General features: G+C 39.4%; 1 protein-coding gene and 3 long non-coding RNA genes across 9 annotated transcripts; 2 read left to right on the top strand and 2 right to left on the bottom strand.

Moving 5' to 3' along the window:
- Positions 1–90234: 90234 nt before the first annotated feature.
- Glis3 (GLIS family zinc finger 3) lies at positions 90235–537075 on the top strand. 6 transcript variants are annotated; one of them, XM_048351176.1, is made up of 13 exons: positions 90235–90775; positions 100820–100850; positions 105644–105680; positions 106266–106748; positions 235702–235909; positions 243340–244453; positions 427450–427611; positions 432478–432588; positions 467612–467756; positions 489444–489615; positions 508227–508402; positions 533960–534142; positions 535129–537075. In XM_048351176.1, exons 4-13 carry the CDS (start codon positions 106364–106366, stop codon positions 535263–535265), a joined length of 2793 nt encoding a protein of 930 aa, XP_048207133.1. In that variant the 5' UTR covers positions 90235–90775; positions 100820–100850; positions 105644–105680; positions 106266–106363; the 3' UTR covers positions 535266–537075. The 6 variants fall into 6 exon arrangements, with proteins under 6 accessions (XP_048207133.1, XP_048206294.1, XP_048205708.1 ...); XM_048350337.1 differs by lacking the exon at positions 100820–100850; XM_048349751.1 differs by lacking the exons at positions 100820–100850; positions 105644–105680.
- On the bottom strand, positions 249437–261147 carry LOC125357198. The gene is made up of 3 exons (XR_007212151.1): positions 259177–261147; positions 256053–259145; positions 249437–249473 (listed from the first exon to the last, which is right to left on the bottom strand). It is a non-coding gene; the product is annotated as an uncharacterized LOC125357198 (long non-coding RNA).
- On the top strand, positions 313510–334038 carry LOC125357721. The gene is made up of 3 exons (XR_007212263.1): positions 313510–316459; positions 332356–332359; positions 334028–334038. It is a non-coding gene; the product is annotated as an uncharacterized LOC125357721 (long non-coding RNA).
- LOC125358301 lies at positions 336167–353011 on the bottom strand. Its single transcript, XR_007212324.1, has 3 exons — positions 353000–353011; positions 348586–348596; positions 336167–337646 (listed from the first exon to the last, which is right to left on the bottom strand). It is a non-coding gene; the product is annotated as an uncharacterized LOC125358301 (long non-coding RNA).
- Positions 537076–576716: the final 39641 nt, after the last annotated feature.

The raw sequence follows: 576716 nt of genomic DNA, 5'->3' as shown, positions 1-576716 counted from the left end.
TTCCAGAGATTATTTCTACAAGAAGCAGCTTCTAGCCTTAGAGTCCCAGAGGAATAAAGAGGAAGAAGAATTGTTTGCAAAGTATGAGATCAGGCCTAGGAGCTGCACTCAGCTCCTAGTGGTAGGTCCTAGTGGTAGGACACAGAGATGGTACCTTGTCCATGTCGCTGCTCACAAAGAAAGGATGTGATACAGAAGTTTGGATCACTGAAGACACACCTCCATCAACAAAGACTAGCAGAAACCAAATTGTATAGCATACATAAGAGCTCTAGCCCTTGCCAACAAATCCTGTCTCTAAAATTTTTCTCTACTTCCCAATTGTGCTGTTTTAGGGACCCAGCCTTTAAAATATATGGGCCTTTGGAGATCATTGCTGATCCAGAAAACAATAACCGATCATTTACTTTTTTCTGCTTTCAAAGTGCTTTCTCATCTCTTCTCTTACAATTTCAGAGAACATTAAAATATTTTTGTATTGCATAAAAAATTTTCCCACCAACAAACTTTCCATGAATATTGTATATCATTGTAAAGAGATTCACATCATTGCTATTTCCTTACTTAGTTCGTGGTCTCCATTTTGATCAGTAAATATCCCCCCTCTAACTTTCCTGATTCTTTGTACCTTTTTCAGGTCTTAATTCTATCATCACAGAGACTGTTTATCCTGGAATAATTTCTGTCTGTCTTCCCGCATTTTTCCTCCTAATTTTATATGGACTTGTTGGCTCTTGGGTTTGTCCATTTTCCTCTGTTGTCTTCACCAACTGGTTCATATGACTGACTCAACCTTAGAGATATTTTCAGAGATTAGACATGGCTATGAATCCTCTTTTCACCTCACTATTGAAAAGCTCTTGTCTCCCCTTTCCAGAACTTCATAATGGGTTAAGTCCATACTCTGCAACCATTTTTTTTCTATTTCAATTTAGTTTAAAAAATCTATAACTATATGTTTACATTTGATTGTTAGAAATAAGTTAATGTCTCTTATAGTATCTTCAATAGACCATCTGCTCTGAATCTGCCAGGGACTTTCCTAAACATGCAGGCTTGTTTGTTTTATTTCAACTCCATTCTCACTCATGTGAGCAGGGAGGGAGCCCACATCTGCATATTTGCAAGGCTCTTCAGGTAATCCTGACCACGGAAAAGGATGGCATACACTGGTAAAAGCCTTTGTCTTCCTCTATGACATTTTTATTATTACCTCCTCATGCTTTCAAAAATACTTTTGTCTTTAATAGAATACTCCTTTGTCCTTACATTTCCCAGATGGGCAGTCATGATTAGAAGATTTCACCCTTATTCCTGAAATAATTTTGTTTTAAACCAATTATTATCTTTTTTGCATGCATGATAGACATTTTTATTACATTTAAAAGACAGAAATTTTCAAACAACAGCAAAAAGTCATTAGAAAGAAACAGCATTAAACAATTGTCTAATTAGCATGCATCAAGAAGAAAAAATTTATTCCATTAGAACTTCTTACAGGAAAGTCAATAATAAGCCAGTTATAATCCTTCTTGTCCTAGTAGCCTGAAGCCAAGATGCCTTCCAGGTTTGAAATGATGTTCTAACATCCTTCTGTGGCATAGAGCAGATAGAGAGAAATAAGGCTCAGAAAGACAGGGGGACTGATGGAAGGCCATGTAACCAAAACGATGAGATTGGAACTTGGGTATCACAGGGCCCTGTCACTGAGTCTGCCTCCAATTCAGAGTCCCCTAGGCTGTCATACACACCCACAGCCACACCTACCCCCACCCCATATCTTAGCCTCTTTTTGCATCCATCTCACAATAGTGTTTTCACATATTATCCTTCTTACAGGAACAAAGAGATACTCGGAGACACTTCTGTATCAGCATGGCCTCTGTGATGAATGTGGCTTCTCTGAGTGGTGCTGATTGCAAGCAGGGAGGGATGTGCACACCGAAGTGAAGCCAACAGTCATGATCATTTCAAGGTTCACTGAAACAGCAAAGAAAAATACGGCAGCTGCCATCATCCCATGGAAATGGAGCAACTCCAGGTCTAGCACTCACTCTGAAGTCGCATCAACTCAAAATAGCCTATCAGTGTTTATAGGTTTACCGTTTCACATCTAGATAATTTACTCCCAAAAAAAGTTGCTGATATGGTCCATCCGCCAAAATGACTAACCATCACCAAGTCATTTAGATTTGGCTTTACAATACATTTTTATGGTTAGGATTTGAATTGGAGATCAGTATATTGAGAATTCTAATATTTTACTTTTTTTTTTTTTTTGCCAGTCGTGGGGCTTGAACTCAGGGCCTGAGCACTGTCCCTGGCTTCTTTTTGCTCAAGGTTAGTACTCTACCTCTTGAGCCACTGCTGGCCTTTTCTGTTTTTGTAGTGTTGAGGAATCAAACCCAGGACTTGTGCATGCTAGGCAAGCACTCTACCACTGAGCCACATTCCCAGCCCCGAGAATTTGAATACTTTAACTGATACTAATACAGTAATGAGAACCAGGAAATATAACTTGGTTTTCATCTGCCTCCTGATTCAACGCTCCCTCATGTTCATAGAACATTCTACCACTAGTGTGTGATCCCCCATTGTACAACCCAAACTGACTCCTCTGTCTGTCTGTCTATTAAATATATACATAATCATGGGACCAAATCAATAGGATTGATGTGTGTGGTTGCCACGTAAATAAAAGATGCTCAGTGAAATGTTGCAGATAAATGTTGAATGACTAAATATTTTTTTAAATTCCTTGTCTTTCTGAAACTTAATATCAGCTGGCATGGTATAATTTATTTTTTTCTTAAACCAACAACTCAGACTGAGGATTCAGTAAGATAGCATGTGCATAGTGTCTAACAAGTCGCAAATCAGTGTTCACTAGAATTATTTTCATATTCGAGTTTCTGCTCCCTAAACATACTAATGATCATGGTTTGACTATTTCCAACGTCTTCTGCAACAGAAAATCTGATCCTCTCAATGACTGTGTGGTGCCCTTTATCAGATGAAGAAATTAAGCCTTAGTAGACATGCTTTAGTGGCTTCAGAGTAATTCATAGCATGCTTTGCTGTGTTTGCCTTCTACGTGTCATTTCTTTGTTCTTCTTCCAGGGACAAATTTTCCTCCTCTAGGATCATAGCTGATGTTTTAGAAGCATAAAAAAAAAACATCTTTTAAAAATCCACAGTCATCGGGTACCAGTGGCTAATGCCTACAATCCTAGCTACTCAGGAGGCTGAGATCTGAGCATTATGTTTCAAAGCCAACCTGGGCAGGAAAGTCCATGAGACTCTTATCTCCAATTAACCACCAGAAAACCAGAAGTGGAGCTGTGGTACAAAGTAGTAGAGACCTAGTCTTGAGCAAAAGAGCTCAGAGACAACGACAGGCCCCAAGTTCAAGCCTCACAACAGCCCCCGACTCCCAAGAAAAAGTATTAAAAAATCCAACTATTCTGAACAATGATAATCAAGTTTCATGTTTTGTATGGTGTTTTAATAGCTTTCAATTCATGTCATTTCCCACAAATCACAGCTCAGACACTCTTTTCCACACAAACAATCTCAGAGCAAGACAGTAAGTGACATGTGGTCAGTGAGACTTGTAGCTGGTTATTATTAACCAGGTATTCCAACCCCAGCTTGTTCTGATCTTTTCACTACTCTGAAGTTTCTTATGAGTGCCTTGCTGTCACTAGAAGTGGTACAATAGCTTTTTCCTGTCAAGTATTAGTGTTTTAGAGGGTTCTAAAACTTTTCCACTCATGTCATGAGTGGAACATTTCCACTCATGTTATGAGAGGAAAACAAGAAATTCTCGAAGCCTTTGCTTAATGTTCACACAAAGTTATTTGTCAATAGTCAACATGTGCATGTGGCTGTTGAAACAAACACACCCTTGCTGAGAATCTTTTGTCAGAGCCCTATGAATTTCTGATAGTATTTTGTGTCAGCCACAAGATGGTACCATTGTACAACCTAGAAAAAGCAGAGACCACAACAGAAAGAAATTAATCTTAGGTTAAATGTGATGTGAACACAGTCAAAAGCTTGCTTGATATTCTACAATCGATAAGCTTTGCTTTCCTTCTTCATTAAAAGAAGAATGATTTTTTTTCTATCTCGTAGTTTGATCTCTTTTCCTCTACATATATGCTCACCCTCCCCCCAAAATCAAGATTCTGTTTGTTCTACAGAAACATTCAAATCTCCTTCATTCCTACTGAAGGAGAAAATTGTCCCTCTAGGCTTGATTAAAATTCCCCTTTCCTTCAAACTAGTGAGCTTTCCTTCCCTTTTAGAAAGAGCTAACTATCCAGGAATGACTATCTCAAAAGGATTTAAAATTCATTTTTGCAATCTTAGTGAATGACTATGAGCAGTGTATTGTGTCAGGAAAATTTAGGATTTAAACTTAAAATGGAGCAAAGAGAACATTACTCATAATAGTGAAGAGTTTAGAAATGGCACAAATGCCCAGCAACTGGGATGGAATGAAACAATCCTATAGAAGCCTTCTGCTACAGCTAATAGCTAGCAAGATGCAGAAGAATATTTTACCAAATGGGAAAATGCTTAAGATGAACTATTAAGTGAAAAAAAGAGAGAGAAAGATTGTGAAACAGTGCCTTGGCTTGTGTGCATGTGTGTGGGCAAGTGTGTGGATGGGAGGCATATACAATAAATGAGTAACTGTAGCTCTGTCTGTCTGCTTGCAGTCCATTTTTATTTTTTTTTGAGTAATACCTACACTTTCTGCTCTGTGAATGTGATCATTCATGTAAGAGATGAGAGGACTCTGCTGCCAACTTAACTCATTTCTCTCCTTGTGTGTGTGTGGGGGATGGGGGGGATGGGGATTGGGGTGGGGATGAAGTTCCTTGGATAGCAGATTTATCAGAATCATACTGGAGGAGAGCAGTGTTAGTTCTCCAAAAATGGAGGGAGGCAGCTGCCATGTGTGGGCTCTACTTGAACAGAACTTCAGTTGGGCTTGAGGCTGACTCCCTCTTGTAGAGATTGGTCAATAATTGATTGACCATTATTGGTTCTTTTACAATATGCTATGAGGTAGAAATGTCAGGACAGCAAGAAATCCAGGTCACCATTTCCCACCAGGCAGGCCTTGCCATCTGATTACTTTGGTAATTTTCTGGGGGGAGGGAGGGAGGGTTGTTCTAACTCACTTTGTTGTAACTTTTCTTGGAGCAGAAACTCCTGGCATGGATGGCACTAAATCACAAGGCAGTTTCAAAAGACAGGTGTGTCTCTTGTATTTCAGCAACAAAGTTAAATAGCAGAAGCATGGCAGAGCAAAAGTACTCACCTCATGGTCAGGAAGCAAAAGAGAGGAAGAAGAAGACCATAGAATGCCACAATCTTTCCAAGGGCACATCCCCAATGACCTTCCACTAGGCCTCCATCACTTCTCAGTAGGGACGGAGCCTTTGAGAAGGGCTTTTGATAGAGGTGGGGTATCAGTCCCTTAAAAACAAATTTGGTAAATTTTTATATAACATTTATGGAATTCATGTTGATTCTCAGTGTAATCAAATGATCCAGGAATGATTGTGACTTTAACAGTTGGTCATTGCAGAGCAGTTCTTTCTGAATACTAGCTGTGAATCATGTGAGGAGGCTTTCAACCCACCTACCCTCACAGATTTCCATCTAACCATCCTTCAGTGGGTCCTGAGAATCTTCAACTGTACTTGGTGATTCAGAAGTCTAGTCAGGATGGGGAAACTGCTGGACCACATTTAGTGCAGTGTGGATTAGTGATGTCTGAGCATGACATTTTTGCATCTTCCCCTGGTCCCATCACAGAGCCACAAAGGTCCAGTTTCATGTAAGCATCCTTGAAAGATGCATATGTTACAGAATCCTCTCTGATTTGTATGCTTGAAACTGAGGACACACAGGAACCACTTTCCTGGAGCGCTGACATCTAGTTGTGAAATCTGGCATTTGATCATCTGACTGGTATTTATCTTTCTGGTACATTTTGCCTTCTGCAAACATTGATGAAATGCTTGGCATGAGGAGTCACTGTGTGAGCATGAAACTCTGAGGTAGATAGAAATGTCAGCCACCGTCCTATCTCTGAGAATTCACTGTCCTTTAAGACTGAATAGGCTTTCTATTTCTCCTATTGAAATAAGGATAGTGGGGGCTGGGAATATGGCCTAGTGGCAAGAGCACTTGCCTCCTACACATGAAGCTCTCGGTTTGATTCCCCAGCACCACATATATGGAAAACGGCCAGAAGAGGCGCTGTGGCTCAGGTGGGAGAGTGCTAGCCTTGAGCAGGAAGAAGCCAGGGATGGTGCTCAGGCCCTGAGTCCAAGGCCCAGGACTGGCCAAAAAAAAAAAAAAAAAAAAAGAAAAAAGAAAAAAGAAATAAGGATACTGGGTCTAGCTGGTGCCATCTTGGCATCATGGTGAATGACAGGGAACTGGGTCTAATTGGAGCCATCTTATCTTCTTGGTGGATGAAGGTGATGGGCATGCCTAAATTCCTAGAGTCAGAAGCAGGGAGTTGGACAATAGGCTACTAGACCTGCTAATCCTGTGCCACGAACTCATGAGACTCTAAACTTCTTGTGACCCTGCCCCTTGACCACTAATCTATATAGGCCCCGAACATCTCAGCTACCATTTTGTGCCATGCCTCCTCTCTCCTGACTCTTCTCAGGTCACCATTAGAGTTGATCTGGTTTGTTGAGATAGTTTTTCTCCTCTGTCTCTACTACCCTTATGGCTCAGTTTCCTAACGGTATTAAGTGTACTCAAGGCTGCAAATTTTTGGGGACATATGTCCACCTGCAGTGACTGGCTTTCTAATAAAGACTGTTGAGTCTACCTTTCAAAATGTGGTTTGCCTGTACTCAAGATCTAATTCCCTTATAACACTCTCTCTCCAGCATTTCCCCTGTTATAATGGGTGATGGAAAGCACATGGGTAAAGTAAGGATAATAGCATAAGACCATTCAGAGACTAGAGGAAGTATCACAACTCTTCAATTCTTCACTCTATTTTTAGAGGTATCTAGAAAAACCATCTATTTCAGCAGCTCTAAATCCCTTGAAGCAAATACTGCTTGCAACAAGACTTTCTCTTTTGGTGACCAGACAGACAGTCTCTGAAATTAGTTGAATGTAGAAAGTCCTAAATTGGATGCATTTAAAAAATGTAGCAATTCGAATTTAGGTGCAAATGCCATGTAAATTTTTTATTGGAGGGTTACCGTGTCTGGGTAGCCTTGTCTGGCCACCTTGTATAGCAGTCTGCTATACAGGAGTCAGTCCTGTTCTCTGCAGGGTATGGCACATTTGCTGTAAGCATTTTCCTAACAGTTGTTATTTTGGTTTTGGTTTGTTTCAATTTGATTTTGATACAGGTTCTTACTATGTAGCTTCCCAGGCTAGCCTTGAATATGGCAATCTTTCTACCTCTGTATCCCAAGTGTTGAGAGATTACAGACATGAGCCATCATACTGTCTTTAGATCCTGTCTTAATTCTACCCACCCCAAACCTCTCATAGCAGGCATTCAGGAAATCCTCCCCCCTTTCTCTCTCTCCTCAATCATTATCTTTGTTCTTAGGGCTTAGATATTGTCAGGTAAAGTAGAAAGTGAAAAAAATACAGGGATCTTTGTTGCCAAAAGAGAAAAAAAATTGCCACCAAAGATATAAAAAACATAAAGTGTTTTCTCTTTCTTTTTCTCAACTTACAGAATTTGAAATTTGTTATTTAATACCATTCTGACTAATAAAATTTAAACTAGCATGAATGTTGCCATTTATATTTATATTATCCAAAGCTTGTTTTAATTTTTAACTTTTTTTGATGGTACTCAGGGCCTCACATTCACTTGGCCTGTGTTTTACCCCTTGAGCCATACCTCCAGTCTGGTTTTTGGCTAGTTATTTTGGAAATGGAGTCTCATGTATTTTCCTGCCCTGGCTAGCTTTGAACTGCTATCCTTCAGTTCTCAACTTTCTGAATAACTAGAGTTATAGAACTGAACCACTGGCACCAGACTTAATTTGTTTTTTGCCAGTCCTGGGGCTTGAACTCAGTGCCTGAGCATTATTGTCCCTGGCTTCTTTTTGCTCTCTACCACTTGAGCCACAGCACCACTTCTGGCTTTTTCTGTTTATGTGGTGCTGAGGAATCTAACCTGGGGCTTCATGTATGCTAGAAAAGCACTCTATCCGTACCTCACATTCCCAGCCCCCAGATTAAAATTTTAAATTTAAAAGTAAATTGACAAGGTAACATGGGATTTTACTGTTTTGAAGCAGAAGCCCATTGAAGGATAGTTAAATTTGGCTAATTAACAAATACATGACTTGACATAGTTGTCATTTTTGTGGCAAGAGCTCCTAGAGCCACTGTCTTCCCATTGTTTAAGAATATAATTAACCAAGGTCATGGAGGGGGCAGTATAAGGACTAGGATGGGGAGGAGTACTGGTCCAGAGTCTTTGTTGTGGTTTTCATAAGAAGGAATTTGAGTTAGGGTTATCAGCCAAGTTTAGCTGCAATCATGTAGTTTTATTAATTGTGAGGGGCTCTGGGCTATGGAAATAGTGTCTACTTGTCCAGTGCCTGGCTGTGGGGCAATTAAGAGGGAGGAGTATGGTCTCCAAAAAGAGATTGGCTCTGGACTGGCTGGTTTGTGTAGCAAAGACATACTGATAGACAAATCATTGGCTGGCTCTAGGAATTAGCTACCTAATCATTGCCAGGCCAGCCCCTCCCTGGCTGACAAGGACCCAAGATGTCAATGCATCACATGATACAGGAAATGAAACAGAGTAACTAATAGAACTACATAACAAAAGTTCAAAAATAAAATTACTTAACATTTCAAGATGGCAACAACAGAGCATTAAACCTAGCACACTTACTTCTCACCTGCCCAGGTGGTATGACTGTGAAGTTGGTACCATCTCTTCTCTCAGGAATTATCATCACTATCATCATCATGTCATCATTATTTTTTCAGTCATGGAGCTTGAACTCAGAGCCTGGGTGCTTTTCCTGAGCTCTTTATCTTATAGCTAGCTTTCTTCCACATCCTTTTTTTTTTTTTTTTTTTTGGTGGTTAATTGGAGATAAGAGTCTCATGGATTTTCCTGCCCCAGTTGGCTTTGAACCATGATCCTCAGATCTCAGCTTCCTAATAGCTAGGATTACAGGCATGAGGTGTGAGCACCTGGCTTTTGATTATTATTTTTGAGACGAGATTTTACTATGTACCCCCAAGAGGCACCTCAGACATGTAGTTCTCCTTCCTCTTTCTAGATTCTTTCTAGATTAGTTCTTTTTTTAAATTTTGATGCCAGCCTTGTGGCTTGAACTCAGGGCCTGAACATTGCTGTACCTGAGCTCTTGTGCTCAAGGTTAGCACTCTATCACTTGAGCCACAGCTCCACATTTAGCTTTTTGGTGATTAATTGGCAATAATAGTCTCATAAACTTTCTGACTTTGAACTCTAATTCTCATATCTCAGCCTCCTAACCAGCTAGGATTATAGGTGTGAGCTACCAGCACCCAATTCTGAACTTTAAGAGTTAAAATGTTATACTTTTCTTATTACCAAGATTGAATTTTATAGGTAAGTAACCTGTGGCTAGGCAACAATCTATCAAGGACTGTCTTCACAAATGTAGCTATCTATTCTTCTCAAAATGTAGACTTGGGATGGCTGTCTCATTTGCAGATAAGAAATCCAGGAAAGGTGAGCATTTTTATTTAGGGTCACAGAAAACAGAAACTACATACCAGTTTTACAGAGAATAATTATGTGAGAAAGAAATCTTCCCTTCCTTGGATTTAAAAAAAATGTTTGAGAAGAATATTGTTTGACAGATCTAGAACAATGGAATATCTCAAGTGTTAAAGGCTGAAGATACTACATAGAGGGTTTAAACAATGTGTAAAAGTTCGAGGATAAAGCAGATATACACACATTCAAGAAAGCATGTAAGCACCATTTGGCAAATTATTGGAATTGTGAGTCTAGTTCTTTATGTTTAGAAATAAAGGAGTGGAACTGGGCATCTGTGCCTTACACCTGTAATCCTTGAGAGACTGAGAATGGGAAGATCACAGTTCAAGACTAGCCTAGGCAAAAACATCCACAAAGTCTCAATCCATCACTGGGTGTAGTAGCATGTCTGCTGTCCTGGTCATGTGGCAGGTTGAGATTGAGAGAACTATGTCCAGGACAACCTAAGCAGAAAGAGTCCTCTAGACTCTGTCTCAACAGAGGGAAGCTGAACATACTGGCATGTACCTCTTATCCTAGTAACAACTAAAGTAGATGGAACACAGTACAGGTGTAAATCAAGACAGGAAATAAGGCCCTATCTCAATGTAACCAGCAAAACCAAGGACATAGGCTCAGCAGAATCATACTTGCCTAACAAGTAAGAGATCCTGAGTTTAAACCCCAGAACAACCAATGAAGAAGAGGAAGAGGAGAAGAAAAGAAATATTTCTCAGTATAAAAGTAAGCATTACTGGGTGCTGGTGGCTCATGCCTATAATTCTAGCTATTTAGGAGGTTGAGACCTAGAAAATCTTGTCTTGAAGCCAGCACAGGAAGAAAAGTCGGTGAGACTCCATCTCCAATTAACCAACAAAATGCCAGATGGGAAGTGTGGTGCCAGACCTGAGCACAAAAGCCAATCAAGAGCATGTGGCCCCAAATTCAATCCCCAGCATCAGCACCTGACATTATTTTGGGCATTAATTATTCTGTTTAAAATTCTTGACTAATATCCTAATATCAACAAGAGTTTGATTGTTATAAGTGAAAGCTTTGTAGAAGTCTTTTAGCACTAAACACAATTACTACCTTACTTTGAATATAAGCCAGCAAGTTTGTGGAGACCATCTCTGCTTTTAATTAAAACAACAAAATTTGAAAGCTAGAAGGCCTCCTTCAGAGTCTGTTCTAGTATACGCTTCCATCATTTTTCCTTTTCAAGATGAGACATGAATTGGATTTAATAGTCATACATCCGTTTGGGACCAGGCTCAGTACTTGGCTTAAGAATAGGGATCTCTTGGGGCTGGGGATGTGGCCTAGAGTTGCCTCGTATACTTGAAGCCCTGGGTTTGATTCCTCAGCACCACATATACAGAAAATGGCCAGAAGTGGCGCTGTGACTCAAGTGGCAGAGTGCTAGCCTTGAGCAAAAAGAAGCCAGGGACAGTGCTCAGGCCCTGAGTCCAAGGCCCAGGACTGGCAAAAAAAAAAAAAAAAAAAAAAAGAATAGGGATCTCATGTGCTCCTGGTATACGCTGTGTGCTTTAGCCGCACAGAGTGTGGTTGCTGTGCCAGGCGCTGTGCCGGCGCCGGCACTGGCGTGGCAGCCGGACACTGCCCGGAGCTCAAATCTGTGTTTTCAGACCAGCAAAGTCGATTTTTCCTTCCTGGCCAGAATCCCTGTACTGTTAGAACTTACTTTGGCTGTCTTTCTAGGAGTAAAAGTTTCTATGGGGTGAGAAAACTGCGATGTCAGAGGGAGCTCAGCTAGGGCTCTGCTTCTCCTCCACCATCTTCCCGGAAGTCCTCTCATGTGCTCCTTACCCAAGGTCCTTTCTGTTCTTTTTTTTTTTTTTTTTTTCAAATTTTTATTATCAAACTGATGTACAGAGAGGTTACAGTTTCATACGTTAAGCATTGGATACATTTCTTGTACCGTTTGTTACCTCGTCCCTCATTCCCCCCTCCCTCCTCCCCCTCTCCCTTTCCCCCCATGAGGTGTTCAGTTCACTTACACCAAACAGTTTTGCAAGTATTGCTTTTGTAGTTGTTTGTCTTATTTTACCCCGTGTCTCTCAAATTTGGTATTCCCTTTCAATTTCCTACTTCCAATACCAGTATACACGGTTTCCAATATACTCAGATAAGATTACAGAGATAGTGTAGGTACAACCACAGGAAGGTGATACAAGAACATCATCAATAATAGAAGCTACAGATACACATGGGACGTTGAAAGTAGTTACAACTGTTTCCATAACATGGAGTTCATTTCACTTAGCATCATCTTATGTGATCATAAGGGTATAGCTATTGGGCCTTGTGATGCTCTGCTATGACTTGCCTAAACCTGTACTAATTATTCCCAATAAGGGAGACCATAGAGTCCATGTTTCTTTGGGTCTGGCTCACTTCACTTAGTATAATTTTTTCCAAGTCCTTCCATTTCCTTACAAATGGGACAATGTCATTCTTTCTGATAGAGGCATAAAATTCCATTGTGTATATGTACCACATTTTCCTGATCCATTCCTCTACTGAGGGGCATCTGGGCTGGTTCCAGATTCTTGCTATGACAAATTGTGCTGCAATGAACATTGTTGTGCTGGTGGCTTTCCTGTGATTTTGTTTGTGGTCTTTTGGATAGATACCCAAAAGTGGGGCTGCTGGGTCATAGGGGAGTTCTATATTTAGCCTTCTGAGGAATCTCCATACTGCTTGCCAGAGTGGCTGAACCAGTTTACGTTCCCACCAACAATGAAGTAGGGTTCCCTTTTGGCCACATCCCCTCCAACAATTGTTATTGTTAGTTTTCTTGATATATGACATTCTTACTGGGGTGAGATGGAATCTCAATATTGTTTTGATTTGCATTTCTTTTATGGCCAGTGATGTAGAGCACTTTTTCATATGTCTCTTGGCCATTCTCATTTCCTCATCAGAGAAGTCTCTTTGTAAGTCTTTAGCCCACTTGATGAGGGGGCTATTGGTTCTTTGCGGTTTTGTTTTGGAAGAAGGCAATTTTTTTAGTTCTGCATATATTTTAGAGATGAGGCCTTTGTCTGTTGAATGTCCGGTAAAGATCTTCTCCCAGTCTGTGGGCTTTCTGTTTATCTTGCGAGCTATGTCCTTTGCCGTGCAGAAGCTCTGCAGTTTGATGCAGTCCCATTTGTCCAACCTTTCTTTGATTTGTAGCCTTTCTGGGTCTTTGTTAAGGAAGTTCCGTCCTGGGCCAACGAGCCCAAGTGTTTCTCCTACTCCTTCCTTTAGTGTTTTCAGGGTGTCTGTTTTGATTTTGAGGTCTTTGATCCATTTGGAATTGATTTTGGTGCAGGGTGATACATAAGGATCTAGTTTTAGTTTGTTGCATGTGTTGAACCAGCTTTGCCAGCACCATTTGTTAAAGAGGCTATCTTTCTTCCAAGCTATTGTTTTAGCACCTTTATCAAAGATTAAGTAGGCGTAGTTCTGTGGGTTCATGTCTGGGTCTTCAATTCTGTTCCATTGGTCTTCAGGCCTGTTCCGGTGCCAATGCCAAGCTGTTTTTATTACTATAGCTTTATAATACAGCTTGAAGTTGGGTATTGTAATTCCTCCAGCACTGTTCCTGCTATTCTATTGCTTTCTGGCTCAGGGCTTCACTGGATGACAAAGTTGGATATTTTTCCTTTTTTAAAAAAAGATGGTAAGCTCACAAAAAGTGCCTTGTAAAAGATCAGAATGAAACATCACCTAAAGCCTGATGTAAATGATTTTTAGAATGATTCATCCTCTGAGAATAGCCTCACCATGTCTCTGATGCCTTCATTGATGTGAATAAGCAGGAACTGACAGTGGTTAAAGAGGAGGCCTCCTGTTCTGCAAGTCCATGCGTTTTTGGATGTGAATTCTAAATTTTTCTGAACTTCATTTTCCTCACTATAATGATAGTATTTTCTTTTGTTTTGTTGGATGAAGCTGACATGAAATAACAGATACACATGCACCTGCTTTAATACTTGGCCTATATTTGGTCCAGAATAAATATTACTTCTTTTGTCCTTGCATTGCCTGATCCTTTAATTTCATTCTCTTGATATGTTTATTAACATTCATACTTGTGTTGGATGTGAAAGACAAAGAGATCAACAACTGCCATAGTATCTACGCTCTTTGAGAACAGTTTTAGTGGGAAGACAGACTTTAAATAAGCAATGACAACTGAGTGTTATGAACCATTAGATAGGAGTTTTTAGGGTGCCAAGTATGAGGCCGACTAGTTCAGGGGATGAAGGAAGGCAGTGGTGTTTAACACATAGCCATGTCACAAGTTCATTACTGCACTATTCATAATGGTCAAGTTACAGAATCAATCCATTTGCACTACACCCAAGGAATGGAGCAAGAAAATGGAATATATATATACATATATATATACATATATATATATATATATATATATATACATGGAATTTCATTCACTCATCAGAAAAATAACATTTTATCATTTGCAGGGAAAAAGATGGCCCTGGGGAAAAAGTGTGCTGAATAAAATTAAGTGAGTTCAAAGGGCACATGTTTTTGCTCATGTGTGAAAGTTTGATCTAAAATACAAGCATATATGAAAACGCCTACAAAGCCACATACATATATACATATATATATATATATATATATTTCAAACTGATAAAAGTATGTTATATGCAGAGGTAGATTCCCAAGATATAACTCCTTTGAATGTTTAGCAGTTTAATCAAATGAAAGCCAGGAAGCTAAGACGTATCTTGTCTGGGGTGGGGGGAGAGAAATTAAGGGAAAGAGTGACAGATGATTAGAAAGAGGAATGAGGGATGAACACAATACTCCACAGCAAATATGAGAAAGGAACTAGGTGACCTTGGACCCGTGGGGTTGAGATAGATGGGGAAGAATGATGCTGATTAAGATGCATTGTGGGGCTGGGGATATAGCCTAGTGGCAAGAGTGCCTGCCTCGGATACACGAGGCCCTAGGTTCGATTCCCCAGCACCACATATACAGAAAACGGCCAGAAGCGGCGCTGTGGCTCAAGTGGCAGAGTGCTAGCCTTGAGCGGGAAGAAGCCAGGGACAGTGCTCAGGCCCTGAGTCCAAGGCCCAGGACTGGCAAAAAAAAAAAAAAAAAAAAAAAGATGCATTGTACACATCAGCTGACTTGTTGAATAGAAACTCCGTTGTATAATAATGAAGATAACAAAACATAAGAAGGATGAAAAACAATAACTCATCCAGGTGAGATGGAGTAAAGATGGGGATGGGACATTACAATGCTTCCAAATGCCTTGAGCCAGACGGCAAATACTGAAGGGAAGGAGTTTCAAAGTTCTTTCTAAACTGAGAAGGGAATGGCAATTGATGCAGCTGGAGAAATAGACTGGAGTAATTCATTAGAGGCTCCCAAGCCCTAGTAATTATTTTGGGAGTTCAATTTTAAGGGCAATGGAGATGTTTGGAGAGCTTGTGTTTTGGTGATAGGATTTTTTAGAAGACTATAAATATTAGCTCATGGAAGGTTGTGGATAAAAGTCCTTACTCAAGAAGACTGACAGGATTGTTTTAGGAAGTGTCACCCTTTTGTTCTTGGAGTTTAGGGATGTTCTCACAGAAGGTGGGCAGAAAATTGGCTTCTGTGCTCCACCGCTAGAGGGAGCCAGTGGTCTTCATTGGTCATATAATTTTCTGTTGGCATCTTGTCTGATGACAACACGGTGGCCCTGGCAGTTGGCTCAACAGTTTGATCATTTTCCAAGGACCAGGCCGTTATGGCAGTTGGTGGTTGGTAAATTCAGTCTCTGCTCTCTCTGCCCAACCATATGCCCAGACCTGATTGGCAGTTGTAGGCCCGAGTCTTCAGCCAGCTAGGAACAAAGACTTAGTCTGAAAGGCCTTTCCCTGTCACCATTGCAATCAGTCGAGCATTGATGCTCAAAATAGTGTTACAGGGAAACGTTTGTGTTCCTCCAAATGTGAAGGAAGGTTCATGGCTTTTAAAATTCATGAATTGCGTGGAATGGAACGTTCCTTCTCTCAGTACAAGGGAGGAACAGAGAGGCTGTGTCTTCATGACACCCAAGCAATGTGTCAGGCAGGAAAAATCTAGTCAAATCAATTATTTGGCTTGGTCTAGAGTTCTTTCCCTTCCATCTCAACAATAGGTTGTCGTTTCTCTCAATTTTTTATTCATCTTATTGGATTACTGACTGTACTCAGCCTTAGGCAACTAGCTCAAGAGAGTCAGCTTAACTCTTTCTTTTTAAAGGTATTTAAAAACAAACATTTGGACTGAGTATTACAATCAATGCAAGACCCAATGAAAAGACTCAGATAACTTGTTTTGCTACTTTTGTTTGTTTAAATACAGCCATGGGAATAGGATAAATGCTTGGCTAACTGTAGAGTTGGTCTTTGCCCAAGCTCCCTGTACTCCATTAGCTCTCTCTCACCTCTTGGCCTCCTTTTTGAGAGCAGACCTGAGTTTCCCACCCAAGCATTTCCAATGATTTCTACTTTCCTGTGAGCTCTACTTTTACATTACTTGAGTGAAACTTTAGAGTTGAAGTTTGAAACAGAAAAACTTGGTTACATTGATTTTAATAGACTAGTATGTGTGAATATAAAACACCCACAATACTCTAGCTTCTTGACCCTTTGGGGGTGGGAATCGGGGTGTTGCATTTGAAAAGAAAAATTTGAGCAACTAAATGAGTAGTTGGTGGTGACATTTTGGTTATTAAAAAAGAAGGAAGTATAAAATGATTTCCCTCTTGTACATTTGAAAATAACACCATGGCAGTCAGGGATGGGGTTGGTTGGAGCAGGGATTCTCAGCACCGCAAGTGGATAGTCATCTATTTTGGGTTGTTTTTGAGATCTCAAGTTTTATCCATGTATGTGAACAAATCAGGGTAATAAAATGCAATACCAGGTTTTGGAGATGTTTCAATGAATCTCATTTGTACATGATCTTTCTCGATGCTTTAACCATCTTTATTTCAACTGTCTTTTCTTCTCTTTGTGTGTGTCTCTGTGTCTCTCTGTGTTTATGTCTCTGTCTCTGTCTCTTGCTCTCTCTGTCTTTCACACACACACACACACACACACACACACACACACACACACACACACACTCAACAGCATGTCTGTGGATTCCAGGGCTGATGTCTGTTGATGGTGGTTGGGAAATTCCATTGTCAGGAAGGATGCTCTAACCAGGGCAATTAGCTCATATAAAAACATTGAGAGAGAGAGAGACAGACACAGAGAGACAGAGACAGAGAGACAGAGAAAACAGATTTTTTTCAAAAGTTGAAAAATATTCCATTTCCTTTCACTCCAAAATAGAAAAATCACTTTAAATTTTCCTTATTTTAAAAGCAATACATGCTGACAACATAAAGATATACAGTATAAACAGAGTGTAATAGAAGAAACAGAAATGATGAGCATGATCCCATATTTAGAAAATAAGATCACTGTTAAGATATTGACATTTGTGAGCATAGTACTTGAGGTAATTTTTCTCTGCATAACTACATCTTTCAAATATGAATCATATTGAATTATGGTTATTAATTTGTAATTTGATCCTATTCACTTAGTTACATAGTGTCAGTCATTGAGATTATTTTTTAATTGATAATATAAAGTTTCTATGACTGAAAATACAATAATTTATCTAAACCACTTAACCAGTCTCTTATTTCCTTTCATACTTAAAAATGGCCCTATGCCATACTTTGAAATTTGTCTTTACCCAGGTGCATCATACTATATTTATGGAGAAGGGATTTGCTTGTGATAATTAAAAATATAGTGATTCTATCCAGATTTTCAGAATTTGGTCAAAAGGCTTCAAAGAATCAGGGAGTGATTAGTCATTCTGTTTGGTAAGAGTTCTTTTCTTCTGTAGACTCAGGGGTCTTATGATCATAAGAATGATCACATGTTTCCATGCTTCAGAAAAGAACCTTAATATTCCGTTAGGCTTTCAGTCTAGTTTCAACCTACAAAGGCAGACTTGTTTTTATAACACTTGGTATTTTTGCACCTGTGGTATGGTTTTACTAGTTAATTTGTAAGGATTCTATGCAGCCTTCTGTTGAACTAAGGTTAACCAAGGGAAGTTGAAGACAAGGATGGAGAACTCTAGAACCGTCTTTCAGACTATTAGAGTCCTACTGCTCCTTCATAATGGAGAGTAATACTTTGGGAATCGAGCATAAATAATTTCCACATGCTGCAACCTGGTTTATTAACCTCTAGAGCCAACATTACTAAGCTGGTACCAAGTGGTCCATCAGTCAGTGATGGTTGCATGTTGGTACACATGCATTTTCTGAGCAGAAGAATTAAATGAAATTTGCACAGGTGGAACAAAGATACAGTGGGAAATCTAGTGTCCCTAGAAATGTTGCTTTGTCCCTGCTAATGCATACATTTGTTGAGGTGTGCTAGAGATAGGTCTCCCTACCTTAATCCTAGTTCTGGATTACATAGGGCCAAGGAACCTGACTGAAGTTCACTTCATTAATGACTACTCACATACTGGGAAACATCTATTGGACAGGGGTCTTACTCTTGTGATGCATAGAATTTTTACTCCAAGATTTGTGTTTAATGTAGAAATAAATGTATTTGAGGAAGATCCATTGTTTCTCAAAGTAAATTAATGCTCTACCATTTTTCATGGTGTTAAAACAGAGTAACATTTTTTAAATTAATGTACTTATTTATTGTTAAAATGATGCATAGAGGGGTTACAGTGTCATAGGTAAGGCAATGCAGAGTAACATTTTTTTTTTTTTTTTTTTTTTGGCTAGTCCTGGGCCTTGGACTCAGGGCCTGAGCACTGTCCCTGGCTTCCTTTTTGCTCAAGGCTAGCACTCTGCCACTTGAGCCACAGCGCCACTTCTGGCCGTTTTCTGTATATGTGGTGCTGGGGAATCGAACCCAGGGCCTCATGTATACGAGGCAAGCTCTCTTGCCACTAGGCCATATCCCCAGCCCCATACATTTTTTGATTGTTAATGATTATTGCTCATCGATCACTTTTGTTTTTCATGGTTTCCTAGATAGTTCAGGCTGTTTCTTGGAATTAATGGAGCAGACCTGAGATTTACAGAATAAATAATGGACAGGTATCAATTTATCTCATTTTTCTTCTCCTTCTCTCTTTTACTTCTGCCTTCATATTCTTTTCTGAAAGCTCATTACAGTCCTACTTCTATGCTCATGGACCAACCATTCATCAATACAACCAGACGCAGATCTAAAGTATTTGGGGGGATGGGAAATGCATATATATTGACTATTTACAGGCCTTTTCCTAGTCATTATTCCTTGAACATTATAGCGAAACAACTATTTACATAGCATTTACATTATGTTAGGTGTTATAATTCAGACTTGCAAGAAAGATATGCACAGGTAATCTATAAGTGCTATGCCATTTAATTTAAGGACTTGACACTCATGGATCTTCAGTATTCATGAGAATCCTGGAAATAATCTCCTGAAAGATACCAAGGGACTATTATATTTTTCCCTTGGCTACTTTCTTTACCTCTCTTCTTCCTCTAACTTCTGACATTCTATTTCTTCTTCCTTGAAATTAAGCATATTTTATGTTTCCCAACATCATTTCCAGCTGGGTTTTCTGGCTGGCTCCCTAGGTCTTAAAGAGTTTATTGTTGTTTGTTTCATGTAGTGATGTACAAAGAGCAGAGTCTCCGGTTCCTTGGAGCCTTCGTGGTCCTCCTCATCTTTGAAGGAGCATTTCTCTGAGGCCTCTAGATGATTTTCATCACAAGAATAATATCCAGGACTTGCTTCCGTGAAGTGAGGCCCTTTTCCCTTTGGATTCCTTGGAACCCAACACATGACCATGAGCAACTTTGAGGGAAATCTATCATAAAATGTCTCTTTTTGGAGTGGTTTGAAAAAAAATAAGCTGGTGGCTGTAAGATTTTAATGAAACTGGCCCCATGCCGAGATGGAAAAAAAAAAAAAGTGTGGTCATCAACTCCAAAGGGAGCTTCAGCTGAGAGGGCTCATTTTCAGATGAAAATTGTCTTCCTGTTTTCTTACTACATCAATGATACAGCAATTTCTTTGATAATTTCCAGTTGTGCACAAGCCAGTCAGCAGAAAAATGAGCGTTTCCTTTCTTCCCTAGCTGAGCAAATGTTCTTTCAAAAAAATGAAAAAAAAATTAGGTCATACCAGTTGCTTTTCCAGTTAGTGTGGCTATTGGGGTAAGGAGAGGATTGACAACCTTTGGTATTCAATATTGTTTAAGATCATGTATTCCTTCTCACCAGCCATTTAGCTCTTGCTTGCTTCTGCTTTATTAAGCTAGAAAGAGGATATCAGTTGATCGCTGGAATTTTTTTCTCATTAAACTGCTAGCACATTTTATTTCTTTTGGACAGGGAAATGAGAGATAACATTCCAAACTTGTGCGCGCGTGCACACACACACACACACACACACACACACACACACATATCCAAGCTAAACCAAACAAGAATCTTCAAAGATTACAAGCTCTTTTCCCCTTTACCATTGGAGAAGGAACTTTGAATTAGGCTGTAGATTTATTTTTTTTTTACTGACTTGTAACCAAATTTAAGGGTGTCAGATGAAATAAAATCATCATGTGGCAACAAGGTTAGGAAATGTGGTTAGGAGTCTTCACTCACGCTTGATGACAAGTCTTCCCATTTGGTTTGCAAGGTCAGAGCAAGGTCAGGTCAGAACTGCTTCTACAGTGGTTAGGGGAGGAGTTGAGGGGATGTGGCAGTTTAGGGCTTTTGCTTGGGCTGTATCTCAGGATTGATCTTAGCCACAGCCTTGTAGATCTAAATCTCCTGGCGTGTAAACATGCCAGGACCTAGGTTCCTTGTGGACCCTGCAAGAGGAAGGGGTTAACCTTCAAATCAGTCTATTTTTCTAGAACTCTTGTGTGAAGTTAGGTTTCACAGGAAATGGAATTACTCTGATAAGGGAGCAAACGACAGCTTTGATAAGAAGCTGAGTTACAAGAAAGCCAGCAGTGATCCTGTAAGAGACTCTGAAACTGGATGACCCTTCAGGAAGTTCTGAAGGCCAGGCCTTGCTACATGCCACTGTCCGTGCTCATTGGTTAATGACTGCGTGTAGACATTGCTCATTGGTCGGATGACTGCCGGTGGTCAGGCATGGCACCGCCCCTTTCACCGAAGACACTTCCTGAAAAGAGATAGCTGGGCGCTGTGATCAGCATCACCCTCATCTCTAGGGAGTACATCTTTCCTGCAGCAGGGACTAAAGCTGTTCCATTGCATCCAGTCAAAACGACCTTTGCGTTTCCTGTGTACTCAATTGATATCACAAAGCGAGGCTTCAGTCAGAAAGAAAAGATTAAGAGTAGGGAAAGACTAAGAGAAAGCAAGGGAAGGGGAGATGTTTAGAAAGAAATGTACCCACGACCTGACTTATATAACTGTAAGCCCTCTTGTACATCATCTTTACAATAAAAATGCATAAGTAAAAGGTTAGGGAAAAGGTATCAGGACAGCATGAGGTAAAGGCAGTTAGACCTCACCTGTCCGAGGGTCCTGTATTTATTTCTTCTTGTCTTAGCCCTTGTTCCCTCTTACATAGTAGCCAGCCAGCTCCTCTACCTCTGTAGTCCCCTTTCTGAATATCTACTCCTGACTTACCACATCCTTGTACAGAGCCCTTCAAAGTATCCATGCTTCAGTATAGCTGTGTATGTCAGGAAAAGGCAACAAAACCCAATGGTAAGATTGTAGGCTTTGAAATCAGATAGCTATTGGTTAGATTCCAACTCTGTTATTTAATACCTTTGTGGCCATGTCTAAAGGACTTAACATCTCTCAGCTTCAAATTTTTGTTTACAAAATAGGGTCAGTTGTATCAACCTTGTGATAAAAAGTAAATTATATACTAAATGTAACAAGCTGGATGCCTGCTAGTAGTTATTATTTAAAGGACAGCAGCTTAATACTACTGCAGTAGTCCTATTTGTTCTAGCCATTAGCTTCATCCATCTGAGCTGGTGGGCTTGCAGGACAATATAGGAAAGAGCACTTTTTTTTTTACTAGCAGCTAAACATAATCACATGATCTTTTATGGGGGCTCCTCTTCATATGTGGAAGGCATGTGGAGGCCTAGAGTGTTCAACAATCAAGTGGGTGACCCTCCCATTGTATTTAAGGCTGGTGCTGCCTCAGGAACAAACAGCAAGTTTTACACAGAGTAAGCCCCATCCTGGAACAAAGACAGCAAGGGGACTCCATCAAGAAATAGATAATGCCATAGGTGAGTTTTGACTTTCATAACTTAAGCATTTTTTAAATACAAATTTTGTTATTTCACTAAGAGGCTTAAAGTACACTGTATAAAAAGCAAATTTAGCTGGGCACTGGTGGTTCACACCCATAATCTTAGCTACTCATCAGGCTGAGACATGTGGTTTGCAGTTCAAAAACAGCCCAGGCACAAAAATCCCTGGTGAGTCTTATTTCCAATTAACTACTCAAAATAGTAGAGCACTGCCTTGACCAAAAGAGCTTGGTGACAGTGCCCAGGCCCTGATTTCAAGCCCCACAACCAGAAAAAAAATTATATGCATCTGTAAGTAAATACAGTATTTTGTTTGTTTGTTTTTAGTACCAGTCCTGGGGCTTGAATTTGGGGCCTGGGCTCTGTCCCTGAGCTTTTGTGCTCAAGACTAGCAGTCAACCACTTGAGCCACAGCTTCATTTCTGACTTTTTTTGTGTGTAGTTAATCTGAAATAAGAGTCTCAAGGACTTGCCTGCTGCCTAGGATGGCTTTGAACTGTAATCCTTAGATCTCAGCCTTCTGAATAGCTAAGTTTGCAAGTGTGAGATACCAGCATCCAGCTTTAAAAATACAGTTTTAAATATATGCACACATATAAATTAATACATAATTACATTTTCAGTGTTATATATTTACCTCAGCATGAAGCAAAAGAAGAATTCATGTATGGGTGCTTGATATCACTTAATATCAAGATTAATTACTTTTTAAGGTAAATATTGACTAATGTGGAGGTCAGGTCAATGTGTGCTTTGCAGTTCAATAATTCTTGATGTTAACTTCAGCAGAAATCAATGGCTGCGTATTGTATTCCCAAGAGTCAAGGAAGGCAATTCTATCATTTTAAAATATATTTTAGTTGTAAAACTTAAACTAAAATCCAAGTCTTAGATCTCATGGGTACTGTGTCTTCTCAAATTCTTGCTACAAAATGTTAAATAAAACATTTGTTGGTCTTTGCCCCTGTCATCAGTCAGGAGCTATTATTTCTCCATAGGTGGGAGGCAATCATTATAAAAGGTGACAAAAGTTGGCTGGTAGCCCCTCAGAGGAATTATCCAGAAAGATTTTTAGCTTCATTATGTTATTATATAAATAACAATCAGGAGTCTGTTTGACTTGTTTTGGGTTTTTTTGTTTTGTTTTGTTTTGTTTTTGTCATGGGGGAAGATAAGCAACTCCTTTTGACTTCCTATGGCGATCAGTTCCCAGAGCAGTTTGGATGAGTCCTTAGGTCACAGCAGAGAAGGAAAGGAAAAGGTTGCATACACCTTCCATCACCTCCAGCCATCACAGCAACAGATGGAGCAAGGGATTCAGAAGTGGGAGGGACCTGTGTACATCTCTACATGTGCACAACTGTAGTCATTCCTGGACATCATCATGTAGACATAACATAACTCCATTCATCATCTTCCAATGGTAGAAAATCTTCATCGTTTGCAAGCTGTCAAATAATTGAACAGTTGAACATCTTTATCATACTGTGGAGGCACAGTGACAAAGAGTCAATGAGATAGTGCAACACGGCACTCCCAACCTTTATACTTAGACTTTGCTCCCTGTCCAGTACATTCACAGTATAAGTTCCTGAGTCAAAGGCTATCATCCATGTAAATGTGTCCTGAAAAAGTTGAATGATGTGAATTAGCCTGCGTTAATAAATGATTATCCAAGGGGTCCTCTATAGAAGCAAAAATAGGAGAAATATATATATATATATATATATATATTTCATATAACACACACATACACAATACACACACACACACACACACACACACACACACACACGGAGACCAAAGAGAGACTACTATATGTAGATCCAGTCTGAGTCCAGGAGCTTAAAACCAGAAAAGCTAATGGTATAAAGTTTAGTTTGAGTCTGTGTCCTAGTCAAAGATAACAGAAGATCAGTGTCCCATTCTAAGAAGGCAGAGAAGGGGAGGATTCTCTTTATTTAGCTTTCTATTCTGTGAAGGCTCCCAATGGGCGGGATAAGGATCACTCACACCGTGATTGGCAATCTGCTTTACTCACTTTCCTGATTCCGATGTTTATTTTACCCAGAAACTCTCTCTCAGCTGCAGCCACAATAATGTTTAATCAACCATCTGGGCAACTTGTGGCTCAGTCAAGTTGACACAAAACTTCTCAGAGTTATTCCTGCAAGATTTTAAATTTGAACAACTAAAAAAATGCAACTTGGAACCTAAGTAGGATTTTTATTTCTGTCCTGTCCTATTTGCATAAGCAAACTCACTAATATTTGATGGCATATGTGGGTTAGATTTTATTTTTAGGTCCTTTGTCCTTAGATATCATAAGCTTTAGTGCCAGTAAATATGTCCCACCTTTTGAAATATTCATTAGTATATTACTATAGTGCCAATCCCAGCTGCTGCTATAATTCTGTCCTTTGAAAGTCTGATTTAACCTTCCTTTTACATGTGTAATCTCACAAATATTGGTGGGCATTTTATAACCAAAGAGCTTTGGGATCAAATCTTTTGAGATTTCTTTACTGATGTTTCTCAGCCTTTAATTCATCAGCAAATTCCAAAGTCATCCTGGATGACTTTTATTGCTCTAATAGTCATCCAAATGCATTTGTAAATGAAACAAGTGGCCTTTGATCACATGTTCTTTGCCAAGTCTCTGCTAGACCCTGTCTAACCTGCTGTGTTCCCTTTGTACTTTCAAAGCAGTAGCTGCACTGGAGACAGCCTGACCTTACCGTGAGAAACAGCATTTTATCATGAAACTTGGCAGAGCCCTCAATTTCCTCCCATCTCATATCTGTCAGTCTTTCCCATTGTCCAGGAAACATTTTCTCTGCTCACCATGTGAAAGTCGTTATCTCTGGTGGCAGATACAACTTCTCTGGGGCCAGAGCATCCTCATGGCACAGCTCAATCATGTTGCATGGCTGAGTCCCTGTGGAAAACCAATTGTGTTCTTTGAAGTGTGGCTGGAAAGCTAGTGATGGAATACAAAGTCCCTGGGTTCCCAGCACATACCACGAAGCTACTGTCCACTCCCCTTAAATTGTATCACAATAGCTCTGAACCTATTGCTGAACTCAGTGGGCATAAAATAGAGACTGAAATGAAAGAAAGAGGTCCTGTTAACCAACTCGTATTGCTGAGCTGATAGGAACTTTAGGCTTTGTGTAATCATAGCCATTCATTCTAAAGATAAGAAAGCAAACACTCAAACAGGTCCCAGGATGGATGAAGCCAGAGCATCTGGCTCATTAGTGTCCTAGCTGAGGCTTGAAAGCTGGTATTGTATTAATTAATTTTGCTGAATTATAATTTCTATACCATAAAACTGTACAGAATTTATGTGTTTTACTGGATGCCTTTTAATACATGCATGGGTTTCATGCACACAAATGTACTAACTGAAGTATGGTATATGCTGGGAAGAATTCCATTGGTGTAACTCCTATGAACAACGAATTCACAGTTTAACAAAATGAATGGCAGGAAGAGGGTACTTGACATGTTGGAGGGAGGGGGAGGAAGGAAAAAGGGAGAAGAGTAGATAAATGAGAAAAGGAAGGAGAGGAAAATGAAGTCATAATGCTCAATGTATATCTGTGAGAATGGAACTAGGAAAATGGAGGGGATGGATGGGTTTGGGAGAGATGGGAGAAAATGATAAAATGGATGATAACCATCATGATGTATTGTACTCATAAACTGGCATGTTGACTTGCAACCCCATTGTACAATGGGTATTATCCATCCTTATAGAACACTTGCAGGCGTGTACTCATGAGACCAATCTTAGGCTCCTGTGTAAGGTCAAGTCCCTTACACAGATTTGCACAGTTGGTAAGTGTGTTAAGATCTAGAGCTACTCGCTTTAATGAGCCTATCTTCTTTGTGGATTTGTTTACAAGCATGATGAAAATAATAATAAAATGAACTGTATAATAAAAAAATGAAGACACAAAAAGGCATGTAAAAATATAAATTTCTGTGTGCATTATGAAGCTCTCCAGTAGTTCCACAATTTTGGTAGTTGCATTTAAATCAAGTGACTTGCCCTAAATTTATGAACATATACCTCTCCAAAGGTCAAATTTATAATAATCTTCCAGAGCCCAAAGGGTATATAATGTGATATTTAAAAGGCTTTTCATGGAAATCAGACAATGTTTGGAGAAAGCACGAATCAAGTATCAGTTCAACACTAAAGTACATATCCTGAGCTTTTGTGGCTTTACTTCAACAGCTGTCCCCTGGGAACCCACAGACACCAAGAGTTTGCTACACAAAAACCAAGACACTATGCAATCCTTCCACCCAAGGGAAACTCTTGAAGATGACAGAACTAAGGGAAGAAAAGAGGTGACTCCTTGTTTGTTTGTTTGTTTTTCTTTTGTTGGTCTTGGGCTAGCTTAAGCCCAATGCCTGAATGCTGTCCCTGAGTTTTTCGGCTTAAGGCTAAAACTCCACCACTTTAAGCCACAGCTCTACTTCTGTTTTGGAGGTGGTTAACTGGAGATAAGAGTCTCACAGGCTTTCCTGCCCAGGCCAGCTTTGAACCATCATCATCTGATCTCAGCCTCCTGAGTAGCCAGGATTACAGATGTGAGCCACCAGTGCCCCACAGTAGATGGACTCTTTGAAGGAAGGATTTGAAGTTGGATTTGAATCACCCCAGTGCTTCCAATGGGGTTGTTCACTAGTATTCAGACCACAGAGAGTAGTATCACCCCATTGCACATGATGATCTGACTACATGACTACAGCTGTGCTTACCTTTGGGTGGGACCCTCTGTGACAGGGTAGATGAATGGTGGAGGGAAAGCAATTAGTCTAGGCTTGATGGCCTATGAAAGTAAGACTCTGGATTGGAATGTAGAACTCATGGTTAATTATTGCAATAGAAAAGACTGCCCCACTCACTCAAGAAGGTGATGCCACCCAGGGATCTCATGTCTGCCTGCCAATGGCATGTTGAATCCTTCTCCCAGCAGCATGAAGACAGATGCGCTGATCTGAGAAGGTGAACTAAATCTTATTCACAAAGATAATGTTCAAGAAGCCTGGAGCGGAGGTCAGGGCATCTAATTAATGTCATATGCCTTTTGCTTGCCATTATCTAACTTGCAAGCTTAGATTAATGTCTCATTTTTAATGATAATAATCATTTTTAATAATAAGTCATTTTAAAAGTCTTCTTGTAGATTAAGAGTTTTGTTGAATTGATGCAGAGGAAAACTGTGAGAAACAAAGCCGTTCAACAGCTCAGGCCCTGAATTAAGCACAGCACATGTAATTCGGAACATGCTTCTCTGTGCAGGGGATCTGCGGGTCTCAAGAGAAACAACTGATAATATTTTTCCACTGTGTGCTTTAGGGGAGGGGGCTGGATTGCCTCCAGAGCATTTTAGATTCTAGCTTATTCCAGATTAAAGTCTCTTTTTAAGTATGGTTGTGACTTGGGTCCTGCAGAGAGGCATTAGTTGATGAACTATCAGAGTATAGCCTTTAGATCTCTTTTTTTAATATATTTTTTATTATTAATTGAACATAAATTTTTTTACAAGGTGTTGTGCAAAGAGGGTGCAGTTACATAGTAGGGCAGTGTGTACATTTCTTGTGATATCTTACAACCTGTTTTTCCATCCCTTGTCTAGGTCAGGTAGACCCATATGCAATATACAATGTATCAAGCACATATACAGTGTTCACAGACTTGGTCTCTACTGTCTCTCCGTCTCCCTTTGTTAACAGTCATATATCAGGGAGATCATGCCCCTTTGTTTTCTGTGTTCTAGGCTTGTCTCACTCAACATTATTTGTTCGAGTTCTGACCATTTCCCTGCGAATAACAATATTTCACCATTCCTAATCGCTGTGTAGTATTCCATTGTGTATAAGTACCATATTTTTTAGATCCATTCGTCTGTGGAGGGGCATCTGGGTTGTTTCCATATTTTGGCTATTGTGAATTGTGCCGCGATAAACATGGAAGTACAAATGTCTTTTTGATATCTTGGGTTTTGCTGTTTAGGATAGATGCCTAGGAGTGGTATGGCTGGGTCATAGGGTAGGTCTATATTGAGCTTTTTGAGAAACCTCCATACTGTTCTCCAAAGTGGTTGGACTAATTTGCACTCCCACCAACAATGGAGAAGGGTTCCTCTTACCCCACAGCCCCTCCAGCATTTGTTGTTTCCTGAGTTCAGAGTATAGGCCATTCTAACTGGGGTGAGGTGGTATCTCAGGGTTGTTTTTATTTGCATTTCCTTTACTAGCAGGGATGTTGAGCATTTCCTCATGTGTTTCTTTGCCATTTTTATATCTTCTCTTGTGAAGTCTCTCTTTAGCTCTTTTGCCCATTTCCTAAAAGGTTTATTGGGCTTGGAGGGGCTTAGTTTTTTGAGTTCTCTGTAGATGACAGATATCAGGCCTTTATCTGTTGCTGTGCTGGTAAATATCCTTTCCCATATCATTGGCTGTCTTTCTATTTTGGTGGCTATGACCTTAGCTGTGCAGAAACTTTTTAATTTGTAGTAGTCCCATTTGTTGAGTCTTTCCCCTATTTGTTGTGCCTCTGGGACTCTATTCAGGAAGTTCCTTCCTGTGCCTATAAGTTCTAGTGTCTTTCCTACTCTGTCCTTCAGTAGTTTCAAGGATTCAGGTCTGATATTGAGGTCCTTGATCCATTTTGAGTTGATCTTGGTGCATGGTGATAGGCTTGGGTCTACTTTGAGTTTTCTGCATATGGCTGCCCAGTTCTCCCAGCACCAGTAGTTGAAGAGGCTATGTTTATTCCATTGTATGTCTTTAGCTCCTTTGTCGAATATCAGTTGGCTGTAAGAGTGCGGTTTTATTTCTGGGTCTTCAATTCTAATCCACTGGTCTTCCGATCTGTTTTTATACCAATACCATGCTGTTTTTGTTATGATGGCCTTGTAGTAGAGCTTGAAGTCTGGTATGGTGATACCTCCTGCACTATTTTTTTTGCCTAGAATTGCTTTGGCTATTCTAGGTTTTTTGCTGTTCCATATGAATTTATGGATTGGTTTCTCTATTTCAGTGAAGAATGTGGCTGGGATTTTGATAGGTATTGCATTGAATTTGTATAACAATTTGGGCAATATGGCCATTTTCACTATATTGATTCTGCCTACCCATGAGCATGGGAGGTCTTTCCATCTCCTTGTGTCTTCTTTGATTTCCCTTATTAGATTTTTGTAGTTTTCATTGAATAGGTCCCTCACGTCCTTGGTTAAGTTGATCCCTAGGTACTTTATTCTTTTTTTCGCTACTGTAAATGGAATTGTTTCCATAATTTCCTTTTCTGTTTGTCTATTGCTGGTGTACAGAAAAGCTGCTGACTTTTGTGGATTGATTTTGTATCCTGCTACTTTGCCAAATTGGTTTATTAGGTGTAGGAGTTTGGGTACTGAGTTTTTTGGGTCCTTCAGATATAAGATCATGTCATCTGCGAATAGGGATAACTTGATTTCTTCCTTGCCGATGTGGATCCCATTGATGTCCTCCTCTTGCCTTATTGCTATGGCTAGGGATTTCAGCACTATGTTGAACAGAAGTGGGGAGAGTGGGCATCCTTGTCTTGTTCCTGAGTTTAGGGGGAATGATTTAAGTTTCTCTCCATTTAATATGATATTAGCAGTTGGTCTGTTGTATATGGCTTTTATTGTTTTGAGGAATGTTCCATCTATTCCTGTTCTCTCCAAAGCTTTTAATAGGTATGGATGTTGTATTTTGTCAAAGGCTTTTTGGGCATCGACTGAGATAACAATGTAATTCTTAATTTTAGATCTGTTTATGTGGTGAATTATGTTGATTGATTTACGGATGTTGAACCATCCTTATGACTGAGGGATGAAGCCTACTTGGTCATGATGTATGATTTTCTTTTTTTCTTTTTTTTTTTTTTTGGCCAGTCCTGGGGCTTGGACTCAGGGCCTGAGCACTGTCCCTGGCTTCTTCTTGCTCAAGGCTAGCACTCTGCCTCTTGAGCGACAGCGCCACTTCTGGCCATTTTCTGTATATGTGGTGCTGGGGAATCGAACCCAGGGCCTCATGTATATGAGGTAAGCACTCTTGCCGCTAGGCCATATCCCCAGCCCATGATTTTCTTGATCAGTTTCTGGATCCTGTTAGCTAATATTTTATTGAGGAGCTTTGCGTCTGTGTTCATTAGTGATATTGGTCTGTAGTTCTCTTTTTTTGTTGGGTCTTTGCCTGGTTTGGGAATGAGTATGATATTAGCTTCGTAGAATGAGTTTGGGATTTCTCCCTCTGTTTCTATTTCGCGGAAGAGTTTGAGGAGTATTGGTATTAGCTCCTCACTAAAGGTTTTGTAGAATTCGTTGGTGAATCCATCTGGGCCTGGGCTTTTCTTAGTAGGGAGGTTCTTGATTACCTCCTGTATCTCACTGTAAGTTATTGGTTTATTTAGTTGATTTATTTCTTCTTGGTTCAGTTTGGGCAGTTTGTACTTCTCTAAGAATTGATCCATTTCTGTAAAATTATTGTTTTTTGCTGAGTAGAGGTTTTGGAAATAGCTCCTTATGATTGTTTGAATATCGTGTGTACTTGTTGTAATTTTTCCAGTGGAGTCCCTGATTTTACGTATATGAGTCTCTTCTCTTCTTTTTTTTGTGAGTCTTGCAAAGGGTCTGTCAATTTTGTTTATTTTCTCAAAGAACCAGCTTTTAGTCTTATTTATTTGTTGAATAGTCTTTCTATTTTCAATCAGATTTATCTCTTCTTTAATCTTTGTGATCTCTCCCCTCCTAGTTGTTTTAGATTCTGTCATTTCTTGTTTCTCCAGTTGTTTTAGTTTCATCGTGAGGGTATTCACCTGCGCTGCTTCCATTCTTTTAATGTGGGTGCTGAGTGCAATGATCTTGCCCCTCAGTACTGCCTTAGCTGTGTCCCATAGGTTTCTTTGTGATGTGTTTTCTTTGTCATTGTGGCTTATGAATTCGTTGATTTCATCTTTAATTTGGTCTGTGGCCCAAGTGTTGGATAGCAGCATGGGGTTTAGCTTCCAAGAGTGTGTATAGTGTCTGTGGTTTCCTTTGTTGTTGAGGGTTACCTTTAATCCACTGTGATCAGATGTAATACATGTGATGACGTCAATACTTTTGTATTTGCTGAGGTTCTTTGTGTGGGCTATGACGTGGTCTATTTTGGAATATGATCCATGGGCTGCTGAAAAGAAGGTGTATTGGGTCTCTGTAGGGTGAAAGGTTCTATATAGGTCTGTTAGATCCATTTGGGAAATGGTGTTATTTAGGTCCTCAGCTCCCTTACTAATCCTCTGAGTGTTGGATCTGTCTCTTGGAGAGAGAGGAGTATTAAAGTCACCCACTATGATTGTGTTTGCGTCTATCTTGCTCTGTAATTCTGTGAGAATTTGCTTGACATATGTCGGGCCTCTTTTGTTCGGTGAGTATACATTTATCACCATGATGTCTTGATTCTGGATTTTTCCTTGTATTAATATGTAGTGTCCTTCTTTGTCTTTTTGAGTGGACTTTAAAGAGAAGTCCAGCTTGTCTGAGATCAGAATGGCTACACCTGCCGTTTTGGTGGGTGCATTTGCTTGGTAGATCTTGCTCCATCCTTTCATTCAAAGCCTATTTTTGTCCCTTGCTATAAGGTGGGTCTCTTGTAGACAGCAGATGTCAACTTTTTGTTTGCAAATCCATTCTGCCAGTCTGCTCCTCTTAATCGGGGAGTTTAAGCCATTTATATTTAAAGAGATCAAGGATAAGGGTGTTTTTTCTCCTTCCATTTTCTTGTTGGGCTGTTTTTTCCTCTTTTTTTTTTTCTTCTTGTCTTTAGTGAGCTGGTCTTTCTGCTGGACTTTGGTTATTGAAGTTTCTTTCTGATTCTGTCTGTGTGTCTTTTACGATCTCTGTTGGGTGGGGTTCCCCTCTTAATATTCGCTGTAGGGCTGGTTTTTTATTCACATACTCCTTTAGCTCCTCTTTGGTGTGGAAAGATCTGGTTCTCCCTTCGAATGTGAACTCCAGTTTCACTGGATATTTGATCCGAGGTTGTAAATTGTTATTCTGGAGTACTTGGATGGTGTTCTTCCACTCACTTCGAGCTTGGTAAGTTTGTGTGGATAAGTCGGATGTTATTCGAATCCTCTTCCCATTGAAAAAAGTTTCCTTCTTCGCTTTGGCTGAATTCAGAATTTGCTCTTTAATCTTGAGGTCTGTAGTCTTGAATATTATGTGCCTTGGGGTGGTTTTCCTGGGGTCTGGCCTGCCAGGTGTCCTATAGGCTTCGGTTACCTGGATGGGGTCCCCTGTGAGATTGGGGAAGTTTTCTGCAATAACTTTATTGAGAACATGATTAAGCCCTCTGTTCTGATATTCGGCTCCTTCTTCTATTCCAATTATGCACAGATTATATCTCTTGTCTTTGTCCATTAGTTCCTGGATTAATCTTCCCTGAAGCTTCACCTTTTCTTGGAGTGTGGTCATTTTCTGGTTGTTGTCAGCTGCTTCATCGTCCAGGCGAGAGATTCTGGATTCTATATGGTCCACTCTTTGTGTTATGGTTTCAATTGCGGAGTTTATGGATGTCAGAGAGCTATTCATGGTTGTCATATCAGCTCTGATCGTGGAAATTTCTTCCTTTAAAGAGTTGTATTTTAAATCTATTTTTTCATGCATTTCAATTCTCAGGATGTGGAGATTTTCTTTAAAGGCGGCTTGCATTGTATCCATTTTTGCTTCCATTTCTTTAAACGAGGCTTGCATTGTATCCATTTTTGCTTCCATTTCTTTCTTGGCTTCCTGGGTGTCCTTCCAGATTTCTGCTCTAAACTCCTGGAATTGTTTTCTGATTTCATTTCTGACGCTTTCAATCATTCCTGTTAACATGGCCTCATTTGCTTTTTTAGTCTCCATCTCCTCTTCAGTCGTGCTGCTTTTTGGAGCTGGCGAGTTGGCTTGTCCTTTGATGAACTGAGTTATGTTTCTTTGTGATTTGCGCATCTGGAAATCTGGGTGGCTTCTCAGGTTTGGTTTGTAGCTCTTTCCTCCCTCCTGTGTAGGCGTATCTACGGCAGCAGGTGCTGCCGCTGTGGCCCCGCCCACCAGTGCAGGGTACGCCTACCAGAGCGGGCGCCCTTCTGTGCGCTGTTGTCCACTACAACATGCACTTTAGCGGGATATGCCTCCCAGAGTGAGTCCTGGGTTGTTGGGTTGTGCTTGCGCCCTCCCACGAGTCCGTTGGGGGGGGGCGGTATGTGTGGGGCCCAGTGGGATCGACTGTCCGGGTGTGGCTTGGCACCCTCAGACCTCGCCTCCGCTGAGAGGGGGGGGACGTGATCAGGCTCAGGTGATCCTGCTGGGCTGGTATTGCCCACCAGTGCCTGTGATTTTAGTTGTAAGAGTCCGCAAGGTCCAGGCGCCTCGGGTGGGGCTTGCACTGCTGGCCGTCCCCCGGCCCCTGTTGGGAAGGAGACGGGGCCGGTTCTGCCAGTTCAGGAACCTGTGGGGGCTTGGGGCTGTTCCGCCCTTCCCCTGCTAAACTGGCTTCCCAGCGCCGGATGGGAGCTTCCCGCCTGATTTGGGGGTTCTTTGTTCCCTCGGGAGTGGGGAGGGGGAGGGAGGGAGATATAGCTTCTTTGTAGGGCTTGGGTCTCCCGCTGGGGGAGGGGATAATGGGGCACTCACTTTTGCTGCTTTGTGTGTGTGTCCCGCGCAGCCGTTGGCCCTTCAGGGGTTGGCGAAGTGTCGTGGTGGCTTCCCCCGTTCCCTCTTTCTGCCGCGCTGGGTTCCCTTGTCCGAACCCGGTGTGGACCTGAACTTCTCGTCGCTGCCGGTGTGTGTCTTGGTCCGCACCCTGCCTTGTGTCCGTGGGGTCTTCCGCTATATGAATTCTGCGCTCCTGGCAGCCTGTCTGCCGATCGCCGGGTTCCCCTTTCCCAGCCTGGCCCTGTTTGGGCCAGGGTCGGCTGGTGGGGGGAGGTGCCCCGGAGAATCTCCGGCTCCATGTAGGTTTTCAGTTCTTCTTTTTTGCTCCTTTTTGTTTTCCTGCGTTTCTCCACTGCTTCTGGATGCTGGTTTTGCTGGGTTCTTGATGGGGTGTTGGGTGTTGGAGTTCCCAGCTCGCTATTCAGTTGGTGCGAGTTGGGGTGCCTCCCTATTCTTTCGGCGCCATCTTTCTCTCGCCTTTAGATCTCTTGACAACCCATCCATACACACACTGCCCTTGACCAATGCCCAGAAGCAGTTCTAGTAATGCCTTTGCCATTTCAGATCTGGACTATGTCCAGAGACAAACCAGCCTTGGACTTTAGAAATCATGAGACTCAATAGACTTGATTAGTTTTATTCCTGGTAAATTCCCACATCACTGTTTACTATTTTAAAGAAAGCTACCTGAGGTCAGAGGACCAAGACCTCACAAAAGCAGATCATGTAACAATTTCCTCTGTAACCAGACAATAAAGACTTTCAGAGTGTGTTGGGGTACCAAAATCTGGACCTGACCTGGGAGTTTACCAGGGCTGGTAGAGCACAGAAGTCCTAGTCATCTTCGTCTAAACCCCTTTGGCCTTTAATAACATAGGAATGCCAGGACAGGAGATTTCTTGAAGTCTGAGAAAGCAGAGATGTTGGGTTAAGTTGTTCTATTCACTAAGGAAATCACAAGACAAAACTAAAGCCGAATCTTGGAAAGTAGCTGCCATACTTAAAGCAAAAAGCACTTTGCAAAGAGTTTGCTGACTTCCTCATCAAATGAGAACCAAAGAACCACCAAAAGCTGGAACTGAGGGGTGAGGAGGCCATACCTTCAGCTCTCCTAACTGCTAAATGTCTGAAAAGGATTTTCTGTATGCACCATGGGCTTTTTTAAAATTCTAAAATCCATCAAGTCTTTCTCCATCATTTACCAAACTAAGTATATTCATTTTTAGATTAAGAATACTCACTTAGAACAAGTTCGTTATTGGGATCTCCTCACCCAAATATGGCTTCCTGAAGCCAGTGACACCAAGGCACAGGATCAGCTAATCTGCCCAACGCCACACTTCTGTCTACCAAAATCCATGCTCACAAAAGCCTGCCGCCAAACACAGGAAGAAAACTCTGCACAGAGGCAGCCTAACCAGAGAGTAATTCAGTGACCATTTATTTACAACAGACTTGGCTGTTTGGTTACCATTTTGTTCTGTCAGTCTTGGGGATGGAGGAAGGTCTACACACCTTCCACAAAGTCCCAGTGTAATTTTAGTAGCCACAGGCCAACTTCAAGTTTCCCTCTTTTTGTCCTTGAGCCGTAGCTCCCCATGATCTTGGAGGAAAGAATATTACTGGGCCTGGCCTAAGATTTACAGATACTAGCAAAGCTTACTGTAATTGCTGGAGGATTTTATTTATAAAAGAGAAGGTGAGCAAACTTCTGTAACAACAATTACCTTTTCAATCTGATTTTACATTTAACTTCGTGCATACCCAAAACAGAGGCTCATGATCACCTGAGCCTCGTGGAAAGGAAGAGATGTGAGGAAATAATTTGACTTCCTTTACTATCATTAACTCTTCAGTTTAAGGCAAACTCTTTAGACACCCCCCCCCATCACAATTTAAAATATAGGTATTGCTAGTTTAATTTTCTCCAGATTCAGAATTCTGCATGCCTTAAAAACAAACAAACTGTGTATTCATTTTCTCTGAAAATTATTTCTATATGCTCTAGTTTTCTGGCTTAAAGATAAGTTTTTACTTTTTTAGAAGAGTTCAGAAGCTAAATAAAAAATTTCTATAGGTTATCAATTAGTAATAAAGATTTCTGGGGGGCTGGGAATATAGCCTAGTGGCAAGAGTGCCTGCCTCGGATACACGAGGCCCTAGGTTCGATTCCCCAGCACCACATATACAGAAAACGGCCAGAAGCGGCGCTGTGGCTCAAGTGGCGGAGTGCTAGCCTTGAGCGGGAAGAAGCCAGGGACAGTGCTCAGGCCCGGAGTCCAAGGCCCAGGACTGGCCTAAAAAAAAAAAAAAAAGATTTTTGGCTAGCATTTTGCAGGGGTTCAAGAGTCCCAATTTTTTTTTCACTTTTAAAAAAAATTTTTTTTCTCTTATTTATTGTCAAAGTGATGTACAGAGAGGTTACACTTTCATACATTAGGCATTGGATACATTTCTTGTACTGTTTGTTACCTCCTCCCTTATTCCCCCTCCCCCCTCCCCCTTTCTCTCTCCCTCCATGAGTTGTTCAGTTGGTTTACACCCAACAGTTTTGCAAGTATTGCTTTTGTAGTCATTTGTCTTTTTATCCTGTGTCTCTCGATTTTGGTATTCCCTTTCACTTTCCTAGTTCTAATACCAGTATATACAGTTTCCAATGTACTCAGATAAGATACAGTGATAGTGCAGGTACAACCACAGGAAGGGGATACAAGAGGATCATCAACAATAGAAGCTACGGTTTCACATGGCATGTTGAAAGTAATTACAACAGTGATATATCACTTGTTTCCATAACATGGAGTTCATTTCACTTAGCATCATCTTATGCATTCATAGGGGCATAGCTATTAGGCTCTTGTGATCCTCTGCTGTGACTAGCCTAAACCTGTGCTTATTATTTCCTATGAGGGAGACCATAGAGTCCATGTTTCTTTGGGTCTGGAAGAGCCCAATTTTTTTTTACAGCAAACTGTTCTGTCATTATTTTATGTCTAACATTAAAAAAACCCAAATTACATATTTTACATCAGTTATCATAGAAATTACTTTTTCTATTCAACATTGACATTTCCATGGATGTGTCTATGAGTGGATGACTATTTAGATGTTTGCATTACTTTGGCTATCTGGTATATTTGGAGTTTATCATTTTAGTTTTAACTATCATTCCATTGCTGTCAATTTTCTTTTATATTCTCTTCTAGTTTGAGAGTTACACATTCAATTTATAGTCCTTTAGTAGATCATTTAAAAGTTTTGTTATATAATGTTCACCTTATTTTAATACAGATGCTAGAGTATATATGCTTCCTCTACATAAGCAAGGAATTTAACACATTATCTTCCCTAAATAATATTTTTCAACCTCCCATGGTACTGTTGTCTAATGTTTTCATTCTGCTTTGTGTTTAAATATAGAAAATTGATTATTATTGCTGGTTAGCAGATGTTTGTCAGTCTCCCCCATGCACACACACCTTTTCTGATCACTTTTTTTTTTTTTTTTTCTCAAATTTTTATTTTCAAACTGACGTACAGAGAGGTTACAGTATCATACGTTGGGCGTTGGATACATTTCTTGTACTGTTTGTTGCATTGTCCCTCATGCCCCCCTCCCTCCCCCCCTTCCCTCCCCCCCGCCCAGTTGTTCAGTTCACTTACACCAAACAGTTTTGCAAGTATTGCTTTTGTAGTTATTTCTCTTTTTTTACCCCGTGTCTCTCGAATTTGGTATTCCCTTTGAATTTCCTACTTCCAATACCAGTAAACACGGTTTCCAATATACTCAGATAAGATTACAGAGATAGTGTAGGTACAAACATAGGAAGGTGATACAAAACATCATCAATAATAGAAACTACACATACACATAGGACGTTGAAAGTAGTTATAACTGTGATATATCACTTGTTTCCATATCATGGAGTTCATTTCACTTAGCATCATCTTATGTGTTCCTAAGGGTATAGCTATTGGGCCTTGTGATGCTCTGCTATGGCTTGCCTAAACCTGTACTAATTATTCCCAATAAGGGAGGCCATAGAGTCCATGTTTCTTTGGGTCTGGCTCACTTCACTTAGTATAACTTTTTCCAAGTCCTTCCATTTCCTTACAAATGGAACAATGTCGTTCTTTCTGATAGAGGCATAAAATTCCATTGTGTAAATGTACCACATTTTCCTGATCCATTCATCTATGGAGGGGCATCTGGGTTGGTTCCAGCTTCTCGCTATGACAAATTGTGCTGCGATGAACATTGTTGTGCTGGTGGCATTACTGTGATTTTGTTTGTGGTCTTTTGGATAGATACCCAACAGTGGGGCTGCTGGGTCATAGGGGAGTTCTATATTGAGCCTTCTGAGGAATCTCCATACTGCTTGCCAGAGTGGCTGAACCAGTTTACATTCCCACCAACAATGAAGTAGGGTTCCCTTTTGGCCACATCCCCTCCAACAATTGTTATTATTAGTTTTCTTGATATATGACATTCTTGCTGGGGTGAGATGGAATCTCAATGTTGTTTTGATTTGCATTTCCTTTATGGCCAGTGATGTAGAGCATTTTTTCATATGTCTATTGGCCATTCTCATTTCCTCATCAGAGAAGTTTCTTTGTAAGTCTTTAGCCCACTTGATGAGGGGGCTGTTGGTTCTTTGCAGTTTTGTTTTGGAAGAAGGTAATTTTTTTAGTTCTGCATATATTTTAGAGATGAGGCCTTTGTCTGTTGAATGTCCGGTAAAGATTTTCTCCCAGTCTGTGGGCTTTCTGTTTATCTTGAGAGCTATGTCCTTTGCCGTGCAGAAGCTCTGGAGTTTGATGCAATCCCATTTGTCCAACCTTTCTTTGATTTGTAGCCTTTCAGGGTCTTTGTTAAGGAAGTTCTGTCCTGTGCCAAGGAGCCCAAGTGTTTCTCCTACTCCTTCCTTTAGTGTCTTCAGGGTGCCTGTTTTGATTTCAAGGTCTTTAATCCATTTGGAATTGATTTTGGTGCAGGGTGATATATAAGGATCTAGTTTTAGTTTGTTGCATGTGTTGAGCCAGTTTTGCCAGCACCACTTGTTAAAGAGGCTATCTTTCTTCCATACTATTGTTTTAGCTCCTTTATCAAAGATTAAGTAGGCATAGTTCTGTGGGTTTAATTCTGGGTCTTCAATTCTGTTCCATTGGTCTTCAGGCCTGTTCCGGTGCCAATACCAAGCTGTTTTTATTACTATAGCTTTATAATACAGCTTGAAGTTGGGTATTGTAATTCCTCCAGCACTGTTCTTTCTGCTTAGGAGTGTTTTTGCTATTCTAGGTCTTTTATTGTTCCATATGAATTTCTGGATTGCTTCCTCTATTTCATTAAAGAATGGTGTTGGGATATTAATGGGTATTGCATTGAATTTGTAGATAGCCTTTGGCAATATTGCCATTTTGATTATATTAATCCTCCCAATCCAGGAGCATGGGAGGTTTTTCCATTTTCTTAGTTCTGACTTAATTTCATTTTTCAAGCTTTTAAAGTTCTCTTCAAAGAGGTCTTTCACTTCTTTGGTTAAGGTTATTCCTAGGTATTTTATGTTTTTGGGGGCTATTGCAAAAGGAGTTGCTTTCCTGATTTCAGCCTCGGTCTTCGGGTTGTTAGCATAGAGAAAGGCCGTTGATTTTTGAAGGTTTATTTTATATCCTGCAACTTTGCCAAAGTTTTGTATCAGCTCTAGTAGCTTGGGGGTAGAGTCTATGGGATTCTTTAGGTATAGGATCATGTCATCTGCGAAGAGAGAAAGTTTAACTTCATCTTTTCCTATTTGGATCCCCTTTATATTCTCTTCTTGCCTAATTGCTCTGGCTAGGAATTCTAGTACTATGTTGAAGAGCAGGGGAGAGAGTGGACATCCCTGCCTTGTTCCTGATTTTAAAGGGAATGGCTTTAGTTTTTCACCATTTAGAGTTATGCTTGCTGTTGGTTTGTCATAAACTGCCTTGATTATATTCAGGAATGTTCCCTGGAATCCCAGTTTTTCCAGGGCTTTTAGCATAAATGGGTGCTGGATTTTATCGAACGCTTTTTCCGCATCCAGCGATAAAACCATGTGGTTCTTTACCTTGCTCCGGTTGATGTGGTGGATTACATTAATTGACTTGCGTATATTAAACCAGCTTTGCATCCCTGGGATGAATCCAGTTTGATCGTGGTGTATGATTTTTTTGATGACTTGTTGAAGTCGATTGGCCAGAATTTTGTTGAGAATTTTTGCATCTATGTTCATCAGGGAGATTGGTCTGTAGTCCTCTTTCCGTGATGAGTCCCTGCCTGGTTTTGGGATGAGGGTTATACTGGCTTCATAAAATGAGTCTGGCAGTGAACGTTCTCTTTCAATTTCATTGAAGAGTTTGAGAAATATTGGAGTGAGTTCTGTTTTGAAGGCCTTGTAGAATTCTGCTGTGAATCCATCTGGACCTGGGCTTTTCTTGGATGGGAGATCATTTATTGCTGTTTCTATTTCCATACTGGATATGGGTCTGTTTAGAAGGTTTAAGTCTTCATAGTTGAGTTTGGGGGTATCAATTTTTTCTAGGAAATCATCCATTTCTTCCAAGTTCTCGAATTTGTTGGCATAAAGGTTTGCAAAATAGCCCCTTATTATTTTCTGAATTTCCGTTATTTCTGTGGTGATGCTACCTGTTTCATCTCTTATCTTGTTTATTTGAGTGTGCTGCCTTCGTTCTTTGGTCAGGTTTGCCAGGGGTCTGTCTATCTTGTTGATTTTTTCAAAGAACCAACTCTTTGTTTTGTTGATTCTTTCGATGGTTTTTTTCGTCTCTAATTGATTTAATTCTGATTTGATTTTAATTATTTGCTTCCGTCTATTGACTTGGGGTTTGGCTTGCTGTTCTCTCTCCAGAAAATTAAGGTGCTTCCTTAAATTACTGAGTTGCTGTTTCTCCAGTTTGTTGATGTATGTACTCAGAGATATAAATTTTCCTCTAAGTACTGCCTTTGCTGTGTCCCAAAGGAGCTGGTACTTTGTGCCCTCAACTTGGTTGAAGTCCATAAACATTTGAATTTCTGTTTTAATTTCTTCAATGATCCACTGATGGTTCAGCAGTGTGTTCTTTAGTCTCCATGAATTGTGGGATTTTCTGTGGTGGCTGAATGAGTTGAGCTCTAATTTTATTCCATTGTGGTCTGAAAGAATGCAGGGAATGATTTTGATACTTCTGAATTTGTACAGATTTTCTTTGTGCCCTAAGATGTGATCTATTTTGGAGAATGTTCCGTGTGCTGCCGAAAAGAATGTGTATTCTGTCCTTGCTGGGTGGAATATTCTGTAGATGTCGATTAAGTCTAGTTGGTCTATGCAATTGTTTAGTTCTGTGGTTTCTTTGTTCAGTTTTTGGCGTGTTGATCTGTCCAGAGGTGATAGTGGAGTGTTAAAGTCCCCCACTATCATTGTGTTTGGGTCTATGAATGTTTTTAGAGCCAGTAGTGTTTGTTTGATGAAGTTGGGTGCTCCTGCATTTGGCGTGTAGATATTTAGGATGGTTATTTCTTCCTGTTGGAGAGATCCTTTTACTAGTATGTAGTAACCTTCTTTGTCTCTTCTTACCTTTTTTAATTTGAAGTCAATTTTGTCTGATACTAGGATTGCAACTCCAGCCTGCTTATGGGGGCCATTTGCTTGATAGATTTGTTTCCAGCCTTTCACTTTTAGAAGATGTTTACTTTTGCTGGATAGATGTGTCTCTTGGAGGCAGCAGAAAGATGGATCTTGATTTTTGATCCAACTTATGAGCCTATGTCGTTTGATTGGAGAATTAAGTCCATTAATGTTGACAGTTAGGATTGAGAGGTGATCGTTTGTTCCTTTCATTATCACTGTCTTGTTTGAAGCTGTGTCTTCCCATTTCTTGATCTAGTGTTTACTAATTAGGGTTCATTTCTCTGTCTGTGTTGGGATCCTGATTATTTTCCCTGTATAGTACATCTTTAAGGATTTTGTGTAAAGCTGGTTTGGTGGAGATATATTGTTTCAGTTTTTCCTTATTGTGGAAGACTTTTATTTGACCTTCGGCTATGAAGGAGAGTTTGGCGGGGTACAGAATTCTTGGTTGGTAGTTATTTTTATTTAGAGTTTGGTATACTTCATTCCAGGCTCTCCTTGCTTTCATGGTCTCTGCTGAGAAGTCTGGGGTAATTCTGATTGCTTTTCCTTTATATGTGATTGTTTTCTTTGCCCTAACAGCTTTGAGTATTTTTTCCTTGCACTCTGCAGAAGCTGTTTTGATCACAATGTGTCGATGGGAAGTCCTATTCTGGTCTGGTCGATTTGGGGTTCTAAATGCTTCTTGTATCTGTATAGGCCTTTCCTTCTGGATATTTGGGAAGTTCTCAGCTAATATTCTGTTAAATAGGTTGCCTATCCCATTAACCTCTTTCTCCAAGTTTTCCTCAATACCTATTATCCTTAAATTGGGCTTCCTGATTGTGTCTTGAATCTCCTGTAGCGATCTGTTTTGTTGCTTGGACTGGATTTGTATTGATTTTTGATCTTTCTCCATAGAATCTAAGGAATCTTCAGCTCCTGAGATTCGATCCTCTGCTTCAGTTAGTCGGGACTGTAGGCTAACTACTTGATTTCGAATCTCTTTTCCTTCTGACTGGTCTTTCCTGATGTTTTCCATGTCATTTCTTAGGTCCTGTATGGACTTCTTTACTTCATTAACTTCATTACTTTGGTTTTGAGTGTTGTCTCTCAAATCTTTAAGTTGGGTAGCTATCTTTTCATTTGACTCTTGAAGCTCACTTATCTTTCTATTTGTGGATGCCATGAAATTCTCCATTAATTTTTGCTTTGCCTCCTCACGCTCTAACATAATTGACTGAAGAGATTCAAACTTTTCATTTATCATGTTTATCAGTAAACTTTGTAGAGCATTTTGGGGGTTTTCTTCTATGTTTTTGATTGACTGCTCTGCTTCCTGCTTGTTTTGGGTGGGGGATAAGACTTCATTATTTGCCATCTTTCTTGTGTTTCTTCTGCCCATTTGAATTGGGAATGCCAACCTACCAGCACCTGTGAGCACTGTTTAAGACCCAAAGCAGCCCTTACCAAGCACTGTTGTGTAAATCTTACAATTTCACAATTATAAACAGATAACTTGTATACCTGTCTATAAAGTTAGATTTGGTGTTCTAAAGAATACAATTTCAATATAACATCTGATCCTGGGCCCTGTATTCAGTAGTTACTTATTTACTGTTACAACCTTATACGCAATTCATGTTTTTATATTAAGTTCTTTTAGGACTGGCTTTCTCTATGAACCCCTTTGATTCACTCGTATTAAGCTGTGATATCCTCTATCCAATAACCAGAAGTCAATGGAACCTGGAGGTCCAGGCAGTAAGTCCGGAGGGTAAGTTGGAGGTAGTAAAGAGAATAGAGTAAACTGTATTGGGGGGGTGGTGGTGGTGATTTTGGTTTAGTTTCAGTGATGTGGAAATGTGGAGAAGAGTAGAATCAGTAGAAAGAACATTCATAAAATGACAGACACTGGAGAGTTAGCAGAAAAGGGTGTAGGTGTTATTTATAGGAAAGTAATTTTTATAGGAAGAGGACGCAATGAGAGAAATGAAGTAAAAATACTGGAAGACAGATACACAAAACAGAGAAAAATTATTTAACAAGGAAGTATAAGTAAATAAAAAGGAAAATAACCGAAAAGGAACAAACCTAGCAAATAAACAAACACACAAAAAAACTTGATACAACAAACCAGTAAAAATGGAAAACAAACAAACCAAAAAAAAAAAAAAAAAGAAAAAACAGCCAATGATGTTTCAGGTGTGAAAAAATTAAAAAGAAAATTTAAAAGAAAAGTTAAAAAAAAATGTTTGAAAAGAAAAAGAAACCAGTCTCTCGTTTCCCTGCAATGGACTGCAGTCTATTTTCCTGATTGGCTGATTTGACTTGATTTCAGTTGGCAAGGGGTGGTTCTGTTCTGACTTTCTCCCCTGTTGGTGCAATCGTGGGTCTCTGAGGTTCGCACAGCTTGCAGGCAGGCCTTGGGCGTCCTCTGTCGATGGGGACGTGGGCAGTCACAGGAACTGTGGCTCCTCTGTCTGCTGTGGGGCCGCTGCCTTTGATGCCTGGTCTTGACTAGACTGTGAACTCAGCAGAGCATGGCGCCTCTAGCCTGTTTTGCTCCACTAAGAGTTGCTTGCCTGAGGGAGGCGGCCTCCTTGGCATAGGTAGCTATGGAATGCAGCTCCGTTTTGGGCTGGGAATTAGTTTCCTCTGTGACGGGACCGTTTAGCTGTCCCCGGAACTGTTTGTTCCTCCTTCTGTTGTTTCCGTGCCCCTGGTAGCTGCTCGCAGCTTTTGCTTTAAGTTTAGAAGTTCCGGCGGGCAGGGCGGGGCTTCTCTGGCTAGGCCCCGGACTCGCCTCCCACCAGGGCAGGGGGCGTTCTTCTGGGCGGAGCTGGTTCTCACTGATTCCGCCCCTCCTGCCCTTTTCAAAGATGGCTTTTTTGACCTCGCTTTCCCCAGGCCCGCTTCAGTTTCAGTCTGGTCTGACCCTATGCCAGTGGCAAAGATGGCGCTTTGCTCTGGCGGTGGGGACAGGGATGCCTTCCAGAAGCTGGACTGTGGGCACAAGCGAAAATAATTTTTTTTTTTTTTTTTTGCGGGGTACTCACGCGGTCTCTGCGATGTCAGGTCCTCCGTGCTCGGCTGCCGTCTGGAGTATTTCTCGCTTTAGCTGCGCGGAGTGCTGGGGGCTGTGCCCGGCACTGTGCCGGAGCCGGCGCTGGCGCCGCGGCGGGACGCCACCTGGAGCTCAAAACTGTGTTTTCAGACCAGCAAAGTCGATTTTTCCTTCCTGTAGAGAATCCCTGTACTGTTAGAAGTTACTTTGGCTGTCTTTCTCGGAGAAACAGTTTCTATGAGGTGAGAAAACTACGATATCAGAGGGAGCTCTGCAGGGCACAGCCGCTCCTCCGCCGTCTTCCAGAAATAATGTTCTGATCACTTTTTACATCTAACTTTTAAAAAAGTTTTTTATTAGCATATATTCATTGTACAAAATAGTGAGTTTCATAATGATAGTTTCATATAGTGTATATAATATACTTTGATCATATTTGTTATTTCTATTGTACATCTATTGATGTTCCATGTGTGCACTGATCAAATCCAGCTTCCCTCTATCCATCATTCACTGGTCTAAGTCCTAATAATCTCTATTCTTTTAGGTCTGCTTTTGTTAGCTTCCTACATGAGAAAGAACACAGTATGTAGCATTCAGTGTCTAGCCTGGTTTGTTTAACATAACATTTTGTCCATTTTGCTGCAAGTGACAGTATTTTATTTTTCCTTATAAATGAATAACTTTCCATTCATTGTATATACACATCAGATTTTCTTTAGCCGTTGATCTGCTAAGGGACTTCTAGTCTGATTCTATATCTTAGTTATTGTGAATGGTTCCTGAATTCCATTTTTCATTCTGGCATCTTGTTCTTTCCTGCTCAATTCTCTCTGCTAGAGTCCTTTTGGTAAAAGTCAATTAATTCTCTTGGACTTTGGATGTATAAAAATGTCTATTATTTTCACTGCTGAGTGATCTGGAGATGGAATTCCATTGTGCCAGTTTCCCTCCTGAAAACTTTAATGACAGAATCTTCTTCTGTCATCTGTGTCATCCAAAGAGACGTTTACCATTAGACTTCATTTGACTTCTTTTTTTATTTGCTTTTAATAGTTTTCTCTGACCTGGTGCTGGCTTCTCACCACTAATTATAGCTTTTGGGGAGGCTGAGTTCAGGAGGCTTGTGATTTCAGGCTGGCTCCAGAAAGTCAAAGTTCACAAGATTCCTTCGCAACCAAGATGTGGGCTAAGTGGCACATGCCTGTCATCCTAGATATATGGGAGGCTGAGATTAGGAGGATTTTGAGATTTCTGAATACTTTGTGGAAAGAAGCTGGGTGTGGTCAAGTGTGTCTGTTACCCTAGATGTAGTGGAAAAAGCAAAATAGAAAGATTGTGATCCAGGGATACAAATGGGTAGAAAGTGAGACTCCATTTCAAAAATAGTGCCCCCTCCACCAAAAAAAAAAAAAAAGAAAGAAAGCTGGAGGTATGGCTTAGTGGTTGATCACATGCCTAGCTAAGTAGTGGGCTGTGAATTCCAAGTTACTACTATCACTAAAATAAAAGGAAATAAAGGGAGCTTTTCTTTGCACATCTTGTCTTTTCACTACAATGTGTCTTCATTTGGAACTGTTTGTATTTATACTGCTCTTGACTCAGTGTGCTGTATAATTAATTCTTAATCTCAAGATTTCTTTGGTTTTGATAACTTCTCTTTATTTCCAGTCTATCCTGAAATTTCTACTATAAATACTTTCCTTTTCTATTTATTTTGCAGTCATGTACATTTTTTTTTATTTTTTATTTTTTGCCAATCCTGGGCCTTGGACTCAGGGCCTGAGCACTGTCCCTGGCTTCTTTTTTTTTTTTTTGCTCAAGGCTAGCACTCTGCCACTTGAGCCACAGCGCCACTTCTGGCCATTTTCTATGTATGTGGTGCTGGGGAATCGAACCCAGGGCTTCATGTATACGAGGCAAGCACTCTTGCCACTAGGCCATATTCCCAGCCTGATATTCTTAATTTCTTTATTTCTCTGAGTTATTTGCTGTTATCATTTTACTTCTTTAATTATCTTTCAGTTTGTTTTTTTCAATGAGGATGTTTTCATTTTTGGATTTCTACAGAGCTCTTTCTCAAATTTAAATGATAAACATATGCATTACCTCACAGAGTTAACATTTTTGTGAGGAGCACATTTAAAATATACTTCATTCCAGGCACCAGTGGCTCATGCCTATAATCCTGTCCACTTAGGAAGTTGAGATCTAAGGATCATGGGAAGCAGCCAGCCTGGGAAGTTAAGTCTGTGAGACTCTTACTTCCAATTAACCTGAAAAAGCTGGAAGTGGTACTGTCTCTCAAGTGGTAGAATGCTAGCCTTGAGCACAAAAGCTCAGGGACAGTGTCCAGGACCTAAATTTAAGCCACCCCCCCCAACAGAGAAATATGCTTAGTATTTTTCAAATATACTTATTAACCATATTCAGTGACTTGTATGATACGTTTCTTGAGCTTACTCGGATCATCTAAGTGAGGTGCCTTTATTTAACATTATAGACTATCCTGACTCTGATACAGATGCTTGGGCTGATGATAAATTTTTCTGTTACAAGTTACATTACCATGGAACATTGTGCTTCAATTCAAACACACCACTGAACAGCTGTCTAAGAAGTTTTAGGATATGTTTCTAGAAGTTGAATTATAAATTAAGATAGGTATAAATACATTTTATTGTTGTTTGCTTACTGGTATTTTGGAGCAATATCTTGTCATACTTGGGCATACACTCTTAGTGGAGACGTTCCTGGACAGTGAACACAGAGGGGGATATTGGAACCTGTGCCTAACCTTCACTATTGGTCAATTTATTGATGAGCCACCATCAAAATGATTTTTTTTAAAAATACCAAATCACAGATAGCTTTGTTACAAGCCTGCTAGGTTGGTTCACTCCTGTAATCTAGTTACTTAGAAGACTGAGATCTGAGGGTCATGGTTCAAAGCTAGCCTGGGCAGGCAAGTCCATGAGGCTTTTTAATTATTGCCAAAAAGGCAGAAGTAGATCTGTGGCTCAAGTGGTAGAGTGCTAACCATGAGCAAAAAAAAAAAAAAAAGAAGAAGCTCAAAGACAATGCCCAGGCCCTGAGTTCAAACCCCAGTACCCTCCCCCCCATCAAAAAGATTATGATTCAAATTAAATTGCAAAGTTATAGATCCAAATAAATAAACAAAAACTACTAGCGGGGCTTGTTTCCCTGTTTTAGTATCCTGTGGATTATTGGAGAAATGTTCTTGTTAGTGAACTACAGAATCAGCACATCTCAAACAGAAGCCCCCCCGCCACACACAAAAAAAATCTATGTAAAGCTTGCTGGAAAATCTGGATTCCTGAGCTTCCCCACTTGGCATTCTTTTCTAAAGTAGGGTCCAGAAATATGAATCTTTTTGTTTTTCTAGTCCTAGGGCTTGAACTCTGGGTTTAGGTGCTGTTCCTGAGCTTTTGTGCTGAAGGCCATTGCTCTCCTACTTGAGCCACAGGTCCACTTACAGCTTTTTGTGGCTAATTGGAAATAAGAGTCTCATGAGCTTTTCTGCTGGAGCTGGTTTCAAACCTCGATCCTCAGACCTCATCCCCCTGAGTAGATGGGATTGCAGGCAGGAGCCTGTCTGGGAATATGCATCTTAATAGGCACAGCCCTTTGGGAAGCACTGATCCAAACACCTTGGAAATCTTGCCGGCTATATCCTGGAATCCCATTTATCAGGAAATCTGTTGACTCACTGTTTATTAGTGCTTCCAGAACCTTCAGAGAAGCTGGCCAAGGATTAAACCTGGAAGTGAGGCAGAGACTGGCAATTCTACTCTTTTCTGTTCATTGATTGACATCTTGTGGCTCAGAGATGTAAAGTAATGGCCATACTTATGAATAATTGATATGATATTTTAGGAACTATTTAATGTATTTTTTATTTCCCTTAACTCATGATGCCATACGGCTACCCATCCTTTTAATCAATGAATTTCAATACTTCAAGGGGCAGGGCAGTCACTGGCTAGAACACTTGGCTTTGACTCTCTAAGCTTTTTATGTGTTGTATCCCCAGGGAGAAACTTCTGTTGAAAGCTAGATAGCGTTGGAAGAGAAAAGAGATTTCTAAATTCCCAAAGCTCCTTTTATATATCATTTATTTCTAATCTTATTGGATTCTTATTAGAAAACACAAGTCTATAAAATCGCTACTTTTCCTATTTTCTTGAGGTTTTCTTTTTTGCCATGCTATTTTTATTTTGTTATTTCTTTATTGTTAAAGTGATGTACAGAGGGGTTACAGTTTCATATGTAAGGTAGTGAGTACATTTCTTTACAGCTTAGGATGTACTCAACTTCGATGGATGTCAAGTTCTTTAGCTACTAAAACAAGGGAGCAGATCATAAAATTCAGTTTCTCTATGTCTATATTTTTCATCTCCTAGATCTCTCTGATTTGGAAAAAGAAAGCATATTAGAATCATATACTGTATTTTATTCATTCTTTTTGAATCTGGAACATTCTTTTTGAATTTCCACTTCATTTTTATCAAAGCAACATGCTTTCACAGTCAAATTGTTCTCCGATGCTTAAAACAAGGAGAAAAATCACATAATGCTGCATCCTACTTCTTCCTTTCTCCAAATTCTCACTCCCCAGATGCAATGACTCTCATCTCTTTTTGCTTTATCTCCTGGCACTTAGCTCTGCTTTTCAAAATTATGTATAGCTTTCATTTAAAACTTTTAAATAGTATGTATTGACTTCCTACCTTGGAAAATGACTTTGAGGAGAAATGGAGATAAAAACCTATATTCAATCTGCCACATTCATAGTCTTGAAAGTGAGGAGGAAATAAGGAACAAGGGAAAGTGGTAAAACGATGTGGACCCTGTTTCTGCCTCTCCAGGCCCAAATTCTCCCACTGAAGGGTTAGGAGTGATAGACATATTAAAATGCATTAAAAAATATACCAAGCACCTGTCATCTTAGTGGAAATGTCCTCATGGACTTGCATTCTATTGGCTCAGCCAGACAATAAATAACTATGGAAAACAAATGTAAATTGGTAAGAAAATACTATGGAAGAAAGAAAAAATAGTCAGGCGATGGGATTGAGGGATGGGCTGTGATTTTTACGAGGTCATTATAGATGTCCTGATGGGGAAGGCAATATGTGAAGTAGGTAAGGGGACCAGCTAGGTAAAGCAGAATGGAGGAAAGGCAAAGGAAGGAAATGAGGAAGGCTGGGTGGGACACAGGGCAGGAACACAATGTGGTAAGGGAATGTACAGGGAAAAACTAAGAAGAGATCATTTGGATTAGAGGTAAGATTTGCATCCACAGCCTACCTCAAAGGGAACCTGTGCTAACCTTGGGTGTGAGCACAGTGTTTAAGAATATTACATGGGCTCAGATTCCTAGGATGCTCACCCAATTTAGGGATCCAAAGCAAGGTTAGTCCAGATCTCCACAGTGATCAACACAAAGGCCACACATAGTCTATCCTCCTCTTCCTGCTGTTCTGCCTGCCACTAATATAGAAGCTTACCCACAGATCTAAGAGCTATTTTGGCAAGAAAAATGAGGACAGGAGATGCATCCAAAAGAATAGAGAATTTATCTGAAACGTGCTGGAGAAGATAACATTTCATACTGGAATTAACTGAATTATCTTTGTATTGGCAAGCTGAAGTCTGGCCTGTTCCTCTCACTTCTACTCAGCTCAAAAGTCAGATGACATCAGCTTGGGAAGCAAGATCAACATTTTTTTTCTCACTTCAATTGTAACTTATAAATTTCAACCCAAGAACAGACTTTTGGGGTTATTCAGAAATTCATTACATCCAAATTACTGTTTCCTTGTGGTAATTAGAAGCGGGACATATGAGAAAATCTTACAAGGACAAGGGAAATGGTCTGAGGTAGTAGTTTTAAAAGACTTTCTCAGAAGTCTATGGTCAAAACAGGAGCTATGATTTAGACCAATGGTTTTTCAATATGGCTAGGCATTACAATATCCTATGAGGATTGTTAAAAATACATACCCCAGCCAGGCGCTGGTGGCTCCTGCCTCTAATCCTAGCATTTCAGGAGGCTGATTTGAGGATTGCAATTTGAAGCCAGCTAAGGCAGGAAAGTCTATGAGACTCTTACCTCCAAAAAAAACAGCAAACATCTGTAAGTGGAGCTGTGGCTCAGTGGTAGACCACTAGCCTTGAGCACAGAAGCTCAGGGACAGCACCCAAGCCCTGAGGACCAGCACACACACACACACACACACACACACACACACACACACACACACACACACTGCACACCCCAGTTTCAATTCTCAAGATTCACATTCCCTAGTCCTGTGTTTGACAGCAGGTTGCTTTGAATTTTAGCAAGTTTCACAGATAATACTGATGTCAACCAATGGGTCTCAACACTAGATTCATATTAGAATCTTGAAGTAATCAGGATCTGTGGTGGGAAGAGATATGTGCCTTCTCATCTCTATGGAGCACAAAGAAATCTAATATGCTCTTAAAGGTTATGTGCTTTAGCTAGTGTCACCATCATCTCAGAGGGTGGTCAAAATCCCAGCTCCCAGACCCCATTAACACATTTCTGAATCAGACCCATTCCCTCCTTTCATTTGTCGTGGGGGCTTGAACTCAGGTTCTGGGTGCTGTCCCTGAGCTCTTTTGCTCAAGGTTAATTCTCTGTAGCCTGAAACTTTGGCAAAGTAGCAGAGTGTAAACTTAACCCACAAAAATCAGAAGCTTTTTGGTATGTTAACAATGAGAAGGGCGAGACTGAAATCAGGAAAGCAACTCCTTTTGTAATAGCGTAAAAAATCTAGGAATTAACTGAAGATGTGAAGGACTTCTGTGATGAAAACTTTAAAAACCTAAAAAAAAGGAAATCAAAGCAGATTTAAGAAAGTAGAAAAAACCTCCCATGCTCTTGGATTGGAAGGATTAACATTGTGAAAATGGCAATGCTGTCCAAAGCTATCTACAAATTCAATGCAATATCCATCAAAATCCTAATAACCTTCTTCAATGATATAGAAGAAGCACTCCAAAAATTCATATAGAATAATAGAAGACACTGAATATCAAAAACAATCCATAGCAGGAAGAACAGTGCTAGACGAATATCAATAGTAAGCTTCAAACTCTATTACAAAACTGTAATAATAAAAATAGCTTGGTACTGGCACAAGAAATCCCTGAGGACCAATGGAATATAATAGAAAACCCCTAAAATGAACCCACAGACCTATAACCACCTAATGTTTGAAAACAGTGCCAAAAACACAGGATGGAAGAAAGACAGTCTTTTCAACAAATGGTGCTGGCAGAATTGGCAATACATGTGCAGAAAAATTAGATCCTTATATACCATCCTGCACCAGAATAAATTCCAAATAGATCAAAGACCTCAATATAAGACCAGATACCCTGAAAATATTACAGGAAGGGATAGGAGAAACACTAAGGCTTCTTGACACAGGTCAAAATTTCCTAAGTAAAGATCCAGAACCAAAACAAATCAGAGAAAGGCTGGAAAGATGGAATTACATCAAACTAAAGAGTTTCTACATGGCAAAGGATAGCTAGGAAGATAAATAGAAAGACCACAGAATAGGCGCTCTTTACTGGTTATGCATCGAACAAGGGCCTCATATCTAAAATACATTCAGAGCTCAAAAAATTAAACCTACCCAAAACAAATCCTTAAAGAAACAAAAACTCAATTAACAAATGGGCTAAAGATCTAAGGAGAAGCTTCTCTGAAGAAGAAATAAGTATGGCCAATAGACATATGAAGAGATGTTCAACATGTCTAGCCATAAAAGAAATGCAAATCAAAGCAACATTGAGACTCCACGTCATCCCAGTTAGAATGCCCATTATCAAGAAAACTAACAATAACAGGTGCTGGTGGGGATGTGGCCAAAAGGCAACACTACTATACTGGTGGTAGGAAAGTAAACTTGTTCAACCACTCTGGAAAGCAGTATGGAGGTTTCAAAAGACTAAACACAGAGCCTCCCCCTATGATAGCTATCCCACTCCTGGGCATTTATCCAATTGACCGCAAACCAGCCTATACTAAAGCCACCAATACAGCCAGGTTCATTGCAGCATTTTTTTTTTTTTTACTACAGCTAAGATTTGGAATCAACCCAGTTGACCCTCATTGAACAAATGGATCAGGAAAATGTGGTATATATACACAATAGAATTTGATGCTTCCATCAGAAAGAATGGCATTGCCCCATTCATAAGGAAATAGAAAGAGTTGGAAAAAAAATATACTAAGTGAAGTAAGTTAAACCCTAAGAAACATAGGCGGCATGGTTTCACTAATCTGTAATAATTAGAAGGTGCCCATAAACTACAAGTAAACTAAATGGATAGTAAAAGACAAATGATTGAACCTGGACGTGCTTAATTAAACAGTAGTCTAACCATTCAAAGAGTGAGAACAAAGGAGGATATTATTAGAAGAGGATCACAAGGGCTCAGTAGTTATGTACATATGATCATATAAAATGATGCTTATCAAAATGAACTTCAAGAAATAGAAGCAAGAGGTTTTTCATTGTACTGTTTGCAGTCTTCTTCTTCTTCTTCTTCTTCTTCTTCTTCTTCTTCTTCTTCTTCTTCTTCTTCTTCTTCTTTTTCCTTTTCTTTGATTTATCTTCTTCTGCCACTGTTTTTGATTCCTGTACCCTTTGTCTTATATATAAGATTTGGGGAGGCGAAGGGAAAGCACAGAAACAGTGGGACAAAGGATGAACAGATTCAACAATGAAACCCACTAGACACTATGCTGGATATGAACTATACAACTTGGGGGCAGGGAGGAAAGTTGGGAGCATAAAAACTGGGAGAGAATGAGGGAAGGGGTGACATTGTTCAAAAGGAAATGTACTTATTACCTGACTTATGTAACTATAACCTCTCTGTACCTCACCTTTACAATATTTTTTTCATTTCTTTATTGTCAAAGTGATGTACAAAGGGGTTACAGTTTCTTATGTAAGGAAGTACATTTCTTATCCAACTTGCTACCTCCTCCCTTATTTTCCCCCACTTCCTCCTCCTAGCTTCCCCCCCCCCATGAGTTATACAGTTGGTTTACACTACGTAGTTTTGTAAGTATTGATGTTGCATTTGTTTGTCTTTTTATCCATTGTCTCTCGATTTTGGTATTCCCTTACAATAATTTTTTTAAAGGCTAGTGCTGTACTACTTTGAGCCACAGCACCACTTCCACTTTTCTGGTGATGAATTAGAGATAAGATTTTCCTGCCCAGACTTTCCTGCCCAGGCTGGCTTGAACTGTGATCCTTACATCTCAGCCTCCTGAGTAGCTAAGATTACAGGAATGAGCCACCAGTGCCCAGATGAATCAGACCACTTTTGATAGAGGCCTAAGAATTTGCAACCTAACAAAGTCCATGGGTACTTATATGCAGTTAATTTTGAGAACCACAGCTGTAGACCAGTAATTCTCAAAATTCACTTTACTCTGAAATTACCTGAGATAATTCAAAAGTACAGATAGCCTGGTCCCTAGGTATGGTGGATAAATTACATGGTGGGTAGCCTATTTATCAAGGGTTTTGTTTATTTGTTTGTTTTTGTTTTTTGGTGAGGGTAGGACTATGGTTTGAACTCAGAGCCTCTTGATTGCTAGGCAGATGTTCTACCACTTTAGCTACTCATAGTCATTTTTGCTTTAGTTCTTTTTCACATTGTCTGTTTGCCTTCCTCCCTTCCTTCCTTCCATCCATCCTTCCTTCCTTCCTTCCTTCCTTCCTTCCTTCCTTCCTTCTTTTCCTTCCTTCCTTCTTTTTTTCTTGCATTGAGGTCATCTGGAATTTGAGTCCTCCCTATATCTGGCTCTTGAGTACAGGAGTGAGTTACAATGCCCAGTTCCAAGATCTTTTTTTTTTTTTTTAACTTTGCAATATCCAACAAACTGACGAACCCACGTCTCTTGTACCAGTAGCAGCTACATTCTCTTCCGGGAATTTGTAAAAAAGTAACTTCTCAGGCTCCACCACAGACATACTGGATCAAATTCTCTGGAGTTGGAGCTTAGCAATCTGTGTTCTTACACATCCTGCAGGGAATTTTGATTCAGACAGAGTGTTGAGAACCAGGGGATTAGACCTTAGTACTAATCAATTAGCAAGGAGTAATGGACACTATTAGCTGGCTGACACCTTGAGTCAAGGGACTCAGCCCAGTCAATTTCAACGGAGTGGGGAAAGGCTGGCAGGACTTAGTTCTGCATGAGAATGGCTTGTGTGTGCATAAAAAAAGCTGCTTATGCAGAGGCTAGCCTTGGGGTACATGGGGTATCTGTGGCAGATGAAAAGAACGAAGAACCATAAGGTTTGCCTTGCAACACATGGTCTCTTCCTTCTTTTAAAAAAGTGTGCTGTACAAAAAAAAGATCGCAAACCTCTCTTTAATCTGGGCAACCCCAGGGCTTTCTATGGCGATTCCCAGGCTATTTGGGGACGAGTTATACACTAGCTACCACTTGCTAGAGCAGGTCAATTGACCTGTCAGAATCCTATACTAACAGATTCTGGTTCTCTGGATGTGGGTGGGCCCCAGGGTGCAGCATTTCAAGCCACACTTGGTTGTAAGTGGTATGCAAACCAAACTCTGAAAAGCATTGCTTTGTGAATTTGGGGTCAAGTTTTATGGGATTAGCTCAGAAGCCATGGAGATTTCATCCTTGTTTCAGCTTCCTAGGGTCAGGGCTGCTCCATCACTGTGTGTGTGATGAGGTGAGGTCATGCGAGTACAAAATCACTAGCTAAGGTTTTCCTCCTGTTTGATTCCACAGTGTGGCTTTTGTAGCCGGTGACAAGCATCTTTGGGCCCTGGTTTCCTCAGCCACTGCTCTCGGCTTTGAAATGCAACCTTGACACCCTTGCCCTAGATTAGGACACTCTGTTAGAGTAATTAAATTTGCTTTACCTGATCTTCACTATTTAATGACCTAGGCAAATCACACACAGGTGGCTGGAACCAGGCCCTTTCTTGAAGTTCAAAAACGCTGCACATATATGGCCTCTAGGGGGCGCTAGGCCTCTGGAAAACAAGGCTGTTTATGTAACAGATTGGCAGTTTTTAAGCGGCTATATAAATGTCAGTCTTTTAAAAATAAAGACAAAAATTCTCCGTTAACTCCAACAGAAGCAAATTAAAACAGTAGAGTGGAACCTCTCTCTCTCTCTCTCTCTCTCTCTCTCTCTCTCTCTCTCTCTCTCTCTCTCTCTCTCTCTTTCTCTCTCTCTCTCTCTCTTTGTGTGAACACAATTCATCCTGTCTTGGGTACTTCAAATTGGTACCTTTAAACGCAATTGTAAGTGGCACCCTCCCACTGACTTTTGCTGAGGCAGTGACAAAACAACAGATCAATCCGCTCACTTCAAGTGAAGAAGGAAAAATCCAGGCAGTCTGGACAGGCCTAAGTGTGACTCACACACCTGGAAGCTGAATTCTTTCTTAAGCCACTAAGGAGTTTATAAGCCAGACTGAGGTATGGAGTGGATCCCCAAAACATATTTGGGAAGTTTGGTATTGAGACTCTCCACTGTTTTAAACTTGATTAGCTCTTTCTTGAGGGCCCTTGAGGTGCCAATTTTCAACAGTGTTAAAGGGATGTCTCTAACACACAGAGCCTACTTGTTCCAAGGGATTTGTGTCCCTGTGGCTCATGCATGATCTCAGCCTTAAGTTCAGAATGGAGTCACTCTGGGAGCTTTTCGAAAAATCCCAAGGCTCAGCCACAACCCCAAACCAATTAAGGGAGGATCTCTGAAGGTGGGGAGGCCTGGGAAAGCTTTGTTTTTTAAACTCATAAAGTGATAAAAATGTGAGTTTTCTAGGGATTCCTTTACTATCTACTTACAGCTCATCCCCAGCTTCTCCCCAAGCATAGACAATGCTCTCTCAGGCTCAATACAGTGACCAACTCACATTGCTTTCCTCAGCTCATCTTTCTCCTGGGGAATCTGCCCCAGACACCATGCAGCCCAATTCCTAATGGGCCCGGCTCTGGTATTGTATATAGTATAGTAATTTCCAAATACTAGAGCAGAAACTAATTCTTTTTGGGGGGGTCAGTTGTAATGTGGCTGGAACTCAGGGCCTAGATGCTATTCCTGAGCTTGTCCACTCAAGGCTAGTGTTCTACCACTTTGAGTCACAGTGCCACTTCTAGTTTTCTGGTGGTTAACTGGAGATAGGAGTCCCACAGACTTTCCTGCTGGGTTGGCTTTGAACTAAGATCTTTAGATATTAGCCTCCTGAGTACCTAGGATTACAGCCTTGAGCCACCAGTACCCAGCTCAAAGGCAAATTTTTATGCTGAATAAGAATAACCCAGGGGTTGGGAATATATATGGCCTAGTGGCAAGAGTGCTTGCCTCCTACACATGAAGCTCTCGGTTCGATTCCCCAGCACCACATATATGGAAAATGACCAGAAGGGGCGCTGTGGCTCAGGTGGCAGAGTGCTAGCCTTGAGCGGGAAGAAGCCAGGGATGGTGCTCAGGCCCTGAGTCCAAGGCCCAGGACTGGCCAAAAAAAAAAAGAATAACCCAGAGAGAAAGACCTGGAAACCTGTGCTTTAAGAAGCAAAACTGAGGGAAACTGCTAATGTCCAGAAGCTGCAATCCTGGGTGGTAACAATCTCTAGCAAAGGTGAGTTCTTTATCTTCAGGCTCTCTAGGAGAAGAGAATGAGACTAAAAGTCAAGTGTCCTACTATGAAAAGAAGTTGTGTTTTAGATAGGTACAATTCTATGTTTCAAATACTAAAAACAAGCATAATCAATGACTTTTCTTGCTCACTTTACCAGGCAGACATTAGGGAACCAGCCAAGCATCCAGGAGAGTCACTGGGCTCCAGTGCCTACTTGAACACACACACACACACACACACACACACACACACACAAACACACTAGATGGTATGATTTGGGACAGGATTTTTCATCTTTCTGATCCTTAGTTTTAAAATATTTTAAATGAGCTAATAATACTTATTTCCTAGAGTTTTGTGACTATTAAATAAACCTACATGGGAGGGTCAGTAGCAGGAAAGGCTCAACAGGAGGATGAAATAAGATGAATACTATCAAAATAGATTGTTAGTAACTATGGAAATACAACAATGAAACATGCTGAAATTGGGAAGGAAGGAAAAAAGAACGAGGGAGTGAGATTGAATGGAACATATTGTAGACATGTGTGGAAGTGTAGCAAGGAACACTGCCCCTGCCCCGTTCCCTGTTCCCATTATAACTAGGGTAAGTTAATTTCTAGGTCAATGAATAAATATATGAAACAGCATAGATAAAGGATGGGGTGTATAGAACTTGATATTAGGTGAATATTTATCAAAATTTTATTAAGCAGTAAGTATCTTCTGGCTTTACAATACGGTAATGAGAACCAGAGCCAGGAGCTGGTGGCTCATGCCTGTAATCTTGGCTAATAAGGAGGCTGACAACTGAAGATAGCAGTTTGAAGCCATCCTGAGCAGGAAAGTCTGTGAGACTCTTATCTCAAATTAACTACCAGAATACCGGAAGTGGTGCTGTGACTCAAAGTGATAGTGCACTGGCCTTGAGCAAAAGAGCTAAGGGATGATGCCTAGGCTTTGAGTTCAAGTCCCATGACTGACAAAAAAAAAAAGAGAACCAGGAGTTGTTTTTTTTTTATAGATGTATTTTTCTTCCTGTAATGTAATGATATATAATCCTAAAGAAAATTGAAATGTTTATGAATAGTATGACCATACTGTCCATACCAATTTGTACTTTTATTTTCAAATTAATCATTGTTATGTCATTAACATTTTTGACTATCACACTAATAGCTTCATGATGTCTAATCATATGTCCGCATTTAATTAATCACTTTCTGATTGTTATACATTTTATTTTGTTTCTATTTTTGTTATAATAATTAACATCTTGATCATTAACATCTTTGTAGACAAATGTTCTCTTGAGTTTATGATTTGTTTGATAGGATTGGGCCCCACAGTGGGAAATTTGGGATTGTATGTTGTTCCCTATTAAATGATACTAGTTGTATATTGCCAAATGACTTCCTGAAAAAAATGATAGCAATTTATGCACTAGTGGTCAATTACACAACCAACCTTGAATATTTTGTTTTATGATCTCATCAATTAAAAAGTATTCTCTCATTATTTTTTATTTCTGTAAATATTATTTTATATGATCAGAGGCAAAGAGGCATTGTGCTTTTAAGTTCCTCTCCTAAGAGTATCCTTCTTTGTTTATCTCATTTTAATGCATTTAAAAGCGTTTATGAATAATGTTTAATTTTTTGTCATGCTTGTTAGTCATTTACATTTTATTCTCTGGGAATTGTCAGTTAATTTTATCCCCTAGTTTTCTCTTGGAATTTAGTGTTTTCCTAATTCATTTGTGCAAATATTCATATGAAAGTGACAGGCAACTCAGTAGACCTCTCTTCTTACACCCTTTTTTAACCAATCTACAGTGCATTGGTTTACATTCATCTTTACTAGCATAAAAGCTTGCCACTAAAGCTACGTGCTGGTGGCTCATGCCTGTTGTCCTAGCTATTCAGGAGGCTGAGATCTAAGGATCATGGTTCAAAGCCAACCCAGACAGGAAAGTCTACGAGACTCTTATCTCTAATTAACCACCAGAAAACTGAAAGTGGAACTGTGGCTCAAAGTGGTAGAGTGCTAGGCTTGAGCTAAAGAGGACAGGGACAGGGCCCAGGCACAGAGGTCAAGCCCCACAACCTGTGTGTGGAGACAGGAGGGAGGGACTGGGAGAGAGAGTGAGGAAACAGAAGACATTGGACTAAAGGAACTGTTATTAATATCTGACTCATGTAATTGTAATCCCTCTGTATATCACCTCGATCACACAATAAAATAATTTAATAATAAGAAATATAGTCACATATGGGCATCTACTTCCCCCATTGGACTACGAATTCCCTAGTGGCAGACAGGGTATCTGTTTTTTGCCTCAGTGTCTAGCAGAAAGTTTAATATACAGTGTATACTTGCTACCTAATTGTAAAATGAATGGATCAAATAACAATCAAACAAATGTAACTGCAGAAAAAGAAAAAATTCCATGGACCCACTGTGGCAATGGAGAGAATTTGTTTTGAGCCCACCTGGAGTACGCTCTGTAAACTCCCAAATTGAACCAAGGAGAAGATTCTGCAGGGGCTTAGAGCCATCAAGACAGGATTTGCTACTGTGAGGTTGCTGCCACACTGCACTAGGCAGCAAACAGATGGGGAAATGGAGGAGGACCACCTAGGTGAGACTTGCTCAGGTGCTCATGGATTTGGTCTCTCAACCCGGGCTTTCTATGTCATCTCCTCCTCCTCCTCCTCCTCCTCCTCCTCCTCCTCCTCCTCCTCCTCCTCCTCCTCCTCCTCCTCCTCCTCCTCCTCTTCTTCCTTTCCTTCTTCTCCTTCTTCCTCCTCCTTCTTTCTCCTCCTCCTTCTCCCTCTTCCTCCTTCTTCCCCTCCACTATTCCCATGTCCTCCTCCTCTCCCCTCCTCCTTCCCTTCCCATGTCTTCTTCCTTCTTTCTTTTGTTCCTCCTCCTCCTCCTTCCATCTTTCCTTCTTCCCTTCTTCTTGCAAATTTTTCCAATTCAATAGAAGTTCAACCTAGGTGGTCATATGTATCTTGAATTTCTGAGAACTACATATATACACAAAGGCTGGGAAGAGGGAAGGGTCACCTTTTTCTCTTAAATTTGGCTCACTTGGTGAACGACCCCAAGGACACCTCAAGAGGACATGCAGCCTTAGGGAGACCCAGGGTTTCTGAAGCTTCTTGGAAGAAGAGTTGGATCCTGCAAGGTGGACCACATGGAGCCTGCTGCTATGGGTTCAAGCTAAACCCTTGCACAATGTTAAAAATGCCCTGCAGAACCCCAAACTGCCACGGGTTCGGGGAGGGGGGCAAAGGAGATGCCAGACAAGTGTTTGGTTAGCACCGTCCTTAGAGCTGGCAAGTAGGATGGACAATGGAGCCACCAGATCCAGCCTCTCAATGTTCCACCCTTAAAGGCCTTGTCTGCCTACCAGGGAATCCCAAGCAGAAGTGGCATTGGTAGGATTTACACAAGAGGCCTTTCATTGAGCAGAACAGCCAGTCATTTGTATTTGCTAAACTCTGTGAACAAGTGAGGATTTGCTACACTTAAACTGTTTAGATTAGCTGTATGCAATCCATCATTCCATCAACCCATCCATGGATTTCACTGCTTAATAGTCTTAGGTGTAGACTTTGATCATCATTGGAGGCCCTGTTTATGCTCTGACTCATTGCAAGTGAGGGATCAGATACACAGATACACAGAGAGAAGGGGTCTCTTCTGCGTGTTCTTCCCATATTTGGTTGTGGATGGAAAGGAGGATGCCTGAGGGCTTCAGTAGCCATGCTTTTGAAGGTCACAAGTAGGAAAGGGCTTTGTCATCCTCTTCCCCTGAAAGTGGCCTTCTGTGATGTCTTTGTGTATAGGAATGAGCACAATTTCTCCTGAAGGCAGTGGTGTAGACTGAGAGAGGGAGGGAGGGAGCCAAAGAAGAGGCTGGCAGAATGCTGCCCCATCAGCAGCCAAACAGACCCCTTGCTCACTGGGAGGGAGGAGGCCAACTGTTTCATGCTCACATTGGAAACCTGTTGCCAGGAGGATGACAATGACTTCTCTATAACAACATTGGAGCAAGGTCCTAATGCACACAGGGCCAGAAAAGTCTGTCCTAGAGTGGGCCTGCTGCTTAATGAGCCTGCATCTGCACTGTAGTCATTTCTGGAAGGCTGGAAGGGGCAGAGGGCATTCAGCAGCCACCCAGCCTCTCCAGCCACCAACTCCTAGACAATGCCACCCTCACTGTTCCTCCACATCACCCAAAGTGACCGGTTTCTATTGTTGCTTGTTGGGAGAAGTTCTGTCTCCCTGCCTCCCCTTAATTTATAGAAGGATGGCATGGATGAATCTGTCTAGACTGTTCCTCGAGAACCACATTTACAGATTGCCCAGGTTTTATCCAGATGAGTTTTTCATCATCCCTCCTATTCCTCCTGGCTCAGGCACCCCTCCCCGCTCCGTGAAAGAATCAATTCTGCTTTCTCATCATTGACTGAACTTAACAAGAGAACACTGGCGGTAACTGACTATCTTAGATTGGTAAATATATTGTCTAAAGTATGGTGCACACAGGAGAGGTTTGCTGTGATGTCACTCCTTCACACCGCAAACCTATCACTTAACAAAATGAGCACCAGGAAGCCGAAACATGTGGTGTTGGGATGGAGGGGAGGTCAGACAACTAGAGAGAGGAAGGGTGGAGGAACAGAGTTGCAGTATTCAGTGTCTGCATGTGAAATGACACCAGGTCAGTTGAAGGAATGGGTGGGATTGGGAGAGAGGGAGGAGAATGGCGGAAGGGGTGCCATTGACCAAGATGCAGTATACTCATGTATTGATGGATTGAATTAAAATCTCTTTGTACAACTACTTAAAGATAAGTAATAATAATAATAATATCAAGCCCTCTGCATTATCAGACGAGTGTACTGCGAAGGACTCACTTTTGTTTCTTAGTATTTATGCCTCCAACAAGAGCTCTTGCTCTTCCCTCTCCCTGCCTGGCATCAGAGTGAGACTGGTTGCAGTCTTGCAGTTAGGAGTTGAGGAACCTAAGACAATTCCAAAGCAAAATGAATTGTCCTGGAGCTGCCTTAAATGCCACCTGTATGTAAGGCATTTTTAAAATTTGTATGTGTCAGTAATATGGCTTAAACTCAAAGCCTAGGTGCTAGCTCTTAACTTTTTTAGTCAAGACTGGCACTCTATTACTTGAGCCACAGCTCCACTTCCAGGATTTTGCTGGTTCTTTGGAGATAAGAGTCTCAAGGACTTTATTGCCTGAGATGAGTTTGAACCCTGATCCTTAGATGTTAGCTTCTGAGTAGCTAGCGTTACAGGCATGAGCACTGGTACCTACCTATAAGGAATTTTTTAAAGCCAAGATATAATTTATCTTGGCAGAAATTATCCCAGCTTATCTTCTATCAAGGAACCAAACAGATGACACATGAAGGTTAGCTCATCTACGGCCTCAGAATTATGTCTACAGGAGCCTTTCTCAAACTTCTAAGGGAAATTAGTAGCACTGCTTAAAGAAAGGTTCTGTGAGCTGGCTATGTCTAGAATACATTGAGTTAAATCAAGTTGAGCTGGCTTCTCTTCAGTACTATTGTTCTCCGGATCAACTTTTGGGAAACCAGCCCAGCGTAATATGGAAAGGTCATTGAACAAGATCTTGTTCTGTCATTTTAGCTCAGAAGACACTAGAAAGCTTTCCTTTTTAAAAAAATATATTATTCAGTATGGGGGTATGTATGGGTTAAGTAACAGAATGCCTGCTTAGCAAGCATGTTACCCTGAGTTCAAACCCCAGTACTGCCAAAAAGTAATTATATTGTTTGCTGAATTTCAAGCAGAGTAAAGACAAAATTTTAAAGCCTTATTTTTAAAGCTGTAAAATGAGAAGGATAATACTTGTCTCATAAGGTTGTTCCGAAAAAAGATAAAGTAGTTATCACAGAGCTGATACTCAATGTTGTAAGAATTAACAAGGAGCTGGAAACACTGGCATTGAACAAAGAGTCCCTCAGTATTCACAGCAATAAAAAAATTATAAATGGAACAATATATTATCCATTCCCAGGATACCCATGCTGCCATGTATAAGGTTCAGAATACAGGAGGCCATCACCAAATTGATGTTTCAACATATTTACTGAAAGGATGTGCAAACAGATGAATGCCCAAGTCTACATTTGTACAAGATACAATGTAGCTCCAGTGATTAATTACAGGTTCAAAGGTTACAGAAGTTTCCTCCTCCTTCCCTTTCCCCTCTACCCTCCTCTTCCTTCTTTGCTCCTTTTTTCCTCCTCCTCTCCCTTCTCCTTCTCATCCTCCTCCCCATTCTCTTCTTCCCTTCCCCTTTCTCTTCTTCCTCCTCCTCCTGCTCCTTCTCCACCTCTTCTCTTCCTTTTTCTCTCCCTCCTCCTCTTCTTCTTCTTCATCCTCCTCCTCCTCTCCATTCTTTCCCTCCTTTCTTCTTCTGTGTGCTGATATTGGAGTTTGAACTCAGGGCTTGTGCTGTTTGTCAGATTTTTCATTGTTGTTTACATCACCTAGTTCATAGTAAGTTGATAGAACAGGCTTAGGAAACTAGCATAGGAGGCTCAGAACAAAATGGTGGTAGTTTCTACTGGACTATGTTAGGGTATCTTCCATGTAGCCATGATTAGAAGCTCTTAACTTTACAATAATGAAAGGAATGGTTACATTCATAATGTTAAACATTGTTGCTTGAATAGGCAACAGGTGCTACCCTGGCTCTTTCATCACTTTCATGGGGCTGATCTATCAAGGGAGGATGGTTTGGGGAAGAGCCATGGTTCTTCTGTTCACAGGGTAAAAAGGCAGGAGGACTCATGAATTCCATCTAGGGCTGTATTTTGCTGTGATTGTGAGGTATGATCCCCTCAACCTGCTGTTAGTAGGTAAATAGTTTTGACTTTACTCAACTACAGCTGCTAATGGGGTTATAGGCAAACTTTTCTGCGGGGGATATGGCAAAATCTGGGCTATTTTGGAGTCCCTAGGGAGGACCTGGAAACATCTTCATCCTCTCACATCTGCCCTCTGAAGTTGCAAAGGGTGAGTCAGTCTCAGATCTTTGGGCAGACTAATGGGACATGATTTACTGGCAGTGCAGCCGTGGAGTCTCAGAACCCAAGGCTTTCCCATCATGGGTCACATGATCAGAAGACCATATGTGCTGGGCAGTGTGAGCATTGACACCAGTGATGAAGTGGGGACGACTGTGTGGCATGAGTCACGTGCACATGGAGCCTTTCCAAAGGGACTGTCCTTATTTTCCTTTCAGTGGAATTTAGGGATTTTAAAAAAGTTATGATGATTTCATTTTTAGAATTTTTGAAATTGTTATTATAAATGTAATGTACAGAGGGGTTACAGTTACATAGGTCAGGTAATGAGAACATTTCTTTTTGGATGAGGTCACCCCTTCCCTTGCTCTCTCCCAGTTTTTCCTTCCCATCCCTACCCACAAGTTGGATCATTCATTTCCAATATTGTGTCCAGTGAATATCATTGCTGCATTTGTTTACCCTTTGTTCTTCCATTTCTGTGACCCCTCATTTATCCTCCCAAAGACAGATAAACAAGACAAAAAGAAAAGAATGTAGAAATGATAACAAAGGAAAAAGCCTCTTGTTTCCTATTCTAGGAGTTAATTTAGATAAATATTATTTTATATGCCAGTGGTACATAGGCATTGTGCCTTTGTGTTCTTCCCCTAAGAATATCCTCCTTTGCTCTTACTGTGTGTGGGTGTCTAGAGTCCTGTATAATTTATCATGTCTTGGTGTATGTAGCTTCTCCATAGGAGAGAAAACATAGCTATTATTATCTTTCAATAGTTGTACAAAGGGGTTTCTATTCAACATGTCAGTTTATAAGTACAAGCCATCTTAATTAATGTCACCCTTTCCATCATTCTTCCTCCATCTCTTCTAACCCCACCCAGCCCCTCAATTTTCATAGTTCCATTTTCATAAATGTTCATTGGATATTATGACTTCATGCATCCATCTTTTCTCCATTTGTCTGCCCTACCTCCCTTTGACTTCATTACCTTCCCTCACCCCCACCCCAACACATGTTCCATGAGCCTAGATTCGCTGCGCTGCTTGAGAATTCTGTATTCGACAAGAGGCCAGTAATCTTTCTGACCAATGGGCCAATACCTCAATCCATGGAAGTATGGACAGGCATGGACAGCACTGGTGGTGAATGCTCCTGGTCTGGGATAGATAAATTCCCCATCAACATGCACTGAGCTCTCCCATGCTGTATACTACATTAGATGTTGTGAATACAGATAATGGAAACTGCCCATAAGCTGAGTATCTTTCCTTATTTCATAAGTGCCATGCCACGAACAGACTAACTTTTAGAATTGAAAAGAAAACTAAAAATAAAACCTGATATATATCTTTAAAAAAATCATGAAAAGAGTTGTTCTGAGTCTCAAGTGCTGATAGCCTGATTCCCACACTCAAGGAAGGTACCTTGGAGGTCAGCAAAAAGGGGGATGCTTTATAGGGAGGGGAAGGATTTCAGGAAGATTCAGGAGCAACTAAAAGGTGTGGTAGGATTGTGTTTCAAGGGAAGTTGGATCACCAATTTTCTAGTATGCTCGAAATTCTTGTCACAAATACTTTAAAGATGACCTGCATGTTGTTCCTTAAGCCTTGGTTCTTTTCATGTTCTCACACAGGCTGTGTCTAGTACATTTTCTGTGTTGTAGTCATTGCGTGAAGCAGGGAGGGAAGGCTCTGCCTTTAAAGTTGTTTCAAAGGTCCTGTGATGGCTTAAAAATTAAAACATAGGGGCTGGGGATATGGCCTAGTGGCAAGAGTGCCTGCCTCGGATACACGAGGCCCTAGGTTCGATTCCCCAGCACCACATATACAGAAAACCGCCAGAAGCGGTGCTGTGGCTCAAGCGGCAGAGTGCTAGCCTTGAGCGAGAAGAAGCCAGGGACAGTGCTCAGGCCCTGAGTCCAAGGCCCAGGACTGGCAAAAAAAAAAAACAAAAAACTAAAACATAAGAAAGAAAATATATGGTGGTATTTGCAGATTGGAAAACCCAGATTTAGGCATTTAGAGAGAAAGGTAGTGGGGAAGAGGCACCAAAGCAGAGAGTTATGTAGATATGCCAGTAGGGTTCCTAAGCTAGCTTATGATTTATATAGCTGTGTGACCTGGGAAATTCTTTCATTTCTTATCGACTCTGTGACCTCATAAGGATAAAATTGTACCTGAAAAACAGTACCTGAAGCTGTTATTGAAGTTAGAACTCAGGTAGTTGAAGTCTAACTGCTAATCACCTTGCAAGAATGCATGCATCGCAGTGTTGGATCATGCAGTCTTCAATGCAAGGTAAGAGAAGATGATGACCAATGTTAATTTTTTTGTTTTTAAAGTAACTTGAAACAAATCTACCAGAGCCAAAGCAAATCAAGTGATTTACCAAAAACCTGGTTCAAAACAAATCAAGTGACTTACAGAAATTGGGGCTTACTGAGTCATTGGCAGGCTTCCTGCTTCCTTGCATTTTTCTTGATGATTTACCCAAATCCTGTAATATGTGTTCAGCTTGCCCTCAGACTCTTTAGGAGAATGTATTTCAGAACAACAAATCTGTTGCCAAATTGATGTGTAAAATGAGGAAAGAAGTTGGAACTGTAAAGAGGAATAGCAATCATTATAATAATTACCACAGTACAATCAACACTGCCCGTTAGCATTAACAAGGAAGTTTGCATCTCAAATGGTTTTAAATTAAATCCTAAGTGGTAACTAGAGCAGGTGTTTTTGCAAATCCTATTTTATTGATTAAAAAACCCCAAATAAAACCCCCTGAGGCTGAAAGAAGTTCAGTAACCTCTAAGAGGACACAGGAAATAAGTGGCAAAGCTAATGACTCCACATCCTCTGCCTTTGGAAAAGTCAGCAGGCTGGGATGCCAGCACTACAGCAATGAAATCGAAAAGTAAATATACCCACTCTTATGTAGCTAAATGGTGGCTTCTTCAGAATGGTCAATGTGTGGGGCCGATAAGCTGTTTTGAAAATGTGATCATCGTGCAAGTATTTTAGGATGTCTTGGGTTTTTTTTTTTCTTTCAATTTCCCTCCTCTCATTCTGTCTCTATGTCTCTGTGTCTGCCTCTCTTTCTCACATCAACACCCTCCCCTCCCCCACATACCCCTTTACTTTTGCACTCCCTGTCCATCATCCCAATTATTCTCCAGCCTTGGTTCCAAATACATTTTCAAAACTCAAATCCATCCTTTTTTTTGATGAGACTTGAGATCAATAAGATACTCAGTTAAAAATCACAGGCTCTAGTCATGCATCCAATACATTTTGAACCAGAGTGAGCCATGTTGAACTATAGTAGACCATGTGAATCATTTCCTCGGGGGATTGTTTTCAAGTGCATCCCTTATTTGGGTGTGAAAATTGCAGTATGTTTTCTTCAACCACGAGAATCATATTTATTTTATGGTTGTGGTTTGCAAAGTCACTAAACAACTTCCTTTCTTTCCCACTGACTGAGTTCAGCACTAGTTGAGAAATAAGACTTGGAAAAGCAACAGATGCTGCTGCAAAATATGAGTTTATCACTGGCACAAACAGGATACCACCAGGTAAGGCTCAAGTTAGGGAGCCAAACTCACCAGTCACAGTCAGCACCAGTGATTATTTTCACCATTCATTCATTCATTCATTCATTCATTCATTCCAGTACTCAGTTCTATTGAATCCGTATGCTGAGAAGATTAATAGTAACTACACATAGACATGATGCCGGCCCTTAAGAAACTTAGAGTCAGTGGAGGGTGACAAAGCCTAAGGAATTGCATAAGTAGCTCTAAAGGAATCATCACATATGGTGCTTTGAGTAGTTCAAAAAAGTCTCATGGATTTTCCTGCCCAAGCTGGCTTCGAACCTGGGTCCTCAGATCTTGGCCTCCAAAGTAGCTAGGATTACAAGTATGAGCCATCAGCACCCAACAAAGTTCTGTTATTTTGACAGTGCTGACATTGCTAGGTGATTGGCCAGTGGGAGTCCTTTTCCATCCCAGCCGGTTATATTTGATGTGATTCTACATGTTTTTGAGTGTTTGTTTTCTTCCAGATGCTTGGGACTTCCTTTTGGGCTTTCTTTCTCTGCCCTAGTTCTGGAATCTGCCAGTTATGAGAGGCATTGTTTTCTTTCAGGGAGAGCTCCTTTAGAAACAAAACTCGGAGCTATGGTGTGATCATAGCCACTGAGATATCATTGACAATTTGGGGATTACAGTGAGCAGAACTAGAACATGCTGGGCACTGTTAGTGCATGCCTGCACTCCTAGAGAAGGCTGAGAGCTGAGGATCGTGATTTGAGGCCAGCCCAGCAGACAAATCTGAGACATTCTTTTTCTTTTCTTTTTTTTTTTTTTTCTGGTCCTGGCTCTTGGCACTATCCCTGAGCTTCTTTGTGCTCAAGGCTAGCACTCTATCACTTGAGCCACAGTGCCATGTTGGGTGTTATTTGAGTAGCTTATTGGAGTCAGCCCAGGCTGACTCTAAATTGTGATCCTCAGATCTCAGCCTCCTGAGTAGCTAGGATTACAGGTGTGAGTTACTGGTGCCTATCTGAGAGACTCTTATTTACAAATAACTGCCAACAACAACAAAAATCATAAGTGGGAGTATGGGCTCAAGTGGTAGAGCACTAGCCTGGAGTGACAATAACAAGGGATAGTACCCTGGCCCTGAGATTAAGACCCAGTACACACACACACACACACACACACACACACACACACACACACACACAGAAAGAGAGAGAGAGAGAGGAGAGAGAAATTGGAGCATATGTAGTTTCAAAAATTTATGTTTCATATTGGTACCTCTTCTTTGCTTCCAGCTTTCCATGCTGTAGCTATATTCTCTAACACTGACTCCCAAAGGCCCCAATCTAAAGGTGTCAATCCATGCCCCAACCTCTCTTTTTGATGCTGGTGTGTGTGTGTGTGTGTGTGTGTGTGTGTGTGTGTGTGTGTGTGTGAAAACTCAGTGTCTTTCACATGCTAGGCAAGTGTTCTACCATGCTTGAGCCACACCCCCAGGCCCATGTACTCATTTAAAGCACAAATTTGAAAGCAGAAATGGTTTCTTCTTTTTCTTCCTCTTCCCTCTCCTTCCCTCCTACTCCCTCCCGTTGCTGAGATCATCTATTTATTTTGATAAATTTATTTTGACGTATCTTTGTTTCTACCATTTTTAGAGTTAATTATCTCACATTACAAAGATGTTCAGCTTGTTCTAAGCATACCTCTGAAGCAATTTGCCCATGGAGAAGCTGTATATTAATATTATTTATCATCAGTCATGCAGGGAACAATTCCCTTGCTAGGAGCAACGCTGACATGGAGGTTATTCATAATAACTTCCATCCGCTTGGCAACCTACAGTTTACAAAGTATTTTTTTACATGTCCTATTTCATTCAGCCTTGATCATCTGAATTCTTGGATTCCACACAGAATGGATAATAAACTTCTTGAGCCTTTCACATAGTAGGGATTCAGTGCTTGCTGAGTTTTGTTTTTCCTTGCGATGTTTCTGGGGCTTGAATTCAGGGCCTGGGCGCTGTCCCTAAGCAGTTTTGCTCAAGACTAGTGCTCTACCATTTGAGCCATAGCTCCACTTCTAGCTTTTTTTTTTGTAGTCAATTGAAGATAAGAGTCTCTCTGATTTTTCCTTCCCCAGCCTGTCTTTGAACTAGGATCCTTTGATCTCAGCCTCCTGAGTAGCTAGGATTACAGACAGGAGCCACTGAATTCACTGGCTCTCTGCTGAGTTTCAAAAACACATTTGGATCTGAGTACCCATGGCTCATGGCTATAATCCTAGTTACTTAAGAGGCTGAGATCTGAGGATTGTGGTTGAAAGTTAGCTGAGGCAAGAAAGTCTCCAAGACTCTTATCTTCAATTAACTACCAAAAAAACCCCAAAGTGGATCTTTGGCTAAAGTAGTGGAGTGATAGCCTTGAGCACAAAAGCTCAGGACAGTGTTTAGAATTCAAGTCCTAGAACTGGAACACACATTCACGCACACATACACCTCATACAAAAGACATACTTAGAATCTATGATGGACAGAAACAGGTATTATGCAGAAGCACAAATAAGCCTGAGTAATAATCATTTGAATTCTTAAATATTTATTTTGAAAGTATTTGCCATTGCTATTTCAGAGGTATTGTGAGTCTTCTTAGACTGATACTTACAAAGACATCTGTTTCCTAATGACACACAAATGCCTTGAATGCAATCTCACAAATTATGGGAGCTTACAAGAGGATGTGCCAAGGTTATATAAACGATCATATTTGCAAAAGTGGCCAGATTAAGTCAGTGGTCATTCCTTAAAAGTTATAAGAATTGGGGCTGAGAATATGGCCTAGTGGCAAGAGTGCTTGCCTTGTATTCATGAAGCCCTGGGTTCGAATCCTCAGCACCACATAGAAAAGGCCAGAAGTGGCCCTGTGGCTCAAGGACTAGCCTTGAGCAAAAAGAAGCCAGGGACAGTGCTCAGGCCCTGAGTTCAAGCCCCACGACTGGCAAAAAAAAAAAAAAGAAAGTTATAAGAATTGTAACTCTTCTTCTAAAGCTAGAAAAGTATGGGAGAATCCTGTTGTGGGGACACAATGAGAGTGTCATTAAGAGAGGTGGTGGCATTGTGGTTTATGCTTTAGAAAAGGGAATGGATTTAATATTTAAAAGAAAAATTTTCCACTGTCGTCATCATTCCAGATGAGAATGTGTTTTCTTTTAAAAAATACAAAGGGTAATACCTACTCTGCTTCCCTTCCAAAATTGTAAGGCAACAGAGTTCTGTGAATAACTTCATGTTTCAGGACAATAGTGGCCCTGGCAATAACACAACTTCTAGATGAGAAGGTGTTCAACAAGCTCCCACCTGGAAGAACAAATCCAGGTACTTTCCAGCAGGGGTCATGCTAATCTGGGGTAAGACTGCCACCTACTGGTGAGCCAACATCATGCCATTTTCCTGCAAGAAGTTTCCCATTTGGCTCAGCTAAGATCAGATGTCCCAGAGGTACTGACCCCAGAGACGCAGGGACATTGTGTGCAGTAGCCATCATGTTCGAGAGGGAGGTTAATGAGGACAAGGTCTCACAAAGTGGAGTGTGATGAGTGTGTCTTTTATAAGAATCTCTCTTGAGAAAAGCTTTCTCCCTCAAGGAAATAGATTGACAGGCTCAGAGCAGATTGCTTGAATAATGTTATGTCAAATTCTGGTCCTATCACACAACAGTTTGAAGACAGTTGTGTTGTTAAAGAGTAAAAGACGAAGTTCAGGAATTAATTCTGTTTTAGAAGGGCTTGATCCAGTTTAAATATTTTAAAAGGTAGAAGGCCATTTCATTTTGATCTCTTGATCAAATTAGTTAAGTAGAGATGTGTTATGGGGTGGGGGGCAGCGGGCGGTGTCCTGGAGCTTGAACTCAGCAGAGCCTGAGCACTGTCCTTGAGCTTTATTTCTCATGGTTAGCACTCTACCTCTTGAGCCACAGCTCTACTTCTGGCTTTTGGGATCATTAATTGTAGATAAGAATCTTATAGGCTTTTTTTGCCCAGGCTGACTTCAAACCTCATTTCTCAGATCTCAGCCTTCTGAGTAGTTAGGATGAGTCACTGGCACCTAGCAAGTAGAGTTTAGTATGTATAGAAAAGTGTTACTGCTCGTCTGGAGATTTAGAATCCTGACAGAGGTGACAGAGCACTGCCGACTAACAGTAAAGGCACCAGAATCTTCTGGCAAATTGTTCAGGTCCAAGCTCCTTGTGTGAGTGACAGAGTCATAGTCATTTGTATTCTCAACTAACATGTGGTCATTTTGAAAAGTGCAGTAGATATTGACATGATGAATGGATGGGCTTTGCTTCCTCTGCCGGGATAATGCATCCAGGACCCACAATTTTATTGTAAATTTTCTCCTTTTTCTGAGATAAGTTTGAATGTTTCTTGATTGGTGCTAGGCCTTGACTGTTTGCCCCTGAGTCCACACTCCAGCTTGATTTCCAAGTTAGAGCTTTTTATTTCTGATTGAGCAGACAGAGCTGTGGTATTGGCCAGTCTTTAGTCACCATCTTGGATCCCTTCTCTCCCACGACACATGATTTTAAGTATGAGAAAGGCTATTTCTTAATTCACTGAGATCCAAAATTACACTCTTTCTATTCTTTGGTGAGAAGTGTACTTTGAAAAAAAAAAAAAGAAAGAAGAGACATTTTTGTGGAGTCAGCACATAAGGGACTAGAAGAACTAGGAAGACCATGAGGGTGAAAATAAAGGAAATTTTCCTTCTGCTGCCTCTTGACAAACTGGCATTTGGGGAACTTCCCATTTGTACCCTCAACAGCATTCAATACCTGGGGATTTCCAGCCCTCTGAATCCTGATAAATAAATCACATTAAATATAGCCCTGCACTGAGACTCGCTCCTAGTTTTACCTCAGCTAGAGTGAGAGGGGAAGGAAGTATTGTGAGCTCAAAGGAATAGTACTAACAATGGCTCTGGCTGTTGGGCACAGGGATGAATCCTTTCTTATAGATTCACTGATTCTCTCCACAGCCCAGGAACTGGCCCAATATTCCAGAGCTGATGAGTGAATACTGACATTTGAACTTGGTTCTGCCCAGCTTCAGAGTCAGGATGCTTGTAATGCGCTGAACTTCTAATGGTTGGTAGCTTTTCAGAAAGTGCCAGGGTGAAATGACCATGGGACAAGAGAAGACAAAGTAGATCCTTTTACTTCAACATGAGAGGATATTCTGCGCTGTCGTTGACTGAGGAGCTCTTACTTTTCTTTTTTTCCTCTTTTCTTTTCTCCTTTTATAAAAGATCATATAGCTTCATCAAGACACTAAACTACCTTACATGGAAAAGCCATGTTCTCTGGTGAATTGAATATCTAGGTCTGTATGTACAGGTCCCACACATACACCTTTTTGTATGAATAAATCCTAAGAACATTTAGGAAATAGACAGCAATTATGGAAAGATATTCAGTGCCAGGACATGAGCCTGGTATACAGAGCAATAAACTGGGAGTCAAGAGTCCTTGATTTGAATTCCTGTTCTGTTATTAACAACTATAGAACTAGCTAATACTTGATTAATTGCAAGTGCCAAGTACATTCCAATAATGTTACTTATTCCTCATTATTAACCTATGTGATGAGCACTAAAATGATCCCTACTCTGTTGAGAAGATGGAGGCTCACAAATGTTAATTGTCCCAGGTCACATTAGCTATTAACTACTAGAAAGTTGGCTTAAACTAACACAGTCTGGCTCACAATATTAATTATTATGTAAAGGCTGTCTCTCAACTGATTTACTAATTGTGTAAGCTAACCTTTCTGAGTCTTAGTTTTTTCCTGTTTAAAATATAAATATATAATATACTATATATATATAACAATTATTAAGGCCAACGCCTGTACGTGCTTTTACATATCAGATAGAGATGGAAAAGACCATGTCCACACATGTGCACTTTGGCCTAAAACACACAACCAGTACAAAATGAAAAAGAGAGAGGAAGTCTACATTCAGTCAAGACCTCAGGAAGGGCTGCAAGGGGAGCTGCCATTAGAACTAGATGTTCAGGTAGGAGACTGCTTCAGAAATGATTTCTGAGGCAGAGCTAAAGCTCAAGGTGTCTTTCAGGATACTCACAACTATATTGTGTGACTCAAAAAAGGGAATTAGGCAGGGACTGCTACCAGAAGAAAAGGTTATTGTTTGAGGTTGAAGAATCACATCCAGGACCTCTACCCTGACAATAACATAGAATCTAAATTCATTTGGGGGAGAAATTAGAGGCAAGAAGACCAGGGCAAAAGTCAGAGAAATGGCTAGAAGAATCAAGGGCATCAAGTTGAGAGTCGGTGACTTGATGCTCAAGACATAAGGAAAGCAGGAGGATTAAGATGAAGTGGAGAAGAGATGGCACAGGGCACAAGATGGCTAAGTGAGAAGAGAGCATTGGAAGACAGGCACCGCTGATGTGTTTTTCAAACTAATATTCCTATGGCGTTTCCAACAGCTGAAGCTTAGAGTGATAGCCATTAGATAAACCATATATGGATAGCTACCTACTGAGCACTGAGTGCCTCTATGCTCCTCATTGACAAGAAACTTAACCTTTCTGTACTTCAGTGTGTGAGCACATGTATGTGTGCATGAGTGTGTGTAAAATGGGACCATATGTTACCCTTTTCATAAGGTTTTGGCAGGGTCAAATGAGTAAATATATGTAAAGTGCCTGGCCTGGCCTGCATGGGAATGCATAGGAATTGTTAGCTTTTCCTGCTGATATGCAAGCATTCATTCAGAGAAATGAAGCATCTGGCTGAGGACACACAGCCATTAGAGTCAGGCTTCAACCCCAGGTCTTCTGACTGCAGAGCCTCCTTTTATTCCACCGTCCATGCTGAAGTGAGGACAGGACTCTGGAACCCAATGACAGAAAAGCCAAGAGGATGTGGGAGAAGCATGTTCAGGTAGTGAGAGGCAAGTGAGGAATAGAAGGAACAAGAAGAAATTAGGAGAGTGGGCCAGGTAAATAACTTAAAAAATAAAGAAGCTACTCTAAAATTTAAAATGTAAACTAAACTATAGAACTAGCTAATTGCAATTAATCACTTGCAATTAATCAAGTATTAGCTAGTTCTATAGTTTAGTTTACATTTAGCTAGTTCTGTAAACTAAATTTCTGTTGTCTAACCATCTACCTCCTTGCTTATTAGGCAATCACTGCTACCAGTCTTTAAAAACACAGCCTTAGGACATCATAGTATCATGGAAGGAGAAGGAGGTCAGCAGAGATCATTAATTGACAGGACAATGTGGGAGAATCAGGGTCATTGGGTTTGGTGTTGGGAAGGAGAGATGGGGGAAATCAAGGGGAGGAACAGTATGATGTACATTTGGTATACATACTAGAAAAGAATCTGTGAGGGAGGTAAGGGGCAGTAGCTGGCCAAAATATAAGATCTGGGGTAGGCAAATGCAGAATTAAGAAACATGTTATGTGATGTGCCCTTGTGATCTAGTGATATTTTTTTTATGGGTCACTTCTCAGAAAAAGATTTAATACCCAGAGTAAAGTACATGGGATGACCAAAGGCAAACATTTCTAGCCATACATCCCTTTTAACTGAACTCCTGTAGGGAAACTTTTGTCCTTAGGACTGGGTACTTCTGTGGAACGATCATCCTTAGCAATTTCCCACTGTTTCCACATTAATCTTCTTTGCAAAGAAACCCAAATGTAGACTCCAAATGCAAAGGAGAGGGGGCACAGAAATGGAGGGCAAAGGGTTAACAAATGCAGCCAGTGGTACTCACTGGACACAATGTGGAAAACAAACAACCATACAACTTGTGGGTAGGGACAGGAGGGAAAAACTTGGAGAGAGTGATTGAAGGGGTGATATTGTCCTAAAAGAAAGGTACTCATTACTTGACTTAAGTAACTGTCACTTCTCTGTATATCACCTTTATAATAACAATAAAATTTAATTTAAAAAAGAATGCAAAAGAGGGCTGGGGATATAGCCTAGTGGCAAGAGTGCCTGCCTCGGATACACGAGGCCCTAGGTTCGATTCCCCAGCACCACGTATACAGAAAAAACGGCCAGAAGCAGCGCTATGGCTCACGTGGCAGAGTGCTAGCCTTGAGCGGGAAGAAGCCAGGGACAGTGCTCAGGCCCTGAGTCCAAGGCCCAGGACTGGCCAAAAAAAAAAAAAAAAAAAAGAATGCAAAAGAGGTCCAGATTTATTCTAGATCTAAACTGTGATTCTAGACAAAAACTTACCATTGTGTGACTTGGATGCCCTAATATGTAGAGGAGTTGTATAAAATGTCAACATCACCACTTGCATTTATTTATTTCAGAATGATGTTGGCAGAGCTAAAAAAAAATGCTTTGGAGGCTTTATGTAATGATCAAATCCTCTGTGTTTCAAAAAATTCTACCAAGACCCAAAGGCGGGTAATCCTGGGTGACTGGCTCATTACAAAAGGTACTTGGTATGTTCCACATGCTTGCAAGATGGCTGGTATGTTTCCTTATGGGCTTGTTCTGTATGTGCTCATCTACACACACACACACACACACACACACACACACACACACACACACACACACACAATTTGACCATGCAGCCAGGGAGAGCCAAAGCAAATGAGATTCAGCACTGAGACTAAGGGGCATAGTTGGGGTTTAAGTTTGCAAATGAAATTCAGGACATTTCAATGGCTCTTCCTGGGCCAGGTGGAGAGCAGGAGGAAGGGCGGCCAGAGGCACACTGGGGTGCACACAAAAAGCAGAAGGCCTTCTGAGAATGCTTTCCCACCCATTTACTAAGAAACTGGACAAATCTACATCAGTCCATGAATACAGCACAGGAGAGGGTTTCCATCAAATAAGCCATTATTCAATTGTGATTCATAGTCTCTGCTCCTCCCTATTTAAATATATCAATAAGCACAGGACTTTTCTACTCTCTTGTCCATAACTAGATGTGAAATTATTCTACCAACTTTTATCTATTGTTGGAAGTACTATTTTGGATTGGCCCTCTGTAATGTGAAATGAAGAGAAAAAGTGTATAAGCAGAATCCCGATATGGAAATCCAGACTTTAAAACATTCTCTGATGGTTTGGCATCCTTGGGATAAATTGGTCATAGTTTTCAACAACTCAGATCAAAGCCAAATGCTGTTTGCATTCAGACAGTGATTCAGGAACCATGTCTTATTTGGTTTCTTTGAAAATAAAGCACAGACATTTTTTCATACCTTTGAGAGAGATCTGTTGGCTGCCAAATTTGTGCATTGTAAATTTTATTGTGCCCTAATACAAAGTTCTACATCTTGTCTCAAATGTCTCTTTGGGAGCAATCCCAGAATCCCTGAGTTGAGTTGCTTGTTGTCATGATGGCCTCCTGATGTAATGTGAAAGAAAGAAAGAGAGAAAAAAAATCCAACTGGTAAAGAGAAAAAAAAAACAACAAAGTAAATAAAACACATATGGAACTTCTACTTTCAGAGTTGAAATGTATATGAGCATATATGCAAATCAGTCATTCAAATAGATATCTAGGCTAGGCCAGACTCAGGCACAATTACAAAGTCTCAAAGTTTGCTTTTCATGCTTTGTCTTCTCCTGATCTGGATATTTTCTTACAACCTTCACCCCTCCTTTTCAGCCTGCTTTCCCAGTCTTCTGAAACCTCAGCAAGAATCATCTTCTTCTAGTATCTAATCTAGGACCCCTCTCTACATCATGCATTATGTACTCCTAACCCCTCCACTCTTGAAACCCATATGTTTTGCAGCCCCTTTCTATGGGCCTTGCTAGTAAGTGAGAATTATTCAAATAATTAGTCTTAAAAACTTTAATCCCACATAGTTAGTTCTTGACTTTAATGAAGATATTATGTTTTGGAATTCTTTCTTGATTTTGCTTTGTTCTCTTAACCATCTTTACTGAGTGCCTGCTGTGCAGTAATGATGGTGTCATGAGAATTGTGGGAGAGTGCCGTGATAAATGGGGAGGGGTACAAAAAAAATTCAACAGCTGGTTGTTGGTGGCTTCCACCTATAATCCTGGCTACACAGGGGGTTGAGATCTCACAATCATAGTTCAAAGCCAGCCCAGGCAGGAAGTTTCTGAGACTCATATCTTCAATTAAGCACCAAAGAAGTGGAGCTGTGACTCCTGTTGCACTCTTGCTTGTTTGAGCAAAAAAGCTAAGGGACACGCCCAGGCTCTGAATTCAAGCTCAAGTACCAGTGCTTTCTCTCTCTCTCCTCTCTCTCTCTGTCTGTCTCTCTGTCTCTCTCTCTGTCTCTCTCTCTGTCTCTCTGTCTCTGTCTCTCTGTCTCTGTCTCTCTCTCTCACACACACACACAGGTTAAGCAGCATGGCAAGATAGAGTGACAGTTTGGACATCATGCATGTTGACTTTATTTTATCGAACAAATGCTTTTATTTTGCTTTTTGTGTGGGAGACACAGTTCTAAGCATTTGGCAAACATTCCCTCATTTTGTTTTCAATAACTACTTTTAGTCAAATGCCATTAGTGTATTCACTCCTCCTTTTGCAGATGGAAAGTCAGGCATAGCAAGGCTAAGCAGCTTCTCCAGAGTGACCCAGTAATTAAGTGTGGAGCCGGACTGGATCCCATTTTGCCTTCAGCTTCTGAGTTTTCAAGTCATCTCAGCTAGGCCTTTCTGTGGGTGACAAAGACCTGGGTTCTTGATGTCAGGAGCCATTGCAGGTGACCTAGAGGCTTTATGGGGGCATGGGTCAAGTGGCAGAGTGCCTGCCTAGCAAATGTGAGGACCTGAATTCAAAACTCAGTGAAACCAAACGGGAGGGCGTGGGATAGAGTTTTATAACAATGGCTTGCTGTCCTGATTACCTGGAAAGCTTTCAAACAATCTGAACCACCTGATTCCATTGCTGCCAGTTAAATCAGAAGGTCTCTGGGAGGCCTACCTCTTCTCTTCTCTAAAAAGCTTCTCCCAGTGCATATCCAGTCAGCCCTGAGACCTCTACATAGGACTAGATCCTCAAAGGTGGCTTCCAGTGCAAGAAGAGGGGTTAAGAGGAAGTGTTCAGGTGAAAGAAGGGGTGAGCAGAAGACATGTCTTTCTTCCATCTCCTCTTTCCTGCTTCTCCCCTCCACCAGCCTTCTGCATCACCACAGCTTTATTCTTCTTTCTCCTGGCCTCTGCCCTTGTGTTCTAGTTCCTTTTCTTCTTTCCTCTGCTCCTTTGCTTCCTCCTCTCTTTTCCTCTTCCTTCCCTCATCATCCTGCTGTTATCATTTCCTCTTTCTTCTGGTCTGCCTCTCCCTTCCTCTCTCTCTTCTTCCTTTTCTGTTCCCTTCCTCCCTCCCTTCTTTCACTCATCCTTCTTCCTGCTCTCTCTTTTCTTTCCTCTCTTCTCTCCTCTTTGTTCCTTCATTTCTTTCTCCCTTTCTCTTCCTCCATCCCTTCCTGTCTCCTTACTTCTTTCTTCCCTTCCTTAACTTCTTCCTCCCTCCTCTTTTTGTTGCCTCCCTCTCTTCCCTCCTCTCTTCTTGTTTTCTTTCCTTCCTGGTCTCTTCACTATCACTCTTAGCATTGCCCTTCCTCCCAGCAGAAAGCAAGCAATGACAAAGTTAAGTAATAATAAGAGGAAAGACATTTGGGAGGTCAGTAGTTGAGATGAGGTTATAAGCATGGGACTACAGGCCTACAGCAATGACTTTATAAGAAGAGAGAGACTTAATCTAGCAAATTTTAAACTCTCTCTCTCTCTCTGTCTCGCTCTCTAATGTCAGTCATGATGCCATTCACAGTGCTCCTGAAGGAATTAGAACGAAGACTCACAATTCCTAAATAGTATAGTTAGATTGTGTTCTGTTGGGTATCCAAGAATCTATGGTGTCAGGCACTGGGGGTGAGAGGAACCGGAAAAGCTCAGAAGGTGTATTCGCATTCAATAGCTGCTATAACAAAACACTAAACATACTGCCTTCTGTGACTTAAACTTGTATTTCTACCAGGACAGTATCTGGTATGGCTCTTTTGGCTATAATGACAGTGTTGGCAGAATTGTGTTGTTTTGGGGAGTCCAAACTGTATTTCACTGATTTTTCTATCTTCTCCATGTTACTCACAACCCTTAGTTTATGTTTTTTTTCCTGCATCTTCAAAGTCAGGTACCATCTCTCTGGCTCTGCTCTAGCCCTCAAATCTCTCTCTCTCTCTCTCTCTCTCTCTCTCTCTCTCTCTCTCTCTCTCTCTCTCTCTCTCTCTCTGTTGGTTTCTTTTTGCTCAAGGCTAGTACTCTACCTCTTGAGCCACAGCACCACTCCACTTCTGGCCTTTTCTGTTTATGTGATGCTAGGCAAGCACTCTACTGCTAAGCCACACCCTCAGCCCCTCAAATCTCTTTTTCTGATTCTCTTTTCCTACATCCTTTGTTCACTTTTAAGAACTGGAATAATTATACCAGGCTCATGTTGATAATTCAGGATAGTATACTTATATCACTTAATTCTATCTGCAACAATTTGGAACCTAACATATTTTCATGTCCCAAGGATTAAGATTTAGTGGTGTGGGGGGAATACTAATCTCGTTCTCACATAAGACTCACAAAACAGAAAGAAATGGGCAGCAAAGCTCATTCCATGCAGATGCAGAACCTTGGGGCTTGGGAGAATGAGGCAGGTGCCTTTGTCCATTTCCTCCTGCTACACTGAATACCACAGATGGGCAATTTTTACATTTACCACAGACTGGTTTGTTCAACTCACAGTTCTGGGGACAAAAGTTGGAAGAACCTTATTTCCTGGAGGCCTTTATGCTGGCTCTCCTTCTTATAAAATCATTTCTACAGACCTGGAGTCCCATGCTCATAACCCCGTCTCATCTAATTATCTCCCGTCAGCTTCTCTTTTCATTACAACAACAATGGCCATGAAATCTCAGCATGAGTTTTGGAGAAGACCAAACAATCTAAACCCTAATAGGAGAAACTTCAAGTTCCTTGTCACCTGGTAATGTCCTATAACAGGTCATTGCATATCAATTTACACATTATATTTCATTCACAAAGTTATATCTACCATATCTGTTCATCAGAGTGTCTTTCACTAAAGTAGGGTTCTGTGGAGTTACTACCAGTCTTACAGCTCAACAGCCAAGAGGAGGCTGAGTTCTAGGTTCCTCTCTGTCTCTTATTAGCCTCCACTTGTAAGAATAAAATGAAATAATAAATTGCAAGTACTATGATCCCTTTTGGCACATAAGTGCCTAATAGGTGTTAGTTGCCATCCCTGCTGTAACTAGACTGTGGCTTACACTGACTGCTCGTAACCTGATGCATTCATATTCTCCTTCATGTCCACTTCTTGCTGGAAGTAAAAAGAAAATAGTGGCAGGAAGAACATTTCTGACCTATGCAACCCACTGAGATAACATCATTATTATCAAGTTCAAATGGTTTAACTGCTGGGCCCTAAATTCAATCTAGAATCTAAGTACTCTCTGCTCCTACTGCTGATGCCAACAGCCCCAAACGATCTCTATAGCTAGTTCTAAATGCCATTTTGTTATGAAACAGAGGGCAGAAAAATGTGGGGGAGGGGTGGATGTTCAAGGATGACCTCAAGCTTTTGAAGTTGAAAAAACAACAACAACACACAAGCCAAGAGGAAACTAGGTGGGACTACTCCAAGGTATCTGGAAAGTCTCCTTCATGCCATTCCTTTTCTATTTCTCATTGCCAATCTAGGGAAACAATGTGGAGGTTCTGACTTTTCTCAGTATGAGAAAACACCAATTTCAATAAGAATTTTAGAATGCATCTATTTCCCATTAGCTGTTGGGTTCTGGGTTGCTACTTGTTAACCAGTAACTGGGTAACATGCAGAAATGGCCTGGCTTTTCAAACTAGTTTTCTGACAACCAAATGAATATACTACTCACATATGACCTACAGAGGTTGACCAGCTGTCTGAAAGGGGGTCATTGTGTCTTTACAGGGGAAGTGGAATGTCTCTTGATTAATATAATACCATCTAAATGATAGGAGGGTCCCAAAGAAAATATGAATTGTAACTTCACTGAAAAAAAAGAAAATAAACAGGCTACCATGATGTCACAAAAAATATTTAATCATTTGTTAGGTGGTAAGACGCTTAAAGTTTGTCTTGCTTATCTTTAAAGCCTCCACAGTGCCTCAAATACCTTTGGCAATTCTATTAATCTGTCAGTTGTTTGCTTAAAAATAAAATTTATTGTTTTCTTATATAAATGAGAAAGTTAAGAGGTTGGGTGGAGAACAGATGTGGTTCTATCAGGGCCCTGGCTCCTGTTTTCAGTAACTTTTTTTTAATGTTGTCATCCACTGGGCGTTCTCTGTGGGCTAACAGCTTTTACCCTTGTCTTCCCATAGTGCACAAAAGGGAAAGGCCACCTTTTCCTACTCTACCAAGGAGCCTTCCTCTTCACTTCTCATTAGCCCAAACTGCATTGTCTGCACTGGAGACAATCCTTGTGGTTAGGGGAATGCCCTGCAATGATTGGTTTAGGCCAAGATTTATGAGCTGTTCACTTTGATGAGGGAAGTGAAATTTCGGGTAGAAATCTCAAGGCCATCCCTAGAGCTGGAATTTAAATCAGGTCTATTTCCCTGGAAACCTGTGGGTCTCTGCCCATAAGAAATAGAGGAAGTCCCTAGTTAGTACCTGTGCTGACTAGTGTGGCACAATTTCTCTTCTGTCTTTGCAATACCTCAGGTAGTAGAACTGGGGTCCCCAGTGGGTCAGAAACGAGCTTCTACCAGTGAGCGGTGGAGCTGGAATTCTAGGGTTTGTAATTTCAGTGTCCACCTTCCTTCCATTCTATCACCTTGCCTAAGAGAATGAAGAAGTAAATGTTTGGCTTTACCTTTCCCACTTGTGAAGGGTGGGAGGGCAATAGTTAAGATGGGGGAATGTTTCTACTTGAAGCAAGGCTACTCCCACATAACTCCATGACATTGGGAAGATACCTCACTTCTCTCTCTGTTTTTCATTTGGGAAATGGAAGTTGCCCTGTATGTCTATGTATGCATGTATTTATGTATGTACATATGTATGTATGTATGTATGTATGTATGTATGTATGTATGTATGTATGTATGTATGTAGTGCTGGTACTGGGGCTTGAACATAGGATCTCACTTGGCTTTTTTGTTCAAGGCTAGCTAGCACTCTACCATTTGAGTCTCCAGCCTCACTTCTAGTCTCCCCTCTACCCCCGGCTAATTGGAGATAAATTTCTCATGGCCTTTGCTGCCTAGGCTGGTTCTGAACCACAATCTTTAGATCTCAGCCTACTGAATAGCTAAGATTACAGGCATATGCCATAGCACCTAGCTGGAAGTTGCTTTAGATCCTACCTTAATGGGTTATTGTGAAAATTAAGTGAGATTACATAGATAATGAGCTTGGAGCATTGGTCCAGCCTCAAGGGGATCAGTACTCTTACCCAGGGCTGAATGCCTTAAAGGCAATCGGTTGGTTGAACAATAGACAAGCAAATTATAGCCTTCCCTGTGGTATATGGTTAAAAGAAAACAGGAATGTACATAGATATGGAAAATTCTTGAGACCTTTAGCATCCTGGGAATTTTGAATTTATACAATTTTGAATTTTGTATAAATTCAAAATTCCCACGTTTATTCATACCTTCTTGTGGGCGAGTCAATGGAGAAGCTGATAGGTCACCAAGTTACTTTTTTTCTCCCAGAGTCAAATTCTACCCTAAATAAATGGGCTAGCTTTAATTATCATGATGCTGTCTCAGAGTTATTCTGCCCTCTTTACTCTCTTTCACTCCTTCTCTCTCATTCACCTTCCTCCATACCCCCATCCTCTATCTTTCTCCTCTCTATCATGTAATATGAATTTCTTCTTTTCTGGTTAGAAGTCAAGGTGTGATTTGAATGATCTAGTAGCAGGTGTCAGACTGAAGCAGGGAGAAGATTCTCTCCTCTGAACGCTAAGCATGGAGATAGAATTTTTCATCTAGGAAAAAAAAAAAAAAAGAAGAGCCGAGACTGCAAAAGAGAGGGGTGTCTGTTTAGACTCTTTTCATATTGAAATGATTATATGAATATACAAAGGAGAGCTCTTAGTGCTATTCTCTCTTTCTGGAAGTAGGAAATTATTCTTTCACTTTGACATTAATGAATCCATTCACTCCATTAGCATTGATTACTTAACTAGTGCCCAGTACTAGTGCTTAGCTATAAACAACATAGGAAGATAAGCAAGTTACAGCCAATCAAAGACATTTATAGAAGGTAATTAGGGGTAAGACAGCAGCTTTTTATTAAAAAATTATTAGTAAATACTGGTTGTATACTGTGTCTATGTGTCATTGTGATACTTCCATATATGCATATAATGTCACCTGATCAAATTCACCCCCTTTTAACTCTCCCTCATCCCTTCTTCCTCTTCTGTAACATAGCATCTTGACCAAATAAGTATCTTTTCAACATGCTAAGTAACTGATGAATAGATATGTTGAATGGGAAATGTCTAACTGGCTGCCTATATGATATTGTATATGTTAATAATTCATTTTCACTTTGGTGAATCTTATGAATATCCCACTGGCTTCTGTAGAATTTTAGATGCATCTCACATTTATATGAAATGGATAGAAAAATATTGCCAATCAGAAGAGATTGAAATGGTATAAAGTAAAATATTTTGTATTTTTTGTTGGTTGCATTTGGAATGCCACATAATAGGACCATGATTTAAGGTTTTGATCTTAGGAAGGAAAGAAGGTACTATGCTATGAATGTAATAGGTATATAAGCCAGATTGTGTGTGTGTGTGTGTGTGTGTGTGTGTGTGTGTGTGTGCATGTGTGTGTGTGTGTGTGTGTGCGTGTCAGCACTGAAGCTTGAGTTAAGGGACAAATGCTCCACTTAGCTTGTTTTGCTCAAGGCTTCTGCTCTACCAGTTGAGCCATTCTTCCACTTCCAGCTTTTTGGTGGCTAACTGGAGATAAGAGCACCTCAGAAATGTCTGCCTGGACTGACTTCAAACTAAAATCCTCAGATCTCAGCCTCCTGTGTAGATAGGCTTTATAGGTGTGAGCTATTGGTACCCACTTAAAAAAGGAAGTTTTAAAATTTGCATCACTGATGGGTAAGAAAAAGCATCTAGGCCAACCATGCTTATGGCTGATTATAGAAAGATCAGCTTAAGTTATATCAGGTTATAAAAGGGATAATCTAAGACATAATTTGCTACATTTGTATTACTTGTTCGGAAAGGTAAAATGGAAAATGTCCGACGTACACATTTAATTCTTTTTAATTTGGCACACATTGACTTTTTCCATTGCATTTCTGCCTAACTGGATTGCTGCCAGCTGGTGTGAGTGTGAGTGTGTGTGCATTAACAGCTAGGCATAGGATGACTCATGCTGCTAGCTCAACATATTTGCAATTGGGGGGATCAGATTTGTTTTGCTCTGGGTATTCTACAGGAGTGGGACCTGATCACAGCTCTTTGCATTTGTGAATGGTCTGCTGTGAGATCATACAGACTGCCTCAAATAGTAGTTCTCTTTAAGTTGTATGATTTCTCTTCCTTTATGAAAAAAGTTCTTACTATGTAGCCTAGGCAGGCCTTGAACTCACTGTGTGGTCCAGGCTGGCCTCAAAACTTTCAATCTTTATGCATCAGCCTCCCAAGTTCACGATCATACACAGCTTTCTCCAGAAGATCTGTTGTTAAGATGGTCATTCTGGGAGTGTTCTAAGGCTGCAGCTATGTGAGAGTAGACATTCTATTTTGGCTCTCACTTTGCATGCACATCTACACAGGATCTATGTCTTTTGTGCTCTCTTTCAGGCTGACTCTTTCACTTTGCTTATTCTACCCTATTCTGAAATCCCACTCAAACACTCAGATTACTCCATACCACATTGTAAGAGATCATTCCTACCTCTTCTGTATTCTGTAAAATATGGACTACTACTTGTGTTCATTCAGCATTGGTTACAACATGCCAGGCACTTCATAATCTGCAATATGCTTTACACATATTCAAAGAGAATAAACTAGTTATTTTATTTTACTAACTTATTTAATTTGCTTTTGTTTTCAGTATTTGGTTGAATTCAGGACCTGGGCACCATCACCGAGCTTTTTCCCCACGCAAGGCTGTCTTCTCACTCTGCCAATTGAACCACAGCTCCACTTCCAGCTTTTTGGTGATTAATTGGAGATAAGGAATCTGTTGGACTTTCCTGCGAAGGCTGACTTTGAACCGTGATCCTTGGATTGTAGCCTTTTGAATATCTAGGATTACAGCTGTGAGCCACCAGTGCCTGACTTCCTACTTATTTTATAGGGTGGCGAGGTTGAAAGAAGTTGGGGCTTGTTGAGTGCTGAGTCTGGTTCTGTCTGTAGCTCTCCTTTGAATTTAATGTCCTTGCTTCTCAATCAAGAGTTACTAGTGGCCATTTTATTCTTTGGAGAAAAGATGAGGAAATATATACAAGAGTGCCTATTCCTTGAGGATTTGCTATAACTCAAACCCTGGGCAAAAGGCTTTATGTAACATCTTCCCACGTACAATTCCCTTGACTAGTAATTCCTTTAGTCCCAGTCACTGGACAGATTAGGTATTCCTCTGAATAGTTCTCACATGAATAAGAACTGGACTTGAGCTGGCAGCAGGGCCCTGTCTGCTGAGTCAGCTGCCTTGAGTCAGTAGTTGAGGCTCACACATAACACTGTTCTCCAGAGAAGGAAGACACTGGTTGAGCTGAAGTTCCCACCTATCTGGCTGAAAAGCTGCCAGGGCATCATTCTGAACATGATGGCAAGCAGAGTGATTTCTGAACTGTGTTAACTTCCTTTCCCACCGACTCTCATTAACACTCTCCTAAACCCCCACAATTCAGCCCCTAAGAGGTACAGATCTCATTCTGAGTCATTCTAGAAGTTGATTGGTACCACTACGTGTGTGTGTGTGTGTGTGTGTGTGTGTGTGTGTGTTCTGGGGCTTGAATTCAGGGCCTGGGCATTGTCCTGAGCTTTTGTGCTAAAGGCTAGTGCACTACCATTTGAGCCATGGCTCTACTTCCTTCCTTTTGGTGGTTAATTGGAGATAACAGTCTTGTGAGCTTTCCTGCCACAGCTGGCTTCAAACTACAATCCTTGGATCTTGGCCTCCTGAGTAGCTAGGATTATAGGAGTGAGCCACGGGTACCTAGTTTGGAGCCACTACATGTATGTATGCATGCATGTATGTAACTATAATCTATGGACACATGTATTACAATTAAAGCACTGTACCTATTTAGTGATAAATATATTAAGAAATAGCATAGGCTCGTGAAAATTTCATTTAACTAACATGTTTCATATAAATGAAGAGAAGTTTGGGGATCTCCAGATTAATGACTCATACTTTCCCCAGTATTTAACTTCCAAAAGTAATTGGTGAGTGTAGTAAGTACTGTGTTGTGTTGTTTTTCTCTCATAGTTATGCTATTTACATCAAGTGGGAAGTTTTGGAAACTTCTGAAAGGCCCCAAGACATCAACCCATGCATCTAAATCATTGTATTTGAAGTGATATTTAAGGCTATTTTTTTCTACTACCCTTCCCAGCCTCTACCTCATTTTATTCCTGCTGAACAACACCAGAGTCTGATGAACAGAACTCCTATGATGCTTTAAGGGTCAGTGTTTCCATCCTGGTCCTCTCCTGAAGGCTGGACTTAGTGAGAAGTTTGAATATGAATGACAGGCATGTTGCAATTAGTAGCCACGACAGAACAGTCAATTTCTACCATTTGATTCCTTTGTTTTTGTGATGCTGCTTCATGCTTCATTTTAATGAGTGTTTTCCTTTCTTATATGTGGTTGAATCCATCTATTGCTCTCCTGCGCTTTGGGTACTTGTGTTTAAAAGTTGATAGAAAACAGAGGAAAAACTGGAATACTGACAGAATGACACATCATAAGCTCTTATTAATTTATTTCCTCCCCCTTTTCTCTTGCTGACAGATATGCCTGGTGATTAATACTTTGCTGAGTTTGTATATCCTGAGGAAATGAAAAGAAGATCACAGTAAGACATTTTTAAAAGTATAGTGAGAACTACTTATTTTTATTTATTTTTTAGTCTAGGGCCTCATGATTCCTAGCCCCTGAGCCATGCCTCTAGTCCCCTTTTGCCTCAGTTATTTTCTAGGTAGAGTTTTGCTCTATGTCCAGGTACTTCTGGGCTGCAGTCCTCGTAACTTGTGCTTTCTTATTTCACTGGGATTGCAGGCCACCACTTTCACACTCCACAGTTGGGTTGAGATGGAATCTCTCTCTCTCTTTCAGTTGTGGGGTTTGAACTCAGGGCCTTGGCACTGTACCTGAGCCTCTTTGTGCTCCAGGCTAGTTCTCTACCACTTGAGCCACAGTGCCACTTCCAGTTTTTGACTGGTTAATTGGAGCTAAGAGTCTCACAGGGACTTTTCTGCCTTGGTTGGCTTCAAATCACAATCCTCCAGCCCCAAGGAGCTAGAATTACAGGTGTGAGCCACTAGCACCTGGCAAGATGGAATCTCTTCAACTCTTTTGCTCTGGGCTGGCCTTGAATAGTGACCTCCCAGTCTCTACCTCCCAAATAACCAGGGTTACAGGCTTGAGCCACATGGCTGAAAAAACTTCTTTTGATGATGTTATTATCTTGGCTAAAGACCCAAGCCTAGTAATGTTCCTACTGAAATACAAGATACATGAAAATTGTCCTTTTGGTTTGGCTTTCTGGGATGCATCTTTCTTAACCCTTCAGAGACTTAATCTCTTTTATTATGTTTTATGGCTTCTCTTTCTTTCTTCTTTTTTAAAAGATTCTTGTTATTTAGCAAGACAGACCTGGGACTCATTATATAGCCCAGGCTGGTCTTGAACTCTTCATCTATCTGGTGCCACCACCACCCTGTGAGGGCTTCCATCTGTATTGTACTGTTTAGTTTTTGGATGTGACTCTATACTTGAGTGAGAACAAAATAGGTGCTATAACTGATGGAATTCTAAGTGTCTCTGGCACCTCATTTATTTCACTCACAAGGAGGAATGATACTCTGACTACACAGAGGCCTGACTGAAGGATATTGTGTTCATTACATATATGGACTCCCAAGCAGGAGGTGGTTACCTTTTTGTGGTAATATATGGAGGATCCAGTAAGAGCAGGCAGGGCATGAACATGCATACCTGTCATCCCAACTACTTGGAAGGTGAGGATAGCGTATGAAGCTAGAACTGCTATGACAAAGTTATTGAGACTCTCCTTCAAGGCCCTGGGTTCAATTCCTAGTTTCTTCTTTTTTTAATCCACCCTTCTGGTGGAAAGTTTTTAAAGGATCTGATCAAATCCATCAGGTTTGGGCTATAGCATAGTTTGAGTGTGAAACTGAAGGAACTGCATTTGAAAAAAGAAAGTTTCATTGTGTAGGTACAATGTGAAGATGTCTGAATTCCTGTTCTTAGCAGCCTATGCTCAGGTTTATGCCATTGCCACACTTCCATTACCTGCCTCTGCTCCCAGTCCATAGCTTGAAAAGATGTCACAGGCATCCTTCCTGATTCACTCCTCCCAGATAACATGCACACCCAATTTTTGGATTGAATCCCATTTGGGCCACGTTTTCACTTTGCAGTTTCTTCTCTTCTCCCTTTTACCACTGGTTTTGTTTTTGAATCTCTTGTTCTTTATGCTTTGACCTCAAATCCTGTGTAAACACTGGCACTTCCATGTTAAAAAAAAAAAAAAAAAGCTTAACAACCAAGTCCTGAAAGTTAGAAAGTCTCTTACTCTCATTTCAGGATTCTGAAGTTCCAGCTCCTTGGTTTACCGGGCCACAGGAGCAAGTGAGTTGAGTGAAATGACGCCCTGAGAAGGGAGACCCAGGCTCCGCCTAGGAATGGTCAGCTTGTTGACCGGGAGCCCGCCCCCAGGCCTCCCCGCCCCCGCTCACTCTCAGGAAGCAGCTGGCTACAGGCCGGGCCCTGGCGGCCGCACATGCATCCACACTCGTCGTCCGGCAGCCTCCCTTCTCCCTCCCTGACTCTCCCCCCTTCCCCTCTGCTTGCAACCGCGTCCACACAGAGCCGCCCGGGCAGCCCAGAGCGCAGCGCGCACGGGCAAGCCACCCGGGGCTGCCCTTCTAGCACCTCGGGTACGCGGCGCAGGCCACCGTCCCGGGCTCGGCTCGCACGGGCGCCACCCCCCCCCCCCCCAAATCGGACTGGGGACTGGGAAGTGGGGGAATCTACCCACAGCAATTAGCTTGCACCCCGATCTTGCTTTTAGACGCATCCCCTTGGCCCGGGGGCGAGGATGAAGCAGACAGGAGAGGCACAAAGTCTCAACTTAACTTTGTAACAACAACAACAACAACAGCAACGTTATTTGTGCGTGTATCTGCGGGCGGCCAGAAGCATGAGCTGATGCTGAGGGTCCGGGCTACCCCCCGCCCCCTCTTTTGCCTCCTCCTTCTCCTCCCCCTGCCGCCGCCACTGCCCTCACTGCCGCCGCGCGCGCGCACACGCACACACACGCACACACACACACACACACACGGCACTTGGGCCGGGTTTCCGCGCGCCGTCCCCGGGCTTGGATGGGAGTTTGATTTCGGAAGGAGGCAGAGCCCGTGAAAGGCGCTGAACGCCTGGAAGCCCCAAGTCCCCAGCGACTCGCCACCGCCGTCCGTCCGCTGTCACTTCTTGCGCTGGCTGACCCCGGCCAAGGAACCCGCACACCGAAGCTTTGTTGTGGAAATCCTAGTTACCTGGTAAGTCGATACCATAGGAACTTTGTTCGCAGGTGAGAAATAAGGCGCTGGTGTGTGTGTGTGTGCAACGGGGGGTTCTAGTTCAGGAAGTAAACTAAGGATTAGAAATACTTTTCCACGCTAGGTGGGTGGCATTCACGCGGGGTGAAGGACACCCGCGTACCCCTCTCACCCCCCCCCCCCACATCGGAGGGTCCTTCAGAGACCCCACGCTTATTTCACTGAGACAGTAGCATTTCAATCAGCAACCAAGCCGGATCGTGGTGTTTGGGCCAGGAGGAGGGAGGTGGAAGGAGACAGCCGGGAAAAGCAGCAAGGTGTTGAAGTTTCGCTTGTCCTAGGAAGGGTTTTTGTGTTGCTTCGAACTACAGTGTTGGGAACCTACACAATCGGGACAAGTTAGAGGACGCTCCAGCAAGGGCAGGGCGCACATCACCCCGGCTTCACACGGAAGGGAAACTTCGGCGAAGTGGTAATGGATGGGGTGTCCTGAGGTCTTTCGCGTACACTCGGGGGGAGGGGGGCTCTAAGTTGCCGTGTCAACTTGCACGTGTTTGTGGAGCTCCGTCAGGAATGTGTTCTGTGCGTGTGTCTCACTTAAGCCAGTGATTCCACTATTCTAGGGATGGAGGTGGGGTGTTCGAGTTGGGGGTTGGTGGTGGATATAGATAAAAAGTTGGGGATCAGGGTGGTGATGGGAGGGGTTCGCCGAGGCTAGAACTAGAACTAACCACGCTTGAGAGTTCGCAGACACTCCGTCCAGACACCCTGGTGTCCCCGCCAGCTTCGTCACCTCGCCTTTACTTTTTTTTTAAATGGGTCCCCGACAAAAATGTCAGGAGTGTTTGGAAAATGTCTCAAGTCTTTTTCAGCAGCCTTGTCCGGCTCGTTCCTGTCCTTACAAATGACCCTGTGTGTATTTTGAAGTCGCTCTTTGGAAAGCCTGAGTGAGCTGCCGGCTGTCCTAGACACACACCTTGCCCCGAGCGACAGTTCCTAGTTACTCACTGGAGCTGACAAGTCACTGGGGGTGGGGGTGGAGGGGGGGGGCGACGACGACGAGGAAGTTACCCTAAAGTGTCTGGAAACCTTAGTACCCGGCGGATTTGTCATCTTACGGATGAATCAGTTAGGTACCTGGACGGAGAAACTTTGAGGGCAAGGTTACTAGTTCCCTAGATCCCGTCCTTAGTCTCGTGGACAGTCCGGGGTGAGGGGTGGTGGCATTTGTCCGGTAGGGATTCGAGGTGGCTTGCGGGAATCTGCTCTCCCGAGGGAGGTGGGCCGGCCGGGCTGCGGCTTCTCCCGGGAGCCGGAGCCGGGCCGGGCCCCGCTGGGCCGGGTTGCGCGAGCTCGTGCGCGCGCGGTCCCGGCCGCCCCGCTGGGTTTCCTAGCGGGAGGTCGGCGGCGCGCACTCAGCCCCCCACTTACTCAGGACTGGGGTTGCACAACAGGAAGCCGGCACGGGTTTGTTTTGTTTTGCTGCGCTCGCTCGCTCACTCGCCGTCTCGGGTGAGGGGCGGAGGCGGGGGGGGGGGGCGGGGTGACGGGTCAGGGGTCTCGGCTGTGTACCCTGAGCTGTGTTGCGTCCCCCTCCGGACCTGCCCCTCGCCCTGCTCTGCTCCTTGGAGACCAGGGGCCAGAGCCTACGACCCCCGAGGGCCATCCTAAGGGGGTAAGGAGCCCAGCCAGCGGAGCTTCCCTCCTCATGTCTTTTTTTTTCTCTTCCCTGTCATCAAAGAATCCCTTGCCCCTTGGGCTCTCTCCAAGGCCCTCGCCATCTGCATACCTCATCCTCCTAGTAGGGCTTCCTGGGAACCACTTGGGCCCACAGCATGGCCCAGGGTAGGAGGTTACTTCCGGAGTTGCGGGGAGCAGCCCCTTGGGGGGCAGGGGGGTGGGCTACACTTCTACAATGATGCCCCCTCCCGTTTTACAGGACAGAGACCTTTGCTCCCTTTCAGCAGTCCCTCCGAATTTGCTTTTAGAGCATAAAGCATCTCCTGAAAGTTGGGGTCCCAGAACTCAGGTTGAGGAGGAGTGGGAAGTTCTGCGGCTCCCCCCATCAGACCAGTTGTGGGACCTGGAAATTCAAGTTTAGACTTGAAGCTAGAGTGGAGTTTGACCAAAGGCACACACCTTTAGAGGTGGTGGTATCCAAGCCTGTAGCACCCAGGACATTCAATTTCAGTTCCTAGTACTCAGAGCATTTCTTGGCCAGAAGAGGAATACAAGGCCAATGCAGTCTCTCCTGCCCCTTCTGAAAAACCCTTCAATGAGTCATGATTTCTTCTTTGGGAGACAGCCAGGTGTCTGCTCACTCTAGATCTTCTCCACTGAACCTCACTATTAAAACAACTCGGGGATGGGAGGGGGGTGGTGTGGCTTACGAAGTTGACGTGTTGGTTTAAATTTTCCTATCCTTTCCTTTCTCCCTCTTCCAAGTTTGCTGGCAAAACAGGTGCAATCTGTAAAAGTTTTGGGAAAAATAGTAGAGATTGTTCCTGAACCTTTGAAGTGATCCAGAGACTGACTGTGCTATTATATGCTACCATTGCAGTGGAGAACCGACTGAGGTTTAAGAGTTATCCTTTACTATAGTTTTCATGTATAAATTGATAGCTTAACTACTTTTTTTTCCCCCCTGGGAGGACTCAGTATTCCTTGAATATTATGAGTAGTTAATTGTGCCTGCCATTCTTTTCCCTTTGGTTCACCTGAGTCCAGTTTGGGGAGAGTATTTTTTTTCTTGAGGTCCCTGTTTCTGTTTCCATCACAATTCCTTGATGAGTCAGGTTAGCAGAGGTTGAATACTTGGGTTTGATAGGTTTTCTTGGGAAGAAATCATTATTCCAAATGGGATTTTGTTTTTAGAAAACGAACTCCAGGGTCTGCCATGGTTAATGAAATTTTTAGGTGGCCAAGGTAGGTTTGGGAAGGTTAAATAACATGAAATTCATGTTTGGTATCACTTCCTGCTTAGTTTATGTGGTAGAAGTAGTGGTTCTGTAGTTTGACAAGAGAGCTCAGCTTTCATCTCCCACCCCCTTGTTTTTTCTTTTCCTGATAGGAAATTAAATTGAGGACATTGTTTCTACTTTTGTTTCTCCCTTATTGTAGTTATTGATCTTTGGAGTGGAGATGCTGATCATCAGTTCTTCTAGCTAATATAAGGAGGAGTACTTTGGAAAGAAGAGAATTCAGGAAGTGGTGTCCTGTGTCCTTTCTCATCCTGGGAGAAGTCATTTCCTGTGGTTTCTGTAATTATTTTCTGTAGAGGATGTTATAAATAAGGTAGCAATACAGGGTTTCACCTCAAAAAATGTTTTGTAGATTCATAGACTTATCAGGGCTGTCAAAGGCACATAGCAAATCTTTGCAAAAACCCTTAGTGCCTTCTCATTCAAGGAACATGAGACATAATACTTTTAGATAAAGTTACTATGTAGTTGGATTTAAGAATCTTGAAAAGTTTCAATATTTCTTAGTCCAAATTTCAGGCAGAGTTGAAACAATAGCCAGTTTACCATTTTTTTTAACTGAGATAAGAAAAATCAAAATACTCCTACAGAAAAACATACCTATTAAGCTTGATGAGTTTTTACAAATTGTACCTGGGTCTAGAAACAATGTTACTTGCAAACCAGAGATCTTTCACCTACTATTCCAGTTTTTGCTTCCCTAAGCTAACCACTGTTCTTCTTGCTGATAGATATGTTAGTTTTGCCTTCTTAAAAAATACAAAGATAATCAAATAGATTATTGAATGTGAGTTTTTGTTGTTTTTGCCCCCATATCATTACTGTTTTTTGTACTTTTATGCCTGTACTGGATCTCCAACTCAGGGTTTGGGCTCTGTCTTTAGGTTTTCCACTCAATACTGGTGCTCTACTACTTGAGCCAAGGCTCCATTTTTGGATTTTGGGTGGTTAATTAGAGGTAAGACTCTCACAGACTTTCCTGGTTGGGTTGGCTTTTAATCTCAATACCTATAGTTCAGCCTGCTGAGTAGTTAAGGATAATAGGTATGAACTACTAAAGGCCTGCTGAAAACTACCTTTGGATAGGTTTAGGGGAGCAGGGAAGGGTTGGGTGCTTTTTCCACCAGGACAAGACTTTAGTAGTAACTGTGTGAGGGCCAGTCCCCCACAGTGAAAGAAGCTGGCTCTCAGGACTGAACCAACTATATTCCTTTTGCAGTAGATACCTAGGATTTTTTTTTATTGTTGTTCACCTCCAGGCCAAGATTGGACAAGAATAATGTGCTTTACCTGGGAGAGTGGAGTAGAATTTCCGAGTTCCTAGTTCCTACTTGGGAAAGGAATGGATGGGGAGAGATAGACTGGAAAGTTTTTTGAGGCTGTGATTCAACTAGTCCCGTAGGTCGCAGGGCACAGGATTGCATGGTCATGAGTGCAGGGATACTCAGGTAATAAATTATAAAAGTGGGATGTAGCTGGGCATGGGGACCTCATGCCTGTAATCCTAGCTACTCAGAAAATTGAGATCTGTGGATTTCAGTTTGAAGCCAGCCTGGGCAGCAAAGTCCAGACTTTAAGCACCATAAGGCCAGAGGTGAAGGTGTGCCTCTCAAGGAACAGCACCCAAGCCCTGAGTTGAAACCCAGTACCAGCACACACAGTTAATACTGTGTTGAAATCTATGTATGATAAACTTATGGTAAAGTGTAAATATAAAAGAGTTAGTGTAATTATAAGGGCAAGGGGGAGAGAAAGAGTTCAAAGATAAATTACACAAAACCTAAAACTTAATGAAATTAGGATTTTGAGAGAGAAAATATAGGTAAATGACCACAGTGCAGTGTATGATAGTCTAAATGTTGAAAGAGAATCATGAAGAATGAAACATTTCATACTTCTTAGGTCTGTTTATGCTAATCATGTGCCCATGCATTTTCTCATTGGCTCTTTCATCATGTTATGAACTGTATGTGATAGTATAATTATCCCCAATTTACAAGTCAGAGACGTGGAGACCAAGAATAGATTGGAAATGGCATAAAGCGGGTATTTAGGGAAGACCTGCAGGGTGAGTAGGATCCGATGTGTGTGTGTGTGTGTGTGTGTGTGTGTGTGACTGTGTGTGACTGTGACACAATTTGCAGAGTCCAGTCATGTTCCACTTTGGGAACAAGATCGAGATTTGTCTGTGAATCATGAAGGCTCTGAGGAGTTGAGGGCAGTCTTGAGATGAAGAATGTTGTTCTTGTCTGACCTGGTCAAGATCATGAAAAGCTGCACACCCCTTCAGGGCCAGAAAGTCTTGGTGAACTGTAGATGGACAGATAGGGTCACAGCATAAGATCTAACCCTGATAAAGCCATCAAACTTGCTGAACATCTGTGGTTTCTGTAGTTCAGAGCCACAACTATAAAGAACCATTTCTTTGCCACCTAAGCACTGTACACAGAAAGCCAACCAGATGCCAGGGCTCAGGATAATTTTTTTAAAATTATTCTTGTGTGTGAAAAACTAGATGAATGTTTTCCCAACCTTTTTCAGCATGACCAATAGGTTCCACTTCAGTCTGCAACTTGGCTGAGTCATTCATGAAGGTTAACGTTTTTTTTTTTAATAAATATGTTGTCATGTTGGTTAAGAGCCTAGTCATTGTTGTGGACATTCATATTTCTCCACTGATGTCACTGAACATAATTTAACTTGTATAAAACTTCTGTCTACTAACAGCTAAAAATAGTTGCGTTGGTCACTTTTAAGCAATAACTACTACACTGAAGGAAAGAAATCACTCAATTCACTTGAGTGTTAGGGATGTTTTAATGTGCTTGCATATTTATTCTGAGTGATACATTTTCTTTCTAGAACCTTCTATAGGTCGATATTTATTACCCCTTTGGGTGGATTGTGATTTTTTTATGCTTGTAAACAGCTAATCACATGGACTAAGTAATAGGTTGCTGTATATGACCAAATGATTTTTTTCATTATACCGTAATTTACTACCTATATAGCTATTTTTGTGAGGATATATATTGAATTCAGGGCCTGGTGCTGTCACTCAGCTGTCTTAATTAAGGCCACTAGTGCCACAGCTCCACTTTTGGCTCTTTTATTTTTTTTTTGGCTGCTTAATTGGAGAGAAGATTCTTAGAAACTTTCCTGCCTGGGCTGCCTGTGAACCATTATCTTCAGATCTCAGCCTCCTGAGTAGTTAGGATCACAGGCATGAGCCTGGCCTGTATGATTTTTTTTTAAAAAGGAAAATCTCCTTTATATTTTTGAAGAAGCCCTTGTGTCTCCTCATGCCATATGGTGCTCGCTCTCTCTCTCTCTCCTCTCTCACTCTCTCTTTTTCTCCCTCTCCCTCTCTGCAATTCAGGTAATTAATTCAGTGGTGACATCATAGGGAATGTGTTCATTTTTCCATTTCAAATACTTCATCTCAGGGTCTCACGGCTAACTTATATTAAGAACACATTTTTTTGGGGGGGTGGAGCTCCTCAGTTCTCAAAGTCTGAATTGTGTTCATTTCAACTTCTGTTTCTTCTGCATTGTAAGAGCACAGTTTAGTTTCCCTAGAGGGTCACCCTCCCTTTGCAGTGAGGAAGACCTAAAATTTGTTCATCATTTTTACGTTGATTCTCCATGTGGATTACTTATTACTCATTAGGCCCAATTTCTCAATCTGTGACTGTTGAATCAAAAGCACAGTATAACAGGGGTAGGAATCTGTCTTTGAATTCATTAGCCTTTATTTTTCATACAACTAAAAATGTCAGACTTCTCTTAGATATTTTTCTTCATTTTAGCTATAGTCTGGCACTTATTTTACTTTGGTTGTTCAACTCTGTCTATATCCATAGATGTTCATTGTAGGCATGTGGGTAAATAGTCTAAATGCTTTTGTAATGGTGTCATTTAATCTGTTTTTGCGATGACCCACCATAGGATGTACTTTTTATTCTATTCAGAACACACCATCTCCATAAAAACACACAGATATGTATACACACAAATAGCTGAGTAAAACTACTTGATCATTTATATGATGTCAAGTATATGACCATTTTCTGTACTCTGGTAGTTCCTATTTTTATAATTTATTACATTTAGTTAAAAACATTTTCCCTCTTGAGCCATTGGTTTCATTGGTTACAAATTGTTTGCAACCCAATTGATAACCATTGCTTTAGAAAGACAACTTCATTAAACGTAGGTCCAGGAATTTAGTCTTATTCAGACCTGAAGTTGGCTAAAGTATACCAAGTTGACTCTGATTTTGCATGATTTCTTTTTGTTGACCAAGAAACTCTCTATCTCTTATGTCTTGCCATTTTTGGTAGGGTCACGGATTTTTAGACTTTTCTGTAGTCACTGATGAGTTAATGCCTGAGGTAAAGTAAATGCAATACTTTGTAAGTAGTTATTGCTAAAACGTGACATTCAGTAAAGTAGGAGGCTATGTGGGTTATATAGATGTCCTAAAAGTATGGGAAATAGGTTCTAAGGAAGGTTATTAAACTGATGATATCACCTTCCAGCTATATTTTCCTGTAGTTTCTGAATTTCTTTAAACAGTCTATAATCACTGTCATTGTGTGTAAAGTTCCTAATGTTGCTGTGTAAGTTAAGATTGGCTAACTGGAATGCATTTCTGAGTTAGACTTGGTCATTACTTATTTTCTCTATCCCCTTTATCTTCTTCCTTCCCCTCTTTCTTTTGTCCTCTCCATTTTTACTAACCAGATTGTGAATATCATAACTATAATTTTAAATTTTGGTTCTGCCAGTTATTTGACACCATATACTTGGGGAAGAATTATTTTCATCTTAGAGAAACTTTTATGAAATGCAAAAATAAAATTGTTAAAATGGACTCACTGGACATTATGTTGAAAATGAGCTATACAACTTGTGAGTGGGATTGGAGGGAAAATCTGGGAGAGAATGGGGGAAGGGGTGACATTGTCCAAGAAGAAGTGTCTTCATTATTTGGCTTATGTAACTGTACATCACTTTTGTAATAACAATAAAACAATTATAAATGTTGAAGTTCATCTATCTCTAATTAGATTTAGCCACAGATAAATGAAAGTCAGGGTTACATGCGGTGGAAACTATAATGTTCACTGTATTATCTTTTCTTAGAAGTCTTTTGAAGACTGATCTGTAATCTCCGGGGCGAACACTAATTTGTCTTATTTTTTAATTAGTGTAACAACTCTCTGATTTTATTTTACTGTTGATTATATTGCTTGAGTAACATCTGTATATGTTAGTGTTCAGAATAAATATTTCAATATTTACAATTACCAATGTGAGACCTTGAGAATACTGAGGTGAAAATCTCTACACATTCTAGTTATTGGGTGGAATCTTTATTTTGAGATCCATTTTTAAAATACAATTTGATTGATGTACAGAGTTGTAGTTACTGTTTCATAAGTCAGGTAATGAGTGTACTTCCTTTTTTTTTTGCTCATCATAGGGCTTGAACTCAGGGTCTAGGCACACTGCCCCGAGCTCTTTTTCTCAAGGCTAGTGCTCTGCCACTTTGAGCCATAGCTCCATTTCCAGTTTTTGAATGGTTAATTGGAGATAGGAGTCTCTGTCCAGGCTGGCTTTGAACTTTCATCTTCAGATCTCAGCCTCCTGAGTAGCTAGGATGACAGACATGAGCTACTAGTGCCTGGCCAAGAGTACATTTCTTTTTGGACAAAGTCTCCCTTTCCTTTGCTTTCCCTCACCCTTCCCCTCATCCTTGCTCACAAATCAGGATAGTTCATTTTCTACAGTATCTTTTGAGCACCATGACTGCATTTGTTCACTCTTCTTCCTTCCATTTCTGTGCCCCACCTTGCCCCCTCTCCAATGACAGAAAAAGAACAAACAAAACAAAAAGCGAAAACATATATCCTCACCACCAACAAAACCCATGTTTCCATTTCCCATAGAATTTGTTTCATAAGTAGCAATTTAGATATTTAGAGGTGTTGTGCTTTTGAGTATGAGTAAAACCTTTTTAAATTTCTGCCCTACATCTTAATAATGATGAGTTAACTGTTTTGTAATATCTTCTCTTACCAATTCTCAGAATTGGTCAGTTTCACTAGATAAAGTTATGAACTCAGAGAAACGATTAACTGTACCTTGTTGTGGGTTAACTTACTATGATATGAGTGTCCAGTTTCAATTTAGACAAATGATGTTGTGTATATTCAATATTCAATACATTTCCTCCATAATATTCTCCAGTGTCCCAGGCACATGTTTGCACTTTCCTCTTGTTAAAATTGCAGACAAGAATAATTTTGATTTATTGGTGACATCTAATATAGCTGTGTTTATATTGTTGCCAATAAAATGCCTTACATGATTGGTTTTTGTTTATACAATCTTTTCTGAGGAGGCAATCACCTGTGTTAGGACAAGGTACATCCTGCTTATTAAAATGAACTCTTGGGATCTAAGAACATTCAGCTCTATCTGTCCTTGATTGAATTGCAAAATGTGCTTCACACTGCAGCTGTGCATGCCAATAACTTACAGTATCTATCAATAGGCTTTTCATTTCTATCTTCTGCCTACAAAAGTTTTAACAGGAGAAGCTCCTACTATGAATGATCGAGGCAGAGAGGTTGAAAAGGCAGTGCTAATGAAATTATGCAATCATTAACTTGAAGGGGCAAAATGAAAAGAATCAATAAGAACTCTATTTTAGATGGCTTAGGCATACGTATGTGAAACAGAAGTAGTTTGCTCCCTGACTGGTAGATTGGGTCTCTCATTATCAAGATTTTTCTGGGCAGGATGCGAAATGCTCCTGACAGAAGGAATGGAAAATGTAACAAAGGCTAAATGTAGCCTAAGGAAATGAAATGATGTATGAAAATTAATAATTAACTGGCTCATCAGATGAATTATGACTCTAGATGAGTCTATTAATGATATTTACTAAGAAAGGGCCTTCGGCTGTAAATAGACATTATGGAAATTGTGTTTTTGGAATTGTCTTGAATGGATGAGTTAACATTGCTTTCATTTGTTTAATCTCTTAATCCAGGAGGAGCAGTGCCTGGAGCCTTGGGTAAAAGGTAGAGCCATGATTTTAGGTTTTGATGAAAGTCAAGCTTTTCCAGAAAACTAGTGGAATTATTAAATGTGTTTGTGCCTTAGTTTCCTTTCAGGTTAAGTCATTTCCTCTCTGACTTGATTTACAGGCGTGTGTTTTAAGAGTTTGAAAGCAGTCAGAAGGAAAAATTTATTAATTCTGGTGTTGATTCATTAGAATGAACAATTTCATTGTGAACCATCAAAAATCTAAATATGCCCATGTGTTAGATCCACAATACCTTGAGTTCTTAAATTTGGGTGCTCTTCTCCCACTTTCTCCTCTCTCCTTTCCTCCCCTTCTTCCCCTCCCCTCTTCCCTTCTCTTCTTCCCTTTTTTTTTTCTTTTTTGTTACTGGTTGCCATGGGTAAAATAGTTGGGTGAAAGACAAGAGAAAAGGCTGGAGAATTTAATCAAGCTTTTCAATATAAACAGGCTCTTTCAATAGAATTCTACCAGCAATACTGGTTGGTTGTGAATTTACTTTTATGCTAAAGTGCAAATTTAATCCTAAATTTATTTTTCCTGACTAATGCTGTCTTTGCACATGCTGACAGGAGAGTCCTCTTATTTGCTCTTGTTTTGATGGAACCTAGTGGAAGGTGCAATTATTTTTGTTTCCAGTTCTGCCCAACTCTCGTATACTGAAGTACCATATTTACAGAATCTGCTATTCGTTTTCAATTATATGAGCATTTTTAATAGTTGTCCTGATTTAAATTATCTGGAATAACAAAATGTTAAGAGACCAAAGTGATTTAATAGGTTCAACCATCTCACCCTTTTATGGGTGAAAAACTGAGTCCAGAAAAATTGGGAATAATTTGCCATAAGTAGAACTTGGATATCTTTTGTTGTTGTTGTTGTTGTTGGTTGTGGGGCTAAAACTTGGCCTGGGCATGCTGTTCCTGAACCTCTTTGTGCATAAGGCTAGCATTATACCACTTGAGCCAAAGTGGTTAGAGATAAGAATCTCATGGAGACTTTTCTGCCCAGGCTGGCTTAGAACCTTTATCCTTAGATCTCAGCCTCCCGAGTAGCTAGGATTACAGGCATGAGCCACCTTTGTCAGGCAGATATCTTGACCTAGGGCTTGACTAAATTGTGTCAAAATACAAGTAAGCAATATTAATTTTTTTACCTCTAGTATCTAACACTTGAAAAATTGGCACAATTAATGTGAAAACTGGATTTTAGGCATTTTTTTTCACAGAGTTTTCTTTTGTTTTTGTTTCAAGTTTGTTTTTCTCTGCTCACAAACCATTGACCTATTGGTCTGCCTTTCTGTCTTTTCCTCCCTTCCTTCCTGTCTCCCTGTCTCTCTCTATTTCAGTCTCTGTCCCTCTCTATTTCACTGTCTTTGTCTCTGTCTCTCTCTCCTTCCATTCTTGTCTTGGGGCTTGAATTCAGGGCCTGGGTACTGTCCATGTTCCTTCTAGCTTTGAATCTCGATCCTCAGCTCTCAGCCTTTTGAGTAGCTAGTATTACAGGGGGCTTGAACTCAGGGCCTGGGCACTGTCCCTGAGCTTCTTTTGCTCAAGGCTAGCGCTCTACCCTTTGAAGTACAACACAACTTCTGGCTTCTGTTTATGTGGTACTGAGGAATTGAACCCAGGGCTTCATGCATGCTAGGTAAGCATTCTACCACTAAGCCACATTCCCAGCCCATAGTTTTTCATTATAGCATTAATCACTTTGCTGCTTTCTTAGTAATAAAAGTTCAGTGCATTTTTTCTTTTTGCCAGTCCTGGTGCTTGGGACTTAGGGCCTGAGCAATGTCCCTGGCTTTTTTGTTGTTGTTGTTGTTGTTCAAGGTTAGCACTCTACCGCTTGAGCCACAGCTCCACTTTTGGCTTATCTGTTTATGTGGTGCTGAGGAATCGAACCCAGGGCTTCATGCATGCAAGGCAAGCACTCTACCACTAACATATCCCCAGCCCAGTTCAGTGCATTTTGTTGTTTTTACTTTCAATCTAAAGCTCTTTAAAACAGAACTAAAATTTGTTAAAAAGCAAAACAAAACACAGTGCAAGATCACTAAGTGTGTCTGATAATTTAGTCCTTAGTTATCTTTCCTTCTTGCAGATTGACCTCCTTAATGATCTAGCCTAATACTAAATACTCACTTAATCCAGAGTTCTGATGAGAATTCCTTTTTGTTTATGATGTTGATGCCCAAAATAACTCTCTTATTTTGAAAAACTCAGAAATGGGTACAGTCTGTCAATCTGCAGACACTGTCACTTTTGAGCCATAGTCCTAGTGACTCATTTCCAGTCAAGTTAGACTTATTCATTTTCAAAAAATTGCCAATAGGGACATATTTCTTTGCTTTCTCTCTTTTTTGGTGGGTACTGAATAAGTGCTTTCTTCTGCATGGTTCAGAGAACTCAGAAGACACCATTTTATCAGTGAGTGGAAAAATAGATGGCCAATTTTCTGTGGCAAAGCAGAGACATTAAGTGATTTTATTGAATGAATGAATCAGCAGACTGGCTGGTAACACACTTGAGTTCTTCTACATACACAACAGAAAAGGCATTAGATTGTTTGCAGTGGTGGTGTTATATGTGTGGGATCAGGCTTACAATAGGTTTAGTACCAAAGTCTATATTTAAAAGATTATTGTAATGGTGATGTACAGAGGGGGTATGGTTACGTAAGTCAAGTATGGAGTACATTTCTTTTTGAACAGTGTCATCCCTTCCCTCATTTCCTCCAAAATTTTCCCTCCCAGCCCTCCACCCCAGGTTTTATAGTTCTAGTGAATATCACTGCTGCATTTGTTCACTATTTGTTCCTCTATTGCTGTGCTTCCCCTTCCTCAAATCAGATAAACTTACATACAAGACAAAAGGCCCGGAAATCCAAAACAGCAACGAAAGGGGAAAAACAAAAAAAATCCCACAAAAAGTAAAATAAAATTGTTTGTTTCCATTTCTTGGAGTTCACTTTAATAAACATCATTTTATATGATTGTATGCACATAGCTATTGAGCCCTTTTGGTCCTCTCCTAAGAATATCCTTCTTTGGTCTCACTGTGTGAATGTTTATACTTCTGTTTAATTTATAATGTACAAGTGTACTCTTTTGTCTTTTACTATCCATTGGTGTTACTTGTATATTTATAGGTATATTCTAATTGTTACAAATGGGGGAAACTATGTAGCCGAGATTTCTTTGGATCTGACTGCATTGTATTAAGTGAAGTAAGGTCTATATATCATATTGCTCTATAAGAAAAGTTCAGCCATGCATGTTTGGATGACTTGGAATTTCTTGTCCATTCATGGGGAGGGGACTGTAATGGTGAGAAGGCTAGTCCAGAGATAGTTGATATAAATAATGACTGAGGGTCTTTTAGGACTAGAAAATGTGACATTGTTATATACCACAGATTGATAGAATCCTTAGCAAAACAGAGAGTTGGAAAAAATGAAGACAACATTTTGAATTTTCTGTTATTAAATTACCTTTTTGTGTGTGTGCCAGTCCTAGGGCTTGAACTCAGATCCTGAGTGCTATTCCTAAGCTTTTTTGCTCAAGTTTAGCACCCTACCATCTGAGCCACAGCTCAACTTCTGGCTTTTTTGGTGCTTAATTGGAGATGAGAATCTAATGGACTTTTCCTGCCTAGGCTGGCTTTGAACCACTATTCTCAGATCTCAACCTCCCAGGTAGCTAGGTTTATTGGTGTGAATCACATACAAAACTTATCGGAAGGCACAGTGAATGCATGACTTGCAGTATTAGTCGTTTGGATTTCCTAAAATGATAAGAAAATTCTCCATAAAATTTTTTCCTTGTCTTCATAGTTTTTCCTCTGATGATTTATGAGTCATTTATTTTGGAATTCAATATTTGTCTAAGACCTTAAAAGTGGATCATATGGAAAAAGTAGGACTAAGCCCATTGGGAATATTTGAATGCTACTACTCTGTGCTGCATCCTTATTGCCTGTGTTTAGTCAGCTTTGGCTTCTTTCCATGACTATCAGGTCTCTATCCAAGAGAGACTGTGGATGTATTTATTATACGTTTGGAGTAGTGGTCTTGCTATAGCATGCTACTTCATTGTACGACTTTAGGTAAGAGAGGAAGGAGCCTCCTTTCATCATTTAGTATCCTGGAGTTGTGACTTAAGTGCTTGTGGATAGGCGATGGTGTCCTGTGGTCCAGCCAGTACTTCTCTTGGAGGTTTCTTCTGTAGGAAACTTCATGAGAGTATGGTTAATGAGCAATGTGATGTCTTATCCTGTGAAAACATGGAATAGCTCACTTTTTAAAGATCTATTCTGTGTGTCAGACATTAACCTTCTTCTTTTTCTGTGACCTTAACAAAAGCTAGAATATTGGCCATGTTGACTCTGTTTACATATTTGTAACTCAGTGTCAGTATGGAATTGACACTCTAAGGTTACTGAGGACATTTAACTATAAAGATAGATTACTTCCATGCACTGCTGGCTCAAGCTTGTCATCATAGCTACTTAGGAGGCTGAGATTTGAGGATTTCAGGTTAAAGCCAGCTCAGGCAAGAAAGTCTCTGAGACTCTTACCTCCAATTAACTACCAGAAAACTGGAACAGAGCTGTGGCTTCAAGTGGTAGAGTGCTAGCCTTGAGCAAAAAGAGCTTAGGAATAGTGCTTAGGCCATGAATTCAAGCCCCATGACTGACAAAAAAAATAATAATAAATATATTATTTAATTCTTTGTAATCTTTCTAAACCTTGAGTTGTGTTTTCTTTTCTTTTCTTTTCTTTTCGTAAATCTAGGGTTGTGAAAAGATTTCCATTAGAGTGAAAATCAGAGGTGAGTTAATACCCCCTTCTCCCCCCCATTATCTTTTTGTTTTAATAATTACTTATTTATTGTCAAAGTGGTGTACAGAGGGATTACAGTTTCATCCTCCATTATCGTTATCTTGTTTAGAAGCCAAACTTGTTTTGTGCATGTTTACTGGGACTTTGAAAGATTAGTCTCACAGCTCATGAAAGTTGGGGGTTTGGAGTTTTGGGGTTTCTCAAGACCCACTGTAGAAAGAATGAACTAGTGTTGACAGATATTTTAGGAAGTGAAATAGTTTTGTTTTGTAAGCTGGCACTGGTAGATTGGTAGCAGTAGCCAAGAGCACTATATTGAGAAGGGCTCAGTGTCAAGCAAAACAATGCAGCGATCCATTATCCATGTCTACTGTGAATGCAGTAGGGAGAGTACTTGCCAGTAAGCTGAGTATTTGATGACCTTGTTCTATATAAAAGGCCATTTAGCTAACTACAACTGCTTCTTTTCTTCCTGGTATGAAAGAAAACTCATTATATGAGTTGAAAACTCACTCACTATACCTCCTTTTCATTTTTTACTTTTAAAATGCCTGCATTTATTTTTTTTAAACAGGCTTAGAACCCACACCATGGATAACTTATTGGACTTTGCCTGAAAGGAGTCATTAGTGCCACTGCATATTTGATCATCCTGGCTGCAGGTTTTTCAGAATGAATGGAAGGTCATGCAGCATGAGTCTCCACCGGACCCCAGGAACTCAGGGGCCTGGGATGGTCAGTGGCCAGCATATTCCTCCCATCCGAGCCCATTCAGGGACTCCTGGTCCTTTATCCTATGGCAGCACACCAAGTCCCGCGCTTGGAAGCCTTGCTAGCAACTTCCATCTCAAGATGTCCTCGGGAGGAGGGATGGCTCTTCAGAACAACATGGCTGAGAGCCCCATCCATCTACCTGCCCTGAGCCCCAGGCGACAAGTGCTCACCAATGGGAAACCACGATTCCAGGTCACTCAGGCTGGAGGCATGTCAGGGTCATACACTCTAAAGCCAAAGCAGCAAGAGTTTGGAAGTCCTTTTCCTCCAAATCCTGGGAAAGGTAGGATTATATTTCTGGGATCCTGTAAAAGTGGGAACCGTTTTCGTTTTTTTTTTAACCTTTGTCAGCAGATGCTATAGAAAAAAAATTAAATAGCAGGGTCAAGGTTCATGGTCTTGGACATGAGAGTGGGTCTTGCCAAATGTCATATTTGTCCAAAAAGGTGTGTGGCAGTTTGGTGGTCAGTGAAAGAGTGTGGCAGGTAAGACAGAAAGATCAGACCTGGGGAGGCAGAGATGATAATAGTTGCAGAAGAACACAAGCAGATTTTGAAAGGTCGCTCCTCTCCTGTGGACACTAAGCTCTTCCTGACTCACTGGGGAGTTGATTTTACAGGTCATCAACGCAGGAGATGAATAGAACTGCCATTTATACTCATATTAGAAGTACTAGAAGAATGATGGCGTTTGGAAAGGAAAGGATAAGAAAAGGAAGATATTAACCAACAAAATGAAGAATCGGTCATGTAAATGGGATTATTATTTTAGGAGTGAAACCTAGCATTTTTATAATGTAGTTAGTAAGAACAGAGAAATGAGCTGAAAGAGAAAAGGACATAACTTTTTTTTTTTCCAGTACAGGGGATTGAACCTGAGCCTTGCACAGTAGAGGCCAGAGCTCTACTATGGAGCTACCTCCCCAGCAAGGAAAATGAAAAGATGCATTTTGTAGTTAGGGGAACTAGAAACCTGGTTAATACGACTTGTAGAGAAAATGTGATTTTAACCCAGTAATGTTTGATTGGCCATATATTTTAACTTAAAGAATAATTATTGTAGAATAACAAACTATTTGAATGATACTGTATTGAAGCTGATGTTCACTTGCTGAAATTATATTGCACTTTGTGTCTGTGTTGAGACTAGAAAGAGAAAGAAAGAGCCTAAGTCTCTTGTAAAGTAGAACTTCGTTATGTAAAAGAACACACTCATATAGTCCTTAAGGTAGCTTGTTTTTGGTGGTACTGGGGTTTCAACCTGGGACTATATACTTAAGGCACACCTCTAAGATTTATTGCTCTGTTCTTGTTGTTTGTGCTGGTCCTGGGGCTTGAACTCAAGACCTGAGCATTGCCTCTAGGCTTTTTATTTTTGCTCAAGGTTAGTGCTCTATTACTTGAGCCACATCTCCACTTCTGGCTTTTTTTTTTTTTTTGTCGCTTAATCTCCCGGACTTTCCTGCATAGGCTGGCTTGGAACCTCCAGATCTCAGTCTCCTGAGTGGCTAGGATTACAGGCCTGAGCCACTGGTGCCTGGCTGCTCTAGTTATTTTTGAGATAGCATCCCACTTTTTACACCCCCCGCCCAGGCCTGTTTGTATCACATTTTTCTATTTGTGATTCCCACAGTAGCTAGGATAGTAGGCAGATGCCATGAGTACCAGATTTTTAAGGTATCTAATCAGCCTTCTATGTTTATATGAAAAGTGCTTATATTATTAAGCAGAATTACTAGCAGCCATCCAAATATCCAGCCATCCAATTAATTAGGATGAATAATGCTTTGTATCAGGCAAGTAGAGTTATTCACTGTCATTCTGTGTATGGAGCTGGTATAAATGGAGAGTTGTTTCTTTTTTGTTTAAACACTTAGCCTATATGAAGTTAAAATTTTTCTTTTCCTTTTCTTCTTTTTTATTCATTTACATTTGCCTTAGGTTTGGCGTTAGGTTGTTTTATTTCTTAGAGTTATTGGTGTTTAATATAGGAAAAGATTTCCCTGAGAGCTATAGCCCCAAATCATTCTGTTGTTGTTGCTGTGTTCATGTTCATCTCAAAGTTGGGGGTTCAAATTTTGAGGAGGCTATACCCAGTAAAATCTTTTAGCTCATGCCTTCCAAGTGAACTATAGATTTGCTTGTGTTTGCAAATCTGACTGATTTGCAGTTATAATATTAATAACTTGAATTTGTTGTTTCATCACCTAGCATGTGTCATGCAGAGTGTTGAATGTTCTCCAATACATTATCTCAGTCGTCACTGTAGCCCCTGGGTTCTTCTCTGTGGTTGATTAACTGTTAAGGGAACTAAGATCTAGAAGGAATAAGAAACTTCCAGATAGTAGCCAAGTACAGTTTGGAAATATTACTTTGATGGTAATTAGAAGTGGCTATAATTATAATCACGCTTAAAAATATGGTTCAGATACTTAAGTGAACTCTTAGGGCCAGTACACTTTGGAATGTTTAAGAAAAGTGGGACTGCTTCCTGATTCTCCCATGGTTGTTTGGCTCCTAGCTCAGCTTGCTCACTCACACTGCTTGACTCTGGACTTGCATGGTTGGGACTTGCCTAGCACAGATAAGGAGCTGAAGACACTGTGTTTATTCCTCTCAGTCGAATGTATACCTTGGTGTTACCATCAGGAGTGGGTGATACCAGAAGTGGCTACAGGTGTTTTTCACAGAGCTCAGCCAGGAATGGTAACTCAAGCCTGTGATCTGATCTTAGCCACATGAGAGGAAGACGTTGAGGAATGGCAGTTTGAGGCCAGTGAGAGCATAAAAGAAGCTTGCAAGATTTCATTCCAACCATTGGCTGGGTACAGTGGCACATGGGTGTTGTCTCCAGCAACATGGGGGGAAGTACAAGTAGGAAAATCACATCTCAGCTGGCCTGGGCATAAAAGTCTACCTCAAAAACAAATAATATAAAAAAGGGGCTGGAAGCATAACACAAGTGGTAGTATGCCTGTTTAGCAAGTGCAAGGCTCTGAGATTAATTGCCAGTACTAAAAAAACAAACAAATATGTTTGTTTGAAACCAGGCTAAGTGGTAAAGGGGTTTTGATTTGTAATCTTAGCTACTGGGGGTACAGAAAACAAGAGGAACTTAGTTCAAAGTCAAAAAGTTAGAGAGACTCCATTTCAACCAATAGGTTGGGTGTGATGGTAGATGCCTGTATACCATCTTTCTGACAGAACTAGAAGTATGGTTTTAACTAACTGGGTAAAAGTACAAGATTCTATGGTAGATGCCTGTATACCATCTTTCTGACAGAACTAGAAGTATGGTTTTAACTAACTGGGTAAAAGCACAAGATTCTATTAAAAAATAAGGCAAAAAAGGGCTCTGCGCATGGCTCAAGTGGTAGAGTAGGTAGTAGCAAGTGAATTACTGTGTGTTCAAACCCCAGAAAACTCACCTACTCAAAGTGTTGTTGGTTGACAATTTTTAAATTAAGCCAATAACTGATGATGTGGGACTGTTTGAACTTCATCTAATTATTTACTCAACAAATACTTGCTGAACATAATATAACAGAGCCACTGTTCTGGTGATACGTTAGCCAATGAAACCCAGTCCTTGCCCTTGGGGTGTTGGAGAATTCAGATAAATATATGTGCAGTTAGCACATAAAGCATCACAATTGCTCCTGTGATAGGGAGAAACTGAGGGTAACATGACAACCTTTTGACAGGTTTTTTTCTCCACATTGCTTGCCAGGTTGAATCTCATAGGAGATTAGAACATCTCAGGAGTGATGCTCAGCCTTGCTGTTGTGCAGACTGCATATCCTGTGTTGTACCTAGCACCTGTGATTATGAGAGGCTGTTTCAAACTTGCTCTGAATACGGTGGAAAGCACATTCACAACCTGGAGGGGAGAGATTGGGGGCATTTAATAAACTTGCTTCAGGCCTGGCTCCATGTGGGTTTGGTGTTCAGACACAGCTTGAAGAGATAAAGCTGGAGAGAAAAAAAGTAGTAGGTAGATAAAGAAACACGAATGATCGGCCCAGGAACTCAACCCTGTCATGAGGGCATGGGTTGAATGTGTAACCCCTCTCTCTCTCTCTTGCTCGCTTGCTTTCTCTCTCTCTCTCTCTCTCTCTCTCTCTCTCTCTCTCTCTCTCTCTCTGTGTTTGCCTATTTATATACATATATGTATATGGGCATGCATCCATACATGTGTATAAATAAGGAGATTTAGTATAAAGAATTGGCTTAAGGGATTATGGAGTCTGACAACTAACAAAAATCCCCCAAGTGAGTTAGCAAGTTGTAGACCCATGAAAAGGGATGGTTTTAATTCCAGTTTGAATGTGACAGCTTGAGAACCAGGAGAGCTAATGGTGTAGTCTCTGTCCAAAGGCTGGCAGGCTTGAGACCCAGATCCTGTGCTTCATTCAGTTTGAGTTCAAAGCCAGTGAAAAGGACAGTGTCTTATTCAAAGGCAATCAGGCAGGAAAGAATTCTCCCTTACTTGGTGGAAGAGTCAGCCTTCTGTTCAATTCAAGTCGTCAGCTAAGTTAATGAGGCTTATTCATATTAGGACAATTTGCCTTACTCAGTGTAATGATTTAAATGTTAAACTCATCCCAGAATACCTGAAAGAAGCACTTAGAATAATGTTTGATCACCTTGACGTGTATGCCAAATCAAGATCACATATAAGTTTAACCATTATAAACCAGGTGCTGGTGGCTCACTGCTGTAATCCTAGGTATTCAAGAGGCTGAGATTTGAGGATTGTAGTTTAAAGCCAGCCCAGGCAGGAAGTTCATGAGAATCCCTTATCTCTAGTTAACTACCAAAAAAGAAAAAAAAACTAGAAATGGAGCTATGGCTCAAGTGCTAGAGTGCAAGTTTTGAGCAAAAGAAAAAAGAAGTCTGGAGATAGTGATAGTACACAGGCCCTGACTTTAAGACACAGGACCATTACCAAACAAATAAATAAAAAATAAAATAAATTTACCGTTATAGTGGAAGACAAGGTGTAATTTACATATTGGTTAAATAAGTGCATATTTGGAGCCTTAAGAGGGATTGTTCTAACTCAGTGGGATGTAATAGAGCTTTGTACGGAGTTTAGATTCCTAGGCATTGTTACACAGAGAAACATCTGACTGGAAGGCTGGATAATTTCTAGGGGGGGGGGGTGCCTCCTAAGAAGCATATAGTTGACTGATAACTCTATTACTCAAGGATTGAGTCAGTTGTTTCCTCTTGGTTGCCTCATCCCAGAGAAGAGTGAAGGAGTAAGGAAGAAAGGCAAAAGAGAGAGAGAAAACAGGACACTTCTTCCCAATTGTGTCCCCTCTAAAGAGAAGCTTCATCCAGCTAGCTCTGCTTAATTAGCCAGTCCTGACATAAATTCTTTCTTAAGTAGTGTTCCTTCTTTTGTCCTGAATGTCTTAAAAAGTCTGCAGCCTCAGGAAGCCCTGCCTGCTTCTTTGTCTTAAAATGTGTGTGATGCCACTCTGAATCACCTGGCTAAGTGGTGGCTCCACTTTGCTGCATGGCGAAGGATACTTTCCCTTTCAGAATTAATGATTACTCCTAGGCATTATCCTGCCCAACAACTTTTCATAGCTTTCACTGATGATCCTTGTCTCAATTGATTTGCACCTTGTTGATAGTAAGATAAAGACTTCTGGGGAGTTTTATCATCTCTTTGCCTTTATTAGCTGGTGTTTCACTGGAAAGAAGAGTTTCTCCTGTTTGTTTGGCTTTTTTTGTTGTTGTTAATCACTGGTTGTAGATGCGTGGATTCATCACCTCTGATGCTCAGATTATGACAAGTACAGCCATGGATAGCCTCTGATTGTATTTGCCTGGCCTTTTTATTTAAACAAACAAACAAACATGTTCCCATTAAGTACTTCCTTGCATAACAATATGTTAGAGACTTATGGACTTTTTAATCACCCCAGCTTCAGACCTGGAACTGTCATCCCACAGAGCCCTTTCCCAGGTCCCCAGATGTTTAGAAACAAATGTGAAAGGGTATCCTGGTTTATTCTGGGGTATCAGTGCTTTTCAGTCCTTTCTATGGAGAGAGTTAGGAAATACATTAGCAAAAAGGACATTTTGCCACTAAAATACACTATTTTAAAGCCAGTTTCTGGTAGCTCATATCTGTAATCCTAGCGGCTACTCAGGAAGCTGAGATTTAAGGATTGAGGTTCAAAGCCAGATTGGATAGAAAAGTGCGGGAGACATTTATTTCCAATTATCCAGCAAACCCACCCTCCCCCCCCCCCCAAAAAAAAAAAACAACAAACCAAACAAACTAGAAGTGGAGGTGTGGCTTCAGTGGTTGATCACCAGGCTTGAATGCAAAAGACAAGGAGAGTACAAATTTAATCCCCAGTACTGGCATCAAATCTTTCCCCCCCCCCCCAACAAAGACAATATTCTGTCTTACACATTTTGTTTTACATATTTCTTAGTAACATCAGTGTGATTACACTTTGGTTAAGATAGTGGAAATTAATATTTAAAAAATTGCTTGCCTCATGTGTTTAATGAGATAAGTGTTGCTGTTTATCTGAGCCACTAAGATAAGACCTTCTCCAAATGGCAACTTACTAGCCTTGCTGGAACTTGTGAGCAGAGGATCCTATTTGTTTTGTACCAATAACAGCATCTCCCCATTTCCTGCTCCAACAGTCTGTCATTGTAATTAGACTGGTGGAAACACATTTTTCAAAGCATCTGGGGAAGTCAGTCTTTTGATCCTGCTTTAAGCACATTTGACGTAACTATTTAAATATTTAAGACAATTCTACATTCCCCATACCCAGTAGACTATATAATTGGGAAGATTTTCATTAGAAAGGTTTTTATTTTACCTCAGGGCCTCTGACATTTCTTGTTGGGCTCTGCTGTCCTTGGAGACAAAAGGTTTAGTTATTCATTAGCGTTTATGGGTTATTCATTATTGTTGGCCAGAAAAAAAAAAAAACAACATGGAATAATATCAACAAAGAACACTGAACTAATTGGGATTAAAAAACTCTTGTGTCACTTAAGGCTAGTGTCTCTTGTAATGATCTTATATAAGAAAGATAATATATTGTACAAACCTGAGGAAGTCTAAAATTAACATACTATAAATACTCTGTGTTTTATACATTTATTTTTTAGTGTTTGAGGTTGACTGACTCAGTAAGTAGTAATGTAGCCCTTAGGTTAGTGTTTGATTGCTTTCTTGGGTCATGTGGCTTTATTGTTTCTCTGCTTCATCATCAATATTGCTACTAATGGAAAATGTTACTTTTTTGTGTCATTCCTTTCCTTTATTTATCCCTAGAAAAACAACAGACTGTGAAAAAAGACTGCTTACATCAGTATTCACCATACTGAAAAGTAGCAATATTGCAACCCTCTTGTGCTGGAAGAGCTATAGTTAATATCTAATTAGCCCAAGAAAGTTGCAGAAAGAAAATACTTGGCCTCCCTTTTATTTTCACTTCTGCTTTTTAATCATTTATATTTCCTTGCACTTCCAAGGTGGCTTCCTGCAGAATTAGAGCAAATAAAGTTAATATTCCATAAAAGGTTCCAAAAATAACCAAACCAGTCTGAGAAAAGGCATCATTCCAGTTGATGTGGCCAGAGTTTTCATTTTGGTCTAGCCAACAAGGCAGGTGAAATACAGTGTTTACATTTGTTTATTCCCTGGGCTATGTAGGGTCTACTTTGTGATTTATTGATGCTGGTGTGAATTAAATTGATGATGGATTACCAAGTATCACTGAAGGACAGGCACAATTTGTTCCAGTTGTGAAAGTGGTTGGTCATTCTGGTCTTACTGAACTTTTAAAAGAATGGAGTGTATTTTGTTAACACCGCCCCCTCTCTCCGCCCCACAAATGGTACAGGAACTTGAAACTGAAATGTAACATCCGTTAGTCACCTACAGCATTTAAAAAAGGTTGTCAAGCTGGAGCAGCCTTAGACTTGTGCAGTTCTTTGGGGATACATTGATTTTCCTGCATGGTTTGGTTGGCAGTACTATCCCTTTTAGCAAGATACTTCATAATTGAGGGAATGAAGAAATGGAGGCTCACTTTGCTAGAGACCTAGTTCTTTGGAGAGGGAAATCCATAACCATGATATCTTAATACAAATGTTCTGGGAAACCTTGATTCCATTCCATTCATGTTGAAGGCTGTTGCTACTCCTGAAGGAGTGTGCCTTCAAAAAAACTTTTAAACACTCTGTTGTCCTTCCCATCCATGAACTGACGCATGGACCCTTGGTCCTGTTTTGAGCAGCGTTACTTGATAATTCTCAACCATCAGTGCTTCTGAGCAGGCTATATGAGCAGGTTATCTACCTGAGGAAAACCCAGGCTGCCTAGTCTTAGGTAGACACCTGAGTGCCTGCTGTGTATGCAGGAGCACCTTGCCTCTCCTTTGTCTGGATCAGGTCTCTAAACCCAGGCTGGCAGATATCATAAATGTGAATAGATTCTGTTTCTTCTGACTCACCTCATTATAAAGACACAATGAATGGTGACTTCTATTTAATAGCTACTTTCATGGCTGCCTGATTTGAATAATGAAAGAAATGGAAGGAACATAATCAACTCTGACACAATAAGCAAGTTAAAAGATATGAATCCTGTGGCATAGGCTCATGCTGCTCCAGGACAGCCAGTGGACCAGTGGGTCTTGCAATCCTCTAAATAAAGGTTAGAAATTCAGTCTTGGATCTACCTGAGACCCACTGAGTCACCATGTGCATGGCTAATAGGATCCCAGTTGACTTGTGCTCAGGGCCTATGCCTTGGCAGTGTGAAGAGCAGCTGCAGTAGGGTTCTGAGCCCAGAAGGGTGCACACTGCTTGGGGTTTGGTTTTCTTTAGTCCCTGTCTTCAGTTTTAGAATCTGTGATTGTATCTTTGAATCTGAGATTTGTAAGATGGGAGACTAGATCAGGTGGAGGTGTAGTCCCATCTCCTCACAGCATAGCTACTGACTGTCCACACCACAGTGCCTACTGTTGCCCTTGTTCCTGGCAGGGAGCTAGGAAACCTTCAATGGCATGGGTGCCCCTTGTGACTCAGTGTGGGTAAAGCTATTGGCTACCTTTGAGAGTCTGTATTTTCCCTGTGAAAGAAACCTAATATTAAATAGCAAATAGCACCCCCAAATGTTGAGAGAGACCCAAGAGGAAAAAACAAATCTCTTTGTAAAACATTTTGCCTTTTAAGTAAGGGACTCATCATTTTATTTTTCTTTGCTCGCCACAAGTTAAATTATGGATGGGGTACATTGAGCTGTCTTTTGAGAAGCATTGCTTGTAGAGAAAAGAGTGGGAGACTGGACTCAGAAGCCCACAGGTTCAGTGTAGGGTTTGCTAGATGTGGCTTTGGCAAGCTACTTGGCCTCCTCGCTTCTTTCCCTCATCTATTAAATGGGGATAATGTCTTATTCTCAGTCTCAGTGGGTGGGCTGGAACCAGTAGACCTCACTTCCTGCTCTGGAACAGTAGCTTGCCCAGGTCACCTTGGCTTTCTTTTTACTTGTGTTTCAAAGTCAAAATGATAATTAATCATGGGCATTATGGCCTGAGGTGGGGAGAGAGATGGAAAGCTGGGTTCATAATAAGACACAAAGACCTGAAGCCATGAGAGTGGACCAGACATACCCGTCAGGGAATATTGCAATTGGGGACTTTGGAGAAGGAGGAGGGTGAGTATTGGATAATATCCAAGTCCCTTTGATTGGCTTTTTATATTAGTAGTACTTAGGTGGAAATCCCTGGTGTATGTAAGAAGGGAGAAACAGAAAGCGGCATTTTCAGTACATGAAATTAGATGGTAGATGCCAAAATATATAACTGTAAACCACCAGGATCATGTAAGGTATGGCCAGCCCTTGATTTCAAGCAAAGTGGAGGGTAGCCTGGTTGTCTAGCCTCAGCATCTGCTGCTGTTTCACCATACAGTTCATTCATGTGGTCCTCTGAGGGCAAGGCTACAGCTTACTCATAATCTTAAGTCTGGTCATTGTGGCATGCTACTCAATTTGTAGATCGAAGGCCCTAAAAACTATTTTCAGTGCAGTTCAAATACTAGAAAGTAAAATTGAAAGCACCACCAATAAACACTGAGATAACAAAATATTTTAAGAGTTCATTTCTTATCAGAAGGCTTTTTACTCTGTTTTGGGTAGGGTAAAGCCCCTAATTTACCATTAAAACTAGAACACATCAAATAGTGAATGAGATCCTATGCATAATTATGCTAAGAAAATTATCCCAGACAAAGTAGAATGTAGGATTATCCTCCATTTACGGGGAAGTTGATTGCATTTCAAGTCAGAATTTTACCCAACTGCCTTAATGGAAAGTTCAAGCTTAGTTGATCATAATCAGCTTCATAGTAGTTAATAATAAAGTTAAGTCTTGAGACCAGTGAGTGATTGTTAGTATATTATTAGGCAGAGCACATACGTTTCTAGCTAGTCATTCATTATTTCACACTTTCTATGTTGTAGAACTGTAGCAAGTTTTACATATCTTAATTGAATCCTTCATTAACTTAGGAGTATTTCACTGAAAACAGGAGGAGCTTAGAAAGATTAAGGGCACCTCTCCAAGAGTACCTAGAGGCACTGGGCATTTTAAACCATGTCTTGCAGACTCCAGAGATCTAAATATCTTTAGAAGAAAGATACTTTTTTTTTTTTGGCACATGGATTTTTGCATCCAAAGGTCAGGTTCTTGGCAACTGAGAAAAAATTCCTGAAAGATTCATTATGCTCAGCAGAATTTCTACTGCACGTGGTGGTATAGTGTCTGTTACCTATTTGTTTTGAAAAGAACAATGAAGCAGAAGCAGTGAAACCATTGTCAAGCAAATTGTTGCAGGTGTGTTGATTTGTGTCAAAACTATCCCTTGTTATTTGCTTAAAATGGTGTTTTTGGTTCTGTAGGTAGGCAGTAAGAAAAAAACAACAAAGAGAAACGGTGTATGTTTGAGCCATTATTTTGGATTGAGTAGAATTGCTCAGGGTGCAATTTACAAGGCCTCTCATATGAATCCCACATGTGTCATTAGATTAATGAAATCCAATCACCTAGGGAGATGAAGGGACTGGGAAGTTTTCTAAGACTAGTACCTAGTACAAGGCAAAGCTGGGGACAGAATCCAGGCTCAGGGTGACCATGCAAGCCTTGTTTGTTATCTGCCTACTACGTTTACGTTCTGTCAGGATGACCCAGGGCATTAAACTGAGCAAGAACCCAGGGCTTCTTATATATAGCATCTAACGCACTCCCTCAAGTAACTGTTCAAGATTCTTTCAGTTGCTGCCCTGAGACCCAGTAAACTTTGTACTTGCTTACATGAAGGGGGATTTTAGGATTTTAATCCTAAATTATACACACACAAACACATACACACACACACTGTTGTCTTTAAGTAATTGTATAAAGGAGTTACCATTCAACAAACCAGTTTGTGAATATAATGCATCTTGATCAGTATCAGCTTTTTCATCATTCTCTCCCATTCCTGACAACATATCCCTCCCCTCAGTTTTCTTTATATTGGAGGATTTAAATTGAATTTTATGACAGCATTTAGAACTCAGGACTTCCAGCTTGCTTGGCTTTAGTGCATGGCTAATGATTTTACACTTGTGTCACACCTGCATCCCAGTGTTTTGCTGGTTTCATGGACTTTGTTGCCCAGATATGTCTTTTACTCCTTCGTGTCATTTAAATATGTGTATCAAAGCCCTATTTATACACACACAAACACACCATGAGTACCAGATCACCCAAAATTCAAAGTGCCATTTTTCATTTTGGTGCCATCTTTAGAATAACCGAACAGTCATGTTCAGTAACAAAAGTTTATGGATATTGTGAAACAATCTGAAATGGCAAAAGTCAGATTAAAATTGAAGAAATCAGGAATAATAAACATAGTGTAATGAAATAAAGTTTTCTTACCAGTTCCCAAGAAAGCACACTTTTACTGTTGGAAGTATTATTTACTATTTGAAATATATCTTTTGGTTCTTTCACTATTGGAAAGCAGGGACTGTTGGGTTAAATATTACATGCCTAGATCCCTTGACCCAGTAAGCATTTGTAAATGCTGGTTAAATGAATGAATGGAGTCTGAAATTTCATAAACTTGGCATGTGTAGGCTCATTGGTATCAACTCTGCTGCTACCTCAGTCCTGCAGTGGCATTAACTTCCATGTTCTTAGATAATTCCTCAGAGAAGAGAGCTCTTAGCAACATTAAGAATGTGGGACCGGCCAGTTCCTTGGAGTCAGAAGGTGGGCAATGAGTGGGGAAACAAAGGGAAGAGAAGAAGGAAGACATTGTCAATAAAGAATGTGAGAACACATAGAATAGCTTATATCCACAGTCATCATCTGTCATAGTCCTATTTTTGTAATCTCTTTATTATTCTCAAACACAGTGAATAGACAGTATTATCTATTTACTTCTCCTAATTAAAAATCAATATAATTTCCTAGCTGAAAGACAAGGAAACTCTAAATGCATTCCAAGTGGTAATAAAATATGGGTTTAAATATGAAAATGTGCCCATACAACAACAGACAGAGCGAGATAAGCTTTGAGCTCAGTGCAGAATTAGCTGGAGTTCTGTTAATTTGGTCAGGTTGTCCTGCTGACTCAGATACCTGGTTTCTTTGCTTTTGGTGATATCATTGATGAAATGATGGACACATGATTTCTCTTAAAGAGTGGTCTATCCTCCTTTGTTTTGCACTGTAATTTTATTGTAGATAGTTTTAAGACAAATAAGAAGCATGAAAAAATAGACTTTGATTCTAAACTCACAGCAAGCTTGATGAGCCAGGCCTTGTCACAGAGATGTGTGGAGACAATAGAACATGCATGCAATGTATGGAGGATGTTGGGTTCATACTGACTGGGCTGGGAGGAGGACATCTCATATTTCAGGTTAAAGAATTAAAACTAGACAATGAAAAAGAGCTCTTTCTGAGTGACAGACATAAAGACATTTTACTTCAGCATATACCAGGTGGAGGTTTTGAGTTTCTTTTTCTGTCAGTTTTTTTTTTTTTTTTTGGCCAGTCCTGGGCCTTGGACTCAGGGCCTGAGCACTGTCCCTGGCTTCTTCCCGCTCAAGGCTAGCACTCTGCCCCTTGAGCCACAGCGCCGCTTCTGGCCGTTTTCTGTATATGTGGTGCTGGGGAATCGAACCTAGGGCCTCGTGTATCCGAGGCAGGCACTCTTGCCACTAGGCTATATCCCCAGCCCTTCTGTCAGTTTTAATAATAATGGAATTTAGTGTGAGAAAACCTGGGTGTCTAATGGTTCTACTAGGAAAGGAGAAGCAACTGTGATTATTTCAACTTAGAAAATTGAATATGAACAGTTGGTTAACTAGTTACTGAGAAGAGCAAGAGAACTCTGAGGTCATTGTATAGGCAGTAAACTGCCATCACTCTTGGGCTGGAAGACTTAGAAGAATAAGATGGACATTACCAGAATCTATACAGTCCTGGAGCCGAGACTTTGCTGGTTCTCTGGTGTCTTGGAGAGCTGGAATGAACTACCTTTCCAGTGATTATTTTCTAGGATCAGATCAACAAGTAGTAGCTCCTCAAGCCTGTGAAGCATCTCTTCAGATTCTGAAGTTCTCTACAGTAAATACTACATCAATAACGATGTTCAAAACTGAAGTGAGGATGATAGCTGTGACCACTGGACCTTTCCCATCTTTTATTCTGGTTCATAAATGGTGTAGAATGTAAGGACAGCAAATCCTACTACTAAGCTACTTTCCAAATGTTTTATATGAAAGGAAACTTGTACATTTGAAGTGTTTAGACAAATATAGAGGAATAAAGCAAAGTGAGACTGTAACATCCTTTTCAGAGTCACTTTATAGTTTGAATCATATTTGAAAGGACAGTGATAGCTAAAACTTAACAAAATATTATAGAAATTATTGCAAGTGCCCGGTACCTTCTTTTTATATGTTAGCACACTTAAGCTACCTCAAAATCAATAAAATAGGTACCATTGTTCTCATTACTATTTTTTCTGTTTTACAGATGAGAAAATTAAGATATAATTGAATAATATTTTCCAAGCTCACACTGCTAGTTAGTGGCAGAGCCAGGATGCAAAGTAGCCAGTTGACTCTAGAATACATACATTTAGCCACTAAACCATATTATATTTTGTTTTCTTTCTGCTTATTTAAAAAAAAATCTGTTTGCCTTGTTGTCAATGGATAGAGTTCATGTCTTCATTAGTGATGTAACAAAACTGCAAATACCAGCTTAATGAGTGAAAGGAAGAGGCACAAAGTCTAGATCATTTACTAATTTTGTTATGTAGAGAGAGCAATTCTAGAAATCTAGGCTCAGTAAAATAAGGAAGATGAATGACTTCAGTTGAATGATTTCAGAGATTGTCTAACTGTCAGAGTTTTATGAGTGGAGAAGAATCTGTTTACCTTTCATGATCTGGGAAACAGAGATGGAGCCTGCCTTGCAGGACTGGTTATAGGTGAGTTTCCTAATATACTAGACATAGATTAGGCATAGAGAGTACTAGCCATAACTAAGTATTATCAAAGTCATTAAGATGAAAGACTTTGCTTTATTTGGATATTTGCACACTATAAGCCTGGGTGTTGTTTTATTTTCTTTCATTTCCTCCTGCCCTCTGAATTTCCACTTTTCTGCAACCAGAAATTAATCTTGCCATGAACTGGCAAAGCAGTACTTAGAAGCCATTTCATTTCTGCGGCGAGGATAGTTTTTCCTGCTAGGTTGCCTTATTCCTAAGGCATGGACTACGTCCCACCTTGCAGGGGACCATGTTACAAAACTCATCTTTGATTTGGAGATGAAAAGCATGGAGTTTAGAGAGCCAAAGAGTCTAGAAAAGTCTAGCAAAAATGCTTCCAGATTAGGTAGTAAAAATAGGTTGCATCATTTAAAGAACTTTATTGTAAGGTTAAGGAGGGGGTGTGGGTATGTTTATGGATCGGTATATGTATGGACGCAACTTTTGTATTTTATTTATTTTTTGTCATGGGGCTTGAACTCGGGCCTGGTGCTCTCTCTAAGCCCTTTTGCTCAACGCTACCACTCTTATCACTTGAGTCACAGCAACACTTCGGTTTTCTGGTGGTCAATTGGATGTAAGAATCTGATGGATTTTCCTGCCCAGTCTGGCTTAAAACAGCCATCATCAGATCTCAGCCTCCTGTGTAGCTAGGATTACACGCTTAGGCCACTGGAACCCGGCTAGCTTTTATTTTTATCTCAGAGGTATGACATTCCCATAAAAGGAACACTTCTCAGCTCACCCCTCCTTTTTTGGTATCTCCTCACCCCTACATTTTCTAGTGCTTTTTTTTTTTAAATGAAATAATGAAGTCCTCAAACTCTTTGTATTTATAAATAGGTTGTGTTGCAGCATGTAGCACTTTATTGACAGTTTTTATAAAATTTATAGCTTTATTTAGAACTAATGTTTTTTTTTTCAAATTTTTATTATCAAACTGATGTACAGAGAGGTTACAGTTTCATACGTTAGGCATTGGTTACATTTCTTGTACTGTTTGTTACCTTGTCCCTCATGCCCCCCTCCCTTCCCCCCTTTCCCTCCCCCCCCAGGTGTTCAGTTCACTTACACCAAACAGTTTTGCAAGTATTGCTTTTGTAGTTATTTCTCTTTTTTTTACCCTGTGTCTCTCAAATTTGGTATTCCCTTTGAATTTCCTACTTCCAATATCAGTAAACACGGTTTCCAATATACTCAGATAAGATTACAGAGATAGTGTAGGTACAACCATAGGAAGGTGATACAAGAACATCCTCAATAATAGAAACTACACATACACATAGGACGTTGAAAGTAGTTACAACTGTGATATAACAATTGTTTCCATAAGATGGAGTTCATTTCACTTAGCATCATCTTATGTGTTCATAAGGGTATAGCTATTGGGCCTTGTGATGCTCTGCTATGGCTTGCCTAAACCTGTACTAATTATTCCTAATAAGGGAGGCCATAGAGTCCATGTTTCTTTGGGTCTGGCTCACTTCGCTTAATATAACTTTTTCCAAGTCCTTCCATTTCCTTACAAATGGAACAATGTCATTCTTTCTGATAGAGGCATAAAATTCCATTGTGTATATGTACCACATTTTCCTGATCCATTCGTCTATGGAGGGGCATCTGGGTTGGTTCCAGATTCTAGCTATGACAAATTGTGCTGCGATGAACATTGTTGTGCTGGTGGCATTACTGTGATTTTGTTTGTGGGCTTTTGGATAGATACCCAAAAGTGGGGCTGCTGGGTCATAGGGGAGTTCTATATTGAGTCTTCTGAGGAATCTCCATACTGCTTGCCAGAGTGGCTGAACCAGTTTACATTCCCACCAACAATGAAGTAGGGTTCCCTTTTGGGCACATCCCCTCCAACAATTGTTATTATTAGTTTTCTTGATATATGACATTCTTGCTGGGGTGAGATGGAATCTCAATGTTGTTTTGATTTGCATTTCCTTTATGGCCAGTGATGTAGAGCATTTTTTCATATGTCTCTTGGCCATTCTCATTTCCTCATCAGAGAAGTTTCTTTGTAGGTCTTTAGCCCACTTGATGAGGGGCTATTGGTTCTTTGCGGTTTTGTTTTGGAGGAAGGTAATTTTTTTAGTTCTGCATATATTTTAAGAGATGAGGCCTTTGTCTGTTGAATGTCCGGTAAAGATCTTCTCCCAGTCTGTGGGCTTTCTGTTTATCTTGAGAGCTATGTCTTTTGCCGTGCAGAAGCTCTGCAGTTTGATGCAGTCCCATTTGTCCAACCTTTCTTTGATTTGTAGCCTTTCAGGGTCTTTGTTAAGGAAGTTCTGTCCTGTGCCAAGGAGCCCAAGTGTTTCTCCTACTCCTTCCTTTAGTGTTTTCAGGGTGCCTGTTTTGATTTCAAGGTCTTTAATCCATTTGGAATTGATTTTGGTGCAGGGTGATATATAAGGATCTAGTTTTAGTTTGTTGCATGTGTTGAGCCAGTTTTGCCAGCACCACTTGTTAAAGAGGCTATCTTTCTTCCATACTATTTTTTTAGCTCCTTTATCAAAGATTAAGTAGGCGTAGTTCTGTGGGTTCAATTCTAGGTCTTCAATTCTGTTCCATTGGTCTTCAGGCCTGAAGGAAAGCATTTAGAACCCCAAATCGACCAGACCAGAATAGGACTTCCCACCGACACATTGTGAACAAAACAGCTTCAGCAGAGTGCAAGGAAAAAATACTCAAAGCTGTTAGGGCAAAGAAAACAATCACATATAAAGGAAAAGCAATCAGAATTACCCCAGACTTCTCAGCAGAGACCATGAAAGCAAGGAGAGCCTGGAATGAAGTATACCAAACTCTAAATAAAAATAACTACCAACCAAGAATTCTGTACCCAGCCAAACTCTCCTTCATAGCCGAAGGTCAAATAAAAGTCTTCCACAATAAGGAAAATCTGAAACAATATATCTCCACCAAACCAGCTTTACACAAAATCCTTAAAGATGTACTATACAGGGAAAATAATCAAGATCCCAACACAGACAGAGAAACGAACCCTAATTAGTAAACACTAGATCAAGAAATGGGAAGACACAGCTTTAAACAAGATAGTGATAATGAAAGGAACAAACGATCACCTCTCAATTCTAATGGGTTTTAAATTAGGCTTTGAGAGTTTCCAGGGTCACAGTTTGATATTCTTTTTTGGTAAATTTTGGAAAACAAAAAATTTTGGCTCATGTTTGGTGGGAAAATTGAATGCAGATACTTATCTTGTTTTCCACATAATTTCTCCCAATCTTTGATTGGCACTGGAATTAAAAATTATTATTGTATTTTGCAGTCGTCTTTTATCATGGTGGATGATATCCATATAATATATAAACAAGAGTTGAAAGTGGGTAAAGTGTGTGTGTGTGTGTGTGTGTGTGTGAGTGGGTGTGTTAGCTAGCATGGGCAATAAGACTACTAGTACCTTGATGGTTATAGGAATGTTTTATTTCTAATTTATGTTACAGTAAAAAAAAGAAACAAAAGTCACTATGGCATCTGACTTTGCAGTTCATGGTCTTGGGTCTTGAATTGGTTTAGAATTGAGCTAGAGAATCTGACAAGATGAACTCAGCTCTGTATCAAACTGCGGGAGGGTTTCATCTGAGGTACTGTATGTACCCTGTACCCCACAAATCAGTTACTGAAAGTTTGAGGCAGGGAGATGATTTGTTTTTTTTTTCTGCATAAGCCAGATGGCTGTTTTTTTTTTTTTTTTTTCTGGTGACAGATGAAGTTAGGAATGAGTGAAGGTATTGTATTGAAAGTATGCTGTTTTGGTTGACTCCAGGTTGTGAACTTGTCACCTCTAGTAGTTCTTATTTAAATTTATAATCTTAAGAGTAGGAGAATTAAAAAATGTGAGTGATAAGGATGATGATGGGGCATGTTGCATGTCTTGTTTGATACTTCACCACCCTAATAAGGCACTAGGGCACACAGTCTCTATGTGTATGTTTTGGCATTGGTCTGTGACTAGTGGTCTCCATTCAGTACTATTTGCATAAAAGATCTTGTAATCTATGCAAAAACGAAATTTCAAACTATGCAAGTGACATGATTTTTTGTGTGCATTAAGAAGTAGAATGAACATCAAGTGGAAGAAAAAGAAGTAGAATGAAGCATTAGAGGTCGTTCTCTCTCACTCTTCCCATTTTCCAGAAAGCAGCATATAGAGATGATATGTGTCATTATATGGTCATTATATTGTGTAGAACAAGTGTGATAATCCTTGAGACTCAGTCCAATTCTTCCTCTCATGAGCTGTGAGACCATGAACAAGTTAATTTACCTTGCTTAAGACATACATCCTATTTATACCTACCTAATGCACATTTAAAAGAATGCATATAATACATCTATGTATATATAAAGATATTTATATAAATTAAATATATTATATAATATAAATTATTTATATAATATATTTAACTTATATAAATATGTATTTATATAGAATATAATATGACATATTTATATACACATATTATTTATAATAATTTATTACTTATATATAATTAATCATATATAATTTACATATAATTATATTTATTATTCATATGTGATCAATTATACATAACTGATGATTATATATTGTTTATAATTGTGTAAATATATACTATATTATATATTATGTACAAATGTATTTATATATTTAATGATGATGTACAAATGATAAATAAATATAAATATATAAACATAATATATTGATTTATTATATATAGCATATTCATATATCAATTATATAATATATATCATTAAATATGTAAGTATATAATGCTATACACATATATAGCGTAAGTCTTGGTATTTAAGAAGTGATTAATATATTGAGTAGCACGTTGTGAGATTTGGGGCAGTGAACAGTAGACTGTAAGTCAGATAAACAGGTCTCTGAGCTCAATGTGTTTTTCTTGTCATCTTTTCCTCGAATGTAAATTCTTGAAAGCAGAAGTTTGTTATTCCCATGAATATATGAAAACATACCATGTGCTGGTGTGAATAAGGTAAGGTAACTGTAGTCACCTTTTGCAAATAGCAACCATAAAGTAAAATACCTGAGATTTCATGCCACGAGCAAATGACTGAAATGTGAGAAACAATGCAGAATAATAAAGTTCAAAGGAATGGAGAAAAATCTATCGCAAGGGGGCCTGAGGAGGGCTTCTCTGAGTGAGTTAAGAGTGAGATATCTGAAGACCTAATGAAGAAAGAACAGCAGGTGCTTATGTCCTGAGACATAGCTAATAGCTATAGGTAATATCCCTGACTCAGGTACAGCTGGATCATGTAGGTTCTTGCAGGTGGAGGTAGGGACTTCAGAGATTTCAGGTGTAGTGGAAACCTTTTGAAGCAAAGGATTTATTTAACATAACAGTTTAGAAGAGGATATTTGGTTTCTGGGTGGAGAATTAGACTGGCTGGTGGGGTAACAGGAAACCTAGTTATGTTATTGGAGCAGCCCTCTTTAGGTACATGGTGAGTTGGACTGGGTTGGTAGTGGTGGAAGTTTTAGATCTGGGCTAGCAAATCCAACAGGACTGGATGAAGATTTGTTCGGCAATTAGAAACAGAAAAATCAAGGAAAACTTAGATTTTTTAGCAAATGGAAGTACCATTACTTGAGATGGAGAAAGCAGGGGTTGCCTGGGGATGGTGGTAGGAGATCAGGTTTCTATTTTGTATATATTTTGTGTATATTTTGAGATACCTATTAAGACTAATAGATGTCACATGAGTTTTGTGTCTATACTGTTGGTTATACAGGACTGGAGCTCTGGAGTGAAGTGAGTGCCAGGGATAGGAATGTGGGGGTTAACACCATATAAGTGACACTGAGATCACATGGCTGTACCAAAGGACAGAGTGGGGATGGAGAAATTGACCAAGAACTGAAACTGGAGACTCAACATTGGAGACTGGGAAGGAATATCAGGGTTGAGGATGTCTTAGAAACTGAGTGGACAAAGTGATTCAAGGAGAAAGGAGAGATCAGCTAGGTCACATGATGCTGTGAGGTTAGGTTAGATGAAACCAGGAAATTCCCAATCCAGTTGGGCAAGAGGAAGGTCACTGCTCCCTGGAGAAGAGAAAGGCTACATTGTGTCTGGCTTATTTGCTTTGTTCCTGATGATGCAGTGTTTGGAACATGATAGAAACTTAAAAAAAAAATGTGTGTAGAATGAATGGGTGACAAGCTCAACTTTCCTTCCTTCTTTTTAGTCTCCATTCTTTCTTTGCTTGTCCTAGACTTTAGTTTTTTTGTCAGTCATGGTGCTTGAACTCTGGGCCTGGGTGCTGTCTCTGAGTTCTTCAGCACAAGGCGAGTGCTCTACCACTTCTTTTTTTCTTGTGGTTAATTGGAGATAAGAGTCTCAAGGACTTTCCTGCCTTGTCCTTTCCTAGCCTTGACCTGTGATCCTCAGATCTAAGCCTACTGAGTAGCTAGGATTACAGATGTGATCCACCAATGTATGGCTAGACTTTAGTTTTTAACAGAGACAAAAATCACATTATTATGAATCCAGCGTACACACGACATCTTGACTCTCTGTGGTAGCAATCTGTGGTAGATAGAGTAGTTACCTCCTGTGTCAGTTAATGAAACAGATACAAACCATAAGTGTTTTAAACATCCATTATACCATAGAGTGGGTTTTTAAGAAGTAGTCTAATCAACTATGTTGGAAAGAAACTTTTGGGGGAGGGAAGTTGGGACAGGAGTGAACACTGTTCAAAAGGAAATGTGCTCATTACCTGACTCATAACTATAACCTCTCTGTACATCACTTTTACAATAAAATTTAAAAAGAAAAGTGGTCAAATCCATTAACACTGCACCCCAGTTCTTTCTATCCTGGGATTTGGAGAGTATCTCTGTCAGCTATTCTGTAGCTTAAAAAAAAAATCACTAATAAAGACTGCTGTAACTTGATTATAGTGTTTGTTGAAAGGGTAGGTTTGAGGTCACTTCAGTGGTCAGTCCCAGAGCTTTTTCAGGCTAAATCACATAGCTTTTTTTTCAATTCTGTTATCAGATGCAAATCAGCAAATATATATAATTAGTTGGTATCTGCCTTTTTATTCCCAGTCTGTTATCTAAGTAAGTCTGGGATATCACAGTGAGTTCACTGGAAAGTTGTAGGATGTTTTCTTTCTTTTTTTTTTTTTTTTGAAGACAACCCAGAAATAAACAGCATCTGTCAGCTGGCTTAAGGTAGTTCATAGCTTCAGTACTAGATCACTACATTCTCACTACATTCCTTCTGATGATGTCATATCTTTGCAAAGCTGAGCTTTTATGTCCTTCCCCACAAAAAAATCAGTGTGGAGCAGGAAATAGGATAGCAGAGTCCAATCAGACTACAAAGTTTGAAAAATTGTGGTGTCCAGTGTCATACAAATCTCATTAAAATGTGGTTATTTAAAAGTGAAATAAAAATGCTACTTTTCTAATAATTTAAATCTTACTTAATTCCAAGAGGTTACTAACTTATTAGGATATACATAATACCTAAATTGTTTGTCTTTACTTGTTTATCACTAGGAATTGGTAGGTGTTTCTCTTGGCCTAAAGGTACCTCCTGAAACATCAGAGTATTTTAAACTAGGAAAATTTGCAATATCTCTCACCTAGCATTTTGGAATTTAGCAAGAAGAAAAAGGAGGGAAGGGATTCCTCCTTTTGGTCTTTGTAGTTAAATGTTTGCTGTTTTGCATCTTTCTTAAATCCACACCATTCAGTACTCTTGCAAGTGTTTCTGTGTTTGATTGACTGAAAAAGTAGCAGATCTGTGAGAAATGTGGTAGCTCTCAGATGAATATTCCTCTGTGACAGCTTTTTTGCATAAACTCAAAAAATGGCTAGTGTTAAAATCCATCCAGAAGTCAGACTTTTCTGCTCTCTGCTTCCCCACTTGCCCTTGACTCCTGACCCTATATAGCTCCTAGGATGGCACTGTTTCGTGTCTTATAGTTCAGATATATGCATAAGATCAATCCTCAAAGTGCGATTTATCCTGGGTATCTCTCTTCCCTCTTCATTTCTCTTTGATTTTTCTGTCCTCCATGAAAATGTGGTGTGAGTACTAGACATTGATCACAGCTGGGAACCTTCAGAGCATCGTGATATTAACCCAGATCTGTGGTTTGTGAGGCAAGGTCATATACTTTCAGACTCTTTGGAGTGGAGATGGAGTGGGAATTGTACTTAGCAAAACAGCAGGCATGTGACCATTGACAAAAGCTGAAAGGCAGAGAAGTGAGTCAGTAACACAATGTGGATTCATCCATGTGCTTCTGGGGTCTTTTGAGAAGTGAGAGTACTCAAGTAGTTTCCTTTCCTTTTACTTCTGGGGCTTTCTTTGCTTAGGAGCCCTCCTGAGTTTTCTCCCTGTGAGCAGTTGCCACTTTAATCTTCATACTAGCCTTCTTTGTTTTAGTCTTCAGAATTACTCTGAGCAGTAAGAATTTTTTTGTTTTGTTTTTTTAACCCCACCCTAAAACTATTCTTCCCTACCTCTGTCTTTTCTTTCTCATCTCCATCTTTCCATTCTACCATCCTCTCTCTTCTCTTCATATTTATCTGTTCTTTCCCCCTTTTCTCTCTTTCTTCCCTCTTCCTCTATTTCTACACCTCTCATTGCTGCCACTATAGTGTCACATCTTACCTTCAGGTATCCTGAAAGAAAAGAGGCCATGGTGGATCACGTTACTGATTCTAGACCTCAATAGACTACCAAAACTTTTCAGCATTATGTATGAAATTCATAGACAGGAGTCACATGATCTGTATGAATGAATTTTACCTTTGGATGAGTCAGTGAGCATTTAGTCCCTCAGTTTTAAGAATGCCATGAAATTTAAAAAGACTAGTTTATCGGGGCTGGGGATATGGCCTAGTGGCAAGAGTGCTTACCTCGTATACATGAGGCCCTGGGTTCGATTCCCCAGCACCACATATACAGAAAATGGCCAGAAGTGGCGCTGTGGCTCAAGTGGCAGAGTGCTAGCCTTGAGCAAGAAGAAGCTAGGGACAGTGCTCAGGCCCTGAGACCAAGCCCCAGGACTGGCCAAAAAAAAACAAACAAAAAAAAACAACAACAACAAAAAAAGACTAGTTTATCTATGTAGCCTGGGTTTCACCATCTCAAATTTGAATACTGTCATCTGCATAGAAGAACAATGTGGATATGACTACCCAGTGTCCATAGCAGTGCTGATCCCGTGGCATTGTAATAACGCTAACAGAGAAATGAGCCCTATATCTCCATTTAGGCTGGACTCATTTTCATTGCTTAATGGCCACTTAGACTAGTGGCTGTTGAACAGCGCATCTCTGAGTAGTAAGACAGAGAGAAAGAGATAATTCATACAGATAATGAATCAAAAATATTTCTTGAGTTTTATTCTTCTAAAATGAGGAGCAGATTGATCAGGTAACTTGATGGTGAGGAGTGGGCTGGGGAAGATCCTGAAGTTCAATGTCAGTCTTAGAATGACCTGTGTCAGATAGTTGATTGAGTGAACAGTAAAGGTCTGGGCCAGACCTGTAGGAGCCAGTGGTCTCAGCCAGCCCTTCCATGCAAACACACAGTTCTCTTCCCTTTTTCCCTTTCTTATTTCCACATCCTATGATTAAACATACCCCTTTAGAACTTTACAACAAAGACTAGTCTTGCTGATGAAAAGAACTCAGCAGTTAAGAGTTTACATATAGGTCTTTTTAATCCCGAAAACACATTTGTCTCAATTTTTATACCTTAGTTTATGTGGCAAAGGAAATCTACATTATATTATTGTTGTTGTTGTTATTGAGCCTCTTTGTGCTCAAGGCTAGCACTCTACCACATCAGCTACAAAGCTACTTCCATCAATTTCTAAGTTATTGGAGGTAAAAGTCTCATGGTCTTTCCTGCCCAGGCTGTCTTTGAACTGTGGTCCTCAGATGTCAGTGTCCTGCATAGCAAGGATTACAAGGCATGAGCCACCGACGCTGGACTTTATTTTATTCTTGAAATTACAAAATGATGTCTTATTCCAGACAGGCTCCAAATCAGTAAATGGAGTTGCCTTGTGTCCTTGTCAAAATGAAAGATAGTACTGCCCACCTTATCCCCATCCCTATATGAGAATAGAGGCAAGTTTGAACAGACCTCATTTCCTTTGCTGTGGTCAAACATTATCTTTTGTTCTTTGGGGTTACTCTTGCATAACCATCATAGGAATAAACTGAAAATACCCCAAATTAACTTTGGTCTTGAGTCTGCCTTCAGAATGAAGGGATAGACCGATTAAGTGTAGGGAGTTGATGAGTTCTCAACAATTAGGTACAGAAAAATGAAATGTAGTCACTTGTACCCTCCTCCCCATTTCCCATCCCTCCCTGACTTTTCTATATGTTTTCTTTACTATGAAATTAGAGTTGGGATTAAATGAAGAACCTTGTACTGTTTTTAAGGACGATGATCTGTGTTCAGTTCTCCATATTTAAGAGTGGGTAGAGTGGCAAGTTACATAATTAATTATTGAGGATTTGAAGGGTTATTAGTTCTGCAATTCACCAGCTGCTTCTAAAAATGAGCAGGGAGAAACCCATAGATCTCATGAAACTGTAGGCCCCTGGTAGTTTCAAATCTGGGTCTTGTAGAATACTTTGTGTATTGTTCGACTGAGTTCTTTTTAAAATAAAATGGAATCCAAGTAGTGTGCTCCTCATGAATATTAGGGAAGACGTTCTAGAGGGAGCAGGAACAGAGGACAGATGCATTCTGGTGATGTTTGCTAGAGGAATATGGTTTTCTGCATGTCACCTAGTGCTTTCTTTTGTGATGGTAAGTCATAAGAACTGTGTTTAGAAAAAGAAATGGAAAAGTACAGAGGTTGAAGTATTACCATGTGTTACAAATGTGGAATGTTGCTTGGAATTAAAAAGAGCATGAAAGGGAAGCAAGAAAATGAGAGTAATATCATCCCTGGGTAGCCTGGTATTTTGTTAAACAAGTAGCCTCAACTTATTGAATGCATATTTACTGTGGTGTTATCCAATCACCATTGGATTCTCTTAGTTCAGTTTTTCAGCTCATAGTCTTTGAGTTTTTCCTCTGTAGACACTCACATTCTATGAAGAATGGTAACTGTTACTTCTTTTGACATCTAAATTCTTTGTTTCATATTGTTTTGAGTTGTATATACCTCCCAAATAATGCTAAACTATAATGGAGTAGTAATCATGCTTTCCCCTGATTTTACTGTGGGGGAAATAATTATGTTTGCCCTGGGTTTTACTAGGGATGTTTTTGATGCAGGAACTATTAATATTCCTAGGAGCCTATGGATGTGCTTGAGGGAGAGTCTAAAGCCCCCAAACATGCATGCATATGTGATTCAGTGGCATACTGTATGAGAATATTTGTATTTAAATATCCACCTATATTCTTACATGTATTATCTTATATAATCATACATAGGTATTATATATATTTAATATAATTTTATATTTTAATTATATATTATATATTATATACTTAATATATTTTGTTATGTATTATGTGATCTATATTATGATTTTAAGTATTTTAATTATATATTTTAATATAATCTATATTATGATTGAATTATATATCGTGCATATTTTAATGCAATCATTATATATTTAATATAATCTATATTCTGATTAAATTTATAATTTTAGTCTTTAATTTTTCATTGAACTCACTTTTTCTTTGTTTTAAAATAATGATACCTAGATTGTTAAGGAGAGTCCCTAAAACAGGTAGTCTTGGAAGGATGGTAGTTTCAGCAGAGATGACAGCATTACTGAGGGAGTCCAGGCAGTTGTGCCATTTAAACTTGATGAAGGCTTGAGATATTTACTAATGGCAGAGACAGGCTGCTGTTAGGGGTTTTGGCACACACTTAACACATGAGCACAAAGGCAGGGAGGGCTGGCAGAGGATATCTATGGCTTTTGAAACATAAGAGTGTTTAGAGCCTTCTGTTTGGTAGACAAGTCCAACCTACTGATGAGAGAATCTATCTGCTTCCTACAAATGTATATGCTATGCTTAAACCAAACTATGCCTGAGTTCATTTATTTAAGGTAAAGCTGGTTTAACTCCCTTAGGTGTTGATAGACTATCTTGTTGAGCACTGTTGATTAGACTAATGAAGCAAAAATTTAGTTTAAGCCAAGACTAGAGGAGCCTGTTTAGGAACTACCAATTAGCTTCTAGAGTACGTTTATGCAGTGTTTTTCTAGGAAATGAAAGGAAGAAAAGGATAAGACCATCTCTGACCTTTTACCTTGGCAAAATTTGTCTCAGGTAGATGCCTTCACTTAGAAACAACAAAGATCCTGAAGTCCAGACTCTTGTTTTGTCACTGTATCCTTGTGGTGGTGGACTGCTACTTCATTGTCAATGAATGGCTTATAGCTTCAGTTTTAGTCAAAGCCACTGGGAATCATGAAAGAGCCCGAAGTAGCACGTAGAGAAAATGTATGCAATCAACGATCCCATTTGGAGTTGGGAAAATATTTTACTAAGATCTGTCAAAGCACACTTTTTCTGGATTCTTGGGAATCTGAAACTCAAGGCAGGGACTCCTTTTATGTAGAATGGGCTTTGTGCGAAAGATTTTCTGATGCTGATCTTCTGGAAAGCATTGTTGACCGTATAAAAGAAGTATTTCAGAGGCTTGATTGCTCTTTAGCCTCAAAAATGAAGTAGTCCTACTTACAATGTTGTGTTTCCTTTTCCAGAAGATAGGAAACACAGCCAAGAGTTACTTTTCCTTGATTATCCTTTATGGAGTTTACTAAGTCAAACTGGAATAGGAAAAACAAATGCCAGAGCAAAGCACAGAAGATATGAAAAGTGAACTAAACCAGTGAACTTTAACTCCTTTGATAGTTGCAATTGTACATTCAGGCCTGCCCTGCATCAATCCATACTGGGCTATGTCTTACATAGGACAAGGATGAACTCCATCCAGGAGACATTTAACCAGCAGGGTAGGCTTAATTATACACAAGTAAGGCTGAACTAGGGTTTTAGTGGGAGCTTGGAAGACCTGGAGGAATAGATGATGTGTAGGTGTAGGCTTTTGAACTTTTCAGGTCAGAGATGGATTTCTGGGAAGTCTACTACAGGCCAGAGCAGCAGTGGGGAAAAGCGTGAGGGTGTTTAACAACTCAAAAAGAGCAAGTTGGACTTGTAGTCTCTTCTGACTTATGGACAGATAGTAAGATAAGAGAACCAGATTGTGAAGTGAGGGTAGAGTCATACTATGGAAGTCTCCAATGCCATTTTACTCTGTTGGCCAAAGTAGCTATTGAGAGGCATCAAGCAAAGAAATGGCATGATTTTTATACTGCTTTAAAAACCATTTGGTACCCAGTGACCATGCATTTGGGGAAAGAAAAATAATGCATATGAGTTGCAGTTAGAAATGGCATCAGTTTTCAAAATATCCCTTTCACAATGCCATTGGCATCTTAGTGTTGCTGGTTTGTTTCTGTCTTCCATTTATCCATCTGTTCACTCATTTAGCATCCACCATTACATTCTTACATGGATATAGCACCTTGTATTTCGCAAAATGCATTTATAAAATTATTTGCCTTGTTTCCTATAAATATACTGCGAAGTGAGTAGGGATGATAAAAAAATATTGCTTCCAGTGTATATACTCAGCAGTTGAATATTGCTTAAAGTCAAAATCTGGTGAGTAGTCACCTCACTCAAGCAGATTATGTCTTCCATGTATTATAAAACACTTGGTCTGGTATGGAATGGTAAGGGTTGTGGGCCACAGTGATCTCTGCTCTGAGCAAGGTAAAAAAAAAAAAAAAAAGGCCACATGCCTACAAAGCAATAGGATCTCTAAGCCAATATGGTCTGCACTAGTTGTTGCTCAGATCATTAAAAAAATTGACTCAGTTGGTAAGATATAAAGCTGAGAGTTTTACCTTTAAACATGTTAAAGCACCTTCAGATACTTAAATGCGTATTAGTTACCAACCTTTTGATAAAGGAGCAAGGTCTTTTTTTTGATTGTAGGGCTTAAGGTCCACTATAATCATCATTCTGACATAACTCTTATATACTTTTAAAGTATTGATTTCTGTAGTGTGCAATGGGAACTTAAAAATATTTGTGATGCAGTCTTGACTATGAAATCATTTTATATTTAAAAGTTCCCTGCAAAGGTCTTTTACAGATACCCACTTTACATCTAATTTAGCAATGTGAAAAGCAGTTCACCTAAAAAAAAAAACCCTCCTTTCAGTGTAGTTTTTTTTAGAAAAACAAACCTGCCTTCTTTTTTCTCTACACTTTATGTAATATTTAATTAGATTATGTACATACTGACAGTATACAACTGTTAGCCTGTCTGTTATGAATGGGCTTGGGAACAAACACCATGACTCTTGCTTGGTAAATATCCACTTTCAGTGGTGGGAGCTGAAGTACACTGGCTTATTGGAAAGCAGTATCCAGTTGTGAGCATTTCCTGTGCCATATGCAACTGTCAGAGTCTTCCACGAAGGGCATGGTGGATGGCAGCTTTTTTGGTGTGTCAGTGGAGAAAGATCTAGCTGCACCTGAATGGATGGCCTTAGTGGCATATGCCACTAAACAAGTCCAGAGTTAGGGGCTCAGGTGGTCCAGGAGGGTGTGAAGAAGGCTTGAAATGTCAGCTGGACAGTTGAGTGAAATTTAGTGAGGGACATCGTGTGTGTGTGTGTGTGTGTGTGTGTGTGTGTGTGTGTGTCCTCAGGGATAGACTTGGAGTTCAAGCCTCATAACTGACAAAATGAAAAAACAAGGACTGGCTTTCAATTATTCATAGCTTCTCCAAAGTGGTAGAAATATAATGTAAGCCCTCAATACGAACTGTATATATACTTAAACATTTTTTAGTAGCCTATATAAAAAAGTGAAAACAAGAGAGAGTAATTTTAATGATACATTTTATGTAGCATAGCATATTGAAACCTATTGCTTCTGTATGTAATATAAAAAGGCCTGGAATGAAGTCTTTTGTGTTTAGATGTTCTGAACTTAGTGTGTATCTTATATAGCATGTCTTCCTTCAGAATAGCCTTATGCAAGTATGCAGTGGCTTCTCATGGCTTAATAACCACCCTGGAGGGTAAATTGCAGGTGTCAAATGCCCTTTGGTGAGGACAGGAAGAATGCCATCTGTGTGTTTTGCCAGCCTCCATCAGCCACAGCGATGCCGTGTAATGTGTTGGTTATGCCCAACAGCCAGCTGGCGTCATGTTTGGTGGCGTCTGGGCTTTGGTGTGCCGTGGTGTGTTTGATTTCACCTCAGAAGGAGCAGATGGATTCCTGTATGGCTCTGAATAAAATGAATTGTTCCTCAGAAAGAAGCCTTGTTGAGCAACAAGTATAGGATTTCTTGGATGAGAGCCAAACCTGAGCAGGTTTCTATAGATTGCCTGGCATACATTTTTTCCCCACTTCCTGGAGATCCCCTACAATTAGAAAGAAAGAAAACACACAGACACACACATGCACACATGCACGCACACAGACATACACAGATACTAGCCAAGTGATCCCATGGGCAGCCTTGTAAAACAGTATGGGCATGCTCCTGAAGGTGACAAGGTGAGAAACCATTTCACAGGGCAGAGGATGGGTCAGAAAGTGTACCCAGTAGCAAACTGGCCTTCCCTTGCTGCTCAAGCTCTGAGGCACCCTATCAGCTTCTTTCCTAACCAAGGACCCACAGTCATAGCACAGAAAGTGTACAGTCTTCCTCCAAGACTTAGGAAGAGAGCTCATATGCCTGTAATCTTAGCTACTCAGGAGGCTGAGATCTGAGGATCCTGGTTCAAAGCCAGCCTAAGCATGAAAGTCCGTGAGACTCTTATCTCCTAATTAACTACCACCCCCCCCCCCACCACCGCTGGAAATGGTACTGTGGTTCAAAGTGGTAGAGCTGTGACCCAGGTGATAGAAATCTAGCCTTGAGCCCCTCCTTCCCCACCAAAAAAAAAAAAAAGCTCAGCAAGAGTGTCCAGTCCCTGAGTTAAAACCCCAGGAAGATAATAAAGTGTCTATGCAAAATTCTCTTCAGTTGAAAACAAAAAGCATAAATCTTGGAGGAAAAAAAGAAACTTGACTTGACAATGCAATGACTAGATATATACCATCTTTTCCTCAGGCTTACAGGAAATCATTTTTCTCATTAGGAAGACCCTATAGTAGTAGTACGTTCTCACGTACCTTGTCACACTCCATTCTTTCTTGAGCTTACTGTAACTTCTGGTTTTAATATCCTTCTTTTTCTTTTTTCTTTCTTTCTTTTTTTTTTTGCCAGTCCTGGGGCTTGGACTCAGGGCCTGAGCACTGTCCCTGACTTCCTTTTGCTCAAGACTAGCACCCTGCCACTTGCGCCACAGCGCCACTTCTGGCCACTTTCTACGTATGTGGTGCTGAGGAATTGAACTCAGGGCTTCATGTATAGGAGACAGGCACTCATGCCACTAGGCTGTATTCCCAGCCCTTTAACTTCTGGTTTTAGACTGTGCAAACAGGCAAGAAAACATCTAGGTCTTAATTACAAAGGAACATTGTCTGGAGAAGGGGAGAAAAGTCATTGAAAATTAATATTTTGGACAAAAGAAAACAAGTACCACTCCGATGAATTTCAGAGAAAAATTAGCTTAAAATACATGACTGACACACAGACATGCCTGTATAAAATATGTACTTGGTTGTTTTTTTTCTGAGTAGTCAGAGTTCTCTTTTCTTCCTGTCATTAAGGAATTAATTGTATGGAAATTTGATGGGCAGTTTACTGTTACTTAACTTCTTGCTCCCTTTAGTATTCTTCCAACTTGTTCTGAAATCCTTTTTCTAATTTGTTTGCCTTCTAATTTTTGGACTTAGTCTTAAGATACTGATTACATGATGAAGATGAATTTACCTTTTATTAGTAGCATATTATAAAATTATTTTGTAATTATTGCTGTTTTTTGTCCCCCCCTCCATTTAAGGGAAACACTTGAAAAAGAAGGCTGATGTTATCATTGTGAGAAAGATAAAGTACATATCCACTACTTAGCATGTTATAATTTTATCTATTGCTTAAATGTACTTGAATGCATACAAAATTAAATAGTTTCAGAAATAATTCATCCTGAGAAAAGCTTAGGAAAAAAAGTGAGTTCATAATGTTTAAAATAATGCAGGTGAGTGAGATGAGGGCTGACTCCCAATATTCAGTGAATATCTAATGATTCAGAGATAAGAAATGCATGTGCCATTTGTGATCACTTCAAAAACATAGCATCCAGAACAGGTTGGGACTTAGTGACTGTCATCTTTCTCTTCAGCATTTTGATATTATCTCAAAATATTTGTGAATCATTATTTGGCTTATTCAAATGGCAACATATTTCCTATCCTAAGTATGATTTACTAAGGGATCGGGAGGGGAGTAGGTAATGGAAAAAAAAAAAAAAGGACAGAAACCTTTAGGTCACTTTTGTTTTAGAAGTGCTTCTCTGAAAACGGGAAGGGAAAGGCTGTAAGGATGATTGTTCAGCTTCTTCCCACACTCCTCAGTTCTCTGCTTTCCAAGTCTTCTGTTACATCAAATTTAAGAAAGAGGAGAACACTAGCATAGGGATTCTCAACCTTGAAAGCAGGATTTCAATGACTGACTTGTTTATTTATTTATCTAGTAATTTATTTATTATGGAGTTTCAGTCATACCTTTTCCCTCACAAGTGATGAAGTACTAGCATTTTGTACTCAAATCTCTGCCTGGCATAGAGCCTGAAGCCTGACACTAGGCTGGCTCATGGAAATACATACAGAGTACAGAAGCATGACCATTTCATCTTCCCAGCCACCTCGCACAAGATGCTGAGTGAGACATGATCTTGCCATTGCTGGAGAAAACAACCTCATTTGAGCTGGCTTCCTAGTGTTGAAGAATTTACAGCAGCTGCTCTGACAGTCACAGCAGTTAGAACAGTGAGAATCCATTTCTCTGCTGGTCATTTCAAGTCTGCCCCCCATGAAAGCCTGACTCACAGAAGTGCTTAAGGATTTAATTAAAGGGAGCCTACTCGGGGAGAAAGATGCCAACTGCGCATGCAATGCAGGAGATAGGTGTGTGACTCACAAGGAATGACAGACAGGGAGAATGCTTGTTCAGAAAATTGATCCTTGCTATTAAGAACTGAGAAAGCTGGGCGCTGGCGGCTCCTCCCTGTAAGCCTAGCTACTCAGGAGGCTGAGATCTAAGGATCTCAGTTTGAACAGCCAGCCTAGGCAGGAAAGTCTATAAGACTCTAATCCCCAATTTAAAGCAAAAAAAAAACAAAAAACAGAAGAAGATGTATGGTTTAATTGATTTAATGCTCACCTTGAGTCAGAAACCCAAGTGAGAGTCGAAGGCCCTGAATTTAAGTGCCAGAACTGGCATAAACAAGCCACCAACCAAAAAAGCCCTGAGGGAACATTGGTGGAAATGTTCCTCTGGTTTCTTCAGTTGTTTCATAGGGAACTTCTGAATTCAGGTAGCTTCAGTAGTTAAGCAGTTCAGTTGGGCACTTTGTTATTACTATTATTATTTTAAATTGCCCTCTGGTAGGTCTAAACATATTTCAGGAAGGAAATTAGAATGCTGGGATGGTGGTGATGATTCATATCTTGTCTCCTGTCATAGCCTCTAGCATTCTCAAACCCAAGAAGTTATATTCACATTCAGGATCCTCTGCCTATCAAAATGTAACCATTCACCCTCCCCCTGTGTCATCTACTCTGGGCAGAGGTTAGGGATAAGGGAGGATTAACACTGCCTTTAGATATCTATCACTTCTTTCTCCTTTTGTCTTCCTTCTGAAAGTCAGATGGTTTCATTCTCTTAGGGAGTACTTTGAGGGACTAAACTCTGTGGACAGCACTCACGAGGTCCTGATCTGCTCTGAAGGGACTGCCCTAAAAGCTCACTCCTGACATTGTGCCCACTGGTGGAGAAACAAGACAGGGTGGCAACAGGAAATTCCTGGGGAATTTTCTTTTTCTAGAACATTCTTAGGTAAAAATCCCGAGGAAGGAATTCCAGACAATCCTTGGTCAAAGGTAGAATGAAAGGAACAAGCAAGAAACAGCCTGTCCAATGTGAAGCTGCTGGTGTGGTGAATTAACCAAGGAAGGGGAAAGTTAGTTAAAACCACACCAAAGTTACTTAAAAACATACTACTTCAGCACTGGGTAAAGTGCTGAAGTAGCAGAGGGATGGAAAAGAGAAAATGTGTTTCTAACGTTTCAAATAAACAGGAAGGGAGAAATAAACCTGTCTATGGTTGCACTCTGAATTTAAGTTAATCTCAAGTGAAATAGTGGAGAAAAATATGGCAAAACAAAAGGCATATCTGACTAATAAGAGAATTAACTAGGCTATGACAATCAACTTTGATAAGCCATGGATAGAATTGTGGCTAAAACAAAAGATGATAGGATTTGATAATGAAGGTGCTACAGGAAAACACCTGGGCTTGCGTGTTAGAAAGTAATTAATCCTGTGATAAAAAAGTACTATTTATATTAGAATGAGCCTGAAGTAAACATTTCTTCTTTCACTTCCAACTAGTACTTTTGTGTTTTTTTTGCATATTTAGTTAAAATACTTGTAGTTGTATGATGTAGTGGATTCTATATTCAGATTTTTTTCTCATTTACTGAAAAGTTGCCAAGAATGATTAGTAAATTTTCCTTTTGTCAATTTTTATGACAATAATATTCTCCCTATAGACTGCCTTAACTTTGCTTTGTATGTTGGACAATCATGTTAGTTGAAAGGGATTTTTTTTTTGCCATTCCAACTAGCTTGCTATGAATATCTTCCTATAAAGAGCCTTTCCCCCCTCTCTTGTGATTATCTCTTCAAAATTATTTTTGAAATAGAGCGAGTAAAGGAAATGAACCTGTGGGTGTCTCTCTGTCCTTGTTGATAGATTACTTTCAATACCATTGCTTATGGTTTCTACTTGGCAGAGGATGGCTATGGGCCCTTAGGCCTATTGCCACGATACATAGTGAAGGGTTCCCTTGATGTAATTCAATTGGAAATTATTCCCAATTAAGGTGACCTTGCATCATCTCCAGGAGAAATCCAGATTTCAAATATTTTTAATGAATTACTCTGAAAACAAAACAAAACAAAAAACAACTTTTGCCAATCAGAAGGTTGCTTTCACTGTAAGGATTTGTTTTTAGGTTTACAGTGTCTGAAGTGATAGATTTAGGGCTTAAAAACTTAGGGAACACATGGAATTTTAATCAATTGAGTCTGATTTTAGATTAGATTGTACCTAAAGATGGCTTCCACACATTCAGTGGAGCCTCAACACCTCTAGGAAATAAGTGAAATATTGAGAGAACTTGTTATTGATTGTCACCTTGAAGTCAAATTTTTTTTTCTTGGTCATGTAGTAGAAGTTAGAGTGCTCTGTGTGACAGTTGCAGATTTTTTTTTTCCACCCATGTTTTCTTCAAACGAGGTTTGCTTCTACAGTTCCCCGTGACAGCCAATATTTGCCAATACTGTAACAAAAAACTGTTTAAACATAAAAACAAATATCCAATCTGTCATATCCTAACCAGGATGGAAAAGAGAAAAAAAAAACCACAACTTTTTTCTTCCTCCCCCAAAGTAAGTGGGAATTCTTAATGTTAGAAGCTGTTTGTTTGGAGCAAGTTCATAGCTTTAATAAGTGAAGGAGGCATACTGATAAAAACCACAAACATGTTTAGTGAATGAGATCATCCAACTCTTTCTCACCTTCAAAACAAAAGGCTTCTCCTCTCCTCTAGGGTTTTTTTTTTCTTTCTTTTTTTATTTCTTGCCCCCCCCCCCCTTTTTTTTCTTTTGGACAACCACGTCAAGTTTTCCTGGCTGTGGCTAAGGCACGGGTGCTCCAGCTATTAAGCTATGTGAGAACACTGAACTTGGTCAGCAAGGATCATTTGTCTCTCGTTGTCAACAAAGACTTGTTTTACTAGGAACAATGACTACGCAGGTTTGTGCAGAGGGTTGTGTGCAAAAGCGTTAATCAGTAAGCAGCTTGAGCCATACTCAAAATCTCTTTGACATAGTTATTTTGCTCTGTAGGGTTGATTGCTGTTTTTATCCATTGACAGCATCTGGAAAAGAAAGGAAGGAAGAGAGAGAGAAAAGGGGGAGAGAGAGAGAGAGAGAGAGAGAGAGAGAGAGAGAGAGAGAGAGAGAGAGAGAGAGAGAGAGAGAGAGAGAGAGAGAGAGAGAATTCATCAGCATTGCCCGAATGTGCTTTGCGGAGAGAATGAGAGCTCCACTCGGTTCTCTTCTTTCTTTCTTTTGGGTCTCTTTAATCAGTTTTCACCAGCACCATAGCCCCGTTATTATTGATGTTAAGCACACAGAAGTGATTAAATGATAAAGATCTTGGTTTCTAAGATGAAAGATTTTTTTTCTTCTAGCATTGGGAATACTTCAGTGCCCTTGATTGGAGTGCATTTCCTCACCCTCTCCTACACACACACACACACACACACACACACACACACACACACACACACAACCTTGATTCCAAGAACATAAATGACGCCTTTATCTTTGGGAAGGGTGGTTGTCTAGAGCCAGACAGAGTCACTGAGGGATGTAGTGGTGGTTGAGGATGAACTTCTCTGTTGTTTAGTACTTACCAAAAGTGAGTATTAAAAGACACATTCTGAGCTGAATTCCAGCATGCTTAAATGAGATCAAATTGCTAGCCACTGAAGCTGATAAACATTGCATTTTGAGGCCTGAGCAGGGATATATATACAAACCTCTCTTTCTAAGGTTTCAGAGATGCTTTCCAACATTACCTACTCAGTGACCTGTTTTTGTTTTTATTTTTTTGTGTGTGCCAGTCCTGGGGCTTGAACCCAAGAGACTAGGTACTCTCCCTGAGATTATTTTACTCAAGGCTAGTGCTCTATCATTTGAGCCACAGCACTACTTCCAGTTTTTCCTGAGTAGTTTATTTCAGGTAAGTCTCATGGATTTTCCTGCCTAGTCTGGCTTCCACCCTTGATCTCTCAGATCTCAGTTTCCTGAGTCCCTTGAATTCAAGACCTCGTATTTACTAGGCAGATATACTACCACATGAGACACATCCCTAACCTTTTTCTGCTTTATTTTTCAAATATGGTCTTCTTTTGTGCCTTGGGTTTGGTCTTTGAATATTAATCCTCCTACCTTTACCTCCCACCTAGTTGAGATTAGAGGAGTGAGCCACCAGGCCTGGCTTAAGAGATATCTTTGCCAACTTTTCCCTAGGCTAGCTTGGAGCCATAGCCTCCTACCTCCTACCTCAAGATCTAATATAACAGGGATTATAAGTATGAGCCACCATGCCCTGCCCGACCTTTCCCTAAAACCCCAAATTATCTTGTGTTTAGCTTCTCACCTTTAATTATAAGTGAAATATGTGTAGATCTGTGAGAACTAATAAGAATTTTTCCTCCCATCTACTACAGGCCTTTTGGGGAAGAAGTTTGACTTGTGCCTAGAATGAGGTTTTCTATGGTTACAGTGATTGGCTGTGAGTGTTAAGGATAGCTCTTATTAACATGATCTCTTTTGTGATTGAGTTGTCACTATCTCTTTGTTTCTTTGTGACGATATTTGTCATAAGAAAAGTAGTAGTTCTTAGAAGCTTCCAGGAACTGTCTTGTCAGCCATGGATGGTGAGGGAATTCTTTTATTTATTTATTTATTTATTTATTTATTTTTGCCTGTCCTGGGGCTTGAACTCAGGGCCTGAGCACTGTCCCTGGCTTCTTTTTGCTCAAGGCTAGCAGTCAAGCACTTGAGCCACAGCGCCACTTCTGGCTTTTTCTAGATATGTGGTGCTGAGGAATCGAACCCAGGGCTTCATGTATACGAGGCAAGCACTTTGCCACTAGGCCATATTCCCAGCCCAAGAATTCTTTTCTTTTGAAATGGCATTGTCTACATATCCATGTCATTTGGTACCAAAACCATTCCAGTGGCGCTCAGCCTTCTTTTTAATACCTGTGTAGGCATAGCTTTAGGCAGCAGTTTGGCCTTTGGAGTTGGTATTCTAGCATAGAAAAGAATTTAGCCCCATGCAAAAATATTCTCCAGCCATTGTGTGCATACAGAGTATTCTATGATGAGACTTTTCTTTAGGATAGCCCAAGTTCTCTGGGTAATTTTAACTGGTCACTTATTTACATCTTAGGATTGAATGTTTAAACATGACTTAGTAAGTGGAAATGTTAGGAGGAAAACAAAGGCATCAGAATCACATGAGTGATTTCCTAATTTTAGATGCATCTTTGACACCTCCCACTTCATCTTTATGAAGAAAGTTTTCCCAGGTTTGTCACCTACTGATACTAATAACAACATGCATTGCTTATCTTTACATAATATGTAGATACTTTCTTATATACTAAAAAAAAAAAATCCAGGCTGGGCACTAGTGGTGGCTCATGTCTGTAATCCTATCTGCTACTCAGGAGGCCACCGTAGGCAGGAAGATAAGAGTCCATGAGACTTATTTATTTGTCAGTCATGGGGCTAGAACTCTGGGCCTGGGCTCTGTCCCTGAACTCTTCAGCTCAAGGCTAGTGCTCCACCACTTGAGCCACAGTACGTACCACTTCTGGTTTTCTGGTGGTTAATTGGAGATAAGAGTCACATGGACTTCCCTGCCTGGGCCTCCTGAATAGCTAGGATTACTGGCATGAACCACTGGTACCCGGCTCTTGAGACTTGTCTCCAATAAACTACTAAAAAAAAGCGGAAAGTGGAGCTGTGGCTCAAAATGGTAGAGCACTAGCCTTGAAAAATGAAAGAGTAGCAAGTACAGCACTGAAGCCTGGAGTTCAAGCCCCTAGGACTGACAACAACAACAATAAAACACGAAGAAAAGAACAAAAGAAAACAAGTATCACAGATTAAGAAACTAGACATCGTTTTCTATACTTTAAGTGAAATGCTGAGGTTCAGAGCTGTTTTCATATTGCTCAGTCACAGAGTAAGTAGATGATAGAATAGGAATCTAGGGAAATGTGCTGAATGTGGGCTCCCTTGTTTCACTTTATACATTGTTTGTTATAAAACAGTGATTTAAATAAATTAATATGAATCTTATAAAATAGTCAAAATTTTTGTTTTGTTTTTTTGCCAGTTCTGAGGCCTGAGCACTGTCCCTGGCTTCTTTTTGCTCAAAGCTAGCAAGCACTCTACCACTTGAGCCATAGTGCTACTTCCGGCTTTTTCTGTATATGTGGTGCTGAGGAATCGAACCCAGGGCTTCATGTATACAAGGCAAGCATTTTACCACTAGGCCATATTCCCAGCCCCCAAATCGTCAAAATTTTGAATAGTTTTTTTTTTTTTTTCTCAGCTAGGCATTGGTGGATTATGCCTGTAATACTAGCTACTCAGGAAGCTAAATCTGAGTATCATGGTTTGAAGCCAGCATCACTGGACAAATCCAAGTGACTCCTATATTCAATTCAGCAGCCAAAAGTTGTAAGTAGAGGTGTGGTTCAAGTTGTAGAGCATTACCTTGAGCAAAAAGGTCAAATGAGGTCACGAGGTACCCTAATTCAAGCCCCAACACAGACACACACACACACACACACACACACACACACACACACACACCTACACATCTACTTCATCTACTTTCTGCTTTAGGCTGGATAATTGGAAATAAAAGTCTTAAGGACTGTCTTGCCTGGACTGGCTTTGAACCTCAATCATGTGCCTATCACAGCCTCTTGATTAGCTGAGATTACAGGTATCAGCCACTAGTGCCCAACTCATTTCAGGTTTTGTTTCTCTTTTATATCTACCTGTTATTCTCCTTTTAAAACTTTGATTTTCATAAATTCCTGCTTATTTAAAATGGATACTTCTTTATCCATATTATTAATCATCTTAATAAAATTTGTCTGACTATGTAGTCAGTTTCATTTGGGATGAATTCATAACTTGATGGTTGATTTGACTTTCTTAGAATTAGATTCTTATATTATGTTTTGGAATTTTAGTTTGCCGGCTCATTTTGAATAGGCGGTATTTTCTTTAGTGTTGTTTTGTTCTCTGATTTTTTTTCCTTGACTAATGCATTTGTGGTTTTTACAGTTGCTTTCACCTGGTTCCCTAGGCCGAGTTCATAATTACGTTTTTCACTGGTATTTAATTTCTTTGGGTTGGTTTAGGGATTGTCACAGATTTGTGGAGCAAACAGGCAACCCTACTCAGTCCTTTTCCTGCCTTCTTTCCTCCCCATGTAGGGCTATAGCTGCTCATATGCCTGGAACTCCAGAAAGCAGGCCCTCTATTATTTTATACGGATATTTTTGCTTTTTATAGTTGTAGGAATTTTGATATTTACAGAAGAAGGAGGGATTTCTACCACAGTCTTGGGCTTGAAATAGAAAGACTGTACTGCCTCCCTGTATAGCGTATGACAGTGGGATTCTTGTATCTTCCAGAAGTTCGGCTTTTCTCCTGTGTTGGCCTGGGAATCTACTGGCTTGGGAGCCTTGCCTTTCTTTGACTTCAGCATCACTTTCTTTATTTCTCTTTATGTTATGTGCAGTGAAGATTTATCTTACCCTGGGGACTGATGCAACTTACTATAGTTTTCTTTCTCTCTCTGTTTTTTTTGTTTTGTTTTTGGAAGGAGGATGTCGGTTGTGAGGCTTGAACTCAGGGCCTAGGTGCTGTCCCTAAGCTTTTGTGCTGAAGGCTAGCACTCTATCACTTTGAGCCATGGTGCCACTTGTGGTTTTCTCATGGTTAATTGGAGATAAGAGTCTCATGGACTTTTGAACCTCTATCCTCAGATTTCAGTCTTCTGAATAGCTAGGATTACAGGTGTGAGCCACCAGTGCCCAGGTATAGTTTTCTCTTTCTAAAATTAAAAAAAATTCACCCAGGTACTGTTGGCTATATCTATAATCTGAGATACTCAGAAGGCTGAGATATGAAGATTGTGGTTTGAAGCCAGGCCAGGGCAGGAAAGTCCATATTGTTCTTATCTCCACTTGACCACCAAAAGTACATAAATGGAGCTATGGTATGGCTCAAGAGGTAGAGCTTCAGCTTTGAGCCAAAAACAAAAACAAAAACCTAAGGGACAGCTAACTCTAGGTCCTCAATTCAAGCCCCAGTTTTCATTGTAAAATATATGTTTGGCTCAGAAAGGACTATTTCAGAACTTGAACTTAAGACCCACTTATCTTGACCAGGGAATGCCCGGGTGCTGTTGCATTGCTGTCAGCCCGTTCTTTCTTCCTTCTCTTGCAGAATTGCTTTAGATATTAAGGGATTTACTCTCTTCCTGGGGTTACCTTGATTGAGCAATATTCAGAATCAATTTCAAAACTCCACCTTCAGTGTAAATGTCAGTGTTATTTTAAGTTAGGGAGAATGATATTAAGAAATAAGTTTACAGGAATGATTTTCATGAACCAATATTCAGAAGATCTGACATTTAATATGATGTGTGCTCAGATATAAACTTCTGCTTAGCTTTCATGTATGCTGTGATGAAATAGTTGAAAAGAGCCTTCATGAGTTGTCAGGATCTTTTCTTCTTTATTTTTTAAAATAAGAAATAATATTGTAATAAAAACTTCTCACTAAAGCTTTTAGAAAAGTAAATGTTAATAAAACTGGAAATAGTTCATCTTTTTCCTATCTTAATAAATCAAGAGAACCCCAGAATACCCATGCTTCAGGGTACTTTAAATGTACCTTGAGACTGCTTCAGGATTAAGGGTGGCATTCTGCTGGTAAAACTTCTCCAATGGATACAACAATTAATTACCCACCATCACTGCTGTGTTCCCAGTAGGATTTATTCTTTTGTTCTGATGTTGCTGCCTCTGATAGATGTAATCATGCATAATTGTTTGATATAAACTATCACATTCAGAATGATGAATCATTTAAAATTTATTCTTCAGAGCATTTTTCAGCCAGGCTTGGTAGGACATGCCCATAATCCCAGCATTTAGGAGGGAGTCTAAAGCCAGGAGGATTCTGAGTTTGAGACCAACTAGATTACATAGAGAAACCCTATCTGAAAACAATTTTCTCTTCAAGATATGGCTATATGGTAAAATTTTTACACAAACTAAAATTTACCAAATTAAGTGAAAGCAAATTTCTATGATTCTGGCCTATTTTTAGAGGCTTATAGATTGGGGCATATCTCTCTCCGTCTCTCCCTCGCTTCTTCCTTTCTCCTTCCCTTCCTCTTTCTTCCCTCCCTCCCTCCTTCCCTCCCTCCCTCCCTCCCTCCTTCCTTTCCTCCATCCCTCCCTCCCTTCCTACTTTCTCCCCTCCTTCCTTCCTTTTTCTTTTCTTTCTTTCTTTTTGATGAGGTAAGGTCTCACTCTGTAGACTAGATGGACATTTAACTCATGATCCTCCTTCCTCAGCCTCCTGATCGCTGGAGTCACACAGGCATACTTTCTGAGATCTTCTATTCATTTACATGTATATTAAGTCTTTTTCAAAATATAATAATTTATTTTGGATGCCCCTATCAACCTGTGCAAAGTTGCCTCCATATATTTTTTTACCTTAGAACAGTTACCATGCAACATAGGAATTGTGAATGTATATGCACTTGTGTTTTATTTTATACTGGAGTGAGCTCTTCTTTATTTCTCTGGTGGCTAGATTTTGAAGGCCAACAGAGCAGTTTAGTTTCACTGTGTAAAAAGTTAGTTGATAGGCCGACCCGTCAATTCTGTGTTTTCAACAATAGGTGGCACCAGCAATTTCTGTATTGGGGCTGCATAGAGATGGAAAGCATCATCATTTTGATCATTTTTCATTTCATAGTGTTGCATTCACAGAATATTAAGAGCAAAGACGTGTTTACTTGCAAGCCCGGAGGCTTGCACATGTGTGCACATATACATAGTGGATTAAGAAGTACTTTGTAGAGGGCACCTAGAATGCCATGCTACTTCTTTTCTCTTGCCGCAGCCCATATTTATAGCAGTCAGCTAGCGAGACAAGACACTTAGCTACCACATTAGATCTCACTAATTATGAGCATGATTACATATTACAAAATACTTATTTGCATATGTATCTTTAGAGATTTATTTTGGAAATTTCATCCTGGTGCCACAAACATGTGAATTTGTCATTGCACTGAGTTAAATAGTCTCAGAGTAGAACCTGTCAGATTCACATTGACAGTTCTCCCTCTCATTTCAGCTCCAACCTTTTCCCCACGATCCCTGTCAGTTATCTCTAGACATCTATCAGCATTAAAAAAAAAACCACATCTTTTTGAAACCAAATTTATTGCTGATCTCCAGAGAGACATTCTCTTCATTGCTTTCTATTTGCTAACCTCAGAATTCCCTCCAATGAGTTTTATTTTTTTCTTTTAAAAATAAAACAATTCTGTACTCTGGCAGTCCAAAACTTTGATCACTTCCTAAGTAGGTGATTAGCCTGGCCACTCCCCTTTTACTCCCCTTTTGTTCTTGTTAAGTATGGAGAGAATCATTCCCGTGGCTTGAGGATGGAGAATTGATACTATAGACCTCAGTAAGGTTTTCAAACTTAACCCTGTATGGATCCCAAATAGATCTGATACAAATGCCTTCTAACATCACATCTCTTTACGTCCATCTTTCTGGTTGATGGACAGACATTGGAACCTTATAGTGTCATCTTTTAGTTGAACCAGCCCTTTTTTGTACTTTTCTTTGCCAGAGATGCTTATATCCCTTTTACTTTCACCCCTAACATCATTTTATGATGACTCCCTCCATATTTCTCTAATCACAGAACCTTTTGATCTTATAGAAGTCCCAAGTAGGTTTTCTGTGTATCTTGATGTGACGATGTACATTTCAGGCTTCTCCAGATCTTCTTTTGTGCTCCCCATGTTTGATTCTTAGAGTTGTTGGCTTCATCAGACATTCCAGTCACTCTTGCCGTCCATAGTAAGAAACTCAGATGAACATATTAGAATGCATTTGAAATTGTGAGTATTGCTTGTGCCCAAAGATTCTGATTGGTTTGTTCCATATTTTGCCATTGTGTTAGGACAAGGTGTCATAGTCAAAGAGGCTGCTGCCTCCTCCATAAATTTGCTTTAACACCATTGCTATTTCTTTTTAACTTTTTATTCAAGACAGCCACAGTACAGTCCCAACTTATTTTTCTTTTTCTATATGTCTGTACTTGGGCTTGAATTCAGATCCTTTCAGTCTCACTCAGCTTAGTTGCTTATAACTGGTTGTTCTACCACTTGAGCCACACTTCCAGTCTAGCTTTGTGTTTTGCTGGTTTATTGGAGAGAAGAATCTGTTCTGGAGGGCTTCAAACTATTACCCTCAGATCTCAGATCCTGAGTTGCTAGGCTTATAGGCACGAGTTATTGACACCCAGTTGTAACATACTTAAACAGAAACAAAAAAAAAAACCACATGTGTAATATAACATGATGAAGAAGTATCTATCTTTGAGAATCTGGCAGATTTGGCCCTTACTTCCCAGGACCAGGGAGATCACAGCCTCGGAAAGGAAGGTCCAAGAGATGGACAGAAGAGAAAATAGGGATGGTTGGTGAGGTTTCAAATTGTGACAGAAATAGAGGGAAGACTGATGCCTTCTACGTTGCTCCTCTCAGCCAAGCAGAGCACAGAACTGCTGTGTGAGCTTTTAAATTTTAATTAATTATTTTATTTTTGTGCCAGAACTGAATCTTGAACTCAAGGGACTGGACTCTGTCCCTTAGCTTATCTTTTGGCTCAAGATTGGCACTCTACCCTTTGAGGTACAGCTTTACTTTTAGACTTTATTTGGTGGTTAAACTGGATATAAGGTCTCATGGATTTCCCTGCATGGGAATTCTTTTTTTTTTTTTTTTTTTTTTTTGCCAGTCCTGGGCCTTGGACTCAGGGCCTGAGCACTGTCCCTGGCTTCTTCCCGCTCAAGGCTAGCACTCTGCCACTTGAGCCACAGCGCCGCTTCTGGCCGTTTTCTGTATATGTGGTGCTGGGGAATCGAACCTAGGTCCTCGTGTATCCGAGGCAGGCACTCTTGCCACTAGGCTATATCCCCAGCCTGCATGGGAATTCTTGATCCTTGGATCTCTGCCTCCTGAGTAGTAAGAACTATAGGTGTGAGTCACTAGCAGCTAGCCTGTGTCACTGATGGCAGATGTGTTCCTTTACTAGTCTTCCTATTTGCTTGCTAGGACTTTTGCTTTTATTTTCAGGCTGATTTCAAAATAATAATAGTAATTATCACTTAAGGCAGTCACAATTGGAACTAGAAAATTTTACTCATTGTGCTTATGGTTGTTATCAAGACTTCTATAAGATAAATTCTGTAACTCCAACCTCATTTTTTTTTTGCCTGTCCTGTGGCTTGGACTCAGGGCCTGAGTACTGTCCCTGGCTTCTTTTTGCTCAAGGCTAGCACTCTGCCACTTGAGCCACAGCGCCACTTCTGGCCATTTTCTGTATATGTGGTGCTGGGGAATTGAAACCAGGGCCTCATGTATATGAGGCAAGCACTCTTACCACTAGGCCATATTCCCAGCCCCCAACCTCATTTTTAATGGAGGAAATTAGGATTGAGGAGAGATAGGTGACTTGTTTAAGGTCATAGAGATAAGAAGTAGCCAGACTAAGGAGACATGGCTCTTCTCTTCATACTTTGCTATCTCCTAACTTTGAAGCAATGCTATAAAGTTGTACTTCAGAAAGAAACACAGAGTCATACACTTCTCTTATCTTGACCCTTGTCTAGTTCTTTGGTACCATTTACTCCCTTTTAGGCATAGATGAGATTTTCTGTGAGGCAGAATTCCAGCCCAAGCAAAGCACCCTTTAACCTTCCTTAGGGGAAGAACTAATATTTCTGTGTTAAGGTTTCATAAGTCGCCTTGGCTCTAAATTTCTTCATTTATTCAGTGCATATTCATTGTAATGTCTCTGTGCTCGGCATGGTACATGAAGTTTTGTAAAAGACATTCATGGACCTGACTTGATGGATTTTATAGATTGCTTGGAAAGAATACAAGTTAAATGTAAATTAGAAAAAAAATCAACCAGATTAAATTAACCAGCTTAGTTTTCTCATTCTTAATATCAAGTTACTACAAATTAGAATTAGCTTGAGTATCCATTGTACAGTTTTCTTTAGAAAAGGCATTTATACATGTGAATTTTCTCATGGGTAAGAATTAGTAATTGAAAGCAGTAAATTATTGAAAGTGACTAAAGGAAAAGATGCAAATTCCCAAGTAATGATTTAAATGTGTTAGAATAATATCTATTGTGCACACGTAATGTATTTTCAAGCACTGGCCAATGTTGAAATGATAGTTTCAGGTAGGTGGCATTAGTAAGTATTCTTGTAGTCATAGAATGTGGAGTTCAGAAATTTGTGGGTTGCTTTGACCCCCCCTTCCCCATTTTCTCTGAAAAAGTTAAAATTGCCTATGTAGTCTTCCCATTACCTCCCAAATTCATGACTCGTAGGATGAACAGACTCTGGTTTATTCAAGGTCCCAAGAGTTCAAGTTGTCAACGTTTTCACCCTCTCATACATTAGCAATGTCAATGACTTAGAAATTAATATGATTTGAACTTTATGCTTTTTCCCCTTAGATGTGGTTGAAGTGCTATGAGCTCATCATGAAGAAGCAGTTAGTTAGATCTTCTCTTTAGCCTGCCTTGTGTAAATTACATCTCCTACTACTAAATGGTCTTACTAGTTCTAGTGACTCAAAAGTCAGTTTTGTGCTGTGTGACTATTTTAGCAGACCACATTAAAGCATTTATGTTCCTTGTTATATTGCTGGAATGAGTTTTCTCAATGCCATCACTGAATTCCAATGGAGGGAATAAATTACTCATACATTTTCTAATGGTTAAAACATTTTCCAAAGTCTTGGCTGTCTAGTTCTCATCATGTAGAAGTTCCATTACCAAAAAGTAATTGATATAATTTTGACCTAGCAGGCTGGTACTACTTTGAAAATCAACTGAATAAAACATCTGACTTCTAGGCCAAAATTTCAAAGAGGAAACTATATGAGATACAAACTTTTATAATCATGGGGAAAATACTAGACTTTGAGGAAACAAACAAAACCAACGCTGACCTTTTCTGATGAACTTCGTGTGTAAGGGAAAGGTACATAACCTATCTGAACCTTATTTCCCTCCTCTGTACGGATGAAGATGGGCATAATCACACCTCCTGCGAGTATCTCTTAGATGGTTGAGAAAATTAAATGAGATTGCAAATAGGACAGCTCACTAAGACATGTTACAGAGATCAATGTGCTTGTTGGGGCTTAAAATATTGTAATAACGATACTGATACTCAAAGGGACAACTTTGATCTGCATCTTGGCACAGAATTATGTACATGGGAACATTAAATGGGTGCTTGCATGCTTTTATGTGTTGGTATAGTGACAGTGTTGAAAAATGCTAGTCATGAAAGGATTTTGCTGTTTGACATTAATGTCAGTAAATGAAAGTAGTTTGAAATACCAGTGTTTTGTTTCAAAAGGGTTATAAAACAAGTTATAAAATAAAATAGAGAAAGATGAGGAACAGGCAAATGAGGAAACAGGAGAAGGGGGGGAATGGGATGAGAGGAAGGGTGAAGTTAGGAAACAAAATGTGGCTCCTAAGGCCCTGTTCCATTTGCTAGAGGTGAGTCAGGGATTTGGCTTAAAATTTTCCTGTAGCCAATGCAATGAGGGGGGCATTGTCAGCCATGTGACTCATAGTCCCCATAAAGTTAATAGTGAGATCAGTCTTCTTCTAATAATGAGACACAGACAATGATTTTCCCAGGGGTCCTCAAGAGGAGGGGAGAGTAAAGGGTAACATCCCACAAAACATTTCATGGTCCAATTCTTACACTCCTTGAGGCTGCAATTGCCAGATTAAAACAAAACAAATTAGTGGAAAATTCACTGTTTGTTTGCAAGTTGCAGTCTACTTCTATTTACATGTTCTACCCTTGATTGAATGTATGCTAGGATTAAAAGTTGTATCGCATCATTTTTGTCCCTTTGGTTTCACAGATTGGGGCAATAAGCCCTACAGGAGTTAGTCGAATGGTTCAAGAGTTTCCAGGTTGGTACAAGGATCCTAGAGTTCATTCTGAGCTCATACTGTGTGATTGTGAGAACTTGCCTGGTCTTAATATAAATCCCATTTGGCATTTTCAACATGTTTCTAATTGTGAGTTTAGCAGTTTACTGTGCTGTTTTTTTTCTGACTGTTTGCTGTAGAAGTGTAGAAAGCTATTGAAGTTGATGGCATTTTCCCATATTGTTTGTTTGTTTTGTTTTCACTGTAGAAACTAAAGTAGGCCTGAAAACTTGAATGTGAAATTGATAGAGAACAGGTCTTTATAATGCAAACTTTCCAACATGTCTACCTAGGCTTCCTCTTTCACTTCAATATCGTCAACATTCATAAACTGAAAAGGTAGAAAAGCCATTGATACTTTAAGCATATTAGAAACAACTTCAAGCCTTAATTTTGAATCATAGAATTTTATTGACTAAAAGTTTACACAAATTTTGGGTCAGCTCCTACAGCAAACTTTATTTGCTCATATTCCTAGAGAGTGACTTCTGATGTGAAAGGTGGGTTGTTCAGTAGACTCATGGTATTTTGGAGGCTGATTAAACCAAAATCCCCTCACCCAAGAACTTAACAGAGGTTAAACAGGTGGTCCAGGTGGCAGAGAAAATACTTTGGGCCTCCAAAAGAATCGGCTGTTGGGACTTAGGAGAGATGAGAGGAACTTGGCTCTTTATGGCTTTTGGGGTAGTTTATGTCATTGAGAGAGGCAAGCACTCTTGTGGACTTTTGACCTAGGTAGTAATCATAGAACACACGATAGAAATGATGCTAGTGAGAGTCATTTGTCCATTTCTCTTACTCACCTGGTGTAGGACTGAGTCTCTCATTCCAACAAGTAGAGAGGTGAGGATATGCCAGCTTGGAGAGGCAGATGAAGCAGTGCAGAAGTGAATAGCCATCATCCACATGCCCTTTTGTTTCCTAGTTAATAAAATGAAAATTTTGGACCAGATTATATAAAAAGCTATAAAACAATTTCCTCTTGTGAACTACAGGTGTGGGAACTATACTAAAAACAATGTGATCCTTTTCCTTTCTGGAGAGATCCCAGCACACCTTAGAAGTCTAGTGATTCCCCACCTCCCCCAATTTCTTAAGAAACAGCCACAGTTAAAAGTAAGTCTGGGGTTTGTGAGACAAACAGAGCAGACCTGTTCACATCCATTATTCCTCTTGTGTTCAGTATAGTCTCGTGAAGTAGCACAACCACAATGGCTTGAGAAGTAGAACATTGAATCCTTTTAATCTCACTTTAATAAAATATTATAAAAATGAACTTGATGTCTTTTATTTCAAACTTATGCACTTGCTAAATCAATTTGTTGTGATTTAAAGTATATACTACATTCTGTGTGTGTATGTGTGCATGTGCATGTGCATGTATGTGTGCTGGTTCCGGGGCTTGAACTCAGAGCCTGGGCACTCCCAAAGCTAGTGCTCTACCTCTTCAGCCACAGCTCTATTAATGGCTTTTGGCAGTTAACTGGAGATACAAGTCTCAAAATTTTCCTGCCTGGGCTGAATTCAAACCATGATCCTCAGATCTCAACATCCTGGTAGCTAGGATTACAGGTATGAGCCACTGGCACCCAGTCTGTACTTTTTAAAGCTGAAATTGCTAGCACTTAGTTAAAGTATAACACATTCCCCTGGACTTGGTGTACTGTCCAAACCTGATCTAAATGATATTTTTATTCTTTACTTTAAGTAATGCTGGTTTGTGACCTTTGCATTCCAAAACAGCAGTGCATATGTCTGACACTCAGTGTCATGGTGACACTAAACATTTGGTGAGATTCAGTACTAAGGCTTAAATGAAATCTCAATTCTGTTTAGGTTGTAGGTGTTGAGTTTTAAGTGATTTACCAAAGGGCACAGCCAAGTAAACACAAGAGAGAACAGGTGGGCCCATTCTAAGTACCTTAAATCTGCCCAGTTTACAGCTCTTAGGATGAGTCAATGCAACCTTTCTGGAAGGACTAAGTCCTGAGGAATTTGATGCAGAGAGAAAAGTTGTCTTTTAGATAAATGGATAGTAGGAAGATGTGAGGCTTGGCAAATAAAATAGCATTTGTTCAGTGGTTACAACAGGAGAGATAAAGGAAGATATTCTTTGTTTCAGTGTCTGGAGAAGTTATAATCCATAGTGGCTTCTATCTGGAAAACACTTAAATCTTACAAAAAAGAGGTTACATCATGATCCTACTGCCATTGGGTGAAGAGGAAAGGAGAGGAGAGATGGGGGGAGGGAGGAAGGAGAAAGAAGAGCCTAGAATTGTCACTGAAACATGAATGATCTAAACAGAAATCTGGAGGTTCCTTTGGGGGCCTGTATCAAAGCTCCAACTCTGTCTTCCCAAGAACCAAAGCAGCCCTTTCCTTTATCTCTTTCTAATTCTGTCCATAGGCTGTTGAGAATTCACAGAGCCTTGAATGTAGTATGATGTCTGGATTCTTCTTCAGTGAGTGGCATCAAGTGTTTTGGGTGTGCTATACAGATGTGTCCCCAAAGAATTGTTTTTCATAGGAGATGGAGAGAGGCTGGTTCTGGGTTTTTGTCTCAAACTTAAACCAGCCTTAGTCTTGCTTCAATTACTTCCTCCCTCCGTTGTCTGTGGAGAAATAGGTCCGGGTGATGTCTCAGGGGTAGTGTTCTCAGCTCTGGGACTTCTTCCTGTGTCAGATTGAAGATGCTACCTTGCCAGACTGATTTCTGATTCTTGTGCTCAAAATCTCCTTTCTTTTGGTGGAGGTGCACACAGGGTTTCATTATCCCCCTTCGTCAGTGTTGTCACTTGTATTCTATGTTATCTCTGTGCTTTTTTTCTTAATGGTATAAATCACATGTTAAATAAAGGCAAGTATTAGATTTTCCACCCATGGGCTGGTGGTTTCCCTTTCAGAGATTCTGATATCAAACAAAGGTTATAAAAATCAGTTTAGATACCTGAATTAATCTAGCTAAATTTCAACGCTTTTTACCTTACTAGTTGATCTTTATATTCCTATTCATATAAAGCAAACAGGAGGAAAATCACTCCCAGCTAATTCCTGGGCCCGATGCTGTACATGTTCTTGAGGGTTCCAAGAAAATGTCAAATGAAAATAATTTATTTCTTTTCCTTTTAATTTGTTACCCATATAGCTTTTTGCTACTCCTTTGGTTTTATAATGGTTTCAATTTTATAGAAAAGTTGTAAAAAAAATAATACAGGGAAATCCCATATGCCCTTAACCTTAGACTCGCTATACTTGAACATTTTGCCTACTTTTTACCTCATCATTTTCCCTTTTTCTCTTGAGAAATGTCCGATGTTTTGACCTACATATATGTGTCTTTTCCCCCTGAATCTTTTCTCCCTGAATCATTTGGGAGTAAGTTGTAGACAGATTGTCCTAATACTTTGAAATACTTCTGTGTAGATTTCTTTAAAAAGGAAGGAAAAAAATCCTTTTCCATTTTCCCCTTTCTTTTTGCTGTACGATCCAGTGGAGAATCATGTGTTATTGTCACACATTTCTCTGTCACCTGTCTCTTATTGTCTGTCTCTCTTTGTCTCTCTCTGTCTCCTACAGGGTTTTGAACTCAGAGCCTGTTGTATGTGCTGCTAAACTATACCAGCCAAGGTTCCTCATTACTCCCCTGCTCAGAAGTGCTATTTTTATTCTTGTCAAGGATAGGGATCAAACCAGGGGCTTTGTACATACTAAAGAAGCAATCTGCCACTGAGCCATCTCTGTGGGTTTTTAAGAAAAGCCACTTATGTATGTAGGCATATAGAAAGATGCTTACAATAGGGATAGATTTCAGTTAAAGTCAGATTAGTAATTGGCATTATTCTTTCTATCCTGTGTAACAGAGGTGCAAGAGAAGTGAATAATTTCTAAACATTGGGATGGTAGTTGAAGGTGTTGAGTTTGGTCACACTTACTGAGGGATGGCCTCAGTGGTTTAGTAGTGCTTTTCAGTCCTTTTTTTGTATCCTGATATGTGCAGAAAAATGGTGATATTTGTGCTGAACTCAAGGTCTGGATATGACTTATAGCGGCTGTATTAAATGACCCTAAGACTTATGGGTGCTCAAGTTGCTCTTGTTACTCAGCTCTGGGCTAGAACATGGCATTCCTGAGCCAGTAAAACTGTTGTAAAACCTAAAACTGGTTTCACAGAGTAGTCTGAGGGAGTGATGTTGGCCATATGTCTGTGCCAGCATTGTGTCTGTAGTCACAAGAAGGAACCATGTAAGAGGATGGTGATATTTCATGACAACAACAGGTCAGGTGTAGCAGCTCAAAGCACATGGCAATGTTAGCAGAGGATTCATGACTCACCTCCATTAAGGGAAAATTGGAGTCCATCCATCCATCCATCCATCCATCTTCCAAATTCATTCATTTATTCATCCAGCAATTACCTCAGAATTCCTACCTAGTTGTTAGAAGTGATAGGAATATAGTAATCACCAAATATGACTCTCACAAAGCATTACACTCCACAGGAAGAGGAAGATAATAAAGAGAAAAGATCTTTTCAGATAGTTATAGTGCTCTGCTGAAGATAGAGCTAGCATAGCAGTTGGTAGAAGATGGAGTGGGCTATTAAGCTGTGATTTACATTTTTAAAAGATTAAGTTGGCTAGTGTGTGAGGCATGAATTTGGAAAGAGTGTGTGATTATAAAATGTTAGGAGAGAGACAATGATGATAAAGACATTGCTATTCAATATGTTCACCACTGAAGATGTGTTTGTGTGCTTCACACTGGGTGCTAATGGCTTGTGTGTTACTCTAGAGGTTGAGATCTGAGAATCTCCCTGCTTAAGGCCAGCCTTGGTGGGAAAGTCTGGGAAATTATCTCCAACTAACTACTAAAAGGCCAGAAGTGAAGCTGTGGCTCAAGTGGTAGAGCACTAGCCTTAAGAACCAATGCTGAGGGACAGCAGCCAGGCCTTGGGTTCAAGAGCCAGGACTGTTGAAAACTAAAATGAAATTTAAAAAATGCTTCAGAATTAACATTAAAAATATTAGTTCCCCCCCCCCTCTTTGTTTGCACTAGTGACATGTCAGACATTCTATAGGAACCTTTACTCTTTGGTTGGTCATGGGTGCTATCACTGAGCTCTTTTGGCACAAGGCTAGAGCTTTATCACTTTGAGCCACAGCATCGCTTCTGGTTTTCTTGTAGTTAATTGGAGATAAGAGTCTCTTGGACTTTCTTGCCTGGACTGACTTCAGATCTTAACCTCCTGGGTAACTAGGATTATAGGTGTGAACCACCAGCCTATCTTTTTTAGGAACTTCTGTGGCTGCTCTACTTTATCAGACAGTTCCTATGTAGAAATTCACATTGTTGTACATTGTAGAAAGTTCTACTGGAGAGATCTTCTTTAGACTGTGTTGGTTGTATTGGAGGTGAGGAGGAGACAGATTAGAGGTAGATTTGGGAAATATCAAAGACTGCTGATTGATAGGATGTGGTGGTAGAAGGGAGGACACAAATGAAGGATGACATTTGGCTTTTTGATTTGAGCTACAGAGGAACAGCATTTGACATTGAGATCAAAAGTTCTTTGTTAAACATCCAAGGCCATCTTTTTTAGAGCAGGGTCCAAGCCAATCTTAAGGGAGGCAGGAGGAAAATGAAAAGTCCATTTTGAAGACCTTTCAAGTCTCATAGCAGATGCTAAAGCAATACCATATGTGTGTAAGTCTCCTTTTGCTTTAAATTCAAAGAGTCCATCATTGTCTGTTGGTTGTCTTAGTCAATATAATTTTATGCTGCAGCAGCATTGAATTCCACAGAAATCCCCTTTGTTTATTTTAATTTTATTTAAACTGTGATTTGGGATATTGACTGAAAGTGACCAGAAAACGAGCAGTTAGCTTTGCTTGAGAGCTACTTATTGAGGGATCACAGGTGTATTAAACTCCTTTACCTGGTAGTTTAACACTTTTTTTTTCAGTCCTGGGGCTTGGCCTAAGGGCCTAAGCACTGTCCCTGAGCTTCTTTGTGCTCAAGGCTAGCGTTCTACCACTTGAGCCACAGCACCACTTCCGGCTTTTTCTGGGTAGTTAATCTTAGATAAGAGTCTCGTGGATAAGAGTCTTGTGGACTTTTCTACCCTTGGTGGCTTCAAACTGATCCTCAGAGCTCAGCCTTCTGAGTAGCTAGGATTAGAAGAGCCATCTGAACACTCTTAAAATCTGTAGATGAGGTTTCTTGTCTTCTGTAGAGAGATGAGTATGTAGCATGAGAGTGCTGCCAATAGCCTACCTTTAAACTACATGATACCTATTGTCTCTTTCTGGAATGGTGATCCTTTCAAGCATTTTGTCTGTCCTGTAGAAAATACTTGAAGTTCATGCACTTAGAAATCTCTGCCAATATAACTTCTGTTTGGAAGGAGTTATTTGTCTACTCATAGTTGGGGTGAGAAATTGTGTATTGATAGCAGTCATGGAGGAAGGCTGCATTGAGGTATTTTTCTCTTTTCTTCTATGCTTTTGTGGCCAATGGTCTCTATGTAGGTGTGAGGTTGGGGCCAAGTGAATTCCACATGTATGTTCTGTGTTCTCCTTTGTATAGTTCTTCTGAAGCATGAAAGCCTTAGATAAGATTTAGGGCCCACCATAGTTGTGTGCTCATAAGCCAGTTACTTCATGATTTTCAACCCCATTTACATGTTCCTGTGGGAATGGGAGAGATGATATAAACAGGAGCTGATGAAAGCAAAAGTGGAGTTAACTTTGGAACTGTGATTTTCTATCCGTTCCCATCCCTCTTCATTTTTGTAGGCTCCTGGTAGCAGTGATCCTCTTAATGAGGCTGCCTTCCCTTTCAAATGTTCACTCACTAATGTATAAAAGTCTTCATTCCCTCATGCTGTTGAGTAAATCACAGAGATTCCAATTTGCTGCTGTTCAGGAGAGAGGGGGAGTGGATGGATTTTTTTTTTAATATAATGCATGTGACCTTCTTCATCTGCTTTGTGTTTTTTTTTTCTGTTGTGCCAACCTCCCCTACCCCCAATTCCTACTTGTCAGGGCATGGGTGTTTACAGATATATAGTACAATAAGAATAAATTTATTAGGACAGAATGAGGAATATTGAAACTTGACTCCTGGGCCACATTGGACATTGACTAGCATAAGAATATGCCAAGGGATAGGACTAAAACAAAACAACCAGGTGTGCATATCAGTGAGTTTATTGATGGCTTCTGGGCCTTGACTCTCTCCAGCCTGTCTCAGAACTATGGTTGTGGGTCTTGAAGCCCAATGAATTGGCCAATTCAACACACATTTTCTTCGTGTATGGTATTAATTTAGGAAGAAAAACTGCCCTGGCATTTGTCTATTTAAATAGAATGAAAAGTCAAAGCCTTTTTATTACAAAAAACTTCCTTGAGCATATGTAATGAATTTATGTGGATATGATTTTCTGAAACCTTTAGGAAGGCCTCAGTAAGATGTTGCACCAAGCAATAGGAAGTCCAACATCAAAATAAGAGTTAGATTTAAATGAAAAACTTCATTAGAAACTTTGGAGTTTTAACATTCTTTATGTCAATCACTGTGGTGCTAAACTGTTTTTTGAAAAGGATTCTGAAAACAACTGAGTTTGTCTTTCTTTTAGACAGGCATCTATGCCCACCAAGTATTGTCATACTATTGAAGAAAGCAGACATTGAGAGCTTGAACAGGACTTTGTAGTAACACAATGTTATGAGGAAACTTTGAAGTGGTTAAATTATACAGACATGTTTTCAGAGACTACAACTCTCAGTAGGTATTGGAAATGGAGGCTGATGATGGGAACATTCATTGCATAGAAATTGAATCATAGAAAGACGATTCCATGGCATAGACCCAGGCAATGGCATTATAATGAAGCTCTAGGGGCTTTGATGCTTGGAAAATGAAAGCAGAACACTGGAAAATCCAGGAATTGTTTCTTAATAGAATTGTAGAAATGCCAAACAGATTTTTCTCTTCACCATCAATGATGGGCCCTGTGTCACCTCCACAAAACTTGAAATCATCATTAACAAAAGAACTGAACTCCCTCTCATGGAAAGTGAATATATATGTATGCATATATATGTATTTGTACGCACATACTTATTACAGATAAACGAATGCTCAGTGGCTGTGCATAGGGAAGTTGATTGTTAGCTAGTTTTTAATGTAGACTTACATCTTCTCTGAGTAGAAGACAGAAGATAATCTCTGGGAAGTTTTGTCCTGTCTTCATGAGGCTTCATTTTTAGTCTCTTTGCTCTTTTCTGTTCTTAGTGAACTTACATGCAAATCAATTAGTACTCAAAGGTAGAGGCATTGTGGTTTATTCAAACAACCTCAGTGGGCCCTGTCCCTCTGGCTCTCATCGAAATCTCACAACTGGGAAAGGTGGAAAATATTTACAAAGTTCAGGAGGGCTTGACCATGAATCTTGTCTTGAATAAATGTTTAGTATAAGTTATATGTCACACTCTGGTTTTGCAAAGCTGCTTCTTTTTCCCCAGCTTGCAAAATTCACCTTATATTCAACCACATTTCCCAGCTACAGGATTTATAATCTCAATAGCTTTAGAAGCTACAGTAAGTAAGTATTATTTCATTTTATTTGGGTGTTAAATTATGATATAACCTAGGTCTTGAAGACAGAATATAGCATCTTTAGAGATTTTATGTCCAGGATTAAAAAAAAAAACCATTAAAGGAAGCTAAATGAAAGAAAATGGTCCACATGGTTCTTCCCATGTCTACTTTGAATTTGACTGGAGGCCTCCTTAGCCCATTCTGGTGTGGGAGCTCCTAGAAGGCAGACTGTGTGTGGGGTTCTACCCTGAGTTTTCCAACAGCCCTGACACTTAGGGAAAGAGATGCTCGGTACATAGTGGTATGGCTGTAATTGTGCAAAATAAAACACAGGCTGCAGGTGGAGATTTTGATTGGCTGCTGGTTCTGACACATGTTGTGACACTAAGTAATTCAGATGATGATTTTTTTTCCCTCATAAAGTTTGCAGAAATTCTCTGCCTACTGGGGCTAACCATTTGACACATTAATAGCTTTGAAACCGAATCTGGGTCATTTTTGCCACTGTGTCCTTTCCATAAAAATGCATACTTGAAAGCTTTTATGACAAGATGATCAGAGAGCTGAATTTACTTGTGAGCAATTATCCCACTTTCTGTTAAGGTTTGTTCCATTAACTTTCATCGTGAGTTTTGTTTGATATGTGCTCAAACACAGGCTATGCTGCACCAGCAGTTCTGGCAAATGCTACCAGTGAGAGGAAGGGTCATTAAAACCACACACTCCTTCTGTCACCATCTCCTTGCTTTGCTTTATTTTATTTTTTGCAGACAAAGAATCTAGAACTTGAGCCATACCCTCAGCTCCTTTTGCTTTGGTTTATTATTCAAGTAAAATATTGACTTTGCCTAGGGCTGACCTTGGACCATGATCTTCCAACCCCTGCCTCCCAAGTACTGTGATTATAGGTCTGTATTACCATGCCCAGCTTGGTTTCTGACATAAGATCTCACTAATAGTTTTTATTTTGCGTCAGACTGTGATCCCTCCATCTCTGCCTCCAAAGTAGTTAGTATTACAGGTGTGTACTACCATACCTGGCTTATGTTTTTTTTAAAAGTAGCATCTCTCTCCAAAAGTGTTTATTCTGTTCTTGTTAGTTTTGTAGTAGTTTGCTTGCTAGAGTACTAGATATATGTTTATAGAAAAAAAGAAAAGGAAGAAAGAAAAAGGCTGAACGAATAGGCTCCTTCAGAGCCTACATGTAGTAAAATGAAAAAAACACTAAAACATTAGTAAGTGCTTGCCTATAGCTAGTAGCTCCCATATTTCACACTGCACATAAAGACTGTCTTCATCACTGGAGAGCATTGTATTGTATAAATACTTAAGTGAGAAAACCAATGAACATATGGACACTTTCATTGCACAGCGATAGAATAAATGCTGGTACAGACTAAATATGTTTCAAAGACCATGCAGAAGGGATGAGTTGTCAGGACTAGGGTTGTGCCTGGGTGATGAGGATTGGCCTTTTAATCTGAGCCATACAGAATGGACTAGGGATTGATTGGACAGGCTGAGGCAGACAGAGGGCCACAGCTTGTAAGTCAGAGGAAATCACTTGGGGGTGGAGGAGAGAAAGAGAAAGAGGAGAAAGAGAGAAAGAGTGATAGAATAAATACCTTCAATCTATTCAGTTTTACAATTTTATTTTGAGGTCCCAGTGAGGGCAGATGGGTGGCATGTAGGAGCAAGTGGCTTTTTACATAGAAGATAGTTTAGTTTTTAGTTTCAGTTTTTGTTTTTTTAAATTATGGAAGCTTCTGCCTCTTCTCAGGCCCACACTATCTAACAGCTTCCCAATAGGCCTTCTCCAGAAAACCTGAATCCAATATGCTGTTCACTTGCCCACATTCATTGTTCCCCCAACTACCTAGGATCATGCTCACACCTTCCAAGGCTCCTGTGTTGTGACTCCTCTGTGCTTTCTGCAAATTCTGCTGTCTGCTTCTCACTCTCCATCTACATGGAACAGCATTGGTTCCCCGGATGTTCTGTCTCTCTCACTTCTACATGTTTGGATTCGATCTTTCCTCACTGTGGTAAGCTATTCCTTTCTCTTGCTTAGGCTTGCTTCCCACTTGCCTTTTACACCTCACTGAATATTCTTTTCTTCAGAAGCCCCTGATAACAAAATCATGGTGAGATTTCCCCATCTGTGTTCCATTTTATAACATTACTAATATTCATATCTGTAGCCCTCAGCCCTGGGACTGCAGATAATCCACATTTTTCATGTCCTGTTTTGCAATCAAATACACAGCACCAGTGCCTGGCACACAGAAAGAGCTCAGGAAATGTTTTCCTGATGAAGGAATGAATGGATCTGAGGAGCAGTCCCTATTTCTAGGATATGACAATCACAAGTATAGTGTGGTTCTGAAGGAAAGCTGCAGACATCACAGTTGCCTATAAGAGGAAATCTCTGTGACCACTCCCCTAAGGGTGAGGAGAGACAGAAGTCAGGCATGAAAGAAAGTCCTTTGTTACATACCGAATTCGTTGTATACTAAAATTGAAGTTGAATTTGCATATATCATTCGCTTGCCTGAAGCATACCATGTAATGACTTTTGGTAAATCTACCAAATTGTGCAAGTATTACCACAATCCAGTTTTAGAATGTTCATTGCTTCAGAAAGATACCTCATGGGCCTTTACAGTCAATCCTCTTTCTCACTTCCAGCTTCAGGCAACCACTAATCTACTTTCTGTCTCTGTGAAATTGCCGTTTCTGGGCATTTCACAAAATGGAATCATACACAATATGATCTTTGGTGTCTGGCTTCTTTCACTTAGCAAAATGTTCTCAGTGTTTATCCATGTTCCAGCATATATTATATTATATTAGCATCTCTGTACTTTTTTATTGGCAAATATTATTCCATTATATTGATATACCACACTTAATCCATTTATCATTTTTAACAGCTAGCCTTGAGCAAAAGAGCTCAGGAACAGTGCCCAGGCCCTCAGTTTAAGGCCCATGACTGACAAAAAAAAAAAAAATAGAAAAAGAAAAAAACCTCCAGAATAGGATCTTGCTGTGTACTCTTTTTTTTTTTGCCAGTCCTGGGGCTTGGACTCAGGGCCTGAGCACCGTCCCTGACATCTTCCTGCTCAAGGCTAGCACTCTGCCACCTGAGCCACAGCGCCCCTTCTGGCCGTTTTCCATATATGTGGTGCTGGGGAATCGAACCGAGAGCTTCATGTGTAGGAGGCAAGCACTCTTGCCACTAGGCCATATTCCCAGCCCTGCTGTGTACTCTTAAGACTAGCTTCAAATTCAGTCCTCCTGCTTCTGTCTCCTAAGTTCTGGATTACAGGCATGTGCGACTACACCCAGTTAACAACTAGTGTTAACCAAGGCTGCACACTCTTGCATTCCATTATTTGGTAGTGAGTGCTGGTGGTTACAAAGACAGTGTTTTATTGTAAAACAAGTGTGTGCAGGATGTGATATGGTGTCAAAGCTCAATGGTTCTTTCTGTACAGAATGTGAATGAATTTAGCTCTGCCTCGGGGATAATGTTTCTTAGGTCATGACTCTGTATAGCCATCCCAGTGAAGATCCCATTTTATAGCCACGTAGAACTTCAATTTACATAAAGTGATTAGAATCCATGGTAATATACATAAAGAACAGGGTGCTGGCTCATAAATTTAGCACAATCTGGAACAGCCCAGGGAACAAGTTTTCACTGAGCAGTAGCTATGTGGACAAAATGGAACTAAGCTGTGGAGTGTGGGTGACATGAATGTTCCGAGGATTTAGGCTTACTTGGGAGACAATTTCATTCACAGGGACTCATAGCCAGACTTCGTGACTGTGGTTTCCTTGAGTGAAGAAGATTATGGTACAAATGATAGATTCATAAATTCAGTAACAACTTTGAGCAAAGTTCTGTGGGAGCTTGAGTTATCAGAGAGGGCTTCCAGGATGAGGGAGGGCAAAGGTTTGTGGACTTTACTTGTAGGAGGAAAAAAATGGAGCCATTTTAGGTAGGGAAACAGCAGAATAGAAGGTCTAGAGATGAAATGACTTAGGGTGTTGGTGAGACCAAGAATGGACTGGCTTTGGAAAGTAAACTTGTGCCAGGATAGGGAGGTAGGTGGGGGCCCACTAACTACTTTCCTAGGGCTAGCAGGGTAAGCATAATATTTCTTTCTGTGCGATGAACTTCTGCCATTTACCAGAGAGATTTGCTTTAAAGTTTTATGTGGAACCGAGGAATCAAACCCAGAGCCTCATGCATGCTAGGCAAGCACTCTACCACTAAGTCACAATGCCAGCTCCAACTTTTGCTTAAACTGAAGCTAGAAATTTTCTGAATCAAAGAATTTCCCACAGAAGAAAAAATGTTCTAGCACAGCTTACTTAAGTTTGCTTAAAAATGGAAAAAAAATAAAGCCTCACTCCCTGCTTAGCAGTCATAAGCTTAACTGGATGTGAATTTAAGCAGGCAAAATTTGAAATTCTATTCTAATTCAAAACATGTTGTACAGCCCTGTTTTGGGGTTGCCAATTCAAATACTTTCCCAGATAATACAGGGGATGTGAAGATAAACGAAGGCCAAAATAGGAAAGGCAATTGGATGCCGAACTTCACTGATAACGAGAGGCAGGGTAATCTGATGGTTACTTTCTGGTTGGGTTGTTCAAAGATGGAATGATTAACCACAGCATAAATCCTCTATATATTGCAAAGCTATCATAATAGGTACTTTCTGGTGTTTTCTCAAGAAGGCCCATTGGTTTTTGTTACTGGAATTAGGTTCATTTACTAAGGCTTAATTTAACTAAGGTGTGTATTGTTCTGCAGAAGGCTTCTTTTTCTAAATACTTATGAGGTGCCTGCTATGTGCCAGGCATTGACTTGGAATGGAGATACTAAGTGGAACCAAGCATCATCCACATATTCCATGAATGATTCACCCTACTTTGACACCAAGCAACAGATTGTTAAGGACAGAAAATAGACTGAGTGAGGTGGCCGGACAATAAGTCTTCTTTCTACCTGGTCACTCTTATTTGCCACCTTGGTCTACAGTAAGTGTGTGTGTGTGTGTGTGTTTGTGTGTGTGTGTATTACTAGTACCAGTCTTGAACTCAGCTCTCCTGGTTGGATTGTTTGTTCATGGCTGGTGTTCTACCTCTTGAATGGGCCATAGCTCCAATCCACCGATTTTACTAGTTAATTGCAGATGGAATTTTGTAGACTTCCATCCAGGCTGGCTTTGAACCATAATTTCCAGATGGTAACTTCCTAACTAGCTGGGGATTACAGGCATAAGTGAATGGCACCCAGCTGGTTTTACAGTGGTTTATAACTGGGGATGATTTTTGTCAATGCCCAGAAGACATTTGTTAGTCACAACTTCAGTGATGCTTCTTGATTTTGGTGGAAATGCTCCTCAACACCCTAAAATGCACACAGCAGCCTGCTTACAACAAAAATGGGGCAGGCATAATGTCAAAGAGGTGAGAGGTTATGAAGCCCTGGCAAAGAGGAACAGAAAATAAAAGAAATTATATTAAGGTTCTAGCAATGAGCTGCTTTTGTGTGTGTGGCAAATATTAACATTACAGGGGAAAAAAGGGGAATAAAATGAATGTGATTTATAAGAACCTAAGAGGATGGTGGGTACAATAACAATAACAGATCCATGGAGTTGCCAACTGGGAAAACAAAGCCCACCTTGAGGGTTTCCCCAAGCAGAGAAAATTGGTTGCCACATGGGCAGGAAGGTTCTCTGTATGTTCACTATGCTATGAATTTCAGGGCTTTTAGAATCCTTGACACACAACTTTTGCCAGTAACATGCTTCCCCAACATTATGACAAATACTGTGATTTCATGTGCCAAATGCTCCCAGAAAGAAGGTAGCACAAGCCTCTGTTAGGTATCTGTATGAAGAAGCATGGAGCTAGGTGCCAGTGGCTCACACCTGTAACCCTAGCTACTCAGGAGGCTGAGATTTGAGGATCATTGTTGGAAGCCAACCTAGGCAGGAAAGTCCATAAGGCTCTTATGTCCAATCAACCACCAAAAAGCTGGAGGTAGAGTGGCAGAGAGCTAGCCTTGGGGATGAGGCCCAGGCCCTGAGTTTAAGATCTAGGACCAGTGCGGGTGCTTGTGCATGCGTGCACATACACACAAGCATGGATATAGAAACCAGGATAGGTATGGTCTACATAAACTCAGTGACAGCCATGGAAGCAATTTTATCTCTTTGAGCCCTGCATCTTAATCTATAAGGACATCTAATATCTATTTGAGGACATAGGGTTAAACCAGAGGGTCTTCAACATACAGTGTGGATATCCATATTAGTGCAGAAAGAGAAACATCTTAAGATGCCTGTTATTTTTGTTTCTCATCAATTTTTTTTTTGCCAGTCCTGGGCCTTGGACTCAGGGCCTGAGCACTGTCCCTGGCTTCTTCCCGCTCAAGGCTAGCACTCTGCCACTTGAGCCACAGCGCCGCTTCTGGCCGTTTTCTGTATATGTGGTGCTGGGGAATCGAACCTAGGGCCTCGTGTATCCGAGGCAGGCACTCTTGCCACTAGGCCATATCCCCAGCCCTCTCATCAAATATTTTAACATGAGACTTATGAGCATGTTTTAAGCTGTGCATGGCCTAGATAGTAGGCTGGGTATGAATTTGATTTGTGGGGAATGTTCTTCATAGCATTTTACTGAGGCGATAGACTGCGAGAGAGGTTCTAGACCCATCTGAGATCCATCTGAGAGCCTTAGTTATTAGAAGGAAGATACAGGAGCTGGGCTCTTTGTAGCCATGGATCCACCTCTGCTGAAAGGCACATGGGGTGATAGGACATTGCCAAGTGCGGCCTAGAGGTGGGCACCCACTGAGTTCTATCTCCTGGCATTTGGAGAGTGGCATCAGAACTTTGGGCAAAAATTGACATACAGCCTTGTCACACGGAATCAGAAGTTTTCAAAACTGGCAAGCCCACCAGGGCTTTTCAAATTACTCTCTACATGAGTGTGGAAAATACTATTCCCTGACAGAAAATTTGATTCACACTTTACAAAGAGCCATGGGGACATGGCTGAATTGCATAATCGTCCTGCACAAAAGGGCTCTGAGAAGAAAAGGCATCACTCAATCCCGCTCACTCCAGCATGCGCAGAATAACACACTTGTTTCCAAACACTCAGGCTACACCGTGTTGAGCAACATAGTATGACTTTATATTCTTAAGCCTCCTCTTTGCAAGCTGTTCAGGGGCATGGTCCTTGTTCAGTCTCTTTCCATTGACGTCAGCCTGGAGCTGCATAGAGATGTCTATTGAAGACCAGAACTTACCCGTGACCATTGCCTTCTGAAGACTTAAAACCAGAAACTCACTCTGTTCCCCCAGGCCAAACTCCTGAACTACCAGCCCTCCTTTGGCTATTTAACTTAGGGAAATGTATACTTAGAGTCATATAAAGCAGTTGATTTTACAATTCAGCAAGTTTCTTAGATTACTTATGTGTGTCAAGAATCTGCTTTGACAAAGAACTCTTTTTCCCCCCCAGGGGACTCAATCAGAGTGAAAACTGCAGGCCTGGGTAGGCCTGTCCTGGGCAGGCAAGGAGGTTAGTGTGATGGTAGGAGAGCAGAAGGAACTGTTTGTTGGTATGCAGGCGACTGTTGAGTCACACACACTGATTATGCTGTCCTAAGCACTTCAGCATGGCCCCCAGATTTGCTGGAGAGGAGTAATAGTATCCCCCTGGTACTTAAGGTGGAAGTACTGTATCCCCTTGATAGTTAAGGTGGAAGCACTGTATCTCCTGGTAGTTAAGTTAGAAATGCAGCATCCCTCTGGTAGTTAAGGTGGAAGTGTATAGTAGTCCCCTGGTAGTTAAGATGCAGTACTTTAGGCTGATAAAGCAAAATTAGAATCAAAATTGCTGTGATCTAAAAGTGATCTTAAGTATTCAATTTCTTTCTTTATCTCAATGCCTCTGCAGACCATATGGTAGGATAGTTAAGAGTACCCAGCCTGCCTTCTCTGACATTCCCCTATGCTCCTCTTTAGCCCTGTCACCTTGAAAGACATGTTGATCTCCCCTGTAGGTTCCTCATCTTCAGAGCAGAGGCAAGGCGAAAGTGCTTGGGTTGTAGCAGTGCTGTGTGGCTGCAATATAATAATCTCTAGAAAGATTGGAAGCTGGCATGATTAATTTTCAACACAAAGAGCCCCGAATCTTTCTAGATTGGTAACTTGTCTCCAAATTACTCCAAAATGAAAATAAAAAGTGTACATTTTAATTCTGTAAATGTTTCTTTTGTGGAACACAAATTACCCATGATTATTTGCTTTGGGTAGAATGGAAAATTTTAAAAGGAGGCTGATACTGTCCTCACGTTGGGAAAGAATTGTGTGCACTTTTCAGTTTGCCTAGTGCCGGCAGAAGCCCCCTTTCCTCACAGTGGGGTGGGGGACAAGGGGCCTGGGAGCAGCCTCAGCATCAGGCTGCTCTTGATGTAGAGGAGTCAAGATATAGAACTGGATTACAGAGAAAGGGATTATTTTTTTTTGCCTATCATTATCAATTGGGAAGTGTGACCTGGAGGTAAAAATGAAATGTGCTGTTCCTGGTATCCTCTGTTCTACAGATTTTGTCATTTTAAAAAGGGCAAGTTGTTTTGATCAGCTCTCAACCCCTCTGGCTCCACTACAGCTGCTTACCTAGGGTGGATGTGAATGTCCAAATCAGGGTGTTAAGCAGTTTTTATTTGCCAGTAATACAGACTTAACCTCCCCCACCCCCGCCCCCACCAGTGCGGTATGCCAAGTATCTACATTAAAATGTGAGAACTATGTTAATCTCTCAATTGTACCCAGATTTGACAGGTCAAATTTCAGTAGACAGTTAAACAGTTCAGCTGTGGCGTAAATTGACCCACAGTTCATATCTATCAAAGATCTTCATTCAGGCAGTTATCACAATTCTGCATTTTTTCACAGATAGATCATTTCATCCATGGTTGGTTCAGACTCCTCATTACACCTGAGAATTGAAAATGTGAGGCCCACGGTTCTTTCAGCCCAGAGCCGTGCTGTGGGAGGAACTATCCAGATTTTCTCATATCATGATCTCAGAGGTCAGGGAACACAGTGGTTTCCTTAAATGTCCACTGCACATAGATTGTCTGGGATTTTCTTTCCTTTCCTTTTCTTTTCTTTTTTCTTTTCTTCTCTTCCTTCCTTCCCTCCCTCCTTCCCTCCCTCCCTCCCTCCCTCCCTCCCTCCCTTCCTTCCTCCCTCCCTCCCTCCCTCCCTCCCCCCCTCCCTCCTTCCCTTCCCTTCCCTTTTCATTTTCCCTTCCCCTTCCTTCTTTTTTGGCCAGTAGTGGGGCTTAAACTCTGGGCCTGGGCACTGTCCCTGAGCTCTTCAGCTCAAGGCTAGCACTCTACCAGTTGAGCCATAGCTCCACTTCTGGTATTCTGGTAGTAGTTAATTAGAGATAAGAGTTTCAGGGAGTTTCCTGCCTGGGTGGCTTTGAACATTGCTGCTCAGATCTGAGCCTCCTGAGTAGCTAGGATTACAGGTATGAACCACTAGCGCCCGGCCTTGACTGTGATTTTGTAAGAAGTTCATAAAACTTCCATTTTCTATGGGCAGGCATTCTGAATTTCACATGATTGTGTTTCTGTTAGAAATAGTGATTTTATTTGTAAAAGAGTTATATATGTACATATATTATGATATACATCATATGTATAAGTGTTATATACACATTTATTATATATCTTTCAAGGTTTGGACAAGCCAGCTAGTATTCACATACTGAAATTTGGTAAATAAGATCCTATGTAACAATTCTTTAGTACATTTTTGGAAGGCCTCAGTATAGCCTCCTGAGCTTTTCTTCTTCCCAGAATTAAGTACTTTGATCTGTTTCTAATGTCTTCAGTAAAAACACAGAAGATATAACTCATCTGTAAATCCCTTTGATTGTCCTCAGATCCCCTTAACACGCAGTTCTGTTACAGATTTCCTTAGTTCCAGTGGCAGGAAGATGTGTAGACTTTGCTTCCATAACTTGGACGTTATCCACTTCAACTTTCTCCCTTCTAGATCCTTCTGTTGGGTTTCAAATCAGATTCATGTGTCTTGTATCTTCAAACAAATAAGCAAGCAATGGCAACAACAAAATGGAACCAACAAAAAAAGCAATCCTCTGTTGCCCATACCTGATCCTTCTTTGGGAGCCACCTGAATTTACCCCTTTCAATCATATTTCTTTCTTTCTTTTTTTTTTTTTTTTTTTTTTTTTTGGCCAGTCCTAGGGCTTGGACTCAGGGCCTGAACACTGTCCCTGGCTCCCTTTTGCTCAAGGCTAGCACTCTGCCACTTGAGCCACAGCGCCACTTCTGGCCATTTTCTACAGATGTGGTGCTGGGGAATTGAACCCAGGGCCTCATGTATACGAGGCAAGTGCTCTTGCCACTAGGCCATATCCCCAGCCCCTCAGTCATATTTCTTCTTTTTTTTTTTTTTTTTTTTGCCAGTCCTGGGCCTTGGACTCAGGGCCTGAGCACTGTCCCTGGCTTCTTCCAGCTCAAGGCTAGCACTCTGCCACTTGAGCCACAGTGCCGCTTCTGGCCGTTTTCTGTATATGTGGTGCTGGGGAATCGAACCTAGGGCCTCGTGTATCCAGGCAGGCACTCTTGCCACTAGGCTATATCCCCAGCCCAGTCAGTCATATTTCTTAAAGGGGAAATCATCATATGTGATGGGTCCTCCAATCCACTGAAATGGCTTTCTTCAAAGCCTTATGTCAGTTAGGATTCTTTATTTTGACTAAATAATAATGGAGAGTTCTTGGCTCATGAAAATCTTCAAGTACGTTTGAGGCTTGATCCATTCATTACCTGAAAGGATTTGCTGAAGATCTAGATTCTCTCCCCATGCATGCATCGGCTTCATCCTTGGGTTCTTCTGAATGACCCTTTCACCTTTTGCTTTCCCCTACCCAAGCTCTAGACTTTCTCCTATTACAACATTGAGTCGATAAGCAGTTACAGATACCACATCCTGACATGAAATCTTCCAGGAAAGGGAGAAAAAATTGTTTCTCAGATTCCCCTGCAAATAACCTCCTTCTCTTCTATTGACTATACTTGGATTCCTGCCTATCCCAGAACCAATTCTCTCTCTCTCTCTCTCTCTCTCTCTCTCTCTCTCTCTCTCTCTCTCTCTCTCTCTCTCTTTCTCTCTATCTCTCCTTCTGGAGTATGTAGATTGCCTCCAACCAGTTGAGAGCTCTTGAGAGCTATGGGTAAGATTAGTTGAATCCGGATTAGAGGACTGAATGGGCAAAGAGGCAAATTGGGGTGCTGTTAAGAAGAAGGAGATATCATGAGCAGAAAACAGTAGTGGTTGCTGTCTTTGAAATGGTCATAATCTTTTCTCCTTCTTGAAACTCAATACCTCTGGTATCAACTTCCTTCTGCCTGAGTATTGACAGCCATCCTGGTTTCTGCATCTTTTTCATGCTGTTCCTGATTTCCTCATGGGCTCCTTTAACTCTGACAGTCAGCATTGATTTCACAGGGCTGTGCAATCTTTTCTGAACAACTAACTCTAGCTTTCATTGGTCTGTAACATTTCAGCTACTGCTTACAGATGAATGCAGAAGAGGTTTTCTTTCATTTTTTCTCCTTCTTTCCCCTCCCTCCCCTCCCTCCCTCCCTCCCTCCCCTCCCTCCCTCCCTCCCTCTCTCCCTCTCTCCCTCCCTCCCTTGTTCCTTCCTTCCCAGTACTGGGGCTTGAACTCAGGGCCTGAGCACTGTCCCTGGCTTCTTTTTGCCTAAAACTAGCACTCTGCCACTTGAGCCACAGTGCCACTTCTGGCTTTTTTCTATATATGTGGTTCTGAGGAATCAAAGCCAAGGCGTCATGTATATGAGGCAATCACTCTCTACCACTAGGCCATATTCCCAGCCCCGCAGAAGCTTTTTAATGGAAGTCATAATGAGTACTTGAAAAGATGTCAAATGGGTCCATGTGCAAATGTCAATCACCCGAACTGGGAGAGGACAATGGAAGGTTTACACTGTCCAAAAAGAAATGTATTCATTATTTGACTTATGAAACTGTAACTCCTCTGTACATCACCCTTATAATAACGATAAAGAAACATATTGTAGAAAGCATTGAGATGTGTGTGAAAACGTTCTTCCAAATCCCTAGTTATAAGTCTCCTTTTAGATTGTTATCTTTGATCAGATTTTCAAAATTGTTTCCTCTCACTTAGTGCTTTTCTGTTCGAATGGATCAGGAGTTCTTTAGTTTAAGTGACTTTCTGACATTGTAGTCATGTCTTTCTCCCATGAAACTTGTATTTCTTTGTAGTGTCAGTACTTTGTCTCCTTTCACCTCTCTGGTTTTTGTTGTTGTTTCTAGATAGCAAGGCTAAAGTCTAAGAACCACCACTGTCCACACAGTTAGGAACAGTGGAGTAATGATGGTGCTGCGGTTGCTGGAGCACCTGGCTGCTAAATTCATTGATGGCCACCACATGATTGGTCCAAATGTCTATGGGTTGCAGAGTCATAACAGTATACATTTAGAAGCTGGAAAATGATTTATGGACTTTGCCATACCCTGTGCAGAGATGAAAGGAATGAAGACTGTCTAAAGTTTGCATTTCCAGCCTCTGTCTATCCAGTCCCCCTTATACCATCTCCTAGAAAAAAATCCTCAGGGACACCTCCCCCCTCCCAGTGTCTATCTCTTCTGTATCCTTGCATTCTGTAGCTCAGGGGGGATACCACCATTTTCCATAGGTCTTCAAAACAGAAATGGGAGGTTATCCCTGACATGACCTTAGATGACATCCACACACCTTGTTAGTAGGTAACCTGCGTCATAAAACTGTTTTGACTCCCTCACTTCTGTTAATGCTATCCTAATTTACTCCATGTCGCTTTTCAACTGATAGATCCAGTTGTGGATACCACCTGCAGATCTGCCTTCTTTTATCCATGCCAAGGATCATAATCTTTTCTGTAATTGGCCAGCTAGTAAATATTCTAGGCTCTCTCATGTCTACTTCCTTTTGCCTTGGCTGTTTGTAGCCGTAGATACTATGTGAACACAGATGAATGTGGCCTGTGTTCCAGGAAAATTTGATTTCTGCGACCACTGCACATCATGTGCCTATACCAAAATAATCACAGTTTTTCAGAAATACAATTACAATTATATAATACTAAAAGCTTAAAAAACTTCATGTATGGCACCAACATTTGGAGTTCATGTGTCACAAAAATATGATTGTTCTTTTTATTTTTAAGGACCATTTAAAAACTGCAGAGATCATTCTCAGCTCACAAACCAATAGGCGATTGTTTGTTGAGGTGAGTCTGCGAGAGTACCAGAATAATGCTTAAATCCATCCAAACTTTGCTAAACAACAGTTTTGTATAAAATAATAAGGTACATCTTCCTTAAAAGTGGCATATCGATTTCTTGCCTGTCACAGCTCCAGTATTTTATCTTGAAAATTCAGATTTTACTTTCTGTTTCCAGAATGATGTTCCCCCCCCCCTTTTTTTTTGTTTGTTTGGTGGAGTGATGGTGGAGTTTGAACTCGGGGCTTTGAACTTGTTTGGTGTTTTGTCAGCTATAGTTTTCTACCACTTGAGTCATGTTTCCAGCTCTGCCTTTTGCCGATTATTGTGGAGATAGTGTCTCTTAGACTTTTCTGACATTGGACTGAAATCTTCCACATATCCTGAGTTGCTAGGATTATAGATTAAAGCCATTGGTTTCCAGTAGAGCCCTCACCTCCTTTTCTCTCCCCTCCCTCCTTTCTAGTTCTTCTGTTTTCTTTCTTTTCTTTTCTTTTCTTTTCTTTTTTTTTTTTTTTAGCAGTACTAGGGTTTGAACTTAAGGTCCTGTGCTTTCTGACTTTACCACTTGAGTAACACCTTCAACCCAGAATGATGAACTCTCTGAAGTCTTTGCCCACATAGAGCTACTTCTTTCTGAGGTCTTGTTCTCTCTTCCTGGAATGTCTTCCTTCTTCATCCTTTTCTCCCTTTCCCTTTCTCTTTCCCCTGCCCCACAGATTTCTTTTAATGTGTTACAGTTGTTGGTTCATTTGCACCACTAAGAGATTTCCTGCTGGCACTTACTCTACTCTCTTCTTATCATCTCACTTTGAGCCAGTATCCTGCTAAAGTAGGCACTCTATAAATATTAGCTGAATGCATGTGTGCATGCATGCCTGCATGAATGGACAAATGAATAAGTGGAATGTTGTAGTTAAGTGAGCCAATTTTGTTGTTTTGCTAACAACCCTGACCAAAGTGTTGGTGACTTCACAGGTTGAAACCAGTACAGGGAGTTCTTAACCTAAGAATGAATTGGGTTCCAGAAATGTATTTGTAAATTGGTTGTTTAGAACTTTGACCACATTTTCCAATATAGTGATATAAATTATGCTTAATTTTTCGGCCTAGTCCACTGAAAGGTATTTGATACATGGCATTGTGGAAATTAGAAAATAATTAGTAAAGTGTCAACGTTTTAAATCTTCTTAAAATATTTTACATTTCAAGAAACTTTTTTTCTTTTTTTTGGCCAGTCCTGGGCCTTGGACTCAGGGCCTAAGCACTGTCCCTGGCTTCCTTTTTGCTCAAGGCTAGCACTCTGCCACTTGAGCCACAGCGCCACTTCTGGCCGTTTTCTGTATATTTGGTGCTGGGGAATCGAACCCAGGGCCTCATGTATACGAGGCAAGCTCTCTTGCCACTAGGCCATATCCCCAGCCCCTCAAGAAACTTTTAAAAAGGCATTTCTTGGCTTTCTATATTATAAATTAAATGAAAGTAAATGCTGTTAAAGGAATAGTGTGAATAAAGAAAGCAGATAGTTGTTGAAAAATTGTATGGGAAACTAGGTTTTTAAAGGTAATTTTTATTATATTTCAAAGCTTTGCATTTTCTTTCCCATGTGAAAGGTTATAAGGACTTCTTTTCACTTCATTGAGGGTGAGCTGAGAAAAGGGTGTAGCCTTTTTGTGAGATTCAAATGTAAAGGGTAAAGGTGCGAATGTATTTTAGAGGCAAAAACTAAGTCTTAACTGGGTACTTCCAACTTTCTCCATCAGAATTCCATTTTATCTTTGTTTCTCTTCTTTCTCTGGAACTACTGCCTTTTTTTTTTCTCCTGTTCTCCAATCCACCAGTATATTTCTTGTGGTGTTTACCATCTTGTGCCTAGGCTCCAAGAAAGGCAGGCGCCAGGGAGACCAATAAGATTACTCATCCTCAATTCACCTTTGCATTAACAGACTTGTTTGTGAAATCTTTCCTCTACTCAGCACATACTCATTAAAATATTCAAAATGCAAGGCAGAAAACTAGGCTCTGTATCAGTTAGGGGATAGGGTTTGAAGGGCAAGCAGGAGTCCGTTGGAATGCTAAGAAGTCTGAAGAGGAAGAACAAGGCTGAGGATTCAGAAGCCATGGAGATCCAGGTATTTTTTGGTAATGGGATATGCTTATGACACAAAGACTTTACAATAGAGAAACGTGTGTGTGAGTGTGTGTGTGTGTGAGAGAGAGAGAGAGAGTGAATGTGTGTGTGTGTGTGTGTATCCTGGAGTCTGAACTCAGGGTGGCTTGGGTGTTGTCCCCTGGCCTTCTTTTGCTCAATGGTAGTGCTCTACCATTTGAGCCATAGCTCTACTTTCCGCTTTTGGTGCTTACTTGGAGATAAGAGTCTCAAAGGCTTTTCCTCACTGGGCTGGCTGGCTTTGAACTGTGATCCTCAGATCTCAGCTTCCCCAGTAGTTAGGATTACAGTTGTGATTCACTGGTGCCTTGTGTATAGAAACATTTTAGGTGGACAGTGAAGTTTTCTCTTAATCTCTCTCTTTTTTTCAGTTTAAATATCTACCTCAATACTGAAATTCATGCATAAATGGTCATATATTGTTAATGATGATTTTTGCAGAGCCAAGATTACTTTTGTATGTCCACAAGAAAGAGGAAGAGCGTGCTATGCCTTGACATTGCTCTTCCATCTCTGTTCTCTCTGCTATCTTTCCTGAAGGCATGTCAGTGGTTTTCCTTGTCTTCTGGCCTTCACAATTGGGTGTGGCCAGTGGGCCCTCTCTAGAGCATCAGATAGAAGAGAGAGGAAGTTAGGATTTTGTCATATGCTTTTTCCGAAAGCTACCTTGTATTGACATTGACTGTGTTCCTAGATGGAAGGGTACTTGCCTATCTTTGTGACTAATCCTTTCCTCAGCCTGTTTACTTTTCTGTTGAGTTTCCTAAGTAAAGCTGCCTTAAAGAATCATAATTGGAGTGTGTTGTTTGAATTCTTTTGGGATTCTAATACATGTACCATCAATTATAAAGTGCATCCAGATTTCCAAATGTAAAGCACTTAGAATTGATGATATTTCTGCAATCTTTCCTTCTATATAGAAGTGTAGATTAGCATATCAATATAGGGTCTTGCTAATAGCAGCTTTCACTCATAAAGGACCCCAAATAGAAGCAACCTAGATGTCTACTGATTAAAGAATGAATAAACAAAATGTTGTTCATCTGTAAAATAAAATACTCAGCAATAAAAAAAAAATTTCTGAAATATGCTACATTGTAGGCAAATTTCAAAACTATTATAAGTAAAAGAAGAACAAAAGAATGCATGTTGTGATTTGCATTCTCCAATGGTGTGAAATATTCAGCAAGTCACATCAATAGAGACAAGTAGTAGTAAGTGTTCAGTGTTGGGATAAGAATTGGGATGAACTGTTTTTAGGTATGATGGATCCTTTAATAATGGTAGCACAATTTTAAACCTAGATTACAGTGATCATAGGCTTAAAAAAGCAATTGCATAGTATATAAATTATACTTTAATACAATTTTTTAAAAAGAATACTTGAACTCAAGGCCTCATATTTGCTAGGCAGTTGCAGTAACCACTTGAGTCATACTTCCAGCCCCTTTTACAGTAATTATTTTCCCAGGGCTAGCCTTGAACCATGATCCTCCTTATCTGTAGCTTTTTCTATAGCTTGGATTATAGGGGTGAGCCACCGTGTTCCAATAAAATGGTTTGTGAAAGTCCATATTAGATATATTTTATGTCAATAAAAGTGGCTTTTAATTTTAACTAATGGTGAATGCTTTTAAGTTTTCTGTTTTTTTTTCCTGTCTTTCAATACCATGATTGCATGGTAGAATTTACTTGCATAAAAAGTAGTTTAGACCTTATTAAACATTGTACAGAGGAGGGTTAGTGTCCATAGAGAAAAGTATGCTGTCCCTAGTGTCTGCAGGCTTCTCTACGCCCCTCTTCCATGCACTGACAACTAGGTAAACTAGATTTTTCCTCTCCCTTCTTCTACCTCTTCCTTTCTGTGTCACTCCATCTCCCTCTATCTTTCCTTCATTTCCTCTCACACTCTTCTTCCCAGTCCCTTTTTCCTTTCCTTTCCCTCTTCAGTCTCTCCTCTGTCTCTTTCTGCATGTACATCTGTTTCTGATTCTGTCTCTGTCTCCCTCCCAGATGAAAACTGAAAATGTAGGTTTTCAGGATTGTTGCTGTTCCTGTATAATATACTGGATCATGGAAATGATAGTAGATCTAGTTGATGAAAATGGAGCTAGTTAAGTTGATGAAGTAGGCATAGAATCTTTGTTCAGAAACCAGAGAAGAGCTTTGAAATATCTCAGTATAGGACATGGGGGTCCTTTTTGAATTCCTGGTTTTATAGTTATTGCTAACTTTTTAGGACTGTGAACTTCATGGACAAAGTTCCCCCATTGGTTGCTGAATTTCTCTTTAATTTTTTAATGTAGAAGAGGAAGATGAAAATTGAGCTTTTTTTTTTTTTTTTTTTTGGCCAGTCCTGGGCCTTGAACTCAGAGCCTGAGCACTGTCCCTAGCTTCCTTTTGCTCAAGGCTAGCACTCTGCCACTTGAGCCACAGCGCCACTTCTAGCCATTTTCTATATATGTGGTGCTGGGGAATCGAACCCAGGGCTTCAAGTATACAAGGCAAGCGCTCTTTCCACTAGGCCACATTCCCAGCCCCAAAAGTATTCTTCTTCTTCTTTTTTTTTGGTAGTCCTGGGGCTTGGACTCAGGGCCTGAACACTGTCCCTGGCTTCTTTTTGCTCAAGGCTAGCACTCTGCCACTTGAGCCACAGCTCCACTTTTGGCCATTTTCTGTATATGTGGTGCTGGGGAATTGAACCCAGGGCCTCATGTATATGAGGCAAGCACTCTTGCCACTAGGCCATATCCTCAGCCCCAAAATTGAGCTCTTATAGATTGAACCTCTTCTACTGTGAACATTCTCCAAGATGGTGGTGCTACTCTCAACTCAATTTTCTGTCTTCTTGATAGGTTGCCTGGGTTTTAATCTCTTATCTCTGCTCTGTCTTATTACGAGGATAAAATACCCCAGAAGTGTGGCATAGGTTCTGCTTTTCAGCTTTCTATATTCATTGAACTATAATTGTTTACCTTCAGTGGTCAAGATCAAGGGGAAATGATATGTCTCTAGAAGTCAGGCAGGTAATTTAAATATGTTAAAAGTTTGGACTATAATGCCAGAGAAAAATGAAGTCTATGATGGACATAGGAACACCTGCCCCATGTGAGGAAGTTCCTATACAAAAACAGGAAAATGATTTAGCTACAGATTTCAGGAGGATGGCATTCATTTTGGCAACTGCTCAGGTCTGCCTGTTTCCTACCAACCCCAACCCCATTTTGTATATCTCTTCTGTGCCTCACACTGTTCTCTGTTCTAGGATCCCTATAACTATCCCTCCCTGACTCTTCCTAGCTCAGACTTGATAGAGGAAATGATTGGTACCCATCCGGTATCCATCTTTAACACACAAGAAGGTCCAAGAAGAGAAAGCGAACATATAGAGAAAATGTGTGTTGCATTTTCAGCCTACCTTTTCCCATAAAAATATAATTACTCTGGTAATTTATTTGTTGCTAGAAATTAATAATTTTTAACAATTGTATTTCTTCTGTGTGTGGGTAATTATGTCCCAGATTAAAATCTAGAGAAACTTAATGCAGAGTTTTTAAATAATGTATCCATCAAACTGAATTTTTATTTTTGTTTGTGTGCTAGTCTTAGAGTTTGAACTGATATCTTGGGCAATGTCTTGAAGTTTTTTTGCTCAAGTTTAGCACCTTACCACAGCTCCACTTTTGGCCTTTTGGTGGTTAATTGGAGATAAGACTCATGGACTTTCCTTCCTAGTCTAGCTTTGAACTATGATCCTCAGATCTCAGCCTCCTGAGTAGCTAAGATTATAGGTGTGAGCCCCTGAATTGTTATTAACAATACCGGAGGACATGCCAAATGAATAGGAACATATACGTCCCTCTATAAGGGAATTTTTAGTGCTTAATATCTTAAAAAAAAACTGGGGACTACTTGCCCACATTTTGTAATTTGACATGTTATTTTAAATAGTGTTTCAGTGATTTAAAAAAAAAAACCACATGCACATCTTCAGGGTAAACTTTGAAGCAAGGAAGAGTAACTTTTTGGCTTTCTTGTTATTAATAGCATTGGTGTTCTCAAATTGCCAGTAAATTTCTCTTGTCTGGATTGCACATTTAGATTCTGTCTTTCATTCTGAATATTGCAAACTATCCAAATATAAGCCATCTATAATGAAGCAGCAAGAAACAATGTCCAAGGTGTGAATTATTACACCATCCCTAACACACTGAAGTGTGACTTTTGGTGATTGCAGAGGGGCTGTATGCCAAGCTGTGTAACAAAAATCCTGGTAGTTTCAGCCCTACATAATTCACATTTTCTTTAAACAGCTATTTTTAAGTTAGTAGAAACTGTAAAATCAAAACCCAAATAGAAAAAAAAACCCACTTCTTTAGGTTCTTAAATTTGCTTAAATAATGGTGTCTGTTAGTTACTCTCAAAGATATTTGTTTCTGTTCTTAGATGAAATATTAATGGATAATTGGTGAAGGATAATAATAGAAAAACATCTTTAGTGAAAATTGCAATCTAATCTATAAATCTATGCTCCTGAAAGGGATTTGGTTTGCCTTCTGAATTTATATAGATAATTTTGATTCTTGTTCTTGTTTTTATTTGATACCGAGGCTGATCCTGGAGCTTGAACTCAGAGCCTGGCTGCTGTCCTAAGCTTCTTTTGCTCAAAGTTAGCACTCTTCCATTTGAGCCACAGCTCCCCCTCTGGCTTGTTTTTCTTTTTGGGTGTACTTTAGTGGAGAGGCGCGTCTGACAGACTTTCCAGCCTGGGTTGGCTTTGAACTTCCTAAGAAGCTAGGATTCTGGTGTGAGCCACTGTCACCCAGATTGTATTTCCATTTTTAAACATAAACCAATTCCTTGGACATTGGTTGTATTTGCACTCACAATTTAGGAATATCTAACATGTATGTTTGTCAGGCCCTAGGTAAAATCATGAAATAAACCAATTGCAGTCATACTTCAGAGCTGTTTATTTGTATTCCACCATCTAGGTAATGATACTTCTAGCTACACATTATTCTATGTATTTTCTCTGCTTACCCAGATCTCCCTTCTGTTTTACTCCTTTAAGATTCAGATCGCAACTTAACCTAATGTTAATAGATGCTAATGGTTCATGTTAGCTTCTACCCAATCTCCCCAACTCCCTTACTAGGAATGAGCGAGGCTCTCAGATACTGGCAGTATACACCCTGGAGGCAGAGATCCTTCTTTAAAAAAGTATTTTTGTTACCTTTAAGTAGTTGTACAAAGGATTTGCCATTCAATAAAACAGTTTATGAATATAGCATTTCTTGATCAATGTTACCCTTTTCAACATTCTTACCTATCGTATCCAATCCATCCCTTCCCTCAGTTTTTAGGATATGTATTTAATTATCCTTGCCACTTAAAAAAGCAGTTGATGTGTACAATGAATCTTGATCTATGTCATCCCTTCTACATTTTCACCCTCCTGTCGACGCACCTTTTTCCTTATTATCTTAATTTTGTGGTATATACAATGCATTCTTGCCTACCTCCTTCCCCTTTCCCCCTTCATCCTAGATCTACACTTCTACCCTTACCACTCCCCCCCCCTTTCCAAGTGCCCATTTCCTGGTGTTTGATTTTGTTGGGCTTTGACTTAGTCTTCCTAAAGAATTGTAATATTTGAGCTCTCCATAGAACCCCTTATTCTTCAGCTAATTCATTTGTAACTGCTTGCATACCACCCAGTGGGTTTACTTACAGATTTATAGGTACATTCTTAATGAAGTTTATATCTTTTTCAGCACTGCAATGTTCTTATGTTAGGGTTTAGTTCTCCAGTTCCTCTTGTATTATACAACCAATCAGAGTCACTTACGTTCCCTCAGAAACAGGAACATTTCTTTAAGAATGTGAAGCAGCCCCACAAAAAGCTGTAGTGAAACGTGGTGGCATTTAAGAAAGGAATAATGGCTGGTCTCACTCTGTAAATCACTGTTATTTTCTGAAAGTAGTGATAATCATGTGCTTGGACCCCTCACCTCCAGCTGGAAGAATCAAGGAAGAAATATCTCACATTGATTCCACGCGTCCAGGACACACGCTAGGATAGGAGCCAGTGGCTGATACATCTGCTGGAAACATTCAGCATTTGGAATATTCCTGTCTTTGTCACACAGCTTATCCAGCACAGCTTTCTTTGCTTTGTTTCTAAGGTTTCCTTTTGTACCTAGGGAATTACTGGTTTCCTAGAAGCTGCAAGGGATCTGGGGAAATGAGCGTGCTCAGTGGAGTTTGGTTTTGTTCTTCAGAATCCTAGGGTTCCTCTGAGATGTCTCAGAAACTATGGGGTTCATGGAGGATGTGGGGCATGGGGAGGCCGACTGGGGGTTCTCTGCTTCCACAGTGCTACTTTTCACTATAAACTTTGAGCTCTGGTGTGAAATCCCTCTGACCTTGGCAATCAAAATTTGAAAGCTTGTAATCCAGGCAAAGTGATGAGGCGATGACTCCAAAGAGTTCCATTTTTAGGAATGATTTTGGTTGCTTTTCTCATCACAGTGTCTAAGATGCTAATACCCCAGTGAGCAAATATCAGGCATTGAGACAGGTTGCTTCATTGATAATGGTGATGTAAACTTTGGGAGTTTACTCACACTGTCTAGGTTAAGTGTGTTGACCTCACTCTTGCATATAACCAAATAACCCCACTTTCAAAAATTGATCTAAGAAAAGATATTTAAAGCCAGTCATGATAATGTGTGCCAGAAATCCAGCTACTTTATGAGGTAGAGATGTCTGGAGGATTACAGTTCAGGGGCAGTCCAGGTAAAAAACAGCATGATATCAAGCTAAGTGTGGTGACATCTGCCTATAAATCCAGATATATGGAAGATCTGGCTGGGAGGATTGTGATTTGAGAGCTATATGCATGTTTGAAGCGGTAGAGTGCCTGCTAAGCAAGTGGGAGGATCCCAGATGAAAAGCGTTCATGGTAAAAAAAAAAAAAATGTGCATAGAGATGTTATTGGAAGTGATTTTTTTCTTAAATGGTAAAAACAATTCAAGGAGTGACACTGACAAAGATGCATTATACGCATATCTTCTTGACATATGGAACTGTAACCTCTTTGTACAACTATTAAACAAAACTAAAAAATTGCCAACTTAAATTCACAACTGTAAAGGGAAAATTAAACCTAATTTCTCAATGATAAATTATTGAAATTATACATAAACTATATCTAGTTTCTAAGGTCTAGAAATAATTTAAACATATGGTTAAACAAAAAGAATTTCCTACAAAATTACATGTCAAAGATAAACATACATAGGTACGGAACACAGAGAGAAATCACTTAAAATACTATGACTATCTTGAGCTGAAGATTTACCAGTCATTTTTTTGTCTTTAAAACTATTTTCCTAATTTTTCAAAATGGGTATGTGTTGGTTTTTAAGATAAGGAGAAATGAAATTTTCTTGATGATTTCTCTGACACTCCCACTCAGATGTCACTTCCGGATTACTTTCTGATATAATCCAGGAATGAGGAAAAAGCCAGAACTTGCTTTTCATGCATGGTTTTGGTTCTGTGAGCAGAAGATATTTCCTTGTATCATTTGGCACACGTAGTTCCTAGTGTAGTCTCCTGGGGCTCAGTGAGAATTGAACCAGATACATTGTCTAGCTTACAAAAAAGAGATTACAGGGTGGGAATATGGCCTAGTGGTAGAGTGCTTGCCTCTCATACATGAAGCTCTGGGTTCGATTCTTCAGCACCACATATATAGAAAACCAGAAGTGGTGCTGTGGCTCAAGTGGTAGAGTGCTAGTTTTGAGCAAAAAGAAGCTAGGGACAGTGCTCAGGCCCCAAGTTCAAGCCCTGGGAATGGCACAAAACAAAAAAGATATCACTGCCTTGAGGTTCAGCTTTGCAGTGTTATCTGCTGTCTATGGTCTTGGTCTAAATGAGTAGCCCTCTCTGAGCCTCAAGTGTTTCATTTGTCATATGAAGATGAAGGTACTTCCGTTAGGAGTTAGTTAAGGCAAGAGGTGAGGGGTAGCATGCATCATCCAGAGCTCAAAGTAATGTATAAAAAAGCCTTGCCTTCCTATCTCTTGTTATTTCACTTCTATTAGGCTTCTTCTCTATCTTGGGAAAATTAGGTACTTGGATTTTGAAACTTTATTTTTTTTTTTTGCATTATGGTGGTGGTGACCTGAGTAGTTTTCTCTACTGTCAGAGGGGGTAATCAGAGGGAGTAATCTTGCATGCATAGATGGTTCTAAAATCTCTGAAAGAACACCAAATGGCAATTTCTGATTTCCAGGGATCACATGATTAAGGAATTTGTATGCATTTGTGTGTGTTTCAGAGCATAGATAAAAATTACAGACATTTGTCTTTAATGGTGTGAGGTCTAGCTTTGTGTTATTGTATTTGTGCCAAGGAGATAATGACTTAATTGAATAAGTTCCAGAATCAGAGAACAATTCTTTCCAGCCTCCTTATTCTGCCCACATCCACCTAGTGTCCAGTGTCCAGTGCCATCCATCTCTTCCCTTTTCACTTTCCAAAAAAGTTCTTTCACATCCATCATTTAGACAAAAATGTCATTATTAATAGTTTGTATGTGGAGGGAAGGTGGGTGTTGTATGTGTGTGTCAAACTCAGAGCCTCACACATTCTAAGCAAGAGCTTTACACTGCATTCTTCCCCTGCTACACTGCATTCTTCCCCAGCCAGCCCTACAAATGGAATTTTGATGTTAACTTTTTCTGTTCAGCCATATTTTCTTAGTATAACCAAATATCTTACATCATTAGCTTTCAAAGAGAAAAGTTTTATTTTGCGCTCAAGGTTTTGGTAGTTCTAGTTCATGATCAATTCCTGAGGATGGTGAGACAGTACATCAATAGCACACAGCACACAGTGGAAGAAAACTGCTCACTTCACAGTCCTGTAGCAAAGTAAGAAAGGAAGAGATCAGGATCCCACAGTCACCTTCATAGACATGCTGAACACCTCCCAGTAGGCATCACCTGTGACAGATTCTATCAGCTCCTAGTGGTGCTTAAGGGAGAACTGAGCCCAAGACACATGGACCTTTGTGGCCCCATGATACCTCTCTCTCTCTCTGATGCATTTGCTTTTAATAAGGCAGTTTGGAGCTAAGAGAATGGGGCTCAAATAGGCTGATTCTCAGGCCCAGTTAGCAAGGGAGAGTTATGGGTATAAAGAGAACATACAGAAAGGCTTTGAAACAGCTTCAAAGGACACAGTTCGCTTAAACTGTTGGCTCTTTCAAAGAAGGAAGAGTTGCATAGCTCAGAAGAATATATGTAAAGAGAAGGACTGAGGCCCTGCCTTTGTGCCCTTGACCCATTTTTGAGTCTTAATATCCTTGTTTACACATGCTGTGATGACAGCCAGCTCTAGATTCTTACAAGCCTCATGGCCCACCGTTGGAAGAAACAAAAACTAACCAGGTCAGATGCCAATGTGTAAATGAAATGCAAATGAACCATTAAATAATTAAAAACGGAATCAGTGTGTACTGCCTCCTGGAAACCAGCTGGGGAATGTGGATGTGAAATTGGCACAAGTCTCCAAAATGAAGCAACCCCAGCTCAGGATTTGAAAGTTAGTATTTCCAAAGGAACAATTAATTTAAAAGGGAGGTTAATTCACAGTTTATAGAATTAGCATCTGCTTGTTTAGCATATGTGATGATTAAAAAGCCAAATAGTGGTAGATTTATAAAAATGTCAGTTAGATAACTGATGAAACATATATGTACAAATACATGGTAATCATTTTTCCATAATTTAATTCTCCTCTCTCTCAAAATCCTTACAAAATGTAATTTTAGAGCAGAATGTGGTAGTCGTTGCCCTATGTCTTTTATGACTTAAATATTCTAAGTTGAAATAATTTGTGTTCCATTTGCATGCCATATTTGTTATTAGAATTTTTGGAACTTCTTTTAAAAAATCAGTGAATCTCTTTGTGTATTTATCTTGGCATGTCTAAGTAATATGTTTGAGCTGAAGTTCACAGGTGATGCTGTTTGTCTAAGTAGTTATAATACTCCAAGCTTGTTAAATTTGCTGATAAGATTTCAGTGCAGCTTATTACAACACAAGGAAATTCATTTTCTACTTTATCTTTTACATAGTTATGTTTACCTTTATGCTGTAGTGGTAAGCTATTATTATAATCACTTTTTTTCTCTTAAAAAGAAGTTCTTAGCCATATGCTGGTGGCTCACATGTGTAATCCTAGCTACTCAGGAGGCTGAGATCTGAGGGTTGCTGTTCAAAGCCAGCCAGGGCTAGAAAGTCCATGAGACTGTTATCTCTAATTGGTCACAGAAAAAGCTGGGAGTGGAGCTATGACTCAAGTGGTGGAGTGCTAGTCTTGAGCAGAAAAGAGCTCAGGGGCAGTGCCCCAAGCCCAGAGTTCAAGCCCCAGGAATGGCAAAGAAAAATTCCTTACATATGAAACTGTAACCCCTCTGTACTTCACTTTGACAATAAAGGAAAAAAATAAGAAAAAAAGAGAAGTTCTTCTGCAAAAGGTTTTTGTCTACTTGTGCAGTTTCTTATAGACATCTAAATATAATGAAGTGTAAGGGTTAAAACTGAGGTGGAAATGTGCAAATCTACATACTTAATTTTTTTGATTTGTAGGAATGCTCAGCTTAGTTTTCTCCTATAGAAGTGTGTGTGTGTGTGTGTGTGTGTGTGTGTGTGTGTGTGTTAATTGACTAGGACTCAGGTCTTCATTTGTTAAAAACCCAGAGTTATAAATAGTTTGAAGAAAGAATCTTTTAATATTTTCCAATAATGTGTATTTTTGGGTATAGAATTTTTCAGTCATTTTTATTCCTTGAGATAGATTTTACTCCTCAGGGATCATTTCTTGTGTGAAAACACATAGTTTCTAAATATAGGAGTACATTTGCCTGTAATTAGAATATCGAGAACATCTGAAATTTATTTGTTGAAATTTACATGTGCACTGCCTCTTTCCACGAAGAGCTTGAAGCTCTTTACAAAAAAAATAAAGAAGACATATATGACATGATAAATAAATAGAAAGAGTTGGGGGGCAAATTAGAGGGTGAGAATAAGGTAATAAAAATAGGGAGAAATGAATTGCCTACTGAAGTTGGAGCATAATTACTGAGATTGAGGGCATTATCACTAAATATAGTATTAGCCTTTACTGTCAAGTAGTCATTTAAATCTATACTTCTTTTTCCAATTTGAATTTCCGTCTTAGCTAATTCCTTCAGTAATATTGGTGTGACACTCATTGAGTCTGCCAGAAAGGAAAATAAGGTAAAAATAAGCGATGAGTTTCTTGGGATAACTGATGTTCAGGGCTACAAAAGGACTAATCCACAGTTGGAATATAGTCCACAGCTCTGTTTAGTTAAGCCCAAAGAAGGTTAAAACATTCAACACTAACATTTAGAAATGGGAGGATTTTTAACAGAGAACATCAATCTTTTCTTCTGGAAAATGAGAAGAGCAGCTAACCATCCATGTGCTTTCTTCTTTGATCATGTGTTCAGGTGGACCTTGTACTGTTTGCCATTGCCTGGCCTCTAGACTGTCTTAGTCAGGGGTATTTGTGTTGCTCCTGATAGGGGATGAGTAACAAATAGCTTGAGCTTGTTTTCTAGTGATTTTCATATTTTTCTGTCTTATTAGCAACTTTTTTCACTCTTTGCTGTAAAGAATAAACAGATAGCCCTTTGTACCATAATTCACTTCAGATAACACCTCCTCATTTAAATAGTTATCCATTCATTTACTTACTGTTAACACCCAAACTTTATATTATATTTACTGTCAAATCCTGGTCCAGGTAATTCAATTCAAGATAGTTATTTTTGAAAGTGGTAAATATTCTTAGGTAGTATAAAAGAGAACTTATTTATTTATTGCCAGTTCTGGGCCTTGAACTCTGAGCCTTGGCTCTGTCTCTGAGTTCCTTTTTACTCGAGATTAGCTCTGTACCACTTGAGCCACAGCACCATTTCTTGCTATTTTTTTCCCTGTGATTAATTGGAGATATGACTCCCATGGACTTTCCTGCCTGGGCTTACATTAAACCACCTTCTTCAGATCTCAGCCTCCTGAATAGGTAGGATTGCCCAGCAAAAAGAAGACTTTTAAGTGTGGTTTGGGGCAGTCTCAGATGTTTAGAATAAACTCCTGAGTCCAGTTTTACATACTGTACAAAATACAGAGATGAATTTCAAGTGTCAGTGACTGACTTTGTGGGTGCAATGGGCAATGCTATGCCTGTGTCATGGTCCAGGCTACCCCAAGGAAAGCATTTGCTATGGGACTGTATAGCTTGAGTAGCAGAGCAGAAGTATGTCCCTGGAAAAGAAAGCTCACAGATAGTAAGAAAGGTAGATGGAAGTACAAGGCTTACTGAATAAATAAGAAAATATATCCAGATTTAGTCTAAGCCTGAATGTTAATTCCTTTTGGGAGCACATATTTCTTTTTTCTTAGATCTGAGCATCTGGAGACAGGGCTAAACTTCACACTTCACATACCCTTAAATACAAGATACCCGGAGAGGAAGAAGTAAGTCCATGGAATTTGGAGATGGGAAAAGGAGCTGATATCCAGGTTCGCAATCATAGTGACCAGATTTTGGACCCATGACTAGGAACAGCAGTCCAACAAAAAGAGGCTACAGTTGTGAATCATCAGAGCGTTCCAGAAGGAGGAATTGCTTTTAAGTTCTATTTTAGGACACATTTTTTTTTTTTTTTTTGGCCAGTCCTGGGCCTTGGACTCAGGGCCTGAGCACTGTCCCTGGCTTCTTCCCGCTCAAGGCTAGCACTCTGCCACTTGAGCCACAGCGCCGCTTCTGGCCGTTTTCTGTATATGTGGTGCTGGGGAATCGAACCTAGGGCCTCGTGTATCCGAGGCAGGCACTCTTGCCACTAGGCTATATCCCCAGCCCCTAGGACACATTTTGATAAAGAAGAGGTAGTTGAAATAAACAATATAGAGGAAACCACCTAGATGTGTCTCTATAATTTGAATCCAGGCAACTCAAAATAAAATACACTTGTAAAAAGCAAAAATCCCTTTCTTAGGAGTTAGCTATTGTCAGTGACTTACTTATTCAGCCAGTTTGACATTTTAGCTTTATTTCTGTGTGGCATAGTAGTATCAATTGGTACTCATTATAAACTCATAGTGTCAAACCACCCTGCAGACTGTTTCAAGCTTAAGGCGTATTAAATGGAAGGAAGTTCAACCATCTTGGTGAGAGTTGGTTTATATAATGGCTTGTGTCATAAATGTTTATCTCATGTGATAACTTACCAATACATTATCAATCTGCCACTCCTCATGCTCCATAGCTGCAGATAAGTTCTTTAAAGCAATTCACAAGCAAGAATCTTTCCTAATTTCGGATTTTAAAGTCTGCATCTGATTTTCAAAATTAAGTAAATGAGGTTTATTCCATCTGTGTTTCTTAACACTAAACATGGAATCTCAAAGGCAGAATTTAACATTTCTTCTAAGTTGGAGAACAGAATGTGACAGGTTAAATTTTAATGTAATCTCTCTCTAAGCAGTTATCTGTAGAATCTTTCTTCCATTTAGGCTTGGTACAATACAATTCACTTTTTAAAAGCTTAACTTAAGCAATTCCCTGGACTGTATTAGGGAAGAAAAAGAACCCTTTTATCTCAGTACCCTTATGGTGAATATTATAGTTACATATATACATATATGCATATATATGTTGTCATGTCCATCCCTGAAGAATTAAATGGTAATAAATAGCCCTTCAGTGATGGAAAGCAGTAGTATTTCAGGAATGAGTATCTGGTGTGCTAAATATAACTTGCAGGTGATATTAATAAAATTGTTTTCACCATCTACATGAGTGGTAATAAATATCTCCCTTAGACGCTTGATCACTCTCATATGACATTCTTTGTATGATCGGTTTGTGGTAAAGTATCCTGAGCACAAGGCTAGGCTTAATTCTTTCATTTTCATTTTTGTACTTGAACTGGGGCTTGAACTCAGGGCCTTTCACTTTTGCTAGTTTTTTCTTTTCCCACACCTCCACTTCTGCCTTTTTCTACTGGTTAATCGGAAGTAAGAATGTCATGGACTTTTCTGCCAGGGCTAGGCTTTAAACCTGGACCCTCAGATCTTAGCTGAGTAGCTAGGATTATAGGCATGAGTCACTAGCACCTACCTATAGGTATCATTTCTCTTTTTAATATTTTTTAAAACTGTCCCAAAGGTGATTTACAGAGGGGTTATAGTTGCATAAGTCAGGTAAAGAGTACATTTTTTTAACAGTGTCACCCCTTCCCTCACACCCTGTTTTCCCCTCTGTTCCTACCCACAAGTTGTATAGTTCACTGTCCACATAGAGTCTAGTTGCATAGTGTCAGTTGCACTTGTTCACTCTTGTTAAAATTTCTTAATTAAACAATAATTATTTGACCAATTCCTTTTTTTAAAACTTCATGTGCTTCCTAACTGAATCTGGGTATGATCCTCAATACTGAGAATTTATAAGAATTTCATGAATGACTCCCACTTAGTATTTATGAGGTGAATATTGTGAATACTCCTGTGTATGTGGAATTAAGTTGTTACCAATAAAAAGCACAACCTGAATGGAAAAGAAAGGTGAGATAGGCCATGGATAGCTTTCTGAAGAATGCAAAATGAAGGAGGGAGTTCAACTGTACTTTCAGCCCTGGTTAGAGCTTACTTAAGAGCAAAGTAAGATCAGCAGCATGAAACCAAGGCAATCTACAGGCCACATGTAGTGCTTAAACTCTGGGGTGTTGTTGGATATGTATATGGAGCTAAGATTCAAGGGTGACCCCAGATGACTCTCTGAAAGACTTTAATGCACTCTACATGGCATATTGAGTTGTAGCTTTCCCAAAGGCAAAGAGGATATTCTTACACAGTTCTTGGTTGTAGGCTAGTATGTGATTTTTGGAAAACTGATCATGACATTGGAGAATTATTGGCTAGGCCAGCTTTGCTTATCCTGGCCAAACTAATTTACTTGGTTTTCCTGGCAGCTGACTCCCTTAGGTCTACTTCTAAAATGGTTCTGTCCAAAAGAATAGCTCTTCCACCAATTCCCCTCTACCACTATTGTTAATTCATACTGCCCTTCCTTTAGTAGCCCCTTAGGAACTCTTCTTGTCTGGAACAATTTTCTCAATCAGTTTTGCTTATTTCAAATACTTATTTTGGTTTGACTAGTCCAACTTTCTTGAAGGCAGGAATCATGTGTACTACTGTTGTTTCTTTCCTTCATATGTTTTGGAACATTACTATATAAATGAATCACTGCTTATTACAGAATAAGAGGTAGCTTGAGCTAGGTAAGGTTTTCAGAAGCCCTTTCCTACCCCATCTTGTTTTGCACATGAGGATTCTCTGTTCAAGAAAGTTTAATGACATTAAGTGCATATTTATTGATAGTTATGATAGTTATTCTTTATTTGATTTGATGTGATTTCAGACTTAGTAGAAAAGTTTCATGAACAATACATAGAATTCTCTTAGACTTCTTGCCCAAATCTCCCAAAGAGGAAGTTTTTTATTTTTATTTTTTACCATATTTGCTTCATTATTCTTCCTATTTATTTTTAAACTGTTCAGAGGTAGTTGCAGATACAATGTTCTTTTACCATAGTATATGGTTCCTAAAGTCAAGAATATTCTCTTTTTCCCCCTTTATTGTCAAAGTGAATTACAGAGGGGTTACAGTTTCATATGTAACACAGTGAGTACATTTCTTGTTCAACTTGTTCTCTTTTTATAATCCCAGCACAGTTATTAGAATCAGGAGCTTAACATCAACATACACTTTCTAACCTACAAACCTTAGTGATTTCACCAGTTTTCTACATGCATAGTCTTCCTAGTCATGTGTTATAGAGTGGCCACTATGAAACTGTCCATGTTTTTTCTGCCTTGCTAATAAGCTAAAATGGTACCTTCAGACCCCATGTCTGACAACAGCATGGTGTAATTTGAAAGCCCAGATAAATCCAGAGCTTTCAAAACTGTTGAGTAATCATCGGTATTTGGGGCTAAAAATGATCTCTCTCTCTCTCTCTCTATGTCTCTCTCTGTCTCTCTCTCTGTCTCTCTCTGTCTCTGTGTGTGTGTCCTGTCTGTCTGTCTGCCCTGTCCTATGTGTATGTATGTATATATGTACATATGTATGTATGTATGTATGATGTATCTATCTATCTATCTATCTATCTATCTATCTATCTATCTATCATCCATCCATCTACCTACCTACCTACCTACCTACCTACCTACCTACCTACCTACCTACTACCTGTCATTGTTTTGGTGTTTTTTATTTGTTTGTTGTGCCAGTGCTGGAACTTAAACTCAGAATATTGTCCCTTAGCTTTCTCACTAAAGGCTAGTGTTCTACCACTTGAACCACACCTCCACTTCTGGCTTTTTTCTGGTTAATTAGAGATAAAGTTCTGACAGACTTTCCTGCTCGGACTGGCTTTGAACTGAGATCCTTAGATGTCAGTATCTGAATAGCTAGGATTACAGGCAAGAGCCATTGGTTCCCAGCTGTTGTGATTTTTTTTTATAGAGATCAGTGAGTACAAAATAGAAATTCTGATGTTATCTTTATGCTTTTCTTGTGTCTTCCAAGCAGTAGACTTCATTCATAATAGTAAACTTCTGATAGCTACCATCTGACAATATTGAACAAAAGCAGAAAACTTGTCTAACAATTAGAGTGAGAGATCTTGAAATAAAGACACTAGACAATTACTTTCTCAACTTTCTTATGGAAGACAGTAGTGAATGATCCTTGAACCCACAGGAGGGAGATATCAAAATACTGTGTGGAACTTTTAGTATCTCATTACTTAACAAAATTAAATAACATATATTCTAACATTCTTATTATGATATACATAACTGAATTTTCTGATAGTCTAACAGATAATTAGACTCAATAGGTTAATATATCAGTGACTAGGCCTAACCTCTAGGTATCAAGGCTTATGCCTATTTCCAGACAGTGTCTTGTTTAATTTAGAGTAGGCATCCTGCCGTGGCCTCTAGCATTAAAGAGAATATAACACTGCAGAATGTTCAGCTGGAAAAAGAATTTGGCATTATTCAAAGGTTTGGAGGACAATTACAACACTCATAAAGCCAGAAAATGATACATAAATCTTTTTTTAAAGTAAAAATGTTGGCTTATTTCTTAAAATGTTTCTATTACTTAATAATATGAGTATCAGAGCCTTTGTTCGGCGCATAATGTTCAGGATAATTTGGTAGACATGAACTAAAGATCCTTTAAAGAACTTGCTTTTATCACAATTCAATTTTATTCCTCTATTCAGGCATAGTGACATTCATTTAGTGACTTTGTTGTGGGAACATTTCTTTGCATATAATATACAGAACTATTCAAGTGTAGTCTGTTTTGGATCATTACTCATTTCTTTGGGCTTTCTTGGATGGAACAAATGGAGTCCAGTTAACAGCCTCAAGTCAAAAATATCTGAAAGACATAACTTGTCTTATACATACAATTAGGAAAAAAGTCCTTTATTTTTGCATATACTTTAGACAGTCATTTACAACAGAAAGCTAGTCTGAAGCTTTGACAAGTGTGTGTTTGTGGGGGGGATTAGGTGGGCAGATGAAAGAGAGAGAGAGAACAACAATTGATGGGACTTGATTGTTGAGTTTTCTGAGGAGAGCTTGGTGTCAAGGAGGTAGAGAACAATTAATTGATTTTAGTCAGGCAGTTCTGTTATCTCTATTTGGCAGGATTGGCCTGTCCCCCTGTACACAGAACCAATGTTCTCCTCCCATGGGTCTCTGCTCCTGGCTTCTAGCCCTTTCCTATGTCCTCATTTGCCTTTGTGGAGATTTTGATGAGGACTTGGCTTGTGGAGAGGAGCAACCAGACCCAAACTGGCATCTTGAAAAACAAATACTTTCAAAAAAGAAACATAGTCACATGGATGTATTAGTCCCAGGTGTGTGATACAAATCACCTCGTCTGTGTGTTAGAAAAGAAGCACTTTTGTTGAGGTTGAAGATAAATGTTTAAAAAAAATGGCAGTTCATGTAGGAAGAGGAACATGAATGAGATGAGATACGGCATCTGATTATCCTAAACACACACTTTCTCCTGAGGCTGTCACTTTTATCTGTGAAAGATAAACAATCACATAACCTCATTCTAGAGGATAGTCAGAAGCAAAATAAGTTGAAATTGAATCAGAAAGGAAAAAAATCTTACCTTATCACACTACTTATTTATTTACTCCCATTTCTCATCCTGCCATTAGATGAATGACTCCCAGAGGGGGAGAACAAATGACCCAGAGCAAATAGTTCCTGGAAAAGCTGGAATAGAAGCTCATGTTTGCTGACTTAGTCCAACACATATTCCATGGAATTATGCATCTAATTGGTACAAAATTCCAGATTAGGACAATTCCTAATCAGAAATTTGTATGGGGAAATAATAATGGGAACAATTGACTAGTATCACTACATTCTTGGGAAATGAATGGATTGCTTCATTTTCTCAGAAGACAGTGAAAATGAACAGGAAAAGGGGAACATAAAGAGACTGCTGTGTGTCAGGTATTCTGCTACAAGATTTCACAGATATTCTCACAGAATTATCCCACTTTAGGAATCTAGCAGGTTCTGTCACTCCATAGTCTGTGCCTTTAACCATGCTGTGTATTCTTCTTCAACTGTTCTCCATCCCCCATGCACACTTTCTGTTCCTCTGTTGGAAATTCCTCTCTACTTGCCCATCCTGAAATAGCTGACAGTGACTTCCAGCCCTACCCCTCGTCTCTAAGCTTTGTGTACATGTGATTGTTTTGAAGGTTCTCTATTCACTGACATCACCAGAACCTTGTTTTAAGCTCACGTTCAGGGTCTCTTTTCCATCTACCTATATGTAGCTCCATGGATGCTTGCCTAGACAGCGCACCCTCACTCATTAAGATCATGTGGCCCTTTAGAGGACTTAGTGGCTTTGTGTTGCGATGGAACTCTAGGTATAGCTCTATGGTCAGAATGTGGCCAGCATGTTTTCCCCCTATGAAACAAATGTGGTTTTCAAAAGGACAGGATGATACTTTTTCCTCCTTGAGTGAGTATTCAAAGAGCTGTTTCCATCCAAAGGGACTCAGCAGAGATGATGGTGGAAATTGTCTATTTGTCACATTGAGGGCCCTCCAGTCTCTATTCTGTATCCTCAAAAGTAGAGATAGGAGAGGGCCTCTCACAGTGTGGATTAAGCTGGTCCAGTAAGTTCAAATAACCCAATGCACCACACTACAGAGGTGCCTTGAAAAAGAAAGCTGAGAACAAAATTTGGAATTAGTCTCTCTTTACTCCCCTTAGTTTCCAGCTGCTCTGCTATCTTTGGTTTAAACAGTACTATTTTTGTCAAGATTAAGCATCTTTTTTGTTCCTTTGCAGTCTGAGCTTTGCTTTGCTTGGAAGTATTCATCTGGTTTTTTACTCCTTTCCTCCTTGATCTATAATTTTTTTTTCTCTCAGATAAGCTTCTCATTTTTATACTGTTTCTTTTGCTTCCCAATATTGTTTGTTCCCTACTTGTAGAATGTCCTCTGCCCTCTAATTTTAGATCTCACATAATAATGCCTATCCTTTGGAGTGATAAACGCCATAGTTAAGATGTCACTTCTCATAAATCAGTTTTGGTGAAGATGAAGGAAGCTGTGGGTTGGGGAGAGGGGAGCAGGAACTTGCAAAGTCTGCCCCTTTCAAAGTGGACTTAATCCTTCCTCTTATCCCCTGTGTCTCTGTGTACTCTTTGGAGGGTGCATGGACCCTCTTTAACATGAAGGAATGAGCTTTTGCATTGTTTGCCTTTGTCCCAGCAACAAAAGCTCTGGAAAATTCCAATTAATTAGCAAGCCTTGGGCTAATGAAAGAATAAAACTGAAAGAGAAATGCTCTAAAGCTTTCAGAGAGGCATAAGCATGAGAGGACAATGCTGATTTCAAATATTTGGGGCTGTTTGTATAATTTTCCCAGGGTTTGCCTTCCTGAGATATAGAGAGATAAGGACGAGAGAGACAAGAACAAGGATTTGTCCCAGAGTCAGGATGCAATAACACTGTTGGCGTCTAAGGACACTAAATGACCCACCATCATTTGAAGAAGGCAGTTAAATGTGAACTCACTCACTCTGGGAAATTAAAATCAGAATGTAGAGCTTTGCCCACTTTGTGTTTAAAGAAAGACATGGAAATTGGATGGATATAAAGTAGATTATGCAATAAGGTTAAAGTTAATTATTATGGAAGACCAGGAAATCACCATTGTAGTTTTGAATAAGGATTTACAACAAGTGTGTTTGCTAGAAATGTATGGTGATGAGAGAAATTGAAGCCAGTCATTTGGAACCTTTATATTGTGCATTATTAATGGGAGTCACTACCACCAGCTTTTAGACTGAGGATTTGGTTTTCTAAGTAATCCTTTGAGATATCCAGTACAACTACGTGACGGATGCTTTCATAGTCTCTACTTCATAGTTCAGAATATTTGAGGCTAATCCTCTCAATGACCGTATAAGAATTACAGGTCTGTATATGAATCCAAAGAGTCTGGTTCAGTGTCCTTACTTCCAGACAATGTCATCAACATACTATTTGGGTGGAAATACCACAAGAGAGGCTACATGTTGTTGGGTTGAAGGAAACCAAGGGACTGAGGATGCAGGGTTGGGGGTGAGGGTGGAGGTGGGGGTTCCTAGCTTGATCTCTATTCATTTTGAACAAATGAGTGTTTCTGGCCTATAGTATGCCCATTTATCAAATGAAATTACTACATTAGATAATATCTTAGACATCTTCCAGTTGGATTATTCCAAAGATTGAGAAAATCTTGGGTTTCAGCTACAGGGTAAATGAAATGATCATCATCAGAGTTTGAACTCAGGGGCCTGTGGTTATGACATTCTGGTTTAACTGACACTACCAACTTGAATCAGGCTTCCAACATGTTTTTTTTTTAAGTTTTATTTTTTGTTTTGTTTTGTTTTGTTTTGTTGGTTGTTGTACGTGAACTCAGGGCCTAGGTGCTATCCCTGTGCTTTTTCACTCAAGGCTAGGGATCTACCACTTTGAGCCACAGCACCACTTCCTGCGTTTTTGTTGTTTTTGGAGATGGTGTATGATGTTTGTTTACTTTTCTACCTGGGCTGGCTTTGAGCCTTGATCCTCCATATTTTAAGTTTTCATTCTCCATATCTTAAATTTTCTGAGTAGCTAGGATTTAAGACCTGACCAGCAATGTGATTTTTTCTTTTTTTGTCATCAGTCGTGGGGCTTGAACTCAGTGCCTATGCGCTGAGACTCTTTGTGTTCAAGGCTAGTGTTTTACCACTTGACCCACAGCACCACTTCTCACTTCTTTGAGTAGTTTATTGGAGATAAGAGTCTCTCGGACTTTGCTGTCCAGGCTGGGTTTTTGAACTATGATCCTCAGATCTCAGCCTGAGTAGCTTTGGATCCTATTATCCTGCATGCCTCAGGACGGATTGTTTTATGTCATTAAACTTAGTATCATCCTTTCTCAGATAGAGGTGATGAAGCTCTGTGTGCAGGGTCCCTAGCATGGTCCCCAGCCTTTGTTGATAGTTTTACTTCTCTCCGACCCTAGTGGGTGGTGTGGGTATTTTGTGACAGACACCTCTGTAGGGTCTGACTTTCCTCCCAATATCAGGGTTTTGTCAACCTAAAGGGACACTGTATTGAAAAGGTAACTGGGTAGATATGTTTGCAAGGTGGGATCTTTTGGCAACTTACTGTTCTTGCGTGAGTACTCATTCTGTCTGCAGATGTTCTCCATGCTCCTTGGGGAGGTGTCAGTTGAAAGGTTCTTGGCTTAGTGCTTTTTACTTGTTTGAAGAGCATTTCCCTCCACAAATTCATGTCCACCTGGAATAATCTCCCAGTGTGACCTTATTTGGAAATAAGGAATTTGCTGGTGGAATCTAGCTAAATGATGATATTACACTGCATTAACATGTGACATAATCCCATAACTAGTGCCTTTGTGAATATGGGGAAATTTAGACATAGTCACAGAAAGGAGTAAGCCACGTGAATAGAGAACACAGGCCCAGTGGTAGCAAAGGAAATGATGGAAGAGTGCCTGTGTCAGTCAAGGAAAGTGGAGGAGTGTCCACGGGTTCCAGAAGTGAGGGAGAGACATGAAGGATCCTTTCCTAGAGGCTTCAGAAAGGACTTGGTCCAACCACCACTTTGATTTGGGACTTCTATTCTTTAGAGCTCTTGAGAGGACACATTCTTTGTTAATTACAGCTATCCAGGTTGTGGTATTTTTGTTAATCAGTCTAATCAATACTAATACACAAAATAAGGCACCTATTTCCAAGCCATAGTAGTTGGACTTAGTAGAGAAGGAGCAAGCTGAGTAAACACTAAAAGGGAAAAGAAAACACCACACATTCACTAAAAACTTTGTCCACTTGGTTCCTTTTCCCAGCATCTGTAAACCATTTTTAAAAAATTCTTCCTACAGTTCAGCATCTGAACAGGTGTCATAGAAATTCTATAACAGAGAAGCTGATGAAAATTGGAAGTCTTTTTTTTAAGCTAACAGTTTCTAAAAATTGACTTTTATAAAATCAATATGCTTTAGATCTGCAGTGTTTACCAATGGAGATTAATATTTGTCTACACAATGAATACAAAGATAGGTGCCACTACTTGGTTTTACAGTTGATTTAAATATTCTTCTGAAGTCTTCTATATGTCACTGTTAAAAAAGGCTACTTTTATCTGAAATCTTGACTCAAGTTCAGAATAGGTTGGAAAGTACAGAGTTCCTAACAATTATATTACTATTTGTAATAGAGGGATGAATACTAAAGCTGTAATAGGAAGTCTTAGTTACCTAAAATGCAAGAACTTTGCAGAAAAGAATATGACAATAAGATTTTTAAAAACCCAACAGACTTGGGCTATATGGACTTGGTTTGTTCCAGAAAAGCTCAAGAGTGAAGACAGCTCGTGAATTCTGTCATCAGGCAATGAGACCCATATCGCGTGTCACTTTGCTTTGTTTTTAACATGTGGCTCAAGCTATGCCAGACCTGCTGCTGTGTGGGAGATGTACTTTCTGACAAAATAAGGCATTTTCCTGGCATCAGGCCTCTTTGGAATTTTTACTGGTGTGCATAAACCCAGTGAGCTTGTATTTCCCACACATATTCAGTATAGTCACACTTGGCTTTTTAGATTTATAGTGGCCTTTAAGCCTGTCATTGACATTGTGGTGAGTTCTTCATCATCACTTAAGGTTATATGGAAGAAATGAAACAAGGCATTCATTCATCCATTATTTAAAAATGGTCTCCTAATCTACCATGTCTGTTAGAAGAGGGGGAAATGGAGGAGGCAAAAGAGATAAACCAATTTTGGAAGGACTGAAAACATTCTGTGGAGTGGAAATCAAAAGCATTTCTAGTAGGCTGTCTCCTTTTCTTCTTTCTCCTCATCCATCACGATAATAAAGTTCACTAGGAAAGTTAATTTATATTACTCTGTGTTCAAAGAGATGATGATGGTAATGATAACAATGATGACATTAATATTAATATTCATTCTTGTTTGTCCATTATCATTCTAGCTGAAATACTGTGCAAATAAACACATCCAGAGACAAGAGTTTGAGCAACTCAGAGCTATTTTTTGTAGCTTATTGCCATGTCCTCTAAATGCTTGTTTGTTAGCTCCTGTTGGTCATACCAGGGTTCAGTGAAGCCTCATGAATTTATCTCCACTCTGGCATAAAATTCACAATATCTGATGTAAAAATAACTTCAAGAGGCTTCTCCAGTATTTAAGATACCCTGTGTATTACTTCTGAACTAAAAGAGTATAATATTGTATCGAAAGTTGCTGAGGAAAAGCAGGAATTTATAAAATGATGGAAAATCTCCAGTGTCATGTATGGCTCTGGGAGGTGACTCATTTAGGTTATTTATTCAACTCCTATTTGTAGCACATGTGTCAGATATGGGACTAGGTGCTAGAGAGATACAAACTCAAGACACAGGCCCCAGTCTCTATAAGCTTGTTATTTAACATCCAGAGTCAGGCAGGTCATCTTCAAATTTATCCTGGTATCATGTGTGCGCTCTCTCTCTCTTGCTCTCTCTTGCTTGCGTGCTCTCTCGCTTTCTTTCTCTTTCTCTCTCACTCTCTTTCTCACTCTCTCTCTCCCCTCCCCCCCCCCATTACCTTTCAGCTAGCTTGCTTCCTTTTCCTCCAAAACCGAAGGCCACTTTAGCCTTCAGGTCTTGGAACTTGTGGTTCTTCCTGAAACTCTGTCCCCTCCCCACCATATTGTTTCATAGCTGCTTTCATTTCCCCATCTGCAGCTTAGCTTGAGCCATCTCTTCCACAGGCCTTTCTTGTCACAAAGTCTAGAGGAGCCTTCTAAAACCATGATGGGACAGAGACCTCCTGTCCGTCCTTCCTTCCTTCCTTCCTTCCTTCCTTCCTTCCTTCCTTCCTTCCTTCCTTCCTTCCTTCCTTCCTTCCTTCCTTCCTCCTCTCTCTCTCTCTCTCTCTCTCTCTCTCTTTCTCTTTCTTTATTTCTTTCTTCTCATGGCATGTATCTTTGAACTGGTCATATTCGTTTGACTCACTTGTTATAACCTGTGCCCTCTCAGCATGTGGGAGAGGGAAAGCTTACATGTCTCATTTACTATTGTATCTTCAGCAAAACCATTTTCATTGAATGAATGGATGGAAGAATGAATGGAGAAGTTCATGACTATGATACCATAAACTTCTTTTGTACCAAACGTTCTAATAAAGTGCTGGCTGGCTGAGGACATTTTCATAGAAAAGACACATGAGCTGGGCCTGGAAGATAGGGGAGAGGAGTGTGGCAAAAGTGCTATTTCTGCATCATAGGTCATTGAAAATCTACTTTGACCCAGATCATCCTCTCCCCTACCCACTTGTTCCTGGCATTCAGTGAACATCTCAGAAAATGCACTGGTATGGTTGGTGGTCAGAGCCCAGTGGCTTTGACTCCCCACCCCCTGCTTCTTCAAATGCATGCATTAAGGAAGTGAAGAACACATGCTTACTGAAAACTTCTTTTTCACGCCATGGAAAGTTGTGAAAAGCTTGTCTTTCCAACAAAGAGAAACTTGAAATTGATGTAATGGAGAAAAGGAGCTTATGAAACATAAGCAGGCATTCTTGACAAAATAAAAATAGAAGCTGAAAAAGATGCACCATTTTTTTTTTTTTTGGAAAAAGAAAAAAAAAGGCTTTAAAATTTTTTTTCCTCCCTTTACTGTAAGAAATTATGTGTGGATAAGGCAAGTGTGTTAAACATGGAATAAAATCTACATATTACTTCAGGGTTGCTGCAACATGACAATTCAGAGTTTTGTCGGTCCTGACAATCATACTTGCAATGCGCGTGTGTGTGTGTATCGCCATTAACAAGATTATCACTTGAAGAGACAATTATATTTTAACTCAAAAAGGTTTTTCTTTTGAGGATAAAATTTATTGATACTTAATGAAGCATGAGGTATCCAAATGAACCATGCAAGCAATAGCTAAACTAATTAATTGCACATAAAGGCTCCCATAATGCATATGGGCGGCAGTAAGCTGTGTGAGTTATTGATTGTGTCTGGTTATGCTGACATTTTGGATAACATGCTCTTCATATATACTTTGTGGGAGCAATGGTAAATTCTTCTGTAATGCATGTGATAGAAAAGGAAATAATCATTTAGATTTCCTACAAATGCAGCTGGATTATTTAAGTTAAGCACAGTGGGGTTTATAGGTTATAATTTAGCAGAGTTAAGCCTAGTAATAACAACGTGTTATTTCCACACACTTAATTTAAGCCTCTGTGTATACTGTTTCATTGAATGATAAATCATCCTTTGGTTCTGAAAATATGCATTTCTACCCTCCCTGCCCCCAAAGAAAAACCAAGGGAAATTAATAACACAAAATGAACACCTCCTTGTGTAAACAAGATTCATGTGGGTTTTCAGCTACATACATAAATGTGCCCAGGTGAGATTTTTTTTTAAAGCAGGAGAATCCAGTCCTATTTTGGTGTTAAACATACCAATTTGGGAGGAAGAAGATTTGTAACAGTAATGGGATTGTTAAAACGAACCTCAATCAGTGGCCCATATCAGCCAGCTTTTAACTGGTCAGCCAGTGTGTTAATTATGAGTGTATACTCTTTGTCCCGGAATCACAGAGACAAGTCCACAAGTGGCTTATGCTCCTTCATGTGCCTTCCAGAAAATGATACTAATTAATCAATAGAGGAGTCTGGCAAATTATTAAGACCTAGAGTAATGCTATATGCTAATGGTAAAGGGGAATGATAGACATTGGAACATAGTTCTTCAAAGTTGAATGGGCATCCGAAGGCCCCAGAAGGCCTGTAAAAATGCCAACATGTGGTCCAATCTCCAATGTCTGATTCAGAAAGTCTAAGGTGGAGCCTGTGAATTTGCATTTTTAAACAATTATCCTTTGCGAACCACCGAAGAATAGTGTGCAAGCCAGGGTGGAGAGGCATTTTTCAGGAAATCATGACCGCAGTTTAGGATGTGGTTTGTCTCAGATTGAAGATTTCCACTTTATATACTCTCTTCCTTACAGGGTGTTTCTGTTCTTTCTCTAAGACACATAGGGCCCCTTCTTCATCAGCTAAGGACATGAAATTTATTCATATAAAGAAAAATATCTCTTTGCAATGTAAATGGTTGCCTTTCACATGTGGGCATGTGAATATTGGGGTGAAGCCAAAAGAAAGATGCTCAGAAGGCAATGTTATAGATGTTTGCAATGGGTGGATGGGTTCTAGCACATAAAAATTCAGATCTGAATTCACTACTCCAGCAAATATGCTAAGAAGTATCCTTGTGTTCCAGTTGGCTCCCAAATGATTTTACTTGCAGGTTCTCTATCTGTACTGAACACAGTGTGTATTTAATAGCTGCAGGAATGGATAGGTGGTTGGGTATCAGGGACAAAAGGAAGTCAAAGCTTGTGTGACTCAGCACTCTGTCTCCTCTTGTCCATTAAAGAAAATATAAATATACTACTACATGACAAGAAAGAAATCTCATGGTTATCTTAGAGTATCATACCCCACTTATTCTTCCTCATCTGGTTTGGAAGCATCCTATATCATATCCTAATTAGTAAGGGGGTGGCAAACATATCTTTCTTTTCTAAATTTGTTGTCAAAGTAATGTACAGAGGGGTTACAATTTCATATGTAAGACAGTGAGTACATTTCATATCAAACATCTTAATTATTTATATCATAATTAGTAAGGGAGGATAAAAATGGGAATAGGGGAATTTGTCTTGAGAAGGGCTGAGAATGGTTTAATAAATACTGAGAGAGGAAGAAAGGATGAGCCTTCTTTGTACAGGAATGTTGGGAAGAGTTTGTTTTCTCATGTGGTAGTTGGGTAGAAGAATGAGGGAAGGAAGGAATAAAGGGAAGGGAAAGGAAAGTAGAAGAAAGGATATGGGAAGGGAGAGAAGAGCGGGGAGGGAAGGAGAGGAGAGGGAAGTGAAGGAGTCTGGGTTGCTGAAAAGTGCCAGACTTGTCAACACTTTGACTGGATTTGATTTTTGATATACTAGTCCATCTGAAATGACATGGAAGGGCTCTGGGATTTGTTTGGGTTATACATGATGAAACATATTAATAGAACCTAATACATTCCTAGTGTGAATAATATAGGGACTAATGATTTTCAAAGTAGGGTCATGGGACCCTTAGTACTGACATCATTTGGGAACTTGTTCAATAAGCAAATTCTCAGTTGTCACTGCATACCCTCCAAGTCAGAATGTGAGTGAGGCCTAACAGTCTGTTTCACAAGCTCTCTGGCATGCTAAATGATGACACACTAAACTTTGAGACCATAAATGAGTCAGTTGCTGTACTCATGAGAAAGTCAGTTGCTGTACTCCATGAGAAAGAACCAACCATAGAGGCTGTAGCTAATAAGCAACCTTTGAAATTCAGGAGGGATTTTTGTTTATAAAAGATGGCTGGTGGCTAGTATCATGTGTGTATTTTTTCCTAAATATTTTATTGTTTGAAAGACCTATGAAGAAGGCCAATCACCTGGCTAAAGTGATACTCATCTGTAATCCTTGCACTTAGGAGGCAGAGATATGAAGATTGAGAATTTGAAGCCAATGGGGACTACACAACAAGATCCTATCTCAGAAACAAACAAAAACAAAGCAAAAAAAGGCTTCTGAAGATATTTTGAGTTCAGCAAAGAAATTTTGAACTACAGAAAGGAAAAGTTTATAAAGTATTCACATTAAACAATCCTACATGATCTATGCCATGCCAGGCCATCAACTTGGGGAAGGAAGTTGGTCACTGACCCAGTGGGTGTGTACTGGGTCACACCTGCCTAGTGTTTTTTGTTGTTATTGCCTTACCTATCACTACTATCTTTTCCCTGTCACTACTGGTTTTCTTTAAATATGGTTTTCCCCTAAGTATGAAAATAGATGTCAGCTGAATTCTAGAAGCTTAAACCTACAATCCTAGCTACCCAAGACACTGAGATCTGAGGACTGTGGTTTGAAGTCAGCCTGGGCAGCAAAGACTGTGAGATTCTTATCTCCAATTAACCACTAAAAAACCAGATATGGATATGTGGCTCAAGTGGTAGAGCACCAGCCTTGAGTAAAAAAGCTCAGGGGATAGCATCCAGGCCCTGAGTTCAAGCTCCAGGACCCACAAACAAACACACAAAAGTACTATCTACATTGTTAAGTGCTGAACAAAAAATCACCTGCCAGTACATCCCGGATGTTGTGCCATCAACTATTAATACATTTAAGAGATAAACCTATCTATATATCCTGTGATTATACTCACAGTAAATTTTGATTTGTCTTTCTCCCCATTGTGCTATAAACCTTTTCCTGTGTAATTCAGAATTCATTGAAAATATGATGGTGTGTATGCACATGCCTGTATGTGAGTGTGTTTGTTGGTACTGGGGTTTGAAATTAGGACCTCATGCTCTCATTTGACTTTTCACTCAAATTTGGTGCTTTACCACTTGAACCATGTCTCCAGTGGGGCTTTTGTTGCTAGGTAATTGGAAGTGTATTTTCATGGATTTTGCTACCTGGACTGGCTTTGAACTGTAGTCCTCAGGTTTCAGCCTTTTGAATACCTAGGATTACTGGCATGAGCTAAGGGTGCCTGATTAACCTTACATTTTTGAAGTTAAATTTGTGCTTAGTGCTCCTAAAATAAAGTAAGAATTCAAATGCATTTTTCTCCAGCTAGCTGTTTTGTGTTTTATTTTCAGTGTTTTAATTTACCAATTTTGGTACTTATTGTGGTAGAGTGTAGCTGATGATACCCATAGTTCCCTTCCATACTGTGACTTTGCCTCTCCTTTGTCCCAGGACATGGAATTGATCCCCTTGAGTCTGGGTGAGCATTGAGACTGCTTTGACCTGCGATGTGTAGTGGAATACTGCACTTGTTATATGGCTGGTCCTTAACTGGTGTAAAAGTCCTCACACCCACCCCTCTGTCTGTTGGAAGCCAGCTGCCATGCTGTGAGCATTGCCAGTCACATGCTGAGGTCATGTGCCTGCCTGTTTTCCTGTGTATAACATTTGCTGAGCCCCTAACCAATACATTCTTTCCTTGGCAGCCTGGGCATGAAGCATCTTGGATGTCTATCCAGCCCGCCCTTCAGTTGACCTCAGCTGACATGTGACCACAATGAATAAGAGACCCAAAGTACCATGCCCCTTCCCCCCCCCCCCCCCCGCTGAGTCCAGTCAACCCCCAGCACCACAAAAGATAATAAATTATTGTTGTAGGGACTTTCAAGCTGTGGAGTGGTCAGGTAGCAGTAGATATCAGAACATTAAGGTGAATAAAGTTGAGCGTTGATTTTCTTTTTCCTTTCAAATTATGATAAACGGTTATCCCATCAGGATTTATGAGTCTCCTTTCCCTTGCTCAAGTGTAATGTCACCATATGCTAATGACTCTACATCTGTGATCATGACCTTTGGCCATTTAGTTTTTCTGTGTTCAATTTAATTAAGTCTCCTTCTGCACTCCATGATTTTATACTCCATAGTTTTATAATATCTGTGTATTTTCTTCTTTGTAGTCTTTTGGCTAGTGGCACTAAGTTATTCTTCCAGATGAACTTTAGAACCATTTGTCAAGGTAATGAGTAAGGAAAAGTCCACTCAGAGTTTGTGTCAAATCAGTGGTTCTCTGTTGTAGTGGCGTTGGCTCCTGTGGACATTTGGCAATGTCTAGATAGATTTTCGTTTTTGTTGTCTCCACTGAAGGTGCTGCTGGCATCTCATGGGTAGAGGGCACAGATGCTGCTCAACCTCCCATGACTTACAGAGCACCTCATGCAACAGGATATTGTGAGATAGAATGTCAGCTATGCAAAGGCTAAGAAACTGCACTAAACTACCAATACTTGCTATAGTTTTTCTCTTGCAGGACTGTATATATAAATGCACATATTTATGTGTATTCATGGAAAAATGTAGCTTTTTCCATAGGACATGCTGTTCCTAGGGATTATTACTTGAAGACATTTTCCTGTTATCTTTTGACACTCCTAATAAATAGGATGTAAGAAATCTCTTGCAGGTGTCATGGTTTTTAGTGTGTCTTGTCACCATATTGAATTTTCTTTTTTTACATTAATTTTTAGCAGATTTTGTAGGTAGATATTATTTCTGAAATTCAAGTTGGTAAAAAATAGTAAATGGTGTTTATGCAGAAAATGTTGAAGTTGGAAGGAGATAATTTAATCTTTCCCTTCATTTTAGTAATGATAAATATGAGGCCTGTAGTAATTTACCTACCTTAGTTTAGGGGTAGACCTTATACTGGAAAGAAGCACCAAACCCAACCCAAACAAACCAAAACCACCTTTGGATGAGAACAGAAAAAATTCTACTCACGGGCCCCCAAAATGTAAAAGTTGGTACTACTTAAAATCTTTGGTCTTTGCAGTTGGCAATGACCACAAGCATTTTCTTTTCGGTTCCCCTCAGCCTACCTGCTCAGTAAGATACTGACTTCACCCTATTCAAAATTCATCTGATGGTCGACCTGAATTCTGCTTTCTGTAGGCTCACACACCCTTCATATCCTTCAGTTCCCTGACACTGGAGCAACTGGAGCTTTCACCATCTACTTACATGGCACTGACAGATACTTGAACAGCAGTGGAAGCATGAATTGTACTTGGCTGATGGGCTTGAGAGGATTTGACTTTTGGGGTTCTTTGTACAAGACCCACAGTGCAGGGTAGCCCATAAATACTTGAATAGAACTAAATTTTGTAGGATTTTTTTTTTTTTTGCAGGGGGTAAGGCTTGAACTCAGTGCTTGAGTGCTGTCCTTGAGCTTTTGTGCTCAAGGGTTTGATCATTTTGAGCCATAACTCCACTTTCAGTTTTTAGATGGTTAATTGGAGATGAGTCTCATGACCTTTCTTGCCTAGGCTGGGTGAGAACTGTGATCCTCATATATCAGCTTCCTGAGTAGCTAGGATTATAGGTATAAACCCCCAGTGCACGACTTTTTTAGTATGTGTTGATGCTTTCTAGGTTGTATTTTAAGGAGTTTGGTCCAAGGAGGGCTGAGGGTCTTAGTTCTAATGACCCCTTTTCTTTCACCTTCCATAGCTACACTTTTCTTGTCCTAAGCCATGGATAGCCCTGGCTGTGGAGGGTATGAGCAGGTTTAACTAGAGACAGATATTTCTTATGCTTCATTAGTAGGCGAGGTCCCTGTGCCAGGAGACTCCTTCTAAACTCATTGACATAATGAAGAGCATTTTTATTATTTCGGGTTCCTGAAGGCAGAATTTTTCCTTTTCAACAAAGACAAAGAAAGTAAGGCCACAATGCAAAAGGAATTCCCCTAGTCCTTCCTGGCTAATGGGGCCATTGTATTGCAGTTCTTATTAGGCCAGGAAATAATAATAGCCTGTAGCCTCACTCTCTGCTTGTAAATATTGGAAATAGTTTTTGAAAATTATGCTGTCAAGTTTGATTTGCTTAAATTAGACCCTTTCTCTTTTCTTAGCAAGAGGCTTGCTGTCCCTGATCAGCCTGAAACGTGGGTTCTGTGGCACATTTACATTTGGCAGAAAAATAAACAGGTGATAGTTCTACTGAAACCTGTGGCTAATCAGGTTTTACTCCACTAAGGTTTAGAGACCTCTGAGCAAACTGCAGGTAAACCTATTATGTCAAATGAAGTCAAACAATCTAATTTCTCTTTTCTAAAAGTACATACATTTTTATGTGATCTGTGGGCGTGTATGGCTTTTTTGTATGTCTTCCATATTAGAGGATAGAAGAGAGAAATCTCTGGGGGAAGGGGGTATGTGTTGTTTACAGATCCCATTTGTGGATTGAAATGGAATTGATGTTTAGACATAATTGTCAGGCAGGGGGTCCTTGTGGCCTTTCTTGTACTAGTTTCTTCCTTTGTGCTCACCCTTTCCTCCTCCAGCTATCCAGCTGTGCACAGCTTTCCAGCTGCTGATCGGGTAGCTGGACTCCCCTCCAGCCCACCTTCTGTCTATTTTGGCAGCTACAGAGAGCCATTTTAACTGCCTTTGAGGCATGGGCACCTCATTTGTACCCAGCAGCCCCTAGAGGAAGTAGGAAGCAGTGGAAAGTGGGGGTGAGTTGGATGCCCTACTAATATTTTTGTTCAAGGATTGACTGCTTTTAACTAGGTATGTGGTTGGCGGAAAGCCACTTTACCTCTCTGAACTTGAGTTTTACTGCCTTTAAACGAAGGAGGCTGGAAACATGATTTCTCATATCCCTTGCTGCCAAAGAAATGTGTGGATTGAAGGTACAGTAGGTTGCAGGGTGGGTGCATGTCTCTCACCAGGGAGACCCTTGAAGCTGTAGTTTTTCTGATTATGAGAGAAATGGAAGTTTTCAGATGTGATCTGCAGGTGGAAAGGGGAAATGGACATTTGTTGTGTCAGGCGAAGTGCTGCTAGGTATAGCTCATTATATAGTCTCACTAAACTGGTGGAAGCGATTTGGCCAGATATACTCACCTACACAGCCAATAGGTCCAAGGACCTCCTGCTTTCCTGACTGCTCTGCTGGCTGGCATAGACTCTTCTGCCTCCCAAAGACTGGTTCCACCCACCCACCCATTAGCATTTCTCTCCTTCTTATGTTAATATTTTCACTGGATAGAGAATGTGGGAACAGCTGCTTCCCTGGGCACAGTCTGTGGCCACTTGGACTCTCTTTGTGGATGAGGGCAGTTTTGCAAGGTGAAAGTTTGGACTAAGGAGGTAGAAATTTAGAAAAGATACCCCTCTGATCCCCTACCCTGATTAAGTTGTGTTTTTAGTATTTTCAAGGTAGGCTAATTTCTAGTGGAAGAGGGTCCTATTTAGTGTCATGTTTGCATGAAAAATTCTCCCTTAAAGGTATATTCTCTTGACTTCTTACTGTACTTGATACATTGTGTAACAGTCTTGATGCTTATATAAGTGTATATATATGAACATGTGTATCATGTTCTTATATTCCCGTTGAAGTGTGTGTGCCTTGAAGACTGCTTGCTGCAGTGACTTAGTCTTTTCATTAGTAAGATTTATGCAACTGAGTATTTTCATTCTTGATCCTAAATATCATCATCATCATCATCATCATCATCATCATCATCATCTGTTTCTTCAGTATCCTAACAACTGCTTAAAAATATTACTTTACTAGATACCATTCCATGCTGCAATCCCACTATTCTATTTTACCTGCTGATACCATGTAATTTACTGAATGAATGACCAAACACAAATGAATTTGACGTAAAGCACCAAAACTTCCTGAACGGAAGAAAGGCTCTATAATAATCATTTAATTACTACCACAAAGGTCAGAATTGGTGTCATCTATTTTTACATGCATACCTGGCACTGTTGATAGCAAATCAGGTGTCATTTTGACTCTTGCTTATGCATGGGAGCTGAGGTATTGCAGCTGTGGGTACTGGTTCTGTCTTAGGGAGAAGAATGGGTTTCTAATTGTCCTGTGCTTTCTCTTGGTTAGATATGTCTGGTTGTGTGGAGGGGGAGGTGGGTGACAATCTATGCATTTAATTGCTGTTGGATTGCTTTAGCTATGACTCCACACACTTAGTAAGTTAATATGTTTCCTGAATGTTCGAAGTTCTTCTTTGTAAAATGGGTGATAATCAGGGCTTCTTTATGAAGAAACAGAGCCAAAACTGCTCCTTTGATAGTAAGTTTTCCACTCATGTCAGTTTCATCTTGTGGATAGTGTTGTAAGGTAGGAAAACAGAGAAGCTACATTTTGAGAGGTTGAATCTTGGAGTCTTTATTGGAGCACTAGTAGTTTGCAGGCAGCCAATTGTTACAAAGGCCTGCAGCCCACAAAGTCACTCAACATAGTTAGGAAGCAGGCCAGAGAGGAAAGAGAGAACAAAGACAACACCAACAAACCAATTCATTCCAATGGAGAGCTGAATTGGAACACCATGGTGACTGGAGAAGAAACGGGAGACAGGATGAGAACGTGGAGACATTTGGCATGGCAAATCTCTGAGGGACTGAGAGGGTCCTAGCCTAAATAGGTTTGGGTCAGGGGGCAGGGTCACAGGCAGCTCCCAGTCACAGGCACTAGACTGACAGGTTTGTTAACCTTGGATAATGCCAATGCCCACCTCTTTCTCCAGGGATTCAAGCATTCCCATCATCTGGAGGTGTGGGGGTTCACCTTCTCCCATCATGAAGACAAGATTCCAGACCCTACTATTCACCCTGTGATCAATATGGCACTGGCCAGACCTCCCTACTTAGTGTATAGCTGAATCATTTGTATCATCAACACTGATAGTCACAGAGTAGTTATAGTAGTGTAAGTTCTTGATGAAGGAATATGATCATTTTTGATAGTTAGGAAGCTCCATTCCTCTGATATGTCACTTCTAAACAGAAGTTTGTTACCCTCTGTTTCCACAGAGTGAGGACATCCTGGGAAAGGTGACAAGTCAAACAGTTTGATGGGCTGCATAGGAGCTGAGGGAGGAGCTGGGCATTCAGTAGGTGTAGGCGTGAGCATGGAAAGAGGGTTGAGGATTGACCAGAGCAACAAAGAGAAGCAACCCCAGTCCCATGGCTCCTGAACTCTGGCTTCTCAGCAAACTTCCTGTTTTGTTTTTATTTCTGTCCCTACTTTTAAACAATATCTTTCTTGCAGTCCTTCCTCACTTGCTTGTGGAAAGAGGCTCTGGGATAAAATATATGGTACTCCAGGAGTGCTATGGATATTACCTAAGCAATAGTGAGGGTTTTTCCTGTGCCAGGAAGCTGTGGCCTGGACTTCAGGGAAGAGGCGCTTTGGTAAAGGCAGAGAAGGTATAGTCTTTATCTTCTCACTTGCTAGTTAAGAGGTAAAGGTACAGATACATGAGACAGCAGTGGTCAGTACAAAAACTAGTAATAGTGCATAAATGGCATGAGCCCGGTGTTTGGAGAAGGGATAAAGCCCTGGGAACTTGGAGTCAGAGACGGGAACATGGGAAGTTTGTTTCAAGGGGAGAGTGAAATCAGCAGATCTTTGCCCATGGGAGATGGCAGGGATTGTGATCTGGGACTCCAGGTTGCCCTGGATGCAAGGCATTATGAAGGGATGGACCGTGTTGGTGAATTGCAGCTGGAAGTGGGGCAGTGGGGAAACAAATGTAGCCAGATCATCCAGAATCAGCAATCATTAGTAAGAGTTTTTTTGGCAGCCGCTGTCACTATAATAGGAAAAAGGAAAAAGGAGTGGGAGTTAGATGGTCAAGTGTTCCCAGCTTTCAGGTTAAACTTTAACTTCCTTGGGCAGTTAACAACTAACTTTTTTTTTTTCTACAAAAGGAAAAAAAAAGCAAGGGAAAAATCCTGGTGATAACCACCTCACTTAAAACAAGACCCACCTTCCACCTCAGATTTGCTTATTTTCAGTGTGAATACATTTGTCATAATCCTAGAGCCTTGTGCAAATGTGAGCCACAGATACTGGAAGTTATTTTGTGTATTCTCTGGGTGTCTTCTACAGGGTTTGTAGAGACTTGGCTATTTTTGAACACATTCCTAGTTTAGCCATTATAAAATTATGGGTTTAATTTGTATAAAGTCAGCAGCTAAAATAGTACTTTCACAAAGGTGGTTGAGCTCACAACCATCTGCTCTGACCCAGGCAAGTTAATGACCTGCCAGGTATTGTTCACGCTGGCCAGTGCTGGCTGACTTGACTGGCAGTTCTACTTGAAGGGGAGAGTGCATTTGTTAGAGGCTTTCTGCACACCATCCTGGCTCTGATTGTTCCTGTTGCCTGTATTTGGTGAAATCATGGTGCAAGTAGTCCTGGAAATGTATGTAAAGTCCTCTGCACAGCTGGCTCCCAGCCAAGAGTGAGACATTCTGCACCCCCACACACCCAGGTAGACATTGCCTGTGGAATCCTTGCTGTGCAGTGCTCAAGTAGCCTGAGAGCATAAACAATTTAAGCATGAGGTGCCTTGGATGGTCAATTTATGAACGGTTCTGAGAACTGTTCACAAAAATGGTGGTAATGTGTATAGAAATGAAAGTGTGGGTCAATAAGGGGTCTGGAGTTACTATTTGTGTTAGTTGTAAAAGGTCGATACGTAGGTAAGTACACAGGTAGATATCGTGATGTTGAACTTGATGTTAAGGAGATGAATTATACTTTGCTTCAAGTTGTAATGTCAGGTGCTAAGGTGGTTGGAAAATAAGGCAGGTAGTAAGATGTCTTTAACTCGTAACAAGACATTTGACTCTGAAGATACTCCTGGGCACACAAATGAATGCAGATAATGACAATTTAGTTTTTAAAAAGTCAAAGGGAATGTGAAGTTAGATTGAATGCAAATGAAGATCCTTAGTATACATGTCTCATAGTATCATTTTATAGTACATAGATTTGTATAATTACAAGGTGTCACTTATAAAACAAATTCGGATACAAAGCCAGGTACTAATGGTTCATACCTGTAATCCTAGCTACTCAGGAGGTTGAGATTTGAAGATCATGATTTGGAGCTAGTGTAGCCAGAAAGGCCCATGAAGACTCCTATTTCCAGTTAACCACCAAAAAGCCAGAAGTAGAGGAGTGGCTCAATTGGTAGAACAGCAGTCTTGAGCAAACAAATAAACAAACAAATGAGAGCTTGAGGCCCTGAGCTTGAGTCCCAGTACCAGCACTAAAATAAAATAAAGACAAAAAAAAAAAGCATTCTGATCCATTGGTTCTGGCCTGGTTAGGCGAGTTGCTTTGGCATTAATTATCCTTCCTTCTGCTATGTATGTAGAGGAATATTTGATTTTTATTTTGAGGCTAAAGACAAAAATTAAATCATCAGAGGTGACATTTCGTCAGGATCTGTCGTTCCTAGAGGAAAACTCAGTGAAGTATCCACTGCATGGTTGCCGATTCAGAATCTGTTTGCCAGTTTCAGGTACCTTTGATAAGAATTTTCTTCTTTATAGTCTATGCGTTTGTGAACGCATTCTTGTGAGGATTGCAGCTGGGTAGTGTTGCATGTCAGAGATGAGGGAAAGTTTAGTTATTAACCCCACAGAGGGAGGAAAGAGGGGCACTAGGCAGCCTGTGGAATGAGGAAAAGAGCCTGGCTGAAACATTTCCAAAAGGTATTTCTGTTGTTTATACTTGTTAATTATTAATATTAATTATTGATGAAAACGGTTTTCAGTTACATGCCACACATTGTTTAGGAATAAACGAGCATGTTCCTTATCTGGAACTAGAGTAGATATTGAACTCTTTCAAATTATCTGTACTTACTAATGTTGCAGGATTTTTCTCCTCACCTGTCTTCAATATGAAAGACCACCTCTGAATCACCTGGAAACACTGCTTTTAGGAAAGTTCACTTTCTCAGCTTTGGGTGGCTTCTAAAACTAAACAAATGTGCTAAGAACTGAGTTAGACTAAAGTAGGTCAATAATTTTTTTAAAGTATCTTCAGAACAAAGTGCCTATCTCATGCAAAACATGTAGGGAATTTGTAAGTTTTGGAGACTAAAATAGTTAAATGAGTATTGTGCTGAGCCTCATCTATATCATTTCAGGTATACACTCTTGACAAGCTTAACGTTTTGTGATGAGCTTTCTTGAAGTTTTTGTATTTTATTAATTTTATGGGTTTAACTTCTATTGAACCTTTTGTTTTATAAACTTCCCCTCCCTTACTTTTCTTCTTCTTGATTTTTAAAAAATTTTATTGTCAAACATGTTCAGAGAGGTTACAGTTTCATACGTTAGGCATTGGATACATTTCTTGTACTGTTTGTTACCTCCTCCCTCATTCCCCCTCTCCCCTCCCCCTTTCCCTTTCCCCCCCATGAGTTGTTCAGTTCATTTACACCAAACAGTTTTGCAAGTATTGCTTTTGTAGTCATTTGTCTTTTTTACCCTGTGTCTCTCGATTTTGGTTTTCCCCCTCCCTTACTTTTCTTGGTATTGTGGCATATACAGTGAATTTGACTGTAGTCTCCTCTCCTTTGTCCACTTCATTTGTTGCTCTGGGAGTCAAAACTGAACTGATTGAAACTCCATAAGGGAAGAAGGGAGGAAAGAAGAGGAGATGTCTCGGGAGAGAGATGAGAGAGGAAAGGAGGGGAGGAGAAAGAAAGAGAAAAGAAGAGGGAAGGAGACTGAAGTCCCAAGTCCCAGCAGACTGGGAAATTACATGACTGAGACTCCTTAAGGCAATGTTTTTGCTTCTTAGGCATTGTGAACTTTTTTTTTTTTTAAGGTTACAAGGTTCATTTTAGTCTCCTTTTTAAGGACTATCGTTGAGTTTTCTATGGGTTTACTTAGCTATTTGGTTTAGATTGTGTCATGCCAATCAATTGATTCTCAAACCTATCACAGCACATGCCTGTAAGAGTTGTTTGCTTATAGAAAACAGCACACTTAGTTGAACCACCTCTGAGACTAGGTTGTTCCTTTCTCATGCTGGTCTCCTGAGGAACTTTGTATTGATGTATTTTCCTCAAAGGAGCAGTTGTTACAGAGGATTAAAACCATCCTCACATGGTGTAGTAGAGTGATCCTGGCTCAGTTTCCTCTCTGTCATCTGAAAGACTTGCTCACTGACCCCTGTCTATATAGGTGGATATGGATCTATGAACAGTTGATTTACCACATTTCAGAGTCCTAATCTGTGATTGCAGATTTTCTGGGAGGTCTGGAGGGGTTTGTCTTAACTTTATGAAGGTATGTACAAAGAAATGGATCTTTAATTTGGCTAACTTCATTTGGGGGGAACACACACACACACGCACACACTCTTTGCTTGTGAAAAACAGACATTGCTCGTGTATGTATGTATGTGTGTGCGTGCATGCATGCGTGTGTGTGCTGGTTGGTCCTGAGGCTTGAATTCAGAGCCTGGGCACTGACTATGAGCTAGCACTCTATGACTGGAGTCACAGCTCCTTTTCCAGTTTTTTTTTTTTTTCTGGTTAATTGGAGAAAAGAGTGCCATAGACTTTCTTGTCCAGCCTGTCTTCAACCATGATCTTCAAATCTCAGCCTCTTGGTTAGCTAGGTTAGCTAGGTGTGAGTCACTGGCACCAGGCAACATTGCCTTTTAAAAGAGCTGTCAGCTTTTGGTTTTTCCAAAAAGGATTTCTTAAGGAGACAGTTATAAGTAACCTGTAACTTGCACAAATGAACAACGTGTTCATGCTTAAATATTTCCCAGAACAATTCTAAAGAAATATAATGCAGGTAAATTTTGATATGTTCTCATCTTGAGTTATATTTATGAGAAGCAAAAAATAGGATTAGAATTATGGAGGAGCAACAAGCTTTCTTTTGTACTAGTGGCTTATGTTTTTAAGTCTCATGAATTCTAACCATTTAGAAAAGCATTTGGTTTTTCACCTCTACTTGTGGTTAATTTTCCCTCTCCCTTTTTCCATCTAGAGATCTTTGAGTTATTTTTATTCATAAGTGAAAAATGTATTACAGCTTTATTTCCTTTTATTAATAGTTCCTTCTTGCCTTTAACCACATCTCTGACTTTTTGGCATATGAAGTCCAATGAGCTCATGCTTAATCATGTATAAACAACCATCTAATTATATGGTTTTGAATTTTCATTTGACCGACTAAACAGAAATGACACAGAAATGAGAAACCTGACAACCTTCCTGTCTTTGGATACCTGGCCTTTCTCTCTCTCTCTCACTCTCTATTCATGCAGTTAGTAGAACACACATTACAAGCTATCAAAAAAAAAAGACCAGTTTTCATTAGCCAAGTTTGTAGGGTAAAATTGTTTTTTTCAAGGCTATGTGTCAAAAAACAAGTCAGTCCAGCTGAATTATATGTCTTCTTTACAGCTTTCTTTCAAGCTCTATTCTTTCCTCCTTGTGGACTGAAGTGTTTCCTACATTCCCCTCATTGCTGGCATCAGGCGACAGAACAATTTTCAGGGACAAGGTTTCTCAATCTTAGGTCTCTTCCCTTTCTCCCTTGAGGTTCAGTAACAATCATCCCAGTTGCTGTACCTTCTCATTCTCCCTTAAGCCCCTCTGACACATTTTTGAAAGAAGATGGTGGGAAAATCTTTTCAAACAAAGGTGTGTTCTGTGTTTCAAAAGGAAGGAAGAAGTTTTCTGGTCTCTTTTCTTTCTCATTGGCTGGGTCCTGGCATTTTGAACGCAGAGCAAAAATCCCTTCTGGATATTTTAAATGGTTTCACTGTAGATTTCTCAGTCAGTGTGCTTGATGGTTGAAGAAGGGAGAAGGAAAAGTTCCACAGAAAGACAAATATTGGATGATCCCACTTATATAAGGGATCTGAAGTAGTGGGACTTAGAGAGGAGAGAGCTGGTGGCTGGGGTAAGGGTGGAGGAAGCAGAAAAGCTATTGGTACAGATTTTCATTTATTCGAGGTGAATAAATTCTGGATGTCAAATATATAGCATAGTGGCTATGGTTAATAATACTGTAGTATATATATATATATACTTGAAATTTATTAAGAGTGTAGCTGTGAGATTCTTAATACACGCATACATATACAAAGGTAACTTTGTGAGGTGATGAGTATATTAACTAGGTTAATTATGTTGTGATTAGTTTACCACATGTGTAGATGTATATGTGTGTATCTGTCATCTATCTATGTATCTATCTGAAATATATTGTACACTTTAAATTTATACAATATGCCTCTTATAGACATTTCCTTTACTTCACTTTAAATATATACAATTTTGCACACCTTAAAGTTAGATACTTCTTATTTGTCATTTATATTCCAAAAGGGCTAGATGGAAAAAGAAGAAAAAAATACTTGCCTTTTTATTTTTATTTTACAAGATGATTATTTCAGAGAGTCTGATTATTGCTTTAAGAATGAAGAAAGAAGAACAGATATTCGTGTAATTTGGCACAAAGCAATCTATTTCCTTATTAATTCTTTGGTCTTAAAACATAATTTGGTTTCTCAAAACATCTGTGAAACATGCATATGTTTAAATGGTAAAATTCATACAATTGTACTACTTAGACTTAGAAGCAAATAGACTCCATTTAGAGTTAGTAGCCTGCTGTCTGGAGGGAATCTTTGTGGCCTATAGGGAATTCTTGCAAACCACGCATTGTTTTCAAGGTCTGTGTTCCTTCCATGGTGTCAAAAGATATAACTGAGACTTCTGCCTGTATTTTTTACTTTTTGTTTCTTATGGAGTATTTTAAAAATAGAGAAGAATGTGTTTTAGCATAGTTTATAGTCACCTGCAGCAAGGAGAAAAAGAGGCACACTTGCCACCAAGTTCAGAAATCTTCTAAATTAGTCCTTTGAGAACTGTGGAAGAATTTCATTTCTTTACTCCTTTAGTTTGAAATCCATAAGGTCTTATGTATCTTATTATTTATTGTTTATTCTTGCCTAAGAATTTGTACATATTTAGGAAATAAAGTTTCAACTTAACATTCAACATTTTCTTCATATTAATTCTCCACTTCTGTATTCCTTTTTTAATTTTTTAAAAAAGAAAATACCATTTAAGAGTGACCATTCCATAACTGTGTGTGTGTGTGTCTGTCTGTCTGTCTGTGTGTGCGTGCATGAGCACACGCACCAGTATTAGGACTTGAACTTAGAACTACACCTCTATTTCTGGCTTTTGGGTGGTTGGTTGGAGCTAAGAGTTTTAATGGAGTATTTTTCCTGAGCTGACTTCGAACCTCAATTTTTAGATCTTAGCTTCCCCTGAGTAGCTAGGATTATAGGTGTGAGCCACTGGTGCCCAGCCAAAACTCATAGCTTACATTTTATTTTTATCCTGTGTATCACGATGGGAAGGAATTTAGGTTCTTCTCACTGACCTGATTTCAGATTGACTGAGTTATTGCTAGGACAGTGGCTGAAGTAGCCTTTATAGGGTAATTCAGATTGCACCCTCTTCAATACTAATTTCTGTTTCAGTCATGTATACAGAGATGTTTTCGTTACTCTATTCTCTTATATGTTCAAAATAATATTTAGTACAGGAAACAGAAAGCAACTCAAGTTATATAGGTCTGGCCAGATTGCCTGAGATATGTGATGTTAGAATGAGGTTTCATATATTGGCAGTTTACTTAAAATGCTATCATTTTATACCAAGACAAGTCACTTGAACAGAAAGGTTGATGTTTTAAGCCTTCTTATTTCTCCCATCTTAAATAAATGTAGTGAGCATGACTTATTCTACCCATTCACTCATGTATACAAGGAATTGTCCTTTAAATCAAAATGCATCAAAATCCAAGATGTCATTTTTGTGATTTGTGGGAAATGGAATCTCACTGTTGGAGGGAGATCCTGACACTCTGCTAGTGTGACACATTACCCTGGGGTCATTGTGCAGAGAAAACATTTCAGGAGCTTTTCTGGTTCTTGATCCCTCCATGTACTGCTGAGATGTCCACCACACAAGCCCATGTAATCTCTAGGAGGTTCTGTGTGTGTGACTTGGGCATAGGACGTTTTGCTGAATTGGAAGCTTCAGACCCAAAGTGCTGGCCTTTGTACATGGGACAGGAAGTCACTTCTCCCCCATCCCACACACTGCTTTCTCTCGGGCTTTCTCACTAGTTGAAAGTCTGTCACTGTCTTGCCTCTCTGTTCATCTCCGTCTTTCCTCAAAAGGACTTCAGAGAATTTAGGGTTTGTCTCTGTGAATGCAAGCTTCCATGTAGAAGAAGAGAGGACAATTTCAAACAGTGTTTGCTTTCAGCTCTTCTCTAATAACCCCTAAAGAGCATGAAATACAAATGAGTTCGTGATTTTTTTTCCCTTGCTATGTACTTGAACTACTGCATAGACTTGAGTCCAGGTATCTGATAAGTCATTGAACAGCTCTGGGTGACTTGTAGAGATGAAGGAGTACTTTTCATTGCTTAGTAGTAGTATGAATGACCTGATTGGTAATGAAAAAGAATATAATCTCTATAAGCTTTTGCCTTTCCAGAGGATCTGATGCTTTTGGACAGCCCATGCAAAAGACAGAACATAAAAAATCTTGTTGGTGGGATTGGTCTCTGGGGGGTTTTGAGGAATTACAGTCTGGGGGAAGTAGCTAAACTAAGGTGGTTTAGCTTTAATGGTGACTATGCAAGCTTTTTAAGCACTAATAAGTTACAGTTGTTATGAAGACATTTGTTGGGAGCCTACTTCTGAACAAGTTCTCAGCTACTTGCCAAAAAGAACACAAAACCTTTTCAATTAAGTTATATTAAGTAGACTAGACTACCCACCTTTCTCGTTGAAGTGTGTGTGTGTGTGTGTGTGTGTGTGTGTGTGTGTGTGTGTAACAGGACAGAGTATGGACTGAAGAAACAATTTAATATTTCCAGCAATTTAGGGACAAGGAAAAATGAACAATTGAGTCTACCCTGGGTCTTTTTCCTCTTTCTTGCATACACATTTCTTACATACACATTTTTAAAAAATTTTTATTGTCAAACTGATATACAGAGCAGTTACAGTTTCATACATTAGGCATTGGATACATTTCTTGTACTGTTTGTTACCTCCTCCCTCATTCCCCCCTACCCCCTTCCCCTTCCCCTTTCCCCCCATGAGCTGTTCAGTAGATTTACACTAAACAGTTTTGCAAGTATTGCTTTTGTAATCGTTAGTCGTTTTTACTCTGTGTCTCTCGATTTTGGTATTCCCTTTCAGTTTCCTAGTTCTAATACCTGTATACATGGTTTCCAATATACGCAGATAAGATACAGAGATAGTGCAGGTACAACCACAGAAAGGGTGTACAAGGGGATCATCAACAATAGAAGCTACAGTTTCACATTGCATGTATTTTTTTTTGATAAAACCAAATATGTGATTCCTTCCTTCCTTCCTTCCTTCCTTCCTTCCTTCCTTCCTTCCTTCCTTCCTTCCTTCCTTCCTTTCTTTCTTTTCCTCCCTTTCTCCCTCCCTCCCTTCCTCCCTCCCTCCCTCCCTCCCTCCCTCCCCCACCCCCACTCCCCTTTGCTTTCTGTTATATACTGGGAGAGGGGGGGAGAAACCTCCTGCGAAGATATTGGAGTAAAGTTGTATTTCAGAAAAAAAAAGAAAGTAATTATAACAGTGATATAACAGTCATTTCCATAACATGGAGTTCATTTCACTTAGCATCATCTTTTGTGTTCATAAGGGTATAGCTATTGGGCTCTTGTGATCCTCTGCTGTGACTAGCCTAAACCTGTGCTAATTATTCCCTATGAGGGAGGCCATAGAGTCCATGTTTCTTTGGGTCTGGCTCACTTCACTTAGTATAATTTTTTTCCAAGTCCTTCCATTTCCTTACAAATGGGGCAACATCATTCTTTCTGATAGAGTCATAAAATTCCATTGTGTATATGTACCACATTTTCCTGATCCATTCGTCTACTGAGGGGCATCTGGGTTGTTTCCAAATTCTAGCTATGACAAATTGTGCTGCGATGAACATTGTTGTGCTGGTGGCTTTAGTGTGTTCTTGTTTGTGGTCTTTTGGGTAGATGCCCAAAAGTGGGGCTGCTGGGTCATAGGGGAGCTCTATGCTTAGCCTTCTGAGGAATCTCCATGCAGCTTTCCAGAGTGGCTGAACCAGTTTACATTCCTACCAACAATGAAGTAGGAGAGGGGGTATTTCTCAACTTCATTTGTGACCTCAAATTAAATTACATTTGCCTCGTTAATTGGACTTACAGTCATATTCTTTTATTTTTTTCTTTCTTTCTCTAGGCTGATGTTGGAACTCAGATCCTCACTCTTCCTAGACAGGCACTCTACCCTCAGTTCTTAGGTGCTTTAGTTATTTTTAGAGATAAGTTCTCAAGATTTTGCCTAGAATCTCCTATGGTCTTCCTATCCATACCTCTCTCATATCTGGGGTTATAAGAGCACACATCTATTTTGCTTGATAAGATAGACTCTCTCTAACTTTTTGCATAGGCTACCTTCCAAACTTTCTCCAGACTTCTTCATTTTGAGTACAGAGGCAGAGATTATAGATGTGAGCTCTTGTTTCCAGCTCCAAAAGTCCTATTTTACCCATTTGTTTAGGAAATATTTGTTGAATAGAGAGATCCAAATCATTATTTCAGCTCTTGAAGGGTTTCACTAATGGAAGCTTTGCCATTAATCTTTACCAAACAATCTTTGTTTTTGATGGGCTTGGGGGAAAGTATCAAGAAACACCACCTTGATTTATGAAAGAAAGATTTAGAATTTGGTACTTGTGTTTTTTTAATTATATTTTCATTTTTTTTCTCATAGTTTACAAAGGGGTTCCCATTCAACAAATTTGATACTTCTTAAAGGCACGGTGACAATATTCGTGTTTTCCTACTGTGTGTTTTTGTTTCCTAATTCCGTAAGGTGGGTTCCATTTGCTTTATATAGTATGTTCATCTGCCCAACCCTCAGCCTGAGATCATGGCAGTGTCTTTCTAGTTGGATTTCTGCCTTTGATATTTACTCATGGTAGTTATACTGTTCTTTTCATAGTCCCCCACTGTCGTCTCATATCATCTCAAACCATCAGTAATTTAGATTAAAAAGTCATACCAACAATTGTGTCCAACAATTGTATTAATGTAGAGTGACTGAAGTTCTTTTGTATACTTGGCAGTGAAGGTTCTGTGAAATCTGATAACTCTTTAGTCCCAATATGAATGCTTAAAGCTTATAGGAAGCTTCCTGTGTACTCCACACTATTCTAAGGATGTCACATTCATTGACTATGTACTCTTATGAAGGTGGGAACAGTTAAGAGGTGTTTTCCAGATGAACAGAGGCAAAAAGTTTAAAGAAGTTACCCCAGGTCCCATCACTGGGAAGTGATACCATTCTGGCTCTAGGACCTTCCGTTTTAGTAATTCGCCCATGTTTCCTCCATTTTTGCATATTTCCTATCTTTTCCCATCTGGGCTGCTCTTTCTAATATCCCACCCTCTTTACATCCTTCCCCTCCAGCCTTTAAAAATCTCAGCTGAAGTCCCATCTTTCCCATTAAATGCCTTGACTTTTACAGATCTTTTCTTTGTGTGAGCTCTTTGTGTACTCAACACAAGATAACTCAGTGTAAGATTGGGTGTTCCCCAAGTGTTATTGTATTAGTTCAATCTCCCTTTGATTATTTGAAAGCTCTTGGATGGTGGAGGGCATCTTCAAGGGCCTAAGATTCCATTAAGATATCAGAGCAGCAAGTGTACACTTAGGAATAACCATCTGGTCATAGTCTTTCCCATGAAAGTATGCGTCCTTTCCTTTTTGCTGTGCATATGGAAATCCTCATTTTTAAAGTGTAATAATTCTACCTTTGTATAGTTCCACAGATGATTCCACTAGGAACACATTGACTTAAGCCCAATAAATTAGATTGTAAGCAAGAACGTACTCATCTGCGTACATACCCTCCCTGGAGTCTAAACAGACCAGAGCTTCTGGCCAGTGAGCATAAATTAATACATTGTTTTGGAATCCATATTGCAGCTTTTCAGAGTAACAGTTTGCTTATTTAACAAACACCTCTGCTCCCTTCCCATGGGACTATGAGAAATTTTGTCTAGGGAGAAACAGTCAAATGTGCTTGCATTTCCTCTGGATTTCTGGCCTCATTGTGCATGAACTTTATTTAACACTATTGCTATACTGTGAGTCTCTGTGGATCAGAGGAGCTTTGAGTTAACTTGGCAAATCATTATGAGAGAACTGAGGGGTCAGCGTAAGCACTCTGTACTAATTAGTTGATAATTGATGTACAATAGCTGATGGATGAGACTTTAGAGTAGAATCCTGGGAATACTGTTTCATTTATCTTTCTATTTTTATGAGATGGCTTGGTGATGTGTATTCTTAATAACATCTTGCCATGAGTGCCCTGTAGTAGAGGGCAAAATCTAGGCTTCATGTACAGGAGTGCAGGCACCACGGGGCCCAGAAAAATTGTAATGTCTCATAGTATAAGTCTGATTTCGTTTAATGCAAGAAGGCAACGAAATGAGTGAGGGTGGTGATTCTATACTTTGTGGACAAAATTCTTAAAGGCTGACTATGGTGGGAAGAAAGTTGGTGTGAAAGTTACATTCTTGTGGTAAATAAGAAATTTAAGCAGGACTTGTAAGGGCAAAGTGATCATGATTCATGGAGTCTCCCAGGGTTTGGATTTGACCTATTTATTTGGTCATTTGGGAAAGAAGTCACAAAATAGACTTGATGAAGTACTCCTTATCTGGTTAAACTTCATCTCCTAAGACTTCATAAACAAATTCTAAAATCTAGGTCTTGCTTTGACAAACCATCCCAATATTTTCTTATTTTGTCCTTTTCCTGGGGCCTTTTGCATTGTCTGCCTCCTGGCATATATGCTCCTCTAGTTTTTTTCTCAATCTCCCAGGTTAACTCTGTTTCACCATAACCTGCAACCCAAGTGGAACACATGATAGCTTGTTTTGTGTGTGCCAATCCAGGGGCTTGAAGACAGGGCCTGAGCACTGTCCCTAAGCTTCTTCTTCTTTTGTTTTTTTTGGGGGGGGGGTAAAGGCTAGTAGTGTTCTACCAGGTAGCCACAGCTCTACTTATAAAATTATCTGGGTAGTTTTCTAGAGATAAGAGCCTCATGGCCTTTCCTTCACAGGCTGGCTTTGAGCGGTAGTCCTAATATTTTAGCCTCCTTAGTAGCTAAGATTATAGGCATGAGCCACCAGCACTGGGCTCATGTTCCAGAACTTAAAACCCAAAGCTCTTGATGTTGTCATGCTTGTGAGCAGTTATACTCAAAGCACTTATTGGGTTTGAGATGGAATCAAGGAATTTAGCTTTCTTTTTTCAGGAACCAAACCCAGAGTCATGGACATGCGAGGCAAGATCTCTACCACTGAGCTACATCCCAAGTCTTTAAATCTGCATTCTTGGAAAGCGTCCCTTGCTGATGCTAATTATACAACCAGGTTTGGAGCCACTGGGTTAATGTAGAATGCCCACCTTAAAAATCCAGTATTACAACAAAATACTCAAGATAATCAACTTATATGGGGAGAAAATTTTTTTTGGCTGAGTATTTCGGGCACTGGCCAGAGCCCCCATTGCTTTAGAACTTATGGTGAGACAGTATATCCTGGCAGAAAGTGGGGAATAGAGCAAAGCCATTTGAAAATGAAAAAGAAAGAGGAAATGAGTCCCACAATCCTCTTGGAGGATACATGGCCCATGATGTAAAACCTTCCATTAAGTTCTGCCTTTAATTTTTTTATATCACCTGTCAATATCATGAGATTGGGGACCAAGCCTCAAACACATAGACCTTTGGGATTCAATCCATATCTAAATTAGCTCAGGTCTTTGGGAATAACTAACAGAAGTCTTTCAGCTCTGTTTCTTCTTTCTCGTGATCAGAACCAACTTCTACAGACACTTATGACTCTTGCTTGTTCTCTAGGATAAACTGTGTTCACTGGATACCACAATTCTGTTTCCATGTCTGTACCTGATTTCCTTCTCATTTGTGTGTTTTTTATTCTCTCCTGCTTTAACTCACTACTTTTAAAAGGGAGGTTTTCCAATGTCAGGCTTGATAGAGTCCATGCATGAGGGCTTTCTCAAGCCAATCTATTTTGTATATTATTTGCTTCTATGGGAGATTTATGATATGCATTTGTATTTTGTAAATAGTTCTAAGTAGATCTGTAGTATAAAAAGATGCACGGAACTTTCTTGTATTAGGGTTTTCCAAAGTTATTTCACCATAGAAATCATCATGAATTTCTATTATTTGTCGTTTAAACACATCTGTGGTATCTTGAAGAACATTGAGAAATGTTTCTGTAGTTAATATTCTTCTTTAGCAAGCAATCTATTTACATGATGATTTCCTTCTTATCTGAACTCTTGTATCTATGGTTTAACTTCATGCTCAGTCCTACACTATCCAATAACAGTATCTGATTGCACCTAGGTGAGTCTATCGTAAGTCTGTGAGTTTGTCTTATGTCTTTATAGCATAAGTTCCGTGGAGTCACGTTACATTCAACATTCTTTATCTCCCATAGGTTGTATGTAGTTTTGAGTATTTGTGACTCTATCCAAATTGAAAGGCTCTGTTCTTAAACATGGGATCAATGAGTTCACTTGTCCTTTATGTTCTTAGCCATTCCCTAGGCCTTACTGTGTTTTGTAGTAATCTATTCCATATCTACAGATATTCATTACATGGTCACTACTATATTTCAGCTGTGAAGCATTGCAGGCTTGACAAAACATTACATAAGAAGCCTAGTATGCTTGGTATGAAGGAATTTATTATTTTTAGTTTGAGAGAAGAGTGTGAGCGGAAGCTGGAAGAGGCTGATGACTTTGTTCCAGCAGCCTCTTTGACCTGGTTTTGCTGGGCTTGGCAGCAGAAGCTTGCCTGTCCCACTCTATGGTAAAAATCATATACTTTGCAAAGTTTTTTTCATCCTTATGCTTACCCCATTTGAGAAAAGAAATAGGGCTTACATTTGAGAAATTCTTTGTCCAAGATAGGTGTCTTATTATTGATGAGCCAGGTGTAAAGAATGGATTTGTGCTATGAAGTCAGTTTTATTGCGATATTTAGAGCTTTTATTCCTCATCATGACAGGTATATTCTGGTGATTTCTCTTGAGAATAGAAGCAATGTGTGCCTAACTCACATTGCTTTTGGAATCTGAAAACTATGTTTATGCTTGTATGAGCTTCTTAGAAGCCTCTGTGGACGAAGGATAGACATGTGAATGTTTGAGTTGACTTAAAGGAGGGACAGTAGAAAGAGTTAGCAATGTCAGATTTTTCTTTATATACTCCCATATCATTTGATTTGTAAAAACATACTTATACACAATACATACTATTTTGGATTTAAAATGTAAGTAAAGGTAATCTCTAACTAGTATATTTGAAAGTTTTTATTATTAGGCTATAGTTTTTCTATGATAGAGAATGAGTTGGAAGGAAATAGGTTTATATAAGAGCTCAGTGTGATGGGCCTGGGTAACTAACTAGAAGTATAGAAGTAACTTACTCACCCATTTCTATGACTTTGCCAGGCCAAACCTGGTAAGGACATAAGTTCCTCTGTGGGTAAGCACAATTCCCAAGCGGAAAATAACAATGTTTGCCTGAGATTACTCATTCCCACTTACTGTTTCTCCTTTATCAGGGGAAGGTTGGGTATATACTGAGACATATTTTCATTCCTGAGGAAAAGATATTCCCATCATTTTGTGCATACCGATTAGAAGGCCATGTTTCCCATTATGCCTTACTTTACATTAATCAATGATAGTCCTGTCACATGATGGTAGATAACTTAATAGTAATAATAGAAAAATGATGACTCAGCAGGCACAGTGTGAATAAGAGTCTCATGGATTTTCTTGCTTTGGATGGCTTTGAACCACGATCCTCAGATCTCAGCCTCCTGAATAGCTAGGATTACAGGCAGGAGACACCAGCACCCAGCAAGCTTGCCAGCTCTTAAAGAAACCTTGGTTGAGTGAAGAAGCTGAGATATAAAACTAGCCTGATAAATGGCCAAAGTTGTATCTGTAAACTAACTATAAAGGCCAGTCAAATTTTCCCATGTAAAATTGAGAGATATTTTCTGATTGCACTTGAGGTTTTTTTTTTAAGGGAGCATAAGAGTTCTATTTTATAGTAGGCACTTGTTTGGATTTATTACAGAAACCCTTGCCAGGTAGGTAGATGTTGTAAGTGCTAAGATCTAGAAATAGAGGAAAATATTGAGCCTCATGTTGCAAAACCTTTATTTGTCAATGACCCACATTGGCTTTGAACTCTACCTCAGTTTTGAATTTACCAGGAAACATAGGCCAGGGCTGAAAAAAATTGTTTGGATTTTTTTTCTTGTCAAATTTTGATTTTTTTTTTTAGTGCTGGGCAAGTTTTAAAATTTTAATTCTTTTCTATTGTAGTATGGCTTTGTAATAAATGCTCTTGAGGTAGCTGGCACCTTAGTCTGAGATTATTAGCAGTCTTAAAAAACATTCATCTGACAGAGGGAAAAATGGAGGCAAGGAAAAAAGCTAGAATTGGATGGGTAGGGTGTGTGTGTGTGTGTGTGTGTGTGTGTGTGTGTGTGTGTGTGTGTGTGTGTGTTAAGATCTTGGGTGGAGAGGCAGCAGCCCTCAGTTTTGGGCACTCAGGAATAAAAGAGATGCTAGAAATAATATTTTATAAAGTAACAGAGATAGTCCTTTAATAATAGTTAGCCAACACTTACTGTGTGTCATTCCTAAAATATATCACATACATTTAGATCTTTGATTCTTTTTTTTGACCAGTCCTGGGCCTTAAAAACTCAGGGCCTGAGTACTACTGTCTCTGGCTTCTAGTTCGCTCAAGGCTACTCTGCCACTTGAGCCATAGGACCACTTCTGGCCATTTTCTACAAATGTGGTTCTAGGGAATCAAACCCACAGCTTCATGTATACAAGGCAAGCACTCTTGCCACTAGGCCATATTCCCAGCCTAGATCTTTTTATTCTTGAAACAAGTAACATCTTAAAAATCTGGGCACCGAGGAGCCCAAAGCCAGTAAGTGGTGGAGTTTAGATGCAAACTCATCGGGTTTTCACTACCATGCTAAAGACTTCAAACCCTCCACCACTTTGCTTCCTCCAGTTTTACCAGTTTTCCATGTGTCTTTAGTGCCCCGGTATCCAATCATATACCAGCCCATTCTTGAAGACTAATTTCATCTTGACTCAAAAACATCTGCAGAGCCAGGTGCTGTTCTTGTCTATAGTCCTAGGTACTTTGGAGGGTGAGATCTGAGGTTCAAAGTTGAGAACATGGGGAAACAAATCTGAGAGGCTCTTCTCTCTAATTGACAGCAAAAACCTGGAAGAGGAGGTCTGGCTGAAGTGGTAGAGCATTAGACATAGTGAAAAGACTGAACAAGTACTGGATGCCCTGAGTTTAAGCCTCAGTACACATACATACACGCATTTTTTTTAAACTGCATGTTTGATCCTGGATTAGAAGATAATTACTCTACATTTATTGTTGATAAGATTTGAATATTGCCCACTAGTACTAGGTCATTGCTAAATGTCTTAGAATTTAATGCTTGTGCTGTAGTTAGGCCTTTAGGGTTAAAAGGTATGAAATCTGACTTACTCTTAAGTGGTTAAAATATTATCATCATCATTATTAATAATAATAAATTAAAAGTAGTAAAGCTGAAGATTACTTTTTCACTATTCCTATAACTTTCCTGTGGACTGAAATATTTTAGTATAAAACATTGCAAAGAAGTCTTGATGCTTAGAGGTACTCCTAACACTTTTATCCTCAGAACAACCCTATGAGTTGGTTATTATTATTGTCCTCATTCACAACAGTATGGTCAAGCTTGGAGACTTCAAAGACTTTCCCCAGTGACACATAGCCTGTGAGGGTAGGAAGCAGGAATTGAACATTAATCTGTCTATCTGTCTGTCTGTCTACCTACCTACCTACTTGTCTACTGACCTACATATCTGTTTGTCTTCATATTTCAAAATGCCTTACATATGTGCTTGGCTAAACCATTTAGAAATTGTTTTTCTACAGTCATTTTCCCCTTTTGAAAGAAGCTATTTGACATGATTCATCCTAGAAGCAGGAATTGCCTCCTTCCTAATGAGGAGTTGCTTTGCTGTGGGTCTTCATGGGCAGACAATGTGGACTCTGTGGAGATTGTGTCCATCTTGCTCACCACTGTCTCCATGGCCTACCTGACTCATGGTTGGTACTTGATATGTGTCAGTGGAATGACCACTCACACTCAATAAAGCATTGGTTACTTCTGTCTTCTCTTTTCATCTAGATTTCCTTTTGTATTGTTCCCCTGTATCCATGCTGTTTCCAGAAGACCCATAGCTAGACAGACATAGTTACAAAAGAGACAACCCCATCAGTAATAACTACAACACAAGCACCTATTTGACTGCCACGCCTTTCACCTAACAAAGATGATAACTTAAATGACCACTCATTTTTTGAAATTCAACGATGTGTATCACTTGGGATCCCCATTCTCCAACTAGCACACGGTGGTTTGGGATGGATATATAGGGTAACTCCAGAATGACATCCTGTCCAGTCCTTATTTGAGCAATAAATACATATTTAAAACACATCATGTTGCCTCTAAAATTAAACGCTATTTCAAAATGAAAGCAGTGCTCCACAAGTCGGCACATTTGGTAGTCAGAAAAGTTGTGTGGTTTACTTGTAAGGAATGACAAGCCAAGGAACACTCAAACTTGGCCAATTGTAAACTTTTTTTTTTCTATCTGTGATGACACCTGGTTTTAAAAAATAAAATTGGCTCCAAGCTCAAAGGAGAAAACGAGCAGAGTTAAACGGCCTCATGTATTATCTTAATTTGGATGAAAAATGATAAAGAACTGTTTTCTTCTTATTCCAATAAAGAGAGCAGGGAAAAAACACAACAGGGACAGACACTAAATAATACTACATAATAATGATAAAACATCAACAGCAGCTGTTGTCCATAGAATACTCACTAAGTGCTAGATGATGCTGTTCATATTGATGCAAAATAACATCTTGAAGTGAGGTCAATTTCTCTTTGTTTTGCAGATGAGAAGACCCAGATTAGGGACACAAATGTTTAGGGATCACATTAGGCAATCTGATCCCAGGCAGAACTATCTTCAGTGTCCGTATTCCATCAGACTACTCTATTCTGACTAGTCTAGAGGCATGCATCATGGCTGGCATTATGAGGAAGAATTAGGGTTCCATGGTTGCATTGTAGTTCTTGCCTCCCCTTGTGAGACAAATGATAAATGTTTTCCAGAACATCCTCAGAGCTGCACACCAACATTAATGTCTTCCATTCATCTTCCATTCATTCTTAGGCTTTAAGACCCATCATGAGTGATATGTGTTCAAATTTGTCATTCCTAGGTGAGGATATTAACCAGTGGATTAGGTAGTGAAAACTGATGAGGATGTAGGAGAGGAAAGTGCTTCGGTTCATTATAGAATAAGAAAATAAGGGGAATGTAACGATCTTAGATAAAGGCTCCATTTAACCTAGTCAGTGATACTGTGGAGGAGCATCAAAGAATTATGTTTTTTAAAGAAACCATCTGGAATGTTTAGTGGTAATACTTGGTCATTGTTTAAAATTCACTCCAACTATCATTTGCCCACACTCATTCATTCTTAATTTTGCAAGAAAGTCTTTATACTATCCAGCAGTATACAATATATAACTACATAGCTGCAAAGGAACAGCAATGCCTCAAATCAAGGCTTTGCTTTCGAAAGCGATTGAGTCTAAAAAGTGAGAGAATGAGAGTGAGGTAAAAATAGTTCAGTTCCTGAAGTGTTTCCGGTGCTGAGACAGATGCATAATAGGTGAAATCTACCCAATTGTCAGTAGGAAAGGGTGGTTATAGAAGAGATGTTAATTACCTTAAGATTGAGGTAGGTAAGTAAATTGAAGGGCATTCTGGGTAGAGCAAAGAACATGAACAAGATAATTCAAATTAAAAAAATTAACAATCACATTGCTATTTATCAATTCAGAGGTATGCATTTTTTTACACTACCACATCTCTGAAATCTTGACATCATGCACAAGTTTACTTGGCAGTTTTATGTTCTTGCTGGTATATAAAATACTGGTATATCTTACAATCTTCCCATGGCATTTTAGATTTGATAAAATAGGTATTAATATGCTTTGTTATCAAGTGGATGTGTGCTGTTCCAGCTGCTGAAATGCCTTTGTTTTAGATGAAGATGGAGATGAACCTTTTTTATTAAAGAGGAAACAGGCATGAAGTGTCAGTGTTCCTTTATGAGTTTATGACATTCTGTTTGACAGAAGACTTGACATCTAATGTTGCTTTTAATAGCAATGGCTTGTAGCAGTGGAACCTGGGGGAGACAATTGAGGTGTCTTACATACTGGAGTTGGCTGAGAACCATCACATTGACTTTTTCCAAGGTCAAAAGCAAGTTTGAAATGCAGATGTGTCGGGACGGAGGCTTTATAAAGATACTTGATTTATGATGCATTACATAAAACTGTACCTACCACACTAGCTGTCAGGATGGAGCCATGATGATTATAATGTCTCATGCACAATGAAAACCGAATATCTATACTTGATCTCTCAAGGCAAAAGAAAATGGCTAACATATAATCTGCATCAGTTCTAATGTGTATATCTGAATAAAGAAAAACCGAGACATTTGGTTGGGGATAATTATTTTAGAAGGTAACCAGTATAGAAGCTATGCATCCTAAGAAAGCACACAGGTATCATGAAAATAAAACCTGGAAGTATAGATTTCTGTAATCATTAAACCCTTATGTGACCTTGGACAGGTCAATTGAACTTGTATTATAGTTTCGCAGAAGACTGGACTATAACAGGGCTCTTGACAGCTGTACTTGCTGTGACTAACAGCATGCCTGGAATGTGGCAGCATTGATGGGAACATGAAAATTTCTCCAGTGTCTTGTTTGGTTTTAAGGGATCTCAGAAGAAAAGGATCCTAACTTTATCAATGAAAAAAGATGGGCTGTTTAACGAGAAAACTTTAGGACTTAATTTGCTAAAAATTGAGATCATTTTAATTTTGACTTGTTAAAAGTCTTTCAAAAAGCATATCCATGTAAAAAGAATGTCTACAATGATTCAATGATTATTTTTTTAAATATATGAGTCATGGCACTGTTATCCTTATTTTTTCTCTTTGCTTTTCACTTTCCTATAATGACACAGATTTTTTATGGGTTTCTTTTTTTGTTTCTGACCCCCTTGGTAATGTACTACTAAGGTTCTCTACATCAGAGGATTATAACTTTCAAAATGAAAAAAAATCATTGAATGTAGTCTTTAATGAATATTTTATGGCTCTCTCATACTGGTTTGTTTTTAAACAACTACATGTCCAATGACAATGAATTGAGAGCAAAAGGAAAAAACATCAAGATTGGAAAGAGAAGCATCTAGATTTTTTAAAAGGACTTTTTAGGAAGTATGAATTTTGAGTGAAATAGGGCAATGAAATGAGTTTTTATCAGTAGTGTCAACCTTTTTTTCTGAGTAATTCAAGATTTTGTGACTATTCTGAGGGAAAAAAAAAATTGGTTTCAGATAGGTAATCCTACCAAACACCTTAAATGTTTAAGTAAAGCTCTTCTAAGATATGATGATATAAATTTCAAAATACGAGTCTCACTTCTACCATAGAAAGAGTGGAATTTGCTACCATTATGAGTGATGATTAGGGAAGGTTTCTTTAAAAGCTTTATGGCTTTGCCATTACAATTAGAGAAAGCTTTTGATATCACCAACACTAAAAATAAAAGCCAAGAACTCTCTAAAATGAGTTCTTGATGTATGTATGCACATTTGTATGTACTGATTTCTGATGTAAGGGACATAAAAGCTAACCTGATTCATTTGTTTTTAGGGGCTCTTGGCTTTGGGCCTCAGTGCAAGTCCATTGGAAAAGGCAGCTGCAACAATCTAGTGGTCACCAGCAGTCCCATGATGGTTCAGCGACTGGGACCCATTTCACCTCCAGCAAGCCAGGTCTCCACAGCATGCAACCAGATCAGTCCTAGCTTACAGAGGGCAATGAATGCAGCCAACCTGAATATACCTCCTTCAGATACCAGGTCTCGAGTTACTTTTTTACACCCCTTCCTTATGGTATAACCACACCTCACAAAGCATTTTCCCTTCTCTCCTGGAACATGAGCCCATGTGCAGGTCCACATGTGCGTGCGCGTACGCAAACACACACCCATGTACTCAAGAAACTCTTTCAATATGAGCTTTGCAGGGAAATATGCCTAAAAACTAAACATATGTCATCATCTTAATTGTGAGGAATGCCTTAATATCTACTGTTGGGTGATGTGAGTGAAATAAAAAAAACGATTTCTGGGCCTTGATGACTGAAGTCCAGTGTGTACATTTGTCATTTCTGGTGAGCAAGCCATGTTATAACTTTTAGAAAATTGAGATGTCCTATTCATAATGATCATGTTTGCTTAGGTTTCCAGTGTTTACTTTATAAAGTCGGTAGGCTGCTATCTAAGTGATTTTTGTCAATTCAGCCATCCATCTACCCACTTCCCCAAGTCTGTATTAAGTATCTACTGTTTGCATAATACAATAGGTTAGGGAGATAGTAGAGAGAATAAAGGTAGAATTCATGAATTTTAAGACTTTATGATGTGTCTGGGAAGACATATTTTCATATATGAGTTATATAACATTTCAACACAGTGTCTGATTAGTGGCAGAATAAGTAGGTACAATAAATGCCATACATCTGTCTCTGTGGGTGAGAATTAGTAGAAAAGAAAAATTCAGTCCTCAGACAAATGTATATCACAGAGTTGGTGCTGTGGCTGGGACATAGCCCAAAATATGGATATGGTACAATATTTAAGATCTGTTTCTTTTTCTAGGTTAATTATATCATCTTTTAGAAGTTAACATCTTAGATAATCCAAAGTTTCGTCCTCTTGAGGCCTCTTTCTACTATAACTATGATTGTTCAGACTCACTATTCTCTGCTTTGGGTGTATGTGGGGGTTATAAACTACTAAGATGTCTTTGGTTTTGAGACCCTGTTTTTCCTAGGTTTCTTTCTCCCAGCTCATCTTTTCCCGCTCATATTCCTCCACTCTTTTCCTAGCCTCCATTTGAGACTCAGAAATCAGAATTCCTGGATCATTTATTTATGCCAATTTTTTTCATGAGGTGGAAACTTGTTTTTCACCAGAGATGTTTTGTGATGGGAAGCTGCTGTCATTTTCCCATTGATGATTTTGCCTTGAGGGACTCCTCAGACTTGCTGTGTGCTGCATGCAAAATTAACTGTGCTCATGGGTGGGTGTCATTGAGAAGCCTTCAGCTTCCTGTCTGGCAAGTCCAGCCCATGCCTTGAAGGCAGTCATAATTAATGGAGAAACTCATGGTAGTCAGCGCACAGTCTGCTCAACCTTGTACCTTTGTAGGTCCTTTCATGGGTCGGCCAGGGAGAGGTCATTATCTCAGTGTTTTCTGGCATATTGGATTCCTTAGCATAATTTTATATCCTTAAAAGACAACCCCTTCCAGTGCACTGACAAGTGTTTCTGACTATATCTTCTGTGAACCCTTCTTGTGGGAATACATTTTTTTTTTGCAGGACGAGTTATAATAAAAATGAGTTGAGAAATGGCTTGGTGAAGGATGGAAACTTACTTTCAGCAATTTGGAAAGGTTGCCTATTATTTGTGATCTTTAAATTGGTCTGAGAGTTGCAACAGTGGAGAGGAAAAGTCCAAGGCAATAGTTAGACATTTTACAGTCTAGAGCTAAAAAGAAGATGATGAAGGAAGCAATTTAGTGTTTTGTTTACTAGGGCCCTACTGGGGGCTAGTTGGAGCCAGAGAGGGCATAAACTGTTCATCTTGAGAGATGTCAGCCATAAGAAAAGCTGTAAAACTTGTTGTTTCCCCCCTCCCTTGCTTATCTCCACAATTCTTATTTCCTGTAGAAAAATGGAGAATCTATAGAAAAGTACCAGGTAGTCTTCCTGAGTCCAGGCACCCAGAAACAACCATGGGTAGGACTTTGATGTATGACCTTCTGGTTTTATTATTCCTTCCTATTAATTGACATGATTTTGTAACTTTTTTTTCAGTTTATATACTATATAAACTCCTTTGTAATTAAAATCTTCTTTTAGTTTCAGGTAATTTCTTTCTGCCCCAAATTCCATTTAATAAAGAAAGACCATAAGCAAAAATGGAAGTTTGATCACTTTTTTATTCCTAGGCATTTAGTATTTTACCCCTAATGTTAATATCATGTAAAGATTGGTTTATGGGATTAACCTTCTATTTCATGTCTCTAGTTTTTACAATAAGTTCTTAGAAGCAAAATCTGCTAGTTTAAAGGAGTTGTACAGCTTTGATAGTTTTTTTTAATGTATTTTCAAACTCACTGTCTAAGATTGCTTTTATCTTATCAAAAATATTTTCTTACATCTTATCATACATTAGGTGTAAGTCTTCCCAATTTGAGGTGGAAAATGTTGGAATGGTGGAATTTGTATTTCCTAGTTGTCAATAATAGTTTTCATAGATTTATTGGCTCTGTTGTTTTCCCTTTTCATTTCATTTGAATCTGTTTTCCTCCAGAGATTCAAATCTTAGGAAAAGCTTTTTGTTCTGAGCTTAATTGAGTTCGTTTAACCCAATTCTGAGGATCATACCTTAATGCTGTGCATTTGCCTTGATTAACTCCTCAGCCATTTCTGACTAGTCCATCTTCATGATAAATGGAAACCATCCTTAGTTTAGAAATAGCCTAAACTGTGTACTAGAGAAGATATACATCTTTCCCCCAAATGTCAAGGCCGAGGTGCAGATGAAATAAAATACAGTGGATCATATCTAATCTAGGAAGAGTTGGTCAGTAGAAGCCATAGGATGCTATCTGTGTGGGCTTTGTATGCTTAGCTTCTCAGGTGTTTCCACCTTCATTGTGATTCTGCAGTTTATGACAACTGTAAATAGCTCTATTGGGATTATTTATAAAGACTAAGGTTTGTCTTCTTTCTATGATCTATGACAATATGAGACATATATTCTTATGAGCATTATCAGCTTGAGGAATCCCACGTGATATTAAGCTCTGCATTGAAGCAGACAGTTCAGCTTCCCATCAAACCTTTTAACAGCTTCACAAAAGTTAGCTTTTCCAGTCATCTTAAGCTTTTCTTTGCTGATGGGTTTTGAGTTTTTAATATTGCTTTCCACTTTGTTTGAGATATATCTCCTTTCCTTTGATAAATAAACCATTCACCAGAAATAATGTCCTTAGGATCAGATATACATATGGAAAGGGAGACTGCTCTCAGTATGGTGACCCAGCTCGCTGAGCTTTTTGTCACCTTTTCCCCTTGCAGTTTGGTATGTGTTGTAGCAGGGATTACAGGCAAGAAATTTTGGCAGCCTTCACACTCATTCAACATACTGTTGCAGAAAGAAGAGAAAACTCATGTTCTAGTCCTAGTATATGTGCCTTTAAACTTGTTTAACCAGTTCTTTCAGCCAAGAAAAGTGTTAGGGACCATGTATAGGATGCATTGTGAGGAAATCAACAGAGACTAGGTTCCCATTTCATTTGTACTCCCCTAAGAATTCTTTCTTCCCACCATACAGCATCCTTGTGGTGTTACCAGGAGGAGTTTCACAAAACTTCAGGTATATTTGCAATGTAAGAGAATATTAAAATGTCAAATGATACCTAGGGAAAATGTTTTGTAAGCTACAAATAATAGATATCACTATGATTATTTACTGACTTTCTTTTTAAGATACTGTCTCACTTTGTAGACTAGGTTGTTCCTGAATTCTTAATCCTTTCTCACCTTAGCCTGAGTGATAACATTACAAGTATGAGCCTGTGTCTTGCTCCTTATTCACTTTCTTAACCAATGGATTTTTTTGAGTAGTTTGTACATTTCAAACATTCTGCTAGATAGTGACTAGGGAGCCAAAACTCCCTAACTCTTCCCAAAACTCTTGAGTTAAAAGATTTTGACTTTCATGGAGGAAGATACCCTGTGTTTTACACTATATCATCTTTGAAAGGAGAACTCTTACTGAGAGGTAATACACTGGGGAGAGATTTCATGTATTAGAACTTTTGAAAGATTAAAGGTATGAGTAATTACATAGGAAGGGGACTAGCTGCTAGGCAAAGGCCATTTGTTGGCAGTTTAGTCCTTATGAGGTATTGGAGAGAGGAGAGAGAAGAGAGACAAATAGATTGTTTTCTGTTCACTAGTGGTAGACTCAAGAATCTGCTTCCTTAAAAATGCAGTGACAACAGGGGATAACCATGGGGAAGAAAAACACAAGAAAAAAAATAATTTCACATAGTTCATTAAATATAACAACAACAATGGAAAACCACTTCTTTCCCTATCTTGGAATTCATTTCACTTAGCATCATCTTATATGATCATATGTACATAGGTATCTTTACAACTGATATGGCCGGAGAGTTAAGCAATATGCCTTTACTGGGTTATACTTAGATTTAAATTAAGACAGAGCTATACATAACTTGAGAGGAATGAGAATCACATCCCAATAATGTGGTGTAATAAGCATGTCTCATTGTAGGTTGCCCTCAATCCAAATAATGTAATTTTACAAGCTTACATATATACAGGTGGATAACCTTGTCCGTTAGCCATTGCTTAAAAGTATGAGATGTTCTAAAATGATGCTGACAGATACAAAAATGGGAATTGGGCATCCATGTGGCATGGAGGTCTCTCTCTCTCTCTCTCTCTCTCTCTCTCTCTCTCTCTCTCTCTCTCTCTCTCTCTCTCTCATAAAGCTCTAGTCCTTGATATTCTATAAGCTTTCTTGACCTTGGGGTATACAGCAAACTTGGCGGTCTCTGCATCCCATTTGACAAAACTACTGATTTAGCTTGGGTCTGAAAGTAATTCCTGCCTCTCACTGGGAAAGGGACAAAAAGGTCCTTGACATCCAATCATCAGGAGCCTTCTGCTGAGCTCCGCAGAAGAGTCCATGCTGTAAGGGCGCTAGGAACATAATTGAGAAGTCTATGGGGAATTAAAAAAAAAAACCAAAACCAGATGGTTCAGAAACATATCTGGGGCTTTCAGAAAGACTCAGCCCAAATGTAGGCCAAGGAAAAAAAATCTGTGTCAAGGGCAACTGGACATAAATCCCTGCTGTGTTTGTCATTCATAAACATTACTGCTCCCAGTGGTAACTTCACGTCAATCAGAGTCTATCACCTTTCTACTGTGCATTTCAGAGCAGAGGTGTTCTTGTTTATATCTCATGCTTGAGTGAGTGAGGTTTGGGCTTCCATTTTGTGAAATGGGAGATGTGGAGGGGGGAGATGAAAATGCTTATCTTTTCTATGAGCTCCTGTGCAAACAGTTTAATGTTGAGCAGCTGGAGATAGCAAATGTGTTAATTTTGGAGAGATGCACATTTTTGTATGATATTTGTTGTCATTAGTTTCTGTATAAAAAAAATCTCTGTAGGAAACCAGCACAGGCACATTCAAATAATCCAGATTTTACTGCTATATACTTTGTCTAGGTCAGATACCACACTGCCTATGATATATATCTCTATGTCTAGCCTATTTGTGACAAATGTTCTGTCTAAGGGAGATCGCTTTTCTCTTCCTTTCATTTTTAAGGCAACAATATCATAATAATATAAAATGACTTCTCCAGGGGCCAGAATTACATTATAAGCCATTTTGATATACAGACAATATATTGTGGCATATGATGGCATGTTTTCTGGAAGGTTAGAACAGAAAAGGAAACCTGTAAAAGTGAACTACTATAAGCCAATTATTTACTCTCAGCCCCAAAAGTGCTCTGATATAAGGACAAGAACTCATGGAAATCTCAAGACCCTCAAATGTGATTAAAGTGTACATGCCCCCAAGGTGTAATTCCAAATAGGAGATTTCACTTTCTTACTTCCTTATATATTATGGCTGTATTTTATATTAAATATTATACTATGTATTTTATATTAAATGCTATATTGTGTATTTTATATTAAGTACTATATAAAATTGGCAATAGAGCTAGAGTCCCTTGTGTTATAAGTATGTGCTCTACCACTGAGCTACATTTTCACTCCATATATTTTTAATATAATTTTATTGTCAAGGTGATGTACAGAGGGGTTACAGTTACATACATAACACAGTGAGTACATTTCTTGTCATACTTGTTATCATCTCCCTCATTTTTTTCCTTCCTTTCCTCCCCGCAGTCCCTCCCCACCTGAGTAGTATAGTTAATTTCCAACATATTGTCTTGGAGTATCCCTATTGCATTGGTTCTCCCTTTACCCTTTGTCTTACCATTTTGATGTTCTCCTTCCCTTTCCTAACTCAGAAAAATGTACATACAATACCCAGGGTGCCAAAATCAAATACAGTGACAACAAGGGCTAAACCATAGGGAAGAAAAACTGTACAGTTCACATAGTACATTAAAAATAACACCAACAATGTAAAAACCACTTGTTTCCATATGTTGGAATTTATTTCGGTTAGCATCATCTTATATGATCACACATATATAGTCATTGAGCTATTGTGATCCTCTGCTAGGACTATCCTAGACATATCCTGGACATATACTAATTGCTACCAATGAGGGAAAGCATTAGAGTATGTTTCTTCGGGTCTAGCTCATTTCACTTAGTGTGATTCTCCCTCCCATATATTTTATATATAGTTTTCATTTACTAAGTCCCTTGGACAGCCCTTTGACTTTAAAGGTTTTGCTTTTTTTCTTTTTTCAATCTAGCTGATTTTTTTTTTTTTTTTTTTTTTTTTGGCCAGTCCTGGGCCTTGGACTCAGGGCCTGAGCACTGTCCCTGGCTTCTTCCCGCTCAAGGCTAGCACTCTGCCACTCGAGCCACAGTGCCGCTTCTGGCCGTTTTCTGTATATGTGGTGCTGGGGAATCGAATCTAGGGCCTCGTGTATCCGAGGCAGGCACCCTTGCCACTAGGCTATATCCCCAGCCCTAGCTGATTTTTTTTAACCTCCTTTAAATAGGTTGTATTTGACTCTTGGCTTGGGACTCCTTGGGCTTGTATGTTCTGCAAAGCCCGTCACATTATGTGACACACAGTAGGTGTCTTAACAGCTACTAGCTTAGTTGGTTTGCCTTCACAAGCATGAACAATTTCCCTCAGATCTTTATGATTTCCCTCTTATATTAAAAAAGAGATATTCAAGAATAAAGCAAGAACTGTTTATTTAATCATTGAAAGTACTAAGATTATGTACAACAATAGACCTTTTGTTTGGTTATTTCTGTAAGCATTTTAGTTTATTGTTCTTCCTAAAATATTATTTACCTGTAACTAAAAGCCTTGGATTTTATTATGGGTTGAGTGGAGATTTTAATTAGGGCAAATACACTTAAATGATTGCCAGTGTAATGTTCTTTTAGCGCCTAAGTAATTCATATCTTGCTAATTTTTTTCTCTTCCCTTTTGGCTGCCATTCCAGGTCTCTTATTTCACGGGACTCTGTGGCTTCCACAACTTTGAGTCTGACAGAGAGTCATTCGGCCTTAAGTGTGAAACAAGAGTGGTCACAGGGCTACAGAACTCTCCCTTCTCTGGCCTCCAACCACGGCTCTCAGAATGGTATTGATCTAGGGGATCTCTTTAGCCTTCCTCCTGGGACATCCATGTCTAGCAACAGCACCTCGAACTCATTGCCATCCTACCTTTTTGGCATGGAAAACAGCCACTCTCCTTACCCTAGTCCCCGACACTCATCCACGAGATCGCACTCAGCCCGCTCCAAGAAGAGGGCGCTGTCCTTGTCCCCGCTGTCCGATGGCATTGGCATCGACTTCAATACCATCATCCGCACATCGCCCACGTCCTTGGTCGCCTACATCAACGGATCAAGGGCCTCCCCGGCCAACATGTCCCCACAGCCTGAGGTCTATGGGCATTTCCTAGGGGTACGTGGCAGCTGCATTCCCCAGCCATGCCCAGTGCCCAGTGGACAGAAGGGTGTGCTGGTGGCCAGCGGTGGGCTGGCATTGCCGGCATATGGTGAAAACGGGGCGCAAGAGTACGAGCGCATGCAGCAGCTGGAGCATGGTGGCCTGCAGCCGGGGCAGGTCACCAACATGGTGGTGCAGCATGGCCTGCCAGGTCCAGAAGGCCAGCCAGCTGGCATGCTCAAGACAGAGCGCCTAGAGGAGTTCCCAGGTTCCCTAGACCTGCCCTCTGCCCCCTCTCTTCCTCATCTGCCACCACCCCAAGGCCCTCCGCCCCCTTACCACGCCCACCCACACCTTCACCACCAGGAGCTTCTGACCCATACTCAGACGCTAGCCCTACCCCAGGCCACCATGGATGAGGATGGAGAGATGGAGGACCTAGGAGGCAAACACTGCTGTCGCTGGATAGACTGCAGTGCCCTGTATGACCAGCAGGAGGAGCTGGTACGGCACATCGAGAAGATCCATATAGACCAGCGCAAGGGGGAAGACTTCACCTGCTTCTGGGCTGGCTGCCCTAGAAGGTACAAGCCCTTCAATGCCCGCTACAAACTGCTCATCCACATGAGGGTTCACTCCGGGGAGAAGCCCAACAAGTGTACGGTGAGTTTCTGAAAGCTCAGAGGCCATCTTTCCAAGTCGTTTTTATGTGCCTGTCTTTCCAAATTTTCCTTGCAGGTTAGGAGACAGTTTCTGTTTTTGTGGTGTTGGGATGTGTGATGGTCCACAAGATTGGATGCCTCTTCAGCCTGGGGTATGGGGAAGATGTCTTTGGTGATTGGTTGGCAACTGTTTTATCTCCCTATCTAGGTTCTTCTCAGCAAAGGTACATGACCCACTATCTTAGGGAGAGTCAGTCTACCACCAGGCCCAAAGTTGTGGGCAGTGCCTTTGGGCCCAGACTTAAAGGTTGCATATTGCAAAAGTGGAAGAACATGAACTTGGAGACAGCATTGGTCGCTTTTTTAGTGATTTTTCTTTCCTTCCAATAACTAAATGAAAATAGGATTGGGTGGTTATGATATTTAAGAAGCAAAGAAGCTCACCACTTGGTAACTTGGTTAGCAAAAATGTTGTTGTATATATGTTGTATATATGTATATATATGCCTGTGCAGTGTACCTTGTACCTTGCAAGATTAACACTTTACAGCCAGCATAGAAAAAAATTAAAACCCTCCAGAGGTACACAGAAGCAGAAACTCCTAGGATCCCCACTAATTTTAAGAAGGGAGGATTTTGTGCACAGTGTAAGGAGTTGAGAGGGAATGTACCTTTTCTTTTGAATGGGCTTGATATCTTTTTTTCCCTGTTTCCCCTCTCCTGTTCATCCCGGAACTCTGCTTCTTGGCAAAATGTACTATTTCTGAGTAATAGGATTCTTAAATGATTCCACAATGATTTCACACCTCACAGAAACCTTCAGGGTTTATAAGAAGGACATCACTTTTGGGACCACATGGGTAGCTTTGCATAATCTCAGATGGTTCATTTAACTGTTGAAATGGGAGAACATGTGTTTTGTATTAGTTTAGATGGACAGGGATATTTCTTTAGAGTTAAAAGAAAATCAGAGAATTCTATATACTCCCTGGATATCAAATATGCTGGAGGTCAATAAATATGTGAAGTATTATGAATCAATTTGAAAAGAAACTTATTTGGACTGTGGTCTCCCAACCAGAGGCCTTTCCATCTCTTTAGGATATCATGTTAGGAAGTATCTGGACTATGTTTATGTTTGATTGTAGATTGTCTGAGCAGTCTGGTTCATGAAAAAGCAAACCAGACAGGTGATAGCTGTAATGGTAAATATGAGAAGCACCTTTTTCACAGTCCAGTAGGTATTTTTTGAAAGAGTTCTCAGAATTTCCAGTGGAATGAAATTTCATTTCTTGTCATTACATTATGCCCCATGTTGTGTTTTTTTTCTTAAGGAAAACCTGAAGCTGATACATTGTGAGATGCCAGGTTTTATGAGTGAAAAGAATAATTACATTCCAGGAGGCAAAACTTCACTCTGTCAGTGGGGTTCTGCAATATAAATGCCAGAAAGAGGCAAGCATTTGAAGGCAATCCCATTTACTCTGTTTGGAACACACCAGCCTATTGCAAGCAGGGAAGACATTCAGTCTCTGAAGGAAAACAGTCCAACCTTTCAGTTCTGACTAATCCTGGCTGAAAATAGTTTACTGGATTTGGCTTTATTGAAATAAACATAAAGACTTGAATTATCCCCCAAAATATTTTTTGTATTGCAAAATTAATTTTTGTGCAATCAGAGTTCCCCCATTTTCCCACTGCTATAAGACTTTTTATAGAACTTTATGAAGTTGACTTTTTCTGAAGTGCATGATGAATATTAAAAATAGAAATAACTGAGTGGAAAAAAAACAGAATGGTGAACATTTGCAGGCTTCCGGATAGCCTTTCATTGTGCTATTCAGGAGGAATACTGGAGGTGAATTTTTGTTTTCCTAATCTGCTCACTCCTCCTTTATGGATGGAATCTTTGCAAAATTGATATTAATATTCTATTAGCATTTCAAATCTAGAATCACAGATTATTTACTTACATGTTGTGATACAAATACATTTATACAAAGCCATGTTACTTAGGGGCAGACCAACCCTGGTTCGTCTTGCAAATGTGTGTGTGTGTGTGTGTGTGTGTGTGTGTGTGTGTGTATACATATACATATGAGGAAGACATCCATTTTCATATAAACAATATATCATAAACCTTAAGTCTTCCAAAGTCTATGGTGTTGCTGTATGTCATGTGCTTGATTTATATGGTTATGGCCCTCTGGTGGTAATTTATTTTGCTGGGAAAGTTTAGTATCCCCCTCAAATTGTGGTCCTTGGTAGAAGGCATGATGTTTAAGGTGGATGCATACCTGGGGGTGGGGGGAAATATTTTTCTGTCTTTTGCAAAATGAATATTGATATCCTTAGAATTCAGACACAAAGAACTTTTTAACACTGAAATGTTTCACTGTTTTAAAATGTGAAGGTAGTTGAGTCAAATCTAAACAATGATGCCAGAGAAAATGACCACTTCTTAAAGGGCTAAGATCCATTTACTTGATAAGACTCGGTCCATTTTTGTTTTACATGTTCAACTGCCTTTATTTCTTTTTTTTTTCTGAATGTGGTAGAGTTAGTCATCATTTTCACTCACTGGGTTTATTGACCCAAGAAATCGAGGATGACCCCTTTGTTTGGTGACCATGACTACAGGCAGCACAAAGAGCTTCTGAAAGTTCTGGTAAAGGAGGGTGTGTCAGAGGGCTGGAGCCTGCTTACAGTAAGAGCTTGACTCTGATGTCCTCTCTCCATGTTAAATTCCCTTTCCTGGATGGGACTTGCATTTGCACAACCTCTGGCCATGACTCCCTGACCTTAACTGGAACTCTGGGATTCTGATCCTGCACGATTCAATCTAGGTGGCACATCCAGGATTGTGAATTTATTGTTGCCTATTACTGGAAGTACATGATTTTTTTCCTTACCTTTTCCTCCCATAACAACCCCTCATTCTTACTGCCTGACTTGCTGGTATTCTCAGCCTGTGGTGATGGCTTTGACAAGTGAAGACTGGGTGTAGAATGGGCAGATTGGCCTCAGCTAAATCAGAATCTGAGATATGGCAGTAGTTTAATTAAGAATACCCAGGGCTGGGAGTATGGCCTAGTGGCAAGAGTGCTTGCCTCCTACACATGAAGCTCTCAGTTCGATTCCCCAGCACCACATATATGGAAAACGGCCAGAGGGGGCGCTGTGGCTCAGGTGGCAGAGTGCTAGCCTTGAGCGGGAAGAAGCCAGGGATGGTGCTCAGGCCCTGAGTCCAAGGCCCAGGACTGGCAAGAAAAAAAAAAAAAGAATACCCAAGTTATTCATGACTATTCATTAAAGCAATTGTGGTTGCCAGTTATTCTATTTGGAACTTTCTGAGCATAGACTAATAAGTCCAACTGTGGTAAATGGTAGGATTTGCAAAGCCATCAGCGTTCTCAGGTGTATCTATGTGGAAGTTGGTTATGTTTTTCTAACAGGGAAAGAGTTCAGACACTCAAGTTTGAACAAGCCTTGAAGACTTAGAATTGTTTCTTTGTCCAGCCCCCATTTTAATGTTCCTGAGAGGACAACATAAAGTGTAACCCAAAACCATGGAAGTTCACTAACCCTAACCATGCCTAACAGTATCTATAGCAATGGTTCCAGCAGAATGCACACTGAGAATGCTTTTACCATACTGAGGTTCTTGTGCCATTAAGTTGAATGGTGGCAGTGTCTGGTAGTGTGCCCAGTGAGGTGTGTTCTGAAGGAGACGGAACACTGTGTCTGTGAATGCCTGTCTGTGCCTACAATGCCTCACTGATCAGCTGATCAGGGCAGTGGAAACGGGGGCCAAGGGTTCTTCTCTTGCCAAAGTTAGAAACTCTGAGTCTTGCCTTCATGCACAATTGAAAGCAGTTGTTCTGGGAGGTTCCAGAGTGCTAATAAAAGAATTAGGGGCAATGTGGGTTGCCACTTCAATGTTGCTTATTTTTCCTGGATGAATTTTATCCAATAGTAAAAGAAAGAATTTTGCAAAACTTTTACCCACCCACAGATTTTCATGAAAATGTCACTGACCAAAGACAGTTTTGAATTTTGTATAAATTGACTCATTTCTCCACAGGCATTTTGCCTGGCACAATCTACTATATTTGCTTTGGCTTGAGTATTGGGCAGTTTGCTTTTTAAGTAACATTGGATTATGAACACACAAAAAAACAACAGAATTTGTGTCCCTCTTCTTCCTTTATGGCTTGATATATGGGTTCATGGCCCAGCATTGGCCATTCCTTGAGGAAAAGTGAATTCATTGTAAGCTGTACAAGGAAGATTCTTCATATCCTTGGTTTGGTGGTTTTTGATAAGACTTTTCATTGCTGTAATGACCACAGTTGCATGTCCAGAGAGATATTAGGAAAATGCTATCTCATTATAACCATTAGTTAATACTTCATAACCTTCATAATGGCAAACATATGCACATTTTATAGTACCAAGTATTGATAAGGCTATGAAGAATAGAGGATATGTGAAGATGGAAAAAGCCATTGGTGTTTCCACTTTGGAAAGCAGTTTGGGTACAGTTAGTAAGACTGAAGATAAACACATCCAACAAAACTATGTCTAACTGTCCAGCCAGGAGATTTTTGTGTGTGGTGGCAAGGAACTCTCAGAAAAGTAGGGAATTTGCAGTTTTTAAAAGAAGCATAAATAACCCTAATAACCTTCATAGATAGAGTGATTCATTCCAATTCGAAGAAGGAAACTAGACACCAGTGGTCCATACTTGTAATCCTAGCTACTCAGAAGACTGAGATCTGAGGATTGTGGTTCAAAGCCAACCTGGGCAGAGAAAGTTCTGAGATTCTTATCTCCAGTTATTTGGTGGCTCAATTGCTAAACTTCAGGCCTTGAGCAGAAAATGCTAAGGGATAGTGCCCGGGACCTGAGTTCAAGCCTAATTACCTTCATACACAGAGAGAAATAAACAATATAAAGGATTGTAAAATTAATGAAATGTACACACACACACACACACACACACACACACACACACACACCTCCACATAGGTAAGTCTCCAAAAGACAGTGTTGGGTGAAAAATAGATATATGTGGATGTATGCAATGTACTACAAAGTTATGGTCAATTAAATACACAGGAGTATCATATAATTTTGCTGATACATAATTATATATTGAGGCAATGAAAACCTATTGATAGGATATTTAGTAAATTTAGGATAGTGAAAATTTAATAGGAAGGAAATAGGACTTGGGAATTTTGCTTTGTTTCCTTTTCCCAAGAAAGAAAACTGAAATAGGGTAAAAATTTCACTCTTTTTTAAACTTGGTCACAGTGATACAAATGTTAATAGGTCTGTGTCACAATATTTTGTATTCTTTGTTGTCTATTTGAGATGTTCCCTAAGCATGTATTTTTAGACAAAGAAATGAAAGAAAATAAATTAGAATACAACTGTGTTCCATTTTAAAGATGAGACCCAAGCCAAAGGAAACTGATTTTTTTCAGGATAATTGAATTGTGATGTGCCACCCACTTAAAGTATTTGAGTCACTCTTCTTAATTTGAGGGACATTCGATTCACCGAAATTAGTTCATAAAGAGGAGATCACATGGTTCAGGCAGAAAAGAGTTTATTGGGGGGAGAGCATACTGCTGGCCTGCCTGCATAAGATTGAGGCATGCAGGGGGTGGAAGGGGAAGGGGAAGGGAAAGGGAAGGGAAAAGGGAAAAGGGGAAAGGGAAAAAGGGATGGAACTAATGATGGAGACTAATATGTAGTGAGTGGGACAGGAGGAGGTATGGCCCCAGTGAAGACCTCATAGCCTGGAGAACCTCCCACTGCCCCCAGGTGGGCCAGTTACCTGGGTTACTAATGCTTGGGGGCCATGGCAGAGGAGTTTATAGACAAGGGGCCTCTTTTGTACCAAGGGATAATAATGGGAAGGGGCCATTTTTCACAGGTGGACCAGACACTGGGGAGCTTTGCAATGTACCCATGCCTGGGGAGTACAGGCCCTTCAGAATGTTGGATCTAATTGGCCTGGGGTATAGTTTCCCAGTGATTCTAACAGGTAGCCAAGGCATTCGTATTGTACAGTTTTCCAAGTTCTAATTGTGAGCTACAGATAAATTGTCCCTGCATTCCAAACTTAGGTGGTGGTATTTTTTTTTTCCACTCTTGGGGCAGGGCCTGAGCACTGTCCCTGACTTCTTTTTGCTCAAGGCTAACCACTTGAGCCACAACACCACTTCCAGATTTTTCTGTATATTTGGTGCTGAGGAATCAAACCCAAGGCTTCATGCATGCTAGGCAAGCACTCTACCTTTAAGCCAATTCCCAGCCCAGGTGGTAATCTTTAGTAGAAAATATTTCTTCATTATCATCAGTGTACTGACATTGATTAGGGTAGATTGGTGTTCCTTCAGAGTAACATCCAGATAAAAGAGACAAGAAGATATTGAAGTTGACTGGTTTCAGCTGTGTCCATTTAATATATGAGTCATTTGTTCTTGTAATTAATACTTAAAAGTACAGATGAGACTCATGCTAGATTATAGGTATATCCTTGAACCCCTGGATTTAGAAGCAGCACTGAAAAATCGGTGTCTATTTCCCATTTTTAGAGGTAAGAATGTGTAAGCTTTTCTTCAAACACTGTACAGTCTCTCAGGCTATTAATATCAAATAATCTCCAAACCACTTTTGCTACTATGGATATTTCTAACGAGTTGGTAAATTATCAGACTATTGAATTTTTCCCTTTTATTTTATTTATTTAATTAATCAAATCTGCCTGATATGATTAAATAAATAAAATTAACATTAATATCTTTCTTGTCTCTTGAGGTTGAAACACCACCAGTGAAACATCTGGTAAAGATCAGAGAGAGAGTGTAGCTTCCAAATCACAACCCACAAGGCAACAGTCTGTCACGTACTAGACATAAACTCAGTGATTTAAGATTCAAACTGAATTCAAAGGTTTTTATTCTCCAGTGATTTTTTTACATGAGAGATATACAAACATATTTATCTGTGTATGTACATGTTCAACATACTGTATATATGTATATGTGTATATATACATATATGTATGTATATATACACACACGTATGTCACCACAAATTACGAAGACCCTGGCATAGGTGAAAGTAAAACCACAGAAATTCTTATCAGATGGGGAATTGACCACAGTCCATAAGGCATCTGTCAAATTGGATTTCACATCTCCAGAGAGTGTTTAGAAACCTGCCATTTGGTAGTGGTTTAATTTGATTTCTCTTTAGAAGGCATTTAATCTAGTTTACCTGGGGAACTGACCTTTTATGAACTTTTGTCTTGAAAATAAATTCAGAGCAGATTTAGGCAAAATTTTCAAAGAAAATCTTGGTTTATGTTTCTCTGCCCTGTGATTCTAGGATTAATGAAAAGTAATAGATAATGAGAGCAACCATAAAAGTTAAATATTTGAGGCTTTGCCCTCATTAACCAAAATCATTAACTACATGATGGTTAATGTTCGTTTTCATTCTTGTTTGTTTTGTGGTTCATCTCTAGCTGTATATCCTGAAATAACATTTAAAAAATAAAAATGATGAAAATCTCTTCATAAAGGATTAGTTTAAGGCAGTATGTGTCAAACCTTTTGAGATTTGTTCATACATAGTTTTGAAAATATATTTTTTCTTTTAGTAGGGGTGCTGCTGCAGAAAATTTATTTGGCAATTTATTAGAAATGTCTTTTGTGACCTTTGTAACTTCTTAATTACCTGTTCTTTGCATGTTTGTGTTGACATATTTTCATCCAGATAGAGTTTGATTGTATAGAGTGAAAGACCAGACACATTTATGATTTCTTAAAAGAGAACAAGAGGTAGGGGGTAAGTCAGATTTTCTGTGATTTTTTTCAAAAATACTTTCTTCAGGTTCTGGGTGGAATGACTTAGAAATATAATGTTTTGTTTTGTTTTCCCCTCAAGCAGGATTTATTACTTTCTGCTGTAATTACTGAGTCAAGGCTTCTAGATCATCTGTAAGACAATGGATGTTGTAACTCTGCTGGGCAGTAGATGTGTGACACATTCTGGCCCTGAGCAAGACTGACTTGGTTTCACATCACTCTAAGTCCAAGCAGCCAAGTGTCTTCCTACAGTTCTAAAGAGGTGTCATTATTCATATGACGTTGGATAACAGCGTGCAATGAAATTTGTGCATTCTTGTTTTGCAGCACAATATTTAATTTTACTTATTTCTTAGGCAATAGTTATGGACTCAAGTAGGGAGAATACTTTTTTTTTTTTTCTTTTGGTGCTCTGTTGAGGCTTGTGCTTTCTTTCTCTCTGTGCGTTCCTCTACTTTCTTGCTCACAGTTGGTGCCCTATCACTTGAGCCATACCTCCAGTCTTGCACTTTTCTGGTTAAGTGAAGGTATAAACCTATAGACTTTTTGGTCCAGACAGGCTTTGCATTGCCCAAGATACTCCAAGTCTCAGCCTTCTGTGTGGCATGAGATATTAATGCCTGGGAAGGCATTCTAATTCTTTAGAAGGGGAATGTAAAGTTTTAAAAATAATAAAATAGGTCTGGGGATCTGGCCTAGTGGCAAGAGAGCTTGCCTTGTATATATGAAGCCCTGGGTTCGATTCCCCAGCACCACATATATAGAAAACGGCCAGAAGTGGCTCCATGGCTCAAGTGGCAGAGTGCTAGCTTTGAGCAAAAGGAAGCTTAGGGACAGTGCTCAGGGCCTGAGTTCAAGGGCCAGGACTGGAAAAAAATAATAATAATAATAAACGTAGGGAAGAGGATGATCAAAATGGAGAGACAAATGATAAAAGACGAACCAATAAAACAGCAATACTTACAAAACTATATGCTGTAAACTAACTGTGCAACTCATGAGGGTGGAGGGATATGGGGAGTAGGGATGGTGGGAGAAAAATGAGGGAGGAGGTAACAAGTTGAATAAGAAAGGTACTCCCTGCTTTATGTATGAAACCATAACCCCCCCCCAACATCACTTTGACAATAAATAAATAAAAAATAATAATAATGAATAATTGGGGGTGTTGCTGAGACATCAGAAAATAAGATGCCTGAGAGCTTGGCAGGCCAGAGAATATGAATAAGTAATTAAATCTAATGCTCCAAACATAGATTTGACTATATGGTTTATTATTCAAATTAGGACTTTTTTAAAAAAAAGGACAAATGGAGTTCTGTTTCACAAGAATGTTCTATTAAACCAGGATTGTCCTGGGGGAAAATGGGGAGTATAGTTATCCCATCCTACCCAAGTAGCATGTGTAATGATAGGAATACTCAGTGCTCATTCATTTCTTCATCTGTCACTAAGGGCAAATCATGAGACATATTCTGTTCTTGAAGCCAGACAAATAAATGAGACATTTCTTTGAGGAGCTCACAGTGTTCTAGGGCTGCTATTTAGCTAGGGATGTTCAGTGTATTTTAGGGGGCACGTTGGAAGAAGCTCCCAACTCTGCCTGTAAGGATTGGGCAGGATTCTTCTTACAAAAAAGGACTACATCTTGAAAAAGTGATGGATTCTTTCAGAGACAGGAATGAGGCCAATCATACCAAGGCAAACTCAATGTTGAAGAAATGAACTTCTGGGCTGGGGATATGGCCTAGTGGCAAGAGTGCTTGCCTCGTATACATGAGGCCCTAGGTTCAATTCCCCAGCACCACATATACAGAAAATGGCCAGAAGTGGTGCTGTGGCTCAAGTGGCAGAGTGCTAGCCTTGAGCAAGAAGAAGCCAGGGACAGTGCTCAGGCCCTGAATCCAAGCCCCAGGACTGGCCAAAAAAAAAAAAGAAATGAACTTCTAAGAATTCTGATAGTATGTGATGCTTAGTAGGAGTGTGAAGGGAGGCTGGAATGACTCATGAAGAACTTCTATCAAATAAGGATATGTCAGTAAAATTTGGAAGAATTGCAAACCTAGTTAAAATAAATGAGGATCTAGCAACAACAACAACACACTTTAGGAGATATTTGGGAGCTGGTTGCACTGAAGTGGCAAGCACGATGGATTTAGTCACATAACCTAAAACTGACTTCTTTCTACCACTTCCAATGCCCCTTCAGATCTATGATTTTTTTTTTTTTTTTTTTTTGCTGAAAGGTATCTAACTATTGGCACATATCATATAAAACACATTCTTTTCTGATACCGAGTGACTCTTCAGGGAAACATAAATGAAACTAGCATGAAAGCATTTTCTGTTGACTTGAAAGACAAAAGCTAGGAGGTGAGGAGACCAAAGCTATTTGATCAATTATGTAGAATGATTAAGATGTGGACAGAAGCCACTTACATATGTTATCCTGTGTATGAGTAGCTTTCCACTAGTTAAATATTTCCTTTCATACTCTGTAAAGAGACTGAAGGACTATTAAACAAAGGTTTGGATTGGCACTTATTCTGCTGTGCTTGTCAGCGTTTTCAAGACTTTTTCCTCCACTGCTGGAATTTACTTTGGATTTTTTTTCTGCTCAGACGAATTAATAGAGAACAGAATTAAGTGCTTGGGATGTTTAGAGGAAAGAAAATTAAGTGGGTTCTCATTTAAAAAATATGGCACCTATTCTCAGTGACTCCATCCCGAATACCTTAGGGAATGCTAGGTGACAGAAAGGTGTGCCTTTAGTTACTTGAGCTTCCTGTTCTCACAGCGCAGCCTTAACCTAGTTTAGGGTTGCCCTGTGTGACCCTAAGTAGAGCCTAGAACCCCTGTCTGGACTCAGGCCTTTTAGAGTTTCACAGGTACAGCATCTGATTGGTTCTGCATTCTTGTTCTTCAAATTCATGAGGCAACTCAGCTTCAACACCAGAACAATTTCTGTATCTTTGAATGTTCATTTGCTCATTTGCTGATGCTTTCATTTTGAAACACTGGGTATTGGGTCTGTTGAGTGTGCTTAGTGAGAAATGTTGCTACTGTGATAATCTTCTCCTTTGCCTCACTCTTCCTCTATCCGAACTGCAATTTCTGCTATGGGAAACTTGTCCAGAAAAGATCAAATGATGTTTTATTAACTAAGAGAATGAATATGGGTATGTAACTAAGCCTTTACAAGTAGTTCTAAAATAGAAATTTGTCTCCCATCTCATTGAGAGAATCTGACTTCCTTTGGATTCTCCATACAGCTGCTTAAGCCCTTCACCTTGCTTCTTATTTTTCTTCTCCATCTATTTGATGCTTGCTTCTGGGAAATGATGTTGGGAAAGAGAAGTTCATGTAAGTAATGGTGAATGATTAAGAAATGATTCAGTATTTTGGTTCCTTCAGGGGAAGCTATATTTTGACTAGGAAGGAAGTATGAAACCTCTCCCTTAAAGCTAAAACTCATTCTGGGGAAGAAAGGAGGAAAGATAATGATGTGGTATAAATTCTAAGCTACTAGATTACTTTAATCCTTATGATAGCCCACAAAACTAAGGGATATTGTGAGATTTGAGATTCAGACTCTGCTCTTTCCCTACATACTAAAGGTTCATTTAGTATTCATTCGCCTTTTAAGTTTTACCCACAGCACCTGGCTCAATGATTGAAAATAGTAAACTTCACACACACACGCGCGCGCACGCGCAATGCTAGGTGATAGATACTTGGAACTTCATTATTAGTTCTAATGTGTAAACTTCTAGGATAAAATCTTAAAAATAAAACACGTATTTGACTTAAATACTTTGCTCCCACTAACAATCTCCCAAACTGAATTTTTCCCCTTAAGCAACCCTTGTTAAGCAACCTCTGTTCTACTGATGTGAAAGCAAATTGATACATATTTTCCATTGCTTTTTAAGGTCCCTGAAATCACTCTGCCTAGGAATGAGATGAAGGGCTTAATGTAGTGGTTCATGTCTATAGTCTCAGCTGAGCTTGGAAGCTGAGGTAGTGAGATTGTGAGCTTGAGACCAGCTTGATCTACCAAGCTTATTCTTGTTTCTAAAGAAAAGAGAACTATAAGGTGGAATAATCATTGGGGCTATATTATGGCTTTGATAGTAAAGGTTTATTTCTTGTTCAATTCTTACACAGTTGGAATTTGGCAATCTGAGCCAAGGTTGGAAAAAAAAGATTCTTGAGAAAATTTGAAGAACCAGGTCCACTAGGTCCAGAAATCACACATACCACGTCTTCTCCAATGATGTTGAACAGAACTGTCATATGACCCCAACTTTCTACATGGAAGCTGGGGAATGTGGTCTTCCTGTGTACCAATGAGGACCTTTAGGTATTGAGTGCAGAATGTGATGTCTGCCCAGGAAACTAGCATTGTCTCCTTTTATTTCTGACCTGAAACATTTTCTCCTCTCTCTGAAGAGAAGAAATGTTTCTGCCACGATCTTTCAGCTTTCTCTTGAGTGGCAACCCTGCTTTCAACACAGTAGTTCTGTTCAAGACCATTTCCTTTTTCCTTATCAGTGCTGGCTCCCAGGGCTTGATTTTCAATTTACTAAATCTTTCTTAGCTTAATCATTTTTTTCTTATTGACTCTCCAAGGATTCCATTGCCATAGAGTCACTACTTATGGGAAAACTTTCCTTATCTCAAGTGGATTAGTCACTTTTTTCCACCTTCTCTAAAAATGACATGTTCGGGGCCCACAATTCCCTGTCTTCATGTCTCATAGGCACTCATCCTGAAGGGCGAGCTGCTCACTATCAAGGGCAAGGTTGTTAAATGAATCACCCAGAGGTCTACCATTGCGCACAGAAATCTGGTATGAAGGTCTATTTTACTAGGACTCTGAAAAAGAATATTCCCCATCTGTTCATTAAGTAGCTTATTTGATACACACAATGTGTTCATAAATACTCTTCTGTTCTCTGAATGCTTGCTTTTGGTCTTGACCTGGCACATGCTCAAGGAAAAAATGACAATGTGCCTCTATAGACACATTTGATCCATTTTTTTATATTCAAACAAATTGAAATTGCCTGGTTCTTTATAATATGTCCTTTACTGTATTTAAGCTTGCAAAATTACCCCCAAGGATGACAAATTGTAAACACTATGCAATACCACAGACCTAGTTCAAGGCCTATCGCAAAGTTCTGCTGATATTTACCCTCCGTAGAAATGTTTAAAGTGTTGTAGGAAAATGAAGCTAGGTAAACAAGCTTATCAGAGTTGACAACAAAAAAAAATCATTGATTATAATTAAGAGGTGTCACATATACAGAAACAAAGCTGCTTTTGTGGAGTAGAAAGTCGACCTGCACTCTGAAATGCATGGGGTGCTTTTCCACTGGCTAATCGTGCTGACAAAGTTTCAGGGCCCTGACCTTTTGGCCCATCTCAAATGATTGAACTGCACTTGTCGAAACTTGTTGAAGGTGTTTGGGTAAGGATCCTAGTTGTTGTAAAAGTATGACATCAAGACAGGCACTGTTTGTTTCTGAAAGCCCCAGGTGGAATCCCACATTGAGGTGGTATGTGCCAGTGTTCCTAAGGCAGGAATTGAATTTGTTGATGTTGTTCCTGGGTTTGCCCCTCTGTAGCCAGCATTTCCCTCAATGGCCCAGTGCACTGAGCCACTGCTTGTGAGGACAGCAGCTTCTTGGGCTGTCTGGGTCAGCCTGTTCCTCTTCCATTGTGTATTTCTGGAATTCCATGTTTAGATTGTGAATGTGGTTTCGTGCCTGTGGCACAAAAAGGGCCCATGGCAATGGGGCCTTTATGATGGAGCCAGTCAGGGGAGGAGCTGGATAATCTAAGGAAATAATGGAGAAATCACTATAATTGCTGACACTATTGAGGTACTAAATCAAAATCAAGGAAAGTGTCACCATCACTTTACTTGAATTCAGGACTTCATAAAACAAAAAAAAAAAAGAATTTACCTAGATGACAAGGTCTGGAAAATAGATTTTGGTGAATCAATGAGCAATTTAGTTCAAATCTGAGAGTACATATTGACCATTTGTAGTGTCAATGATTTATTTTCTGCGAGTTCCATAAAAGGCCTTTTTAGTTGCCCGATTGTGTATTTCCTCCAAAGATTGGTTCGCTAATTACCATCAGTGAATAATAGGAGATGCCAAAAAAATCTATTATGTTCCAAAGGAATGACGCTGCCAAGTGACTTGACAGGCTCCTGCTGTACTTGTCAAACAGCTGTGCCTGAGTAAAATTTTGAATTTGGATGTCCATTTGGTTGAAATTAGAATAGGCTTAATATACAGGGTCTACTGTCGTGGACAATTTCAACTTTTAAATACATAATACATGCATTTCTAACAAACTCTCTGTTGACCATGTATCTCATCATCACTGTGTTTTGTCTTTTCATCCAGGTAGGCATGATAAAATTCAAAAGGCAAGGAAATAAAACTGTTCTGATGTGGGGCAAAACCTCTAGTACTTACATTTAAGTGAAGAATTTGTAGATATTTGTAGGTAGTCACACTTTGTGGTGTCTAAAAGTGACTCTCAAGTGCAACACAGAAAAGCCTCTGAGAACCTAATTTCACCCATTCAGCTGTTTATTAAGCAAATGTTTTGTTCTAACCACTTTTCTAGGCCCTGGGGATAGAACAGTAGGCAGAACAGATCAGAAAAAAAACTACCATCTTTTATCTCATACTCCAGAGGAAGGAGGGAGTGGTTAGTGTCATTATGGTAGGGAAGAAAGCGCCACAGGAAGAGTAGTGAATACTTTAAAACTTGGAGCTGGGTTGTGGGGTTGGTGTGCTTAAGAAACCTCCAGGAATCCAGAGTGGCTAACAGGAACATGGGAGAGACAAGATGGGATGAAGAGGAAAAGTGAGAGGATAGATTTGAGTGGAAGAGTGATGGGTTCTAAGTTTTAATAGAATTCTTAGTGCTGTGTGGGGAGCAGATTGAAGGGAAATAAGGAATGAAAATGGGAAGACCAAACCTCCATGCATGGCATGATTGCAGTAGCCTTCTTTCTGGTTTTTCTACTTATGTGTGACTAAAAATTGGGTTAGATACTTAGATGTAGGCTATATGATGACATGGTCATACATGGAAGGATTTCTAAATAGTTGGACATTGGATATAGGGGATGAGTCTAAGGTTTAGTTTATCAGATTAGTCTAAGGTTTAGATTGTGTATTTGGCAGGATGGGTGCTACATTTAGTTGAGATAGGGACAATTGTGGGTGATGGGAAGGAAGCAGAGAGTTTGGATGTGGGTTTGGTAAGTTTGTAGAATGTTAAACATTTAAATGGGAGTCTAGAGATCAGGATAGAGCTCTAGCCTGGTAGAGTATGAAGAATCATCTCAGTATAGATAGTGTGTGAGGTCATAACATGTACAGACCCTATTAAAGAGGAATGAGAAGCAGTGATGATAATATTGGTGTCTTTGGGGCTTCCATGGCAGTTGAGAGGGGAGATGAGCCTTACATCTCTTTGTCATTACTCCACCTCTCAGACATTTTGGAGAATACTGGATGGCCATTGCAAGAAGAAAGGTGGGGCTGAAAACTTTGTTTCAAGTTAGCCTGTCATGGAAATGACTGCATTTATTTATACTTTCAGACAAAGCAATCAGTAGACAGAAAATGATGGGACAGGTTTCATGAGAGTAAATTGATTGCTAGGCATTTGACCTGGGAGGGTATTAAAGACAGAATCCATTGAGCTTACTTCCTGAAGAACCTCGTGTGTATACAGACTAAGAAACAGCACTGCCATCCTGTTATTAGTGTGACAAGGAGTCTCCTGAGTGACTTCTAGGTGAGTGTGTGCTGGTGGAATTCAAACAACAGTAGCTAGTTTTATTATTATGATTTCTGCTTAGTCAGTAGCAACGAGACTCCGAGATGATGGCATCTAAAAAATTAATCACTTAATTATCAGATAGTATGTTGCAGCCCAGAATGTGGCTTCTCAGTCACCTTACTGACTTGACTTTATTGGTACTGTGTGGATGAGGGGCTCTCTGAGATGGCTGTGGCTAGAAGCCCTCAGGGTCCCCTTCTAAAAAGGTATCTTGCATATAAGCTTCCAGTGCTGCCTTTAACTGGTGCAGCCCGGTATATCTGAGGACATCCTTTAGTTTTACAATCTTGTCATTGTATTTCTTCTCACTATAGAAACAGCTTAATGAAAACCTTTTTGTGTACTATGTATTGAATTTGTTTACTGTGGATTATGATCGATGAGGAAGAAAACCTCACATTCTATCTGTTGGAAAAGTTTATGCTGTTCTTGTCTATGGCAATAAAACTTGGTTGGCTCCAGCCTGGATGTCTCTTTTGTTTGGTTGTTATGTCATGTCTATGTCCAGAGAAGGAATAGGGATCTTGCTTTTCTTCATTTCTTTTGTCTTGGCAGAACTGGAAGATGAAATCATGGCCTTGTGCTTGCTTGCTAGGCAGACATTACTACTTGAGTTACGCCCTGTCCTTTTCACTTTAGTTATTTTTCAGATAAGCTTTCTATGCTTAGGTTGGATTTGTACCATGAGCCTCCTATTTATTCTTCCCACATAGTTAGGATGATCTTCATATGTCACCATGGCCAGCCTTTATTGGTTGAGATACAATTCACTTAAACTTTTTGCTCAGGCCAGCTTTAACATTATCCTCGCGATCTCTGATCTGCCAAGTAGCCCAGATCTTTGGTGTGAGCCACCATGCCCAGTTGCTCTTCTTTTCAAACTTATTTTTCTTCTCTTTGTTGTCTTTCTAACTTTCTTCAACTTCCTTTGTTTCTTGGTTTTCTATGTAAATCTCTTAGGGGGGACAGCAAAGAGACTTGGCAGTTGCAACAACACTATAACAGCTGTGCTGTGGGTTTCTGGTAACTTACACTTGCAATTCTAGCTACTCAGAAGGCTGAGATCTGAGGATTGTGGCTTGAAGACAAATTTGTGAGATTCTTTTATCTCCCATGAACCAGCAAAAAGCTGCTAGTAGAGGTCAAGTGGTAGAGTACCAGCCTTGAGTGAAAAAAACAACAAGCAAATCAAGCAAGATAGCAAAAGCCTTAGTAAAACCCCAGTTCCAACACCAAAAATAAGATATGTGTGTGTGTGTGTGTGTGTGTGTGTGTGTGTGTGTAAAATCCTCTGTGTGTTTGCTTTCTGTCTAGTGACTGTGAAAGTATACTCAATGCTTCAAAACATATTAATTACTATTTAAGTCTATATATTATTAAGCATAGATTTATTGGGGACCTTCTTATATTGTAAAGTGTGCCATTTTCCAGATCCCTACTAGTTAGGCTTTGTCTCTCAGCATTGTTGACACTTGGGCTTTTTACTAGATCATTCTTTGTTAATGGAAGTCTCTCTTGGACACCAAGTTGTCTAGCTGTATCCCTGGCCTCTAACCACTAGATGCCAATAGCATCCCTTACACCTCCAAAGGGACACAAAATGTAGGTAGGCACTGCTGTATGTCTCCCAAGTGGGAGCCAGAATTGTTTCTGCTTGAGATACACTGGGTTAGGGGAAGCTGGATTTTAAGTTTTGTTCATGTAGAGAAAGTACAGTTATTTTGAGATCTCATAACCAGTGCTTAAACACAAATACTTGGCCTAAAAAAAAAAATAAACGTCTCTTGGCTCTGTCAAGTGAAAGCTTTTGAAAGCAAGTATCTCCACTCCCTTAGCCTTGCCAAGGACCTTTTCTGTGACCTTTGCAACTTCTGATGACTGGTTGATGGGAAGTGATCCTTCATCTTTCCAGGATTATGGTAGGAAGGCATTCAAATAGTTTCAAGTACCTAGTTGAAGCTGGAGTTACCTTTTCCTGTGAAATACTGATATTGATGTAGAGTTGGGTTTCTGTCCTAGAAGATTATTTATGTATAGAATTTATCCTTTTGGATTGTTTTTCCCAGTTGCTAGGGTCTCCTGCATAATAAGGAAGTACTGTACCACTGAGATATATCCCCAACACTAGAATTTACCTTCCTTTCGTAGGGAACCTCTAGTGCAGGAAGAATGCACATGTTTGTTTGTTTGTTTGTTTTGATGTTGTTGTTCTTATTTTCTGTGGATCCAGGGGCTTGAACTTAGGGCCTGGGCCTTGTCACTGAGCTTTTTTACTTAATGCTAATGCTCTACCACTTTGATCCATAGTACCACTTCCAGTTTTCTGGTGGTTTGTTGGAGATAAGAGTCTCAAGGACTCTCCTGCCTAAGCTAGCTTCGAACCTCAATCGTCAGACCTTAGTTTCCTGAGTAGCTAGGTTTACTGGCATGAGCCACCAGCACCTAGCAAAGAAAGCAAGAGTTTTAGCTTCAGATGAGAGTTTTTATCATTTAGCAAATTCTCGCCTGGTGTGTGTGTGTGTGTGTGTGTGTGTGTGTGTGTGTGTGTGTGTGTGTGTGTGTGTATGTGCGTGTGTGCCAGTCTTGGGGCTTGAACTCAGGGCCTTCGCACTGTTCCTGAGCTTTTTTACTCAAAGCTAGTGCTCTATCACTTGAGCCATGCCTCCACTTTAATGGTTACTTGGCATTAAGAGTCTCACACACTTTTTCTGCCCAAGCTGGCTTTGAACTACTACCTTCAGATAACATTCTCCTAAATAGCTAGGATTATAGGCATGAGCCATCAGTGCCTAGCTTTCCTCACTTTTTAAAAAGCATTTTTTATTATCTTCAAAGGATTTTAAATTCATCATGTCAGTTTATGCGCATAGTGCATCTTGAACAGTGTCACTTCTTCTGTAATTCTGCCCCACTATCTATTGCAACCCCAACCACTCGCTTAAGTTACCTAGTCTCATCAGTTTGAATCATAGTAATGCCAGAAGGTACTGAAAATATACAGAAACTTACAGGCCTAACATTCCAGTTTTGCTCTGTCTATATGTTTGGAATCTCTGCCTCTTGGTTCTGGAAGTAAAGCCCACTTCTTTACTCTTTCTTTTAGAGTAATTGATTGAAAGCTATACTTTTGCTCTCCAAGGTTGTATTAAAGGTGATGGTTCATTAATAGGATAAAGTGTCTCCTTCCATTATGACCTAATTTGCTCAGAATAAACAAGAGAAGTTTGCAGTCTGCAACTGTTGTCAGGCCAGCTGTACTTGTAAGATGAAGGTGTTTAGGATCAGGTAATTGTTTGCCATTTGCAAGCAAACATCTTTCAAGACCTTCATCAGATAAACTGTAGCTATAATTATTGGTAGTTACATGTGTTACCCTTGAAAAACAATTTCCAAATGATAAAATTGTTTAGATAACCTGTTCTACTCAGGAGATTTAAGATTCGATTTGGGGATGTTTTGTACAGAAGAACTAGTGGCAATCATAGATGTTGACAAATGAAAGAAGCTTTATATGACTTGTACAGATAATAAACATCCCACTATGCATATGATTGAAGAATATTGAGGAAAAACAGCTGTATTAGGACATTTTTCTCTGCACTCCAGAGGATCAAAGCATTTTCATAGTCTGAGACAGATGGCAGGAAAGCTGGACTCTACTAAGATAATGATTTCTTCCATTTATGAAGTCAGATTTCCAAAGCATTGTTCCATATACACAATGACTAGATTCTCTCAATATTCCTCTGAGGTAGAAAAGGTGGATGTAGTATTCCTTTCTATCTTAAAATGAGGGGACAGTTTTCATGGCTTTTATCCTAAGGCTAGCAGGAAGCAAGTGCCTGGACAGTGAGCCAAGAACCTGAGTTGTTGGATTCTTAGACAGTGTCTTATACCAGTGACTTTTCCACATAACCTCCCACAAAGTTACTGTGAATTTTACTCCATTCTGTACCCACCATTTTTCAGGGCTCCCCCAGTCCTGCTTCTTCATCCCCATTAGGCCTGTAACATTTCCTAACTCTGGGGGAACATTTTATTTTGTGTTGCCCTTGGTATGTATTGTAGAACTAAAAGGCCCACTGAGGGACATGCAGAAGATGCCTTCCCCAGGGCAGCTTCCACCCCCGTTTCAGAATTGTAGACTGGTACATGGATGACTTCAATGGCTTGCTGTACTGGAGACTTAGAATGATCACCCTGCCCCCATTGCCCAGTAATATGCTACTCAAACCCTATGTAACTTGGTAATAATCTTCGTCAAAATAGTCACTTGAGTCCTGCTAAATTGGAAAGAGAAAGGCTTTGCTTGTTTTATTTTTATTTTGGGGGTTAAAGGAAGACCCCAACATTGAACATTGAATCATTTCTTTTTATTCACAATGCTATTGTTTTGCCCTTTTGAATCCAATGATTCTATAGAAGTTCATTTTCACATAACTTTATACTGCACATCTTGGGGAGGGATTATATATTGCCAAAGGATATTAGAAGCGAACCTTTTCCCGTATTCATTAATCATCCACACATTTTTTTCTAAATCCTGTTTTGTTATGTACTGCTATTTTAATAAAATACCAATGCAAGTTAAGGCACAGTGGTTATTCATACCTTTAATCTCAGCTTCTTAGGAGTTAGAGATAGTGAGGATCACAGGTAGAAGCCTAGGAAAAAAAGTTATCAAGATGCTCATTTCACCCAGTAGGCTGAGAGAGGTGGTACATCACTGTTGTCCCAGCTACACAGAAGGTTGTTAGGTAGAAGGATCATGATTTGAGGCTAACTCTGTACATAAAAAATGCAAGGCACTATTTGGAAAAAAAAGAAAACTTTTAAAGCAAAACAAGGTTGAGGATGTGGCTCAAGTGGGGGAGTGCTTGCTTGGTAAGCGTGGAGCCCTGCATTGAAAGTCCAGGGCTGTCCAAACAAAAGCAAAACACCAAAAGCAAAACAACAAAACAAAAGCAAATGTTAGTATACACTCTGTCTTTTTTTCTAGAAGTTGTTTGTTCTTTGGTCCTGGGTGATTGATTTGAGGCTAGTTGAGTAGGGAGGTACTGAAATCTCAGAAAGCAAAGCTATAGCTAAGAGGTGTGGCATACCCTGTGCTGTAAGTGTCACTTTTGCTTTTCCTTCTTGTTCCTATAACTATGAGAACCATACTGTAGAGTCCTGGACTTAGTTTACAGGATAATGGGAGCCACAGGAATTGTCTTAAGAGGAGGTATCAATAGTCTCTCTCTCTCTCTCTCTCTCTCTCCACACACACACACACACACACACACACACACACACACACACACACACACACACACACACATCTTGTTAGTCATAGGGCTTGACCTCAGGGCCTGGGTGCTGTGCATTTTCACTCAAGGCTAGTGCTCTACCACTTTGAGGCATAGTGCCACTTCCTGTTTTCTGGTGGTTCATTGGAGATAAGAGTCTTGTGGCCTTTCTTGCTTGCACTGGCTTTGAACCATGATTCTCCGAGCTCAGTATACTTATTAGCTAGGATTATAGGCATGAGCCACCAGTGTCTGGCTAGGACTGACATATTTTGACACAGATATACTTGTTTCTCACTTTGAGCTCTGTGTGCAGGTTTATTTAAAGCCTATGGGAAGTATATAAGAGCTGACGTGGGGCTGATGAGGGAGTGAGGTTCTAGGAAAATTAACTGGTGAGCCAATCTATATTTAAATCACAATCCCTGGATTTTTGTGATGTTTCAGGAAGGAATGGGATGGAGTGGTTCAATAAATTAGGAAACAGATGAGGCTTAGATGCACTCTGATAGTAAGTAATGTGTATTTGGGAGGGAAGAAATGTTGAAGAGGCCTTAGTTCACATTTAATTAATCTCTCATGGTAATTCGTTTACTGGGTTCTGCTGACAAGCCTATGGGTTGTTATCTTCAGAGGTGAGAATTGATGGAACGATTTGTTGTGCTTCTGTTACACGGTATATCGATCTTGCTCATTGAAAATGTTAGCAGTGCCTCTTCTATATCATTTATCTTCCACTCCCCTGCTCATTGTTCCTAGTCCCTCATTAGTAATTCTTGTGTCACAGATGGACATCTCATTAGGAATATATATGTGTGTGTACACACACACACACACACCAGGGTCAGTGAATGACATGATGCTATGTTGTAGTAGGATTTTCTTTTAAGAAAGCCATCATTGCTTAGAATGGTGGAAAGGAATTAGCATTTAAGTAAGACACTGGTAGCAAGTCTTGAAAGTGGATTCTTTCTTAGCTTCAATGGAGAAGTTGAATTTGGAGGGATTGAAATTTGTTTTTATTTTCATATCCCTCAGCTGCAGCAATTCTTTCTTTAATCATCTATAGTCCTGCTGGGTAGAAAAATCTATGAGCTTTCAGTGTAATTCTGAGACCTTGATTTTAAAAAGTTGTGAACTATTTCTGACATATATAAAGCTGTAGGAATAATAAAGCAAACAGCCAAAGAAGCCAGTGGAACAGAAGAGAGCCCAGAAATATCCCACAGAGAAATGGAAATTTAATAGTTAAGAATTCTGACTTTTTGGTTGCTTTGTTTTTGCCCTAACTGATTAGTGGACTTTTCCTGCTGCTTTTTTGGATGATATAAACCAGGCCCCATTGTGTTATTGGGTTATGATCCCAGTGACCTGCCCAACTTGACCATAATTAGTTTGTAATAAAGAGACAGGGTTGACAGCAACATGCTTCAAATTCAACAACAGCTCAACCTCACTGAGAGTCAAAATGTTTTAGTCAGTGTGAAATTTCGGAGAATGGGTGACCTCTTTTCTAAAATTACCTACAAATTCCTCAAGTCTTTAACCAAAAAGCCCCAGAAGGAGGAAAGTAATGTAGATAGCCATTGGAGATGATGTCTCCTTTCACCTGCTTCCTCAATGAAGAGTACACAGGGAACTCATGGAGAAAATGACAAAGCAGTAGGTTGATCCCTTTCTGTCTGTCCTAGGTGAAGCCATCTCCAATTTTATGGAGGCCCATGCTCTTCTTAGAGGGCACATGTCCTGTTAACCTTACAGCTGTGCATTCAAGAAGAGACTCTTGCATTTAAGTGAACATCTTGAAGTTTACAGTGTCTTTGTTGAATGCAAAGGCACCCTTGGTTCCAGGCAGCTTTGGGTGCCAGGAAATGAGAGGATGCCACAGACTAGAGAGCTGCAATTCTTCAAAGTGGTAGGGCCTTCTTGGGAACATGACTTCTGCAACCAGAAGTGAGTGAGGAGTGCTTTCTTTCTAGCTTATTCCTCCTCTAGTTTCCTTTCTTCATTCATTTAAAAGTTCTCTTCTCTCTCTTCAGCTCTGCCTTTCCTCTCTGCTTTCCCACTGGCTGTGTTGAGAAGACAGAATCGCACTACAACTTTTCTAAACTTAGGGAAGGTTCTTTCCCCACACATTAATTCAGATTAAAATGATTTTTAGTTCAGTCCTTCAGCCAATAACTTTAAATCAGTTCAAACTCCAATGTCAGGCCCTAAACTCCCACTTTTTCAAAATTATAAATGGTCACTGAATTGAAGAAAGGGCTATTGAGAACTTACGAGTACCGGAATTATTTGTAGAATGCTTGTGTTAGTTTTGGTTTGGGTATGAGTTAACAATACAGAGGCCCTTTCAGGTGAGCCTGTTCCTAGGGGTATGAGCAACTTATTCTGTCTATGGCACAATGGGTAGAGGGGAAACAACTAAATGCCTATATTTATCTTTGTCTAAATAGAAATCTGACAAATTGCCTGGTTATTTTAAGGCTACATAGTGACATACATTTTAAGTCCAGTTTGGTCATTCAGAGTTATGTTTTTTTTTAACAGCCTAATTACCTTTGATTAATAAATTTATCTTTTTGGTTGTGTTTTTTTTTTGATCAATTCCTTATTTTCCCTCAAAATTGCTTCTCTCTTTGCTTTGTATTCAGATGTGTTCTTCTTATGGAAAAATCTGTAATAGAGACATTTTTCCTTTAAGTCTGGGTTAAAGAAAATGGAGGGAAGAGTCCAGGTGCCTAGTTAAAAATAGCTGGGTTTGATTCTTTGCCCTACACCTGCTGGTTTTGACACTAGAAAAACTACTTAATTCCTCTGAAGGTCAAGTTCTGAGCTTATAAAAAGAAGATGATAATACCACCTTGTGGGATTGTTACAGGCTTAGGAGAAGTAGTAGATTCCAAATGATGCCAATTAGTAGGACCTCACTTCTTAATGCTAGTTCCCCTTTCTTTGTGTGTGATCAGGTTGAGGTTCAGCTCAGGTTAGCTCTAGTGTAGATGGATCATTGAATGTGAAGTGAATTTTCCATTGCTGTTCACTCTCCTCATTCATGGATAAGGGAAACCAGAGGAGTGACAGGTCTTATTCAAGAGGACAGAATTGTTGGCAGAAGAAAGATTAAGTGGCACAAATCCTTTTTGTATATCTTGACCTTTCTCCTTACAATATAGTCTCACCCATAATCCAATAATCCTTACTCTTGAATGGCAGAAAACATAGCAGTCACCTCTGAAACCTCTTGATTTAGTGCCATCAGAAGACCTGGTGAATAGAAGCAAATACAATCTCCAGAGGAATCTATAAAGATGATCTTAGCTAAGGTACATATGGCACTTTGCTAAAGAAACAGCAACACTAATGATTAAAAATTGGATTATCTGAGATGGAAAAATAAAATATTATTGCATTAAATTCAGTAAAGCATTCTGCTGTAAAAGGTGAATAAAATATTGTTTTTCAGAATAAAAAATACAATCTCCAACTACTTGTTAATTTAGGGAAAATCCTATAACATACATTTTATAGTTCTTGAAGTTATTAAACCTTTTATTGCCCAGCTCTCCTTAAATTGTAGAAGTACTCAGTATTTGGCTATCTTTCTAGTGTCGCAAAACATGGCACTGAGTTATAACATTGGTGCCCAGAAGTAGGAAGGCTTATCCAAAGTACATGTGCACTTTAAATTGAATAAATACTGGCAGGTTTTATCTCCATAGGAGACTGTACAGTTGCATTTCACTAGCCATGTGTGAGTGCCAATATCTCCTACAACTCACCAACACAATGCATTAACAAATGCTTGGAGGTTTGCTAATAGAATTTTTTTTCAAGAATTTGCATTTTGTCACATTTCCCTTGTCATAGTCCGCTTTTGGTCTTGGAACAAAATATTTGATATAACCACCTTGTAAGGAGGAAAGATTTATCATGATTTCAGAGGTTTCAGCCCATGGTCACTATGTAGTGAGTGAGAACATCATGGCAGGGAACTCCATTGCAACTGAAAAAAAAAAAGCGGGGAAGGCCAGTACCCAGTATTTCCTTCTAGGGCATGCCCCCAGCGGGTCAACTTCTTTCACAAGATTCGATCTCCTATAGGTTTTATCACCTAATAACATCACACTTTGGCAACCAAGCCTTTAAGCATATGGACCCTTGGTGGATATTAAGATCCAAACCATAATAACTGTCCTATTTCTCAGCTCCTCCCTCTTCCCACTATATTCCCACTTCACCTCTTTCTGTGCATCATCTCATGTTTTTGATGGAGATTTTAGATTGCTTACAGTTTTTGGTTACTATCCTTCCCCCACATCAGATAAACTAGCAGGAAACAAAACCCAAAGAATGGAAGAGGCAATAGTTCACTCACAAAAATTAGCCCATAGAAAACTAGATGTGGCATACAGTCGGTCTAAATTTTATGGGGAGTGGGATTTTATGAGGTGAAGCTTTAAGGGTAGAAGTATTGATAAGGCTTTCCAGTCAACTTGTCCTGTCAGAACCGAAGTTTACATCTTTGACCTTAAATTGTCTGAATTTCAAATGGAAGGTGTGTCATGATCCCAGGTATGGCAGACCCAGGCGCCACCAATCAACCAACCTCACTGAGTAAGGTGGGAGCTGCACGTGCCTTGGCTGTAGTGAACTTCTTCATGACCTGTCTTCAGCTTCTTCCTATTTACAACCCCTCAGGGAACCATTGGCAAGTCAGAACTATGTGAAATTGCTTGAAATTTTGATCAAGCTTTAAATGCAAAGCTAATACTCTAGTAGTTCTTGAGTCTTCTGTATTTGGCTAAAAAGTACCCCCAAAGGGGATGCATTCTTTCCTCCTTCTTCTTCATGTATATCATTCTGTAGCGATCATTTCACCAGAGCTGAAAACACTCAGTGAAAAAAATCACAGTCAGCCCAGCCAACCCTTAACTGTTTTCCCAGCAACAGAGTTTATCCATTATATTAACTTTTTTTTTCCAGGCAGCATAGCATATGAGTAAAAACAGGAACTCTGAGGACAGACCATGGCTTGGGATGAAATCATGACTCTATTACTTACAGGTTGTGAGGCTAAGACATTACTTAGACACAGCACTATGTCCTTAGTTTTCGTCTAATCTTTTAAGTGATTATAATTAATTATACCTAAGAAATATCCTGCAGATGAGAACTAATACCACAGTGTGTATGTGTGTTGCTTAATAAAATCCCTAGGAAATGATCTATTTACTTATTTTTGGTAATTAGTTGTTACTAGTATTTATCATTTATTTGTTACTATTTTTATTAGTAGTAATAGTATGTTTATTATTAGCAATGATATGTTTATTTCAGACACTAAGCCTAGTTGGAAAAATGCTTACTATAATGTTCACAGAAATATCTTGTATGTACTAACGTTACTCGCAACATCATAAATATTGCCATCATATTTTTATATGTAGACATTAAAGCACAAAGAAGGAAAATAAATCGTAATAAAACAAACAAATTTTAAAAAGACGCAAAACACTTGAGTTAGAAAATAGCTGAGTTGGGCTGTGCACTGGTAAACAATGTGCTGCCGATGGAACTTCTGTGGATTTCGGCCTTGTGGCTCTGTCATTTCAGCCTCAGTACCAGTAGCCCAGAAACAACAGAAATCATATCCCTGCAAGGTTTCAGGAGGTGCCTACCTCCTGATCCTTGCAAGGGAGCTTTCTTAGTGTGCCCACAGAGTAAGAACTGAAGAACACATGAGACCATGCTACCATGAATAAGAGTGGTAATTGGAGCACTCTATTTCTGTGCAGTTGGTTTTCACTAAATACTCATAAAAGTGAACTCAATATAAAATGGTGGGGAGCCAGTTTTAAAATAGTCCCATGAACTTGTAATCGGTAGTAACCTGTCAATTCTGTTTTATGGCACAGGAATACTGTCAGATCACTAATGACACATTGGACAGAGAAAAATCAGGATACTCCATTTGTCTCACATTGCAGTGTGAGACAATGAAGTGAGAGCATTTCTTTTTCTCATTTCCTAATCCAGTTTGATTATTTTAGTCTCTGAATTATCTGTTTGTGAAATATATTAAATTATTTATTAACTTAAGCATGTATTTGATGTCTAGTGTTAGCCTGGTTCCATAAGACTGTAGATGTAACCAAAATTCAGCACTTCCTCCACAAGGAGTCAGGCAAGTCAGTGAATTGTTACAGGTTTCCTGATAGGAAGGATCTGCATATTTGGTATTAATCTCTCTTCTGACATCTTCTTTCATTTCCTTTTTATTCCTCCCTTATTAGACTGAAGTGGAAACAAGTAATAGTAGGCCACAAGAAGCCTATGTTAAAAGAAATAAAAGATGTGAGATACATGATTATGTACGATCCATACAGTGGCAGATAATGGCTAGAGATGGTAGCCATCTTTACATATACTCAATATACTCTTAATTCTCTGAGAGTGTTGAGGTCAGAAACAAGTCCACCTCCATCATCACTGTGATCACACACTGTCTTGACAAGTGCATCGAAGGCTAACTGGGAATGAGAAGTGGGGCCTATGTGCAACAGTCTGAAGTTGCAGGTTAGTAGTCTGTGTGTTGCCCTATATAAAGAACCACAAAACAGAGAGAAAAGCAAATAGTGAGATGTGCCAGGTGTGAATACTATCCCAATGTGCTCAGGCACCAGAGAGAACAACCCTGTGTGTGATGGAGCTAGCTCACAAGGACAGTCGGGATAAAAAAGGTCATGTGGAGAAATGGTTAGTCTTGGACTGTGTGTAATTATTTTTGGGGGTTCCTTGGGATTTTTAGCCAACAACTCACAGTGAAATATAGACACGGGATTTCTATCTTACATGCTCAGTGAATATTTATTTTACTGTATAAAATTCTATTCTGGTCTACTTTCTCCCTTTAATCTCTTACTGTTTAGTTTTAATGTGTTTTTCAGATATAAACAGATTTTAGCCTCAGTAATCCTATACTTTTATTTTGTTCTTCTCTATAGCAAGGGGTTTTTCAAACTGTTCCTTGGCACAAAGAATTTAGTTGAGATATTCACAGTAGACTTTCCATCTATTTGGAAATTTGTGATTGTTTCCTATTTTGTTTATGAGCATAATGTTTCAGAAACAAGTTCCCTTCTGCTTTTTCATCTCAAAACATTTATTCACCTTCACTAAGTGTTGGCTCTGGATGGATTTGGAGATGCATATATAATAAATGTTTATGACCTAAATAAAAGATAAAAATATAGAAGATTCCTTCTTAAAGCTATTGTAGCTTTGCATACTCTGACTGAAGGAAACCTAGTATGAATTGTGACTCCTCATTAGCATTGTTGTATTTCTGCTTCCTTGTCTCCACTTAACCGAAATTGATTGTGAGCAAGTATAATCATTGATATTTTTCATTTTAAATATTATTTTTGGGACTCATTGTTTCAAGTAAACAATTGTAAGTTCATTGCCCACTGTATGCAGAGTGCTCCATTAAGACCATGTAGAAGCTAGTGAGGCGAGTGCCTGAAAGCCTCTGCCTACAAGGACTCATGATCTAGTATGGATGACTGTCCATAAGTCAGTGTACTAGCAGGTAGATTGTCAAGAATGTTAGAACTGAAATGAGGTTGTGTGTGAATTGAGAGCAGAGATTAGTTTGCACAGGGATTAATCATAATCAAGCTCATGAGTTTCTGTGGTTTATAAAGCTATTCCATGATGCCTGAAATCCCCACTGGGCACCGTGACAAGCACTTGCTGCTGAGCCTCCTCAGTTCTGTGTTGGAACATGATAGACATGGGGGCTAAGAAATCTAAAACTACAAAAGGATATACAGTGAAAAATAAGACTATATTGAGATAAGTGTGTGAGTGTGTGTGTGAGTGAGTGTGTGTTTGTATGTATGTATCTGTGCCAGTCCTGGGGGCTTGAACGCAGGATTTAGGTACTGTTCCTGAGGTTTTATGTTCAAGGCTGATGTTCTACCATTGAGCCATAGCTCCACGTCAAACCTTTCAGATAAGTCTCTCTGAACTTACCTGCCGGGGCTCATTTTGAATTGTGATCCTCAGATCTCAGTAGCTAGGATTACAGGCTTGAGCCACTGGTGCTTGACAAGACTAGCTCTTAACACATGCCAGTACATCCTAAACTTCCCAAACCGTGTGTCTCAATACTCATTAAAGATTTGTCTCTGGGAGATGCTGTGTAAGATTTCATTGAATTCAACCAGTGGTGTAAGTGATCTACATGTGGCATTCTTGGGAATACAAGGAATGAGATGCTGATCTGTAAGGTCCCAGTAGGATACATGTAATGATGTAACTTGGATTATGCCGGATTTCATGGAGATTTGGAGTATGTGATAACCAGAGGAAGAAAAGAGTACTCACTCTCCAAGGGTGGAGTTGGGAAGTTTGATAGAGATCATGTTCCTACATCTGAGACTTGGGTAGTGAGGCACACATTTATGCTGAAATGGAGAAAAGTAAATGCAATGCCCAAAGAAACATATGTTGAAAGAAATGGAAGACCGACATATTCGACAAAGGAGCTAAAGACATACAATGGAAAAAACATAGCCTCTTCAACTACTGGTGCTGGGAAAACTGGGCAGCCATATATAGAAAGTAGACCCTGGCCTATCACCATGCACCAAGATCAACTCAAAATGGATTAAGGACCTCAACATCAGACCTGAATCCTTGAAACTACTGAAGGACAGAGTAGGAAAGACACTAGAACTTATAGGCACAGGAAAGAACTTCCTGAGCATCATCCCAGGGGCACAACAGGGGAGAGACTCGACAAATGGGACTACTACAAAATAAAAAGTTAATGCACAGCTAAGGACATAGCCACCAAACTAGAAAGACAGCCAACCATATGGGAAAGGATCTTCACCTGCACAGCAACAGACAAAGGCCTAATATCTGTTATCTACAGAGAACTCAAAAAACTAACCACCTCCAAACCCAGTAAACCAATTATTAAATGGGCAAAGGAGCTAAAGAGAGACTTCACAGGAGAAGAGATAAAAATGGCAAAGAAACATACGAGAAAATGTTCAACATCCCTGGCAGTAAAGGAAATGCAAATAAAAACCCTGAGATACCACCTCACTCCAGTTAGAATGGCCTATACTCTGAACTCAGGCAACAACAAATGCTGGAGAGGATGCGAGGGAAAAAGGAACCCTTCTCTACTGTTGGTGGGAGTGCAAACTAGTACAACCACTTTGGAGAACGTATGGAGACTCCTCAAAAAGAGAACAATATGGGGGTTTCTCAAAAGCTCAGCATAGAACTACCCTATGACCCAACCGTACCACTTCTAGGCATCTATTCTGAGCAACAGGTCCCAAGATATCAAAAAGACACCTGCACATCCATGTTTATCACTGCACAATTCACAATAGCCAAAATATGGAATCAACCCAGATGCCCCACTACAGATGAATGAATACAAAAAATGTGGTACCTATACACAATGGAATACTACATAGCGATTAGAAATGATAGACTATTGGTATTCACAGGGAAGTGGTCAGAACTTGAACAAATAATGTTGAGCGAGACAAGCCTAGAACACAGAGAACAAAGGGGCATGGTGTTCTTGATATATGACTGTTAGGGTGGGGGGGGGGCAGTAAAGACCAGGTCTGTGAAACAAAAACCTTCTTATCAAATAGTATTTCCATAGGTTTGGTTCAGTGACCTTACATTATGTATCTAAAACCAAACAACTACTAAACATAAAAAGGTGTAAAATAGACCTCTCAGTGGATCACGGTAGCTCAACAGCTATGTATATATGACCATATATGACAAGGATAAGCAAACTCTATTGTTGACGTTATATTTAAAGTTCTAGGTGAATTTCCTTTGGCATACGCCACATGGCTACTGTATATGAATTTGGTACACTGGGTATTGTATATATGCCTACCTGATCTAGGGAAGTGAAATAAAAATGAGGGCTTAAGATATCACAAAAAATGTACTCACTGCCCTATTATGTAACTGTACCCCTTTTGCACAACACCTTGTCAACAAAATTTAATTAATTAAACAAAAGAAATGTAAGACTGAAAATACATGATCGAGTAGTATCCAGGCAAATGGTAGATAATGTCTAGACATGGAGGCCATATGTTCAAGAGCACTCTAATTCTCTGAAATATCTAGTGTCACCCAAGGAAAGATGAAGGGAGGTGATTGAGGGAATATAGACATAGTATGTCTTGTCTTTCACAATGATAATTTAGTGAAATGGTCAAGGGAGAAAGATCATTGTGATGATGGTAGCGCTGAAACTCTGGTGAGGATGGAAGGTGAAGGAGATGGTAGACACGAAGAGGCATGGACTCTGAGAGACCATAGAAAGACAAAGGACAGGTTCTGAAAGTATAAAGGCATGCTCCATCTTAGGGGCTCTGTACCCATAGCAGCACACAGATGAGTGTAGACATAGTTGTATTACGGGAAGGACCAATCTCTGCAAACAGTGTATCAGTAGGCTGCAGAATAAAATGAGAAGGAAACCGACCCCAGAGAAGAGATCAACCAGCGAGATGATTGGTATAGAGAAAGGTATCCATGATAGGGGCAATGTGAACAGAACAATGAAGTCAGTCTAGAGAAGAGACAGGTTTGAGCAAGGGATGATCCTTACTGTCTGACCCTTGTTCTACTGTAACTCAAGACTGGGAGAGCTTTCATAGCTAAAACATCAGTGTTGGTGTCTAAAAGATAGATGTCTAGAGCAGGAAAGATGATGATGATGATGATGATGATGATGATGATGATGATATTGATGATAATGAAGACAGGAGGAGGAGGAGAGGGCGATTCAGTGGGGGTACCACCGGCAATGTTTTCTGGCACTGATCTTGGCATAGGTCTACCCTCCACATTTACCAATACAAGCTTTTTTATTGTTACTGTTAAATAGCTAATTTTAAGTTTCAACCCAAGCAAAATCATTTTCTAAGAAAAAGAAGCAAATTTTCCCAAGACTGTTGCATCATTGTGCTTTTATAGCACGCGACACTGCTTGTCACAGACAGAGTGAACCATGCCTGCCTCTTCCAGCTTTGCATCACTGTGAATGCAGAAGGGCCATGTGCCAAGCATTCTACAGCAGTTCCTGTGTATAGACTGAGATGTGCGCTTGAATGGCTGCAGTCCTCACGTGATGTTCTAGAAGCTGCATCCGTCTGTCTGAAGAAGAAGCCAGAGAGTTTGTTAGGTCACTCGAGGGCCCAGAGCTTGAAGTGCAGCTCTTACTGTACGGCATGCTTCTGTTGTTTATAACTTTCTGTAATGTGTGATAACAAAGAGCAGTGTGTGGTAACAAAGAACACTCTGTTACCACGAGTTATTTTAACCACCATCCTTGGGCTGCTCAGCCTCCCCCCCCCCCTTCTTCCTCACAGTTCTGTTTCTGGCTTCCATGTCTTCCTCACCCACTTCCACCTCCTCCCCAGCTGCTCCCGAGGCTGTCTCCTAGTGTGAAGTCCTTTCTCCTTTCTCATGGCTTCTTTTCTCCACCACAGAGGGACAACCTGCTGGAGGCTGTGGTATCACAGTCTGAGTGATTTGCCATTCTCTTTTCTTCCCCCTTCATGTTTACACTTGTACTAGGGAGTTGTTCAAATTCAGAGAACCTCAAAATAAATGATACCCCTTGCAGGCCCTCCTCTGGTTAAAGGTAGTCTAGGAAGTATGTGTGTGTGTGTGTGTGTGTGTGTGTGTGTGTGTGTGTGTGTGTGTGAGAGAGAGAGAGAGAGAGAGAGAGAGAGAGAGAGAGAGAGAGAACATTCCCAGCATTAGATCACTCTCCTATTGATTTTTAAAGTTATTTTTTTTTCTGTCTTCTCAAAGGATATTTTACTACTAGTTTAAAACATGGAGTAGTCGTGACTAAACCAGATCTTGAAGAATCACCATAGTTTGTACGGAAAAACGTGCTCTTACGGGGCTGGTCATCCTAATAATGTGGGAAGTTGACCCTGGGAGAACTGAAGTTCTAGACCAGCCTCGGCCAAACCCTCCCACACAAAACAAAACACCACAAACAAACACAAAACAAAACAAAAACTTTGCAAGACTATCTCAGTGGACAAAAAGCTGGGAGTAGTGGTGTGTACTTGCCATGTCAGCTGGGAAAAAAAAAACTAGAAGGCACAGAAGACCCAATAAAAAGCAATAATCTATCCCCAAATCAGTACCAAAAAGGGCTGGAGGCATAATACCACCAAAATAGAAATAATAAAAATCAATAAATATGACTCTTAACTTGAAACCTTGAATGTTGAGTGTGAGCCCGAAATGACACATATATATCTCTGGAGAAAGGCAAGAATTCACCTGCAGTGCTGAAGATTGTGATGAACATAGAATGGTCAAAAAACAAGCCTTTTCTTTCCCCTAAGGTTGTTACTACACATGCCACTTTTGATTCTTGCATGAAGTCAGCAATGAAATTGGAAATTCCGGATATCAGAAGGGGAAGGATGTGGTAAGCTTTCGTTTACCACAGATCTTATACAGATTTGAAAGAGTGATTTTTTTTTTTATTTTTTCTTGTACTTTCTGCTATAGACCTCTTTTATGGTTAATTTTCTGGCACACACCTGAGGTATTTTTCTCTCAAAATGTTTTTTTCTTAAACTTTGTGTATGTCTTCAGTGGTACATTGTACCAAAAAAGGAGCATAAAAATAAGCCAAACAGATTTAAGATGTCCTCAAGGATTGGCTTTAAGATCTTTTAGAAGTAATGTCTTCCTTTCCCCAGTTACTTTAACTGTAAAATGCAAGAGTTGAACCTTAATTATTAATAATTTTTAATAATGGGACAAACTTAAGGCTGTAAATTGTGTTTCCTATAGTATTCAAATTTCATATACCTAGTGGCAGCTATTTAGCAGAGTAGGGTAAGAATTACAGACTGCTAGGATCAGTGGAAAGTGGAGGGGGTATTTATTAATTACTGATGTCTGCTTTGAATGCAACAATAAAGAACAGTAGCATGTTTTGTGTTTTTACTATTCTTCTAATCTCACTAAGAAGAACCATAAAGCAACACACACACACACACACACACACACACACACAATCCCAAACCATAAGGTTCTATTTCTTTTCCAGATGATTTAGTTTCAGCTAAATCAAATTTGTGTTCCTTAATTGATATGTCTTGAAACCAAGGGGAAGAGAGTGAAAGGTGTATGGAAAACTTAGTTTAAACACATCATCACTTAGGCCACAGATTTCTAAAGAAAAATTTGGCATTCGTAGAAGATGAGGTGCTAAATCATAGCCCATTCCTCATCTAATATATCACTGAGAACTAAATCTTTATCTTTTAATGACTGTGAGCCTAGAAGCAAAGGGGGAGGTGTCAGGATATGTGTGAGGTGTTACATAAACTCTTTCTTTAAATCTATTTCAGCGGTGAATACTCATTTTTTTTATAATTGCTCTAGAATGTCTGACAGAAGTGTTTGCAAAATACTCAAGTGAAGAGTAGAGAGCTACAAAACACTAATTTTGGAATGCTATCTGGAGATGGGTGATGTTAATCAGATTTCAAGGTTCATCTTGACCCAGTGCCTTTCGGGACACTGATCAAAGTTGTGTGTATCTTTCTGATGCTGAGTTATTCATTAGAGTTCTCAGCACATAATTATGGACTGTCATAAGATCTCGGTTTTGTGTAATAAATGAGTAGCATGCCTGCGGCTTGCTGAAGTGTTAGCTTAATAACCTCATAAGAGAGATTGTTTTGCTGTTCCCTTAAGACCTGAGCAAACTGCCTTATGACTGGCCTACCCCACCTCAAATGAAGATACAAAGTTTAGAATTTCTCTTTCTTTTCAAATGTATTCTAAGGAAAGAAATACAGCTTTGCATTTTCTTTCTTTTCCCTTTGTTCTATCTTCTTTAGAATTGAAAGTGCAACAGATTTTGTTTTGGTGCCTGAATCTTGGTAAGGATGTGTACTTTTCCCTCCTACTACGCATGGTGATATACAGTAAGATGTTAGTAAATCGGTGCTGATAAGCAATGCCATGTTTAAATTGCTGCCTGCATGATACTGTTATTCAGGGATGCAATTATTTCCCTGGGTTTTGACAAGATGTCAACTGTGATACGCACAGAGCACAAACATATCCTAAGACACCGTATGCAATAGGAAAAAAAAAAGTTTCCAGAGGAAATCTCAAGTATGTGTCTGGAGCTCCCATTTCTGACTTATCCTCTGTCTTCAGGATGTTTGTTTATGTTTAGGTTATTAGCTGAATATGCATGTGAAGTGGCATTTAAGAAGTATGAATCATTCTATTTAGTGATCATAATTAACAGCGGTTTCGAGGAAGATTTGCCTTCATTTTCAAATTTGAGAGTATAAAGAGGAATGCAACTCATTATCAGTCATTTTCTGGGTAATGGCGGTGGAGGCACTTGTGCATAAGAGCTGCAAGAGAGAAATCCTGGTGGCACATTTCCTGTGGACTTGTCTTGAACACTCACCATGTGCAGCTTGCTGTGGAGAATACAGAACTGTGCAAGATGCAGTCTGCCAGGGATGTGGAAATCCTAGTTGGGAGAAGTGTTAATTGCTAGAAAGCCATTCCCCCACATTGCAGAGACTTAACACAACCAAATGTTATTTCCTGCTAGGTATGAGAGTTTTCCACATGTTCATGAAGGGATCCAGACTGCCTCTGTCTTGTTACTTACTGAGGTCTACCTTGCTCTTTCCATTTGTCCCCAGATAAGCAAAGAACAGGGGCTTCCTGAAAGGAATTGAAAATAAGCAAGTCCCTGTTCACAGTGTGTGGGCCAGAGCTCAACCACAGGGCAATGGATGATTCATAGGGTTGGCTGGGCATTGTAGTCAGCTTGACAACACAGCTGGTCGACTCTTCCATCAGTGGTAAGGATGTACAACAGCAGAGTAAGGCCAGGATGAACAAAAGCATGGAGAGGCCTGGGAGAGGAGAACTACATGCTGCAGAATTTAAATAGCATTTGAAGTAGGTCGTTTTCATACCAGCTCTGTCTGCTCATTGTATTCCTACATCATAAAGTGATCCTTACTGAGAAGCTGGAATTTGAGTAGTTGGCCTACATGAAATATGAAGCTCATTGTGAAAACCCAAGAAATGCTTAAGGATTCATGGTGGCTGAACATTCTGGGACAGACGAGATCTTCTGCTCTCATGGATCAAGGGCCCACTTGGGAAATATGGGGAAATACTCTGTGGCGTAGAAACTCTCTCGCTGTGGTCCTTTCTCTCTCCACTCTCTCTTTCTCTCTTTTTCTCTTCTTCCTTCTCCTTCCTCTCCACACCTCCATCTTGTGCAGGCCACAGTTTCCTCTACCCCCCAATAAATGCTTTTCTGCCAGAAACAAAAAAGAAAGAAAGAAACTCATGCTGTTAAACACTGACTACCCCGTGGAGCTGTGTGTGCAAGGATGTGTGTGGTCGGTGGCAGGCAGAGGCACTGCGAATGCTATTTGCTCAAGATGTGAACAGAGTATGGAGGGTTTACAGATGGAGCATAAAGAAAATCCCATTCCAAAAGCAGTACTTACAAAACCATTTGGTGTAAACAACTGTACAACTCATGTTGAGGGAGAGGGAAAGGCGGAGGGAGGAGGCAGGGAAAAAAGGAGAAGGAGGTAACAAGTTGGATAAGAAATGTACTCATCTTACATATAAAACTGTAACCCCACTGTACTTCACTTTGACAATAAAGAAAATAAATAAAAAATTTAAAAAAGAAAATCCCAAAGGAGGCCTGGTTGTAGGTCAGTTTGACTTTTTTAGGTGTCCCCCCCCTTTCCATTGCCAAAGTTTTTTACAAACAAATAGTATAGGCTGAAAGCTGTGATTTTAAAGTCTCTTTGAGAGAATATGGCTTTCTTTCCCTCCCATTTCCACATGTGAATGATCTGACTTGCTAACTACCACAGGTCTTTAAACAAAAATTAAAAACCAAACAAACAGAAAACTGCTTTTTATATACTTGCCTTCTCTAAAAAGGAAAAATCCAGACATTTATCAGAGCAATACTATACCTTCTTATCCTCTTCTTTTCTTTGCTCATTCTTTCCTTTCTTTCCTCCTTCCCTTCTTTCCTTTCTGTCCCTTCATATCTCTTCCCTCCTTCTCTCCCTCTCTCTCTGCTACTCCTTTCTCTCTGCCCCTCCCTCGCTTCCTTCCTATTCTCTCATTCTCTTTCTTTCTCTTTTCAGCCTTGATACCTGCCATGTTATTTTTTCCATTTGCCAACTCTAGCCACTACTTTTCAGAGGCAGCATGGGGGGCCCAGAAATCTAAGGGGTGCAAGAGTTCATTTTTCAACATTAAAACATTTAAAGCGATCAATATTAACTTTAATCCATAATGATCAGATCCATAATCCATAATGAGAAGATTATGAACATCTTAAATAGGACAAGGTCAGTAGTAGTGATTTGTCCTTTGCATTAGGTTTTGTATGGCTTAGCCCAGCCTTGCTGAAGATCTTGTCTTTATTGAAGATGTTGATATTTTGTTCATTATAGAATTTTTATTGATGTTGATTAAATACTGCACTGAAGTGTTGTGTTTCCCTGATCACTGATTTTTTGGAGCCCCTTTCAGTCCTCACCTTAGGAAAATACCCCCGCATCTTACCCTCAGTCTGAGTTCTGGTTTATTTCTATGTTCCTAGTTTCTGGTACAATGACCTGAGACTTGGCCAGTGCTCAGAAAATGCTCAGTTACTGCTTACCAATTGAAGAATTCTGTACAGAGCCAGTTAACAGATGAGGTGCCTTGAAATTGGAAGAAAAGATGGCTTTGGAGCTATATTGTGAAACCTCCAGCTTAAACTGATGGACAAGTTTCATGTGGGACAAGTCAAGTCCCAGTCAGTAGCTTCTAAAGACAGAAATCTCTGCATTAACTGATTTACAATAGCATTGTCCAAAGATTTCCTTCTGTGTAATCTTCTGAAAATATTGTGCATGTTTTTATCTTCAGGTATTTATAGTATCTTCTTTGTATAGCAGATTGCTTTCAAATCTTTTATCTCTCTTTCGTTTTTAGTAGGGCATTTTTAGAGGGACAACGTTTATTCCTGTTTATCAACAGTTCCAATTCATTGAATTTCTCTTGTGTGATGGGTGTTTTTGAGTTATCATAACTACCTTTTGAGGTAGTTTTAGGGTTTAGGGTAGTTTTTGTTCATTTACTTATTTTTTCTTTCGAAGATAGAAAAGGAGGAACTTCCTGACTTTTGAGGGTAAAGCTAGGATTTGAGTCCAGGTTTCTCTTACAGCATGGCTTGTTGACGAAGTTTCTAGATGATCAATCTCCTTTTTTTTTTTCTTTGCTTCCTTGCAATTTGCAGATGCTATAGTGGGTTCAGGAGGGCTGTGGCCCTCTCAGAGCCAGCACAAGTAATAGGCCCAGGTGATTGGTTTTGACCTATGCTTCACTTGCTTAGTGAAACATTGCTTAGTGTTTCACTAAGCAAGTAAAACATAGCTTTTATTTCCTGAAGAGCGAATAATTCTAACAACTTTTACTTACCACCTTTTTTGGTAGTTGTTGAAGGATGTGAAGAAAAGCAACTATTGGTGCAAGTTTGTGTTTGGAATTGGCCACAAAGGCAGTATGGCTCCATTTCAGAGGACCAGAAGAGGTGGCAAGCTAGAACCATACCACAGTGCAACACAAGTGCAGGAAAACTACCTTTAATATAAAAATGTCTTGTTTGCATTAAGCTGATTTGCATTGGAGGAGTTTGAGTGTCACAGAAGCTTGGCTCTGTATAGCAATTTCCTGAAGAAATAAGGCTACATTTTCAGTAAATGACTTGAAAGGAATACTTTTAAGAAAAAGAAGCCTGATAGTTTTTCTAGGGAAAAAGGTGGGTGGGGCACATTGCAAAGCACAGCTTTCTCTTACTCAGAGCTGTCAGAGACGTTTCTGAGTTCTGAAACAAAATACAACATGGAGATAAAACTTTTATGTCAATCTTGAAGCTAGAGCAGTGTTTTATAACCATGTTAGAAACCTCTGAAAAAAGGGGAGATTGTAATGAAAAACATTCACCTGTCTTTAATTTACCACTGTGAATATTACCACAGCAACAATAATTTCTCCAGTCCAGCCAAGGGTACCCACCACTGGGTTTTAAAACTTTGATGGTCAGATCTGTAGATTGAACAATTGGAGAAGGGAAATGACATATGGCATTTGGTGGCATAATCTGTTTTGGGTGTCACAGGGAGGACATGCAAGAAGAATTACAAGTTACATAATTACAAGTATTGGTACCCCAATACTTCTTGCGTTGTCCAGATCTGCAATCGTCAGATTGAACACTGTGGAATGCAGCAGTTTCACAGAAAGACGAGGCTGGAATTGAGGTCCAAGGCTGTCTAGAAGTGTTGGGGGGTAAACTAAGCAGATAGAGCCAGGATGCTTCATAGCCCAGATTTAGCCAAAGTGCCACTGCTTTTAAGTTCTTGATATTAGGTTTAGGAGGACACTGTATTCCAATAAGGATTGCATCTCTAACCATAATTTTAGGACCACTGATAATGTATAATTAACTTCCCTTTTGTTCAGGAATTCCTTCTTTAAAAAATATTGTTATTATTAAGGTAATGTACAGAGGGGTTACAGTTACAAAAGTCAGGTCATGAGTGCCTTTCTTATTGGACAGTGTCTCCCCTTTTCCCTTGTTTTCTCCTAGTTTTTCCCTCCTGTTCTCACCCACAAATTGTAGAGTTCATTTTCAACACAGAAATTTCTCATATAGTCACTTAGTAGGCCAAAGATAATTCATCCTCAGTTTACCAGCTTTAGTGATAAAGAACTGTATCAGTTAAGATCCAGTCACTTTAACTGAGAGGGAATTATTTTTTAAAAAATACCTAATTAGCTAGGTGGCTGCAGGTGGCTCACACCTGTAATCCTATCTACTCCGGGGGCTGAGATGAGATGAGGAGGATCATGGGTTCAGGGTCAACTCTGATAATTAAGTCTTCTAGACTCTTACCTTCAATTAACCAGCCAAAAGGCTGGGCTGGAGCTATGCATCTATTAATAGATTGTCAGCTATGAGTGAGCTACATAGGCATAAGAACCTGAGTTTAAGCCCTGATACAGGCAAAAAAAAAAAAAAGTTAACTAGCCACTAGGATGAAGCCAAAATCAAGGCATGATATAAATGCAAGAAGCATAGGCAATGGGAACAAAGGGAAGAATTTGGGCTTTTAAAATGTGAAAACTGAAAAGAGGGTATGGAGCTGGAGTTAATTGGAGTCAAGCTGACAAGAGCCCCATGCAAGGAAGCAGCTTTTTCTCCTTCAATTTTCCTTCAGTGCCCCCTATGGGTAGAGGCTGACAGGAAAGCCCTTGGTAAAGGAACATGATAGTTAGAGGGTCCCAGCAGTACACAGCAAAGAATGTGAAGCTGAGACTTAATATCTTAATAACCAATATAGGAGCTAACCGTTGCCCAGTCAATCACATTCAGTTGTTTAATTGGCTTTAAACGAGAAAGCAGTCAAAAGAACAAAATTCCTTTCCTTTTTTCTTTTTCTTTTTCGGGGAACTCTTCTCTCTTCCCTAGGCTCCATCCTTTTAGCCTATCTCAAGGACCTATTGTGTGAACCTTTTTGTTGCCATTCTTTGGAAATTTGCCATCTTGTCAGCATTTCTTAACTATGCTTCTCAGTTTGTCAGTGTCTACCAGAAGCTTAAAAAATTATACTCTCTCTTTCTTAACAGTTCTACTTCTAGAAATATATCCTTAGGGATTTTTTAAGGCTGGCATAGACATTTACCTTATAAAATGATTAATTTCAGGGTTTCTGATAATAATTTAAAATATAGACATCCCATAAATGTTCCAGAATAGCAAATTTTATGAAGAACTTAGCCGAAATTATGATCAAGTCGAAAATGCATCAAAAAAACATATTTTTAGGTAAGAAAGACAAGTTATGAAATGGCCTGAGCAGTGCTATTCAGTTTTTGTGTCGTACATATTTAACAGCCACAGTTTTAAAGAAAGTCTGGGAGAATGTGTCCTGGTTGTCCAACATATGGTGCCTCTTTTGAGGTGGAGATGTTAGAATTGGCTTACATTTTCTTGTTTCTACTTATTTTTGTTTCACAATGCTTTATAATTTACAATGAATTGAAATATTGTCATAAAATATAGTTTGGTTTTGCAATGAAAAAAATTAACTTTGTGCCCAGAACAATCGTGTAGGTATAGATTTTTTGAGGAAAACAACTAGATATGGCATTCTCCTTCCCCCTTCTTTCCTTTCTTGTACAATTACGTTGCTCCCCACAGTAAGCTCATACTCATTTAAATTCAATATTTTTTTCTTATGGAGGCTACTGAATGGAACCTTGTCTGGAGGTTTTCCTACTTTACATATTTAACTGAATTAACTAAACTATGTCATTGAGTAATCTATTCAGTAGAAGGCCCCCGTTTTAAGTATAAAGCTTTATAAAATTGGGATGGTGTCTAATTTGTGAAATTACTACCCTAGTCAATTTAGGAGATTCTTTCATAATCTCATGGAGTCCTCTGTGTCCTGAAGCAGTCAGAAGCACTCACTGCCAGCCCTGGATAGAGACAACAAGTTCTCTGCTTTCTCTTAGTATACAGATTTGGTTTAAAATGTTATATAAGTATCCAGTATTCATCCTTTTCTTATATTCTGTTGCTCAGGAGAAGAGCACTTTTAAGTAGATCATTTCTTTTATTACTGAGTAGTACTCATTGTTACATTTATACCATGGTTTGTCAATCCACACACTTGTCTCTGCATACTTGGTTTGCTACTGTTTTGACTTTTTAAAAGTAAAAATGAAGTTTCTGTAGACAAAATTCCATCTACAAAACATTTAATTAGGTTTGATTAATATATAAATCTCTTGATTTTTTTATTTTCTTAATTTTTGACATATAATTGATACACAGAAAACTATACATATTTAATGTATGAATTTGGATGGTTTTGGACATATGCGTATGTCCATCTTAACCAATACCAGAATATAGATACCAAACATGTCCATCATTTTCAATGATTTCCTTTTCTCCTTACTACGTACCTTCCCTTTCCCTCCCTCCCTCCCTCCCTCCCTCCCTCCCTCCCTCCCTCCCTCCCTTCCTTCTTTCTCCCTTTCCTTCTGGCACCAAAGTCATGGCTTAGTCGAGGTGCTATTTCTACACCAAACCTTCTTTGGTTGACTGCACCAAAATAGTCCTACTCCTTTGGGAACTCCTGGTTCATGATATTGACTAAAGCTAGCCAGACAGTAAATTAACATGAGGGCTAAGTCTGTGTTAGTTAAAGAGGGAGACAGTAGCCATCAGCTAGAAGGGAGTGGAGAATTAGAAATGCTAAAATGTGGTGGAAGGCATGATCAGAGTCTACTCTGTGTGAACTGAGTGAATCAAATTTCAAACTTCACTCTGGTTCTCAGTTTGCATATATTTAATTCCCTCCCTCCCTCCTTTCTTCGCTTCCTTCTACAACTTCACTATTTGGTGTGTTCTATCTTGTAATCAGAGGCTTGTGTACTGTCATTCATATATATATTTATATAAATATATATATAGGCACAAAGTTGCATGTCATGTGCTACTTTCTATACCTTCCATGTATATAACATCCAATCACTCATTGTTTTACCCATATTAGAGAGTCAAATTCTAAGGCAGAGAAAAGTGAAACCTTTAGTGAAATTAGGGTTGTTATTCAGATGATCTAACTCCAGAATTTTACACTACTAGTCCCCATGTTATGAGGTTCTGGTATTTGGTACATCCTGGTCAGGCTTTGGGAAGATTGCTTAGAGAGCGATTGTTACCCAATAGGGGCCATCCTGAATTTCTTCTTTGGGGTTGAATGCTGAGTGTTTCGCCATAGTAGGATAGCTCAAGAATGCTTTAGAAGGTCCTTCATACTTATCCTATAGCTTTGTGCTTCATGTAAGATTTTCTGAAACATACATGGAGAGACCTGGCTACTAGAAGAGATAAAACCAGCCCCCTGATGATTTGAGTATGCACTGAGGCTTGGGAAGTGCTACATGAAGGAGCCTGTGTCCATGCTGTGATTGGATGAGCTCTGTGCAGTCCAACTATGGTGCACAAGCTTGTGAATTGTGACAGGTAAATGCATCTCTGTTTCCACTGTAATGGGAGTCAGTTGGTGGGCACTTAAGGAACAGGTGTTCAACCCAATGCAGCAGTTGCAAGTTATCAGGTTGGTTTCGAATTTGAGATTGGCAGCTATTTTTTTTAACTCCCTAAAAAGGAGATCCATACTTAAGGGACCAATATTTAAAGAATCAAAAGTAATATACCCAAGTGAAAGAGGATTATAAACACACACATTATGCTCTATGACTAAAGCATATGGTTTTATTTAAGAGTTGTTTTACTACTAATTTGAGCTTTCAGTTCTATTTGGAACCATAAGTAAATTACAAAATGGTGAGTATGGCTCTGTGAGCCTGCTGATGAGCATCACAGGTTCTTTCCAAGTTCTACAGAAGAAAGAAACTAAACAACCACCACACTAGCACAATGAGAAAAATGACAAAAAAGCACAGTCCTCTCTAGAAAGCCAATTCTCTGTCATGTGCAGAAATCTCTGTAATAAGCAGGATGTCATAAAAAGAAAAAGGAGTTCATGCTTGGCTAGACTTTTCAGCAAATTGTAAAGGGGGGGATGTCATGTTTTATTTACAGTGAGTGCATTTCATATATGGGAACCAAATCCTGATAGCTCAATAACAGCTATTTAAAATAGCCCTGGAAGTTTAATAGGTAACTCTCTTCTCTTACCCCAAAGTAACTCATTACTGACCACAAAATGGTGGGCTGAAGTATGCTGGCTCCATGGTCATGGAAGAATGGACTTGCATGAAACCATGATACCCACCCACCACGGGAAATCTTGTATTTTGGTCCTTGTAGACTTGATAACAGAGAGCATCATATAGTTGGGCCCTTTTGTCAATCATCCAAATCTTGAAATGGTCTAAATAGCATAGAAGAAGACTCAAATCCTCTTGAGAAGCTTTGACTTCTATGTGAGACCAGCTTCATAACACAGTCAGGCCTAACTTAATGTCATCAGAATGAACTACAATGGAGATGTGTAACTTGAAAGCATTCCATGCCACAGAGGGAAGAACTCCCTCCCATTGGGTAAGGGGACCAGAAATACAGGCAGATCCCATGATTACTGGGGCTTCCTTAGTGGCTGAGACTACAGTGGAAGGTGGTTGCTTGTCAGTGCATGTTTGGCTTCATCTTGCATGTTGCCCATAGTTGTCTGTTTCACTCTGGCCCAAAGAGATGCTGCCAAGGCACACATTTCTGTGATGTATTTCTTGCTACTGTTTGGTTGTCATTTGCTTTACTATGGATTAGTCCTTGTCACTTTTTGTGAAACTGTCAGATGACTTTTAAGATGATGTAAGAATGCACTTTAAAACCAATTTAGTAACTTTTCTCCCAAAGAATAAAGACCCCAAATGAGAGTATGGCAAAGGAAAATAGCTTCCTCTTGACTCATACCATCCTAGGAGATGACAATGAGATATGGAGAGCTCCTAAAAAGTATGAATGTTGGCAGCTGTCACCTAAGCTTTTGCATAATATTCTGTCCCTTATAATAGTATTCCGTCCCTTTAGCAGATATGCATGTACTCCTCTTAAAACTCAGTATCTAAGATGGAGGATAGTATAGTAAACACTGTTTGACATTTTCAGGTCACCAGTGGATTGGGAAGACCTCATTTCAAACTCACCTTGTAATTCAACCTCTCACACACTATTGGCAAAGCTAGTATTTCATTTGGTTTGTAGATAATTAATTGATAATGCTTTATGTTGGATCATTTGATTGTTGGAGGAAGTTCATGTGTACTTTGGAAAGTCAGGTGCAGGGGACAAATCTACAAGCTTTTAAGAACATCTGCTTTTGACTGTTTCTTTACTCCATTTGGATTGTTGGCAGTCACATAACAGGTATCTTCCCTGATTGTATTTTCATCACAGTGTTGCTTAGAAATGTGTATATAGACATCTGAAGCCATTTCATCCCAGTGCTGCATTGTCTCCTTTAGATTCAAGATCTACTTTGTGACAATAGCTAATTCCTGAGTGGAAGCTTTTGGTGTATTTAGCATACTTTGAAAATTTAAAGGCCTTGCATATCTGTTTGCATAATATTGGCTGAAGTTCAATAAGATCTGTTTGCATAATATTGGCTCAAAAATCATAAGTGATTTTTTTCAGAGGAAAAGAAAAGCCCCCAGGTGCTCAAAGGAATGAATAATGACAAAGATAGCTGTTTTCTGTGAAGTGTACATGCACCTATTTCTGAATGCTTATCACACAGATGCATAGAGAAAGCAGGATGGCTTAACCTTACCACTGTATTGTGAAACACTTTTCTGTCTTAGTTGTGGCTTCTCTAGCTGGTCACAAAAGAACTGTAGAAAGCTTTCTTGTAAATAACTGGAGACTTCTGGCAACAGGTGACATTAATTGATTAGTTGATTACTTTATTTAAATGTTTGAGTATTGATCACTGTCCTTGAGGTATAGTAGTTTGAATATTTGGGGCAAAGAAATAACTCCAGTGGTCTTTCATCTAGGTGTGTGAGAGTAAACGAGCATTCAGTCTTGCTCCTCATAAGACACACCTACATTTCTCTTTTCTATCCCTCTGTTTCTCTCTGTTCCCACACCCCTGAGAGATCTTTATAGTTACAGAATATATACAGAGACAGTATTTTGTCTGGGCATTTGTATACCTGAGAGATTGTATTTTACAAGCAAACTATCCCATTAAGCATTCTTTATTTATCAGTTTGTTTGGTGTTCTTCTTCGTGCAAACCTTAAATCCTTATACCTAAGAGAGAAGAATCAATCAAGTGCATAAAGAATAGGTATAGAGTCTTTCTATAAGCAAGGTGGTTCACTGAAGACTCTGAGGAGCTTTTCTATAAAGTTGTTTCAACTATAAAAATCTAACTTTCAGCAGAGATAGTGAGGCTAGAATGAAACGCCAGTGTGTTCCATCAGAATCACTTGAGTTTCCTGATTACAGGTAATTGTAAGCTGGACCAAGTGGGGTGTGGATGAAATGACTGTGCCTCAGTCCTGGTGCCATTATCCCGGGGTCTGTCCTAGACCCAATGGTTATGTCTAGAAATTCTGGGAAACATCTAGAGGTGGTCGTGTCACCCATAGGCATAGGCTTCCACTTCTAGATGGAAATCTTCACAGTGACACCTCAAGCTTAAGAAGGCAGGGTGTCGTTGGTTAGCTGTTCTTTTAAAAATCCTCTGTGGTATTTTAGAATGATTCCCAAATCTTGCATAAAAGAGCTTTGGCAAAATAGAAAAGCAGCTGTAAAAAGACTCTTGACAAAATTTAATGGCTTAATTTCCCTGTAAGTATTCACTGTAGACAACAAAACAAAAGCACCCTTCCACACATACTTTCATTTCATGGCAATTTTCTGTCTCTACTTGGAGGTGGGAATACAACTGGGAACATGAAACAAAACAAAATAAAACCTTTTTTGATGCTCTGGAAAGAAAACAGGCCTGGTATTTGACAAATAGGTTAAAAGGAAATCTTAGTTTTTTGTTGTTTTTTTCCTCAAATAATAAGTATCCATGAAAATGACTGGAGGCAGTTCCAGACAGGAATTGGGTCTGAGTGTACATGTAAGACTACAAGCTTTGAAATCTCTTAATGATTGTAGGTATCTTATCTCTAATCCTCCTGTCTCACAGAGACAGCAAGGGGAAGGTCTGAGCCTGTGGTTTTATAGGCTTCAGGAGCTGATCTAAGAGCTCAGCCATCAGCAGGGCAGACTCTCTACAGGTTTCAGGCCCAGAGGCTGATGGGGGACCCTAAGGAGCAACTTTATAAATAGTCTCAAAATCTGAGTGATAAAAGTATCCAATCAGTTCCCTCAGCCATAAAGTTTAAGAGCTGGCCCATATCTTAGAAATCTATTCTGCTCAGCAGGTTCCTACATATTCAACAGGCAGTTTTATTGAGCCCTGTCCAAGGCCCTCAAGGCTTCATAAAACTATGCGTTTTATAGTATTTCTGCTAATCCTATACATTTATTGAATTGACTCTATTGGCTGGACATGAACCAAACCACTTACTTCTCTGGGGCCTTAGTTCTTCATGGATAAGACAAAGGTATTACATTATAAATGGTTCTTGAAATCTCTTAATTTTTCTGATAGTTAATCAGTGATCAGATGTGGATTTATTCCTCAAGTCTGCGCTCTCTGTCTCTCTCTCTCTCACACACACACACACACACACACACACATATACACACACACAAGAATTATTTTTAGTTTTTAGAAAACCTGTACTCAAGAAAGAAAAAGTCTCTATACAGTATTTTTTTTAAATATGCTTACTGTGTAACTGTATTATGTCTCTTTACACACTGATGTAAAGCAGCCATAGTTGTGTGTAGACTGGATACAATGAATGACAAATGGAAATATTTCCTCTGAAATTCTGGCTGTTTGTGCCCCAGAATCCTCTCTAATATATAATTGTTATTGCTTATTATATGGATAATATTTGGTGATTGTACATAATTAGGAAAAACACAGAGAAGTATAAAGGATAAACTAATTTTATCACTTACAATATTTAATTAGCATCTTTACCTACATGTAGTGTTGCCTTGTGTATTGTCTCTTCTGTGATTTGAAAGTTATTAATTCTGTTTTTAAGTTGCAACTAAGTTTTTAATGATTAGAATATTTTTCAATTTTTCTCTAGTCATGAAAATTATGAATGGAATACATTGCTGCTGATTCTACTTTGTAAGATCAGAAATATTCATATTTTTTATATCTTCCTTGCCTGGCACTTTTGGATTGGATTATTACAATGCCTTAAAAGTTATTGCTTTTACTACCTTTACATTTCTAATTCAAAAACAGCTTTTAAATTTGCTTTAAGGATTTATAGTCATATAAATTACATTACAATTTTATTAGAACATATTTGTTTCTGAGCTCAGGTTTACTGCTATACAAATACTTCTCCATATTTGAATTCTTTGTTGAGTCATTTCTTTTCCTATTGGAGGACTATTGAAAACTTATTTAAAAAAAGAATACATATAAAGCATGATGAATTTTCTGATTATGTTTATATATTTTTTATTATCTTTATCCAGTAATGATGGTTTCACTACTGAGCAATTGTCCTCATGACTTTTCCTTTAAGGCTCAGTGATTATTGCTTCATTTTCCTCCTGTAATGGAGGAAAAGTCTGAGATCAATCTATTTTTGGCTGGTAATTTTTTTTCTTGCCTTAAACTTGTGTGTTTTTCCTCTTAAAATGAGATACTATGTATGTGTTTTCTGTCTTAGAGTCTGACCTGCTATTCTTGTCTTTACTGTGTTTTAAATTTTGCAAGTCTCTTCTTTACTGTCTTGAAAGGTTTTCCCTCCAGGAATGGTCTCTTTACATTGTTCATACATAAGTCCTTACTTCAGTCATGCTGAAATAAATTTACGAAGTTCTCAAAATTATTATCCTCTCCACAGGGGAAAAAAGATTTCTTTGAAATGTTTGTACCCCCTTTCAGTTCTTGCCTTATTTTTGGATCTACATCACTTCACCTCTGTTCTATGCTTTGTCCACCATGTTTGTTCCTATGAGTTTCTAGCATATGCAAAATGTGGAGTTCACTCTCATTCCAAGAGGAGAACTTTCGTGTAAAATACTATTTAGCCTGTCCAAGCAATTATATACTAAAAGGGGCACAGGAGGATCCTAAAAATACATGGATCGCAAATACAGAAAGTAATTCCTTCTCTTAAGTTTGGGGAGACAGTACAAAGAAGGAACTATGAGTTTTGGAAGAAGTGCTTCTGCCCTGCTGATGGGGAAAGGAGTCATCAAGCACCTGGCTGTATCTCAATGTATGGTCCACACATTCCTTGCTTGCTGGTGGGTCATTGCTGGTGGTCAGAACTGTTGAATAGGAAGCTGCTTGTCAGAGTACCAGAAGGGTGCAGCTGGCCAACACTAATGTGCCCACTAGGTTTTGGAGAATGTCACTGGAGAGTGTCACCAGGACTCCCTCATGCTGCTATGTTACAAGAGAATGATGAAGAAAAGTACTCTTCCTCCACTCCGCCCTTTAGTGTCCCTCCTGCTCCTTGTCTTGGCAGAGCCTCCTATTAAGCTAGTGATGGAGAAATGTTTATCAGGGCCTGCTGTAGTGTCACAGAGCAGGACAAACAAGGGTTGACTTGAAATTGACTACCATAACTTGATAAATGACACAGGTGGCTCAAATGATGGCAAGGTGGGAGAATATTAGTGCACTGTATATTAATTACTCAGTTAGAAATTCAACAGTTTGGGGTAGCAGACAGAGAGTTAGAGAATTAGCCTCAGTTGCAAGAAACAGATGTGTTTCTTTTCCATTTTTGTGGACAACCAACAGGTGGCTGGGAAGGTGCCTTCTGTTTTGCAAAGCTTATAGATATGAGTATGAAGGGAAAACTGGGAATACACATTCTAAATGGTTTTCTATCAGAGCGGTAGCGGGGGGGGGGGGGCTGTGTGTGGTTGCTCTGAAAAAACCCTAGTGGGTTCCAATAGGCTTCTCAGTTCCCTACAATAATGACCTGCTACAATCTCTTCCATGTTCTTCAGTGTCAAGAGGTGGCTGGGAAGATGCTTTACATACCATCAAGTACTATTTTCTCTTTCTTTATACAGAAATGCCTTGAGACTTCTGGTGAATAAGTTTTGCCTTTCTTCAGTCTCTTTAAGGATTTCAGTGTCCAATCTCTGTCCTTCTGTCTGCCTGCCTGTCTTTTCTGTCTGTGTGTATGAAATTGCTCTAGTCATTTTAATGAGATTCTTTAAGATCGCAGTTATTACATACCACCCTTCCTTCAAGAAGGGTCACACTTTTAATGTGTCATAAATGATTCATTGTAATTTTTTTTTTTTTCCAGTCCTGGGGCGTGGACTCAGGGCCTGAGCACTGTCCCTGGCTTCTTTTTCTTTTGCTCAAGGCTAGTCCTCTGCCGCTTGAGCCACAGCGCCACTTCTGGCCATTTTCTATATATGTGGTGCTGGGGAATTGAACCCAGGGCTTTATGTATATGAGGCAAACTCTCTTGCCACTAGGCCATATTCCCAGCCCCGATTCATTGTAATTTTTACAAAAAGAAGTCCTATATTTTTAAAGTCCAGTCTCTTCAGTCTGTATTTTCTGGTCTTTTATAATTGAAGTGATTACTTTCTGAAACCAATTCAGGCTCTTTTTATATGTATTTTTATGAGTGTCATCTATATACCCATGCATCTTAAGCAGGCCTTTCAACAGGAGTATTTTATGATTGTCAGTTTAGTTAATTAATATCACACTGATTTGTAGATTTAGAAACATTTGGATTTTGCAACTTGTGACTTTTTTTCTGGCCTGAAGAAAACATATATGGTGACTACAGAGAGTTCTATTTTAGTAAGCCTGTTTATTAATTGGTAAAACATGACATGTGTGCTATTTAATGCATTAAGGCAGAAGAGCTGTGAATTTAGAGATTCAAAAGAAGCAAAAAAGAGCTTTATACAGTGTGTAGAAATAAAACAAATAGGTTGTTGCAATATAATGTTAACAAGTGATTAACAGTCACTATAGAGCAGATGGTATATAACTTCTAATTGATCCAGAAGAATAGCATGGCAACATTATCTGAAATGTTCAAGATAGGCCAGAAAGAATAACTTATTGGAGTCTAGAAAATCCCTAGGCAAAGGGTAGAGAGGAGGTCTTAGGCTATATAGAACCTGTGAATAGAGTTTAGCTTTTTGGCTGGGTGAAGGCCGAATGACTAATGAGAAATAAAAGGTGTGAACACCATCCATTAATTAACAGAGAGAGAACACAGTTACATCCAAAAGAAGGGGAACATCACCCAAGGTGGTAAGAAACAAGCCATGTACAAGGAGAATCAAGAACCACATGGGGTTGTTCTTGAATTGAAAAGATGAAGTGAGGACAGAGACTGGACACTGATTATGGGCAGTTACTCTTGGACACCTGAGAGCATAATGAAGTGAGAGGATTAGAGGTAGAAATTCCAACCCGAGTACTTGGTTTATGCTGTGGAATCTAGTAGAGGGGCTCATGTGTGTTGGCCACCCTTGGCAAGAACCAAAGGTTCCAAGAAGGAAGACTAATCTAGAATTCAGTATGACCTTAAAAGTAGGAGTAAACTTCTAGTTTAGATGTGGTATATTGAAAGGGACTGTCCTACCTGCTCTAATAATGAGAACAGAAACAGAATTATGGAGATAGATGATAGATACATAGATAGGTAGATATAGATAGATAGATAAGATAGTAAATTTCAGACAGTTAAAAAGTCTAAAGAGAAGCACCACAGAGATGTGGTGGTTGTGTCATCTGTGTTCTAGATGTTTGGTTAGGGGGCGAGGTTGACCTAGGATTCATTGTATATTTTATGCTTGAAACAAAGCTGCAAAATTATGGTAAATTATTGTCATGTGGCCAAGTATTATGATATTTAATACATGTATGGCTTAACACTTGTGAGCGTTACCAGCTTAACAACACTGGTGTTTACTACCTCTTAAATTGCTTACGTCTGTCAACCACTGGCACCTACCTACCACCAAGCTGGCTTTAATTCTTCTGTGTTGCTATTTTGGTATTAACAAGTCTAACTGTACTAGAGACCAAAGTGAACCCTGATTTCTGTGTATTTTTAATATATAGTGTTTACCTAGCACTTAAAAATTATCCTGTGTAGTATTTAGAGTACCTCATTGTCCATTCTGACTTAATGTTGTTTACGAGTAAGAACTTAACCAAAAGCAAATTTGTGAGCTGTGCTTTTAAAGGACAACATAGTGGATGTTTGGAATGTCACTTCACTTTTGTTCATTTGCCTAATGGACTTCAATACTGTTTGCTTCTGCAGACATGGGTTTTATATTCTCATCGCCTGCCTAATGTCTTATTCTGTTTATTGTGGATGTTTTGAGGCGAAAAAAGTTACTTCATTAAAAATAAAACCAATAACGCGGGCAAAAACAAAAAAAAAGTCTATAGAGAAGCGAACAACACCCAGTGTGCTGCTTTTATCCCTGGTAAAGTCATATTAAAAGGAAGGGTCTGGCTAGACAGGGTTGAGGGAATTTGTTGTGACTTCTGATTTTAAATGTTGATTGGCATGACCCTCTAGACCCAAAAAATAATCCTACCATCATTGTCTAAATAATCTCCAAGGTTCTTCACCAAGTTTGTGGAGGTGGTAGGGAGATGGCCATTGGTAGGGCAGAATAGCAGATAGAGTTTTCCTGAAAGGCACAAGTGACTTTCTCAAGAACAATGGCCTAGAGTTGCTGCATAGCTGAGAACATCTCTTGGTACTAGGTGAGTAGCTTGAGGTTACCATTCAAAGGTCACAGGCAAAATAGCCAGAAATCTTCAGAAGCCAGAAGCTATAATGGAGACTGAAGATCGTTTCTTCTTTTGCTTCGCCCAATCGCCTCTTTTTTTGAGGGGCGGGGGGTGGGGGGCGATGGAGTCCAAGACTTCTACTCAAACTCATTATCTGATGCATACTTTTGCTCATTAGCTGGCACTCCACCATCTGAACCACACCTCTCACTCTTGAAGATAATTTCTCAATGACTCAAAAAAGCAATTGCCAGGTTTTAAAGCAAAGTATCTCTCAGTTTAAAGCTGATGGTTTAGTGGAAAAGCCTAAAGAGATTGCTGAAATTCTACCTATACTTAGATTTCCAGTTTTGCTTCAAAGGAGAATCCTGATCCCTTCCTCAAAATATTGAAGCTATGTTATGAGTTGAGTGTGACTAAAATTACAAGGAATTCCAGACCCAGCTCAACTAAAAATCAGATGACTTAGTGCCATCCTCCTCAACTACTGGCCTAATGGAAGGGCAAGGACTTCTGGGTAGATACAAATCATGAACTCCTTACCTGCCATTCCTCTACACAAACTATTGAGCACAATATAAATGATAAAATCGATTTTTTTTTTTTTTTACAAAAAGAAGCAAATGTGACTGTTAACCAAGGGAAGAAGTAGTCAATAGAAGCAGATACAAAGATAGCCTACTTATAGGAGCATCAGACATGATTTGAAGTGATTGTGCTCAAGTAAATAAAAAAGTCCAATGAACCAAAAGGACAGTGTACTAAAATACATGGGCAATTTCAGTAGAGAGATACGAATCACTTCTTTTTAAAGTAGAGGCTGAGGAAGTATATCCTGGAAATTTACAGTCAGATAAGTAGGAAAGGAAAGGTGCTTATATTAGACAAGCATGTCCTTTATGAACCCAGAGCCCCCTGCTATGCAGGTGTATTCCCTGCTTTTGTATATATTGATACTTATAAATTATAGAAAAATAAAACAAAAACCCACAAAGACAAATCCAAACAAAGAAAAAATTCAAAGGTTTATAAACAATTTCTGGGTGGGATAAATCAGAGGCTCAAGAAGTTTAAGCTCATTGCTCAATCTTAGATTTACTACCTCCCTCACCCCCTTTTTTTCCTTGGTAAAAAGCTTGAGTACCAGGTACATTTCTGATTCTGTACAATGTACTCATCAAGTGATGTTCTCTTTGTTCTCTCGTTTCTGTTCCTGGCTTTGTTTGAAGAGATCATTCATTCAGAAGGGCAGGTGTTCCAGAAGACATATTTGAGCTCCGAGCCCAGAATAGATAAACACCTATAGGTATTTTTAGAATATTGCATGTTCTTTACAATTAGGCTCCCCCCTTTTCCTTTTGCATGAAGAAGGTCAAGGTTCCTAGCAAGTACCATGTACGTTTTTGCATAAACTCATCATTAGAATCTCTTCTCTGAAGTTTTCTCAGAGAAGACCATTTTTTTTTCATATAACACTAAAAGTATTGTCATGTCTTTTCCAAGAAGTGTCAAAAAGGTTTTCTTTGTGTCATTGAAAAAGTCGAGTAAACTATTTTTTTTCAGGCTGCATTCTGCTGTTCCCTAGGAAGTCGATTTGACCTTTCTTCCTCCTTTATTTATTTATTTTTCAATTTTCTTTCATTTGAAGGGAAGTGAACTGGTTCATACAAAATGTGACTTTACACTGTGCCTTTCAGTCAAGGACAAATAACAAGTCTGCAATAGACCCCAAATGCTGGCTGAAGTCAAGCTTTTTTCAGGAAATGAAGAATGTTTCTTTTTCTATTTTTGTGATTATCCATTTAAAAACTGTTTCTGTTCTTTCCAGCTGTTTAGCATAAAGCTCTAGTATAGTACTTTATGATCAGTTTTTCTTAGAAATGGGTCTAACATGAAATTCCAGTTTGAAAATTCAGTAGCATCAGCTTCAGAACTCAGTACAAAATGAAAATGTGGACACAGCCTCCTATTCAAAAATGATGAAGAATATTAATATGGTGATTACAAAGTACCAACTCTGCAGCCTATAGGGCTCCCAAACCAGCCTTGGAATTAGTTTTATCTCGTCTTCTGGTTTTGTAGGACAGGGTTGATTTTTTCATGAAATTTCTTGATATCCTAGAATGAGATGAATTTTGGTGTCCAGATATATTGGAGGTAACATACTGCACTATTCTAGGAAATAGTCAACCACCACAAATTTTAGATGGTTATTCTAGCTTCATCCCTCCTCCTGCCTTCCTCTCCCGGGAGATGGCAAAATATTGTCTGGAAAGGGAGTGATCTTTTTTTTTTCTGAATGCAAAAGTTGCTGCTTGATAACTTTTTTCCAACTTTGCTTTCCCTCATAATGTTTTTCTCTCATTTGTAGATCTAATGCCTCCTTATGACAGTAAACGATCGCATAATTTCTCTGTGTGTCTGCACACACACGCACATTCTTTTCTTTCCTGCCTGTCTTCTCTGCTCCCTTCTGCTCTCTTCCTTTTTTTTTTTTCTTCTCTCCAACCTTTCTCTCAGCTCCTTATTGCTTGGCTTCATAGAAAAATCTCCTGAGATGCTGGCATTTGCGTCTCAGGTTGAATTTCATTCTGTTTGTCTGTTTCCCCTTCCTTTCCCAGGAGTATTCTATTTGAAATGCTCACTTCCAAATGGCAGAAGAGATATTTTAACAACTTAAAAGAAACTCATGAGCAGATGGTACCCCTCTCAGTCACCCTTCAAACTGGTAGCTTGAAAGAAGTCCTGTATTTGAAGTGGTAGCCACAGAAAATTCCACTGTGACAATGAAATAAGAAGAGGAAAGGCTGGTTCCCAAACCTTCCTCAAATTCAGGTACTCTGAGTTGGAGGTGATCTTAGGAATCAATGAGATTGCCACCCTGCTGTTAGAACTGCTGCTGTGAAATGTGCTGAGTGTCATGCCAGTGCTCTTAAATTGTGCTCTGCAGAGCCACATTTAGGGTCCACGGAATCAAGGACAAACATGGGGTTGGGTGACTGTGTTGTGGCAGGTCTAGATGATTCGTGGAACCAAATAGGACACGGCATTATTTGTGCACAACCATCCTGTCTTCACCATCCACACCCATCAACATGGGAGAGAGGAACAAGGGGGCAGAGTGCATGCCTGGGATGCTTGGTGCATGCAAACAATATACTTTTCTCCTTCCTTAGTGCTGTCCTTGTTCATTTTAACTCAATCTCAACTGGAGAAGAAATGTGACAAGGAAGGAAAAAGTCCTGTTTTTGAAAGCCAGGCCATTGTGAAGAGCTCCTTTACCCTCCCAAGAAAACTGCAAGTTGACCATTAGTAGTCAGCTGGAGCCTGTTTACTGTCATGGAGTCACAGAAAATGAAAAGTGCCAGAGCCCCAGTGTTTGTTTCCTCTTGCAGGCCTCAACATATGCCATAGAACAACATATTGATCTTACATTTCAAATAGACCCTTCTATAGGAAGGACCTCAGGGCTTATCAGTCGCATTTCCTGTGTCATATTATATTCTAAACTTTCACCTGTGTCAGGATGGTGGACCCTTGAGAATCAGCATCCATGGTCATTGTGATCATCTGGACAGTTTATTTATCCAGCTCTGAACTTGGTATAAAACAAGGCTTCTTGAAGGGCCTTGATGGTAATGCTAAGGGACATACAAAATAGGATCAGGAGCCGGGAGGCACAGAAACGGTCCTTGACTCAACTGTACCTGAAATGTACAATAATTCCGAGGCCAGATTCTGCTTAGTCAGTCTCGACATTTGCAGTTACATTGCTCAGAATAGCCCAGGAGAGAGAAAACAGAGCTCTTGCCAAATCTGTTATGTCAAGGATGACAACTCCATATGCTAAGAAACAGGAAGCCCCCGGCTGCACCGTTCCTCTTGGTTCAGGACACAGAAGTAATGGAAAGGAGAAAGACGGAAATCTTTGACAATGCCTTTTCCTTTTCTTTTTTTGCACCAGGCTGGGGAAAGGAGAAAATAAAATTGAAGATATGCAAGTTGCATGGTAATCACTTTTAATGACTTGAAGAGCCTTCATTATACGTAATACAGAGATTCTTATGGAATCTCAGGAAGGGTCATTTGTAGTTGCAGTGGGAAGAGTGATGAAAAAAATCATTGTATGGAACAATATTTTTTTTCCACTTTTTAAAATGGGGAATTTCAGCCCAGCGCCCGTGGCTCATACCAGTAATTCTAGCTACTCAGTAGACTGAGATCTGAGCCTCATGTTCAGAGCCATCTGGGGCACAGAAGTCTGTGAGAGGCTCTAATCTCCAATAAACTACTCAGAAAAAAAAACAGAAACGGTGCTGTGGCTCAAATTTTGGAGTGCTAGCACAAAGAAGTTCAGGGACAGTGCTCAAGCTCTGAGTTCAAGCCCCAGGACTGGCTAAAAAAAGTGGAGGTGGGTTTTTCTGAGTATTGAAAGCTACTACTCAGTGGTCAAGTATAATGGGGAGAAAGATATAGAAAAGTGTTAGATTTTCAGATGGTTCTGATCAATAACACACAAATGTGCACTCAGAATAAAAACATTCAAAATTCACTCAGATTTCCTAGTGCCCTATTTGCAGTCTCCATGATGTGCTATCGTATGCTGTTGAGACGTAGCACAATATCTAAGGAAGACAGACAGGGTTTCAGGAAGAATGATCATTAGCCACCAGAGTGCATCCTCATGTGACTCACCAAGGTGTTTGTCAACCTTTACATTTATGTGGTTCCCTAGAATTTGGAAAAATGTGCTCTGTATCTTTGAGAGATAAGAACTGAGGAGCTCCCTTGGAGTTGAGGAAGTATGGATGGAGTACACGCTTTGCAGGCTGTCCTCTGTTGGGAATGGAGCAATAGCCACAGAAGACCATGTCTCTGGCCCTCTGGTGCCCTACTGATGAGCTCCCACAACTTCTCACTTGGCCACGGGGTGCCCTGTGACTTTGGGCAAAGCAGTGTTACTGGTGCCAGACAAAGCTTTTTCATCTTTAAATGACTTCAATCTTTTGAAGGCTGTGTGCTCACATGTTTTCTCTTAGTTCCTCTTTCTCATGCAAATAGCACTCCTCTGATCTCGGTTAAAAAGACTGGAGGGTTAGAGTGTGCACTTGAAGGATCTTCTGCAATAACTTGACTTTTGCTTTGACCTTAAAGTAAGTACTTGGAGGCTTTTATTTGATAAACAAAAGAGAACAAAACAAAATCAAAGCCTGAAGCAAACTTACCCTAAGAACCTTTAGTAACCCTCCTTTCCCTTTACCTGGGGAACAAAAACAAACCTAGACAGTGCTTGAAGGTCTGTGCAGAGGAAAGAAAGGCACCTATTTAAAGGCATATTTAAAGTCTTAAGTAGGCTGCCATTGGTCAAGGATGGTATCAGGGGCTATGATGGAGCCATGTTTCTTTCCGTCTTGGGGTTTCAAGCCAGTTGACACCTAGAGATTTTTTATTTCTTTTCTACAATAGGGACTAAGCCTGACTTTTCATTCAATTCCTTTTTTTTTTTTGTCTTGCTCATCATGCAGACAGTTACCGATTAAAGAAATGAACCCTGGGTGTCTGGTCCTGCTTTAGGCACAGGGGATGTGTGTGGAACACAGAAGAAGCTTGCTCTCATGCAGTTACAATCTAGAAAGAAAGGAAGGAATACTACTGACAATTGAAAAATAGACAAGTAATTTTAGAGAACCTGAAAATGATAGGAAGAGAGTGGGACAGGATGGCAGAGTATCTCTAGATTGGCGAAGAAGGAGAACTTAGCTTTGGTGGTCCAAAGGTTTTCTCTGTGGGATACTATTTAGTATTCTGAGCTTAATGACTTGGAGGTGACATTGCTTGTTCCTGCACTTGCACTGGCCACACATCTTGCTTACTACAGTTATAAAGATTAAATATGATCCTAAAAGGCAATGGTTGCTATGGAAGGAATACAAGTTGGCACAATCTCAATGAGTTAATCATAAAATTACTGTGTGACCCTGCAGCTCTCCTGAGTACAGTAAGTTCACTTTACTCATGCATTTTAGTAACAGTTTTGATCAAGTCTGGTCAAAAATAAAATAAAAATGAAAAAACAGCTAAGTGCTAGTGGTTTATGCTCATAATCCTAGTTACTCAGGAGACTCTGATCTGAGGATCACAGTTCAAGGCCAGCCCAGGCAGGAAAGTACATGAGATTCTTATCTCCAATTAATCACCAAAAAGCCAGAAGTTGAGGTATGGCTAAAAGATAATGCCCAGGCCCTGAGTTCTTTCAACGTCAAAAACATTTAAATTCTTAGGCATTTCACATCTCAGATGATGAGGAGAAGTTCTCCATCATCACTGTTATTATCAATGTGTTCAATTGTTGTATGATCAGCTGAGTGTTTTTCTGACCTGAATTTTGTGAAAAGATGCCATCCAAGAAAGCAAAGGTGCTTCAAAAGCAAGCTAAGTGTTATGCTTAGCTGAGGTGCTAAAGTGAAAATTTGAGATCTTTCAGAAGGCAGCATGTCTTTAGAAGTTGGGTGGTGTGATGGGAAAAATGTAAGTGAAGCATCTGCAATCCAGGATTTGAACTCTAGGGAACTTGAGCATTCTTTTCCTCAGTAGTGGGATCTTAGCACCATCTACTCAGAGATACAAAGAGTCTCCTATATATACCCCTGAAGAATTGATTACAAATATTCAAACAGAAACTTGTCCATGAGTGTGCATAGTAATAGCACTATTCCTAATAACCAAAGGATAGAAATAACACAAAAATCTGTGATGGATGAATGAATCAATCTAATGTGGTATAACCATATACCATATATGTGTGTATATATAGATATAGATATGTATATACACCATATGCATTTCATGTAGTGGAGTGTTATTCAGCAATGAAAAGGAATGAAGTTTTGATACATGCTGCAACATAGGTGGATCTTCAAAACATTGTGATAAAGGAAAGAATTTAGAGTTTACAAAGGCTAACTAGAGTAGATAAATACCTAGAGACAGATATGACAGTAGTTGAGGACAGGTTGTGTGGAGTAGGGAATGGTGAGTGATGACTATTATGTGGCTTCAGGTCAGGGCAATAAAAATACTCTGGAGCAAGATAGTGGTGGTACTGTTGTAGCATTATGAGTATATGAGTACTTCAAATGGTAAATGTTAAGTATATTTGAACACAATTAAAAATATTAAAACCAAGTGTGATATTTGACACAATTCCCTACTGAGAGACATTTATATACACTTGGAAAATATCCTGAAAACTAATTGCAACTGCCTGGTTTAGTCCCTTATTTTAGGGTGCATGTGGGAAAAGTTTTATTTGATATATTTAGGCCCAGATCCTCTAAAAGGGAAGCTTCAGGTACTAATCAAACAGAACTGAACCTAAAACTCAATTGTATAACTATTCAAGTATTTATATGTCATCATGAATGATTTTCAAAGCCCTAAGTTGCTGAGATGTGAACAAGATGAGTTTTATAGAAGCGCCTCCCTCGGTCCACTCTAATGTCTGTTTCCTATGTCCAAGCAATGACACAGATTCTCTCTGGGAGAGACATTTCTTGTGAAGTAACTTAACATTTTAAAAGGAAAATTCTTAGCTGGTTGCCTGTGATTTATACTTGTAATCCTAGTTAACCAACAGGCTGAGGAATGTGGTTCAAAGCCAGCACAGACAGGAAAGCCCATGAGATTTCCATTTCCAGAAGTGGAATTGTGGCTCAAGTGGTAGAACACTAGGCTTGAACAAATAAGGTAGGGGACAGCGCCCAGGTCCTGATTTCTAGCCCTAATAACTAGGGAAAATTCTCAACTCTGAGCCTTTTACCTGTTCCTGAGCTGTTAGAATAAAGAGAAGATGCTGGGATAAAGAATAGGTATGGGGTATGAAAATCCTTGTCAAAAGCACCAGCCTTAGAGTTAAGCAGGTGGAGAGAGTTTTTGCATAGATGCCCCAACCCAAGTTCATGACATGGCAAATGGCAATGTGTAAAGGCAACTTGAGGCAAGTGAGGAACAATTACTGGGCATCAGGACCTATTTTCAGTCCCAACTTCACTTGTCTGTAACCTGTTTAGTGTTCCTAGAATGCCATTTTAGTCCCTCTTCCCTCCCCTCACACAGTGTATTTGTGAAAATTATTATCTTCTATGGATCACCTCTGACCCAACTTTGAAAGTATTAGCAAGAACAGTAGTGCTGTATTTCTTGAGTTTGGTGAGTTGTATATATATTTCTTATAATGGGAGATATTGATGATAATTTTGTGGCCTAGATTGTCAGTGGCATCTGAAGAATCTTCAAACTTCTGGTAAAATGATGGCTAGGTTGTTAAAAAAAATAGTTGTGAAATAGTACTCATGTGTCTTCTCCAGTCCTTCTGACCATCTTCTTTCTTAGATCACAATGAATAAAATGTTAGCTTTAGGCCTCTTTGTCTTATCTAGTTCCTCTGGTCCTATGCAGTTATTAGGAACTGGAGCTATGTTTCAATGTTTTTGGAGGGTTGATTTTTTTCATATATTTAGACTTACATATCAAGTACTCCACCAGCCCAGCTTAGAAGAGGTTGAGACTATAACAATTTCCAACAATGATTCCACATAGGTTCTGTCCACTTAATTACTTGTAAGTCATATCTTTTCAACCCTTCCCTCCTTTGCACTTAACTTTCCTTTTTCTTGTCTACTATACAACAGATTAGGAATAGGCCTTGCTAAAGGAATGCTTGCATTTTTTGGGTAAACAACTCCAGAAGACAAGAGAGGCTTGATCTTTCTTGTGTCTTTGAAGCCCATTGTCTGCTTTCATTTTGACCTAGTTTCTTTAGGGACTGGGAGGAGAAGGGGAATTTTCAGCCTCACAGGAGATTATCAATGGATGCTTTCAGGCAGTTCTCTGCAACATGGATCTCAATAGTAATTACTTGCCTAAGATCCTCCATTCACTAGAAGGAGCTTATTGTTCTCCTATGGGAGGAAAAACCCATAAATCTCTGTAGTTTATTGTGAAATAAGCTTCCCCCAGCTACAAGGACCTTGATGGCAGGTTTAGGATTTCACCTGCAGGTGTGAAGGCTTACTCTTTCTACCTGTATGAGGAAGCCCAAGTTGGGATAGTTGAGAACTAGGATTTCCAGTGGACTCTAGGGTTTGAAAACTCACAGAAGTTAGCACTACAAGAGTTAAATCTTTCCAGAAAAGTATGAAAACCACAGTCTCCTTTACCTGACATAACTGGTTCTGTGAACAGACATGTACTTTTTGTTCTCAAGACATTGTTTAGGGGATTCTTTTTTTTTTTTTGCCAGTCTTGGGGCTTGAACTCAGGGCCTGGGAGCTGACCCTGTGCCTCTTCGTGCTCAAGGCTTAGTATACTCTACCACTTGAGCCACAGTACCACTTCTGGCTTTTTCTGAGTAGTTTATTGGAGATAAGAGCCTCACTGGACTGGGAATGTGTCTTAGTGGTAGAGTGCTTGCCTAGCATGCATGAGGCCCTGGGTTTGATTCCTTGGTACCACATAAGCAAAAAATTAATAATAGTCTCACAGACTTTCCTGCCCAGGCTGTCCTTCAACTGCAATCCTCAGTACTTAGCTTCCTGAGTAGCCAGGATTACAGCTAAGTGGCACTCAGCTTTTAGGGGATTCTTATGCAGGCAGCTTATTCCTATGAGTGCAGAAGTGTACCAGAGGGAGTGGGCATATGTGTGAAAGAGAATGATGAAAGGAAGGAATTAGTCTGAATGAGTTCAGCATAGGACATTGTGCTAGCACCCCTGAGCTGTGCACTGTGAAGGGATAGTTGTAGCCTATAATAGTTGGTCTAACTGGCATGAACCTTCATTGTTAGTCACAGTGGATACCCCCTGATGGAACAGGTTCTTGGATGGTCCATTTTGCCTGAAGTGTTCATCCTTTAGCAATCTGTAAAGGAAGGGCAGATGTCCTAGACTTCTCAGGTGGCCAGGGCAGTGGTGGGAAGGTTTTAGGCTTCCTAGCAGTGATTGTTTATTAGGTACTAGAAATATGTGCGTATTTCAACAACCAGTTCATCAGTTCAAGGTCTGGAACTCTGGATCCAAAATTGTAAATCCATTCCCACCTAGACAAAGTCTATTATTTTGGAGCCCCAAACAAGCTGGTAGCTGTTGCTAGTTCTTGTGAGATGTGCATTTTTTCCTCCGATGTGTATGCTGTGTGATCGTTTGCCCAGACATCATCAGTGCCCATCTGAACTGTTATCTGGTTAGAACACAGCCATCTGTGTTGTGCACACACAATGCCTAGAGTGTTTACTGCAGGTCTAAATGCTGCTGACAGGATTTTGAGTCCTGTCCTACTATACAGATTGTTGACTAAGTCTTTCCAAGTGAAAGGACACATGAAAGACACTGGTGCTGGGGGGATGGAGTTTTCTACCTTGACCATTTCCAGGAAAGGGATTTGGAGGCAGTAAATATTGGAAGTTACAGAACAGTCCAGATTGACTGATGGAGGCTCGAGGCTCTTGGAGGGGTGACATTACTGAAACATTTGCAACTTCTGAAAAGACTCTGTGGTCTTAAAAGACACTTAATGATACCTCTTTTTCTTTTGTCTTGTTCATTTGTCTGTGTGTTTTTGAGAGGGAAGGGGAGGCACAGAAATAGAGGGACAAAGAGTAAACAAATACAGCGATGGACACACTGTTGAAAATGAACTACATAGCTTGTGGAGTGCGATAGGAGGGAAAACCTGAGAGAGAGCAAGGGAACGGGTGATATTATCCCAAAGGAAATGTACTCTTGGCTTGACTTATATATAACTCTTAACGTCTCTGTTTTTTTTTTTTTTAGCATTTTCAAATAAAAAGATTCTTTTATTCTAAAACACACTTATGAGCATTCCATGTAAAGATGCTTATCTCTTTCATCAGGTCATTGCCTCCAGAACAATTTAGTGTTTCTTAAAAAAACAAACTCTCAGTTAAATACCATAATGTGGTTAAGGAAGCTGCTTCTGACTGTGTGAACTCACTCTTCTTCCATTTAGGAAAGTGGCTTATATTATGCACATACTGAGCCACGACGTGCCTGTGTGGTGGCCCCATATAATATCTGCACCGAGGGTGGACTGTTTAAATAGATCCGCAGGGTAATAAGTTTTTCTGCAGGATCCCTTACAGTTCATGAACCATGGCACAGCTGGATTTGTACCCGTACATACTCGGCTGAATATCTTTTCTTCTCTTGGTCTTCACAAATATCACCCTGAATATAAAATTGTAACTTAATCTCCATCTTTTTTTTTGTAAAGCATGATATTATGTTTAACTCTAACCTGTCCACAGTGTAGAATTTTCTAGAAAATGGTGGATTTGATTCCTGAGATTACCACTTCTCTTCCTCATGGATTGCCTGAATTCAGCACAAATACACAATGTAAATGGACAAAGTTATCACTTTAAAAAAGTCATAGGTTAGATTGGGAAGCCATGTGGTTTCTTTCCATTCTACCTGAACTTTATCTTACCCACACTTTACACTAGAAATAGTTGGAGAAATTGGAACTAGAGAATATGGACCTCCTCAGATCTGCCAAAGCAAAACTAGTTGTAGAAGTTTTAACGGCCTGTGAGTTAACTGTAAGTTTAGTGGCTGTTGGCTCTCCTCCAAAGAATGGCCAAGAGGCCAGAAAAATTATGACATTGGAGAGGCTTGGAAATCTCTTTTCTGGAAGAAAAGAAGATTGTGAAGTAGGGCTCTGTTTGCCTCCTTCCTATCCTAAAAATTTTTACTGGCCTTGTCTATACTGTCGGGAATGCCTTTCTCTATGTAACAAAGTTTGTACACAGAGGTCAGAAGTACTGCCTCTGGAGCCATAACAACCAGGTTTAAGGCTTAAAGAAATTTAAGCCCTCCCTGGATCTTAAAGTGTAATAGTAAGTACCACCCCCAGCCCTGTCAGTCTCTTTTCATGCCAATATTGTTACATTAAAATTCTTTCTCTGCCTAGATTGTAAGCTCCTTGAGGTCAAGGAATCTACATCAGTCATTTATAGCTCTCCAGTTCCCCGTATACTGCTAGCTTCTACTTACTTACGTATACACAATAAACATTTGGGAAGATAAAATGACAAGTAGATGAACCAGCCTGGTTGTATCTTTAAATGGAAGACCAGAGGTGTAGATGTAAGATTGTTTGTAATTGTAAGCAATTACAGGTTTTTGAGTCTAGTAAAATGACAAGATCAGAACTGGAATATAAGGCTAGAAACATAATGAAATTCATAGACTCTGAAGATTAAAAAGGACCTTAAAGGATTATCCAATGCAGCATTCCATCTTAAAGTCTGCATTCCTCTGTAATTTTCTGGTGAATGTTTGTTGGGTCTTTGGACACCTGCCAAGTCTTATTCTATTTTTACAATGTGCTAAAATACCCTGTATAACTTTCATCTCTAATTTTGTGTTTTTGAGATACCTACATGAAGTATGGAGTCAAGCAACTTGTATTTATTTCAAGAACAATTGCCATGGCCCAATCCATTTGCCACAGTTTGTTTGACCTTTCCTCATGTGATACACTTTAGCATCTTGCACTATCCTGCTAACCAAACTCTAATGAACCACAGTGAATCTATGTCCCTCAAAAATGCAGCACCAAAAGGTATGGACAAAATCCAGTTATGGTCCAGAAGTGATAAGGCTTAATATTTCCTTCAATTCTAGAAACCTCATTAAATGCAACTTACCTTACTAGCTTTATTCATGCCTCTCTCTCACCTTTGAAATCATAGATAACTTTGCTGATGAAAACAGTATGTTCCTATGCAGATACTCCTTCCATTGTTACTGATTTGGACGTAAGAACATTATGCTCTGTTATATCTAACTTATCTCTCATTCCTGCCAACGCTTTTTCTCAGCCTTGTGCTTCAGAAGATTTATAGGGGATGCCCTTGCATCTTTATCCACATCGCATGATAAAAATGTTGAACTGGACAGACTTAGTTGAAAGTGCTGGGGCGTGCTTTCCTACTAGTTGTGTTTCTTGAGGTGGACATCAGCTTTGAAAGTTTCATCTCAAGTTTTAACTTCCTCTTTTGTAATATATCAGAGTATCATTAGATCTATGAAATGCATTGTTAATGTCCATAATTTGGTACAGCAGTGTAATCAAAAGAAAACATGAGCTTAAGCTGATATGGCTAATTCTGAATAAAAATTTGCTCCTTCCTTGTTGATTGTACTTTCTTTGTCTAGCTTTGCACGAAGAGCCAAATAAACATTTATGATTTTCCTCAAGATTTCCCAAAGTGACCTCTGTAGAGCTGTTGGAATCTACTTCTTCAATTTGAATACATGAATGACATTTGCCAGTCCCCTTCTTTTGGCATATCTTCCATTTTTCCATGAGTATTCAAAAGATTTTTTTGACAGGGATAAAGCATTGGTGTTTTCTGTCATAGGGACTCATAATAGTTAGGGCTATGATTCTGGAGATATGTTTGATTTTACCGTAAGCCTGTTGTCTGATTTTTTCCAGACCTTAACTGTTGGGGCCAGAAACTTATTTTTTTCTGAGTTTTACATGGCATGTACAAAAGAAAAATTATTTTTTACAGCAAAGGTTCCAGAGCACTTCATCTTCCTGTAGTTTTTTGGGTTTATGACATGCACAAGGCCCAGTGCATATGTTAGATTTTTTCTTCATTCACAAGAGTGCTTCCTTAGGAAGAAGAACTTCTTGAAGTACCAGATGGCAATAATAGCAAAAAAAAATCCTGAACACAGAATTAAATCAATAAATAGCCAAGATCTGTAACTGCAAACCCAAGGTGGTTCTAGGGACTGAGTTATCTGGCCACTGCCACACCAGTAGCTCAGTGGCCTTCCCTCTACCTTAATAGGTCTATGCCCAGAACAGACTCCTCTGCTCCTTCCTTCCTTCCTTCCTTCCTTCCTTCCTTCCTTCCTTCCTTCCTTCCTTCCTTCCTTCCTTCCTTCCTTCCTTCCTCCCTCCCTCCCTCCCTCCCTCCCTCCCTCCCTCCCTCCCTCCCTCCCTCCCTCCCTCCCTCTCTCCCTTGGTCCATCTTTCCCTCTATTCCTTTCTTCCCTTCCTTTGCCTTGTCTTAAACGTCTATGCTGCTAAATGACTCACAGACTTTGTTTCTATCTTGAAATATTTGGAATACTTCTTTATCTTTTGGTCACACTATTTTTAGTCTTTATCTGTTGGAGATGGCCACGGAATCAGAGGAAAAAGGGTAAAAAAGTGCAACAGTAGAACACACTGGCTACACTGGACATTGGTGAAAGTGAACTCATGGGTGCAGTTGGGAAAGAGGGAATCGGAGAGAATAAGAGCAGATGACACTGTGCAAAAGGAAATGTACTTATTACCTGACATATGTAAAGGAAGTGCATTACCTCTAAAACAACAATAAAGTAAATTAGGAAATAATAGGAAAAAATGTTTTCCTGACCTGTTGCATCTCCATCTCTCTGCCTGCTTGCCTGTTTTTCTTTTTATTATTGTTGTTTTATTTTTTTGTGTGTGCCAATACTGGAGCTTGATTTCAGTTCCAGGGTGGTGTTCCTCAACCTTTTTGCTCAAGGCTAGTACTCTTCCTTTTGAGCCACATGTCTACTTCCAGCTTATTCTTGGATAATTAGAGATGACTCTCATGGATTTTCTTGCCCTCGATGGCTTTTAAACTGCAATCCTCAGATCTCGGCCTCTTGAGCAGCTACTAGTACCCAACTTTGTATTGTGTTTCTTTCTCATTCTCTTAAGTCTTGGGAGACTTTAAAACTGGTGTTTAGAGTAACTTAGGATGGATCTGCTCAAAGACCAAAAGAAATTTATGTGGTTTTTTTTCAAACAAAAATGGGAAGAACTTGGTAATATCTCTAACTCTGTTATGGTACTATAAACACTCTGTCATTTATACCCAGAAGTTTCTTGTAGATCTCTCTATCTTACTGTACCCAGCCCCAGATTATAGATATGTACCTGACCAAAAAAATAGCTGAGTTTCCCACACATGGATGAGAAGGGCTAATAAGATTCTCACTCTGTGATCTTATCTGAAAAATAAGATCAGGAACAGGTATTCATAATAGGAACAGAAAGTGAAACTGCTTTTAAAGATCATAAGAGAACAGAGAAATCCTGTTATTTGCCTACAGTATAACCAGAAAGGTAAAATAATGTATATTAATGTTTGAATGGACTTCAGGAGATTAATAGCTCTCACAGTCTTTGGACAGATATATATAATCATGCATACCTGTTTTAGCCAGTTTTATGAAACTTGGCACAAAGGGATGAGGAGTCAGTGGTTTTAGCTTTTGGTCTTTAATCAGTTGCAGGCACTTCATTCATGTCTTCTTGAATAGACTGCCCTCTACCTTACCTCATTACTGGTGGACAGCTCCTGGAGGTCTCCTAGCTTCTTTAGGATACTGGTACCATTGGTGATTGCTAGAATTGGGATCACAATGTTCTTTAACAGCCTATGTATTAAAAGCTTGGTTCTAAGTATGTTGTACAATTGGGAAGCAATGAAAAAAAATTTTTTTGTTGGTCATAGGTCTTGAATATAAGGCCTGTGCTCTGTCCCTGAACTCCTTTGCTCCAGGCTAGAGCTCTACCACTTGGAGCCACAGCACCACTTCTGGTTTTTGAGTGGTTAATTGGAGATAAGAATGCCGTGGGGACTTTTCTTCCCCAGCTGGCTTCAAACTGCAATCCTCAGATCTCAGCCTCCTGAGTAGCTAAGATTACAGACATGAGCCACAAGTGCCCAGAAGGTAGAGAAATTTTAAGAGGTGGGTCATAGTGAGTAAGTTAAGTCGTTGGGAATATTTCCTTGAAGTAGATATAGAGGCCTTAGCCTATTTCTTTTCTGGCTCTTTACTTCCTATCCACCATGAGGTGAGCATCTTCGTTTACTCTGTTTACTGTATGATGGACTGTGTGACTACTTGCCTGAGACAACAGGATGAAACAACCACAGACTGAATTCCTTGAAACTGTGAACTGAAACCTTTCTTCTTTTAAGTTGGTAATCTCAGGAATTTGTCACAGCAAAGGAAAAGTGAGAACAGTGATGGTTTTTGTGCTCTGCCTACTTGGCCTTTACATGTATTCTCAATAGTGCTCGATGAACTGTTGGTTGTCCACTTTTAGTGACAGTTCAGTTGTGGCTGCTGAACTAGTGTTCCATGTGCTAACTTGCAAAGTTCTGCTGATTCTCCAGCTTCTGTGCCGGGGAGCCCCCCACCCATCCATGACCATTGCACTTTCCAGAACCATAAATGAACTGCATCTATGGCTGTTCTTATCTTTCAAAAAGATTATCCTTTCCCTTTTGTGCTACTTTACCATATTATCCTGAAAAAGCATCAAGGAGCTCAAAGATGGTTCAGAAATTGATATTTCAGTTCATTCTTCAGCTTTCATTACCAAAATCATGGCTATTGAAGCTTCACAGAGAAGCTTTCCCCACAAGAGAAGTCATAAATGAAAGGGGTATTCAGAAACCTACCTTCAGAGCCCCTCAACACCTAAAGTGTTGTTTAGGGCCACACTTAAAAGACTGTCATTCTGTTTTCTTGGAATAGTATATATAAAAGGCCCTTCAACTGCCCTTTCTGCATGTGTGCAGCCTTTAGCCTGTCACTAACCTCAGACGAGCTATACCTGAGTAGCACCCAAGTTTCCAAGTCTCAGGCCAGACTGCCTCCTTAGTATGTAAGAAATAAAATACATCAGCAAATCAATGTACCTCACTCTAACCCCCTCACCTCAAAACAAGAAAACTAGCTTTTTTCCCCCTCAGCACTCTATAATTCATACATTAACAAAAAAATTAATTCTGACAAAACTACCTTTGGCCTCTTTCCAAAGACATGAAGTTTTTACTGAAATTGATTGGGAAGAGAGGAACAAATGGGTGTTTAAAAGTATTCAAATACAGGAGCTCAATTGGGACTTTGAGTGGGGCTGTGGGTAGGGGTGAGGGCTGGCACACTGTATGAGCAAAGCGAACCACAGCTGAGAGCATTGTGGTTCTGAAACGGGTGGGGGTGGGGGTGGGAGAAAAGCCATTTGGGATTTTTCAATAGAAGAATGGCTACTTTTTTTTTTTCCCAAATTGCCACTCTTTGGGGTTCACACTGCTCTTTCACTGTACCTTTTTCTTTTCTTTTCAAGCAAGTGCTAATGATTTGGCATCCTGGCTCATAGCTGTATTCTACATAAATACGTTTACTTTCAAGCCTTTACTCAAACTCAACATAATCCCTTTTAGGGAAAAATAAATTTTAAGGAACACAGTTATTAATTCAAGAAAGCCTTTGCTGCTTTTATTGTCACCCAAATCATACATTGTTTTCCACAGAATACTCCCATTTGTTTATATTTCCCTACAGTTTTTGTTTGGGGGAGTTTTGTTTTGTTCTAGTGGCAGCTGAAGTGATGTGGAGTGTTTTCAGCATGAAGTTAATTAACCAAATGTTGCAACCTGGAACTCTGAACACCTGGGCTGACTTAAATTGCTCAGCATCAGTGTGGAAATCTTTAACAGTGGAGAGGGCAGGATTTGGGGTAAAACAGGAAGTAGATGGTGAAAGTTGTTTTTCATTTTATTTTTTAAAATATATATCTCTTCAATCTTGAAGCACAATAAAAAATCCAGTAAGTGTTCTACTCTTGGGTACCATTTGTTCTCAGCAACAGCTCTCAGGTTCTGTTTGACTGATGTTATCTGAGGCTAATGTGTTTGGTTGGCATTGACCCTGATCACTACTCCCTTTTCATTTCTCTCTTCTATAGATCCTTGGACTTCATGATCTTTAAAACTCATATTTTCCAGGCCCCAGTGTCTTATATATGCCTATAATCTCAGCTACTCAGGAGGTTGAGATCTGGGGATAATGGTTCAGAGACAGCCAGGGCACAAATAAAAGTCCACTGGACCCTTACTTCCAATAACTATCAAAATGTCAGAAGCAAGCAGAACAGCAGCCTTGAGAGAAAAAAGCTAAGAGTCAGCACCAAGCCTGAGTTCAAGCCCAGATAGCGGCACATACACACATATAAAATAAAACTCAGATACTTGCAAACCACAGTGTCAAGGCTGCTGGTCATAGGAATTACTGTGATAGTGCAATGACATGTAAGTACTTAAATCTTCCCATTTATTCTTTCTTCCTGCTGAAGTTCTAGGTCAATAGAAAATGTGCAATAGTGAAATGAAAATGTGAATAGTGAAAGTCATGGTACATATCTGTAACTTACCTCAGCGCTCTGAAGGCTAAGGCAGGAGGATGTTGAATTAGTGGCCAGCTTGTCTCAAACACCAAACTGAACTACAACAAAGGAAACAAAATTGATCAAGAAGTGAAGCACTCTTTTATTAAAAATTGAGCAAGCAGTTAGCTACCTCATATGAAGAAATGGGGCTGTGGTCTGACATCTTCAGTTGATGTGGACTTGGCTATGGAATAGCCCATCTTTTTCTTTCACCAGTTCTTAAATCGTAAGATCTAAAACTGATTGAGAATACCAAATTTATATTAAGCATTATTTTAAAAACATCATTAATAACATTCTGATCTGGATAGTGGGTGGTTATGAGGGCCTGTCCTGTGAATTGTAGGATGTTTAATTATTCCCCTGATCTCCCTTACTAGATTTTGTAGCAAACTTCTACCCTCACCTTAGCAACCAGAAAAAAAAAATGTCACTCAGACATTTTCAAATGGATGGTCCCCCGGCGAGAATGACTGGTTTATAAGAAGCCAACTAACTCTACCTGGTCTAGTATCCCAATAATATTCAGCTCATATGACATAGTTTAGTCATGAGCCACCAGGAGAGGCGATACAATAAGACTTTAAAAAAAAAAACAAGTATAAAACATGGTTGACATTCATTAAAATGATACTTTTTAATTGCTTTAGAGTCACCTGGTTTTGTTTTTTTTTAATCTTAATACCCAGGACAGAACTCATCAATTACAAAAAATTCTTACAGGATAAAGTCTGTCCATGGGGTTCTGAAAACTTCCCAGTGATCCCAGTGTCCAAACAAATTTGAGAACTAGGGCAATGATATTTGAATGATTTGCAAATATCCTGTGTGAAGGAGATCTTTCTGTTATTCCTTCATATTACTACCAGTTCTTTTTGGAATTCAGCATGTATCACAATGGCCTGGAGTTTAGAAAGAAAGTTTCCTTGATACATTAAGTCTGTGGAAGGTCCTATTGTTTTCAATCTCCAATGAATTCTCAAGTAGCATTAATGCTGTTGAGCCAGGAGCCCTGATGATGACCATAAAACCCATCTACCCATCCATCCATCCACCATCCATTGACCTACCCTGTCAGGGTCTCTAGCCCTACTTACCCACCTATTCACCATCCAGCCATCAACCCACCCATCTCTCAACCATTCATCTATCACCCATCCAACCATCCATCATCAACCCACCTATCATCTAACTAGCTAGCCAGCTTCTCCTAGCATTTTTGACTTCTCTATTTTTTTAATTCATTGTAGACTTAATTCCATTAAAGGCATTCTTATTATCATTAGCCTTATTAGTTCCATTCAGATTTCCCCCATTCTTCCATACCCTTATTCATCAAAGCTGGTTTTCTTCACTTTTACTATCATTAAAGATTTTAGGGAAAATAATACTTCGTTTTATTGTTTTTCCCCCTCTTATCTGGTAATATATCATCAGTGAGAATTTCTTCTGTTTTCTTTGCAAACATAGCATATTATAATACTTTTTTTTATTAAAATAGACTTTGGGAAGTTAACAATCTTAACAACCATTTGCAAACAAGGAATTAATAATTTTTGACGGAAAATCCTTGGAATTATATATTCAGTGTAGCATTTTTAAATTTTGTGCTAATTTTAGTCTTTTGAAATGTGCAATGCTTCATAATTTATATGTATTGAAAACTCAATTGTTGTGCTTTAGAAATTGAATACCAAGGCTGTGATTAACATGACCCTATTTAAACTCACCATCCATCCAGAAATAAAGAAAAGGCTAATGAGTAAATGTTTGGTCAATTAAGTACCAGAGCTATTTAGTGAATTTTTCTACAGGAGGACCAGAGGATGTAATTTTATTAATCAGGAGGTTGTTGGAATTAGTTGAAGCAGGACTGCCCTTGGATCTCCTCTTAAGATGGAGATCTTCCCAAGTTAGGCCTCTGTTTTAAGATATGTTGTTCCTGTGCTTTGCACTTACTGTTTGGTTGTGCTGAGCCTCAATTTCACTTTGTGAACCATAAAATGATAATTCTGTTTTCTCTGCTTTTAAATAGAGCATCCTATCTCTTACATATTTGTTAATCTACTGCTTATGCTCTCTTAATCATTGAAAAACCTGGAGGTCTCTCCGAAGACTTTAGGACAGAATCTGGACACTGACTAGGAGTGTGTCTGTCCCAAGTGGCTGTACTTACCTTGGTCCATCTTTCCAGGTGGAAAGTGAAAGGAGTTAAGACAAAGTAACTCTTCCCAGAGCTGCTGTCCTGTGAGGTGAGGTTACATAATTGGTAGGCCAATGTCCTGTGAGGTGAGAACTGTTTCTATAAGCCTGGGCTTCTTGACATAGCCAGTAACTTACGGCTTGGAATAAAGACAGGTGCTTGAACACCAGTTGAGAATGTCTCTAGGCTTTACCTCTTCTTTTTTATCTTTTCAGTGGTTAAATAATACAGCATTTTGGTAGGAGAGAAACAATTTTAATACATGCAAATATAATATAAATGAATTTAGCCTCTTGCCAGAGGTTATACTAGGGTAATCTTTTCAGTTCCACTTCAGACGAGTAGAGTCTGTGAATACTATAGGTGTGGAAAAAGTATCCTCAAGGCATTTCTTAAGGATAAAGCTAGACATGGTGCCCAAGCTCCTTGTATTGTTTTTCTTCCTTCCTTTCCCTCTGAGTAGTGATCGATGGTAGGTGAGTTGTTAGTAAGTGATTAATATTGTGGTGGAGGGTCGTTAGTAAGTGACTAATGTTGTCACAAAGGTTGTCCACCTTTGCCCAGTGGCTCATGGAGAAGATACAGGATTACTAGGAAATTCCCCACCTGTGAAAATCAGTGGCAGAAAAAAAATCAGGTGATCAGAGATATAGGAAGAAGCCCAGTGTATCACCTTCTAAATGTTTCTATAGGCTAATTCACCTGCAATCACTGTGTCTAATGCACATATTTAAGAAATCAGGAGTTAGGAAGCTGCACAAATATAAAATCTGAAGAAAAAATGAGCAAAAATATTTGGTAGAGTGGAATATGTACAAATAAACCATGTCACAACCAGAGGGCCAATCATCTTTTTAGGATGTAAGCTAGCATCGTGGTTTACAGAGGAATCCCATGCCCATTCCTAGGATGGAAACATTAAAGAAACATGTCCAGGAAATTCCTTTTCCTTTTAATCAAGAATAAAGCAGCCTATTGAGACCTGGGAAAGCATATTGGATTTCACATTTTAATCTCCCAGATGGCAAACTTTTCTACAACTGGTTGTTTCTCTAAAAGATACAAATCTGGAGTGCTTTGGCATGGAGTTCCAGAATGGCCTTTATCATCTTGATGACAACTTTTCCAATTTAGTTAACAGCTTATTCAGTTGTAAAACTACAGTGACTCATGTAATTAAGAGGTCTCCTTCTGTGTCAACAGAGAGGATTTTGGGAGCTCAGTAACAAGTTGGACAACTTCTCTGCTGTACTTCAAAAGGAGTACTCAATCATGGGATAATATTTTTAGAATACTTTTAGAATGTCAAAACTGGAATATGGCTGGCTGCTAATCATCCTAAAATAAAATTCTTGATTAATTGCAACTAAGTTATCCAAGAGTGACAAAATTTGCTTAGGTCTCATGGAAGTTTTTACCAGGTTATTCTCTCCAAGCCAGGTGAACAGGAAAAAGAAAAGTTCTTCCTTAATGTTCCATTTAAAACAAACAAAAAGCCCCCAAATCTTCCTGAGCTCACAAAGAACAGGACCACATTGTGAACATTTCAAAAGCCAATTCAGTGATTTTATATTAAGACAACAACAAAAAATTTGTTGCCCCTGCCTGGATCTTATATCTTTTCTGATTGTGGGTAGCTGAAAGGTATGTAGAAAACACTACTTCAGGAAAACACCAAAGAGAAAATTGTCCACCACTGTCATAATAATAGTTCATTGAATGGTGTTTTTCTTTAAACATTAAACAAGTAACAACAAAACCATTTACAGCTAAGTGAATTACAGCAACCTGTGAAGAGATACTACAAATTAATCAACTGACCACAAAGGCAACAACATAAAATGGGATAGGCAAGAGAAGTTTTATATTCCCATTCCTGAGAAACTCATATTCTAATGCTTGGGTCATAGCTTAAAATAACACTCAAGCCTTACTCATCAGGATGCAGTGTGTGTGTGTGTGTGTGTGTGTGTGTGTGTGTGTGTGTGTGTGTGTGTGTGTTTAGGGGAGTTAGTATCTTCTTTGGCACTAAGCCCAGTACTTGGTTTGTAGGATATTTGTAACATTAGTCGTATATGTAAATAACACAGAAATGTAACTAATAAACCTAATATATGTAAGTAATATAAATACAATATATAGTATATCATATTTTATAATTAAAGATTATGTAATATAATATATAACTATATTACATGTTATATAGATGAAACTAATATAAATATAAAAATATAAATGTAATACTAATATAACAAATGTAGCTAATACATTAGTTACATATATAACTAATACACATAATGAATGTATACTTTGTTATAGTCTATGTATTTCTTTAGGTTAAAATGTATTTAATACTCTTGATAACTTTATTAGATTGAGGCTTATCGTATTACCTCATTTTACAAATGAGGATACTGAGGCACCAAGAGATCATTAGATGTGTTTACCATCTCAGAGCTAGGAAAGGATAGAATCCTCATTTAAATCTACCCTGTAGGGCTGGGGATATAGCCTAGTGGCAAGAGTGCCTGCCTCGGATACACGAGGCCCTAGGTTCGATTCCCCAGCACCACATATACAGAAAACGGCCAGAAGCGGTGCTGTGGCTCAAGTGGCAGAGTGCTAGCCTTGAGCGGGAAGAAGCCAGGGACAGTGCTCAGGCCCTGAGTCCAAGTCCCAGGACTGGCCAAAAAAAAAAAAAAAAAATCTGTATTCCTTTGATGCCTTTCTCAGTAAATCTTCACAGGAAAAGGACAGTCTTCCTTGTGTATGATGAGTTTGTAAAGCAAGTTTACATTATTTCATATGCTCCTCCAGGTACTCAGTGAGGCCAAGTGTAGCTATTCCTGCATTAGGAGACAGAAAACAGGCCTGGAGAGGTGGGTATTATTCTAAAAGTAACCTGGCTTGTAAATTACAGGGAAGTAAAATGTAGCCATCTCAAGATCTTCTTCCTTCATGTCTATGCTCTATGTTTCAGGTGCAGTGGGGGAGGAAACTCGCATCTGGGCAAGCATTACAGTAGTTTATGCTCATTTCCAGCCACTTCCATTGTTCTTTAATTTCTCCTTTTTCCTGGATCAGTATCAATGGGGTAAGGGGGCTTTGGCATCAAAGTTGGGCCCTCTGAAAAATAGCTCTTCTGAAGTTGCTCCTGAACTACTTACTATCTGAACTACCTCTACAGCCACCCTCAGAACAACTAGTGTCCTTGGTTGTGAATGGATTGGGAAAACCATAGTTCAAGCTAAAAAAAAATTAAAAATCCTAAGTAATGCATTGCTTACTAGGCACCTGGTATCTATGTCTTAATGCTACCTTCAAAGTAGCCCCCTATTCTTTCTACTCTAGCTCAGAGAGCAAACTGCCTTCTGGTTTGAGTGTTGGATCCTACCCTTTTGGCCACTGATAGAATTGTAATAAAATTGGTCTAAATTTTCCATCTTGTTCATTCTCGGTAGAAATCTTACTTTCTATTCAAGATGTCAATCATTTCTCAAAGACCTATTCTTCATTAATACATATTTATACTTTATTATTTATATCCCATCTTGTCTCCTAGAAGTTGAGTTTAAAGTAATGGAAATGTAAAATAGTGAAAAAATACCAGTGTAAAATAGGAAATAGAGATTGGAGAAGAAAATAAAACTTTAGAACAGAGCAAGAATTGAGAGAAAACAAAACAAAACAGATTTGACATGTAGTTCCTTAATCGGGAAACAAAACAAAACAAAAACAACCAGAGGAAAATGTGAAATGTTGTTATTCCTATGATTTCAATTGATAAGGAAGAGGAAAAAGCTTTCAAAATCTATAAAGGAAAATTCTCACTTAAGAGTTGCGTTCAGATGGTAATTCACCATGAAAAGCTTATAGGTATTACGGTAGCAGAGAATCAACAAAATTAATACTCGTAGAATACAATAAATGTAGCTTAAGGTAACAGAGTGAATAAGAGAGAAGACTTTACTCTTGACAGGGGAGATTGGGCCAGGAGCTGGAGGCTGTGTCTCATTAATCCTTGAAGTAAAGGGTAGATTTTGATTGGAGAAGAGTGAAGAGATGGACATTCTGAGCCTAAGGAACGGACAGAACAACAGCAAAGGAGAGGCTCGGACACATAATCATTTGGGCCAACTATGGAAGACCAGTGTTGGGGAAAGCAAGACTGAGGGCAGCTAACATGAGGCTGCCATTTAGGAAGCTGAGTAGGTCTAAGGAAAGGTGGAGCCCTGAATTCTGCTTGGAGAAGTCTATTCTGGCATGTCGAGAAGGAGGCATAACAAAGGCCAGAGGCTGGACAGGAGGCAGTAAGGACACTGTTGGCATAACTGAGAAGAATAAAAACAGAATGGAACCCAGGCACTGCTGGCTCACACCTGTAATCTTCACTATTCTAGAGGTTGAGATCTTGAGGACCGAGGTTCAAAGCCAGCACTGGCAGGAAAGCCCATGAAACTGGTCTATAATTAACCATCAAAAAGCCAGAAGTGGAGCTGTGGCTCCAGCAATAGAACAGAAGCCTTGAGCAAAATATCCCAGTAACTGAACCCAGATCCTTACTTCAAATCCCAGGACAAGCACTCCCCTTCCTTCCCCTACTGTAAAAAAAAATAGAACTGAGGTTGACAGCCCGGTCGACTGGGTTGGTGACAATGGAAATGAAAAGTAGAAACTGTCAAATCTGTTAAAGACTTCTAATTCTCTTCTTGAAAATTGATTGAGATGGAATCTTGCTAACTATGAGCCACTAGCTTAGAAATAATTCTCCCTCCCTCCCTCCTTCCTTCTCCCTCCCTCCCTCCTTTCCTTCTTTTCTTCCTTGCTTTGTGTGCTTTGTGTGTGTCAGTACTGGAGCTTAAACACAAGATCTGGGTGATGACTCTTATCTTTTTTTGCTCAAGGCTGGCACTCTACCACTTGAGCCACAGTTCCACTTCCAGCTTTTTGCTTGTTAATTGGGGATAAGACTCACACACTTTCATGCCTTGGCTGTCTTTGAACTATGATCCTCAGATAGCCTCTGGAGTAGCTAAGATTTTGAGTATGAGTCACTGGCATCTGATTTAGAAACAGTGTTCTAAGAATGTAGGCAGACCATCAGCAACCTATATTACTTGACAGTTATACCATCCACAACAGACAGCACTGCAAGACAAGTGTCCTACTAGAGTTGTGAAGTAATGAAGCCTCCTTCTGTGTGCTTTGCTTCCCTCACCACTGAATGACGATAGGCAACATTGTAAGATAGTATAAGATACAGCTTCTAAACAACAAAATTCCATACTCAGGCATGTGAGGAGTTTGAGCTGCCAACGTTTTCATTTAGGAAGTGTGCCCAGACTCAAGTTCACTGACTCCTGAGGACAGAAAGACAGATACTGTTGGAAAAAAGCTCCAGTGACTCGAAGGTCATGGGTCACTCCAAGGTATTTCTTGAAGACTTGGAAATGTGGTGGTCTGCAAAAACAGCAGTAAATGTGACAACTGGGAGAAATTATTATGTGGTTCCCTGTGAATCCTTTTAGGACAAACATCAGTACAACAGAGACCCCAAAGAGTGCTCAGTTAACATCCCCAATTATGAGGTGATATCAGCTGAGATTTTGTTATTGGGAAATACTCTCCCTAATTAACATAGCTGTTTCCTGGATATGCTCACAGGTCTGTGCTAAATTCAGATACCAGTTGGGGAAAAATACTGAGGGCTCTGCTTTAATTGAAAATATAACAATTGGATTGTGGAATCCCATTATTAATTATAGAGGTAGATTCTTCTGTTTCTAACCTACTTTCGGATGATATTTTGTCCGATAGAAGTAATGTTTCTGAACATCTGTTGCAATGTTTTCAATTCCATACCTCAATCAGAACCCAGAAATACAAATGGAATTTTTGTCATTCTAGTTTTCTTGAGTCCTTTGATTCCCTCACTGGGGAATGGAACAAATCCTTGTGCTGTCATGTGCAAGCATGGAATTTTAGTTCATCTGGAGTAGCTGGTATTTTGCAAGTTGGTTAAGGAATCATTTCCAGGAATTGCCAATTGCTGAGCATGTAGCATTACTTACATTTGGCCCTATGATTGAACTTAAATGTGCATTGGAATCAACTAGAGATTTCATTAAGTAGATCTGGGATGGGGCCCTAGATTCATCATTTTGAGCAAGTTTCTGAGTAGATCCCACCGTGGTGGAGCACATCTTGAGGACAGTGTTCAAGTCTCCCCCTGGCCTTTCTCCATTTATCCTTTCCATATGCAATGGAGTAATCCACAGGACCAAGGACTGATGCATACTCACACTCCTGTGGTTCTTTCTTGTTGACCTTTCTGTGTACTCTTATGAGTCCAGAATTTTCTGCTTAAATGGTTTGGATGGAATCGCCTTTTCTGAGCTTCCTTTGTTTCTTCCCCTCACCCCGAAGTGAATGTACTCCAGAGAGATCAGAGGCATGAGGCCAAGGGATGAATGCCTCTAGTGTGGAGCTGTTTGTGATATAAGATAGATCTTGGTAGGAAAAAGATGTCACATTAGTGTGTAGGTGGTTCTCCTGGCCATTCACCTTCTAGTGCAGAATTCAGAGAAGTTCAAGAATAATACATTCAACCTGGTGTCTCTGAAAACCTGAGGAAGAATGTCTTCAGCCATAGGGATTCAGGACTTGGAGGGCAGAAGTTGAGTGGTTAAGCAGAAGTCCTCTGGCCTGCAGTAGGAGGGCTTCCATTTATACCATTGCTCCTGTACTATATGTGGAAAGGGAGGTATAGATCCTCAACAGATGAAATTCTGTGGTCACTTACCTTTGACATTATGCATGTGTTTTCTTAGATATCCTGTTAGACATATTATGATTTGTTAGACTGCTACACATTGTACATCTGCTTCTGTATTTCTAGTTGGTTTTATAGACAGTGTACTTGATTGGTAGACAATATATTTATTTAATAGATCTGCCAATATTTTTCAATACATTTTTCAGCTGGCAAAATCTTCTAAAGATAAGATGGGAAGTTCCTTTCACTCATACTCCCTAAGAAGTTAGCAGGAATAAAAGGAAGGCACGATGAGATGCTGAGGACAAAGGCATCTTACCCTCACATCGTAGCATCATGTACTAAGATACCAGGAGATGGCTCATAAACACACACCATTCAGTAGGAAAATGTTAGGAAGCCACATGACACCTCAATAACCACTGGAATGGCTAGCAACAAAAAAGTAAAAAATAAAATTGAGGTCTTATTCAGCAAGTAAAGTTTTCTCTCATTTTTATATTTTTATGTTAACTGAAGAACAACATGCATACAGAAATGAATAGAAGCCATAATGTCAAGATCATTGAATTTTCCGAAGTGGGCTGAGGGTATGGCTCAAGTGCCTAAGCACCCACTTAGTAAAACTCAAAGGTCAGATTTCAAACTCCAGTTACATTACCAAATAAACAACAATCCCAAAGTTACACAAATTTGAAATCCAGATGAAGAGAGAACAGAAGAAAAAAAATGACTTGATACTAGGTCATGAATTCAGGTTCTTAACTAGCTAAACGTGATCAGCAACTCGAAACATGTCACAACCCTTTTTAATTTAGTTTTTTGTTTGTTTGTTTGTTTTGGTCGTGGGGCTTGAAATTTGGGCGGGGGCACTGTCCCTGAGCCCTTCAGCTCAAGGATAGTGCTCTACCACTTGAGCCACAGTACCACTTTTAATTTAGTTGTTTTTTTTTTTGTTAACAAAAACAAAACCCCAGAATCTTCCATTTTGCTTCAGTTATTCTGTACTGAACTGCTCCTATTTATGTTGCTCATATAGCTGATATGGCAAGAGATGACCATAATTCCATTTTTATTGGGTAAGATGATATCTCAACTGGTTTTTCCTCTTGGCTAGCCTCAAATTGTAATCTTCTCAATCTCAGCCTTCCAAATCTCTGGGATTATAACGAGGAACCATTTTGAGCTCTTTTTGCTAACAGTTTTAACATAGCGGCTGTACGGTATAAAAAAATGAGAAAGCCTTTGGTCACAATGAGGGAATTAACACATGTGTCTCTGTGTATATCTCTGTGTCCTGTGTCTTTGTTCTGGTAGTGGGGATTGAACTCAGGGCCTAGGCGTTGTCTCTTAGCTTTTCCACTCAAGACTGGCATTCTACTACTTAAGCCACAGCTCCACTTTTGGCTTTTGGGTGTTTAAATAGTGAAAAGAGTCTCACTGACTTTCCTGCCACAACTAGCTTCAAACCTTCATCCTCAGATCTCAGCCTGTTTAGTAACTAGGATTACAGCAGGTATGAGCCACCAGCACTTGCTTAGGAATTGACTATTCCTTATCTTTATAGAAACTCAGGCATTGTATTTATCATTTTACACAATGAATTATCTCATTTGACTGTCACAGAAATCCCCCCAAACAGTGTCTTAGCACCCTCATGCACATGGAGAAACTAGCCCAGAAGGATTTAAACACTTAGCATCATGTAACCATGTGTCCTAGAGTCAGGCACTGACCCTTCAGAGTTCTTTGTGGTGTGCTGTGTGCCTGATACCTGCCTGATGCCCAGTGACCATTTGTTAAACGGATGCAGGAAGAAGTGCTGTACTGTAGCCCTGATGGATCTGGGCTGCACTGATTTGTTCTGGCATATGTTTGCAGATGACACCATTGAAGAAGAGGTGATGAGACCCCTGCCCACTCGGTTCCCACTTCCTGGAGGCTGTAAGCTGGCCTTCAGTTGGACAAGGCTGAGGGATCTTAAGAGTTACTGACAGATTGATGGCCTGTTAGCCCGAGTACCTCTCCTGCAAGGGTTCCGCTAGGCTGTTCTCATTTAGAGACAAGTGTCTGAATACCTCATCGGCCTGGAAACTGGCAGGAATAATGGACTAGTTGGGAGACTGGATTGAACAGGATTCTAGTGAGCTGTCAAATGTGATTGCTGAAATGATTTCAAGATGAGCTTATCAGACTGTTCAGGAACAGAGAACAGGCACACTGCATATTATTTATGGCATTCACTCTTGCAGCTAGGAACAAATTATAGCATGTCCCAGGCTCAGATTTAAATTAGAATATTCTGGTGTGTATGTACAGATTAACTGAACAATAGAGTTAAGAGACAAGATCCTCAAACCTGGATGACAAAAGAGTGAGAATATGTCTAATTTTATGGTGCATTTTGAACATGTTTTCATCCCCCAATGAACTGGCTGTCCTTTACCAACTGGGGATGTGAAAGGCACTTTCATGCCTCCAATTGTGGGCTATTTTAGCAATAGTCTTGCTGAGACTTACAATGTTGCTGAATTATATTGTTTTCTGTGACTTAACTGCTTGGATAGATCTTACAGAATCTTCTAGGATCATTTTAGGGATTTTGAGATGACTAAGAAAGGCTCAGTTACATGAATGCAACCTTGTAGGCAGGTTACTAAAAGTGCCTCCTGGTGGATTGTAAGTATGGTATAGTAGATCTCATTATACTGCAGAGGGAATAGTGTATCTCTGTGTCCTAGGGTTTTGCTTACATTGATTGTGGTGACATGAGCAGATATCAACTTCCAGGGGGCCCCATTAGAGGACCCTTCCTTCTTGCTCTTTCTGTTCCTGTCAGATAGGAATCAGATTTGAATCCTGGTCTTTCTAGATGTAAAAACAAACTTATACATTCCTCATTTTTCTGTTTTTTTTTTTTATGAGTCACAAAACCCATTTATTTCTTTGTCTTTTTTTGTCAAAGTAATGTACAGAGAGGTTACAGTTACGTAAGGCAGTGAGTACATTTCTTATTGACCTTTTTACTTATTTCCTTCATTTTTCTCCCACCTTCCCTTCTCCCCAGTTCACTCCCCACCTTCCCCTGAGTTGTACAGTTGGTTTATAGCATATTGTCTTGTACGTATTGATGTTACATTTGTTCTCCCTTTACCCTTTCTTTGTCTTTCCATTTTGATGTTCCCTTTCCCTAGATCTGATAAATGTACATAAAATACCCAGTGTACCAAAGTCAGTTACAGTGACAGCAGGGGTAAAACCATGGGAAAAAAGACAAAAGAAAAAGGCATAATTTCATAGGGTATATTCCAGATCTGAGCAGTTTTATCTGGTAAAGCGAAAGATTAGAGGTCTTGGGACCAAAACGAAACTTTTTTTGCCAGTCCTAGGGCTTGAACTCGGGGCCTGGGTACTGTCACTGAGCTTTTGCTCAAGCTGGCACTCTACCACTTGAGCCACAGCACCAGTTCCAGCCTTTTCTGTTTACGTGGTACTGAAGAACTGAACCCAGGGCTCATGCATGCTAGGCAAGCACTCTACCACTCAGCCACATTCCCAGCACCAAAAAACTTATTTTAAAAGAAAATTATATGGGGCTGGGGATATGGCCTAGTGGCAAGAGTGCTTGCCTCGAATACATGAGGCCCTGGGTTCAATTCCCCAGCACCACATATACAGAAAACAGCCAGAAGTGGCGCTGTGGCTCAAGTGGCAGAGTGCTAGCCCTGAGCAAGAAGAAGCCAGGGACAGTGCTCAGGCCCTGAGTCCAAGCCCCAGGACTGGCCAAAAAAAAAGAAAAGAAAAGAAAAGAAAATTATGAGGCCAAGCACTGGTTGCTCACTCCTGTAATTCTTTCTATTTTTTTCCCTGAAAAATTTTTTATTTATTTTTATTTTTAAAGTGATGTACAGAGAGGTTACAGTTTCATACATTAGGCATTGGATACATTTCTTGTACTGTTTGTTACCTCGTCCCTCATTCCCCCTTCCCCCCTTTCCCTCCCCCCCCAAGAGTTGTTTAGTTCATTTACACTAAACAGTTGCAAGTATTGCTTTTGTAGTCATTTGTCTTTTTAACCCTGTGTCTCTCAATTTTGGTATTCCCTTTCAGTTTCCTAGTTCTAATACCAGTATATCCAGTTTCCAACATACTCAGATAAGATACAGAGATAGTGCAGGTACAACCACAGTAAGGGGATACAAGAAGATCATCAATAATATAAGCTACCATTACACATAGCACGTTGAAAGTAGTTACAACAGTGATATAACAATTGTTTCCCTAATATGGACTTCATTTCACTTATCATCTTATGTGTTCATAAAGGTATAGCTATTGGGCTCTTGTGATCCTCTGCTGTGACTTGCCTAAACCTGTGCTAATTATTTCCTATGAGGGAGACCATAGAGTCCATGTTTCTTTGGGTCTGGCTCACTTCACTTAGTATAATTTTTTCCAAGTCCTTCCATTTCCTTATGAATGGGGCAATGTCATTCTTTCTGATAGAAGCATAAAATTCCATTGTGTATATGTACCACATTTTCCTGATCCATTCATCTACAGAGGGGCATCTGGGTTGGTTCTAGATTCTAGCTATGACAAATTGTGCTGTGATGAACATTGTTGTGCTGGTGGCTTTAGTGTGTTCTTGGTGTGGTTTTTTGTGTAGATGCCCAAAAGTGGGGCTGCTGGGTCATAGGGGAGCTCTATGTTCAGCTTCTGAGGAATCTCCATACTGCTTGCCAGAGTGGCTGAACCAGCTCATATTCCCACCAACAATGAAGTAGGGTTCCCTTTGGCCACATCCCCTCCAACAATTGTTATTGTTAGTTTTCTTGATATATGACATTCTTACTGGGGTGAGATGGAATCTTAATGTTGTTTTGATTTGCATTTCTTTTATGGCTAGTGATGTAGAGCACTTTTTCATGTCTTTTGGCCATTCTCATTTCCCCTTCAGAGAAGTCTCTTTGTAAGTCTTTAGCCCACTTGTTGAGGGGGCTATTGGTTCTTTGCAGTTTTGTTTTGGAGGAATGTAATTCTTTTAGTTCTGCATATATTTTAGATATGAGGCCTTTGTCCATTGTATGGCCAGTAAAGATCTTTTCCCAATCTGTGGGCTTTCTTTTTATCTTGTGAGCTATGTCCTTTGCCGTGCAGAAGCTCTGCAGTTTGATGCAGTCCCATTTGTCCATCCTTTCTTTGATTTGTAGCATTTCTGGGTCTTTGATAAGGAAGTTCCATCCAGTGCCAAGAAGCCCAAGTGTTTCTCCTATTCCTTCCTTTAGTGTTTTCAGGGTATCTGTTTTAATTTTGAGGTCTTCAATCCATTTGGAATTGATTTTGGTGCAGGGTGATATATAAGGATCTAGTTTTAGTTTGTTGCATGTGTTGAACCAGTTTTGCCAGCACCATTTGTTAATGAGGCTATCTTTCTTCCATCCTATTGTTTTAGGTCCTTTATCAAAGATTAAGTAGGCATAGTTCTGTGGGTTCATTTCTGGGTCTTCAATTCTGTTCCATGGGTCTTCAGGCTTGTTCCGGTGCCAATACCAAGCTGTTTTTATTACAATAGCTTTATAATACAGCTTGAAGTTGGGTATTGTGTCCTCCATCACTGTCCTTTCTGCTTAAGATTGTTTTTGCTATTCTGGGTCTTTTATTGTTCCATATGAATTTCTGGATTGCTTCCTCTATTTCATTAAAAAATAGTGTTGGGATATTAACGGGTATTGCATTGAATTTGTAGATAGCCTTTGGTAATACTGCCATTTTGATTATATTAATCCTCCCAATCCAGGAGCATAGGAGGTTTTTCCATTTCCTTAGTTCTGCCTTAATTTCATTTTTCATGTTTTTAAAATTCTCATCATAGAGGTCTTTCACGTCTTTGGTTAAGGTTATTCCTAGGTATTTCATGTTTTTTGAGGCTATTGCAAAAGGAGTTGCTTTCCTGATTTCAGCCTTGGCGTTTGGGTCATTAGCATATAGAAAGGCCATTGATTTTTGAGGGTTTATTTTATATCCTGCAACTTTGCCAAAGTTTTGGATCAGCTCTAGTAGCTTGGGAGTAGAGTCTATGGGTTTTTTTTTTTTCCAAATTTTTATTATCAAACTGATGTACAGAGAGGTTACAGTTTCATACGTTAGGCATTGGATACATTTCTTGTACTGTTTGTTACCTTGTCCCTCATACCCTCCTCCCTCCTCCCCCCCTTTCCCTCCTCACCCCCTTTCCCTTCCCCCCCCAAGGTGTTCAGTTCACTTACACCAAACAGTTTTGCAAGTATTGCTTTTGTAGTTGTTTGTCTTTTTTTACCCTGTGTCTCTCAATTTTGGTATTCCCTTTCAATTTCCTAGTTCCAATACCAGTATACATGGTTTCCAATATACTCAGATAAGATTACAGAGATAGTGTATATACAATCACAGGAAGGTGATACAAGAACATCATCAATAATAGAAGCTACAGATACACATGGGACGTTGAAAGTAGTTACAACTGTGATATAACAATTGTTTCCATAACATGGAGTCCATTTCATTTAGCATCATCTTACGTGTTCATAAGGGTATAGCTGTTGGGCCTTGTGATGTCTATGGGGTTCTTTAGGTATAGGATCATGTCATCTGTGAAGAGAGAAAGTTTAACTTCATCTTTTTCTATTTGGATCCCCTTTAAATTTTCTTCTTGCCTAATTGCTCTGGCTAGGAATTCTAGTATTATGTTGAAGAGAAGGGGAGAGAGCGGACATCCCTGTCTTGCTCCTGATTTTAAAGGGAATGGCTTAAGTTTTTCACTATTTAGAGTTATGCTTGCTGTGGGTTTGTCATAAACTGCCTTGATTATATTCAACACTCCTGTAATTCTTGCTACTCAGGAGTCTGAGACCAGTGGATTGTGGTTCAAAACTGGCCCAGGGAAGAAGAGTCCCTGTGAGAGACTCTTATCTCCAATTAACCACTCAAAAATCAGAAGTGGTTCTGTGGCTCAAGTGGTAGAGCACCATCTTTGGGCACAGAGAGGCAAGAGAGACAGTGTCAAGGCTCTGAGTTCAAGACCCACAACCAACAAAAAAGGAGAATATTATGAGGATTAAGTAAGATAATAGTTATAGTGCTGATAAATGTTAGTCGTGTCATCTTTTTTCCTGGTAATTTTCACCAAAAACTGGTTAAAGTGCTTTAATGCATACTTTTAGAATAGCCAAGAAATGTGATTTTTTAAAAATAGGTATGAATAGTTGTGGGTTCTAGAACTGGAAGTGTATTTTTCATTATGAAACAACTTCTGTATATCATTTTACTGAACTACATTATACATACATGTTTTTATATTTCTCATGTGTATCTACACATATATGATATGTTACATAATATAACATACATGTATGTTATATATGATATGTTATTTATTGATGCTATAAACACATACATACATATTTTTCTCCTGTTTTGAATCCTTTCCAAGCTCCTTTGGAAAATGCAGGATAATAGTGAAATTTAAAGTACATGATTTTGAGCTTTCAAAGTGAGTCAATAAAACTCATGTTGATCATTGTTGTTTTGTAATAACTAAAAAAGTGTTATTGCTCAGATATACATTGATAAAAATAATTGCATGCTTGATAGAGAAATGAATGGACTTGAGTCTGGGGTTGATAATTGAAAGGGGTCTGTAGTATGTATAATGACTGACACTTTTTCACTAAGTGAAGTGCTAAGTGGATAAACCTACCTGTTCCAATCAACCTGAGGGCCTCCTCCCTCCTGGGATGTTGAGTGCTTACTTGGTCAAGGATCTATGTGTTTACCATCTTGATGCTAGGGGCTAACTATATTCTCTCGGGTTCTTATAACCTATAATTAATCATGTTCTTGGGACCATGATTTGAAAAAAAACAATGGATGGGTTGGGAATGTAGCTCAAATGGTTGAGTAGTAGATTTATAAATCTACTATGTATAGATCTCTGGGTTGAAAGAAACAAGACATGTTCTTTTTTATTGGTTTTTGTTCTTGTATAGTACTAACAATTAAACCCAAGGTCTTACATATGCTAGACAAGCACTCAATCACTTGGTTATCAGTCCTTATATTTCTATTTGGGTTTGGAGATATTATCTCCCTAACTTTGCCAAGGCTGGCTTTGAACTCCAGATCCCCCTTCCTTTACCTCCTGAGGAATTGGGATTATAGCCATGCACCACCATACTGTCTCCATGACTTTGGCTCCTTAAATACCATTTGAAACATTTGTTATTAATTGTGATATAGAGTATCCCATATATTTTTGTCTATTATTTCCATAACAGAGCTATCCATGTACAAAACTTTTTATGCGCAACAAACATGAGTTACATACTCTTAATATGTTTTCTTTTCACTCCTGATTTCTTAGGATTGTTTCATTTTGGTGTCACTAATGAGGCCTCCAAGATGAGGTGGTAATGTAACTCAAATGGTAGAGTAGTATTTATAAATCTAGTATTTATAAATCTCTGGGATGAAAGAAACAAATAAAACAAGACAAAAACTTCCATGGGCTCACTTTGTTCCTTCTTTTTATCAAAATTGCAACAGTTACATGAGACTTAGGACATAAGAAAAAATATTATAAGCACAACCTGATACCTAGATATTTAAACACTGTATCCAATCATTATTCATCTATTCTTTCCATAAACATGTATCAAGCTTTTCCCCATTTCTCCTTTGGCTTAAGTGCTAGGGGCCCAGTGTCCAACACAACAGGCACAAAGGAGTTTACTGAATAGTAAGGGACATGAATACCCATCAAAAATCATAGAACTAAGTGATAAATGTCTGGGATAAATAGGAAGAAGCAATCTAGTTAAGGACATATATTGGGGAAAGACTATATCAATTGAGCTGCGTTAGAAAGGTAGAGCAAACATTAAGGAAATCTTGCCTGAAAACTCAAGTTTTGGTCCCTATTGTTTTGCTGATGTGCATGGGTAGAGTTTTAGTAACAATGATGAGGAACAAGATTCCTCCATTTTCCTCCCTGAGTGCCAAGTAGTGTATGCATCATATCCTCTGAAATCCTTATCAGCTCATCTTTGAGTAAAACTAGAAGAATGAAGACACAGATTTTCCTGGACTTCATCTTGCTCTTCCTAATTAGATGTAAGCATTGGCCTCATGGAGCAGCCCCATCTGTTTTGTCTACCTTTGTTGCTCCAGAAATGAACGGGACTTATCCAGGAATAAGTTTGCTCCAACAGAGAGGAGATGAAGAGAAAAAAAAAACAAAAGCAAAGGAAAATTAATTAATTCTATCACACAGTCATTTTCCTGACCTTTATTTTGTTTCTTGATGTGATGACAACCATATTTGCAGCTTGTACAGCCATGATACTAATTAGAGTGGAAACATAGCACTTTTGATAAATTTCCTTCTAGAAATGGTTTATTTAATGCAATCTCATTCTGAACACCTGCAGACAGGCTGTTGCATGCATTTGGTGGGATGTTAGGAAATGGCCTCTCTTTGATGCTCATCATCATCACTGAGGAAAGCAGCATTCTACAGCTCTGCTTCTTGAACCATTTATGTTTTTTGTTTAGAAAACATTTTGTTTGGGCTGGTATTGGGGTTTGAACTTGGCCTTGTCCCTTAGTTTGCTTTCTCAAGACTAGCCCTCTACCATTTGCGCCACACCTCCTCTTTTGATTTTTTGCTGGTTAATTGGAGATGAGAGTCTCATGGTTTCTCCTGTCTGGCTTGGCTTCAAACTTTGAACCTCAGATCCCAGCTTCCTGAGTAGCTAGCCATTGGTGCCCTGGCTTCTTTCTAATTTTTCATCCATGAGAATGAAACATGATCCTATTCTATAAAACTTAATATGTCACTTGCATTGACAACAGAGGCCTGTGCTCCATCCAATTGGAATCAAGTCCCCTGCACACAGAGATGTCACAATGCTTCACGGGCTTCTGATTATTCTCAGTTGCATGGCCTGTCACTTTGAGGGTTGGTAACAACTAGTTTGTGAACCATCCCACGAAGACAGAATTGGAATGTTTCTGTCTCTTCCCAAGCCGAGACCACTTTCTAGTGTCCAACTTCCAGTGGGACAGTATCGTCACCTCCCTTTCTCTGATTCCTTCTCTTATAGAGTTTGTCAGAGGTGAAGCTGAACATTGCATTTAGCCTTCAGAGACAGCAGCTTTAGCCCACATGTCTATCATGTTCTTGACATGGAAAAAGAAAGTTCTGAGAGTTTTCTGTACTGGTTCTTTAAACAGAGGCCTGAAATGGCAGCACTCTTTCTGTGTTTAAGAATGAAATCAAACATTCTTGGGGTGACAATGTTTTAGAATCTGATAGTCTGTCTAGTAGGTACACCCTAGGTCTGCTCCTAGGATTTTCTGTGAAAATTGAAGAAAAACTAGCAGAATGGAGTTTTCTTGGAGAAAATTGTATAGTTGCTCTGTGTAAGTGTATCTTGGTTTACTACATAGGACTTAAGAGAGAACTTGCTTTTCACTACCAGGAGATTGGAATTTAAAATAAATAACAAGAATCATTCAGACTGTGTGAAATAACACATATAGATGGCATTTTCAAGACTATTTTAAGTGTATTTTTCCAAGAAAGATTTGATAACTATAGTTCCATATTCAAATGGTTTTCTTTATAAAGCCATATAATTAAATTTCCAATTTGTTGATGTATAATCCATGTGTTATAAATTACACCCCTTAAGGAGAGAATTCAATGAGTTTTGCAGGTGTGCATACCCTTGGAATCCATTGTCAAGAACATTAGAGCAGAAAACTTATTTATCATCTCCAGAAATTTCCTCTGGCCTCATCCTCATCTTTCTCTCAGGCCCCAGTTCCAAGCAACTATGGAACTGGACATTAATCTCTGTAAATTAATTGTCATTTTCTAGAATTGTAGGTAGATGGTGTGATGTAGTATGCAGTTTTGTATGCATGGGTTCTTTAACTCCTCTAGTCACCATGAGTCCCCTCCATGTTGCATATGTCATTAGTTCATTCTTTATCCTGTGGTATAGTACTTTAATAATGTCCTTGGGACATTAGTTCCAGTTTTCAACTATTGTGAATAAAATAACCATAGCATTTGTATACAAGTCTCAGCATGAGAAAACGTTTGCATTTCTTTTGGGTAAATATTTAGGGAGATGGCTGGGTTACATGATATGTGGGATGTTTTAACTTTGTAAGGAATTGGGACAGGACATTTCTTGCTATAAATTCAGCCACTAAACAATGTACACACATTGTCATCTTAGAAGGTTTTAGTTTTTTCTACAGAAATGGGTAGAATTCAGTGGGGTATTGCAGGAAAGTGGCAGAGATTCTCAAAATGCATATTGGAAATGTGCTTTTATGAAACATCAACAGGGAAAACTGATATATGTAGATGGAGGGAATTGTAGCCATAGTGATAACAGTCTAAGCATAGTACTTGGGGAATCTGACTAGGGTGTAATGGATTCTTGCATTTATAAGGCACAAAATAAAGCATGAAAATTACTTAAGACTTTACTTAGCATGTGTCAAATAGATAGAAAGCTACCAATGGTCTTATTCTGTTTAGCTTTTCTGTGTACAGCAGACAGACTTCTTTCTACCCAGTGGTGACATTAACTCAATAACATAGAGTTACACAAAGTTCATTATGTTATTTTGTTGACTTTCTGTTTGTTTGCAGTTTTCCAAAAATAGAAGTTTAAAAATGAAAGTTACACTGAAAACAAAATGAATGAATAAATATAAATAAACATTAATCAGGTAAGTTTGGCTAAGTTATGTTTTGCAACAGACAAATTTCTTGTTCAGTTGCCTCAAACCACATTTAAAATATTATAAATCATTTAAAGATGATCTGACTCATATATAAGGTTTGGTCTTTGATGATCTATATTTTCTGGTTTGAACTGTCCTCCAAACGTGATCTCTATTCCTAAGTGAGTATAGCATTGTGTGAGCACAGTCAGAAACAAAAACAAAGATGCACAAATACACACACACACAACGCATACACATACGCCAACTCACGGATTATACTATGTGCAATATAGTATAATTCTCAGATGACAATCCCAGAGACTGTCCAAGTCTTGTCAGGGACTTATCCAAGAATTGCAATTGCAGATGCTCATTCTGGATCCTCTCTGAAGAAACCGTGCATTCAAAATTGTGCTTTATTCAATCCCTCAGACCCACCACATTCTGTAGCACACAGAAATCTTGGCACTGTGCTATTTTTGGAACTGCGAACAGGTGGAAATTGATTTGTGGTGAGTGTTACTGCAGCAGTGATCAGCAGATACATGACCAGTCTCTTTTGCTTATATCAGGGTGGCAGCAAGAGGAGATTTGAAATAGAATCCACCATGTGTGCTGGTGCTAATTATTTACTTTGTTCTTGCAGCTCAGCACTAATTCGTGTAATATCAGACATTTATAATCCGGCACTATGTAAATGACTGTGGAGATGTCTACAGTGTGTCTCCTAGCTGGAAGCTCAGGCTCATTGGAAAAGTTATTAATTTTCAAGATTAGAAAATCAAGGTGAAAAGCCTGATGGCACAGTCATGTTACTAAATACAGTTTTTTTTTGTTTTGTTTGTGACTCTTAAGACGACATGCAAAGCAACCTAATTGGTTTAAAAGGTGAACGGTACAGTCCCAAAGATTTTTTCAAATTGTGTTTCTCTCATACTAAACAAGAGGATTGGGAAAAGATTTCTCACACTGACTAGGTGTTAGAATATGATATAACTCTAGACAGGCAACGGCATGCTTCCTTAGAGTGGGCCTTGACAACCCAAATTCCTGTGAAGAAGACTTATAACATGATCCCATCACCCAATCAACTCTGTGCCAGTCTAAAGGGAAGGGAGACAAATTGCCTAGTATGTTAACTTACCTTTGTACCCTGTGCAGAGTCTCCTATTCTTGTACCTTGCCACCTGGCTCATTCCTTATGTAATAGCTTCATACTGCCTATGCCTTTTATCTGGAATTCTGTTATGTGCTGCTGAACTCTCACTTTCTACAAGTCTTTGCTGAGATGTTGCCTTCTTTGCCTCATTGAAACGAGATCTGCACCTTCCTGAACCTCCTCCCACCCCCATTTACCCTGCTCTATTTCTTTCTTTCTTTTTGCAACAATGATTGGCTTTCCACCTGCTGTCAAATTTGCTTATGTCTTATGTGCTCTACTTATTGACTATTTCTTCTTCAGGTAGAGGTCTTGGTCATATTTTTTACTGATGGGCTAAGGTAGTATATAGGAGGCATTTCATAAATATTCATAAATGTTTGTAAATTTATGGCATGAGCACTGGGAAAAATACATATGTGGAGTGGTACAATTGTCAGGGAATGAGGCTGTGTGATCTCATCAGAGATACTAGTTCTTTCCTTCGTATGCATAGTTAACTGAGTGATGTCAAGCAAGTGACTGAATGTTCTGTCTCTTCAGCATCTCTTAATAATCCCAAAGGGTAGTTGTGAAGGTTAAAGAGGCCACAAATATCGAAGGCCCACTTAAACTTTAAATTATCCTGCCAGGAAATGGAAGTGGGTTTTTGTTGTTATTACTGGTGGTGATGGTGTTTATTGTTGCTTTTATTTTTTTCTCTTACGAGGGGGTGGGGCAGAGGGGGCAAAGAAAGGGAGGGAAGAACAACAAACAAATGTAACCATATTATTCAATATATTAAAAAGCATCATCCTATGTAAACTCCCATCACTTGATAATGGAATTTTAGTATTCCAGTGAGCCAGGACCGTTCATATTTTCATCTAACAGCCAATGAGTTATATGATCATCTATCAACTGCTTGCTTGGGGTTTTGCTCACTTCATGTCCTGGCTCTTCCCGGCACCTGTGTCAAGTAGCCATGGCCATCTCATTCTGTAAGAGGATCCAACATGGAGTGGGTGCACACAGGAAGTAGAAAAACAAGCTGGAATTTGGATTATAGTCTGTTTCCTCTGTGCCCACACGTATTCCTTTGATTTCTTTTCTAATTAGAGAAAACTGTTCTGATTAGCTTGTCACCACTGGTGGTCTGTACCTCTGTTGCACTGACTCTCCAGAGTTATGGGTCACAATGGGGAGTGGGCAGCTCCCCTGTAGTCACATGACTTGCATCCCTTGGGTTAGATCTCCTAGCCATAGGTGTTAGAAAAGGACTGTCAGATCTCAGATTTTGGTAGAAGACCATTTGGGAGTGATATACTATGGATTTGAAAACTATTCTGAGTAGTTTCTCCTTAGCTTATGCTCTTCTCTAACTCTACCAACACCAGTCAAGATCTCTGTAGCTAAGAGGCTGTGAAGTCTGCTTAGACTGCTTAACGGGTTTCATTTGCTTCAGAGCTGATAAACTCTAACTTGGAAAGTATATCCTAAGCCTTCCTTTACGTCATGAAACCCACTAGCTAGAAAAGTGATTCAGATTGCATCCTTCCTCAGCTTCTCTTTCAACTGTGGGTTGTTTGAGACAGGTTTCTAAATTCCCCTTAGGCTTCTAGAGCCACCTTTATTGTCACTGAGAAGAGAAGTTGAAGAAACAGAACCTAGAAGTTATTCCCCAAAGCCTCATCCTAATCATCCATTTCATATTTAATTCTCTTGTTACCAAGATGTGACAAAGACCTCTCTGTCTTCCTTGCCTTCCTACCAGGATGAATTTCAGTTATTCTTGGTAGGAAAAGCGTTTTCTTTGTCATTCCAAGCCTCTGTGAATCTCTGCATTTACTGGGAGTCCTGTAGCATGGTGAGGTAGCTCTGCTTTCATATTAGAAGCTGGTTTCTTAGGTATAGGGCTAGACCAGGGCTGGATAAGACCTGACCCATTGGAACCCATTGGTTGCTAGGGGAGCAGCAACATAGAAAGATGTTGTTTTTGTTCAATATGGTAAATTCCTCTGCTGATGCTTTGATTGCATACGGAACTGACTGGCCTTAACAGTCACACATAGAGCTTCTACTGAATTCTTTTTGCCAGTCTTAGATCCTATCCTTAAGTACTGTTTTAAGAGTATATTTTGAGGAGTGATGTTACTCCCCATTCACCATCTCAGATTTCTCCTGTGTCCCACTCTGATGGAGACTCTCCATCTTGTGAGTTCTACCTCTGCTTATGCTACTTTTCCTAAGAATCTCACAAACTTCCGATCTGTGTATCTCTGCCTGAGCCATCTGTCACAAACACCCTGATGATCTCTATGCTAAAAAGACTTCTAAGGTCACATCAGCCCAAAGAGATTTCTCCCTTCTCTAAAAGCGTGGCCTCCCCTGGTTTCTATCTCTTACATGACTTTTACAGATCGCCTTGAGTTATATGGCCCTATGTGGCTCTGTGTGTGTTCACATTCAAGCATGTATACACATGTATACACAGACCCACAAATGGGACTCTACATTTCTTGAAAGTAAATATGATGATCTTCCATCTTTCGTGGCTTTCAACTCCCAGAGTGTACCATCAGATGGTTGAGAGCATGCAGCAGGCTACTTCCTGCTGTAGATTGATTTTGGTCAAGGAATACTTACGTAGTTCTTTGAACTGGTTTAGTTACTCTTTCGAACAAAACCAACATGTCTCTCTGTCTTCCTCAGCAAACATGTACCCACTATACAGCAACCTGTACAAAATGAATCCCTCGACTGTAACAAATATTTGCATGGTAGTACAATAAGAAGAAGTTTAGAATCACTTAGCGGTGTCTTCAGAGGGGAATAAAGGCCAAATGGCTGCTTTCAGAAGCACTGAGAACCAGATGACAGGCACATGATGGTCAATTGAGTGGTTGTTCCTCGACATTGAAAGCATTTCACAATGTCATTGTTTAGCTTGCAGATCAGGTGTCAGAAAAATCTCTTGGGCTGTGTTGCTCAAGAGTCAAACCTCAGCAGTTCCCTGTGTTGTTTAAGTGTTTATATTCACTTCAGTTATCATCTGATAATATGCCAGCTGGTAATGGGATTGTAGTGGCTTTCTCCACAAAGGGCTGAGAAAACCTGACAGAAATGATGAGTGGCATGATCCTTAGATGTCTCATTTAATGCTGGGTGATTGAGTGCATCCATGTGGAGGAGGTTTTCAAGTCAGCCTCAGAGCAGAACAAGCGTGCTAAAGCCTCAGAGCCTTCCCTGGATGAGATGGGGATGGGTAGGCAAAGGCAATTATTGCAAAACCAAAGAAAAAAATCCAAACACAAAAACCTTGGAAATCTCCAGACAGAGGAGTTGCATTATTTTCCAGCATTGGGAACCTCTTTGCCACTTCACATGAAATCTTTCAAAATGCTCCCTTTGGCATTTCTGGCCTAATGTATTATGCTGAGCTCATCCCGTCTCCCCCTTTTTTTTCTATTTCAGAATATCGAATTCTTATTTATTTAATGTGAGAATGAGAAAGTAAAAAAAATACAAAACCTAAAGCTCCACCAGAGAAAGCAAATGAGCCAGCTTGGCCAGGAGCTGCTTTTCAGAAACAATAGGAAGTTGAGTAGTTTTAGATTCTTCCTGACTTCATGGTTGACTCCATATGAAATCGTTTCAGACATGCAAAGCTTTTTATCAGATGACATTATTATGCAGCCATTGACTTTTTAAGTGAGGGTGTTTGGGGTGAGGCAGTCATTTGCTCCACTCAATTTACTTTGAATGTAATGAACTTGAAGTGGAAAATATAACCCATCTTTGAATTGGCATTGGGTACCTTAACTAGAGAAGAAATACTACATGTATGAAAGTTGCAATCAACTCCTACATTTCATCTCCTTCAAATTTAAAGCAGCCTTTAAATTTGATAGGCATGTGTTGTTGGGACAGGATTTATTAATTATACAGCGTTTACATGGTCCCTGCTTATTAGGGCCAGCTTGATTATGCAAATTGTGATTGAGAAAAGCTTTTGTTATTATTGTTGAATGTCTTTGTCCACAGGAAACACATAACCATATGGGCTATGGGAACGAAGAAATGATATTCTCAGCTTCAAAAATGGTGAATTATTTCAGATAGCGTATCATAATGTTTCTAGAATGGACTTGAGCAAATATGCTACAAATAAGATCTCTTTTGTCTTTTGGGGCTATAAATATTTTATAGTTAACATTTCATCCACCTAACTTGAAAGGACAATGGCATTATCTTTGCTTGGCATGAGTTTCCAGGGGAGGCATAATGGTGAAGAGAAGGTCAGAATATGTAATATTCTCTAATTCTCCCTATTTTTCCACTCCCAAATCCCTTTCATCACAGATCTGCACACGCAGCCTTCCATGCCCTGGTCAGCTAATTTATCCTTTAGATTTTCTTTCAAATGTTACTTCCTTGGGGACACTTTGCTAATCCCTAGGTTAAGTCAGAATCCCCATCATGTGCACTAATTAGGCACTATGTTTGTCTCTGTGGCTTTTACTTCACTGGCATCTAAATAATTGATTGTATCAGTTGTGCTTTATTATCTATCAAGTCTATTACAATAGGAGTTCCATGAAGCAGGAGGTACTTCAGTCATTCCTATGGTCTAGTGTGGTGAGCTTCATGGAGTCAGAGGACTGCAGTGATCATTTGTTGAAGTAATAGATAAACAAGTAAGTGAGTAGTTCAACTGCCCCTACAAATGCAGGATTCAGCCCTGTGCATTGGGTCAGACATTCATTTCTCTAGGTCTTGTTACTGTACTTAGAAGACACTGGATTAGATTATTTTTGTATTGGTGTCCCTTGGATGACATAACAAAATACCCTAGAACAAGAATTGGGAGACATGTGAAGATTCAACAACATGAGAAAAAAAAAAAGGAGGAAAACAGATGTCAGAAGAAATGGTGGCCGGTGGTCCACTGTGGCTTTATCTTTTCCGAACTCTCCTGTAGAGTCAATCATTTTCATAAGGAATATAAGAAAGGGTGTACACTGCTTCAAAGTGTGAAGTGTCCTCAGGCAATGGCATTGATGTGTAAGTAAAGTCTTCCAGAAAAGTTAATAGGCTCAATGTCCTTTAGAGAATTATCATATGGGAGTTAAGAAGTATCACTCATCTTCACACACACACACACACACACACACACCTGAGTGTTTTGTGCCCTTTAAAAAAAATTTATTGTCAAACTGATGTACAGAGAGATTACAGTTTCATATGTTAGGCATTGGATACATTTCTTGTACTTTTTGTTACCTCCTCCCTCATTCCCCCCCTCCCACCTCCCCCTTTCCCTTCCCCCCCCATGAGTTGTTCAGTTCATTTACACCAAACAGTTTTGCAAGTATTGCTTTTGTAGTTGTTTGTCTTTTTTACCCTGTGTCTCTCGATTTTGGTATTCCCTTTCAGTTTCCTAGTTCTAATACCTGTATACAGGGTTTCCAATGTACTCAGATACAGAGATAGTGCAGGTACAACCACAGGAAGGGGATACAAGAAGATCATCAATAATAGAAGCTACGGTTACACATAGCATGTTGAAAGTAGTTACAACAGTGATATAACAATCGTTTCCGTAACATGGAGTTCATTTCATCATCTTATGTGTTCATAAGGGTATAGCTATTGGGATCTTGTGATCCTGTGCTGTGACTTGCCTAAACCTGTGCTAATTATTCCCTATGAGGGAGACCATAGAGTCCCTGTTTCTTTGGGTCTGGCTCATTTCACTTAGAATAATGTTTTCCAAAGTCCTTCCATTTCCTTACGAATGGGGCATTGTCATTCTTTCTGATAGAAGCATAAAATTCCATTGTGTATATGTACCACATTTTCCTGATCCATTTGTCTACTGAGGGGCTGGTTCCATATTCTAGCTATGACAAATTGTGCTGCAAACAAGAACACACTAAAGCCACCAGGCACAACAATGTTCATCGCAGCACAATTTGTTTTGTGCCCTTGAAATTAGTAAAAGAATAGATGGTGTATTTAACATTAAGAATTTATTTTGCCTAGATTTCTATGCCCTACATTAGGTCTCCAAAATATGCCCTTTTACTTGTATTCATATTCTTCTCCCAACTATTAGTAATTTATTGGTTTGTTCATTTATGAGGCACCTATCCATGTTCCTAGTGGCAAGTATTTTGGAGAATACTGTAGAGACATCCATGCTTGGTACTTGCCGCTTAATGAGTAGGCATGAAGGGATAATAGGGCAGAGGGTTAGCCTCTGTATTTTTCAAGTTGTTTTGAATGAGGCATATAAAGATTAGATGGTGTTTTCATATATATATACACATATATGTATGTGTGTATATATATATATAATTCTCCCCATGATGTTTGCTTTATAGAAGGCTTTCTACAAATGGAAGAAAAAATTTCAGTGCCTCTAATACTTCCCTTTCTCCTGTCACCCTTCTGACTTCTGCTGCCAAAAGTAATCATTTTTAATGAGCATTCTCAACCATAAAATCTGACTTTTGAAAGCCGTGCTGGAAAGAGAGTCCAATCTCTAGGCGGGTGTGTCAAAAAAAAAGTTTAAAGCTTATATGTCTATTTTTCCATGAATATCTAGAGTTCCACAAAAGTCATTGTGAATAAAATGAAGTGTAAGGAACAGAGTATTTAGTATACCCTAACCCAGCTGACCAGAGGAAAAACATTTACCAAAAACAATTATAGAATGAAATCATAAGGCAACAACTTCTTGTTCATTGGAGAGGTCATCAGGGTCAGAGATAGCCCCCTTGTCAAAGTAGACAGATACTAGATTGGGATTTCTTCTCTGCTTGGATAGCTTTAAACTGCAGGTATTTTGTGAGTGCGCTTCCTGTACATCCATCTCAATTACTGAGGCTACCATTTGCCATACATTACACCATATGTTCTTATAGGCCTTGATCATGTGAACAATGACACCTGTGTGCCAATGAATGTCATGTGTCTCACCCCAAGACCGGAAACCACATTTTCTTTGATTTTGGCAAAGAAAATGTTTTTATTTGCCATTTAATTGTGAACTCCTTAGAAGCAGAAACTCTTGTTCTTGCCTCCTTGTCTCTACTTTACTTCCATTTTTCAGTAATTAAATTCCCTAGCACCATGCGTGTATAGTTAGCTGTTTGCTTTCCTCTATGGACTCTGCAGACATTGTCTTCAAATTCCTGCTGTAGCACTTCATTTGCTAAAAATTTGTGTATACTTTATGAATTTGCTCTTCTAAAGGGATTTACAGATAGGACTTTTCAGAGCTTCAGAGTTCTATAAGGGTTGGGAGGAAAATGTCAGCAGGTGGTAAGCTAGCCTGGGTTCTTCTCTTTTCCTATACACATATTTCCCCATGTATTTCATTGAAAATGAAAGATTTGCTATAAATACATCCATATGCATGCAAACCCCCTCTGCACACACACACACACACACACACACACACACACACACTTACTAATAAATATTATTACTTCCAGAAACATCTTCCTAATGATGAGATTTTAGTTTCTACATCAAATTATTGAGTTCATAAGTCAGAATTTGGTCTGGATAATAGGATCCACTCTAGGTTGGAGGGATTTCATAAAGTTATGGAAGAGCTGATGGAAGAAGGGTAAGGGAAATTATATCTTTCTAAGGATTAGAAGGTTGAAGAAAGTAAAGGACAAAGCTGCATATAACCTCATTGCTTATGGCTCCACAGCAGGCAGTTAGGAAGAAGTCTGGAAGCTGGAACAAATTGGTATCTCTGCTTTTCCATTCTACCTGCCAGCCATCACTGTACGGGAGTCATGGTTTCTGTCTTCTCTCTGACTTTGTAAGTGGCACTTGGACCTCTCTCAGTGGTGGATGCTAACCTGGAATCCCAGTGGTGATCTTGATTTACCTGCATTTTATTCCTCCATGGATGTGTTGACTTGAAGACCCTTGAAAAGGAGAGCTGTTGGAATGGAATGCACCTGCTCTTCTTTTTCTCTAGAGGAGAGATTTACATGCAGAACAGAAAATGACATTTAGAACTGCTCCATATGGCATGTGTTTCATTTTACATCCAAGGACACCGAGGCATGAACATAGAATACTTTAGCCTACGTTTTACATTTAACACAAGGTAGAATTGGGATGAAGGTCCATGGAAGGCTGATGATCAGGTCTATACTGTTGACCACTACACCAGTATTTCTCCATTGAGAGTTATTCTGCTTTGTCACTTCTCATCCCACAGAAACTGTCTACAGATGTGGTTGGTTGCTATAACTTGGAGTGGGTTGCTAGTCAAGTTTGGGGATAGTCCCAGGATTCTACTAAACCCACTACAACACAGGCAGCTCCCAGCAATGAAGGATCACCCAATCCAAAAATGCCTTTAGCCCCAGGGTACAGATCCTATGTATTACCTGCTGCTTAGGAAACTGATGGAAGAATAATTATGAAGTTTTGAAGGGCTTTCTAGGGTTCTTTGGCAACCACTATTTGAGGGTCTCCTTTGTATCCTATGACCTGGGCCAGATGATTGTTCCCATCTTCACCCCCATCTCCTAGCTCTCCAAGGTTCTGCCTCTCCATGTGCAGTGAATCCAGGTAGACTTGGCCAAAGGTTGCAGGATGAGAGGCTTCTCTTTAACTTGAACATGAGGCTGCCAGATCCCTGAAAGTTCAGCCCACTCCTCTGATGGTTCCTGGCATCGTTTCCAGACACACATTGCTTCTTGTTTCTTCTCCTTGTTCTGTGTGGAGCTGCTACTCCTCTGCCAAAGATATCATCAACCTGCTGAGGACTTTAGAACAACCTTTCTCTCCCACTTGTGGTCTTGACAACCTGGCCAGCACACGTGAACTGTCACCTGTGCTCATCCACATCAACATGGAGCTGGTCTCACATCAGCTCTGCTGAGAGGCTCTGGGGAGGGCTCAGGGACTTGATCGCAGGCAGCACCTTGCTGGCCAGTAGAGATACCATCTACTTTCTTGAGTGGCAGCTGGTGCCTGTCACACGTGTCCTGGTGGCATCTATGTTGGAAGTGAGGAGTGATCCATGCCAGCTGGCTTGTCAGCTGTCACAATAAACAATGAGCATGAACCACCTTGTGTCTGAGGCACAGCCGTCTCTGCGCACGGGCTGTGCGAGGGAGGTTGGGCAACCTCCTCATGCTCTGTATGAGCAATTTCCATTCTGTTGTTTTCTCTCACACATGGTGTTCTGGAAGGAGAGAGAGAGACAGAGAGAGAGAGAGAGAGAGAGAGAGAGGAGTGAGCATTTTAACTTTGATTTGATGAGATTCCTCGTTATTTTTATCACTTTTCTTGTGACAGCAGAAGGAATATCAGAGGGTCAAAGTCAGGAGGATGAGTTGCATTTAAGGCTCCAGTACAGAAATGCAACTTAGGCATTGCAGAATTCCAACCCATGAACTGAACACCAGCCAGTGTAGAAGTCTTGATACTACAATGAAAAGAGCTCTAGGCTATGAATGAGGGGGCTTACATTTTATCTCTGTTTTTGTTGGGTGAAGTGCAGGACCATAATTACATTGCTTCTTATTTCTAAAATGGAGATATTGGTACATTATTTCATCTTAATTTTCTTCAAACATTTGTGTCCCTAGCTATACTGTACCTGAGATTCTGGGCTTGTCATAGTCAAACAATTTAGGACTAGTAAAGTCATATAATTAGAGGACTGCTGTTAGGCAATCACCATGCTTTATATTGGGCCTGTGGAAATGATCCTCAGGGATCTTACATCATCCCCTTTGAGCCATGTAAAAACTAGGCCAACCTGTCCCTCAGCCACTCTCTAGCTTTTGATAGTCCACAATCTAGGGTCTGAAAGGGTTTAAATGGAATCTAAGAAGCTTATGACTGAACCCAGGGCCTTTCAAGTGTTAGATCAGCTCTTTACCACTAATGCTATAGTTGCAGCCTCCTCAAAAGTGTGGAATCAGAGACTTTCTTTTGATAAATGAGACTTGGGTGCAGAGGGAGCATTATATGAAGCTCACATGTGCCCAGAAAGACGCACACCAATAGGAAAATTGCATTTTGGTTTCAAGGGCTTTTACTGTTTCACAGAATGCTAGCATGAAGAACATTTGAAGGGAAGCAATAACTAAAAATGTCTGTGACTGCTACTAAAGTTCTCTGTCCTCCCCCACACAAAACAATGCATACCCATATCTTTATTTGTGTAGTTCTAAAAATACTTTATTTTATAATTATATGTTTATATTCTCTTTTATGTATTTCTTATATATGTATGTGCACTCATAGGTGCAGACAAGGATTTATCTTGTCATTTTTTGCACTATCTGCAATTTTATCATCAGTATATGCCTGTCTGCTTGCCTGCCTGCCTTCTTTTCTTCCTTTCCCTCCCTCCCTTCTTCCCTCCCTCCCTTCCTCCCTCCCTCCCTCCCTCCCTCCCTCCCTCCCTCCCTCCTTCCCTCCCTTTCTCTCTCCCTCCCTCCTTCCCTCTCTCCCTCCCTCCCTCTGGTACTGTACTAATTAAGCCATAGCTCCACTTTTGGCTGTTTGGTGATTAATTGTAGTCTATGGACTTTCTGTCTGGCCTGGCTTTGACCATAGATCTTCAGATATGGGCTCCTGAGTAGCTAAGATTATAGGTGTGAGCCGGTGGCATCCAGCTTTTTTGCTTTAGGCTTTGTCTTAAATAGTTGATGATCCTCATTGAAATTTCAACTGTCCTCGGAACTGTTAGCATCTTATTCTTTCTTTAATTGCCATCTTAGGAGAGTCTTATTTACACCTGTGGAAGAAATTGAGAGGGATCTATCCAGAGAGAACATTTCATTTTGCTTGACAACAGAGAAGTACTATAGCATCATGCCTTGACTGTCACTTTCTCTCTTCCCTGGAACATTTGCTGGAGAAGTGTGAACATTTGCTACCTTGTAGCATTCCTTTGCACAAAGCAAGACCATTAGGAGTTTTTAATAGGATTATCTGTTCCTACAATCTTATCTTTCATTTTATTACTACTGAAATATCATAAACACTTACCTGGAAATGTTAGTCTTTTGGTGAAGGAACCTGGTAGTTTCAAAACCAGTGAGCCTAGGTATTAAATCTAGACTTTATCATTTTCCTGTGTAACATATCTGGAAAAATTTGTCTGACCTCTAAACCTTAATATTTGGGGGTAAGGATTTAATGCATATAAAGGTGTTTGATAGTCATGAAACATACCTACTTCTCACCTGACCTACAAACCATCTCAAGTCATCAGTTATTCCTCATCTTAGTAATAGACACAAAGCATGACTTTAATTCAACAATGCCACATTTTATAATCTTGGCCTCTTGCTAAATCACATTCTCAGTGACTGGTTTATCCATTTTTACATTATTTTCAAAAATTCCATGTGGATGCCTAAATGCAATTCAGAAATGCTCCCAATTGTTTTTGACACATATGACTAACTTTAGTTTAAGACTAATGCTCAGAATAATCCATAAAAGAAACTTTCATGCTGTTTACCTGTCATACCAAGATTGTGAAAGAGAATTTACAGAAAACAGTCCTAATGCCATGGGTCCAGGCAAGAAAACGTGCATGTTCCCAAGTTACTTCAGTAGTTTTTATGTAAAGCCTATTGAGAACAGATGAAAAGAAGGCCACTCACTGTTTTCTCTTTGCATAATAGATACAAATTGAAGAGGGAGGCAGCAGGTAGGAAGGGCCCATGTACGTTTGGAGAGATGTTGATATCCATATGCTTACCCATAACTTTAATCTTCATGCTATTCTGTACTTCAGCCATTCTGAAGGCCTGCAGACCACAATAGTACTCAACTACTTCATCAAATCACAAGCACATTACCAAGGGTCAGACAAAACCTTGAAGAGCCCCAGGATAGAATTATTTGCCTGATAAACACATGTTCTCTTCTGGACTAGCAGCTCATACACATCTATTAAAATATATTCAATAGCAATATAGTTTTCCTCTATGTGGATAGGCCATTATGAATTCATTCTAATACATGCATTTTTTTCGGTATCAACATATATGATACTTTGCTATAACTCTCCAAGAACAGTATTAGCAATAGGTAACATGTATCCAGTACTTAGTACTTGCTGGCCCAAGTATAAACTGTGCAGTTACATTAATATATTTAATAAAGGTGGTCTTTTTCTTTGCCTAGCTTTATTAATGAGCAAATGAGGCACAGAGATCATAACTAGAAATGGGCCAAAAGGAAGATTTGAATACATGGAGTTTAGGCCCTGGAGCAGTGTTATTTGCCATTATGCTATTCTGTCTCCTTTACTCTTCTGAATATATGAATATTTATGTGTATGTATGCATGTACGTGTGTGTATGTATATATGTGAATGCATACATGTATACATGCATGAATGAATGAATGAGCAAATAGCCAAAGGTTAAATTCTTAGCAACAAAGTAATTAGGTATAGAGTATATGAATTAAAAATGTTGAAAATCATTGTCAAATTGCCTAAGCCACCCCTTCCCCAAAATAGAATGTACCAGTTTACTTGTAGAAGAGCTATATTAAGAACTTTTTCCGTGCTAGCTGCCATAGATAATACAGAAATGACACAAAAATGTGTGAAGATACGAGCTGCAATTGGAATGCTTCTGCTGGTAGCTCAGAATAGAACTGGGGAACTCACCACTGGGGGCAGCCTGATCAGGGCGCTGAACCACTGCCGGTAGCTTGAACAGCTGTAGATTTTAATTGGACTTTGTTTTTCCAGTGCTTCTTTGGGATGGTTACTTTTTATTTTAAATTTTTTGTTTTAAATTTATGCCACCATGGAAATAATACAGGACAGAGGCAGAAGTCCAACATAAATATATTTGAAAGTCTATATTCTAAGTTTGGTAAAACAAAATTAGCCATAGGGACTTCATAGGGTCATTGGAAGGATTAAATGGATGGACATAGCGAAGGATTATATAGCTTCTTGTCAGTAAATGTTAATCTCCATCTGTTTTTTGTTCTATGAAACTATAGGGGGCTGGGAATGTGGCTTAGTGGTATTGTGCTTGCCTAGCATGCATGAAGCCCTGGCTTCCATTCCTCAGTACTACATATATAGAAAAAGCCAGAAGTGGTGCTGTGGTTCAAGTGGTAGGGTGCTAGCTTTGAGCTAGCACTCCCCCTCCTCACCCCCTCCCTTCCCTTTTCTTTTCTGATACTAGAATTCATGGCCTTGCATTGTCACTCAGCTTTTTCTTCTCATAGCTAGTGCTTTATCACTTGAGCCATACCTTTAGTCTAGCTTTTTGCTGGTAAATTGGAAATAAGAGTCTCTTAGGTTTTTGGGCCAGGGCTAGCTTCAAACCAAGATCCTCAGATCTCTGCCTCCTGAGTAGATTGGATTACAGGCATGAACCACTGATGCTTGCCCACCAACTTTACTTTCTAAAGATCTCTTGTCCCTAGCATTCTACTTGTGTTTACACAGTAATATCTGGTTGTATTCTTCTTTTATCTTTCCCCTTTCAGCCAATAATTCTTCAACCTTTTCACTACGATATTTTTTAACATATCTAGAAGGATTTGGGTAACTCATGTATTGATATCCACCCCAAACCTATCACAGCTCTCTGATCTTTTATTTTCATTACTTTCAGTAGCCCTGCTTGGTTGACCTGCAGGGTCTTGTGTATCATCTTTGCTGTGGTCATCAGTGAACAGCAAGGACTTGTTTTCCTTGTGCTTTTAATCTTTTCCCTCATTCCCTAGAAATGACTTGTAATTCTCCTTTTACATGCTTGTATATATTGTACTTATTTGCCTATGCATATTAGGTGAATAAAAATCAGAGCTTCACAAAGGCAAGACATACGGTTTCTCGATCACTATGCCTGTCATTGAGTTAGCACTCATTATTAGGTATGAAATATTTTTGGTTTATTGAGGCCCTATAGTAATCTTTGACCTAACCACAAAATATTTAACAAACTTCCCATTTTACAAGGCAATCTTTTGTAGAAGTACCATAGGTTGTAGAAAGTTGTTAGCATAGCTTTGCCCATAGAATGAGCTTCTTCTTTTGTTGATGTGGATTTCCTGTAGCCACCTTACCCACCATCCACATTCGTGTTCTGGGAATTTCCGATCACATGTATTCTCTAGCATGCAGGAGCATTTTTATTTAGAACTGGTAAATGAAATCTCTTTTAACAGTCCTCTTGAGTTGCTTTAGTATTCATGTTTATAGAATGGTGATGGAGAGACTGAGAGATCGTACATTCAGCAAGATGAGAGAATAAACCATTGAGAGCTCAGAACTCCTGACCAGATTTTCATTCTATTGCAAATTCTTCAATGTGTACTTAAAGGGGAAAAAATTTCTGTAAGATTGAAACAATTAAGGCAAATGCCACTATGTTCTCCAGCATTTTCTTTACAACATGTTACTGTGAGAATGACTCAAGTTTAGATTTGAATTTCATCTTTCCTTCCTTGCTTTTCTCTCTCCTACTTATCTCCTCTTTTTTCATATATGGCAGTGTATATAGCATGTACTCACCAATGCATTCTGTTATCTTTTCCTGAACCTCAATCGACCAGTTGCTTGGGGTGTAATAGGAATTTTTAGTGAAAGAAGAATCTATTAAATTAGATAGGTTTCAGCGCTGAGTAACACCGAAGAATAGAGGCTTAAATGAAGAGGAACATTGTTGTAACGAAACAGAAGTTTCCAGAAGGATCTAATAAACATTGTATTGGCTTTGTCTCTGACTTGGCTATTTCCAAATCCATATCTTTATGGTTTTCTTGAAGTTTTTCTATGGAGGCATCAACTTTCACACCTCCAGTTATAAGGGGGGGAAGAGTCCTGGTCACTTTTTCCCATTTTATCAAGAAAGCAGAAGTTTTCCTCAAAGGTTCTCTGACCCAGCAGACCTCCACATAGGCTTTATTTTCTAGAACAAGGTCAACTTTCCATCCCTAATTGCAGTAACAGCTGGGGGAAAAAGTGTTTGCTTTTGCAGCCAATGTAATATGAGACTGAAAAGGGGGAAAGTTGGCACTGAGGTAAGATTAACTTACCAATAGTGTTGTCCACAAGTAGCTAATAAGGACCAGGAAAATATAGATCAGCATAATAAAAAACCTAAAGTCAGGAGAATTGAGTGTTATGTGGAGTCCAGCGCAATGCTGCTCAAGATAATGCAAACAGGGATGGATTCCATTAGGTGGATGCATTAGTTTTCTCTTGCTGCTATAACAAAGTGACCACAAATTTAGTCTCTTCAAATAACAAAGGTTTTTCTTACATACCTGGTGATAAGAAGACTGCAATGATGCTCACTGGAGAGCTGATTCCTTCTCAAGAGTTCAGAAGGATAATCCATTTTCCTGTCTTTCTCATCTTCCAGAAGTTACCTACATGCTTGGTTTGCGACCCCCTAAGTCATATCATGCCAGCCTCTTGCTTTCCCTTGGCAACATCTAGTAACAACTGATCCTGTCATCTTGCTCTGATAGGGTCACTTGGGACTCTGTTTTGATCACTTAAAATTACTCAGAAAAAATTTACATCTCACAATAAGTAACTTAATCACACCTGCCCAAATCTCTTGCTGTGAAATAAATATAACATAGTCCCCCATTCTGGGAATAATGCATGAACCTCATTGTAAATAATGAGAACTACTCTAAAGGGGATTATGAGAGACTGATAGTACATATTCCCCACCAAAGACTAGAGACTAACGTGAGGAGAATGAAATTACATTGAGGAGGCATGGCTGCATTATATAGGTAATCCCTAGTTGCTTTTTGGAGTTGGGTTTTGTTGAAATCTGGTAACTGCAGAAGTGCTCTGTTTCAAGTTTTCCTAAGCCATGCAATATTCATAAATGGCAAATATGATGACTGTTTCCTCGAATACTTGAAGCTATTTAGAAACTAAAAAATTTGAAGAAGTCTTAATTTGAAATCTTTCCTTGGAATTTTTTTCCTTCTAAAGAAAGTGAACAACAAATGAACATATTTACAAACACAGTTTCAAGTGGGAGAGACTGAAAGGGAACCCTTTCATTAACAGTTTCCATAAACACAACTTGTATCATCTTATTGCTTTGCTACTGTGCTCTACAGTAAATGTGATGAATTTGGGTTAGTTGCCTTATACTTTTTCAGAAATTCCATGAGAAAAATTGAATCATGCCACTATTAAGACAAACATTTGGTGGTGTCTTTTTGTTTTTAAAACTGTAGTCTATATAATTGAACCTTAAAAAAAAATCATGGGGGCTGGAATATGGCCTAGTGGCAAGAGTGCTTCCCTTGTATGCATGAAGCCCTAGGTTCGATTCCCCAGCACCACATATATAGAAAACGGCCAGAGGTGGCGCTGTGGCTCAAGTGGCAGAGTGTTAGCCTTGAGCAAAAAGAAGCCAGGGACAGTGCTCAGGCCCTGAGTCCAAGGCCCAAGACTGGCAAAGAAAAGAAAAAACAAAAATCATGGATAAAGGGAAGTGAATACATGACTCATAACCCAAAGGTTTTGTTCTGTTTTTAATTTTGGCATATTACTTAAGACAAGTAGGATCCTTCCCTTAAACTATTTTTTAAATTTTTTTGCCAGTCCTGGGGCTTGAACTCAGGGCCTGAGCACTGTCCCTGGCTTCTCTTCGCTCAAGGCCAGCACTCTACCACTTGAGCTCTACCACTTCCAGCTTTTTCTGCTTTTGGGGTGCTGAGGAATCGAATCCAGGGCTTCATGCATGCTAGGCAAGCGCTCTACTGCTAAGCCACATTCCCAGCCCTGTTTTTTATTTTGACTGGAAAAATGGTAGTACTATTTCTTCTTTAATTTGTCAAGTAATTGATTTATCAGGCATAATTTGAGAGTTTTCAACTTGCTGGGCACTCTAATTAGCATAAAAAATAGAGATGTGAGGAAATTAGACTGCAAGATCTTGGTGGGTGAATGAAAGGTAGGTAAGTCCCTTTCTCTGAGAGACTTAGTACTTAACATAGTGTACCACATAATATTAACACATAGAACTTGTTGCTTGAATTGAAGGAAAAACATAGCTCCCTTGGATGCAAGGGAAAAAGACATAAACGTAAAATCACTTAGTGCACTTGTGAAGCTGCAGAGGAAGGAGTGAGTATTGGAATTTTCAGGGAAGGATCTAGCATCTGCTAAATTTGAAAGTACAATAGATATAATGACTAGAAGAAAAAAAAAGTACAATAGATAGCAGGATGAATCGGGAGAAGCACATACCAAGTAGAGGAATTCATATGTACATAGCGCAGGCATGTACTTGGAGACAGGATTATTCAGGAGGTCACTAGAGCACAGGTGAGGGACAGAGTTGCAATGGATATGGGGTTACAGAAGTATTTGCCTAAGGGCTGAGCTTACTGGCCTCCCTAGGAAGTAGGGTTTTATCCTGTAGACAACGGAATTTCACTAGGAACGCTTAAGTAAAGGCCTAAAGATACTACCTTTTCTTTCTTCTTATTAAACAGCAATTGTAAAAAGTATCTTATTTACCATGGAATGAATATATGTCTTGTTAAATGAGAAAACAGTAATGAGTCTACCATTCAGCTTGAGAGACCAAAGATTCTCAGTCTCTAAGAATCTTTCTGTGCCCCTTTCACAGATCCCTTCACTTACAAGAAGTCACAACTTAATTAACCATTGTTATAGTTTTTCCTTGCACTTTTTACCAAATGTGTGTGTATTCCCAAAGATAAAGTTTTGTTTTTATCTGCTTTGGAAGTGTTTTCACAGGGAGAAAAATCTTAGTTACTGTAATGCTTGCTAAGATTTTCCATAATTGTTCAACATGGCTTTTAAGTTGATAATTAATTTTTACAATTAAATAATATTTCTGGAGTAGTTATACCAAGCAATTATTATTGAGTTTATCAGGAAGAGGATTGGTTTTTGAAGGATTTGAAGCTTTTCTTACTCTGAAAAAAAATTGATTTCTATAACATTTGACTGGAGGCATAAATGCAAGTTTCCCAGGCTCAAATTTGAAGTTCTTCCCAATGAATGTATCCATTTTGACTCCTGTTTTTATATGAGAAACTCTCTTTGTCCCTGTGCTTGCGACTTGGCTCTGTCAGACGTTTTTAATCTCTGTCCCTTTGTTGGATGTGAAATATCTAACCTTAGAAATGTAATTTTTCTGCATGCAATAATGGCCATTGTACTTTGTGAAATATGACTAATTGTCATATTTGATATGTAATTGCATAACTTTTACTTACTATTTGGGAAGGAATTAGCATTTATACTGGGGATTGTCCCATGACTGTTATCTTAAGAATGTATGACTTGAACTTTTACTAATTTTAACATCTGTCAAAGAACCTTCTCAATTTTAAGTTAAACATCATCTCATTTTCCCAGTATGTGATTTTCATGTCTGGAGGCACCTTTTCTACCTTAGGACCTTCAAAATCATTAGCTATCAAAATAGTTGTTTATGACTTGTGTTTTAAACTAGGTTTGTGAGTTAGAGTATATTTTTACAGCGTGAACTTTAGGAAGACATAAAGTTGCCAGCTCTTGAGTAGGGAGACAATCTCAAATCAAGGTGTAGTTGTCAAAACTATAGTCTTGCCCACATTGGTGATATACCAATTTTTTAGCATAATGTGGGCACCTGTGCATAGGTCAGGCTCTGTACCATGCTGTACAAATAGTCACTAGACCAGCCTTTTATTTCTCAATGGGAGAATAAAAGGGAATGAGACCAAAATGAGAAGAAACTCCTCTGGGCATTAGTTTCATAAGGGCACAGGTGCTTCTCCAATGGCTTTCACAGTGTCCTCCAGGCACTGTGTAGATTTGTGAAAAATGAAAGTTTATGGATCTGACAATGGGCCTTCTCACTGAAAAGAATTGTTGGGATTGGTGCCCAGAACAAACCCTCTGAATAGTTCTAATGTATATTTGAGTTTGAGAACTATACAGTGGAAGTTATTTTTAGAAAAGTCAGAATTTCCATTGTCAAAATACTTGTAAAGTATGTAACAAAGCAAATTACAACAGGAAAAAAAATTGAAGCAGCTTAAATGTCCCCTAGCATGGCATAACCATTTCATGACATTATACAGCTATCAAAATAATATAAGCCAGGTGCCAGTGGCTTGCATCTGTAATCTTAGTTACTTTTAAGAGGTTTAGATCCAGAGGATCAGGGTTTGAAGCCAGCCCTAGAAGCAAATCTGGTAGACTCCATCTCCATTGAACCCAGCAAATAGCCTGTTTGTCTCAAGTAGTAGAGCACTAGCCATTAGTAAGCAAGCACATGATGACCTGATTTCAAACTCAGGTAGTGGCAGAAAAACTAAGAAGACAAATTTATCAGGACAGCAGAAAATGCTTGAGAATACTTAATTCATGACAATCCTTATGATGGGTGCTTAAATATATGTTTGTATGTATGCATAAGCACACATGCTTGTGACATGTACAAACATTCACTAGAATCCCAGGATTTCATTACTTCTACTTGGAAATATAAAAAAATGCTGTTGGTTTTACATGGATCATGGGATACTCCCATAGAGGTGGGCTTTTTACAAGTACATAACCATATAATATATATATATATATATATATATATATATACTCATGTATTTATGTCTTTCTCAACAGCAACAATCCAATCAAAATTTAACAAAATAAAATTAACAAGATAGCAATGTACATTTTAAGTGGTAGTAGAACTGCCTTGAATTGTAGATTTCAAGATGAGTCTGTTAACAGTATGGCAGAGTGGCTAGGGAAAGTAGTAGTACAATGACCATTAGGGCTGACAAATGTTATGAAGCTGTGGACCATGGCAGAAAAAGGTACACTGCAGTTAATGGATACATTTTCTTGGGATATTTCCAGGCTAGTTCATGCCACTGTTGACTGGCTGTAAATCTTGTGAGTTTGAGAGCAGGAGTTAAGAACACAGGAAATGCAAAAACCTTCTTCTCCATGATTCTGTGGTTCAGAAAATCCTCAACATCTGACTCACATATGAAGCAAGAAATGATGAGATTTACCCTGGCATCCCGCCTTCCTGAGAGCCTCAATTGGCTTACTTTTGTGTCACCCAAGGAAAATCCACTACAAGATTTGCTGAAGATTTTATTCCCAAATGGAAAATACTCACACATCAAACTCAAGAAAGTTTTGTGCGAGGATGAAAGTGTTTAACCTTATCACAGTTGGTCAAAGTAAAGATTGTTGGATGTCATGCTGTCTGGTTTTTTGTTTTACAGCAGCTAAATTAAAACTGTAATAACATTGAGAGAACAGAAATAGCATTACAAAGAGAGTGAATACACTGTTAATATTTTTTTTACTTTTGTTATGGAAATTCATAAAAATTGTCAAAATCAGAAAGAATAATTATAATGAATATGCCTATCAGCCAGCTTTAACACGGTTTACTGCATAATAATGGAAATAAGCATAGTTATTCACAGTGAACTGCAGGGTTAATAACCTTACCATCTCTATCCCGTTTATGAGAATCTCTTACTTTGTGGGGATTTACTTGAAGACGTCGCTATGCTGAGAGTGAAGAAAGAGGGTTACTTTGAACTCCTTTTTAGCCAAATCTTTAAGAAGTGAAAGGATTTCTTTGTTGCCTCTTATTCCCCAAAGAAACAATCATCATTAAGATAGACAACTTATTTTCATAATTTCTTCTCTTTAGTTTTGAACCCCTACATTTTGAATAGCTGAAATAGAAAAAATATAAAAATCAAAAACAAAAAACATGCCCAAATGTACTTTGGAAAAGCATTCAGACAGTGCTGGCCTGAAGCAAAGTTTCAAATGGAGCATCCTACTTTCTCATTGACTTTATACTATAAAATCTTGATTTTAGTTCCTCTAAAATTAATTGCCCATAAGATGCAATAAAGTCTTATTTAACAATTTTAACCCACTTAAGGTAAATTGTATAAAATATTAGCAAGTTCCAAGGTAAGCAATAACTAACATAAATACATGTATGCATATATAAACACACATATACATATGTGTATGCATATACACATACATGTGTATAATGTATATCTATGTGTACATTTCCATATGTATGTGCATACACATACATGGGCACACCTCAGTAATTCTGTCGATTACTGTGTGAAATATGGCAAAGGCAGATTCAACAAGTAGACTGCAAAGACATATAGCTTTGCAGTATCAAAGCATATTAAAATTTCAAACAAAATCACAACTCCAACTGTTTCTTGTAGATTTTTTTAGTTACTTGATTCATTTTGTTTCTGCTGTTTGTGCGCTTAAAAACTCTTCAGACTTCTGCCCACTGGCATCTGGTGTGACTCTTTTGCATCTTCATTCAAGATACTTTGGGGGGAATACAAAAAGTGAAAATATGAAGGAGTGCTGATGTCCACTTGTATACCACTTGCCCATGGATCTCCATGGTATCACAATAAAATGCCTTCCTAAAGCTTCTTAGTCAAGGTATCTGACATGTTACTCTGCCTATTTTTACCATTAGTACTTTCATTCAACTGATGCCAGAAGCTAAATTATTCATCCTGTTGGTGCTAATACTTGAACTCAAGACTTCGCACTTTCTAGGCAGGTGCTCTACTGATTGAGCCATGTGCCCATCCCTCTTTTTCTGGCTATTTTTTAAGATAGAGGCTCACTTTTTACTTAGGCCATCCTGTAACACTGTGTTGATTATGTTTCCTGCTGTAGCCGGAATGATAGCCTCATACTACTGAGCACAATTATTGGCTGATTCAGGGTCTCTTGAACATTTGTCCCCAGAATCCCTTGAAGTATAATCCTCTCAACTCTCCCTAGTAGCCAGGATTATAAGTGTGAGCCATGAATGCCAGGCTTGGGTTATTATTTTTTTCCCTAAGAAGCCTGGAACTTTTTTCTGTTTGAGAGCAAGTTGGGGAAATGATACTCAAAAGTCTTGTTAAGTTTCATATCTCCAAATTTTGGATCAGAAACACCAAATTGGTTCCTGGCTAAACAAAATTGTTTCATTTAACATTATGTACTCTAAAGAGTTCTTGTTGATTAGGGCTGTTTTTCAAATTTAGGGATATATTTATTTGTCTCCAAATTTGCCAGGGATGAACCTATTTTAGGAAAAGGAGTAGGAAGCTTAGTTCTGTCATTGAATTTGTATGAAATTTAGCACATTTTTAAGTGCTAGCATAAAGATGGTTACATTTGTATATTTGAAAATGAAGTTTGATTTAATGATTGAAAACCTTCAGCTTAATTGTATCCTTGGTTATCTGGGTGTTGACTATTGATTTACTCCTCTTTGCTGTTATAAGAGGGGGCTATTTTAGAGAGAAACTTTAAGAAATTAGGAATTCAACACTCTTCAGAGTTCCCCTTGCTATAAAGCACCAGAATGTTGTAAACTACTTCACAGGGAATCAATGTATGTGGGTGAATTTATTCTTCATCCCCAATGAAATCAACTGAATTTCTTTCGTGAGTCCATAACTGCCAGATAAATAACAAACTTGGGTGAGTAAAATAGATGCCATTTTCCAATGGAATTTAAAATCTACTGTACTCAGTACCTGCTAGTTGACTGATAGGAAGATTACTAGCATGTCTTTCTCCTTACAGATTGAATGGATATGAATTGGTATGGCATTTCCTGTCCCCTTCCATATAAAGCAGTCACTATTTAACTGAATGATAAAAGACTACACACAAAATCATTTTGTCTGTGCTCCTTTCTCCATAGTAGAGCTAGCTGTGGTTACCAAGAACCATGTTTGTAAATGAACATCATGAGAGAAATGTCTCTGGCATTCATCTTTTCATTATCATAATTGTCAAGTTTTACGTGTTTATTGAGATACACACACAAGCACACTTGTAAATGATAACACAGGAAGCTCTTGTATTCTTTATCCACCTCCTCCCCAGTATAGAAATTTTTAAAACTGTATTACAGTATCCCAACCTAGATATTGACCCTGGCTCAAATGATCACTTATGTTCCAATTTCTTCAATGACACCTGTAGTGTGTGTGTTTCTGTAGGTCTGTGTACAGGTTAATTCCTGTACAGTTGTCATGTATGTGTTGGTTTTTGATTCACCACTATAGTCAAAACATTGTCTATTTCCAAAAGCACAACCCTTTCTATTTTCTGTTACAACCATACCCACTTGTTTCCCATCTGCCCCAGCTTTAACCTTGGCACCACGAAATCTGTCTTCTCTTACTAAAATATTTTCATGCTTAAAATGTTACATGAATGGGATCTTACAGTCTGCAGCATCTTTGAATTGGCTTTTTTCACTCATTGTAATTCACGAGAGATTCATCCAAGTTGTGTGTGTGTCGATATTTTACTCTTTCCCATTGCTAAGTAATATTGCCTGGTATATTTATTCCACAATATTCTAGTTTGTTTAGCCATCTACCTGGTAAAGGACATCTGGGATGATTCCACTTTAAGCGATTACAAATAAAGCTGCTTTGAACATTTGTGTACAGGTTTTTATGTGTGGACATAAATTTTCATTTCTCTGGATGATTGCCCAATAGTACCATTTCTGGGTCATATGGTAATTTCACGTTTAGCTTTATATGAAAACTATTTTCCAGAATGTCTGCATTATTTTATCACCAATGTATGAGGGACCCAATTTCTTTACATCCTTGCTCACGTTTCGTATTGTCATCATTTTTTTAAAACTTTTTAGTCATACTGATAGGTATATAGTAATATTTCATTGTGGTTACAATTTGTATTCTCCCGATGCAAATAATGTTGAACATCTTTTCATATGATCATTTTTTGTCCACATATCTGTTTCAGTGAAACATCTAATAATGTCTTTTCCCATTTTTTTAAATTGTTTGTGGGGCTTAAACTCAGGGCTTGGGTGCTGTTCCTGAGATATTTTGCTCAAAGCTAGAACTCTACCACTTTGAGCCACAGCTCCACTTCTGGTTTTCTGGTGATTAATTAGAGGTAAAAGTCTCAGCAACTTTCCTCCCTGGGCTGGCTTTGAACTGCAATCCTCAGATCTCCTGAGTAGTATTACAGGCATGAGCTACTAGTGCCTAGCTCTTTTCCCATTTTCTTATTGGATGATTTGTTTTACTACTGTTGAGTTTTGAGAGTCTTAAAAATATAATCTACATATTCATCCTTAGTTGGATATGTGATTTTTCTTCTAGTCTCCTTGCCTTTTTAGTCTTTTCCAATGAACTTTGGTTAAACAAAATGTTTATTTTTATTGAATATAAATTTATCAATATTTTCTTTTTTTTTCTGCCAGTCTTGGGGCTTAGACTCAGGGCCTGAGAACTGTCCTTGACTTCTTTGTGCTCAAGGCTAGCACTCTGCCACTTGAGCCACAGCGCCACTTCTGGCTTTTTCTTTATAATGTGTTCCTGAGGAATCGAACCTAGGGCTTCATGTATGCAAGACAGCACTCTACCACTAGGCCATATTCCTAGCCTATCAATATTTTCTTTTATGAATCATGTCTTAATACCAAGTCTAAGAAGTTTTTGCCTGTTTGGATCACAAAGATTTATTACTGTTTTCTTTTTCTAAAAATCTTATAGTTTTATGTTTCATAGTTAAGTCTATGATCCATTAAGGTAATTTTTCTTCCTATAAAGTAGAAAAATCTTTGAGTCGAAGATTTTTTTCTGTCCTAAGGTTGTTTTTTGGCCTTAGTACCATTTGATGAAAAGGCTATGTTTTCCTTCTTTGAATTGATTCACAAAGTTGTCACCTATCAGTTGGAGCATATTTGTGTGCATATACTCTTGGTTCTGTATTTTGTTCCATTGATCTGTGTTTTTGTCAATACTACACTGTCCTGATGACTACAACTAGATAGTAAATCATGATGTGATATATATACAAAGATGCTTTCCACTTCCTTGTTGTTGATTCACTATTCTAGAGCATGTGCCTTTCCACAGAAATCTTAATGATGGCAACCTTACTTCCATTGAGATCCTTTTAACTTCTGCTTTTAATCATTGTCTTGTGTATCGGATTGTTTAAGGATTTTCAAATGCAGCTTATCAGACTCATGAAGAAAATTATAATCTCTTCTATGTAGCAACATATAACCATTTTCTATTGTATTTTTATTTCCCTTCTGATGGTCCAGGATTCTTTGATCACTGTCTTTCTGTTAAATATTTTCTTTATTAATCTTTAATTGTAGGTCTGTTAGCATTTGATTCTTTGGGATTTTTTTTAAGATTTAAAAAGTATTTTCCTTTATTCCTGAAGGATAATTTCTCTGGGTATAGAATATGCAATTGACTAAGTTTTCATTTTAGCATTTGCATTCTGGAAGAATGGTTGCAGGTTTGTTTTTAATCCACTGTCAGCTTGGTCATTCTAAGTATTTTACAGTACACACATGTAGCAAGTCATGAAATCATATTTGTTAACTATATAAAACTTTGGGTTATCAATTATACTTCAGTAATTCTAGGAAAAATATCTGCTATTACTTAAATCGATGTTCTTGTATAAGTAGTGTTTGTTTTTTCCCCTTTTGGTTGCTCTTAATATTTTTTATCTTTGGTTTTTAAGTATTTATCTATGATGTTCTTTAATGTGGGATTTTCTTAATATTCTTGTTTGGATTCATTAAATTATTTGAATCTGTAGTTTTGTGTCTTTCACCAAATTTGGAACTGTATTGAGCATTATATCTTATCTAGTCATTCATTTCCATTTCCATACTCATTTCTTTCATGAACTTGAATAACACAAATGTTAGATCTCTGATGGTTATTCCATATGTCTCTGAGGCTCAGTGCTGTGTGTGTGTGTGTGTGTGTGTGTGTGTGTGTGTATGTGTGTGTGTGTGTGTGTGTGATTTCTTTTTGGTTTGTTTTTTCAGTTTCTTTTCTTTGGTTGAAGTTGGACAAACTCTACTGTTGCCAATTCAGCAAGTTTTAAAGTTTCTTTTAGTGTTCAGTTCTATAACAGCATTTATTTCTGGAGCTTTCATTCTTAAGTTTTTCTCTTGTTTATTTCAGGAGGAATTGTAATTGCTGAAAGTTTTATGATAACTGTTTATTCATTTTTTCCAGATTCTTTCAATGTAATTTCATTTTGATATTGGCCTTTGTTAATTATCGTCTCTTCATTTCCAGTGTGACTTTAGTGGTTCTTGACTGATGAGTGTTTTTTTTTTTCTTTTATTGAATCCTATAATTTTCTCTATCCTCCTTCTTTCTTTCATTTGAGTAGGTGATTCATCCTGTTTAGACATAGAAAGTGAGTCTTTACCTGCCTTAGTGGACTGTGATTACAACAGCATTTTAACACATGGAGTTTTTGTGGAGCCTATTGTTAGAGGAGGTAAAACTGTGGATTGAACCCAGAAAGAGCTATACTTCTTGAGCAATGTCCAGGCTCTTTGTTTCTATACTATCCAGCTAGGGACTCACTGATTTTGCCAGGGCTGGTCTTGAATTTGACCCTGTTGTCTCTGCCTGCAGAGTAACTGGGATCACAGGCCTGAATCACCTCACCCAGCAATTTTGTGGGGCTATTTTGGTTGCCTCATTCTATCTGTTAGCATGCAGGCACCTTCTGGTCCCTATTGCTGCTTGCTCAGGACCAGAAAGGACTTGCAGAGTTGATCCTTGTGTTTCTCTCCATGGAAAGAGGGCTGGGGTAGGGTTCCTCTCATGATGCCCCCTGCCAGGGGAAGCTGTCAGGCTTGTAGGGTCAAAAGAACATTCCAAGATTGTCATCTGATAAATATGCTACCTTCTTGCAATTCTATTTGTCCACCCATGTATTCGCGGAAAGTACATATTTGCTTTCTTAAAGACTTTTCTTTTTGGGTATGCCTTTATTATGACCACAATTATTGCTGTCATTTTTTGTATGCATTTCTGGGCCTCATTCCATCCTTCTTTACTGAGTGAAAAGTTCTAGTAAAGTCTATGGGATTTGGAGTTGAGGAAAATGACATTAGGCCCACAGGTGTTCAACCAGGTCAGTTGCTAACTATGTGCCAAGTCAGTCCCTTGTTCTTATAATCTTATATTATTAAATCTGGTCCTGTTTGCTAACATCTACACCTTTTGTCTCATGCATTATCCCCCTTTTCCAGGCCACAGTGTAGCTGGTGTGAGGTTTATGGCTTTTCCACTGGACAGCCTCCTCTGATAGCCTCCTATGTTGGGTGTCTACGATGGCCTCTTAGGATAGGTTATTTAAGTTAGCAGTTTAGAGTTTTTCTGTTCTATGTGAAGTAATGTTACTTTGTTGGACAGTTACCATATTTTACTGAACTTTGGGCCTGATCTCAAGACACTTAATATTTAATTGACCAGTCCTGTGCTTGAAGTATGTTGTGTTAATTGGGAACAGATGGTAGTAATGTTAATAGTGATATGAAAGTATTCTTATTTGAACAAAGTTTCCATAACAGTACTTTACAGATGGGAGTGGGGGTGGTGAATGGGAAGTGAAGTTCTGTGAATTAAGGCATAAGAAAGCTTCAGTACATATTTCAAGTTTGTTTCAACCATCAGCAATCATCAAAGCCCCAGGAAAAAGTTATCTGTAGCAGAGCCACAGCCTCAGTTTCCCTGTCATGGTGGCTACTGAAGTGCTGAGTCAGCACATGTAACTTTCTTCTGTCTATGGAAGGTACTAAGAAAAGACAAAGGGTATTTTATCAGAGAAAAGGGCAGCTTGTAATACAGAAATACAAAACATCACTGTTCTCTGGGCCCAGTCTTGAAGGTGTTGAGAATTTATTTGCTACTTTTAATTTTCTATAAATTATTCTATAATTTAACTTAGGAAGACATCCTATTCCTTCAGAGAAGTCATTCTTGACAGTTCTTCACTTAATTTTTAAAATTTCCGTGACTGATTTGATTCTCTTCTTTTTCCCCACAAATGAATTTATAATTGATGTGGGTAGAACAAACTACGTAGTTTATAGTTTAGCAATGTTGTAAAGTTTTTAATTTAAGCTGAGAATAGCAGAAGCTAGAAGGAAACACGAAGAAGTAATTTTTACAGAATTGCACTGCAACATCATGAGCCAGGATTTGTACTAAATGGCCCTAATACAGGTGACCTTGCTTCAGTTGATTGTGGTATGTTAATAAGTCTTTGTTTCCCTAGAGTAATGTTGAATTTCTCCCATGAAACCAAACCCTGGTTTCCTTGCTTAATTTTTCTCTTATTCCTAAAATATCTTTTAATGACTAGTTGATAATTTTTTAAGGAAATAGTTAACCTAGCTGTAGCTGTTGCATCATCCATACACCTGAAGAACATATGTTTGTTTTCTGGCCCCAAATATTTGCATATCAGGAATCAGTGCTTTGCAATGAATAATTTCTAAAATTGTGAGATTTTTCCATTGTCAGGAAATTTATAGTGTTTTTCACTATTATGGTGAGGAAGAATACGGATTTCCTTGTGAGTTCAGCTCCAATTATGAGGACTGCACCAAACACAAGAGAATGTTTTTGTTGGAGAAAGAGTATCCAGCAATGCCTTTCACCTTGATATTGATTCTAGTTTCTTCTGATTCTGGGAAGTTTGAATTCTGCATGATTCCTGCCTACTTTTAAAGAGCCATTTGCCCTATGGTGACTTAGGCCTTGATTCTCCTATCTTTCTTCTGGTTATCTGGGAATTCACTTGCTTTTAATTTTCTATAAATTGTTCTATAATTTAAATAAGAGAAGGTGAGATGTGAGCTTGATTTTGTGTTTCTGAGAAGAATTTTGGTGAAATTTAGTTTGAAACTATCAATTGGCTAAAAATAAATTGGTGAGTATCTACTATATCTGTTATTTTTTTCCCTTGTAATCAATAGACTCTTATACATTTAGTAGTTTGTATTTACTTACATAGTAAATTTACATAGAGTACTTTCCTACATTCCCAAGTGGCTCCAGCATTACCAACAAGGAAAAAAAGACAGTTTTGTTTTCCATCATGGACTACTTGTTAAAGTATAGTCAGTTAAATAAATACTCTATGTAGGAAAAATAGTTAATTTTTACAAGTCAGAAGGTTCAGTGCTGTAACAAGCTCTTTAGAACCTGGTACAAGTAAGCATTTTAATGGGAAAGAGAGACATTAGAAAGAGATGGAATCTGCATGCCAAAATGCCCTAGATAGGAGCTGTGTTTACTATAAAGAGGTAGAGAAAGAGACAAAAGAAGCAATATAGTAATAATTTTTGCAGCTCATTATTTAAAAAACAAGAACACTGAAGCAAAAGTACTTCATGCTGATAAGAGGAATGGCAAATCATGGGAAAAAGTATGTTTTGGAATGTCATGTTCTTTTCTGTTCTCTTCATTAGTCAGTAGATACAATGGCACTATGTGGACCAACAAAGGAATTAAAATACGCCATTATAACAAGACAAAATCAAATCAAACAGGTCAGTCCAGTATTTTTAAGTGTTAGAAATTACTTTATAGGTAGAATAAGATTAAAGGTATGTCATTCTTCCCTATGGCACATAATGGATGCTCAGAGCCTACTTTATAGAAAAATTTTGGTGTATGTTTTGGCTTAAAGTTAGGACTATACATTTGCCAGGCTTTGCACTCTACCACTTGAGTAACACTTCCAGTCATGATTTTTGCTGGTTATTTTCAAGATAAGATCTATTTAACTTTTCTGTCTGAGCAGAGTGCGAACTACAATCCTTTGGCTCTGAGCCTCCTGAATAGCTACAATCATGAACCACTAGCATCTGGCCTATCTTGAGATTCTGACTGTTCCTCTGAATGAGGCATTTGGCAAAAAGTGGATGAGCATCTGGCTGGGAAGGTTTTAGTCTTCTGGACTTGCTTGATAAGGTTATATAATGAAAAGAAGTCCTGTGAAAAGTATTTACTATGATTCTATCCACAACCCCAGGAAAGTGGAATGTTATATCACAGCCCCAATCCAGTCAGGCTTTTAGGTTAGATTTGAGGTCTGGTGTAAGCTATGAATTGTTAGCTTTTCTTATGGAGTCTCCTTAGAACATGTGTGACAAGTATGAATATGTCATTGAAAAGGATGAATATAAATATGCCATCTCTCATCCATCTACCCATCCATCCTTCCATCCATCCCATACCCTTCCATTCATTGCATCCACCCATTCACCCATCCCATCCCGTCCATTTCTTTCATTCCATCCATTCCATTCTATCCCCTCCCCTCCTAACCATTCCTTCCATCCATCCATCCATCCATCCATCCATCCATCCATCCATCCATCCATCCCATCCCATCCCTTCCCAACCTGCCCATTTCTTTCATTCCTTCCATCCATTCAAGCATGCCTTCCATTCATCTAATCCATCTATCCCTTCCACACCCATCCTATCCATTCCATCCATCCACCCTTCCATACATCTATCCAATGAGCTTTGAACTCTTTATTAATTTTTAAAGAATTTATTAATTCTTTATTATTCATACTTCTGGAAAAAGGCACCAATGTTATCAAGGGACTTCATACAACTTTGTGTATTCATGCACTTTATTCAAACTCTGTTGCAATGCTATGTCAATGACCTAAGAAACTGCAATCCACCCTCACCCCCCACGGTATTATGTATGTAACTTAACTATTAATAAAAACAAATGTACAGGAAAGAAAACACTCCAAGTAGATATAAATAAACTTCATACTGCTTGAGAAGCAGAGATACCCTTAGTTAAATAGGAGAACTCTCCCCCCATCTGCATTTAGTTTTGTCACAATCCTTGGGAGCAAGCCTGGTTGAAATATCTAGGCTTTCTTAGTTTGACTTATGGATGCCTTTCCCTCCATTCCCTACCATATCCATTGTGCTTTACCTCTGTAATTGAACTTGGATGCTTGCTGCTCAGTTCTCTTCTGCTAATTCACTGCTGTTTCATTTGTTACTTTCCAGTTGCCTAGTGGAAGGTGCTTCTTGACTGATAAATGCACATAGTAAGCGTAGGTTCACATGCCTCCTTTAAATTTTTTTTTCTTTCAAGTGTGGATGAAAGTTGAGGTTGAGGGGACATTGGGAGGGGATATCCTTCCATAAATAATTCAACCACACCCCACTAGACTGTTGATGCCCACCTTCTCCAGGGCTTCCCTCCCAACATAGCTGAACATGGTCTTCTATTCCATGTCTTGAGAAGTGGCTGCTGGCCTCCTCCATCTTGTCATGGTTTGAATCTGGTATCTCCTTTCAGTTTCCAATGACTTGACATTAGTCATTACCCAAACTCAGCATGTGATCATTCTTTTTACGTGTTATATGTTCTCATGTTGTCTCCTAACAATACATAAAGTTATTTGCAGATGCAAATGAGCTTCTTTTTATAAAATGTAATTATTTTTAAATGACAAATGAAAGTTGTATTCAGTTGGCCTTCAGTATTCTATGCTGCAGATTTGGTAAATCTTAGATGGAAAATAACGAGGAAATTGCACATCTGAGCTAGGTGCTGTTGGCTCATGCCTATAATCTTAGCTACTCAGGAAGCTGAGATCTCAGGATTGTGGTTCAAAATCAGCCTGGGCAGGAATGTCTGTGAGACTCTTTATCTCCAATTAAACACCAATTAAACTCCAGAAATGGAGTTATGGCTCAAGTGATAAAATGCTCGCCTTGAGCAAAGAAGCTCAGGTATAGCACTCAGACCCTTAGTTCTAGCCCAGGACCAGCACAAAAATATGCAACTATTATACCAGTATATGAAAGATGTTTGAGCATATATGGATTTTGCTGTCTGAATCCAGTTTTGAAATGAAGCCCCACTGATTCTGATGGACAGCTGTATAAAGAAATAAATAACACATTACAAGTAATGTGATAGTTTAAGGAATATAAATATTGTGGAATGGTCATATCAAGCTAATTAACATGAAGTTAGTATTCTTTATGATGCCTCATAGTAGTATCACAGCTGTGCCCAGTTGCAGTCACTAAGTGGCTACAAATTGATTTATAGTGCTAACCCCATGGCTATGAGGAAACCCAGTTCAAATCTCTAGAGGGCTTCTGTTTGAATAAAGAAAGGGAATAACATATGAATTCATTTTATCTCCTCACTCTACAGCCTCTCTCAGTCTGTTTTTGATGGCCAGAGCAGGATACCTGAGACTAGACAATTTATAAAGAACAGAAATTTCTCACAGTTCGAGCAGATGGGAAATATAAGCTTTAATTAAGCATCAGATTAAGACCTTAGTCTCTGCATTCAAGATTGCACTTTGAATAATGTGATCTCCAGAGAAGAAGAATGATGTTTCTTCCCTGGGAGCAAACTGACAAAGAATGAATTCACTCTGGAAAGCTCTATTCATCCATCATTTGTGAGGATGGAGCCCTTGCTGACCAGAATATTTTCCACCATGCCCTTTTCCCCACCACTCTTACATTAGGGACTTAGTTTCAATATGAGTTTTAGAAGGTTAGGATCATTGGAGCCATAGAAAGGGTCTTGGACCAGGAATAAGGAGAGCTCATTTTAGGCAGCAATGAGGAGAAAATTCTTGTCTCCCACTTGAAATTCAGATTGCTATTGGAATTGTACCTTACTCATCTAGTCATCACAATCAATTTTGATTCCCTTATGGCATGAAAATATAAAGTCATGCAAAATAGCTTTAAGCCAAATAGCTTTTAATAACATAAATCTGGATTGATAATTTTCATATCTTTTATATTTCTATTTCCTTAAGATCAGTCTTTCCCTATCAGTTAAATACATTTTTATGTGTGGCCACATCTATTGATTTTTCAGATTTATTTTTGCCATTGAATGATAAATGCCATAAAAGCAATGAGTGTGCTTTTCACACTCTCATTACTCTTCCTGTGAAAGCAAAACTGTTTTGGGTCTGGTATCTGGGTATCACTAACTCAGCTGATTTTGCATTCCAGAATGCCAGCAAGCTTGGATAAAATAATTGTATTTTTCAGTGTTGGGAAGAACAATATGTGCTTGGATCTAGTTGTATTCTGTCCATGAGTCAGGATAGAGGTTGTGGAAGGAGTTTGGGGAGAGGAATGTCATGGTCTTTTTTTCCAGAATTTTTCATTCCGTGGATAATTACTGAATGGTTACTAAATGTTGGGAACTTGGCTGGTATTCTGAGACTACAACTACAAGCCCCATAGACAAGATCTCTGCCCTCATGTCGCTTGCTACTCCATGCTCCAGACTGTTGGTGCAGAATCATTTCCTTCAAAAGGGTTAAGAGCCACAAAAGAATACCAGGGTGCTTTGAAGGCATTTTAAAGGGATGGAGGCGATCTATCAAAGAGTTTCACTGAGAGATCCTTCAAGATTCATCTGGCCTGAAATGAATCTGAAATGCGTTTTCTCAGCATCATTGAGTAACACCATTCTCATGTCAGGAAGAATTTTCTAACATAGGGAACCAATGGAGTATTTATAGCCTCTTTTACGTCAACTTGTCAAGCAGCGTCTTTACACAGCCTGCTTCCCTAGAACCATCTCACGCTTGTTGCAGGCTGTGGCAACACTGACGCCAGACATTCCGTGGTCAGCCTCACAAAGGATTCTAGGAGTTAATCTGCCTCTGGCACCCTGAGAGCATAAGAATCTTGAGTGAGCACAACAGACAAAGCAATTCCGATTCCCTGGAGTCCATAGGTACTACTCTGGCCAACCAATGTCATATGTAAACCTCTAGACCTTGAAACTGGATGCTGGTAACTGATCAGGCATCTTAAGTCTGTAGTCCCATTTGTGTATTTGGAATGGTGATGATGACATGAAGTTTTTAGACCTGTTCATACACCTCCAAGTGTGGACTGTTAAAATGTTATTGCCACATAGTGTTTTGAGTCTAATTTCTTAAAAGTATGGAAATACTTAGGTTATTGGGGTATTCTGTGTTACAGAAATATGAGCTTGAAAACGGGGAGTGAGACATTATTATGCTGAAAAAAATGACATTATTCACAAATGAAGCCTAAAACATAATATTAAATGAAGACTGTGAAGGAAAAAAAAGCCAATGAAAAGCCAGCCTCAGTCATTCAGCTAACTGGGCTTTTGGAGGTTCAGTCAAACAAGGCTCCAATGAAGTTGATTAGTTCCTGTTAGCAATCAAGGCAATTTGATTTTGTTCACAGTTGTACATAGTCAAGCCACAGGATACTCTTAGGAAAATAACTCCTGATCCCAGTTTGTTCTATGCAAGGAGGGAATTCTGTTTATGCAGCTGTGCTTTAAGCTCCCTGAGGTCTGCTCAGAGGAATAAGCCTTCCTTAAGACTTCCTTTGGTCAGTATTTATCTGGAACCAGTATATTTGCCTTTAATTGCCACTGTTGAAGTGTTACTTCACTATAAGCCAACCTCTCCTGAGCTCCTCTCTTGACTTGTGCTTTGCACATCTGTCTTACCTCCTCCTTTGCATTGTGGCCTTCTTAAAAGCAGTGACTATACAATAAGGCCTTTTGTATGCCGTTAGGCCTGTAATGTTCACTGTGTCTTAGCAACAATAGAAGCTTAAAATTCTTTTCTGAGTGATTTAGCAAAAAAAAAAAAAAAAAAACCAAAAAAAAACACCATTCCTTAGGAAACTTGTTTGGTACTTTGCTATTTATTTATATTTTAAGTTAACCAACTGCTATATGTAAGAGCAGCAAAAGTTTCTGTGAGTTCTGAGAAGATAGGAAGTGAATTGACTGTTCAAAGACTGCCTTCTGGAATTTTCTCAAAGGAACATTGTGCGGGGTGGGAGGGATGGGCTCTCTATATAGTCCAGGTTATTGCAGGTTATTCCAAAGGGCAATCTGGGGTGTGAAATAGTGAAAACCTCGCATTAATCACATTAAGGTAATCATCTCTATAGACAAATGTGCCAAGAACACATCCCAACTTCAGGAGAAGTACTTAGATGACCAGATATTCCTAAAAGAGAAGGAGTGGGAGAGGGAGGGGCAGGGGGAGGGGGAGGAGGAGAGGGAGGAGGAGAGGGAGGAGGAGAGGGAGGAGGAGGGGGAAGAAGGAAGCAAGGAAGGAAGGCAAGAAAACCTTTCGTTTCTGAACCTCTCATGTTTTCTGTCTACTTAGCACTTTAGAATTATATGGTACATTGTCTGGATTTTTAATTAAGAAGGAAAATGAGTTTCTTGTTACATTATTTTAAATTTTATGGGCATTATTTTCATAGTGAAACAGCTCAGTTTCATTTGCAATGAAATATTAATCTTCTAGGATTTTTCTCTCCTGTATTTGACCAACCTTTAAAATCTATCATATTATCTCTATTTTCATCTTCATTGTCATATTAGTGTTTGTGGGGAGGAAGGTCATGGGATTTGAACATAAGACCTTGCACTCACTGAGAGCTTCTTTTTTACTTGTTATTATTGAAATGCGATTTTACTTCCTGCTTAGGTATTCACTTAGAGGACCACAATTTGCCTATTTTAGGCTCCTTGCTGTAGTTAGGATGACAAATGCATGCTCCCCTGCCCCAGCTTCTGCCATTGAGATGGAGTTTTCCAAACACTCTGCCCATGCTAGCCTTGAACCATGATCCTCTCAGTCTCAACCTCCCAGGTAGCTGAGATGACAGTTAGGTACCCTTCACCTAGCTATTAGTTGGGAAGGCATATTGTGTATATATCTAGGATGACTTCTAACTTTGATCCTCCCAATTTCAGTCTCCCAGGGAATTAGAATCACAGGCATTAGCCCCAGATCTGCTAGTCCCTATCATTTTTGATGTTTTCACTTGAGTAACTTTTGGTGAGACCTAATGTTCTGTTCAGCTGTTAGAAGTGTGAGCAGAGTACGGCTCTCTAGTAAGGACTTTTCATGCTGTAAAAAAATCATTACTTTGGAGTCTAGTGCTTTAGACTTGTCAAAATTTAAGTCTGGCAAGTATGACAAACATTGACTAAAATGTTTGGCCTTTGATGTATAAAATTGTCAGTTTTTCCCCATTAATTTTCAGGAGGGTAGAGCTGAAGGAACTGTAAATGTTCTTTTCAAACACCTTATTTGGCAGATGAGGACACTGCGGTGTAGAGGATGGATACAGTATGCTTGAAAGTAACAAAGCCCTGGTACAATATGCTTAGGTGCCAGGATGCTGTGTAAAACGGAAATGCCTATTAATTCCTTAATAGTCCTCCAGTACTCATGTAAGTTCTACTTTAGTTCATTGTTCCCCCACCCCACTCCAACTTCCATTATTTCAAAGTGTCAAATTATCCTTACTTCTGGTAGAGCCTTCATCAATCGAGAAAGAGTCTGGAACTTCTGCCATGCTAGAACTACAACCTGTCACATTGTTTATTTCTTTCTTTAAAGTGATCATTTTGGGCAGAATGGAAAGGGAGGAGAAACCTTCATGACTCCTCTCCTTTATAACTGGTTAGTAGCTTAGAACCAGAATTGGCTTGCTACTTTCACCAGCAAGCTCTTAGGTGAGCTGATGCCTTCTAGATGGATTCCAAAATTGGAATTGTGACCAAGGTCAAGGAATTTGTTCTGTATATCATCTGTCCTGGGACAGATGCTATAGTAGATTCTGTCTCACAATTCCAGAAGAGTACTAGGTAAGGTTAAATTTTTTCCATCTTTCTTCTGAAGTTATAAAAGAATATAAATATCAATATAGAATAAAAATGAATGTAATAACCATCCTTTTAGAGAAATAGGTGACTTTAGAGTTGGGTGAAGGCTGTGGACAACTTTTCTGTCCATCTCTAATAAAGAAATAAATATATACAGACACCCATACAGCTTAAGGGGAGACAGCACATTCTCTGGATGCCATTAATGTAGTGTGACATAGGTCTCCTTACGTTAAATACTTCAGAATTATGATGAGCATCCCCTAAATTTATTTAGCCTGGTGTAGGTGAACAATTATCTCTAATATAAAGAATAGAATTTGATCCTGAATAAATTGTGTATTATAGGCATATTCTCTCATTTCATGGAAAACAGTAGATATAAAATAATACAAAATAATGAGGCCTATAATAATATTATTCACATTACATAGTATTTACCATTTGCTGTGTTTTAAGCATCAGTCTCAGCAATTAACATTTATTAACTCCCCTTTATAATGTCCTTCTGAGTTTTAGGAACTATTTACTAACCCTAGTTCAGAAGTTTAGGGGCTCACAGTATTATCAGGTCTTGTGGTCCCTGTGTGGATCCCAAGACATCTTGATAGTTCATGAATGAATCCAATAACTGGTCAGCACACTTTCTCTACAATGAAACATGGCTAACCCTTTTTATTTCTTTTTTCTTTTTGTCAAAGTAATGTACATGGGGCTGGGGATATAGCCTAGTGGCAAGAGTGCCTGCCTCGGATACACGAGGCCCTAGGTTCGATTCCCCAGCACCACATATGCAGAAAACGGCCAGAAGCGGCGCTGTGGCTCAAGTGGCAGAGTGCTAGCCTTGAGCGGGAAGAAGCCAGGGACAGTGCTCAGGCCCTGAGTCCAAGGCCCAGGACTGGCCAAAAAAAAAAAAAAAATACAAAGTAATGTACAGAGGGGTTACCATTACATATGTAAGGCAATGAATACATTTCTTATCAAACTTTTTACCTCCTCCTTCATTTTAAACTAATTCTTTCACAACAGAACTACATCTTCAAATGCAACACCCAGGGAAGACTGTCCAATACTTGATCCAACTTTTAATCGATAACATATCCATGCTCTGGCTGACCTGGTTCCTTTGGTTTCCAGAGATGGCTGGCTCCTGGGTTTACCCATGGGCTCGTAATGAGACAAGAGTTAATTCTTCCAAAAGAAGCTGGGGTGAATTAGGAAGGGGAAATGAATGTGGTACAGCCAAAAATAATAAATGGACAGATAATCTGTTGTTTTCCCTTCCAGCCATAGGGTTTTGTGACTTGGTAATACAGTATCATTCCGTGGTTCAACAGTTGAGCAAATTAATGGTTATGGAATCTATGCCAAATGTCTGGTGCTGGCAACTAGAGCTGTTTCTGTGTCCACACCATGGGACCCAGGACCCTGCCACATGCTCTTGGAAAAGAGTCAGGAAGCAAGGTCTGTTTTCCTTTTTTTAAAAAAAGTAATTGAGTTAATTGACATATTAGTGTAAGCTATTTTCATGGGAAAAGAATTTTATGTGTGGGATAGTGGGCTACAGTAAAAAATTTTATTTTATCTTTAATTAAATGCTAGTTTCTCGGATGCCTCAGGCCACACTAATATATGAAGAGTAAATTCGGAACTTGTTGGGGTTTTACAGGGGTTTATTGTGCAAAAGCAGTTCTCTTCTCACAGTAGTTCTTCCTCCTTTCTAGTCTATTCACCACAGCACCAAGCATGGGACAGTGCTTTCTACTGATGATACTCAGTTTTCATGAGTTTCAGGGTAGACCTGATCATTGTTCAGGGAAGGTCATGAATATAGCCCCTTACCTCCAACACACTCATACACATCCATTCCTGTACCTCCCCACCCCTCCGCCCCAGTGGGGAGTCAGATACTGGCAGTTAGAATTACCAGTCCTCTTCACCTGACGCACCATAACAAAGTAGAAAAAACAACCCTGGAGCCATAGGTGACGGTTGGCTCACTTGGACTCACTTTATTTTATAATGTTCTTCTTTCTGTTTTTGTCTGTTTGTCTTACTTTATATTGCCATATCTTCCCTCTCACTAATCTTGTCTTCTTCTGTGTCAGCTCTGCTATCAACCCTTTCTACAAAAATTTCTGCTAGACATTGCTATTTTCTTTTTGCCAGTCCTGGGGCATGGGCTCAGGGTCTGAGCACTGTCCCTGGCTTCTTTTTGCTCAAGGCTAGCACTTGAGCCACAGATCACTTCTGGCTTTTTCTATATATGTGGTGCTGAGTAATCGAACCCAGGTTTTCATATATGTGAGGCAAGCACTCTACTGCTAGGCAATATTCTCAGCCTGAGATTGCTATTCTTATCCTCTGAAGTTTTATCTTTTTATTATTTCATTTTTTATTTTTTAAGTGGTTGTACAAATGAGTTGCCATTTAACAAAATAGTTTATGAATGTAATATATCTTTCATGTCTTCTTTTGAATATAGGGACTATACTTCTAACTGCGGCTTTAAGGACTTGGTGAGCTAATTATAATAACTTGCAGTGAGCCTCATGCAGCAAGTTTGGGTTATTATTTGTCATACTGCTTCATATTTTCCTGCTTCTTTGCATGCCTGGTAGGGTTTTTTTTGAAGACTCTATTTGGAGGAGTCTTAAGTTCAAAGACAAAATTATAGAAAAGTAGAGAGATTTCCCATTTACTTTTTGTCCCCTGTAGGCCCAGACTCCTTTGATATTAATATACCTCACTACAGTGGTACTTTCCCCCATATTTTTATTAGTATCAATTAGTTACACAAGGGAGTTTAATTTTGGCATGTCTCCATATGCAATGCTCCTTGATCAGGCTCACTTTTTCTATCACCCTCCCTTCTCTCTCCTCCCTGTTCCTCCCTCCTCCCTACTTACCTAACCTATCTCAGCAAACTTCTTTGTTCCATTCTTTCACATGTGTACATAAAACATTTCAATCATATTTACCCTCCTTCACCTCTGTGTTCATCCTCCCAGCTTCCATCCCATATAGGATCTGTTATACATTCCTGTCATTCCTTTTCTTAAGTGTATGTTAATTCCTCAATGAAGTTCACCATGGTCTTTTAATGTATATGCTGTACATGCATATACTATGATCAAATCGACCCAGTTGCTTTCTCTCGTTTTCCCTATCACTTATATGTAGTGTTATCTAATGTTATTCAACAGCTTTCAGTGACTTTGCTATAACAGCTTATTTCATTTTAATATTGAATAATACCCTGTTGTCTAGGTGTGCTACAATATATTCACTAACTCATTGAAGGACATCTTTTTAAATGGTTTTAAAAATTTTTTTATTTGTATAGTTGATATATAGAGGGGTTACAGTTACATGAATCAGGTACAAGCAGTACAATTCTTTTTAAACCATGTCTCCACTTCCATTGCTCTCTCCTATTATCTCCCTCCCAATCCACCCCATAAGATATCAAGTTCGTTTCTCACATAGTGTCTAGTGAGTATCACTGTTGTACTTGTTCAACCTTGTTCTATCTTTTATGTTCCGTACCTTGCCCTCTCAAATACAAACAAGCTAATAAGCAAGACAAAAGAAAAAGAAAACAAAAACAGCAACAGGGGCAACTAAAAAATTGCTTGTACCACAAGAGTAAATATAAAAAGAAAGAATCACCCAAAGCACTTTAAAAAAAAAAGCCAATTACTTCTTCAAGTAGTCCATGAATTGTCCTCTTGGCTGGAGAAAAATAAAACTCATAGAGGAAGCAGTCATAATTGAATTTGATTACAAATGTCACAACTTTTGACATCTGAGTTGCAAGACCTGTGAACAACATGTAGAAAATAGTAGGTGCTTGATAAATAATATTGTTTAAATGAATGATTCATCTTACTGACAGCTTTAGGAATGTAGAACTGCAAGATGATGTGAAGGGATTTGAAAGTACTTTATGGTTTCATTTTCAGAAGGGTTTAGCTGGAGCTCCTGCCATGCATGCACTGGACACTATATTTGGCAATGGAACAATGGCACTGCATAACACCAGGGGTTCCTATTCTAATTTATGGTTTAGTATTGTGTGAAGTACCAACTGCTTCATAGTACCTATGAAGAGAATTAATCTTGACTCAAGGTGCCAGGGAGGGCTTTTAAGTGTAGGTGATGACTAAGCCTGAACACATGACATTTTTTTCCCATGCCTGAACCACAGCTCTGGAAGATAATCAGACTCATAAACCATGTCTCCTTCGCTTCTCTTTGCTCTCATCTAACTAGATGAGCTGTAAGGGTGAAATTACTTTCTAATTATGTAGAGTACAATATTCTTATAGGCCTACCTGGTTGGAATGAAAAGACTTGAAGTTTAGTTCTCTTTAATATAAAATCCATTAAAAAAGTATCCCAGCAGAGGTCTGAGCATGGAGACTAAGGTCTTCACAAATGCTCGTTTAATTGAAGTGAGGACATAAACTCTTTAGAGGTGGCAAGGAGAGAGCTTGGGGAATGTCCTGACTCCTGCCTCTCAGCCCTGGGCTGTTGCCTGAGTTCATCTTTCTTTGGGTCATCCGGCTTGGTGACAAAGGAGCACTTCAGTTCAGCAGAGCAGCATAGAGCCTGCTCACATGCTGAGCAGGAAGTCTGTGGAGAGAGGCCTGGAGTAAATGCAGAGGCCTCATTGAAATGCCAAGTGCCACTACTATGGCATTTAATTATCTGGCTTGCTGGCAGCTGGAAGCAGGGAAGCAAGCAGAAAAGAGAAAAGAGGAAGAAGAAAATCCAGTGACTTGCAGAAGGTAAAACTTGAACAGGCAAGACAGGAACAACATTTCCTAGGTAATTTTTTTTTAAGATGTATCTTCTGTTTACTATTAGAGCTACCTACACACTTGTTGAGTAGAAAAAACAAAAATAATAATAAATAAATGCCTTTTGAGTTTTGAACATGCATCCCTTTGAACAGTCAGAGGCCTCTCAGTGAACTTTGATCGTGAAAATCACAGGAGATTACATTCAATGTGAGCAGGGTAAGGTGTCTAGGTACACAACAAAGCCACATGGCAGTGAAACTTACACGTTTTCTCTAAGCGTAGACCCCCTTTTATGAAACAGCATGTTACATAAGAAACTTGTTTATGGAGCCAGTAGGAGGAGGAACCAGCAGTGTAGAGAGGTAAGATGCATTTCCTAACTATCAATACCAGCAAGCCTTTATTTTTTTCCCACATATCACCTTTTACAAGTAGACCTCCTCCTCTGACCTCTCAAGCCTCAGCTTTGAGCCCTCCCCAGACTTCTCCTGAGTCTGCCTCCTTAGTCACTGCTATCATCTGCTATACAGTATAATCAACTATGTAGCATCAGCTCAGCATCCCCCACTCCAGTGTCAAGTGAGAAGGGAGACTATATCTTTATTGTTTTCTGCCATATTCCTCAGTCTTCTAAAGCAATTGCCTGGAACCTCCATGTTTATCTTTATGAAGTAGACACTCAACAAAAAGAAGACTGAGATTACAGCATTTACAAGAAAATGGATCAAAGTATGTCCATCATGTCAAATATTGTATGTTTTCTCTCAAAGGTAGAACCTGGGGGTAGAGGAGAGATTCTGAATTTTTTTTGTTTTGTTTTGTTTTTGCCAGTCTGGGCCTCCGACTCAGGGCCTGAGCACTGTCCCTGGTTCCTTTTTGCTCAAGGCTAGCACTCTGCCACTTTAGCCATAGTGCCACCTCTGGCCATTTTCTATATATGTGGTGCTGAGGAATCGAACCCAGGGCTTCACATATACAAGGCAAGCACTCTTGCCTCTAAGGCCATATTCCCAGCCCTTCCTGAAAGTTTTTAAAAGGGGAACTATTAGAAATGTTATAGGCTAAAGGGGAAGGGAAGAATGAAGGAACTAGAAAGGATAAGAGAGGAAGTAAATATCAACAAAGGATAATAGTACTTGACATGCATGTAGGGAAATAGCCAAATGAAATTTCTTTTTGTGATTAGCATATGGTAATTAAAAACAGATACTCAGTAATGATCTTTTTCGAAGAATTTCAAATAATGACCAAGATTGTACATACATATATATCCATATGTCCATATGGATATATATCCATATAGTCTGATAGTCGAGTGTTAGAAAATAGGTAGCCATGCATCCATCATACTGTGATAAGTGTGGTGCTAGATGAAGTAAAGAGTGTTGTGAGGGAAGTAGAACTGTGACTCAAGTGGTAGACCACCAGCCCCCAGTAACCACATGCACACACAAATTATCATTTTTTTTGTTGGCTCACTTTTGAAATCCTACCTACTCAAGTTTCTGGGATCTGAGGATCAAAGTTCTAAGCAAGCCTGGGCAAGAAAGTCCATGGCATTCCTATATCCAATTAAGCACCAGAAATTGAGAGAGCGAGAGAGACAGACAGACAGACAGAAACAGAGAGAGAGAACAAACTGATGGTAAAAATCACAATTTTTAAAAAATTGAGTGTTGTGGGAACACCAGTAAAGTCCCTAGGAGATCCTCAGAGAACTTAGGATACATGTGGAGGATGCTCACTGCCCCCAAAGTCACATAGCCTGAAGCAGAATTGCTGATGTGGAACTAGCATTTGGATATTATGCTTATCACATCCTAATCATATGATAATCAGAAAGTGCTACTGAAGAAGTCTCTATGAAGTACTTACCAGAAAGGGTTTCAGTCATATCTAGAGAGTGTCCACTCAACCCTGGCCATATCCTTAAGTAATGGCTACTACCACAGGGTGACTTGCAGGGACTAGACCTGGGGAATGTTTGAATTATTCTGGAAGAATGTCAAAAAAGCACTGCAGAAGGAGTACAGATGAAATTGTAGATTTACATGATGCTGTGAAGGTACTAGTAGCAGATTTGAGCTGTTTTTGTAAAGATCAGATGCAGGAGACGATTCCTCTACAAAACACATTCTATACCCAGACATTGTAACAATTATTTCATATATACAAAGTCTATTTTAAAAATCAGATGCTTTAATGTAGAAGTTCCATCTCTGAGAGTTTTTCCAGGTGATTTATTCTAAAATAATAAAATGTACATATGTATGCATATAGTATGTGTTCATACATTACTATGTATACACATGAATATATCATTGCAAATATATCATTGCTTTATTCAACAATGGAGATTGATGAAATAGTTTATAGATTCTCTATACAGTGAAATACATATGCATATATATTATTGTTATAAGGAGGTATGTGTAATGATATAGAATGATAATAACCAGAGGTAATTAAACAGAGCCATCTTTATATAAAGTATGATTTTATTTGTATAGAAAATACTGTTACCCACTGCTTAACAATAGGGATAAGTTCTGAGGAAGTGTCTTCAGTCAGTTTTGTCATTGTGTGAACATCATTAGTGAACATCTAGGTTTTTGTGCTTCCACAAATCTAGATTGTACACGTGAATCACTTGACACAGATGCTCAGTATAAAAAAGAGATTCAGTAACCCCCAATACATGAAGCTACCACTGAAGTAACACTAAAAGTATATATGGTACAAGGAATTGAATCTAAGGCTTTGGGCATTCCAGTGCTCTTACCATTGAGCTACATCTCCAGTCCTCATTTTTATGTTCTTTTGTGATCATTATCAAGTATTAGGCATGATACAAAATTGCTGTACTTTTCTGTAACTGGCAATATGACAGCATTGTTTACATCACTAGCTCTGAAAGCATGTGAACTCTACCTTGGGACACAACTTTCCAAGGTCTATGATAGGATTTGCTTAGCTCTATGATCATCTTATAGAGCCATAGACACAGCTCATCATTGATTGAAGGTCATAATGTCACTGTATATACATATGTCCATCAAAGTACAGAATATATATGCATGTGTATAAATCTGTACATCTGCTGGGTGCTTATGTAATAACTCTTAATTTATGCAACCAGTAAGATTTTAAGTCATGTAAAATGAAGTCATATCTGTGAAGTCTGTCTACACACCCACCCTGTTCAAAGTGGGTGAGGACATAGGCCCCAGTTCTTCCCTTGAGGTTACTTTTTGGTACTATACAGGGCTGAGGGGTATCTACAGTTGCATGTAAACTGATTCAGAGGGCTTCCACTTCCTCCTGGCTAGAGTCCCAATCTGGGAGCCATTCCTGAGAAAGTCCTGTTTGTCAGTATTCCACTGCAACCCCCATTTGTCCCTCAAGTTCCAGCCATGGTGGTGTCCGCAGTGGTGTTCAACTGGCCTTTTGCTGTCATGAGCTATTAGTGTTTTACACTTACAAATAAAAGTTAGCAGCATTTCCTTGCTGTATGGTGTGAAGTAAGACCTTCTAACCAGCTGGATGCAACAGCCTGGTGTAGAAACAGCGATGACTGCTAGTGTTCATGGTTCATTTCAATTAGGAACATTTTTTTTCTTCCTTGTCTTTGGTGAAAGGGGTAGTCAGGATGAATGCCTCACAAACTTCTGAAATATGTACTTGTATAAAAGAACTATTAAAGTAGAGTAACATCTCTATGATCTTTGAACTAAGCCGTCATTCTGCCATTATTGATGTAGCTACTTTAAGCCGTCTAATTAAAATCGGAGTGACAGATTTGTTATTGAAAAATCTGAAACCCAGCTCACATCCCTGTACAGCACATCTGAGCAGGGTATATATCTGCTGTTTTGATGGGCTCTGGAAATTACTAAGCTGTGCCGGGTGCCAAAAGAAGTTCAATAAATCTTTTCTTTTCTTCCAGAGCAGCTCTCATTAGTCGTTTTTTTAATAATAGCACTAGTGGATATCAACTTCAGTTCTCCAAAATAAATTAAGTGTGTCCATTAGGGTTGTAATTATTGCATCAGATAGGAGTTTATGCTGCAACAAAGAGATAGCAAGTCTGATAAAGACCAGGACTCTACTCTCAGTTTTGATGTGGCTGAAGGGTGGGGAGGCATCCAGCATCCAGTTCTTTTGTCATCAAAGCTGACAATCCCCCCCCCCCCCTTTGGAGTTCTGAGCTACTGTATCAAGTAGCTTGAACTCTGCGGAGACTGAGTGAAAGCTGGTCACCAACTAGCAGCCCACAGTTCAGGGCCTGCTAAACAAACCACACAAACCTCAAGAAGGAGAACATGACAGAAGGCTGCGTTATCTGAAAATTTAGCTAATTTTTTTCTCCCCCTCTAGCTAACAGGAGCCATCTGTCATGGTTATTCTGATTCGAGGGCTAAATTGGATGGAAGGCATTGCCGGGCAATTAAAGAACTTCTCTCAAAATATTTTCATACCTTTCCATCTTGTCAGAGGCTTGTTTTTATTTTTATTATTTTTACTTTTCAATGATGGTTTTGTGTTTTGTTTGTGGGATTTTGATTTTTGAGGGAGGTAGTTTTTCTCTGCAAGCTATAGAGAAAGTTTGTTCTGACTTCTTTTTGTTTCCTTTTTTTAAAAAAAAAACCACTAAATTATAAAGTGAGATACAGTTCAGTGAGTGAATAGTGTTTGGAGTGATTCTGGACCTCTGGCTACTGTCACCTGCACTACTCATTCCTGATGGAGGTGTTCTAAATTAATCACTCCATGTGCAATTTCTGCAAAGGTAAAGGAGACATTTAAGTAGACCTTTTACTCCCATGCTTAGGAAAATGAGGAGGAATTAGCACTGAAAAATAAAAAATAAGCCAGGGAGCAAAAGACTGCCTAAAAAAAACAAAAACAAAAAAAACCTGCTATCACTTTTCTGTCATCCCAGCTAGTTTTCCATTTTCTCTCCAATTTGGAGAAAAGTTTCTGAGATTTCCTGTGTCATCAGGAGTAACACAGATTTTGGAAATTCTAGCTTGACTTATGCAAAGTTTAAAAAGATATTTACATCTTTCAAACATAGTTAGCTGGTAACCTTCCCTCCCTTCTCATCTCCAAACTTCATTATTAAAAGAAATTCACGTGTTGCTGTGAAAGCAGCTTGGGTGTGTCATTTCCCTTTAAATAGTACAAAACATATGGGGGCAGGATTGCATTTGTCACAAATTGTCAAAATATTTTTTTTAAGAAACCCAAATCTTCTAGGGATGGTTCCAAGTGTGCTTGATTTCCCTGAGCAATGAGCAGCAGGACCTTTACATTAGCAGATAGATTTATAAATACACATATGGCCTGCCAGGACCTGATTGGCTCCTGATATGATGAGACAGCAACAGAATTATGGTGTTTCACCTACATGGAGTGTAGTTTTCTTTAAAATAAAGAATTACTGATGTACCTTAGCAGTTTTCATTTACAGTTACCTAATATAGCTGTATGTTATTGACAGGTGCAATATTTTAATGAGGGCTTTGGAAGCAAAGACGTGTTTGCAATGTTTTGATTTTTTATGAGGCCTTTATATGTTGATTTTTTTCTGGTGAATTCATAGGACTTTTAAAGCAACCAGTCATACTAAAAAAATAGAGTTAAATATGTTGATCTGGCTGAGGTCAGGTGACACCTGAAACATGATTCATTTCTAGTCTATTTTAGGTCTCTTGAGAGTTTATGGATCAACACCTATAAAATGCTCTGAGCTTCTCACAAAAAGAAAATGCAAAATACATCTAAATAGATAAATAATAAATAAAGTGCCCTATCCAGAGGTCAAGGAGGTTCCAGAAGCTATCATAAATTATATTCCATAAAAATCAAGAGTCCCAAATTACCTTTCCAGAATACAATTCTCATGGTGTTAGCACTATTTTCCTATGATTTATTTTGCTTTTAAGTTTATATTATTATAAAGGTGATGTACAAAGGGGTTACAGTTACATCAATCTGGTAAAAAATACATTTCTTTTTGGACAGTGTCATCCATTGCCTTGCTCTCTCCCAGTTTTTCCTTCCTGTCCCCATCCACAAGTTGTATAGTTCATTTTTAATGAATTCCACTTCTGCATTTGTTTAGTTTCTGTCCCTCCATTTCGTTGCCATCCCTTACACTCCCAGAGACATGTAAATGAAGAAACAAGAAAAAAAAAGAAAAGAAAAACAGCAACAAAGGAACAATAAATCTTGTTTTGATTTCCTGGAGTTCATTTCAATAACTATTATTTCGTATGATCAGATGCACATAGGCATGTCCTATGATTTAATACAATAATTTTCGATCTTTTCAACCCTAATCTCTTCTTTGGAGAAGCAGCACATATTCTCAGGCCTTCTCCCATTCCTGTGTCCTCTAGGGGTGGATTTGCTTTGTACATTCCATCCATCTGCCCCCTCCTCTCCTGTTGAGAATCTGCTTGGCTACTGATTTAGAATGGACTGATCTTCATCAACCAAAAGGCTTTTGTAGAGCTAGACTCCCCAACATTTATGCCACAGAAATGAAAATTCTTTTTCCATCTGCAAAATAAAAGACTATTTAATATCCTTATTCAAAATACTCAGGACTTGGGCACTGTTTCCCAAAGAGGAGTTGTTTTGTTTTGTTTTGCTCAAGGCAAAGACTGCCACATGAGACTACCACTTCTAGCTTTTTGGTAGTTAATTGGAAATAAGAGTCTCATGACCTTTCTACCTGGGCTAGCTTTGAATTATGATCCTCAGGGCTCAGCTTTTTTTTTTTTTTTTTTTTTTTTTGCCAGTCCAGGGGCTTGGACCCAGGGCCTGAGTGCTATCCCTGTCTTCTTTTTGATCAAGGCTAGCACTCTACCACTTGAGCCACAGCACCACTTCTGGCTTTTTCTTTAAATGTGGTGCCGAGGAATCAAACCCAGAGCTTCATGTACGCAAGGCAAGTACTCTTACCACTAGGCCATATTCCCAGCCCCATCTGGTTAATTCCTTCAGCTGATGGCATCAAAAGACCTTTTCTCCCTTCACTAAGGCAGTGAAATTGTATGAGCTAATACATGCTTTTGCAACTAAGTTCATTTCTTTTTTAGTTTCACAGGCCTAAAAAAATGTGTAAATAGAGACCTTAATTCTCCTTCAGCCGCAATCCATAGTCTTTAACACTTCCTAGGTGGGAAAAAATATATGAGTGCTGTTCTTTTAAACTGGTAATAGTTTCGCTGTGAATTCCCCAAGTAGCTCTGTCTTATGCATTTGTGAACAATTGATTTTTTTCTGAGGAGAAAGTAGCAGAATCTGCAAGTGTCTGTGTGTATAGGTTTGAATCTAAAATTTAGCTATTTAGAAAGAAAAAGGGTGCAATTAAACCATAGCCCCTTTGTATTCATTGACTTTGTTAATTGTTGTAGAAACCATTCTCTGATTTATGGAAACCCAGTTTTAGACCTGTCAGTATATAATTCATAAAATTTCATATTGGGGTATGAAACCAAAAAAAGTGTAAATCCACAACTCTGTTTTCATGTATGGTACAGAAGGTTGTAAAGTGCTTTACACATCTCACTTGCAAAATGCAGTTGAAATGAGTGAGAACTTGTACCATATGTCCACTTATTCTTCACACTTAAAGAACTCATAAGTGACTTAAAAATTTCTTTATTCAGAAATCTGACAGGTCTAAAAGACTTGAGATAGGTTACAATCAACAATATGATTAGATTTCCAGCAGCAAAGTTAAGTCAATATGTAAATGTTTACAAAAATTAAAATATTAAAACTTAATATTTTCTTCTTCTTTTATTTGTGCTTATTGCCACACTGGGAATTAAATTCAAGGCATAGTAGTACTTTCCTACTTGAGTTATATCCCAATCCTTTATATTCACAGTGGGGTAGGGGGATAACTGAGAATTGAACTCGGGGCTAGGCAAGTGTTCTACCATGTGAGCTATACCTCCATCCTCTCTCTTCTTAATTATGTGGTTTGAAATAGTGTGTATTTTTCAAGTCTTTTTCTTTATGTCTCAGTTTCAGCTTTTGTTTAGTACTACCTTCTGGCTTTGACCATTTTAATTTTATGTTACTAGAAATATTTACTTTCATTTAATTTGCTACTAATTTTAAAACTTTCATACTTTTAGGTAAAAATGATTTCCCTAGTAATTATTAAGGTAAAGAATAAGCTAGAATTAGCAGGCTCATCCAAAACCAAACAGGAAATTTACTTGTTTAATGACTAACATGGCCTTGTCTAAAGATGGGGTTCAATTTTGCCTTTAGCTTCTGGGAGGCAATTTATATCTGATAGTAGCCTCTTTGTTTAATGCAAACAAGTCTATACCAGATCTGTTGTTGAGCCAGTGACTCGCAAAACAGTGTTAAGGTAGGAGGTTGTAGGTCACATGATCACAATTAACTTGGAGGTTCAGATCAACACATGAGCAATCGATGCTGCTTATATAATGGAACCCAGTAAAGAGATTGAGTTGTCTAAGCTCAGATGACCTTTCCTGGTTGTTAACATTCCATGAATATTTCCTGTAGGCTCTAAAAGCTATGGAAACATTTGCATTTGGAACCCTAACAGACACTGCCCCCATATACTGGCTGAGTAACTTCAGTAGGTTCTGCAAATTACTGTACCTAGGGATGTTTGTTGTTGTTGTTGTTGTTTTTATCATTGCCACCACTACAACTTGCAGGTGTTACTAGGAGTGAGATGTATCTTTGTGCTTTAACTGGTTAATTAACTCTGAGAGTTGATGTCAGAGCCTTTAGATTGACTAGCACAGGCTAACTGAAACCTGTGGTCTTGGAAGAATTATTACAATATAGAGATCAGAAGCTATGTCTCTGTAAGGCAAACTTCCTCAACCATTTATGTTATTTGATTTGGGGCCAGCACTGGGGTTTGAAATTAGGACATAAGTGCTGTCACTTAGCTTTTTTATTCAAAGCTGGTGCTCTACCACTTGAGCCATAGCTTCACTTGTAGTTTTTCTTTTTGAGAATTATTGGAGATAAAAGTCTCATAGACTTTTCTTCCCTGGCTGGCTTTAAACTATGTCCCTCGGATCTCAGCTTCCTGAGTATCTAAGAATTAAGCATAAGCCAGCAGCATTCATACTCAAATCTTTCTTAAATGAATGAGAAACAAACAAACATATATACCCTTACTCCTAGTATTAAAGTATAAGAAATAGTTTTTTGAGAATTTTCTAATAATACTATAACTTTGAGTCATAATACTTCTTCCCCACATCCATATTATTTGGTAAGTGAAGAGAACCCAAAGAGAACTCATCTGTGAAGTGGCACCATGATTATCAGATATTAGACAGAAAGAAAGCCCTTCTTAAATGTCAACCAAAAAAAAACAGAAATGGGATGGAGGTTAGCTGGCATCAGATACTAAGTGTGAGGTTGATTCTCCCTTTCTGAGCTCTCTCTCTTTCTAGAACATCATGAATTTTTCCTCAGGACCTTTGTTTTTGAAACAGCTCATATGCCCCCCAAAATCAAACCAAGTTGGCATACACACACATACTCACACACACACTCACACAAAGAATCCCAAAGTAATTAAAACCATAATATAGAGTAAGAGAGGCTCAGTTGTTGATAGTAGAATAAAGAATAGAGGTATAGGCCCAGATTTTACCCAGAGACAGAGATGAACAAGTGAAGGCTTAACTTGAGGAGTAGAGGAAGCCCTATCCACTTTCATCTTTCCCAAATCAGACATTCCTCCTCAAAGCAGATGTTTGCTTTCTCAGATAGAAAGAGTAGAAGTTCATTGTGCTTATTTCTCTGTATGGCAGTTCTAATAGAGATGTGTGATGCTCAGACACTGGTGTAGAAAGTAAACAATGAACACATCCTTTTGTGTGGAAGCCTCCCTATATCTCAGGATGGTAGGAATGTGCCTGTTTCTCTGTGGTTGTGTGTGTGTTGTTTTGGTTTTGAGGGGTTTTATGTGTGTGTGTGTGCGCACGCACGCACACGCATTCCAATAGTAGGCCTCAAATTTGGGTACTGGGTGCTAGCCCTTAGCTTTTGTGCTCAAGACTAACCCTCTACCACTTTGAGGACTTTCCTGCCCAGGCTAGCTTCGAACCACTATCTTCAGGTCTCAGCCTCCTGAGTAGCTAAGATTACAGGTGTGAGCCACCTGGTACCCAGCTTCTCTGTGTTTTCTTGTTCACCAAGAGTTGTGCTCAAAACAGCAGCCTTCTCAGCTTCCTCTATGTTACCTGCAATGGCCACTGATGGCCGGAAAAAGAAGGATGAGGTAGGGGCCAGTACCTTACTTTGTAACTCTGGAACGGCAGCAGAAGAGTTCTAAGTTCTGAAGTGTAGGAGCTGTTAATTGCTGCAGTCATTCATCAGTTAAATACAAGACAGTCCTTTTCAAAGAACTGTTATTACAGGCTTAAATGTTAGCACACCATGTAGAGGAGGTGTTGCATGCCAATCAGGTAACCTCACACTGCTCAAGCTACCCTGTGGGCCACACATTTCTTTGGACCAGCTTTACATCTTAGCAGCCATGGTTCCTGCAGCCTCCTGGCCTACCTGTGTCTCCATGATGCACTCATTATTCCTTTTTCACTGGTTTGGTGCTTTTGCTCAAGGCAGGCATTCTCCCACTTCAGCCATAGCTTTACCTCTGGGTTATTGCTGGTTATTTGTAGATAAGGGTCTCCTAGACTTCGCTACCTAGGTTGCATTTCAACCACCATTTTCAGATCTTAGCCTTTTATGAAAGAAGGACTACTGATATGAGCCATCAATGCCCAGTTCCCTTTCTTTCAGTTGCAAACCTATTAGTCATTTCTCCTGATGGCTTCTCTGGAATTTTTTCATTTATAGAGAATGTCATTTTTAGTGTTAAGTGATGACTGGATGGAAGTTGAATAATGGACTTGTCCTAGACTGTGTCAGTTTTGCCTTGACCTAGTCTAAGTTGTTTGTGTTTGTGGTGCCATTAAAACATAAAATAGAGTTTGAGCTGAGCCTCCAGATGTGGGTCACCAGACAGGATGTAGCTAGTATTTTCCACTGGACAGGAAGGGCTTGAATTCAGCATCCAGTTCTCTTCACTTTGAGAGGAGTAGCAAGACTGTCTTGTCATGACTTTAGTCCTTGATGGTTATAGAAAACCTAAAATTCCTCCTTCCCAACTTCTCTCACTTTCTTCCTAACATCCCTTTAATTACTCTTACCAGAAGCTCAAGGTCATGTAGCAGGCAAAACTCGAGGCAATTTTCTATGTCTGGACCTATTTGGAACTCCCTGTTTGACTTGTGGAATCACATCCTCTCATCCTTCTTTGGCTGCTCACTTCTCACTTGTGTTTACTCGGCCAACAAAAGTTTGGAAGAAACTGAAGTGCGTTGGCTGGTGTGAGGGAATTGAGTGTATAATCGAAGTGGTCACAGTTTCTACTTCTAAAAATATTCCCCACAGGACTGTGTTGTAAGAAATACTTTCTTAACCTCAGCACAATCAGTCCTATGAGACAGGGCCTGCCATTTGCTGGCAGAATGCTGACTGTATCTCAGGCCAACATTCATGACACTCTCATAGTCCCTACCCTTATCCTATCTCCAGTGCAAACTGTCCTTACCACAACCAGACAAGTCTCTGGGAATGGATTCATGTTCATCGATTAATCACCACTCAAGGACATAATACCTACTGATGGTCCCTTATTCCATTTTTTTTTTTTTTGGTCCTGGGAATATATATGCCAGTCTTTTCGATCAACCTCAGAGCCTGTGCACTGTCAAACTTTTTTCTCTAAGCTAGCATTCTCCTGTTTGAGCTCCAGCTACATTTCCAGCTTTTTGTTGGTTAATTGGGGAGAAAAGTCTCAGGGACATTTCTGCCAGGACTAGCTTAAAACCACCATCTTCAGATCTCAGTAGCTGGGATTTACAGGCATGAGCCTCCAGACACCCTAGCTGTGTTATTTTTTTTTTTTAAAGAGAATGGCTGTGGCAAAGTATAAAATGGATTAAGTCCTGTTTTCTTCTCCATATAAGGCATTTGTTTGCTTAATTTGAATGGAACAAAAAACTATATTTTGAACTGTGTTTCATCACTATATGGATTTTCTATCACAAAAAGAATCCGATTATTTATCTGCTCAGGATATAAAGACTCTTAAGATTACATTACCTTGGAGAATTTTTTTTTTACCATTAAAAAATCTTGCTTATTGTCCCTCATAGGGACATGAATAGGCTAGTCATAGTAGACAATCAAAATACCCCAATAGCTCCACCCATATGATCACATAAGAAGATGCCAAGTGAAATGAACTCCACATTGCGGAAACAAGAGGTATACCACTGTTGTAATTATTTTCAACATGCCATGTGAACTATTTTTTTCTCTTTTTCCTTGTCTGTTTGTTTGACTGATTCATTTGTTTAGTTTTGTTTCTCTTTTACTCCCTTCCTGTACCCTGGCTACCAATGTATCACATCTGAGCACCCTGGATACTGTTTATATGAGTATTAGAACTGGGGAAGGTGGGCTGGGAAAATGGCCTAGTGGCAAGAGTGCTTTCCCTCCAACACATGAAGCTCTCGGTTCGATTCCCCAGCACCACATATATGGAAAACGGCCAGAAGGGGCGCTGTGGCTCAGGTGGCAGAGTGCTAGCCTTGAGCGGGAAGAAGCCAGGGGTGGTGCTCAGGCCCTGAGTCCAAGGCCCAGGACTGGCCAAAAAAAAAAAAAAAAAGAACTGGGAAAAGGAATACCAAAATTGAGAGACAAAGAACAACAAGACAAACCATTCAAAAAGCAATAAATACTTACGAAACCATTTGGTGTAAACCAACTGCACAACGCTTGAGGAGAGAGAGGAGGGGGGAAGGGGTGGGAATGAGGGAGGAGTTAACAAGTAGAATAAGAAATGCACTCACTGCCTTTCATATGAATCTGTAACCCCTCTGTATCACATGTTGACAATAAAGAAAAAAATCTAGTTCATGACAGCTTTAATCTGAAGTCTTCAGTGGTACTCAATAGAACAGTGAGGCTCCTGTTTACTCCACTCTACAAGAAATTCCTGCATTTCAGTGGAAGGATCTGGGCCAGATCTACCACCTCTGAGTACCAGCCTTAATCCCTGTTTTCCAATACCTCATGTACTAGCTTTTTGCATTGAGTCATAGACAGAAGCTAAATCTAAATTACTGACTTCCTGGTTCAGGTGTGAATGTTGTACGTATGGGATACTCATTTGTGGTACAAATTATTCTAAATTAATTGTTTTATTCTAGGTAGCATTAACCCACTAAGGTATGTGGGTTTGTCCTGAAATGAGAATCAAGAAATCAGTTTAAAGCCCCTTACCTGTCTTCATTCTGTGAAAATGTACTCTTAAAATGTTCTTTTTGAATTGTACTTGATTTCTGGCACATAGTGTCAAATTGTCTAGCTCTGCAGTCATGAGTCAATCCGAAAGCTACCTTTGATGGGGGAGGGGGAAGTATAAAAAAGCAGGTCTGGAACTCAAAACGAAGGAACCCAGATTGCTTTGGTTAATTCATACTCAGCAAACTGAGTCCTTTACTCATTCTGTCTAGTTGAGAAGAAATCATCTCTAGAAGAAAGGAAGAGTTGTTCCAGGATTGTGAAGGCTTCAGGAACACAGTTAAAGCTGTCATTTGCTCTAATTGACAATCCTAGCATGGATCCTGAGGTCTCTGCTTTTGGGGAATTTGCCTGATTACATTGTATCGATTCTTACTGAGTCAACAAAGCAGCTTATGAGTCTTTGACATATATAAAATGGAAAAAAAAAAGATCTTTCATAGATAGCAACACTGGCTCCTTTATAAATCTTTTTCCCAGACTCTTTCATGCCAGGTATAAGACATACAACACAAGTTCTCTTGGCTTTTCAACTTGTTCATTTCGAACCTGAATGTGAATTCTAAGCAACCTTTTAGTCAGAGAAAGAATAATTAGAGGAAGAAAGAGATTGATATTTCAACCTTCTTAGTCTTCACTTTGTGCTGACAAATTAATTGTCTGTTTTGCCTCCTTTGAACAGTGATGCTCATTGTTCCATTTGCCAGGTCACACACATTTCATTACCCTACACCTTGGTGAGAAAAGAAACTTCCAGATAAAAGTGAACCTAAGGATGAGTCAAGGGTTTGGCTTTACTGCTGTGACTCAGCCAAGGACATGTCATTTGTCTTGATAGTAGCTCCTATAACAATGGCTATCAGCAAGCCATGCTGGTGATGTTTTATAACATATTTTTCAAAGAATTTTTGTCTCTCCACTCTGTGGAGTCATATTCAAATTTGCTCACTCCTCATAATTTAAATTTTGTCCTGACAGCCCAGTCGAAACCCCCATGGATGGAATAACTGCCTAAAAACACCAAATGTAATTGTTAGTTCAGACCTTTTTTTCTCTCACCAGGAATTAAATATTTAAATAAGGATGGGATATTTATATTACTTTATTTATATTACTTTATTTATTTATTACATCAGGTTTCCTAATTTGCAGTAATCAAGTAGGATACTATCACTTATATGGTTTTCTAGATATAATACTTAGCTAAAGACAGTTTTTCTAAAAAGAATAATAATGAGATTGGTGGGGATGAGAGGGATGAGACTGTCAAGATACATTGTATTCACAAACTGATATGTTGAATAGTAACCACTTTGTCCAACTACTTAAAGATAATAAAAATTCGATTTTAAAAATAATGAAATCATCAAAATAGCCAAAATTGGTTGGGAAGACACAAACCATACTCATAGAACAAAAAAGAACTGAACTATAGAACCTTAAGATACTTACAGATGACAGGTGTATAGTGTAAATCAACATCTTTGTAAATATACCTTTATGAATGATTTTATAGGAGGTCTATAACATCTATAGTTCATTAGTGCATAGTAACACCTTTTCATTTTGTGATGTTGAAAATGCTATCTTCTTTAAAAAATCTTTTACTGCTTCACTGATAAATTTTGTCTTAGTTAATTAAACCACAGTGGGTCTTTAGATAGCCTGGAGTCTGAACTATGCTATATTTCACTTCCCCATTCAGGGAGGCTAAGTTTGCCACCAATAAAAGTATGGGTTCACCCTGAGTCTCACACTACTTGAGCTACATGACAAAATCACACTGCCAAGATCTTCATCCCCTTATGCTAGCGGCAGTGAATTTGAAATCCAATTTCTAAACCTCTTCAGTTATAACCCCGAGATCTCAAGAATCCACACCATATTTTAGCCCCCACATTCAGGAAAAAACAACAACATAAATTTAGATTCATAATGAGAAGACAAGGATAAAGAAGTTAATCTGAGTTAATGGAAAATGTAATTACAATTTTTAAGATGTAATTTATGTTTTTTTCCAAACAGCAAAGGAATATTTGCTCACCACAGTATACACAGTTTTTTCCTTACCTCCTGCCCCCTTCCAGCTACCTCTTAAAATAGTTAAGTATGAATAGTTGGTGCATGCCATTCTGCACATTCTTTATGGTTGTAGAAACGAATAAGCAGATACACACATGAGATTTCTTTTTTTTTTTTTTTTTTTCCAGTCCTGGACTTGGACTCAGCACTGTCCCTGGCTTCTTTTTGCTCAAGGTTAGCACTCTGCCACTTGAGCCACAGCGCCACTTCTGGCCATTTTCTATATATGTGGTGCTGGGGAATCAAACCCAGGGCCTCGTGTATACGAGGTAAGCTGTCTTGCCACTAGGCCATATTCCCAGCCATGTGAGATTTCTTTTTTTTTGGCCAGTCCTGGGGGCTTGGACTCAGGGTCTGAGCACTGTCCCTGGCTTCTTTGTGCTTCTTTGTGCAAGCACTCTGCCACTTGAGCCACAGCGCCACTTCTGGCCGTTTTCTGTATATGTGGTGCTGGGGAATTGAACCCAGGGCCTCATGTATACGAGGCAAGCACTCTTGCCACTAGGCCATATATGCCCCAGCCCTATATGAGATTTCTTGGTCCTTAAAAAATTGGGATCATGCTATCCACATTTCTCATCACATTGCTCCTCTCCATTTGCACTGTGATGTGGCTATTTCTCAGATCAATTCACTTGCCTTTACCATGTTCTTCTTGCAGATGCTGTAGAACTGATGTAAACTGAGGTTTCAGGCATATGTCCTGTGTTCCCTTGTGCCCCATAACAAATGAAGCAATGAATATACTAACATAGTCATTCTTCCATATGAATATTGATGTTTCAGTAGGAGAGAGAATTGTTAGAGGGAAATAGACTTATAAGCCTATTCTCAAATACACTAGTAAAATGGACAATGAGTTCGCTAAGCATTGGCACAGATCCTTTAGTTTTTCTTTACTAAAGAACCAATTGTGTGCCAGACTGAGGGTCCTCCAAGTATCAGTATTGTTTTACTGTAAATAGTGTAGACATGGCTTGCAGTTGGAGAAGGAAACAAGGATTAACTCTGAGTATGAGGATTCTCATTAGGATGATGAGAATTGTTTTAAAATTGAATTAGAGTAAAAGTTGCAAGCTTGAGTATGTTTGCTAAAATTTTTTTTCTGCTGTACTGGGGGTTGAACTCAGAACCTGGATGTTGTCCCTTAGTGTTTTTTTTGTTTTTTTGTTTGTTTGTTTGTTTAAGGCTGATGCTTTACCACTTGAGCCATAGCTCCCCTTCCAGCTTTTTAGTGGTTAACTGGCATAAGAATCTCTCAGATTTGTCTTCTTCTGACTGGCTTTGAACCAAGACCTTCAGCTCTCAGACTCCTGAGTAGCTAGAATTAAAGGCATGAGCCACTAGTGCCCAGCTAGAATTTCACTTTTAAACTGGGTAAATTTTATGGTATGTGAATCACACCTTACTAAAATTGTCTAAAGTTGTAAAATTTTAAAGCACTTCAAGTGACATTTTTTATATCATCAATTAGCATCATTTGAGGAAATAGCTTTGCTTCAATAGTCAGTTTCAGCCCACCAACACCTGTTTGATTTATTATAGTCTTAGAGTTCTTGGAATTTAATAAAATGTTATCTACCTTTAGTTGTATAAACTTTTTTGGCTTCTGCCAATTTCAACGATCATTTCCCAGACTGCTATCCCAAGAAGCTACAACTGATAGTCATAATGATGAATTTTACAGATCCCATTTCTTCATTAATTAATTAATTCACTTAATACTCAATATGTGCCAGGCTTTGTTCTATCATTGAGGATATGTCAGGATCCAAGGAAAGTAGAGATGGTTGCCCCTTTATAGCTCATGTTGTATATAAAAGTCTAAGGAAGATGAGACTATTGTTTCTTCTTTTTAAGCCTGGTTTTTCTTTTTAAATCCAAATTTTGTCAAATAGAGATAAGATCTGGGTTTTCTGGATTTCTGTCAAGTACCAGCTGCTGGTCTGAAGATCACACTTGGATTTGTGTAGCCAAATCCCATTGTCTGGGGCTTAGTGGTAGAGTGCTTGCCTAGCATTCATGAAGCCCAGGGGTTTGATTCCTCAGCACCACACAAACAGAAAAAGCTGGAAGTGGTGCTGTGGCTCAAGTGGTAGAGTGCTAGCCTTGAGCAAAAAGAAGCTTGGGACAGTGCTTAGGCCCTGAGTTGAAGCCCCAGGACTGGCAAAAAAAAAAAAAAAAAATCAATCCTCTTTCCAGTTGAGGGATTTATTTCAGGTTTAAGCCAATGGATGATAGCAATGGAAAAGGAACTTGTGGTGTATTTCATATCCCTTGTACTTTCTGATTTCCTGGGATCCAGATGATCTTCACCAACGTGAAGAGGAGTTAGTGGCTCATGCCTCCTGATCAATCTCTGTGGTCCATCTACAATCTGTTTTTACTGGATGGAAGACATGTGTTACCCATTGCAGAGACTAGGAACAGGTCAGCTTTTGGAATCAGTAGTCACCTTTTTCACGGACCACCATCCTTCCTTATGCCATGTTGGTGAGAGCTTCGTGAGCTTAACATTTTCTACATTTCGTATTGAAGAGTTTTGCTGGTCCTGGAGCTTGAACATTGGGACTGAGTCCCATCCCTGGGATCCTTTTGCTCAAGGCTAGCACTCTACTACTTGAGCCAGAACCATTTCCAGCTTTTTCTGTGATTAGTTGGAGATAAGAGTCTTCTGGATTTTCCTGCCTGGGTTTGGCTTTGAATGGCAATCCATAGATCTCAGCCTCCTGAGTAACTAGATTACAGGTATGAGCCACCAGCACCAGGCTTCTCCCTCCTCTCATTTTTAAAATTATCATTATGTAGTTGTACAAAGGAGTTACCATTTAACTAAGGAGTTTATGAATACAATATTTATTTATTGTTTGTTTGTCAGTCCCGGAACTTGAACTCAGGGCCTGGGCACTGTTCCTAGCTTCTTTTGCTCAAGGCTAGCACTCTACCACTTGAGCCACAGTGCCACTACCAGCTTTTGTTCTTTATGTGGTACTGATGAATTGAACCCAGAACTTCATGAATGCTAGGCAAGCACTCTACCACTAAGCCACATTCCCAGCCTAATACAACGTATCTTGATCCATGTCATCCCTTTCAACATTCTCACCTACTCCTCTCCTACACACTTTTTTCCTTATTCTCTTAATTTTAAATTTTGCTGGATATACACTAGATTCTTGACAGCATTCTCCCCCTCTTCCCTTCATTTGTCCACCTTTGTCCCCTTAACCCCACCCCACCCTTTTCAAATACCTGCTTCCTAGAGAATCTTGATTAACACATAAGATTTGACTCAGAATTACAAACGAGTAGATTATAGGAGTAGAATCATACAGAACTCGGGTGAAAGGATGTTCAATATGTGTGAGTTTTTTGGTGGTTGTTGTTTTTTCTTCCCATGCTAACTGGGTGTACTATAGAAACTACAGAAGAGATTTATTATTTTCATTTTCAAGCATGAAGATTGTAAAACTATAATTTTCCAAGTATTTTGTTTTGTGACTTTAAAAAAATGTCCAATATCCAACAATTGTTAGTTAACAGTTCTAAGATTATTAGCATGAAATCATCTGTATCTGATTTCAGGCTGGGTAATAGTACATAGCCATAAAAGAAGCATGTTCTCACTGGAGTCAAGGCTCATAACTTCAGGGTCAGCATGCACTACATAGTGTGACCCTCTCAATAACAATAGTATTTCACTTCACTCCAAGAGGCAACAAGACCCTTATAAGACATAGATTTCTTACTCCAGAAATATTTTTCTCTTTCATACATGCTTCATTATTTACAGTTTTCAAAGTCGAAACACCACAGTTTCCTTATTAAGCATCATTTTATCCTCAAATCATCCTGTTATCCAAAAACTCTGAAAATCGAACAGGCTTGACATTGTCTGTGAAAATCATTTCACTTCATAGCTTTTGTGAAGACAAAATATTCAAAGATTCTATTCCTGTCTCTTGTTCTTTTCAAATATTCCAGCATATAAAAAAGCATGATGTGTTCTAGACACCAACAGTTTTACAAGTATAAAAACATCATCTGATGAAGAATAGTTGATCCTTGTTACATGTCTGATATTTTTTTGGGGTAGTCATCTTCCAAACATCAGATTTAATTACACACAGTAATCAAAGTACAGAAGTGTGTAATTGAATTCAGGGCAATGAGAAAAAGAAAAATTTTAATAGTAAGTAAAATTCTCTTTGTATATATGTATATTTCTTTTTTGGTGCATGGGGGTTATTTCTTGACCATTCATCAAATGCAGGGTAAAGAAAATGTGATAAATGCAAGTGTGTTTTATACACCCAGTAATAGATTTTTTTCAACAAATCACAACCTTTATAAGATGCTTTCATTATTATTGGCTGTCAGGAGAAAATTAAATGAGTTTGCTGTGAGCTTCAGATTTATCTTTCTGCCTACAAAAGGCTGAGAGGCTGAAGAGCTACATAGCATTTAGTGATGATTCTCTAAATTAGTCCCATCAATGTGTGATAAACATAATACATCCACTCCTTGGAGCTAATGGCAGGGACAGCAGTGGTACTTTGTTACCCAGCATTCTCGCGTGTCTGCATGGAAAACAACCCACAGCTGCCAGGAACTTCTACCAGTTAGCATGCTCATGTAATTGTTTACTTAAAATGTGCTCGGCAGCTAGAAGCAGTTCATGCACCTTCACAGATGGAAGAAAGCATCCAATTTACCAATGGGATGTAGTGCTCAGTTCAATGTACTTTAGTGGCAATTTCGTTCAGGAATGAAACTGACTTAAAGGATGTGGCAGGCCCTTGGTGCGTTGTCTTCAAAGACTTTTGCTTTTTATACTTTTCCCTACTAGAAACTATCATTCTTAGTTGCCTCCTTGAGTATCCAATCCTACTCCAACCTCACAATAAGAGAATAAATCTAGATTGATCAGGACAACTAACATTGTTTTCTAAGAGCTGAACAACATAGCCTCTACTTTGGAGTATGCTCCCTTGCCTAATTGGGGGTGATACTTCATTGTTTGGCAATTCATACTTCTTGTAAATGACAGTCTCCATGAACACAGAGTTAAATTTCAACTCTGTCTCAGTCACCAAGGAATTGGAAGGATGGGAACTAGGTTAGTCACTAAAAGGTCTTTAATTTTCTTATGACAACTATCAAGACTTCTTCAGGGTGTAAAACTTGACCTGGGGGCTGGAGATATGGCCTAGTAGCAAGAGTGCCTGCCTCATATACATGAGGCCCTGGGTTCGATTCCCCAGCACCACATATACAGAAAATGGCCAGAAGTGGCGCTGTGGCTCAGGTGGCAGAGTGCTCGCCTTGCGCAAAAAGAAGCCAGGGACAGTGCTCAGGCCCAGAGTCCAAGCCTCAGGACTGGGCCCCCCCCTCCCCCCCCCCAAAAAAAAAACTTGACCTGACTGACATAGAATAAATGCTCATCTCTAGCAGGTCCAGCCATCTTGGCGGGGGGGGGGGTGGGGGGGCTGCTCTGCCCTCACCTGGTATCCCAGCACACTTTCAAAGCTAGTTGATTTCAAAGTTCCAGACGTGCAAGGCATGTGTGTACATGACAAACTAATGAAAAACAAAGTTAGACATTTCAGAACCTGCAAAAGGGTTCAACTCCAGAAATGAGCAAAGGTTTGGGAAGAGCCTTATTTTTTTTTCTTTACTGTGGTTTATTCATCCTCTGTAGATGCAAAAATAAGTCTTTCAGAGAACATGAATATTTGAGGCACTTGGCAAGACACAGTTTCTGGCAGCTTTTCTCTTATTTATGCCATGTAATTATACTTGCCTTTATATGGATGTCCTTTTCATTATGGAGTCTCACATGGTCTTTTGTCAAATTCCAGCTATTGATTAGCACTAGCAACTCCAAAATGTGGCTTTTTTGATATCAATAAATCTCTTCTCTCCACTCCCCACCCCTCACTTCTTCAATCATAGCAGATCCTGTTGGACATTTTGGGGAGAAAACAACTTAAAATTCACATCCAGATCTTGGCTGCCAATTCGAGACTTTGTAACTGTGAGAGTTGCCAAGATTTTAGCTTACTCCTCACTGAAAGTACAGGGATTGGGGGGTGGGGGATCCCTGTTGCCAGTGTGAAAACTGAGTGACATCATTAGAATTCAGCTGAATCTAATGAGTCCCATGAAATTCTGGCTTTCCCATTCTCCCTGCTTTTTGAGTCACCCCTCCTTATTATTCTTCAACCCATCCTGTAATCTCCTTTCAAACAACAACAAACAAAAAAAAATAACTGCTCAATGGCATGACATCAGTGACCAACTATGAGCCTACAGATTTGTTTGAATAAATATGAGTAAACAACCAAAGACTTGGCCTTTTTTCAAGCAATTGAATCCTTCTGCCAGTATTACACTTACAGTGTTAATTTTCATTAGGGAATGGGTGCCCCCTTTAACAGGAGAAAATTAATATTGCTAGGGAAGAAATGAGTCAGACAGGAGTATGTGCATTTCTAGTTTCCCTTTATTACTTATGAAAATGATCATTATGTCTAAATCTGTAGTGTCACCAAGAAAACTTAGCTACAGCCAGTTGATCCTAAACTAAGTTCTGTTGTGTTTTTTTTTATTGTCAAACTGATGTACAGAGAGGTTACAGTATATGTTAGGCCTTGGGTACATTTCTTGTACTGTTAAACTAAGTTCTTAATCCCTTTCAGGAAGAAAAGAATGGATCTTTTTTTGAACGTACTATTTTTCTACTGTGTTGACAGATCAGGATACTGTAACATGGTCGATATTTTTTCATATAAGCAAGTTTCATTGGTGTCTCTTTTCAGATGATACCCTTGAGCTAGAAGGAGTTAAATGTAATAATCCTTATGCAGTCTGATTGACAGTTGCCAAAGAGCCTCTCATTCTTTGGAAAGCAAGGGACTTGTTCCCACCTTTGCTGTATAGAGACTCTGTGTGCAGACTGACTACATCTGCCAACTCTAGCAAATGGTTCCTAACTATTCTCAATATGGGAGAGCCACAAAGTACTGTTTCAGACCAGGACGCTGTTTCCTCACAACAACTTTCCTTCTTCCTTTTGAATGTTGGCAACCTTCATTTTTGGAATATTTTTGCATGTACAATCAAGACACTTTCAAAGAATGATATTCTGACTGGCTTATTAAGGACTCATGATTTATGGCACATTTAATTCCACTTGACTTCCACGCGGTGCTTGCGTGAAGAGACCCTGTAATGTATTCAGATTTTGTCATTGCTGGAAAAGTAGCATATTTTCTTCGCCTATCAGAGTCGAGTCTGTATTCCAAGCAGTTATTCCGTTTTACATGTTTATTTATTACTTTGTGTAACACCAGAGTGATGAGTACATTGAGTGTTGTGACCTGTGTCACTGAGAGGATACTGTTTCCACATCTTCTGGGGCAAGAAAGCCATTATAAACCATACAGCAAGAAGACAGTGAGCTCTGATGAGCCATTTACTTTCTTGTAATGCAAGAGCCTATTTAGAGTGATCCCTGTGCTGCTGTCAGAGCAATGAGGGTCAGCAGTTGTGGTGACAAATTAGTTTTGACAAGCTTAATGACCCCAAAGAAGAAAAGTCTGTGGCTCTGATAGCAACTGGGGAATAATTGGTAGGCTCAGCCAAATGGGGGAATGTGTTAAAAAAAATCCCCCAATTCTCTATGGCAGCCCAATTACACCATTCAGCAAAGGGGTAGAAGGTTCCCATCCACTTCGTCAGCCTTACAAAAGCATCAGCAGGCTACATTTCAATCAATTGAATTTGGTTTGGCGGGACATCAGGATATGGAAAGAAACAACTGGATCTTTCAAGCTATGTTCCTACAAAAACTTGGACAAAGAGCGAACTGAGAACTTTTGAAAGGCACTACTGGACAGTGAGGACCTTGCTATAGGCAAATTCCAGTGGTATACCGCAGACTGGATTTCTTCATCCACCCAGAGTGGCAGGCCCTGTGACCAAGCATTGGCTCATGAAAATGCATGGTAAATAAATGATTGCCAATTATCAGTCTACTAGAACACAATGTTTTCATTAGCATAGTGTGGATAAGCAAAAGGAGAGAAGACCCAGCCTACCTGAACATTCTGTATCTATTAGATAGGTAGAGTTAATAGAAAAGTCCTAAAGCAGATGATCTCAGGTACTGGCCAGGGCTTGAGAAGAAATGACTAGGGCATGAGCCAGATAAGTTAGTTTTCTAGGGTTGCCGTGGCAAAGTACCATGAAAGGAGAGTTTAAGTGAGAGAAATTTCATGTCTTACAGTTCTGGAGGCTGGAAGTTCGAAATCAAGGGGTTGCCATTGGTGGGATTAGTTCATTTGGAGGACTGTGAGGGAAGGATTGTTGTAGGCTTTTCTCTTTGACTTACATTTTCATATACACAGTGTTCCCTCTCTAACATTATTTTCTCTCTGTGTCTCAGGTACCCAAAATAGGGACACTGAACATATTGGATGATGGCCCATCCTAATGACATTATTTTAACTTCATATCCTCTGTAAAGACTCTTATCTTGAAAAAAGTCATCATATGAGATACTGGAAAGATTTCAATCTATGCATTTGAGGGTGGTACCATCCATTCAACTCATAACTTCTCTTAAACTATCTAAGGGAAGATGGCCAAAGAAATCTTGGTAGGATGGAGTTGAGCTCTGAGGAGAAAGGAGGAGAAGCAAAGACAGGATAGGATATCTGGGGATAAGACAGGTATATGAGAAACCCTGAGGTGAGACAGGCATTCAGGTGCAAGCCAGAGAGGAAGTATGGGAGAGGTGTCAAAGTAAGATGATGTGAGTCTTTGGGGCCAGCTCTGAAAGGAAGTTGAATTTTATTTCAATACCACTAGTCCTCCTTTACTTCTACCAGACTGGTCCAAGAACCACAATGGGTATCTGAAGCTGTAGGTAACACCTAAAACCAGAACTTTCACATGTTCACTTACAGATAGCTTCTCTTTCACATATCTACCATGAGTACTCTTGAATCTTGGAGCCATTTTGAAGAAAGAAGTATTACTTGAACACAGCATTCCAGTATCAGGACAGTCAATTTGATAACTGAATGCTGTTGAGTGACTAAAGGACATAGCACTTGGTGTGCTGGGCAAAGACTCTCCCAGGAGGTCAAAGATGGACTACAGGAAATTTCACCATGTACCTCACAATGTGATATGAAAGAGAAAATGTCTGATTTATTCTTGGAATCTTCCGTTGAACATTTTTCAGAGTATGATTCCTGCACACATGTAAAGTGGAACACCAGATGAAGGGGGGAACTCCTTCAGTGTAGGAATTGGGAAGCCTGTGGAGAATTTTAAACAGAGACTTACAGATTCTAATTTTCATTGTGCTCCTTCTCCTGATATACAAATAATAATTCATTTCTCACTGGGAAGACTTAAGATCACAAGGCATCAGGGATTCCATGTATGCTGAGAACCTGCCTTCTCATGGAGTAATAGGTGAAGGTAGGGCTAGTTGGCTCTCTCAGACCTCTTTCTTTGATAAGGCTAATAATTCCACTCTGGCATTCCACTTTCATGACTTATGAAGGTCTTGAAGGCCCTACTTCTTAGTAGTATCACTTTGGGTGCTAAGAGTGCAGCTCTGACTTTGGGAGGGTCACAAATATTCATCTCATAGCAAGGCCCACCATGATAGAGTGTCTACCAAAACAAAAGTCTCCAGTAACTAGTGGGGCTGAGGGCTTTCCCATAGTCTGCTTCACCCACCCCAGACCTCTTACCCTGCATTATCCACCCAGGACTTCTGGCAGTTCTTCTGCAGCTTACTCTATATAACATGTCACCTGTCTTTGTACCTCAAGCCCTTGGCCTTTATTTTTTCTGCCTACTTTTTCCTAAGCACCTACTATATATGTTGAACTCCTCATAATTTGAAACCCTCTCAAAATTCTATGGATATCATCCCAGATTTATACATCTTATCTTTGTCATGTGTCCTTTATTATGTCATATCATATTCATTTTGTGTACATGCCACTTCTCCAGATGTAGGGCCAGCTTCCTTACCTATTCATCCTATTCATCTTTTGGCTGAAATCCAGCCCTCAGCAGCCCAACACAAAATTTGAACAAAAGAATAATTAAATGAAGTATATGATATGATCATCTATTTGAGAAGGCTATTAAGAACACCTGGAGGGTCTGGCATGGCGGTATGAACCTGAAACCTCAGGTAGGTTGGTAGGGGAGGTAAGAGGATCATTATCCAAGGCTAGCCCTAGGGGAAAATATGGGCAATGAATTGTCTGAAACATAAACTGAATAATCAAAAGCAATTTTAAAAATAAATAACAAACTCCCTAAAACCTTACAGACAATAACACCAGTACAAACAATAAAATAATAGTAACAATAAACGTAGAACATCAAAGGGTAGAACACTTGTCTAGCAAGTGGAAGTCTCCCCAGATCCAAACCTCCATATTGCCTCAAAATTAAAAACAAACAAAAGGAACAACACAAACCACACTCTTAGGGTAGAAGTGGAGAGTAGAAGGAATGAGGTTTTCTGAGGTGCATCAGTCTCACTCCAATTCCAGCTAGTGTTGCTTGTATGTTATGGCTCAACTTTTACAAAATGTCTACTCCCCTCTGGGAAGATGAGCCTGATGATTCATGATTTACAAAAAAAATTAGGAAACTTTTTTGAATGCACCTGACTGAAAACACTGAAGCCTGGCACCTACTAGACGCTCAATGAAATAACCTTTTTCTTTTTTTTCCTTTCATCTCCAGAAAGCCTCACTGTTATTAAGCATGGGTGGGGTCGAAGAGAGGGGAGAGGGGCACACAAAGATTCTTCCAAACTGAATTGAGCACTTGTTCCCGTAATGATTGGTAGTTGTATAGGGCCGGCATTTGCCTCCCAAAAATGGTTCCAGGGAGCTGAGGGAATGGAAGGCAATATTGCAGCATTGAGGTGAAAAAAAAAAAAAAACAAAAAAAACCAGGAGTTTGATGGTTGTAAGGAGTCTTCAGCCAAGTCTGTATAAAGAGGTTTGAGAGTGTGACATTTGCTAGTGCACAATTCCAGCATTTAAAGGTCTGACTCATTAACTGTGATGATCCCTTTGTTTGGGACTTTATTTCCCATTTGCAAGATCTATAATAGGAGCACTTTAGGCCGAACATTTTGCACAGTCTTACAGTCTCTATGTTGTAAGTCTGTGTGACTGTATGCTGCTGATATCTAAATGCTTAACTTTTAAGACAGAAGGGGGAAAAAAAAAGAATAAACCGTTCCCCTTTCTTTGTGCATCTGAACTGGACTGGCAGGGAGAATGAAAGGAACCCTCACCAAGACGTCTTTTAGTGCTGAGATTTCTTTGTTTTCCAGATTGGTGCTATAAGTATGTGCCGAACAGCTTATGTTTTTAAATATGGCTTCTATTTAAAAATCCTGTTCTCTAGTGCTGCCTCCATAGGGAGGATCTAATTTTCTGTCAGTACTCCCCCCTCCCCCACCTGGTGGCTTGATAAGTCCTGGGGTTGACAGGTCTTGGAATATGCAAATCCCACCTCGTGGTTCCTGGTGCATCTCCCTGTAGTTTGAGGCTTTGTTCTCCTATACTTACTGCTCTGCTCCATGCTTTCTCTTCAATACCTCAATAGCAACTTGTAAAAAAAAAAAAAAAAAATCTTCCTTTAAACATGCTAATTATAAAGGTGAAAGCAAAAGACATTAATTGGCTAGGCAGCCAAACCAGGGAAGTGTTATTCAATCCAAATACATTGATTAATGCATAAACAAGAACAGGTTTAATGTGTAGGCAGTGTAAATCACTTCGAGAAAGGGCTCCAAACCTGCTGCTTGATGATTTTATTCCTGTTTTTTTTTTTTTTTTCCACTTGAGACCCCTAGGCCACACCTTCAAAGAAGGAACAGATAAATAGAGAGAGATAGAGTGATTTGAGACTCTTCTTCCTATCCTGCACTCTGTGGGAAGCAGGGGGCTTAAGGCCTAGTGGGGAAAAAAAGTTACAGATTTTAGCTCCAACTGCTAGGCCATGCTGTGAGATCCAGGCAAGTTGTTGAGGACAGAGTTCTTAGAGATTTGTCAGGGAAGGGGTGGGTCTTAATCAGCTTGAGGCAGCAAGAGCAGATTGTTCTTACTGATGTGTGAGAGTGGCAAGGTACAAACCTGCTTTTCCTAAGGAATCAAATCACCTTAATAAAGCTGCAGAAGAGAAAGCCAGATAAAGAGTGAATCACCCAAATTATTAAAGCCCAGCTCTCTCTCTGATGGACCAAGGCTGTTTCTGTAGTAGAACTATTGTTGGGGAAATTTTCAAAGGTGGTTAAGGAAGAAGCTATACTTGGGTAATGAAAAGAGAAAAAGAAAATTACAATGATCCAGAGGATCAAAAAGGGAGATGGGGGAAAGAAAGTGTGAATGTGTGTCTTCTCTCATATGTGGATGTTAGATCTAAATTACATATGGAAACACATACAGGGTCATATGCTTATGTTTATAACATAAACATGTTAACAAATGCGTGCCAGGGAAGATTCCAATGGTATAATTTCCTTTAACTATCTTTCAATTAAAAAAACAAACTATATACCCAGGAATCTGGAACTTGTGTTAGAGTGAGGGTGAGGAGAGGGGGTCAAAGGGAAACAAGTAGATGGATGAAGAGAGGTGGGGGGAATGAAGTAATAGAAGGTATCTATGTGAAAATAGAACATTGAAGGGTTGGTTGGCGTTGGAGAGATGGGGGAGAATGATGAAAGGAGTGATATTGATCAAGTTGCATTGTGCTCTATACTGACAGATGGAATTGAATCCCATCTATAAGACTACATGAAGATTTTTTTTAATGAAGAAGACCTTTTATATAATGTCTTTCGGTTCACCCTAAAGGAAGGAGTTAGACCCAGTGTGTTATGTTACTTAAGAATGGGCTGAGATTTGAATGGTGTGTCCAAGCCAGGAGGCTTTCTGGGAAAAACCTTTACTTGACAGGCCAGAGGTATTTGCTTGAGCTGTGGGTCTCTACAGAATTAGACAAAGGGCAGGCGAGTCTGTTCCATGGTGATGTAAAAGGCGTCCATCCAAGATATTTCTTGTTGCTTTGGATTCCATCTATATAGTTTCAGCCCCATGGCACTTACTTGTAATGTTTTAATAGCCAGCCTAGATTTTTGGCAGGCTTTTGTTTCGTTTATTTTTCTCTAAGCTTGAGACTTAAGGAATTGAAATTTGAGAGCATTGCTGTGTTTGGAACTTAGAATTTGAAAATGCTATTGGAGGAGATCTTTTTTTTTCTTTCAAATAGTGAGCACATTGAAGAATGGAATTTAACTTTTTTAAATGACCATTGGGCAATGCAACCACAGAAAATTCTTTTTTTCTTCTTTAAACAATCTAAGCAGGTAGTTTCAGCAGAGTTGAAATATTTTCTTCTTTTCTTTCCTTTTTTCCCCCCTCTCCTCTCCTTTCTTTTTCTCCTTTTCCCCCTCAACCCAAACCCATAGATTGTTATTTGCAGTAGGAAATATTTAGGAATGAGGGGCTATTATTTAGGGCTACTATGCTTGTGTATTCTCTGTATTTCCCAGAGTTCCCTTAAAGAGAAAATTCTCTCTGCTGCTGATGGCATCTTTCTGCACTAGATTTGTACCTCTTTGTGCTCTAACTCTTGCCTCACCAAGTGCAATGCAAAGATTTCTGAAGCTCAGTATATTATTCAGTCACCAAGAAAATGGTCTCTCCTTAACTGTAATTTGCCCATTATTTCCCCCTGTGGCTTTTGAATCCTTAAAGACTGGAAGATAAATGTTCTGACGTTTTGGTCCTTTTTAATATTTTTAACTCTTCACAACTCTGTTTAGGTAAGAATTTGTTCTCCAATCCCAGAGAATACGTTGGCTATTTCCTATACTTTAATCAGGTGCCAACCTTTACTGTTCATGATCCCCAAACCCTTTCAGCCATTCTGAGTACCAGAAATTCCTTTTCCAACTAGTCTTCCATGAATTCAAGTTCAGTGGGTTTTTGTTGTTTTTCTCAGTAAAGAGAGGGAACTTGGAAGTAGTAAATTTGAAAACCCTCAGTTGAACTGCCTTCCTTTTACTTTTAAACACATACTGACCTTCAACGTCCAACTTAAAACCTTGAAAAGCTGGGTGTGAGTGGTACACACTTATAATCCTAGCTACTCAGGAGGATGAGTAAGATATGGAGTATCAAGGTTCAAAACTAGCATGGGCAAAAAAGTTCAAGAAATTCCCTCTTCAGTTAAACTAGCAAAATGCTAGATTATGTAAGGTCCAACCTGGGAGGGCTCCATGCTGCCCTTGCCTGTCTAAAGTCTTCACCCAATACATGTGTTACCTAGGTTACTGGCACACCTAGAGGCAGCCACCTCCCCTCATCTGGCCACACCTCCCCACCCTTGCTATAGATAAGGCAGGGCCTGGTGGGGGTCACCCCCTTATCCCGCCTTGCATCATCTGCTGCCACATGCCAGCAGTTTGGGGATACACTTTTTTCTCCTGCCTGAATATCGGGTGGCATTCTCCTTTATCAGCTGCCTACTTTATTTAATAAATCTTATATATATGGTGCCCTGAGTTCAAATTCAGCATCAACCAGTTCTCTCTCTCTCTCTCCCCCCCCCCATAAAGAGATTGGCAGAAGCAATGTGTTTGCAAGGGTGTACTGACTAACGACTAAGACTAACGACTAATGGTAGTAGACCCCAAGCTCCCTCTCTCTCTGCCCTCATCTTGATGAGCTGTCACCCCCAAGAGATATTGCTTCTCACCTAACCTAGTTCTGTGGGCTTGCTCTCTCCCCAGTGCCTCCAGCCTGTCCCTGTCCCTTCCAGGAACTGAATTCTCTTGCTTTTGCAGAACTTGTGCTCACCAGGTGGGTCCCTTTGAGCCTTCATGTCCAACTTTTATTTTATTTTTTTTTAAACAGGTTTATTCCATGTATACTATTGTCTGAGTTGTCATGAATTTTGAGCTTAATTCCTGATCGTCAAAGGCATGTTTTCAACGGGGCAAACCAAACGAACTAACGAACTAAAAAGCTTTAGCCTCCCCCCTCCTTTTTTATTTTATTTTCATTACTCATCTCAGTGGGGAGGGTGCGTAAAGAATGCATCCTCGAGATCCTGAAAGAAATTCTAATATTTGTCCTTTCTCCATAAGATACAGAGCTTAATCCTCACTTAAGACATTTTTCTTTTCTTTTCTTTTTTTCTAAATAAACAGGCCTAATTGGAAAAAGCTGAGAGAGCTAAGCAGAAAAGAATAGAAAACATTTACTGAGCTTGGAAGTGCATATTGAATGCTGCAGGAAATTTGCATATGGATTACTTGGTGAAAAAAAAATAGAAGCATTCTCAGCCCATTAGTTACTGTGATGAACTCCCACTGACTAAAATCCAAGTACTTTTGCCTTGTTTCTCCAACTGTTCTTTTCTGTAATCATTTCTCTTTGACCATAGGGCAGCTATTCTATGTCTGAATCTTGTAGTCAGGGAAAGATCAAGTAAGGGGAATGTAGCCGTGCCTAGAATATGAGCAAACTTTATCAACTGTTTGAATCATATTATTATTTCTGAATAGGTTGCTTGTTTATCAGAAGCATTTGCACGTCACCTTCCAGATTCTATTGGGGAATTAAGTGACAATCACAAAATTCCTACCCTATGCCTCAGTTTCTCCAGTTGCAAAATGGAGGTTGGTGTTCAGCAGCATTCACAGAGATGATTGTGGGAGAAAGAAATCAATGAATATTTATAAAAAGTAAATTGAGCCCCTGGAATATAAGATCCACAGAAATTCAAAGCATAATTAAGGTAGGGAGAACAGATTAGTGTTGAATGTATGTGTGAAACACATTTTTTCATTTCCTTCCAACAAAGGCTGAATATAATTTACTCCAAGTGAGGGGGAGAAAACGGGGGGAAAGTGGCATTGTGAATTACGATTCTAAATTTGGATTTTGATATGTTGATTGGAGTACTATAGATATAAAGCAACTTGATGACATTTTCTACAAATATGTGTCTCTGTGTGTGCATCTCTCTGTGTGTATGTATCTGTGTGTGTATGTGTGTGTATATGGGGGGAAAGAGAGAAAGAGAGGGGAGGGATATATGATGAAAAAAAATCTGTATTCCTCTAGGAATGCCAATGGCAAATCCAAGCCAAAGAATTATTATCAAAATATATTTTTAACTATTTATTTTTAGTCTATAGAAAATTCATAAAGTGTGGAACAGCTCTTTACATTATTGTATGGGGTGAGACCATTTGTATAAAGAGATACTCAGATATTGCCTGCAGAAAACATCTATTTTACTGTGTCCTTGTCTTAAGTAGCAACTAACTCAAACTGCCACTTTCCAAAGAAATCATTAAATATTAAGAGGCAGGGAAATCAATGCAAAGATCAAAATATCAATATCCATCAGTCCATTTCAGGCTATCCACAGTGGTTTGGAAGCTGCTGGAAAGAAAGATCTGTAAAATATTGACCACATAAATGGGAAGAAATCTTCACAGATTGAAGAAGCACTCTTTGTCTATTATAAATTCCTAAGTGCTTCAGAGGCACTAATTTTCCCAAAGAAATATACGTTCTTAAGAGATTTTTATCATGAAAAGGATGTCATATAGAAAAGCACCTTGACTCTTTCTTTGGTTTTGGTTAAACCTTTTACTGAGAGGTGAAATTCACCAGAAACTACCTCAGGTACTACAGAAAACCAAAGAATGGGGATTCTTCATGCCTGAAACCTCTTAAACAACAATTCCAATAGGTGTTTGGGAGTGTGTGTGTGCGTGCGCGCGTGCGCGCATGTGATTGCACCTGTGCCATTCCCAGGGCTTGAACTCAGGGCCTGGGTGCTGTCCCTAAACTTTTGTGCTGAAGACTCTAGCTCTAGCACTTGAGGCACAGCTCCATTCTCTCCCATTTGGTAGTTAGAAATGAGTCTCATGAACTTTACTACCCGGTCTGTGAGCTGTCTTTGAACTGGGATCCTCAAATCTCAGCCTCCTGAATAGCTAACATTATAGACGTAAGCCAGTGGCAGCCAGCTAGATTTTAGTTTTTTAACTCATGCTTTTCCTCTTCTTCTCCTCTCTTTCCATCTCTTTTTCTTGTTGAGATTGCTTTTCCATCTCAGTCATTTCAAGTTTGAATTTAATTTGCATATCTAAGCTGCTAATTATACTAATTACTTGCGGTGTTTCTGCATTCTAAAAGAAAAAGTTTGAAACTGACCCCTTTCATTAGAGACAGTGTCAATTTATACAGAAATTTAATTTAGAGCTATGGAGACAGTTCTCTCTCCCTCCTCTCCTCTCCTCTCCTCTCCTCTCCTCTCCTCTCCTCTCCTCTCCTCTCCTCTCCTCTCCTCTCCTCTCCTCTCCTCTCCTCTCCTCTCCTCTCCTCTCCTCTCCTCTCCTCTCCTCTCCTCTCCTCTCTCTCTCTCTCTCCCTCCCCCTCACTCCCCCTCTTCTTTCTCTCCCCTCCTCATTCACTCCCTTCCTGCAAATGTATTTTTTAAGGCCAACTGCCAGTGACCATATTTTGAGCTTTAAATGCTCATCTTCTGCTTATGTTTTTCTGTAGTCCAGTGTACATTCTTTAACTAAATACTGCTCTTGAATGATCAAAAGGAGTGTTCCTTGCTTTCATTTTATTCTTGGCTGTAGCACATGGATGGCTTTCTTTATTGTATTTTTCTTAATTTGCAAAAAGCTCTCATGCCTTCAGAAGAAACACAAGTGGCTCTGAGGATCCTTAGCATTTGCTAAGACAGTGTATTTCTAAATTTCCCTACTTCTATGTCCTTGCTGTATTATTGAGCAGTGAAATAATTAGGCTTTGAGTTTGTAGATTACTATAAAGCAAGACCTATTGTCACTTATTACTGGATGTAATTGCACCATATGTATTTAGTGAAGCTATTTATTCATCTCCCTGGTGGATAAGTTTGTCAAAAGGAGTTGAGATATTTCTGTATATGCGGTTGGAATCTAGAAAAAAATATGTATTTCATGTAGCACTTAGAAATTATAGACAACTTCACAAACATTTTTCTTTTGTCTCTAGACTTGAGGATCTGTTCTTAAAGTTGTACTCATCCTTTATTATTCCATATTGTTCATTAGAAGAAGCCCTGATGAAGGATCACTGTTCTTCAGTGTGGATTTTAATCCCTACAATCAGTCTTAGAAGACAGACACACCTCCACAAACAGAGAGAAAGAAGGACAGACTGAAAGATCATAATCCTAACTTTGGGAACACAGAATACTGCTTGAAAAAGACACATTCCAACCCCCTCTAAACAGTTCAAAGGATTTTAAACAAGCAAATAGGAACAGAAAAACATTTCCAGATTTAAAAACAACTACAACAAACAAAACAGGTTCAAACACCTTGAGGAGGGAAAGGGTGTGGTACCTTTAAGGAGTTCAAGCTGAAGAGTGTGAAGGAGGAGATGGAGGTAAGGATGAAGTGGAAGAATAACCAGGCCATATCAAGACCTGTAAGCCATGGGAAACCTGGTCAGGCTTTGAGCTGTAGCTGAAAACCACCCAGAAACCCCAAAAGAATTTGACACAGAGGAATAACTTAATTCCATTTGTAGTTTTACAAAGAATACTTTGGCGCTGTGAGGTTGTCAGACTGTGGATGGGAAAGAGAATAGACTGAGGATACCCAATAGAGGACCGCTAAGCAGATCAGGTGGACATGAAGGTGGCCTAGTCTAGGGATGGTCCCGTGGAGGAGGGGGGGGGGGGCACAGCATTTATGTTTGAGAGATTCTTGAGGACCTAAGGTGAAAAGGAAGGTGTGTTTGTGAGAGAGGGAGAGGAGGTTAGGATGATGGTGATGCTCTAGGGGGGTTCCTTTCTGCATGTGAGTGGAAAAGGAAGCTAAGTTTTGAACTGTGTCCTTTAAAGAGTCTAGAAGACCTCAGTGGGGAGTGGTTGCATAAACAGAAGGGCCTGGGACTCAGAAGAAGGAAAGACATAGGCCATGTTTCACAGTGGATATCCAAGAATTGTCAGTTGTGATACAAGTTGGATACGTATATTAAAAGTAGGAAGTAATTTAAAAAAAAACAGGGTTTTCTCTGTGTCAAGAACCTATGCCTCACACACAATCAGAAGTGCTACAGCAGTTTTAGGGGTAGGGAGATTAGTGGGCTTTGCAATTGCTCTGCATGTACTTTACCACCTGACACTGGCCTTCAACGTTAGTTTTTCTTTTACATTTTGTATATTTTAAGGATAGAATCTTGGGATTTTTTTTTCCCTCCAGACTATCCTGGACTGTGATCCTCCTATTTAGGCTTGCTACCATAGATGGAATGATGGTCATGTACCACCCCATCTAGTTATTGTTTGAGATGGGGTTGGTGAGGTCTCATAAGCTTTTTGCCTGGACTGACCCTAGCCATGATTCTTCACATCTCTACCTCCTGAGTAGCTGGGATTATAGACATGAGGCACAACACTAGTTTTCAACAAATGTTTATTCAATTAAAATAATTTTTGAGTACCTGCTAGGTATCACACCTGTTAGACTACAGAAACAGAATCTTTCTTTTCTCCAGTAATACAGTTACTTTGAAGAGAGGCTAGGCTTAGCATATGCTATAAAAGAGCCAAGTTTTGTCACTGTTGGGAAATTGGTAGCAATTTCCAAGATCTCCTATATTTGTTAAAAGTTTGTGCTTTAAGCTATTTCATTGTTTGGCTGAATGTACAACCTTGAGGCCCATCTAGTCTTGCTGATCTTTTGTGCCAGGTCTCCTTTTACACTTGTTTCCTAGCAGCCTATGTTTTTGAGTAGCTCACAGATGCATACCACACTTTTTTTTTTTTCTTGAGAACTATAGTTAGTTAGAAAGAAGATTATGCCAAGAACATACGGCTCTCAGTACTTTCTAGTCATAGCGGATGGCTTAACTCCGTGTTCAGACTTTGTTGAGTATGGTTAGTATAATTCAGAAGAGTTGGTCTTTGTGAATTTTAAATTACTAATACTTTTGACTTTGGAGAGGAAAAGCCAAAGAGGAAATGCAGTTGAATTTCTTTTGAAATATTTTTTTTGTTTGCTTCCTTATTCCCTGTGGCCTTGACTCCTTGAGAAGTTGGCTTTTCTGGGAGTTGGATGGAGGAAATACTTGAACCAAAGGCCATGAGTCAGGTTAGGGATCGGCTACTGACTAGCTGTATGGTTTTAGCAGGTTCCTTCACATCTCTAGGCCTCACTTCCTTCCATTTTTTGTAAAGGGAATAACAAATAGTAGATAATTGGAGAAGGTGATAGAGTGTGATAGCTGATATTTGTTAAGAATTTACTACATCTTAAATATTTTCTCTTCAGAACGGTTGGCAAAGAGATAAAATAAAGAGGAAAATAATATATTGGAAACAATTTACTTTAAAGCATACATTTTAAAACTTTTTTTGGAGAATGAGAAATTAAAGTAACAAAAAGTCAGCACAGTGGCCAATATGTTAAATCCCAGGCCATTCGTTTTAGCCAGATATCAGCCTGAGACCCTCCCTTTTTAATGCATCAAGGCTAAAACAAGGTATGAGTTCCTCTATTTTCACAGTTGCTTCTTTAGTAAGCAACTGATTACAGATGACTCAGCAGGAGGTACAGAATTTATATTGAAGCAAGGCATAGGGGAGATCAATGGCTTTCTGTAGTCACAGGGTCAGGAAGAAATCCTTGCCACTCTTTCTCCCATCACAGTGGTAGAAATTTTACACTTGAGAGTGAAAAGACTTAAGATATGGCTTTTTCAATCCCATCTTTCCTGCCCACTTACATCTCTTCCAGAGCTTGTCAGGGCCAGATCTGGAATAGCAAGAGCCATTAAAAATTTGGCATCTTGCACTCCATATTTTGGAATACACTCAGTGTGGGCCAATTTATGGTAAATTATTCTCTTCATGTGTGAATTTCCTTTTCTCTCTTGGCAAATTCCTGCTTGCTTCTGCAGCCCTGCACACAGATTTTAGACACACATATCTATTACAGAATCTGTGTGGAGTATGTGTGCAAATGCTAATGTGTGTGCCCACAGCTGCACCCCCAAGTGTGCATATGCACATATTTGCACCTATATGCCTATAGGATAAGCAAATTGACTTAAACAGTTCATCTTGGAGGTTTGTGTTGCTGAATGTATGTTACCATACATTCTGCTTCAACCAGCAAACAGTTTCTCAGTCAAGAGTTGACAGAATTCAGCAATCATTTTGGGAAACACCAGAGTAAATAAATATATTGCTTAGCTCTGTTAAACTAAGCATGCCAATTCTTAATGAAACTGAAGGCGAGCAGTGACATGTCTCATCTTTGAGTCAAAGATAATGAATTATTGGGCAGCCAAATTCATAGCCAATGTTAAAGTTGGGATCACAATGTTGCTATAGCTCCTATAATCTGGATACAAACTCAATAGCTAAGTGTAGTGATGACCTGCACCTGGGATTGGAACCTCTACTTCTATTCAGAGACTGACTATAGGATGCTTAACAGGTATAATGAAAAATCGCTTGATCTGTTCTTTGGAGATGCTGGACTCAGGGCAGTTCAGGGCAAGATCCAAAGGTTCTTTCTTCTTCTTATGACAAACTCCAATGAGAGCCTGTTTCCTGGCACATTAGAGAATGTATTAGCTCAGCTATTACAGGGCAATTTTAAGCAGTTTCTTTTCCTTTAAGTGTGAAGAAGGCACATATTTATAGGCCTTGGATTATTGCAGGTAATATATTCCCAGTGGATCAGTGTTTATGTAGCTCAAATTTGCAAAAAAGGTGTGGCAGGAAAGTGACTCATCCACTTTTACCAATATTGACACAAAAGCATTCAGAACGTCAGTAAAGAAAAATTCAGCACACCCCCCCCCCCCACAAATACAACCATAGGTAGTGATTAGAATGTTCCCCTACGTGGTTTGATATTAAAATAATTAAATGTACATTTGCGGCACCTCTGCAGGACATGAAACTCTAGTATCTACACTCGGTAAATGCATTTTATAGCTCTTGCAATGCTGATGATTTGATGTCCCTATGAGGTGTAACCAGTCCTACCTAATTAGAAGGGCTTAATGAGCTAGCTACACAAGGAAGTTTAGGAAATCAATATGCTTTCATACAAAGAGTTCATTCTCTCCATTTCATTTCACATTTATTTAGCAAATAATGTACGAATATTTGTGTGTGTGCCAAGCACTGTACCTAGTACTGGCAATAAAAAGATTAATAAGAGTCAGTTCCTTGTCCTCAGAAAGTTCACAGCCCAGCAAGGAAAATGCACGGTCCAATTAGACTACCTCCTTGGGTTGACGAAGAATAAGGCAGAGTGTGGTTAGCATGTGTGGGGACTGATCTTTTGTGCCCTGGTGAACCCCTGAAGGAAGGCTTCCCAGAGGAGGTGGCCTGGAAAGAAGGGGTTGGTAGGCTTGTCACCTGCAGAGGGAGTGACACTGGAAAGGCAATGGGAGCATGCTGTCTAATTAGAACAAGCAGCTGCAGTGGACCAGAGCCAGGTGAGAGGAGGGGACAGGAAGAGGGGAAAGGCCTGAACACAGCATGCAAAACCCAGGTCTGTCTCCTGCATCCTTATCCCTTCTTTGAACTGTATTCACTCTAACTCACTCTGGGGTCCTCCCACCCCTTCCTTTTTTTTTCCTTTTATTACTTAGTTCTCTCTCCTCTCATCCATTCCTATCTTGTGACAGTGGAAATGCATTTCTGAGCCAGATCTTTCAGAGAAACTAGATCTAGAGAATGTTTCTTGACATTTTTTTCCTTGCTGGTCCTGGGGCTTGAACTCTGGGCCTGGGCACTGAGTCTGTGTTTCTTTTGCTCAAGGCTAGTGCTCTACCACTGGAGCCACAATCCAATGCCACTTCCAGCTTTAACTGAGTAGTTTATTGGAGATAAGAGTCTCACAGACTTTACTGCCTGGTTGGCTTTGAACTGCAGTACTCTGAGTCTTTTGAATAGCCGGGATTACAGGCATGATCCACGAATGCCTAGGTGTTTCTGCCATTTTTTTTTAAAGATTATAAAAAATACTAAAAATTTAAAAGGAAAATTTCGCCAGCTACTTGTTGCCTCCCCTCACCTTTAGTATGTAGGAAATCATATAGGACACTGGGCCAGCCTGACCATATGTCAATCTACTAGGATGTTTTAGGGACCTATGGAAAACAAATAGAAGTAAGCCAGTGTTTCTGTTGGGTCATCTACTGAACCTAATAAAGTGTGAAATGTGGATGAAACCTAGAGGGACAGGGTCATCTTTGTACAGAGAGTTGGTTACTCTGCATACTTATGCACTAAAGTTGGAAAATATTCTGTTCTTTAGCATAGAGTAGCAAAAATTTTGAAGATTGATTTTCCTTTATATAGTATGACATGCACAGGCAATAGGTAAAATGAGTATAAAAAATGCAAAAGCATACGTCCATATTACTCATGATTGCACATAACTCCAGGAGACTATATTTCCAAGCACATAATGTCAGTGAGTATAAACAATGAAGAGCTGGTTGTTGTGTTGTTAGTTTTGTTGATGTTATGTATTAGCATTGATTACTCATCATCTGTAAATATGTATGTACTAGAGCATGCAGTCTCCAGAGTTAGTGTGGTACCTGTCTCCTTCACTTGTAAATGCCATCAAACTGTACCTTTCTCTTGTCTTTTGATGCTCAATATAAGTATGTAGAAAATTAATCGCTTTTAGGTATGCTTATGCACAAGAATTATATAATCATAAAATACATTTGCTCTACTGGCATGTAATCAAAGCTCATTTGTTGCAGTTTTTCAGTTTCTAAAGAGGTACATTCTCTAATATACACACACACTCGCACACACGTGTATATACATATAACACAGACAACAATAAAAACTTAGAGTTGTGTTTGCACAAACCCCAGACAACCAATTTTTTATTATTTACCTTGACATAGACATAATCTCCTTGAAGTTGTGCTTTTCTGGCATTATATTGGTATAACAAACAAGAATAATATTTGATGCCTCCTATTTGTATTTGATGAACAGCTATAGGGCCACATGATAAATCGTACATATCAGAGCTACACTGTTGAATATTCTTTTTCCAATCTTGAATATAATGCCCATGATAAGGTTCCATTTGTCCCTTGCTCATTTCAATTGCTATAAACTAGACACTTCATAACTTCCATAAAAATTTAATATGGTTCAATTGTTAGCAAGAAGTAACATATTTCTTTCCATATTGTCATGTGGCTTCTCAAAATCAGTTTTTCCATTTTCATTTTTAAGCAGAGGCTTCCTTTATTTTTGCCACCTAACTTACAATACCCTTTTAACACTCATCAGTTACCCAGGAACCAAATGTTAAAAGCTGTAAATTCTCTTAGACCTATAAGAATCATATGCATATTGCCCATTTAGGTGACCTTTGTTTTATTCATCAAAAACAAGAAGCCCAGCAAGCCCAGGACTTGTATTTATCAGCTTGTTTGTTCATTTTATACACATCAGAATCACAAGGAAAAGAACAGTAACTGGAATTTCTTTATTACGGTTCAGGAACACATTCTTGAAAGGGTTCTATATTAATTCTTCAGAATTTTTGATAACTGTAAAAACATCTGGATAAATGAGAGCAGTTAGGCCACTACTCACTAAAAACAAAGTGTCAGAACCTCTTCCATCTACCGCCAAACCAGTCAACTTTAAAGGGTGGGATGGTAAATGCAAGTACAAATCTGTTTATATTTCTGGGACATGTGTAAACTCAGGCTGAGTTTGCATTGATTTCCCCAAAGTTAAAGAACTCAAATTAACCAAGGATAATTCTAACCACGACTTTAGGTAATTTTCCAGTGAGGCTACTCTTATGCTGTGTAGGACCTTTGAAATGCTATAAAAATCAGATGTTACCCTTTAGCCACCGAAAGGAAACACACAGGTCCCTGGGTATAGTGTTCTGTTACAGAAAGAGAGTGATTCCACTGTGAACATGCATAAAATCACCAAGTGAGAACATGCAGGGACATGTTCTTCATCTTTGTGAAGTTATTATTATTAGTCTGAATGGAACAAGGAACAGAGGAATGCAATATTACTGCCCTGGATTCATGAACTGGGTATGCCTCAAATGCTTTGAAATTATTTTTACATTCTCCGTTTATGTAACACTTTCTGTAAACGGATGTGATAAATATTAAGGCTTGCTGCAGTATCTAAGACTGAGTAGACTGCACTGGAAACAGAAACAGAATGGCATGATGGGTGGTTGGAAGTCCAGACACTCCCATCATCAGAAGGAGATTTAAAATCACAGGGCCCTCTTGTCCTCCTGCATCCTTTCTGTTTTCATTCTTCATCCTTAAAAAAAAACATTTATATATATTTGGAAACTTGATTTACTTCTTTACTTTTCTCTTGTTCTTTTCCCAAACTGATTGTTGTTGTTGTTGTGTGTGTGTGTATGCGAGTACTGTGGTTTTAACTTAGGACCTGGGCATTTATCCCTGAGTTTGTTTGCTCAAGGGTAGTGCTCTGACACTTTACTTTTGAACCACACCTCCACTTCTAGCTTTTTGGTGGGTAATTGGAAATAAGAGTCTTCTGGGTTTTCTTGTTTGAACTGCATTTGAACCATGATTCTCAGATCTTAGCCACCTGAGTAGATAGGATATGAGCAACTAGTTGGTATCTGGCCCAGGCAGATTTTTTGAAATTAGATTGTTCTGTTACTGTTCTATATTCTACAGAGGAAGCTGTCACTTTTGCTAATTTATTCTTTTATTTTGTCTAATTCATTTGTTTGTTTGTTTTTCCTTAATTTCTAAGTGCCATGAAACTGTATTTTTTGTTGTTGCTGTGTTTTGGTGCTGGTACTTGAGACTTGAATTCAGGATCCTACATTCTTTCCCAAGATTATTTCTCGTAGGTGGTCCTCTGTTACACGTCTAGCCCAGCACTTTTGTTATTTTATGAAACTATTGAAGTCTTTTCTACCTAGCTGTCCTCTAAACCAATCCTCTAGATCTCAACCTCCTGATTAGCTAGGATTTATAATCATGAGTCGTCAATACTTGACCAAACTGCTTTTTTTTTTGTATTATACTGGAGTTTGAACTCAGAGCCTGGGTGCTGTCCCTTAGCCTTCTTTGTTGAAAGCTGGTATGCTATCACTTGTGTCACAGCTCCACTTCTGGCTTTTTGCTGGTTAGTTGGAGGTAAGAGTTTCATGTATATTTCTCTCCTTTTCTAGACTGGCTTTGAACTTTGATACTCACATGTCAGCCTCCTGAGTAGCTAGGATTAAGAATGTGAGCCACCAGAATCAGCATGTGAATTTTACATGCTTATTCGGAGTGTGAATTTCAATAAGAGGACCAGGTGATTCCTGTGCGCATATAAAGCTGAAAAGCACTGCTACGAGGGGGGAAAAAAATAAGACTTCCAGAAGACAGGATAGCTAAGTATGTGTGTTAGAATTCTCACTTGTCAGGTGTTTCTTTGGCCATCTCTTTCTGAGTCACAGAAATAATCTTTCATGTACACCATTGAAGGCATATCTTTGATACAAGCGTATTTTGCACTCTTGGACTTGTTATGTATATATTTGGGGCCTTAGAAATGTTTGCTGACCCTTACCATGAAAGCCTTTCATCTCTGTTGTCTTTGGGCTCTACACAGAGATGCAAACTAGCATATCATTCATCAATTCTTGCTGCATATCATGGTGTCAGCCATCCCTAATGGGATTAATTGGTTTTTAGTGGATGGAATTATGACAGTGTGTATCTCCAAGATCAGAAACATAGCCTTAATTGAAATCATATGTATATCTACATTTTTTTTAAAAAAAGCAAATCCAGCATCATAAACTCTTTTCTGTTTGGGGTTTTGTTGACATCAGCAATGGTATAGAAACTTGATCATGAAGGTTTGCTGTTATTACTACTTTGAATACAAACTTATGCTTCTCAGCCCTTGAAGTAGCTGATTAGGGGAGTGGCTAATGGTCTACTTGATTATTGGTTACACATGTGGAATAAATCCAGTTTTAATGATGCCTAATGAGCCTTTCATTTTTTTAGAACCTTACACAAAAACCTCTAATAGAAAGGAAAAGTAACATTTCAAAGGTCATCTTAACGTTACTGAATGTCAATAATCCGTAATCAAGCCAGTATATAAAGACAGTGATTACAGTCCAGTGTGATTCTTTAAATATGAAATAATTTTCTAAATTAGCCAACTGTCGCGAGCTGAGGTTCTTCAGGTTTGAGCGGACTTGAAATTTCTAATTAAAGTTTGTTACTAAAAAACAGCTTCAGAGTTAAAGAGATTATTTTTCCCTTCAGAGTGAGGCTTCATGCAAGGCAGCATTTTCACAACCCACAAGATGAAAAGTTCTGTCACTTCTCGTTTCATGCACTACTCTCATATGTGTTTGTAGCTCCATGGACATGTGCAAATGGAAGACTAGGCCCCCTGTCAATCATTTTTCTCAACAGGAGACTGTAACAGGCAGTAGCTATGTGGGATGTTTTTATTGGTCAGAAGGCCACTTTGAGTACTAGTGGACATACCTTTTTTTAGAACCAGACATCTGCCTGGTAGCAGATTTGGAAGTTAAGAGCTTAAAGAGTCTCTAGTTGGACATTGGCCTTCTGGGATGTGCATGCTGTTTGCTGTGTGAATGCAGATAACCCTGTCCCTAGCCTGCAATGGAGGTGTTTCTTTTCAGTCTAAGAGTAACTGCTGCTGTGCTAGTCCTTATGACTCTTGTTTGAACTAGAAATAGAGGAGTTCTGTACAAACGTTTTCCTTCTGTCACCAGAGTTAGTATAAGAAACTGGACAGTGGTCATAGTGTGAATGTGTCATTTCCTAACTTACTGGCTTGCCATAAATATCAGAATCTCCTTAGATGGCTCCTTTTGCATTGAGGTGGCTGGATGCCATTGGAAGGTTCTGATTTTGTATCACATTTTGCCTGAAGCACCAAATGCTCAGGATCCATTGGTATGTATCATGCCAGCCATGCTCACTGACCTTGTCTTCCATTCTTACATGAGTAAACTTGGTGCTCCTTTTGTGCCTCTCAGCATCTAAAAGTTTGTCATGCTCACAGGACTTGTTCACTATTCCAGCAGAGAGGGAAAGTATGCTATTTAGACAAAAAATAATAATGTGGGGGAAATATGTAGCAAGAAACTTAGCATGAAAAAATGCACACTTCAGGAACACCAGACCTCTGCCCCTTCCCTCACTTGTTTTTATTTTTCAGATTCCCTTCAGACTCTTAGAGTATGGCTTAGGGTCTGATTTGTCTATGTGGGGTCTGTGAATGTCTGTTTTGTGTCTATATTTGAAGCTTAGACAACTTATGTCCCATGACCCACTGATGGGGTAATTGTCCTACAACCATTCATAAAGCTGAGGAACCCCACGGAGAAAGCATGTGATCAAAACCAGGGAGACACTCCTAGTAGTTTTCACTTACTTGATCTTAGATGTTCATTTACAAGATAAGACACACTCATTAAAGAGCTGGAAAATAATCTTAAAAAGAAGGATAAATGTCAACTATTTGCCCAAACACCCAAAACATCCATTTTGTAGTAATCTTTTGTGTTATTTTATATTTAAAGCATTTTTATTTGACTGAACTTACAAGAGTGTGGGGGTAAAACTGCCTCAAGGAGAGGAAATCTTTATGCTGAATTGCAGGGTTATTCCCATAATGAATGATAATGATTCATTATAAAATGGTTTGCTTTCAAGTTTCATATGGATGGACAACATTAGAGAAGCAAACAGCAGCACCTTCTTCCTTTTGCAAACTTTCATTAGTGTGAAGGGTTCATTCAGATGTTTGTGACACATGTTGGTTGGTAGCTCCCTCTCCCCACTCCAAGACATTTATCAATCATTTTGTGACCAATTTTACTGATTTTGGGTCCATGGTTTCTTCAAGTGAATTTTTTCAGAGAGTGAGTTGAAAGTGTGTGTGTGTGTGTGTGTGTGTGTGTGTGTGTGTATGTATTTGAAATGGCTTTTCTCTTGACTTTACTCATACAGCTCAGTGAAGTAAAACCCACCAGCCATAATCTTTTCCCATTCTGCAGCTTCTGGCCTTTCTTCTTGTTGTTTTGTTGGTTTCTTCTGTTGCTTTGTTTCCTAGTCTAGGTAATCAAACCCAGGTCTTTGCATATATAAGCCAAGAACTCTAAGACTGAATTATACCCTAGCCTTCACCTTCCCTATCAGAAGAAACATTTGATATCAGCAGAGTTTTACTTTTGTAGATCACTTTTGGATGTCATTTTCAGTCTTGCTGCTCATTTTTCCTCCAACCTTGCTATGTAGAGGTGGTCAGGATATTCTAAGGTATCATTCGTTTTACATTGACTTTCTTGAAATCTAGCAAGCCACCCCTACTCTCACTTTTTTCTGAATGGGTGATAGCAATTAATTTGGATCTAACTAGACACTAAAGTGGATATTTAATGAGAGACGCTTCAAACTGGTAACATGCATACAATTTTATGAGTGATCATATGAGCAGTCTGAATGAGTCCAGAGTGTAGCTGGGATCCCACTATCTTCTGGAGGAGCACTAGTTTCATCTAATCACTTATGTGCAAACAATGTAGCTTTCTCTCTGAGCAGGATTTGAGACAGCTGTGGAAGAAGGGACATACAGAGCCTTCCTAGGTCTGGGTAAGCACTGTGGAGTTGGCCCCAGAATGGAATCTACCCTACACAAAAACAAGAGAGAGAGAGAGAGAGAGAGCCTTACTAGGAACTGGGCTTCATGCTTGGCTTGTCCCAAACCACAGGCTCATTTTAAACCTAAATGTAGGCCACCAGGTGATTCCAAGTAAAATAAACTGAGCTCCAAGATTGGACTCTAAGTCTTCCCTTAAGAACAGAGTTTGTGGGCAGAGACCTCTTAGCTGTGAATTCAGAGTTCATTTGGAGCACCCCTTTATCCTTAAGCCTGAGGCCTATTTGACCCAGGGAAACAAACTCAGACTTCTTTATCTCTTTAGTTACATGCCATTATCCACCCTCTACTACTGAAAAAGTAGTTCGCTTCGTCAGCATTCATCTTCCGTTCAGGCTAAATTTATTTTTATGTGAAATAGAAATCAGGAAAACACCAAAATTATTTTAAGCAAAATATCAAAATTGAAATAAACCAGCATATGTCGGTGAAGCATGTATAACTAACTCTCAATCAAAAATAAGTGCAACTTTCATAAATTTCTTAAAATAACCCCCGCATGCAAAATCTGAACAACTTAAATAGATGGGAGTTGTGACATGTTTGATTATTCTCTCTGCTTAGTTCAGCTTTTACTTGAAAATGATCCTTCCAGTCACTGAAAGCTCTCCATCTCTGGAACATTCTGCCATGAACAATAGCCTATCCTATCTGTTGTAGGAAGTCATAACATAAGTAATTTCAGCTAGTTTTACATGAAAATCATCCAAACCTTGTCCCTTTGCCTTACATTTATTGCTACCCCACTCCCTCTTTCTGGGAGTGGTAGGTATTTCTTGTTTGTTGTTGTTGTGTTGTGGAGCTAACCCAGGGCCTTCTTATAGATAGGCTAGGCAAAAGGGCTACCATTGAGCTACTTACCTTCCCAGAGAATGAAGGTATTTTGGGTTGTTTTAAACATGTCTGCTTTGTTCTGGTAGGTTTTCTCCATATTTCTAACTTTTCCTTTTCTTGGGAACTCTAAAAAGTATCAGAGGAACCAGTGTTCTTAAAAGAGAAACCCATCTCATCTTCATTGCTTTCTTTGACGTATTTTCTCCATTAGATTGTCACAGTAAGGATTAGAATCATTTTAACCCTATAATCATAGCTAATATTTTGCCCATAGAAGACACATCTGTTGAAATCTTCAGCTTTTTATTTTAAATAACACCCAACAGGAATTAGGTACCACAGTTAAAAAAATAAGATAAAATTAATTTTGCACTGTATTTGGAAAACAATATAGCAATAAATGAGTTCCCATCTTCCAGTTTCATTTTAAAAGTGTATTAAAAACTATCTCCTTAGAAAGATCCTTTCCTTGTTCTCTATTGATCCTGTGAAAATTACAGGGTGGCTGTGAGGTGTTCTCTTCTGATGTGATCTGATTGGGGTTTTAAAGGCTTCTTGTTTCTGAATGAGCCTGTCCTTTTGGGTGTTGAATATATTAAGTCTATTTCCATATATTAAGTATATATCTGTTAAGTATATTTCCTATTAATGTAGCTTCTTTCTCTAGCCCCACCTCAATACCTATTGGCCTTAAATTAGACCTTCTTGATTGTGTTTCGCGGCTCTTGTAGGGACTCTTGTTTCTTGGATTTGTTTTGAAAAATGGTTGTTCTTTCTCAATTAAGTTTAGACTGTCTTCAATTCCAGAGATTCTATCTTCAGTACCATCTAATCTGCTGTCAAGACTTTCTACATTTTATTTCTTTGCCTTCTAATTGGTCAGTTTTGATGGTTTCAATTTCTTTGTCCAAGATTTGTTTTAGATCTTGTAGGGACTTCTTACTTCCTTGATATGATTTTGAGTGTTTTCTCTCACTTTAGCTGAGTGGCTATATTTTCATTTCTGTTGGAATTCATTGGATTCCATGAAATCCTCTATTAATCTTTGGTTATCCTCATCACACTCATACATAACTTTGTATAGGCTTTCAATCTTTCATTCAGCATGGTTACCAGTAGGGTTTATAGAGGATTTTGAGAACTATTCTTTAGGTTTCTATTTACTGCTCTGTTGCCTGTTTATTTTGAGTGGGAATTGAGGTTCTTTGACTTGAATATTTTGTGTGTTACTATGGCTTGTTCTGCCCCTTTGGAAATGAAGGCAAATTCAGTACCACAAAAAGAACACAATTATAAGACAAGAACAACCCTAGAGCCCTGTAGTTGCACTGTCTTTTTAGAGGTACACAATCACAGGTATGTATTTTCTCTCTATTTTTTCTCCTTTTTGGATACAAAAGTAGATCCAGTTCCACCACAGAATACAATTTTAAGATAAAAACAAACCCTGAGCCCTATATTTGCACTGACATTAGAAGTTCAATATCACAGATCAGGCTGGGAATATGGCCTAGTGGTAAAGTGCTCGCCTCATATATATGAAGCCCTGGGTTCGATTCCTCAGCACCACATATATAGAAAAAAGCCAGAAGTGGCACTGTAGCTCAAGTGGCAGAGTGCTAGCCTTGAGCAAAAAGAAGCCAGGGACAGTGCTCAGGCCCTGAATTCAAGCCCCCAGGACTGGCAAAAAACAAAACAAAATGAAAAAACCTATCTCATTAAATTTTGTACCACATTGGATGTTAATAGGGTTTCTTCTTAGGGAGTCAAGAGAAGCCCTAGGATGGGATTGGAAGTGTCACTCAAGTAGAAGAGTACCAGCCTTGAGTGAAAAAGCTAGAGTGCAAGACCCGAGTGCAAGCCATAGATAATATTAGTAAAAGCAAGCAAGCAAGAAAGAAAGAAAGAAGAGGAAGGGAGGGAGGGAGGGAGTCAGGGAGGGAGGGAAAAGGAAGGAAGGAAGAAAAGAGAAAGAAAGGAAGGAAAATCCTTTAGAAGTATATAGATGTAAAGATTTGTCTGGTCATATCACATGGATGCTTCTTTCATCCTGGACTCTTAGGATATTCTAGTCTTTTATTGGGGGAGAGGGGTGTCTCTTACATCTATCTGATTTTTCTTCTTAGTTTATTAGTTGTCAAAGGTTTTTCTTTTTTTCCTGGTTTATTCACTTTTGACCAATTTGGAAATGGAAAAGTGTGTTAATTTTTTAATACATCTTTAAGACACACATTACTATATTTTTATTAACGGAGCCAGATGGCTCACAGTGAATTTTCTCTGACATAAGTAACCACAGGAATCAGTTTGGGACCCAAATCTGGTATGGAAAGTGGCATGTTTATTCAGCGGAAAAATGTAATTTGTGTAAACATATGGCTATTTTTAGAAGGAACCTTTGTTACCATTTGCATTGCCTTTTCTTTCATTGTTCTAGGCCAAGTACAAGGACTTTTTTCCCCTTTGTCTCCTCCAGGCTTAAGCATTCAAATTCCTTTTCAAGAACTAAAAAAATGTTTTCTTTCTGCAGTTTGAAGGTTGCAAGAAGGCCTTTTCAAGGCTTGAGAATCTCAAGATACACTTGCGGAGCCACACAGGAGAGAAGCCCTATCTGTGCCAGCATCCGGGCTGTCAGAAGGCCTTCAGTAACTCCAGTGACCGTGCCAAGCACCAGAGGACACATCTGGACACTGTAAGAATGAAGGGAGTTTTCCATCTTCCAGCTGCAACCTGGTGTGACTCTGTGATAATGAGGCGGTGCTAGTGTTTGCTTTGTGGGTCTGCAGGTTACAGGAGCAATGCCAAGGGCAGCGGGAGAATCTGGTACAGAACCCAAAAGAGTGCTGTGTGGCTTTTATTTCTTTTTTAAATGTACTAAACATTACAACACTCTTGTAACTTCCTTGGGACTCAGGAGTTACATGGCTATTTCTACATACAAAGCAGAAGCAGTTCTGTGGCTCTGTGGTAGATGATACTACAGAGAATGGCTACTAGAGGGAGGGCATTAAAATAGGCATTCAACATTGTCAATAAAGAATGCTATTGCTTGAATTATGTAGTATATTAGTTTTTCATTGTCTCTGATTCTCTTCACCCCCTCCTCCTCCCTTTGCATCTCCCCTTCTCCTCTCCTTTCCCTTCCCCTCTGCTCCTCTCACCTCCTTCCTCTTCCTTTCCTTCTTTTTCCTCCTCCTCCTCCTCTTCCTCCTTCTCCTTCCTCCTCTCCCTCTCCCTTCTCTTCCTCCTCCTCTTTCTTCTCTTTGTGTGTTTGTATGTGTGTGTGTGTGTGTGTGTGTCTGTGTGTGCACACATGTACATTCATGCCAGTACTGAGACTTGAACTCAGGGCCTGAGCACTCTCCATTAACTTTTCCCTCAAGGACGATACTTTACCACTTGAGCCATACTTCTGTTTCTAGATTTTTGGTGGCTAATTGAAGATCATAGTCTCACAGAACTTTCCTGCCTGGGCTAGCTTCGAACCACGATCCTCCGATTTCAGTATCCTGGGTAGGTAGATTACAGGTGTGAGACTGTATGCAATCTTGATAGCTGAATTTAGCAGCTAGCCCAGCTTTTGAGAGTCAACTTTCCTTTTGTTTGAGAAAGCACCTGCTATTTTTAACTTTAAGCTATCTAAAAAGAAACAGCAACTCTTTCTCAGGGGTTCAATTCACCATGCTTCCTCTGTGTTAATAGTCTTATGTCCTTTGACACAACCCTAGGAGAACAATTGATCTTTATTATCATACCCTTAACTCTCATAATGCTGCTACAATTTTCTCATTCACAAATACCTTTGCTATGTAACTATTGCCTTTTATTTTTCTGGCTATGTTGATAGGCCTACTTTTCACTTCTCAGGTTTCCTAACAGGAAACCAGGTACCAACTATAAAATTTCACTTTACTTAACAAAGCCATCCGGATAAATGTATCACACAGATCTCTTATGCACATGCTTGCAAATAATGTATTCATGACAGTACTTTCTTGGTGTTAAAGATTTTGATGTCTATTCTTAAATTATACCACAGTTCAAATTCTGAAAAGATGCTGTTATTTCTACACACCGTCTCAAATGTACTTAAGATACATCTGATACTATGGTTAAGATACTTATTAAATTTTTCATTAGTCTCCATTAGACATATTGATAGAAATCAGTTAGCTATATGTCATATAACCTTTCTAAACAGTTATATCATAGTATACATAAATGGGATGGCTTGTCTCATAGGATGAATTCCTTCTGCTCTAGCTGAATTGAATTCAGTATTTTTTAAATTAGGACAAACAGGATAGAATATTAAATGAATAAATGTGGCAAACAGTGAAATTTTTGTGAAGATAAAGGAAAAAATGAATGAATTATGTTAAAATGCTCCATTTTGTTGTGTCTAAAATGGTCTTGGTAAAATCCAATAAGTTTTCCCATTTGTCATTAAGTGGTATCATGGAAGAATGAACATTCATGAGACAGGATTGTCTTGAGAAATTGCTTCCACTCTAGCTAGCTATCTGTAGTTTGAAAGAACTATTGTGAGGGTAAGTGTTATAGTTCCATAATACCCTTCTTTGCTTGGTACTAATTTTAGCTAATCAAACAAAGAACATTTTCAAAATCATTTCTGAATTAAAAAGCCGTCATATCCCATTTTAAAACTTCGAGCAGAGCCACCCAAGATAATCTTTTATGATTTTTGTTCCATGTAATAGCTCTTAAAACTCAGCCATTTTTTGGAAAATATATTTGTATTAAATCTTTTAAAACAACTTTTCACTTTCCTTTAAGATACAAACTAGCTCCTGTTTAAATATGTTAAACAAATTGGTAGCTCTTTTAAAAAATCATATGGAAATTAAAACTCTTCAAAAAATAAGCTGTAATTGCTTTGCTTAAAGAATTTGTTATTTAAATTTAGGTCTCTGTTCCCTTTCGTTAATCATTCTCCTGCAAGTTCTGTCAGAATTTTGGATAAAGGATCTTTCTTCAACCAAGTAGATTTTTTGACTCATTAGGAAAATGTTTCTCCATAAAGTTTACTAACTCTACAATTTTAAGCCTGAAATATTCAGTCATTTCATTTCTCCATTAATAGTTTGGTACTCATGGAATACTGTACTAAATACTAAAAATACTATAACAAATACTAATACTAAAATATTATACTAAATATTTAACACACACATACATATTGGGGGGGAAGGGGTGAGTGTGTGTTTGTGCACTCCTGTCAGTCCTAGAGCTTGAACTCAGGGCCTAGGTTCTGAGTATTTTTGCTCAAGGTGAGCACTCTACCATTTGAACCATAGTTCCACTTCTGTGTGTGTGTGTGTGTGTGTGTGTGTGTGTGTATGTGTGTGTATGTTTAATTGGAGATAAGACTCTCATGGACTTTTCTGCCCTGCTTGGCTTTGAACCTCATCCTCAGATTTTAGACTCCTGAGTAGCTAGGGTTACAGGGGCTAGCCACCAGTACCTGGAAATCTCTGGTGTTTAATAGCAAAGAGAGAGATAGAGAGAGAGAGTCAAGGCCAGCTAATCAAGATTTCTCCAAGACTGTCTCAAAATTAAGTACAAAATAATCATCCCAAACCAGAATGACATAAATTTCAATAACATGATAATACTCATGAAATCTTGCACTATGATCTGTACCCTGTCATGCTCCAAAACATGAGCTTACAAGGTCTTATTGTGGCTTTAGTAAAGACATTGGCCAGTTGCTCCTCTAATGTCAAGGTCACATAGGGAAAGGTAGGGCAATAAAGTCATGTAAACTTAGAAAAGATTCTCAGGTCAAAAAAAACATCTTTATTTACCCATTGGAAACTCATGGGCAAGTGACTAGCCAATAATTGTCTCACTGCTTTGTAAAAGTTTGAGTTAAGAGCTTGATACATACATCCATTGTTCATTGAAAGATTCTACAATGTAACATGGTGCGCAGCACATATTGCAAGCATAAGACATGTTGGTGATTCAATCACTCAATTAGTTGATTGAGTAATCAGTTGATCAATCAATGAACATTGGATAGCAAACTTAGAATTTAAATTGAGGAAGTCAAATTAAATGATATAGTTATGAGTTTTGTTTATTGCTGGGCTCAATAATGCCCCAAAAGTATAATGAATCATAAATATTGCTTCCATCAAGGCAAAAGTGGAACACAAAAAAACCAGCATATACATGAAAACTGGAGCTTGCCATAAACAGTTCAGCCATGGCCTGCTCTTGGCAACTGTTATAGCAAGTTCCTAGAGCAAATAATTCTATTAAGATAAGGTTGGGCTGGGAATATGGCTTAGTGGCAAGAGTGCTTGCCTCCTACACATGAAGCTCTCGGTTCGATTCCCCAGCACCACATATATGGAAAACGGCCAGAAGGGGCGCTGTGGCTTAGGTGGCAAAGTGCTAGCCTTGAGCAGGAAGAAGCCAGGGATGGTTCTCAGGCCCTGAGTCCAAAGCCCAGGACTGGCCAAAAACAAAAAAAGATAAGGTTTCTGTTGGAAAAACTTATTTTATATCATGTAGGCACAGATCTCATATCTCACTCAATGTGATACTAAGTAGATCAGTGACAGTTAATACATCTTATAAACACAGTTACTCCTGGGATTTGTTTTCTAGTTCTCAGAATAAATAGAAGGTTTTGATTTATTTTGCAATGTAAGTCATAGTGTTTAAAACCTTGCTAAGAATTTTGTCATTGTGGTAGTGATAGGTGATGATGCTGAAGTTTGAATTGATAGGATTGATAGGAGGGGTTCATCTATTTATTCATTCACCTACCCATCCATCCATTCATCTATCTGTCCATTCTTCCATCCATTTCTAACTGTTATGTATCAAGCAACTGTGATAAATATGTTTGATCCTAAACTGAGACTGAACCTTAGACAGCAGTTTCACCTCCCTCCAGAGTACAGGGGCTTAGAATGGCCAAATATATGTTCTCTTTACACTAAACCCAGAGCTTGTATGTTCATTCAGACTCAGCACCAGGATTTCTAATAATATTAATGGTCCTCTGGCTGATTTTTCATGTGTCAGTTGTTTGAAACCTATTGTCCTTTGCTCACTTTATGCTAATTTTCTCCTTCTTAATTCTCTCCCTCTCTCTTTCTGAATCAGGTTTCTTCTGAAATATACCCAGTCTTTTCTGGACTTTTCTACAGCTTCTTTACCTGAATCCTTAAAGAATATGTGTTTACTAGTTTTTGACAGTACCAAAGATTGTTCTCAGGGAAACATAACTGTAAGTATGACTGGAGATGCTTACTAATAATTTCCACATTAAAAAAGTGCCACAAGAGGTTTTGTGGTTAGAGTGCAACCTAAAAGAATGACTTAGTAACCATCAAGGATAGGATGTCTTTTTCTTTCTCCAAAGTTTACTTTTCTCTTTACCATGATGCAAAGTTCCTGGATTTTTCTCATTAAAATGAGTATTACTCAACATTTCACATCCATCAGTTGGTGACAGTTCATATTCTTAGTCCTTTATGTTTTAACCACAACTCATTTTCTTTCTTTCTTTCTTATTTAGAAACCTTATGCTTGTCAAATTCCAGGATGTACCAAACGCTACACAGACCCAAGTTCCCTAAGAAAACATGTGAAGGCACATTCTTCCAAGGATCAACAAGCGAGGAAAAAGGTAATTTTAAAAGAATAAATTTTCCAGCCAGAAACAGCATATATAAGTGACTCTTGAAAGACTCAGGATTTCTGCAAGGCACTGGAAATCCCTCCACTTCTTAAATTGTAAACTGCTTCTGACTGTTGTGAGAAGAGAAATCTCTCACAAGGATGAAAGTAATAAGGTTATGACTCACTAAGCTGATACAACCAGATAAGAATTTCTGGGGGAAGGAAGATTATATAATATGAATCAAAGAAAAATGAATGAAAGTAACCTACACCAGGAAGTAACGAAAGGCAGTTATAGAAATTAAACCCAATGAGCTAAACAAAATTGCATTGGGAAGAAGAAACAAGTGAAACATTTCCTGGAGAGCAGTGTTTTCCCTCCACCAATATATCAGTTGGCTAGGATGACTTCAGCAGTGAGGAAGCAGGTGGGGGAATCTCTAGGATACCTACAGAGTTTTTCTCATTTTACTGTTAGAGAATAGCAGGTTTCATGATAGGTACCTTGTATAAAAATTTGAAAAGGAACTGAAATGAATTCCTTTCACATCAAGGAGGGATTGATGTATTTCTCAACGTTTGTAAGAATTGTCATCTTTCCCTGGAATAAATGTTAAAGATCAACCATTTACTTGTTCTACTAATAGCACACAATGCAGAAAGGTAGTTGATAGTACTGGGCTCTTGCACTTCTAGAGACATTGCTTACTTCTCTTCGAGGCATTGCCTAAGAAAACTTAAGATGTTACTTTTTTTTTTTTAAGAAGAAAAATGTGTCTTCTGTCCATGGCAGAAAATATGTGGACATATTTTTTATTTTGAGTGTTCCATTTGCGTTGAGATTGATACTTGATTCATTCAAGGGCCCTTTATTAAAAAATGAGACCAGTTTAAGACTATCTCAAATGAGTGAACCCCATGGCAAGTGTTTTCAAGTCACCATGGCCTCTAGTTAGAGAACTTGAATTATTTCATGATTTATAGGGATTTAACACTTAATGCTGGGAAATGTTCTGTCGTCTTTTTATTACTTGGTTGTTATTTTTTTCTGCCTTGGAAGGTGTTAGCAGCATGCAAGCTGAGGTCTCATATGTGGAAAGAACTTGACCTTTTCCCCATGAGCTATAAAAAATACTCAGCTATGAAGATTTGACAGACATGCATAATTGTGTACAAACCCAATCTTGTAAACCAACTGTTAAAATCATTTTTCTCCCCTCTGGAAATATATTTAAATCTCTTTAAACCTCAGTAAATTGATATGTATGATTATGTAACATGTGTTGGTATATTCTTGAATTTTAGAAAAGCAAAGACAGGCTGGGGATATGGCCTAGTGGCAAGAGTGCCTGCCTCATATATATGAGGCCCTGGGTTCGATTCCCCAGCACCACATATACAGAAAATGGCCAGAAGTGGCGCTGTGGCTCAAGTGGCAGAGTGCTGGCCTTGAGCAAAAAGAAGCCAGGGACAGTGCTCAGGCCCAGAGTCCAAGCCCAGGACTGGCCAAAAAAAAAAAAAAAAAAAATAGAAAAGCAAAGAAACTAAATAAATTAATAGTATATGTTAAAACTGGATGAAGAATATATACCTTAAGATGGCACCCCATTGGTGTATACTGTAAAGTGTTTTAGCGGGATCACTGTCTAATGTGCTGTGTTTTTCATTATCTATGTATATATGATAAATTCAAAGTAATACTTCATGTCTGTTTAAGACAAAGCCTAGATAAGAAGCTTCTTATTCTAAACCTGCTATTTTACACCTTCAAGTTGTCTAAAATGTGTGAGGCTTTGCTTGTAATATCAGGTTTATCAGTAGGATTGAAGAGCATGACATGAAGAGGTATTATTCCCCTGTCTGGAGAAATTGGCAACAATATGATGTTTCATTTAAGAAAGTAACCTGTGGACAGGTATGGAAATATAATAGGATACTTTCATGATATTTTCATAGCTTTTATTATTCACCTATGGCTATCTTTTAGCCTCTGTATAAAGAAAGAATAGATTCTATTTTGTGAAACATTCTATTTTGTGAAACTTCAAGTGGACAAAAACAAAGAAAAGAAAAACAGACCTGGAGATTAGGAAACATAATTTTATTGCTGAAGTGTCCTGGCACCTTTAAATAGGTAATCTAGATAACAAAGGTTCACTTTCGAGTAATACCATAATCTTGTGCCAAATATTGTAGTTCTTTCTTAATTTTGCCTTATACAAAATGAGATCTTGTTCTCTCTTAGGTAATTTTGCTTTTGAGATCCACTCTGTGTCCTGCATGCAGTTGGACTGGATGTGGTTAAATTTCATCATCTAGCACTAAGTGACAATTTGTATTTCCCAAAATGTAACCTGAGTTTTTATTTTTCTAAAAAAGTATTTTTATCAATCTGTGACAGATTAATTTGTGGAAATTAAAATGATGAAAGTTACTTCATTCCAACAAAAGAAGAAATGTCACTCCCAGGAGAAGTACTTGCTAATAAACCTAAACCCAGCCAATCTACAGCTCTAAATCTTGTGCTTTTATACCAGTGTGTTTTATTTACATGGTACAGTGTTGTTATTAGACCTTGGAGAGGTTCTAATTGCTCACTCACATCAGGATTTGGTATTTGAAATATTTCCTGGCAGCAATGATTTTTTTAAAAAGAAAGAAACAATAAACCTTTTAAAGCAGAATTAAGATTATTTACGACTTTAATTAAAAATTGAAAACTGGCACCATTTCAAAAAAAGCCTTTACAAAAATGTGAGTTCATCAAAAAAAAAAAAAACCATAAAAATTCCAAGGTGATAAAGGCACTGAGGAGTAATGGTCCCAGCCCTAGGGAATTGTTTAGTTGAAAAGAATAAAACTCTTTTCTGTCACACCCTGTTAGTCATGGACTCACTTAATGTACCCTGCCTGCCTGCCTGCCTTTAATCCTTTTTTGTTTTTGACCTCCCCCAAGACACCAAATGACATTATTTTGGTCATAGCATTGCTGGCTTTATAAGTACTCATTCTCAACTCAGTGCCAGTGACAAAGCTCTCAGAGGCATAAGGTTAATGTATGTCAGAAGAGGGAGAGATCCCCTAAGTGAGGCCATAGGCCATGAGTACGTGGGTCTTTACCACATCTACTGGATCTCACTTGAAGACCAAGTCCATCCTGAAATCTGAGCTAAACATTATTCAAGTGATACCAAGAAAGAAGATGGCTCATTGCCTGCAGTGACTAACTTTTCTCTTTGCATAAATCCAGTACACCCATACATTCCATCAGCCAATGCACAGATTCCTTCCATTGATGACATTCTACAGTTCCTGAGTCCATTAAAAGAGGGCTACACAAACTAAATGAGTAGCCAAAGAGTCAACTCACCAGCAATGGTCTCTACTGAAAACAGAATTTAGCCCATAGAGCAAGAGGCAAAACTCTGTCCTTCAATTCTGCCTGATAACAAACCAGTGAAATGAGAAAAGCCCAAGGCAATAGCCACTTGAAATTTTCCTCAAGGCTGTGAGCCTTATCAGAACTTTTCATTTTCACCTTGGAACTACTGTAGGTGAGGGAGTTTCCTTCAACTTTCACCTGTTATCAAAATGGACTTTTAAAAATGTGAATGCCAGCAATACCTGGACCCAAGTTAGAGGTGACGTGACTTTTCACCCATTTCATTCTTCCACAAAGATGCTGAATTTGACCTTTGAATCTCTGTACTTGATGACTTTGGCTTCGGTAACCTCCACATAAGCTGTTTACAAACCTAGCCTAGTATTTGAAAGATGATTGAATATAATGTATGTCTTCATGTTTTCTACTCAGAGCTTTCTGGCTAAATTAGATCAGCTTAGTTTGTTCAATGTCATTTTCTTCATAAAGAACTGGCAATTCTTTGGAAGTTGTTTAAAGTCACTACCTCTCCTTACATAGACACTGAAAGCTATAAATAACATATTAAGTACCATACAGGCTAACCTGCCTTGAGAAACTATATGAAAATAAATGTTTTCCCCTAAATTGAAGAAGCATGTATCAAAATGATTCATGAAGTTCACGTTTTTTATCAGTTGTTTTCTGTCAAAGTCTAATGGTACAGGGTGGGTAAGATATGCAATCAGGTACCTTCCTAGAACTTGAAATACCTTTTTGTCTTATCTGATTACTTTCTCTCTTCAAGAAAAAAATTAAATCATTCCTATTACTAATATTTTTTGTTTGGCTTGAATATGTTCTTGAATATATTACAATGATGTGTGATATATTACAAGGTAGTTTTATTTGTATTCTTCCTGATGATACTTAATTGGGCAAAAAAGGAAGAAAAGGAAGGAAGGAGAGGAGAAAGGAAAGTGAAGGAAGGGAGGGAGGGAAGGAGGGGGGAGGGAGAGAAAAGAGAGAGAATGAGAGAGGGAGGAGGAGTAGGAAATAGTGAGTGTTTGGAGCAGTCCCGGTCAACCAGGTTAAGAATGTGCACCACTAACAGATGCTTGAATTAGCAGTTTGGACTGGGTAGTACCTAACACAGTCCTCTTATGGAAATAGTTCCCTAGATACTTGTTTTACATATGGATTGACTGACCGAAGCCTTTGGAGTTTCTGATTCATTTTCTCTTACTGAGGAAAATGAAGCTGGAATAAAATCATTTGGCTCAGATTCTGCTGCCTAAAATGCTGTGTCCTAAAGACATTAGGACCTCAAGTTCGCCATTGTCCTTCTCAGTATCCACTTTTTGTCTCCACTTGCAAAGAATTCATATCCCTGGTCCCTCAGGCAATTACAGCTAGTTTTCTTTTCTTCCTTTTTCAGTTTCTTTTGAGCTTTGTCTTTGATATCCCTGGGCAATATTTTCCCATTTGTTTGTATCTTGGCTCTCAGAGCTGTGAAGATTTATTTTCAGGGTGACTTCACACAAGGGCTTGGGTAAGCCTAATGTAAAAAACTTTTCAGGGTAGATACTGGGCAGGTGTCTGTGTCTCAGAGTACTGTTTGGATTGGACATCAGGAGGTATGGCTGCTTTTAAGCAGTGCCATGAATTGCATCGTGACTAAGCTTAAGTTACATTCCCTTGATTTTTCCATTTCCCCTGTTTGCAGCTAGCTTGAAAGGCAAACACAGGGCTTCAGAGGTGAGAAAAGAGCTATTTCCTTAGAAAACATTGTTACATCACATACCTACAGTCCACAGCAGCCCAGTATGACTGACAACAGACCAACAGAGTGTCCTTGGAAATACTTTAGCTTTGAGAACTGAGGTTTATTTGGTTTGTTCCCCGCCCCCCTCGCCCCCCTCCACTTTTGTTGATGCTGTGCCTGGGGCTTGAACTCAGGGCCCAGGCACAATCCCTGAGCCTTTTTGCTCAATTCTAGAACTCTACCTCTTGAGCCATAGTTCTATTTCTGGCTTTTTGATAGTTGGAGGTAATAGTCTCATGAAATTTCCTGCCTGGGCTTGCTTTGAACTAAGATTCTCAGATTTCAGCCTCCTAAGTTCCTAGGATTATAGACATGAGCCACCAGCACCCTGAAAGAACAGTATTCTTGCAGGTAGCCTCATCCTCAAGGGATTACTGTAATCTATTTTTCTGGGTCTTATGGATGCTGAAAATAAGGTTCAAAAGAAAAGAAACACAAACTAGAGGGAATTAAAGTCAACTTTGAGCCTGGGATATTTGATTCACTCCAAGGCTTAATCAGAGAGTCCATAGAATACATAGGAGTCGTCACTCAACTGGTGGGTTTTAGGAAGCTCAACAACTCCCAGAAATGATATGCAGAATGTATTCTTTCCTCAGAGAGTTCCCATAGATTTTTACCAATGCTTTGAAATTAAGACCTTTTGAGCTACTCAATGCAGAAAATGCAAGATTTTTTTTTAAATGGCAGAAATCCTAGTGACTATGTCATTTGCCTTCAGATATAATATCCCTAAAGATTGTGCAAAAGTAAGATGATTCTATACCTCTTATGCCCTAGGGGGTTGATTCCTACTGGTACAGAATTTCAAAATATTCAAATTATCCAGCAAGTAACTTGTTCAAAATTTACCATGTTTCTGGTATTTCCCTAAATGCTTAGGTATACAAAAATGGTAAAATATGCACCTTTCCCTTGAGGCAATCAGTGATGTTAACACTGGAGTTTCACAGGGTGCGGGCTTGGTTGCATAGATGGTTATTAAAGTGGAGAATGAAAATATACTAGACACAATTGCACCAGTTAAGATCCTGCATACTTTTACAGGCTAAAATAGTGGCATGGACAAAGGGAGTGGCCATTGGGGTGAAAAGAAAATGGTAGTAAATTGCACACAGTAGAAAGAAGAAGCTAAGAATACATATGGCATCAGATGGGTGTCCATATGCTAAAACCATTTTCCACAGGTAGAATTTCTTCTTCTTTAGGGAATTCTCAGTTCTGTGCTAATGATTCTTGAACTGTTTGCATCAGGCCTACCAAGAGATTACCACAGATAATTTCATTTACTTGAAAGTCAAGTAAATGGAAGATATTGATTGAACATATTCCTCATGCATTAAAAAAATACCTGCCTAAGCAATACCTAGATTTGTAAATGTTTTATTGGATGAGGGACTTTAGGCAAGGCAAACAAAACTGATCATCATTAAAATTCATTATGTTAAATTATTACTGAGGTTCTTTGTTTTAATTTTAAGGGAAGTCTAGCCACATGAAAATAGAATCCAGTGACCCTCCAAGTACCCTTCACATCAGTGAAAATTGATTTTTCATTAGGAAAGGGGAAGGAAATTAATTATTGGATATATCTCATCTCCTCTTTCATCATGACATTGATTGTTCAGAGTAAACATGTTCAAGATAATTAATTTAAACACCATGCTGGGAGTGAATGAGCATTACACTTTAAACAATTAACTGGATACTTTAAAATGTATACCTTGAATTATAGTAACATAATTAAGATAAATTTTATCATGATAATGACTTGTAAATCAGTCATTTTATTGTAACAGACATTATGTGATTTGTTTGTTGTAAACCTATATAAAGTTATATAATGTTTGTTGATATAGCCTCATCATTAAATAAGAAAATAACAGAAAAACCCTTAGCATGGCACCTGATGTGTTATATATGCCCAATAAAGGCTAGCTATTATTAGTAGAATGGTGTGTTGTCAAATAAAGATTTTGAGGAGAGAAGACAAATGGTTGTTGAAATTTTAGTAAGCTGAATCTACTCCAGACTCATCCAATAATTATTTTCCCCCTCAAAGAATTTAGTTTTTTAAAAATGATTAGTGGAAACGGGTTATAAATTGATGATATATCGTTAATTTTCTTCTTACACAAAAAGAACAGATTAGTCTTTTTTTTAATTTGTGTATTTTAAAATCTGAACCAGACAATCTGAGTATACTAATGGCATTTTCCTACAGAAATCTACCTCCAAAGTTTAAAAATCTCTGCTTCCATATCTCTCATTACACGAATGGAAGATGTTGCATGAGTACATCTAGCTAGAGTCATACTAAAAAGCTTTATCACCATGGATGGTTTAGATCTTGATTGTTTTCTGAATTTGCCTTGTCTAAATTTCTTAAGTTACAGCAGCTTACTGTATTTAGTTATTGGGATTTCAAAGGAAATATAACTTTTTCAAAAAATTGATAGTACTAGAGTTTGGATTCAGAACATCTCATTTGCTAGACAGGTGCTCTGTCATTTGAGCAATGCCTCCAGACCTTTATTTTAAGTGAGTCTGTCCTTCCTTCCCTTCCTATCCCATCCCTTCCCTCCCTCCCTCCCTCCCTCCCTCCCTCCCTCCCTCCCTCCCTCCCTCCCTCCCTCCCTCCCTTCCTCCCTTCCTTCCTTCCTTCTTTCCTCCCTCTCTCCTTTCCCTGTCCTTTTCTCTCCATCTCTTGTTTCCTTTTCCCTCCCTATTCTCCTCCCTCCCTTTCTATTCCTTTTCTGTCTTTTTCTCTTTGTCTCTCATTAATTCTCTCCTCCCTTTCCCTCTCTCCCTCCCTCCCTCCCTTTCTCTTCCTCCCTTCCTCTTACCCTCTCTCTCTTCTTAACCTTCTTCTCCCTTCCTTCCTCTTCTGTCTTTCTCTTTCTCTCTCCATGTTTCTCTCTTCTTTGCTCTCTCTGTCCCTCTCCTCTCCATTCCCCCTCTCTCCTTGTCCTTCCTCCTTCTCCCTTTCTCTCTCTCTCTCTTTTTTAATACATGAAATATACTTTGCAGTCATGGACCCAGAATCCAATCTCTACTTGACCAGTTTGAATAAAATATCAACTTGGTTGAACTTCAGGAAGACCCTCCTTTGTCAAATCAGAATAGTAACAGCTATCTTCTAGGATTGTTGGGAGTGCTGGATAGCAAAATGTATGCACAGTGCTTCCTGCAGTTCTGCACAGAGATGAGCTCAGCCATTGGAGGAGCACACAGTGGCCTTGGATGATGGTGATGATGATAATGATGATGATGATGGTTATGATGGTTATGATGATGATGCTGATGACTACTGGAAGGTATTACAATGCATAGGCAAATTGCTTTCACCCTCAATTTCTGCTGAAACTGGCTTTAATTAGTAGAATAAGAAGTAAAAGTCAGGCAACAGGAGCACTTCCCAAGGGGAAGAAAAGGTTTTTTTGTTTTACCCCAGCTGGCTTTGTTGTATTCTTGCTTGAGAAGTTCTGGAACTTGACTGACAGCTACTTGGGCCTTTGCAGATGCCATCTGAATTGCTTATCAAGCACAACCTGATCTTTGTAATTCAGATGCTATAATATTCATAGAGATAATAAAGAAATAGTAGTAGGGATAATAAAGGGCTTCGTTTGCCTTCATTTAACACTTTACTATTTCAGCACCACTGTGTATATGTGACTTTATTTTATTCTTTTGGCCTTTAGACTCTGGATGAATTTTTATTACTCTTTCTACTCACTTGAGTTTGTTCATAGGAATGAGAACATTTAGAAGTGGGAAGGGAGCCAAGTACGATGGCAAAAGGTGGTATGCGGCCTTCCTGTAAGCCAAGAGGCCTACATAATATGTGCCAGACTTAGTTAATACTGCCTAATGCAGAGACATCCATTAAGTCTTGACACACTGTTTGCAATCTTGGCATTCCACAAAATATTTTGGCAAAAGATTCTTTTCCCACTCGACAATTCAAAGCCGTCTTTACAAAACTCTAGCAAAGTACAGTGTGATGTCTGAAATGCTCACTGTGTCTTCTGTTTGTTGAGAAGAAAGTAACTTAACTGTTGAAAGACTAGAAATAATGATTGCCTCAAGAATGCTGTTTATTCTTACTTCCCTCCCTCCTTCCCTCCCTCCCTCCCTACTTCCCTCCCTCCCCCCTAATTCCTCCCTCCCTCTCTCCCTCCCTCCCTCCCTCCCTCCCTGTCTCCCTCTCTCCCTCCCTCCCTTCCTTCCTCCTTGTTTTGCTGATATTGTAGTTTGAACTTGGGGCCTCTCATTCTGGTTAAAATTTTCCCACTCAAGACTAGTTAATGCTCTACCATGTGAGCCACAGCTCTGGTTTGGGGGCTTTTTTGGTAGTTAATTGAAGGTATGAATCTCACAGACTTGCTCCAAACCATGATCCTCAGATCTCAGCCTCATGAGTAGCTAGGATCATAAGCATGAAACATTGTCACTCAGTTAGCTTTTTATTCTTTTACCTCCAGTAGATTTTTCCTAAGGGGATTCTAGGGTGCTTACCTGCACTGTTCCACATGAGACAAGCTGTAAACACAGTGGTAATTTGAAGTAGCATATCTTCAATGCTAAGAGTTCCTTAAATGTCACCTCATCTACCGTGCAGGGTAGCATAGGTCACATTTAGAAAGTTCCAAAAAATACCCATAAAGCTTCTGCTTCTCTGTCTAATGTGAAACTTGCTGGCTTTTAAGAAAAATCTTTGTTTATAGTGTGTTTTAATGTTGTTATTTAGCAAGTCTAATATATACAAACATTCTTTATAGTGTGGAGTTGAAAGCCTGCGTTTCTGAAAGACTAGCTACATAGCTCTAGTTTTGCCTTCTAATTGTACCCCTTCTTTTCCATAGGGCTGAATATAAAAGTTCTGTGTTAGTGGTCCTGCTTCTTTTTAATATAGTAATAATACTCCTTTTTTTTTTATTCTGGACTTTTTACCACACTGAAGATCATTTTGCTGTAAAACAGTTTCAGCAAGGGTCCTGAGAGAGCTCCAGTGCCATTTACTGGCTTTTGAAGCCAACATCGAGGTTGAAAGGGTTGGCAATGGAACTGTTGCTAATGGCCCTTCTATGTCCTGCTAAGATGTTAAAACCAAGTCTGTGGTTGGATCTATGATTTAGGAAGATAATTATGATGGTAATGTGGGGAATGAATTAGGGATTTGAGGTGAAAGGAGACAAGGCAATTAGTTAGGTTGGCATATTTCCATTAATCAACATTCTTTAGATACAGTAGCTCATTCAACTAGGACTGCACCCCACCGTGCTATCATTAATTTTGGGTTTCTCAGTCTTGCAAAAATGCTGTTAAGAGATGGCTAAAAATCTTGTGGAATCCTAGTTTCTTGTTAACTGTGGTCCTCTTCTAATGGTGTTAAAACAGGAAATTATTCTCTGGTTATTTTCAGTATCTCCATCCTAGCTCCTCTTGAGTACTTATTTCTGCACTGCTCACAAATAGGTGATAGCCAAAATCTTTTCAAGTAGAAACTTTCTGGTCATCAGTTAGATTTTTCAGCTTTATTACTTATCTATTTCCATGTTAAAATGTGTATCTGTACTTTTTCTAAGCATACTTTGATAAAATAAAAAAAAAACGTAAATTCACCAACAGTGTAATCAAAGCTTCTTCCACCAATAGTTTTTCCTTTTCATTTCCTCTATCTCTCTGTCATACACACACACACACACACACACACACACACACACACACACACACACACACACACACACACACACACCGGCATTTACCTTGTGTTGAAAAGGTGTAAAAAAAAAAACAACTAGTGTCCTAACAGCAATTTCAGTAATTGTTGCAAACTGTTGTGATGTCCAAAGGTTTCTGTTCTGAGGTCTCTATTACAAAGGCCAACCTGTTGTTCGACCATTTTGATTAAGTTGTACCTTAGAATGAGGAAGCCTTTGGACCTGTATCTGTCTCAGATATGAATCTTATCTGTGATTTTAGGGGAAATGATTTCTCTTCTTTAAGGTTCAGCTTCACATTAAAATAACCTAATTTTGAGATGGGAATGGTGGTAGTGGCTCATGCCTGTAATCCTAGCTACTCAGGGGGCTGAGATCAGAGTATCAGGGTTCAAAGCCAGCTTGGACAGGAAAGTCTTTTGAGATTCTCATTTCCAATTAGCCACCAAAAAGCTGTAAGTGGAATTTTGGCTTAAGTGGTAGAGCACCTTCCTTGAGCAAAAAAAAGCTCAGGGATAGCTTCTAGGCCCTGAGTTCAACCCTTAGGACTGGTACACACACACACACACACACACACACACACACACACACACTCACTCTATCTCCACAGGGCTTTTGAACCGCAAGTTTAAGTGAAACCTTGTCTAGGAATGACCCAGAAAAAATACTCAAGACTGTAGAATATAGAAAGGTTTCAGCAAGGGGCTAGGAATATAGCTTGGTAGTAGAGTGCTCACCTCGCATACATGAAGCCCTGGGTTTGACTCCCCAGCACTACATATACAGAAATAAGCCAGAAATGGCACTGTGGCTCAAGTTGTAGAGTGCTAGCCTTGAGCAAAAAGAAGCAAGGAACAGTGCTCAGTCCCTGAATTCAAGCCCCAGGACTGGCAAAAAAAAAAAAAAAGGTTTCAGCAAATGGTGAAGTCTTTTTTTCTTGGCACCACTTTTTTTTTTTTTTTGCCAGTCCTGGGCCCTGGACTCAGGGCCTGAGCACCATCCCTGGCTTCTTCCCGCTCAAGGCTAGCACTCTGCCACCCGAGCCACAGCGCCCCTTCTGGCTGTTTTCCATATATGTGGTGCTGGGGAATCGAACCGAGGGCTTCACAAGCACTCTTGCCACTAGGCCATATTCCCAGTCCCTCTTGGCACCATTTTGTTAAATGAGAAGGAAATTATTATTTTGAGTGATCAGAATGAAATGTTAACTCTCTATACCTTAGCTTGGGAAGAATGTACAACACCCCTACACACAGTACATTGGCTGTGATTTGTTTTTACATTCAGTGGCAGTCATATACCAGTGTCCCACAGAGTTACTGCCTGTCACTACTAACTTGTGATGATTAAAAGTACAAATCACTTTCATCACTACTTTACCTCATTTTGTATTTCCAAGGACAGTACTGGACTCTGATAGAGAATCTCAACACAGAAGACAAGCAGAGAGCTGAAAGGGACAAGCTATTTTGCAATACTGGTTTGGGCTAACCCAGTACACAGGTCCTGGACATAGGAATTTGAACAATGTGGACTTTGGATACAAATTGTATTCTGAGATGATCATGCAAAGGACATCCTTGACATTTTCCTCCTGTGTACATAAACAAAAACAGAAATCTAATTTCATTTCCGTGTACGCAAAATAGCAGTCAAAGGTGATCCATTCTTTTCTCCCATTTTTAAAATTTTGTTTTACTAAAAAAAGTTTCAAGTTGTATGAACAGTTGTTCACACAATTAAAGTTTGCTAATAAAAACATTAGTCCTAGCCTAATAAAGTTACAATAAAAGTTGTCAAAATCAAATACCACACTTTTTAGTTCACAAAGAGTATTTCACAATTTTTTCCCACTTCACATCTCTACCTAGAGTATTGAGACCACAATATAGGATATGTAAGTTCAGTATTGTCAGTGAAAGTAAGGAAAGGTGAATTGGTATTTGAAAGACCAATAATAATATGAGTGCAATTACCCATTTTTTCTCCCCTTTTGAAATAATAAGTGAAAGGAAATGTGTAATAATCAATACTTTTGTAGCACAATTTAACTCAGCATTTTTATTTGTATTTAACCCTTTAACCTTCACAGAAATTCTACAGTGTTAATATATTAGTAATTATTGTGGCCTTCTGTTATGGGCCTCATACTTAGGAAATTCCTTCCTCAGATTTCTCTAAGCCCCCTCTCTTGGTGGCATGAGCAGATGGAGCATCCAACAGAGACATCCTGAAGCCATTTCATCTTACTCTGGAAGCAAACAACCTACGATTCCAAGAAGCTGCATGACTTTACAAAGCCACTCAGTGAGCAGTAGAATTGGCCTTAAACTGAGTTTTGCTTTTGCTTTCCTTTTTCTTTTTTTCTTTTTGACTGTGCATTCAATGTTACTTTGGTTTGCACATTTTTGCTATGGCAACTTTGTAACTTGTCAACAAGTTCTTGGCATGATGGCTGCTCTCAGACATTTTGTCATGGCCTTCAAATAGAGATGGTCAAAGAGTCCTCATGTTTGGTATCATTTCCCAAGCCCCCTCTTGGTAGCTAAACTAACAATTCCAAACCAAGTGAGTCTCCTTGATCCTGGACTGGAATTCACATGGGTGATAGTCCTCATATTATCTCCTTATCTACTCTCCTATAAGCTCACTCATATATAGGCATATTTATGTATATGTATATGTATATGTATATATATATGTGTACATGTATATGTATATGTATAGTGGAAACAACTAGTACTCCAAAATGCTGTAGAACTCCTCCAAGGGATGTCCTAATGGCCCTATAATTGGATTCTAATTCCATTGGGGTTGTATGATAAACAAATCACTCCTGCTGCCATTGTGGCTTCAGCAGAATCTTTAGCAGACTCACTCCAAATCAGACCTCCAGAGTAATGCTGACATTCTGATTTGGGATGCCTCAAATTAATTCTATATACCAGAACCTGAAATTAAAACAATTTCCAGTGTCATCCACATCCTAGCGATGACCTTGTAGGGGCAGAGAAGTACAGAGGGTATGAGATGCTGCTCTTTGTACAAGCTAGCAAGGTGGCCTACTGTTAGTAGAAAACATAATACCAGAAGGTTGGAGACAAAAGGCTTTGTTATTCACAGTAACAGTAGTAGCCAGAGTGTCATCATTTTTTTTTTGCCTTTCTTTGTTCATCTTTCCTCCCTCCTTTCCCCCTTCCTTCTTTTCTTTTCTCTTCTTCCTTCCTCACTCCTTTACTTCTTTCCTTTCTTTTTGTCCTCTCCTTCCTCCCTTTCACTTGCGTCCCTCTCTTCCTTCTTTCTTTTGCCATTCAAATTGGGGTTTGAATTCAGAGCTTGTCCTGCTAAGCAGGTATTCCACCTCTTGAGCCACACCTCTAGTCTTGATCGAGTTTCTGAGGTCCCAATTTCTACAAGGTGTAACCTGAAGAAAACCAGATACACTCAGTGGATTGTGCTATAGGAAGGAACTCTGAGCTTTGGGAACAAGATATCTGTTACAATGAACACAGGCATGCCTACCTTCAAGTCAGAAGGGATAGAGATTTGGCTGTCTAAAGCTGTCTGGCATATAAATGTCTCTGAATAGATTGTCCAGAAAGTTATGTTTTGTGACCTCTGCTCACAAAACACATGCAAACTTAATAGAATCATAGAAAGTTGCCACCTTAACAGTAGGTTCTTGTTGTTTTCTCTTTGATTGCAAACCACCCTATACTAACCCACTCTGCCTTAGAACACTTTTTATCTTTTTCAAAATGATTTACTGAGGGCTGGGAATATGGCCTAGTGGCAAGAGTGCTTGCCTCCTATACATGAAGCCCTAGATTCGGTTCCTCAAGCACCACATTTAAAGAAAAGACCAGAAGTGGCATTGTGGCTCTCAAGTGGCAGAGTGCTAGCCTTGAGCAAAAAAGAATCCAGGGACAGTCCTCAGGCCCTGATTCCAAGCCCCAGGACTGGCAAAAAAAAAAAAAAAAAAGATTTCCTGAAAACAATGACTGAAGCTAGGGAAAAACAATGTAGATATTTGAAAAGACATATTTTTTATCTTGTCAGTTGCTCTTTTGCCCATTTTCATCTCTGGGTAGCAACAGTTACCTTGTGCTTCAATTGAAGAGTGCTTCACTTGCACACACTTAAAATTATCCAATCAACTACAGTAGAATAGTCACCAATGAGTAGAATAGCCACCATTACCATCAGTCTCAGTCTCATGGATTTATCCCTAGATGATCCCTGCATAACTTTGCTTCATTAAATGACAAAGGCAATGCAATGGTTCCTTCCCTCTCATTTGTATATCAATATTACATTAGTTACTTGTTTTCAAGGAGCATCTCTATCCATCCTCTGTGAAGAAGGATCGAGGATTTTTAATGAGAGTATGTAGGGATTGGAAAACTGAGAAAAGATGAATGTACTTGGACTTTGATGAGGCTATTTCAGTGAGTCCCTATGGAAGAAAAGATATCTTGAAACCATTAGATGTGAAGGAAGAGAAAAGTACCAGCAGTAAGAAGCATTGAGACAAAGAAAGCGGGGAGATGAAATATTTTAGAAGTCAATGGACAACTCATACTGGAGCTTGTCCTTCTACTGGATTTTTCAAGGCTAGAAATAAAAATGGAGCGGAACCATGTTCCATTCATCACTTTCCTTTGGCTTTTTTTTTTTTTAAAAGGAATGTAGGCACAGCATTCTGAAATGGATATAATATTATCAGAGTGTTTTCAAAACAATGCAAGGTAGTGTGTTTGCTCACGTGTCAATGTCACCCAATGGCATCAGCCATGTATGTGCCCTGTTTGCTGATCATGGGTGTGGCCTCTTGGTCACATGCCTATGAAACAGGACTAGGCCACCAGGAACAACATCAATACTGAAACAGAGAGATGATATTTACATTTATAGGGCTGTTAGGTTTGTGGTAATGAAAACCTCAAGTCTCATTTCCGGCCTGGTATTTCCAATTTGGAATTGTAACACTTCATCTATGCGCTTTTGTTTTTTTGCCTTTTAAATGTTCTGTGATGTTTCAGCATTTAAGAAATTCCCAGGGAGTCTTAATCATCTCACAAACACTAGTTGTTGTTGTTTTTTTTTTTGGCCAGTCCTGAGCCTTGGACTCAGGGCCTGAGCACTGTCCCTGGCTTCTTCCCGCTCAAGGCTAGCACTCTGCCACTTGAGCCACAGCGCGCTTCTGGCCGTTTTGTGTATATGTGGTGCTGGGGAATCGAACCTAGGGCCTCGTGTATTCGAGGCAGGCACTCTTGCCACTAGGCTATATCCCCAGCCCACAAACACTAGTTTTATAAGCTAAGGGTCATCTTAGTATCTCAGTTATTTTTCTTGGTGCCCCAACTGAGTAATTCTGATACTATATTTTTTCATTTTAGATTGTCCCTGTACTGTGTTATGTGTGCGCGCGTGCGTATCCTGGGGCTTGAACTCAGGACTTGAGTGTTATCCCTGAGCTTTTGTGCTTACGGGATAATGCTCTACCACTTGACCCATCATCTCTCCTCTACCATTTTATTTTTTGGGGGGGGGGTGTTATTTGGAGATAAGAGTCTAAGAAACTGCCCTGCCTGGGCTGGCTTCAAACTGTGATCCTCAGGTCACAGCCTTCTGATTAGTTAGGATTAGACATAGGTGTGAATCACTGGCATACTGCTTTCCATACTGTCTTTTAATTCAAGTTTCCCTGCTGAAGATACTAATAAATGGACAAAGAAAAAAATCAGATTTTTTAGAAAACTCTAGCTGCTTTTTTTTAAAGCACAGTTGAATTTAAAGCTACTCTCCATATTTTGCATAAACTCTCATTTAAAATATTTTATTACAGTGTTGAAAGGGGTGACATTGACCAAGATACACTGTATTCATAAACTGCCTTGTTGAATGGCAACTCCTTTGTACAACTAATTAAAGATAATAAAAATATTTTTGAGAAGTGCAATGTTTTATTAATGCAAAGAGATGTGCATTCAGGGCTGCAGACCAGTGAACAGTAGTCATGGCAACCAAGAAGCCATTGGGACAAGGGGAAAAAATGCAGGAAAGAGTAAGTGTTTTAATCCTTAACTTTAATCCCTTTACTTCCTTTACTCAAAATGAAATATAAATCAGGCGCCATGCAGTGTTGCAATTTTTCTCTGAAAGGGATGTTGGCAAAAGAGGATTAGTAACGGACAGATGTGTTTAAGGAATTTAATCACACAATTTGTTGTAAAACTTCTGAGACCACGAGTGACCAGTTCCTTTGAGTGGGCGTCAATGAGAACCAACAAAACATACTTTGAAACTGATTAGAGAGTTGGCACAGGGGGGCACCCCTGTATGCTGGCATTGTTACATCATTTCAGCCGTGGTAATGACATGAGAGACCAAGGAATTTGTTTGGTTGTCTCAGTGTGGGGGGTAGGCGACTTGGGGGAGGGGTGTCTTGGTAGAATAGAGATATTCTTTTGATCTTCATGGTACTAAGGGAAAAAAATTAAAGTGGCCTGTATTTCACATGTTACTTCTTGATATTTGATTACAATGGAAACGCTTCAAAGGGTATGGGCATCCCATCCTCCAAAACACTTGCATTTCTACAGAAAAGCAGAAGTTTTCATTTACATGGACAATGAGACAAGATTCTCAGAAAGTTTGCTGATTATTTCCTAGTTGTCTCTACATTGTGCTTTTTTTAAAAAAAGATCATCGTCTGCCATGTAGAATCTAGATTAGAAAATATGTCGTACTTCTTAATTTCTGAATTAAAAAAATTATTACGTTTAAGTAGTAGTACAAAGGGGCTGCCATTTTATAAAGCATACATGAATGCATACAATGCATCTTCATCAATGTCATCCCTTTCAACATGCTCACCCACCCTTCCCAACCTACCCTTTTCCTCACTTTTTAAAAACCTTCATAGGTTATAGATTGAATTCTTGACTGCACTGATTTTTTTTTAACCTTCAGTTTCCTTTCTTTGAAATTGAATTTAAACATCTACATTCCCTATACTGACTTGAAGTTGTTAATGGTTGTATTCTATAACACCTCAACCTTGCTAGTTTTACTTTGGGGATGGTTGGGGAAGACAGAGGAATGCCTTTTATGGTACTTTTGCTTTACTCCACATATTTTGTGTAAGAGTACTTCTCAGTTACATTTCCTTCCAGTGGACTGAAAATTTCTACCACAAAGGGCTCTTTGCAGAGATCTGAAGTAGCTTCAGCTTGTACTGGCTTCCTGTGGTGCCAGAATGTGAAACAACTTCCAATAATAGTATCTTCCCAAGGGGATGTTGATAATTATGACAGACAAGCAACAAGAAGCATGGAGCATTGGAGACTGGAGTTAGACACAGCAAAATGCTGAGTTTGGAGTTTTGCATAGACCCCGAGAACAGAAGTTCATATTGTTGAAATCTGAACGTGGCAGAATGAATATCTGGGGAAGAAAACTAGTATCTTGATCTCCAGCATCAAGGATGATTGCTAACACCTGTTTGTTTGTGCTTACCTTCCTGTAGTATATTTCTTCCCATTCTTTTGATGCAGCAAGGCTGAAGTAGAGGTAGACAATGCTTCTGAGATGTCATCCTTACAACTAGGAATGGCTACTTACATGCAACTTTGTTATCTTTCCCATACTTCCCTTGAGAGTGTTTTGGCTTTCTGCTCAAGATTTCTGAGGTGCAGTAATTTGTGTAATTTGGGGGAAAGGCATTGAGCTAATTGTAGGGGGATAGATACGAAGAAGAGAGAGAAAATTATATGACTATCCCCCAAAAAGGCAATATGGATTCTCAACATGAAGATCTCTTGGGCAGACTTCAGGCAGGCTCTAGAAAAGTTCAATTCCTGGCTTAGGCTTTGCCCGAAGACACTCAGAGTCATTCCTCCCTTTTGATGATCAAGGAGAGTTGCTTCCTCTTACTAGTCCATCAAAAGCTTGTAGGGTTCATGAATGGCTGTAAGTAAGATAAAGTGTCCTTAGGCAAAAGGGAGAAACGATCGTCCATGCAGTGCTTCTGTCCCTTCACAAAAATAACATCATGGGCAAGTTCTTATCTTGGCATGATTACCTCTGGCAAGGAGAGGGGGGAATATCTCTGGGATAATGTTAAAGGCTGCATGTGAACAATGGCCAAGGTGATAAAGGTTATGGGCTGGTCACTTAATTAAGCAGGAGTCAGAAAATGGAAGCTGCCATCTTGGTTGTGTAGGTTGCCAAAGCACATGTGTGAGGGGGTGAGAGTGGCTAGATTTACTTTGGGCACGTTTATCTGGAAATTCATGTGTTCACCTTACTTATTCAATATAGCCTAGACAGTAAATCTTTAAAGGCAAGGTAAAAAATTGGATTTGTTCCCAGCCTTGCCAAATGAATGAGAGCTATGAAGGGCATGTATAAAATGCAACGAAAGTGTATTTTCTATTGGAAGAATTGCTTATTTTCACATTCTAAGAGGCAACATAGAAATGTGAAAAGTATTATTGCATCTGTGAGAACACACAATCTGTCTTAGAAGGTACTGTTACAAGTATAGAAAACCAAAAGTGTCATCACCAAGATAAAGGGGAAATAGTATTAGGATATAAACAAAACCAATATGTGATTTTAGAATGGAAAGATGTGGGAAACAAGTTCAAGGGAGAGGTGATATTAACTGGACTGTGGAAAGTAGGCAGAGTTCACTGTAGACATGTAGAGTATGGAGGAAAGGGGGATTCCAGATGAAGGAGGTTTGTGCTTACAAGTGCAGCATGAGGCATATCTGAGAATGCACATGATTATAGGGGAAACCATATTGCCTCTGACTGATGCAGGTGAAGGGATGCAGAGCTACATAATTGTGGGAGAGGTAGCTTGTTAAAGCTCATGAGTTTGGGTTGTAGGTATGATTTTTGATGGGAGTCTCTGGGAGACTTTGCTTGGGGTTTTGGTATTGTCAGTAATGTTCTTGAGGAAAAGTAAACTGAGTGTAGGGTGGATGGGAGAGCCAAAACTAAGTTTTGCCCCTATTGCAATGACAGCATTCAACATTTAGAAGTAGGCATTTTTAAAAATTGTGAAAACTCTCAGGACACATTAAAATCAACCTTAAATACTTTTCAGTGATTCCATTTTAATTACATAAAAGGAAGCAGGTGGGGGGATGGAAGGGAAATGAGATCCTCTGATTTCTGTAGCTGGTGCCTCCCCATACTTCCTACATGGTAACACAGGCAGGGGCTCTAGTCAGAAATCAATTCAAGAGAAGACAATGCAGAGCTGGTGAGATGGACTGGGGGAAGTAATTACTAGATAGCTGGTTGCTTTAATTAAACCTTGAGAATATTTGAATAGAAAGAAAAATGTTACACTTGAATGGATGAGATGGGAGGTATATGGATGCATTGGTAAAGCCGGCTAGTGTTAGAGAAAATTTTGAAGCTATGACAGACAAACACTGAATCTTGCTTTGAGCCTTTACATATCATGACCAGGCCCAAAAGGAGGAAGAAAAGCATAGCAAAGGCAGAGTCTATTCTAATACTTCAGTGTGTGTGTGCGTGTGTGTGTGTGTGTGTGTGTGTGTGTGTGTGTGTGTAGTGTACATGTGCATGTATTCCATCCTCCAGTTTAGTGTTCTGATTTTGAGATCTACCTTTTGACATCCTGGTGTAATTTGGCTTTGTGATGCACATCTTTGTGCCCACTTGTCTATTGTTTTCCCATGATATTCCTCTCTCTACTATTCCATGGGAATAGTAGACTATGCCAATTTTAGAAAAATACCTAGGATTAAAATAGTATTTTTACACATGTATCAATAGAATATAAAAAAATCTACAAGCTGTATGCCCTTCTGATTTCAATTGAGCCCCAACTCTATCTAAGATAGATGGTAGTTACTGATTTTTGTAAATAAGACATTTAGGATAAGTATTGACATCTAGAGTGTGTTCTGAATGTCTTTGTTGTTGCATTGGGTTTCTAACATATTTTAGTTTTAATAAACTCCAGAACTATATTCTGTTTTTGTTTCTTTTTTTTCCTCCCTTCCACTTTAATGCTGAAGGTTGAATTCAGGGTTTTGTACTTTGTTATGCAAGCTCTGTACTGCTTGAGCCATACACCAGTATCCCCAGACCTTTTTGTCTTATTTTACAGATAGGGTCTCATGCTTTTGCTAGGGCCTGTCTTGAATCATGATACTACTATTTCTCTTTACTACAGAGCTGAGATTACAGGTATGAATCACTGCACTTTGCCCCTGGCTATATCCTGAGATAATTCTAGTATGATATTTTTGAAAACTGTGCTCAGGTCTTAATTAAGGCAAACATTGTCTCAATCAAGAATTTACCTCAAATTCTTGTTTTGAGGCTAAGCAAGATTCTAATGTGTTGTGAGCATGGGTATCACTCTCAGTGATCCTAATGGCTGCTTCTTAAGTAAAAAATAATAATAATTATATACAACAGTATCAGTGTTCTCAGGTAACTGCACATTGTCCTGTAATACTATCACCAAGTTAGTTTAAAATCTCACTCCACTTAGAGGGTAGTTCCAAGGCTTTGAAAGTTGTCTTGCCAAAGGTGGCAAAGCTGACATTCTAAAATTCGGATAAGTTCAACTAGAATCTCCATTCTTTTTCTTTGTTTTATTGTTATCGTATGGCATATAAAAGGAACAGCTGATACAAAGAAAGAAAATGTCCAAGTCCCAAATAAAGGAGAACAGCAGAATTACTATTATGGAATACTATAGTATGTCCACAGTAAACATTAATGAAAATAGAATAAACTATATAAATATGAGTTAACATGTGTTTGTCACTGATTATATACCATGAGTTCATGAAATATCATTATTATCTCATGGTATCCCAAACCACAGCCTTATGAATGAGGTGCTATTACAACATACAAAAAAGCTGAGGAGATATTAAGCAACCTTTCATGATTGTGTAATATTTCATGAGTAAGGATATGAAGGCTCAAATCTTGGTCAAGTCTGCATTCAGAGCCTACGCTCTTCTATAAAATAGATAAGCTATTATGAAGTCGTTATCAGTAGTATTGTATTGTTCATTGAGCACAGGCTATTTTTATAGGCACCTAACTCCCTTGGACAGAGACATAAAAATCATATTAGTGCCAGAAAATATATTCATCAAGTTTGGAAATAGCACCAGAGGGGCTCATGTGGTTGTCAGTTGAGTTGAATGAAATGTAAAAGGCTGTATGTTAAGAAATAGCTCTGGAGGTTTAGAAAGTTATCTTTCCAATACAAAGAGCATTAAAAAATAAAGAACATCACATATTTTAAAAGTTTAAGGAGTTTATTTGATCATATTTTATTTATATCAGACTATAATCTCTATAAGGCCAAGGAGCTCTATTGTCTTTTATATCACTTGATTCCTTTAGACTTACAGGGTTTTAGGCAAAAGATAAAGACTTGATGAATATATGCTGAATAAAGAGAGATATTGGATGGATTTTCAAAATCAAAAGACTGGGTTTGAAGTGTAGCTGACGCAGGTCATGTACATGGCCCTATGTTCAAACACAAATATGATGTCAACACAAGGTACTATTTTAGGCTTTATTCATAGAGTAAACAGAGACTATTCAGAAGCTAGTACTTGAATAATGTTTGCACATAAAAGTTTAGTGTGAAGAGTAACTCAAGTGGCTATGCACCAGCAGTATCATGCCTGTTACCCTAGGTACTCAGGAGGCTGAGATGTTGAGAGTCATGAAGCCAGCCTGGGCAGGGAAGTCCATGAGAATCTTATCTCCGGTTAACCACCAAAAGGCCAGAAGTAGAGCTGGCTTTTAAGTAGTAGAGCACTAGTTTCGAGCACAAAAGCTCAGGGACAATGCCTAGGACCAGGCCACCTCAAATAAATAAATAATAAATTGAGGTGGGGAATGGAATAAATACCATGGAGAAGTATGAACTAATAAGCAAGGTCTAATGTTTCACTCTGTGACTTTTATGTGCTGGCTTAGTGATAGGTGTTTTCTGTTTCTTAACCTCATTTAGTTCTCAAAGTGACCCAAGAAGCTTTGTTATTATCTTTGTGAAAGTCACCTGCATTCAGGAAATGAATGTACCTGCTCAGAGTCTCTCAGTAGATAAATTATGGTTTGTCCTATTTCTCCTGCTTAAGTTTTATTTATGTATATTAAATTTAAAGTTTATCCTGGGGAGAACTTGCTAAAGGAGTGCTGACCACAAACCATAACCTCTTTGAAGAAAGTACTCTGTGATCTCACAGCATTCTGAAAGCTCAACTATTAAAAGTGCTATAAAAGTAGGCAGTGAGGGCTGGGGATATGGCCTAGTGGCAAGAGTGCCTGCCTCATATACATGAGGCCCTGGGTTCGATTCCCCAGAACCACATATACAGAAAATGGCCAGAAGTGGCACTGTGGCTCAAGTGGCAGAGTGCTGGCCTTGAGCAAAAAGAAGCCAGGGACAGTGCTCAGGCCCAGAGTCCAAGCCCCAGGACTGGCCAAAAAAAAAAAAAAAAAGTAGGCAGTGAGCCAAAGTTACTCTGTGTGGTTTGAGGGCAAGGGGAAGAAGAAACCCCAGTAGGTGAAAATCAGGAAGACTCTAGTTCAACTGGAGGCAAAACTTTCCAGAATGTCGGTTTAGCTAGCAATAGAAGGTGCTGAGTGGTAATCAAAAGGATGATATCAAAAGGATAGAGAAACAGGAACTATGTGGTTTAATACTAAAAACTGAAATTCATTTTAATGAAGATTCAATAAAATTAAAAGTTCAGTTAACTTTTAACTTCTTAGTGGCCCTAGCCACATTTCAAATGCTCCTTAATCCCACGTGGCTGATGGCTTGCAATTTGTGCAGGGCAATATTTCTATATTGAGAGATCTTAGTTGGATGGCACAGCTATAGAGCTGAAGATAAGATTATTGGACCTCAGTTCCTCTTGGCTCTAAAATTCTGTTTCTGTGAACCATTATTTTTGGCTAAATAATCCATTTTTCTGTCTGTGCCTGTACTGGCACAAAATTTTTCTGTATCTCATGGAGATAATAACCTGGCATGTGTTTCCAGTCAGATATTGTGGTAGGCCCATCACTTAGCAAGGATACGATTTTTAGCTTTCAGAGTCACTGCTAACCAAATAGGTAACCTCTGATTAAAAGCAGCCAAATGAATATTTGTGGCTCCAAAGAGATTTGTTCCAGTGCCATTTTTCTAAGTCCTTACACTCATTTCTTTTCCTTGTTGCAAATCAGTCATTCCCAAAGGAAACAAATTTGATAGCAGATTGTTGGAGATTAATTACCTATGATATGCCAGAGCCACTTCATAAATGTCATTGCTAAGGAATCCCCTAGAGATGGAATTTTTAGATCTGACTGAAATTAATTGTAATTAATATAATAGGTTAATTCATTGTAATTATTTTTAAGCCTTTTGGCAATGAGTTAATTCCCCGAGATCCACATTGCTCCAACGTGTCATAGAGAACACTTGATAAGAATGTTCTGGTAATAAATGTTAACCCTCTGGGGGGAGGGACTCATACTTGACTTTCCTTCTATCTGAGTCCCTTCAAAAGCGTGTTTGGTGGCGAGTGATTCCTGGAGAACAAAGGAAGCCAAGGCGTATGAAGTGATACATAAACATTCATGGCTCAGATGGGCTATGCTCATTGGACAAAGAAAACAAAAGGCTTTTGATTGTGCCTGGTTTTCTTTGGAAGCTTGTCACAAAATGCCTTTTCTCCTGGAATAAGATGTAGTGAAACTGAAAATCGAAGAAATCTGGGCTTTTTTCCCTTTCCTAATTATTTCCACTTGACTCACTTAATCTTGGATGATTATTTAATCATATTTGAAATGAGAAAATGATGGGAGTAGAATTTCAGTCTCTTGTTTTGAGAGCCTGTAAACATTAACCAAATAGTCGTGAACAACAACAACAAAAAACACAAATCATAATTGACGGTGCCCTGTTTTTATAGATTAGAAAAAAAAAATCCCTGCATTGTTAAGAGAAGTGGATCGAATTTCTACATGCAGGAACCTTGTCAAACCATGATGGGTGATTTCATTATTAAGGTTGAAAAACTATCATTTGGAACAAATACTTCATAATGAAAAATTGTACAGAAGCTGAAGAGCCAATTTGTTTACTTGTACCTGGACAGTCCAAGAAATGACGCATTAATGTAGTTCATTTATTTTAAAGTCATTAAAACTCAAAGACTGGGGAATTGGTTTTTAAGACCCAGAGTTATCTGATGTCTTGCTAGGATATCCATGAACCTTAACTGCAGGTTTATTAGTAGCAAGATACAGGCAAACTTAAGACTTACCAAGACTCAATCAGGGACTCATTCTACAAGAAACCTTTGTGAAAGTTAGAACTGAAATGGAAACAAACTGCCAAGATAAAGTTGTCCCTGACAATAATGTATTAGGTTCACCATGTATTGGGGTTGCTGTGGGAAGTCATATTAAGTTGGGACACAGTGACAATCTGAAACCCCTTGAATGCTCCCAGTTGTTCCTGTAAATCAGGTCTTACTTTTAATTTAGTTTCTACAATTTATTTATTTTTGCCCTGTTATTCATGATGCTCAGACAATGCTGCTTTCACTGAACATCCATTTTTGCTAGGGTTTGGATGAGTCGCTTTCAAAGAGCCATTTTCTAAAGTGTGGTCCCTAGGGTGGTACTATTGAGATGTGGCTAAACCTATAGGAGTTAAAGCCTGATAAGAGGTCTCTTAGCATACTGGGGGTGTGCTCCCCAGAGGACTATATTCCTGGCATCTTTTCTCCTTCATGAGGTAAGTTGTTTGTTCTGCCACACACTCTATTTATGTTGTTCCACCTTCACTAATGGTCCCAAAGAGATTTTTTCTGAACTTGCATTTGAACTTCACATGCCAGGGCCCCCATGAAGAGTCTCTTCACTCTGTTATCTCAGATTTTTTGCTGAATGACCTTCAGCCTGCTCCTTTTCTATTCTCTGCTGTTCCTTAGGCCAGAGCTTGGGGCCCTTTGCTTGATTTCCCTCTTTGTCTCATATTCCATACTGAATTCAACTCCACCTTCAAAATAGATGACAATCAATTCTTGCCCTCTCTGATATCAAGTGATGGGCATCACTCTTGTTGGAGCAATGTGGGAACTGCCCCTTCCTGCACACTCTAGATTGTTTGCCCTTAGTATTTAAAATGATCTTTTCAGAACACAAGACTGGCTACTTGCTTTCCTGATCACATATTCCCATTCCCTTACAACTACAACAAAATTACACAGTAAGTCTTCATGTGTTTGAAGTCCTTGCCAATGGACCTCTGGCCGTTTCCCCTAACTCCTTGCTAACTTGCTTGCTGTTCTCCAGTAGCTGTTGTCAGAACCTGTCAACTTCTCCCCTCCATGTGAATGCTCTGGGCTGCCTGTCTGACTTACTCGCTTTATTTAGGTCTCTGCTTTATTACGTCCACTCCCGAAAGGGACCTTCTCTGACTCTACCTTGGAAATGGACCATGAGGCATGTAATACCAGTGTGTTGTCCTCATAAGAGTCAGGCTGGCTCTGAAGTGGTACAGTGAAGACTAAAATACATGTCAGGGAAGGAAGACGAAGAGGAAGAAAAGCCATGGAGAATTATGGGGTCCAACTCCAGAGAAAGAGAACAGGCAGGTGTCCTGAATAGGGAAGTTCTGCAGTCGTGAACAAGTCATGAGTCTCTTTTTCAATCTAGGAAGTGGCTTGCATAATTGAGCACTTGCCTAGCAGCTCATAGGCCTGAGTTCACACTCTAAGTGCCACCAAGAATTTCTTATTTCAGGATCAAAAAGTCAACATGGACTAGTTGTAGTAATTCATTGCCTATAATCTCAGCTGCATGGGAGGCAGAGGTAGAAGGATCACAGTTTAAGGCCAGCCCTGTGAAAAAATGTAAGCCCCCTTGCCCCAAAATGGGTAAGGTATGGCTTTGAATATGACCCCCAGGAGTAATGACAAAATGTAAAAATGAGTTTCACCATTCTTAGAACCAAGGTTGCTCAACAAGGGAACTAGAACCACTATGTATGTGTTTAAGGTGCAGATTATAAGGCAGGTTGAATGCCAGTCTTTACTTTTGTCAACTGTAGAAACCATAGCACTGAACCAGGCTCAAACCCGATGATGAATCTGAATGGCAGAGGACAGGAAAACAGAGCACTAATGCTCCATTTTGTCTTACTGCCTCTTATTTGTCAAAGAAAGATCCCTAAATAATGAAACGGTCTCAGAATATACAAAGTGATGACAAGATATGCTTAGGACTTTGCTAGAAAATCTTTGTTTCTTCCCTTCCTACACCAAGAGCTGAATGGTGATAAATAAAATTTGAGGAGAGTCATAAGAGGGAGGGAAAGTATGTGAGCCTCTGTAGTATGGTGAGGTCACAGGAGAAAGTTAGGAGGGATTTATTTCTTAAGCCATTGTAATGGAAACTAAGAGCCTGACTAGGTTCTACTACATTGAGTCCAACCTTGGCACTTACTGGCTGTGTTTTTCTAATGGTCTCATCTCTTACATAAAACTCAGAGTTGAGGGAATCCAGGGTAGAGTATGGAGCACATGACAGGAATTCAGTATGTCTTGATTGAGTTCTGATGCCATCTTTGACAGGGTATTATGTGTACCCATTCACCCCTTTTCAGTAGGATTTTTTTTTTCTTTGACCTGAAATAACTTTCCATATGGGAGAGATTTTACCAGAGCTTCCTAAAGAACCAGAAATGTATAGTGTGGGGGAGGGGAGAGCAAGAAGGAGAGAGACATTGCCTTAGATGCTTTGTGGGACCTGGCAAGTCCGAATTTTGCTGGCAGGATGGAAACTCCCAGGCAGAAGCTGATGCTACAGTCCAGCAATAGATTTGCTTGTTTTTAGTCCAATGACAGACTTGCCTCTTTTTTAGTTCATAGAACATTTCTCCTTTTGCAGTCAAAGATTTGGCTTTTGTTTTTTGCACTTTCACTGATTGGATGAGGGCCACTGAGATGGTAGAACATAATCTTTTAAAGATATTGACCCCCACCTATACAATCCCTTCACAACACCTAGACTTTGTGTGGTGAAATTCCTAGGTACCTAGAGCCTCTCAAGAAAAATTAAATGTGACAGTATTCCTACCTCAAGGTTCATATGGACTCTAAAGCAGGGAAGAAAGATGCCTACGACACTGGAAATAAAAATAGAGGATGAGCCTAGATGGTTGGCATTGAAATAGATTGGGTTTTATTTTATTTTCCAGTTATAGAAGGGGCTTGTGCTCTATTCTTTCTCTCTTGGCTTTTTCTATTCACAGCTGATGTTCTACCGCTTGAGCTATGCCTCCATTCTGGCATTTTGCTGGTTAATTGGAGAGGGAGTCTCACGGTCTTTTCTACCAGGGTTGACTCTGGACCATGTTTGTCCCATCTCAGACTTCTGAAAGCCATTAGTACTTGGCTTCACACATCTCTTTTCAATGAGGCAACAGGTTTTTTCAATCCCATCTTCTCTCTTTTTCTTTCTTCCAGGACACTTATCTCCCTCTTTAAAATTTACTTATTTAGGTATCTATTATCTCTCATGTCTAGAATGTGTATGTCTCAGAGGGAATCTTTGTTCTCATTATGCTTGTATCTCAAGAGCTTAAAAAAGGATCTTGCCTGTAGTCCTAGCTACTCAAGAGGCTGAGATTTGAGGACAGTGACTCAAAGCCAGTCCAAGCATGAAAGACTGAGACTCTAAGAAATATTTTTGTAGTTATTGAGTAGAAAGCTAAAGAAGGCCAGGCACTGGTGGGTCAGGCCTGCAATTTTACCTACTCAGGATGATGAGATCTGAAAATTCCAGTTCAAAGCCAGCCCTAGAAAGGAAAGTCTATGAATCTCTTATCTCCAATTAACCACCAGAAAGCTGGAAGTGGTGCTGTGGCTTAAAGTGGAAGGGTCCTAGCCTCGAGGGAAAAAGCCCAGGGACAGCACCCAGGCAAAAGCTCAGGGACAGCACTCAGGCCCAAGCCCCACAACCAAGAAGAAGAAGAGAGAGGAGGAGGAAGAGGAAGGATAAGGAGAAGAGGAAGAGGAAGAAGAAGGAAGAAGAGGAGGAGGAGGAGGAGGAGAAGGAGGAGAAGGAGGAGGGAGGGGGCAAGCTAAAGAGTGGCACAAGGGGGGTATGTGTCTAGAATTTATGAGTGTGACTAGGGCAGCTGAGTTAATCAAATTATTGATACAACATATCAGCCCTTTCATATAGAAAAAGGTCTAAAAAGAGTTAAGTTCCTTGCTGTCTCTTAAGAGCTGATATTAAACTAGACTTTCATATATCCCCAGAAGCTAAGAAAATGTTGAGATATGCATTATATACTTGGATTATGCAACTAGTTTAGATTCTTTTTCCTAATATAAAACTGTGTGATATTGAAAAGACACTCTTCTGCTTCTTGCATAACTCACTTGGTAATTCCCGGACTGGAGAATACTTAAGACCCTTAATAATCTGGAAGGGCCTATCTTGATCCAGTAACTTGGGAGCAGTTGGGAACTTTCATGTCATGACTTCATAGCTAGACAAAATGGCCCTCCTTTGGAAACATTGCATGAGGTTCTCAAGGCTTGTTCAATTTAAGAAGCACTTTCTAGAACCATGCCTAATCCCAGAGCAAACCAAATTAACTCTCGCCACAAAGTCGTATAGAATCACACTCTTGGAAAACATGAATACTTGCTGAAGCTAAGGAAGATTTGCTTGCTTTTGACGCCAGGATTAGCCACAACCATGAAATTCCTTGGAAAGCTCTCATTGGTACTGATAAGTGTAAAACCCCAGAGCATCTGGTAATAGAAAGCAGAGAAACATTCATGTCGGCCCTTAGTAGAACATGTGGCCCCCAGATCACATTTCAGTGATGGAAGATAAATTAAAAGTGATCACCAGAACTCATTCTAAGCCTTGATTTTTCCCCCTAGATTTTCTTAAGCAGCATGTGTTATGTTAGTACCAAAATAACAAACATGTCTTCCAGAGGCCTCAAGAGAGCCCAGGGAAAAGAGGGCATTGTGCTATTCTTTAAATTATTTTAAAAGAATATTTTATTTATTTGTCCTGGTACCAGGGTTTGAACTCATCTGATCTGAACTCACCGGGCTTTCTTGCTCAAGACAGGTACTCTACCACTTGTGTGATGCCTCCAATTTTTTTCTTTTTTTAATTCTTCATCTGAGATTGTATGTCTTTTTAGGAGCTTTTACGATCCAAGAAATACAACTTTCTAAATATCTGTAAGTAGATGTCTATCATCTGTATTAATCCACTTTTTTTATTGCTATCACAAAATACCTGAAACAAGTATTACAAGAAAAGAGGTTTCTTTTCCTTGTTTTGTGGGCTAAAATCTAAACCACATGGAATGAGGCTGGGAAGAGACTCCATGGATGTTGCATGGAAACTGATGTCACAGGGGTAGCTTGTCACATGATGAGACAGAAAAGCCAGAAAGTGATTCAGGAGTTAGGCTTTGCCTTCTTGTAACTACTTCATCTCTTGAGAATGTGAACAACCTATCCTCTTCCCAAGGCAGCACCTGGGTGACCTAACCAGTCCCACTGGGTCCTACCTCTTACAGGTCCCTTGAGCTGTCCACATGGAAAGCAGGGGCATTGGAGCTAAGAAAAGTACTGCCTGTCTTTGATGCCAGGATTAGCCATGACTGTGAAAAATTATTGGAATGATAACTATAAAACCCTAGAGTAGGAGAACAGTGAGCTCCTCGCTTTGGGGATCAAACTTCTAACACACACAGACATGTGGGACACAAGCACACCCAAATCATAGCAAAGTGTTTTTGTGTGTGTGTGTGTGTGTGTGTGTGTGTGTGTGTGTCTGTGTCTGTCTGTCTGTCTGTCCATATGTCAGTGCTTCTTTCTTTTTCTTTTTTTCTTTTTGGCCAGTACTGGGCCTTGGACTCAGGGCCTGAGCACTGTCCCTGGCTTCTTCCCGCTCAAGGCTAGTACTCTGCCACCTGAGCCACAGCGCCCCTCCTGGCCTTTTTCCATATATGTGGTGCTGGGGAATCGAACCGAGGGCTTCATATGTAGGAGGCAAGCGCTCTTGCCACTAGGCCATGTTCTCAGCCTGTCAGTGCTTCTTTCTCACCAGAGTGTAGTTCACAGTCATCATTGGATCCATCTTCATCAGCCAGTTCTTCAGATGCAAAACTCTCAGTTGGTAGAAGCTGCTAGCTTCTTTGGTGTCAAAATCTTATCACTATGACCAGCTTCAAGCTGTTGATCTTGATATCATTAAAGGGGGAAAAATCTGGAAAGATGTGCAGAGTGAGAAGTCTTAAAACTTGTGCATGCCAGCTTCAGCACATCATTAGAATATAGAGGAAAGGATTTTAAAAAGTAGAGGAAACAAATTCATAACATTCTAGCAGAGAACAAACATTAGGTTCTCATATGGGAGTTTCCTTTTTCTCTGGCATTTTGTCTATGTGTTCTTTATGTAACTGCTAACATTTTGTATAGAGAATTTTGTGTTTTGCTTCTTGATTAACACCCTCAAGAATATCATGTTAACTGTTGCATAATGTTCCATCAAACTGATGTAAGATTAGCTATTAGCCCTAATTGTAGGCATCTATGAAACTTAACTAATCTTTAATACTGCTATAAGTAATGCTCTAATATCATTGGATATGTGTGTGTGTGTACATGTGTATGTTTATTGATCTTTCCTTCTATTTCTAACCGTTTCCTTAAAACAGATTCTAAAATAAAATTATTTTACTTAAGGTCTTCTGAAAAATATTTCCTGAAACCATCTAGAAAGTTTGTAGCAGTATTTTCCTCCTCATGGTATTTAACAATGGTTCCTGTCTGTAAATTCCAAATATTTAGGAGGCAGAGATCAGGAGGACATTAGTTTAAAATATCATAAAATCCTACCTCAACAAACATACTAGATGTAGTGGCAACATGTCTGTAATCCAAGCTGCCTTCTTGGAAGGCATGTGTACAAGGATTGCTGATTAACATCTGCCCAGGAGACTCTTATCTGCAAAATAGGACTCCATCTGCAAAAAAAAAAAAACCCACAACAAAAAACAACCCCAAACCAGAGAAATGGCTCAAGTGGTAGATAGCTTGCCTAATAAACCCTAGTACCTAAAAGAAAGAAAAAAAGATGAATCCTTTTTCTGTAACTAACCACCTCTCTCTCGCTCTCTCTCTTTCTCTTCCTGTGGTGTGTATGTGTGTGTGTGTGTGTTTATTGGGACTTGAACTTTAAGCCTCACAGTCTCAAGTTCTCATTCAGCTTTTGTATTTTTCATGGCTGGCACTCAGCTACTTGAGCCATCCATATCTACAATTCCAGCTTTTGATAGTTGATAGGAGTCCAGATCTGGGAAATTTAACTGCCTGGACTTGCTTTGAACAGTGATCTGTAGATATCAGTTTGAGTATCTTGGATTATGGGCATCAACCATCCGCATCCGGCTTTCACTACCACTTCCTTTTTATATCAAGTTATAGTTTCTGATCATTTGATCAGTAAGTTTTTTGTTGTTGTTGTTTATTTGTTTTGTTTTTGCTGCCAGTCCTAGGGCATGGACTCAGGGCCTGAGTTACTGTCCCTGGCTTCTTTTTGCTCAAGGCTAGCACTCTACCTCTTGAGCCACAGCGCCACTTCCGGCTTTTTTTCTATATATGTGGTGCTAAGGAATCGAACCCAGGGCTTCAGGTATACGAGGCAAGCACTTTACCACTAGTGCATATTCTCAGCCCTGTTGATCAGTAAGTTTTAACATTATACTTCTCTGTAAGTCTGCTATTTTCCCTTTTACCATTTCTAGTTTTCCTTTTAAACATTTTGTCTCCATGTGAAGACTTTGTACAGCTCTTCCCTGTATCCCATGCATCCTGTGTGTCATAGGGCCTAGGCCTGATCTGTGTCCCTATTACTGCTTGGCAAGTCATTGCAGGTACACAAAGGGCCTGGCCTGCAAGTTCTCTCCCATGGCTCTGTGGGCCTCATCCTCTCACTCCTGTCAAAGACTTTTATTATTGCAATCACATTTCCTATCCCCCATCGAAACTCACCACCCTCCTCCCAAACAATATCTCACTTCTCAGCATTCCCTTTCTCACAGAGCTCAACACTGTCCGATGTGACATGTCTCCTGTTTGTCCTTCACCCTCATCCTCAAAGCGGAAACTTGATAAAGATGGGCAATGCTCTTGAGGGCAAAAGAAGCATGGGACACTCAGTGAATAGTTGTTAAAGGATTAAGTGTACTCTGGCCCTATATTTAAACATTTATAAATGCTATTTCCATAAAATAAATTTAAATGCTGTCTTTATTTTTTATTATATGAACATGGGTTCATTATAACTTTTATTCTTGTGTACAATGTATTTTCATCTTATTCATTCATCTACCTTTCTGTTTTCTCTCTGCTGGTCCTTCTTCCCCAAGAGTCCACCTTTTACCTTCACATATTTTGTTTGTTGTTTATTTATAGACCTAGATTTTCCAAATGAGAGAAAATATTTAATATTTGTCTTTCAGAGCTTGGATTATTTTTTTAACACAATGATCTCTAGTTCAATCCATTTTCCTGGAAACAACATAATCTCCTTTTTTCCTCTCTGGCTGTAAAATGTGCTATTGTGTATACTTACCACATTTCCGTTTTCCATTCATCTATTGGTCTATTGAAAAGTGCTGCAGTCAACCCGATGAGAGGCTATCCTATGCTGTCTCTCAGCCCTTTGCATGTATACCTAGGAGTTAGACAGCAGGATCATTTTGTATTGTTTGAAGAGCCTCCCTATTGTTTCCCATATTGCCTGGGCCAATTGATAGTCCCACCCACATTTGTCCCATCATCAGCACTTGTTACTGTCTCATTTTCTTGATGATAGCAACCTGACTGGGTTTTGACTAGAATCTCTATATTGTTTTGATTGCATTTTTCTTTGTGACTAAGGATGTTGAACTTTTTTGATGTACTTATTGGCCATTTGTATTTATTCTTTGAGATCTATTCACTTGCCCACTTATTGATTGGATTATTCTTTTGCTGTTTATTTTTTTTAGTTCTTTATATATTTTAGCTATTAATCCCTTGTCAGATGAATAGCTGGCAAAAATTTTGCTCCCAGTCGATGGGCTGTCCCTTCACTGTGGTAATGTTTCCTTTATAGTGCAGAAGAAACCTTTTAATTTCATTCAGTCTCATTTTTCAGTTCTAGCTTGTAGCTCTTTAAATGGCAAAGATAACTATTTGCAATATAGTTGTTTTGTAAAAATTACATATTTCCAGAATGTTTGTGAGTATGTCTCTGAACAATCGAGTTGATAATTTTATGTCACTAAACCTTCCATTTAAATTTCTATTAAAAAATCAGACTTGCTTATTTTTAATAGAACAGGTAAATTTTCACCTACTCTTATTCTAAGATTTTTTTTATTGTTTTGTTTTTTATGTGACTTCTTCAATCTATAAAGAATTTTGTTGTGTATGATAAAGTCAAGATCTAAATTGCTTTTTTTACCCCACGTAACTTGTTGGGTTTTTGTTGTACATTTGTTAAGCTCTACTTTTAATCATAGCTAATAATGTTTTAAAATTTAATGTGAATATTTGCCTCTCTTGTAGAATTTGTAGGAGTCAGTTCTCAGTGAATGGTTCTCCATTGTCTGAGTGGTATTTCTATTCCAGTAGCTCTATATTTTAAAAGTACTTTCCAATATGGATGAAATTTGTTCATTTTTTATTATTGTTACAATTTCCCATTAGATACAGAGCAAATATCTGGAAGCATAATAGGAAGTTGGGTTCCCTGACATGGAAAGTCCAAGTTTACTTTTAGTCTAAAGTACCTGGCAAGTGTTACCAGGAGTGAAGTTTGGCTTTTCAAAAATTTTGACAGTGAATGAAGCAGATACTTTCCTCATATGGGCCTCTTAATAAATATTTGTGGGTTGAATTGCATTGAACCATAGGGTATGAGGTCTTTCTGAGCATGTGTTCCAAGGACCAGTTTCCCTTCTCCATCTCTTGTCTGTTTTCTCCTTCTCTTAGCTGCGGTCCAGCGCAGAGCTTCATCCAGACCTTCTCACAGATTGCCTCACTGTGCAGCCCCTGCAGCCAGCCACTTCCCCAAGAGATACTGCTGCAGAAGGCCCCTTGGGCTGCTCCCCCAGGTCCGGTCCTGACCTCTACCCAGGTAAGAAAGCAAAAGCAGAGCCAACTACAACCATCCTTCTTTAGGCCTTTTACTCTGGTGAAAGGGAATGTCACATGAACAAATTATGCCTAAAACCATCTGTATTTGGCTTTGTCAATGAGCTACACATTGCTCCCCTCTCTGTGATTCCTGAGCTACATTTGGTAGCAAACTGTTTTGTGTTTATGTTTGTTTTCCCTTGTCCAGAAACACAGTAAAATAGTGCATTAGCTCTTTTAATTTTGGACTTCTGCAAAAGTTCAGTGCACCCAGCCCTCCCAGGTATCTTAAATTTACTGGCTTGATTTAGATTCAGAGGAAATAACTGCCCCCTCCACACACCTTTAAACAGGTAACAGGCTGAAAGTAAATTTCTTAGTGGAAAAGTCATTGTTGTGGTTTTATTTGAAAATGAAGCTCCAAATGCCCCAAGATTGACTTGTAAGAATATTCATTAGTAGTCTTGCAACTCTTGAAAGAAGAGGAAGGGGGAAGGCAGCCCAAAGCACCTTCCTGCTGCCTGGGATTGAATAGTAAATGACTTTAGATTTAGAAAATTGCATGTATGTGGTGAAAAGTACAGAAAGTACTACAAGGAATTTTTTTTTTGCTTACTTTCTTGGCCTGCATTTTTGTGCGACAGTGGTGATGTACACGCACAAACATAATTACTGTCATTGCATACAGAAAGCTCTTATTGTAGGCTGTATGGAAACCAAAGTCTCAGCTGCACCCCACTGCAGCCCCTGAGTACTTTCTATTTGCTCTGAATTAAACTTCCCACCCACTCTCACCTCCACCCGATGCCATACCCAGGGCTAGCAAGCTGGTCTTTTATTTTTCTTTTGAAAAGTACTAATTAATCCATAAAGAACAAAGAATTAAGAAAACAGAATGAAGAATTTACTGAAGGCATCCTTGTAGAGTATTATATTGTATTTATTCAAACATGTATATAATATACTTTGCTTATATTCTCTCTCTCTCTCTCTCTCACACACACACACACACACACACACAAACACACACAATCAATACCTTCTCTTGTTCCCTTTTGTATAGCTTTTATTGTGTCCTGGGGCTAGAGGTCAGGGCCTAAGTGCTATCCCTTAATTTTTTCACTCAAATCTCTAATTTGAGCCACAGCTCCTCTTCTGGTTTTTTTTTGATGGCTCATTAGAGATGCCATTATTTGTGGACCTTACTGACCAGTCTAGGTTTTGAACCATAATTCTCAGATCTCAACCTCCTAAGTAGCTATGATTACAGGTATGAATTACTAGCACCCAATGTATAGCTTTTTGATTTAATAGTTCTCAGATGGTCTAAATGCAGGAAAAAATGGATATTAACTGCTGATTTCAATACTACCAGACATCAACATCCATGGTTCAGTTTTAGTGGACCTTTAGCTTTTCCTTTGGTTAAAACTTCTTTTGGGACCCATAGAAATGATATTCAATGTTAGAAGTTTCAAATAAGGTGCTTACACAAACACACACACACACACACACTCACATACAAAATATGCCATAGCACAGTATGACACATACATAAATATTTATATTAGATATGTACCTGAAGAATGATTATATTTTGATTACATATTCATTCATATACACAGATTCATAATTTGCTAAATTGTTATTTGAACATTTATTCTAGCACATTAAATTAGCAATCGGGTTAAACAATCCATACAACACTCTCCTACTTCTTCAGTCCATAATATATATCTATAACCCAAGAGCTATTTACAAGTGACTGAGGAATAGATCGATATTAAATATCAATCATTTCCAATGATAGGCCAGGCATGTTTTATTCAGCCCTCTTTGAAATGGCCTGGAGAGAGCCATGCTATCTACAACCATGAGAAATGTTGATAGCTTTGTTACACTCACACACAGCATGTGGTTCATGTTCAGAACCCTCATGTGTTTTTGGTGTATGTTTGTGGATGTCTGCTAGTGTCTGTAGATTTTTGGAATTTTAAAGATTGTAAAGTTTAGTTTAAAATGGCTTTGTGATTCCAAATAGATTTTTACATTCTGTGTCGTGATCTCACAGAGATCTTGAGCCTCCAGCTGTGGCAATTGTGCTGCCAACAAGCACAAGGAAGTTAAGTTGCCATAGCCATTGACCTAACAGCTTCAGATAGACATACATTTTCTGGGATGCTAAGAATATTTAATGCAGACAGGTGACCATCTTAGTCAACTTTGTTCCTGGAACAAAGGTAGCTTATACCCATGAGACTCTATCTCCCTACTTCTGATTCCTGCTTCCTTCAGGCCCTATTTTACTTTATTGGCATATACATCTAGGTGTGCATATTAATTATTATATGTACTATATAATATCACACATATATGTATGATTATACCTTTATTTTGCAAAGTAGGCAACGAACTCAGAAGAGGCAGAACCAAACAGGAAGAAAAGCTACAGGACAAAACTTGTAGCTTTCCTGTAAAAGTGCTAGAAACATACTTGTATTTGTACATCAGCTGCAAGCATGTGCTAAGCTCTATGGAAAAAAAAGTCAAACTGTGAAAAAATGCCAAAGGTGCCACTGGAAACTGTTCATCAATTAGCTGAATGTAAAATCTGAAGTGTTAAGGCATTTTAATGAAAAATAAGGCTTGTCTAAATGGCAAAAATACTCAAAGTTATTCCCTTCACTTTCTGTTATTCAAAACGAGGAAGGTATCTTATCTATTTCATGATGGTCAGATACTTGTGCCTTTGAATGCTGACAAAATGATTTGTTCCAAAAATATTTGTGTATTATCTATTGGGACATATTTGTGGAGGGCAGGAAACAGTAAAATGTGGCTTTGAACACCAGTCTTAGAACAGCCACAGTAATTCAGGACTCAGAATCTCCAGATGTCTTGTTTTTGAAGTGGATATTTTCAGTGGCTGGTGAATCATGATTTACAAGGTTTTCACCAAAGAGATGGTTTCCAGAACATCACAATAAGCAGGAACGGTCGCAGTTCTGATACACAGACTTCTTTTCCTTTGCCTCCTGTGTGTCTTCTTTTCCCCCAGGGCTGGGGCTCACACCCAAGGCCTAATGCAGAGGCCTAATCTAGATGCCACTAGATTCCCCAGCTCTGAGCACATGAAATTCATATGCCTCCTAAAATGTCTTTCCTTATTGAAGCAAACCTTTCAGGTTGATAAGACAGAGCCTAAGTGAAATAGATTGCCTGAAAAGACTTTCATTTCTGTAGAAGAAAATAGGTGTCCCAGGTTAAAGCAACCAAATAAACTTGAGGCCATGTTGAGGATGATTTTAAATTGAAGTGTTTACTTTTCCACTATTCTGAAAATCCCAGGGCTCCCCAACCTGGCTTCTGCCCCGACCTGAGAGCAATGTTGTGATCTAACGGAAGAAGGCTGGCCAGTGATGAACAAGCCTCAAGGATGGCTCACTTTTTATTTTCTGCCCTTTTGTTCAAAGATTCTGTGCCCCCAGGCCAGCCTGGAAATTCATTAATTTATTTGATAAAACTGAGAGACTTATCAGTAGATTGAGATGTGAATGCCACTTTTAAGGCTTTAATACCAGTACCGATCTTCTATTGAGCTCCTGTGATAAGCTAATGAAGCAGATAATCCTAAAGTTTAGTGAGTGTCCAACATCATAGGCAGCTTGAACATCTGCCTGTTCTTGGCAGGGAGTCTACTCCCTAACAGAATGCTCTGTGGAAGATGATCTGGTGGCTGGGTGACCACAAAGCAATGGCTTCTTCCATCCCGAAGCTGGGCTCTGGATTTAATAAGAAAGTCATGACCTTAGCCAGTGAAACAAGTTATGAAGGCATCATAAGGCCAGTGTGGCTGAGATGTTTGAGTTCCATGGAATCCACTTTAATTGAATTAAGAACTAATGCAACTGGACAAACCAAGAGAAATCTACAAGGATGGGGGATTACATTGGTACCACTTCTTTGGGCTATAAAATTATTCTTTTGTTCAGTGTTTATAAGTCCTGTTAAATCATTCGAATTTTGAATGGGACACTAGGTTTTTCAAGTAAGGTACAAATTTTAATTCAGATGTCATATAGAAATATAGAAGGAATATACAGATTTCTTTTGAGAGCAGGGATTTTTGAAGCCACATATGACCATTTCCTTCTCTCAACTCTCATTACTGAAAGATGGGGGTTTTTCTCTTACAATATCATTAGTTTATGTGATAAATAGCACTATACTAAATCTATAGAAAGCCTAATATTATACTATCATACTTTGTAAAATAGTATTTCATTTTAATGGGACATTATGGTATATGTTTTAATATATTTTCCACATTCTCAAATTGGATGTATTTGCTGTCTTTGGACAGCTTGCAACGTTGTAAGTGTTAGAAATAATTTTCTATAAAAGTGCTTCCTATAGTCTGTTCTCAGAAAATGGTTGTTAATTTTGGGACTTTATTAGAGGGTACTAAATTGATGCACAGATTTCCAGTAGGTTAAACTTTGCAGGAGGATTGTGAAGATAAAACATGATCTACATGAAGGTCTATATTAAAAAATAGACAGCATTATAAAAATACATAGTTATTTCTTGCATTATCTTTAGAAATCATTGATTTGCTTCAAAGTTCACATGTATGAAACAGCAAGCAAAAACATTGGGATGGCCATGGACAGAAGGACTTGTAGACTGGGTACAAAAGAGATTTAAAGGACCCCCTTTTAAAGTATTTCTTTTAATGGTTTCTTAAGCTGCTGTGAAAAGCATGTGTTGTTTTTGTGGCATCTCTTGCATTGATTATCTGCTGATTTGGATTGGAGAATCAATGAGGATAGGAGCAAGTCTCTCTTTTACTTGTCTCTGTGGTTCCTGCTAGCCTTAACCTATAGATAAATTCCTTCCTACTCTCTATCTGATCCTTTAGTGTACTCTAAGTAACCCCAAAATCTTGTGAAAAAAATGCAGTTACCCCTTTCTCATTCTCCCTGCTTGGTGCTTTGTTTCTGACTCAGTAGGTCTGAATGGGTCCCAAAATCTGAATTTCTTCCAGATGATTCTGTCATCTCTCCAGATGACATTGGCTGCCATGAGGTTAGGGACCATGCTGTGAAAATCATCCATCTGGGCCCATAAAATATGTGACTCTGACTTACAGTGAATCATAATCTCAATTCTGACTGGGAGAAGGGGAAGGTGTTAGAGTGAGGATTTCTCCAGGGAATACATTTCTGTTGTTCACTTCAGAAAACCTAAGCATGGATATTCAATTTGCTGTCCCACACAAGGGTTGTATTGGTGTTGCTCACATGCTGATTAACAATAAGATCTTCACAATTACACAACTAAAACACCAAAGATAACACGTCCATTCCCAGCCAGGCCAAGCCACATTTGCACATATGAAGCTACTCTTAATATCTTTATGTCTTTGCACGCTGCTTCAGATGGTGCTTCAGTTTGCCACATCAACTCCTTCCTTTGCATTACTTTGAGTTTTTCCTGCAAGATTAAGCTGAATTACTCAGTTGTACAATATGCACGTTTTTTTTCTGTAACAATATCTGTATGGATGGGCCAAAACAATTTCATACCTCCCTGAAGAGAGAAAAGTATAGTAAGGTGGGGCAAAGGTAACCTTTATTCCCATATGGTAAAGTCTTGATTGTTTGTACATTATTATTTCTTTTATTTTTCCTTATCTAATACTATTTTGCCAGCATCCAAGTAGGGTATTAAAAGGGAAGGCTGGATCTACCCTTGTTGTATTCCCCAGGAGGTCTTAAAGAAGATATGAATGGCAAGACAGAATTTAGGGTAGGTTTTCTAAAATGAGAAGTTACTACCTTTCTGTGGTTAGGAAGTAAGGACCAATCATCTGGCCCCAGACTCCTAACTTTCTGCTTCAAGTGAATTTAGCATCAGAGGAAAGAAATAATAGGTTGTTACATCTCTTTCTTCTGAGTAACAGAGGAAAAAAAAGTAAGTGGGCATTTTCAGAGTGTTTATGGTCAGTGAAAATTCCTTTTGTATAGTTGTATGGGCACTAAAAAGAAACATGAGGAATAAATTGAACTCTAAACTGACTGAATTAACTTTGATCTAACTTGCCACACATTATAGTTATAAAGGAGTGGATTGTAGGAAATGAATTCAGTATTGTGAAAATTACTTATCCCTCTATAACCAACAGCACTGTCCCACAGTGAAGCTGTTCACATACATTCTTTCTAACTATTGTCAGAAACTTACCATCCCTGTTCAGGTACCCTGGCCTTGAGTCAAACCATAAATGCTGCCCTAACAGCCCACCTCAGATTACTGAAAGTTAGGACAGCCTCCTTGAAGTCTTGGTTTCTCCACCTGAGTGATGAGTTAGCTCTTGCCTTTATATTTCTAGCTCTGACCTGGGCTTGTTCCTTAGGTTCCAGATATATTCTCTCTCAATTAGCTTAGTTGTTTATGTCTAGCTCCTGCTCTCACTACTCCAACTACCCATGAGCTTTGATGTTGAGAGTTGAATCTCATCCTAGAAGTTCTATTGATGTCTAACCACGTTTTATGCAGACATAGGTTTATTAGGCTTCATTGAATCTGATACAGTGGGGATATGAAAAAAAGTTCTTTGTCTACCTTCTAGGAGTAAGCTGCTGTAGAACATGAGATAGTCACTAGTTGAAGGGGAAAGGGCTAAACTCTCATGGCTCTGCAGAGGAACTTGCTCCTCAGGCTGGTTTAAGAGGATGTGCATAAGCATTTCTGAAGAAAAGATGCACTTTGAGAAAAATGCAATGCATCACCTGCCCAGATTTTTTAGCATGAAGGGAATGTTTAGGAGCCAGGGTTTTGTTGGAGTACCAGGCATCCTGAGGTTCTATCTTTGGAGTCTGTTTTTTTAAGTAATACCTTATCACTGGCTGTGTACAGTTTTATACTGTCCTTGTGATCATGTGTACAACTAGTTTTTACTCAAATAGGATACTTATATGTCGAAATACTTCCTCTTCCTTTAACCCAAAGTTTCTTCTTATTGAGAGGAAATGCCACACTTCCTCTTAAGAGTTCTCAGGACCAGGAAGTGCTCAGCATCTGTTACTGAATTCTTATCAAAATACTAGGAAAATGCACACTCTGTCGAGGAAACATGTATCACAATCACTCACCATCCTTATTCTTTATTTGTTTTTAAGAAATGAGAAAAGATTGCAAAGCTAAAGAATTTGAGAATTTAATCCGCATTGTATAGTAGAATAGAAGAAAACTGAAACATGCTTTTGTGCATTTTGTATTCTAATACTTTGTCCACTAATTCACATTGCATTTTGTAATTAAAGAAGTCTACTGTAGGTCTCCTAAGATAGACAGATTAGAATCCAAAACTTGTTACTTGAGTGGCAATGCCCCCACACTCAATATGTCAAAATTGGGTTTTGATCGTTACTAGTGTTTGAGTGTTCTAAAACAGTGTTTCTTTTTATTTTTCACATTTGTTTTTGCTATGATAATAGAATATGGGGGCGAAAGTTATTTCTTCCTCTATAAAGTAGTGGTAAGGATGCAATAGGCTGTTGTGAGAATTAAATAAGATAGCATAAATAAGGTAGCTCAGTATACTCCCTGCCAACTGGCAAATAAGAAGTGGATGCTCATTTTATTTTTTCCCTTCCTCTTTGCTTAAAAGCTCATAGAATAGCCAGGAATGACATTTGTGGCAGGGACATTTTCAAACCCCTTCTTCCCATTCCTTTTATATGATGTGCTGCTACTGTTCAGAAACAGACGTTTTGATAGAAAGAATTCCTACCAAGATGTAGTCAAGATGACACCTTGGTCATTCTACATTCTAAGACCTCTATTTGGATCTGTAAATTGGACTTGTTTTTCTGTTGCTATGAAGAGCAGAAGTAGACTGACACTGGCTACACAGGGCACCGTCATGTCTGCTTGAAAATTGAACTTCATGAACAGTGAATTTGTGAGTATGAGGCTGGCAGAAGAAAGAAGAAATCGAATTGATGACTCCTACCAGGACATTTTTACAAGCATTGTTTTGGCCTTATTGAGGTATAGCCTTGGTCCCTTTTGATGTCATTTGTTGTTTTGTAAATAGCCTCCTCTGAGCTCTGTCATTTATCGGAAAATGCACTCCAAGGGCCATGTTGAAAAGGAAGCCTTTTCTGAAACAGTTCCCAACAAGGGAAAAGTTGCCAGAGGACAGAGAGCTTCATTCTAGTGATGCTGAGCCAAAGGTTGGCAGAAGGTTGAGGAATAGGCTTGGTTTTACTCTACTCATCTATTTTTCCTAAGAAGGGAAATGTGCCAAGCTAAGGATTATGCATTCTAAAATCTAAACCTCTTGCAGACATACAGAGAAGACACTTGCTTCCCTAAAATACAAAATATGCCTCCCACAATAAGGATGTTTGAAATAGTTATAATTAAAAGATTGAATCCTCTACAGCTAGAAGTAAATTGTACATCAAAATTCCTAGCCAGGCACCTGTGGCTCACACCTATAATCCTAGCTACTTGGGAGGCTGAGATGTGAGGATTGTGGTTTTAATCCAGCTCAGGCAGGAAGGTCCATGAAACTCTTATCTCCAATTAACCACCAAAAACCTAGAAATGCCACTGTGGCTCAAAGTGGTCAAGAGCTAGCCTTGAGCGAAAGAGCTCAGGGACAGCACCCAGGCCTTGAGTCTAAGCCTATGACTGACAAAACAACAACAAATTCCTTGGAAATGTATAAGGGTATACATTCATGATAATATGTATACATTTCTTATCTTTGTCTTGAGAGCAAAGTAAATTAGGAAATAACACTAAGCACCTGAAGGAAAAAGGAAAGGGGGTGGATAAAGTTTTGTGAAAAGGGCAGAAAGGACAGAATCTACAGTCACAACCAACTTCACCATCCCTGCTGTGTTGCCCAAGGCTAGTGGTAACTGCAGACTCTGGTTGCTCGCTGAGTATGGTCCCCAAGAGGGGATGTTGTTGCTCCATTTTACATAGGTAGGGAGGAGAGATTTCCTAGGAGAGTTTAAGTTTAATGATTTAAATCTTTGATTTGACTAAAAATTGAAGTGGTTCTCTGCCGCAGGCTGGAGTTTCCTGCTGAATTTGCTCACTGTATTATGCCATTATGCTATTAGCAGGGAAATGGAGAGACCTGGGGCAGGGGAGGGGGGACATGGTAACTAAAGTCAGTCAGGCATGGCACAGAGAGACAAAGGGCATATGAAGAAGTTAGATCTGAATTATAAATACATATGTAAACAAATAGAGCAATGTTATATGCAAACATAGTAACTAAAGTATGGTATATTCAGGATTGGAATCCAATGGTTTAACCTCTATGAAAAACTAACTTACAGTTTAGCAAAATGGATACCAGGAAACTGGAAAATGTGTTGTTGGGGAGAGAGAAGTGAGGTAAAGGAAAGAGGGGCAGAGAACGGAGAGAGGAGGAGGGAGTGAATGCTGTCATAATATTCAATACACATATGTAAAAATGAAACTAGATAAATTGAGTGGACAGGTGGAGTTGGGAGAGATGAGGGAAAATGATGAAAGGGTTTGTGACATGGATCAAGATGCATTGTGTTCACACTGACACATTGAATTGAAACCCCTTTGTGAAATTACATTGGACAATACAAAATTAATTAATTAATTAATTGGATTTGGAGCTAGGTGCTGGTGGCTTATGCCTATAATCCTGGTAACTCAGGAGGCTAAGGCCTGAGGATCATGGTGCAAAGCCAGACAGACTATGAATGTCCATGAAACTCTTCTCTCCACTTATCTACCAAAAAAATAAAAGCTAGAAGTGGAACTGTGTTTTGTTGGGCCAGAGAACCACCTTGGGCAAAACAACAACAACAACTAAGAGATAATACCTATTCCCTAAGTTCAAGCTCCATTACACATGTGTGTGCGCGCACACACACACACACACAGACATGCTCACACACAAATTGGATTGGGGTGGGGGGAAGGATTATCTGATTGTGCTCTAAATCTGTTTCAAGGAGCCTTGGCTGTGGAGTGCCTTCAGAAGTCCTGGGAAAAATGAGTGTGTTACTCACTCAACAGCTCTGAGAGGAAAGAACATATTTTGTGTGGCCAACATGGCACAGGTAGGAGATAGATAACTAAGGAAAGAATAATGAAGAGTTTGGGAACAAGGAGGAACCTAAAGAGTTCTTACAGGAAAAGTCGGTGTGGTTCATACTCTTGTTCATCTTCTTTTACTGACTCTCTGTATAACAAGCAGGAAGGAGGAATGAAAGGTGGTAATAAAAAATATAAGGTACAAGGCTCAAGGTTAAATATCTTGCATGTTTTCTAAAAACTCCAAGCATGCTGTATGAACTGTTGGTTGGAGAGAAGCTCAGAGAGTAACTCCATTCTGCATGTTACAAAATGTCTTTGTGCTGAAATACAGATGGAACAAGATCTTTCCTGAGCATGAAGCTAATTACACCTGCTATTTCCAAATGTTTGATATCAACCTTTGGCATTTACATGGATGAGATCAGCCACTGTCTCCTGGTTGGATCACAGTGCATTCCAGAAAGGCATGTAAGCATGCATCTTTTTCCAAACACTAATAACTTCTTTTTTGGCTATAAATCCAGCAGTACGGTGTGGAAATGTAATTGGGCAGCCTACATAGAAGTTTGGAGCTCATGGGGGAATATCTATTTGTAAGCAAACTTAGAATATTCATGTAACTGTCCAATCATCAATAAATTCTCATTTTTATCTTATTTATTTCTGTTCCCCAGTGAACAGCAGCACTCTTCAGCTTAACATTAATAGGTACGTTCTGCAGAGTTGTGCCTTGGCTTACCTTATTACAACATCTCCCTAACACATTTGTTTATTCGTTGCCAGGTAGCTCTCCCATCAAGTGACTCAAATGTGTTTTCTTTGTCTTAGTACTTGGGAGACAGTTGCATTGTCTGCCATCAATTAGCTTAGGGCAGCATGTCAAGCGTGTACCAGTGGTGTCATTTTAGTCTGACAGCCACCTGATCCGCTTGAGAGGGGATTGTTTCATTATCTTCTTATCAGGGCTGCTGGGTAATGATTCCCCACACTGTAAAGTGGGAAGCCAAAAAAAAAAGGACAGGCATAGAGAATAGATTTGTAGTGATTGGCAATGTTAAAATTATTCACGCTGCCAGGAGAAGGGGAAAGATTAGAGGGATGAATGTACAAACTCATAAGAAGCTGCTTTTTCCTAATACAGGTGGAATGTGAAATGATGCCTTTCATTCCTGATGGAGAAGCAGGTGAAGGGGGGAATGCCCAGGCATTAGGGAAGGAAGGGAAGAGAAAACTCACTCTTCTCATCCAGAACAGGACAAGGATTAGCGGAGATGTCTTTCCCATGTTTCAGTTAACTTCAGTGTCAAAAACCCAGCCGTTTTTTCACAGTAACCCTGATGGAGCATTTTTCTTGCTAGAAAACTCTTTTTGGTTTGAGGGCTGGGGATATAGCCTAGTGGCAAGAGTGCCTGCCTCGGATACACGAGGCCCTAGGTTCGATTCCCCAGCACCACATATACAGAAAACGGCCAGAAGTGGCGCTGTGGCTCAAGTGGCAAAGTGCTAGCCTTGAGCGGGAAGAAGCCAGGGACAGTGCTCAGGCCCTGAGTCCAAGGCCCAGGACTGGCAAAAAAAAACAAAAAACTCTTTTTGGTTTGAGAACTCTTGTCAAGAGAGCATTTCCCATTGAACAACAGTGCAATGAAATTGTTGCTGGGTAAGCTGGGTGCTGAAGACTCCCATTTGTAATCTTAGCTACTTCCGAGGCAGCAAACCACCAAAATAGCAGAAAGTGGGGCTGTGGCTCAAGTGGTAGGAGCGCCAACCATGAGTGAGAAGCTAAGAGTTTAAAACTCAGTGCTGGCACCCGTGCTTGCGCGTGCACGCGCACGCGCACACACACACACACACACACACACACACACACACACACACGGGGGATGGGGGGAGAGTGAGGAATTGCTCATAGGTGAAATGCAAAAAAACAACAGAAGAAATCTTCACTATTTGGGACCAAAAAACTTTGGTCACCCCCAGTACTGGTAAGTCAGAAAGCCTGAAAGGAAATCTTTGATTTTTAAAAATTAACCATGGTTGGATCTTTATATGCTTCAGGAAGAACAAACAAAAAGAAGTGCTGAAAATTTAAAAAATACTTACAATAAACTAAGTTTCCGGGAGGACAATTGTGTTGACACTTTAGTAACAGCCCTAACAGCCCGTTTTCACTCCTTAACGAAGTGCAGTCATGCATGAAAAAGCCTTGTTATCTTTTAAACTGAAACACATTATGGGTTGTATTTCAAAGATGTGTCTTACTCCTTCAAAATAAAGTACAATTTAACCCTATGAGTATTCTTTGTTAGGCCCCCAAACACTTTAAAGCTATGTCTATGAAAAAAATTGAACAATAAAAAAGCTAATTGAATATGATACATAAACTTCTGCATTTTAAAATGTCTCTAGACCACTTTGGATGAATTTTCTACTTTTCATTTAGATATGAGGCTGTGCTTTCTTGGAGGTTTATACTTTTGTAAATATCATTTAAATATCTGAATAATAGCAACAATGGTTTATGAGGACTTAGTTTATATGCCACCTTAAGTTGTTTTTATACATTATATCATTCTCCTTAGAGTTCTGTGTTAGAATAATACATAACTCCTATTGAAGATGAAGAGGTTTATGGGGGTAGATGGCTTGCTCAGAACATCTTGCTAGTGATTACTGAGGCTAAGCTGCAAATCCAGGATTGACACTGTGTGCCCTTGATTCTAACTCTCTCTCTCTCCCTCTCTCTCTCTCTCTCTCATTCCCTTTCCTCCCTCCTTCCCTCCCTTCCCCCCCCCGTTGCCCAATCTGATAAGCACAAAAGAGCCAAAATTTCCATCATATTTCAACTGTTTCTTGAACTCACCAGATCCCAGTTTCTCCTCTAGCGAGAAAGAGAGACAAGATTGAGTTCATTATTTGCATGAGTCCTCTAATTTTTATTAATGTCCCTGTGAAAGCCAGTTTACCTTGGTTTCATTGATTAGCTTACCCCTCTGTGCCTTGACCCTGGAAATCCTCCCTGAAAGATGGATGGATAGTCAGTCTGGACTTCTTCCCAAGTACTGGACCCTGAGTGAATAATGTCATTGTTCAGGATCTCACAATTACTCTGGTACTCCATTCTAAAGGAGTTCACAGCCCATGAATAAGAGTGATTTGCTTTTCAGCAGCCATAAGTAACCTCAAATGCAGAACCAAAAACAGCTCATTGACTTCAGATCTGCTCAGTAAATGTCCTCTTGGTGCATTATTGACAGGAGGAAACCTTTGGATCCAGGCTGTCATGCTTTGCTATGATAAAGAGTACAGATAGCTGATTTCTCACGAATAACCCCTCCATGTCTTTCTTCTTTTCCTATCGCTAGATCAATATATTCTGACAAGCATCTGAAATCTTTATTTGGGAAACAGCACACTTCCTACCAGCTGTTTGTTTTCCAAACTGAATAATTCAGTTAATTTCTTACCTGAATTAAATTTCACAGCTGGAGCATTTCTCTTATCAGTGCTTAAGTGCTTTTCCAATGGGAGGAAGAAACAGATATTGGGATGTACTTTTGGTGTTCTCACTGGCAGAGGTAAAGCTGCCCATGGCTTCTTACCTCTGCGCAGCCTTTACAGATGGAATACTCAGGAGTTCTGACACATTACCCACCTTCCTGTGCCTTATTTTGAATCCAACATTGCATTTGAGAGCCACCTTAGGGAGGTGATTTAATATGCCATCTGAACAATGGCTTCCTGATTTGATTTCTAGCTTCATTATTTACCTACTATTGGACCTACCCTATGAACCAGAGTAGGCCTCAAGTAACTCTGCAGTAAACTAGAGAAATATTTTTGAAGTGCCTGGTACATCGCAAGCAGTCTACTGAAGTAGAGTTGAATACAAGTTCAGATAGCTCTACATTCTCTGCCCCAAGACCTACTGAATCAGTATATGTACCTTACTCAGATGATTCCTTTCATTTATCAGATGATTAGCGTGTAAGAAGCAATGGTCTAGCTGCCTACCCAGTTGTGAATGAAAAACATTTTGGTTGTTTTAATATACCTCATAATAATAATGAAGTCTTCACCCCCTACCCTCTGAAGTGATGAAAACAGTCACCAAGCTATGCTTATGGTAACTTTCTCTAGCTGTGGAGTTGGCCCCACGTTTTTATTTGGGAATGCTACTTCTTACCTTCCTCCATTCTCATGGCAATAGTACACCTAAAATATCCCCAATGGGTGCTCTGTCCACATTGGTTAGAAATAAAGATTAATGGTTTTTATTTGGACACGGGGGGGAGGGTGGAGAAGCAAGAGAGAGATGCCTATTACCCTGAATTAACTCAGTTAAAGATGCCAGCCTTAGAATGCCCTGATCCTGATAGCCTATGAGATTGTATTTGAGATCCACATAGATATGCCTTGTAAATGTTAAAAAGCTCACAAATTTCCTCGCTTGCCTCTAACACAGGCAGGGTGTGGGGCTGTTGCATGAAGCCAGTCTCCAAAGAAAAGGAGTTCGAAGCATCATGGAGACAAGTTGCTGGTCCTCTACTACAAACACAGTTCATGTATTCATTGTAAGACCAGGCTTTTATTTCCTTAGGGAGCCCACCATTTCTTAATCACAAAAGCAATAAGGATTTCCACTATGTTCCTCAGCCATGTCTAATCAGTTGTTCCAGCTGCCAGTCATTAAACCACGTCTGGAAGATCACTTAAAAGCTGTCATACAGCTTGGAATGCAGCCCTGACCCAAGAGGTGACACGACAATGAAGGCTGCCCCCAGGGGCACCCCATGTATACTGGTTGATTTGATCACTACAGTTTGGTTAATATTGCCCTGTATTCTGGAGGGAACCTGTTCTCTTCCTTTTCGCTTTGATCGATAGGCCACGTGGCATACACCATTGGTTGAGTTGGAAAAAAAATCATTTTGAGTAGGGAAGGAAAATGTTCCTTTTGCGAAATGACCTTACAGTTTCCCTCTAACCTAGAGGGTTTTTTTTTTTTCCTGAGGTTAAAAAAATCACTTGACAAAACCCAAACATTTGTCACTAAGAATGTGTTGTAACAGGCAGGGCTATGAAAAACTTAGCAGATTTTTCAAGCTTAAAGCAAGGAAAGGAGATTATTAGCCCCTTCCTGGTACTGAGTAGGTGCTGGAATGTTGTGTCTAATGAGGGAAATAATACTTGGACTGCAGTAATTAAGAGTGCATTCTGGGTTTATGACGTGATCAGGTCAGATGTTACTAAAAGTCACAGTGTGGAATAGGAAGGTGTTGCCTGTGCCAATTTTTGAGAAATAGGAGTTTTTGATAGAGAGCAGTGAAATCCTCCTGAAACCAGAACTGACTGATTTCAAAAAATTGCTCATTTTATTCAAAGCATGTGTGTGACAGACATTCAGTGAGTATCAAAAAGCCATGCTTTGGTCTCTTCTTGCCTTTCCCACATTTCTAGGCCTCACTGATGACATCCACAGCCAGCAATCATACTGTGGACTCCTTCTGCAAAGTGCTCTGTTTCAACATTGTGCTAGATACATGAGAGTTTTCAGTCTTGCCAGTAAGACATTCTTATACTTCCCATTTCGTTTATTATAAAACAGAGGCAAGTCACATGCATTCTCTTTGTTTACCAGAGGTGATTTCTTACAGTTTGCTTATAAAATTACTCAGTATACATTCCAAATGCAGTCTTTAAATTGAACCCTGAAGCACTCTGTGTTTTGGTTTTTTTAAATTATCATAGAGTACCTACCAGAGGACCAGTACCTAATTTAGGTGTCATTAATCTGCTGTGGTGGTAGTAGAGGGAAGGGCTGTGGACATGACTTTGACCATAAACATAGTAGGAAAATATGTATCAGATGATTTGTATGTCCTACCTCCTACACATTCCTCCACTTACATCACGTGGCCATTGCAACGCAGCTGCCAGTTGTATCAGGCATGGCTTGGCATGTCTTCCTCTCAACTCACCAAGCATCTCTGTCTTTCTCTCCTAAGGTTTTCTGATGTCTTCTGATGTCCTGGAGTTGGGCCTCTGTGGGAACATTTATACATTCTGGGACTGTGTCTTCTGATGTCCTGGGGTTGGGCCTCTGTGGGAACATTTATACATTCTGGGACTGGGCCGTCTTGGAAGTCTAAATTAACCTTTCCCTGGGGCATCCCATAACCAATGGGGGAGTAGGAGTTGGTGGGTAAACATTTGTTTCTGTCCCAATTCTACTCACTTAGTCCCAAGATGGATTCCATTGGTATTTGAATTGTATTTGTCTTTGTTCACTCAACAAGCAAATCTGAACTGATTCTGTTAGACAGAAAAGGCTCTGGGGATGGCTGTTCCCTAGTCCATCCTAGGTCTTAGCTCAGTGTCTGTATATAGTAATACCCCATAAGTACTGGTGGAAAATTGCCATCTAAGAGAAGAATGAGAAAAGGTTCAGGATGTAACTCCTTAGGGAGTGATTGCTCAATATGCTTAAGGTCCTGGGGTCAATCTCCAGCATCAGGGGAGACAGTGAAGAAGAAAAACAAAAAGGAAAAGATCTGAGCATGGGTGGCTCACATCTGTAAACCTAGCTTCTCAGGAGGCTGAGAGCTGTGGATCAGGGATCAAAGCAAGGCAGGGCAAGAAAGTCCCTAAGACTTATTTCCAGTTAACCACCAGAAAACCAGAAGTGGCACTGTAGCTTAAAGCAGTAAAGCCCTAGACTTGAGCAAAAGAGCTCAGAGATAGCACTCAGGCCCCAAGTTCAATCCCCATGACCAAAATTAATAAACAAACAAATAAATAAATACAAAAGTAATGAGAAGGGCACAAGAGGGAACATATTAAAATAAATATAACAAGATAAGAGGACTGTATGGGCAAAAATAAAGTAGTATAAATTGTCATAAAACACTTGAGGTATGGTCTCAAATGTCTGGTTTGTTTGGAATTTAGTTATAGCATATTATGGGGTTGTATTAAAGTGCTTTAAACACCATTCAGTATTCCACACTAGTAAATCTTGGTAGTTGGTAGAATTCATATGTATAGATCTTTGCCCATCACTGAGGTATACAGATTTTTGTCCTCTACTGTGATGCAACCTCTTCAAGGACAAGGACCTACAGATGGTATAAGGGGCTGATATAAAGTACTTACTGAATGAAGAAAAGTAATGGTTGGATAATGGATGTATGTATGGATAGACACAAGGTAAATGTGTAAACAATGAAAGGCTGGTCCTGCACAGTAAGTTGGCTCAGCCATAACTCTCAGTGACAGAAAACACCAAACCTTCCAGATAATTTCTTTGTAAGTAATGCCAGCTGCCATTAAATTAGCCACTCTTGATCTCTGGGAAGCTCCCTACTTTCTCTTAGGTCGAGGTTTTTAGCCCCCTCCCCCCCCGTGCTCCCCTGACCTGTGGGAGAGATGGGGAAGGCACGCCCCGACCAGATGAGCCAAGAAAGGAAAGGGTCGACAGACCGCCTGCACCCGGCCCTCCCTCACCAGAGGACAATCAGACGCATCTGGGAGACAAGTCAGCACAAGATCTCGTTTATTGAGGGGAGCACGTGTAACTTATAAGGCACAGGAGCCAATCAGATCAAAGATTGGCAGGAAGGGGAGGGGTGTACGTGCACCTATCTAAGGACTGTAAGGGGAGGCATGAGCTGTCCGTAAGGGCGGAAGAGCCGGGGACCAATCCTAGAGGCGGCCAGATTTTTCATCACAGCCCACAGAACCCGCCTCTGGGTTCAGCATCAGGTGCCATCTTAGCCACACGTGGCCCCAGGACTGAGAAACTGGCGGGGCCAGCTAGTTGACTGCCTCTTTCTGATCCAGGTGTGTCCCACATCTCCCCCTTTTTGTTTTAAAAGCGAACCCACCTGTCTTAGGTTGGGTGGGTCGCCTTGTCTGCCTTCCCCGTCATCGGGAACTTCTTCAGAGCTAAGCTGAAGGCCCTGTCTTAGATTGGTCAGACCTGCACCCCCTCTTACCGGCTCTGGCTGCAGTTCTTCTCAGGGGAAATTCGGGGGGAGAGATTGACACTGAAGAGGAAGCCCTGTTATTTTAGCCTCACGCCTGTACATCCTGGTAGGGGCCATGGCCAACCTCATAGGGTTCCCAATCAGCATCTTGTAAGGCAGCATATTGTTGTCAGACCACCATTAACTTAACAGCTGTGGCTCATTCCTTAAGAAATTGAAGAAGCCTATTAACCACATGAGGGCCAAATGTAAATAACCAAGAGGCCCACAAGGGGGAGAAGGTAAGGGAGCCCCCCCTTTATCCCAGTCCAGAGTTCAGTTCTTTTCGGCACCGCTCAAGATCCTCTTGTAGCCTCTTTACTTTATCATGAACAATTCCAGAGCAGTTAGCATAAAAGCAGCATTCCTCTTGTAAAAACAGGCAGAGTCCCCCTTCTCTGGCGGTAAACAGGTCCAGGCCCTGGTGATTCTGGAGGACCACGGCAGCCAAGGAATCGAGTTGAGATTGCCTTCCAGATGACTGTCCGGCGGTCCTCCATCTTAACCCCAATGGGAAGAGCAGGGGCCCTGGTGGCAGCAGGCAGCAGTGTCTCCCAGTGGCTCCAATAGAATGTCACACCTCCTGTTGGGCTGCCTGCAACATTCTGCATAGACTGGTTAGAGAAGCTTAACCTAACACCTGACTTGAGCAAAATCTAATATTTTCCTGGTTGCTGTTTTTAAGTACACTGGCTTTTGCAAGCTGGCGTCCCACTAAATTCCAAAACAGCTTTAGGCAATCAATGGCCCTTGGGTAATTATCGGAGGCCACTCTCCATCTTGCCTGTCCGCCATGTGTAGAAGCTTAACCTAACACCTAACTTGAGTAAAATCTAATATTTTCCTGGTTGCCTTTTTTGGCGGCCATCAACCAAGGTGCAGCCGGGACAGGGGCGCTTGGCGTGGAATCTAGGAGCTTAGGCCAAGGCTCAAAAGGGTCTATGGCTTCACAGGGTTTCCCAGACCCTTTTGGCTTGGGGGGTCAGAGATCTCTAAACCTCAGCTTTTGAACATGAATCTCAGTGCTTTAAGAGCTGGTTCATCATGCTTAGTGTGAGATTGCCCCATCTTTTCAGGGATACCGTTACCTCGGAACTCGCTTGGCTTGGCCCGTTGATAGTTTCACTTTGGTGAACGTCTTCCTCGTTGCCCCACGTTGGGCGTCATTATCGGGGTTTTTAGCCCCCCCTTCCCCCCCCTGCTCCCCTGACCTGCAGGAGAGACAGGGAAGGCACGCCCCGACCTGATGAGCCAAGAAAGGAAAGGGTCGACAGACCGCCTGCACCCAGCCCTCCCTCACTGGAGGACAATCAGACGCATCTGGGAGACAAGTCAGCACAAGATCTCATTTATTGAGGGGAGCATGAGTAATTTATGAGGCACAGGAGCCAATTAGGTCAAAGATCGGCAGGAAGGGGAGGTGGGTGTATGTGCACCTATATAGGGACTGTAAGGGGAGGCAAGAACTGTCAGTAAGGGTGGAAGAGCCGGGGACCAATCCTAGAGGCGGCCAGATTTTTCATCACAACCCACAGAACCACCTCTGGGTTCAGCGTCAGGTGCCATCTTAGCCACACGTGGCCCCAGGACTGAGAAACTGGCAGGGCCAGCTAGTTGACTTCCTCTTTCTGATGCAGGTGTGCCCCACTCTTAAATGCAAGAGTGGAGAGCATAGAATGTGTACACCAAATTTCCTTGTTGCCCAATGGGTAGTAAATAGCAAGGGCAATGCTTCCCTTGTGAGAAACACAAGCACAAACATACAAAGCCACCTCCAAGGGAGCATAAGTGATGGGTGCGTTCAGCAACTCCAACAAAATAAATAAGGGAACAGTATTTCTACACGAAAGCCAACAAAAGCTATGTTTTCACAGTGTCTCTGTGACCTCTTATTATTCCATTAGTTTTTGGAATGGTATTTAAAAAACACCAAGCTCCATGCTGACAAACACCAATATTGAAACTATTGCCACCGTCAATCCAAGCAGCTTTCTCCCCTGAGTAAAATTATTATTTGGAATACAAGCAGAATTGTGGTTTCCTGAGCTCTAGTAGAGCATAAATGAGGGTTGTGATTGATAAGGTGACTCCAGTAAGTTTTGCAAAAGCACAACTATTATGGACCGTGCACACACAGAAGGTTCATATTACCTTTTCAAGCAGATAAGCACTTATTTACCTCACTGTCACTTTAGGACATGGAAGGCTATGGAGGATCTGAGGACAGGAGATAACCTGAAACAATGCTGATTTACCAGAAATAAACCTTTCAAGTCAGATCACACCCCTGTCAGTAGCTATTTGAGCGGGAAGATGGTAATTCTGCCTCTTAAAATGTTCCTTTCAGTACTTGAACTTCTGTTCCATTGGATCAAGTATTTAGGGGCTGGGTGACTTGGGGTCTTAATTCTCTCCCAGAGAGATTGTAGAAAGGTGGTACTAGTCTAAAAATATCGCTCTCTGAACTTTTAAACCCTCAACTCTTTTTGATGACATGACTCCTCTTTCTTAATCCCAAATCCAATTTCGTTTATTTAAATAATTATTCCATTTCTTCTTTGATGTGAATAGAGTAAGTTGAGAAAGAACAGAGATGGCTATGGAGCTGAGCAGGCTTTTTCTCAGTGAAGGAAGTTGAAGTGTCCACGTAATGTGGTGTGATTGCAGCCTAATGAGATGTCTGCTGAGTGGGTCCCAGAGCCTGAAGCCCTCTCTCAGAAACTCGGAAAGTGACAAGCCCCAGGTTCTTCTGAGACATCATACCAATTAGCTGATTGAAATGGGCGCCTGTACATGTGTGAGGTTACATTCATTTCTCAAAGGCAAGGCTGCCCTGATCAGGGCTCTACCTCCCCATCTGTGTCGTAATAGGCAATGGTGGGGGCAGAATGTGAGGCCCCGTGTGAGGCTCCCCTGTTCTTACTTAGTGGTCTTAGGTGAGGATTTCTTTTTAATGAACAAGTCTATCCATTGTACTGTTAGGAAAATGCTTGGGTCAGTTAGACTCTTCGTGGAAAGGGTATGGGGTCTTGTCCTAGCAGGAGCGAGGCTTGAGGCAGCTGTGTCTCATGACATTGATATGGTAGTACATAGCCCAGACCTCAACCCCAGGGTCTCGCTGCCTCAGTCAGAAGAAATAGAAGATCCCTTCTATGCTCTTCCTTGTCAGCTGACTGAGTATTCTCTCACCTGATTCTAGTCCTCCATGTCCAATAAGTGCAAACACTACACCTCTGTATACATGCAAACAGCACAAGTCTGACTAATCATAGCATATTGGGACAGGCAGGGCACATCAGCACTTAGAAGACAAGATTTGTGAATGGCATCCTGGTGTGAGCTGAGTGTGAAAACTCCTGAGATGGTAGCCCAGACCCAGGACCCAGGAGGAGCCCAGTATACACTGAAACAAAAGAGGGGAGCACTTTTCCCTGAAATCCACCCCAAGATAAAAAAGAAAGCTTTGAAATATGCTGGCTGTCAGCATTTGGGTATTTAAAAATGTAAGCTTCCTTTGGGGCGCAAGTCTCATTTTTCTTCTCCCTTGATTTCAGCTCCCATTTTCTCCAGCAATCATTCAAGCCGAAGTGGAACAGCTGCTGGGGCCGTGCCACCCCCACATCCTGTCAGTCACCCTTCTCCGGGACATAATGTACAGGGGAGCCCTCACAACCCCTCCTCTTCCCAGTTACCTCCACTCACAGCTGTGGACTCGGGCGCGGAGAGGTAAGGCCATCTGTCTCTTTCTCGTAATAGGTGTTGTCGCCAAACCTCCCTCCATGGAGAAGAGCTCTGACAGTTGCTGAATTTTATTAATAATCTGTTGGTGGGTTGAGGTACCCAGAGGTGACATTTTAAAAGTAACATACACAAAGCATGTGGAACAACTCTCTCATTATCTGTTTTATATATATATATGTACATATATATATGTACATACATAAACACACACACACACACACACACACACCAAAACAAATGAAATGGTATTGGCAGAAGCGAACTGAAGGTGTCAGGTCCTGGAAAAGTGCATCTAAATATTTTTGTCTCTCTCACTTTTTGCCCAGTTTGTTTCCAGGACTTAATTTTTAAGTGATAAGTATACAAGTTGAGCTGCTTTCCAAAGGGAAGCAGATGGTACCTGAGTCTCAAAGTAGGGTGAACTTGTGTCAGGCAGTTTCCAGCTACTGTGATGAAATACCTGAGATGGTCAGTCTAAGAGGGGAAATAATGTTTTCTTCGACTCATGGTTTCAAAGTTTTTAGTTCATGGTCACTGGGCCCTGTTGCTGTGGGCTTATAGTAAGTAGTACATGATGTTATAGAGGAAGAGTATGGCAAAGAAAGCCTATTTATATCATGGAAGATAGGCAGGAAAGAGAGACACGAGAAGGGACCAGGATTGTATTATCTGCCAGTAGGCTCGGAACCAAACCTAGGGGGATATTTTTAAACAATTATATCTTTATAATAATATTTTTACTTCTGAGTTTTCCACTAATTCCAGAGTTCCTGGGGGGCCCTTCTTGTACTTCTGCCCAACATCATGTATACTTACATGGGCCACAAACAAAAACAGGAATCTACTTAGTGAGTAGGGGAGTCATTGAGGGAAGATTCAGGCTTCTCCAGAAGGGTAAATCAGAAAGGGCATCCCAGACAGTAGGAAAGTCAAAGGCAAATAGGAGGGAGAGATGAAAGGACACAGATTAAATAGAGGAGCCTCAGTCACTCAGGACGGTGGCATCCAGGGTACATACTGCTAATAAGATAACAAAGGAGTGGTTTGGCTCCTGTAGAATTACTTTCTCTCTCTCTCTCTCTCTCTCTCTCTCTCTCTCTCTCTCTCTCTCTCTCTCTCTCTCTCTCTCTCTCTCTCTCTGTGTGTGTGTGTACAGGTCCTAGGCTTGAACTCAGGGCCTGGGCACTGTCCCTGAACTTTTGTGCTTAAGGCTAGGGCTCTACCACTTGAGACAAGTACTCTACCACTTGAGCCACAGCTCCACTTGTGGCTTTTTTGGGTGCTTAATTGGAGATAAGAGTCTTATGGACTTTCCTTCCTGGATTGGCTTTGAAGTGCAATCCTTACATCTCAGCCTCCTCAGTAGCTAGAATTATAGGTGTGAGCCATCAGCATCCAGCTGGAATCACATACTTTATGTTAAGGAAAATTTCCTCAATTTGGTGCAATTACATTGACACTGTAGAGATTCAAGGGACAAGCTGGTTAGGGTAGTTGGAGTAAGATACGGGAAAAAAAAAGGGTGAAGTTGTTGCAAAAGTCATTGTGAGCAACATAACATATAGTAAGGCAAAACAATGGGGAGAATTTGTTCAGGAACTCTATTTTGAGGGAAAAATTGCTTATATATATATATATACATATATATGAGCACATATATAGACATACCTGCATGAATCTTTAATAATAACCTAAAACTCAAGTTCCTCCTGTCAATTCTTCTCCCTCTTCTCCTTACCACTAAATTCTATTTCTAAGCATGACCTAAGTTTCCATCTTGGTATCTAAGGGTGAGACTCAGAAATGAATTTTGGGCCCTCCTCTTCATATATATATATATACATATATATCATATATATGATATATATGATATATATGTATATATATACATATATGTATGTATATTGCAATAGGTTGAATGGTTAATATTTTGCTCTTCTCTCTCTCTCTCCCCTCATCTCTTTTTCTTTGTAGCATAGGAGATGATGTATTGTGTGCTTGTTATTTCAAAATCATTTGAAAAACAGTTGAATTTATCATTGACCTTTACCCCTCATTACTTTCGTAGAGATTCTAGAAGGCTATATTCTCTATATAGGTTCAGTGTAAGAATCACACTCTGGATATTTCACATTGATTGCTATGGCACTATTATCTTAAAAAGTTGATCAATATTCAAATTTCCCATCCATAAATAATGTCTTTTATAGGTGAAATGTTTTGTATTCTTTCCTTTTTATGATTTATGACTCTAATAAGGATCATACAATGTATTTTAGTCTCCTGAAGCTAATGAAGTTCTTCAGCTTTTTATCATCATCTTCATCATTGCTGCTATTATTGTCTAGCAAATTGTTAACTTTTTGAACAACTTCAGACATTTATTTTGCACAGTATTTGATGGTTTGGAGTTTCCTGACTGTTTTCTCCAAAAAAAAATCCATTACAAACATTTTTTGGGCAGGAATTCCACACAGGTGCTTTGGTATTCATCAGCATTTTTCAAAACTTAGCTTGTACCTTATGGGGAATTAGGAGTAAACGAATCACAGCAGGTGTAATGCTTCTAGCATATTACACAGCATGAAGCCGACTCATATGTGGATACTTACATAAAAGGCAGGCCACTGTCTTAGGCACTGCTGAGGGATTTGGTGTCTGAAGTTGAGGATGTTGTTACCTGGTAGTATCAATAATCGTGAATGCAGTGGAGGTGACAGCACTTCCTGTAGGTGTGGGTAGGATGAAGTGGACACTTGTACTTTTGGATTTTTACATCATGCATCACTGGTGTGTACTTCCCACAGGAAGTATGCCCTAATGCCGTGAAAACACAGCTGGACTGGGCAAGTGTGAGCATGGTAGGTTATCTTTTCTGATCAGGGTTGGAGAGGAGAGTGACACAAAACAGCCCTGCTCTATTCACGGTGTTTGCATTAGTGACAGGATGAAAACATACAGGGGATATGTGCTTGCCTTCCAACTTTGGGTTTATATATCTTTCCCTCTGTTTGCCTGGGAAATCCCCCAGTAAAAACTCCAGCAGTTTTCTTCATGGAAATAGGTTTATCATCCTCTATGATTTTTATTATTGTTTTTTAAAAGTGAGACTGGCATCTTTGCCTGCCTTGAGGGCATTGATTCATCATTTACTTAGCTTTAGCTTGTTAATAAAATGGGCTGAGTCACCGTTAGAAGTCAAGAAAGATCCACCAACACCTACCCTGTGGCACTAGGTTCTTTGACCTTGACTGTCATAACATGTTTAAAAAATTAAAATGCAAGTTCTCTCAATTTGATCAGGTCCACTTTTATTTTGAAATATTATCTGAATAGCACACGAATTTAGTGACTTCAGCATGATCATGCCACATCAACTCATATTGATTTTAACTGAGTGAAGGAAGTGGTGTTTTACTCATGTCATGTCAAACCAGTCAGTAGTTAAGTTTATGAGTGGAACTTGGTGTCTTTGGAAATGTTAATTTGAAATTAACATTTGTTTTGGGAAAACAAAAGTATCGGTGGAGTCTTTTTTTGAAATTAAGAATCTTTGCAGTCCCACTAAAAAGTCGGCTGAGTTTGTTTCAATCATCTTATATAAGAGAATATCAGCTGCCATACTTTCTCCTGAATGCCACAAATAGTGTATTCTCTAAAATGCAGGCAACACAGCTCACGAGGGATTGTGGAGGAACTTATAAGTTCTTCCCTAGAAGTCCCACTTCTGAGCCACAGAAGATGTGGAAAGAAAGAAGGGATGTAGTTGATGTCTTTTCCATTTACAATCCAGTATAGGATTCAATAGCAAAAAGTATAAGGAATAATTGTTATGGAAAACATAGTAAGAATTCCATTTTCTTGAACCATGAATTTGAAGGCCTTACTATTCTGTCACTTACACTGTATAATGTCAGGGAGTTGCTGACATTCTAGACTCTGTGTTAAGCATGTGTGGTCTTTCTAATTAAGGCTAACTTACAGGTGCTACTTTCTAATAATTGGAAACATAGTGCTCTCTTCCTAGATGCTAAGAGTCAAGGTTCAATCAAGTATCATCTATTTTTGATTAATGGCTTTGCAATCCTATAAAGCTCTTCTGACACAGTACTTATAACTTCCGAGTTAGTTTGCTTTTTTGTGCTCTTTAACTGAGGTTTTAATCTCTATATTTGAAGCCTTCCTTTTTTCCCTAGCCATAACCAAATGCACTCAGCCCTTTGGTGCTCAATTTAGTTCTCAAACCAAGAAGACTTCCCAGCCTTTCACAGCTGATAGCAATTCCCTTTGTTGAGTCCTTGGGTTCTTGAATGAGTTTTATGGATTTACTAAGTACTGGATGTTAGCTTCCTGACTCAGTTCTTTACTTTTGAAGAGCAGGAGTCTTTTAAGTTTCCTTATTTCCAGAGTGCTTTGTTCTAAGTTATGCAATGGAAGGTGTCTCATGAGAAAGGCTTAGCAAGGGAGAAAGAGCAATGAAAAGAAAGCCTAGAAAACCGGCAGCCAGATTTCCTGTCAGCCACATAACCTGCACACTTTGATGCTATACCTACTTGCTTTGATGCATATATTCACACACACACACACACACACACACACACACACACACACACACACACACACGAGGAGTCCTATGCCACCATGAATTCATTTCTGGGCTCCCTATACTGCTTTGTTGCTGTCTTGAATACTAGCCACCTGATAGTCACTTAGCTGTCTTATTTGCCTATCTAACATAAAGTGCTCAAAACTAGGCCTGCTAGCCAGATGCTGATGGATCATGTCTGTTATCCTAGCTATTCAGGAGGCTGAGATCACAAATCAAAGCCAACCCTGGGCAAGAAAGACCACCATTGTTTCCAATGACTTACCAAGAAGGCAGAAAGTTGAGCTGTGGCTCAAGTGGTAGAGCACTAGCCTTGAGAAAAAGGAGCTCAGAGACAGCACTCAGGCCCAGATTACAAGTCCTAGGGCTGGCAAAACACACACACACACACACACACACACACACACACACACCCCTAGGCCTTATGCTTTGCTCCTTTCTTTCTCCCAAAGAATTCCTGAGCCAGCAGGGATATTTTTTCACAAGCTTATATATGCAATATGTAATCATTCTTCTCATCTTAATTATCGAGAATACGTGCACCATCAAAGTTGATGCCAGCCTTTGGCGTTCCATTGTCCATTGAATCTGTTACTTGACTAGAATTTGTGGCACGGGTTGTAGACCGAACACTGAGAGCACAATGGCAAACAGGATTCAATGGAGCCCCACCCTCTCAGAGCATCCACTCTCAAATCAATAGGCCTAGATAATTTAAAGCACTACAAGGGAACTGCAGAAGCATACAGAAAGAGTATGAATACCCCAAATCTGAGTAAGAAGGAATAGAGGAAAAAATGTCTTCCTGAAAGCTGACTGTCTATATACATCAAAAGAGTAAGCAACACGGCTGTGCAAAAACAAAAAACTGAAAGAGATGAGGGAAGAAGCAGTATGGTCTCTCATTGACCACATTAAGGAGTTTGGGATTTATTTTGAGGAGAGGAGTTTACGTTTGGCTAGTAAGAGAACCGTGGTGAAAGTGACATATATTCCAAATGTGCCTGTTGTCTAGCCACAATAAGTTCTGGACACATTCTGTTCCTGTCAGAAAAATGATAAACAATCCAGGAATGTTTCAGTCAAGCAAAGGCTCTCGTTTGCAGCTCCTAGGCCAGGGAAACAGCAATGTGGGATTTTGTTTCTTTCCTTCATTATATAATTTGAAAAGAGTTTTGTCCCTTACAACTTTGAACGTGGATCTTATATAGTCATGGCTTGTGGATCTTATATAGTCATGGCTTATCAAGGTTTTAGAGAATATTTGAGTATCCAAACTTTTTGTAAAAGTCTTTCCATGTTAGAGACAGAGTGACAGACATCTGGAAATTTAGAGCATTAGTATCAATACTTGCTTGACCTCAATTGTGTCTGTTATATGAGAGACATCATTGTCCATTTATGCAAAGGGTCTAGTTTCTTAATAGCAATGTGACTTCCACAGACATTTTGGGATTAAAAGAGATGGGATCTAAAATCTGTTCCTTCTTCTTCATACTCAGGCATTCTGTCTCTGTCTCTCCTCTTTCTTCTCTCTCCCCCTCTCTTATATCCTTCTTGAGAGTTGCTGAATATATTAAAATGTTGTTTTACTAATATAAATATTGGGAAGAGTGCAGAAGCAAAGAATTCCCAGCTTTTGAAACAGAGGTCCAAGACTTGGGTGTTGGTGTAGCAGAGGTTGGTGACCTTTACCTACTTTATTTACCTTAAATATGCGGGAAAGTTCCAGGTTCTTCTTGAGGTATTATTCCAAGCCAGAATGTCTTGGCTCATTTTTAAACTTATTAAATATTAAAGCTAGGTAACCACAGCATGCTTCATTCATCCTGCCATGGGAAGTAGAGATTGGGTCATTGGCCTTTGGAATAAAGTTCTTCTCACAAAGACAGTGACTTTACTAGTAACTTCTTTAACACACACCCTGATTCGCCTCTAGAAGTCTAACAGATACATCCAGCCCCATCTTCAGGAAAGGCTTCTTGGTATGAATGAATAAATGAATGAATGAGTAACCATAAGACAGAAGGCATTGCTAAACTTGCTTTCTTAATCTCCTGTGAGCTGCTTCTAGACATCCAGGTAGTCTGAAAAACTTCCATGACCATATTAATATCTAGCATGATTCTTGAATATGGAAGAAGATCTGAACTCTACCTAGCTGTCTTCAGCTTAGCATTAAAAACCTGAAAGAGCCTAAATTCCAACTTTGATTCTCCTTCTCCCCCAAAACATTCACATTTCATTAGTCTGTAGGTCTGTGGAAAATACTTAAGTCTACTCAGTGTCATTCCTCTGCCTTAGTACATCTCATATAGAATAGCTTTCTTACTCATCTCCCCATATCTGATCTTGCCCATCTACCATCTTCCACTCCTACCCCATCATCACACCCAGAACCTTTGCTTTATAATACAAGAATTGTGTTTTAAAATAGAAACCACTTCATTTCTTTGCTGCTCACATTCTTTGTCAATCATTCCTGGAATATAATCCAGGCCCTGGTTTGTGTTGTACATACACCTCTACGACATGGCCTCACCCAAATTCACCTACTGTGGCTAATTTTTTTTCATCTGCTGCAGTTACACCTGCCTTCTTATAGTTCCTAGAAAACAGTGACTCATTTTACTTCAGGGCTTTGCACTTTGCTCATTTTAAAATCCTGAAAGGTAGCTGTGGGCTGGTGGCTCACACTTAACTACTCAGGAGACTGAGATCTGAGGACTGAGGATCAAAGCCACCCTGGGCAGGAAAGTCTCCAATTAATTCCAGAGAACTAGAACTAGAGCTGTGGCTCAAAGTGGTATAGAGCACTAGCTTTGAGCATAAAATCTCAGGGATAGCACCCAGGCCCTGAGTTCAAGCCCTATGACCAACACCAACAACCAAAAAACAAAACAAAACAACCTTGAAAGGCACTTTTACCAGAAGGTGTCATAACTTAAACCTTCATTACCTTTGTCTACTTATATGTTGCCTTTTCTGACTTTTTCAGGCTTTTCTGACCAGTCTGCATAAACCTTTCCTTCTCCAGCTTCACACTGTTGCTAACTGCTGCTTTTCTTCAGTTTATCAGCTCTCACATCACACTGGTTTTTTTCCCCATGGATTTCTCTTGATTCTGCCTTGTTGGAAGCTTCCTGAGAATAGGAACCATGTGAGGTATTCCCAGCCCCCACCTCTCCAGGCATCTAAGAGTATTTAGGCAGTTTTATGGAATTAATGGGCATGGGTGAAGGGAAGAATGCTATTATATGGGCATGGGTGAAGGGAAGAATGCTATTATAGTTCCTTTACAACTTCTAGAAATGTCAACCCTGGGCACATGACTGCTGTTTTTCTATCTCCACGCTCTCCTTCCAGTTACTTCCTGGGAAGGCAAGCAGCATTGCTGTAGCTTCCATATGCACCCCGATAAGCAGATGGCTTGAGTTGCGGTTCTAGTGCTTTGTTTTTTACATCTGATTATTTTCTATTTTTTCTTATTTTGAAAGACATTGTTGCTTCATTTTAGCTTAATTATATACATATATCAAAAACCAACTATTAGGATGTCTGTAAGGATAACTATTTTTTAAGGGCCAAATCACTTGGCTTCTGAAAGCCAAATCAACCATCTTTCCCCACCCCCCCCACATTTCAAACCAGTCCACCCTCATGTTAAACTCAACATGTTTATTTTTTAATCCTCTTGGATTTTCTGTCAGGAAAATGAGTCATGACAGTTTGAAGGATGTTGGAGTAAAATAGAATGTCTTCTCTTGCAACCTCTACTTGAGCAAATTAGTGTGAAGAAACAGTAGTAGGTTACTGTGCATACACTATGATGTTATTCAGACTTGTCAAGATACTCCTTCACCAAGTCCTGTCAAGTTCCACTTCCCAAGACTAAAGCTGCAACACCCATGAGAACCTGAGTCCTGGCATCACATAATGCCTTCTCTTTGATACAGAACAGGCTACCTGAAGCTTCTGCTTCATGGTGTAAAAAAATGTGTTGTTACAAATCACCATACTCTTCCCCTTTCCTGTGAAGCAGGAACATGGTTGAAACTTAGCTGCTAAGAGACTATTGCCTTTCGTAACTGAAGGGCTATCTCGTTAGTGGACACTCTGAAGATGAGAAGAAACCAAAAGGAAAGTTCTTCAGATAAGTCTTCTTTTTTTCCCTCAAAAAAAGTCATTGGCTGCATTTCTGCAGATTTAAGGGGCAAAAATTTATTTTTCATCATCTTTCCCAAAGCAATTAGAAGCAATGCCCTGAATAGACATTCTCCTAACAGAAACAAATATAATACCCAAATAGACAATCACACCAACTAACAATGAACTCCTCTATCTGGGCTCACAAATGGGTACCAAATTAGAAGCCAAATTCAATCAATTACTGGTGTATTCAACAGTGGATTTTCAGGAGTGGTGATCAGCATTACTTGCATGCTTTTTCTCTGCTTATTACTGAATGATGATTTTTAAATGTGTACTGTTTTCTCTACTTCCTTTCTGTAGTCAAATGTTGAATCTTAACCTTCAATAGCATGTGCAGAATATTCCTTTATATACAATAGTAACCTGACATCATGGAGATGTAATAAAAAGCACATCTAAACAGCATGTACCATTACCGACTAGCAATGATTCTTTTAAAATTCATGGATTATATTGACTTTTGAAATCTTATTTTCCAGGTGCTCAAAAGCACCTGGCTCCAGTTGGCAGGAATAATGTTTTTGAACTTAGTTCTTGAAGATCTTCTGGTATCTTTAGGAAACTTATGTTTGCATTTTGAAACCAGGAAATAAGTGTGGGGCAATCCATTTTTTATATACCCATGTTTGGCCAAGAATAACACCTTTGTCCCCCTCAATTTTCATGTGGCATCCTAATTACACTCTCTTGTGAATGTTTTTCTTTCATATAACGCGTTCTGTTGCAAAACAGATGGAACATTGTATCTGACACCATGCTGAACAAGAGAAAGACGCTTCCCTTTGCCGCAGGACTAAGTTAATCCCCTTGTTTAGCCTGCTTGCCACAGCCCATGGGGGTGATATCATTACAGAAACTTTCTTTTTCAATAGCAGATTTTATTTTTCTTACATCAAATGTCTATGACTACTGTGGATGAACTTTGTTTTGATTTGTGGGTTTTTGAAAAAGACAATTCAACAGAATCCATTTTTTTTTCTTTTCCCCTACAGCACATCAGATTCTGAAACCAGTGACTGAGTCATAACCAATTCTACAGTCAAAATACCCCCAGAAAACTTCAGCTCTTGATCCCAAAGTATTCGTCTCTCTGACATGCCCTTGATCTTTTCCTTATCTCCCTTTTCATTTCCACAGGGGTCCATAGCAATTCTGTGGGCATTATTTTAGCATTTACTTGGAAAATAATATACTTCTCTGTCTTGGATATTGATAGTTTGTTTTCTTGACTTACCTGCTCCATACACACACAGGGAAAATCACCTCCCTACACACACACACACACACACACACACACACACACACGTGTTTATCTTGGTGATCATTTCAGCCATAGCTTCTTTTTAGTTCTCATTGTCTCATACTCTCTGGTGGCTTAGGTGATCTTTTTCTTTTTCTGTTTTCTTTTTCTTTTTTTTTTTTTTTTTGTCAGTTATAGGGCTTGAACTCCAGGCCAAGGACACTGTCCCTGAGCTCTTTTACTCAAGGCTACCACTCTACCACATTGATCCACAGCTCTACTTGCCGTTTTCTGGTGGTTAGTTAGAGATAAGAGTTTCATGGACTTTCCTGCCCAGGCTGGCTTGAACCATGATCTTCATATCTCAGCCTCCTGAGTAGGTAGGATTATAGGCATGAGCCACCATCACCCAGCGAGGTGATCATTTTGAACCTTAGTTTTATTCAACCTGCTATATTATTTGCAGTAAGTATTCATCCAGCCTCTCATAAGGAGACAAGGGCCTGAAATCTTTCCAAAGGAAGGATTTGGTGCTTTGTATGTTTAGAGACCACGTTCTTAGACACACATAGAATAGAGCTCTTCACCAGCTTTGGTCCTGTCCAGATGGACAGTTTTGCAATTACCCACGGCCGTTTCTTCGTTACTGAAAGCTGGTCTTGATTGTCCCAGAAGCCGAATTCAATTTTCAGTTCCCCCAGTAACGTGCTGTGATTCATTTGGGGACAAATCTGGATTGAACTGAGTCCAAGTGTCTCTTTTGTGAAGCAGAAGAGAGGTCTTAAGTAGATACTATAGTCACCCATATGAGTGAGCCAGGAATTCATGAAGTGATTCATAAATGGTTATAAAGACCACTAAAGTCTACTAAAATGGAGTGCTGTCCAGCTATACACAAAGTGGGGTATTATCATTGTTTTTTTTAAGATGTTAAATCAGATGTAAAATCCTTAAAACTGTGCTTTTCTTTTTTTTTAGGTTTTGAAAAGGATTCTTTTCGCCCCCTCTGCAGTTGGCCCACTGCTAAAGCTATTTCTCATTGATTAGTTTTCACAGATGAATTTTAAAGCCCCCACAGATGATTCCCCACAATTCCTTAGAGAATTAAAGAAAAAATCCTCCCCAAATCCATGTAAACCAGTTTGTATCCATTATTTTCCTCCTTGGCAACAAATCAATAATATTTTTTGTATGAATACAGTGAAGCAAGCTGCTCTAGTGCATTCTCTTTTCTTTGGGAGGTCCATGTGCTCAGTGGAAGAAAGAGTAGGGGGAAAAATACTATCCAAAACACATATCACCCACATTTAATCTAATTGATCATGTAAACACGTAAGTTCTTTCTTTTCCAAGTGGTAACCCCCAGAGCAGTGCTAAAACACAGTTCTACATTGTTGGCTGAAACACCAGTGTATATAACACAGATAAAGAAAAGGAATAAGTATTTAGGACACAGACTTGACTTGAAAAACTACCTCTGAGAAATTTTTTTTTGAAGAAATGAACTTACAAAGAAATACTTTGGGCTTACAGAGAGAAGACCAATGGATATATACCTGAAGTTCACTGAAGCCGTAAACAGGCAGCATTTGTCAGGTTTTTTTTGGCATTACCAGACATTAAATTATATATATATATAATATGTCATATATGACATGTAATATAATATATATGTAATATGCCATCCCATCAGCTTATGGTAAGGATTAAAGCTCAGGTGTCCTTAGGAGACCTCTACCATTCCTCCTCCTTCACTCCCTTCCCCCACCCCTCTCGTTGCTTTTTGTTCCACAAGATAAGTATTTCTTACCTTACTGAAAGTGATGACTGAACAAATAGCTTTACCAGTTGGTACAAATATTTTACCTTTCTGAATCTCTTTATTCCTCTGTAAAACATTGTGCTGCTGTGTTCCTCCAAGTAGAACACTGCATGGTTATATTCATTTGCGGAGTCAGTGCCCTCCCTTGGGAAATCCAATACCAAGAAATTAGACCTTTTGTAAGTCTAAGGTGCACTGATCCTAGAATTGGAATATTAACCAGACGGTAAGCATGGCACTTTCTGTGAGCCTTAGTTCCCATTTACTGATGCATTTTGATCTTAAGAACTCGGCAGGTATTCTAATACAGTTGTGGGAAAAAATAACTTTGTTCAGCATTCAAGACTGGAATGCATGTTAATGTCAGAAGGGCCTTATCAGGGTGCCAGTGGTTTATGCCTGTAATCCTTCTCAGCAGGCTCAGATCTGAGGATCACAGTTCAAAGCCAGCCCAGGCAGGTAGGTCCATGAGATTATTATTTCCAATTAACCACCAGAACACTGGTAATGGCGCTGTATCTCCAAGCGGTAGAGCACTAGCCTTGAGCAAAAGACCTCAAGGATAGTTCCCAGGCCCTGAGTTCCAGCCCCAAAAATGACAAAAAGGAGGGGTGAGGGGCCTTAAATGTACACTGTATTTAGATCATTGTTCTATTGTTTACTGTTCTCCACAGCATTCATTCCTTCTAGACAAATACGTAGCTTGCCTACTTAAATATGTTTGTTGCTTGCTTTCTCACACTAAAATAAGTTCCAAAAATCTAAGGACCCATGTTCTTTGCTGCTCTATCCCTAGTGCTTCACAGTACTGCCATGAACTTCCCCAGTGCTCAATAAATATGTCCTGAATAGATAAGTCAATATTCTACAATACTTTACAATCTCCATTGAGAACTTTTTGTATACTTGAAACTGAAGCTGTGCGAATTTACAGATGTACTCAAGATTACCCACATAGACTGCAATAGAGCAAGATCCTAGTCCACATGGGTCTGACTTCTGGCCTTTCTGTCTATCCATCCACCTCTCTTCCCTGCCATTCACATTGCTTTTGCATGCCATTCCTAACAGTATTTTCATCTGGCTTATCACTTCCTGTTCCAGAAAACTCTAGCACTGAGTTTTCATTTCTGGGAAAGGAGACCATTTTGATTATTGCACACACCATTGCACAGTTGAGAGCTTGATGTTAGTAAAAACGGGGCAGGAAAAGAAGAGAGCATAGATGAAAAAGAGTGTTTCTAAATGATTTTCTCAAATAATCAACTATGTTCTGAGGGGTATATAGATAAATGTTTGCAGAAACATTTGAAATATCCCCCTACAAAGAATCTTTTATAAGCCTTTAAAACTCCCCCACTTTCCCATTTTTTTCTTGGCAAACCAGTGCTCATCCCATAAACTCCCCCACAGAGAGTAGAAATGGTTGACTCAGTTCTCTGGTTTGTTTTTTGTGATCTGTTTCTGGTAAGCAAGGATTTCTACCACTACCACCATCCCAGTCTGTTGTGTGCCAATTGACATAGTAATCTTCTATTTCATCAGGAAGAGACTAGCAGGTTGTATAGAATGAAGTCCTCAAAATGTCCACTGCAGTTCTGCCACTGGACCTAAAACTAACGTCAGAAGGTCTTCTTCCTGACTCTTACACACACAGAAACTCAGGATGCATTACAATGATTTCACCATGGCCTGTGGTGATAAAGGAGTGAGATATTTCATAGGACAGAAATTGTCAACAGCTATAACTTATGCTTGCATTGAAAATTTTAAATTTTGCTTTAGCATGAAAACTTACCTTTCTTTAAAAAAAATCTTTTCTTGGCAGAATATTCAGAGTATATTCATTTTGCTATGTGTTAAAAAATACAAGAGTTGGAAAGTACGTGTAGATTCCCAGAAAATGGGATTTTGTAGCTCCATCTACTCTTCTCCATTAATAACAAGGAGCTTTCGGTTTACTTGCTATTTGCTTATGCATTAAGTGATCTCAGACTTTTCAGTTTCTTGGGTTATTTTAGGTTTCTCTATTGTTTTTTTTGTTTTTTTTTTTTTTGGTCAATGATTGTCCAACCTTTGTCTCTCACAGTGGGATTATATTTCATCTTTTTTACCCCTCTTCTGTTCCCTTCTCTCATTTTAATTTGCTGTTGCACTCTTCCATGGGCTGTTTAACATGAAATCAAATGTATTAAAAATTAAATTGAAAATAATAAGTTGTGAGACATTTTCAACAATTTTTACTACATAGTGTCTTTAGGCAATAACAAGATTGTTTCTGTCATAGTTGAAAATTGGTCCTATTTATAAATTCACTTATGTGCTAGACTTCTTAAGTTATGAATTCTGATTGGCTCTCTTATTTCTATCAATTGTTTGATAACAGTGATCACTTCTTATCATGTTTCATTCCTCTGTAGATGTAAAAATTAAAACTTCTGTGCTAGTTTCTTTTCAGATCAAAGGCTACTTCATGTGTACATGTAGTCTCTTAGAATAATTTATTTTTGGAGTGGTGCTGTGGCTCAAGTGGCAGAGTGCATTGAGCTGAAGAGCTCAGAGACAGCACCGGGGGCCCAGAGTTCAAGCCCCACAACCAACCAAAAACAAAACAAAAAAAAAGAATAATTTATTTTTAAGGATACTTTATGTGAAGTGACATAATATCTTTTGAAATATATTGCCTTAGGCCGTATTATCTCACTTATTTGATTAACAAAATAAAAATCTAAATTAACAAAAAATAACCTGTAAAGGAGGTGGAAGTCATAATGACATATTCTCCCAGGTCACACCATAACAATGCTAATGCCTTGGTGTGTACCTACTACATTTTAAAATTTTACTGAATGTTTTCCTATATTGAATAATATTTGATAGCCAAATAATAAGACCAGGGTTTAAAACTTGTATAATCTACTAGGGAAAGATGATTTGCAATTAGCACATAAGTGTGTTAGGATCATTCATCTATAGAGAATTTACATGCAGACATTGGTTCTACATTGTAAATGATTCCAAAAATAGTTCAACTAAATTCTGTCCTTTCACTTTGTTCAGTCTTCCCCTTTTTAGTGCTAATAATGGTCATTTAACCCGTGGTTAGGTTATTCTAAATTATAAAACTGTAAGATCTTACACTTCTGAGAAACTTTACCACTTTTCCCTATTTCTCTACCTTTTCTATTCCATGTTAATCAGCTGTGTTTGGGAGCCAATCTTATAGGACCCATAGGGGTGGGTGATAGTGAAATAAGATCCATCCTACTCCATCAGACAAACTACACAAAGAACATACTTATCAATGTTTCTGGCTTCCCGTCCATGCTTCTCCCTATTCCTTCAGTTCTCAACAGAAGAAAAGTAGTAGAGGCACCAGAAGGAACCCAGAAAACCATGCACAATGTATTATAATCGTTTTTCCCTTCGTCAGTTGTGGGGCTTGAACTCAGGGCATGGGCACTGCCCCTGAGCTCTTTTGCACTCTGCCATTTTGAGCCACAGCTCCACATCAGGTTTTCTAGTAATTAATTGAAGGTAAGAGTCTCACAGGGGCCTTTCTGTATAGTCTGGCTTCGAACCATGATCCTCAGATCTCAGCCTCCTGAGTAGCTAGGATTACAGGTGGGAGCCATCAGTGTCAGGTATGTTGGGATCTTTTATTGTGAAACAAGGAAATGAAAATAGACAATCAAAAAATCGTATTCCTTTGCTCCCTCCCACACATCCAAACACAATTGAGACTTCCATACAAACTACTTGATAGTGATGAAGGCTGGCTTCAGTTCAAATTCTCTTTCTATGTCTTGTGACCCAAGGATTGGATGGTAGCATAGAGTTGCTTTCTCCCAAACTCTTTTATTCTATGATTTCTCATTCTTCTTATACAACCTCAGAGCAACTTAGGAGACACCTGAAGGACACATGGCTTCTGAAAATAGCCTCCATACAAGGAATCTTGGTATATGCATTTTACTAGATGTTCTCAGGGGAGTGCCAAGATGTATCTGCTTTGTTTCTTCCCATGGTCATTCAACACATCTTTACAGGGTAACTCTGATTCAACTGATGTGCTTAGGCAAACACACATTTGCTTAAGCACAGCTCACTTTGTTCCTGTTCTTATGTAGAGTGAAAATGAAAGAGATCAGAGAACTGACATCCTTATCCAGCTGCTTCATTTATAACCTCCCTGACCTTTGTGCTTTAGAGGCCAAAAGACAAGATCTCTCTTTTATGATTTCTTCTTACAGACTCATCAGGCCTATGGGAGATGCCAAAAAAAAAAAAAAGTAAGAAAGAAGAAAAAGAACTTGAACATTTTTGTCCCATACTTTTCTTACTCCTGCAACACAAATGGAGAAGCTGTGCCTTATTAGATATTCTTGTTCAGGGCACTTCAAATTACTTTATAAATTTGTCTGGTTCATCTTTCCTTTTTAATCATCTATGATCTTACACAAAAGCCCCTACCAAATGGAGTTATTTGTTCCTGTGAACAAAATGATGTAAACAGATGGTGACCTATATGTGAGAGTGCAAAACAAAGCTTGTGTTTCCACACAATGTTAAGAAGAGCTCATTAAGTTTTAGTTTAGTAGTCTATTTTTCAGGGGGAGATTAAGTGATTCATTATTAGTTTATTTTTAACCCCAACTTTTTCTGATGCTTCATTTCCCTGCAATGACAGACTGCTTTCTCCATCATACTCATGGCAACCCCTGATGAACTGAGCATGTTTGTATTCTCTAAGCATTGATTGTCCAGTTGTAACATGGTTTTCACAACAACACCTTTGCTTTGGTGTCTACCTGAGAGGTGAAGATATGGGTATTATGGTTTTAGGCCAACCTGGATGTAAAAATTTGCGATACTCCATCTCAACCAATGGCTTTTTGGTGGTATACAAATGTTATTCCAGCTACATACAGAGGTGACATAATGGCTGGGTCTGATGGTACGTGTTTATCATTCCTAGTGTCACAGCAATTTACAAAGAAAACGATCACAGCCTATAACCAGCCCTGGCATAAAAGGGAGACCCTACTTTAGAAATAACTACTCTAAGCCAGGAGCTAATGGCTTATGCCTATAACTCTAGCTACTCAGGAAGCTGAGATACAAGGATCAAAGTCTGAAACCAGCCTGGGCAGGAAAATCTGTGAGATTCTTATTAGCCACTGAAAAACCAGAAGTGGAACTGTGGCCCAGGTGGTAGAGAGTCACCTTTGAGCAAAAAAGCTCAAGGATACAACTGAGGCCCTGAATTCAAACCCTAGGATGGGGAAGGAGTCTCGGGGGGTGGTACTGTAGAAAGGGTTTAGAGGGGTGACACAAATGGTAGAATCTTTGCTTGCAAGCTTGAGGGTGCTGAGTTCAGTCTCCAGTGTTGCCAAAAGAAAAAAAGAAAGGATGAACTGTCATTTTAAACCCAGTCGTTCAGATCTAGCCAATTTCCCTTAAACTTAGACAAGCATTGTACAGTCTTCCATTTGTGATCCCAGGTCATGGAGTGATTTTACCTTGTTTAAATACCGATACATCCCCCTATATAAATTAATACTCTTGTGCTAACCATACTTACTACAGAAGATGGTCTACACTGTCGTCATTTTACTCCCCTAGGAATGTCCTTTGCCAAGCACAAGAACCCATATAGACCTCCTGGGTTCTAGGTTTCAAGCCACACTTGACCTTTGAGGTTTAAGTTAATTTATTCTTGGAAAAAAAGAAAATGTATTGTTTAAAGAGAATAATAATTACAGAGGGTCATAATAAAGAGTTGTAACACTTATTGGACCTCAGACATGTTTCACAAAACACAATGTTTATGAGCTAAGTGCAAATGATTCAGAAACATACGGATTAAATTTCCCTAGCATGCCAATGGATTTAAAACTAGCAGGATAAAAAGAAGGCCTGACACAGATACATTTTGAATTTCACCAAACCCAGAATCTTTGAAATGAAGTTTAAGAAGGCTGACAAGCCCAGACTGTGATGGGGTTTTTCTTTGTGGGTGTTTTTTCTTCCCTCAATATCTCAGTTAAGAACTCAATGGTTGGAAGTATGGAGGGAAATCCTACAGGCTTTTAAAACAAAATGCTGTTTCTTACACTTGTGTAGCACCAGAATTGGACCTTAAAATTGGCTTGGAAGCTGGACACCAATGGCTCACACCTGTAATCCTAGCTACTCAGGAGGCTGAGAAATGAGGACCGCCATTTGAAGCCAACCCTGAGACTCTTGTCTCCAATTAATCACAGAAAAAAAACCTGGAAATGGCACTGTGGCCCAAGTGGTAGAGTGCTAGCCTTTAGCAAAAGGAGCTCATGTACAGTGCCCAGGCTCAGAGTTTAAGCCCCAGACATGAAAAATAATAAGGGGGGCGGGGGAGTTGGGAGCTAGACGCCAATGGCTCACAACTGTAATCCTAGCTACTCATGAGGCTGAGATCTGAGAATTTCAGTTCAAAGCCACCCTGGGTAGGAAAGTCTATGAGACTCTCATTTCTAATTAACCAGCACAAAGCTGGAAGTGGAACTGTGGCTCAAGTGGTAGAGCACCAGCCTTGAGTGAATAAGCTATAAGCTAAGATATAGCATCCAGGCTCTGAGTTCCAGCTCCAATACCAGCACAAAATTGGCTATGGAAAGTTTATCTTTACTCCTGCTACTTTATGGTCATCATGTTGTGTTTTATAATTGTCTTCGCAGATTTGCCCCTCCTGCTCTCTCACCTCACCACATCAGCCCTCGAAGAGTTCCAGCTCCCTCCTCAGCCCTGCAGAGAACACAGCCTTCCCATACCCAGCAGCCCTCGGGTGCACACCTGAAGTCCTATCAGCCAGAGACAAGCTCTTCTTTTCAACCAAATGGTATCCACGTCCATGGTAAGTGGGGAACTGGCAGTTGCAGGAGTGTGAGAAAGTGATGGTGTGCTGTTGCTTTTTAATCAGGAGATGCTACTGAGCACTTGTGGTTTTCCAAGGTTCTATTATACATCAGACTTTAATATTCAGGATTTTTTTCTAAAACTTCAGACTTAATAGGAGTGAAATCTTATAGTTTTCTTGGCTTAGTCCCTAAAATAGCATGACTTGATGACATGGTCATTAATTTCTCGGGGAGCCCAAGGCAATGCTCCATTTATGGACCCAATACTCTGAGACCTTAAGAATAGGCCTCAACAGTTTCATCCTGATCCTGAACAATCAAAATCCCTGGCAAAAGAAAAATGAAGGACACATTGTGTCCATTGCTTGACTGTCCATCCTAGATCCTCTTTCATTCCCACAATCCATAGTCTTTCACACTGTATATGAGTGACATCTTCCCTAACTGGCCCGACACCTGCTTATACCTGTTGTGTCTGTGGACTCTGATTGCACCTCACCTCTCAGACAGAACTTCTGCTCACTCTATTTGTAATTACTTACCTTTGAGTAACATGCATCTTCCCTATTAGTACGTAAGATTGATTCTAGGATCAGAATTTTCAGACCCATCATCCTATCTCTTAGAGGACTGGACGTAGTCCTTTATAAGGAGTCAGGAAACAGATAGTTGTGATTAGGTACATGGAGGAAGAAAAAGACATAAAGAAACAAGAGAAATTACAATGCATCAATCTTACATTCAACATGGAACATGCGTGAACAAGTGTCTAGCTTACTTTCTTTTTTTTTAAGCTCATTTTGCCAAGTCAGGCACGTATGTTGATGAATTTCTTTGTAGGAAGCTGAAATGCCTAATCATATAGACTCTAACTATCAAAACCTTTAACCCCAAGGGCAGTTAGACCTTCTATAAAAGCAGAAGGACTACCATCCATTAGTCTGTTTCAGCATTTTCTGAAACACAGCTCCTCTATCTATCTCTTGCTGATGCCCGGGTTGATTCCATATGGGTTCTTAACTTAAACTTACTGGACAGTATCCCTGAGCCAATGTAAATTGGTGTTCACACAAAGTGTAAGTATGAATAACTTGCCAAGATGGCAGCAGTATCAAGTGGTACTGTGGCACTAAACTTGGATAAGGGCCTCGAAGCAGAGGGCTAGCAGCAAGGAGAAGGCAGTGAGAAGTCAGAGGTCAGCTGAAGGAGGATAAACATTCAAAAGCCAGGGCCATTGGCTCTGGTACAAAGTTTTATCCATTTCTTAATTTCTCCAGAGTAGCCACCCAGTCTGTTTTTTAACATTTACTCATTCACCAGTCTTCAGGCCTGTGGTAATTTCTACCTTCTTCTGACTGTAAATTTCCTCTCAGGCTTAAGTTATGTAATAATTCAACAAGAAAATTTTTTTTTGGTCAATCGTGGCACTTGAACTCAGGACCTGAGCATTGTCCCTGAGCTCTATTGCTCAAGTCTAGTGCTCTACAAGTGTGAGCCACAGTACCACTTCCAGTTTTTGGGTGGTTACTAGGAGACTAGAGTCTCATAGACTTTCCTGCCAAGGTTGGCTTCGAATCATAATTCTCAGATTTCAAACTCCTGAAAAGCTTGTATTATATGTATGAGCCACCAGCACCCAGCTAAGAAATATTTCTGCTATGTACATAGTGAATGCTGGGAGCCAAACAAAATATGTCCTCTTTAGTTCAATGGAACCCTTTTCCAACCCAGTCCAAGAGTTTGTATGGTACGGAAGACACTTGTACCTCTGAGTGATGAACTCCCCCTGCACCCCTCTAGCCAGAAGCTGGGTAGCAAGCTGTGGGCTTTCTGGTTACAGAAAGCAGGTTGCTGACTCTTAAGACACATGAGTTGCAACCCTAATAAAACTCAACTTTTTAAGCCCAAGCTGTATCAGTATTTCTGACACGTTGTAGGGTGGCTGCAGAGAGCATGTGTTCACTTTGAAGATATTTTTTACTTTAATCAGTATTGTCACCATAACTGCTTTTTTTGTTGTTGGTGGTCATAGGCTTAAACTCAGAGCTTGGGTGCTGACCCTGAGCTCTTTTACTCAAGGCTGGCACTCTATCACTTTGAGTCATAGCACCACTCCTGGTTTCCTGGTAGTTAATTGGAAATAAAGAGTCTCAGAGACTCTCCTGTCCAGGCTGGTTTTGAACTGTGATCCTCAGATCTACGCCTCCTGAGTAGCTACAATTACTGGCATGAGCCATTTGAGCCCAGCACCATAACTCCTTTATTCTTCCTATAGTAAGTAGAGGTCATGGTGAAAATGTTCATTATATTTTTAGAGATAGGAACTAAGACTATAAATGTATAAAATGTCTAATCATCCCTACCTTGCCAAAGTATTTGGTAGCATTTTTTGTTGTGCTAATACTGGGGCTTGAAGGCAGAGCCTCATACTCTAACTCAACTTTCTTACTCATAGTTAGTCCTCTACCACCTGAACCATGCCTCCAGTTTAGCATTTTGCTGGCTCATTGGAAATAGACTCTTGTGAATTTGCCTGCCTGTGCTGGCTTTGGACTTTGATCTTCCAAATCTCAGACTCCTGAGTAGCTAGGATTGTAGGCAATGAGCCACTGGTACCTAACTGTAATGGGCATCTTTCAAAAGAGATCTACATTTCCAAGCCACGTTCTTAAATCAGCATCTGAAGACATACCAAATAAATGGGAATTCATACTTTTTCCATGAGTAAATGTAAGTGCCTATATGTTGATACTGTTACATGGAGCCATAATAGGTTTGAATTCAGAGTAGCTTTTGTATTATAGATGATGAGGAAATGAAGTTCACTGAGTTTTATTAGTCATGCCACTAACTGATAGTGAGATCAGACATTGTATGCTCTGGGTATATATTTATTAATGTGTGTGTATGTGTGCATACAAAGCTGTAAATCTTCACAAGCATATACATATATGTACTCTTAGTCCTGGGTTCCCAGTGACCCTGGTATTTCAAATAAACATCGTAAAGAACACAAGATTTGAAAAAAATATATGTATCTAGGTAGATAGACAGATTTCAAACGATTAGAAACATTGATTTATTAAGCTTCCTCACCTCACTTTTATGGATTCTGTATCTATTCATTTTATCTTCATTAGTAAGGAAGATGAGGTGTCCTTTCTTTTTTTTTTTTTTTTTTTAGTTTTTTTTTTTTTTTGGCCAGTCCTGGGCCTTGGGCTCAGGGCCTGAGCACTGTCCCTGGCTTCTTCCCGCTCAAGGCTAGCACTCTGCCACTTGAGCCACAGCGCCGCTTCTGGCCGTTTTCTGTATATGTGGTGCTGGGGAATCGAACCTAGGGCCTCGTGTATCCGAGGCAGGCACTCTTGCCACTAGGCTATATCCCCAGCCCTGTGTCCTTTCTTTTTAATGTTGAAGACTGATAGCACATATGGCTTTCTGTTTGCGTGACACCGCATACATTTGAGTCCTTTATTTTAGATGTAAATACAAGGACACTCTAATCATGTAAGCTTGGGTTTGGGAGGGAATTTTTTTCCTTTTCATTCTTGTTTGTCAATTCTCATGCCCAGGCAAGCTTTAAAAATTTGCCAGGATTAGTTGCCTGAGAGTTGATATTTGTACATCTTGTTATGGCACTTGTGGATAATTTCTTTCTAAATGCCCTATTCAATACAGGTTGTTCAAATGCCTTGGGCGTTTTCACAACCTGCCTGCTTTTAGGCCCATCCAGGAGAGGCCAAGTTTAGTTCAACAAATGTTCATTGGTTATCCTCTCTGTGTCAGGCAGATATGAATACCATATAATTGGTGCTCTGTGATACATGCAATAGTTGAAGGCATAAATGACACCCAATGTGTTCAGAGAATGATGTCAGAGAAAGATGTGTAGAGAGGACACCTGAAAAGAGCTTTGAAGATAAATAGTTCATTGGGCAGGCTAAGTGGGGAAAACCATTCCTGGTGAATGGGACACAAAGGGCAGGGCAGAGGAAAGAACACAAATGGCAGTGTGCTGTTTGCTCAGAGGAGAGTCACAGAGAGCATGGGTCCTGCTGGACTGTGCAGGTTAAGGCCTAAAGTGGAAAAGAGGAAACTGAACCACAAGGTCAACTTAGAAAGGGATTTGGGACCACAGTACACTCCAGGTAGTGCTATACAATGAGGTCAACCTGGTATTTTAGGAAAATCACATTGGACATTTTACAGAGACTAGAATGAGAGAGAAACAGTAAACTCTTAACTCTTGGGGTTAGGAGTATAAACAACCACACGAATCCCTTAAGAAGATTTCATTCTCTCAGACGCAAATAGTACAAAGGAGATGATATCAAAAACAATCCTTCTTAAGGAAGCAGGGCTGGGACAATTAAAAAAGGGGGAGTGAGAAGCTCTTCAGCTGAGCTTTTATATAGGCAGAAGCCCTTTTCTGCTTTGTTGAAATAAAATTAGAAATTGGTATAGCCCTGGGGTACCTGTTCAGGAGAGATGTACCCCCAGAACTGTATGACCCTTAGGTAGTAGAAGATTCTTCCCTCCATCTCATTCACTGTTTTGAAAATGTTTAATGACCATTCAGAACCTTAGAGGCTGTTCTGGCTGCCCCAAATCCTTCTTGAATATTCTGTTACTGGCAGTAAAAGGTTTCAAAGATTTTGGGTAGTCTGTTTCAATCCTGATTTCCCAATGATGTGGTTGTTTTAACTAAGCATTTGTGAAGAATACAAGATTTTCCCAAATTTATTTACTGTATTACAGTAGGAACACTTGTGCTGGGGTCTCTCTCTCTCTCACACTCTCTCTCTCTCTCTCTCTTTGAATGACAAAAATGTCTAATAGGAACCCTGTTTGACAGAAGATCAGTCCCACAGCGTCCAGGCCCGCTCTCATCTTCTGCTTTGTTATGTTTTCCTAGACACAATAGGAAAACTGGTATTCTACACATGGAGTCCTGGTTTCAGGCAGGAGGGTGAAAAGTGGGCAAGTATAGCCCAAGTTTGTCTTGGGAGTACAAAGGAAGATAGAAAGATGGCTGTTTTAAACCACTAATCTTAACTACTCAGGAGGCTGAAATCTGAGGATCACAGTTCGAAGCCAGCCTGGGCATTAAGTCCCAGTGAGACTCTTATCTCCAAATAACCACTAAAAGGAGGAGAAGATGAAGAAATAGAAGAAATAGATCTGTGGCCTAAAATGGTAGAGTGTCAGCCTTGCAAAAGATCTCAGGCCCTGAGTTCAAGCCCCATGACAGAAAGGAAAGAAGGAAGGAAGGGAGGGATGGAGGGAGGAAAGAGAGGGAAGAAGGAAGGAAAATATTTTAGTGCATCCTATGCTTAACCAAACTGAGGATGTGTTAATAATGCTAACTTGAGAAGCATGTTGGAAGACCTTCTGAACTCTGGAATGCTTTTCTAATCTGTAAAATGGCACCGGCACTACCAAGTTCACAGACAGATTGGTTTAGACTGCCTCTTGGGAAACAGATGTCTGACTGCATGAAATGCCCCTCTCTTTCTCTTAAGTTTATCTCTTGTTTCCACTGCTTGTTCTTGCTTTTTTTCTTTTTTTTTCACCCCTCTGGTGAAACGATTTTCATCATCCATGGTCCAGTTATTAGATTTCATTAGGAAAACACCATGAGGCGCCCTCCTTAGCGCAGGCTGTTTGATATAACACAGCGGCAATGGGAAGTGGGGAGCTTCTCACTTGGTTACAGCCCCTGTGGTGTCTAAGCTGTCTTTTTCCCCGATTTAAAGCATGTCCTGTCTGTGGGGCTTGAAGAAGCAGGCCAGACAATAGTAGCATTTTCCTACCTCAGTATGGAGCTGTAAGCCTGTCAAGCCAGTTCAGATTGACTGCATGGGGGAAGCAAAAGGTTTCCAGCTCTCAACAGGCCTTGAAGAACAAAACACATTGTAAAGGGCCTGTCCAAATCAAGAACCAAACCATCTTTCAAATTATAGAAATCTCAGCACACTAGTGTGTACATGGGAATGCCGTGGCAGGTATGAGTTAATCCAGCGTCTTCCTCTGTTGGCTGTTTACTCTTTTAATTGTCCAGTTGGCACTTTTCAGGAGGAGCTCTTTGGGTCATTGCCACAACTGATCTCATTGCTGGAGGTTTAGAGTGTTAAATCTTTAAAGATTACTCTTTTTTTATGAAAGCACATTTTAAAGACAATAAACATACTCCTCCACAGGAAATTGAGTCACAATTGTAAATGTGAGGTTGTCATAATAAAGGGAAAGTCTAGAAATTGCCTTGCTTACGACTTCAGGATGAGTAGGTCACCATTTCTTGGAATCTCAGGAAGACATGTGTAATTGGTTATAAAGCAACCATGTTACAGACTCTGCTGAGAAAGTTGTGACATATTCACAAAAGAAATGAGCCAGTGCGTATACTTTATGCTATTTGGATGTTATCATCAGCACTCATAATCAGGAGTAATTTTCAGTATCAATCCTGATGTTATTAATGCCTAAAGAGTACTAGGGATTGGTGATTAGATTCGGAGAAATCCTTAATTACTCTCATATACTTAATTACTACAAAATTACTCCAAGTTCCCATTTTACATAAGTAATACTTGATAAACTGACAGTGTGTTAATTCTGAAAAAAAAAAGATGTTAAATTTAGGTGTATATGTGAGATGCACTCAACATTTCAACATGAGTTCTGTGGGAGGAAATTAAGAAGAGCTACTTGAGTGATTGGTTGTGGATGGCTGAACTGTGCATAATTTGTGTGTATAACATAAACATCTGAAGGATCTTCACCCAGAAGTGTGTGTGTGTGTGTATATGCGCACACACACACACATTCACACACACAATTAAACTCACTGGAAAAATGTGCAGTAGGTATTTCATCAATGATGATTTAGTGATCTTATCATTGTTAAACTCCAAGTTTTCTTCTGACAAAGCAAGCATCCTCTCACAATGCTTTGCACAGTTAGTTGCTAAATAAATGTGTTCCAATAAATAGAAGGAAGGGAAAGATGTTTGGTTATAGCTTGCTGGAGCCAGCCCTTGGCAAATTGTGCATAACACTCAGGTTTCCTGGGTTCCTGTATTTTCTCTGGGCACTTTCTACATATTTCCCTGTCCCTGCCTTTTGATTCACAGTGCTGACCACCTGCCTGGGATATTGTGCACTTGAAATTAGAATGAGGCAACATGCTTTCACCTTAAGGTACATTTAATATACAACCACATCCCTGTGAGTGTTTCTATAAGGGAATTCCTAACACATGGCTGGTACCAACAGTCCAGCACTGAAATTCTGGGCAGTCACCGCCATGTGGAAGTGGAATTTTGAGGCATTCCCCAATGCTGATAGACACAAGTTCCTTAATTCCATAGCATTTTCAGTTTCTCAAATGTTCATAACCATAAGGTTATATATTAGATTCCAGTTCAGATCTGCTATCTGCCTATCTCCAAACACCTTTCTTTTACTTAGTTTTTGTACAAATCTGTTTCTTCCACAGACATGTTGGATGTGTGTCAGTCTCCTTCTCCATTCGATGTTATGCAGTATATGCTATGTTTTCACAAGTACATGTATACTGGGGAAACTTTGACTTTGTAAGCCAGACATCTCAAACAACAAGCCTGAGTTCCTGAACTCTGAGCCCAGTTCTTAACTACAATTAAAATTCTTACATTTTAAATTATGAACGAAGAAATTAACCTGCTCTATCTTTTTAAGAATTTTTATTGTGCCTGGAACAGGTGGCTCACACCTGTAATCCTAGCTACTCAGGAGGTTGAGATGTAAGGATTGCAGTTCAAAGCTAGCCAGGCAGGAAAGTCTGTGTGACTTTTATCTCCAGTTTATCTAGTGTATGTATGTATAACTGAAAATGGAGCTGTGACTCAAAGTGGTGGAGCCCTAGTCTTAAGCAAAAGGAGCTCAGGGACAGTGCCCAGACCCCAACTTCAAGCCCCACTCCTGACCAAAAAGAAAAGCAAAAGAATTCTTACTGTACTTATAAAGAATTAAGGTCTTCTCCCAGCCTTATGCTTACCCCAATTTAACTGCCCAAGGGTAATCATTATTTATAGAAATTTGTGAGCATTCTTTTAGACTTTTAAGATGCTTACAGAAATGAATGTATCTATTTACATACACATGTGTATATATGTGCATGTCTTTGTACACACATACATGCACACACACATACCTGTAAATGTTCACAAATATGTAAATATATAGAGATTGTATATATTCATATGCTTTGTCATAAATATGGCATCAAATTCTGTATTTTCTCTGTGTGTGTGTGTGTGTGTGTGTGTGTGTGTGTGTGTGTGTGTGTGTGTGTGTTTCAGGGCTTGAATTCAGAGCCTGGGCATTGTCCATGAGCTTTTTTGCTCATGGTTAGTGCTCTGCCTCACAAACCATAGCTCATTGAACACTAAACCCTGGCATTAAATATCAGGAACTATGATATAGATTTTGTAGTACTTACTCAATGGTCACCTCATCTTTGACTCTGCCAATCAAGTTGTGTCAGTTGCAGGGCAGCAGTTTACTTGAAATTCAAAAATGTATTGAGGAGAAGGAAACAGCCGGGGCGGGGGGGGGGGGGGAGTCTTCATTGGTTATTCTAGCTTCTCTACCACCTAACTTAAAAATATCTATAGGTGGGTGTTTAGATTTGGTGCTTTTTCAGTCACTAAGACACATAATGACAGTTTCTTTGAAGCAATATATTGTTTTATAGGTGAAAATCATGAGATTTACATCTGGTAATCACCAGAACTCAAAATCAATTAAGTATTTTCCTTCTAACTATTTTAGGGGCTCTCTTGAACTCTTCAGGATGAAACATGTTAACAACAATCTGTTTCTTTTAATCTTATATTTTAAATTGAAGTTTTCTGTGTATATATTGTAAATAACTGATGGTTCAAAAGAAAAAAGATGTGAAGAACTGTGGGTGGAACTCCTTTAGAGAAGAGAAAAAAAGCAAAGCCTCATGCATCAGGAATCCCGATGTTACTGGTAGTAAAGCCACTATGTTAATAAAACAGAAAACAAAACAATGAAATGCTACAAGTCCCTTGATCTGTCCCCATTCAGGTCATCTAGACTCAGCACCAGGGTGCAAAACAACCCCAGTTCCCTTCATATTTCTTGCTGGTTTACTTAAAATTGTTAGTGTTCATTCTGATTACAGGAATTTTCCCTCTGTAACCAAATTGTTCTGACTAAACCCTCCATTCTTTTGCAAGGTCTTTAAGAACTAGACCTTTTAAGATGCAAGTCTGTTGAGATTTAAAAATGAAAAAAAACATTTAGACATTTTTCTTGATCATTTAAATGTAACCACCAACCCCTCCCTTCCTGCATTCTTTCATCAACCTTAACCTCATATCCACACATCTCAAAGCAAGTTCTCAAATTTCCTCATCGTTATGGCCAAATGATTCAGGGATTTTAAATTAATCTAGTGATTACCCAAGGTGCTTTGCATATGCAGATAATACAGCACTTTTTATCCACATCCGTGACATCAGTGGTAGTATCTACTCTTTTATAATGTACATCATAAATATATTTGTACAGACATAATTTTACATAAGTACAAAAAAAGAACAACACCCAATACACTGTTGGATAGATCCCTAACTCTTCATTATAACCTTTTGACATGAAAAGGAAATATATTGTTAACCCCTACGTACTTAGAGATGGAGGTCAGGACAGTTGAATACAATTTTTAATGTTGGAATGGTTTCCTAAAAAAGCCCAAGGTGTCTCTGGATAGAATTAGTTGCTCGGTTCTACTGACCATTCTTTATCTGAGGCCAGGTTTAGTAACCTCCCCACCATCCAGAAGAAAAATATGACTCAAAACATCAAAACCATCCAGGATCCAGGTAACCTGGTCAGAGCCTATTGAACATTATTTTCATCACCTTTGTTTCTCTCTGTACTTTAAGAAAGCTCCTGTGATATAAAGGGAAGTTACATAATGTCATCAAAGTCTGATAAATTATTCTATATGTACAAAGTTCTTATTTCAGGATTCTTGAGCTCTATTGTAATTCTTATAACCATCAATGATTTCACCAAAAGTATTAGCTGTGGTATCTGTCATTCACCCATCCATTAATTCCTAGATATTTAGGACCAGTTATGTACTATGTTTTGTTCTCGCACCTAAAGCTTCATTGATAGAGGAATTTTTTTTAATCTCAGCTGTCTTGAGCTTCTGTTTATATAAAGGCTATCTGTGGTATTTTGATGCTATTTAGTAGTTGTGTATTTTGGCACATAGAGCCTGTGAGCTTAGCAGAGAATATTGCTCATGGTCCTTGGTATCGTATTATCTCTTTGTCCCTTGCAGCACTTGACATATTTTGAGATGCTTAAAAATTGCAAGCAAGGTGTGCAGTGGGATTAACTTAGGCAAAGACAGAAGGACCCTGTAGATAAGTTACACTCACAGACTGTGTTCCCCAGGTGACAATGGAAAGAAGTCTGTTGCAGGAGAAAGGGGCCAGAGAGATGTCATATATTAGTTGCTCAGATTCTTGGTCAGTGTCTTCAAGGTCTGATAAGATGTAAAGGTAAGTTGGAAAGAGATGGCAGGAATTCTAGGATGCAGGGACATTTGTTAGTTTCTCAAACAAAATATCCACTGTCCTATCTACAAATATAGATTAGATGAATGTAGGTCAGAAGCCCATATTTAATATAAGCATAAGGTTCTAGACTGTAGAGTTCAGAAGACATAACCATATGTGATAGAGATTTGGACAGGAGGCTCAGAGATTCAGAGGGTGAAATAATTATCAAGTCATTGGATCACTGGCAAGAATGAAATGGATAATTGTATTATCAGACATGAAAGGTGGAGAAGCAAGAAATCATCTGGTTAGCAAAGCGGATATAATGTGGGAGTTTGTTTATAGCTTGTCAACAAAAGTCTAAGCCACAGGATCAGAACTGGATCAACAATGACACCCAGACTTCTGAGTCATCCAGATGACATCTGATGATTTCACTTTGACCAGGAACTTAACATGCAAGAGAAAGGGCCTGAGGGATGGAGCTGGGAAAGTCATCTTGACCCCTGTCTGCTGAAAGTGTATCTCAGTCTTTTTTTTTTTTTTTTTGCCAGCCCTGGGGGTTGAACCCAGGGCCTGGGCACTGTCCCTGACCTTGTTTTGCTCAAGGCTAGCACTCTACCACTTGAACCACAGCACCACTTCTGTTTTTTTCTGTTTATGTGGCATGGAAGAATCAAATGCAGGGCTTCATGCATGCTAGGCAAGCACTCTACCACTAAGTCACATTCCTAGCCCAACTCAAAGCCTTCTTAGGACAGTTACCAGCATTCTCTTCTTCTTTCCCATGCCCAGTCCACAGAGAAGAGTTGCTCCTTGGAAGAGCTTCCACTTTGCTATTCACAGGTCCTTCCTCCAGAAGTTCTGATTCATAAATTCTTAGAGCCAAAAACACACATGGTGTTGGTAACAAGCATGCCCAGATGAGCTGGTGCTTGAAGAATCTCTGGCCCAAGCTGTAGCTCTGGGGACCCTTGCTATGGTTCTCAATTAGGGTAATCCAAATGAAGAACTTTTTTGGTTTCCTTTCCTTCCTTCCTTCCTTCCTTCCTTCCTTCCTACCTTCCTTCCTTCCTTCCTTCCTTCCTTCAAGTGAGAAGGTAAATATTTGTCAGCTTCCTTCTCCCTTTCTCTCTTGGAGGAAAGTCCTAAAAATGCAGCATGAACTAAAACCTGTAGAAAAACAGGATGGCCCTCGTGGAAAGACCGAGACAGAATTAAATCTTTATTCTTTGCCTTAATTCCCTTGTTGTGTATTAGACACAAGCACCCTGGGATCAAAACATTTGTTGGCCTTATGGGAAGAAATCTGACACAATCACAGGCACATGTACTCCATGCTCAGAGGATATAGAAAGATAGATAACTCTCTGCTTATAATGAGACAATGGGAACTAGAATTTTTTTAATGGTTTACACAGCTGGCAAAACGTTTTCACACAAATTGTTACATTTGGTCCTTAAAGACACCTAATCCTAGTCATCATTCACAGAAACAGTACCAGTTCATTCTCTTCAACCTTAACCAGTAGCAAAATGTCAAGTGTACTTCGCCATCAGATACAGCATGGCTACCACCTCTGCTCTTCGTGTCTGGACTTGCTTGTCTCTAGGATTTGAATCTTTAGATGTGGTTAGCAGATACAGCATAAAGTATGCAAAACAAATCATTGGCTACCTGGACACTGAATGACTTTCATTGGCTCCCCCATTTGAGAATCCTGTAGCTATACAAATATTATTCTTTTCATGTACATAGGGAGTCAGAGGCTCAGAGAGCCCATACTTTCTTCAAGGCTACACAGCTAGTGAATAATGAACAGAGCTGGCTTTCAAATCTGTCTCAGCCTCCTTTGGACTTGGGCATTTTGTGAATCTCTATGTAATTTACAAAATGTGCTTTTTCACTGTCAGGATTCACTGAACCATTTAATATAACTGTATGTATCCACACATGGCAATTACTGAGACAAGTTGCAATTCCTTTTCTTCGGCAGCTTATCATTCTGAGGAGTTGGAAGCCATAGGCCACCATGTTGCTAGAGTCTGGGGTGGTTGGGAGTATTTAAATGAATTGATTACAGCTTTTAGCCAAGCATGTTGTTTTTACACATGCCTTGCTTTTCCTTCTGTTTTCCCTCCTCTTCTTTATTGTCTGTTCTAACAACATAATCTGCCTAGCCCACCCCCTTAATTTAAGCCCTTTACAGGTAGAAAACCCACCACCACCAGAAATACAGATGAGCCTGAAGGCTATAGTGTGGCTAAAGATGATCAGTGCTGTCACCATCTTTGCTGTGGACCAGACAAAGTGCTACTGGGCACAAGTGGAGAGCATATACCACTGTGGCCTGCATACTGGCAGCGCAAGTCATAGGAATTAACGGTCCTCCTTTTTGCAGCCAGGTGTGGGCTTTTCTCATGCCACTGGCTGTTGCTTCAAAGATCAACTTTGGAACCACTATCATGGGATTCCTTCAGTAGCAATGTGCACAAGTGGAGTTCGGAGAGTTGTTATTTCCATTATTTTCCTCTTTCTTAGTACAGTAGCTGCTTTAAATGTCAGTCGTAAATAGCTTCAGTGCTTTGCAAGCTGGTTCAGTTCTCAGCCTGAAGACAAATCTGTCTTCCTAACACAGTCTGTGTGCTGTGCCTGTAACTTCCCCATTTATAGATCGTGTATGAAAATGAAGAGTTAGTTTCTCTACCTCTTCCAGGAAGGAAGCTTAGGCTCTGTCTCAAACAAAGAGCTGCATGGTGTTGATGTCCAAGGCTGGGAAAGAAGGTGAAATGATAACCAAATTATGGAGATGCATTTGCCAGCTGGGCACCAGTGGCTCACACCTATAATCCTAGCTACTCAGGAGGCTGAGATCTGAGGATCACAGTTCAAAGCCAACCTCGCCTGAAAAGTCCCAGTGAGACTTATCTCAATTAACCACTCAAAAATCAGAAGTGGAGCTGGGGCTCAAAAGGGGTAGCACACTACCCTTGAGCAAAAGAAGTCAGGGACAGCAACCAGGTCCTGAGTTCAAGCCCCAGGACCAGGAGGGGGGGAGGGGGAAGGGGGGAGGGGAAAAGAGTAGCATTGCCTAATATAGGTGACTCACATGTTGTAATCCTAGCTCCTCAGAGTGCTGAGATCTAAGGATCACAGTTCAAAGCTACACCCCTCTTGTCCCCCAGAAGTCTCATTCACCTCTAAAAGTCTGGATCAGTGGCTTCCCAGCCTTGAGCAAAAGAGATAAGGAACAATACCCAGGCTCTAAAATCAAGCCCCATTACTGACAGGCAGACACACACACACACACACACACACACACACACACACACACACACACATATACACACACGAGTAGCATCATTGTTATACTTCAGGACAGTAAGTTATGTGAGAGAAATTGCTGCAGAACTTATGTTACATACTGAAACCTCCACACTTATCTCATTGGAACAGAATTGTTCCTATTACTGTGGCCTAGTCAAGTGCCAGGGAATGCCATAAGTGAACCCTGCCATACATATTTCTTACCACTTTATAAAATAAGTATTACTTTGAAAGAATGTGAGACTTGTGAAGGATAAGAATTTGCCTAAAGACAAACAATTTGGTTAACAGGCTATTCAGATGCAGTTGGATCCAACTCTAAGCCAGATCCAAATTTTTCATGCAATGCATAGAAATAAAACAGTGACTAAGAAGGAAAATAGCCATAAGAAACTAATAATATGTCAGCTTTAATCCATTTGAGGTTTTAGAATTTTTAGTGGTTTCATCAATTTTATTAATTAACTCAGTATCTTTCACCTAATAATTATGTTCTTCCTAAAATGTGGACCCAGTATAAGTAACTTTGGCTGAAATTTGGCCTCAAGAAACCTCAACAAAAGTGACAAAATTCTGTTTAAATTCATATGGTCACTGAGCTTCAGCCTTCTAGTCTTCATGAACTATGTCAACAAATAGGCCAAGATTTGAATCCTGGTTTTGAAACTTGGTAGCTATTGGATTTAGCTAAATTGCTCTAATTCTCCCTCCCTCCCTCTCTCCCTCCCCCTTTCTCTCTCTTTCTCTCTTTGTGCATTAAAACTGTTAAAATGACATCATAAGTAAGATTTTCAATTTCAGACATGTAGGATTATTCTTGTGTGCAAGCAAAATACTTATTAGATCCTTTACTTGCTTACAACAGAATTCCGAGTGGTTAAAATACTAGCCAAAATATTCCACACACAAAAATAACACAAAACAGTGCTGGTGAATTGTCATTGAGAAAGTTCTAGACTGAGGTGGTTATATGATTATTGTTTTAGATATTTTGCCCATTTGTGTCAAGGTGAAGGCTGGATCTATAAATAATTCCAAGTATCTGGCTTTTGAAGAATGCTTAAATTATTAGATGTCTTTTCGTTTTTTTAATTTTAAACACAAAAGATACTTTTTTATTATATTTATGTATGTAAGGTAATTGTCTAGCTTCACTTTAAAAAGTATTTTACTTTCCTCATATGACACAGATAGGATGTTAGCTCTATTTTACTTTTGTTCTCATTTTATTTTTACTGTTAAGGTGATGTACAGAGAGGTTACAGTTGCATAAGGTGGGTATTAAGAGTACATTTCTTTTTTAACAGTATACTCCTTCCTTCATTTTCTCCCAGGTTTCTCCCCTCCCAAACCCTGACCCCTCCAAGTTGTATAGTTAATTTCCAACCATCTAGTAATTTCCAATTATCTAGTAAGTATCACTGCTAAATTAGTTTTGCGTGGTATCTTATCAACCAAGTATTGGTTTTAAAGGCGAAATATCCAACAGTTTCTCTGCTTCCAGCCCTCAGTCTGTGAAATGAGAACATAGTTTAGATCACCTTTCAAAAAAGAAGTGTCACAAAATATCCGAATTTGTGTATTTTGACACTGCTTTGGCATGGCTAAGTGGGGTGATTTTTTTCTCATTTGGTGGTGGTAAAAAAACAAAACAGAACTGTAACCTTCAGAGGAAAGATTTAACTCAGTGGAGTTGAAAGAGTGAGCCTCCCATCTCCAAGCATGTGGAAGGGATATTTCTAGTAAGGATTGTCTTTCATCCTTGTTGCCTTTCTCTTCTACTTTCTCATGCCATTAGTTCACCACACAACAGAATCCCAGCGTTCCCCAAACCCTTCTTTATCCTGTTCTCTGACTCTATATCCCAATGATTAGTGAGACCAAAGGCTTTCCACAGCAGCAAGGTTGGCCAAGGATGAATGGTAATAGTGGACAGTGAATTGAAGGCTTCAGGTCTCTTTAGAAACACAATGATGTTCTTAGAAAGGCCTGTCATTCACATAGTCAATAAAGTAACTAAGATTTCTTGGCCTTTGCTCAACCAGGTGATTATGGAGTGCCTTTTACATACGGGCTAAAGTCTTTTTCAGGTGTTATTCTATGTAACCAGGGACACAACAGCGAGCAAAGGAGACAAGGTCCTGCTTTGATGGAATACACATTTCAGTAGAGAAAGCTGGAGGTAAATACTAGAAAGGCATTACAAACTCACTCAAGTTTTAGTACCTTATTTTTTTAGAGCAGTTATTATATTCATGGAAAACTTATGTGGAAAATTAAGGGGGTTCCCATAAAATCCATCTTTTCTTTCCTCAAGACTTGGCTTATGTCAAAGTTTGTGAATATCTCTCAAAGAGAGCAGCTCAAAAGTACCCAGAGAGAAAGGGAATCCATAGAAAGCCATGAGAGTGTTGGGGCAAAAGAAGTCAAAGAGCCAAAGAAAGTCTCACATCTCCTGTTTATCAAGGTCTCTGATTTTACCCCACCCAGTCATCACGTGGACTTAGCCATGTTTCTACCTATGCAGCAGTCATGTGACAAAACCAAAAATACTACATTTCCTAAAGCAGCCCACAAAATTATAGCCTTTCAAGAAAATCTAGAACTATAAAGCTCATAAATATAAGTATCTTCCTTCCCTTGTCTAAAATTCAGCTGTATCATCAAGAAATGGAGGGACTGCCACCATAGCCCCTGCTACTATTGTTGCTTATCATTCCCAGGCATGCACTGTCCAGTAACATTGGCAGGAATTTCTCTCTGTAAATGTTGGTCTTTGGCTGAGTTGTATAGGTGCCACTCAATTATACTTGCCATCCTGGGGCTAGGAAAAAGAAGGTCAGTGATAATGAAACCTCTTTATCTGTTGTTTCTCTTTTGTTCTGTCATGACTTCACTGTGCTGAGAAGAGTTGCTTTGCTGTATGTCCCTTCAAGAAAATTTCCTTTTGATTTTTATATGTTGCATGAAATTATGTTATTTAATTCCTTATCTGTGCTGATTATTATTTTTCTCCCACTAAAATGTAAGCTTCCAAGGAGACATGGAAGCTTTCATGGTTTTGTTTTGGTTTTTCACTACTATGTCCCCATCACTTGAGTAAATTCTTATGAAATACTTGTTAAGTGAAAGAAAGCATTGAGACTGCAGTGCGGGTGTTACTGGGAGAACAGGAAAAAAAACTAAAACATCGAGTGTAAACTATGTGTCAGGTACCACGTTCAGCCTTTTCACATCAGATGATCCCTTTTAATCATCTTTAATTTTTTGGGAACCTGACAAACAGATCCTAATAAAACACCTATTTTACAGAAATATAGCAGTAACATTGACAAGCACATACCTCAATCAACCTTGTAGGGCTAGAGATCTAGCTAAATGGGAGAACTTTTGCCTAGCATGTGCTAGGTTTGATCCCTAACACTACATTCTGTCAATCATTGTCTAGAACAACTGACTCTTGAACTTTTGGAAATAACTGGAAAACTATGGTGACTGGCCTGAATGCCTGAACTAAGGCAAACTAGAGCATATTCAACACTAAGTGTTTTTCTCAACTGCAAGTATCAAAGAGTACTGGGGAATAAATAGTTCCTGATTATTATTTCTGAGTATCTTCACAGAAGACTTTGAGCTTGATGAGGTTATAATCTGTGAGGACATCTTGGCATCTAAAAGGTGGGGGAAATCATCATAGTTCCAGATGACCCAGATGCAGGCAAAGGTCATTCTTAGTCTTCAAGGTGGTCTGTTCAGTACTCTTCCTGGTACCCAGGGTTTAGTGATTGTCCTCCAGCATTACCATGAAAAAGCATGAGAACTTGGGGTTTCCCAACCATCTTCTATATAAACAAACGTCCTAAGTACACATCATGACCTAGCACATTTTCATGCCATTGACTGATGGTATTAGTCTCCATTCATATGTGTCCATATTTGAGTAGTGCCTTCTCTGGATGACACTTGATTCACCTGGTCCAAAGAATGGAGATGTCTATGTGTTGTCTACTCCCAGTGTACACTGTGAACTTGTCCACAGTCTAAAGCACAGAAATTAGGTGGCATGTATTTCCTTTCTCTGCTGTTGCTTTTCCAAAGGAAAGGGGTTCTAATGGGGACATTGAATTCCCTGGCAGTTTAGTCTAAAACAATACTCAACTTCTTGAGAGTCAGGGCTCAAATGAGCATTATTTATTTACAGATCTATTTATACTCTTATTTCTTTAAAAAAAGAGTTAAGTGTTATTAAGAAATGAATATAGTCGTAATATTTTGATATACTTCCTCTCTTGAAGGTTGAGAGTCTGAAATAATTTTTTCTGACCTTTATTTAAACTCTTATCAAATCATGTATTTTTCTTTCAGGAATTTAATCAGAAATCTTTCTGAAATGTCTACTAAACCTGAGAATTCAAATTGCCCTAGAGTTACCCTGTGTCATATAGTATCAGGAGCAATGTATAGCCATTTAAGTTGAAATTAATTAAAATTAAATAAAGTGTAAAAATTAGTCCCTTTGGTTATGTTAGCCACATTTCAAATGCTGCATAAATATATAAAGCTACAGCTTCAGCACAGTTAAAGAACTGGAATGTTCTGTTGGATAACACTGTCCTAGAGATCACCTTTCTTTACTGTATTTAGTTATGCAATCCCATTCTCCTATAACATCCACTATCACTTGGGAAAGAAATCAACACCTAGATGCCTGGGTGAATTCTTCATTACACATGTTATAAAGAGACATTCAGTGACCCTTCATGACAAAAGAAACAAAACTTTTAGGAATAAATTTTAGTGATAATGCTTTTTAAAAAAGAACTCATGGACAGTATTGTTGGAGAAAATAGAATGCAAATAAATAATCATATATATTTGATTATATATGTATATATAAAAATATAACATCAGTTTTGAATGTATATATCTGGCCATTTCTGAACTGTGGAAATAAAAACAATTTTACACTCACAGTTTATATTAGGCTACATTTCCTAGTTGATGTAATTAGCCCCAAATATTTTTGCCAATAGAAAAAGCAAATTTTGTTTTTAGAAAGAATGAAAATTTTCCTAAAATTGAGAATAACAGGAATGTTTTTCCTGAGTTTACAGGAGTTGCAATTTAGGTAGAATGAGATTATTTTCAAATTCCTCCCTTCTTCCATTCTTGGAGGAAAAATAACTTCTAAAATTAAGGTGAATGATTTTGAAATGAGAGTGACAACTAGGATTTGTTGGCAATTTATATTTTGATCTGTTCAGCTATAAATAAATATTTGTGTCCTCAATCCAACTACATTAGCAGTCCTCAAAGAAGAATCATTCTACTCCTTTGGTCTTTCTCAGTACCAGAATAAGTGCTTGAAAACCATCACTGTCTGATGAAATGATAGGTTGGCTGGCCTTGCCATTACCATTAGGTTTCATGCTCACAAAATGAGGTAACATCTTGCCTCATTTTGCTTTGTGTCCAAGAAGTCCAGTTCTTCCCAGATTTTCTACATGAAATCCAACCACTGGAACCATTCCACAGAAAATGAGTTAGGCCTCTCTCTGTTTGTGTGTGGTAAGATCCTAATGGAATTTTCTTCTTAAAATTTTTGTTAGTTTTGTGGAAACAGTGCTGTGAAAGACTATGTGAAAATGCTTTGATTTCATTGATCACAACCATCCACACCAGTATATTTGGCATGTTTTTTAACAGGCTACTTGGAGAAATGAATTTTATGAGGATTTTCTTTTCTTGGGTTGGCTATGAGAATCACTGCAGGCCTGTGAGGCCATCTTTGTTGTAATAGATTCATTTCAACCAAAGGCAGGAATTATGGACTACTTTGCTATCCTCCCTTAGGTCTAGATTGAAAGATAAAGCCCAGAATGTTGGGTTTAATATTTACCATCACTGGCTATATTGTATTACATCACAAACTTTTTAAAGTTTTAGAAATTTAATATCCATATGTAGAATGAAGCAATGTGACATTTGCATTCAGTCTCAGAAACAAGAAAGAAGCTAGGAAAGAGAATGAATTGGTTTTCACCAAAAGGCCAGTGACTTTTTCTAAATGTCATTGTACCTAAGTGATTATATTTGAAGAGTCATGAAAGTTCAGTCACTAAGGTCTTCTTTTCTTGGTTTGGTAATTTTATACTGTGGTATACTCTGAAGTAATTTATGGGTGACAATTTTGAATAGAGCCAGTGTAGAGATATAGTCAGCAAATACTTTCTATTTTGTTGAGTGAAGAGAGTACATTCTAGACCACAGTAATGCTTTTCTTCTAGTTTGTTTGCCATGTTTGCAATATGCCTGACTACCAGATACTCGAAATCCGAATCATTCTGTTGTATGGGAGCTCAGTCATGAGAAATGGAGAAGGCACATCTTGAGAAGTTGAATTGGGAGCCTTTACTAGAAAGCCGGCAATTGCATGTGGACTCCTGTCCCAAACACACCAAATACACTTAACACTGTGAGAAAACTGAACCATGAGAATAGGAAAGAAAGAGCAGAAAAGCAATTCCAATGAACAAGAACCACTCCTGGAGAGCTGAAGTGTGACACCATGGCGACTGAAGGAGAGCCAGGAGACATGGGTATAGTGTAATGGCACCTGAGCTGGTCCCAACTTAAATAAGGACAGGGGCAGGGGGTAGAGTCAATGGAAACTCCAGAGGTGACCTCAAGGCACAGGACTGACAGGTCCAGTAACCTATCTTTCAAGAGCCTGCTCCTGCCTCTAAGAATTCAGGCACACCCATCACCTGGGGAAGGGAACTTCCCTGCCTCTACCATAAACACAAGAAGGCAACAGTTAAACACAGTTCCCACTATGTGGCCAAGATGGCACTGGTTAGACCTAGTATCCTTATTTCAATTCCTAGTGAATACCCCAAATTACACATATCTGATTTATGGTTACTTCAAATCACTTAGACTTGTTGCTGTTTGAGACCCCACTGGGGTGAAGTCAGGATATGTGGCAGTTATTACAGGATCCAGGAACCACAGTTAAACAATATACATAGGTCTCTGAAGGACCAGAAATGTCCCAGGATGTTATGCTTTTTCCATTCTCTTACAATATAACGTGCTACATGTGGGTGGGTACCCGTGTGTTACGGGTTTGAATTCAAGACTTCTTGTATGCATAGCTGATGCTCTACTACTTCCTCAAGCATGGCTTTTTGCTGGTTATTTTGGAAGTGGGATCTAGCAAACATTTCTCCTTCCAGATCTCAGTCTCTTCAGTAGCTAGGATTACAACATGAGCCACTGGGACCTTACTAGAGAACAGTATGGAATTATTGTTAGATATCAGTATGGAATAAAGAGTATAAATAATGTATAATGACATAAAACTAGAAATAAAACAAAAACACCACAGTAGCAATTAAATCACATGGAGATTGAGCTGAATGACAAGTGGGTTATTAAATAAAGAGAAAACTTAAAAATCCTAGAATCCTAATATGCAAGCACAGCTTACCAGAATATCTGAGATACTGCAGAAGCAGTGGAAAGAGGAAAGTTTAGAGCTATGAGCACCTGCATTTAGAAATAGCTCAGTAGCTATGTATGTACATATATGTATGTACTATGTGAAATTGAAATGAACTCCAAGATATGGAAGCAAGATGGCTTTTATTGTTGTTTTAGTATTGTTGTTTATTATTTTACCATGTGAATTTTTTTTCTTTCCTATGGTTTATCTCCTGTTGTTACTGTATTTGATTTTGGTACCCTGGATATTGTATATACATTTACCTGAATTAGGGAAGTGAAGGGGAACATCAAAATGGTGAGATAAAGGATAAAGGGCAAACCAATCCAATACTGATACTCACAAGATAATATGTTGGAAATTAACTGTAAAACTTAGGGGGAAGTGTGTTGTGGGGAGGGAAGGTAGAAGAAAAATGAGGGAGGGGGTAACAAGTATGACAAGAAATGTACTCACTACCCTACCTTTTAACTCTGTACATCAACTTGGCAATAAACTGAAACTGAAAAAAAAGAAATCAATGAGATCTTAAATAAATAAGTCAATGATTCATCTCAAGCTCTTAGAAAAATAAGAACAAGCCCAACTCCAAATTAGTAGGCAGGAAAAAAATTGTGAAATTCTATTGAAATAATAAAACATGGTGAAACATTAATGAAGTCTGGATTAACACAATGCAAAGAATCAACACAACAAAAAGATGAGTTTTTGAAAAAAATACATAAGATTACAAAATGTTAGCCACATTAACCAAAAGAAAGATGGAAAAGACAAAAACAAAAACCTGACAAAAGTAGCAGTGAGAAAGGGATACTAGAAAAAATACCAGTGAAATTCAAAGGATCATAGGATAGAAAAGAAAGAAACTCACTCTCCAGTACTCATGAAGCCAATATTATCCTGATACTCAACTCAGATAAGAAAATGAGGGAGGGAGGGAGGGAAGGAGGGAAGAGAGGAGGGAGGGAGGGAGGAAGGAAAGAAGGAAAAATTATAGAGCAGAAGATGGAGGGGAAAGGGAGAAGTTTAAAGAGTAACATAGTTGGGGAGAATTTGATCAAAGTGCCTTATATACTGTTACCTGTATCACAATGAAGCCCCTTTATATAATTAATTTATGTTAATAAGGTTTTTAAATAAAATAATTGAACTGAGCTTAACAGTGACTTTTTCGTGCCATTAAATGCACCTTATAAATAGTATTTCAATAGTTACTTAGTACTTGCATTTTTAAAAGGTTTGACCACTTGCTTAATCATTCTCTGATGATTGTCCATTTTTGGTTCCCAGTTCATTATGATCATTAGTGCTCTATGCAGAATTCCTTGAGTTCCTTAAAATATGCTTTTAGGGTACTTTCTCAGAAGTACAAATTCAAATCCAAGAGTATAAACACTTTCAGATCTAAACAGGGTGTCAAAAGGTTTTCTTGAAGAATTAGAATATATATACTTTTCACAAGTTCTATGACACAGCATAGAATTATCTTCTTCACTATTCACACTTTAGCATTAAGAATAATTTTTCTAAAGTCTTAGCTAATTCAGTAGAAAGAAGATGGCATTTTGTTATTTGATTTTTATTTCTTTGGTAGCTTGAGGAGGGATAACTCATTCATATTGATTAATCAATGATGCAAGGATTTGTGAGTTACTAGTTTGGGGTCTTTGCTTGTCTGTCTTTTGAGATCGTGCCTTTAGGAAACCAACAGAGAATAATCTTTTTTTTTTCATTTGCTTCTGCTGCTAATGCAACAAATGTTAATCTTTCTGCAAACCTTATGTGGATATTTCTGCTACTCTTCTATAGTAGTGCACTATTAACTGTTTATTAATGCTATTGTTATTGCTTACTTCTGTGAATGTACCTTGTCCATGAGTTTCTATTTGATTTCTGTCTTGGATCATAAGCTCCTAGAGGGTCAGCTGTGTCATAATGGGCTTATGCACAGTTAAACATAAAATCATCAATAGTATTCATGGAAACCATAAAACAGCCCTTCTAGCCAGGGGTGATCTGAGGGTCTGATGCTGAAAAGTAGACTGGATAGGTCTCTGTACACTGCTTTTACTTAGAAAGCTAAAAACAACCCAAATAGCACCTTCTTTGCTTGCTGACAGGTGGCTCCGACTTTCTTAACCAGGCACAAAGCCTGACACTCTTAAGAACTGAACAGGCAGGTCTAGTGGAGAAAGGTAAGACCAAAGTCCATAAATAAGTTCTGCTTCCTCTCAATTCAGTGTTTTTGGAAGGAATCCTGGAGTACTTCCTCTATTAATCCCTTTTGATTTTCCAAATCAAAAACAGGAGAGAGATATAATGAATGTTTAGTTTCCAAAGCACTTTAACATGTTAGAAACAAACATCCTTATTGGATGACTCAGTTAATCTGCACAATGGCCTGGGGAAGCATGCAATACCATTCATATTCTTCAGTGGAGGAAATAGAATGAAAAGCAGCTTTAGATACCAGTAGAGTTGCTCCTCCAATAAAGTATGCAATTAACAATTCATATATACACACACATATATACACGTGTCTGTATGCATATGTGTGTATATATGTATGTAACATATACATATATTTGTGTATATATGTGTTCATGTATATATATATATACATATACATGGAGAGAGAGAGAGAGAGCTAAAAGAAATTGGTCTTGAACTCAGAGCCTTATGTTCTCACTGGATTTTTTTCATTCAAGGATGGCTCTCAGCCCCTTGAGCTACAGCTGCACTTCTGGCTTTTTGTTGGTTAAATAGAGATAAGACTCTCACAGACTTTCTGGCTCAAGCTTACTCTGAGCCGTTGATCCTCAGATCTCAGCCTCCTGTGTAGTTAGGATTACAGGCATGAGCCCCCAGTTGCCAGCTCCATCATTATATAGCATACTATACTCCAAGAACATACTCTACTGGTTTAAATTTATTATGAAGCAAGGAGAACAATTAGGACAAGTTAGAGGATCATGGGAGATATAGAAGATCACAGAAAAGTATCACATAAGACACCAAGGCACATTTCATTGAATGAGAAAAAAATTGAGGTCTGGGAATGTGGCCTAGTGGTACAGTGCTTGCCTAGCATGCATGAAGCCCTGGGTTCGATTCTCAGGACTACATATACAGAAAAAGCTTGAAGTGGTGCTGTGGCTTAAGTGGTAGAGTGCTAGCCTTGAGCAAAAAGAAGACAGGGACAGTGCTCAGGCCCTGAGTTCAAGCCCCAGGATTGGCCAAAAAAAAATTGAAAAGGATAGATGGAAGATATCAAAAGATTGATGATTGATTTTGAGTACTGAAAATATTTTCCTTTTATTTCTTAATTATTTTATTTATTCCCTTTAAGAATTCCCATTTACCACAATGACTAACAATAATGATAAGGAAGTTGCATCCATCTAAGGCACATGAGGTACCTATTTAATGAGAAAAGACATAATGAGAAACACCTTAATGTAATAAATGTATCTGTTAGAAAGATGGATGAATGGATTTATGCTGGATTTTTTTGGTTAGGTTGGCTTTGTCAAATGTGGAAACAGAATAAAGGAGAAAGGATGTTGCATGCAAAACTTGGTAGGAGGAACTGAGATAGTATGGTTTCCTGAAGATGAGATTTTCAGCGTCCAAGACTTGTGAAAGCTACAAGAAGGTTAGACCTTATGCATTGGTCGCTAAACAAACTAAACTCATTATAAAGCCATGAAGCCTTGAAATCACTCTTAAGGCTAAAGAGCTTCAGTCCATGTAAATGCTTGCTTGATAATAGTCTAAGAGCCAGGCATCTATAGCTCATGCCTGTAATCTGAGCTACTCAGGTGGCTAAGATCTGAGGCTTGGGATTCAAAGCCAACCTAGGTAGGAAAGTCCACGAGACTCCTATTTCCAGTTAACCAGAAAAAATAAAAAGCTGAAAGTGGGACTGTGGCTCAAGTGATAGAGTGCTAGCCTTGAGCGAAAAGTGCCCATGCTCTGAGTTCAAGCCCCATAATGGACACCATAAAACAAAACCAAGTAGTCTAAGAGTTGGAGATATTTTGTTACAGCAATCCAGGCTGAGTAAGATAGTAGCTGGATTGGAATGATCTTATATGTGAGGTAACTCAAGGCTGTGCTTGAATTTCAGGATTTTATGGACAGCTGCAGACATTCTGCCCACCACATTACACGGAATCCCAGAGAACCGTGCCGCCCAGCAGCTCCTGCAGTGTGGTACCATCCTTCGAGGACTGCCTGGTCCCTACATCCATTGGCCAGACTGGTTTCGATGTTTTCCACAGAGCCTTCTCCACTCATTCTGGCATTACAGGTACATTGGGAATCTGTCACGTAGGCACTCAGGCTAATAGGCAAGTGGGTTTCTGGGTGACTGGCCTGGACTAGTTTTTACTACATCAATTCCTGTCCAACTATTCTTGAAATACAACTCCAGTTCACCCTACATTCTAGTTTCTACCTAACACATTCAGGGGCCATCATCACTCCCCTAGACTGAGGCAGTACCTTTCAACAAAGTTCCCTAACATTACTTTCTGCCTTCTCACACTGAACATTGCCTTTCAAATATGAGGGATAAAATGTCCCACTTTTCTAAATAGTTAATAAAACTGTGTCTACAGCACAGGATTCTCCTCTCAGATCTGACTTAGACCACATCAAACTCTCTATACCTGCATGTATGTAGTTTTCCTACAAACTCCTCCAACCATCTACAACCTGAACCCCACTCCAGCTGTTCATCCTCTTCCATCATCCTTCTGGAATATTCTTTCCCTACCTCTGTATCCCATTCTCTTGGGTTTGTTTTGGGTTTTGTTTGGTCGATCATGAGACTTGAACTCAGGACCTAGGTACTGTCCCTTTTGCTCAAGGCTAACACTCTACCACTTTGAGCCACAGCACCACATCCTGGTTTCTGGTGGTTAATTGGAAGTAAGAGTCTTGTGGACTTTCCTGCTGAGGCTGGTTTTGAACTAGGATCCTCAGATTTGGGCCTCTTGAGTAGTTAGGATTACAGATGTGAGCCACCCACATCCAGCATCCCATTCTCTTTCATGATTCAACTTTACTATATCTACCTCTTATTTCTCTAGAGTATTTTCTTTTACTTCTGCTACACACATGTTTTGTGCAAGGTCATCATGATTTAGCCAGCTACTTGCAAGTCAGCCTTCTTCTGCTCTGGGTTCCTTAAGGACAGAGGCATGATGAAAGTCCCAAGCCTGCAGCCAACACCTAGTGAGCTACTGAGGCTGCATGGTTGCATTGCTGACTTCTATGCTCTTTCTCTTCCAGTGTATGACTTACCTTCTGGTTCCTCCAGCCTCTTTGGGGAGTCCCTTCGCCATGGGCCTGAAGATACCACACTCCTACAGATCAGTGCAGTGGACCGCTGCCCTAGCCAGCTCTCCTCAGTCTACACAGAAGGCTAAAAGCTTCCATGCCCTCTACTGCATATCCAGAGCCTTTTAGTGGTGATTTCTGGCCTTTTGTTTTCATGTTCTCACCGATCAAGTGAAGCAGTATGTCAACTCAATGTGTGGAGCAGAGAGGTTACCATGTCTGGAAAGCCAGACGGAAAATGGTGGCAGGAAGTTTGCACTTGTTCCTTTTTCTCTCTCAATTTGCTGGACAAGGTGACCAGCAGGACTTTCTTTTCAAAGGGAATTTAGAGTCTCACACTACCAGATACCTGTTACTTCCTTGCTGTCATCCCTCAAAATACATCAGTGAAACAATATCTGCCTGGAAATCAAGTTTGGGAATAACCCTTGCTGAAAATTCCAAAGAGGGAAGGACAGCCCTGTTACCTTTGGCACAGTGAGCTGCCTTACCCACCATTCTTCATCACAGCTGCACAATGCAAAGCCAAGCCAGACCAGGAAAATCAACATCCAAAGCCTACTATGGTCTCCAGTTGGACAAATGTTCTGGGGTTCCCTCTAGTTTTTGAATAGCTTCAGTGCTGGCCAATTGCTTCTCAGTGTTTCTCCAATGGCAAAATGAAGTTTCTTCTTCCAGCCACATATGTTGTTTTGGGCTCTTAAATACTTGTTATTTACATTTCTTTAACAAGAAGAAAATATTTAAAGGTTTGTTCTTTGGATGGAGATTGTTATTATTTTAACCCTTTCAGTTACATATGTTTTGCCAGATCTTTTACTCTGCCTTGACCCTACACCTGGAATGTTTTGTAGCTAGTTAGCAGAGGCTCCCTGAGGGAAATGGAATGGGCACACACACACACATACACAGGGTCCCTTAGGGAAATGGAATGGGTGCACACACACACACACACACACACACACACACACAGAGGGTTCCTTAGGGAAATGGAATGGGTGCACACATATACTCACACACAAAAGCACACACGCACACATACACCATGCTCCCAGTCTCATGGATTGACTGGTCAGTAACTTCACCGTGTGAACTTTGTCCTTTGACTGGTTCTCCATTGTCTGTGCTCTGATTCTCTGCCTGAGAAATGCCAGGGACAGGAAAACAGACACAAGACACCATGTGTTTACCTTGCACTTATTTTGCATTTACTTTGCACTCCTTTGATCATTTCCTTCTGTGTACCCTCTCAACTGCCTATCTTTCCCCCGAACTTTTCCCTTCCTTTTTTTCATATCCTTTTCCTATTCTTCATGACTAACACTCACTGTATCCTGCCTTGTCAACTGTTGGAAAGGCAGGTGGTTCACAAAAGATGAGCTAAAGCACACAACTCTTCACTGAAACTCTAGTTTGAAGGCCTGGGGATTTTTTCATAGTCCCTTTGGCTATTTTTTTATATAAGGCCTAAACACAAAGTCATTTTCAGTGATACCTTTACAAAAGTATTTTAAAAATATACCTTAGTGCATAGGCTATGAAACAACTTGGTCCATTCTGATGCTCTAGTGTGCTCACATTTCAATTTCTTACTCTTCTAATTTTTAAAAGTATTTTGAATGAAAGATGAAACTTTGGTCAAACCGAGATCATCACAGTCTTCAGTATGACAAGCATGTCTTTCTAAGACTTTGGGGCAGACAGCTCTTTCCAGCCTGACTGTAAAATCACAAATGTGCTCCCTGATTTGCTTTCTGTTCATTCCACCATAGAAAGGGGGAGAATCAAGAACCAAGTGTGGATTTTGTTTCACAGCACCCGTGGCTAATCTGGTTTCTCTTATAATTAGGCTCTGTCCTCTGAATGCTATCATGTATATGTTCATTTCTGCAAAACTTTGAATTCCCACTTTATAAAAATCTACTGTGCTTTAAGAGAAGGTGTCAACAGGTGATCTCTCAGGCTCCTGTAAAGAAACTACTGCCCTTCTCAAAGAACTTGTGGATGGCAGGACATGGCCTAAGCAAGGACACATGCATGCTAATACTGGCTTAGTAGCATCCCTCAGTATGCTCTGATACACCCTACAAAGAAAAGTGTGCAGTGCTTTTATCCACTCTTACATTCTGAAGCTTTTAGAAGGAACACAAAGTATGGCTCATTTGTGAGTTGTCAGACTTGTGGTTTTATGTAATTTGAAGAAGAAACTGGGAGAAGAGAACAGAGCAAGGAGCTGAAGCTTAGAAAACATGGCAGACAAACCATCTGGTCTCAGGATGATCTTTCACAATGACCCTGCTCCTTTGTGGCTTCGTCTGTATAGGAGGGATTTCAGGAGGGCATCCTAAGAGCAGTACCTTTAGCGCCTCCTTCCTCAACAGGACTTCCAGGCCCAGCCTATCTTAGGGCTATTTGTGTTGTTAGATGTATGCAGGAGGCTGGGTCAAGTGGGAACCGTCCCCCCCACACACACCCCTGGCCTCTCAGTGTTTCCTGATACCTGTGACTTCAGGAAATGATACATCCCGCTTCCTTCAGATTACCCAAGTAATCTTTAGATTCCATAATTTCTCTTGACCCTGAATTCGGTCCCTTGCTCATTTCTGTATTGCAGAAGATATATGTATTATTCCACTTTTTACCTTGTAGCAGTCAAAGTGGAACAACAAAAAAAAAGCATCCTGGCTGTCTCAATATTTTCACAAACATCCAAACAGAGGTTGTCATTCCCCCTTTAAAACAAAAAACATACATAAACAGTAAGAACAGTAACACTGGTGCTTATGAAAACACACAATCCAAGGCCAATTACCCTAATACATGGAAAAAACATCATGCATCTAATACATGGGAAAAACTCTGCCTAGAGACATTTTACTGGCTACATGGTGTTAATTCTCTACCAGGATAGCATCCAAATGACAATTGCAATTTCAGCTCTGATTGGCATTTAGCTACTATTTAATTATTTACTGGTACTTTGAGATATCTCCTTTACCCATGTCTTACCCAAATTATATAGCTGATCTTAAAATGGGGAAAAAATTTCTATAGTAGATCATAGTATAGTTTACAGTAAAAAAAAAAAATAGTGTTTTGGTTTTGTTCAGTTGTTTTAAAAGTATCAGCTGACAAACACACTACTACATTAATACCAATTCTGAACAGGGGTTGCTGTTCAGCTCCAAACCAGAAAACCTTGACTTTCTGGTTGCCTTGAAGTATTGGGGATAGCAACTCTTTAAGTATTCAGTTTCATTATTTGGTATTTTCTTTGATCATTTCATACTTATAACAGCATTTCTTAATGGCACTTTTTGTTAGTGATGTTATTATTATCATTTATTATTGTTGTTGTTGTTATTGCCACAGATTAAATAAAGCAAAAAAAAGCAAGGAAAAACCAAACTTAATGGAAAAATAGTGAGTGTAAAAAAAATGAGAGATTTATTTTGTACAGACAGCAAAGCATCCTGTGTAATGTTGCTGACATAAAACACTTGGGGTGGGGGGAGGCGGAATGGAAATCTGTTTTCCATAAATCACACAGGCTCTTGTACATAATTCTGTACACTCACGTAGAGAATTGAACTGCATATATCATACTGGATATGGGGCCGATTTTAACTCTCAAGGCACATCTGCTGCTTGTTGTCATAAATCTTTTAAAGAATTAGGTACACTTTTTTCTATTAATATGTATAGTTTTGTGATTTGTCACAGTTATGTTTCATATAATCATAAGTTATTTTGTCTTGTTTCATGAAGTTCCTTTTTTTAATGTCAAAAATAAAATGAAGGGATTGTGCACTTGGTACCAAATAAAACTGGAAATAGAGGATAACACCCTCCCACCTGAAATCCTCCTTCAATGCGTTGCTTTAAAACACAATGTCAACTACCATTGTTTGTGTTTGCTTGTTTGTTTCATTTATTATGGTTTGTTTTGTCATCAGCCTTCTATGTATTTGGGGACAGTAATTATAATTAAAAGCAGATGGGGGAGGGGAAGGGCCCAAGGCCAGCTTTAAAATGCCGCATTGCTTTGGGCCAGAGCTGCAGCCTGGATTTAATTATAGATATGAGGACGAACTGGCAGTAAAAATGAATGTCTCCCTGAATCCTTTACATGTTGGGAGTGTCCATAAATAAAACATGAAGTTTTATTTCATCACATTTAATTAAAGCTTTTATACATGTTTTATTGGTTATTCTATTAATCCGCTTCACAAACTGGATAAATGTGTGCTAGGGTCCGGGGTTTATTTGTGCCTTTTCTATGTAGCACTACATCATACTTCAGAAATGCCTCTGGTGGTTGAGGGGGGGGAGCACTTTCATCCAGGTTTCCTTCGAACTGCAGAGAGAGACAAGCATCAGCTTCCCAGGAACTCATTCCTTGAAGGGAGAGCGAAGGTCATTCATCCTTTTCCTAGTGTCTCTCCCCTTTTAGAAGGACATTTGACCCCTCAGCTGTGCTGGGTAACCTCCTTCCATGCCAGCTTATAGGCGAAGAGTGGTCAAGTTGGCTTCACACCTGGCTGTGGTCTGCTGGCCAAGCACAGGAGCAAAGAAACTCAAAAGATACATCATCACAGCAAGGCAGGAGGGTCAAGAGTTGGACGCTAGTCCATGTCTTGAATTAAGTGTACACATCTCAAGATGCCTTCTTAGAAAACTTTCTATGTATATGTGCATTGTGTGTGTGTGCATATGCATATATGTGTACCTGTATTGGGGTTTGAACTCAGAACTTCGTCTTGTTCTCACTCAAATGTTTCACTCATAGCTGGCACTCTGCTACTTACACGATGCCTCCATTTATATCTTTTGTTAGCCCACTAGATATAAGAGTCTTAAGGATTTGTCTGCCTAGGCTGGCTTCAAACCTTGATGGTCAGATCTCAGCCTCTTGAGTGGCTAGAATTATAGGGGTGAGCCACCGATTTCCAGCTCTGGACAATTTTAAGGGGAAATTGAAAGTAGCAAGAACAATGGCTCATGCACTTCATTGGGCTCTTTGGAGTTCAGAGAATAGACACTATTGAGTATGTGAGGTGAAAACAATGTTGCCTCAGGTCAAAAGAGTTCTTCAGCTTCCTAAAATGACCACTGGTGGCAATGTGATTTGGCCTACCCTCTTTGGGGAACAGATTAGCCTTACATAGGAATGTTTCGGGTGCATACACCCTATGACCCACTCCCCCCAAATCCACTCCTTTGGAGAGACTCAAGTCAACAATGGCTCCTGACGCAAGTCATTCTTAGCAATGTCCTTCACATAGCCCCTAACTGAAAACAACCTAACTTTACTGTTTGGTGAAATGAATCATGGAATATTGCCTGAATGGCATGAGAAACACCATGCAGCACAAAGGAGTGATTACAGACTCATCTGTACAATAACTCGAGGCTGAGCCTAACACAATGGAGAGTATTGGTCTATTCATGTACACTTCAAGCAAAATCTAATTGGAGAGTTTAGGTGGTAGAATTATAAAGAAGTACAAGGAAAATAGTGTCACAGAGGCCCAGTCAACAGGAATACACTTAATGTGTGGGGTACTGACAGTGATTTATTTCTTCAAGTGTTAGGTGACCCAGATGTTTGGCCTGTAATTATTTGACTGTGCATATGTTTTATACATTTTTTGTCAGTGAAGGTGCTTGAACTCAGGGCCTAGGTGCTATTCCTGAGCTCTTGTGCTCAAGGCTACCACTCTACTGCTTTGAGCTACAGCTCTACTAACAACTTGTGATTGTTTAACTGGAAATAAGAGTCTCACAGGGACGTTTATGCCAGGCCTGACTTCGAACTATGATTCTCAGATCTCAGCCCCCTGAATAGATAGGATTTCAGTCGTGAGTCACTGGCGCCAGTTTTTAGTTAAAATAACAGAGCCAAGTCTTTCATCATCTACTCCTGGGGTCTACAAACTTCTGCAAAGACCCAGATGGTGCATATTTTAAGCTTTGAGGGCTATCTAGTCTCTTGCCTTTATTTCCCAACTCTGCCACAGTAGCTCAAAAGTAGCTACTGACAATATGCAAACAAATGGGTGCGGCTGTGTTCCAATAAAACCTTATTTATGGATGCAAATCTGAATTTCATCTCATTTTAAGATGTCATAAAATATTCATTTAAAATTGTTCCCAACTATTTAAAAAGGTAAAGGAAAAAGTCTTAATTCATAGGCTGCACAAAAACAAGACAGCAGGCAGAATTTGGCCCATGAACCACAATTTGCTGACTTTCTTCCGCGAAGAGTATTTCTGAGCCCTTCCCGTAAGCATCCACTCAAAAAAACTCACAGATAGGAGCCTCTCTGCTTGTTCTGCCACATTGGGTCCTGTTCCTGGAGAAAATTCATGAGTGCTATTGATTTCACTTTTCTTTGTTTAGATCCTAGGTTCTGCTCCCTGGGATACAGATGAATACTTAAAAGCCTGGAGAGCCATTCGATTTTATCTTTGGGTTTAACTTTTTTTAATAAAAGAAACTGGCCATAGAGAAATCTGTTAGAATTGGAAAACGAGCACCCATTCTTTCCAAAGCTAACCAAATATTTGCTGAATCTTGGCAGCCATAGCCAACCTTTTCCTTCTGAAATGCTGAGAAGTTATAAATAATGGGAGACTTCTTTTATTTTTTTTCCTCAGGCATGGCTCTTCTGAGAAGCTGGAACAGCCTCAAAACCTGCAGGGAAAAGAGGATCAAAGATGCTACTTGAGGGACATAGGGGCATAGCTCAGTGGTAGAGGGGGGTGCTCAGCACGTTGAAGGCCTCAGGTTTGATCCCTTGAGAAAAGTTAGTAGCAAAGTCAGAGAGCTCTGACAGGTCTTATGGTCCACCCCTTGCCAAGGAGTAGATGCACACTCCAAGGGTCTTCTGACAGCACTGATTGCCACTCACACTTAGAGCAGAAAATGAGGCTGAAATCACTTGGGCATAAATGTCACCTCTTTTGTGGCTCTAGCCTGGGAAAAAGCTTTTGTTTTTTCCAAAAATATAGTTAAGCCAGGCACACTGCTGGCTGTCACCTGCAATCCCAGCTATGCAGGAGGTAGAGATAAAGGATCATCATTTGAATCTATCTTCGGCAGGAAAATCCATGAGAATTTTTTTTTTTAATCAGTCATGGGGCTTAAACTCAGGGCCTGAGCTCGATCACTGAGCTCTTTTGCTCAAGGCTAGTGCTCTGCCACTTTGAGCCACAGCTCCAGTTTTGGTTTTTGAGTTGTTACTTGGAGATGAGTCTCACCAGGACTTTTCAACTCAGCTGGCTTTAAACTTCGATCCTCAGATCTCAGCCTTCTAACTAGCTGGGACCACAGGCTTCAGCCACCAGCACCCAGCCAGTGATACTCTTATCTCTAATTAAGCACCAGAAGGCTAGAAGTGGAGCTGTGGTAGAGGACTGGCCTTGAGAAATAACACTCAGGGACACCAGCCAGGCCCTGAGTTCAAGTTTAAGCACCAGGACCAGCACACACACACACACACACACACACACACACACACACACACACACACGTTCTTCCTGAATCACTTGCTGAATATTAGCTTGAACAATCTTCTTGGTTTCATGTACCTGTGTGCAATATATGTGGTTCTGCCAAGGGGTCAATATACTGGTTAAAGTAACCCAAATTTTATTTTAAAAAAGAATTTTAAGCAGGAGACAACACGAGCATCCTGTACAAGCTTATCATTTAGTATAGGAGGAAACCTGAATATTTTACTTCTTCATTTATTTGTTCATCTGCTTCCTCATCCAACATTTATAACATGTCTACAAGATGTACAATAAATGGAGGTAGAAGTGAATCTTCTCCACAGAACTAAAGGGGATTCCAAGAATCTTCTGCCTGTGAATATTTCCTGTGGCTTATTACAAATATGCATTCCAGCACTGAATGCGCATCCCAGAGCTTCTTATTGAATTGGAATTTTTAGTGATGTAGAGATGTCTGCAGTTTTAGCAAGCTCTCCAGGTTGTTGTCTATCAGTTGACAGAGTTGGATATAGTTGATACAGATTGCTTAACAAAGCAATTCTGTATAACAAAATTCAGCAGAAGATGGGCTCCCAATCCTTGCCTGAGGACAGAGGAGGGGGGTCAGAGGTTGTGTGTGTGTGTGTGTGTGTGTGTGTGTGTGTGTGTGTGTGTGTGACAGAGAGAAGTAGTTCCTAAAGATAAGTAGAACTTCACTAGCAGAACAAAAAGCCAAGCATCGTCACTCATGCCTGTAATCCCAGAAGGGGAGGCAGGAGGATTGTGGGATCAAGGGTACCTTTTGCAAAGTTAATGGCAAGATCCTAAAAAACAAGACAACATGAAAAGGGCTAGGGACATAGCTCAAAGTAATAGAGTACTTGCCTAACATGTGAGAGGCCCTGCCTTAATCCCCAGGATTGAAAGAAAGATTAAAAACAGAGGAAAAGGGGCTGGGGATATAGCCTAGTGGCAAGAGTGCCTGCCTCGGATACATGAGGCCCTAGGTTCGATTCCCCAGCACCACATATGCAGAAAACGGCCAGAAGCGGCGCTGTGGCTCAAGTGGCAGAGTGCTAGCCTTGAACGGGAAGAAGCCAGGGACAGTGCTCAGGCCCTGAGTTCAAGGCCCAGGACTGGCCAAAAAAAAAAAAAAAAAAAACAGAGGAAAAGAATACTAGGTGCCAAGCAGAGAACAGAACATGTAGAGATACATCAAAAGAAGAACTGTTGCAAGGAGAAAGTCTGGAGTCCCTCCTTCTGACTGGAATCTTCCATACACATTAGCACAGAACCAGTCTTCAGGTCCACAGAGCTCAGAGCACTGCTTCCCAAACCAACAGAGTATGGTGTGTTTCGATCTATTCTGCAAAAATGGGATACACTATTAAATTAGTTTAAGGAACAAAATTTTTTTGTATTCTTTTTGTTTCAACCTGCTCAGGATCCTCACTGTGCTCATAATTTGTGTTGTAACTTTTCAAAGAGAGTTGGGATGCAGTCTGTTGTCCAAGGAAACCTTTTTCAAAAAGCCACTTGTTAAAAAAAAAAAAAGCCACTTGTTAATATTATGGAAACCATTTAGTGGTTCCTCAAAAAGTAAAACATATCATTATCATATGACTCAGGAGTTCCCTTAATTCAAAAAAAAATGGAGAGTATGAACACAACAGACCATACACACCACAAAAGGACAATTTGGTTAAAGCAGGACCTCACATCTGAGGGCGGTGCCATTAAATTATAATGCAGCTGAAGGATTCCTGTCACTTAGTGATGTCATAGCCACTATAAAGTCACGGTGCATGCATTACTCACATATCTGTGGTGCTGCTGTAAATAAGACTGTCACTCATCCAAAAGTATAGTATGAGCCAGGTACTAGTGGATCACACCTGTAATCCTAGCTACTCAGGAAATTGAGATCTGAAGATCATGGTTTGAAGCCAATCTGGGCAGGAAAGTCCATGAGACTTTGTCTCTAATACCCTACAAAAAGTCCTAGAACACTAACCTTGAACAAAAGAAAGCTCAGGGACAATGCCCAGGACCTAAGTTCAAGCCCTTGGACTAGCACACATACACATAAAAGGATAGTATACACAATTCTGCACAGCAATTAATACTAAGGTTGGGGTTTCTGTATACACTGTATTATCATTGCTGTAGAGTGTACTCTTCCTACTTATTAAACAAAATTGGGCTGTAAACTCTATGCTGTATTACACCCATAGCAACTTCATTGATCTCTTGTTTATTGTGTCTCATGAATTTACCTAGAGGCTATATCAAATAGCTAACTTGCACACTGATGAAGAACCCTAACTGTGCTTCTAGAATGTATCCTCATCAAAGTTGGCCATGATTATACTTGAATAATAGCATTCATAGCATTCCTCACACTATCCAAAATGTAGAAACAATTCAAAATGCCAAACAACAGATGAATTAAATGTGGTGTGTGGGGTGTGTATGTATATACACATATACATATAAACAGACAATGAAATATTAATGTGTGTATATAAACAAATTCAATGAACATTATTTGACCATAAAATGGAAGGAAGTTCCAATACATGATAACCCATGGATGAAACTCAAGAACATCATGTTAAATGAAATAAGTCAGACTGAAAATGAAAAATATTATGTAATTCTTATGTGAGGTGCTTAGAATAGAAACAAACAGTAAAACAGTAGTTATCAGGAACCAGGGGGAAAGGGAAATGGGGAATTATTTAATATGTACAGAATTTCTGTTTGAGAATATGAAAAGTTCCTGGAGATGAACAGTAGTGATGTTTGCACAAAATTATAAATGCACATGTAAACACTGCTTTATATTTTAAAATGGTTAAAATGACAAATGGATTTTTTATGAATATTTTATCACAATTTTAATATAAAAATAATGCAAGTAGGACATCCAATAGGATGTGAAAATTTAAGGAACAATTGAGGCTGAGTGAGCACTAGTGGCTTGTGCTTGTAATCCTGTCTACTCAAGAAGCTGAGATCTGAGGATCAAAGTTCAAAGCCAACTTGGAACGGAGTCTGTGAGACTCTTATCTCCAATTAACCAGCAAAAGACTGGAAGTAGAGCTGTGGTTCAAGTGGTAAAGTATTAAACTTGAGCATAAAAGCTCAGAGACAGTACCCCAGCCCTGAGTTCAAACCCTGGGAACAAAACAAAAGATAAATGAATAAAAATAGAGTTGTAAAGGCACCTTGTTAGGCCTGTGCTCCTCACTGTGGTCTTTGAAAAACATCTCCTACTCTAGAAGGACTGAAAATGAGGGTTGTAAATGACCCCTGCCTCAACTGAGAAAGAAGAGGAAGAAATCAAAGGAGGAGATGAAAGGAAAATTTGGAGGAATTGCACAAGAGGATCTTGAGCACAAAGCTCTCTCTTCAGGAATAGAAGGTGAAAGAAGGGAAAAGGAAAGAAGAGGACTGGGTGTTGGTGTAGCCAAAGGAAGTAGAGACAACCAAGGGTAAATTCCAGAAGTATTAGTTATACCCAGCTGATCCTCATGTGAGCAAGTGCAGAAATGAGCTCAAATTTCATTTATTCATTTGATAATAGTTTACTCAAAGGTTTACTATACCCAACATTATTGCCAGTTAGATTGTAGTCCAGGAGAGTAAAACCACAAATATCTCTACTCTCCTAGGATAACTTGTATTTTGAATAATTTATTCTGAGTGTCTGTGGAAAACAAGAGTCTATGGAAGGTTGAGCTCTCCAGGAAGCAGAGGCTGAGACACAGTTGGGAGTATCAAAGCTTTATTAAAGATTCAATCCTGAGAAAGGAATGGGTAGAAGTTGGATGACACAGAGGGCACCAAACAAATGAAGGCTCTGCCAGTCCTTGGAATCCTCCCACACAAAGATTGCTCTTACCTAGCAGAAAGGTTATCTGTTAGGCAGAAATAGTCATCTGCTCTGAAAAGTGTCTTGGCGATCACTGTATCTGTTGTCCATTGGTCCATTTGGAGTAACTGCAAAGCCGAAGAAGACCCTGACCAAATTAACAGCAACCTAACCACAATCCACATAGCTGAGGATCTGAATGGCAGGGTTATATACTTACAGCTTAGAGAGTAGGGGAAAATCATTTCTTCCCCATTGTTTTGGGATTCAGAATCAACACAGTAGTAAGACCTTTTTTTTTTTTTTTCTGTAAACAAGGTAGATAAGCTCTGTTTTTTCTTTCCTCCAAGGAGGCATGAAGAAAAGTTGTAGGCTTTGGCGTGAAGTGGAAATGGGTCTTGTTTTCAGCCACTTACCAGTATTGCAGCCCCTGAGGTAAATTCTTAAACCACACTGCTCTGAGCTCATTTCTTCTTTGTCCAGAAGACATCATAACACTCCTCTCAAAACAAAGAGATGAATCCATATAGATTAGCTGGCATAGCCTCAGGCATCTGTCAAAGTGCTTAATAAAGGGTCATGGCCATCCTTTAAACATCACTAATCTGCTCACTAATTGAAGCCTCAGCAAAGTCCAAGGACCATAGTTCTGAGATAATTACATGGAAAAAAGGAACCGAGCTAGTCCAGCTGCACCTCTTGTAAAACCCTACAAATATCTGTCTTTATTTTCAGCTCAGTGCAACCCATGATACACACAAATTTGTCTTTGGCGCCTTCTTGGGATCATCCAAAAAGATAGTGCCACCACTTATAGCAAAGAAGCGGACCTCTTTTACTAAGCTCCATGTATCAAAGGGCTCCAACAGAACCATCTTCCATCCAAGCTCCCTCCATGCAAGGGGGAACTCATGGGGCTGAAAGGATGTCTACAGTCCAAACCCAGTCTCCTCCTTTCTGAATGAATTCTAGGCATTTGAAACCCCATAATCCCCATCCAATTGGCTCCACCTTGATTCTAGGGCCAGCATGGTGTATTCTTTCTTCTTTCTCAAATCCACCTTCTTAGGAGTAGATTGGGTTTCTATCTAAGATGTCCACCCTGAGGCCTGTGTGAGTGCCAGCAATGGCTGTGTTTAGGAATCTATGGACCATCTATATCTGAATATAAAGTCTGTTCTTGGTTTAGAGATGGATTCAGGAGACAAGAGTGAGGGGCATATGTAGGAGGTCCAGGATTGGTTCTCCTGCTGCCACCATATTCTAGCCATGAAATCCAAGTAGTCTCTGATGGTTCCAAATTAAACCTGCTGCTGTCAATTGTAGCTTATGGGTCACCTAAAGACTTCATATTAAAGACTTTCCCCCCTCACCTCTGCTCCCCCAGGCTGTGGTATTGTTGGAAGGAGGTGGGATCTTTAGAAACGGAGGCCTTGTGGAGCCAAGTTAGGTTACTGGTAGTGTGCACTCAAAAGATCTATCAAGAAGATCCACTGTCAGTCTCTTTGCTTTCTGCACACCATGAGGAGAACTATTTTACTCTGTCACATGCTCCTAATGTTGGCCTTGATGTAATGCATCACTATAAGTCTCAACGCAACAGAGTGATAGACTGAAAGGGTAGAAACTGCGAGTCACAATAAAGCCTTCCTCCATTAAAATGATTCCATCACGTGTTTTATCTTTCTTTGAATGGTCATGGAAAGCTAACAGCAGCTGACCCTCTACAGTGTTATATAAGCACATTTATTAAGATAAAAAAGTATTTTTTATTTAGCAGGTTTTGTTAGCTTATGTCTGGATTTTTAAATATTTAGATCTTGGCCTTCATTTGCAAACTTGCCCTAAGCCTGTAAATATTAGATGCAGGTCTTGGAGAATTCTTAGAGCTTTAGCATCAATAACCCTCAACACTAGGAGAGAAGATGTGTGGTGCAGATTTTGTGCAGTCCAGGAAAAATCATTATGGAATCATCAAAGCATCAGAACTCAACAAATACCTTGACAGTTGCCAGAGAGCAAATGGTGCACAATGCAAACATTTGTTGTAGTCTAAGACTTCTCTAAACAAAATAATGCATTGTTATTTCTAATCCAAGTGCTTCCTGACTTGGCCATGCAGTACAGTCAACAGTGAACATCTGTAGAGCTTGCCCCTATACACAGTGCACCAAACATCTGTACAGATCAGTCCTTTGTGTTGTCTGTGTATATCATGTGACACATTATACTAAAGAGTTGCTTTATGGCGTGCCTTCTCTCCCCCCCCCCCCCGCCCCACCAGCAAACGTGCATATCTTATGGTGCTAGAAGTCTCTCTGGGTGCTGTGGGGCACAGTTGTGCTGCCCAGCCACATCCTGGGTCTTCTAGCAACAGTCCCAAATCATCCCTAAATCTATCCTATTCCCACTTGTGGCTTAGACTTTCAAAAGGCCAGATTCCTGTTCATAGTTTGTGTGTGAAGCCAAGAACTCATGATGGAAGCAGCCATTAAAGGACCAGGATTCAACAGCATCTAAAAATCCAGTACTAGGTGAGCCTTTTGACACTGGATTGTAACTGAAATGCTAAAGTAGTATCTTTTCCGTGGCAACAACCAGCAAGTAAAATAGTGTCATCATTTTCTTTGTCTTTACCCTTTCTTGTCTTTACCCTTTGCCTTTATTAAAACCTGACTATACAGGGCTGGGAATATGGCCTAGTGGCAAGAGTGCTTGCCTTGTATACATGAAGCCCCCGGGCACCACATATATAGAAAACGGCCAGAAGTGGCGCTGTGGCTCAAGTGGCAGAGTGCTAGCCTTGAGCAAAAAGAAGTCAGGGACAATGCTCAGGCCCTGAGTCCAAGGCCCAGGACTGGCAAAAAACAAAAACAAAAACAAAACTTGACTATACAGAGATATTTTGAGGAATCCTTGTTCACAGTCCACAGTGGTGGCAGAATTCTTGGGCCATTCTCCTCCTGGCAGATCGCATGCTACCTGGCTGGGAAATGATCAACAAGCCTAAGATTAGCAATGCTTGAACCATGCAAATTCTACCATGATAGCAGAAGGAAGAGATTTGCAAAGTACTTTCTGGGAGTCCAAAGCTCAGGCTCCAGCTGAGTGACTATGGCCAAGTTGTGACTGGAACATGAGCTATAGAGTGACATGGCATCAGAATGTATTCCATGTCTACCACTTAAGCTAATGACTTTACCATTAAGCACCCCAGGTTTGGTTCAATGAAGATCATACTTGAGTGACAGTGTTAGGGGATTCATTATACCTGTCACATGACTTCCTGTCAATGAATAGTACTTTCTCTTCCCCACTTGTAAAATTCAAGAAGTCAAAGTGGATGATCTGTACTGCTCAGACATGAATTTGTGCTCACACTTGGATTTTTATCCCAGTATTTTTCTCCAAGATTCTTGATTTATTTCCCTGTTGAGTCATATCCCTCCTCAGTCCAGCTGGATTCATTGGAAAGTTTGCTTAAAAAAAAACAAACAAGAAATAAGGAGGAAAGAAAAAGTAAAAGTTGCTGTTCAGCTTGCCAGGCTATGAGGGCTTTTGTGGCTAGGGCCAATCCACCTGGCAGTCAATACTATTAATGATTCACCAAGATGATGGATCTGGGAAGCGACCTGTGACCAGCTAGCCTTCTATGCTGCCTGAGACGGGCTCCAGGAGATCTCTGAAGTTGGAGGGCATGCCGTTATGAAGCATGGGAACCACAGTAACCCTGAAGGCAGGGAAGCCCTCTCTCAAAGAAGCTTCACCTGCTCAGAACAATATCAAAGTTTTCTCTCCTACCCTAGTTTCCCCTCCTAGGACCTGCAAGCTCAAGACTAATGCAGAGTACTTGGGGAGTAAGGGGTGAGCAGTGAAAGGGGAAGAGGGGAAGAGGGAAGGTGACGGAGTGAAAGAGATATTCTGCACAGCTAGACTTCAAGCAATAAGTCTTGTGTACAGCAACAACAAGCAACCTCTATTTTCTAGAGGAGGGTAAGTTACTGACAAGACAGTGGATAAATGCAACAAGATAACCAGAGTGAAGTAGGTACTGGCGTCTCGAGTTTATAATCCTAGCTATTCAGGAGGCTGTGATCTGAGGATGGCAGATGGAAGCCAGCTGATCCAGGAAAGTCCAAGAGACTCACATCTCCAATCAACCCCCCAAAATGCCAGTAATGGAGGTATGGCTCAAGTAGTAGAGGATTAGCCTTGAGCACAAAAGGTGCAAGACAGTGTCCAGACCCTGGCCTGAATTCAAATATGTGGTGGGGTGGGGAGGGAGGGGATACCAGGAATGAAACATTTTGTCTCCATTCATATTGGCCAGGGTTTATTCTATCTCTGCAGATGTTCCTCCTCTGATTCTTCTACCTACATAATTGTTAAATGATGCCTGTCCTATACTCTCAGGCTTAGAGTTTACTGACCTAAAGAGAGAAACCAACTAGCCTCTCTATATACATACATACATACATGTAGGTGTAGTCAGAAATATGAATGTGGTACTTTTGTGTATGTGTGCACGTGTGTGTGTGTGTGTGTGTGTGTGTGTGTGTACATCCTATCAGTCTGGATTTCAAATCCACAGTTTCTGAGGTATCCAATCCAACCACAGTCAAATCAATCATCATGAATACTTTTAACCGAGACCTCCAGAATGAATGATGGGCAGAGTCAGGATCTCTGAGAGCCTGGCATATGAAACTAAAGGTATCTACAACAGCCCCCCAAATTGAGCCCTTCTGAAAGCAAAAATCATGCACTAAATAGTCTTTGGAAACCCAATAGTTGTAGAATTGCCATACACCAAAACAGTAAATGTATAGTGAACAGAACCCATATGGAAACCTGATCTGACTGAGCTATCACAGCGCCAGGCCTATTCCTGGGCCCTTATCACCCTCAGGTTTTGCTGCACTTGAGTCAGTAACTCAGATTCAAAAGTCTACCCATGGGCTTCCCAAATTTTGTCTGTACAAGTAACAAAGCTCATAAGCTCATAGTCTCTTCCTAACCTGTATACTCTACCTGACTTATATTTTTTCTAGAGGCCACATTCTTCCTGAAAACCCCTCAGTGTAGGGAGCAGTAAGATGAAAGGCTGAAAATACTTTGGATATCAAGGGTTAGAGCAATAGACTACCATTTGTATGCACTTGCTTCTATAAGAAAAAAAATCTCATTTCTGACTATATAACTACCCTACACCACCGTCTTTTCCTCAAAGAACTACTCATTAACATCTCAGGAATTTCACAGACTGTCTTCAGGACATACTATCCATCATGTTTACCATGTCCAACAGCATTCCACTGAACCTCTGTATTTGATTTCTGGGAAGAAACGGTGTCGTGTTGAATTTGACTCCTACATGCTCCACACGTTCTTGGATGTAACTAGAAACAAAATTGTCTCTTTAATCATTATTAGTCCTCTCTGGGAGTCCAAGTTGGTATTAACAAATGTTCAATATTGAATTGGAGCACTGTTTTAGCAAGAACAAGATGAGCCTTTGCCATCATCATTTCTGTTTGATATGCTGGTGATCCAATTTTACACAGTGGGGTTAGAACCATCAAGGTTTTATTCCTGCTACAATAGTGAGCTAGCCCATGGCTGCTGATTCTTCTCAAAAATCAAACCTGTGGAAACTAAAAGCAAGAAGGTAAGGTAGTTTACAGAAACAACAGCTATATCTGAAACACTGAGAAACTACTGAGGATGTTGAAATCAGAATGAAGAAGAGGGCTGCTAATGTGGGCCCAAGCAGGAGGAAGGAATGAGGCCAGAATAAATGATGACCACTAAAGGGGAATGAAAATTAGGACCTTGGATTTGTTCTTACCTTTCTCATCTGTTGCCTTAAGACCAGCTCTATCCACTGTTTTCCTTATAAATCAGCTGCCATTTTGGTCCACCAATGGTAAGGCATAGGAGAGTGCAGGAAATTTCTACTCATATGGGGAATTGATGAAAGCAGCTTGGGAACAGCTAGTTGCACTAAGACCTTCATTTCTTTACCCTATCACCACTTCTACCTCCTCAGTGCTTTCGAACACAGCCTCCAAAGGTTATCTTTTTCCCATGGGTTTGGATCATAGGACTCGTAGTTATAATTTTCTGGAAAGTTTCTAGTGAAATGGCAGAATAAACATAATGGTCAGTATTGATGCTATGGCTCTTTCTGTGTCTCTCTGTAGCCGACAGGTAACCCATCATTTTCATACCAACGTGTTCTTCCACAAATACCATGGCTGGGGAAAGAGAATTTAGAAATTTCACCTGAACTTCTACAAACTTTCACTTGGAAATGATAGACATAATCTCATTATTGTCCCCTTGGCTTAAGAACTTAACATGATAATGCTTAACTTATTATGAAGGAAATACGTTATATCCCAGGAGTGATAGACAAGTGGCTATCAGTAAAACAGCAATGTTTACTAGACTCAATCCATGAAGAAAAAAGTACACAAGGTCTAAGTCCTCCTACAGCAAGACAGAGAAGTCATAAAAGAAACACAGTTCTAGGCCAGGCACCTCTGGCTCCTGCCTGTAATGCTAACTACTCAGGAGTGTGAGATCTGAGGATCGAGCTTCAAAAGCAGCCCAGGAAGGAAAATCCTTGAGACTCTTATCTCCAATTAAATAACAAAAAAAACAAAAGTGGACCTGTGACTCAAGTGGTAGAGTGCTAGGCTTGAGTATAAAACCTCAGGGACAATGCCCAGGTCCTGAGTTCAAGCCCCAGGAACAGTGTACACAGAGAGAGAGAGAGAGAGAGAGAGAGAGAGAGAGAGAGAGAGAGAGAGAGAGAGAGATACACAAAGGAAAAGAAAAAAATCTTAAGGAAAAAGAAAACAGAATAAGTCATACATATACTCTCTCTCTATATATATGCATATATATATATATAACACACCTTTGAAACACATTAGAATAGATGTTTGAAGAAAGAGGAAATCAGCAGTGAGGATAAAGGAAATAAACAAACTGACAAACTAGACAAGCACCCATTAATAGGAATGTGTTATAAACAGAAGAATGCACCCTCTGATGCTGGGTGGTGATCATTTTAAGTATAGAATTATAGAATTAAGTATAGAATTATAGAATTTTAAGTATAGAAGTATAGAATTTAGCTACTTAATTTCATTATTTTCAAATAAAATTGCAGTTTCCCTAGAACACCCTAAAGAAGATGCATGAAAATTATGAGAATTAAAAAGTTTTGTCAGTGTTTCTAGCTTCAAAGTCAATAATAAATAAACCTGTTGCATTTATACTAAAAATACAAAGAGTTAGAATAAGCTGTTTCTTAAAAAAAAAAAAAAAAAAAACCTTTTTCCACATTTGTGTTGGCATCCATGAGTTGTTCAAGGGGTTTACACCTGACATGTCCACATAATGCATGCAATATACCTTGACCAGACTCAACCCCTCAGACACTCTCCCTCATCCCTCCTCCAGCCTTCCCAAACCTATTTCAACAACTGGTTTTCAATAACTGGTTTTGTTATATTCTTTCATTTTGTTTTGGTTTTTTGTTTTTGTGGGTCATGGGGTTTGAACTTAGGGCCTGGGCATAATCCCTGAGCTCTTTTTGCTCAGATAGTACTCTACCACTTTAAAGCACAGAACCACTTCTAGTTTTCTTGTGGTTAATTGGAGTCTCACAAGGACTTCCCTGCTCTGGTTGGCTTTGAGTCCCAGTCCCTAGATCTCAGCCTCCTGAGTAGCTAAGATTACAGGCATGAACCACCAGGGCCTGACAATCATTTTACCCTCTATTTTCTCTTCCTTGTCTTATTTGTACCCACAACCCAGACAGAACTATTTTTTTCTTTTTTCTTGACAGTACTGGGTTTGAATTCAAGGCTTTCTAAACTGGTGAGTTAGCACTTGAGCCACTTCTCAAGTGGTTGAGATCTCAGCCTCCTGAGCAGCTAGGATAAAAGGCATTAGTCATCTGCCAGCTTTTTATTTTTATTTTTTTCAGTGCATGTAATTCTTCAAAAGAGTTTGTTTCTTCATGGTATTTTACACTTCCATATGTTGTGCTTAAATCAGATTGACCCCAGTGAGTACTCTCACTTTCTCCATCCCCAATATTCATAGCCCACTATTATTCAGTAGCTTTTCAATGAGTTTCAATTTGCTACCTGCATTCACAGATACATGTATTTCAGAATTCTTCATCCTCTAACACTTATAATGATATTTTTGAAAAACATTAAGGAACTAGAAATAATTCTAATTAAATATGGAAATATTTCAATGAAGAAAACTATACCATTTTCTTATTTAAAAGTATCTAAATAATACAGAAATACCAACATATAGAGATTAGAAGAATCCAAAATCATGAAGTCATATGTTAACTCAAAACCAATCTATATATTCAGCCTAAAATTTATTGAAAATTCCAAGAAGACTTTGTATATGTATGTTGGGAAAGGTCACTTAACTTGGCAAAAAAGTGAAAACTTTGTACATGAATGAAAGTGTCAAAATGAAATCTGTTATTTTGTGCAACAGAAATAATAAAACTACCTCCAAAAAACATAACAACATAAAGAGAAGGTTAAAATAACAAAAAAAAGCAGTGAGATCTAGAAGGAGAAGAAGGAGAGTAGGTAAAGAAGGAATGTGATGGGGAAAAGAGGGAGGAGAAGGGAAAAGAAGAAAGAATGAGAAGGAGGAAAAGGAGAGAGAGAAGAAGGAAGAGAAGGAGAAGGGGAAGACAGGAAAGGAGGAAGAGAAGAAAGGGGAGGAAAGGGAGGCAGAAAATCAGGAACGTGAGAAGAAAAGATAGGTAAGAGGAAAAACAGAAGGAAGAAGGAAAAGAGGTGTTGTTGCTGGCAGTGTTTACTAGACTTCCCAAATATCTAATGATATGAAAGCATAATGTGATACTAGCATAGAGATAGTAAAAAAAGAAAATTGAAAAGTCAAGAAACAGACTTATACATATATGGAAATAATTTATGACAGATGGGATCTGTGGAGAAAGTGAAATTGAGTAAATGATGCTGGGACAATTAGATATCCACATGGAAAAAATTAAAATTGGATCTTACACCATACATTTTAAAATTTTTTAAATTACAGAAAGATATAAATGTAAAGGGCAATCCTTAAATACAGGAAAATATCTTTGTGTTATCTTGCTACTTCAGAATTTCTTATACTGAATCTAATAGTAACATCTGTCTGTAAAGAAAACAGGCCTGGAAATAGTCAACAACTCACTAATATGCATTCTTTCAGACATTTGAAGAAAGTGAAAAAGACAAATTGCAGATACCAAGAAATTATTTGCAAGAAGAAAGACTAATGAAATCATAGTATTTGGAATTAAAAAAGAGTCATAAATCAATTAAAAAAAAACTCCATGGGGTAATAGGCACAAGATTTAAATAGGTACTTAGCCAAAAACTCACATGGACAAAAAACTTGTAGAAAGACATTCAGCCCCATTATAAATTAACCAAATGTCAACTTATAGCAGCAGAAGATAGCATTTGTCACACATCAAATGGACAATTTTTAAAGTGTAATAATCTTAAGTCAGTGAGGACATTTATGAACCAACACATATCTACTCTGCTCTTGGTAGTGTAAATAAGTACAATTTACCAAATAACATGAAATAGGCACACTTACAGTGGCCTCACAATTCTCCTTACTTTTTATCCCAGAGAAACATTTGACGCAGAAACAATCTTCAGAATAATGTTTGCAATAATTACAGAACAAGAAACCCACCATTGATCATCACCACCAGTACTGATGCATTACTTGTGAAATATTCATATAAGAAAGCCTGTACCACGGCAGGGAGTAAGATATGACTATATACCACAGAAAAGAGTCTTGAGAATGTATTTCATAATTAAAAAATAGCAAGTCATAAAAACATACATTGTAATCCCATTTAAGGATAGAAATGTGATAAAGCTATAGAGAAGGCAAAGGGATAATAATAAAATTCGGGTTAGTGGGTACTTGAGAGGATAGAGAATCTGAAGGACACAAAGAAGACAGAAATACCAAGAATGTTTTATTTTCTGCAAGCTCAATGATGGGTAAGGGGGTTCTCTATAAGTGTGGTAATACATCTGTATGTGTTTAATAAATATTTTTAATAAATTTCCCCTTTTATTAAAAAAAATTAACAAAATTCTCAGTATACTTCCAAGGGGGAAAGATTTATGTTACTGGTAGAAATGCCTTGGCATTTGAGAGTGTCAGGTAGGAATAAGAACACCAAACTCCATAGCAAGGCAATGCTGATGTTTGCAGAAGGGCGTGCACGCGTCTGATAGGAATCCAAGCAAACACTGCCCAAGTTTCATCTCTGTCATATGGGCCCTGTTCTTCTACTGCTATTGGCCAGCCTTAGGTTCACAGTCTGCTTCTGACTGGCTAAAATTTGATGCTGGTGCAGGGGAGAAGGTTCACACTTACATCTTGATGGGCATGTCTGGGCAAGTCCCTCAAGCTTTTCATCTTGGTAGTCCAGGTTTTGCCAGCAAATAGGATTTAGCAAGAATCCAGAAGAAGGACCCAGAACTGAAAGTAGTTAAGATGGTGACACACTTTTACAGAAAAGATTGCTTTACTCACATTAGGGTATACTGTTAATTTTTTGTAGAAACATTCTTAGATCTTGACTAGCTAGATTTCCTGTTTGGGTCAGTTTCAAAGCCTTCCCTGGGTATTTTGAATAGTAACTCATCCTCAATCGAATAGATTCAGCTAAACTACCACAAACCTGTTCATCCCCAAAGCTAAGAGATTGTGCTTGTCTTGTCTGAATTAGGAGGTTTCCATAGACTGTTCAGACCTAACTCCATATGCATGTCCCTGGGAGATACAGATTGTTGGTTTGTTTTTTGTTTTTGTTTCGTTTTGGGGTTGTTGTTTTTTTGCCTCAGCCAGCCTGGACTTTGATAACTCCTATTTAAAACTACCCACCACATCTGGAATGACGGTCATTCACCTCCACATTCAGATACTATTCAAGATGGGGATCTCATGAACTTTTTGTCTAGACTGGCCTCCAACCACCATCTCAGCCTTCTGTGTAGCTAGAATGTATAGGTGTGAGCCACAAGGACCTGTCATGTTGTTATTCTTTATTTTCTTTATTCTAGTGCTGATTGTTGTCCCTTCCTTTACTAAAAATAAGTTTGTTTGTTTTGTTTAAGAAATCAGTCTTTAAGTAATTTCTTTTTTTCCTTTCTTTTTTTTTTTTTTTGCCAGTCCTGGGCCTTGGACTCAGGGCCTGAACACTGTCCCTGGCTTCCTTTTGCTCAAGGCTAGCACTCTGCCACTTGAGTCACAGCGCCACTTCTGGCCATTTTCTGTATATGTGGTGCTGGGGAATTGAACCCAGGGCTTCAAGTATAGGAGGCAAGCGCTCTTGCCACTAGGCCATATCCCCAGCCCTCTTTTTTTCCTTTCTACTGCTTGGGATTCATTAATAGCAGAATTATTTGTTCAGATATTTCATTATCTCATATGCAGCTTGTGTGATTTGTTTTATTAGTCTCTGTTGTTTTCTTTCTTGGGAGGACAGACAGCTGACCATCAGATGCCAGAAAGTATAAACCCAAAGCCAAAAGATAAGAAAGCTACACTTGAACCCTTCCAATTTTCTTCTCCATTCTGAAACTTTCCTGTAACACACTTGCTCTCCCAAAGCCTGGCCCACTGTTCTGGAATCAATTATTTTCTGCTGCCATGGGCCTTTGGGCATTCTTTCTTGGAGGACCAAAATTTATTAGTTACTTACTGATGTCTTTCCCTGTGCCATGATCTTGTGAATTCCTCAGAGAGATTTTATGACTTCTCTTATTATTGTATCTCCCAAGCACAACATTGTGCTGGGAACTAGAAAGGTACTGTTTTGTTGAATTGAACTGAACTGAATTCGAATGAATAGGATGAATTGCATCACAGGCCAATGAGGGGAAAAATCTTTCGAAGCTCTTTTGAGAAAGTGAGAATTATAAGCTTCTAGGGTAAGGAGAGGACAGGGAAAAATCTAGAATGTGAGATATGAGGGAGATATCTTGGTCTGAAAGGAGCATATAAGAGGCATAAGTAGTGGAAGAAAAAGATCACCAGGAGACACACACACACACACACACACACACACACACACACTTGTTAAGAATGTATCATATGAGATCTGGAGGAAGGAGAACTTTAAGCCTGCACCATGGATTAGAGACAAATACTGCAAGCAGCAGAAAGGGCACATTGGAGCAGAAGAGACTACAGACAGGGATTTACAAATCAATATCCTGGCCTGTGATGGGGTGGAGAAATAATATCTAATGGGCTCAGGTAGGTATATAAAAGTGTATGCATGTTATCTACCACTATTTTAGGGAAACCCAGAGATGTTCAGTCATTTTCCTGGGATTTTGAGAATCTTGGATTATGTTTTAAAAAACAACAAAAAATAAAGAAAAGAAAAATTTATTTTGTGTTAAAAGCCCATAAATTAGTTGAAGGAATATGGGGGTGGCCATTTTGGCAAAATGTGTTTCCCATCAGCCTACTTGATTTCACTTCCTGCCTTTCATGAAGTAGAAGCATATAGAAAGCATGAGACTCCCCACTGGGTTCTACATTTATGCGCATCTGCCTTCCAATTTACGACTTGCAAAGGAGGTGTTAATTAGTTGGCAGAAGCACCTGAACAGGGAGTACTGGGTTGGCTGAGGGGGTGGGAAGGTCTCTGGCATTTCCTCATTCACATAGGCAGGAAGAAAGAAGAAAGGAAACTCACATTGCTGTCCAAAATGGCAACCTTCAAGCCAAGGCAAGAGGTTCAATTAGAGCTAGTACCTCTAAAAGAAACTATTTTTGGATTTATGCGATTAATATCAAATGTTCCAAAGACTTTACTTCAAGCTTTATCTTTAGAGCTGTCTTCTATATTGTAAACTTTCAGAGAAACATAGGTGAATTGTTGGGGATTTCTGTTTTTTGTTTTAATTAATATGATTAAAATGGACACTTATGAAGGAATAAGATGAATTTTCCCAGGAGAAAAACAGAGATTAGTTCTTATAAGAGTTCTTATAAGAGAAGGGCTGTATGCAGAGCCAAGAGAGTCTAGGAGGTACATGGGTGGAGAAGAAAATACTCAGATCCAGGTAAAACTCAAAGGACTTTTCATTCCTGGTCCATAAAAATAAAAGTTGGTTAAGTTGACATTGAGTGTTCCAGGCAACTATTTGTTAGGAGAGAATAAAACTAAATAATGATAAACTCCAGTTTGCTTCACTTTCTATGTCAAAATTGGTTCCAGATCTTTAACTTCAAAACAAATGGGACAAAATAAAGCAGGATTACAGGATGTTTATTTAGTAAGATATTTTCATGTTGGAGATGGTACAGTTATGGTCCAGAGAAAGAATGTAACCTCTCCAAGAAGATTGGATGTGAAATCATACCTTGAACTTCAAGTCTTGATTTTCTCCCTATTACTTTTCCCAACATGTCATATCATTGTTCTACAGGTGGTCAGAGCATACCTGCTATATCCGCTCACCCCTCATCCTTGCCCTCCATCTATCCAGTAGAGCAATTCTCAACAGAACTGAGATGCACAGTGTATTATTAGTACAGGAAGGGCAACCAGGACAGAGAGAGCAGACATGGCTACAGAGAAAAACATGTGCACCCAAAGTATGGTTTCTCTAACCATGTATAACTCTAGTGATCACCAAAAAGAAATAACACAAAAAGCTAGTGAAATTTAAGCTTGTACTTTGTCAAAAGATATCACATACATGGGCAGGAGACATTGTGTTAAACATTCAGAGGTGCTCAGATTACCTAAATAAAGAATTTGTGATGATCATTTACTTTCTATTTTCAAAAAGCGTTATTGAAATTTTACAAAATATCACTTGCGTTGAAGCCAAGCAAAAAGGACTAACAGACCTAAATTGAGCATTTTAGCATACTCAGCAAGGGCTCCTGCAGGATGCCAAGGTACAAGGTACCTGAACAAAAAGGGAGAAGAAACCCTTTTTATCTAACCCTGACATGACTGCACCTGGCTCTTGATGAAGTTGAATTGTTCATACAGAGCAAAACAGAGCAGAGGAAATTTAGCGAGAAGCACAAATGAGGGGGCCTCTGTGGAAGATCAGAGGGCTCCAAGCTCTACTGCTTCCTTGAGCAAATCCTAATTAGCCTGGGAGAAGACAAAACAAGGTGTGTTTTCTGGACATACACCCCAGAGTGAAGAATTCTTAGGGTGTATAATTAGGAGCAATTAACAAGGGCTAGGAGGGTGCCGGATAGAATGCAGAACTGACTCGATTGGGTAATAGCTTCCCCAGAGAATTGTGGGTAGAGGCCTGCTTGGAGGCAGTTCTAAACTGAGTTTATTTCAGGTTGTTTGGGCTAAAGCTTGAGAATAGATGTTGGAATATCAAAGAGGATTTCAAGTTATCCAATATTTTCTCTATGAACCTTTTTTAAACCCTCAGTTCCCAGGGCAGACTGATTCATAAAAGATTTTCAATAATGTTAATTAAGGATGAAATAAATAATGAAGTGGTGAGGGAAATTCACCTATTTCTTGTCCATCTTTATCTCTACACAACCTGTGAGCAAGGGGACAAAGGGATGAGAGAATAAATTTAGTTAGAAATAAAGCTTTTCAGCATTTTAACCCAGAAAGCCTGTGACACCCAGGAAAGGCAAACCAGAACACAACATTGTCATTGCTTGAGGATTCTTTAAATGTAATAAAAACAATGTCTATATACATATATACACATATATAAATGCGTACATATATGTCTGTGTGTGGTGTGCACACAATTTTTATGTATATATGTATATATACAATGTTTGTGTATATGTTATATATGTGTGTATATACCTATATGTATACATGTACATACTTACATGTGTTTTGTATACACATATGTGTATATAGTTGCTTGTGTGTGTATGTACATATATATATTTGCACAAGTGGTGTGGCCATCATTTGTATTGTAGAGATTGGCCTCAATACATGATCTACCACTTCATGAGCTTTTCCAGTCTTGATTTGCTCATCTGCAAAATGGACTTGACCTATCCTGAGTTGTTCTAGGGATTCATAATAATGTTCCCAACTGGCTGTCATAAACCTAAGGCACAAGGCCTGAGGTTGACTCAAATACACATTGACTCAATGTGTGCTTTGGAGGAAGTTTATCTTGATGATTTTGGCAGACTGACTTGGAATACTTCCTTACTCAAATTTAGAAGTTCTAAACTTGAGATATTTATTGAGATTTTTTTTATTGACTAAGGTAGATATTTGACAGTGCCTACTTTTTAAAACTTTCAAATAAAATTATTGTGGCTAAGCATTATGGTACCCACTTTTGGAGCCATTTATTTATCTTTTGGAGTATTTCTAATTTTATTTTTAACACTTTTCTGATATGCAAACACACATCTGTAACACGGATCACTTTAACCATCTCTGAATGCAGAGCATATAAACACCATTGTATAACCATCATTACTATCCCTTCTAGGAGCTTTCATTTCCCCCAGTGAAAAACTCTGTACCCATGAAAAATTATTCCCCACTTTCTCTTCCCCCACAAATGACTATTCCACTTTCCATCAGTACAAATTTGACTTGACTATAAGAGGCATCACACATTTGTTTTCTGGTTTCTTTTACATACTTGGGGCTCTCCAACTATACCATGAGTCAGACTGTTTTAAGGATGGTTACTACTCAATGTATGCCACATACTTTATTTAGATATTCTTCTATTGATGGACATGTTGGCTGCTTTTATCATTGGACCATGATGAATATGATTTCTGTAAACATAGATGTATAATCTGATTTAATTTTTAAGAAAAAGATCATAGACCAGAGGTGTAGTAACAGCCATATTGGTTGAATTTTCCTTCAGGTTCCTAAGATCTTAAAAAAAAAAAAAAAACAAACCATCAGCTTGGGCAGTTGAAGAAGCATATGACTTTGCAATTCAAAAAAGGAAAAAAATACCCAATGGCGTAAAAACACTGAATAACTCGATTGAGTTATAACTTGATCGAGCTGCATAACTTGATCATTGTTAAAAAAGACTGTCTGCTATTAAAGGCACCTCGACAACCCTCCAAAACTAGTTAGAATCATAACTTATTAAGCGAGAAAGAGCTTCTTGAAGGTTTACTCTCTCTTTTTTTGCCCAGTTTTTTTCTTCTTCTTCTTTATTGTCAAGTACAGAGGGGTTACAGTTTAATTCATAAGGTAGTGAGTACATTTCTTATCCAACTTGTTATCTCTTCCCTCATTTCCTCCCACCTACCCCCCTTTCCCTCCATGAGTTGTACAGTTGGTTTACACCAAATGGTTTTGTAAGTATTACTGTTGCAATGGTTTGTCTTCTTACTTTGTCTCTCAATTTTGGCACTCCCTTTTCCCTTTCTTAACTATACCATTGTTGAAGGTATTTTCAACATGCCATGTGAAACCATGCCTTTTTTTTCTTTCTCTCATATTCCCTTCCCGTGGTTTTACCTCTGCTACCATTGTAACTGATCTTAGTACCCTGGACACTGCATATATGTGTATTTCTTTTTTTGGTCAGTCCTGAGGCTTGAGGACTCAGGGCCTGAGCACTGTCCCTGGCTTCTTTTTGTTCAAGTCTAGCACTCTACCTCTTAAGCCACAGTTCCACTTCTGGCTTTTTCTGTTTATGTGGTACTGAAGAATCGAACCCATGGCTTCATGCATGCTAGGCAAGCTCTCTACTGTTAAGCCACATTCCCAGCCCAAGGTTTACTCTTTCAAATATGGTCCTAAATCAGACTAGCCTACCACACAACATGGTATGGTATTGCATTAATACTGGTATAATCTTATCAATGGTATTTCACAAAAAACCTACACTTTGCTGGCTAATCTGTTTTTATGAAGCTATATTATATTTATTTCATAGATATTGTCAAATATCATGAAAAAAATGTTGTTTTAGATGAGTATCAGCTATGCCTTCCTGGGAAACTGGCTTATTTGTCTTCCTATGGGTACAGAATTATGTAACATGTGTTCTAGTCATTGCTTTGGCTACTAGGAAACTCGGATGCATGTATTCTACCCGTCTGTATCAAACAGTGTAGAAATGGATAGCACAAAATTTGTTTACTATCTTCATTGTTAGTTTTGTCCTACATTTCTTAGCACCATTTCTCTCTTTCTGATGACTTGCACACTTACTCTTTGTCACACTAGTGTGTTTGCCAATCACCCTGAAAGATGAAGCAAGGGCAGGGAAAGGGGTTGGGATAGTTTCCCTGATACAAGAGAGAACAAGAAGGTAACATTTTGATTTCTTGGTTGCAAACGGCAAAAGAATCAATTCTAATTAATTTCACCACAAAGTAGTCAACTAATTAAAAAATAAATTATGAGAACACTATTAGCTTCGCTCACAAAATAATTAGGAGGGGTGGAGAAAGAACAAGGCCCCACAAATAGGTAATGTTGCAGAGAAGCTGGGAAGTTTTGGTGCTGAACAGAAGTGCCTATGCACAGGGAAGAGCCCAGAAAGCATGGCTGGCTCTGCATGCAATTCCCTTGTTTTGCTAGAGGCTTTGCATCTCTTCTCATGCCCAGAGTCCATGGTGTGCTCCACTCACCAGGAGAGGATATTTCCTGGGGCTCCTCTTAAATGAAACAAGTGCTTAGTCTATATGTAGCCCATAAAAATCAACTTTAGATCCAAAAAGAGAGAGAGAGAGAGAGAGAGAGAGGAGACAGAGAGAAAGATATTTATGAATACCCAGAATTAAAAAGAGTCGATAGTATTAAAAAGAATTTGGATAATCAAACAGAATTGGCCTTATTCCTATTGAAGAAGGATGATTGGCAGAGAAATGATCTCGGAATTAGAGTCATATAGAACTGTCATATGTATCTGGCTTTGCAATTGTGTTCTCAGAGTTTATCAAATGGGGGAAGGGCAGGTAAGTGTGTGTGTGTGTGTGTGTGTGTGTGTGTGTGTGTGTGTGTGTGTCACTCTTACCAAGCTTTCCATGAATCCTTATCCAGTTTTCATCTTTGGAAAATTCTAGTTAAAACTTGAGCTCAGAACCAGGCAGGAATAATCTACTCCGTGAGTTTTGTTCTTAGAGTGCATTTTAGTTTTAGTTTGTTCTTCCATGTGCCAGCCTAGATTGAAGGAGATATTGAATCCACCTGTCGCAATAAACAAGTAGGAAGGAAAAGAAAAGAAGGGAAGGGAGAGGAAGGGAAGATGATCCCAGAGCCAAGAATGGAAGAAATAATGTGGGGAAGGAAGGAAATGGAAACAAGAGAAACAATCCAAAAGAGTAAAGCACTTCAAAGGAATCTTTAAGAAGTACTTTTAATTCTGTTCTCCCTTAGGACATCCAAATCTCTTATCAATCTTCATATCTGTGTAGAGTTAGGTATACCTTAGTAGGTGTCAAGTCCTTTGTCCTTTTCCAGGGCCACATGACACACTTGTATGATTTCCAGGCCAGACTTTACCATAGACAGACAGCACAATGAAAACAGATGTGAAGGTTTTCATATCACAACCTCATTGCCATCCCCACCCCCACCCCAACACTGCACACATCTGCAACTGCCCACTTCTGCTTTTGTTCTTGCGTGGTGCACACATGTCTGAACTCAGCTTCTATTTTTTCTCCTTTTTCTTTTTCTAGTTTAGTTGTCTATTTATCTATCTAGTCTTTTAGTGTTGATTCCATTTGGCAAAGCAGCTTATGAATACATTAAAGATGAAATCTCTGTCATTTGGTGACCTACAGTCTTTAGACTATAGTGAAACCCATACTTAGAATGACCATCTTATCTTTTCCTTTGGGATTCCATACCTCACACACATGGATACCACGTTGTTTTATAAAAACATAAAGACTTCTCTTAGACCAGATTAGGTAAACATACATCTCTCCATCCTGCTATCTATGGGAGAGCTATACCACCTCATTCAGTGGACTAGAATTTCATTGTGCCTTAGGTCAATTTGAAAGAAACTCATCCGAAGCCACTTTCCCTGAAAAGTCTCAGAAGTACCCAGCTCCTGACTTGACTGTAGTTCTTGAAGTCAGTGCTGTTTTTAGCGTATCTGAAGCTTTTACAGCCCCATAGAAAGTGTGTTATCATAATGAGTCATTCTGTTGTGAGCCAGAGCAAAAAGAAGTAAGTCAGAGCTGGTCGTTTCTATTCACAAGATGAAGTCTGACAACCAGAGGATTGAGAGGCTCTTTCCTTTGTACAGGTGTTAGCCAATGTTTGCACAGTGGACATGACTGCATTAAATCCTCAGCATGAAATGTCTAGCTCTACTTCTTGAAAAGAAGCTTTAACTTCATATGTAGATTGTCACAGTAGGGAAGGAAGGATACACTGGTTTACTTGTATGCATTTCTGATGGCCCTCTGGTCTATTTCAAGTCTGGTATATGGGGCAATAAAACCTTGTGATTATTTGTGAGCTTGGTATCTATGGAATAATCCCATTAAACTGTTTTTTTTTTTTTAGTATACTGAGGTCACATTTAGAGAATTACAAAGTTGAGCATTCTCCCACAATGGTCAAAAGTCAAGTTGTCTATCTATGTCTACCCTAGGAGAGCCACTAGACGTAGCTGGCAAGATTCTTGAATAATAACCATACTTACTTGCCAGGCATTAGTCTACCTGTTTTAAATTTTATTTTTTTTAGGAAAGTAAACACATTTGATCCTTACCATATTTCTATGAGACAGGGTACGTAGCAAATCCCCATTGTTCAGTTGAGGGAACTGAGATATGAAGAAGCTCAACAGGTTGTCTCAGGTAGTCTGGCTCCTGGGCTTGAGTCTTGTGTTCTAGAATTAGGCTATAATGCTTCTAGGAATTGATGCTATCTTTTTTTTTTTTTTTGCCATTCCTGGGCCTTGAACTCGGGGCCTGAGCACTGTCCCTGGCTTCTTTTTGCTCAAGGCTAGCACTCTGCCACTTGAGCCACAGCGCCATTTCTGTCTGTTTTCTGTATACGAGGTGCTGGGGAATTGAACCCGGGGCTTCATGTATATGAGGCAAGCACTCTTGCCACTAAGCCATATCCCCAGCTGATGATATCTTTTGTAGATATTTGTGATATTTTGGATGGACTACAAACAGCACAGCTGGAAATGGTTCTTCTGAAGTCTTTGGAGAAGCTCTGTCTAGTGGCTTTGAGACTCTTTGATATTGGAAAGCAAAGCAAAATAAAATGTGAAGAGGGGAAGAAAGCAACAAAAACAACACATGTGGTATATTCTAGCTTGTTGCACAAGCCAGTGTCTTTAGTACAGGAACCCACCAATAAGCCAAAACTTCACACTGCATTGACAGGATAGCTCCAGCAGGGGCGCTCTTTAATTGGCTCAAATAGTCCTTCTATAATTCTACTTCAGCAAGCCCAGCTCTTCACTAGTTACTTGTGATACCTAAATTGACAGAACCAACACATATGGCAGGAGCAGGCTGCCAACATTAAGCTTCATCATGTTAAATAAAGTGAAAGATGACAACGTGGTGACCCCTTCAGCCAAGGTGTCCTTCCTCGGTTTTCTTCCTGTGTTCACAATGAGTCAAGCATTCTAGCTTACTAATGAGCCATGTCACTCACTTTGATTTACTCCAAACTTCAGTCACATCAGCAGGACTTATGACACAAACAAGAATCTGGATCATTGCACCCATTCTTTCTTTGTTCTTCTAGAGCCAAATCCTGGGAACATTAAGAGTTTAGAATATGATAGATTTGCACCATGACTGCTCCTACAGCTGAAGCCCAAACATCCATAAATCACAGTAAAGCCTAGGATGGATGAGCTCTTCAATGGTGAAGTCATCTCTATCATTTCTCCCAGTAAGATTTGCCAAAAGCCAAACTATTTCCCTAGAGACACTCCTCTGGAGTATTCTAGGGTCAATTGAAGCACCAAGTTCAAGTCTACTAGGCTATACTGTCTTCCTTTCGGTGTTTCTATAGTTAGTGCTTTGTGTTTCTGGATAAAAGATTCAAGTCAGGGCTGGGAATATGGCCTAGTGACAAGAGTGCTTGCCCTATATGCATGAAGCCCTGGGTTCAATTCCCCAGCCCCACATATATAGAAAACGGCCAGAAGTAGTGCTGTGGCTCAGGTGACAGAGTGCCAGCCTTGAGCAAAAAGAAGCCAGGGACAGTGCTCAGTCCCTGAGTTCAAGCCTCAGGACTGGCAAAAATATATATATTCAAGTCAGGTGGTGGTGATTCACACCTATAATCCTAGCTACCCAGGATGCTGAGATCAAAGGATTGCCGTTTAAAGTCAGCCTGGGCAGGAAAGTCTGTGAGACTCTCATCTTCAATTAACTACTCAGAAAAAGCCAGAAGTGTTGCTGTGTGGCTCAAGTGGTAGAGCTCTTGCCTTGAACAAAAGAAGCCCAGAGATAGCTCTTAGGCCCTGAATTCAAGTCCCAGAATCGGCACCAGAAAAAGAGAGAGAGATTCTAATAGCTAGAAAATGTTTTCCTAAACACACACACACACACACACACACACACACTTGCCAGAAAAGTATACTGTTAAAAGGCTTGCTGCAACAGAACTTGCAAATATCTGTCCATCCACGGTGCCTGAGAATAGAGCCGTGCTACCCCTGGGCTGGCCTATTTTTTTCTCACAAGCTTCTTTTGCCCAGTCTTCAAGGATGGTTCAGGCTCTTTTGTCCATTGAACTTGTCTTGTTTCCTCTACTTAGCCAAATATTCAGCCTGTGGATCTTCTCTTCAACGCCGACTGGGCATTTGTTTCCTGACTCTCTTACTGGCTGGAAGTCTTTTAGTTCATGATTTACCTCAAGTTCAACTGAAGGTGACCTTAGTCATTGCTGACCCAGCCTCTCAAGCAGAGCTAAGTTTCCTAACTTTTCCTCTCCCAGTGATCACATTCTTGAGTGATTTATTAATTTTTATTTCAATAGTTCATCCCCAGAAGCAAACATTCCCTAATGTGCCTGTGTGGACACAGACAAGACCTACCCCTCTCTCCATTCCCCTTCTCTAAACAACTGGGACCATTACCTTAATGAATGATTTTTTATGGATGATTTATTTCAATTTGGTTCAATGAAACCTCCACTTTATGGATGGTTTCTTGATTATAACACAATTCCTATTTATTTGTAAAGAATTTTTAGAAATTGTAAGTGTAATGAGAAAAAGTTAGGGTTCTTATCTTATCCATTTGGGATGTATGACTGTCTATCTCAATATGTGTGTGTGTGTGTGTGTGCGTGTGTGTGTGTGTGTATAAAAGACATGTGATCATCCTTTGATATCCATAGGAAATTGATTCAAGGTCTCTGACAGGAACTCTTCTTAAGTTTCTTGTGTAAAGTAGTGTAGTTTCTGCATATGACCTCTGTCCATCTTCCCATGTACTTACACTCATCTCTAGGTGCCTTGTCACACCTAATATAATGTAAATGCTATATAAGTGTTGCTGTATTGTTTAGAGAATAATGACAAGGAAAAGGTCTACACGTATTCAGTACAGATACAATTTTTCCCCAAATATTTGCAATCTGTACTTGGTTAAATCTATGGATGTGTAATCAATCAATAAGGAGCACTGACTCTGTATATAATATGCATAATATCGGTATATATACATATGACAGGTACATAAATTTGGAAGAAGATCTACATAGTTTTACTATGTGTGTCAGTTTGAAACTTACATTTCCCTTCCTTCGTTCCTTCGTTCCTTCGTTCCTTCGTTTCTTCCTTCCTTCCTTCCTTCCTTCCTTTCTTTCTTTCTTTCTTTCTTTCTTTCTTCCTTTCTTTCTGGTCAAAGTGATGTACAGAGTGGTTACAGTTTCATATGTAAGACAGTGAGTAAATTTCTTGTCCAACTTCTTACCTCCTCCCTCACTCCCCCCCACTTCCCCATTTCCCTCCCCCGCTATGAGTTGTACAGTTGGTTTTACAGTATATAGTTTTGTAAATATTGCTGTTGCATTGGCTTATCTTTCATCCTTTGTCTCTCTGGAACATCTTCTGGAACATCTCCCAGAACATCTTTTTCTATCAGCCCATATAAATATAACTAATTGTATAAAATGTTATACAGTGTTCCATTGTCCAATTAAATCACAACTTATTTTTTGAATATTTAAAAATGGAAATCTGGATAGTTTTCAACTGATTTGCTATAATCATGAGCAATGGATATCCTTAAGCATTTGTCTTTGCTTACTTCTGCAAGTACTTTTGTAGGGCTCAGATCTTGAGATGGCCAAAGGTACCTGTGAGCTTCATACAATGAGGACAAGTTGCAGAAAAAGACTTTCTTCCATTGGAAGTAGTAAAAGATGCCACTATTCAGCTTCCCTGATGGCAGATCAGTCCTCGTATACATGGATGGGTAGTTAGGGACACAACAGCTAAGGGTTAGAGAGCATACTCATTTCTTCTTTTATATCCTTGGTTGTAATGGGAAAGCAAGATCCAGTTCTCATCAGAAAAACAGTGATAGGGCAAAGATTATGTAGCATGAGTGAATGGGGATGGACAGAAATAGGGCCTTCTTCATTAAAATAGGCTTCCAAGCTTAGTTTTTGACATTGTTTCTGGCAGCTTAACCCAAGCTATGTTCTTCAGACATCTTTCAATTCTAAATTATTCAAAATCCTGTGAATGAAGCCATTTTAAATGAGCTGGGACATTTTCTGTTGCCTGTAATTGAGAGCACTGTGAGCTGCATATTCCTAGTTACACAATACCATATGGAGATGAACATGCTGACCTCCTAGATTCCTCCCAGATGCTAGCCAGTCTCCCTTCTTCCTAGCAATCAGGGAGGAAGGGGAGGCCAATTTCAACTAGGAATGTAGAGAAAAAACTTCTTGGAATTCCTTGGAAAATATTTTCATTCCTTCCTTTCCCTAAAGGGAGAAGCACTTAAGGAATTTTTGTTGTTATTGTTGTTGTGGCTGCCTTCTTCCCTTGTGCTTAGGTTGCTGTCCTGTGAGAATGAATTGTCTGGAGTTCTGGAAGCCAACTTCTGACCATGAGGAAAGATGTTGCTTTACTGTTGGTGATCATTGGCAAAGTTCAAGAATACAGTCTTCATCCTTGATGGACAACAGAGAATTTTCAAAACAAATTTGGATTGCTACTTCTGGATTACCAGTTAAACAATGGAAGACATTAAGGATCAGATGTTCTGTTACTTGCAGCCAAATTTACCACAATTGCTATATGACATTTTGAGGGTAAATAGATATAGACCGGCAGGCAGATAGACAGACAGACAGAGATATATTGGCTGAGAAAGACTAAGCTGAAGATTTTGAGGTTTCAACTACTCAACCCTGTTTCCAATCACATTATTATTGTCACTTTTATATTAATAATAGAATCTAGCTATTTTCATGCTAAGTAAACTTGGATGGCTACCTGTATGATTAGGTTAGAGTACCTGCGTTGTTGAAGTATTCTTTTTTTTTTTTTTTTTTTTTTTTGGCCAGTCCTGGGCCTTGGACTCAGGGCCTGAGCACTGTCCCTGGCTTCTTACCGCTCAAGGCTAGCACTCTGCCACTTGAGCCACAGCGCCACTTCTGGCCGTTTTCTGTATATGTGGTGCTGGGGAATCGAACCTAGGGCCTCGTGTATCCGAGGCAGGCACTCTTGCCACTAGGCTATATCCCCAGCCCTGAAGTATTCTTTAGAAGACAATTTTTCCCCAAATTGGAAAAAGATCACAGTAATTTCACATATATATTCATATAAGGTTCCCCACTATTAGAATATTTGGTATTCAAAGACTTTTGACAAATGTGTACATTCCAAGTCTTAGGATCATACCACATGATAGTTATCTCTATTCTAGGCTTTTCTGGTTCTAGAGAAGCTCCCAGTGTATAACAACTGAGACTATTCAAGATCTTTCTAAAGCAATCATTTCATTTTATCCTCAAAACAAGGAATGTAGTAGGATTATTTCTTTATCTTATCACCAAGGGAAACAATAGTTGAAGGGGTTACATAGTATGTTATAAGCCCCACAGCTAGAGAATTGGAGATATACAATTCAAATCCACACATTTTTCCTCTACCTTAGTGGTTCTCATTGGCTGAGCATTATAATATCTAGAGGAATATTTAATACTAATGCTCAGGCCCATTCTTGAAGATTTTAATATAGTGGATCCAGAGGAAAAATTGAGTAAGTATGCATTTTGAAGAGCTTCCTGAAGGTATAGTTTACCTAACATAAAATTCATCCTCAATTATTACAAATGCAAATTATTTAAAAATATAAAGAACTGAGCCATTTGTTTAAAACTTTCATGAAGCTGGATAATAGTGGCTTATGCCTGTAATTCTAGTTACTCATGAGGCTGAGAGCTGAGGATCACAGTTTGAAGCCAACCCGAGCAGAAAAGTCCATGAGACTCTTATCTCCAATTTATACAGAAAAAGTCAGAAATGGTGCCATGGCTCAAGTGGTAGAATGCTAGCCTTGAGCAAAAAGAGCTCAGTGACACTGCTCAATCCCAGAATTCAAGCCCCAGGACTGGCCAAAACAAAGCAAAACAAAAATTTTCATCCACTCAAAATGTTTCCTCTTGCCTAGCTAGCCCGCCAGACCTACCCAGGTAAGTGTGTTCCTGCTGGCTTTGCACATAGCTGGAAAGATACTGCTCAGAGACTCAGAAGAGTCTGTATGTACCAAATACACAAAGCAAGCAGTGTTCCTCCCTGTAGATTTTCTGCTTCCTGATGGAAACCAAAGGGTCCTGGCCTCACCTCAAGCCACATCTCCAATAAGGAACATTGGAATCATATTCCTTAAGAACAGTCACCTGTTTTAAAATTCAACTCAATAATTTACTAAAATGCATTTCAAGGTCCAATATTCTTTGGAAGTAATATGCGGAGTCACTCATTTGTCAACGTTAGCTAAGACCACCTGATTTTGTTCTCATAAAATGCATGGTTCCAACAACTTGTGTGAGATTCAGTAAAGGACTTGATATTCATCATTCTTTAAAACTAATGAATTGGTAATGCCTTGAACATGTAATATCTATGCTTGGACTAGTGATTCTATATAATACCAACTGAAAATTAGGATAAGGCCTACTATTTCTCTTTGGGTTTTATGAGGAAGACAAAAAGAAGAATGACTCTGAGGAGTTACCTCTGAATTCTGTTTCTGGTGCTGCCATTCTCTAACTGGTTACTCTGATAAAATCATTCAATTTCTCTTTCACAGAGGGGAAGGACCAATCAGACAGGGGCTGAAATCAGGAAGCAGCAAAACCAAAGGCTGGCTCGGGGGTTTTATGATCCAGGAGAAGAGCTATTAATTAAGTTGAGAAGTTTCTTTAGAAATCCTTCTTGTCCGCCTAGAAATCTCCTGTGCCTCATTCAGTTCTTCCTTTTATCACGAAGCTCTCCTGGATACATGATTCCCAACAAAATTCTCTCTTCCTGTAGTACTTTTCCAAGGTTTTTTTTTCTATAGGCTGAGCATTCCTAATGCATAAATTTACTCTTGATTTCATATACATGCATGTAAGCTTACATGTGAATGTGTGTATGGTTAGGTTGTATATGAGACTAAACAAATTTCATGTTTAGACTTGGGTCTTCTCAACATAAAGGCACAATGACTATGTGCCTCTAATCATATAAAATAGTATTTATAGAAAATGAATTCCAGGAAATGGAAAAAAGACCTTTTTTCTGTTACTATTTTTGTTTCCTTTTCTTTTTGTCTTGTCTGTCTTTATTTTGTCTTGTCTGTCATTTATCTGTCTTTGGGAAGGTAAGGCAGTGCACATAAATTGTGGGGGACAGGGTGTAAACAAATTCAGCAATGGTACTCACTAGACCCTGTGTTGAAAATGAACTATATATCTTGTGGGGGGATGGAAGGGAAACACTGGGTGAAAGTGAAGGTAAGAATGATATTGCTCAAAAAGAAATGTACTCATTACTTGACTGCAGTAACTGTAACCCCTCTGTATATCATCTTTATAAGAACAATTTTTAAAAAGGAAAAAAAATACAAGACTTGGGTTTTCTAAGACATCTCATTATATACATGCAACTATCCCCAAATCCAAAAAGTCTCAAATCTTAAACACTTCTGCTTTCACACTTCCAGATATTTGATCTATATAGCACTCATTCTATTGAACCAAAATGATTTCCTTTTTATGTCTCTCTTTAACAATTACTTGACCTCTGAGAAGTTGGGATCTGTCCAATTTATCAGTTTATAACAAAGACCTCATACAGGTTGGACACAGATGCTGACATAAATAACTAATAATTGTTTTTAGATGAGTAGGGACATTTTTACTCTTGCCTATATATTTTGTTCTCTCTCTTCACTGGGAAATATCACTTCCTCAAAACCTAGTGCAGCTGTCAGTCTTTGTGTCCTTTCCCATAGGAACAACCTTAGGCTAGCCAACCATTTAATTTTATGCTCCTTTCCAGTGATATGGGAAACAGGAGGGAAACACATGATTGATCCAAGGCCCTTCTAGGATCTATTTCCTTTTATTCATATTCCTTGGTCAAATTTCATGTTTTTGCCTTAATACTTCATGACCAGGTAAAACAACCTCTGCATCCAATCACAAATTCATGCACAGTTATCCAAATTGATATGCTTGAATGACAGCAAAAAGGCACCAATAGCATCCAAGAAAAGTACCAGGCTATATTGGTTTGTATACTCCAAATACACTGCAATATACAAACAAGCATGGGCAATGTTTATACATTGATTTTTTTTTTTGAGGAGAGAAGAATGTGGAATCTTGTTAGGAATGCCTCTGTTACATTCCACTTACTTCCTCTGTAGTGTTGGAGTTTTGTGACCATTGTCTCCCCAGTAAGTCCCATCATGCTCCAGCTTCTGTCACAGTAGCTTTATGCTGATTCTTTCCAACTCTCAGATTTCTCTTCTCCCATCTCCTTTATGAATGCTTTTTTTTTTTTCTGCAACAGAGTGTCCTGCATTTGGAGCCATAGATATTAGAGAGTGGGAATTAGGAGCCGCTGGAGACCATCTCCTACCACCTATGAAAATATGTTTTCAGCAGGGGAGAATCAAGTCAGTCCGACAGAGATAGACTAGAGTGATGGAGAGAGAAAGGAGAGAGAGAGAGTGTGTGTGTGTGTGAGAGAGAGAGAGAAAGAGAACAAAAATGAGTGAGCCCTAGCTGTAGTGCATCCACAAGGTCTAGCAATTTCTTACCCTTTCATTCCAAAACCACCACTATTTCTTAGCATACACCATTATATTTAATTGAGCCCCTGTCATGCACTACCTAGCTCTTCTAAAATTCATTCTCAGCCTATCCATCAGCTCCTAGCATTCTAGAAGCATGGTAACTGCCATGACTTAGCATAATGACATACACAGCATAGGGTCTCAAACAAGGAGACCAATTTCCAAGGCTTAACAATATTTTTTTTTCAAACCTCACTTAGGAAACTAGCACATTTTGCAATAATTCTTTGTTCATGGATGGTCTTTTTTAAAAATCCAATCTACTCCTTGCCTCCAGCATAGCCTTCTGCAAAACCTGCTGCCCTTCCTAAGATGCCTATATTCGGAAGCTGACTCAGCAGAATGGATGGATAAATAAAAATCTCCCAACCAATTTCCTCTGTGGGCCCCTGCAGTGAGTGACAGAGTTCTCGATTGGAAGCACTGTAATGGAAGGCAACAAGTCACCTGCTGTTATTTTCTGCTTTGTTCTACTTTAATTGCTTTGGTTGGTACATGTGCCTATTATATGAAGAACTAAATGAAAACTCTATAGGAGTGAAAAATGGCTCTTAAAATAGCATTATATCCTGTCAGAGTCTCCTATTTCATTCTGTAACTTCAGCAGAAGGGTTTTTTTTTTAATAAATGAAAAAAGGTCTTGAAGATCTAGGTGAAGTGATAGTTGTAACTTCCCCTCACCCATGCCTCCCACACTATCAAATTCTCCTATTAAAAATGGCAGGTTCCACGAGGATGTTCACGGGCAACACTTCATATTTATTTAATAGTGACAAAGAAGATAGAGTCTCCATGAGAAGTCTGAAGATGAATTGTCTAGGAGAGCTGAATGGAGTTGGGCAACTGGGCAGATTGAAAATAAAAACAGCACTGTGACATTTTCAGATTGTTACAAACTTCCCTTGGTATTCAAGGCATAATGGACACAATGGCTAATCTATTATGCCCTTCTCTCTGGGTCACAGGGCATGGTGCCCAGAGCCTTTATTTCTGAACTGGCTCTCCCAGAAGACTTCCTAAGAGAATTGGTCAATGATATGAACTGTTGATGTGTTGGTGCAGGCCTCTGATTCCAGCTACTTGGGAAGGCATAAGAAGGAAGATCACAGTCTGAGTTCAGCTTGGGCAAAAATGTGAGACCCCCATCCAAAATATAACGTAAGGGGAAAAAAGCTGGACATGGCTCAAGTGGTTGAAAGCCTGCCTAGCAAGCACAAAGCTCTGAGTTCAAACCCTAGTACCTTCAAACAAGAGAATGGGGATAGGATAAGGAGAAGAAAACATGAAGTCTTTGGCGAATGTAGAAACTAAAACTGGCTTAAAATGCAGTGGTCCACCGTGCTTTTCTGCAACTAGCATAAGTAAGCTGGGGGAAGAAAACAAAGGTACGAGAGCTTTGGATGTTTCTTGTGTGGAAAGAACCATTGTAAAACACTGCAAAGCAGCTACTTCATAAAAGTATAAATTTCTCAGATGATCACATCTTTGACAGTTTGTCAATCTGGTAGGTTTGAAGGTTTGGAAGACAGGGTACTCTTTGGATATTGATTTGGGTACCAAATAAATATGGTTCCCACAAAGAAGCACCAGTTTATGCAACAGCATCCTACCTCGCAAGATGCCTGTGATGTGGAAGAAAGTGGGAGGAAACTCCTTATTGCCTCTAAGCACTGAGAGCTTGGTTGTCTACTCTCTTACTACAGCTCAGCCCTTAGAAGTTCTGGTTCATTCTTGGAGAAGGTACTCAGTGCAGCCTAGCATGTGGTTTAGCAAAGCACTCCTT

Source organism: Perognathus longimembris, chromosome 1 (assembly GCF_023159225.1).
Source record: "Perognathus longimembris pacificus isolate PPM17 chromosome 1, ASM2315922v1, whole genome shotgun sequence".
Taxonomy (NCBI): Eukaryota; Metazoa; Chordata; class Mammalia; order Rodentia; family Heteromyidae; genus Perognathus; species Perognathus longimembris.
This window is presented reverse-complemented; position numbering and strand designations above follow the sequence as displayed.

Coding starts and splice junctions, on each gene's coding strand:
- Glis3 (XM_048349751.1), top strand. CDS start 106,364: ATGAATGGAAGGTCATGCAGCATGAGTCTCCACCGGACCCCAGGAACT. Junction 244,454..427,449: donor AGAAGCCCAACAAGTGTACG/GTGAGTTTCTGA, acceptor TTCTTTCTGCAG/TTTGAAGGTTGCAAGAAGGC. Junction 432,589..467,611: donor ATCAACAAGCGAGGAAAAAG/GTAATTTTAAAA, acceptor TCCTTCTCTTAG/CTGCGGTCCAGCGCAGAGCT.